A 576,716-nucleotide genomic window follows, 5' to 3' on the forward strand; every position below is an offset into this window, starting at 1 on the left:
ACATTGGCTCTAAAACTGTGCACTGTAATTTTACAATGTTCAGGCGTTGTGCCCCCATTTTGTATTTTCATGTTATAGAAACTTGGCACCCCTTCTTTACATTGAGAATATGGTACTGTTAAGTCTCTTTTACCAGTGTTTTTAGTGTAGTTTTAATGAAATGTTACTATGCAATCTTTTGACTATTAATTTTTTTAATACTCAGTTTATTTGTGGCAGGCACTGAAATTCTTGTTGTCCTTGGCTTCATCCAATTGCCCAATCGTAGCTGTAGTTTGTGATGAGTTTGCAAAGTTTATTGGTCGGAAGGTCTGGATTATTTGATTTGTTTGGTTAATTTGTATAGTTCAAGTTCATAGTTCAACAAAGTATTCTAGTACAAGTCTATTCTGTAAAATATTAATAGCAGTATTATAATTTTTTTTAAAGAAAAACAACAGGGTAATATGAACCCATTTGTTCCACTTTCACTTTTCTTTATTAATGGCTATCAGGGGGACCAGAGGGCGGTTTCTTTTCACCATAAATACCTTTCCTTTGCTAGGTTGCAAGGTTTTTTTCTTTGTTTTTTTAGCATTATACAGTTTTACCATTACCCTATTTCCTACTTGCTACTTTTTTTACAGTGACTGAATTATTGAGCTTCCTTTTGCTGTCGTACCCCTAAATTGTTAGCTGCCCAGCTTCTTTAAGTTGCCATTTTAACTGACAGCAATTGATTCATTAGTGTCGCCTGCTGTACAAGGTTTGGGCTAACACAGTATTTTTCAAGTGTTATTTTACACCCAGTTATCATTTTAAAGAGATCTAAACGTAGCTCACAAGGCTATTAGTATTCTTGGCAACTTAACATTTCAGTTCTTTTTATTTTTTTAGGTCCTTAGTGAGTATTAGCTTTAGGGTATGATTTTTTAAAAAACTATTTTAAAAGATTGAGAATGATCGGCAATGATATTTTTGCTGCGTACTCAGTAAAATCACTGATGTGATTCCCTGGTAAAGTGTGTCCTTTGATTTCAATTTATTACCCAGGAGAGCCCCATTTGGTAAAGACCTGCTGTAGAAGAACTTTAGCAGTCGCAGCTGCTCTGTTAAATTTCATGGGAACAGCATCTACCGATTTAGAAAAAGCTTTAACAATTACCAAGGCAAATATATTGCCTTGAACAGTCTTAGGTAAGGGGTCAGTGTAATTAATTTTAACTGGACCCAGGATCCCTTTTTTTGTTGATGTCCTTATTTGGCCTTACCTTTTGTAGGCCTTAGGTTAGTTCGAGCACATATCAGGTAGTTTTTAACATTTAACTTTATTTGTGGCCACCAATCAACTTGTTATATGGGGGCCACTCTCTTTTCAACTTCCTGATGCCCCCTGTGGGCAAGTCATGTCATGGGTATATCAGTTCAAATTGTAGCTGTTTAGGAACAACTACATCCTCTGATTTGAGGGTTGAGACGTTGATGAACTTTTTCCCAAGGGGGAAAGGATTACCATTAGTGGGGTATTTTCTGAGCACTTCCTACCTGGAACAAGTTTTTGTATGCTGCTGTCCTGGTTTTGCAGGGCCATCAAATTAAAATATTTCCACTGTGCCTTACCAGTATTAACAGGAGTTGTGCTGAATTGTAATTTCCATTCTGGAGGCTTTATAGCTGCTTCTTTAGCGGCCAGATCAGCTTCATTTATTCAACTTTGCATCCAGGGTTGCTAACGTTTGTTTCTTAACCTCATGAATATTTTTATTTCATAAAGGTTAGAACCCTAGATGCATAAGCAGTTGGCCTTAACTTCGAGTTTTTATGTTGACCCAGGGTGGCTGCTAATGCCACCACAGCAGCAGCTAATTCCAACACAAATGATTGTGAATAATTAGGTTGGATTAACATGAGCATTGAGGCCAGTGCCTGTGTAACACTCCAAGGCCCCCTTCTCTCAGGTAGTCCCCTGGGAAGGCAGATAAGCATTGTATATTGCTAACACTGTTGCAAGCATCGCAAAGCATTTTGGGGAGGGTCAAAGGTGGGTAAGTGGGGAGTGGAAGTTTCCTTTGCAAGGGGGAAAAAAGAAGAAAGCAAAGAATGGGTTACCCAACGTTTCAGCTAGCTCAGTCGGAAGATAAGACGCTGTCCCCAGCTGCCTAAAGACACTGCTCGTAGCCAAGAAAGACGGGGGCTTGAATGTGCCTGAGCAGCTGTGGAAAAAAAATAATCCAACTGTATAGACCTGCAAGACAGCAAGGCCAATAAAAAAGAAAACAATGTCCAGAGCCGCAGAAATTAAAAACACAAACAAAACAACAAGTGGAGGGGCTGAGCCTTGCGTCCCAGGAGCTGGGGTGTTTTGGGAAGGCCAAAGAAACTATGGAAAGCCAATTTGGACTGGCACAGATGGCACCAGGAACAGAAGTCCCCGAACAGAGCACCCCACCTCCCCCCAGGGGCCAGGACTTAAAACCCTCCTGAAAACTGGAGCAATTTAGAGATCAACAGCAGACCTGGATGGCCTGAGCCCAGAACAGCACTCTTGTCCATCCTTCCTCTCTCCTCTTCTTCTGACCTTACACACAGCCCTGGCCAGTCTTGAATAGTGCATGTCTGAGTATAAAAGTGAGTTAGGGCTTGGGATGATAACACTTTCCTTCTTCCTCTGAGTAACATGGGAGCATTCCCAGCACACTCTGCTGTTATTTTGTTGTTTTATTAATAAAACTTTAAAATTTAAATGCTTGATGTGTACCTTCATCTCCTCCCTAAAAGATCCTGTGTCTTTAGCCTGATCATCTGACACCTCAGGAAGATTGGTAACAGAAATCTGTTACACCTTCTTCAGTTTACCAATTGCTGCAGTTCATTGTGTATTCCACTCCCAACTGCTGCTTTTTTTTTAAGCAAAGCATATAATGGAGCTTCCATTTCTGCATATCCTGGTATGAAATCCCAGGAAAAACCCTGACATTCCCCAAAATTGTTTTAAGCAGTTTCAGAAGTGGGCAGTGGCAAAGATAAAATTACTTGTACCTTTTGCTGATCCACAGATCTTTCCTTATGCTGCACGGTTAATCTCGAGACGTTTACCTTCTGCTTTACCAGTTGTGCCTTCAGTGGATTTAATTTTAAATCTCCTTGTATTAATTTCATTAACAAAGCCTTTAGCATCACAAAATGGTGCTCCTCAGTGAATATTACAATGAGTATTGACAAACCATCCAGATATAGTATGAGATTCTGCTGGTATTTAAAATCAGCCAGCAAGCTGCTTCTTCGAGTAGTTTCCTATGGATGCTCCACTGTAGATGCATCTGTGTCTTTGCTTCTCTGATTGGAGATTTTAGATTGCAGTGTCTGTTTGACATGCACATGCGTTCTCTCTGCTTCATGCTCTGCAAATGTTCAGAGCAAATGATCCCCCAAGGCATTGACTATCCATATCAAGCTCTTAGAACTAAGACAGGTCAGAAATGCTTGCGCACACTTTCTTCCGCTAATCAAGAACACTCTCATAAAAATCGTGACAGACAACATAATGGGTACTGTCAGGGTTCCCTCCCCACTCTGAACTTTAGGGTACAGATGTGGGGACTCACGTGAAGACCCCCTAAGCTTATTTCTACCAGCTTAGGTTAAAAATTCCCCAAGGCACAATTTCTCTCTTCTACCTTGGATTAAATAATGCTGCCGCCACCAAGTGATTTAAACATTTAAGGAGGGCCACTTGGAGCCCTACTTTCCCAAAATATCACCCCAAACCCCTACACCCCCTTTTCTGGGAAGGCTTGGGAATAATATCTTCAGCAATTGGTACAGGTGAACACAGACCCAAACCCTTGGATCTTAAAACAATGAAAAATCAATCAGGTTCTTAAAAGAATAATTTTAATTAAAGAAAATTTAAAGAATTTCCTCTGTAAAATCGTGATGGTAAGTACTTTACAGAATAACAAAAGATTCAAGAACACAGAGTATCTCCCCTCTAGGCAAAACCTTAAAGTTACAAAACCAGGCATAAACCTCCCTCTTACACAAAGAAAAACACAAGCCAAAATAAAAGTAAACTAACCCATTTCCTTGCTAAATACTTACTAACTCTATAGGAGTTGGATTGCTTTCTTCCTTGATCTGACTCCAGCAAGCACACACAACAGACAGACAAAGCCTCCTCCCTCCCGCCCCCACACATTTGAAAGTATCTTGTCCCTTATTGGTCCTTTAGGTCAGGTGCCAGCCAGGTTACTTGAGCTTCTTAACCCTTTATAGGTAAGAGGATTTTGTGCCTCTGGTCAAGAGGGACCCCATAGCACTGTATACAGAAAGGTGGTCACCTTTCCCTTTATATTCATGACAGGCACATTCTATATAAATCAACAAGGGGGTGCCAGATCATCCTCCCTGTGCGAAAGCATTAAAACTCTGGAATTTGTGCATTTGCCACAGTGTTCTCATATCAGCTGCTTACCTGCCAGGAGTACAGAATATAACAGCAAATAGTCTCAGTCGCAAGGTCTCCCATAACCACAAATAGGAAATTAACCCAACAGTACTCCACTGCATATTCTCTCACTGGGGAACCCGAACAAATTTGCCACTTAGCTAAACAGAAAATACCCACTTTATTGCTCCAGAGCCAGTCTCAGGAAAACACTCCTTAGGAGACTCTCTTTCTCTCACGGGACAAAGGCCTTCTATACGCCTTTCCTCCATTCTCTCTGCTGACGAAGGTTGGGGTAAAAATAAAGAGAGAAAAAGTGTAAGTGATTGATTACTCCCACCTGGCTGAGACAGATGTGGTACCTATACCTGGCACAGCTAGCGATGTGTCCACCAATCCCTCTCTAGCCCATTCTAAACCTTTCCCAAAATGACAGGCAAACCCTCCATCCCAACCTATGGATTCTCTGGCTCAAGGCTTGGCTCCTTCATGATTCCAATACATAGAGAGCTGCTGTTCTGAGGAGGTGAAAAGTGTTATTACACAGTAGAAATTGGCTACCCACCTCACTTACTTATTGAAGATTCCTGGTCTGGTGTAATTCCAAGCAATTTGCCTCGATATCTTCTTCCTTTCCCTTTGTGCTGGACTATATGCTTGGCCTCAAGAGAGTGGGGCTATCTCTTAATTCTTTCAAGGTACATCTTATGGCCACCACGGCCTTCCGCCAACAGATAGATGGACACTCGGTTTTTGCCCATTGAACAACAGAGATTTCATCAAGGGGATTGAAAAATCTTTTCCCACAAATCAGGAACCCTACTCCAATGTGGGATCTGAATTTCATTCTAAAGAACCTAACTAGACTGTCCTTTGAACCTATGGCCTCTTGTTCTCTTATGCATCTGTCCATGAAGACAGCATTCCTAGTAGTCATCACCTTGGCACGTCAAATAAGGAAAATAGTGGCATTAATGGCACACATGCCCCTTCACAATTTTCTTTAAAGATGAAGTCACCTTGAGGCCACATCCAAAGTTCCTCCCTAAGATGACCCCATGTTTCCACATAAACCAGCTCATTAACCTTTCCACCTGCTACCCAAACTCCCAAACAACAGGGAGACTATGCTTCATATGCTTGGTATTAGAAAAGCCTTGGCTTTTTATTTGAACAGGACAAAGTTCTTCTGGATATCTCCTAAGCTGTTCCTCTCAATTGCGGACAGGTCAAAAGGCACTGCAGTACCAGCTCAGACACTTTCCTGACGGGTCTCAAACTGTATTAACTATTGTTATCATACTTGTAATTTGCTACCTCCATCCTGAATGCATACATATGCACAAGATCAGTTTCTACCTTGGTTGTCTTCCTTAAAGATGTTCCCATCTCAGAAATCTACAGGGCAATGACTTGGGCATCTGCTTATAATTTCGCAGAACACTACGTAATCATTAGCAACTCAGCTTCCGATGCTATCTTCGGCTCCACAGCATTATCATCCAAAGTAGATTTGAATCTGAAACCCTAACCCTGCATCAGGGATACTGCTCAGGAGTCACCTGCAGTGGAGCACATAAGGGCACTACTCCTTAAAGAAGAAGTTACTCACCTTGTGCAGTAATGATGGCTCTTCAAGATGAGTGTCCCTATGAGTGCTTCGCAACTCGCTCTCCTCCCCTCTACTTCAGAGTTCTCAATAATGGTTCTGCAATGAAGGAATTGAGGGTGGTTCACTTGCACAGGGCTAATTAGCCTTAAGGCAGAACATGAGAGGGACAGCACATGGGCAGCTCAAATGAACATTGCTGTCTAAAATATCAGATCAGAGGCAGAGGGGTGCAGATACACTTACAGTGGAGCACCCATAGAGTGGAGCAGCATGGGCTGCTATCTCCTTCATTCTCCCTCTAACGGAAGGCCTACACTACAGCCGGGATTGATGCTATGAGATCGATCCACTGATGGTTGATTTAGCGTGTCTAGTAAAGACCCATCAAATCGACAGCAGATTGGTATCCAGTCGACTCCTATACTTTACCCCCCGATGAGAAAAATAAGGTAAGTTAGTGGGAGATTTTCTCCCATCGACCCCCCCCAGGGTGTAGGCCCCACAGTAACTCGACCTATGGTATGTCAACTCCAGTTATGTTATTCATATAGCTGGAGTTGTGTAGTGTAGATCGACTTACCCCGGCAGTGCAGACATAGTCTAACTCAGCACCACAATCAATCATCTAATTTTTGTGTGCCTTTAACTGTCTGCAAGATTCTTTCACATGCTTTAATTTGTTTTGCAAACATAGTATAGAAAGACATAAAGCCTCTATGCACCATCCCTTCTTATAGGATACTTGTTATGCTCTGAGGCACCCCAGAACAGCAATCACAAAAAAAGAAAGAAAGTGAAGTAACAGACACAGGTAGGTCAGTCAAAACGTGTAATAACCATTAACCAGTTGTCACCAATATTCTGAACAAAACATTACAGTAAGTACACGCACACACACACAGAGGAACTGAAATATTGTGTTCAGGGAGCAGGAGGCAGGAAATGAACAGGAAAAAGGAGCAGGAAGGCAAGACACACGCACCCCGGTCATTACAATTCTTTACATTTTTTTGTTATTTAGAATATCATTCAAATACTTTTTGCACCATTTCTCAAGGTCTCCCATAGTCTGAACCAAATTTCCACTTTTGTGGGAGACTGTGTTATTTAATGTAGCCTTTCATCTTATTCAGCCTATTTCTCTATCTGGAAATTTACAAAATACCCTGGATACATGACTGTCTACAGCCACTCAGCCTTCTTAGCACTCCAATCTAAGTCACTATCCCAAAATGGAGGAATGTTGTAATATGTCTGGACCATGTGTACCCAGTCATGTCAGAATATTGAGTGAAAAGCACAGTTCATATAATTAATGCTTAACTAGCTTAATTTTAAAAACAAAATGTTAGGGCTGTATATAATTGTCTTAGTTAAACATAGAGCTTAAGTAAAGCAAAACAGGATAGCGTAATGATTAATTACGCAATCCTGGGGCACAGGTAGGCTGTTTCTGTCATTATGAGATTTATGGTGGTCCGATCGGGGAGCGTCCTCCATTGCTCCATTCCCATTCTTTATACCTTGTTTCACAACATTACAAAGGCACATCTTATTAAAATCACGTCATCTATAAACCTTCTATTCTAAATATATTTTCATAATAGTATCCCCAAATCCTTTTAATTGATACCAATTAGAGTTTTAACAGGATAAATAAAAATGCACCTTCTTATCTTTCCCTTTGATTTTTAGCCATTGCTATTCCCCTTCTTACTCAATCCAGCTCTCTTTTCATTGCTTTCAGGTAATTGGCAATTTTTTTAAACAATTGTTTTAGTCTTTCTTACTTTCTTTTTGTGGCCTTGAAGTTACTGGCTAGGTTATCTGTTTCTGTTCAGTCAGTACCCATTCTTCCCAGTCTTTTAGTAGGGAGATCTGCACCTGGCTATTAAATTACAGTTTTGTTTGGTTTGCTTTGACATGTTGTTTACACAGACCAAGAATTCAGTGTAGATAAGACACAAGCAAACTTTCTGATTTTTTTACAGCCTTTGAAATCTGTGTTAACAAACACACATACAGAAAGCAGAAGCCTCCTTTTACATTTTCTTAAAATGCTATTAACTACATAATAGATACTTCTCTAACATTATTTAATATTAATCTGTTTAACAGTTCATTATACATTTCCTTACATTCCCCCCAGTGCCCTGCCCTTATCCCACACTCCTTGTCCTGCTTTACTTTCTCTGCAGCCCCCCATCCCTCACCCCAGTCTGGCTCTTGTCCCCTAGGCATTCAAGTCAGGCAGCTTCCTCTTCTTTGCCTGGATGCCAGCACTGAGAACACAGGAAAAACCATTTCCTCACTCTCATTTCCTGTGCCCAATGAAACAATTAAAGGGAAAGTTCTTTTCAGTCCCTGCAGTCCTGGGCTGGAGCATGCTCAGCACTGATGGAATCTTTGGAGAATTTGGCTACCAAACTCTAACAATCTCTACTGAGCATGTGGCAAGTGATATTTTTAGAGGTTTCTAACTTAGCCAGGTTTGGATGTTTTGTAATTAGATGAGCAGAAGTCACACCCTTGACGCAAAGGTAAATGCCACCAAATTTCAAGGCATTGCTCTAAAACCTGGAAGTGCTAAATCTTGCTGAATCTTTATGGAAGGGGGCGGGGGGAGGAAGAAAAGAAAATTCAGCCCGCAGCAGTCAGCTGGCACGGAAAAATTTCAGACCAAACAGTTAGTGTGGCAGTATTATAAACAACTGAAATGAAATATGACATCCTGGGACCAACATGGCTACAACACTGCATACTATAAATAATGACAAGTGTCAGGCAACCTTAACAATGGTCACCAGTGCCACCATCTCCACTTATGGTATCAAAGGGCTTTATGTACAGCCCAGTATTCTGCTGTTTACTCTGGATCTCTGTTTCCTATCAAGTTGAAGTCAAGCTTTTAATCTTAATCTTCAAGACTCTTCATGGGATAGATCAAAGCTCTTTGAGGATCATGGCTGGTCCCCTGGAATGATATCAACCCCTATGCTGAGACTTTGAAGGAGATGAAACCTTCTCATCAGTATGTAATTGTGAAAGTCGGTCTAATTAAATCAAAATGAGTGTGACGCTGGCCATTCCAAACTTACATGTAATATGCACTTGAGCTTATCGTTTCTGTAAAATGAACCAAAGGAAGAAAGAGAAAATATTATTCTTATGGTGCATATATTATAGGAGAAATTGTAAGGCCTTTGCCTACTGTAGCATTGGGCATGTTGTACAAACTTCTATAGAATAGATTCTAGGTCTCTGCTTTCTTCAGCACTCTGGCACTGAACTCTGTGGCTAAATTAAAAAATTGATGTTTTATTCATTTAAAATATGAAGGTGTATTCAACACAGTCTTACTTGATACTTAATTCAAAAGGTGCCATTGGATCTTTAATGATCAAGTGGATCAGGACCTCATGGATTTGCATGAGGAGAAAATGGGCCACTAAGATTGGGAAGTCATTCTATATATGGAAACAAACTGCTGTGGAAGAAAGCAAAGAGATAGGTGTGGGAGAAGGCATACCATTGTTTCATCACTGGTGTTGTACATGAAAAGATGGGAGTTGCCTTACCAATTCTAATGAGACAAGCATGCGTGTGTGTGTGTGTGTGTGTGTGTGTGTGTGTGTGTGTGTGTGTGTGTGTGTGTGTGTGTGTGTGTGTGTGTGTGTGAGACACTATGTATATATATCTTCTTACTGTATTTTCCACTGCATGCATCTGATGAAGTGAGTTTTAGCCTGTCAAGGTTCCTTCCCCACTCTGAACTTTAGGGTACAGATGTGGGGACCTGCATGGACACTTCTAAGCTTAATTACCAGCTTAGATCTGGTATCGCTGCCACCACCCCCAAGAACTACTTTTCTTCCCTGGGTAGTCTTGAGAGACTTCACCAATTTCCTGGTGAATACAGATCCAAACCCCTTGGATCTTAAAACAAGGAGAAATTAACCATCTCCCCTCCTTTCTTCCACCAACTCCTGGTGGATCCAGATCCAACTCCCTTGGATCTAAAAACAAGGAAAAAATCAACCAGGTATTTTAAAAGAAGGCTTTTAATTAAAGAAAAGAAAGGTAAAAGAAAACCCTCTGGGAGAGATTAGCATACCAGCTACTCTCACAGTCAACAGATTCAAAACACAGAAGATGTTCCCCTGGGCAAAAATCTTAATACACACAAGAATACCCAAATTTTGATAATTCCCTTAATGGTACCAAGACAAGTTACAAAGAAAATAAACATAAACTTATTTATCCCTTTCTAAAATTTACTACTCTGATAAGAGGCTGGTTCTTTGATCTTTTTCACTCCGGTTGAAACTGAGACTCTAAACAAAGGAAAACTTCCCTCCTTCCTTTTGAAACATCTTGTTCCGCCATTGGTTCCTCTGGTCAGGTGTCAGCTAGGCTAAGTGAACATCTTAGCCCTTTACAGGTAAAAGATGCATTAACTTTTAACTATCTGTTTATGACATAGCCCATGAAAGCTTATGCCCAAATAAATTTGTTAGTCTCTAAGGTGCCACAAGTACTACTTGTTGTTTTCACTATTTTGATATAGGTTCTTAATTTCTTCCTGTACTTCATTAAGCAACTGCTGTGTGTGGTTCATTCTCTCTATCATCCTCTCCCCACAGAAATTATGGTGAGCATCAATATTGCGTGATTCATAATTGCATAACCAGAGAATCTTATTTGTGTCTGACTAACTGTCTTGTCTGGCACATTCCTGTAACAGGTTAGGTGTGAGGTTATTTTGCTGTGCTGATGGCCACTTCTAACTGTGCCCTATAGCTGGTAAAATTAGGTCCACCTCCAGCTCTTTGTGACTAGACAACTTATGGTGCCTTTGCTGTGTGATGAAGATGCCATGGGGAAGCAAGCAGAGCATATCTTTAAATCCTTTGACTGTACTGAAGACTGTCACAACAATAACTATGAAAGGGTTCTGGCTATCATTGATGCATACTTTCGTAAAAAACATTTCTCTGAGGTACAAAGAGAAGCTTTCATTAGAGAATTCAAGGATGAGGGGAATATATTCAGTGTTTTGTTTTGTTTTTATAAGAAAATTGCATACATTGGCAGAAAGATGTGATTTGGGGGAATGCAAAACCTGAAAATACCAGAGAGAGGCTAGTTATTGGGTTAACAAATTAAAAACTTTCACAGCAGCTACAATTGAGAAAAGAATTAACCCTAGCCACAGCTATTCAAATAGCAAAGGGATCTGAGCTCAGGAGACAGCAAAATCAAGAGTAACTTGCCAAACAAGAAACTAACTCAGAAGATGGTTAAAAAATGCAGCTTGAGTGCTAAAAGTCATTACCATAAGACCCCTGAGGCAAGGAGAGACAACTTCCAAGCAAAGAGGGACAAATTCCAGCCCACATGCACAAGAGATGGGAAAAAGTCATATCCCAAGAGATGATGCAAGTCCAGCCAGAAGCACCTAGTGTAATACACGCATGAAATATGGACATTTTGCAGCTATTTGCCACACCAAAGGAGTCAGGGAGTTGACTTTCATTACAGAAATTCAAGAGCCATTTTTTCTGGGCTCTATCACTCGTGACAACACGGAACCTGCTTGGAGAATGAAACTGAATATACATGGCAAGACTATTGACTTTAAAATTGAGTCAGAAGCTGATGAGTGTGATGTCACAGTCATCTCAGAAGGTACTTACAATCATCTTCAACCCAAAGTTGAAGTCATTTTGACACATTTCTGACTAGACCTGCAGGTATTCTGAAGTGAATTACATGGGCAAGTCCGCCACAGAAACAACTTACAAAGACACAAGCTCTGCAGTCAGGATGCATATGCTTAAAGGATAAAAGACGCAACAACTTTCTCAACTGCAGAGTGGCATCCGTGATGGGCCTAGTGAGAAATGTGGAAGAACTCAGTGGAGGATTTGATGACATTGGGCTTTTGAAAGGAGGTCCAGAACAAATTAAATTGAGACAACGATTAACAATACAGTGTACAAACACTGGAAGAGATTAGCTGCAGATTTATGTGAATTCAGAGAATATCATTACTTGGTTATAGCAGACTATTCTTCTAGGTATAGTGAATTATAGTTTTAGTGGACACTGTCATGTACTTCTGCACCAGATATGGACTAGCTATAGGGCTTGCTTATACATACAGATGTGTTCATCATATGATCTTTTAATGACCTGCAAGTTATGGCTACGGTTAGCTATAAATAAGGTGTTTTACACACACTGTCACCTAGTGGCTGATCAATATGGTGGAAGAAAAGTTAGTAGGCTCAAAACCTTTGGTTGACATGACTGTGTCAATGGTCATTGGGCTGAAGGGGAAGAGAAAATGGAAATTGCCAGCAGAACTTTTTGCAATAGCCAGTCTTGAAAAATAGAGCTGTGATAACTGGAAATTAGGAAAAGCCCCAACCACAAAAGTACAGCCTGAGGATAAACAGGAAAGCTTGTTGCTTCTGTATTCCTAATAAGGGATTGTTTTTCTGTTTAAGAGAATATTACGAGTGAAAAGAGGGTTTGACTAATTGCGGTTTTAAGCTTTATAAGCCTCTGTCTGTCTGTAATTTGGGGGCACTATCCCTTTTACATGCTCGTAAAATAAAGGAGCCTCAGGCTGTTCTGATCAAAACACAACACGTGGTTAATTTTTCCACAACAATATAATACAGATTAGCATTTCATTACATTCCCCTCCGCCCTTTAAATTTTACATTCCTACCATTTACAATATTTACACTGTCACACTATCTTTGAAGTTCAGTAGGTATCAGTCTACTAAGTGTCTCTGGATTGTACTGTTTTTTTATTAAGTGACTTGAGCATGTAACAAATTGGTCTTCTGGCTGTCCATTAGTTCCAATGAGTGGCTGTGATTGGTTTGGCATTCTTGGGTAGTCGTCTTCTTGTTCTACATCTGCTCTCCATTGAATTTGCTGTGTTGATTGTTCTTTCTGAGGAACATACCATAGATGTTGACAGTTTCTGTTGAACTCTCCACTGTTGGTCTTGATCACATATGATCTGGGCACTGAGTTGCTTTTTTTCTTTGTAACAGCTGGAGTAGCCCATCCTTTTTCTCCATCCAGTTTGACATGAACATGGTCACCATGTTCTAGACACAGCAGTTCTCTAATTGCATTATGTCTGTTGTAACTGTAACTTGGAAGAGCAAGGAATATATCTTCCTACTATAGGATATTCTTGGCTTCCTGTACAGCTCTTGCAGCATCTCCAGTTGCTTGTGGGTAAAAGATGGTCTGCTAGTAATATGATCAAATGAAATATTATTTTGGAATGAGAAATTCTGCTGCAGTGAAGTGTTGTCCATCACTAGTTGTTCTGCAACACTGAAATGAGCTTGAAGTATTGCTCAGGACACAAACAAACTTAACACAGGCCCTGTCACTGTGAGCTTAAGAACTTTTTATCTATTCCTTTCCTCTGATATCTCCCTGCTAAGGGTTAGTTTTGTTATGACTCATGAAATGTCAGCTTGCAAGTGCCACTGATTGTGGGGCAGCTTGTGCTGGGCCTGACACCTGCTGGCAGGCGGAATTTTATAATGCCCTGAGACTGTGCCTTGGCCATGATGCTGCTGGACACACATTATCCTTGAATATGGCCCTAACCTATGGGAAGTGACACAATAACCTCACAACAGCCATGGATTTAGTGAGCCAAACCCCTCTTGTGTTCCACAGGGTGGAGAAACTTGCTTTTATATGGAATAATTGAAGGAAATTCCACTCTTATTTCCATGTAGAGGATGATTTGGCACACCCTTTGAATAAGCATCTTTCTTTGTGTTTTAAAAATTAGTTTAGATTACAATTCCATGAAGTATTAATTTAGTCACTTCATGCCTCAAACATAGTATTATTGTTAATTAAAGGTTTCAGAGTAGCAGCTATGTTAGTCTGTATCCGCAAAACGAACAGGAGTACTTGTGGCACTTTAGAGACTAACAAATTTATTTCAGCATAAGCTTTCATGGGCTACAGCCCACTTCTTTGGATGCATAGAATGGAACACACAAACGGAAGATATTTATATATACCGAGAACATGAACAGGTGGAAGTATGGATTCCAACTGGTAGAGTCCAATCAAGGAGACACCTTCTATGGATCATCTCAATTATCACTTCAAAGGTTTTTTTTTTCTCCTGCTGATGATAGCTCATCTCAATAGCTGTAGCCCACGAAAGCTTATGTTGAAACAAATTTGTTAGTCTCGAAGGTGCCACAAGTACTCCTGTTCTTTTTGTTGTTTAAAGTATCTTTTGAATAAAAACTATTAGGATGCCCTTTGTTAGAATGGCTCCCTAGAGCTCCCTTTTAATGAGTTGTTTGTTTTACGAATCCTTCATTGTGGGTGGGTGGGTGGGTGGGGAGAGTGTCTTATTTTAAATCACGCAGTTGTTTCAGTGTGCAAAGTCAGTTTAACAGATGATCTCTTCGTGAAACTGCCTGCTGGCTGTGGAGTCGAGGCAGTGAAAATCAACATTCTCTCATTATTTTTAATTTGCCAAATGTTGGGGACCGATTTTGCAGCCTATGCTCACACTGAAGAGGAGAGGAGTACTGCAGGTGCTCTCACTGAGTAATTTGCTCAATGTGTCTTCAGTGGCCTTTGGATCAGATATTATGTGCATAAGAGTTACAAAATGGAGCCTTTTATGAACTGTACTTGGGCCTTTCAAATTTTAAGAAGTTTTTCTTAAAAAAAAAAAAAAAAAAAAAAAAAAAAGGCCTTACAGGCCTCACTAGAAGCAGAAACATGGGCAAAGGATATTTGGAGGAAACTTTCAAAGGCATGCGGGGGAGTTGAATTTTAATGGAATTTGGATAGCTCACGCCCCCTTCTGCTTTTGAAAATCTTCCCCATTGTCTCTAAGGAGGTCAGCAGTGTGATCTTTGGGGAATATGCAGTAGCTGTCAAGCTAACATAGACTGCTTAATTAATCTTCTTCCAAAAATATCTCTGGGATAACCCATTCCAGTCCCATTAAAGAAACATAACAAATCCAAATAGCCTCCCAAGTGTTCGGTGTTAAAGAAACTTCATGTGAGACGAGTCACTCATTTTCTTTTGGGAACTTGCAAACGTAAATTGTAACAAGAATCTAATCTAACATTCCTTTCCCCATTTACTCACTAGATAAAATAATGGGAAAGCAAGCTGAATAGTCTTTGTTGGATGTAACAGAAACGGCCTACTTAGGGTGACCAGACAGCAAGTATGAAAAATTGGGACTGGGGTGGTGATGGGATAATAGGGTCCTATATGAGACACAGCCCCTAATATCAGGATGTCTGGTCACCCTAAGCCTACTAGTTCCTGAGCTTTCATAGAGAGTCCAACATATGCCAGAAAGCTGTTTGTTTCCTATGAGGTGTGTGGAAACATTCACACTATAGAAATATTGTGCCAAGGGAGTGTACAAGCAGCCTCAAAAGTCATAATTCAGGGGTTCCCAAGCTGCACAAATCCATTTTAATGAAGTATTTCCTGCCGGGACCCCAGAAAGCAAGGAGGATGCCATTTTGAAGCTCAGAAGGTGTTCTCCATACAGGGTGACCTCGTATGCATTGTGTGTGTGATATACCTAGTGTGTGGAGAACTTCCATTTTGCTCCTCACCATGTGACCTTATATGTATGGTGCATATCCAGTCACACCACAGGGAGGATGCCAGTTTGCTCTGCAAAATGAAGTCCTCTACACAGTGTTGCCTGGGGCATGCACAGTCAATACCAGATTTACAATGGCGCCACTGGGGCCAGGCCCATGATCTATCCCTGTTCTCTCCTGTGGGGTCAGAGAAGCTTGACGCTAGGGGGCTGCTGGGTCTCCATGGCAGCCTCTGCCGTCAGCCTGGCTCCTGCCCTACTTCTTTCCCCAGTGTGCTTTGTTCCCTCCCAGCTGGATTAGCTGCTTGCTGGCAGGAGTGGGGGGAGGAGGAGCCAGCCACAGCATGCCACTCTGGGGAGGAGGAGGAGAAGAGGTGAGGGTGAGGCCTTGGGGAAGGGGCTGGAATTGGGGCATGCTCCCTCCAACCCCCTGCGTGAGCACCCCCACAACCCCAGCCCACACCCCCAGCCCCCTGCCCAACCTGACCGCTGTACTCCCTCACACACACCCAACCCCCTCCACCCCTTCACATACCCTGAGCTCCCTCACTCTAGCTCCTGGCCAGACCCCCCCATCCAAACATTTTTTTACACTATTTGGAAACATCATAAAGTGGTCCATCAAGACCCTCCACAATTTTCAAGTGGTCTGTGGAAAAATAAGTTAGACTACAAGAACAATAAAGGTACCTCACTTTATTTTCATTTACTTGCTATTACTTATAGGAGGAGGATGAAGAAAGAAAGAAAATGAAAAACGGGGGCGGAGGGAGATGAGAATTTTTTTTTTCTTGTCTGGATCCCAAGGAGGCACCCCCAAAATGAAGCTGAGCACAGGGCTAGGGGGCCCCTCTAATTCTAAATCCACCACTGGCTGTCACGTCACCTGGGCTGGGGATACTGTCAGGGCCAGTGTAACCACTAGGTGAACTAGGCGACTGCCTAGGTGCCAAGATTTGGGGGTGCCAAAAAGCGGTGCCCCAAAAAATTTTTTTACACTACAGTGGAGTTGCATTTTACATGAGGGTTAGGTTCTAAAGTCACCGCATAAGAGGAAAATCACGTATAGTGAAAATTACCATAAAATACAGTATACATAGTATACACTAGAACAGGGGTCCTCAACCTATGGTATGCATGTCAAATGTGGCATGCAAGGTGATTTTTTTTTTTAATGGCAAGTTGTGGGTCCTGGACTCTGCTGAGCCTGCTGCCAACCTGGGGTTTTGTTCACTCAGCTGGCAGTGGGCTGAGCAGGGCCGGCATCCCCACTCAGCCTGCTGGGGTCCCAGCCAGCTCCGCTCAGCCTCCTGCTGGCCTGGGTGAACAGTCTGGGGTTCTGTTCACCCAGGCCGGCAGGAGGCTGAGCAGAGCCAGCGGCTGGGACTCCAGCTGGCAGCGGGCTGAGATCCCAGCCACTGACCCCACTCAGTCCACTGCCAGTCTGGGGTTCCGGCTGTCAGCCCCTTGCCAGCCAGGGTCTTGGCCACCAGGGCACTCAGTGTCCTGCCGGCTTGGGTGAATGGCAGGAGGTTGAGTGGAGCCACCGACTGGGACCCCGGCTGGCAGCTGAGTGAATGGAACCGCAGGCCGGCAGCAGGCTCAGCGGTGGCCAGGACCCGCAGCCTGCCATTTAAAAAAAGAAAAAAAGCAGCTTGCATGCCACAGGTTAAGGACCCCTGTTCTAGTGTATACTGTGTGTATTGTACTTTATGGTAATTTTCAGTATATGTGATTTTCCTCTTATGCACTGACCTTAGAACCTAACCCCCATGTAAGATGTGATGCCACTGTATTCATTTTTGAAAATTTATAATAAGCGATGCTCCGGGGAAGGGACAGGGGGGCGCACAAGGTGGAAGTTTCGCCTAGGGTGCAAAATATCCTTGCACCGGCCCTGGCCACTGTGTCAGCTGATCCCCACAATCTCTGACCTACCTGGGCAGTACAGCAGACATGGTCCTGCCCACTAGCTCCTCTCCACTCCCTACCCCACCCACCACTTGCCCCCCGCTTAAGTCTTAGCCCTCTTAGTTTTAAAAATGATTGCTTGCCCCTTTCCCCTCCTCAGGGTTTTCTGGCACCTCTGTTGCCAGGTATCCAGTTTTAGACTGGAGACTCCAGTAGAAAATGGGACTTGGATGTCTGGTTAGCAGTGCTGACTGGAAACTAAAAGTCCGGTTATAGGAGTAACCACATTCCCCTCCGCTCCTCCCACTCCCAACACCCACCCCAGAGGGCTGGAAGAGAACCTGTCCTGCTGCTGCGGGAGGAGGGGCAGCTCAGTGCAAAGAGAGACAAAGAGAATGGGCTAGAACCAGGTAGGTACCCACTCTATGTGGGCAGGGTGTGTGTGGGGGATCCTGTTTACCCCTTCCCCAGCCCTGCTGCGCTTGCAGTTTACCCTGACCCTCCCTTGCTTCAGAGACCAACTCTAGCTCCTGCCCCACTGTGTTTTCACCCCCGCCCCTTTTACAATCATTCCCCAGGGGGGCCGACAAATATGTTTGGCGCCGGGCCCACAAAAAGTTAATCCAGCCCTGTGCACAGTAACCATTTTGTAGAGCAAAATGGTGTCCTCTGTGCAGTGTGACTTTACACACACCGTACAGTAGAGGTCACACTGTGTAACACAAAGTAGTGCCTGCACAATAGGGATTGCTGCGATCCCATCTGCTGAGGGTGTGACCCCATTTGAGGTCACAACCTGCAGTTTGGAAACCACTGCCATAATTCCTGGTTTGTAATTCTGTGGCTACTCCTCTTGTCTATGTTGTGGTAAAATACCATAAAATGTCTACATCATGATCCAATGATGGAATTTTTATAAGACCATGCAACTGAAATATTAATGACAAAAAATTAACTCATAGGACTAGTTTAGGATAGGCATCTAAGGGAAAGCCTTCATATTAGCATATTTAGTCTGATCTTTTTGCCTGAGGAATCCTTTTCAAAGGAAGTCATGGAAGTCCCATTACCTGCCACATTTAAAACTATGCTGGACAATATGTTAGTAATAAATGTAATCCTGCACTGACATGGAGAAAGAGAAGATGATCTAACAGGTCTTTTAATTTATACATTTTACAGTTCTCGGAGGTTATTTGTCTGTTAATGAAATAATTAGAGTTGAAAGGCATTCTACCCAATCTCCCATTTGTTACTATTCTATCCAGCAAAAAGAACGAGGAGTACTTGTGACACCGTAGAGACATACAGTTTATGAACAAACTTTTTTATTATTAATATAGGGACAGATTGCCCTTCCCCACCCCCATTTACACTGGTCAGCAGTTAGTAACCAAGCAATGGTAACCCATGTTGTTAGGCCAAATTCTGTTTTCACGTACACTTGTGCAACCCCAGTTAAAGTTAATGGGATCACATGCGTGTAACAGAGAGCAGAATTTGGCCTTTTACAACTGAAAGTTTCATATGGCAAAATATCCAGGTAATTATATTCTGAACAGTCATGTTATGATAAAATGCTTCTAGACCTCACAAAACTGCCAGAAGTTCTTTTAAAATGGTTGCGATCTAAACAGTTAAAACTTGTCCTGCATATACCTCAATTTTAAAAGGAATAGTTTTCTCTCTCAAATGCTTCTCAGCAGAAACCTCTATCCTCATTAATATACATCAAATAACTATCAATTTTTTAGGAGTTTTTTTTAATTGATTTTCTTTTGGTACTCCAATACTTTATCTGTATTGAGATTTGTGCAATAAAGTTGTATACAGATGTTGCACCTAATGCTGCTCCCATTGAATTTAAATAAAAACAACTGTGTTGTTATTTACACAAATTACCATCTCTTTGCAAGGAGCAGGAACAATACAGTATGTTATGCAGCTCTACCATAAAGATGAGAAAAGAGTATTGACTTAAATTTGCAAAACAAAACCAGTTATTATTCAACCAAAGAGCAGTGTCATAGAATTTTCTTAGAGGCAAGTGACTCCTGTAGCATCACATCATCTTTGTAGAAGCAGAAAATATTTTCTCACTGGTGGTAGTTGTGATAAAAATATGACACATATGCTGGCACCAGCCTGATGATGATTACCTGAGGCAAGTCACATTACATGGTTCAGGGTTACAAGTAATTTCTACAGATGTTGGAAATTCCAATATTTCAACATTTTTGGGGGGAGGGGAAGTTGACATATCAAAACTTTTCACAGAATAAAATACTGTGAAAAATTTTGATTTGGAAACATCAAAATATTTCAGCATTTTTGATTGACAAAAATATGTTGACATACCTGAAATCAGAATGTTTTGTTTTGTTGAACTGATCCAACACAATTTATTTCAAGTCAGTTTCAAATTAAACTTCATTTCCTCTTTTAGCGCATTGCCTCATGGGAGTTGTAGTTCAGGAGTCAGGGTACGTCCAGACTAACCCACCGTATTGGCGGGTTAAAATCGATTGCTCGGGGATCGATATATCGCGTCTAATCTAGACGCGATATATCGATCCCCGAGCGCGCTTATATCGATTCCGGAACTCCATCAACCCCAACGGAGTTCCAGAATCGACACGGAGAGCCGCGGACATCGATCCCGCGCCATCTGGATGGGTGAGTAATTCGATCTTAGATATTCAACTTCAGCTACGTTATTCACGTAGCTGAAGTTGCGTATCTAAGATCGATTTCCCCCCCCTAGTCTGGACCAGCCCTCAGAGGCCCTCATTCTCTCATATGGGCTGAACACCCTGGCTAAACTACATCTCCCATGGTGCACCATACAGTTTGTTCGGAGGGAGGAGCACATGGAGAAGTAGTCCAGTCAAGGAACAAAGTTCACAGGAGAGAATGGGGCTCAAAGTACTTGCCATGAAGCAATGATTCAAAACACATTTTGGGTCAGTTTAACAAAACAAAATATTCCACTTTCAGTTTAATACACCCAAAACTAAATATTTAATTATCAATTTCCTATTGGATAACTGGAAAAATCAAAATTTTTCTGCCAGAAAAAGAGCTAGCTATGCAGGGTCTGTGCCACCCAGAGGTTCCCCTGCCAAAGAAATCCCCATTTGTCTGGATTTGTTGGGTTTAAAGTCCTTTTGCACAGCTGGGGTGGTTCCTAGGAGCAATACTGTAGGAGAAAATGTGGCCCAATATCTTAGTTTCTATAAATTTTTCAGTGATGTTTTATTTCTAAATTTGATCATGCTTGACAAAAATATCAGCATGACTGGAGAGAGAGAGATGACTCCAAATCAGAATACTCTAGACCTTTGCAGAGATTAGGATCCAGATAACCAAATATTTTGTCTTAGAACCATCTGAAATGTAAATAAGCACAGCTACTGCTTCATCAGAATAGGTATTTATGTATTCAGGGCAAGATTTTCAAAAGTATTTAGGCATCTAGAGATGCAGATAGGTATCTAGGTGGAATTTCACAAATACCAACAGCAATTAAGTACCTAATTGCTTTTGAACATTCCACTAGGTGCCTATCTGCATCTTTAGATGCCTAAATACTTTTGAAAATCTAGCCCACTATGACTTGGAGTAAATCCTACTAATTTTGGTGTGAATTAGTGGGGTAGAGGATATATGGAAGAGGAGACTAAAAAAGATCATTCACAATTCATTTTTAAAGTAACATAGAAAATGCCCAAGAATTATTAAATTCCCAAATGTTGCAAATTATTTATATATTTTCTGCTTTTAAGAAGAAGTTAATTCAAATTGTCATTGATTTTTTTCATCAGTATGAAGAAAAGAGTTACTTAGGGTGGTGCAAAGGGATATAATGAGAAGAATACATTAAACAATGAAACAATTTACTCTGACTATCAAGAAATATCAGACAAGGATGCATATTAAAATGAATGAGACTCAAGTGTCCATCTGTACCTTCTATGATTTGATGACAGTTTATCATTGTTTGCTCTCTTGTACTGTAAAGTATTATCAAAGCACAAGGAATGTAACTCTAATGGAAATTTCAGTTGAAAAGTTCCTCCTGATCCCTCTGTTTCCTGCCAGTGACTAGGTTATGGAACAATGCAAATGATCTATTAGGACTTGTCTACTAGGTGATACTCAGGAAAGTTAAGTCACATCAACAAAAGGTCTGACTTTAAAGAGCATTAATTAAAGCACATTATACCCCTCTATGGATGCTCTCATACAGCAGTGAAGTGGCCTTAATCTACTCATGCTATTAGGGCAACAGAGTCCATCTGAAAGATGTTAATAGAATCTATTGGAATTTCTACTAAATAATTCATAAATGGCACTGGCTCCCTGAAAATATATTGAAACACTTATTTGTCCTGCTTGCAAGCTCAAATGGAATTACATCACCTAGCTATTCGTAAGTCTTGGACACTGGATAAAATCAGCTGCTTTAAATAGCTACCTCCATATTTCACTTTAGACAGAGAAATGAATTAAGTGCATTTAAATGTTTTCCTCCTCATCTACACTAATTAAATGGCCATTGCACTATCGGGACCACTCTATAATCATTAACTTTTTCTTCATCTATAATAGTTTGATTCAATTTTCAGTTATCGATGTAAAAAGAGAAGTGATGTACAGTGAATAGTCTGTCCAGAATGGAAAATGTTGCAAGCTTTCTGTAGAGAGTAAAGAGTCACCTGTATATATCTGAATTATTAAGAATGCATTTCTTGGGTACATTTGCATGTACATAGATGACATAATTAATCCAGGTTTCTAAAGAGGAAGACTACTGCATATTAAAAATCTCTCTCATGTACACTGTATAATTTAAAGAATATTTTCTCCAAAGCTGCTAGTCATTGATGTAGGATAGTCTATTATTTTAGCTAGAGAAATGGATTTTATCCTTGTAATAATGTCTTAAAGTAGTTATCTATCATGATGACTCTCAGTAATTAACTTTCCTTAAGATCAGATCTCTCACCGACAAATTTCCTACTATATATTTGGTGTGACTGGAACATAAGGGGTGTGGCAGGTTAAATACTGATATTATGGCAATTATTTTGATTATCTCACCCTGGATTACCTTGATTTCACATTCACATATGATTTGAAAAAGTTTACTAGGTTTGACGGTGCAGCTTCAGTGCTTATTAATTGTATAACTGCTGCAGCGATGGGAAATGTTATTTATCAGTTGAATTCTGAAATCACGCGACTGAAAAATATTCTCATTTTTGCCACATTCTGGGTTGGAAATGGATTGTTTAGTATGTGTATATATACACCACTAGCCCAATGGTTATTCTATAGAAAATAAAAGCCTTAGCGTGAAATCATAGCCTATTAAAGTCAATGGCAAAATTCCCATTGATTTCAATGGGGCCAGGATTTCACCCACATTGTGAAGTTCTGTTTCTCTGGAAACAAAGATGCTTACATTCTGTCCCCATTTCTTTTTTTGCATAGTTTGATGCCTCTCCCTTGTTTCTGAATGGTTCGAGAACGGTTGAGGACAAGGGAACACAGAGAAGGAAAAGCACAACAAGAGGGGCCAGAACAACTGGCATGACCTAAGTTTCCCCAGCCCTCTTACAAAGGTGCTACCCTGCTGGTCCTGCTGCTGAGGGGCAATTTACATCACACGCCCAACATGGCCTCCTAATGAATTACCTGATCCTACACCCATTTTAGCAACTAGTAAAGCTTCCATTGATTTCAATGGTGTAGGCTCAAGCCCCAAACTGGCAAAATTATACACGGAGGGCAAAATAACAAATTACTAGATATTATAAAATCACATAAGTTATTCAAAGGTTCAATTTCAAATGAACTATAATTTATTTTGCTCTTTCCATATTGTGACAATTTGAGAAATCTGTCCATACAATTTATCAATTCTAGTTGATGATGTGAAGTTATGAAATTTCTGTATCATGGACTGCCTCTACATCCATGTGTATCCACCATTGCTGGCAAGGGTGTGTCATACCCACTAGACTAGGGACAATGGAGAGTACTTAACTTTAATGACTGTACTTGGACCAGTCAATACACAGGTTGGGTATAGCTGGGAGAAGCCATTTCCTTCAGCTTATTTGTAGGAGGCTGGAGTATGGAGAGTGGAAATTCCCCAAGCAGGACAAAGAGATAGAGGTGACAAAGCAGGAGGGAAGATTCAAGGAGCCACACAAGAAATTTTGGGCAGGAGAGGGGAAGGGGATGAACCGGCTAAGGTGAGAGAAGGCATAGTGGAGAGAAAAGACTCCAGGTTTCAGGACCTATGTCGTGCTCTGCAGATGAAGGATACTGGATGGTCCCAGATAGCTCTGACCACAGCCCAACAAATGTTCTAGAATGGTGATGAAGCTGAGGCAGGGAAATGAATGTGGGGTTTATTATTTTTGTATCAATCTGTGTATTTTTCATGCTTTTAAAGAAAGATAAATAGTGTGCTAGAATACTGTGCACAGTGTCTGTACATTTCATGTGTTACACCTTTCATGTGGCCCTTTGAGGAACTAAACCAGAAGGCTCACACCTTCAGGTGGAGATCTGAGAAAAGGTGTGTTTAAGCTATTGGAGGAGTATCACAAGCCTGGGGGAAATCCAGACTAGTGAGGGGCTGTGTCACCACATGCCCTGCAGCTTTGGGTGCCTCACAATGCTTTGGTGCTGTACACTCAAAGTGGTCCCCTTGGAAACAACTTGCATGTCACATCCTAAGTATCTGCGTATAGTTGGAGCTTGCCGTCAACCAGGGGCGGCTCTAGACATTTTGCCGCCCCAAGCAGGGTGGCATGCCGCGGGAGGCGCTCTGCCGGTCGCCAGGAGGGCGGCAGGCGGCTCTGGCGGACCTCCTGCAGGCGTGCCTGCAGAGGGTCCGCTGGTTCCGTGGCTTTGGTGGACTGCGGGAGGTCCAGCGGGCCCTCCGCAGGCATGCCTGCGGGAGGTCCACTGGAGCCGCCTGTCGCCTCCCCAAGCACGCACTTGGCGTGCTGGGGCCTGGAGCCGCCCCTGCCATCAACACTCTGTCTTCCATCCACCTTGGTTATCACTTGCAGGTTGATCCCAACACACTCCCAGACCCAGATTTTTCCTCAAAACATGTGTTCTCCTGGACAGTCCAGATCTTAGACATCCATTGCTCCCTGTAAGAAGGCAATATATCTAGAGCAGAATAATATATAGAAATGCTATGGCTCTAGAAAATACAGATTTTCCAGTTTAATCTTTACACAAGATAAATATGAAACTAACATCTGAAAAAATGTAGTTTTCCCAAGTTATTTGATAGAATAGTTAGCATGTCTGCAGAAGAAATCTGAGGAAAGCAGGGGATGCAAATGATGACAGAGAGAAAAGGATGGAGTACAGGAAGGGGAAGAGAGGGAACAGGGAAAAAAGTTTTATGTGTGATGTGAAAAAATGGGATTTAAGGAAAACAGAGTATTGCAAAGACCAAACAAATTGCTTTTTTGTATCCTAAGTAAGAGACTGAAGTAACTTGGGAACTGTTGACATAGGTGCCCATGTGTCAAGTATAATTCCCAAATCTGGACCTTAGCGTCCAAAATATGGGTACTAGCATGAATTCCCCTAAGCTTAATTACCAGCTTAGATCTGATAGGCTGCCACCAATCAGGACTTAGAGTAGAGCGCCTGATAGACTCTGGTCTCCCCCAAAAATCTTCCCTGGGGGTCCCAAGACCCAAATTCCTGGAGTCTCACAACAATGGGAAATAAACCATTCCCTTCCCCCTCCCTTTTTCCTCCTAGCTCCTTCCTGCCCTGGGAATACTAGGAGATCACCTGATTCAACTTCTTGAATCACCACACCAAGAGGAGTGTTACCTTCCCCCTCACCCAGAGGCACTACAGATTCAAGCTGTGTGAATCTAACACAAAGAGAAAATGTATCCTTCCCTTCTCCCCACCAATTCCCTTGAACTTTAACTAGGAGAAAAAAATCAACAGGTCTTACAAGCAAAACTTTTAATAAAAAAAGAAAGAAAAAGTAAAAGGTTTATCTCTGCACTTTAGATGGTAAACAGTTACAGGGTCTTTTAACTTATAAACAATAGAAAGAAACTTTCTCCAGCAGAAACACAATTTAAGCTACTTCCAGTAAGTACACCTATATAAATGAAAAAAAAAAACAATTTAAAGACTATGACCGCCTTTTCTTACTTACAATTCTGAATAGATAAGACAGTGTAGCAGGGAGCTTGGCAGAAACCTGGTTGCACCTCTAGTCCCGTCCAGGACCCAGAGAGAACAAAGCCAAACCCCAAACCCACAAACAAAGGCTTCCCTGCCCGAGATTTGAAAGTATTTTGTCTCCTGATTGGTCCTCTGGTCAGGTGTTTGCAGGTCACTGTTTGTTAACCCTTTAACAAAGGGTTAACACACAGGGTTAAAGAGACATTAACCCTTAGCTATCTGTTTATAACACCATGGAGAGGAAAAAGGCAGAAATTCAAAGAATTAGTGCTTGTGGAAAATTAATTCTTCAATATTTATGCACTGGCTCTCTATCTGCTAATTATCATTGAGTAATATCTTTAAAAGAGCTGTAGTAAAAAATGCAAAACCACACATGACATTAAGTTTAATAACCAGTTTGTTGATGATCTTTTATACTATTCAGTAACCATCTGTACCTTTTAAGTTACGTACATATATTTAGGAATTAATTTTTTTCTTTTTAATTTACTGTGTGGATTGCAAGAAAGAAATGTGAAAATCAGGAATCATCAGGAACGTTAAACAGCATAGCACAAATATTCTATAGTAACTAATGATTTTAGGTGCCTCTGTTTCTTGGTTGCTCAGTCTGAGATACTTTTAAGGGGCCTCATGTCCATAACATTTTGAAAATCAGGCTACTTTAATTTCCCATAACTTTTGATTGTTATAGAGCTTGAATGGCAGATTGATAAGGACCTGTACTATGGATTCATAGGTCTGTGTCAAAACAAAAAACATCTTCCTAGAGTAGTACAGAATTACAATAAGGTTACCACTATGTGATAAGACTTATTTATTGTGATTTGATTTATTACCACTTGCTAATATTTTTCATGATAAATTGATTCTTATAGGGCCTGATTCAGGAAAGCAGTCAAGCATGTGCTTAAGTCCATCCCTATTCAGGAGTGATCTTAAGCATGAGTTAAGTACTTTCTGAATACCTAGCTCTTATAACACACTTTTTGTCAGCAGATCTCAAAGAGCTTTATAAAGCTGGTAAGAATCATAATCCCCATTTTACAGATGGGGAAACTGAGACAGAGGGTACTAAAGTGACTTACCCAAGGTCACCAGAAGGCCAATGGTAGAATTGGGAATAGAACCTAGGTCTTCTGAGTCCCAGTCCAAAGCATTATTCACTAAGCACCAGCATGTCTGACATGCTCTTGTGAACTAGGTGGTAAACACCTTGTAAAACACTTTTATTTAACCCCCTTTATTTTACCTGCTATAATTTCTTATTTTTAATTTTAATTTTGATTAATAAAGCATAAATGTATAATATAGTCTGGTCTGTTCTTCAGCTAAGCAAGTGACAGTTCAATGAATACATAAGACATATGGTATGGGAAACTGGTTAATTAAAATGATTTAATCAATGTGTCTCAGGCCCCACTTCTGCTAAGAATTATAGATGTTAATTTTGTGCATGTGAGTTGTCCCCACTGAAGTCAATAGAATTATTCACATGGGTAAGTTTGGCAGAACTGGGCCCTTTAACTGTATCTACTCTATGTTCTCACAAACCATTCACTATCAGGTTATATTGAATCAAAATATATTAATGCATCAAATAAGATATGTGTGTTGATATGTTTCTAAGTAAAGCTGGCTGAAATTTTTGGTCAATAAATCTTCTCATCAGAAAGTGTGGTTTGACATTTTCGCATTACATTTTTCATTTCCAGATGGGAAAATCAGAACAAGATAAAATATTTTGGGTTCTGAAAACCAAATTGAAATGACATTTTAAGTAGAAATTAAATTAAAATGATTGTTTATTTTCCGACCAAAAATATTTTTTCATTTCATTTCTAATTGTTCTGAGGAAACTCATAATTTTCTGACATGAAATTTCTGGTTTCCCAACCAGCTTGATAGCCTTGGAGTCTGCGGTACTTATATCAATATATAACCTCTATTGACAAAACTAACAACTTGAACTACTCTCTTCATTTAAAATATTAATAACCTATACTAGCTTTCTTGTAATTCAGCTACCCTGGTGCATCAGCTTGGAAGGTATGGTTAATGGTTTAACTCTGAAATGTCGTGCTGGCTTCTAGGAAAGATATATTTAATCTCCCTTGTGCATCAGCAGGTACTGCAACTCATTATCTGCAAAATTCCCCATTAAATTGGTTTTCTTTTTGTACATTAGCATTGCTGTCATTTAAAAGTAAGTCTTAATTTAGGAAATACTTACTATAAATATAGAGCTGGTTAGTATGTTAGCAAGATCAGGAAAAAATTATGATGTAACCAAAAGGAGATCCTTTTCCTTAGGTTTTCTTGAAGTTAATAAAACATAGGATTACGGTGTATGGATGAGCTATGGAAAATCCTAACAGTATTCAGTGTCCCAGAGAGAAGTCAGTGATCATTGTAAGGAAGGCCTGTCACTGGAGTCCAGGGAACAAAATCAGATTAGTGTGAAAATAAAAGGTAACACATTGCAAGGATGTTCACCTCTTCTTCAGTCCAGGGTGTGATTTAAATGCGAAGGCAGGAAGAGGAAAGAGGATTTAAAGTGATAACCAAAATGTTGGAATAGCCTTCTAGGTATTTATGATCCACCAGTCAGTTCAGTATGTATCTAAATGCAAACAAAAATTATGAGCCTGGCTTAGAGCCCTTTGAAATCAATGGCAATTCCATTGATTCCAGTCAGACCCCAAATGAGCAGACAAGGAGACATTGGCCAACGTTTTCAAAATTCAAAATTAGGCTCCTAAATCTATTCCTAGAAATAGACATAAGTCGCCTGATTTTTCAAAAGTGCAGAGTACTGAGTAGCTTGAGCAGGACCCTTTGGTCAATATCTGGTCTTGAAAATCTTGGCTCTAATGAATTCAATATGAGTAGATTTATGCACAAAATAAGCTGGCACCAATCATCATTTTTATCGCTGCCTCCTTTTTAATTTTTTTAAATTTATGCTTCTCTTTCTTTAATAAGGGGGAACCAAAACTACTTAGGGTCCCAGAACAAACGAATAAACAATCTTTCCCCCACCATGAAAAAAAACAATGGTATGTCAATGCATTTCTAGGGTTGCACAGTTCAAATCAGAAAGTTGGCTTTACAGCACAGGGAAAGATTGAAGAGAAAATGCATGTAAGTGTGTGACCCAGAAGCACTTGAGTAAGAAGCTTATTACCAAACCAACAGAGTGAATTCTAGTGATGCAAAACTTATATGTGGGAAAGCTATTAGCAAATTACAGCTGCAGACATGACACCACTCAAACCCTGGAAGAAATCTGCTTGCAGGGTTATGAAGAGAAATGAGTTGAGTATTGCTGCCTTGGATAAACACACCCAAAGATATCTCCTATTTAATATGGTAATATATTTTGACTTTGATCCCTTCAGTATAGAAAAAGTGACATTTATACTATTTTTGAACAGCAACATGTAGTCTAACAATTTTTTCCTGAGTACAATATCATTTTTTTTTTGGTAAGTTCTGACACCTAAATAATTTTCCTTTTGGGCTTTCTGTTCAAGCTTCCCTAGCATCTCTTTGATACAGCTGCTAACATCTGGTTACAGAACCTGGACATTGAGCTCTGATGACTGCATACAAGAAAGAGATTGAGGTAAAAACGGAATTATGTGGGATGCTGCAGAATTGTAGCTATCAAGCAGCCCGTTTCCATAAAAATATTTCCTGTGAGGTTTGGGGCAGCCATGCAGTTACTGGAGAGATCTTCCAGAGATTTAGGAAGGAAGAGAGGCCCAGTTGGCTGTTAGGTTAGGTTAAGAAAAGTGAATTGTAACACTTGAAACAGATCATAAAAACTCCTATAGCTCTATCTAGGTACCTATATGGCCTGCCTCCCTGGAGGCCTGTCTTGCCCTCTATGTATGTTTCCCATCTGTTCAGTTGCTTCGGGACATAGTTCAGATGCCCCTTCCCTGTAAGATGGCAGAGGAGAGCAAAAGCGGTAGGAAATCAGGCAGAGGCAGGGGTAGAGATAAAACTGGAATGCCTCAGTGACCACAAATTGTTTCTTTGTGTGTGAATTGCTCCAGAACTCAGACTTTCCTCTGCTGCCCAGTCATCCACTGGCCAGTCAGAGATAGGCGAAGGACATCATGTTTTGGGACCTACCTTTTTCCCCATGGCAGCAGGAGCTCCTGCAAGCACTCCTGAACCTGTGGTATCCATGGACTATGGAGCAGTATTTATGGCTAATGCTTTATATATTTCCCAAGCTGCACTCTCTGCAGCACTTTGAGAAATCTCTCCCCCTTGACGGGAGGGAAAGACAACTCATGAGGCTTTCACCTTCTAGAAGTTACCAGTTAACCCTGTTCCCTTCTCATGGGTTTCACATAGGATGAGGAGCTCAGGCCCACTGGCAGGACAGTATTGGGTTCAGCCTTTTTAGGGGAAAAAAAGCCCCTATTATTGTTGTTTCCCTGCTAGATGCATTTAGCTAGGACTTAAAAAGCTATCATAGCGATACAAATCTTTCTACACTCACTCATAGTGGTCTTCTTGTTTTAAAATAGTCTCCTTCCCAAATCCATCCATTCCTTTTCATGATATTGTAAGCATTCAGTCAAATGCTCTGAACTACAAACCCAGTGATGCCAAATCTTGTGATTTTTATCTCAGATCTCATGATGGTGTTTTACTTAACGCCCTAGATCCTGGAGATAAGTGATAATGCGAGAATCTCTGCTTTCATTGAAAAGAAATAAGTGTTTAGACCTCATGGTTGCAGGGAAAACCTTGAAATTGTGACACAAGTGTACCCTGAAGGCTCAAAAACAAGAAGACAAATTAAAACAGCCCAAACCTTACTTGTTTGGCTAAACATCATGAACAAAGTGCAATCTCATGACATCTTGGGGTCTGATTTTTTTATCCTCTGGGGTTGATAGAAATTGAAACCACATGAAATAGGTTTACGAAATATGAGTTTCCTCTTTCTGAGCTTTTTCTATGAGTGTTGAATAATGTTGTTCATTGTTCAGTTACTGTTGTTGTGTAAGCCAGAGTTCAAGCCAGGGTAAAAAAAATAAATCTGCCAGGTTTGTGATTCTCTGTAGTATATTAGACCATCTGTTAGGCCCCAGTCCTGTAAAGACTCGGGCATGTGCTTAACTCTGACACTTGACTTCCACAGGACTACTCATGTGTAAAGTTAACCAACTGCCTCCGTCTTTGCAAGATTGGGGCCTTAATCTTCCAAATGGCACCCTTCTTTCAAGAGGAAAATATGGCCATATGGGCCCACATGCCTTCTGTGTAAGCCCTCATTTTATTTTGTAAATATCGAAACAAACACCACATGTTCTGTACTGAATGTTAGGACAAAAATCGAATGCACCACAAGTTTAAGGATAATGCCCATAAATCTTGCACCTGTCCTGAACACTAAATTCACTTAATATAAACATAAGATAATTTTCTTTATTATGTGTGTCCTGCATTTGTTATAATAATGTTTGTTTAGCAGGATGGATGTGGAAGCTGCCTACAATCAAGCTAGATGCTTATGTTAGCTTATTTCTATCTAAAAAAATCAGCTACAATTGTACCTTATTTATTAACCAAATTAGTTTCTTGTGAAAATCTCCATTTTTCTTTATCAATAATTGCTGCCTTTAAAGGTTTTAAAAATACAGATGTTTGATTTATAATTGTGATAACTGTTAGTCAAGCAAATACTAAATTATATAGAAAAATAATGTTTTGGACGTAGGCATGCTACAGATTCTGGATTTTTGGTTTAGACTTAAAGAACCTGATTAAACACCAATCCAAATTTTTCAATAAGTAGTTATTAAAAGGTGAAGAGAAAAGGCTGATAAATTGAAGAAGGTAATGCTCCTTTTGAAGGGCTATTAAATGCAATTTATTCCCTCTTTCTCAGTTTCATAGATTTTTAAGGCCAGAAGGGAGCTATTAGCTCATCTAATCATGCTGCTTTTCCTGGTCATGTGTAGCAATAGAAGAAGTAAATATTCCGTCTGCGAATGAATTCTGTATGTCTGCTTGCTCCAAAGAAATTGATGGGCTAAAAGCTGAATACTGGATGCTAACTTTATAGGTTTGCAATAAATTTCATCCCTCTCACCTCTTCCTGGTGGTAAACCAGATCAGGAAAAGTGAGTCCATGCTAAGGTTCTAATAGTTTTAGATGAAATGGTTTAAAACCTTAAAAAAATTAGAAATTAGTTAGAAAATTTCTCCCACTAAGACAGGCCCTAGCACTTTAAAATAGTAATGAATATTTAAGAATTCTTTCTGATCCTCTTTGCTGCCTTGGGCTCTTCCTGTATTCTAGGGTTCTTTGTAGAACATGGAAGTTGTTCCTAGCCAAGGGCCTGATCTTGTGACCATTGAAGTCACTGAAAAGACTTCAGCTGACTTCAGAGGAACTGTGTCTGGCCCCATGAGCACAAAGCTTGTGGGAAACAACATTTCAAACTGAGGAGTTGGCTTAGTTAAATATCTGTCCATTTCTTTATTATTATTATTTTATATTTTTTCCTACATCAGGTATCACCTTTACTCTTGCTGCTTTTTGTCTGTAATTATCACTCTACTATTTTTTGCCTTGCAATTTTTTTCTTAAAATAATTTACATCTGAATTTTCTTGGCTCTTCTATGGACTCTTCTTTTCCATAGTTTCCCGCTAACCTCTTCAGTTTTATCCTGCTCTTTCCTTTTTGCCATTTTATATTCTGTTACAAGAGCTATGCTCTTCACTATAATATAATTTCCCTTTCATTAATTTTTGTCTGAAGCTTCTCTTAACATTCCCTAGAAATGTTTTTACTTAACATTCTGTGACTCCTTCTTCTGCACTACGCTTTTCAAACATGTTCTTGAACTATATTTTCTCCCCAGTGCCTGCTTTTTATATAGGCTGGGAACTTAGGGCATGCTGCAAGAGCATGTTGTGTACATGTAATGCTCCAAGAAGGTGCAGGCTTGTCAGTTAGGGAGTGTGAAGTCACTTGTTTATCCACTGATCCAACACAGGCCATGGTAGTGCCTGTTTCCTCCAATGGCCTGCGGCCTGCTTCAATTTCAATCTGCAGGGAACCACATCTGGTGAGAGGACTATTTTGTCCCCATACCTAGTTGTTCTTTGGCCACTATGCTGAGCCTGCTTTCAAGGATGCCCAACAGCAGTTGTGGGTTGTGGTCCTGATCCTGCAAGGTGCTCTATACAGACCCCTGCACCTGGGAAGCAAATGGGACTCAGGGGGGCATAGAGGTGTGCCTAGCTGGAACAGTTTGCCGAATCAGGGCCTTTATATCTTGCCTACACTGCAATGACCACTAGGATGTGGTCATTGCACATGACTGCTCATTTCACACGGGCCACTGAGTACCCTCTAGATGGCAATGACTTTTGATAGTCCTGATCTGTGCTGGATTTGAGTTATATCCTATTACCAGTCCTTGAATGCTTGGCTGCCTCAAAAATCTGCACTTCACTGCAGGATTATTGTTCCTAGCATAGAAAGTACCTGTGCCATATTCAGGGCACGTAAAGTGCAACTTTTGTGTGTAAAATGGATCTGATAATACTTGCCTTATGGGAGGTTATTTAAATATCTGTAAAGTGCTTTGATATCCTCCTATAAGATGTAATATAGAACCCACTATTAGTACTAATTATTACTGTTCAAGCCTTCTAGATGGTGACTGGCTGAAATCATCACACAAGAGGAAACTAACTCTAAAGAATAAAAGTGAAGAAGAAATAATAATAAAATCAGATCTACCAACTCTTAATAAGATGCAGGCACAAGGGTTCTGAGCTGTCAAAGGCAGAAAGCATAAAAAGAGATCTGGGCAGGGCATAAAAGTCCATGAGATAACTTATGTTTGTGCAATGAAATAGTCAGAATGCTTAGGGCTGTGCACTTTGACTATTAAGTAAATACTTGATAGTCCCAGAACTGTGGCCTAGAACCTGTGCTTAATTTGTACCTCCATGCAGCAGCCTTAACTTGTATTTTTCATGGGAAATAAGGATGGGACGGGGGAGGGGAGTCTCAGCCATGGGGGATCCGGTTGAGTGGATAGCTCATGTTCCAGCACCTTCTTTGATAAAGCCACCATCAACAGAATGACATTTACAGCATCAGGTGCCCTTCTGTGATGCTTCTCATGGCAACCAGGGCTGAGACTCACCTCACTGCCACTTGCCTCCATCATGGAGGAGTGTGGCCTATGCCAGTTGGTTATTAGCTCCCTAACACTATCAGCCATGCAAACTTTCTTTGCTGGGCCACGCCAGACCTGCCTTTGCCCTGTAGATTGACAATAGATGCATCCTTGAGTCCCTTCAAAGTGTCTCTCTGTAGTGTCCAGCCCCTTATCACTGGATGCCCAAGAAATCCCAGATCCTCTGTTCCCAAAGGAACAGTGTATCCCAGTTTACCACTTTTACTTCTTAGACCATTGGTCCTGTATATCACACAACACATGAATTCAATTATGGCAAAACAATAAGAAATTTGTTTAAGAAAGAATAGAGATTTGGACAGAAACAAGTGTGAGTGATGGAAACAAATGGTTTTTTAAAAAAAAATCCTAAACAAGAAGTCAAGCCTACACTTATTAATAGTTACTTTTCCTATCTAATAAAGTAGATTCCTATCCCTAAATTCAGTTTTTGCAGTGCTTGCTAGCCCCACAGAGGTAGGATCCAGTCTTTCATGACATATTCCTGCTCATCAAGGTCTCTCCTCAGTGAATGGACCCAGAGTGTCTTTCTCTATCATGTGATATACATGATGTGAATCAGTCTTTTGTCTTTAATCACAGAGAGGGCAATCCCTTGCTATCATTCCTTTTCACTCCCAAGTGGTTCTGATATTTATAGTTTCTTTGATGGGTTTCCATTGACTTTTCTGGGTTGGTGCAAAGGTGGATGCTGAGCAATGCATTACATAACTGGCTAGCCAGGGAGGGTAACAACTCCCTCCCATCTGAATGCATCATCACCAGACATATGATTTCCTAGTGACTCACTTTCTATCCAAGACCATAAAAGCATGATTTTCAACGTAGTTGCATTATTCCTTAAATACTACCTTTACAGACATCTTGCAATGATTATGAGTATCGATAAGTTACAAGCTTTCAGGAGAGATCTCGCATGCTACCTTTCATGGATAAATACCATGCAAGCGGCATGTTAGGTGTAGTGTTTTTGGGGTCTGAGACAGGAGTTGCTTGTAAAGAACAATGAATCCTTTGCCAGTTGGCACCAATGGGCCTGTGTGTCACACCTTCCCCTCCCACTTCCCCACAAAAAACGCAAGACCAGAAACTACCCCAAGCCAAGAAAAGGAGAAGAGCAAAGGAGTCTATGAAGTCCATTATGGACCTTGCTGTGCCAATCCAATTAAAGTTAGAGGCGTTTGGATACTATATTGGTGGTCATCAGTACAAAATCCTGAAAGTATAGACACAAAGGGCCATATTTCATGTGTGACCAAATGCACCCGTGTTCATACCCTGCACACTATTGTAATAATCTTTGTATAAAATTTACCTTGCGAGATATCACTTGAAGACTAATAACTCACTGGTTAATAATATTGTGGTGAAATGCATGTATCAATATTATATATGAAGTTATGAATTCCCCCTATATGTTGTTATTAGCATATGTTCAAAACCAGACAGCCCTGCATAGCAAGAACATGGAGCCTCCTTCATCATCAGACTCCATGTTGCTTCCCTCATTGCTTGAATAAAGGTTTCTTTGAAGGGTAACCTTCAGCAGAATGCACTTCAAAGGACTATAAAAGAATGTTATCTGCTTCACTGAAGGAGACAAAGGACCCAGCACCTTTAGGCCTCTGGAAGATACCCTGACTGAGGAGAATCACAGTCACCATCTTGCTGGAAGACTAAGACCATGTAGAACAAAGCCTTGAAAGAAAACTTGCTAGATTAAGTTTTCAATTTGTAGATGTGTGTTTTCACTTTTATGTGCCGGGAACTATTTTCTAACTTGCTTTTTTATACTGGAATTCACTTAAAAGCCTATTTTCTTTTGTTAATAAATTTATTTTATTTTTAATCTAAACTAATCCTGTGCTGAGTTTGAACCGAACTGTTTGGTAACCTGAGTTAAAGTAATAAACTTTTAAATATTGAAAGGCCAATGAACGTTACTATTCCTCTGATTGTTCCAGGACAGGACTAGACATTTCAGAACTCATATTTTTGGGAAAATTCAGGGCTGGGGAGAGTGTGAAGTCACCATTCTAGTTGTTAACCAAAGCTGATGGAAGCCAGTGGAAATCTGTGGTATTGCACAGAGGGTCCAGGTTTCAAAGCATTGGACCAGCACTGCCCAATACATACACAGTGTGCATGCTTGTTGCTGACTGGGTGTCCCAGACAGAGAGCCACAGGGGAAAGGCATTATGTAGCACTCAGAGTTACAGGGTAAGAGGTGACACAGCTCTTCATGGGTCTGAACTGCACCCCAGAATGGGACACTATGCTGCGACTGCTAGGAGATGCAGCACAGGAGGTACAGCCCAGGAGAGTGAGGAGATAATGGTGGAAAATGATGGGCTATTCTGAAGGTAGAATGGCCCCCAGCATAATTAGTATGACAGCCAAAGGAGTTATTCTCAGGACAACTTTCCCCCAACTGCCAGGGAGCTGCTCCACAGTCCAGAACAGCTGGAGTTTACTCCATCTCCCACTCTTGGCTTTGCTGCATCCTCCCACCTCCACTCCCAAAAATCAAGGACTCTATGGGGAAGGGGCAGCATAAGTTTTCCTACATTGCCTGTGTCAACCCTGTGCTAGGAATCTCAGTTAAAAAGAAGTTCTCATTCACCTACTGTGTGGAAATATGGCAGCAAGATGCCAAAATGTAATCAGTCAGGCCCCTCATCTCTTACTGTGTCCAGACGGGGTTTGTGCATGTGACAAGACAGTGCTTGTGTATGAGACAATGAACAAACTGATTTCAGTGGAGTTAGACCAAGGCTGGAGAGGAGTAGCCCTGTACGTCCAGTTGCATCCATTGATTTCCATACGGATCTTTTTCATGAACAACCATGTACTTTTTAGCTCTGAACTTAAACAGTTTGTTTTTCAACCTATTATTGAACTATTATTCATGTAAGCTTTGCTTCTAAAGTGGCATGAGTAGAAAGTTCAAGAGAACAACACAACACTTTCAAACATTATCAAGGTAAGGAAATTATACGCTCCCTTTCCTCCCCCCCCCTTTTTATTGTTGGTTTCTTGTATCTTTTATCCTGTTTTAGGAAAAAAATGTTGCTGGATGAAGCAAGTGTGGAGTAACTGGCTTTTTGGCCTTGTTTTGATGTTTAATCACTTGCAAAAGCCTGTCACTGCTTTGTATGCTCCTTTGCTGTGAATATTCACTCTTATTTCTCAACTACAATTTGTTAGAAGCTTCCGTGTTTGCTTAAAAGCTACTTTCCAACTACAGAATAATGTAGGAAAGTTTGTTTGGTGGTTTTAAAAAATAATTAATAACTGATGCAATAGGTTTTAGTCGAGATTAGGACTCCATTCTTAGTTTTCAGCCCTGAATGTATATGAAAATTAGAGTCACAATCCAATTTCTGTTCCTTGTACGTGTTTCCCCAGTGAAGGACCAGTCAGTTATTCCATAACAAGCCTGTGAAAGCTACATGTTTTGCTCTTCTTCATGTAATGGCCTGGACTGAATCTCAGCTGCTATTTTTCACAGCACAGTCAGTATTGTAACCATCAGAGAAACATGCTCAAAAAGCAAAAAGGCTGAAACCACACCACAATTCCCCAGTTTTTCTCCCCTGTCAAGAGACCTAAGGAATATGTACAGGCAAGACTTCAAAACTACAGTTGGCTGATCTTACTAAACATGGACAGGCAAGACTTCAAAACTACAGTTGGCTGATCTTACTAAACATGGAGCATTTTAGAAATACAGACACAGGACATAGTCCTCTAAGAGTGCACGTATGCTGTGGGTATGATGTGAACAACACAGAGGTCAGTATAACACACTCTGTGTGTGTTAGAATAATCTCCCTGATTTTTCAATTTATTAGACTATGAAGTGGAGAATTCCAAACCTTGGGGTGGCACTGTCACAGGGTCGGGATTGTGTAGGCAAGGTGGCAGGCTCTGTTCCTTTCTTGCAAGGAGGAGAAAGAGAAAAAGGGTGCGTTCTTCTCAGCAGCTAAATTATTCAAACTAATGGGTGTTTCCATTCACATAAACACACTTCCCAATGTTCAGTATGGTTAGGACAGAGTTGTACTGAGACAGCCTGGGGAGACTGATGCCTCCCATAGGATATAGGATTTGCCATACTGATTCATACCCAAAATCCAACTGGTCCAGTATAGTGTCTCTGACAGTGGCCAACATCAGACACCTCAAAGGAAAGTGTAAGAATCCTGCCTTTCATGAAGATTTCAGCCTAATCCCAGGGACAGTGGGAGCCAGGATGTGTTTGTGTGTTCTGGAGTAGGATGAATGAGTTTGGGGTACAGGACATGTGTGTACTGAGGAGGGTGTTGCCTTACAGTGAATTTTTAGGGAGTCTGAGCTGTCCCCTCTCTGATATCCTCTTTGCAACGCTCTGTTTGCAAGCATGAAGATGCATTGACAGGAAGCAGATGAAGATTGTTTCCTGCTCTCCTCCTTTTGCAAACCTGCCAGAGAATAACCTGCTGTGTGTCTGTGTGGGATTTCTGGTCTGGGGGTGGAAGAGCAGAGAGAGTGTGTGTGTGTGAGAGAGAGTGTCAGTGTGTGTATGTGTGTGAGAGAGATTTATTTATACGTATCAACAAGCCTGTGTGGAGGCAGCCACAAACACTCTTGCACTCGAGGGGAGAGAGAGAGTGGGAGGAGGCGACATCACTGCCACTTTCCCATCTCTCCTCCCTTCCTTCTTCATTTCTGCCTCCTCTTGCTCCTGGCCGCTGGGGAGAGGTGTGTACGGGGGGTGGCTGGCGGGGGAGGTGGCTGTAGTCTCTCTTTTGCAGTGCTATGGTAATAACTGTCCCTTCCCCCCACTTCCAGCCCAGCCTTCCTCCCCATCTGCTTTCTCCTCCTCTCGTTTGGTCCCAGGCAGGCAGCAGACAGACTGCATCATTTTTTGCACAGGCTGCAGCAGCAGCGCCGAGAGAGGGAGCAGGTGGAGAGTTCAGAGACTGCAGTGAAGCTGCCCTCGAGACATGGCGGATCAGTGCCTGTGAATAAGCAAAAAATCCCCAAGCTGCCTCCCCTCCGAGCTCCGGTTCGCTGGGCTGCTGCTGACAGGCCAAGGAGAAAGGAGAGAAGCGGCCAGAGGACAAATGGTGCTGCAGCCTTTTCTTTAATTTCCTCCCCTTCTTCTCCATGTTGTATCTCTCTTCAGTGCTTTAGTCAGTGTAGCTGCTGCTGCTAGCAGGAGCATCCAGGGACAGTGCCATCGCTCCCTCCCTTCCCCCCCCCACCCCCTCTCCATCTATCTGTCCATCCATCCATAAGGGCTATGGCTGCAGAAGAGGTATTGCAGACAGTGGATCACTATAAGGCTGAGATCGAAAGGCTGACTAAGGAGCTCACCGAAACAACCCACGAAAAGATCCAGGCAGCTGAATATGGACTGGTGGTGCTGGAGGAAAAACTCACCTTGAAACAGCAGTATGACGAGCTGGAGGCTGACTACGATTGCCTTAAACAGGAGCTGGAGCAGCTGAGAGAGGTGAGTTAGCTGATGCTTTGCTCTCCTCTTCCCCCTCTCTCTCCCGAATAAACCCCTTGCACTAAACAAAACGAAATACTGAAAGGGGCCTAAGGAGCTCTTCTCACGGATGCTCTCCATGTTAATCTACCTGAGCCCGTTGATCAGACATGGAAGCAAAAATGGCCTTGTGGAGAATGTGTGAAAAGAACCCTGGAGGCATGAATTTATGAGCTGGGGAGGAGTGATTTATTTGAGGGCTCAAGAGTCAGCAGTGACTGTAGCGTTTAAGAGTGGATTATATGACGTTTTAAACCGAAGGCTGCTTAAGATGCCAGTGATACACAGGCATTGCCCTAACCTGTGTAGTAAGATAGCAACTGGGAACCACTATTTCTAATAGCAGGCATTTGTAGCACTGGGAAATACTTCAGTCATACCTGAATGTTTGGCCCTTATTTAAAGTGAAACCTGGACAAGCGTGTATATAACATTTTGGGTGATGAGTATATTGTATACAGTATATTGGAATATGTGGAAAGAGAGACACCTTTATATACATTTAGGGGGCAGCCTCTCATTCAGGAGGGGCAAAGCAGCCAGAAGATAGTTATGAGATCACACTAATCAGTGAAAATTAAACTTCTAGCTCATCCTTAAAGGATGAAGTATTTGATCTGATACATAGTTTTGGAGTGTCTTTCAGCTGAGTTTGTATAACATGGGAAGTATAATTATGAGTGTTACACATAACCTTTTATCACATAATCTTTTATTTATTCCTCACCTTTGGATGTCATCCTGCTACCTATATTTATCATTAAGAGAAGTAACAAAGATTCATACAATGCGCATACACTCCATCTATGGTAGTGTGTGTTTGCATATCTAGTGTTATCCTATTTAATCGCTAAATTTTAAAATGTTCTCATCTTTGTATATAAAGACAGAGCAAATTAATTTGCACACAAAAATTACATTGATGTCATTAAGTAAACCTTTGGAGAAGAGGAGGAAGCATATAAGAATGATCTCTTCTGAAAATTTAAAGTAATGTATTTCTTCTGTAAAATTATATTGCTATTTATAATCAAATAGAGGGAAGATCTATTCAGTGAGAAACAATGAACTAGATATTTCTCATTGAGAACAGTAATTTGTTGACTAAGCTTATAAACAACAAAATATCTACATAAGCTGTATGCACTTCTATAAATATTTGTTTATACATGCAAAGGTTTTGATTTACCTCCTGATAAATGGGAGAAGTTAAATACTTTGTTCTGGTGACCAGGATAGTTTTCAGAAATAATATTTTTGTAGCAGAGTTATCTGATTTGCTGTGCTGCACACACTCATGTGCTTACTAAGCTCTTATACAAAAGATAGAGCTGATGTTTTCCTCCAAAACTCGCTGGTCCAGTGCAGTGGGCTCAGGATTTGAAACCAGTGCCCTCGACTTCAGGGATTGGGGTGGGTAACTTGCACTGTCATGAGGGCTGAGCTGGTACAAGTGGTCCAGCAGTAAAAGGGAAGTCTAACTAAGATGCAATTATAAAATGTAACTGATAGGAAAAAGGGGATCTAAGTAACAGTATCTGGCTGTGATCTTCTCAAAGCAGTGTACATCAGTGCTGATCAGGAACTGCTGAGGACACGGGGTTGGGCATTACCACAGGGGCAATGGTTAATGCAAGAAATTAGATTAAATAAGAACAAATTAAACTTGAGCAATTATTCAGCCCCTGATGTCTGTGTTGACAAGATTTGCTGACATTAGAAAACCTGTAGATATAAATTCTGTTCTGATTTACCCCCCACTGAAGTCTGTGGGATTGCATGGGGTGCATATCAACACAGAATTGAACCCACAGAACCAAGTCCTTGTCTCTGGATCCACAGGCTGTGCATAGGAAATAACCATTGAGGGAGGAAGGGGAAGAATCCTTTTGCTCCCTGGACATGAAATGGCAGAGAAACCATTCCACAGTTGCTAATTGAGTTCCAGGATCTTGACCCTCTCTGGCCTATGTATCAATTCTGGAGAGGAGGGTGACTCACCTGAACTGTACATGGTGGTGTACAGGGCATTTACACCCTCTCAGCAGGCTCTCAGAATTCTGTTCTTCCTCCCACTCCCTGCAGAAGAGCCACTGATTTTGTTAATATAAGTATAGTCCTGCATGGATACAAAAGTTGTACTCACATCCAATCCGCAATCTACAAACACGGTCCATGGATATCTGCATCCGCAGAAGTAAAGTGGGTATCCATATCTGCAGATATAAAGCTGGTATCCACATCCACAGAAGTAAAGCGGGTATCTACATCTGCAGATATAAAGTGGGTATCCGCATCCGCAGAAGTAAAGCGGGTATCGGCATCAGCAGAAGTAAAGCGGGTATCCACAGCCGCAGATATAAAGTGGGTATCCACAGATTTGCAGGGCTTTACGTATAAGGCCCTCTATATTTGTGAAGGCAGGATTCACCCCAAATCTGTCTGTCATTCTAATCTGCTTTTCTAATCTAATTTTTTAATACACCCATTGATACTGTGGCCTGAGTGAACTTCAGAACTTCTCAAAATAAAGCAAATTATGTCTATCTGTTGGCATTGTGACATTAGAATTCAGTCAGAGGTGGTCTAGTCAAACTGGTCTAAGGAATTTTGGTTGTATAGCGGCATGGCAGGAACCCCACAGGCACTCCCAGCTTTCTGCTGTTGACAAGCCAAGATGCAGACTGTGACAAAGTGGGAATTTTCTGTCACATTTATATGAATCTTCAGTTTCCCTTTGTGTTTGTGTTGTTACCCAGTGGAGAGAAAAGTGTTAAGTCTGTGCTTGGGGGTAATGCAGGACATGAGGTGAGAGTTTTGCTTTGCTGCCTGAGCCACAGTGAATAGGATTGTTAAGGAACTGTCTGGAAGCTACTGAAAGTGTTTCCATATCAATGCAGAATCCCAGGGAGACAATAGAAATCCCCAGTGACTTAAAAATTGACACCTAGGAAACCACAACCAAGACCCCAGCTCAGGAACAAAGAACTGAGATGTGGCCAGCAGAGGATAGAGTGTGGGCTTCTGGTTCTGGAGGAACGTGGCTGCTCTCTCCAGCGATTGACTAAGGTGGTCAGAGAGAGAAAGATAGAGGCTGAAATTGAGTTCTCTACAGCTTGGCTGGTGAATTGCTCTGGCTTGACCAGAATGGACTGTGTTCTGTTTCTCTGTGCTGACCTAAGGATTTCCAGTACTGTGTTCCAGTGGGTGAACAAATCCCACTATGTTTTGAAAATGCTGTTTGGGTGTCCCTGCAAATACTTGCATTAGTACCTGGGGAGTGTACAAATCTTTAGCAGAAGTCTTTCTCAGTTGGACTTCCACCAGCACTGGGCAGATGCTCAGTCTAGGAGGTGGTGAGGCTGTGTGACCTGCCCTGACCTGAAGGAAGTGTAAGACTCCTTGGGGGTCTGCCACACTAAAGGGATTCCTCTAAGAGACCGATTAAAAGCTGGAGTGTGACACAGATCCTGTGGATACGTGACGCATGCAATGGAAACAAGTCGGTAAGATTGAAAGAAGAATGCTGTCAGACTGGCATTCAGTGCATCCTGATCGTGGCCCAGAATGTGAACCCTTATATCACTGGTGATCAGTTACTGACGTGTATAATACAAGGAAAACTTAAAAAGTAGGAAGGTGTCCCATACTACTGTGTTAAACCAATCTGTTCCTATACAGCAGTATAGACAGACAGAGTAGTGTGGTGGGGCTAAAGTCAGTTGCCCCAGTTCAGGCTCCCTCCAAAGCCTATGAAAAATAGCTTGTGTGTGTGTCTTCTGAAACATGCACTGCAGAGGGTATTCTGGGGTGTGGGCTGCACATGTAGGCAACTAAGACCTTTTGCTAGGCAATGGTAGAAGTCAGTGATGGATTTAGAATTAGTGGGGCCCTGTGCGCAGCTTCATTTTGGGGGACCCCCCCTCAGGACCCAGACAAGAAAAAGAACATTCTCTCTTATCGCGCCCTCCTACCCCCGTTTTTCATTCTTTTTTTCATCCTCCGCCTCTTGCTATATTATAAGTAATGGGAAGTAAATGAAAATAAAGTGAGGTACCTTGACTGGGGCAGGGGGTTGGGGTGCAGGAGGAGGTGTGGGGGTCAGGCTCTAGGAGGGAGTTTGGGTGCTGGCTCTGGGCTGGGTCAGGGGGTTGAGGGTAGAGGGGGTGCAGGGTTTGGCTCTGGGAGGGAGTTTGGGTGCTGGGTGCGGGCTCTGGCCTGGGGCAAGAGGATGGGGTGTGAGAGAATGGCAGGGGGGTGGCGCTTACCTCAAGTGGCACAGCTCCCAAAGCAACCGGCACCTCCCCCACCCCGCTGGCAGCTTCTGGGAGTGGTGCAGCCCGGAGGGAGGGAGGCAGAGCGGGCAGGGAGCCACCTTAGCACTGCTGCTGGCACGTCTCTGCTTAGCCCTTGGGGAGCAGGGGGCAGCAGGTCTCCATGCGCTGCCCAGGGGCGCACAGAGACGTGCCAGCAGCCGGCCACTTCTGGGAGCGGCCTGGGGCCACCAGCCATAGCATGCAGGCAGCCTGCCTGCCTGACCCTGCTGCTCCTCTGGCCGGGACACGGGGGTAGGTTATCAGATGAGATTTGTCCTGCATTTTGGGAGCTCCCCTTTGTTGGGGTCCCCATTCCACCGTATAGTTTGTTTTGTGGCAAATCTGCTCCTGGTATAAGTGAAACTCCCAACAGAGATTATTTTGCTTCTACAAGAGTTATCTGTGTCTGAAGTCATTTGCACACTGGGATAGAATTTGAGTTTGTACTGAATTTGTCCTGAAACAAGTATCCATTCAGTTAATGAATTATTTTGTTATTATACCTTTGCATTCTGCTATTAGCAACTCTTTGCACTTTATCACTGATCAGACAGACCTGTCACTTTAACCTTTGCCTCTAGTGGATGTGCCTCACTGGTTGTAAGAAACATACCATTAAGCTTAATCCTACCGTCCTTATACATTCAAAACTCCCATCACTTCAAAGGGACTTTTCTATAAGTACTGCAGCAGGAATCCTCAAATTTGAAAGAATGAAATATTTTTCAGTATTATGGGTCAGTGAGATGGGAAAGTAAATACACAGTAGGGAGTGGCAGTGCACTCAGCTGTAATGCATTACATTAAATATTAATTTATGTACATATGATTTATGCTGTGCCACCATTAAAATACAAATCGCTGTGGTGGCCCTTGAAATTTCTTGTACAGTAGTTAAAATGCCCATATTTTAAACAAAGAGTTTGGTGTTTTGAGGTGTCATGATGTTACGTGATACAAAAGATGTGAGGCTGTAATCAATGACCTAATAGCAAACTTGGCTTCCAGTAAGCGCAGTAGTTATTACATTAAGTCTGCCATCTAGGTTTAAGAGCATTCAGTGGGAAGAAATGAGGAATCAATCAGCTATTATCCTTATGTTTTCCAAGTATTGGACCAATTAGCAGGAAGGTGAAAAGAGAGATGCTGCTTTGCTGAGTTTACAGTTTTCAAGGCTGTAACATGCAATTGTAATAGCTGTAGGTTTTAAGGGAGGATTGACAGAACAGTGTTGTAACAGTATGCCAGATTTCCATGAATTTTATCATTTTAAAAGCTCTTTTTGTTCTGTTGATTTTCCCCCATCTTATAAATAATGTTTCTGTTCATCACTAGTTTACATTTCAAGTATAAAAACTGAATGTTAGGCTTGCAGTGGCAATGTCTTGCTTTTAGGCACCAAGTCATCAAGGTACTTAAGCCCATGTGTATCTGTAATCACAGGAGTAGGGATTCAGTAGGACTATTCAAATCTTGTTAAACTGGGGGCTTAACTGTCTATATTTAATTGTTTTCTGGAAACTATTCTTCTGTTCTTTTATAGAGTTTGTGTTTTTGCATGTTCACGTATTAGCACTTGCAGTGCAAATTCCTGCAATAAGAATGATTTTTGCAATCACTTTTTTACTAAAATCACTTTTTCACTAAAAAGTTAACTGGCAGCAGAGGCCTCGTTAAAACACCAGGTTGCACCTAGCGAGTGGGCCTGGCCCAACACTGAAGAAGAAGCCCAGCTGTGGGAAGAGCTGGGGTGGTGAGCCTGGAGGGAGGAAGCTGTAGGGAGATAGCTAGGGAGAGATCTCTGCAATCCCTCTGTGGTTGCTAGAGAGTGAAAGAAGGTCTAGAGAGAGGCAGAGGTACAGTAGGACCGGGGAGGGCCATGGAAACGGGCCTGAAGGAAGGCCAAGGTAAGAGGAAGTCTCCTACAGGGTACCTAGACTGGACAAGAGGGACAAGAACTATTGAGTTTTGACCTTTCCATTGGCTGCCCCAAGCACCTGCTTGCCACGCTGGCGCCTGGAGGGGCCCTGGATGGCTGAATAAATAGTTTTAAGTCTAAGGGTCTTAATCTGTGTGGAATTAGGCTCTTGGTACTGGAATTGTATTGTATAATTTGGCTGCCATCTTTTCTTTGAGTCTGTTATGAAAAAATAATCTTCTGCCTCAGCAGTTTTGCCCTCCTGAAGGTGTGGCATGCGCAATCTGGATATTTGTTGTACTTAAAGCTGAACAGGGAGCTCTCTTGCAACTGCGATTGGGGCGAGACTATGCTGGGGAAGAGGACGTTCTGGCCAAAAGTAACAATTTGTGTATATTTATCAGAGTAAGATTAGGAAAATTCTTAAAGTCAAATACACAGGTTAAATCAGCACCTGGGTAGCTTTTATTTACCCTGTGCCACTGGCATTTGGAAGAAAATATTTCAAGGTCACATTGGGTATGTCTACACTGCAATTAGATGCCCACAGCTGACCTGTGCCAGCTGAGCCTGGTTTGCAGGGCTCAGGCTAAGAGGCTGTTTAATTGCGGAATAGACCCTTGGGCTCAGGCTGCAGCCTGAGCTCTGGGACTGTCCCACCTCAAGGTCCTAGAGCCTGGGCTCCAGCCTAAGTCCAAACCTCTACACTGCAGTTAAACAGTCCCATAGCCCAAGTCCCATGAGTCTGAGTCAGCTGGCATGGGCCAGCTGTGGGTTTTTAATTACAGTGTAGACATGCCCCTAATCTCTGGCATTGTCTATGGAGGGACCAACACTTCTTGAACAACTTTTCAAGTGAGCACAAACATCCTTGTTCTTCAGCATCCTACTTCCTGGCCTGTTTTTTACCAGGCTCTTCTTTAGCGTATTTTTTTATGCACATTGTGAACCTGACTTTCCACTGGTTTATGAATTCTCTTGTGTCCAAGAGCAGTTCTGCAATGCAAGACTTTCAAGCTCACCCCTGCTACTGAATTTCTCTCAATATCTCATTGTTATAAGGCAAGTTGGTGTAAAGCTTAGCTACTGACAACATTGCACTACACACTTCTTCTCTTGGGTTGGATAGCTGTTACATTTCTAATGGCAGGTTTGTTTGTTTTTTTAAATCCATTAATTTATGCTGAATTGTCTTTTATCTGTGGAATACCCATCTTTTCCTCATTTTCCTTTCTCATCTCTTTTTAACCTCAATAAAACAAAAATTTAAATGGGGGCTAGGAGGAGGAAGATTTTCCTGATTTAGGAAGAATTGATATTGGATGAAATGTAAGTGCCTGCGCTTTCCCTTTGTCCCCTTCCCTTGTACAACATTTGCACCAGTGGTTAAAAAGAGCTAGTGCATGACCTAGGGCTTTAATTTTTTTTCTAATTGGGGACTCTCCTCATCCACTCCTCAGTGTGTATGTGTGTGTGTGGGGGGAAGGATTAAAATATTTTTAGGAGGCAGGCTTTATTTCTGAGCTTCTTTCACCATCAAACTTAACAAAATTTGGAAGTCAAAAGAAACAGCAATACAATTTCCCCCCTAACTGAAAAGTACTGGGACAAATCCATCCCTGATAAAAGTCCATTGACATTAGTAGAGTTCTACCATGGCTGAATTTAGTTCATTTTTTTATGCTTTTTTCTCAATCTCTCTCCTTGCTCATGTCTAGGATAATACTTGGAACATTTTGTTCCTCCTCACCACCATTTCATTCTCAAATTGCTTTTGACTCCTGCCTCTGTAGCATTCTCTGCTCCCTTCACCTCCCCTTTCTTTGTTCTCTGCGCCACATCTAATATGTCGAGTCAGGCCATGTCTACATCTAAAATTTTGCAGCGCTGGTTGTTACAGCTGTATTAGTACAGCTGTATAGGGCCAGCGCTGCAGAGTGGCCACACTTACAGCAACCAGCGCTGCAAGTGGTGTTAGATGTGGCCACACTGCAGCGCTGTTGGGCGGCTTCAAGGGGGGTTCCGGGAACGCGAGAGCAAACCGGGAAAGGAGACCAGCTTCGCCGCGGTTTGCTCTCGCGTTCCCGGAGCCACCCAGCAAACCGCAGGGAAGGAGACCTGCTTGCTCGGGGTTCCGGGAACGAGAGAGCAAACCGGGAAAGGAGACCAGCTTCGCCGCGGTTTGCTCTCGCGTTCCCGGAGCCACCCAGCAAACCGCAGGGAAGGAGACCTGCTTGCTCGGGGTTCTGGGAACGCGAGAGCAAACCGGGAAAGGAGACCAGCTTCGCCGCGGTTTGCTCTCGCGTTCCCGGAGCCACCCAGCAAACCCCAGGGAAGGAGACCTGCTTGCTCGGGGTTCCAGGAACGAGAGAGCAAACCGGGAAAGGAGACCCGCTTCGCCGCGGTTTGCTCTCGCGTTCCCGGAGCCACCCAGCAAACTGCAGGGAAGGAGACCTGCTTGCTCGGGGTTCCGGGAACGAGAGAGCAAACCGGGAAAGGAGACCCGCTTCGCCGCGGTTTGCTCTCGCGTTCCCGGAGCCACCCAGCAAACCACAGGGAAGGAGACCTGCTTGCTCGGGGTTCCGGGAACGAGAGAGCAAACCGGGAAAGGAGACCAGCTTCGCCGCGGTTTGCTCTCGCGTTCCCGGAGCCACCCAGCAAACCGCAGGGAAGGAGACCTGCTTGCTCGGGGTTCTGGGAATGAGAGAGCAAACCGGGAAAGGAGACCCGCTTCGCCGCGGTTTGCTCTCGCGTTCCCGGAGCCACCCAGCAAACCGCAGGGAAGGAGACCTGCTTGCTCGGGGTTCCGGGAACGAGAGAGCAAACCGGGAAAGGAGACCCGCTTCGCCGCGGTTTGCTCTCGCGTTCCCGGAGCCACCCAGCAAACCGCAGGGAAGGAGACCTGCTTGCTCGGGGTTCCGGGAACGAGAGAGCAAACCGGGAAAGGAGACCAGCTTCGCCACGGTTTGCTCTCGCGTTCCCGGAGCCACCCTGCAAACCGCAGGGAAGGAGACCTGTTTGCTCGGGGTTCCGGGAACGAGAGAGCAAACCGGGAAAGGAGACCAGCTTCGCCGCGGTTTGCTCTCGCGTTCCCGGAGCCACCCTGCAAACCGCAGGGAAGGAGACCTGCTTGCTCGGGGTTCCGGGAACGAGAGAGCAAACCGGGAAAGGAGACCAGCTTGATTACCAGAGGCTTCCTCCTTCCACGGAGGTCAAGAAAAGCGCTGGTAAGTGTCTACATTGGATTACCAGCGCTGGATCACCAGCGCTGGATCCTCTACACCCGAGACAAAACGGGAGTACGGCCAGCGCTGCAAACAGGGAGTTGCAGCGCTGGTGATGCCCTGCAGATGTGTACACCTTCAAAGTTGCAGCGCTGTAACTCCCTCACCAGCGCTGCAACTTTCTGATGTAGACAAGCCCTCAGTTTCATTCTTGCCAATCTGGAATAAACTCTGGGCCAGATTCTCACTTACATTAAGGTCCCTTTACACCTGTGCCTTATAAATGAGGAGCTGTCCCTCTGAAACATACTAGACTTGTGTTCTTCCATATTGCACTCCGGTGCCTGGAGTGGGGACGAGTAAGTGTTAGATACATTCTCAATTCTTTCAGTTGGCCTGCCAGAGGCTGAGAGTGAATCTCTGTAGGTTTTTGGCTGCTTCACTCTGTGGCAGTATCACCATCATGATTCTCCTTTGTGGGATAGTCCCTTAGGGGATTTGTAAAATTGGGTTGGATGAGGGGGAGAGCAAAGGGAAAATACATTTAGCTACATTTTCCTATTAAACAGGTAAGTTTTATTACCCTTTTTTACATATGAGGAAATTGAGGCAGAGAGAGGTTAAGTGACATTGAGCTTGTCTACATGAGCAATTAGTTTGTGGGAAGCTGGAATGTGAATGTGCCCTGCACTAGCCTGCTGCAGACTAATTGTATAGATCCTGCTGACCTGTGATAACAGTTTAATATGCTTTGATCTACTCCTGTTTCAAATAAGACTAGATCAAAGCTCATTAACAAACTGTTAATGCACACAGCAGGTTCCACATGGACTGTCTGCAGCAGGCTACATTCACACCCCAGCTTCCCCCAAACTAATTGTTTGTGTGGACAAGCCCTCTGTCACTTAACCTCTTTTGCATTCACACCCCAGTTTGCCTCCAAGTAATTGTTACAGATAAACCTCAGGTGAAGGCTTCGTAGTAATTTGCTGGCTGATCTGGGAATAAAACCCAGTGAACTCTGGCTCCCAATCTCATGCTTAATCTGGGATGCTTAAAATCTCATGCCCAGTTTGAGCCCCTGTGACTTGTTTTATTCATTTATTAAAAATTCAAAGTAGTCACTGAATTATAATTTGTATCATTGATATCTTGCATAAATAAAGATAAGAATTTTTCTTCCACACATTGAAAGTTTCTCAGGGCTTGTCTACATCAGAAAGTTGCAGCGCTGGTGAGGGAGTTACAGCGCTGCAACTTTGAAGGTGTACACATCTGCAGGGCATCACCAGCGCTGCAACTCCCTGTTTGCAGCGCTGGCCGTACTCCCGTTTTGTCTCGGGTGTAGAGGATCCAGCGCTGGTGATCCAGCGCTGGTAATCCAATGTAAACACTTACCAGCGCTTTTCTTGACCTCCGTGGAAGGAGGAAGCCTCTGGTAATCAAGCTGGTCTCCTTTCCCGGTTTGCTCTCTCGTTCCCGGGACCCCGAGCAAGCAGGTAAGGAGAACCGCTTGCTCGGCGGTTCGGGGAACGAGAGAGCAAACCGGGAAAGGAGACTAGCTTTGCCGCGGTTTGCTCTCTCGTTCCCGGAGCCACCCTGCAAACCGCAGGGAAGGAGAACCGCTTGCTCGGCGGTTCGGGGAACGAGAGAGCAAACCGGGAAAGGAGACCAGCTTCGCCGCGGTTTGCTCTCCCGTTCCCCGAGCAAGCGGTTCTCCTTACCTGCTTGCTCGGGGTTCCGGGAACGAGAGAGCAAACCGGGAAAGGAGACCAGCTTTGCCGCGGTTTGCTCTCTCGTTCCCGGAGCCACCCTGCAAACCGTAGGGAAGGAGAACCGCTTGCTCGGCGGTTCGGGGAACGAGAGAGCAAACCGGGAAAGGAGACCAGCTTCGCCGCGGTTTGCTCTCCCGTTCCCCGAGCAAGCAGGTCTCCTTCCCTGCGGTTTGCAGGGGGTTCGGGAACGCGAGAGCAAACCGCGGCGAAGCGGGTCTCCTTTCCCGGTTTGCTCTCTAGTTCCCGGAGCCCCGAGCAAGCAGGTCTCCTTCCCTGCGGTTTGCTGGGTGGCTCCGGAAACGCGAGAGCAAACCGGGAAAGGAGACCAGCTTCGCCGCGGTTTGCTCTCCCGTTCCCCGAGCAAGCAGGTCTCCTTCCCTGCGGTTTGCAGGGGGTTCGGGAACGCGAGAGCAAACCGCGGCGAAGCGGGTCTCCTTTCCCGGTTTGCTCTCTCGTTCACGGAACCCCGAGCAAGCAGGTCTCCCTCCCTGCGGTTTGCTGGGTGGCTCCGGGAACGCGAGAGCAAACCGCGGCGAAGCTGGTCTCCTTTCCCGGTTTGCTCTCTCGTTCCCGGAACCCCGAGCAAGCAGGTCTCCTTCCGTTCCCCGAGCAAGCAGGTCTCCTTCCCTGCGGTTTGCAGGGGGTTCGGGAACGCGAGAGCAAACCGCGGCGAAGCGGGTCTCCTTTCCCGGTTTGCTCTCTCGTTCCCCGAACCCCGAGCAAGCTGGTCTCCTTCCCTGCGGTTTGCAGGGGGGTTCGGGGAATGCGAGAGCAAACCGCGGCGAAGCTGGTCTCCTTTCCCAGTTTGCTCTCCCGTTCCCCGAACCCCCCCTTGAAGCCGCCCAACAGCGCTGCAGTGTGGCCACATCTAACACCACTTGCAGCGCTGGTTGCTGTAAGTGTGGCCACTCTGCAGCGCTGGCCCTATACAGCTGTACTAATACAGCTGTAACTACCAGCGCTGCAAAATTTTAGATGTAGACATGGCCTCAGTGTTTTACAAAGCAGTAAGGAATTATACTGGTCTGAATAAACCTGAAAGGCTTGTGCCCTGAGCAATAACAAGTGTACACAGTTTTGGATTTAAACCTTGATGTTGAGAGAATGTATTGGTCAGGAGATTTGGGTTATCTTTTAATCTTTCTGAAAATGTAGTGAGATAGAGACATACAGAAAAGATTTCATTTTAACACCTCACCTGAAGAATGGCCTCTTTAGCAATGTACCATCCTTTCAGTACTGCACATCAGTAGAGCTGAAGACCTGGGATGAAATCCTAGCCCCATTGAAGTCAATGTCAAAACACCTATTGACTTAAGTGGGGCCAGGATTTTTAACGCACTCTTAGCAGAACGTGAACGCTATACATTGTCACTTTTGGTTCCTTCCCACCAAAAAACAAAACTAAAAACAGAGAAGGGGTAACAAAGATCCCACGCTTGAGCACCTAACTGTTGTGGGTCACAAAGATATGGCTCCATTCTTCCTGACTCTTTGTATAATATAAAGGACAGTTATTTCACATAGGAATAATCTGATGGGTTAGTCCTCAAACAGCACTGACTGCCTTTGGGACTGATGCTGGCAAGTGTTGAGAGCCCGCTAATTTCAGTGACTTCCTGGGGAGGTGAAAGCACTCAGCAACTCTTGGGAGGAGTCCAGCGCTTTGAAGGTTTTCACTCATCAGGTATTAGATAATTTCTTATCTTTCCTAGAATTTAGAGGCTGATGGTTGTCCATTTGGTTAAAAAAAATAATAATTTAAAAAATTTTCCTTTGCTTCACTCACTACAGAGCCAAATATTATTCTCAGTTGCATATTGTAGGTGTAAATCTGGAGTAACACCACTTAGGATGTTGGTGTTACTCCAGATTTACACCTGTGCAACTGAAACTGGCTGGATTTGATGTTAAATGGTGATCTTTGGAATTTCCAGAACATTCAGTAAAGTCCCTGTTAAAGTTTTAGGCCAAAAATTTTCAAATCTTGGGGCCTAAAAGTGAGGTACATAAAATCTGCCTTTACTCACCTACACAGAAGCGGCTGTTTTTGTTTTGTTAGAAGTGCTGAGCAATCCCAGCTCCCATTGACGTCAATGTGGCCATCATTTGCTCACCCACTTTGGAATATAGGTCACTTCTATTTGGATGCCTGCAAGTAGGTTTAAGAGCACAACTTTAAGGCACCTAAATAACACCGTTTTCCATGAAAGGATACAATGGGTATTTGTAGTGTAGTGGCTCTTAACCATTCCCAACTACTGTACCCCTTTTGGGAGTCTGATTTGTCTTGTGTACCCCCCAAGTTACCCCTCACTTCAAAACTACTTGTTTACAAAATCAGACATAAAAATACATAAGTGTCATAGCCACTGTTACTGAAAAATGACTTACTTTCTCATTCTTACCATATCATTCTAAAATAAACCAACTGGAAATATAAATATTGTACTTATATGTCAGTGTATAGTCTGTAGAGCAGTATAAACAAGTCATTGTCTGTGTGAAATTTTAGTTTGTACTGACTTGGCTAGTGCTTTTTATGTAGCCTGTTGTAAAACTAGGCAAATATCTAGATGAGTTGATGTGCCCTCTGGAAGACCTCTGTTTACCCCAGGGGTACACATATCCCTGGTTGAGAACCACTGCTGTAGATCATGACAGGTTCAGAGTACTCTAACTTTTTTCCATTCTTCTGTGCAGTAGAGTGGCTCACGATACCAGGGGGCAGGAAATGAAATGCCATCCATAACAGACCATTGGCACTTAGCATTTGAAAAGTACTTTACAATCATAATCTGGGCTATGACTGGTTAGCTTTACAGTCATTCCTATATTTTGTTGCTCTTTTGGTTTGCATTTATGGTAGATATTAACCTCAGGGGAACTCTCACCCTCCTCCCGTTCCCCCGAATCTCTTAGGAAGTGAAATGAGGAGGAGGGCCTTGCTGGGGGAGTTGGTGCATCATTTATTTGTGTTTAATAGGAAAAGCTAATGTTGCATGACTATTTTTGTGTGAAAGCAGGAAAGAGTCTTGTGGCACCTTATAGACTAACAGACGTTTTGGAGCATGAGCTTTCGTGGGTGAATACCCACTTCGTCGGATGCATGTAGTGGAAATTTCCAGGGGCAGGTATATATAAGCAAGCAAGAAGCAGGCTAGAGATAACGAGGTTAGTTCAATCAGGGAGGATGAGGCCCTCTTTTAGCAGCTGAGGTGTGAAAACCAAGGGAGGAGAAACTGGTTTTGTAGTTGGCAAGCCATTCACAGTCTTTGTTTAATCCTGAGCTGATGGTGTCAAATTTGCAGATGAACTGAAGCTCACCAGTTTCTCTTTTTGTGTGGAGTGCTCACTGAAGGGATCATAGGGATTGCAGTGGGCAAGATGGACCTTGGCAGTAAGAAGTCCCATTGGAATTGAAATGCCAGGAGAATAAGGCTTCCTAGAGCCAGCACAGAGCACAGGGCCTGCATACTGATGACACTTGCTATTTTGCTGCTTCCCTGGGATCTGCTTGTTTTCCTGCTCAATCCATTCAGAAGAAGTTTGAGGGGGAAGGGAGGATAGGAGTGGGACGGGACCCTGTACCCTCCCCCAAATGATTTATGGGAAATTCACAAGGAGCTCCTTTGTGGGGATTTTCTCCCCCTAGCCTTTACTCTGGTATTTCCATAGGAGTATTGTCTTATTCAAAATAAGAAACCTTCAAGTGGTTTATCAGCTTTCCTTAGTGGAAAGTAATCACATTTTTATCTGTAACTACTTGGAAAACGGTCAGAAATTTGATACATAGAACCTTTAAGAGACTGCAATTCAATTCTTTGTGCCCTCTGTAAAGAATGGCATTGCAGCTTTGAAGTAACAGGAAGATTATGAATATCAAAGTGTCTATGGTAGGAGCGGCCCCTGGATGTAAAGGAAAAGCCAGAGGGAGTGAGTCAGCATGACCTTGGTTGCTGCTAGAGCGATGGCTAATGCACCCAGCCTGAACAATGGTTGCCATTGGTAGGGTGCTTTAGCAGGAAGTGCCTGCCGTGATATAAAACACACTGACTAAGCCCTGATGAAAAAGCATGCTGTGTGTCTGACCTGCGAAAGGGACAAAGAAGACTACACTGGTAGTGAGAAACTACCTCAGCATAATACTGAAATCTGTCATTTGTAACACTATCTTTTACTTGTAGTAGCTGCAATGATTTCATATTGCAGGCTGCACTGTTTTAAAGAGTAAGCCAAAGTACAGTATGGATCACCAAATTTCATTCCACCTCCTGGGCTGTCAGCAATGTCGGCTGTACTTATTGTGTGTTCATATTTACTTGTATTAAAGTAGAACCTAGAGGCACTGACACTCTACAGTGTCTAGCACAATATGGCCCAAACAAATGCGAGACAGTCCCTGCCCCAATGAGCTTACAATCTAAATTGACAAGACAGGCAAAAGAAATAGTATTATCCCCATTTTACAGATGGGGAACTCAGGCACAGGGAGGTCAAACAGTTTAGCCAAGATCACACAGGAAGTCTGTGCAGGAGCCAGGAATTGAACCCTCTTGACCAGTGCCTTAATCACAAGACCTGCCCCCTCCCTTCCTCGACTGTAAAAACTTAATGAAGGATCAGGGTGAAAATCGGCTGAAAGAAAATTTCCCTTGCAAAAAAAGATTTTGGTTTCTTGATCCATTGTCTGTCAACATTTGTGTGTTAGAAGTATCAGCGCAGTCATGAAAAACTTTCACTGATTCTCCATCTATGTCTATAGCTACTTTCCTCTTCCAAAAGGCCTTTTGTTGTCATTCACCCATCTCCCTTTGCGATCTCATCTCTCTCTTCCCCCGTTTGTCCCTTCTGCTCTGCCACTTCTGTTCTCCATTCTATCCTCTTTTTTTCCATTAGAGGTTGACCCTTTCCTGCTGCCATTCCAGGCTTTTGTAGCAGTCTACCCATCTCCTTTCTTCTTACATTCTCTTGATCTCTTTCCAAAACAGCTCCAAACCCTCCTCTTCCCTGCTATGAACGGGAACCTCACATTTGCATTTGCTATTAACTAGGGCTGGTTGCAGTTTTTCCGCTGAAAATGGTTTTCAATGGAAAATTGCGGGTAGGGGAGTTGACTAAATGAATTTTTTTTTGCAGAAAATGTGCTTTCTATAGAAAAATTGGACTTTTGGCCAAACAACTTTTGGGTCAAAATCTTTAGGTGTTTTTTTCCCCCCCAACAAAGTCTAAATTATTCCATGGGGGGAAATATATTCCAAACAACTCTCCTATTGTCATGGCTTTGTGCCTCTCCTCGTCTGCTGTCGCTGTCTCATCTCATACTCGCTCCCACAACAAAGTTTCCATTGTTGTAATGCTATGTGTTAAAAAAGTTAGCTTGCAATTGTTTATTGTGTGGAGTTCTGAAACATGGGATGCTCTTTGTAATTGTGGTATTTGAGAAATGTACATTTAATCTGACCCTGCAAGACACAAGCCTTTGCAGTTCCAATACCTCACAAGAGGCATTCGACAGCATCCAGGATCGAGTCCTTGTTGTGGAGCTATTCACAATGGTTAGGGTTATAATGGAACATGAAAGAAAGCCTTTGAGGAGTAGTGGTTAGGGCCTTGGGCTGGGAATCAGGAGCTCTGTCACTGACCTTCTGTTTGACCTTGGGCAAGTCACTTCCTCTTGGGCAGTACAATGACAGGGTGTGATTACTGCTTCTGTAGACATGCCAGAGCTAGCTTTAATGGAGCTAGCTCAGGTTCTGAAGCAGTGATGCTGCAGCAGCACAGACTTGAGCATTGGCTAACTGCTTAAATATCCAGGTTTTCAGGTGGGCACAGACAACCCATGCTGAGGCCTTTGCTGTCGTGTGCTTCACACCCCCTGGGATTGCAACATACCTTAGCCTGAGAGCAATATAGCCATACCGTTTGACCTCCCACCCTTTGTATGTCTTGTCTATTTAAATTGTAAAGTCTTTGGGACACAGGACTGTCCATTTCTATATATTTGTACTAAAGCTAGCATAGGGAGGCCACCACTTTGTTTGGGATCCAAGCCCTATTGCAAAGATTTTGGTCGTCAGGGGTTGGGAATATTGAACACATTAAATTGCTCCTCAGAAGGAACAGTTACATTTTTCATTGCTTCATACCTGTGAGTTTCTGTGAGATGACAATTGATGTATATTAATACTTTTTAAACATAATGCAAAATATTGATTCAAATCTCTTCATTTTTGTATTGCAAGGCTGCATGTAATGGTCAGGAGAGGCATAGGTTCTAAGGACAGAAGAGATCATTGTGATCATCTAATCTAACACACAGTATAACAGTCCATAGAACTTCCTTGAATTAATTCCTGTATGAATTACAGCATATCTTTTAGAAAAATAATGTAATCTTGATTTAAAAATGGCCAGTGATGAGGAATATATCACCACCTCTGGTAAATTGTTCTAATGAATAATTACCTTCACTCTTCAAAATTTGCACCTTATTTATAGTCTGAATTTGTCTAGCTTCAACTTTCAGCCACTAGATCTTGTGATACCTTTTTATCTGCTAGATTCTATTATCAAATAGTTGTTCTCCATGTAAACACTTATTAATTGTGATCAAGTCACCCCTTAACCTTTTCCTAAACTAAAGAGAGCATAGGTGCCAACTCCGTGGGTGCTCCGGGGCTGGAGCACTCATGGGGAAAAATTAGTCGGTGCTCTGCATCAACCAGCATGCAAGCTCTCCCCACCCTCTGCCCAACCTCCTCTTCCTCCCACTCCCCTGAATGCGCCGCATCCCTGCTGCTCCGCCTGCCTCCCAGCATTTCCCTCCTGACCACCGCCAAACAGCTGAGAGACTTGTTTTCTGCCCAGCTCTAATAAGATTAGACTGAGGAAAGGAGTTTGAGCTGGAGTGTGTGGGGACTGTGTGTGTAAAAGGTTGGGGAGGGGTAGAGAAGTGTGGGAGTCTTGGCTGGAAGTGTGTGTGGGGAGGTTATCAGGGCAACAGGCAGCCTCAGTTTCAGTTCACCCAGTTTCCCAGTTCCTACTGCAGCCTCTGGCCTCTCTGGTGAGTCTGTCCCTCAGGTCTACTACTGCTCTGGTCTCACAACTCCTTCCACCTGATTATGAAATTCCACACCTCTCCTTCCTGGGGCTGTGCCATAGCCAAGGTTAAGATTTTGTCCTAGTTATTTTCATAGGTGACTGGTAACTGGTTACTGATAAGTCAGGTCGGTGGCACAGCAGGGTCCCAGGGCTAAGATAGGCTCTCTGTCTGCTCTAGTGCTGCGCAGCTCTTGGAAGTGGATGCCAGGTCCCTGTGGCCCCTAGGGGCATGAGTGAACAGGGAGGCTCCAAGCGCTGCCCCTGCCCAAGTGCTTGTTCACAGCTCCCATTGGCCGGGAACCGTGACCAATGGGAGCTGTGGGGACGGCATCTGCGGGTGCAAGGGCAGTGCGCGGAGCCACCTGGCCACATCTCTGCTTAGGGACTGCAGGGACCTGGCGGACACTTCCTGGAAGCTGCTTTAAGTGCTGCTGGTTGATTTAATTACACCACTCTGGGCTGTGAATTTTTCGCACCCCTGAGCAGTGTAGCTAAGCCAACTTTATTTTCTAGTGCAGACCAGGCCTATCTCACTTTGGTACAGTAAGTCCAGATCCTCAGCTTTCGTGGAGCTACGCCAATTGACAACAGCTGAGGATCTGGTCCTACATGGTTTGGCACTTTGGGCAATGGAACAAAAATCAGCTTGTTAATTCTTCCTCAGCATAGCAGTTCCCAACATGCGATGTAGCTATGCCGCTGTAGCATTTCAAGTGTAGATAAACTCGTGGTCTTTAAGTGTACATTGCAATTAGACACCTGTGGCTGGCCTGTGACAGCTGATTTCGGCTCAGGCTAAGGGGCTGTTTAACTGCACTGTAGACATTTGGGTTCAGGTTGCAGCCTGAACTCTGAGATCTTCCTGCCTCACAAGGTCCTAAAGCCCAGGCTCCAGGTCTACACTGCAATTAAACAGCCCCTTAGCTCGAGTCCCAGCAACCTGACCCAGATGACACAGGCCAGCTATGGGTTTTTAATTGCAGTGTAGACACACCTTAAATGGCCCTCTCTTAATCAGGGATCTGAAAAAATAAATTGCAGTAAGAAGTAACTTGTATTTACATTTCATCCTGGAGGGAGCCCAAAGTGTTTTATAAACTTTATTTATTCGGAGAGCGTGATGTTATCTGATGACAATATAATGAGATAGATCATTGTTGCAACCACTGTTATATATTTGCAGAAAATATTGTAGAAAAGGTGTCGAGTGAGGTGTTTATGAAAAGGTTATGATTTGCTGGTTATGATTATGCTATCTGTATGCATGTATCATTTTTGTATGTGAAGTTATAAGTATTGGCTCTATACTTGGATTTCAAATGTTTGCTCCTGGGGTAATGCCTACAAAGTAATTAGCCAGCACATCTTGGAGGGACTGTTCAAATTGAATGACCCATCGAAAGAACATTTAACTGATAATGAACCATAGGAGACGCCCATCTACACTTAATGAAATTTCCTGCTGTGAGGAGGTGAAATGTGTGGACGTGGGACTTGCCCAGGTGTTTCCAAACTTCATCTTGTTGCTGTAATTTTCCACAGTAAGAACAATGGGATACCCTCCTGTGCCCGGAAGGGGGACCAATATACCGGTGAAAGAATGACACTCAGCCTGAGAATAATAAGCAAGACTTTACTGAGGGAAGAACTTACACTCCAAGCTGTGCAGGGAGTCCCTGAGGCGCACAGAGTGGCTGCAGGGGACTCTGGCTGTTCGGGACAGTTGGCCAGGCAGGACTCTGCCGAGGGGAGTTCTCCGTGATGTTATATCCCCCGCACTTATCTCAGGGTTATAGGGGGTAAACAGCTGGCTACATTCATTACATTCATAAATCGTACACATTATATAAACTGACTTGTTTACAAACGAAAATATACTGAACTATACTAAACCATATCTTGGCAGAGTCTATCAGGCAAAGTTCACTGAACGGCCTGCATCTTCTGCTCACATTCAGTCATGTACTCTGTCTGCCATTTAGCTCCTCACCAATCTTCCGCAACCTTGCCCCCACACGCTACCCCTTGGCAGAATGAGGTGTATTTACTGCCAACACTTGCACCGGTTTGGGGTCTGCCAGTTGGGCCAGTTTGGTGGAGAAGCAGTTTATGCAACATTGCAGAAGGACAAACACAGATACAAATCCCACTAGTCCCAATAATAACAGGAGCCCGATGCGTCTCCCCCAGGTGCCGAGATCCGGAAGCCAGGAGGTCAGCCATCGCCAAGAGGCATCCCATGCAGAAGTTTCAGAGCCCACGTCATGCAGCACTTTCAAGTGGTCCATCGTATTGTGAACATCAGTTTCAATGCGCTTATCCTGATTTGAATAAAAACAACAACTTTCATTAATCAAGGCACAAATGCTGCCTTGGAGTAGCTAACAAATAATCCAACGCCATGCGATTTTGTCATACAACTTGGGGTAAGGAGTGTTTTTGGTGGTGACATAAGAACTGGAGTGCCTGAGGAAACTACCTTTATGTTTTCAGTATGGTGAAACAGGAATTTACTTTTGTGGCTGGTTTGGTGTATCTTATAAAAGACCAACCACTAGTTTGGAGTTGTATTTGCCCTATTTCTCAGCAGTTTGTCCTGAATTTGGTACCCTCAGTTGTGACCCACTAAGGCATGGTTACAGGGAGTTTTTCAAAGCTCATACCAAAGATTCCAGATTGAATTAGTGCCTCCTATGTCCCCTCCCTAACATATTTCCAGTATCTTGTTCAGACTCCTTTTGATTTGTTCATTTGTAGGTTTGATGTAGTTCTGTCTACTTCTTCTGTTAAATGGCTGTGATCATATGCAAACATTTCCCCTGCCTAAGGCCTTTATATTTTCTGCTGATAATGATTTACTGCAGTGTGGCCACCTCTCCTGCCTTCATTACCACAAACAGGACCAGTACTCTACCTCATGCTTTTGGTTGACCTCACCTAGTTTACTCTGGGATAAAACTAAAGTGCTTTGTCTTCACTGTGAGGCAATATCTTTTATTGGACCAACTTCTGCTGGTGAGAGAGACGAGCTTTTGAGTTTACACAGAGCTCTTCTTCAAGTATGGGAAACGTAATGTACTCAATCACAGCTAGATACAAGGTGGAACAGACTGTTTAGCATAAGTATTTAAAACATGTTTCAAGGTGAAGTGGCCTTTTAACACCCCTCCAGTTATAGGAGACACTTCTTTTTGTCTGAAGACAGTGTAGGCTAATATCATCTCCTTTGGGAGTGGATTCTTTTTAAAACTTTGTTCATCAGTTGCTGCCCTGTGGTGTTGATGCCATCTCTGTGGTGTTCCTCAGCTACAGGCAGGTGATGAGTGGTGTTATCACGAGTCACTTGCTCCAGAACTGATCACATCACCACTCAATGTGTTTAACTGCCCATTAGCTGCTCTGCCCAATACATTGACTAACTGATTGTAAGGGCTGCACAGCCAATTCTCCTGCATCTCCATGGCTGAGCACATTATTGCTCAAATATGTGTAGTCACCTCCTGAAATAGAGATCATAGGAAGGGCGTATCAACTGGGGTCCCACAGGGATCAGTTCTGGGGCCAGTTCAGTTCAATATTTTCATCCGTGATTTAGATAATGGCATAGAGAGTACTCTTACAAATATTGCGGACAATACCAAGCTGGGAGGGGTTGAAAGTACTTTGGAAGATAAGATTAAATTCAAAATGACCTGTACAAATTGGAGAAATGGTCTGAAGTAAATAGAATGAAATTCAATAAGGACAAATGCAAAGTACTCCACTTATGAAGGAACAATCAGTTGCACACATACAAATGGGAAATGACTGCTTAGGAAGAAGTACTGCAGAAAGGGATCTGGGGGTCAGAGTGGATCACAAGTTAAATATGAGTCAATTGTTGCAAAAAAAGCAAACATCTTTCTGGGATGTATTAGAAGGAGTGTTGTAAGCAAGACACAAGAAGTAATTCTGCTCTACTCCATGCTGATTAAGCCTCAACTGGAATATTGTGGCCAGTTGTGAGTGCCACATTTCAGGAAAGATGTGGACAAATTGGAGAAAGTCCAGAGAAGAGCAACAAAAATGATTAAAGGTCTAAAAAATATAACCTATGAAGAAAGATTGAAAAAAATGGTTTTGTTTAGTCTGGAGAAGTTTTCAAGTACATAAAGGGTTGTTACAAGGAGGAGGGAGAAAAAAAAGTTCTCCTTAACCTCTGAGGATAGGACAAGATGCAATGGGCTTAAATTGCAGCAAGAGCAGTTTAAGCTGAACATTACAAAAACTTCCTAACTGTCAAGGTGGTTAAGAACTGAAATAAATTGCCTGGGGAGGTTGTGGAATCTGCATCATTGGAGATTTTTAAGAGCAGGTTAGACACCTGTCAGGGATGGTCTAAATAATACTTAGTCCTGCCATGAGTGCAGAGGACTGGACTAGATGACCTCTCGAGGTCCCTTCCAGTCCTATGATTGAATGGGTAGGTTTAATTTTCACAGTGATCTTTTCATAAATTCTACTTGTTGCTGGCCACACGGAACCTCCATATCTTGACATTCCCTGGGCAGCTGCAGGTTACAGTTGGATTTTGCTGCCCCCAAAATGCATCTTCATCCTGTCGAAGAGGCACTTGGCTCTGTGTGTCTGTGTGTGTCTTTGATTTTAAAACTTTTCCAATTCTGCACCAAGATTAAATGGAAACCTTTCAAAGTTTTTCAGTGAAAGAGAGAGAGAAAGAGACCCTCCTACATTGCTCCCCAGATTAGTCTATACGGTGATTGTAGGCCTGGCTTGACATGAGTACAGAGCCTCATTTCTTGGGAGACAGGATTAAGGAGGTAAACAGATCATTAGGGTGAAAACAGAATGTGTGTGTGCTAACTAAGATAGGTAAATGGGTCAGTGAGCTGAGAGACAGAATGTCTGAACTGGCTAAGATAAGGGGAGGGAACACCCAGTGAACCATTTACAAAGAACAAAATAACAATGGACAAGATAAGTTGAGAATGTAAAGATGAGGTAAGGAGTAGGGAAAATATGGACAAAGCGTGAGGAATAGGGATTGGTTCCTACACAGGAACCAAGCCAATCCCAAAATATGTGATGCAATGTTTATAGTAAATGCAATGAGGTGTGTATATGTATATAAAGAGAGAGGAGTTCTTCTCTGTAACTTTGTATCTGTGATGTACCTTGCTCAACTCCATGGAGCATTGAGGTGCGCCAAGTAAAGATACCCAAGTGATGAAGTCTGGAGTTGAACTGAGTTCTTGGGAAGCGGACGGGAAAAAGGTCTCAGACGGAATTCTAACAGCATCAGAGTGCTCATGTGGGACACGCAGGTTCAAGCCCTTGCCCTGCTTAATTCATGCCTTGATTTACTGACTTGTATCTCCCACATCCCAGATAAGTGTCTTAACCAGCAAGCTAGTTTCTCTCAAGGGCTGCTGTTAGAACTGTTCCACTTGTATAAATAATTATTGGACCAAGGATTTGAACACAGGTCTCCCACATCAGCAGTGAATGTCATAACCATTGGGATAGAGAGTCAGCCTCTATCTTTCTCTCTGGCCCAATGAATATTTATTTACTTATACAAAGTGGAACTGCTCCAGCAAGAGAGACATAGGCTTGGTCTGTACTAGTAAATTGTGTCCATAAAACTGCTTCGCTCGGGGTGTGAAAACCCACACCCCTCAGCAACACACTTATATCGACCTAACCCATGGTGTAGACAGCTTCTCCTGTTAACATAGCTAAAGCCTCTTGGGGAGGCGGATTACCTGCACCAATGGGAGAAGCCCCCCAGCCATATAGGTAGCATCGGCGCAGCCAAGCCACTGCAGGCTTTTAAGTGTAAACAAGCCCTGATTCTGCTCTGGATCAGGGACTTGAACAGGGTCTGCCATGTTCTAGGTGAGGGCCTGGCTGCTCTCAGGGGGAGGGGTGTGTGTGTGGTGGGTTCTTGCTGACCAGAAATTCCGTCCTGGATCTGAGAAACCTTCCCTCTGGAAAACTTTTGTAGAAACTTGCACATTCCTGATAAACGTTTGGGGTTAGACAAATCTGCAATTTCCAACAAAAACAGCTTTAAGAATTATTTGTCCAGATGGAAGATGAGTTTTGCAGCATGCTCTGAAGATGAGCAGGCATTTTGGTTGAATCTTATCTCCTCTAGTATTTAGGTGCCCTTGACTAAGAAGAGTGTATTATCTCCATCCCTCCAGCTAAGAAGAATGGTACAGAATTTCTTGGTAACTTGTCAGTGCCATTTCTTAATTAACTGGTGTGATAACAGTTGTGCTGCAGGAGGAAATCCCTCTCCCCAGGGACAGCATTGCCCTCAGTGATTTCAGACCTTGCTGAGCCTGCAGTAATTTGATTTCAGTTTCCAGTGGTAACTGGCCTGGTGCACTTATATAAAGCAGGAAGGCTAAGGCTTCAGTTTTAACTGATCCCTTTATTGGCCTAAGGTAGATCAGCTGAGTTCCATGGAGTTTAATGTCACTTAAATGAGACCTTAATATTGAGGTCCTGTACAATTTACACAGATATCAAAAATTAATTTACACTCTATAAGAACTGGGGCGTACTCCAGTATCCTTGATTAAAATTAACATCATGACCTGGCTTGGTATTTCTAATATTCGTACATTCTTTGTTTACATGGAAAAACACTTATTTTTTAAGCATACAGAGCCTTGTCCTCCACGCCTTGCCCATTCCCATTAACTTCAGTGGCTGTTTTGCCCGAGTGAGGATTGTATCAGTTCCATACTTACTGATGATCTCCTCCATTCTTTAATGCTGCACAAGGGTTGAGTACCCACTTCTTCATTGTAAGATAAATCACAAGTGCAAATGTACCAAAGTGGACTGGAAGATCTGACCTAAATTCATGATACAGAGAAATAAATCTGCTTATTGATATATAGTGTTAATGGGATGAAAGCTGCCAAGAACTTTGCCAGTGCACCATGGCTGCTGAAAGATTTATGCTGGTTAGGGGAGGGCAGAGGAGCCCTGCCAGCAGAGAATGATTTTTAGGCTGTCTGTTTCCATAGATCCCCAGTTTCCTTGCTATTGGAGGTTTCTCTCTTTGTTTAGTATCTGAGGAGATGATTTCTCAAAAACTTTGCTTAGTTAGCCTCCCAGAGCTTTCAGCCCCGTCTCTGTCCCATGGAGGGGCCCTACATGACTAAGGCCAGGTCTACACTACAGAGTTAAGTTAACTTAAGTTGACAATCATAAGCCGCTTTAAATTACATCGGTTGTGCATGTCCACACAACACTGCTTGTGTCAGTGAAGTGCATCCACAGTCATTGCTCTTGCATTGACAAAGAGAGCAGTGCATCATAGGTAGCTATCTCACAGTGCAACTTGCCACCCTCTGTTACACCTCTGCTGCTGGGAGCTCTGGGAACAGATCTCGGTGGATCATGGGGATATGCTTGCCATCCCATGATGCAGTTCTTTCTGTCCCGTCATTCCATGGGCTTCCTACTTTGTTTTGCACTGTTATTTTTCAACAGCCCTTGTAAACTGTGCACCCGCCATCTCTGCCTGACAGCATGAATCCTGAACTGCTAACCAGTCTGGTGATGAGCGTGTGATGGGTTGGGTCACAGAAACTCCCTCAAGACAGTCACTAGATGTGCTGGGATACCACCAGAGAAGGCTTCCCATCTTGCTGAGCTAGATACGCCAGTTGGCTACAGCACAGACCAAGAGGTTGGGCCACACTCCTCTCCAGTTCACAGTAACTAAGATTCACTTAGCCCAGGGGCTTCTCAGTTACCAGGGACTTTCCCAGCTCCCAGTATTCAGTCTTTCTGGGAGCTTAGACCCCAAATGAATCTGTTTTACTCTGTATAAAGCTTATACAGGGTAAACTTATAAATTGTCCGCCCTCTATAACACTGATAGAGAGATATGCACAGCTGTTTGCTCCCCCAGGTATTAATTACTTACTCTGGGTAAATTAATAAGCAAAAGCAATTTTATTAAATATAAAAAACAGGATTTAAGTGGTTCCAAGTAATAACAGACAGAACAAAGTAAGTTACCAAGCAAAAAATAAAACAAAACACACAAGTCTAAGCCTAATACAGTAGGAAACTGAACACAGGTAAAGCTCACTCTCAGAGATGTTCCAATAACCTTCTTTCACAGACTAGACTCCTTCCTAGTCTGGGCCCAATCCTTTTCAGACCAACATTGTGGGTTATGGCCCGGGTCCAGCAATCACTCACCCCCCCATAGTTACAGTCCTTTGTCCCAATTTCTTTCAGGCATCTCTTTAGGGTGGAGAGGCCATCTCTTGAGCCAGCTGAAGACAAAATGAAGTGGCTTCCAGGGCCTTTTATATTCTCTCTCTTGTGGGCGGAAACCCCTTTGTTCTTCTGTGCAAAGTCACAGCAACAGCATGGATTTTGTAACCACCTAGACAAGTCACACATCCATGAATGATTCAGTTTTTTACAGGCTGACGACATTGTTTACATGTTAGTTTGAACGTTCCAAGGAAAGCTCAGATGTGGATTGGCATCTCCCAAAGTTCATTGTCAGTTAAGTGTTTCTTGATCGGGCACTTACTCAGCATAGTCCTTTCTCAAGAAGCTGACCAAATGTGTCACTGATGCTACTTAGAATTAAACACATTGAGATACAAGTACATAGCCAATATTCATAACTTCAAATACAAAAATGATACACACATACAGACAGCATAATCCTAACTAACAAATTGCAATCTTTTCATAGACACCTTACTTGATGTTCTTTATACAAGAATTGGTGCAGTTGTAGGATTTTGGTTGCAACAATGATCTATACAGTCACAGTTCATGTCAGTAATGTCACAGAGTGTTATGAACACTATCTGCTGTCTGCCATGGAAACAAAGAATTCAAGATTGCTGCTGGCATTCATGGAACAGCTGCACAGGGTGGATCCTTGGTACAGGGCTTGGGAAACAAGCACTGAATGGTGAGAGGGCATCGTGATGCATGTATGGGATGATAAGCAGTGCCGCAGAACTTTTGGATTCGCAAATCCACCTTCCTGGAACTGTGTAAGGAGCTTGCCCCAGCACTGCAGCGGTAGGACAACAGAATGAGAGCTGCCCTCACTGTGGAAAGCTAGTGGTGATTGCTGTTTGGAAGCTGGCAACTCCAGACTGCTACCAGTCAGTTGCAAATCATTTGGAGTTGGAATGTCCATCATAGGAGTTGCGGTGATGCAAGTGTTTACGGCCAAATCGCCTCCTGCTGCTGCTACTTAGTTTATGCGCAACGTGTGTGTTACCAGGATTCATCACTGAATTTGGTCTGCTGGTTGGATCACTAGCTTCCCTGGCTTGGGCTGGGTACTGACAGGGAGTGTGACGTAAATGCAGAAGAACTGTGTTTCTTGGTAATGTGCAGGAAATAATTGATGGGATTCCCTAACTGCAGCAGGGTGAGATATCCCAATTTGGGCCCCAGATCATCTTGCGACAGAGTACATCTACCAAAAGGGCTACTTTCTCTATGGTCTGGCAGGCACTGGTGGATCACCGGGGCCTTTTTGCTGACATCAGTGCAGGTGATCAGGGAAGGTACATGATGCACACATCTTTCAGAACACTGGACTCTACAGAAAGCTGCACACTGGGACTTCCTTTGTAGACCAGAAGATTCCAGTAGGAGATGGAGAAATGCCCATAGTGATCCTTGGAGACCCTGCCTACCCCTTGCTTCTGTGGTTCATGAAGCCTTACACAAGAAAGGCTAGACTGCAGCAAGGAATGCTTCAACAACAGGCTCAGCAGGTGCTGAATGACCAGTGAACGTGCCTTTGGCCAATTAAAAGTTCACTGGCCCTGCCTTTTTGGCCAGTTAGACCCCAATGAGCAAAATATTCCGATGTTCATTGCGGCCTGCTGTACTCTTCGTAATATTTGTGAAGTGAAAGGGGAAAAGTTTCCCCAGGGTTGGATCACTGAGGCTGATCAACTGACTGCTGTTTCTGAGCAGCCAGATATCAGGGTAATTAGAGGGGCACAGCAGGTGGTTATTCGAATCAGGGCAGCATTGAAGGAGCATTTTGACAATGATTCCCAGTATTGTGTCTTTATGTGATGTGTTTGGCCAGTCAGTGTTTACTTGCTGCCTTGAATGACCTCTGTAGTGCTTGCTTGCTGAGCAAATATTACTGCCTATAGCCACTGTGTTTGAACGTTAGCACTGGCCAACGTATGTATGACACAAATAAAGACTCTCATTTTATTTCAAAGACTCAAGTTTAATACCAGGACAAAGCACAAATTTTTGGTCAAACGGGACATGGCAAAGAGGAACAGTCTCTCTGCTAGGGCTCTCACAGCTGTGTGTAACTCCAGCTTTCATTGTGAGACCAGTCCCTAGGCATGGAATGCACAGCATACTGTGAGAGACCGGGAAAACACAAGCAATGTGTGTGGGAGGGAGTTAGAGGAGGGCATGAAATGGAGATGAGTAGTGGCTGCAGGGGGAGTCGTGCACGGATGTGCTCAGACTGCAGCATAATGAGGGCTTCAGAATTTGTCTGGCCCTCCAAGACCTTTATCATCGGCTCCTCCCCCTCTCTCCTTTCCAGGCTATCCAGTCTGATTCTTTCATTAATTGTCTCCCTCCAATCTCTTGTTTCGCTAGTGACTGCAGCACTTCATGAAACACATCCTCCTTACTCCTCCTGGTTCACGGCCTTATCTGACTGAGGCACTCTGCCAGTGTGGAGGAGTGGGTCCTCAAGGGCACATCTACATAAACCTAAGAAACAATGAATAGAGATAGTATTATAAGTGCGCTCACAGCTGTGAATCACAAAAGTTACATACACCTCTTCCTCACTGTCCCTTGGCTGGCACATGGCTTGGCACGAGTCCCAGATATTGAGAGTTTTCTGTGGGGAGGCAAGGGGAAGGGGAAATTGGCAAGAAGGGACAAAGGGTCTGGTTGGTTTGCGAAGGGGGTTACTACAAGCATCTAGGGAGCCTATTCTGAATATTGGTACTTTTTTCCAGAGGCTAAGATAATCAAACCCAATATCTCACTCCTGAGGGTAACCCATGATGCAAGGGTGCATCTCCTGCATGTGTGTGGCTTCAGACTGGCTCTGAATGCCGCTTGCTCGTGTACTGCTCTGGTCCCTGCAGAAGTAATTGCTGAGTGGCACAGCAAAGGTTTCTACAGTGGGGGAGAAACAAGGCAGCTCTGCCAAGGAACCTTCTGCCGAAGATTGTAGAATACCTACAGGAAAGTTTCCTAAGGATCACTGTGGAGGGTTTCAGAGACATCCCCGTGTACATTAAGAAACTTTTCCACCGTGGCTCTACGGCACAGATGGACAGGCTCTGTTGTTAATTTCTGTCCCTTATCCCTCCTCTACCATATAACAAAGTAAATGAGAGCTCATTCTCCACACACCATGCAGTATCAAAGCAAAATGAGCACTTACTTACCAGAGGTCCTCACTCTTGCATCATGTGTGCCAGAGCCAGAGTGCTGGGACTGGCTAGACTCCTCCAGAATCAAAAAGAGGTCCTGACTCACCATGACATTGGACACGCCTGCCGTGTGCTCCACAGCATCCTCCAGCTCCACTTCCTTGTCTACCACTGCATGCTTGGGGTTGAGTCTACTGGCTGCTGCCTCCAGTCCCCCCAAAGTATCCATGGGGCTCTTGGCAGTGGAGGTGGGGTCACTGCTGAGGATAGTGTGCAGCTCCTTGTAGAAGAGCATGTCTTCAGTGCTGCACCAGAATGACGGTCAGCCTCCCTTGCTTTCTCATATGCCTGCCTGAGTGACTGATCTTAGCACAGCACTGCTGTGTCTCCCTTTCATGCCCCTTCTCCTGCATGCCACGAGCAATCTGCCAGTAAGTATCAAAGTTCCTACAGCTGGAGCAAAGCTGCGACTGCACAGCGTCCTCTCTCCATAGGCCCAGCAGATCCAACAGCTCCGGTGCACACCACACAGGAGTGTGTCTGGTGTGGAAAGCTGACATAGTCAGCTGGGAAGATGCTGAGTGAACTGTGCATGCTGAGCAAACAGGAAGAAGCATTTCAAAAATTCCTGGGCCTTTAAACATGGTGGAAGGGGCGCATACCTGTGTACTTTCAGGGCAGCGGAGTTCAAAGTACTCACCAGAGCGGTCAGGATGGGCATTGTGGGATGCCTCCTGGAAGCCAGTTAGGGTGACATAACCAAGTGCAGTGTCTACACTGATGCTGCGTCACTTTAACTACATTGCAAAAAGCTCTACGCCTCTCATTGAGGCGGTTTTGTGTCAGTGTAGCAGGGAAGTTACATCGTCAGGAGGAGCATTTCAGTGTTTTGTCAATGAAAGCTGACTTTTGTCGACAAAATTATGTGTTGTAGACAAGGTCTAATATTCAAAAATTAAGAAAGGGCTTGATTTACTCCCAGTGTTGGAACCTGGACCACAGACCCCCACTTTGAATAACTTCAAGAGAGCTGTGCTTATTAATGCCAGTTGAGGTTTGGGCCTCATAACAGTACAAACCAGATAAGTCTTTAGCCTGAAACAGCACCATTTATTCTAGTCTTGTTATTATACTGCCTTCTTGAGAACAAGGGTCACAGGATTATGCACAGAATAAAACAGCTTCTGTTTCATACAACAGCTTATTCCGTAAATCATCTTTTTTTTTTCTAATTTTTTTTGTCTCGCTGTATATAAGGAGGAATGCAGAAATAGCCTTGTTGTTTCTAGCACAGACAAAATATATTTTATACATAGCCAGACATTTAGGCTATTTAGGAACAATCTGATGAGAAGGAACATTTGAAAGGGTGACGATTAATTTATGCTAACCACATTGCCCATCTGAAAATTGCTGTTTAGTGTACTTAAATGTCAATATTGTTATCTGCTTGAAATGTTCAGCATTTTCTCCTCCTAACAATGCAATGTTTTTAGAGTACCAGTAAGGCAGCTCCAGGGAGAGGGCATTTGAAGCTCTCAGCTGCAGCTTGTGTTTTGTTTTTCGCCTAGTGTGATTTATTCCATAAACATTGTCATGAAAAATGACAATGATTTCACATCGTTGGTGCTTGTTCCCCTAGTTTTGGGTTGCTATGTTGTTTTTTTTTACTATTTAAAGTGTCTTTAAACTACAAAAGCAGAGAGAAGAATCTTTAAAATTTAAAAATGTCTCAGCTGTGATTTGTAACATTTTCATTTGTTGGAAAAGAATATCGATATTCAAAATGAAATGTTAACCCATTTTATTTTACATTTTACATTTTAAAATTAAGTAACAACGAGATTAACGTTCAGCTATGATCAGAAACATGATTACCTCAAGGTCTGTTTGCACCTGCACGTAACTGTAATTCTGAGCGCACAGAGCCAGATTTTTAAAAGTATTTAGATGCCTAAAGATGCAGATAGGCAGCTGGTGGGATTTGTAAAAGAACCTGGGTTCTTCTTTAAAATCCACTAAGTGCATTTCTCCATTTTTAGGCACCTCAACACCTTTAAAATCTGCCCCCAAATAATTAGTGCTTGGCCTCAAAATTATGTCCAAATGGATGAAAATAAGAATCCAGTGTCACTTTGAAATGAGCAATATCTATTTGATTGTAATGACAAGATTCAGTTTTAGTCTGACGGGAGTCCATATCACCTGCTGAAGACTGACATCTGAGAAGGAGCAAGGGTTAAAAATCTGTAATGTTTCCATACAGATTTCTCTCGTTGTGAAGGTGCCAGTTTAATGTTCCTGTCTTTTCCCTAACTACATTAAAATAGATATTAACACCTGGTATGGTGTGACAGGGTACACTGCTCACTGAGGTCACCCAGGCAGAGGTAAACTATAGCATCTCTTTTTTTCCTTTGTGGAAGTCCAGGGAGGAAAGGGCAAAGAGGCTAAGAGGCAAGAACATCTAGAGCCCATCAAGTATTTGGGGTCATTTTACAAAATAAAAAGGCATCATATAAAAAATGGAAACTAGGTCAGATCACAAAGGACGAATATAGGCAAATAACACAGGAATGCAGAGGCAAGATTAGAAAGGCAAAGGCACAAAATGAGCTCAAACTAGCTATGGGAATAAAGGGAAACAAGAAGACTTTTTATCAATACATTAGAAGTAAGAGGAAGACCAAGGACAGGGTAGGCCCACTGCTCAGTGAGGAGGGGGAAACAGTAACGGGAGACTTGGAAATGGCAGAGATGCTTAATGATTTCTTTGTTTCGGTCTTCACTGAGAAGTCTGAAGGAATGTCTAGTATAGCGAATGCTTATGGGAAGAGGGTAGGTTTAGAAGATAAAATAAAAAAAGAGCAAGTAAAAAATCACTTAGAAAAGTTAGATGCCTGCAAGTCACCAGGGCCTGATGAAATGCATCCTAGAATACTCAAGGAGTTAATAGAGGAGGTATCTGAGCCTCTAGCTATTATCTTTGGGAAATCATGGGAGATGGGGGAGATTCCAGAAGACTGGAAGGGGGCAAATATAGTGCCCATCTATAAAAAGGGAAATAAAAACAACCCAGGAAACTACAGACCAGTTAGTTTAACTTCTGTGCCAGGGAAGATAATGGAGCAGGCAATTAAAGAAATCATCTGCAAACACTTGGAAGGTGGTAAGGTGATAGGGAATAGCCAGCATGGATTTGTAAAGAACAAATTGTGTCAAACTAATCTGATAACATTCTTTGATAGGATAACGAGCCTTGTGGATAAGGGAGAAGCGATGGATGTGATATACCTAGACTTTAGTAAGGCATTTGATATGGTCTCACATGATATTCTTATAGAAAACTAGAAAAGTACAATTTAGATGGGGCTACTATAAAGTGGGTGCATAACTGGCTGGATAACCGTACTCAGAGAGTAGTTATTAATGGCTCCCAATTCTGCTGGAAAGGTATAACAAGTGGGGTTCCGCAGGGGTCTGTTTTGGGACCGGTTCTGTTCAATATCTTCATCAACGATTTAGATGTTGGCATAGAAAGTACGCTTATTAAGTTTGCGGATGATACCAAACTGGGAGGGATTGCAACTGCTTTGGAAGACAGGGTCAAAATTCAAAATGATCTGGACAAATTGGAGAAATGGTCTGAGGTAAACAGGATGAAGTTCAATAAAGATAAATGCAAAGTGCTCCACTTAGGAAGGAACAATCAGTTTCACACATACAGAATGGGAAGAGACTGTCTAGGAAGGAGTATGGCAGAAAGAGATCTAGGGGTCATAGTAGACCACAAGCTTAATATGAGTCAACAGTGTGATACTGTTGCAAAAAAAGCAAACGTGAATCTGGGATGCATTAACAGGTGTGTTGTAAACAAGACACGAGAAGTCATTCTTCCACTTTACTCTGCGCTGGTTAGGCCTCAACTGGAGTATTGTGTCCTGTTCTGGGCACCGCATTTCAAGAAAGATGTGGAGAAATTGGAGAGGGTCCAGAGAAGAGCAACAAGAATGATTAAAGGTCTTGAGAACATGACCTATGAAGGAAGGCTGAAGGAATTGAGTTTGTTTAGTTTGGAAAAGAGAAGACTGAGAGGGGACATGATAGCAGTTTTCAGGTATCTAAAAGGGTGTCATCAGGAGGAGGGAGAAAACTTGTTCACCTTAGCCTCCAATGATAGAACAAGAAGCAATGGGCTTACACTGCAGCAAGGGAGATTTAGGTTGGACATTAGGAAAAAGTTCCTAACTGTCAGGGTAGTTAAACGCTGGAATAGATTGCCTAGGGAAGTTGTGGAATCTCCATCTCTGGAGATATTTAAGAGTAGATTAGATAAATATCTATTAGGGATGATCTAGACAGTATTTGGTCCTGCCATGAGGGCAGGGGCTGGACTCTATGACCTCTCAAGGTCCCTTCCAGTCCTAGAGTCTATGAGTCTATGAGTCAGCTGCCTTACAAATGCCAGCAAAAGAGGCAGTGGGGTTGAGGAGAAGATGGCTTTGAACTTAGAGAGAGGATGCTATGTACTACTTTATAGCACAGAGCTTGCTGTGTGAATAAAACTGTTTCTGTGAACTCATACTGAGAAGGCAAAGCTTTATTTTTGGTCTCCTGTTTTTACCCCAGATGGAAAAGTTGCATTTGGATGGGCTTTGTGCACAAGAAGGGAAAGTGCTTATAAGCTGGGCTGGCGCCTACCCTGTGACACAAGTCAATATGGGAGCATGCTGGGCCTTCAGGGGGGATGATCCTTTGCATTTTTTTAGGTTCTGTTGTTGGGCAAAAAGCATGGCCAATGCCCATTATTAAGCTTAATCGATTATAAAACCTTACTGAGAAAAATGTAGGACAATATATCACGAGTGTAATCAAACATAAACCAGAGCAGGGTAGGCTAGCGATCAGTTCCCCAGGCCTGAGGCACAGGTAGGCTGTTTACCTCCATGCTGGTTTGGCTGTGTAGATCCTGCAGTGTTTTCCCCCCACATGGTTAGTAACTTGCACTCCCTCACAGGGGAGCTAAGCCTAGTTCTATTCACAGAGACCAGCTCCCCTGTGTTGGAGCAGATGAACCCCATCCAGCCAATTAAAGGGGGCTGGGTTACACCTGGGCCTGTAAAGGGCTGCCAGAGGGCAGGAAATGAGGAGGTGGAAAAGAGAATGATTGGGCCAGGCTGTGCCTGGGGAAAAATGTGGCTGTGGAGCAGAGCTATGTCCTATGTGGAGTCCCTACAGCCAGGGGCTCAGGGGAGCAGAGGTGATTGAAATTGGGCAGCTGCTAAGAACAAGAGTGCTAGAGATCCTGGAAGCATGAGAGAAAGGAGTGAGTTAAAATTGTTTTCTGTTGATTTACCTGCCTGTATTAAGAGAATGAACCTTCTTAAAGGGGCCTGGGCATGGCAGCGAATGTTTGGTAGCAGTGGAGCAACACTGCCCTGTGACACTTTCCTTCTGTGCCTGATACATGTATCTAATCCATACATCATGTGTGCATCATCCTTGCTCTTGCCAGTTGTGCCTAACTGATAACTTATCACCTGTATTGGTGTAGTCCATGCTATACATGTGCTGCATATTCCTGACTGAGACGCATTTCCTTAGTCATACATTCCTGAACTCCTATTGTTATCAAATGGCTTACTTCTTTGGCCTGTGTTTGCAGTGGAGTGGTAGCTGTGTTGGCCTTAGGATACTAGAGAGAGAGAAGGTGGGCGGCTTAAGAATTTTCCTGGGTTTTTTGTTTTTTAAATTTCTTTGCAGCCTTATTCATTTGAATGTCACCTTGACTCACTTGTTCTTTGCCATACTGTTTATGATGTTATCTGATTAAAATATGACCACATAGATCATTGTTGCAACTACTGTTGTATATTTGCAACAAATCTTGTACAAAATGGGAGATGTCTATGGAAAGGCTATGATTTGCTGGTGATGATTATGCTATCTATATACATGTATCACTTTTATCTTTGAAGTTATAAATATTGGCCCTATATCTGGATTTCAAATGTTTGCTCCTGGGGTGACACCCATGAGGCAGTTAGCCAGCACATCTTGGAGGGACTATTCAAATTGAGTGGCCTACCAAAAGGACACTTAACTCACAAGGGAAGATGCCCACCTACAGTGAATGGACTTTCCTGTGAATGTTCCATCTAAAGTATAGGTAATGGCTTCCTGCAATGACTGAGCAAAATTGGGCATGGATACATGACTTGCCCATGTGACTCCAAACTCCCATCTTTTACCTGTAATTTTCCACTAGCAGAGGGCTTTGTTTGAAACAATGGATTTCTCTCCACATGGCAGAAGCTATAATAAAAATAAACAAAAACCCCTGGATCACCTCAATTTTGCCTCTTTCCTGATCAAACATCTGGACGATGGACTTGTACTAATGGGAGCATTCTAAGCAAGGGATTGAGGTCCTTCCAATGATTTGGAAGCAATCAGAGACTTAACTTAAGCTAACAGTTTATTCTATCACTGCTACAAGCCTGATCCAAGAACTTTGCATTTATTGTATGTATTTGATTCCTTTAACCAATTTTAACTCTCACCTTTTTCTTTCTTTCTTTTTATAAACATTTAGATTTTAGCATGATTTTTAGGTAAGATCTGAGTTATATGTTGACCTGAGTGTGTGGCTGGTCCTTTGGGATCAGAAGAACACTTTGTTTGATGAGCCTGGGTTTAAAGAACCACTCATCTTTAAATCCAGTGTTTTTGGTGGTGGTTCAAGGACTGAAATATCTAAGGAAATTGCTTACCTGACTTCTTGTTAGCCAGTGTGGGGAGACAGAAGTTTACTTGTGTTGCTGGTTTGGTATATCTTATGGAAAAATAACCACCAGTTTTGGGGTGTCCACCCTATTTCTCAGCAGTTTGTCCTGAATTTGTTGTTCTCAGTTGTGACTCTCCCATACTTTGTTTCTGTCAGACTGTGTGAGTGCCTGTTATTGTATTAAACTGACTGGGGGATGGATTTCTGGAGCTCATTCTGGTGGGGACTGATTGACCCCATTTTGCTGGGTATGGAGGAAGAATGCTGGATTAGTTGTCTCTGTGTAGCTGGCTGCACAAATTGTTGATAAAAAACTATTGACAAGTAGTGTTCATACTACAGGGTGTACTAATTCTAAACCCTCCCTTATGTCAGAGATTGCATTATCTGGTGTTTTAAGAGGCATAATTGATGGTAATTAAATTGGATAGGGGACGAGAATTGGAGAAGGTGATGAGCCATTAAGCATTTATCTCTTCCACACAAAAAAAACCATGATCCTAGATATTATTGTAATCTGGCTAGGATTCTAAACAAGTTTTAAAACAAATCTAATTCTGAGACTGTGTCAATTATCTCTACCTGTACTGACTATTCCTTGTGCATCTATCAGCTTGACATCTGGGTCCAAATAGACATGTAGACATCTAATTGCCCTTGATTTTTTCCACAGAGATGTTTTGTTTTGTTCTTTTTTAATAAGAGAGGGAAAAACTGTCCATTTGAAGGTTGAGTTGAAAATTTGGCCCCAAATCTACCTGACTGTCTCTTTAAATAGAGCTTCCTGGAACTGTTTACCAGAATCATCAGCTCTGGTGAATCAAAGGCTCCTAAGCTTCTGGTCCTCTGCCTAATAAGTTCTGTTAGCCCTCTGGCTGTCCCCTCCTTACACTGTGAGCCTGAACTGTCCCATTCAGCTGGTAATAAAGAATGAGCACTTACAAATAAATAAACAACCAGAGCAGATCCTTACAACCTGTTCCCTAAAACTCTGTAGACCTGCTGAATCACAAGGGCATTTTGTGAACACTCTATTACAGTAGCATGATCTCACTGAATAGGGGTTTTGTGTGTGTGTGTGTACGGTATGTGAGGTGAACCTGAGGCCAGAGAGTGCTGGGTGACTGATCACAGATGTGTAGTGGGGAGGAGATGGTGAAATGTAGATTGAGACCCCAAAGAGCATTTTAATTGCATTGTTAACTTATTTGCATGTCAATCTCCAGACTACTATTCCAGTACACAGTCTGCTTCCTAGCAATCAGTCTTTATGTCTGAGCTACAAAAACACACTGTACAGGCACTGCAGAAACATGCTGTGCAGACACACTTAGCAGTTCCAAAACTTAGTCTCTTTTGCATTGCTTTGCCAGTTAGGATTGGGGAAAGTTTTCCTGCTTACAGCTTCAGTACTGTCATTTGGTTTGTGGGGTAATAGTGTTGGCCAAATAGGGCCCGTTTCCCCCTGGAGCTTACCTAATTACACCAAAGAGGCACGGAGAACAAGAAGACGGGTACCACACCTTTATTTTCGTTCAGCTGAGCGGGTGTTTCTTCCCGACTAATGCCAGAGAAGAACACACCTTACATGGGGGACATGAGCCCCTTTTATAATCAGTAGTAAACAACTTTAGTATACGTCATGATATTGACCTATAGATAACAGGTCATACAGAATACATGGATTATTATGGGGAGGGGGATATAGGATACATCTGTTGCGGATACATTCATCATTTTGAAGGGAGTGTAAGGTACATACCTTGACCTTTGATATTAAGTATCTTTAAGAATACATGAGAAAACAGCTGCATATACTTTTGTGCCAAGCGGACTAATTAGTGAATAGCTGACACGGTTAAATGTGAGACTAGATACATGTCCTGTCCTTGATTCCTAGGTTTTGTCTGTTATTCAAATCCCTAGGCCCATCTTTGAACTGAAGCCAGGAAAAGAGAAGATGATACAGGCCTGAGAAGCAGAGAAAAATACAGGCCTAAGCCTGTGAAAGTTTGGGCCTTTTCCATCAATAGCACTGTAACTACATTCAAGAGACTGAAAGGATGGAGAAAAGAGGGTGAAAGGGTTCCTTTTATGGATTGATGGGTGATTTTAATGCATTAGAAAACCAAGTTCCCATTAGAATTTTATCATGTAATTAGCCCTTCATGCAGGTTTCACTGCCAGTTATTTCCAATAGGTAGGGCCCTACCAAATTCACGGCCATGAAAAATGTATAACAGACCATGAAATCTGGTCTCCCCCAGTGAAATTTGTTCTTTTGTGTGTGCTTTGACATTATACCACACAGATTTCAAAGAGATCAGAGTTTCTCAAATTGGGAGTCCTGACCCAAAAAGGAGTTGCGGTGGGGTCACAAGGTTATTGGGGAGGGGGATTAGGTACAGCTACCCTTACTTCTGTGCTGCTGCCGGAGGTGGATCTGCCTTGAGAGTTGGGCTCCTAACTGGCAGCCACTGCTCTCCAGCTGCCCATCTCTGGGTGGTTGGACTCGGACCTACATAATGCCGCGTAGATGCTGGAGCCCCTGATTGGGACCCAGGGTTCAACATTTCCTAACCTGGGGTTACAAATGAATGTAAATGCTCAAGCTGCAAGTTAATAAACCTGGGGTTTGTTAATTTGAATTCTATTAGCCCTGGGCTTATGTTGCAGTATAGACATACCCTCTGAATTCCTTTTCAAGATCTGAAGAAGAGCTCTGTGTAGCTCATATGCTTTAACGTCAGAAGCATGGAAGGCAAGTTTGTAGAAATTTTGGTGGTGCCCAGAACCCGCCCCCTCAACTCCGCCCCCTCAAACTCCACCTCCACGTGCCTAAGGCTCTGGGCGGGAGGTCTGGGGTGCAGGTCCTGGGCTGGGGATTAGAGTGCAGGAGGGGTGTTAGGTAATAAAGCAAGTCCTCACTCACCTCTCCAGCACCCGAGTTCGTGCGGAGTTGGTATGGGGCACACAATTCTGTCAGAGACCAGACACCAATGCGTTGATCAACGGGCTCACACTATCCTTAGCTCTCAAAGCTTTAGATTAAGTGTGGCCCCTTTATTAGGGGTGAGCATCAATATTTATACACAGAAGTAAACAAAGTGACTAACAAAAGATAATGGTCATGCATAATCAATCAAGATTTTACAGGAAAAGCAAGTTTAACAAGTAAATGCATAGAGATAAAGGCTAATGGCTACTTGAGAAAGGGGGGTGTCATGAGTAGTTTGCAGGTCAGTGCTTTGTTCGATAAAGGGTTCAGAAAGGATTATGCAGAGACGGCCAGTCTGGGTGTGTTTTGGCTCCCCAAAGTTCACCAAAAGTTTAGACCCAACAGGGGTGCAGGCTTTGGGAAGGAGTTTGGGTGCTGGGTGAAGGCTCCGGGCTCGGGCAGGGGTTGGGTGTGCAGGAAGGGGTGAGGGCTGCAGGCTTTGGGACGGAGTTTGGGTGCAGGCTCTGGGCTGGTGGTGGAGGTGTAGGAAGGGGTGAGGGGTGAAGGCTCTGGGCTGGTGGTGGGGGTGTAGGGAGTGGTGCAAGCTCTGGGAGGGAGTTTGGGTGCAGGCTCCGGGCTGGGGCAGGGGGTGGGTGTGTAGGAGGGGGTGTGGGTGCAGGCTTTGGGACGGAGTTTGGGTGCAGGCTCGGCTGGGGGTGGGGGTGTAGGAAGGGAGAGGTGGTGCACGCTGGGGCAGAGGTTCAGGGTGCAGGGGAATGAGCGTTGGGGCTGAGGATGAGGGGTTTGTGCTGTGGGAGGGGCTCAGGGCTGGGGATGAGGATTAGGGTGCAGGGGATGAGGGCTCTGGCTGGGAATGAGGGGTTTGGGGCACTGGAGAGGCTCAGGGCTAGGGCAGGGTAAGGGCAGCCTGCCTTGCCATTAGCGGATGGTAGGCGCTAGGACCCTGGGGCAGCAGACAGCAGTTCTGCCGGGAGCTGCTCTACTGGGGCAGCAGGAGCAGGCAGGGATGCAGCGGAGCGGGGACACAGGGAGAGGGGTGGAAGACGGAGGCTGGGACCCACTCCAGGCAGGGACGCAGCGGGGCGGGGCGGGGCGGTGGGGGGAGACCCCCAAGGGCCGGGGACGGGACCCATCCAGGCAGGGCCGGGGGAGACACCCAGCTCCAAATATTGCTGGAGCAGGGCACCCGGCCCTGAATATTCCTTGAGCCCGGGCACCTCGAGCCCATATAACCCACCGCCTATGGTCAGAAGGGACCATTACGATCTTCTAGCCTGACCTCCTGCACAATGCAGGCCACAGAATCTCACCGACCCACTCCTGTAACAAACCCTGACCTATGTCTGAGCTACTGAAGTCCTCAACTTGTGGTTTAAAGACTTCAAGGTGCAGAGAATCCTTCAGCAAGTGACCTGTGCCCCACGCTGCAGAAGAAGGCAAAAAACCCCTAGGGCATCTGCCAATCTGCCCTGACGGAAAATTCCTTCCCAATCCAAATATGGCGATCAGCTAAACCCTGAGCATGTGGGCAAGACTCACCAGCCAGCACCCAGGAAAAAATTTTCTGTAGTAACTCAGATCCCACCCCATCTAACATCCCATCACAGGCCATCGGGCATATTTACCACTAATTGCCAAAATTATTCTATCCCATCTCTTTTTTTTTTAGCAACAGAAGCTGGTCCAGTAAAAAGAGTTTATCTCACCCACCTTCTGTCTCTAACGTGTACTAACTACACACTTTCATAATGAACAGACATATGGGTGTAAGTTATGACCCAGCATAAATGTCAGTATTGGTCTAACAAAGAAGATTAAAAATGGGTCTTGGTGATCTTGCTTTGGCAAAATAAAACCTTCTCCAGCCTTCCTATAAAAAGTTGTCCTAGATCCGCTCTGAATAGCGTTAGCACATTTTAAAAAAATTCTCTCTGCTACTTTATTTTTCATCTTCACATACCTTTTGCTTCTCTTGTTTCCTGCTGGAGCTTTAAGATAAAGTGTTGAAATATTGCAAGAAAGGCTGTTCTGTAGACCAGAGAGTTTCAGATAGTTTGGATAAGCATTTGAACTGTTGGTTGCTTATCTGAAATGAACCTTTTGATGCTCCCCCTTTTCTAGAAGAGGGTGGAGCCCTGCTGTTAGGCCTGTGGAATCAAGGTTTGGATCTGAATGTGTTCAACTTTTGGGAAGTGTATGGGTTTGAGATTTTGGTTCTAGGGTGACCAGACAGCAAGTGTGAAAAATCAGGACGGGGGTGAGGGGTAATAGGAGTCTATATAAGAGAAAAACCCAAAAATCAGGACTGTCCCTGTAAAATCGGGATATCTGGTCACCCTATTTGGTTTAGATGCACTAATTTTAAAAAATGCACAAAAACTTATATGGAATTGAGAGGAAACAGTGTAACTAACTTAAATCTGTAGTGCTTTAATGTAACAAAAGCACTAAGATCTTTTGCTTTTAGGTCAATTTAAGAACAATAGTAAGAAAACAACAAACTAAATCCTATCTAATATACATTTGTCTGTCTTTATCACTGACTATTGTAAGTGAAATAAACTGTATTTTTAGTTGCAATGACATATATGCAGATTTAAAAAAAACAAAACCCTGTTGCTGGAATGTTTCTGTGCATTTAATCTTAGGCTCCCCCATCTATTTTTGCTCTTCTTCAATGAAACTCATGTCCGCTGACTTTGGATTTCTTTTCCATTGCCTCAATCTAAGCTAGGGGTTTTGGTTTTCATTCAGTCCAATTTATTCAGGGTCATGTTTGGCAATGGACCTTTACTGATTTACACCAGCCGAGGATAAGGTCCTTTTGTCTCCCCTGTAATTTACTTATTTGCAGAAATTGCATTCCATTTCATGAAATGCTGCAACTTGTTTCAGAGAACATCCACAGATAAGGTATCCTGGTACATTATACATAGGTAATATATTCAATACACTCTTTAAAAACAAAATGGCTGTGCAAATATTACTGAACATGGAAGGTGCCTCGTAACTGGGAGGGGTAGTGACTTCCACTAAGTCTGTGGCTTCTCTGCAGCCAACCATCATGGAGTCTGTAGTAGCTATGTATACTTTTTGAACAGAGCTTCACTGAGGGAAGCCACGTATAGCAACAACTCTTACTCGTTCTACAAAATCTAGGAACAATGCTCTGTATTTCTGAGTGCCATTGGCTGGCATTTTAACCTTTTAAATAGCTATTTACTAGAGCTGGTCAAAAATTATCTGATGGAACAGTTTGCTCAAACTTTTCAGGGGAAATTTATGAAAATGTTTCATTGAGCCTTGATCAGTTTGACTGGTTATGATAAATTATAATATAAAATGATAAACTTGAAACAAAACATTTTGACCTTGTCTAAATTAAATGTTTCAGTAAGATTGAAACAAAATATTTTTTGGATATTTTGTTTTGCAAAACATTCTGAGATTTTGACTTATTGTCCCAGTTCAGGACAAAACCAATTTCTGAAATTTCAGAATATCTTGGGAGACTGAAATTTGTAATTTCTATCAGTTGTACTCTTTATGTGTACACAGACCTTGAAACATAAATCCCTCCTGTAATACTTCCCACTGTGCCCCAACAGTGAACTGAGTAATCTCTGCAGGGCTTTTTGGCTTCTATTGAAGTAAGAAGCTTTGAAGTTGCTCTCAGAGGAGAGACTTGCTTTTTTTTTTTTTTTTTTTTAGATGAAAGATTGAACACAAGGTGGCATCCACCACAAAAAGTTGCTGGCTTGCCAAGTCTCACTTTCCACCCATGATTCTTTGCATATTGCTATAGTCCAGGGGTAGGTAACCTATGGCATGCGTGCCGAAGGCGGCACACGAGCTGATTTTCAATGGCACTCTCACTGCCCAGGTTCTGGACACTGGTCCAGGGGGCTCTGCATTTTAATTTAATTTTAAATGAAGCTTCTTAAACATTTTAAAATCCTTATTTACTTTACATACAACAATAGTTTAGTTATATTAGACTTATAGAAACAGATCTTCTAAAAACATTAAAATGTATTACTGGCACGCAAAACCTTAAATTAGAGGGAATAAATGAAAACTCGGCACACCGCTTCTGAAAGTTTGCCGATCCCTCCTATAGTCTGTGGATCCTAAGAGAGAAAACAATATGAGATACTTCTAAACAAAAGCCTCTGAATAAATGTTACATGGGCATTCTTGGGTTGTCTTCCCAGGTTAACACAATAGTCTGAATAATAAACTTTATTAAAGATGTCTTTTCTGTTAATGATGCTTAGCCTTGCATGGTATATTTATGTCACATTTTTTTAGTAATTCTGGATCACCAAGTTAGTGATTTAATTTTATACCGAGACCCCCTCCTGATCCTCTATTAGACCTGTTGTAGCCAGCAGGCTTTGGATAAAATTGGTTTTGCATCTTCAGATGTTTTGGGCCAAACTTTTAAAATGGTCTCTAGTTCTATGGCAGTGAAAAATTGTCTGAGCAATCAGTAAAACATCTACTTGATTTCCAAGTACAGGCAGGCAGAAGTCTGTGTGTTCATCAGCACAAATGATAGGCTGATTATAGGCAAAAGAAATTATAGGTTGGGTTCAGGCCCCTTTAAAAAATGTTTTATTCCCTTGATAAATCCTTTGTTTTAACACACTTATGCAAAAATTATTCATGTCTGCCCAGAGTAACTAAATGACTGACTCGATCAAAGGCTTGGGATAAATTAATAAAGAAACTCACTTCGTTTCTGGCAATACCTGTAAGGATATTATTAATTGTCATGAGCAGCAGCAGCAATGAAGGAAGGAATTTACTGAATACTGGTGAAATAGAGTGGAGAGACTGTGCTGCTTTGTTTTGGGAAACAATAGCATCTAGAAATTTACTAAATTATTTAAAATTGATTTGTATACAAAGCACATCAGTTATTGCTAAGTTGCATGTAAAACATCTCAGTGCAGTAAGACCTTTTCATATTGCAAAAACTATGAATTGAGCATAGATAATAGAGACTGAGAATCTTCTCATCTGTACAACTGTGTCAGCACTTTTTCTTGGACTTAGTAATATGCAAATAATTTAATCACTAATGCCTGTAGGAACTGAAGTTCTTCATTAATATTGCACCATTTTGGTTTTATGGTATGAGTCCTGGAGAAAGAAGTGGTGGGTGATATATAATCCTGTCCCAGGCTGAGGATGTTTATTGCTATTTAAAATGACTGTGACTTTTCTCTCCCCCTAGCTCCACTTTGTTATCCTGAATTTCTATTGGAAGTATAAGTAAATTCCAGTTATCTCTTAAGAGACAATATAGCATTCTCTATGCTGAATCATCACTATAGCTTTGAACGATTCAGTCTAGCAAGTTGGGAAGGAATATAAGGATACCAGCTGCAAGACAAAAGTAGGGGATATTTCATCTCCTTCTGTTTCTATTTTTTCCAGCTTCATGGAAACAATGAACATACTTTAAGGGACCAGTAACAGATCTTTGTAAAGCCTCTTCAATTGAAACACCATTTCTGTTCTGTGTCCTTCCCAATGAAGAAAATAAATGAAAATGATTTTAGGGTAAAGAGATGTGAATTTTGCCCTTGTTCAGTGTTTGAGTAAATGAAGATTGGCTGGGGAAACCTGCACAATTATTGGGTGGGGATGAATCTCTGGATGGGGTGGAGGAAGTCAAGGGAACCATATATCCATTCTGTGACCACTATTGCAGTCTCTCAGCTGGTAGCTTGATACAACATGCTCCTGATATGGAAGTCTTATTCAGTGGATCTACAGAGTTTGCAGACACAGTGTTACACCCTTGCACTCAGCCCCAGCACCTCTTTAGAGCAGCCTCCACCATCCCAATGTAGTAAAACCATAGCGATTCTACTTCTGAGAAGTATCCAAATGTAAAGCCCACATGCAATTTTGATCTCATTACTGAAATTAAAAAACAAGTACATAGATGGCCAGATGTCTAAAAATGACTTATTTTCATGGTTTGATATTTTTATAATATTTACAGTAAATTAGTCTGTTAGTCCTTTGTACCACTAAGCCTACTTTAGAGTTGTTCTGTGATGGAATTCTCCATCACTAAGCATTAGTTTTGCTGCAGATACTGTGCCAAGAGAGAGTAATTTTAAGCTGCCCTACTGGCATACTGACCATTTTATGCATCCAACTCGTCATTGAGACTGAGAGCCTAGCAGGATTCAGAAAAAGAATGGCCCTTCTTATGGCTATCAAGAACAACCAGAGTTAGGGCTTGTCTATACTTACTGGGGGATCAATGAGTGGCGATCAATGCATTGGCAGTTGATTTAGCGGGTCCTTTTGGAGATTTTTGGTGTTACCATCTGTTCCGTATTTCTCAGTGCGATTTGTAACCTAACTGCGTAAGGATATTTGCGTAGTGCAACATGCCATGGAATTTGGTTTGAATTGTTTGACTCACACCTTGGACATGTGAATGTGCAATTATCTGGTAGGCTAGTTTAATTTGGGAATTATGTTTGTGAAAGGCAGGTCTCAAAGGGAATCATGAGGGCATGGTTGATTCTGTATCACATATTCACAGATCGACCTGCCCAGAGAAGCACCATGGGCTTGTCTTCACACACAAGTTGCATCAGTTTAATGAAAATAGTTTTAAATCAATTTTTGTTAAATTGGTGCAAAACCCAGGGTGGACTCTCTCTTCATTCAATTTAACCCTGCCTTCTATTGCATTGGCAAGAAATTGATTTAAGCTAAACTGCTATAAACCAGGTTTAAATATAATTGAGTCCACTCTGGCTTTTACACCAGTTCAATAATATCAATTAGAAAAACACATTAAAATGGTGCAATCTTGCATGTAGATTGCCACAGGGACCATGCTCATCTAGGATAGACTGTGGCCCAAAGAGCCCCAGGGACACCTCATACTCTTCCTGTTCCCACTCATCTTTAAAAGATGCAAGTGTTTTCTTAATCTAAAGTGGCACAGTCCTCTTCCATAGTAGCACTAGGACTAACTCCCTCACTTTTTCAGTTGAATTGAGGGCCAGATCCTGCAAATCCTGACTTAAATCAGTATCTCATTGATTTCAGTGAGACTCCCACTTGAGTAAGGGTTTGCTCAATGTGCTGTCATTGTTTTTGAGATGTGTTGGGCCAACAGCCCAGGAGAAATAGGTCCATTATTTGCCCGGTGATGGCATGAACAGTGGCAGTACAGTCTTTCTCACACTGCCCTCCCAGGTTCTTTCAAATCTGCAGTGGTAGGCCCACTTCTGTGGGTAATATGGTCATTGGATTTCCATGACTACTTAGTCTTTGGCACCTCTGCTCAGACTGCCAGCAAGGGTGCTACGTAGTGACCTCCCCATACTCTAGGTGGAATTGAGGGAGGGCTGGAAGTCGTAGTGCTATGCTTGTCTTCCCTCATGATTTCCGCAGGGTGGATGGCCTCTTAAAAACCCACCAGAGACCCTTAAGGGTCTATGCTGAATCAGGATTTCCCAAACATGGCAGCGCCCTTTCAGGACAGCTCTGCCTGCTTCATGGACTGATCTTGCTCCCCCATAACTCGTTGCCACTGCTAGACTCCCTACCTGGCCCTAATCCCAGTGGAATCCACCACGTATCTGTGTAATTTGCCTTCCCCGCCGCCCCCGTCACTTATGAAATGCTCTCAAATCTTTGTAACTCGTGAGCCAAATTCACTCCTGAATAGCCCCTTGCTCCCACTACCACTTTCTACCTTACCTTGGGGGTTCTGTTGGGCAGGAGCAACTTAAAATTACATCTGAACCCCAATGGGGGAGACTTCAGAAATATGCTGAACTACCACATCATCCGACCACCCCAGTGATACCTTCTCCCTGACCAGTGCCACTCACTTTTTGGGTAGCATTGTCAGTCAGCAAGCCCTTTGACAGAGCCAGGCTTAGGGCCGTGCTGCCAATTGTCACCTCTCCCCTGTTAAACTTGCACCATAGGGAACGTTCTGCCTTGATTTAAACTGGCCTAAAGCTGAAATTACTTTGGCCCCATGTTTGAAAAAGAAGCCGAACTTAGAACATTTTTTTTGGGACTGGCTGGAAAACAAGAATTCCACTGTGTAAAAATTTGAGGTGTCAGAATCTTTGTTTTTATTTTGCTTCTGAATGAAACTGAGGCCTCTCAAAATTGAGACTTCTGTAGAATTGATAAATGAAATTGTTTTTAATTTATTAATGTAACTTCTGTTCACCATCCACACTATACTTGCCTACACTGTAACTTCTGTTCCATATTGTAACTCAAACCCCATTTTAAAACACTCACTCCATTTTGTAAAAGCTTCCTCCAACCTTCATTTTTGCAAACGCTGCTGTAATCTTATTACTTTAGTTTAGATGTGTGAATGAGGTATGTATGGATGACAGAATCAACCTCCAGCCCCAGCCTGTCCTGGTGAGATAAAGTTCAAATACCAATGGCTGAAGACCTAGACAACAGCCCTAAACAAAGTAAGAAGCATCCACCCTAAAAAGAAAAGGACAACAGAAGGAAGATCAAAGGCAGGTTCAAGGCTGAAAGTCACGCCTGCAATTGATCGGTGATCAATCTAAACCCAGAGGCAGCGTGACACAGAAAGACCTATAGACTTTGAATCCAAACTAAAAGCCTATTAAAAAAAGAAGGGTGAGATGAGAGACTCTGGGTAACATTCTGCTGCCAACATGGAAGGACATCAGTGCTTGCCCAACAGAGATCCAGCTTGTCCTTGTGCCTGGCTTTCCTGGCCAGTTAGCCGCCACAAGCTACGAACCCAAGCTACAAAATCAAGCTATGAACTTAAGCTATCTTCAGGACTGGTAACTATGCAGCAGCTGCAGAACATCTGATGGGGGTGTGTGTGTGTGTGTGTGTGTGTGTGTATAGGTATTAGGTATAATGTGTGTGTGTATAAGAATTAAGATATTAGTTATTAGTCATAAATCAAATTCATAATAAATGTGGCATCTTTGTCTTGTCCCCTTTAATAAGATCCTGCTGGTTTTTACTGGTCTAATATAATTGGTATAACACTTCAACCTGGTTCTTCAACATCCAGGTGACTGCCCTAACCACTGTGCTAGAGAGTCAGTCTCCCTCTCTTATTCTCAGTCTGCTCTGTTGGAGCTGTTCCATTTTGTATGAATAATTAAATATTTATTAGGTCAGAGTGAGACAGAGTCTGAGGCCTGGTCTACACTTTATTTTTCACATACCTGGGTGCCATAGCTATGTCAACTGAAATTTTCATACCTCTCAGGTCCCTAGCTATGCCAACCTAATGGAGACATAGCTAGGTTGATGGAAAAATGCCTCCATTGACCTAGATACTGTCAGCTGTAGAGGTGGCATTCCTACAGTGATGGAAAAACCCACTCTGTCATTGTAGAATCTATTTATGCTATGGGGTTACGCCGGCTTAACTGTGGAGTGGTAGAGATGCTGCTACGCTTCTGTCAAAGTTAGAATCAGGACTCACAATTTATCAGACCACTCTGTTTATTAGCGCAGCGCTCCGCCAATAACATTCAGAATATGTGAGTGGCCATGCAAGGCCCAAACAGTCTTTTTTTATACAGATAAAAGAGCGGGAATTAGACAAAGGGACAAAGAAATCAAAACAGTAAAATTCACCTGGGGCACAGCATGCATATCCTATTTCCTTACTAACTGTTACCGATCTAAGGCTAATGCTTCACCAATTGCCCTTAAATGGTGCAATTGTTCTATGTTAATGTCTGTATTCCTGACACCTGGTTGCAACATTCCAACAACTTTGTTTAAATGTACAGACAACATTTCTTTAATCCTTTCTATTCTTACTATATAATTCATTCTACTTTCACACTTCCTTTTAGCATAGATATAGCTAGACTGCTCTGAATCAGACAAAGCAGACTTTCACATCTGCAAGGCTGGGAATTCTACTTAGACAGAGCGTGTCATTTTCAGCACCATGACTCACTCATTCAGAAAATCCAATTATACTTAACATTTTCAAATATATTGCACACTTAATTCATAGAAGATATTCTGACTTTTTGAACTTTCAAATTGTTGGGTGGGGTATTTCTTTACTACCACATTGCCATATTTTAAAGTCTTTTTTTCACTATTCCCAAAACTCAAGAGATGTTGGACTGGAAAAAAAAGATTTAGTGCGGTTTCCTATTTTGCACCAACTTCTGTTGTGCTATTATTCTGAATTTCAGTGTTACAGCACAAAACCAAACATGGAAATGTATTTGCTGCCCATGCACATTTGGTGAATTGGTCTCTTTTATGTGTTTGAGTAATTTTGGACATCTCGGTTTTCAACTGCCCAATCCAACTTGGTATACCTTGAAGGTGCCGACTTTCAGAAGAGGATGTTCACAATCAGGCCTCTTTAATGGAGGGGACCCCCCTCTGCAAAAAACTTGAGGTACCTAGGATCACTAGTTGCTTTTGGTAATTTTGGCTTTTATATAGGCTTGGAAGGCTTAGATCAGGGATCAGCAACCTTTTGCATGCGGCTCGCCAGGGTAAGCACCCTGATGGGCCAGGCTGGTTTGTTTACCTGCTGTGTCCTCAGATTCGGCTGATCGTGGCTCCCACTGGCTACAGTTTGCTGTCCCAGACCAATAGGGGCTGCGGGAAGCGGCGCAGGCAGAGGGATATGCTGGCCGCTGCTTCTCGCTGCCCCTATTGGCCTGGAGCGGCGAACCGCAGCCAGTGGGAGCCACGATCGGTCGAACCTGCAGACATGGCAGGTAAACAAACAGGCCCGGCCTGCGAGGATGCTTACCCTGGCAGGCCGTATGCCAAAGGTTGCCGATCCTTGGCTTATATTTTTATCGGTAAATGTCAGTAAATTGTCAATTTCACTGTATGCACACAGAAAAAATATTCCCTTTGACAATAATTTCAATTTACAGATAGGCAAAGTAAGAAAAATGCTGCTTGAGAACTTTAGAGTTTTATTTAAATGTTTACTTTGTATATTTTGACATTTGATGTTGACAATTTGTGTTTTAATGGTTATAAAGCTTTAACTTTTTGAATTAATGTCTACAATCGTTAAATAATTATCTGACACCTTGATTCTCTGATTTCCCCCCAATAATTTCCTACAACTGAGAATTTTAAATCAATTAAAATGCAAAAAAGATGCTTTAAAAATCTGTCAATTATATATATATTTTTTTAATCGAATTCTGCCAAGCCAACTTACACGTGCATGGCGTTACATCAGAAGTAGCTCCTTGTGCTTTACTACATGTAAACAAAGGGTAGGGTGACAATTCATCCTTTTTTAAGCCCTTCTGCAGGTGTCCCAACTTTTTCTTAAAAATGGGCAAATTGTCCCATATTTTCTGTCTTCTGCTGCTATCAGTACTGGCAGGCCCTGCTGCTGGCTGGATCCCTGCTTGTCAGCTGCCTGCCTACCAGTGGTGAGTTGAGTGGTCCAGTGGGCGACGATGGGGGTTTGTGTGCATGGCTGGTGGTGGGGCAAAGCTGCAGCGTGCAGGGCCGACTGCTCCCCTTGCTGGTCCCTCAGTGCAGCCCCCACAGTGTGCTGGCTCTTGGCCAGCAGGGCCCCATCCCATTTCTGGATGGCACCAGCTGTGCACTGTGAGCTGTGGTTGCTGGTGAGTGCAGGCAGTGGTGGCTACGTGTCTCCTCTGCTGCCCACCAATCAGCCTTTTACATTCCTCCTCTCTCACTGTCCTCTCCCTGCTTTTCCTCTTCTTAATCCCCACCCCTACTGCTCCTCCATATCCCCCAGGTGGGGCGCGTCCTGCTGCCAGCGCTGTGCAGCAAACCAGCCCCTCGTCCCACTGCTCAGCTCATCAACAGCCTGGCTGGCAGGCTCCTTCCTTCCCCCACTGCCTCTGGCTGGGTCAGCCCCCGGGAAAGCCCAAGACCTTCTGGCCCAGGGCATTGGCCAGGAGGAGCCGAGCCCTGCATGAGCCAAATCCATGCACAGCGCTGGCATGGGGCAGCCTCTCTGCCCCTCAGCTAAGCTCTGGAGTGGTGGGGTGGGGGAGGGAGATGGGCGATTTCCAGCCATTTCATGCCCCGAACCTGCAGGCTCTGCAGCAGCCCCCTGGGTAGGGGCTTAGCACCCTCTTCACTGGGCCTGCCCCCAGGGAGCATGGGGCTGCTCTGTCCCCTACGAACCCTTCTCTGCTGAGGCACCTCTCTGGCCAGGTTTGCTGAAATCCTGCTATCAGGTTCCCTGGGCCTTGGTGCACAATGTATCCTTAGGGCTTAACCCCTTCCTGCCTGTGCCAGGAACAGGACGTCAGTGGTAAGCAGCAGCCAGGAGGTGTTAGCTGCCTTTCCACACTGTGTGGGCAGGAAGGGACAAGCTTCTTCCAGTCACAAGAGAGCAGGGAGGGGGCAAGAGATGAGCTCTGCAAAGACACAGGCCAGGTCATCCCTGCCCCCCTGTGGCTGGAAGCAGCTCTCATACCTTCCCTCCCGCACAGTGCCAAAAGGCTGCTGCTGACCACATTCTGGTGTGAACCCTGGCAGAAATCTGAGGGCAGGGGGATATGTGACCCTCCATGCTTCCCCTTCCCTCTTTCCCCCTCCCCCGCCCACACATGTTGCCTCGGGAAGACGTGGCACCTGGTACCACGAGAGGTGGGGCCATCCTGAGGGCATAGCCAGGCATGGGGCATGCCGAGCTGGGAGGGCCAGGTCAGTCAGTCATGCCCCAGCGTGAGAGAGGTGTACGGGAGTGCCTGAGTGTCACCTCTTCCCCGTGTGAATCCTAAAGCCTTAAAGATAAGAAATTTAAATAAAAAGAATCCAACTATAAAGTATTTCTTTTTGACAAGGGCTCAGTCAACTTGATGTCAGTTTGAATGTATGTACTGCATAGTTCTGACTGCCATTGAAATTGCTTGAATATAAGTAACTTTACCAGGCATCCTGTATTCAGCATAGGGAACTATAGTCACGTGTGCAGTAAAACATGTCAAAATATAAGTGGTGCTGTACAATAGTTAAGATGTACCAAACAAGTTTGCTTTAGAGTTGCCACCTATAGTCTTTCGAAACTGAGTTATTTAATGAATTAAGAGACTCCCAGGATTTATGATCTTGAATATTCGCTGCTAAGCATTGTGTAAAACAGTGAATTTGTGCCATAAGAAACAGATTCCTGTGAAACTTTGAGCAGCCAGTTTTTGAGTAGCTACAAATGTTCCTAAATCTGAGAGAGTGTTTTATATTTTAAAATAAAAATAGTCTATGTAGCATTTCTGATTTCAGTGTGAAAAATGGGGGCACTTTTCCTGAGTTCATAGCCCATGGTTTTAATGGGGTCAGGGACCTGTGCATCAAAGTTGGGCAGCCTGCTCCTTTTTCTCCTTTCCGTTCTTTAATCTTCTTCCTCCTTTCATCTTTCTTGCCTAGCCTTTTACTCCCCTTCCCTTTCTCTATCTGCTATAGATACTCTTCAACACCAGTCTTGTCCTTCATCTCTCTCTCTTTTGTCCCCTGTCTTCATACTCAATACGCTGCCACAATCTACTGCTCTCCTGTGGTGGCTGGGGAGGACACTGGCCTCAAGTCTGAATTAGTAGCTGTCTTCATATGGTGGCATTGCAGCTCAATTGTCTGTAGTTTAGCTGCGTGCATCAATGCCCAGAATTTGTCTATGTGGATTGGAATTCTGTGTAGGTGGCCTGAGGAGGTGTGCTCCCTGGGAGGGACCATGGAGGGTAAAGTGGCAGTAGTATTGTATAACAGGTATGGGGCTGATCTCTGAAGTTCATGCATGCTTATTCATCTTGCTCTCGGCTTCACCAGCTTATGTATCTGGTGTCTGGAGTTTACAAAATCAGGGCAGAACATGGTTTTCTGTACAACAGGCAATGATGTGCCCTAAAAATTAAGACATTGATTTCCTTATTCATTTATGGAAACTGTGATTGTGTTGTTCATTCATGTTAATGCGAGGGGCTATGGGTATAGTGAACAAGAGTCAGCTAAGGTTTTGGGAGAGAATGGGTCAGGAGTTGAACTCTTTTTGGGGGGTGGGTGAGAGAGGGGAGTGATGGAGAGGCAGCATGCAGTGGGGCAGATTTAGTAGCATATGTTTTACAGACTTAGCAAAAAATGCTAAGACCTGCCCTTCCAGCATCCTAGTTAGATTAGTTACTTACAGGTACAGAGCCAGATCATCTGCTGGTATAAATCTGAAGTCAGTGGGAGCTGCTGAATGCTCAGCACTTTTGAAAATCAGACAATTTACTTTGGCACCTAAATAGGATTTAGGAGCTTAATTTTAGGCAGCCATTTTTGAAAATATCATTCATATTTTTACGTGAAAGCAGTAGAAAGAACCTTTAAAGGCAGCACAGCTTACCACTGAAGTATTGTTTTAACCTTTTAGCTCCTGATCGTCTACTGCCCTGCTTTGCCATCATTGCCCTTTTCTTAGGGAATGCCTTGTGCATTCAGATACATGGCAGATGTGTTCGATTTTGAACAGTGAGTAAGCAGCTATTAGTGAAGGGTTAAAATCCATGTGCATTTTATATAAACCTGGTATATGGATTGTGCCAACTCGTTTCCAGAGTATGGTCAAGAGACCAGAGGCCTAGCAAATAGTGATCAGCTAAGAGAAAACGGAGGTAAACGGATAATCTTGTTTTGCTAAAATAACACTAGTCAGCAAATTGCCAGGTGTTGGCGCTAAGAACTAAATAATTGTGTCTTATTCAGAGTTGCAGATTGAACAAAGAATCTCTGTTATTGTGTTAGTCTCTTCTGTAGGGAGATGATGATCTTCCCACAGATCCAACCTTGAGTTTATGAAAAGTTGGCACATGTCAGTATAAGATATGGCATCTTTCCACCTCTCCTTCCCAGGGACCAATGCCTTGCCTTAAGAGACACAGAAGACAATATTCATTGCCATATACTTTCACTATTTCTTTGATTTAACCCCTAGGAATGTACCTGTTAGACAATCAAAGGAGTTGCTCCATTCCTATGGACCCCAAATCAGAATTCAACATATCCATTTTATATTAATAACATTTCATCAAAGTATTAATTAAATGTTAACTTGCTAACTTGAGACCATGGGCAGAGACATTATGTAACCTGTTAACCATTGGCTAATGTGCTATCTTGTCTTGCTGCAAAACCTATCCCGGGGTGTGGAACTGCCTACCCCGTCATTCCCCCCGCCCATGGAAAATCTATATCTTCTATTGTAATCAATTGATTGACAGTATCTGAGTCTGATAGGCACGGTGACACTCCACCAGCTCTGTGTGTAATAAAGTCCTATGCTTGACCTCTACACGGTGTGGATTTATGTCCTTCAATTAGAATTGGATACAACTTATTTTCCCCTGACTGTTAGTGTTCCTAACGATGGTGACTGCTGTTTGAGTACAAAACTCAGAACACCTTTTTGTTGCAAAATAACTTCGTTATAACATTGACTGTTACCGTGCGTGAACTGGAGCACGGCTTACTGTATAACAAAGATACTCTGTTCCAAGATGATGGCATAGAAGGACATTAGTGAAATCAATATTGCATTAGAGATGCAGGATCCATTAACTGTGTCAATATGACAGATTATTTTTCACAACTGCTGACATAAGAGTTGTGTATGTATGTTTCTGCACTTTCATAACAACAGTTCTGCTTACTAGGTAACTTAAACCTGTATCCACAGTTCTCTCTTGGTGTGTGTGTGTGTGTGGGGAACCTGCACTGTATTTCTCCTCCAATTCCTACTGTAGCTTTGCCTCTTCCTCCCCCAGTAACCTTTGAGGCTACAGGCAGCATTAGAGGCTGCTGTGAGGTTTACAGTTAAAAGTACTGCAGTGCTGTGTTGAGGTGATGTCAGTGAGAAATCCTGTTAATCCATCAGGGTTGCAGAACTATCTGAAAAGTAAGGGTAGGCTTCAGAGTGGGGTGTAGAAGGCCCACAGAGACGTGAGGGGGGGGGAGGAGAGTGTCACATTGTGGGGTGCAACCCACACTGGTGAGGGGTTGTGTCATTGATTGCTGTGTAACCCTGAGTATCTTAAATACTCTGCTGCTTTGGTTCACAGCTTGGATGCTGACGGCCAGCAGAAAAGCAAGCACTGAATGTCTATGATAAGCAGCTCTGAACCAACAACTCTGATGCCAGCGGCCTGCTTGTTGCACTGCAGCCACACTCTGGCACATAACAGCTCTGGTTACACCTGCCACGGTGACCCCAACACTCCACAGTACTGAATTTTCCCAAGACTATGTGCTCTGCAATGTCCAGCCTTTTCCTGGACCGTTCAGGGGAATAATAAGGTTTGTTTGCTCCTGTAAAGAGACAAAATGCACAGCTTATCACTTTAACTGGAGTTAGCAATCACTTCAGCTGAAACACAGCACTGGACTGGTTTAAGTTGAAAGTAAACCAAGTTTTAACAAAAGGAGATAGAATATAATGTGAGTAAAAGTATAAAGGATACTGTTAGAAATGTCTCGAAGCAAATAAAAAGTGAAATGCTTTCTGTTGGCTAAGAATTAACAAAAAAAAGCTACAGCCTTTGTTCAAGGCAGTTTCCTTACCAGTTTACCTTCCAGCAAGATGATTGACCACCCCTCTGGTCGGGATCTCCCATGAAGTCCAGCGTGCTCCATTCCTTAAGTGACAGATAACTTGGGCCTCTTCGCCCCTCTCTTTTATAGTCCAGTGAAACTTTGAAATGGATTCTTCTCAAGGTTAGCCCCCGAAAGTAAGGGCTTGGCTACACTCACACTTTACAGCGCTGCAACTGGGGTGTGAAAAAACACCCCCCTGAGCGCTGCAAGATACAGTGCTGTAAAGCGTCAGTGTAATCAGGGCAGCAGCGCTGGGAGCGCGGCTCCCAGCGCTGCACGCTACACCCGTAAGGGATGTGGTTTACATGCAGCGCTGGGAGAGCTCTCTCCCAGCGCTGCCGCTCTGACTACACTCACACTTCAAAGCGCTGCCGCGGCAGTGCTTTGAAATTCCAAATGTAGCCATATCCTCTTACTCAAATACTTTAGGGTCAGAAGCAGGGCCTGCTCTAGCCATTTCACCGCCCCAAGCACGGCGGCATGCTGCGGGACGGCGCTCTGCTGCTCGCCAGTCCCGCGGCTCCGGTGGACCTCCCGCAGGCCACCCTGCAGAGGGTCCGCTGGTCCTGCGGCTCCAGTGGGCCTCCTGCAGGCATGCCTGCAGATGCTCCATTGGAGCCGCGGGACCAGCGGACCCGCCACAGGGAGGCCTGCAGGAGGTCCACCAGAGCCGCCTGCTGACAACCGGCAGAGCACCCCCCGTGACATGCTGCCCCAAGCCTGCGCTTGGTGTGCTGGGACCTGGAGCCGGCCCTGGTCAGAAGGGACCATTGTGATCATCTAGTCTGACCTCCTGCACATTGCAGGCCACAGAACCTCACCCACTCTAGGCACCTAATGTCTGGCTGAGATACTCATGTCCTCAAACCAGGGTTTAAAGACTTCAAATTACAGACAATCCACCATTTACACCAGTTTAAATCTGCAAGTGACCCAGGCCGCAGAGGAAGGCGACCCTTCCACCCCATCTCCTGGGTGTGTGACAATTTGATCTGGGTGAAAATTCCTCCCAGGTGCCAAATATGGTGATCAGTTAGACCCTGTGCATATGGGCAAGACCTGCCAGGCAGATACTACAGAGGATTCTTTCCTAGGTAACTTAGAGTCCTCCCCATCTAGTGTCCTGATTCCAGCAGTTGAGGATTTTTGCTACTGGCAGTCATCAATGGGCCACATACCATCTTAAGCAGACCCATCATACCATCCTCTCCACAACTTATCAAGCTCAGTCTTGAAGCCAGTTAGGATTTTTTTCCAGAACTTCACTCCTCTGATGGTTAGAAACATTCACCTAATTTCAAGCCTAAACTTGATGGCCAGTTTATACCCATTTGTTTTTGTGTCCACATTGGAGCTTAACTTAAACAACTCCTCCTCCACCCCACCCCCATTATTTACCTCTCTGGTGTAGTAATGGAGAGCAATCATATCTCCCCTCACCCTTCTTTTGGTTAGGCTAAACAAGCTGAGTTCTTTGAGTCTCCTCTCATATGAGAGGTTTTCCATTCCTCAGATCATCCTAGTATCCCTTCTCTGCACTTGTTTCAATTTGAATTAATCTTTCTTAAACATGGGAGACCAGAACTGCACACAGTATTCCAGATGAGGTTTCACTAGTGCCTTGTATAATGGTACAAACATTTCCTTATCTCTACTGGAAATACCTCACCTGATGCATTCTAGGACTGCATTAGCCTTTTTTTCCCACGGCCACATCATATTGACAGCTCATAGTCGTCCTGCAATCAATCAATACACTCAAGTCTTTCTCCTCCTCTGTCACTTCCAACTGATTATTTTTGCTATAAATTGAGGATTACTTATTAGTCCCTAAATGCATGACCTTGCATTTTGGATTATTAAATTTCATCCCATTTCTTTTACTTTAGTTTACAAGGTCATCCAGATCTTCTTTTATGATATTCCAGTCCTCCTTCGTATTGGCTATACTTCCCAACTTTGTATCATCTGCAAATTTTATTAGCACACTCTTACTTTTTGTGAGTAGGCCAGTAATAAAAATGTTAAATAAGATTGGTCCCAAGACTGATCCCTGAGGAACTCCACTAGTAACCCCCCTCCAGCCTGGCAGTTCACCTTTCACCAGTGTAGTCAGCCCTTTAATCAGTTCCTTATCCACGTCTCAATTCTCATATTAATCCCCATCTTCTCAAATTAAACTAATTTCCCATATGGAACTGTATCAAACGCCTTACTAAAATCCAGGTAGTTTAGATCTACTGTAGTTCCTTCATCTACAAAATCAGTTCTCTTCTCAGAGATGAGGTTGGTCTGGCACGATCTTCCTTTTGTAAAACCATATTGTATTTTATCCCAATTACTGTTCGCCTCTGTGTCCTTAACTACTTTCTCTTTCAAAATTTGTTCCAAGTTCATTCAAGATGTGGGGAAAGATATGGTGTCTGCTGGTGAAGGAAATGCCAAGCTGGTTTTTTCTCCGCTGGTGTTTGCTAAAATGCAAATGAATTGGCCACTTGATATTGTGACAAAGTTCCTCCTCTACCTTGGTGGGTCCTGCGCTTATTGGCAGATTTGCTCACCTCAGTGATCTTCCCCACAGTCTGGATCAGCTCCTCCTGTGTCTGATCAGAAGTTGGGAAGTTTGGGGGGGAACCTGGGCCCGCCCTCTACTCCGGGTTCCAGCCCAGGGCCCTGTGGATTGAAGCTGTCTATAGTGCCTCTTGTAACAGCTGCATGATGGCTACAACTCCCTGGGCTACTTCCCCATGGCCTCCTCCAAACACCTTCTTTATCCTCACCACAGGACCTTCCTCCTGGTGTCTGATAACGCTTGTACTCCTTAGTCCTCCAGCAGCACACCCTCTCACTCTCAGCTCCTTGTGCCTCTTGCTCCCAGCTCCTCACACACACTTTCTCTCCTCTAGCTCCTACCTCCCTGACTGGAGTGAGCTCCTTTTTAAACCCAGGTGCCCTGATTAGCCTGCCTTGATTGGCTGCAGGTGTTCTAATCAGCCTGTCTGCCTTAATTGGTTCTAGCAGGTTCCTGATTACTCCAGTGCAGCCCTTGCTCTAGTCACTCAGGGAACAGAAAACTACTCAGCCGGTGACCAGTATATTTGCCCTCTACCAGACTTCTGTACCACACTGGCCTGGGTCTATCACAATATGTAATTGCTAATGGACTGACTGTCTGCTGACACCTGGCTGGAGGCATCCGCCTATCCTTTGTATGTGAGAAACTTGTTTACCCAGTCCCCAGACTTGTCTGGTAACACACATTAGTTCCACATTTCCTCTATATTTGTGTAGTCCCATGGGCATTTAACATACATACACTATGCAAGAATATTAATGATCCATGTGTTGGTTGTTACTGTTCCAATGATAACTTTTATGTCACTTCTGATAAAGTTTGACAATGAATTGGGGCACACTTAAGTGGTCTGGCCAGCTGAAACTCGCTACCAGATACCTGTGAGCCTCTTGCATGGGGATGCTATTAAGGTTACAAGGGATGATGGTGTTGTGATGGGTTGGATCACAGAAACCTCCTTGGGCACTGCCACCTGATGTGCTAAGACTACCTGTAAGCCCGGTTTCTCTGGCAGCTTGAAACTTCAGTGCCCTTCCTGGTTTGAGCCAGACACGCTTGCCTGCTACAAACACAGACCCAGGTCTGAACCATGTCCTCCACAAGCTGCAGACTTAATTGAAAACCACTTAAGAAATGTTCCTGTCTCCAACACTCAGGTACCCAGCTCCCAATGGGGTCCAAACCCCAAATAAATCCATTTTACCCTGTATAAATCTTATCCAGGGTAAACTCCTAAATTGTTCGCCTTCTATAACACTGATACAGAGAGATGCACAGCTGTTTGCCCACCCAGGTATGAATACATACTCTGGGTTAATTAATATTTAAAAAGTCATTTTATTAAATGCAGAAAGTAGGATTTAAGTGGTTCCAAGTAATAACAGACAGAAAAAAGTGAATTACCAAGCAAAATAAAATAAAACACGCAAGTCTAATCCTAATACAATAAGAAAATGATTACAGATGAAATCTCACCCTCAGAGATGTAATCTCACCCTCAGAGATGTATCAATAAGCTTCTTTTAGTCTCCTTCTAGTCTGAGTCCAGCAATCGTTCGCACCCCTGTGGTTACTATCCTTTGTTTCAGTTTCTTTCAGGCAGGGGTGGCTCCAGGCCACAGTACGCCAAGCGCGTGCTTGGGGCGGCAAGCCACTGGGGGCGTTCTGCCGGTTGCCGTGAAGTGGCAGGAAGCCTGCCTTCGGCGGCTTGCCTGCGGCAGGTCCGCTGGTCCCATGGCTTCGGGGGAGGTCCGCCAAAGCCGCAGGACCAGCGGACCCGCCGCAGGCAAGCCGCCGAAGGCAGCCTGTCTGCCATGTTTGGGGCAGCAAAATGCGTAGAGCTGCCCCTGCTTTCAGGTAGCCTCTCCACCCCCAAAGGATATCTCTTGAGCCAGCTGAAGACAAAATAGAGGGGTTTCCAGGGGCTTAAACAGACACTCTCTTGTGGGTGGAGACCCCCTCCTCTCTCCAGTGCAGAATCCAGCTGCAAGATGAAGTTTTGGAGTCACATGTCCATGCATGACTCAGAACTTTACAGGCTGAGCTACATTGCCAGGAAAGCTTAGATGTGGATTGGCATCTTTCAAAGTTCATTCTTGACTGGCCCCTTAATGAGAATAGTCTTTTCTCAAGAAGCTGACCAACTGCTTCACTGAGGCTGCTTAAAATCAAACAAGTACATAGCGAATATTCATAACGTTGAATACAAAAATGATACATGCATGTACATAGGATGAATATATCCAGTAGATCATAACCTTTGCAGAGATATGTTACATGGCATATCTAGCATAAAACATATATTCCAGTTATATCATATTTACACTTATAAGCATATTTCTATAAAGCATTATGGGTGCAGTGTCACAGGTAGCGCTAGAGGCTTCTATTATGTGTTTTCCCAGGCAGGTTGTTTGGTGCAATGGATAGAGCATTGGAGTGGAACTCAGGAGTCCTGAGTTATATTCTTTTGACTCGCTGTTTCGCCCTGGGCAAGCTACTTTCAATTTTCTCCATATGTAAAATGGAAATGCTGACACACACCTACCTTTTTATAGTACTTTTGAGATCTATGAGTGAGAAGCGCTGAATATTAATTTTTCATAGCTTATTACGATTTGGGTTTTTTCCCTCTCCCTCATTAACTTTTGTATGTAAATATTTGCATATCTTGTTCTAGGAAGATTTTCTTTGTTACAATAGATATTGTGGTTTCCTGTTTGCTTTGTTGCTACTTTAATAACAATTGTAATAACACTCTCTAGAAAAGGATGCCTTAAAGAAAAATAGCAAAATGGTTTTGAATTCCAAAGACAGTTTTTAAAATGTTACTGTTGTTAGCAGATAAACCCAAGTCCCATAATGCTTCGTATCTGTAATCTTTTGTATTAAGGCTAAATCTATGCTGTTGAATGATGGATCGTGCAAGACCTCTTGCTCTGACCTTTAGAAAATGTGCCCAGGAAACCAAGAAAGGGAATACTTGTTTTTATAGAAGTTTCTAGTTAGGTTCACTGATGCTAATGAGAACTCCCCAGCAGTGATCAGTCCTGTGGGAGAGGTGCTGAGGGACTAGGAAATGCTGTGGCTTGCATCAAAGAATTTCCTCTAAAATGGCCTGCAGGGCAAAGATTTGTAGAGCCATCGTTGGGGCATGCAATGTAATTTTCAGATCCTACAGATTTCGGAGACCTGTGGAAAAAGTAAGTTTCCATACCAGAATGTGCCAAGAATTCCGTGGTGCTGCTCACCTTCTACCCTGCTGCCATTGGCTTCTCTGCTAATGCCTGGACAGTTCTCACAATCTGAAAGGGCAGTTGTCTTTCAATAGGACCAAAAGGCAATAACCAAGGTCAGGGCCCCTTTGTGCTGTGTGTGCTGTACCAGCATATAACAAGGACGGAAACTAAGTAGACAAGATAGACAAAAGGTGGGAGGGGAGAAGGAAATGACTTGCCCAGAGTCACATAGCGGGTCAGTAAGAGAGTTGGGAATTAATTTTTAAACGAGTTGAGCAACTTTCAATATTACTAATCTTAGCAACTTCTCTGTAAACTATGATTATATGCCCAGCTTGTTTGCAGATGTTGTGGTTTAGAAGAATTATCTAATACACTTGGCCCAAGGTCATTTTCATTGTGTTTTAATATGACATGCTTGACTGCAAGTCTTTCCCTTGTCTGAGCATTAAGCTGCCCTACTCCATTGTTTATTTGTGAGCAGTCACCTTTCCTAACTTCCTCTACAGATTCCAAGGGTGGGGAGAGCATGACAGCTGACCAGGACGCAAAGCTGCAGGGGCAGAAAAATTAGGAAAAACCTGATATGGGGGTGGGGGGGAAATATATTTGCCTGCCCCAGGCACTACAATGCCCATTTACAGCTTTGCAGACTCCACAGATTCAAGTCCAAGTTTATGCCTTTCTTGTGGTCTTGCTTTATTGATAAAATAAACAAGATAATCTCCAGTTTGGCTGCATTCTTCCTTTAGGACTGTTTAGTCCATAGCCCAGATGCTCTCTGCTTAGAGACCAGTTTCCACTGCCATTATATTCTGTGAGGCCGTGAGAGAGCAAAACACACTTAACTCTTTCCCTGCAGAATCCATGCTGCTAATGGTGAGGTATTCTAGGCCATGCCGCAACCCAGTTATATCAGTTTTGCCAGCAAGATTCAGTCTCATGGAGACTGTACTTTAAAATATGTGCCAAACATTCCTTTCTTTGATTTGATAAAGGGATGAACTGTGTCGTGGAAAATGACCACCACCGTGTTGAGTTGATCAGACAGCCTGAGGCTCCTTTATTGATTAATCAGAGAATACATGCTTATGCACGGAGAGACGACAAGTCCCCTAGCAAGGGGTAAGTCGCTCTACCTTACAGCAGTGATACCTGTGCTTATAAAGCCTAAAACTGCAAATTATCATATGAGCTTATACATCCGTCATTACCTTATTTGGCTAATATATGACATCTTTTCAAAACAATTGCTATTAATTATTTTTATATATTGCAAAAAGAGTTTAAAAATTGCAAAGCTTGTTCTTTTCTACTTCCTCATAGGAAGTTCTCGCAATTGCCAAGACCTTGACATTTCGGTTACCCTTTACTTGCGGTCATGCAGCTGTTACTTAAGCTTTTTTGAGGAACTTGCGCCCACCCCAGCTCACCTCTGCTCCGTGTCCTCCCCGAGCACGCTGTCCTGCTCTAATTCTCCTCCCAGGCTTGCGGCGCCAAACAGCTGATTGGCACCGCAAGCCTGGGAGGTGGGAGAAGTGAAGTAGCAACTGCGCAGTGGAACCCCTGGGCTGCCGGTGGCACGCTGACCCAGGCATGGGTGGCAAGTTTGTAGAAATTTTGGTGGTGCCCAGAACCTGCCCCCCAAACTCTGTCCCCACTTGCCTAAGGCTCTGGAAAGAGTTTGGGGGGAGAGCTCTGGGGTACAGGCCCTGAGCTGGGGATTAGGGTGCAGGAGGGGTGCAGGCTTTGGGATGGAGTTTGGGGGTGGGAAGGAGTGTGTGGGAAAGGGAAGGAGTTTGGGGATAGGAGGGAGCGCAGGGGGATGAGGGTTGGGGCTGAGGATGAGGGGTTCATGCTGTGGGGGGGCTCAGGGTTGGGGAAGAGCATTAGGGTGCAGGAGGATGAGGGTTGGGGCTGAGGATAAGGGGTTCATGATGTGGGGGGGCTGAGTGCTGGGGAAGAGGATTAGGGTGCAGGGGGATGAGGATTGGGGTTGAGGATGAGGGGTTCATTATGTGGGGGGGCTCAGGGCTGAGGCAGAGGATTAGGGTGTGGGGGGCTGAGGGGTTTGGGTGTTGGAGAGACTCAGGGCGAGGGTGGAAGCACAGGGTAAGGGCAGCCTGCCCTGCCAGTAGGAGCTGGGGGGCACTAGGACCCTGGGACAGCAGACAGCAGTTCTGCCGGGAGCCGCTCTACTCCAGCAGCAGAAGCAGGCAGGGTAGAGACGCTGCACTGCTTTCTGTGAGGCAGGGACGCAGCGGGGCGTGTGGGGGGGAGAGCCGCGGGGGTCGGGCCCGGGGCCCGATCCAGGCAGGGCCGGGGGAGAGACCGAGCTCCAAATATTGCTGGAGCTGGGCCCCCAGCCCTGAATACTCCTGGTGCTTGAGCACCGCAAACATATAGAACCTGCCCCCTATAAACCCTGGGCTGCTGGCTGCCGCGGCGGCGCCCTGACCCAGGGGACACCCTGGGCTGCCGGCTGCGGATGCTGCTGGCAGCTCCGAGTCCCTCTCGATCCCAGCAGCAGCAGCACTCAACCACTTAAAAAAAAAATTGGGGGCGCTTTTTGGCGCCCCCAAATCTTGGCGCCCTGGGCAACCGCCTAGACTGCCTAAATGGTTGCACCGGCCCTGCTCCCACCCACTGTGATCAGCTATTTCCTGGCATGCAAGAGGCTGTGGATGGGGGGGAAGGAGGGAAGAACAAGGACGCTTTCAGGGGAGGGGGCAGAATAGGGTGGGAAGAGGCAGGGTCACGGTGTAGTGGGGCCGGGGTGGAGGCTTGGGAGAAAGGGTGGGATGGGGCAGGATGATGCAGAGCAGGCACGGGGCCTTGAGGGAAGGGGGGGAGTTGGGGCAGGGCCTGAAACAGAGCCAGGGGTCGAGCACCCACCTGCACATTGGAAAGTCAGCACTTGTGTCCCCATAAATATGTAATAAGTTAAAGAAAAGGAAATAAATATATTAATTATAGTGGTTGTAGTTAATATCACAAGGAGTTCTGTGGGTGTTGATTTCATAATTATTGCACTGGCCTGCTCTACCCATCCACCTTCATACATGACAACAGATCCTAGAGTTTAAAATAAGTGTAACTAATAGATGATGGTAAATGCTTATCTGTTTTCATATGTATGAGTAGGAATAAAGGTGTAACATACAATAATTTAATGACTGACCATTAAACTGGGTATCCTAAACATTTGGAAAACAGAGGGCAAAGTCAACAAGATCTTTGCCTGCGTAAGAATTGCAAAATTGGGCACAAGTGCTCCAGTATAACAAATGATTGCTTGCATCAAAACAGGGACAAGCTACTATACTTTAATGGGCTAAAGTTGCTTTATTTGTAAAAGCCTGACTGTTACATTCTGTATCCATTTGGTTTAATCCAACCTAAAAGAGCTTTTTTCCATGGCTGAAATATAAACAGGAGAGCATAATGTCAACAGAAGATGAGGAAATAAATTCCCTATTGTTGCACAATTTTTGTTCCTTCTGAGCTTGAGGTCAAAGTTAAGTGCAAGTGTAAGGAAACTGCATCCCCTCACAGGGAGTGTCCATGGTGATCCATCAGAGGTGGCATTGGTCTCGTGTGGAACAGACTGGAGAGATTCCCCACAAACCCTGACATCCTGCGGATGCCTACCTGTGTAGAAGCCTTATGTCTTCATACCTGCCATGTGCCTGTCTCTATTTGGTCCTGGCCTGAGCCTCACAATCTCCGCTCCTTTCCTACTGTATGTATCCCTGGAGTAGTCAGGAGAACTCTATGGGATTCATGGAAAAATGGGGCATGGGAAACTATGCTATACAGGTTGCCGAGCTCCTACTTTCAGTGTAGGAGTGGGGAGATCTGTTCATGGCGTGGGGAAGGAGGTATGGAATTTGTGAGAGCAGTGCCTCTGCTGGTGATCATGTACTCCCCACAAGTGGATTAGAATATGGCAATATTCATAGATTAAGGAAGTGCTGAGGGTATCTCCAAGGTTAAGCAATTGGGTGATGGTGAATGAGAGAGTTTCTAGCTTTCTCCTATCTTTTTTTTTAAAAAAAAAGGTGGTTTAGTTTTAGAAGAGAATAGATAGTAGAAAGTGACTTAGCAATTTCTCTAATGTTCCTCCAGCAGTGAAAAAAATCCCCCAAATGGTGTTAGAGAAGCAAGGCAGACACAAGGATGCTAGAGATCGTTGTTCACCACTCTGTGAAACCAGGCCTCTGTCAGAATAGATAGTCCTACAAATGCTTCCTTTATTCCACGCAGTACTGAATGTAACTTCTGAAAAAAATGTGCTCAGTTCTTCAGTTTGAGTTTTATTTTTTGCTTGTGGGAGTGGTTAGTTCAGTGTAAAGGTGCAATCTCTCAGTTAAATGCTTTAAGGAAGTCAACTTCAGTTAGTCATCCTTGAGATCTTCTTTTAGGCTTGTTCCCGCACCCACTGAAATGAAGGGATAAACTCCCCTCAGTAGGAACAGCCCGTGATGCTCAAAATCTCCCTTGACTGACACTTTTTGGTGCAATTCAATTTTCTTTCATGCCTGGAAACCATAACAATTGACTTCAGTGGAGTTGTGTGAGATGTACATCAGGGCAGAATTTGTCCCTTAGTACAATTTAATGTCTACTGTTGTATCCAGGTTATTTTGAAATATTTGTCTAGTGCTTAAAATGTGGTGAATACCATATATACAAAATTCATGGTGGGGAAAAATATTTTAGCTTATGGTCCCATACTGATGGTGTGCCAGGTTAGGTGCACATACTAGATAACTTTGTTTAGGTGTAGCCTTCTGTTAATATTTACTGGGTAATTACTGCACTTTCACCATGCAGTTTTTAATATCCCCTGCCTTATTTAGTAGCCCCAAAAGGAAACTCTCCCCTGCTGCTTCAAGTCCAAGAGCCTCACTTGTTTGTGGAGATCTGTCTTTATTCCAGTTACACTTGATTCTTAAAATTACTTTTTGCATGTGCTCTCTCTCTCTCCCTTGCCAAATTCATCACCCTCTTCCCTGATAACTGTCTGTTTTACTAGGGAGTTCAGTGTTGCACCTTTCAAATCAAGAACTATTTCTACTTGAAAGCAAAAAAGAATTAAAGCTGCAATGGCAAGTAATGAAATAGAAGTAATGCCTTCTAAAGAAGATATCTAGTGTGTGGGACCATTGAATTTAAGACAATTTGGTAGAATTCTCAAATGTGTCTTGATGGTGAAGACCTAATCCCATTGAAGTCAATGGGGCTTTTCCACTGACTTCTGTGGAACCAGGATTCTACCCACATTTTCTGTGTCCTTTCATTTGACCAATGAGGAAATACAGAGCACAATTTCTGTGGGGTTCCCCACCTCCCCCAGTCCAGTGATCTTGGTCCTGATCTGGGCAAATTGTATTAAGGGGAAGACTGAGATACATGGTTTTGAAATCTCCATTTGGGAACTGATCTTGCAAGTTTTTGAGGTGTAGCATTCCATCAACTTTAGTGACATCATTAACCCTGTTCACATAGCTACTATTTTGTTAGTGAAATCCCTTAGAAAACCCCAAATCTTCTAACACAAGTAACAACCTATGACAGCAGGAGTTACCCCTCTCTCCGGATTTCACAGAATCCTCTTCTGTGTCTGCCTTTTAAATTTCAAGTTCTTCAGGGAACAGTGTCTTTATTTTGGGGAATTATACAGCTTTGAGGACACAGTTGGCATTTATGTAAATAAATTAGTACATCCAAAAAAACTACAATAAAAGCAAGTTAAAATTGGAAATCAAGCCTTCAGAAGTTAGGAAACTCTGGAATGAAGGTTGCTCATGCTCCTGTCTCCTGCCCACCTCCTGCTCTGTCCCCTTCCCACTCTGTTTTCCTCTATCCTCTGACTCCTACAAATGCTCATTTCTCATCCTCTGCATTCCAGTCAGGTCGTTTTGTTCTTCCCCCTCCACACTGCATGGGTGCCAGTAATTTGGGCATTGAAAACACAGAAGAAACAGGCTCCTTGCTCTTAGTTCCCGTGCTTGGCACCACAGTGGCCCACAGCAGCTAGAATAGTGGTTCTCAAACTTTTGTACAGGTGATCCCTTTCACACAGCAAACCTGTGAGTGCGACCTCCCGCCCCCCCCCTTATAAATTAACAACACGTTTTTATATTTAACACTATTATAAATGCTGGAGGTGAAGCAGGGTTTGGGGTGGAGGCTGACAGCTTGTGACTTCCCATGTAATAACCTCACCACTCATAGACTCATAGACTCTAGGACTGGAAGGGACCTCGAGAGGTCATCGAGTCCAGTCCCCTGCCCTCATGGCAGGACCAAATACTGTCTAGACCATCCCTGATAGACATTTATCTAACCTACTCTTAAATATCTCCAGAGATGGAGATTCCACAACTTCCCTAGGCAATCTATTCCAGTGTTTAACTACCCTGACAGTTAGGAACTTTTTCCTAATGTCCAACCTAAATCTCCCTTGCTGCAGTTTAAACCCATTGCTTCTTGTTCTATCATTGGAGGCTAAAGTGAACAAGTTTTCTCCCTCCTCCTGATGACACCCTTTTAGATACCTGAAAACTGCTATCTTGTCTCCTCTCAGTCTTCTCTTTTCCAAACTAAACAAACCCAATTCCTTCAGCCTTCCTTCATAGGTCATGTTCTCAAAACCTTTAATCATTCTTGTTGCTCTTCTCTGGACCCTCTCCAATTTCTCCACATCTTTCTTGAAATGCGGTGCCCAGAACTGGACACAATACTCCAGTTGAGGCCTAACCAGCGCAGAGTAAAGTGGAAGAATGACTTCTCATGTCTTGTTTACCCCACCTCCTGAGGGGTCCCAACCCCCAGGTTGAGAACTCCATAGCTAGAAGCAGCAAGATGGAGCATGCTCAGTGGCGATGGTGCATGCACAGTCCACTCAGCGCATAGGAGCTGTGAGAGTAGGAGTATGCTCAGTGCTGATGGAATCTTTGGAAAATTTTAGCTGCCAAACTGTAGCAGGCCTCGACTGAGGCTTATAATTTGGCCAAATTTGGGTGTATTTTCAGATGCAAAAGGCACATCCCTGACAGAGCAACCCTCCTGTCAAATTTCAAGTTCCTTGCTCCAAAGCATGGAGGTGCTGGAGCTCCTCCACAAAATACTTCAAAGAATTTTTTTTTTTAATATAAAGTATTTTCCCTAGTCTTGTTCTTTTGACATTGCTGAACCATTTTAGCTGAAGATTTTCTAATGTAATTCAACTTGAGGCAGCCATCATGAAAAATTTCAATCTGAACTGTTAAAATTTGACAAAGTAATAAACAACTAATACATAGATTTTATGTAGAGTGTTAGGCCACCTTAAGTATAGGTGATGCTACCAGCCCCGTGTGTAATAATAGAAGAGAATTGATAGCTTAAAGGGCTGTTTCAGCATATATACGAATGTGTTGTGATATTTCTTTTCTCCATTCAAATGGAAATTTGGGTTAGTTTTTTCTTATGTCTAGGAAATTATTATTGATCAGGAAGATTTTAATGCAGCCATCAAGTAGGTCTTTGAATCATAGACCTCATTAAAGCTGATGGGTGTGCCAGCCACCCTTCTTTTGACTAAATGTCAGGATCTGGGTGGATTTAATTTAAATTAATTTGATTTAAATTGCTAGTCAGGAAGATTCGATTTAATTTCTACATAAAAGTGCATTCCTGGTTGTTATAACTTTAATACATATTATTCACAACTCAGATGTAGGTTTCATTTTTAGAAGGTACACAGTATACATTTTTAAAAAGTGATTTATTTTGAAAACTTTTCAGATTAGTTTTACAGTTATATCAGAAGATGAATGATTGGTTACTTCATTTACCAAAGGCAATTGAAGCAGATAGTTCACCTCCCAATGACTTCATAAATATCTCAAATTTAACAGGCTAATCATTAATATTTGGAGGATTTTCTTGCCATACTGTATTAGGAGAAGAACATCACCAGATAGACGTTTAGTTAAATAAAACAATTGAAAATGACAACATTATGTATTCTGGATTTTTTCCCCTTCAACAGCAAACGTATTTTAACAAAATAAGCATATAAATTTTTGAATTTAAACATTCAAGCTTTTAAAAATCATTTTTGTTAAAATTGGTTAACTAATATTTTCTTAATTTTTGTTTTAAAGAGAAAAAAATTGACTGTCATCCAGGTCAACATGAGAAACTTAAAATATTGGCTTCTGCAGCTAACTCAGTTGTCTTCAGCTTCATTTCCTGTTGGTTCATAATCTGGAAAAGAAAAACAAGCTTTCCTGCTTTTTCAGGTCCCAAATGATTTCTCAATTTGGAATGATTTCTACACTGGCAGAAGAAGATACTGCTGTTAAGTGAGATTATCACTTCAACTGTTTCTGAATCCAAATGCTTAAGTGACTACTTCTAGTGCACCAGTGTGACTTGCTTTAAAACATCAGCAAACATATTTCTTGAATGGTTCTGATAGGGAACATAACCCCCTCGTCTCGTTAGATAAGCTTTGCTATTATTTTATAGTTAGAGGAGCTTTACAATTATTTTTACAGGCCCCCTATATGCAGGCCTCAGGCTTTAACTAAACAACAAATGCTAAATAAGAACACTTCGTTTATCAGCATACTGAGCACTGGGGCATGAAGAAACTGGGATGTGAAGAAACTAGGTATGAAGAAACAGGGTATGAAACATTGACAAAAGAGGAACTGGGAGGAGGACAAGGGGTCCTTTGGGTGCCAGCTCAGCTTTAGGAAAGTATAGTGTGGCAAATATTGCTTACTTAAGGTAACCACAAGGAGGGGTTACAAAATGACCAGCGCAACAACTGCCAAAACACATGAAACCTGTTGAAATAGCTTGCTAATTTGCAATATTTTATGCCAAATACGGTAAAATATTAATCTTAATTTGCAGTGTTAGCAATATAACCCAAATATGGGTGTGTTTGTGTGACATTTTGCAGTTGCAACCTTTATAAGCTTGGTAAAAATTGTATGGGACAGAGCAGCCTGCCTCTTGCGTGGGGTCTATGCTGTCTCTCCCTGCATATATGCTTGTATGAAATAAAGGTGCCTCAGGCTGTCTGATCTAAAATCAACCGTCTGGTCAATTTTCCACAACAGTTCTTATTCCCAAACTGGGTCACTTTTACGGCCTGCCGCCATTATAGGTTTTCCCCTTCTAGTGAGAATGGTATGGTAGATCTCAAATCAATGAAGGCTACGCTCAGAAAGACCTCAAGACTTCTGGAATATGCTGCTCAAACAGTTTCACTTTTGTTTCTACTGCCTGTCCCTCCCTTCTCACATTTATCTCCAGACTTCTTCTCCTTGTCCAGATCTATTCTGCCCCCAACAACCTTCTATTCATTGAACTTTTTGAAACTTTGCACTTTTAGAGAGAGATAAGGGATTGACTCTGTCCCTCTGCAAATTTGTGTACACAATAAGGTTGAGGTCTGTTATTTCTCACCTCTATATATTGTGACAGTTCCTCCTCTACCTTGATGGGTCCTGCACTTATTGGCAGGTTTGCTCACCTCAGAGAATGATCATGTGGGTCAGGAAACAGCCTAGAGAACTTCCTCTGTATCTGATCAGGAGTTGGGAGGTTTGGGGGGAACCCGAGCCTGCCCTCTGCTCCGGGTTCCAGCCCAGGGCCCTGTGGACTGCAGCTGTCTAGAACTGGAACAGCTGCGTGACAGTTACAACTCCCTGGACTACTTCCCCCATGGCCTCCTACCAACACCTTCTTTATCTTCACCACAGGACCTTTCTCCTGGTGTCTGATAATGCTTGTACTCCTCAGTCTTCCAGCAATATGTCTTCTCACTCTCAGCTCCTGGTGCCTCTTGCTCCCAGCTCCTCGCATGCACACTACAAACTGAAGTGAGGTCCTTTTCAACTTAGGTGCACTGATTAGTCAACCTGTCCTAATTGATTCTAGCAGTTTCTTCTTAATTGGCTCCAGGTGTCCTAATTAGCCTGCCTGCCTTAGTTGGTTCCAGCAAGTTCCTGTTTGTTCTGGAACTGCCCCTGTTACCTCACCCACAGAAAGGGGCCTGCTTAATCTGGGACTAATATATCTGCCTTCTAACACTCTCCTGTAGCCATCTGGCCTGACCCTGTCACAATATTTACTTATTTAAAAACATTTTTGCTGTTTACAAGCATGTTACCTCTGGAGACACAAATCCACAGTTCGAGAACTGCAAAACTAAGCATCTCTGATGGTATCTTCTAGACTGAGCACTGAGTCCCATTGGGTAGATAGAAAGATTAACCTAAATAATCTATACAAAAGCCCCTCGAACACCATAAGAGTGGGCCCCTAATCCCTGAACTATTGGGACTCATTTACAAAACTTTTTTCTTAAACATTGCATGAACATATTGTCTCATACTGTAGAATTATATTTTATAATTCCTATTCCCTGATACGTTATAGCTCAAAGATATCTTATCTTATCTAAAACTATCTTTAGATAAGTTTTTTCCTCAAAAAACCTTTTTATAAAAAAAAAATTTGACTTACTGAGAGAGAGCCTAAGAACAGTTTTCAAATGTGTTAAGGGCTCTTGTAAAGAGGACAGTGGTCAACTGTTCTCCATGTCCACTGAAAGTTGGCCTTAAACTGCAGCAAGGGAGATTTAAGTTGGATATTAGGAAAACTTTCTAACTGTAAGGCTAGTTAAGCTCTGGAATAGTCTTCCAGGGGAGGTTGTGGAATCCACACCGCTGGAGGTTTTTAAGAAAAGGTTGGACAAACGCCTGTCAGGGATAGTCTAGGTTCACTTGGTCTTGCTTAAGTGCAGGGGGCTGGACTTGCTGGAACGGACCTCGAGAGGTCATCCCTACATTTCTATGTATTCGAGTACATAATCATATCCTTCAGGTGTGTCTTGACTCATCTAAGCTGTATCTCATGGTCTACACTACTGTTTATGCTCAGGGGCTACTCCTGTATGTACTCTACACACTGCTGAAAGAAACGTGCAGTGTAGATGTACCTGAAGACATCATGAGGAAGTAAGGTCCATCTGCAGGCTCAACACAGACTGTCAGAGAACTACAAGGAAATGTTTCCATAGCTATTGCTAACTCTATGCCTATCTGTGTATGTGCTATCTCTAATAACTGTTAAATCAAATAAGTCACCTTTGGTTAGATTTTATTGAGGTTTGTTAAGATTCTCTTAAGTACAGATTAGTTTAATCATATCACTAAACATATAATTACAATTAAACATTGTATTAATTATTAATGACAAATATTAGTGATTGTTAATTATCAATAATTAATACCCTTCAGTATTTCAGATCCTAATAGTTATTGTAAATAATTGGGTTCATTTAGATTATTGATTAACAAGACATCAGTTGGTCAGACTCAAGCTTATTAACCAAAGATTAGACATCTAGGATTAAGCAGCACTAACAGAAAAGGTGACATTTACCATGAATCCTGGGGGCCCATTCTGTCACTTATCCTATCCTAAATTACAAGAGTTTCACTAGATTTTTATAAGCAAGGTGTTTATCTCATATTATGATTCATAAGTAACTGCATGACTGGCGTTATTAAATTACTAACTGAGGTTAACTTGTTGACTACATGGTTTAAACAGTATCAGAGGGGTAGCCATGTTAGTCTGGATCTGTAAAAGCAGCAGAGAGTTTTGTGGCACCTTATAGACTAACAGAGGTATTGGAGCATATCTCGGGTGGCTGGAGCTTTCGTGGGTGAATACCCACTTCGTCGGATGCATGTAGTGGAAATTTCCAGGGGCAGGTATAAATATGCAAGCAAGAATCAGGCTAGAGATAATGAGGTTAGCTCAGTCAGGCCCTCTTCTAGCAGTTGAGGTATGAGGAAGGAGAAACTGCTTTTGTAGTTGGCAAGCCATTCACAGTCTTTGCTTAATCCTGAGTTTATGGTGTCAAATTTGCAGATGAACTGAAGCTCAGCAGTTTCTCTTTGAAGTCTGGTCCTGAAGTGTGTGCGCTGCAGGATGGCTACCTTTAAATCTGCTATTGTGTGTCCAGGGAGATTGAAGTGTTCTCCTACAGGTTTTTGTATATTGCCATTCCTAATATCTGATTTGTATCCATTTATCCTTTTCCATAGGGACTGTCCAGTTTGGCCGATGTACATAGCAGAGGGGCATTGCTGGCATATGATGGCGTATATTACATTGGTGGATGTGCAGGTGAATGAGCCAGTGATGGTGTGGCTGATCAGGTTAGGTCCTGTGATGGTATCGCTGGTGTAGATATGTGGGCAGAGTTGGCATCGAGGTTTGTTACATGGATTGGTTCCTGAGTTAAAGTTACTATGGTGCAGTGTATAGTTACTGGTGAGAATATGCTTCAGGTTGGTGGGTTGTCGTGGGCAAGGACTGGCCTGCCACCCAAGGTCTGTGAAAGTGTGGGATCATTGTCCAGGATGGGTTGTAGATCCCTGATGATGCGTTGGAGGGGGTTTAGCTGGGTTCTGTATGTGATGACCAGTGGAGTTCTGTTGGTTTCTTTCTTGGGCTTCTCTTGCAGTTGAAGGCTTCTGGGTACACATCTGGTTCTGTTGATCTGTTTCCTTATTTTCTCGTGCGGGTATTGTAGTTTTGAGAAGGCTTGGTGAAGATTTTGTAGGTGTTGGCCTCTGTCTGAGGGGTTGGAGCAGATGTGGTTGTACCTCCGTGCTTGGCTGTAAACTATGGATCGTGTGGTGTGTCCAGGATGGAAGCTGGAGGCATGAAGGTAGACATAGCGGTCCATGGGTTTTCGGTATAGGGTGGTGTTAACGTGACCATGACTTATTTGCACCGTGGTGTCTAGGAAGTGGACCTCCTGTGTAGATTGGTCCAGGCTGAGGTTGATGGTGGGGTGGAAGCTGTTGAAATTGTGGTGTAATTTTTTCCAGAGTCTCCTTCTCATGGGTCCAGATGATGATGTCATCAATGTAGTATAGGGTAGAGAAGGGGTGTGAGTGGATGAGAGCTGAGGAAGCATGGTTCCAGGTCAGCCATAAAAATGTTGGCATATTGTGGGGCCATGCGGGTGCCCATAGCGGTGCCACTAGTCTGGTGGTATATATTGTCATCAAATTTGAAATAGTTGTGTGTGAGGATAAAGTCTCAGAGCTCAGCAGCCAGTTGTGCTGTGGCATCATCAGTGATACTGTTCCTGACGGCTTGTATTCCATATGCATGTGGGATGTTTGTGTAGAGAGCCTCTACATCCATGGTGGCTAGGATGGTGTTTTCTGGAAGGTCACCAATGCATTGTAGTTTCCTCAGGAAATCAGTGGTGTCATGGAGGTAGCTGGGAGTGCTGGTAAACTGGTTTAAACAGTCAGTTATGTTTCATATTTCCATTGGACAACTCTAACCTACCTATCATGAAACTGTAGCACAAACAAAACTGCGATTTTTCATACACCTGCATGGTGAGTTACATTTCCTGTCATCTCCATCCTTTTTTCAGTTTCAGTTAGTTTAGCAGAAAGCTTCTTCAAAAATAGATTGTGAAAATTGTTATGCTTCTTTTGCTTCGAAAAAAACCTAACTGCTAACACACACACATTTCCACTGCTTTCTACCTAATGCTACTTGTAAGGCCTTAGGCGAGTCTTGCTTGACAAATCTTTTAGCATAGCCATGGGAATTCTTAGACGTTAGGCCTTTATATGCCAGCACAGTGGTTCCTTGATGGTTATAACAAGGAAAAAAATGTTGGTTACAAGGGCCTCAAAAGACTAAAGTGAATCTGTTTTTCATCAAAATGCCAGAATCTGGGGTAGATTTGAGTGAACACGGGGAGCCAATCTTCAGCTGTCTTGTTTGGATTAAAAAAGTAGCTTTAAATGAGTTCTGTTAGTCTTTCATTAAAGCCAAGACAAAACGATATGGCTGAGGTTGCCTTTGGATATCTGTGCCACTGCAGTGATCTTTAGTAAATGCACATGGTTGGATGTCCTAAGTGAGTTTGCAGCAGTGAAGAGTACAGGGGTTAGTCCCAAACTGTAGGTTAGCTAGCATTTGGAGCCATAAATAAAATCAACAATGAATTCTGACAGCACCATGGAGGATGAAGGTGATGAAAACCATGCAAGATTAGAAGGACATTGGGATGCTCAAGGCAGCAAAGTCCACAGCACTGAAAGCTGTCAGACTAGATCTAACAAAACTTGGAGACACTATGCCAGAATTACCTTGTCAAAGAGAATCTTTGCAGTGCCTCAGCAGTGCAGTCTCTGTTCTATCACTAAACCTAAAATTAGATTGAAATGTAATTTCTTTGGGGACATCAGATCACATCTGCTCATCACATGGGGGAGGATGTGGGACATTCTCAGGGACATGTTAGAGGATACAGAGAACCGCTGCCGCAGGGTGGAAAAAAATTCATCTGTGCATCCCAGAGGAGTGAGACAGATAAATCCTGGGCCTGACCTATGAGTGGCTTTTCCATTATAGTATAGCACCAACAAACATCTATCAGATGAGGGAGTGCCAGGAGGCTGTTTCCCTGAAAGCAAAGGAGTACATATGGATGCCTGCCCATATCATTGGAGAGTCCTCAGCAAGGCTCTTCCTCTTTTCTTCAGTTTGACCTGCATCTCCTTAGTGCTGCCAGCCAGGTAGGGGATGTTAATGTCTCCAGGCAGTGGATTATCTGGAATATTTCCCTGTTTTCTCAGTCAGCTGAGAAATAACCTGCCCACCACATTTTACTTTACCTTCCACCTTGCTCCTTGATTGCCCAAAGTATGGTATTAGGCTGAGTGAAGAAACTGACTCTGAGTCAGATCCTAGCTACCAGTAAGGCTGTGGTGCAAAGCAACCTTCAAGTTGCCTCGTCTGGTTAGTTGGAGAATCCCTAACTATGGAGGACTCTCCAGTTGAAAGAGTCACTTCCCTTAGTCTCATGAGATATGCTATATGCTGGAGGCGGGAGAGGGCGTGGTTGGAGAATGCTGCACTTCGACCAGTGTCAGCTTGCAGTGAACTCTGGGGGTGTTGTCAGAGTGGCTTCAGAGCTGCTCTAACTTGTGACGGGGGCTGAATCAGTCTTTGACAGACCTAGGGACTGGGTGAGCGCATAGATGGCTTAGTGCTAGCTTCTCCCCATGCCTTCTCGGGCGAACCAAGCAGATGATGATGATCTGGTTGGCTTTCCATCACCAGCCAAGTAGATAGATCTAAGGCAGCCATGGAATACCCTTTGAGTGGCTCAGCAACCATTAATGTACTAAGAGGTACTTTATTCCTTTGAATAGTGAGCAGCGTTGACAGCTGCATGCAGTCCAGAAAGATCTGAGGCTTCAAGAAATACAGAGTAACAGATTAGTTGACCAAGTTATGAAATCCGGGTTCACTCTCTGATCATCTCAGTGTGAACTGTCACATCTCTTAACCTCTCTATGCATTGGTGTTCACATCTGTTCAACAAGGATGATACTTGAATATGTCACCAAGGTGTAGTGAGACTTAAGTAATATTAGTAACATTTTAAAGTTTTTGTGTAAGGTTGTTTGATATCCTCAGCTGCAAGGTGCTATAGTGTGTCCGAATTTCCATGGTCCAGCCAAGGCAAATGTTAGTTCAGGCTGAATGAGGTCACTTGTGGAAGGCATTCTGCATATGACTTTCTCAGAAAAAAATTATTTTAATTTCTCCAGGTTTTTGTTGTTTTACAGGAAGAGCTCTGATAGAGAATGGTGTAAATGATGAAAAAGAATTGAACTTGCGTTATTTTCATGCTGTAGAACTTTTTCAGTTTGTTCTTATATGCACAAATGATACAACACTAACTCAGTGATTGTTCTGATAGCCTTTGGATAGGGAATAATGCCTGAAATATCATTTACATTTCATCTATCTTCACATATAAATAATATGCTCTGGGTTTTTTTTCCTTCCTATTACAAAAGTAAATTCCCATACTCTTAGTCAAAATGGATATTATTGTTCTTGTGAATGTAATTGCATGTGCCATCATAAAGCCACTGGAGTTTTGTTGTGACAATCTCTACTATAGATGTGGGTCTCACAAGGGTAATAACATTTTGTGGATATATTCACAAATAGAACTTAATCACCTGTATGGAAAACATATATACTTCTACCTCGATATAACGCTGTCCTTGGGAGCCAAAAAATCTTACCGTATTATAGGTGAAACCGTGTTGTATTGAACTTGCTTTGATCCACCGGAGTGTGCAGCCCAGCTCCCCCGGAGCACTGCTTTACCGCGTTATATTGGGTGGCATTATATCGAGGTAGCGGTGTATTACTATATTACTGGTGTCTTACTAGTATGTTACTAATGGCTATTAACCAAGATGGTCGGGGACAACCCCATGCTTCATATGTCCCTAAACGACCAATTGCCAGAAGCATCCGGCACTGGCCACTGCCAGAGACAGGATACAGGTCTATGTGGACGTTTGGTCTGACCCAGCATGGCTGTCCTTTATGTAGTATCTTACTAGTATGTTACTCTTTTACTAGTATCTCACTTGGAAAATTTAACTGTGGATGTCAAAAATTTATTTTTTTCTTTCCTAAAAAGAGTTTCAATATGTGTCAATTCCATCAGTTAAAGAAGAACTTGATTCCGTAGAGGCAGAACACAAATTAGTCGTTATGACCCTGAGACTTGGGCTGTGCATACCATCACTTATGCTGGTGAAACTTGCATCACTCAGCGGAGGTGTTCTTCTCGCACCCCTGAGCAACGTACGTTTTGCCGACATTGGTATAGACATGGCCTAACAGAAAATGGTAAACTGTGTGTAGAGGGGTAACTCTATCTTGAAGAGCACATCAAAGGTTTGTTCTGGCATATGTGAGGTGCAAGAGGCATCTTTTACTTAGGAACTAAATGGACAGTGAGTTTGACTCATTCAAGAGGGGTTTTAACCTGTCTTGAAGAGAACTTTGGGTGAGATAAGCTGCTTTGGACAGGTAGTTAACCTGCCTATTAAGTTTAGTCTCTAGAAAGCTTGCTTGTGATTTTGTTTTATATGTAACCATTTGTTTCCAATATTCGTAGTCACTATCCCATGAATCTCTATTCTTTGCTAATAAACTTATTCTTGTTTTCACTATAAATATAGGTAAGTGCTGTGTGTCAGCAGAGCTCTCTTCTAAGATATAACTAATAAGCTGTGGTGTACTGTGCCTTTGGGAATAGCAGGCCTGGTAGTTCTGTGAGTGTTCAGTGGATAAGGGGCTAGTAGCCACAGGGAATGCTTGGAGGATTCAGGGGTTGGTCTGTACCTATCACAAACCTGTACAGAGAGAGGGAGGCCTGCTGAGGTCTAGAAGGCAGTGCTTGCGTTGCCAGAGGTTGATGATCTCAGAGCTGACCCATAACAGACACGGATAAGATTTCCTCACAATAATAAATTCTGAATGAACCTGGTTATTTAAGTCCTTATTAATAATCCAAATCAAATCCTAATCTAACAATGCACCAGTTCTACCCTTGGGTGCACTAACACAAACCCACTGACATAGTTGAATGGGTATAACTGAGGACAGAATTTGGCTCCAAAATTAAAAAAAAATTCTCATTCTAGATTTTTTTTCTTTTGACAAGCTATAGCAGTAATACTATATAGAACACTAACTTTGTATGCTATTTATAGTAGGATAATATATTTGAAAGATAGAAATTTAATACAAGGTGAAACACAGAAGAACGTTTAATACATAATAGGCTTTTCTTAGAGGGCACATTATTTCCAGATGGTGAGGTATACGCATGTGCAGCGATTGCAAATCTCTTGTTGTTTGCTCTAAATTGTGGAAATAATTAAAGATACCAAAGCAATTTGCACATGCCTCCTTGGAAATTTCCAGGGACATTGATTCATTAAGTGGTTCTGCAGAGAAAGTGCTTTAGATTAGGCCACTGCTGAATGCATTAATTCATTAATTAATTTCCAAGAATATGCTTAAATTTGTGTATGTCTTGTATTTTTAATTAAGGAGGGGGAGGGGAAAATCTAGACTGTACTGAACACATTACAGTTGGGTAAGACAGTTCTGCCAACTAACCAAGGGCCTGATCCAGAGTCCATTGAATGTACATTATCGGAGGGAAACAGCTGTTTTTGATGTGATTGCAACTTGTGGGACCAAATTCTTCAAGTGTATTACCCCAGGGCAACCCCAATATCCTTCTATCTATTGTCTTTTCTCCCCTTTCTGTTTTTAATAATTTTTTCTTCATCTTCATCCTCTCCGACTTTTCTGCAGCATTTAATGTCGTCCTTCCTTGGCTCATGGGCTACTAACTTGTCTTGGCTTTCCTCTTACCTCTCTGACTCTTCCTTCAGTGATTTATATAGCTTGCCTTCCTTCTTTTCTTTCCCATTGTCCATTGGGGTCCCACAGGGCACTGTCCTTGGCCCTGTCCACTTTTCACTTTCTTCACTTTTCTCATGTTGAACCCCTTCCACTTCCAATCCATACAAAACATAGCCACTATGATCATTTTCTCAGCTTGTTCCTTTGACCATGTCATTCCCCTCTCTGAACTTCTCTAATGGTTCCTCTTCCTCCAGCACATCAAGTTAAAAATTATTTTCCTTGCCTTCGAGACCTGAGAGAACTCTAGACCTGTTTGTTTAGTATATAAGAATGGCCATACTGCGTCAGACCAATGGTACATCTAGGCTAGTATACTATCTTCCAGTAGTGGTCAATGCCAGATCCTTCAGAGGGAATGAACAGAGCCGGGCAATTTTGAGTGATCCATCCCCTGTTGTCCAGTCCTGTCTTCTGAGCTGGCAGTGGATTAAACTTTCCATGTGGTATTCCACTGAATACTTGCTTGTATTGTGATACCTACAAGAAAGTAAACAGATGATTGTGTCAAGGTTGTGGGGTTCTTGGGGATATTCTGTATCTTATCAAGAAAAGTAGAATTATTACCATATTATATTGCCAAGACATGATAAATTACTATACAATCCTTTGCTAGCATTTTACATCTCTTTCCCCTTGTCATAAACAGATAGTTAAGAGTTAATGTCTCTTTTGCCTGTAAAGGGTTAACAAACAGGGAACCAAACACATGACCAGGGGACCAATCAGGAGACAAGATACTTTCAAATCTCGGTGGAGGGAAGCCTTTGTTTGTGTTTTTTGGGTTTGGCTTTGTTCTCTCTGGGCTCTGAGAGTGACTACACGTATCTACAGGCTCTCTAACCTTCTATTCCAATTTTGTAAGTACAAAAGTAGAAAGGTGGTGTAGTCTTTTTATTTGTTTTCCTTTATTTGCAAATGTGTAGTTTGCTGGAATTATTTTAAATTGTATTTTGCTGGGGGGGGAGGCTTCTTTCTAGTTTCTATAAGCTGACAGATCCTGTAATATTCCATCTTGAATTTACAGTGATTTTCTTTATTCTTTTTTTCTTTTATTACAAGTTTTTTGCTTTTAAGACCTGTCTGATTTTTTCCCCTTGTTGAGGCTCAAGGGAATTGAGTCTGTACTTAACAGGGAAGGAGAAGGGAGGCGGGAGAGAGAGGAGGGAAACCCACCTGATTTCTCTATGTTGTGATTCAAGGAGCTTGAATCACGGTGATCTCCTAGTGTACCCAGGGCGGGAAAGATCTGGGAGGAAGAAAGGAGAAGGGGGAATCCCTTTGTTTAGATTCACAGAGCTTGAATCTGTATATCTCTCCAGGAGCCCAGGGAGGGAACACCTGGAAGGGAAGAGGGGGAAGGGAAATGGTTTATTCCCCTTTGTTGTGAGACTCAAGGAATTTGGGTCTTGGGGGTCCCCAGGGAAGGTTTTGGGGGAGACCAGAGTTTATCAGGCACTCTACTCAAGTCCTGATTGGTGGCAGCACTACAGGATCTAAGCTGGTAATTAAGCTTAGGGGAATTCATGCTAGTACCCATATTTTGGACGCTAAGGTTCAGAATTGGGAATTATATTATGACACCCCTATCCTCCATCTTCAATCTCCTTGTGTTAGAGTTGAAGGTCAGCATCTATGCCTGGTGTTAGCACAGCTAACCACGTTGTGGGCACTCCTTAAAACAACAGTAATCATAGCTAACATTATTTAGGTTATTGGGCTTAAAGTATAAGCATTTAAAACCTGCATTTGTATGGTAGAAGTGAATTTCAAGATGGGCACTGAAAACAGTAGGAAATTTTAATGAAATAAATAGGTAGGCATTGTATCATAAATATAAGCTAGTCAAGAGCTATGCTGATATTGCTTTGAAATAATATAGAAGATATCATCCTGATACTATGCACACGAGGAATGCTAAACAAAATATTTTTATGATTACAGTGTAGTTTCTGTCATTCATTCCTCTATATAGTACTGGGTGTATTCTGCACCAAAAAACAAAACATTCTACACACAAGCTGTTAAAATTCTGCATTTTTTTGTCAAAATAACACAATATAATCACACCAATTTCAATTATTTTGGTAATTTATTTCAAAATACCTATCGGCAAATATGTCTAACAATACAGACAACAAAGATTCAGGAAATGTTTTTTTGACTAATAGATTCCTTACTAGGCATATTAATACAGAATTTGAGTAAAATTAATTTAAACTACAATGCAGAAATATATTTCCTGCACCCATCAGAAGCAGTGTAAAGGCTTGGGGAAGTCAGGGGTAATGGAGGAGCTGAGGAAGAAGGAAGTAATTGCTGGGAAGGAGGCTGAGTGTGAACTTAGAAGGTTGTTGGGTGTGGGTGTGAAGTATGGAACAGGGTTTTATGGGGGAGTGGAGGGATTTTTAGGGAGTTGCAGAGCCTCCCCCATGCATGGCTGACCCCTGGCCTCTCCCATTCAGTCAGGCACATCTCCTCTTGTCCCTGTGTGTCTCTACACCTCCGGTCCCCATGTGTTCCTGCACCTCCACTCAGCCATCCCTCCTTGCCCCGTCACCAAGTGCCTTTGCTCCTCTACTCAGCTGCCCCATACCCAAGTGTCCCTGCACCCACTTCCCCATGTCTCCATGTGGCCATGCATCCCCACTTCCATTCAGCCCATAGCTCAATGTTGTCACCCCTACTAGCTCTTGGGACCCCACCCCCATCTGTTCCCTCCCACTAGCCCTTCTGAATCCCAGCTTGACTCCCCATGTGCAGTCTCATGTGACACAGTCTGTCCACCCCCATATCCCATGCCTCCTCAGCTGGTCCCATGGGCACGATGTTGTGAGAAACACAGTCTCTGGTCCCTCCCTGTCTGTAGTTGGCTGAGCCAGCTGCCCTCTCTTCTGGAGCCACAGAAAACCCTGGTGGTAGAAAGGTGTAACTGCAGCACCTTTCCATCAGAATGTATTTTTGGGTGGGGAGGGGGAAATCTGTGGGGGACATGAATTCTGCACCACTGCACAGGTGCAGAATTCCCCTAAGTGTAATATAGAGTGTGTTGGACTCTTCAAACTCTTTGGCCATATTGTCCCAGTTTTTTAAGATGATTTGTAGTGCTATTTTTTCCCTCTAACAATTTAAAATATTGTGATGAGACTAAAACAGTCCTTGTATGAATCTGAAGAAGCAAGTTGATTCGTAGCTGTTCTGGCTTTTTTTATTAGTGAGAAACTTGAAACAATACTACAGATGACATGTGAGGTTATTATAAAGCATAAATAATTAAAAGGGAGAGAATATGACAACCTGTGCTATCCTAAATCCAAGACACACCTGGCTAAATCCTCCCTGGTAGAGCCAAAAGTGGGTTAGTGAGGATGGCATAGGGATCCTTCCTTTGCATTCTGCCAGGCACGATCCTTCAAAAAGCACAAACAAAAGGCTCATACATTACCAGTCTCTGGGAAGCAGTCACGTAGTGATTACAACTCAGATCATCTGTCTCTTCTCCAAAGTGTGAGTTTAATTTGACTTAGATTTATAATATATTTGTTTATGACAAGCAGAAGATTAATATACCTTACTTTTGCATACCTAGTTTCATATCTATTTGTCAAAATACAGACGCATTTATGCCAACCATATATAACAACATTTTAAGCATAAGTAAACCAAAGAATACAAATAGCAGCAGAGCATAGCGACATGAATTGTTTTGGCCTAATGGTTCCCAGCAACAACAATTAATATATTACATTGCTTAACAGAACATGCATCTTTCTCCTGACAGGTTCTGCACACATGAAGAACAAGGGTTATTGAGCATTTACCTAGTTGTATATTTCCACAATCTAGCTTAGCATAAATTCAGGGCATCCTGGAAGTGTGGTTTGGCTAGCAGTTGGGTTCAGAACTTTCAAATTAACAAGTCAACTTCTTGATGCAATATAAAATTAATAAAACCAAATGAACTCAAAATGGATGCTGAAATCTTATGGGATCATCCAGAAGTTTATTAAGATACTATGATGGTTGGTTTATAAATAGCACTGTAGCTAGAGGAAGCACCACAAAAAAACAGATAAGGTTGTTTGGTGAGTGTGTTATACCAATATAATAAAAACCAGCAGGATCTTAAGAGGGATATGGCAAAGATGCCACATTTATTGTAAATATAATAAAGCAAAAGATAAAAGCAAACAATGTTGTTTTACTACTTATTCCTATCACTACTTATTCCTTATATACACACACACTATATATATATATATATATACATTCACACAACCATTCATTCAGTTCTGTATAGGTGTTATAGTTACCAGCCTAGAAGTTGCTCATGCCAAGTTACTGGCCAGGTATCTTAGTCATGAGGATGGAGCCGAGTCTGTGTCAGATGCACCTGATGCTCCTGGAGGTTGGCAGCAGAACCAGGGACTCAAAATCCTCAATTTCTAGAGTCCATTTTTATAGAAATTAATTCCTATGTTAGTCTATGGGAACCGTTTCATCCTGCTGTTGTTGGCTCAGTTAGCAGATGGCACATTCCTGGTGGCTCCACACTGTCTAAAGTGGTACATTCTTTCCAGGTGTTTGGGGTGGATCCCAGTTTACCCTCTGGGGGTTGTCTGGTGGTCCACTGGACACATTCTTCGTCCGATGGATCCTTTCCAGGCTGGCACCTCCCTAACCATTCATGTACATAAAACATTCATCAACATACATTCCATATCTTAACCATATTTTAATTTACTGTCTCCATCACTTTTGGGGGGGGGGGTGTTAATTCCTATGAGATTCCTGGCCCTCTATCACAGAGGGTGGGAGTCTGTTTGTTTACATTGTATCAATTACAGCTTAAGGCTAGCATAGTGTTTACTTAAAGAACAAAGTCAATTAACTTGTTTGTAAGTTTTATATAGTAATAGAGTATCTTTCACAGGACAGATACAAGCAGTGTTTTCTGCAGACAGGAGCTTACAAGTTTTAACATAAGAACTTCAAAAGATTTTTGTACTTGGAGAACTTGGGGGGATTTTTGTACTTGGTGAACCTGGGGGGGGTCACTGTCACTTGGGGAATCACTGTTAGTACCTTCTTTACTATCCCTACAAGTGCACTGTTCAGAATATGTTGCCACAGGATGCCAACATTTCACTGCATCTTTAAAGAAAGACATGTTTGATGAACAGTTTTGCAAGATATTGGCTAAGCAATGAATATATGGCTGTTTAGGATGGATTCCAGCATTCATTTGTGCCTGGGGTTCTCAAGCATGTTTTGCTTGAACCCCCTTTGAAAATATTTCAGACTCTTGTGATTGTCCCTGCAAAAAAAGTGATGACACCCCCTAATACCATTCCATCATTACTTCTGTGCTGCTGCTGGCGGCTGCCTTTCCTTGCCCTGCCGTTAGAGCTGGGTTCCTGGCCTGTAGCTGCCACTCTCATGTCACCCAGCTTTGGAGCACAGAAGTAAGGGTGACAATACTGTGACCCCTCTAAAATAGGCTTGTGACCCTCTTTTGGGTCGAGACCTCCGAGTTTAAGAAACTGATTTATGCAGTACATAGTGAGTGTATGGAATAGGCATTGAATTGCTATTAGAATTCCTTGGCTCAACAAATGGAGTTGTTTAATCAGAAGGATATTTGATTTTCCTGCCTGACTGATGGCATAGTGTTATGTTAAAGAGTAGATGTGAATTAATTTTTAATTTATTAAATGGAATACTGAGCTTCATTTAGGAGAACAGATCAAGATCTCATTTCAGTTTGTTCTGGGGGATATTCACTATTTATTTATAAATGCCATTTTGAAGATTGACCTTTTTGAAGATATAAATTGGCAATTATTTTAATTTTAATAAATTTTTTAATTTTAATTATTTTTTAAAAATAATTTTAATAATAAAATAATTATTTTAAATTTAATAATTCCTTCCAAAATACTTAGCAGCTAGTGAAGGGTAAATGTAATATCTAAGTACTCAAAAGGAAAGCTTTCTGTACTTCACCCCTTTATTTGAACATTTAAAAGAGAAGATGTATGTGAGAAGATATTGCTTTTAATTAAATATTTAGGGCTTTTTTGGAAACGTCTTTAAAAGAAAAATGACAAATCTTTACAGGTTTAGAATTGCTAAAATTCCCCAAGATTATATTTGGTTGTTAGATCTGTTCTGCTATTTCGTCCTGTAGTTGATGGCAGATATCTGAAGGTTATCTGTATGGGTGGTGATCACTTTTCAGGTTTGTTAGGGTCTATTTGGATAGCCACAAGGAGGGGTGAGAAAAGATGATGGCCCTGATCCAGTAAAGCATTTAGAAAAGGTTCAGAAAAAAGCAACTAAAATGATTAGGGGTTTGTAACGGGTCCCATATGAGGAGAGATTAAAAAGGTTAGGACTCTTCAGCTTGGAAAAGAGACTAAGGGGAGGATATGATACAGGTATATAAAATCATGAGTGATGTTGAGAAAGTGGATAAGGAGAAGTTATTTACTTAGTCCCATAATACAAGAACTAGGGGTCACTAAATGAAATTAATAGGCAGCAGGTTTAAAACAAATAAAAGGAAGTTCGTCTTCACGCAGCGCACAGTCAACTTGTGGAACTCCTTACCTGAGGAGGTTGTGAAGGCTATAACAGCGTTTAAAAGAGAACTGGATAAATTCATGGTGGTTAAGTCCATTAATGGCTGTTAGCCAGGATGAGTAAGGAATGGTGTCCCTAGCCTGTGTTTGTCAGAGGATGGAGATGGATGGCAGGAGAGAGATCACTTGATCATTCGGTAGACAAGATACTGGGCTAGATGGACCTTTGGTCTGACCCGGTATGGCCATTCTTATGTGTGTGCATGTGATTAGTGCCACTGAGCCCGATAAGACTGCTCATATGCTTAAAATTATGCATGTACTTAAGTGCTTTGCTGAACTGTGGCCAATATAATTTCTTTTGTGAAAATCCGCTTACAGAAATTCAAGATGAACCCAGTTGCTATTCTGACTCCTTGATTTCTGGAGCATTGCACTGTGGGTAGCTATCCCATAGTTCCCGCAGTCTCCCCGCGCATTGGAATTCTGGGTTGAGATCCCAATGCATGATGGTGCAAAAACAGTGTCGCGGGTGATTCTGGGTAAATGTCATCACTCAATCCTTCCTCTGTGAAAGCAACGGCAGATAATCATTTTGCGCCCTTTTTCCCTGGATTGCTCTGGCAGATGCCATAGCATAGCAACCGTGGAGCCTGTTTAGTCTTTTGTCACTGTCACCGTATGTGTACTGGATGCTGCTGACAGAGGCGGTACTGCAGTGCTACAGAGCAGCATTCATTTGCCTTTGCAAGGTAGCAGAGATGGTTACCATCCCTATTGCACCGTCTGCCATTATAAATTGGCGATGAGATGACGGTTATCAATCATTTTGTACCGTCTGCTGCTGTCATGGGTGCTACTGGCTGGCCTCGCTGAGGTCGGCCAGGGCGCATGGTCAAAAATGGGAATGACTCCCTGAGTCATTCCCTTCTTTGTTTTGTCTAAAAATAGTCAGTCCTGCCTAGAATATGGGGCAAGTCTACTAAAGAGCCACAGAGCACAGCCACTCCGGGTCAGAACCCCAGAGATCCTGCAGAAATGATGAGCTGCATGCCATTCTAGGGGGTGCCCATGCAACAACCCCACCCATTGCTTCCCTCCTCCCACACCCCTCCTGGGCTACCGTGGCAGAGTCCCCCCATTTGTGTGATGAAGTAATAAAGAATGCAGGAATAAGAAACACTGACTTTTTAGTGAGATAAATTGAGGGGGAGGCAGCCTCCAGCTGCTACGATAGTCCAGGGAGTACAGAATCTTTTCTTTAGACACAAAAGGGGCGGGGGGCTGATGGAGCTCAGGCTCCAGCTGCTATGATGAGGACTGTTACCCAACATTTTGTACCGTCTGCCAGGAATGACAGGCAGTCATTCCCATTTTTACCCAGGCGCCCCCGGCTGATCCCACCGAGGCCAGCCAGGAACACTCATGGGCTGATGACGGTTTTCCACCATTTTGTACTGTCTGCCATCAGGAAAGGAAGGGGAGGGGAGGCTGCTGTTGAGTGCCACAGCACCGCGTCTATCAGTAGCATGCAGTAGACATACGGTGACATTGAAAAATGGCAAGAAATGATTTTTTTTTTCCTTTTCTTTCATGGCGGGGGGAAGGCAGGTAAATTGACGAGATATACCCTGAACCACCCCGCACAATGTTTTTGACCCTTCAGGCATTGGAGCTCAGCCAAGAATGCAAATACTTTTCAGAGACTGCGGGGACTGTGGGATAGCTGGAGTCCTCAGTCCCCCCTCCCTCCCTCCATAAGCTTCCATTTGATTCTTGGGCTTTTCCATTATGCTTGTCACGCAGCACTGTGCTGAGTCCCTGCTGTGGCCTCTGTCTATCATAGCCTGGAGATTTTTTCAAATGCTTTCTCATTTCATCTTCTGTAACGGAGCTCTGATAGAACAGATTTGTCTCCCCATACAGTGATCAGATCCAGTATCTCCCGTACGGTTCATGCTGGAGCTCTTTTTGGATTTGGGACTGCACCCCCACCCGTGCTGATCAGAACTCCACGCTGGGCAAACAGGAAATGAAATTCAAAAGTTCGTGGGACTTTTCCTGTCTACCTGGCCAGTGCATCCAAATTCTGATCGCTTTCCAGAACAGTCACAATGGTGCACTGTGGGAAACCTCCCGGAGGCCACTACCATCGATTTGTGGCCACACTAATCCTAATCCGACATGGCAATGCCGATTTCAGTGCTACTCCTCTCGTCGGGGGGGAGTACAGAAACTGGTTTAAAGAGCCCTTTATATCAATATAAAGGGCCTCGTTGTGTGGACGGGTGCAGGGTTAAATCATTTTAACGCTGCTAAATTCGGTTTAAATGCATAGTGTAGACCAGGCCTATGTTATGTGTCCTCCTGTCAGAAATAAATTAGAGAAAACACCTTAAGCACAGATCCGGTTTAAGACTGAGCTACTGTTTGGAAGGCTAAAGTCACTTGGGCTGGCATCAACCAACAAAATCAGATCCCAAATTAGACTTGTGAAACCGCGAGATATAAATGGGGGTCAGAGTCCTAGCCTGAAAAGGGTCACACTGACTTTTAGACTAGTTGAGTACATATGCACTGTAAAAAAGAGATTTAGCAGGCCAAACACACGGGCACTCAATAAACAGAGCACTTGCCCCACTGAGGGGGTTCCAACCGCTGGTGGAGCTGCTAGTGGAGATTTCAGAAGTGTGTATCTGACAGTTCGTGACTGGAGTCTCCAAGCCGAGTCAGTGGGTTGGATCCTGCTCCTGTTAAAGTCAATGGCAAAACCCTCGTCAACTTCAGTGGGAGTGATATTAGGCACAATGTCTGTCTGATTCCCCTGGAGGAGTTTTGGTTTTTTTGGAGTTGTCTGCCAGATGTGGTGGGGTGTCTCTCCCTCCAGAAGACAGATTTGGACATTATACTTCACCATGAATTTCACAGCATAGAAAATGGCAGCCTCTGCTTCCATCTCTGAAAACAGACATCTTTAGTGAGAAGTTAGCCCAGTACATGCTTTTGCAATCAGACTCCACATATGAAGGAAAAACACTTTTTTTTTTTTTTTTTTTTTTTTTTTGGGGAGACTTTGAAATCAGGTCATTTTTCTTCACCTTTTACTAGCAACTGATTGTTGAAAAATCACTGAGCTACAGACATACTCTTCCTGCGTCGTATCTTTCCTTTAGATCCTGAATGCATGTTCAGTGCTAATCGGGTTGTTTCTTTCTCTAAGATGACTCCTAAAATCTCTGACATATATTTGTCTAGAAGGCAATTGTTGTTCTCTTGGTCTAATTATTAATGCATAGTAACATAACATTATATGCCTGCCTTTATTTAATACATGCCTTCACAGGGGACCTCTCTGGCATATTTGATGCATAATGATTGGCTTGATGTTGTAGCTTCTCAGTCCCCTACAGTGTTCCTTTTGTTTTCCTGATCCATTAATTGAGGAGTCAGGTTGTCTGTGTCTTTTATTTTGTTGTTTTTCATCAGTACATTTAATTTTTTTTTCTATTGTGTCCTTGAATCTTTCATCCTTCTCCACAAAATGCAATTGGTCAAATGTGGTGTTGCCATTACTCTATATGTAGCTGCCTTATATTTTAATCGCTGTCTATAAATGCCTAATATAGGGAATAGAAATTTGATAATGGAGGGCTCATCAATCTAGCAGACAAAGGTATAACAAGAGCCAGTGTCTGAAAGTTGAAGCTAGATCAATTCAAACTAGGAATAAGATGCCAATTTTTAACATTGAGGGTAATTAGCCTCTGGAATGATTTATCAAGGGGGTAGTGTGGTGGATTTTTCTATCAATGGAAAATTTTAAAATAAAAATCAGATGGTTTTTCTAAAATATATACTCTAGTTCACATAAGAATTTATTCAGGGAAGTTCTATGGCATGTGTGATCCAGGGAGTCAGGCTAGATGATGATGATCTTATAATCTAGGAAAGATTTCCACCGTTTCCCTACTGTGTGGATCTGTCTTTGTGACTGAGTACAAGTCCTGAACTCAAATGTCCTACTAGTGTTCCAGGATCATTTAGTGATTATACTATTTAGTGGAAAACAATTATTTCCCCTCCTATTTGTCTCCATAATTGAAAGGGAATCAAATAATTATGTATAAAATTATGCAAATTTATCGTGGCGTATAGTAGTATGAAGTCTACATATGTTCTTTCTGCAGATAAGGGGTACACTTCTTCAAAAGCAGTTAAAATAATCCGTTATTTATTTATGTATTTGAATATTCTTTACTATTTCTCAGCTGCTTTGTATTACTAGCTCTGACTTGGACAAAATCCAGGAGCATAATGTTGCACAGTGTGGTGGGTTTTTGTTTTGTTTTTTGGGCTTTTTTGTAAATAACATCCCTCCACATCTTCCTCCCCACACGCATACAAAGCTGAAACTTTGCAAAGCTGAAGGAAAATTATTACAAGGTCTAATGTTGTAGAAAGGCAGGCGTTTTTGCTGTTTCCAAGAAATATTCACAGGTTGCTGTGACAGACTGGATGGTTACCTGTTTAAAAAAAAATCATCTTTGATGTACTCTGGAATACTTAACATTTAAGATGGTGACTTCAAGAGAATGGCTTGTTGCCTACTACTGTAATGGATGACTGTCTATGATGCATGCAGATGGAATAAATTATATTGTGACAGAGTGCAGGAAGCAAACAGGTGAGAGTGTGCTCTGATCACTCCAATGTTAATTAGTTCCCCTTGAGAAAGCTGATGGGGACTGGAATTAGACAATTGGGCTGGATGGGATAAGGATCCAATTAGCCCATCAGCCCAGGGCTGATTAAAGAATCTGGAAGGAAGTGTGAAGGGGGGGAGAGAAGGAGAGGAAAAAAACACATGAACCAGGGCTACTTGAGCTCAGTAACACAGAGGCCTCAAGGGATGGAGACCTCTGTTCCCCTTAAGTCCTAGGGAGAGGGCCAAAAAAAGTGCTGTTGGTGCTGTAAATAGGTTGTTGCATGGGGATCATTGTAGAAATGGCAGAGGGAATTTAAAATAAAAGGATACGGTGAAGGCACAACCACTGGAGTCCATGTAGTTTTAGGCAGGAGGAGAGCCAGGCCTCATGATGTATATACAGAAAAAAGATACCGCCTCAGGTAAAAGGGCTGAGCTGACATGAAATTCCCATGGTGCAGTTGCACTGACTCTTTGAAATAATAGATGAGCAGAGACAAATGATGGAAAGCAGTCTGTTTATTCAGCAAAGTGGAGTTCCAGTCAACATCTTTATATCAAATATTTTATAACACAGGACTATAAAATGAAAAATTGTAGAGAACATGGTAGTTCAGAAGTCACTGAATAAGCAGTGTGGCTAGGTGTGAACCACACATCACAAAGTATTCAGATAGTACAACAGGCAGGTGTCTGGATAAGAAAGTGAGGAATGGTTCGCATACTGACAGAGCCTGAGTTGTCGAAACATAGCTTGGCAGTTAGAGTTGAGAGAGACAGCATTTGTCCTCTTAAGAGAAGCAGAAGGGGGTAAAAGGTACCTCACCTAGGACACTTATCCCTTGGCATTGGGCAAAAGACTGTCCATCCCCAAAACCATGATGCCCAGACTCTGGCTGCAAACAGTGAAACGCTGAAAGAGCCTGGTGACCACTAAGGAATGGGGACAGCTTATGGCTGGTGCACTGCATGTGTAAATGTAGGATAGACAATGGAATAAGTATAAAGACTCCTGAGTATTATGCTCTGCTTTAACAAAGTCACTCAGTGACTTGGGTAAGTCACTAGACCTATCTGTCCACTTGCAAAGTGTTTTGCTTTCCTCTCTAATTATATGGCTCCTATCCCCATAATATAGCTGAGCACGATATTGTCTGCTATCTATTTAAACACAATCTTGAATTGGCTCATGTAGCTGCTTACAAGCCCAAAGTGTTGGGTCTGTGGTGCAGGATGAAAAAGCTGTGGTGACCCCACAAGAGAGAACTCAGCATCCTTCATGAAAATCACATAGGCTAGGAAATTTCCTATCTGGCCCAAGGACCTGCCCTCAGTAGGTATCCCGATGACCCCAGTCTGTGGAGAAGAGGACCAGCAGGCTAGGTCCACTATTTCCCCTACATTTCCCACAGAAGCTGCTTCCCCCGACCACCCATGCTCCTTGAGGCTTACTTTCAGTATAGGTCTTGGGATTCTTTGCCACAACTCCATGGGAGTTTCATGCCAGTGCAGCCCTTTTACTTAAGCTCTGTTCCCTCTCTGAGGATTGAAGTGAGAGTCTGTGGTGTTGATGCTGCGTGGTTTGAAATGTAGCTTTTGTTTGATCTCTAATGTAACAGCCAAATAATACTCTAGTCTAGGTTACATACCTACGGCCTTATTGGAACCAGTAGTGCTCCACTTCTGTAACTGAGAGCAGGTGCTAGAAATGCATCCAAATCCTTGTATAGTTTCCAATCTATCCTGATGTTCACGTTTTTAGGAAGAGATCGTTCTTGAGTTGCTTACAAAGATCTCTTAAGTTAAAAACCTAACTAGCCGTGAAGGCTATTTCCCTTCAAGTTTTCTGTTCAGCATCTCAGAAGCTCATAACAATCTTCCTAGCTCATCATTTCCTGAAAAGGTGAGCATTCTTTTTATTTTGATGGATAAAGAAATTCAGTTTAAAATGTTTGAGCTTGTACCCTTTATTTCACTTCAGAAATTGAGTAATCAATTCTAAATAGCATTCTGACACATTTAACATTGACTGGACTTACCGTACTTTAAGAAATGTCCTTGTTGACTTATTTACAAATACAGCTTCCGGACTGGACAACATGACTTGGCTTATGAACTGATCAAGCTGTCAAAAAGAAATGTGAACATGCGTCTGTATTTGTTGTGTTAGTGGATGGATTGCAATTTCAGTATCACTGTCTGTGAGCTGTATATGCCGTGTTCTGTTCTCATGAAATGGAAGTTAGATGAGCTGTTAGGAAGAAAATGGGGAATGAAAATACTTTTCATTTGCAAATCCAAGGAGTCCTTTTGGCATTTGGTCTGTATTCTACAGATATTCACTGTATCCATAATATTATAATATCTGAAATATTCCAGAATTAACAGGCTGTTTAGGGTTGGTGTTGGTGTGGGGGATGATGTGGCAAGAAGAAAACTAGTTATGCCTAACTAACTACGCACTCTTCCTTCTGATGGCTGCTGCCCCTCTTTCCTTCTCCTCTTGCAAATTCTTTCTCTCTGCTCCCCTTCAATCTGTGGTTATTCCTTCTTCTGCTACTTTCCCATCTTTCCTCTTTTTTCCTTCTCCTGGTGTCTGTAGTCATGTGGTAGAGTACACAGCTGGGATCAGGTGATCTAGGCCTGGTCTACACCTAAAATGTAGGTTGACCCAGCTACATCATTCAGAGCTGTGAAAAATGTCATGCCCTCTGCAATGTAGTTAGGTTGACCTAATCCCCACTGTAAACACAGCTAAATCCGCCACAGTTGTACCACTCTAGGACTTGTAGCATAGACCAGTGTTTCTCCAACTGGGGTTGCCGCTTCTGCAGGGAAAGCCCCTAGTGGGTCGGGCTGGTTTGTTTACCTGCCCCGTCCACAGGTCCGGCCAATTTGCGGCTTCCACTGGCTGTGGTTCACCGCTGCAGGCCAATGGGGGCTGCGGGAAGTGGTGGCCAGTAAGTCTCTTGGCCTGTGCCGCTTCCAGCAGCTCCCATTGGCCGGACCTGCGGGCAAGGCAGGTAAACAAACCGGCCTGGCCCACCAGGGGCTTTCCCTACATAAGTGGTGATGCCAGTTTGAGAAATACTGGCGTAGACATACCCATAGATTCTGTTCTGAGCTGTGCCACAGACTGCCTGTGTCACCATGGGCAAGATATTGAGTTAAATGTTTTTAAACTTGAATGGCTAGAGTCAGGGAACGTTTTTAAAAGTGGGGGAGACCATGACCTCTCTAGTCCCCCCCCATTCCAGCCCCCCTGCCTCCATCAGTTTCCACTTCTGTAAAATTGATATAAAAACATACTTCACACAGGTGTGGTTAGGCTTAGCTAATAGGGGACAGATAGCTCAGTGGTTTGAGCATTGGCCTGCTAAACCTAGGGTTGTGAGTTCAATCCTTGAGGGGGTCATTTGGGGATTGGTCCCGCTTTGAGCAGGGGGTTGGACTAGATGATCTCCTGAGGTCCCTTCCAACCCCAATAATCTATGATTTGTAATATGCTGTGAGAGCCTCAGATGGGCACTAATTCTGGCCCACTGATGTCCATTGCAAAGCTCCATAGTCACTATTGGGCTTATGAAGGACCAGTCCAGAGTATTGTTGTTTTTCCTCTAATCCATTTTGCTGCTGATTGCCTGCCTTCCCGCCCCTTTCTTCTTCTCTGGCAGCATACTCCAATACTCCAGGAGGCTTTGGAAACCTTGCTGATTTCACACTGTCCTGTAAACCTCAAATTTGGCTTCAACACGGGACTGACTTTTAGTCTATCATTGCCATCTAGGACTGCAGTGGTCATTCTAAAATATTTTCAGATTGTACTAATGTGTGTTTTTGTTCTTATAGGTGCTTTTCTCTTTTTTTTCCTGGTTCAGTGGAATTAATGAGTCAATCATCTAGGCCATCACTCACTGGGAGTGTTTAGCAGCTCAAAATCTAATTAGTTTATCTCAAAACTACTGCTTACAATGGGGCTTTGCCAATTTAACTTCTATGTAAAGAAACACATTAACCTTTGTGGTCTGCGTAATATTCACAGTTGACCTCACCAGTACCTGATGCGAAGAACATAGTTATTTTCTAAATCAGCAGGTTATTTCAGCAATATTAAAAATGGATGCAGTAATCACAGTTCTGTGGTTTAGTATATTTGGAACATAATGCTTTCATTTCAGGGATGTGGCTGCATTTTAGGTGTCTCTGTGTTGGGAATTGTTCTAAAACACCCTTTGGTTATTCATGTACATTTTTCTGAAGCAATCTCTGACTAGCTTGTATAAATGCAGAACTGAAGCATTACCTGACATACACACTGTCCTACTTTTAAAGCTTTTGCTGCTAAGTAGAATTACATTTTAAAACAACAGTTTTAGAAAAGTATAGTACATTATTTATTACCAATTTTTGTAAGATAAGAGAAGAAATGTGAGGTCTACGGGTTGGTTTTTAAGGGTCCAATTTTTTGTGCCATCACTTAACAGCTTATTTGACACACTTATGTGGCTCTTTTTTTGTAATTAATAAACTCATACCTGCCTAACCACTCAACGTAGTGCATATCATATGAATCTGTACAGACAAATTAACTGCATTCTTTTAAATTTTGTCACTATTAAAAAGATCCCTGGAAAATTAAAGCAATAAAGGTGTATGTTGTGGAAAATTAGTGACAAGGTCATATTCAATAAGTTAAGCAACAAAATTATAGAAGGAAAATCCCCACTTACTTTGTCTTCTGGACAATCTTTATTTAAAAAAAGAAATGTTCCCTGGATTCACTGTTCTGTTCTGTATACTCAAGGTCAATGTAGAAAAGGGGTCCATAGAATTTTGATTCTCAGAATAATGTTTCTAAAATTCCCACTCTTCAAATTGAATCTTCCATAGCATTTTTCAAATTTAGAAAAGAGTTGGACCAGTAATGGCTTAGAGCTGGAATGAAGTTAGAGAAGATTAGCTATTGCATTTAAAAAAATACTAATGATGATAAACTGTTTCAGAAACTTCCAAAATTTAAATTATTGGATTGGAAACCTAAGATTCCTAACATAGGCGGGCTCATTTTAGGATTGGGGGATCTGAGATGCAGGAAGAATGCGTACAGGTAAAAATCCCATGAGATTGTTAATGCAAATCTCATCTTTTGAAGAGGGGTGCTAACCATACACTATGGACAGAGATTGCATGCTTGTGGAGCTCAGCAGAGGTTGATCTAGAAAGTTGCGGCAAGCTGGGATGTAACTAGCCATTTGATCTTTGCACCCTTGGTTGGGCCATGGCCCAAACTACAGTGTGCTCATAACAAGCCGATATAGACATATCATTCACAGTAAGGATGACCAAAGCAGCAGGTGCAGTTAGAGAGAACTAGGACAGTGTAAATGAAAGGACCAATAAAGAACATGCAGTGACCTTAGGAAATGTTTCCCAAAGGAAATTAAAAATGCTTGTGGAAGTATATGCCTGCTTGAATCCATGGTAACTAGTCTTGTATTAGAATAGTAAAACTACCTCCTCTAAATCAAATTGTGGTGGTGGCAGATTGGAGTAGGAAACATTTGTGCCAGGGAGCAACTCCGGACCATTAACTGAGAGCTGTCTCTTTAAGCTCCCAGTCTCAATCCAGGGTGCATGCAAATACCGAAGGATTTCTCACCTCTAAATTCAAATTCTCTTGTTGCCTAGAAAATGCTGTTTCAATACCAGTAAAAGCAATTAAATATCAAGGCCCCAAAATATAAGCACCTCAAAATTTGTAGCAGGGGGAAAAAAAAACCACTGGCAAGATTTGGCAGTATACAAATATAATATTTTGGACTAATAAAAAAATCCCCTGACAAACCTGTTTGGAGAAGATAAAGAAATCTTAGTGTGCTTTCCAAAACGCTCCCTTCTAATAGATTGAATGGTGGAATAGGATAATATCTATTGAAATAAAAATGAAGGTTTGCGAGTGATAAAATTAAAAGCTTCGATAGGTATATTTTTAATCATTTGTAATTATGGACAGTGAATGAGAATAGCTTGGGTAACACTAAGGCCAAGGCCTTGTCAGGCATGAGTGTGTTTTTGCTGATCCTTCTTCAATATTATTACTGGCAAGATAAGTAATATGTTGAGTTGGAAGATGTAAATGAGAGGAACACAAACATGTAATTGATGAATAAAAATCCCCCTTTTTCTGGGAAGACCTAGGAACAGGGTGACACTGAACAGCATGATGCAGAAATTGCAAGACAGCATGAAAATGCAGAAGGTGGGTAAATGAAACTTGCATATGCATAGTGTATGGGTTACATAAATCAACAATGGGTAATGTACTAAAAGCTGTTTGGTGAAAAGTTGAGAAAAGAGAATGTGAAATTGTGTAAGAATCCAAGTGAGCGTAGGCCCAAATTGGGGAAACCCTGGACCAGAAACTGAAGCATGGGACTGAAGGACTAAAGCAGGAGATCAGAGGAGGTAATGACCATCAGGGCAGGTAGAAGCACTTCTTGGTGCTCTGGACTTTGGTAACTTGGGCTCATTTACCTACACTGTCTTGTCTGTTGTTTGTCTGGCATAGATGTATGTTCAGGCACCATATGTGACAATAATTCTGTCTGAAATTATATAAATAAAGGCAAAAATTGATTAAGCCTAAATTGGATTAAACCCTAAATTATTACTCAGTTTTCCACCTTGCACTCCCAACAATGCTTTTTCAGCTCTATCAGTATGGACAAATATGACATTTAATGGTCAGTTTACTTAAATAGAAGAGTTTTGTGTACTTTGTATAACCAAGCTGCTAGTCTAAAACCTTTTTTTGACAGGAGTGAACTCAAACATAAATTTAATACATACTGGCAGCCTCAATCTAACACCCAGTAGACAGACAGCCCACAAAAGCTTATGCTCAAATAAATTTGTTAGCCTCTAAGGTGCCACAAGTACTCCAATATCACAGTGGGCTTCCTTGTTGGGAGAGCTGACAGCAAGATTAAGAATTGCATGGGCAAGGAGACTGAACTCTGTTTTTGCCACTTGAGGCAGTAGTTGAGTTTTTCAGAGGTGACTAGTAAGGACTTTGCGTCCTGCCATTTTTGTATGTCCAAATCTGTTGCAGAGCTAGGAATTGAAACCAGATCTCCTGTGTTGTAATCTAGTTCCTGACTGACAAAACCATCCTCCCTCCCTTATGCCTAGAATTTAACCCCCCATTTCAGTTCCCTTCCTGGGACACACTTTTTTTCAATGAAGCCTTAGGATGTTTAGAGGGGGAACAGTTGTGGCACAGTGTTGGGAGCGTGCAGGCACTGAGACGTATGGCTTTACCTTAATGGTTTATTAGTGATACAGAGACAATATTGACTAACAACTCTATTTATACAAGGAAACACACAATATACTCATACAAAGAAAGACACAATATACAGTTAACCCAAAAAGAAAATCTTGTTAACTTCCAAAAACAATTAATTACAAAGCATACTTACTAATACAAAAGCAGCAAAGAATCCTGTGGCACCAAATGGCCACATCATCGAGGTAGGCAACTGCAAATTCTCCCAGTCCAGCTAGTAGACCATCTACCAGCCTCTGGAAGGTGGCGGGTGCATTTCGAAGGCCGAAAGGAAGGACATTGAATTCATACACCCCCGCATGGGTGACGAAAGCTGACCTCTCCTTGGCAGGTTCATCTAGCGGTACTTGCCAGTACCCCTTGGTTAAGTCTATTGTAGAGATGAACTGGGCACGTCCCAACTTCTCCAATAGCTCATCGGTGCGTGGCATTGGATAGTTGTCCGGACGAGTTACAGCATTTAGCTTACGGTAGTCTACGCAAAAGCGTATTTCCCCATCTGGTTTGGGTACCAGAACCACTGGAGATGCCCATGCACTGGTAGATGGGCGGATTATACCCATCTGTAGCATGTTCTGGATCTCCCGTTCTATAGCAGCTTGGGCATGAGGAGACACCCGGTAGGGTGGGGTTCTGATTGGGTGAGCATTACCTGTATCAATGGAGTGGTATGCCCGTTCAGTCCGTCCTGGGGTGGCTGAGAACAATGGGGCGAAGCTAGTGCACAGCTCCTTGATTTGTCGCCGCTGCAGACGTTCCAGGATGGTTGAGAGGTTCACCTCTTCCACGCCACCGTCTTTTTTTCCATCGTAGTAGACACCGTCAGGCCACTCAGCATCATCTCCCTGGACTGTAAACTGACAAACCTGTAAGTCTCTGGAATAGAAAGGCTTGAGAGAATTAACATGGTACACTTTGGGCTTTAGTGAGGAATTGGGAAATGCTATGAGGTAGTTTACAGTTCCCAGGCGCTCTTGGACCGTGAATGGCCCTTCCCATGATGCTTCCATCTTATGGGCCTGTTGCGCCTTCAAGACCATAACCTGGTCTCCTACCTTGAAAGAACGTTCTCTAGCATGTCTGTCATACCAGGCCTTTTGCTCTTCTTGAGCATCCTTTAGGTTCTCTCTAGCAAGGGCTAAAGAGTGTCGGAGGGTGCTTTGTAAGTTGCTTACAAAGTCCAGAATGTTAGTTCCTGGAGAAGGCGTAAACCCCTCCCATTGCCGCTTCACCAACTGTAATGGCCCCTTAACCTCGTGACCATACACAAGTTCAAATGGTGAAAACCCTAAACTGGGATGTGGTACAGCCCTGTAGGCAAACAGCAACTGCTGCAACACTAGGTCCCAATTATTGGAGAATTCGTTGATGAATTTTCGTATCATGGCCCCCAAAGTTCCATTGAACCTTTCCACCAGGCCATTGGTTTGATGGTGGTACGGGGTGGCAACCAAGTGATTCACCCCATGAGTTTCCCACAGTTTTTCCATGGTCCCTGCCAGGAAATTAGACCCTGAATCTGTAAGGATGTCGGAGGGCCAACCTACCCTGGCAAAGATATCTGTTAGGGCCAGGCACACAGTGTTAGCCCTGGTGTTGCCTAGAGCTACTGCTTCTGGCCATCGGGTAGCAAAGTCCACTAAAGTCAGTACGTACTGCTTTCCTCTGGGCGTCTTTTTTGGGAAAGGGCCCAGAATATTCACAGCTACTCGCTGAAATGGGACCTCAATTATGGGGAGTGGCTGGAGAGGGGCCTTGACCTGGTCTTGGCTTACCCACTCTTTGGCATACCTCACAAGACCGGACATACTTGGCAACATCCTTGCCCATCCCCTCCCAGTGGAAGGACTTCCCCAACCGGTCTTGGTTCTGTTCACCCCAGCATGGCCATTGGGATGATCATGGGCTAAGCTTAAGAGCTTCCCCCGGTACTTAGTTGGAACCACCAACTGTTTTTGCGGTTGCCATTCTTCCCGGTGTCCACCAGAAAGAATTTCCTTGTATAAAAGTCCTTGGTCTATAACAAACCGGGATCGATTAGAAGAGCTGAGAGGCGGTGGGGTGCTCCGTGCCGCCGCCCACGCTTTCTGAAGGCTGTCATCCGCTTCCTGCTCAGCCTGGAACTGTTCCCTTGAGGCTGGGGTCACCAGTTCTTCCTCAGACTGTGGACTTGGGCGTGGTCCCTCTGGAAGCGATGTAGGTGATGGGGTTGTTTCCGTTGCTGGTGAACCGCTCTCCGCTGGTGCACCTGAGGGTATTTCAGGCTCTGGCTGAGCCTTTTGGGTATGGCTGTCTTGTGCTTCTGCCAGTTTTGGCTCGCTGGCGCCCACTGGCGTTGAGTTTGAAGATGTGGTTGCACTTGCTGGTGCTGGTTGCTGTTCCAGTATCCATCAACCTCATGAAGAACATCTGAGGAAGTGGGTGTTCACCCACAGAAGCTCATGCTCCAAAACGTCTGTTAGTCTATAAGGTGCCACAGGATTCTTTGCTGCTTTTACAGATCCAGACTAACACGGCTACCCTCTGATACTTTACTAATACAAACCAATGCAAAAACATTACGGCCGGCAGACGCGTAAGCTCCACTGAAACACGAGAGCTGAGAGAGGCTTCGAGGTGATCAGGCTCGGTTACGGGTGCACTCAGGGTGCCAGTGACTCAGGTGCGCTCTCCTCTCTGCCTGCCAAACTGTGGGCAGGACAGATATACTCAAAGTGACCCCCCCCAAGATCTAGTGTCGAAATCGCTGATAGGTATATGGGGCTTCTCGTCTACCAAAAAAGGTTAAATAAACTATAGATAGGGTTTCGCTGAGTTTCCCTGAAGAGCGGGGGATATTCTGTTGCAAGCTGTTTGCAAAATATCTGTAAAGTTGCAACAGAGCGGTCAAACTTCAGCCTCAGCCTTTACTGGAACGGTCAACCCTCAGCCTTTACTGGCAAAGACAAAAACAGGAAACAGCTCGGTGTATGTGCTGGCTTTGCATCTAAGCATGGAGGCCAGGGCAGACATGCAGAAGCAGGCCTGGTGGCAGGCTGCCTCTGGCAGCTTGCCTGCGGGAGATCCGCCAAAGCCGCAGGACCAGTGTACCCTCCACAGGCAAACCGCCGGAGGCAGCCTGCCTGCCGTGCTTGGGGCGGCAAAATCTCTAGAGCTGCCCCTGAGTAGTTACTGTCTGTCAATATGATTACAAAGCTTCAAGTAGAGTGTCACCATTAACTATCTTAATGGTTGTCAATGTCTCATCTTCCATGGTACATTTTAGAAAGAGAAAAGATATAAATTGCCCCCCAGATCTCCAGTGCTGGTTTAAAGGTAGTCAGGATAAATTCACGTATAACACTAGGCATAGAATGTTATTCAGTTACTCCTGTATTGAACCTAATAACTTGTGTTTGACTAAAGCAGTGTCTCCCAAATTTCATTGTATTATGTAACACTTTATATTGTAGTGAAGTAAACTGATGGAACATCAAGCTCATGTACAACCATGTACTGTATATGTACTGAAATTTGGGTACTGTCAGACTAAAGCATTTCTTCTAGAAAGGCATTCTGTCTTGATTTGAAGACACCACTTCCTTCAGTAGTCTGTTGCAGTGGTTAATCACTCTTATTGTTAGAAAAATTGTTGCCTTATTTCTATTTTGAATTTGTCACTTTTAACTTCCAGCCATTGGTTCTTGTTTCTCCACTAGATTAAAGAGCTTTTTAGTACCTGGTATTTTCTGCCACTGAAAATAGTTATACATTGTAATCAAGTCATCCCTTGATTTTCTTTTTGATAAGTGAAACAGATTGAACTCCTGTGTTACCTGGGGTTCTTTCAACCCAAAGCTCTTGGTAACTTTTACTCTGTGTGAGGTAGTGTCAGGAAATAAATCAAGGGAGACACGGCTGTCTGACCTATAGATGGCTGGCACAAACAGGACAACACGAGTGCTTTCACTTAAAGATAAACTTTACTTAGGGCATGGCTACACTTGCAGATGTAGAGTGCTGTGAGGTAAACCTGCCTTCATAGAGCACAGTAGGGAAAGCGCTGCAGTCTGTCCACACTGACAGCTGCAAGCGCACTGGCATGGCCACATTTGTGGCACCTGCAGCAGCATTGGGAGCAGTGCATTATGGGCAGTTATCCCAGCATACAAGTGACTGCAACGTGCTTTTCAAATGGGGTGTGTGTGGGGTGGAATGTGACAGGGAGTCTGTTGTGTATGTGGGGGGCGAGTGAGTGGGTTTTTGGGGTGCTGAGTGTCAGCATGCTGTCTTGTATGTTCAGATTCCCCTCCCCCCACCTCTCTCTCACTCACTCAAAGCAAACAGTAAATGTTTGTTTTTCTCAGAGCTGATAAGCAGCCAGTGAAATGGAGCTTTGAAAGGGCATTTCCGCATTCCTGCAGCTGATTTCACAATGACAAGAATGGCCACTTGACTTAAGGGGTTTATGAGATGTTTCCCGAGGCTGATCACAGTGCAGTAACACAACACCTCGTTCACACTGGCACTGTAGTGCTCCAGGAGGGGCGCAACAAACATTATTCTACTCACCCGAGGTGGAGTACTAGCAGCGCTGTAGCTGCAGAGTCAGAGCGCTCTAAGTGCCTTGCCAGTGTGGACGGAGAGTGAGCTAGGATGCCCGGGGCTGCTTTATTGCGCTGTAACTCGCAGGTATAGCCAAGGCCTCAGTCTCAAGCATTTACACACGTCTGCAACAGGTTAGTAAAACACTCCAGCCCTCGATAATTACTGAAGCTGTGTGTGGCTCTCGAGTGGCACAGCAACAGTCTTCCATTGGCCAAACTTCCGTCTGCCGGTGGGGACCACAGGATGCATCCAGAGTGAGAGTACCTGAATAGTCCCTTCTGAAGAGTCCAGCTACCTCAAACTTTCCCCCTTATTTATACATTAGTTAATACAATGACATGTCATTTGAAGAAAACTTGTTAAGCAAGTGGTTTCAAAGGTCAAGCAAGAAGTTTCTTTCTGATCATCAGTTAACCAGGTGTGTTTTTTCAGAATGTGCATGCCTTAAGGCCCTGACAGACAAGTTCCTGAGGGCACATATAGACAAGCTTCCTGTTTTTCTAAAATACATATAACAGCAATTTCAACATTCTTAGCACGAAGGATGCAGGGTCAAGCTGCCTTTTCTGTGACATCCAAAACCCCTTCTCCTCCTGCCTTGGTTCAGTTAAGGCTACTGCATGGCCAATATATGGCCTGCTGACTTGGCTACTTTTAGCAATAAGCAATAGTGATTCACTGGTTTGCCAGAATCTCCCCATGCACCTGATGCTGAAAATGAAATGAAACAAAGAGATTATAAATTTGTCATGCATACCAAAACAAAAATGACATGCTCAGGATGAAAATTTGTTGCAAATGTGCATTTGAAGGAGTAGTATTAGTGTAATTTTTGTTACTATAATCAAGGAAATAAACATGTTCATTTGTCTTTGCTTGAACATCAAGATATTCTATAATTGCAGAATGATAGTATCTCTGTTAAAATAATCCACATGCTCCACAACTTCAAAACCTAAAGTGTATTCCTGGCAGAGGTAGCAAAGTATTGAATGAGTCTGAATGTGTCATTCTAAGTCATGCTGGTAGGGGAATATGGAACAGCATGTACTGTTGCTGTTCTCTGGATAAAGTGCTTCAGGTGTTTAAAAAAATAACTTACTGTGGGAAAACTGTCAAATTTAAAGTACAGCAGCAGTATAAGAGAAAGTTATTACATCTTGGTAACCACAACATTGTTGTTAAAGCTGGCTAAAAAATGGGAAAACATCTCATGAAAATGTATGTGGTAGAAAAAATGGTTCCTTTTTATCTGTCAGAAAATTTTGAACTTGGAAATTTTTTTTAATAAACTCAAAGTTATTAAGAATAATTCACAGATTTTTAAGGCAAGAAAGGGACCACTACAATCATCTAGTGTGATGGGCCATGCAGTTTCACTCAAGAGTTCCTGTGTTACACCCACAGCTTCTGTTTGAGCTATAGCATATCCTTTATGTTGATTTTTTAAAATGTAATGCTGGCAGTCTCCACGTGGTTTTATGTGCAGGGGTTTTGCATTCCTAGAAGTCTCAGAATATTCATCAGTATATTTGCTCAGGGTCCATATTCTTTTTCTTTGCAAAATATCTATCATCTTTCCACTCAGACCTTCCCAAGAGCTGTCCTCCTTCAGGGCTTCAGTGAATTTAAAATTTTGGCTTTCTCTCTTTTTTTTTTTTTTTTTCCCCCCTCTCAAGTATCTCTATAGCTGCCAAAGGTTAGCATGCATAATTATTCTATGTTTGCTTTACTGTTCCACATTGTTTCCAGGGTCTGCCCTGAAGCAAAAATTTCAGGTGACCTTTTGGCCTGGAATGGTTCCCAGCCGCCTGTAACCCTTGCAGTGGTGGAGGCATTTTACCTTTTTGACCCAGGAAGGTTAACTTTTGGGTTAAGCTTTTAACAAATATCACATTGTGACAGCTGGACTGTCTGAATTGTTTGTTGCCGTTTCAAGGAACTAAAACATCTGTTGTTTCATTTTGTATTTAAAAAATTTTGAACTTCTTTTCCTCCCCCATGCAATCTGTTTGCAGCACCACTTCTTTGGCTTAATATAATGGATTTCCAAGATGTCGAAGTATCTGCTGCAGCTTTTATGGAAATCAATTATATCGTGTGTAATAATAGCTGGGATAATATTTCACAGACCAGAATCAGATATTTTCTCCTAGTGGTTTTGTTTTTGTTTTGCTGTGATTATCCATCTAGCCTTGGTTAGCAAATCTATTAGGTAAGTCTATGAGTTGATATTTTCAAAGCAGTTTAGGGTATTTAGAGATAATTTTAACAGAAAATCTGTTAAACTCCTAGACTGGTCTGAAAATGTCAAGTTATGTCGTCTGTTTCTGTGATATAGAATCACAGAAATGTAGGGCTGGAAGGGACCTTGAGAGGTCATCTATGTTTCCCCACCCCCATCCTGCTCTGAGGCAGGCCCAAGTATACCCAGAGCATCCCTGACAGGTGTTTGTCTAACCTGTTCTTAAAAACCTCTAATGATGGGGATTCCACAACCTCCCTTGGTAAACTGTTTCACTGCTTAACTAGCCTTATAGTTAGAAATTTTTTCTTAATATCTAACCTAAATCTCCCTTGCTGAAAAGTGTGTGTGTGTGTGTGTGAGAGAGAGACAAACCACATATGTCATGGTGATAGCCATGTAATAAACTGCAGAGTCATGTGTTAAATTGTGTTTACCACTCACCTTTGCACTCTGCCCCCTAATCCATACCCACTAAGGCTTCTAACATCCCAAACCACTGAGCTGCTTAAAACAGTTGGCTGTGACATCTTGCTTGGGGTACCCAGAATTGTGAGCTCCTGTACCTCTCTCAGCCTCAGCAACTCAGAGTTTTGCTAAGCTATATGTCGGATCCCTGATACACCGACTTGTCTGCCTTGCCAGCGATCTCTTCTGTTAGTCTAACCCTTGACTTGCAAGTAACAATCAGTGTGTCCCAATTCATGAGTTCTCCAGAGATATCTCTTTGCAGTGTCCAGTTCCTCTCACTGGCCACTCATAAAAGTTATCAAGTTTGCTAACTCCAAAGAGACGGAGTATGCACGATCTGTTTGGCTAGCTGAGGACTCATTCTCCAGTTTAATACAGAGCACTGAGATGGTTTTGTAATAAAGCAAGAATGTTTATTAACAAAGAACAGAGATTTAAGTGATACTAAGTATGAATAGAAGACAAGTATGGTTACAAACATAACAAACCAAAACACTCTTTTTCTCCTGAGTGAAACTTAATTTCAGCAAGTTACAATCTTTGTTTAAGCAGATTTCTCACTTAAATTAAGTCTCCAGCAACTCTTGCCATCCTGACAAAGAGGATCCAGCTTCAATAGACCCAAAGGGTGCTGTCCCCTATTGTTTCCTAAGTGAAAGATAAATCAAATTTTTTTTCCCCTCCCCTTATATTACTCAAAGTCCATTGTCTCTGCCTCAAGCCAGGGAGGCTTCTTGGGATGCAGGTTCTGTCCCCAAGCTTGATAGTTAAATGCTCTTCTCCCCTGCTCATTTAACTTGATGGTTTTGTTTATCTTATATGTAAATGTACTTTCATTAGTCTCTGCCTGTAGCCAAGCCAGCCAGACAGGTAAATGCAAATTCTTATGTCTAGGCAAGTTGGTTTCATGCTGTGCCTCCCAAACATATTTTAGGAACATATTTCTGGCATACATCTGTAACTCATTGTGCACAACTCGTACATAAATCATGTAGCGATTTTTTCAGGACTGGGGTGTCACCAGTTTACTTGTGGTACCTTTACATGGTACCTTTGGGATGTATACTGTGACAACGCCATGCTGGGACAATGACTGTGTCATGCCTGATATGAGTTACAGTGTGGGGTGCCCCCACCAGTTGGCATTCAGGGGCTTCCTGGGTCACACTGCCTTCCCCTTTTTTTATTTAGGGTGGTGTAAAATGGGGGGATATTGGAGTAGGATTGAAAAATCAAGTACAGAGGAGTTTACTTCTTCCAACCTCCCCCTCTTCCTCCCTCCCAAACCCATGCTGATGAAATTTTTATACTAGTGGTTCTCAAACTTTCCAGACTACTGTGCTCCTTTTCAGGAGTCTGATTGGTCTTATGAACTCCAAGTTTCACCTCACTTAAAAACTACTTACTTACAAAATAAGACATAAAAATTAGGGCTGTCAATTATTCGCAGTTAACTCATGCAATTAACTCAAAAAAATTAATCTCGATAAAATTAATCACAAATAATCGCAGTTTTAATGGTACTGTTAATCAATAGAATATCAAGTGAAATTTATTAAATATTTTGGATGTTTTTCTACATTTTCAAATATATTGATTTAAATTACAACACAGAAATACAAAGTATACACTGCTCACTTTGTTATTTATTACAAATATTAGCACTATATAAAAGAAATAGTATTTTTCCGTTCAGCTCATACAAGTACTGTAATGCAATCTCTTTATCATGAAAATGCAACTTATAAATGTAAATTTTTGTTACATAACTAAACTCAAAAATAAATCAATGCAAAACTTTAGAGCCTACAAGTCCACTCATCCCTACTTCTTGTTCAGCCAATCACTAAGGTAAGCAAGTTTGTTTACATTTACAGGAGACAATGCTGCCCACTTCTTATTTACAATGTCATCAGAAAGTGAGAACAGGTGTTTGCATGGCACTTTTGTAGCCGGCATTGCAAGATATTTACATGCCAGATATGCTAAACATTAATGTGCCCCTTTGTGCTTTGGTCACCATTCCAGAGGACATGCTTCCATGCTGATGATGCTCATTAAAAAAATAATGCATTAATTACATTTGTGACCGAACTCTTTGGGGGAGAATTGTATATCTCCAGCTCTGTTTTACCCACATTCTGCAATATATTTCTTGTTATTGTAGTCTCAGCTGACTCAGCACATTGTTCATTTTAAGAACACATTTACTGCAGATTTGACAAAAGGCAAAGAAGGAACTAATATGAGATTTCTAAAGATAGCTACAGCACTCGACCCAAGGTTTAAGAATCTGAAGTGCCTTCCAAAATCTGAGAGGGACGAGGTGTGGCGCATACTTTCAGAAGTCTTAAGAGTAGCACTCAGATGCGGAAACTACAGAACCCAAACCACCAAAAAAGAAAATCAACCTTCTGTTGGTGGCATCTGACTCAGATTATGAAAATGAACATGCATCAATCTGCACTGCTTTGGATTGTTATCGAGCAGAGCCTGTCATCAGCATGGACACATGTTCTCTGGAATAGTGGTTGAAGCATGAAGGGACATATGAATCTTTAGCACATCTGGCATGTAAATATCATGCGACACCAGCTGCAACAGTGCCATGCGAATGCCTGTTCTCACTTTCAAGTTGGACATTGTGAACAAGAGGCATGCAGCATTATCTCCTGCAAATGTAAAAAACTTGTTTGTCTGAGTGGTTGGCTGAACAAGAAATAAAACAAAGTCGACTCAGTCCTATCTTTGAATGCAGTTTTTTTTATATACAACTCTACATTTTTAAGTTCAACTTTCTTGATAAAGAGATTGCACTATAGTACTTGTATTAGATGAACTGAGAAAATTTCTTTTGTGTTTTAGAGTGCAAATATTTGTAATAAAAAAATAAAACAAGCATTGTACACTTTGTATTCTGTGTTGTAACTGAAATCAATATATTTGAAAATGTAGAAAACATCCAAAAATATTTAAATGTTGTGCTATTGATTAATCACGTGATTAATTGCGCGATTAATTTTTCTCTTGACAGTTCTAATAACACAAAAGTGTCACAGCTCACTGTTACTGAGAAATTGCTTACTTTCTCATTTTTACTAGATAATTATAAAGTTGATTGGAAGATAAGTATTATGCTCACATTTGAGTGTGATCGTTGAGCTTGTTTTACACCTGTGAGCCTTGTCTGAAGCCCGACATGGTGCCTGAGGGTGACATATGTAGCTTAGCTTTGTGGGGCTTCAGGCAGTCGCCCTGCTTGCCACCCCCTAATGCTGATCTAGACGAGCTGAGTACTGCTTGAAAGACCTATGCATACCCCCAGGATACATGTACCCCTGGTTGAGAACCACTGCTTTGTACTACACCCTCATGCAGTGGGCATATCTATCTGTGTATGCATAACTGGAACTTTGAAAATCACTTCACTGACTTAGGAGGACATTATTGATTTTAAGAGTACCAAAGTAACCTAGGCACTTCTTGGGAATCTGCCCGATAGGTGCAGAGAGTCCTAAGAAGGTTTCAGTTCAGAATTCCTCCCTTGTGTATAGCTCCTAAAGTGGAGCTACTGCTGCATTTGATGGGCTTGAAGCCTCTCCACATGAAGGTAGTCGTGTCTTGGGTTCATAAAGATACTATTAGGACATTTATTCCTATCTAATTCATCTTTCCTGGAACGCTTGCAAAAGAAGTGTGTTGCCCCCCTTCCCCCCCCCAAAAAAAGGGTTTTTGTCTTTTTTAAAATCTTGCGTTTCAGTTATTTTCATATTCTTGTCAAAAGCTATTGAAGTTGTACTGCAGTTACTGAGTTCAAGGTATTTTGTGTATTTGTTGGAATAAACAGCTAGCAAGAGTTGTCTCAAATGTAAAGACAATAAGGAGGTCTATGCCCACTTGTAATGTTACAAATCATTCAGTTAACTGAGATCTGAGTATAAAACGCAATATTCAGAGACACGGTGTGTGGATTTGTGACACTTTCTGGAGGACTCTGGGTCCATGAAACAATGAATGAACTATACTCAGCCATATATGGCATTTTTTTTGTCTGTGTCAGATGCAATGTTGGTAATAGTTTCTATTTAATGAGTTGTCCAGGTGTGATTCAGTGTAAATTACTAATATGAATGAGAAATGTAACTTACCTCCATGTAACTTAACTGTTTCACAGCTAAATGGAAATTGCTTGTAAAAATGTAAAAGTAGATTGAAACACACACTTTGACTTGTAATATATGCCTCTCGCTCAGCAAAAGAACAGGCACATTACATTCTGGTTTACCCACCAAAGCATAACCCAGCCTAGATGGCATGAGATGAGTTTGTAATGAGCTTTTAACATCGGAGAGACATACTAGAAAAATGCTACCTCCAGAACTGGGCAGACCATGTACACTGAACATTTAGGAGAATTGTGGGGGTTTTCCTCTTTGTAAATTGGCCATGCACACAGACTGCGAGTGTTTTACATTTTATTTATTACTATTCAAAATTATTCAACAAATATTTTGTACAAAGAAACTTCAGCCTGTGAAAGGGCAGGAAACTGTTCACTGTGAGCATTTGCTGGAGGAACTGATACTTGCATTTTGATATTGCAGCTGTGTAAGTGGTCACCTAAATTGCATAGAGTTGAACTAAGCTTTATAAACTGTTACTTCTAAAATTCAGAGACAAGTTAGATACTGCCTTTCTGAGAGGAAGAGATAACATGTAAGCACTGAAGAGTGGCTTTGCCCCAGTGTAGACAGCATAGAACCACTACACGAACAATCTTGTAGGGCACAGCTGCATCGGTACAGCTGTGAAGCTCTGTAAGTTTGCAAGTGTAGATGTGACCTTAATGGCAGATTCCGTTTGCTCACTAAGCATTTTCTTCTTGCTGATTACAGTTTTCCTTCTCTGTTTGGTTGATCCTGATTTCTCCAGGGGCACTGACTTTGCTCCTCATGATGACATGGATAAAATGAGGAATGAATTTCTTTCATTCCTCGGGAACTGCCGTTATAGGAAGAAAGTGTAAAGGGAAAATGCTGATTACATCTGCTAAGTTGTGTGAAAGTCTTTCTGAAAATAAGACTATACTTGGAAGAGCTACAGTTGTCAGGATTTGTTAATTTAAAAAGCGATAGTTGCTTTAATAGCAAATAGTTCCTGCTCTCTGCTTGCAGAGAGTCTGGTCAGAATACAATACATCATCCAAAAATAAATACATAAGGTTGAAATCCTGACACCATTAAAGTCAATAGGAATTTTGCCATTGACTCCAGAACTTCACCCTTAGTACTTAAGTTTTTCTCAGGTGAACTGAATGCTTGTTTGCTTATGAGAGAGAGAGAGAGAGAGAAGGCGGGTGAGGTAATATCTTTTATTAGACCAGCTTCTGTTCATGAGAGAGACAAGCTTCCGAGCTTGCACATTTTGCTTATTCTCTCTTAATTATTTTGCTGTCTGATGATAGATCAACGAGAGACAAAACTGCTGATAAGGCAAGAAGCATATTATCCTGTTAAAACTGTTATCCCTTGCAAATTGTTCACTGGAAGACCATTTATCCCATAAATGGGCTTTTATTGCTAAAGAGTATTTTTATTTTACTGTGTTAGAGGATACGTGTAAGAATTTATTTCAAGAGATATATAATTGACTGAAGCAGGGTGGCAGGATTCTCTTGGTAGGCTTGGAAACCCACAGGGAGCTTCTGGTTCATTCCTGCTGCTTCATAGATGCATAGATTCCAAGGCCAGAAGGTACCATTGTGATCATGTAGCCTGGCCACCTGTAAACACAGGCTATAGAACACAGGTCGGCAACTTTTCCAAAGTGGTGTGCCGAGTCTTCATTTATTCACTCTAATTTAAGGCTTTGCTTGCCAGTAATACATTTAAACATTTTTAGAAGGTCTCTTTCTATAAGTCTATAATATATAACTAAACTATTGTTGTATGTAAAGTAAATAAGGTTTTAAAAATGTTTAAGAAGCTTCATTTAAAATTAAATTAAAATGCAGAGTCACCGGACTAGTGGCTAGGACCTGGGCAGTGTGAGTGCCACTGAAAATCAGCTCACATGCCACCTTCGACACGTGTGCCATAGGTTGCCTACCCCTGCTATAGAAGGTTCACAAATGAATTCCAGGATTATATCTTTTAGAAAAACGACCAGTCTTGATTTAAAAATTGTCAGTGATGGAGAGTCCACTACGATCCTTTGTAAATTGTTCCAATGGTTAATTACTCTGGCTTAAAAAAAAAAAAAGTATGACTTACTTCCGGTTTGATTTTTGTCTAGTTTCATCTTCCAGCCTTTTCTCTACTAGGTTGAAGAGCCCATTATTAAATGTTTGTTCCCTGCATAGGTATTTATAGACTGTAATCAAGTCACCTCTTAACTTTCTCCTTAGTCTAACAAAGATTGAGCTCCTTGGGTCTAGCACTTGTGATAGACCCAGGCCAGTTGGGAACAGCGGAGTAGTCGAAAGGAGATTATACTGGCCACTGGATAAGCAGTTTTCTGTTCCCGGAGTGACCAGAGCAGGGGCTGCTCCAGGCTAATGAGAACACCTAACTCCAATTAACCTGCTAAGAGTCATGTGAGACTGTTAAGCACCTGACTCTAATTAAGGCCCCTCTGATGCTATAAAAGGGCTCACTCCAGTGCGTGCAAGGAACTGGGAGCAAGAGGCATGCAAGAAGCTGAGAGTGAGTAGGCATACTGCTGAAGGACTGAGAAGTACAAGTGTTATCAGATATCAGGAGGAAGGTCTGGTGGTGAGGACAAAGAAGGTGTTGGGAGGAGGTCATGGGGAAGTAGCTCAGAGAGTTGTAGCTGTTGCGTAACTGTACCAGGAGGCACTATAGACAGCTGCAGTCCACAGGGCCCTGGACTGGAACCCAGAGTAGAGGGAGGGCCTGGGTTCCCCCCCAAACTTCCCAACTCCTGATCAAACACAGGAGAAATTGACCTGGACTGTGGCTTCTACCAGAGGGGAAGGTCTCTGGGCTGTTTCTTGACCCGCAGGGTGAATCTGTGAGGCAAGCAAATCTGCCAATAAGTGCAGGATCCACCAAGGTAGAGGAGGAACTTTGTCACACACTATAAGGAATATTTTCTAATCCATTAATCACTCTTATGGCTCTTCTCTGAACTCTCTCTCGAATTTTTCAACATCCTTCTTGAATTGTGGACACCAGAACTGGATGCAGTATTCCAGCAGCAGTCACAATAATGCCATATACATAGGTAAAGTAATTTCTCTACTCCTATAGAACATAGAATATCAGGGTTGGAAGGGACCTCAACAGATCATCTAGTCCAACCCCTTGCTCAGAGCAGGACTAATCCCCAGATCCCTAATGGGCCTCTCAAGTATTGAACTTACTGAGTTTAGCAGGCCAATGCTCAAACTTGAGATTCCCTTATAGGTGCATTGAAGGATTGCATTAGCTCTTTTAGTATATATTAAAACTACTACAATTCTTTTATGTTAACTAAAATCCTTTCTTGTTGTGTATTTATACAATTTAGTACTTTGTACCTATTAAACTGAAAAGTTCTGTGCATTTACGTTGGATCTTAGTTGGTGATAAAATGAAGGAAGATGTGCATTCAGTAATGAAATGAATATAAACTTTTAACTCCCTTGACCTAGTCTCAACGTGCAAGAAGGGATTCCTGGCACTAAAATGGCTGCCTGTTACAACAGAAGTGTTAAAATGAACAAGTGGGGGCAATTGATAAGGGGTGCTTATAATCAAGTTATGTTCTGTGGTTTGATGGAAAATTTGTTGTTGCATGTTTTCTGTGATTTTATGAAATAATGACCCATAGAAAGAAATGTATAACTCATTAGGAATTGCCTGTTACCCCAGCTGTTAGTAATAATAACTAGATTAGAAAGTCCTTTTGCTTATTAGTTATTTAAACTGATATACCATACAAGAAATTCTATAAGTAATGAGGTAAATTGAGATATTAAAAACAGATCACTCAATAGGATCAGTTTTGGGTAGCGTGACCAGACAGCAGGTGTAAAAAATCAGGATGGAGTGGGAGGTAATAGGCACCTATATGTGACAAAGTTCCAAATATCGGGACTGTCCCTATAAAATCAGGACATCTGGCCACCCTAGTTTTGGGGGAGTAGCTTTTCCCCCCAAAAAAGTAATTTTCTTTGTCCTAAACCAAGGGATAAGAAATGAATTTTGAGTAGTTAGTTGGGAGTGAAAAAGCTGCTTTCACTTCACCAGTTACGTAGAGATGGTAATGTATGTTTCTTTCTGTGTTCTGTATAGTACAGTAATAAGTATTATTTAGTGGTCAAATAAGTAACTCAGTTAGTTTAAATAAGACATCATGGCTTATTAAGTTTAAAGACAATTCCCTTTTGGCCACACTGTTGCCCTGGAAGATAATGTTTAGTTAATTATTCCTTTAGTTAAAAGGCATATTGTTTCCTTGCATGCAGTTTATTAAGCAATCCAGACTTCCCTCACTTAGGATATGTCTACACTGGCAGAGTTACAGCACCGTTCACAGAGCGCTGAAGGAAACTGCTGTTGTGTGTTCAGACTGTCAGCTGCCTGCGCAATAGCATCTTCAAATACCGCTGCAAGTGCCGCAAACGTGGAGTGGTGCACTCTAGGCAACTTATCTCACAGAACAGCTCTTCCTCTTCTGCCACTAAGAATTATGGAAAAGTAGAGGGGGTCGCAGGGCATTCTGAGTCCTGTGCCAATACCTCATGATGCATTGCTTTGCATCTCAGCAATCCCCGTGCTTCCGTCCACATTTGGCACCATCTTTCAACAGTTTGTGTACTACGTGCTCTCCCTCTTCTTTCTGCAGGAATGGGTCCTATACTGTTGACTAATACTCTGCTCGCTCTGACTAACACGTCATGAGTGGCAGTGGAGTTACTCCTTAAACCACAAAGGCAAGAGCAGTTCAACATTGATCTCGCCGTGCATAGTAGTTATGACACGAGGTTGCTTGTGGCATTCACGGAGGTGCTGACCACAGTTGAATGCTGCTTTTGGGCTTGGGAAACAAGCACTGAATGGTGGGATCACATAGTTATGCATGTCTGGGATGACGAGCAGTGGCTGCAGAACTTTCGCATGAGGAAAGCCACACTCATGAGATTGTTTGTTTGTTTGAGCTCGTACCAGCCCTGCGGCGCAAGGACATGAGAATGAGACCTGCCCTGCTGTTGGAGAAGTGCATGGCGATTGTACTGTGGAAGCTGGCTAGCGAAAGATCGGTAGCAGTCTGGAGTAACCAGTTAGGAGTGGGAAAGTTGACCACTGGACTCGTGTTGATGGAAGTGTGCAGGGCCATTAATTGCTTCCTGCTCTGAAAGACCGTGACTCTGGGCAACGTGTGTGACGTTGTGGATAGCTTTGCACAAATGGGCTTCCCTGGCTGCAGAGGAGGTGATCAATGGCATGCACATTCCAATTCTGGCACCAGACCATCTAGCCACCGAGTATATTAATTGGAAGGGGAATTTCCCAATGGTTCTCCGGTCGCTTGTGGATCACTGTGGACGTTTCACGGACATTAACGCAGGCTGGCCTGGAAAGATGCATGATGCACGCATCTTTTGGAACATTAGCCTGTTCAGGAAGCTGCAAGCAGGGACTTTCTTACCGAACCAGAAGATCACCAGAGGCGAAATTCCCATTGTGATCCTGGGAGGCCCTGCCTACCCCTTAATGCTGTGGCTTATGAAGCCATACACGGGACACCTTGACAGCAGCAAGGAGTGGTTCAACAACAGGCTGAACAAGTGCAGAATGACTGTGTGTGCTTTTGGCCAATTAAAGGGCCACTGGCGCTGCCTAGATGGGAGGTTGGACCTGGCTGATGATACTGTTCTTATGCTTATAGCCATGTGCTATACACTCCGTAATATTTGTGAAGGGAAGGGTGAAACCTTTAGTTAGGGCTGGACCACTGATGCTCCATGCCTGGAGGCTGAATTTGAACAGCCAGAGTCCAGGGCTGTTAGAGGGGCACAGTACGGAGCCATAAAGATCAGGGATGCCTTGAGGCAGCAATTTGAAGCTGAAAGCCACTAATATTTGTTGCTATACTTGAGAGTGCAGTGCTTGCAATGCTAAGAGGTGATTGTGACTGGTGCAGACAATGCACTATGAAGGTGTAAGAAAATTGCCTGTTGCTTTGCAGGGCTTTGTTTGCTTTCAATTAATGGAATACAGCTTGCTTTCAAACCAAAGCAATTCTTTGATTAAAAAAACAACAGAAGGAGAGAGAGAGACAAATCTTTAACCGTCCCAGACCTTACCTCCTCCTGGAACCCTCCATTCCCCCATCCCCCTCAGTGGTGGTGTGTTTTTTTTTTTGTTCTGTTTTGTTTTATGTGTGGATATCCTATCCAACCTTCTCCTTTGGAGTACAGTGCAGTGGGTACTGTACTTCAGCAGGGCTAAAACTACAGAGGTGGTGAGCGCAGTAGGTACTGGGAGTCCTCAGGGCTGGACTGTGATAGAGGAGGAGTGGAATGCAGAGGGTACAGACTGGAGCCAGGAGGTTGATGAATGTGTTGGCAGTGTCTGGGGGGTGCATGGGAAAGAGTTGAGCAGCTGCAGAGGAGGGTGGGCACGGAGCTGCTTGGTTTGCAGTGCTAGTAGTGCCTGGAGCATGTCCACTTGTGCTCCATAACATTTAAAAGCTGCTCCATGGCCAGGGCCGGCTCGAGGCACCAGCTTATCAAGCAGGTGCTTGGGGCGGCAACTCTGGAGTGGGGCGGCACTTTCAGGGATTCAGCGGCAATTCGGCAGAGGGTCCCTCACTCCCGCTTGGAGCGAAGGACCTCCCGCTGAATTGCTGCAGATCGCGATCGTGCCTTTTTTTGCTGCTTGGGGCAGCAAAACCCCTGGAGCCAGCCCTGTCCATGGCTTCTTTCTGGTGTACCACGTTCTTCTTTCAGTCCCTCTTCTCGCTCTCCCGCCAATTTTTCCATTCTTGTTTTTCAGCCACGGAATGCATCAGAACATCGTGCAGAAAGTCCTCTTTAGTTCTTCGTGTCCACTTTCTAATTCTGCTCAGCTGTTCAGCTGGCAATGATAAAGAGTGCTGCTGAACTCCCAAGGTCACATCTGTGAAGCTAAAATGCAACATTTTACAGAAGCAGGATTGTTTGCAACACAGGGACAACTGATTGATTTAAAACACAGCTACTATTCACATATCTGTCACTAACTGACTGACCCTAGGCAAGCACAGATGAGCCACAAGACCCCCAAAATGGTGAGTAACCACAGGGGCGGGGAAATCAGTGTTCCAGGACTGTACTGTACACTGGACATGTGGCTCTTGAGGAGAACCAGCACTGTAGGGTGGGGCCTTAAAATAGTTACTGTGCCCATAGGCTGTGTTCATTATGTAAGATAGCTTGCTGCTGAAGGTGAGCAGGAAATCAAGGGAGAGTCTTTCCAAGACTACGGCTTCCACCCTGGCCCTTATATGGCTCACCTGTGTGCAGCAATGGTCCTGCCCCCGCCCCCCCAGTGATGGTAGAGTGGCACGGGAAAGTTACCTTTAATGGGGCAAGAAACAAAGCAGCTCTCCCAGAGAACCTGTGGCAGTGGATTGCCAGTATCTGCATGAGAGTTTCCTGGAGATCTGAGGCAGATTCCCATGAAGTGAGGGAGTCAATCAGCAGCCTATTCTGCTGCTCAGACTAGGCATGTAGCGGTACATGCACTATGCGAACACAAGTTTGCTTTCTGCAACCCTCCTGCCCCCAACAACTCACTTCAGTGATTCCCAAAATCAAAGCCACTTACCGGGGGCCTCCTCTCCTGTTGGCACTTCATCAAGCTCCGACAGTTGTGACTGGTTAGCCTCCTCTGCGGTAGAGAAGAGCTCCTGGCTGCATGCATCTCTGACCTCTGAGTCATCCTCTGCCTCTCCACATCCTCATCCAAGATTTCCTTCTCCTGGATTGGTCTACTCTCAACTGGCACGCGAGCCACCAAAGTATCCACAGTGGCCTTCACAGTGGAGGTGGTATCACCACCGAGTATTGCATCCAGCTCTTTGTAGAACTGGCAGCTCATGGGTGCAGCACCAGAGCGGTGGTTTGCCTCCCGCGCCTTGTGGTAGGTGTTCCACAGCTCCTTCACTTTGACCCTGCACTGCAGTGTGTCCCAGTCATGGCCCCTTTTTGTCATGCATCGTGAAATATGTCCATAAGTATTCTAATTCTTATATATGGAGCTCAGTTGGGACTGGACAGCCTCCTTTCCCCAAATGCTGATGAGGTCCAGCAGCTCGGCATTGCTCCAAGCAGGGAATCACCTGGTGCATGGAGCAGGCATGGTCACCTGGAAAGATGTGCTGAAACCACTTCACGCATTACCAAGCAAACAGGAAGGAGACTTCCAAAATTCCCAAGGAATTTAAGGGGTGGGGATGACAGTTGGTCACCTGAGGGCAGGGCAGTAGAATTCAAATCGATTACCAGAGAGGCGAGAAGAGGCATTGTGGGACACCTCCCAGAAGCGCTATAATTGACCAGGGCACCACAGCGCTGTAGCCACAGCACAAAAAGCTGTAACCCTCTATGGGGTGGTTTTTTACAGCGCTGCAACTGCGCAGTTTTTGCGCACTAAGGGTACATCTATACTACCCGCCGTATCGGCGGGTAGTAATCGATTTATCGCATCTTGTCTAGACATGATAAATCAATCTGCGAATTGATGCCTGTACTCCACCTCGGCAGGAGGAGTAAGCAGCATTGATGGGGGAGTTGTGGCAGTCAACTCGCTGCTGTGAGGATGGCCAGGTAAGTCAAACTAAGATACTTAGACTTCAGCTACGCAAATAGCATCTTGCATGTCTTAGATTGGGGGCGAGGGTGGGGGAAAAGTCAGTGTAGACCATCCCTAAGAGGCTTGGCAGTGTGTGCACGTCAGGAGTTACAGCGCAGAAAGCTGCTTTGCTGTCCAGCAACTTGCCAATGTAAACAAGACCTCAGAGGCCTCGCCTCTTCATTATTTACTACTCCCCCAATTTTTGCATCATCTGCAGACCGTATCGGTGAAGTTTTTTTTTTTGTTTTCTGGGGTGCGGGGGAAGGGGAAAATAATTCATTCTTTTTACTTATTCCTCCCCTCATCCCCGCCCCCCAACCCTACTGGCTGGGGTGTAGAAGTGGAAGGAACAATGGTGTCTCCCCACTCCCCATTTCCTTCCCACCCACTTCCTCATGGTGCTAAAAGGGGAGATAGCATCTAGCCAGCCCTGATATGTCCATGTGGGGAGAGGGTCCTTCCTCCCTCACTGCAGCCATGCAGAACAGGAAGGCTAGAAATAATCTTGCCCTTATACAGTGACTTAATGTTTAAGGAATCAAACTTCAACCAAACATTCTCTGCAAGCCACTTACAGGCAAACAAGTGAAAGGAAAGAACAGTTAGCTTGCCTATTTTGTGCATATAATGGAAAGCAGTGCATTGTTAAACTTCATTTAAATTTGAGGTTTCACTTTTATTTACAATGTTTGCAGGAGTCTGTGAAAGGTGTTCTGACTAATAGTTCAAGCAGATATTTCACTAAGAATATCCTAGGTGGCTCTTGTTCAAACAAAGGTTTCATTGGTTTTAATGGGATTTTAGGCTTAGTAAGGGCTGAAGAATTTGGCCTAATAACAATATGAACTTCTATAAGCAAGGAAGTATAAATCTTTTATCTCCAAATAGTAGATTTCAATTAGTCATGTAAACTGGTCTGAAAATAAGTGTAAATTAGATAGGTGTGGCTATAGCTACATTTTCTTTTAATCTTTTTATTAACAATGTGCGATTAACTATTTATAGGAATAAAATTATTCCTAACTAATATAGTCAATAATACTTTTGCTTAAAACTACCAGCATAAGTCTAATTAGTTGTGTTGTAGATAAATGGTTTTCTTTGCTACCGCTTTCTACTTTCATGTAGTTTCTGTACCTAGAGGGAATTCTCAGGAAGGATATTTAGAGCCTCTGGAATGCTGTAATGCCTTTTAGAGGAGGATTCTGATTCAACTCCCACTTTTGTTAGATTGCTGATTAACAATGGAGATTATTTGCATGTTAATTTCCATGTTAGCTCTTTCTTATCCTTGACTATGAATGTGTCCTTAGCGATATATTTAGGGATATTTTTGCTCCTCATTAAAAAATGAAGTTGGAAATTATGCATGTTTGCCCAAGGCCCTCACACCATGCCATATTGATTGAAATCTGCACGGAATGGACTGAGGCTACACAAGTGTGGAGATATTACTGGCTGAGCTGAATGAAATTGGCCCCCTTGGTAAATTTCTGACAGCACTTGTTGACTCGCATTTGATATATGGACTTCAACAGGGATCTTAGACTCTATACGGGTCTGCTGACAAAATGCAGAAAAAGTCCACATAAGTTTATTTCCTTTTAACCAGGTCCACCTTTGGGGGGGGGAATATTAAAATTGTTTACTTTTCATGCTACAGCTCAGCATTTATAGCCTAGAAATTATCCCCATTTTCCATGTACACTGAACTTCTTTGTATCTATGGTATAGATAAGACACCTGTCACATTTGTATCCATAAGAAACCAAGTTAGATACACAATGACAGAAGGTGCAAGTTACACTTGACACCATGCCCCATATTCCTCATAGAAATATTGTTATAATATGATTATAGTGTATCTAAGATGTATTTTATGCAAGATGGGTCATGTGAGGTAAGGTTGATTTACTGAATATAATTTATCCTATTTGTATGAATGCATGTATCATTTTTGTATCTAAAGTTAGGGATGTTGACTATATATCCATACTACAAAGGTGTTTGCATCTGGGGAGCATCCACCAGACAGTATGCTATCAGTTTGACTTTTCCCCATCTAACCAGCCAGTGAACTATTAGGGAGAACAATAGGTCTTTGAAGATGGTAATCTCGCACCTTCCTGGGATGCTGCAAATGACCTTTGATTCATCGCTGCTTTGACACTGCAGGATCATGTGATCAAGTCACCTGGTAGAATACTATGATAGAATGCCAATATTTTTCCACTGAGGGGGGGAGGAACCACACTAGAAAACAAAGGATTCCTGCCATATGGAAATCCTATTTAAGATGAGGGAATGAGATGATAGGGGTTTATTCTTCTCTGAATCCCCGCCCAGGATGACTGCTGGAAACATCTAAGAAACAAAGACAAATGGCGGGGAGAAGAGCTGAGCCCAGGCTGGGAAGGTGTCTGGCTTGTGAAAGAAATACCTGGAGCTTTAAGCTGCAAGCAAGAGCAGCTTGCCTTCAAGAAACTCCGCAATATGCCTAAAATAACATTTAGCATGAGAAATTACAACTTGTAACTAGTTTGCTTAGTATTAAGTTTAGCTTGGTTATTTGTTTCATTTGCTTAGTAATCTGCTTCAGTCTGTTTGCTATTCCTTATAATCACTTAAAATCTATCTTTGTAGTTAATAAACTTGTTTTTGTTTTCTCTAAAACCAGTTTGTGGAATAATGGAGGGGAGGAGGAAATAAACTGTGCATATCTTCCTCCACATTGAGGGAAGGAGCAAATTTCATGAGCGTATGTTCTCTGTGCAGCGCATGACTGTATAATTTTGGGTTTAAACTCCAGAGGCAGGGCTGCCCAGAGCGGGCACAAGTGGGGCAATTTGCCCCGGGCCCTGCAGGGGCCCTGCAAGCCTCTCTGGGTTTTTGGCGGCACTTTGGTGGTGGGCCCTTCACTCGCTCCGGGTCTTTGGCAGCTGGTCCTTCAGTGCAGCCTTAGACTCGGAGTGAGTGAAGGACCCGCTGCTGAAGTGCTGCTGAAGCCTCAGAGCACCGCCCGATGAGTGCAAGCGGCGGGAAAAAAAAAGAAGCCACGATCGGTGACACTTTAGGCTGTTCTACTGCTGCTGCTTCATTCTTCAGCTGCAATTCGGTGGCGGGCCTTACCCTCCAAAAGGGACCCACCACTGAATTGCCACCAAAGACCCAGCCCTGCCTCAAGCCCCCTGAATCCTCTGGGTGGCCCTGTCCAGAGGTGCTGTGCACTTGAGTGCTGGGCAGTTCCCTAGCTGAGCGTTCCCATGCAGAGCTGATCTCTGTGTCTGCATCTTTCTGCAGCTGGGTGTGTCCCTACCTGTGTGTGTGCTGGAGAAGGCTTGAGGGCCTGGCTCCATAGGACAGTATAAAGAAGCCCAGGTTGGTGGAACAAGCACACTCAGTGGTACCCCAATTCCAAGTGACACTCTGGTGGGGACCATGTCACAACACTATTTTGTCATTTACAGGTCTGTCGCATCTTAGGTGCAATTAACGTGCACGGTTTCAGCTTTATGTGATCGGCAAAAACAAAAAAAGAGGAAAAATAACAGTTTAAATACTGTTTCTGTAGCGTGGGTGATTCCGCCCCCCATTATACTCAATGTAATTTTGACTATACACGATTTTCACTTTATGTGCTGACTGCGGAACGTAACCCCAGCGTAAAATGAGACAGACCTATATACCTATTTTCAGACCAGCTTAAATCACTGCTGAATGTAATAAATTAAGTCTACTGGTATATGGAGATAAAAGATTTATACTGTCTTGTTTATAGATTGTCAGGCAATAAAATACCTTATATATGTAATAGTTAGACTTCTGTTTTAGGGCCTATGGCCCTTGCCATGTCACAATTAATAATATATTCCTTCTCACAACACTCTTTAGAGTTAGGGAAATATTATTGTTCCCATTTTGTAGATCGAGACCTGAGTCCCAATTTGGAATTCTGTGGCAGTTAGGGAATTTAAGCTAGGTGTCTGGAGACTCATTCTGCAACCTTAATTACAAGGCCATGTAGCCTCTCAATCATCATACCCACTCAAAGACAAATTCTAAGAGAGCTCAACACTTGATCCTAAGTTATTTAGCAGTGTCTCTTTGTGATTATATCTGTATATTAACAACATGCTTTTCTTGATAGGTCTAATCTTGGGTCATGTTGGTAATGTATGGAAAAATATACATCTTTCCAGGGCTGGCAGCTATAGTTTGAAAAGATAAGCAGCTGGATTGTTGCTAGTATATTACACAATTGTGTTTTGATGGCTACTCTATAGATTTAAAGATCCACCATTCTTTATTTTTTATAACATGACATGATGAGAAAATGAGCTAACACTGCCAAAGTAATTCTGCACGCGTGCATCCGACGAAGTGGGTATTCACCCATGAAAGCTCATGCTCCAATACGTCTGTTAGTCTATAAGGTGCCACAGGACTCTTTGCTGCTTTTAAAGTAATTCTGGTAGGTTTTTGCTTGTTGTTTGTATCATAATAGTGCCTAGAGACTCCAGTCAGGATTGGAACCCCAATGTGATAGGTGCTGTACAGAGAGAATAAGAGACAATCCTTGCAAAGAAACCTTACAGTCTAAATAGGCAAGGCAGACAAAAGGTGCAACATAAAACTAAAGTGATTAAAATGAGGTTGGCAAAGGTCATGTTAGTTCTCAGATTCCCTTCCCCCCATTTTTAACTCATATAATACATTTAGTGGGGTAAGGAAGAAAGGTTGGAGGTATTTAATTAACAGCAAAGACAAAGGAAGGGACAGGGAATATAGAAGAGGAGGGATGTAAGGAGGTAGAGGCAGGATCTCGCCCACAGGATCTAAGAGTTGCTGCAAACCTCACCATTCCAAGTGCAATGTATACTTCTTTGACCTTGCCTTTGATAATACAAACACATAGCACAGTTTGCATGTAATATATATGCTTTAAAATATTCCACACATTTTTCCCACAGAGAGAGGAAGGCAGAAAGAAAGAACTACATGTGATAGACTGGGGGTGGGGGAGGGAGAAGGAAAGTAGATGCTTGTAGGTAGATATTTGAAGTGGACATTCAAGCTCATCCCACAAAATAAGCACTGCCCACATTAAATCACCAAAATGAGATTATGCATATATTCAGAATATGATCATGCATGCCGCTTGGCTCCACTGCACTCCTTGAACTTCTCTCCTTGATAGATAGGTCTTCGGTATGCGCATGGGCTCTGCTAGGTTCTTGGGGTTGGTTCCTTTGTAAGTGGGGGCGGGGAAATGTAATGGTGGTATCTCTCAAATGCCACAAACTTGTGGCACCAAAATGAGATGTCATTCACAGTGAATAGTGCAGCTCTGTGATCCTTCCTCTGCTTTCCTACATGAGCAATGAAATAATTTGTCAACATTAGTTAACTATCATCATTAGGCATCTTTAGTTAGCACCTCTCTGACATGACAAGCACGGTTCACTCCTCTCAGAGCTATTGTTCCAGGTTCTGTGCCAATACAGTTCTGCATCAGTAACCTCATATAGGTGAACAGTGTATTCTTCACAACTACAATAGCCAGCATTAAAAAAAAAAATAGTACAATCAGAGAGATGCCAGTATGGTATTGGGACCGAAAGCACCCTACACACTATTGTAAGAAGTTATGCTCAAAGTATGCCTTGTGAGGTATCATTTTAAAAACTAACCACATATTAATAATCAATATTCTTGTGGAATGTATGTATGAAATGTCTATTAAGAGTTATGAACATAAAATGAAATTATGATTACTATGTGTTAACAAGATAAGTCTGGGGAGGGGGCAAATGGTTTTCTCAAAGATGAAGAACAAGCTGATGCCTTAGCTAGGTGTCAGCAAAGTTAATTGGCAATCAATCACCTGTCAAGTGGCCATTCATTGGCAAGGAAGGATGGCAGGAACAGATCAATCTACATTTTAGCAAACAACAACATGGAACTTCTTTCACCACAAAACTCCGTGTCTCCTTCCTCACAGCTGGAAGGAACTTTATCTAGGGGTAACCCTAAGGAAAATGCATTTCAAAGGGGGATTGGATTGTAAAAATAGGGGCAAAAACACGGCAGATTCTCTCTCTCTCTCTCTCTCGCCTAAGAAGACAAAGGGAACCAGTCCTTTTGAGTTTGTGGTGAGATTCTGACCTGATGATTTGGCCAGCCCTATTGCTGTGAACCTTTGGTAAGGTTTTTACCTAGAATCAAGTCTAGCTTGTTAAGTTTTAGCTACTAGAAAGTGTTTTATCTTTTTCTCTTGTAACCATTTCTGACTTTAATACCTTATAGTTGTGCTCACTTAAAATTTCTTTGTAGTTAAACTTGTTTTATTTTTAATGCAAACTAATCCAGTGTTGTATGTAAACTGAACTCTTTTTGTTAACTTCAGTTAAAGTAGCAAACGGTTGAATATTGACCCTTAACAGGGGCAATGGACTTTGAAGGTCTGAATTATGCAGAAGGCTGGAAAATGCAGAACACATGTTTTTGGGAAGATATTAAGGACTGGGAATGTGTTGTGGTCATCTTTTAAGTAGTAACCAAGACTAGTCAAAGCTAGACTATGACTTGCATATTGCTGACAGGCTGCTAGGGTCAGAGCTGCTGGACCACAGCTGCAGATGTATACACACACTCAGGCTGTGACCTGCATACTTTTTGGCTGTTTGAGTGGCCCTGGTTGGGATTTCACAACAGCAAAGCATTGTGAGTCACCCAGGGTTGTGGGGAAGGTGGTGAGAGAGGCCCTCATTGCTCTGGATTGCATCCCCGAACATCACAGGCATATTGGTGCATGCTAGATGTTTCTGAGCCTTCATGGTGCTTGATGCACTTTGGGAAGGCATCCAGCTATTACAGTGATAATGGCTGTATAAAAACCTCAATAGAATAGAGGTAAGAAGTATGACAGGAGGTTGGGAAGGATGGACAAAGCATGGAGAGCAGGAGTTCTGTGACTGGAGGTGGAGGGATTGAAAAGGAAAGAAGTCAGAGCAAACAGTAAATCATATACCACTAGATGATTAAGTATTCACTAGCTAGGAGCCTCATATTGATGCTTTAATTTGGGAGCTCTCTTGTCCTTTGCACAACCCTCTGCAGAACTTGACCCTTCCTCCTCTCCCCTGTTTCCTGCTTTGTGCTGGAATTGTGGAATTTACTAGCATAAATGCATTCCTACTTAAATTGAGTTAGCTGTTGAAACAGGTAATCTTTTTAACAAGTTCTGTGCTGTTACATTTTGTGTCTGGGGAAACTGGGTTAAATATCAGTCATACAGGTAGGCTCATCATTTGCCCATTTGTGGCAGAAGTCAAGTCATGCTTTACAGTAAACTTTATTGCTCACAGGTCGTAACAGTAAATTTCAGCAGAACTCTTCTTCCAAATTTCAGCCCTGAGAGTGAACTAATAAAAATAAAACAGAAACTCAGGTGGACTTCCCACAGCATCTTCCATTACCTGCTACTGTTTTTAGCTGATCTTTTGCATATGTGGTACTTTTCTATTCTTGAATTAACTCTCAGCTTTTTTAAAAGTAGTGAACATGATTTTCATCTTTCAGTGATGCTTTTTTTTTGTCTCTGAATAGGCATTGTCGTTCTGATTGTTACTTGGTTATGTTGAAATATTCACAACTGTGGAATTGCTTGGATCAATCATATTTTTCTTCCACTCCTTCAGGAGCATATGTCCACCTCATTCCCTACATTCTTGCATGCCGATTATATTCCACACATAAAGGTTCTAAGATCTATGATGAATGACCTTGTTTTCATTTTTATTTCTAACTCATGTATCACATAATGGCCTATACGTGTCCATTAACACGATCTCTTATAATGTACTGATATGAACTTCTGTCATTGCTGAATTCTCATCATTCAGAGTGCTCAGAATCCATTTGGAATAAAAATCACACTATATACTGTTATGAGGTTTCAAAGTCTCTGGGCAAATGTTCAGTGTTTAATGATGACATACTGTACAGTTTTTGTGAACAACTCAAAAGGAAAATATATCCCCCCAAATAAATGAATCACCAACTCCCTCCTTGGGCAAATACGTGAGGTAAAAGATGGGCTCTGCACTGTTAACTAAAGGTTTGATTCCAGGTTCAATTTCATAATCAAAGATTATTAGTAAAAGATGAATCAGAATGATACAAAAAGGCAAATACCTTATCAATAGGGGAAGTGGTTTTGCACCCTGATGCGTTCCAACTATCTTGTAGAAATTCCCCCCTTTATATTTCATACTTCTTTACAAAAAAGAGACTCAGAAAATTTCATTGTCATGACCTATTGGCTTGTGGAGTTCTTTTCATGGCATCTCAACTTATATAACTGTGATAAGCTAAAGACATCTATCAACAAGTCTTTATTTCACAAATTACAGAAAACATCTTTAACAACAAGTGTTCACTTCCTTGGTTTTCTGGACATATTTCTAAAGATTGGGGTCAGAGCAAGACATCACACAATCCACCATTTGACAACACACAGAGATTTAGCCTGAATATGAAGAATTTTAGTTATAAAGCATTATGGGACTTTGTAGATAAACCAAAGGATTGTAGGGGTCTGGTTCATCTGCTAAGAGCATCATGCCTTGGTGATCTCACACTTGACATCTGTCAGACCAGTCGGGGAAGTCTTCCACTGAAAAGGTTCATTTGGCCTTCAGATCTTTAAATCTAACTTGAGCGTCACACCATTTAAACTGTCGTGGCACTACACAAGGAGGCTAGTGGTTTCTGACAGGACTCAAGCCGTATAGGGCTTTATATAGCAATGTTAGTGTCTTGAATTGCATCAGGAAACCCATGCAATTGTCAGAAACCTCGTGCAATATGTTTCCTGTAACTAAAAGCCAGCTGTGGACCAGCAGTATCTTCTGAGTAGCTTTCTAGGGTATTCACAACTAGAATGACTCTTAGTAATCTAATCAATCACCAAACTACGCAAAAGAATAAATGGACACAAATCTGACATCAGGAATTATAACATTCAAAAACCAGTCGGAGAACACTTCAGCCTCTCTGGTCCCTCAGTAACAGATTTAAGGGTGGCAATTTTTCAACACAAGAGCTTAAAAAACAGACTCCAGTGAGAAACTGCTGAACTTGAATTAATATGCAAACTAGATACCATTAATTTGAATAGAGACTGGGAATGACTGAGTCATTACACACATTGAATCTATTTCCCCATGTTAAGTATCCACACATCTTCTTGTCAACTGTCTGAAATGGGCCATCTTGATTATCACTACAAAAGTTTTTTTCTTCTCCTGCTGATAATTGCTCATCTTAATTAATTAGTCTCTTAGAGTTAATATGGCTACTTCTACCTTTCCATGTTCTGTATGTGTGTGTATATATCTCCTTACTATATGTTCCATTCTATGCATCTGAAGAAGTGGGCTGTAGCCCACGAAAGCTTATGCTCAAATAAATTTGTTAGTCTCTAAGGTACCACAAGTACTCGTGTTCTTTTTATATCAAGCCTATTACAAGTTTTGTTAACCCGAACTGATTCAAAAGCAGCAAACTTTTCCTCTTAAAGGGACAGTGCTGGTGAAATAAAAGACCAGCTCACTGGAACCTCTACAGCAAGGTTACATGGTTATATAAGGAAGTACTGTTTTCTACACAAATGCCTTAGGCTCTGATCTTGAAAATATTTAGGCATGTGCATAACTTTAAACATGTGAATAGTCCCATTGAAGCACTTAAGTAGTTCTCTTTGAAAAGTGTAGCCATTCTACATGCAAATTGTTCTAATCGAAGTTTAAAATGCACAAGGAGGAAAACTGCTTGCGCACACTTTGACAAAAGGATACTTTTGATATTCTCTCCTTGATGTGTGGTTTGCATAATTTCAAACTATGCTAAGAGGAATTATGCAAAAAAAAAATTGGGGGGATAGGTATAAACTGACAGCAATTTGTGGAGTAGTTTAATAGCATATCATAAAGTATTTTTACAGACTACGTGTTCAAATTAGAATTCACAGGAAAAAATACTGATTCTTTTTCTCTCTCACTATAGCTATGCCTACAGTAGGAGTGAGGGGTGTGGTTTCCCTGCTTATATACACACAGTCGCTCTGGCTCTCATCAAGCTGCTGCAACTATGAATAGCAACATGGCCACAGAAGGATGGGTAGTGGCAGCAGAGGCATGACTGAGCCATGCCAAGTACCTATCCACTGGTTTCAGATTGGACTCAGCCTGGCTCAGCTGTATCTCTGCTACCACTACCTGTGCTACTGCGGTGACACTGCTCCAGCTAGCATATGTGTACATAAGCAGGGGAATCACTCCCCTTTGAATTGTAAAATATACATAAAAACTCATCAGCTTAGTTGCACCCTCATGCTGGATACCTCTATTATATTTGGACATTTCCTAGTTGTGAAATATTCATTTTTGTGAGAGGTAGGAAGGTAGGCGATGGGGTGAAGTGATGACAAAAAGCTTAAAGCTCTTAGGGTATGTCTACATCTACAATTTTGCAGCGCTGGTTGTTACAGCTGTATTAGTACAGCTGTATAGGGCCAGCGCTGCAGAGTGGCCACACTTACAGCAACCAGCGCTGCAAGTGGTGTTAGATGTGGCCACACTGCAGCGCTGTTGGGCGGCTTCAAGGGGGGTTCGGGGAACGCGAGAGCAAACCGGGGAAGGAGACCAGCTTCCCCGCGGTTTGCTCTCGCGTTCCCCGAACCCCCCTGCAAACCGCAGGGAAGGACACCTGCTTGCTCGGGGGTTCAGGGAACGCGAGAGCAAACCGCAGGGAAGGAGACCTGCTTGCACTGGGGTTCGGGGAACGCGAGAGCAAACCGGGGAAGGAGACCAGCTTCCCCGCGGTTTGCTCTCGCGTTCCCCGAACCCCCCTGCAAACCGCAGGGAAGGAGACCTGCTTGCACGGGGGTTCGGGGAACGCGAGAGCAAACCAGGGAAGGAGACCTGCTTGATTACCAGAGAGGCTTCCTCAGGTATGCTGGGATACCTGCTTATTCCACGGAGGTCAAGAAAAGTGCTGGTAAGTGTCTACACTTGATTACCAGCGCTGGATCACCAGCGCTGGATCCTCTACACCCAAGACAAAACGGGAGTACGGCCAGCGCTGCAAACAGGGAGTTGCAGTGCTGGTGATGCCCTGCAGATGTGTACACCTCCTAAGTTGCAGCGCTGTAACCCCCTCACCAGCGCTGCAACTTTGTGATGTAGACAAGCCCTTACAGTGTGAGAACTAGTTTATAGGATGTGAAGTAGGGCACAGTTTAGATGATGATTGGTAGAAGTTCAGTTCTTAATGATCAGTGTAATTCATAATTTGCTGTTAGTGGTTTTATAAAAAGTGATTCCGGATAAATGATTTACCAGCACAGTAAAAGATCAAGTAAATAGCTGGTTCTATCACTGAGCAGCTAAAATTCCATGGCTTCTGTGGAGACATAAACATGTACTTAGGGTGACCAGACAGCAAATGTGAAAAATTGGGACAGCTGGTGGGAGGTAATAGGAGCCTATATAAGAGAGAGACCCAAAAATCGGGACTGTCTCTATGAAATCAGTACATCTGGTCACCCTACATGTACTAGAGACCCGCTATATTTTTGGCAGCTAATTGTCCTGCATTCCTTTTAGGAACAAACATTTAAAGTTGGATTTTGGAGGGCGGGGATGAGAGGGGAAACAATCCTTTTGTGAATGGTTGCCTCTTCTTCCTGAGACTTGTATACACTAGGAAAACGACAGCTATTGTGCTCCTGTGCCTTGAAACTTGCATTTTAAATATCCTTAGTTCTAGTATAGACATTGTTTCACCACCATTACAGAAAGTGTGTTAGATGTGGTGCAGCAAATAATAATTAAATATGTTTTTGTATGATTTTTCTCATGCCCGAAACCCCCTGGGGGTCTAATACAGTATTTTTTTTTTTTAATTAAAGTTGCTATGGCCAAATGCTAACCAGGATAAAGTTTTCAGGGAAGAAAAATAAAATCCCAAATCCCCTTTCAATGCATCTCACAAACCTAAAAAGACAGCACCCAGACATCAAATATTAGGAAAAGGGCTCATGATGACCCACGTAGAAGGATGGATAGGTTCACTGATGGGAGGGATAGGTCCCTCGATGGCTATTAGCCAAGATACTCGGGGATGCAACCCCATGCTCTAGGTGTCCCTAAACCTCTGACTGCCAGAAGCTGGGACTGGATGACCGCAGATGGATCACTCTCAGTAAATTGCCTTGTTCTGTTCTGTCTCTCTCTCTGAAGCGTCTGGCACTGGACACTGTCAAAAGACAGGATACTGGGCTAAATGGATCATCAGTCTGACCCAGCATGCCCATTCTTATGTTCTCAAGGATACCACTGATGTATTTTGGTATTTATCCATAATAGTCTCCTTAAGTTATATCTGACAGCATGGGAAGGATTCAGATTCCAGTAAAACAGGTATTTAGTAGCAAGGCCATGCCCTCCTGTCTTTTCATGGGCTGGTTGTCTTCTCTTGCTCTGCCAGCTACAGCTGCTGTGATGGTGACATATAAATATGTCTGTACATACATATATAGCTAACATAAGAATGGCCATACTGGATCAGACCAATGGCCCAGCTAGCCCAGTATCTTGTCCTCTGACAGCAGCTGGTGCCAGATACTTCAGAGGGAATGAATAGAACAGAGCAATTATCAAGTGATCCATCCCCTGTCATGCAGTCTTGGCTTCTGGCAGTCAGAGGTTTAGGGACACCCAGAGCATGCGGTTGCATCCCTGACCATCATAGGTTCATTAGTGACTATTAGCTATCTTCTGTGAATTTATCTAATTCTTTTTTGAACCCATTATACTTTTGGCCTTCAGAACATCCCCTGGCAATGAGTTCCACAGGTTGACTGTGCATTATGTGAAGAAGTACTTCCTTATGTATGTTTTTAAACTTGCTGCCTATTAATTTCCCTGCCTGATTCCCTGGTTCTTGTGTTACGTGAAGGGGTAAGTAATACTTCCTTATTCACTTTCGCCACACCATTTGTGATTTTTATAGACCTCTATCATATCCCCCCCCCTTAGTCATCTGTTTTCTAAGCTGAACAATCCCAGTCTTTTTAATGTCTCCTCATATGGAAACTGTTCCATACCCTTCATCATTCTTGTTGCCTTTATCTGCATTTTTTCCAATTCTAATGTGTCTTTTTTGAGATGAGAGAACCAGAACTGAATACATTATTCAAGGTGTGGGTGTATCACTGACTTATATAGTGGCATTAAGATATTTTCTGTTGTATTATCTATCCCTTTCCTAATGGTTCCTAACATTGTGTTTAGCTTTTTGGATAGCTGCTGTACATTAAGCAGATGTTTTCAGAGAACTGTCCACAATGACTCCAAGATTTTTCTTGAATGATAACAGCTAATTTAGAATCCATCATTTTGTATGTATAGGTGTGATTGTGTTTTCCAGGGTTCGTTACTTTGCATTTATCAACACTGAATTTCATCTATCACTGTTTTCCAGTCACCCAAGATCACTTTGTAACTCTTTGCAGTCTGCCTGGGACTTAACTGTCTTGAGTAATGTTGTACCATCTGCACACTTTCCCAACTCACTGTTCTCCCCTTTTTCCAGATCATTTATAAACAAGTTGAATAGCACTGGCCCTAGTACAGATCCTTGTGGGATTCTGCTGTTTACCTCTCTCCACTGTGAAAACTGACCATTTATTCCTACATGCTGTTCCCTATCTTTTAACCAGTTACTGGTCCATGGGAGGACCTTCCCTCTTATCCCAAGACTGGTTACTTTGCTTGAAAGCCTTTAGTGAGGGACCTTGTCAAAGGCTTTCTGAAGGTCCAAGTACGCTATATCCACTGGATCACCCTTGCCCACATGTCTGTTGACCCCATCAAAGAATTCTAATAGAGTGGTGAGGCATGATTTCTCTTTTCAAAAGCCATGTTGACTCTTTGCCAACATATTGTGCTCATCTATGTGCCTGATAATTCTGTTCTTTACTATAGTTTCAACAAATTTGTCTGGTACTGAAGTTAGGCTTATTGGTCTGTAATTGCTAGGATTGTCTCTGGAGCCTTTTAAAAAAAAATTGGCATTACATTAGCTATCCTCCAGTCGTCTGGTACAGAGGCTGATTTAATGGATAGGTTACATACCACAGCTAGTAGTTCTGCAATTTCATATTTGAGTTTCTTCAGAACTCTTGGGTGCATACCATCTGGTCCCTGTGATGTATTACCATTTAATTTATCAGTTTGTTTCAAAATCTCCTCTGCTGACAACTCAACCTGAGACAGTTCCTCAGGTCTGTCCCCTAAAAAGAATGGCTGAAATGTAATCTCCCTTATATCTTTTCTGCAGTGAAGACTGATGCAACGAATTTATTTAGGTTCTCCACAATGGCCTTGTCTTCCTTGAGTGCTCCTTTAACATCCTGATTTTCCAGTGGCCCCACTGATTGTTTGGCAGGTTTCTTTCTTCTGATGTTCTTAAAAAAGAGTTTGCTGTTAGTTTTCGTTTCTTTTGCTAGTTCTCTTCAAATTCTTTCTTTTTTTTTCTTTTCTTTTTTTGGTGGCTTGTCTAATTATACTTTTATGCTTGACTTGCCAGAGTTTGTTCCTTTCTGTTTTCCTCAGTCAGAGTTGACTCTCACTTTTTAAAAAATGTGTTTTTGTCTCTAGCTTTCATCACCACAGTATCTGTGTCCCTTTGAAAGACAGGCACTTTATTGCTTAGGCCTTTAATCATTAATAGTGAGCCACTGAATGCACCTTTTATTTCATAAGCTGTACTTCATCAGCAGTGTTCCTAATTCCCTGTTATATTAACAGGTGTATTTACTGAATCACAATTAACAGTTGCATTAGTTTAAATCGAACCTCTTGTTTAAAATAACCCATCCAGCAAGTTGCTGACTCCTGCTGTTTCAGAACTTGCAGTCTTTTGAAGCGACAGCTGAATTAATATATTATTGAATATATTTAGAATCCTTTAATGCTGATTTCACAATACCCTTGAAGTAAACCATACTTACAAAGTACAGAGGTATGAACAGAGTTTTGCAATGAAATTCTCAAGGGTTCTTTCAACTGTGATGCCAGCAAAATGTTGCATGTGTTCTGAGAAGGCTATAAATAACAACGGTAAGGCAATGGATTTAATTTGGCATGACATTTCTATTAACGAGAAGGTAAAGGAGAGTACCGTTCACAAAAAGAACAACTGTCTAGTATACTTTGGGTTTGGGGGATCAAGCTGAGAATGGAGCTATGAGTACAGCAGAAATTAAATTTTTGGGAGGGTCTTCATTAGAGGAAGAGATGCTTCCACAACCTTTGTCAGCCCTGAAATGGGAAGACTATCGCCATCTTCAAGCAAGAATAATTTTTTGGGTTAAAAAATGTGTGAGAGCTTTAGCTACTATTAAGATAATGGCTCTTTATACTTGGTTATTTCCATTGGTTTTGAGTAGGTTATCCACGGTTTTGACTAACAGTAATTAAAATGAAGTGGCAGATGTTTCTTCGCTATGTGCCTTTTTGTCTGTCCTATCGACTAAATGATGCTGCTGATCTCTACTGGGCCTGCTGTAGTACTGAACTAGAGCTGTCTAAAGCAGCCATCTCTCTCATTAACCACTGGGAAGTGCTATGCAAGAAAGGGGATCACTCAGGCCAACAGCAGGGAAAGATTAACTGGCAAATATCTGTTCCTTTAGAAATTTCTTTTCATCCCTAAATAATAATACTCTCTTCATGAGAGGAACAGGGGATAGAAAAGAAGGGAGTGGAGCAGGGAAGCGGGGAGAAAGAGGCTAAAAGAAAGCAAATAAAAATGGTAATGCTGTCAAACTCTCATTTTTTAAAGAGTTTAAAAGCAGCATCTCTATTTGCTGTACAGTAATATAGATGGTCATTGCCTATGTAGCCTTCTCAACTTTCTTGTGAATTATGATGAGCCTTCACATATTCTCTTTGCGCCTCTGATTGCCTGAAGTTGGGTCACATTATAAGGCACTGTTGAAAATGAAAGACAATGTAGAGAGCCAGGGCCAGCTCTAGGTTTTTTGCTGCCCCAAGCAAAAAAAATTTTGGCTGCCCCTCATCCCAGCCCAGCGCTCCCCCCAATACCCCACTGCTGCCCCAGCCCTGGGCTCTCCCCCTCCCTCCACCAACACGCCCTGCTGCCCCAGCACTGGGCTCTTCTCCCCCCCACCTGCCCCCTCTTTCCGCCGCAGCCCTGGGTCACTGGTAACTCGCTCCCAGGGTGGGTCATTGAGCAGGAATTTCGGATGTGCACAAAACACAGACAGGATTGGTTCCCATATGGTTACAGAGCTTCAGTAACGTGGAACAATTTTCAGCTTGTGTGATTGGAGGATATCTGGATGCATATTATAAGATTGTCCTCTATAAATGAGGAAAAGTTGAGGTGCCTTTATTATTCTTTTGTTCCACTCTTTCTTTCTATGGGGAATTTGCAAATGCAATATCACTGTCTTCCTTTTAAACAAACAAACAAAAAAAAGGCAATGGCTGTTGAAAATAGCAATTCCAGTCCTAATAACCACTGGGAAGCATTGCTTGCTCAATTTTATCCTACTTTTTCTACAGCAAGTTACAGTGGATCAGTATATTTGATTTGAGAGAAATGAAGTAACAGCTGCCCAAACTGAGTTTGAGCAGTCCTGAATTTTGAGGTGTTCAAATCTGGAAGGCAGGTGCTGGGGGTGGGGGTGGGGGGCTGTGGGCTCCACAGGGGGACACTGCAGCAGTGTGTCTGGAGCTGCGCAGAGCCAGACATGCCGGTCTGAGTGGCATGGTGTGGGGGCTAAGGGGTTGGAGAAGGGGTAGGCGGTTCCGGGGGGGCAGTCAAGGGACAGGGAGCAGGGGGGGTTGGATGGGGTGGAGGTTCAGGGGGGCAGTAAGGGGACAGGCAGCGGTTGGATAGGCATGGGAGTCGCAGGGGTTTGTCAGGGGACAGGTAGGGGTTGGGGTCCTGCGGGGGAGGTTGGGGGAGGGTCTCAGGAGGGGGCATTTGGGGACAAGGAGAAGGGAGGCTTAGATAGGGGGTGGGATCCTGGGAGGAAGTTAGAGGCAGGGGTCCTGGGAGGGGGTGATCAGGGGACAGGGAGCGAAGGGGGAGGGTTGGATGGGTTGGAGTTTCTGTGGAGGGCAGTCAGATGGAGTGAATGGTGGCAGAGTGGGGCTTCCCTCCCCCTGGAGTGTCCTGTTTTTTGAATGTTAAAATATGGTCTCCTTTCCACTCACAGCACACTGCCACATGAGGCCCCCCACTTCCTTTCCAGTTCGTAGTGGCCAAGAGAATGCCGGGAAATGTAGTTCTTTCCCTGCTCCAGGGCTGGCTCTATAGGCAGGGAGCTAACCAAGGAACTAGAGCTCCCAGAGCCCCCTGTTGGTTCTCCGCTCCCATGCTGCCCCTGCAAATGGGCTGCCCCAAGCAGGTGCTTGCTTTGCTGGTGCCTAGAGCCACCCCGCTAGAGAGCACTACTAGCCATGTACACTGTTTTTAAAAAAATCTATTTAATATAAATTAGAGAAAAAGAGCACTTGCAGATATTGGATCACCTAGCTCAGTGATGGTCAAATGGCTACTGATGGCGTAAGCCCCATGGGCTTGGACTGTTGTTTTGTTCTGTGTTTTTTGTCCTGCACCTAGCAATATATGGGGTCCTGGTCCATGAACAGGTCTCCTAGGTGCTATGGTAATACAAATAAGCATACTGAGCCCAGGAAGACAGAATTTCTCAGCAAGCAGTGCACCATCTAGATCTCAGAGGAGACTACTTGGAAGAAGATGAAATATTGCACAGTGGTACCTGTGTTTTGTTCTGGGCTACATCTATATTACAGATGACAACAGCTTCAATGTGTTTTATTTCATGCAAATTAAGTGGGGTGCTCTGTGACATTACACCCCATATTCATCATAGAAATATTGTTATGACGTGAATATGGCATAACTAAGATATGTTTTATGCAAGACGGGTCGTGATGAGGTATCGTTGAAAAGGTTATGATCTACTGAATGTGTTTATCTTATTGCATGCATGTATCATTTCTGTGTCTGAGGTTAGGAATATTGACTTTGTAACAATTGCAACTGTGTGTGTGCTTGGGAGAATGCTTACTGTCTGGTGGGCATTGCTCCATCAGCCTGAATGAACCATTTAAGAAGGACAATAGAACTTTGGAGATACTAATCTGACACCATCCTGAGGAGCTTCCTGGGATGTTGCTTTGATACTGCAGGTTCGTCTGATGATGTCACCTGATACAGAGTACCATCTTGGATGCTGCTTGTATTTTTCCTCTGGAAACAAAAGGTTCTTGCCTTATGTAAATTCTATTTAAGGCTAGGGAGTAAGGCAAACAGGACTCATCTCCATTGCCTCCCAGTTCAAGAAGGAAGATTGCTAAAAACACCTGAAGGGAAAGGCAGGGGTTGAGTCCAGGCTGAGATGGGTCCAGTCTGTAAAGAAAAATAACGAACTCTAAACTACAGAAACTCTGCAACTTGCCTAAAACAACATTTAGGGTCAGAAATTACATTTTGTAACCTGTTTCTTGGGTGTATTAAGCTTCGTTTGCATGTTTTGTTTTATTTTCTCAGTAATCTTTGTTCTTTTTGCTATCCCTTATAATCACTTAAAATTTACCTTTTGTAATTAATAAATTTATTTTTTATTTAAAAACCCAGTTTGTGCCATTCATACTGGGTGGGGGGGGGGTGAATTTTCATGAGCTTGCACTGTGCAGGTCTTTCTATATAGTTCAAGACAATATTATTTTGGTTTTATGCCCCAAAGGAGGTATACACCACGTGAGTGCTGGGCAATCTCCAAGCTGATTCCTCTCACACAGAGCTGATTTCAGTGTCTGTGTCCATTTGCAGCTGGGTGTGTCCCTACCTGTGTATGCGTGCTGGAGAAGGCTTTAGGGCCTGGCACAGCTAGGACTGGGTGAGGAAACCCAGGCTGGTGGAACGGGCAGAACCAATGGGACCCCAGCATATCAGGTGGCATCCCAGACAGGAGGCTCAACCTGTGACACCGTCATCTCTTGGAAAGCTGCTGATACAATGTTTAGTTGGTCATAGCGTGGAGGCCCCAGATGTGGTCCATTCCCCATGGCAGGATAGAGTTGCTCTCTATAGTGAGTAGATTTTTAAGGGCTTCCATTATTTTACTCTTGCAGGCATTTGGACAATCATTCTCAATTCACCGCAAAGTGGCGGAAGATGGTGAAACACGTGAAGAGACTCTCCTGCAGGAATCTGCATCAAAGGAAGCTTATTACCTAGGGAAGATCTTGGAGATGCAAAATGAGCTGAAACAGAGCAGGGCAGTGGTCACCAAGGTTCAAGCAGAGAATGAGAGGCTCACTGCTATCGTCCATGACCTGAAAGAGGTAAATTAATCAGGGTGAGGGAGGAGAGTGAGGGATGGGATTAAGAATGGGTTTTCTTTGAGTTTGATAAATGGTATGGCTCTGAGTCACAAAAATAGCATTGTATCTATAAATACGGGAGTATCCTGCGGTAATCAGTCCCAGGGACACCACAACCCAGTTTGTTTGTGTGTAGGGGGGGACGACCAGGTCAGCAATTCATAATTTTAAAAGCACAGCAGGGTTTTCATCTTACTGTTCAGGATCTGCAGAAACATGCACTTCTCATAAATACCTGTTTTTTGCATTCTTTTCTGTTCAGATGATTTTCTCTCTTGCTCTCACTTTCTGTTTTCTCACTTACATTATTTTGAGTTGGCTATTTTGGGGGGAGGAATAGCTCAGTGGTTTGAGCATTGGCCTGCTAAACCCAAGGTTATGAATTCAATCCTTGAGGGGGCTACTTACAGCTCTAGGGCAAAAATCTGTCTGGGGATTGGCCCTGCTTTGAGCAGGGGGTTGGACTAGATGACCTCATGAGGTCCCTTCCAACCCTGATAATCTATAATCTTACACCTAGCCAGAACTTTCACTTCTTTGCTGTTTACTGTACAGGGTTCATGAGTTTGTTCATGTTTTGAAAGTTGGGATTAGGGAGGAAACAAACTGGCTAGCTAAGGTTACAGATTCCAGTGAATACATGTCTTCAGATTTTCCAATTTTACCATTTTCTTAATAGAATAATGACACACTGAATGAAGTGTAATAATTGGAGGTAGCTACATATCTCAGGTGCTTGTAGGCCTTTGGCCTGAGGAAGGCACATATCTCACATCAACCTCATATCCAGAAGTGTCCTGTTGCTTACACAGCTCATTGTTCCTCTCTTTCCAGGCATGTACATCTCATTGAGATTAATATCATAGGTCCTATGTGTCAATAGGGAGTCAAGAACTGAGGTGCTGTTCTACTTTAAGTGGCTCTGGACTTTGTCCCGTGTTCCACTAGTGACACTAAGGCTTTGTCTACACTTGCAAGTGAAATAGAAAACTTTTGTTGTTCAGAGGTGTTAAGTACGCACACACCTAAAAAATGTAAGTCCAAAGTCATCTTTTTTTAGAGGGGCTGTCATTTGTTTGTTTTTTAAAATACTTTGGTTTTTTATTAAGTATAAATTAAAATTAGCCTCCCTATGTTTTTAAAAAATGTTTTTAACCATTCCTCCACAATGCTGGAGATGGTATTTCTGTAAGTGCATCATAACTCTGCAGTATTCTGGTCTGGACTCAGTTGATCCTCTCTGGTGCGGAAAACAGATTGTTGGATTCTCCCAGTGCAGGCCCTGTTATAGGTACCATGCGGCTAAATTGCTTGATAAAAGTGCACCACCAACCCCAATCTGTGTTGGGAACTTTCTTCCAATTGGGTTCTGTTTCTTGTTCTGGTCATTCTGTTCAGAATCAGGATGCTGATCATGTACTGTAGGAGTGTCTGGTCAGCAGTTTTCCAACAGGGCAGAAATATCTGAATCCCTGCAAGGGTATTTTGAACAATCAGGACATACTTGAAAGCCAATGGCTCTTATGAGCTCTATGAATTGAGTAATCCCAGAGTTTAAAAAAGCAAACAAACATGAATTATTGCAAGGATGTGCCATACTACAGTCTGCCAAGCTTTTTGAGCTGGATTTTCCTCATTATAGAAGGGTGTGGGGAGGCTGTCAGGGCTTTCTCTGTGAGGGCTGTGGGACTCTGGAACTGTCCCATCCACCCTCGTGTGTGTGTGTCTGTCTGTCTGTCTGTCATTCATGCACACGCAGAAATAGCCTCAAATTGGTGCAAAAGACACCTGTCTGAGAGGGCTGAAGGTACATTTCCCACAACAATGAAGGGTGGAAAGGAGTTTCTGTAGGTCTCTGGCTGGCTGAGTTCCTGTTGAAATGATTACATTAATGCTGCTGAGACTTCACTGTATTATTAATGATGTGTTGTGAGGTCTAGAACCTCAGCTAGGCATCCTTAAATTATTATTTAAATCCAAATAAATAAATAAATAGAAAATAAATGTTTTCTAAAGTAAGTCTGCCCTTTGTTTCCCCACCCACGGCCTCTAACTTGGGACATTCAGAACTTGTAGTCATAGAGTTTAAGGCCAGAAAGGACCATCAGATCATCTCATCTGACCGTCTGTATATCACAGGCCGGCAACACTATTTAGCGCCCGTGCACTAAACCCAACAACCAAAATTGATTAGAGCCTCTTAAAATCTTTCAGTAATCTGAACCAGACACCATATTTTGTTTTCATTAACTAGGTTTATAGTCATGAAGAACATTTTTCAGTAATCAGTGACAAAGTTCAGATATATTATGTGAATATATAGTTGTTGCTGCTCTGTGTATCTCTCTAGAAATCAATATGCTTAATAGCTTATTTAATCTTTTATGTAGCTGCATATGAACTGGTGAAAGGTGAAAATAAAGCCCAAAGTGTCACAAGTAACAGGATCTTTTTACAATATAATCTTTATCTTCTGTCACTTTTGCTGTTAATTTTGCAATATTTAACATATTTCTGGTTTTTATGGGGGAGATTTTCAAAGGCACAAATGGCAGTTAGGTGCCATTTGTGCCATTGAAAATCTCCCCCTACAATATCATAAGGGGGCTCAGTGCTTTATAGTCCAGCACGAAGATGAGGCCTCTGACCTGAGGAGCTTACAGCCATACTTTAAGCTAATTCCATATAAACAATATGTGATTGGACTCAAAAGCTGGAGCAGGAAGCTATTGCAAGGGGACCAGCTGTGGAAGGACTTTAAATGTATGGGAACTGTAATTCTGATCCAAGCACAGCTGGCAGCATGAGGAAAAGCATGACATAAAGAGTGGGAAACAGTATCGAGGGGGGCAGTTATGAGATCAAGTTGGGCATAACCAGGGTCTTGAGTTTGGACGTAGGTGGAAAAGAGAGCAGAGATATAGGTAGAGATGGAGCTGTGCAAAGCTTAAATGGTTAGGCTGAGGAATTTGAACAGGATGCAGATAAATCCCTTTTTTAGTCTGCAGACAGTTTTAAGGCTGCCATTCATTCCTCTCTCTCTTCAACCTATAGAAGATGAACTTCAGATTAAACCTGGCAGACAAAGGATTGAAACCATATTCTGTGTCACTAGAAACTTCTGCGGTATCTGTTAGGACTGCAGAAAGGTACAGCCACCACAGACCAGGGCTGCTTGCAATCCAGTTGATAAAATAAATGAATGTCAAGGCTTCAGTGATGGGAATGTTAAGGAGCTTAACCATCAGTGTACACCTGGTTTCCAGAGGGCACGGGGAAATAAGTGACAGTGAAAGGGTGGATGGGGAGAAGGGAACAGAGGCCTGTGGGGAGTGTGTGCCCATCTTACACTAAGATTGGGCTGAGAGAGAAGCTTTAGGATCAAGTCCTGACCTTGCTGAAGTCAATAGCAAAACTCCCATTCACTTCATTGGCCTCAGGATTTCACTCTTAATACCAAAAGGATATGGTGGATGAACCTTTGGACTATTTCTATTTCAAACCCATGCCAGACTTCACTGCTTTAGCAATTGAAATAGTTGTGCTGTGGATTCTTTCCAAGTATGAATAGCTACTACCAGGACCTTAATCACTAGCTATTATAATTCCTTTTTGTTCTGGGCCATTTAATGTTGGAGAAATTTAACTGCGTGAAATGGCCTTTTTGCTTCCAAAACTTGGGCAAGTTTTGTATCCAAATTGATTTTCATTCCAGAGACATTGGAACGTTTGCTTTTTTATACTAAAAAAGGAGCCCTTTACAAATAAATATGGGCTATTTTCATTCGGAAATGGTCCTTTTAATCAGTTAAAAAAGCCACAATTATTCATGGCTCCTTCCCCTTCACCCCCCCGCTCCTCCCCCAAAAAACCCGGAATATATTTGAAAAATTAAAATAAGATGTGAAATCTTCAAATATTGAGGTTTTAATTTTTTTAATTTTTTTTTGCAGTTAAAACACAAATCAATGCAAAATTCTTATCATGTTACCCTGGTTCCTGATCTTGTTGCCCCTCAGCTAGCTAGCGGCCATATTTTGAATCTGCTCAATCTACTGAAGAATAACTGAGCATTCTTGCCATGAAATGTTAAATGGAAGGCTGCAGAGTAATTGTAATATCTCCTTACAAACACCTGTGTAGCTTGTAAGAAATGATCCACTTCTAGAGAGGTAGGAAGGAAAGAAATGAGAAATGGTTAGTGTGGCTTTCAGAACTGTCACCCATTTCACAATGTACTGTTGAAAACTTTTATTTGAAAAGAAGCATAGAAGCTGGATGTCAGAGTGGCCCATGCAGATTGCTCTGAGAGTCTAGAACTGCCAAAGAAAAGAATTGTTATTGAGGCACAGGTGGCAGCTGACCTTAAATTCACCTTTTCACTATGCCAAGAGAGTACTCTTGTCACAATGAGTGATACAAAAACAGAAGTAGTAGCAGTGAGTAGCTCAGGCATGAGACAAGTTGTAGGATAAGTCATGTAAAATTGGCATCAATGGTTTCCTGTCTGGTTGTTCATCTAGTTAGGAAGTTTTTCATTTATATATTCCTAACTGTGAGAACAGTAGGACAATGGAACAGATGCCTTGGGTGGTCATGGAAGCACCTTCACTGGAGGTTTTCAGAAGGAGGCTGGATAGCCATTTGTCTTGGATGGTTTAGACACAAATCCTGCATCTTGGCAGGGGGTTAGACTAGATGACTCTTGCGGTCCCTTCTAATCCTATGGTTCTATGAGGATACCATTGTTGCGTGTTGAAATTTAGTAACAATTCCAGATGGTCAAATAACAGGATCAAATGGAAAGAATAGATATGTTACCATCCTTGGTGTAAGGTAAAGAGCTGGCTTCTGGGTGTCGTCTTCTGTGTAACTGGTGAGATGCCAATAGATTGTACTCTCCATCTAACTTCCAAAACCTCTGTCTCTTTACAGTGCATAAGACAAACACATTTTTTGGAAGGAAAATACTTTCCTACGATTAATTTCACTGTGTGATATGTTGTAACATTTTCATTTTACCTTATAGAATTTCTTTTATGGTATCTTTAGGTGACAAACAGCATTTCCAACTGAGTTAAAAACATCTTTTAATGCATCCCCATTTCATCATTTCAGAAAACATCTCCAATAACAATTGTTCCCTGTCAATCACCCAGTTGTGTTTGTATTCCAGTAGACACTTTGAGGGAGGGGGTCTCTTTTTTTGCACATCTGTTTTCCCACACATTTGGAGGCACCTGCCATAATGAAGTACAGTCCAATACTCAGTCATGAAATTCCTAAATATAGGTCATTCACAGGTTATAAACCAGAACTCTAGCCTTACTATTCAAACACATCTTGTTAATACTGTATGGATTTCGGGAGAATCGTTAATATGTGAATTAATTTAATACATAAAAAGGAGAAGAGGACTAAAAGGATTAATATTTACTAAAAGGTAGTAACACTATGTTTTTTGTTGGCTAACACAGGCATGTGTGATGAAACAATTCATAAGGACTGCGATGGAGAGTATGCACCTGCACACATCGGGGAATACTGAGTTTCATTTAGGGGTAAAAGATTTGCCTTGTCATGAAGGGAACGTGTGAGCTGTCAGTCCTGCAACAATCTGGACAGGTGGGCCTTGTTAGGTTAAGCAGGCATTTGAAAAGGCACTATTTGTGCTCTTGAGTACAAGGAAGAATGCACTCTATCAGTGCTGAAAGGATCCTGCAATCTTCCGGGGCTCAGGGATGAACAGCATAGAGCATATACCTGACCCGGGAAATTTCCACTACATGCGCCTGACAAAGTGGGTATTCACCCATGAAAGCTCATGCTCCAAAATGTCTGTTAGTCTATAAGGTGCCGCAGGATTCTTTGCTGCTAGCATAGAGGGTGAGTGACTTGGTGCTTAAGCTACTTTGGACTCATGGGACAGTTGGCATCGTGTCCCAGGGAGAGCCAGAGTGTGTGTGTGAGAGAGGATCTGAAATAGAACCCTTAGTCCTGTACTGTGCGTTGCTGTGTGAACCCTGAAATCAGATGGACCCCATCAACCTGAATCAGAGGGAGAGATTAATCTGGAGTCAAATGAATTATACTAGGGATGATTTACTATTTAAACAAATTAAGCACCAGCCTAGGGTGGCTGATGGTTTAATGACTGTTAACTAGATGAATGATCTGAGAGCCTGAGATTTTTCTACTTTCTAGTTTATCTATAGCAAAATGGAAACTGTCTCACTGCTTCTATAGGCACATCACATAAAAGCACCTTTAAACTGGATGGGATTTTTGAGGTTGTGTAGCGTTTGCTATAAATAGCTCACTGCTGCAGTGGTAGGGTTTTATTATTTAGTTACTAGACATGATGGGAATACCCAGCCCCACATGATGACCCATAATCAGCAGATCTGGAACCATTTCCCTCTACCACTGAAGTCAGAGTAGTACACCTGTAAAGCCCTAGGCACTTTTGGGGGCTATATAAAAGTAACAGTAATAACAAGGCCTCAGCCATGTGTTCACTGGCCATTCTGTTAGGTCTGTGTGGAGGAGTTGTTCCTGTTTGGTGATACCATTTGGCAAATCTACTCCTCAGCAGCCACAGCCCTGCCATTGAAGATCTGCCTTTAGAAAAGTATCTTTTTAAAAAGTGCCCTGTGCAAAATCCATTAAGAATCTGGTAGCTGGTGTCTTCTTTGGAAGTCCACCAGCTGGTTCTGGTGTGTCTGTGAGGTGCTGTAAACTTTGATCCTGGGCACATGTATGGAATCCAGTCACCTGATTGTCTTTTCCTTTGCATCCTAGTTGTGACATTCCGGGATGCAATCCAGACCAATGAGGGGCTGTGTCACAACCTATCCTGCAGCCTTGGGTGCCTCACAATGCTTCACTGTTGTGGCTCCCAACCTGGGCTCCTCGCAAACAGCCAGACACCATGCAGGCAGGGCCGGTGCAACCATTTAGGTGAACTAGGCGGTTGCCTAGGGCACCAAGATTTGAGGGTGCCAAAAAGCGGCGCACCCAAAAATTTTTTTAAATGGTTGTAGCCGCTGCTGCTGGAGGGGTAGTCTGAGCTGCCCGCGGCAGCAGTTGCCTGCAGCCCGGGGTGCCCCCGGGGTCAGCGCGCCGCCACCGCCACAACAGCCCGGCAGCCCACGGCGCCCCCCGGGTCAGCGTGCCGCCACGGCAGCCCGGCAGCCCAGGGCGACCCTGGGATCAGTGCACCGCCGCGGCAGCCCGGCACCCCGGGGTGCCCCCAGAGTCAGTGCGCCGCGGCGGCAGCCCAGAGGTTCGGGCTGACGGCGGCTGTGCTGACCCAGGGGAATCCCTGAGCTGTAGGCAGAGGCTCAGAATCCCTCTCCCTCCCAGAGCAGGGGCTCCAGCCTCTGCAATTTTTCTCGTTGCCCGACTGGGCAGAGCTGCGCAGCTCTGGTTAGGGCACATGGCAGGGGCCCTGCGACAGCGGCGCAACACCAGGACTTCAGCTTCTGGAGGAAAGCGGCGGGTGCCCCCTGGCTCAGCCTCCACGTCAGCCCCAGCAAGGGGCACAGAGAAGAAAAGAGCCTCAGCAGTGGTCTGGTGGAGCGGAGGAAGAAAGAGGACCCCAACGCTCATGCATTGGGCAAGGTAAGCAAGTGCCTCCCCACAGGTCAGCCTCAGGTGCCTGTGCTCCTGCCCCCTTGGTCCTTGGCTGGTCCCTGCTCCTGCTCCCCTTGTGCCTGGACGGCTGGAGAGAACAGCAGCCTGCAGAGCTGAGCTGCCGCAGTGCCCCCAGGCACCCCCCTGACCCCATCCCCCTCACAGCCCTGACCCCCAGCTCTGAGCCTAGTCCTTCTGAGCTGGAAACCCCCTCGATCTCATCCCCCCACAGCCCTTACCTCCAGCTTTGAGCTGGACATCCCCCTGACCCTATCTCCCCACATCCCTGAGCCCAGCCCCTGTGAGCTGGGCACCCCTGAACCCAGAGCCCAGCTCCCCACCCAGCCGTGGGCAACAACAGCACCACCCCCAGGCTACGACAGCCCATTGGTATCAACTATCACAATCACCCAGCAACTGCCCGTTATGTAATTGCAAATGTATACAGACCATTACAGCTTTTAATATTTTTAAATAATGTATGTGGTGTATTTTCAAATTATTACAAGTTAATTTTTGAATGTATTTTACTAGTTATTTTTTACATTTCCTAATACATGTTACTATAGTATTGCAAATGTTTTATGGAAGGGGCCCCCGATTTTGCTTTGCCCAAGGCCCCCTGAGTCCTCTGGGCGGCCCTGTCTGAGTTTTAAGCCCTGCTGCTGTGTTTTGCCTGCAACAGGCAGGCCTAAGCCTGTGAGTGACCCCCATAGCAGCTGCCTGAAGAAGTGCTTGGGGGAATCATGCAGAAGGAGCGTGATATTTGTTTGAGTTCTCTCCTCATGGAGGCTGTGCTCCACTTGGTGCAGGGCAGCAGTCTCAGCAGGACTCTAGGCCCAGCACCTTGCCTCAGTTTGTAGATTTGTAGTGCACCCATCACCGGGCTCAGTCTGGCACCGCTACCCCTCACCAGTGCCCAAGACGCAGTCACAAAAGTTGGATGGACTGGTTAGGTTAGTTGTCATGCTGTTGCTTGGCCAGTGTAGAGACCACTGAATGCAAAATATTCCTCTGTGATGTTCTGTCCTGAGCAAAATTGGCATGTTATGAGGTAGTGCCTGTGAGGGACAGGTGTCTGTTTATGTATCCAGCCATCATGTCTTAGGTCTTCTTAGGGGGGAGCTTTTCCATCCTGCTTTCATTGGTGACATCTGTGATGCTCTGGTAGACATCTATGAAGACAATACTCTGACAGGATCATCTGGCAATACATCACGAGTTGATGCAAAGGCTCTTACAAAAGCCATTTCTAGTTTCAAGTTTCTTGTTTCTCTTGTTTTGTGGCATGACATATTGTTTGAGATCAACATAACTAGCAAACAACTTCACGCAAAATAATTTGATATATGTGATGCCATTAATCAACTTGGAGAAACCAAGAAGTTTCTCGTGGGCCGCAGAAGTGACGCAGCCTTTGAGAAAACATTGACAGATGCAGGTGAACTTGCTGAGGAGTTGGATGTACCAGCACTTTTTGAACCAGATCCAATCCGTATTAGAAAGAAGAGGAAGCAGTTCACATATAAAGCAGATGACGAACCTATTTATGATCTGAAAGAAAAATTCAAAGTGAACTTTTACTTTGCAGTCATTGACACAGCAATACATTCGGTTGAAGAAAGATTCACATTGATTCAGCAAATTAGTTCAGTATTTGGCTTCATATATGATGTTTACAGTTTGCAAAATAAAACACCAAAGCAAATTATGGAACATTGCTTGAATCTGGAGAAAGCTTTGCAACATGGTGAATCCAAAGATATTGATGCCTTTGACTTGTGCAGTGAATTGCAAGCTATTGCAAGACGAGTCCAAAGGAGTTCATCACTGCAAGATGTATTGAACTTCATATGGGAAAATAAGCTGACAGATAGTGTCCCTAACACAGTTATTGCTCTTCGCATCGTCTTTACTCTCCCAGTTTCTGTGGCCAGTGGTGAGCGAAGCTTCTCGAAGCTCAAGTTGATAAAAACATATATGCGAACATCAATGTTGCAACAAAGACTTGTTGGGCTATCTACCTTGTCAATAGAACATGACATTGCTCACAGCATTGACTTGGAGGAACTTGTTTCTAAATTTGCTAAACTTAAAGCACAGAAACATAAATTCTAAATTATAACATGTTACTCTGTGACCGTGTATTGTGTATAACGTATGTGATTTTTGGGGGGAGGGGAGGGCGCAAGATGGAAGTTTCGCCTAGGGCGCAAAATATCCTTGCACTGGCCCTGCAGGCAAGTCACACCTTGTGTGTAGCCACAGTCCTGATTCAGCAATTCTGACCCCGATACTCTGTCACTAAACACCGTCCCACTCTGGCTTACAGCAGCCTTGGTTACTACGTGCAGGGTGATACCAACATATTCCCAGTCCTGAATTTCCCCTCCAGAAAATGTTTGTTCTGCATTTCCAACCCTCTCCTGGGCAGTTCAGACATTTTAGGTCTGTTGTCCCTGTGAGGGAACAATATACAACAATGTGCTCCTTTTAAATGGAGTTATGGTTTAACCACAACATGGATTAATTTTGACTAAAGGTTAAAACACATTTATGTAACAAAAGAAGATAGGATTTTAAGTGAGTACAAGCTTAGGCAATAGTGTCACAAATGGTTACAAGAGAAGTAGAGATAAAATACTTCCTGATACTAAAACTTTACAGACTTGGTTTGGTTCAAGATAAAATTCTTACATGCTCCCAACAGCATTACTGACCAATCCTCAGGTCAGGATCCCTCACAAAGTCCGAGCTGGATTCTTTTGTCGTCTTTGGTTCAAGAGAGATGGAAAGGGAGAGAGAACTTGGGGTGTTTTTGCCCCTCACTCTTATAGTTCAGTTACCCTTTAAAATGCATCTTCCTGAGAGTGACCCCTAGCTAAAGTACTTTCCAGCTGAAAGCAAGGAGACATGGAGTCTGGTGGGGAGCAGGCTTTTTGCTGCTGTTTGCTAAGATGCAGATCTGTTTATTCCTGCCCCCTTTCCTTGCCAAAGAATGGCCACTTGATAGGTTATGGCCCATCAGCTTTGACACCTGGCTGTGGCATCAAATTGTCCTTTGTCTTTGAGAAACAGGTTTACCTGCTTCCCAGACTTGTCTAGTAAACACACTTCTGTCATGATTTCAGCTTATGTTAATAACTGTACATATAACGTTTGACCAGAATATTATTGACCAACAAGTTATTAGTTTTTCAAAGATTATTACAGTAGTGTGCAGGGTGTGAATATAAGGGTGCATTCCATCACACTTGTGTAGTCACTTACATCAATGCAAAGTGAGCACAAAGTAGATGTAAGTCCTTCTGATTTGGTAGTATTATAGCTCGCTTAGCACTCATTTTACACTTGTGTAATGACTATATGAGATGCATGGCAATGGAAAATTAGTCCCCAAATAACTAAAAGGATCAGATTCTGATCCATGTCTGACTTCTTAAAAGTGTTTGATGGAGGGATACTTCAGTGATGAGCACATTAAAAATGCACAGGGTGGAGGGACAGGAGAAGCTGGGTAACAGTACTCATGAGTGCTGCAGCCAGTAGGGTCCTATTGATTTCAGTAGGAAATTTTTTTTTTCCTGAGGGTTTTCTCATAAGAACAGCCATACTGGGTCAGTCCAAAGGTCCATCTAACCCAGTATCTGTCATCTGACAGTAGCCAATGCCAGGTGCCCCAGAGGGAATGAACAGAACAGGTAATCACCAAGTGATCCATCCCCTGTCACCCATTCCCAGCTTCTGGCAAACAAAGGCTAAGGACACCATCCCTTCCCATCCTGGCTGATAGCCATTGATGGACCTATCCTCCATGAACGTATCTAGTATTTCCTCATTTACACCTAAGGCAATCTTGCTTTTTCCCTCTTGTCCTTTCAGATCTACATGAACCAGGAAGGGATCTGTCTGAAAAGAAACCTCCCTTGTCTCCCAAGAGGCCACCATGTTTCTTACAAGTAATAAATGTAGCTCTCAGTTGGTTTGGAAAATAGTTGTTATCCTATAAGTGGTCTAGTGGGGAAAAAAGCAGCAATTAAGCAAACTGAAGAGTAATACTTGATTTGGCTGCACAAAGCATTAGAGAGAGACAAAATTGTAGCGTGTTTGTGGAATAGTGTTCGCTAGCTCTGACCCAGATTTCATGAAAATATTTTCCTGTGCCTCAATTTGCATGTAACAATTTTATATTTATTGGGTCACATCCTCTGTCCTTTGTATCCAGTTTTCCTGTCTTTGGTGCATCTTCCAGAAAGCACCGGATGGGAAACTTTAGCATTCTTTGTACCACTGACCCAGAGAACTAAGTGATCTTCTCTGGGTCAGTGGTTTGGTAACCCTGCTAGGTCTTTTCTCATATTATAAAAGGGTACTGATATGCTACAATATGACATTATCTGTCCATCATAGGAACAGCTGTGAGTTCGGGGGAGAACTTTCCTGAGTGTGGTTATGGCATTTGGTTTGAACTTATGCTGAATACACCTATTAAGCTGTAGATCAGTTGAAATGCAAGGCAGCCCTTCATCCCCACCCACTTATTGTGTATCATTGTGTAGTTCCCCCGCAGTTCTAAATGTTCATGCTTCTCCCAATGACTGACTCAGCCCTTGTATCTGAAACCAAATGAGGGCTATATTGCATTAATGTTAACGTTTGTTGAAACACAGTTCATAATATTATTACTGTTCATAATCTGATCATACGGTCAAAGAAGACAACCCTTCCCTAGGACCTCTTCAGTATGTGTAACATGAGAGGAAGGTGACAAGAGACCCACTGATTAAATGTGATTTTAACATTGTTTTTTTCAGAGCAATTTTCACCCCATCCAATGATTTGTTGTCCTCAAACAGGCACCTACATTTGAACAAAAACATTTGTTGATTGGTTTTGTTTCCTGTTGATGAATCTGGTACTGGGATTTAGGACACACATTTCTGATCTGACACATAAGTGACACTGTTTTCCTTGGGCAACATTCAGGCATTTAGCTCTGCCACAAATAAAAAGACTTGAACAATGGACAGAGGGGCGGTCAAGCAAGGGTTAGGCAGAATGATGGATCATTGCCAAGAGGACACTGCATAATTTACAGCATGTATGTTATGTTACTCTCGCATATTCCCTGTTTTTCTTAGCAGAAAGGGTCTTAAGATTGTAAGCGCCAAATAAAACAGGTGCACTTTAAACAGTGCTTTTTACTTTCTATGAAGTAATAAATCAAAGCAAGAGCCTGGAGCAGGATAAATCAGTGGAGGTACCTACAGAAACTAATGGGAAATTATTAGCCCTGTAGTATTATTCTGTTTGTATCATGGTAGCATCTAGAGCCCCTGCTGACATCAGGGCTTCTTGGTGCTGGATACTGTACAAACATGTAATGAGAGACAGTTCCTGCCCTGAAGAGCTTACAGTCTTGATAGACAAGGCAAAGGGTGGGAAGGGAAGTAGAGATACATAGAGGTGAAATGCCTTGGCCAGATTACTGCCAGAGTCAGGAATAGAACCATAGTCTAGTGAGTGCCTGTTCAGTGCTTTATTCATTGGACCATGCTGCCGCTAAACCCTAAGTTGTCTTATGTGGTCCCTATGATGATGATTATTGGGAAATTTTTTCTAATATGTAAGAATTGACTGACGGGTCTTTGTTTATAGATGAGGGAGCCCTGTGGGAAACATCTGTGCTATTCAGATCTATATAGTTATTGTTAGTTAAAAATAGCTTAGGCCAGCCTAAGATTTTTCAAAATGTCAATTTTTGACATTGTTCGTATTCGCTATTAAATACTGAATGGCCAGTTTTAAGAATCTTTGCAAAGGGATCTGGATTCTTCAGGAACAGTGGGCCATGTTCTGTGCTGACTCTCACTCAATGACTTCAGGGGCTTGCATGGGTGTAAATCAGAAAAGAAATTTACCTTGTGTGTCCAACAGTTCGAGGCTTCAGTCTGCTTCAGTTTGTTATGGGTAGGGCCAGCTCTAGGCACCAGCTCAGCAAGCAGGTGCTTGGGGTGGCCAAAGGGAAGGGGCTGCACATCGGGCTCTTCGGCGGCAATTCCTTCGGTCCCTCTCAGAGGAAAGGACCGGCTGCCGAATTGCCACCAAAGAAGAAAGCGGCGTGGTGGAGCTGCCGCTGACCACGATCGTGGGGGGTTTTTTTGGTTTTTTTTTGTTGTTGTTTTTTGGCCGCCCTAAGCCACAGGAAAAAAAAACAACAACCCTGGAGCCAGCCCTTGTTATGGGTTCAAATTTTTAATGATAGATGTCAATTAACAGGCTCAAGTGGCATTTATGTAAACAGATTATTAATCAAAGATTAATACAGCACAGTGAAGAATACAGAAAGGAAGATTTGATATGTTACCAACCGATCTGAAGACTGGATTCACTCATAAGGGAAGAGTTTGGGGAAGTAAGTTATGTACTGTTTAGGACAAAGACATTTCTTTCCTGCAATTGAGCTTAGTGTAGGTTCTGTCCCAGATATCTCTCAATCCAAAGTTACCCATAGTGTTGTTTGAGGGAATCGTTATGTAGCAAGCCTTATCAAAAGAAGCACCTTGCACTTGGAGCCAGGAAAGCATGTCAGCAACACCAATCTGTACGGTTTTCAGCAACAAGTAAAGTGTTTGCTGCTACTTTAAAAGTCTCTATCTTTTTTTTTTATTTTTTAAATGTTATAATAGCAGGTTGGCAACAGTTACTACAAATAAGCTAAAGACAGCTGCAGCTGAGCCATGATTACAGAAACCATCTATGACAAAAGTGATTCTTATTGACATAAACATCAATCAATGGTTCTTTATTTCATTAATCACAGAACACATCTGGTAACAAACATTCTCTGTCACCAGTGGTCCCTCTCTGTACATCTGGGGGCACACCTACACTGCAACAGAAAATCCCTGGCACTGGTCACAGAGCCCAGGTCAATTGACTCAGGCTTGCAGGGCTCAGGCTGTGAGTCTAAACGTTGCCGTGTGAACTGTGGGCTTGGGCTGGAGCCTAAGCTCTAGGACCCTCCCTCACTGGGGGCTCTCAGAGCCTTGGCTCCAGCCCAAGTCTGAACGTCTACACTACAACTTTTAGTCCTGTAGCGTGAGACCCACGTGCCCTAGTCAGCTGACCCAGGACAGCCACAGCTGTGCTACAGAGCTTTTATTGCAGTGTAGACACAATTACTACAGGTCTGTGGGATCAGAGCAAGGGAGTACACATGTTCCATTATTGATTTAAATACATTCCATCATTTGGTCACCCTCTAAGATTCAATCTACGTTTTCAGTTTGTTCTCTACTTTGTGCACTATACCGATCACTTTGGTTTATACATAAAAAAAAAGATTTTGGTTGATATATTAAACAATCATAGGGATTGTTGTTGTTCTAGTGTTTGATTCTCCAAAAAGAATAAAGAACTTAACCTAAGAATCAGAAATGTCTGCTGAAAGTCCTCAACAGTTGAGTGGAGACACAGACAGCATGGAAGTCTCAGAGACATATGTCATTGATAAGAATTTCTTAAGAATAGTAAAAAGGATATGGAAAGCAGTCATCCGTGTTGCTAGGTTTCCTGAGCACCTGCCAGAACAAGAGAGTTAAAACAGCTTGACAAGCTGAAGTTCTTGTCACTTATTCAGTATCAGAAGACCTCTTCCATGCGTCTTATGTTTTCTGCCTTGAGGGTATGTGTGAGAATGAGAGAGAGAGAGAGAGAATAATAGCAGATCTCATAAAGTTGAAGTATTCCCACTAGTCAACATGCAAACAGTGTAGTCACGTGCCACAATGGAAAGAATAACATGGATCTGTCTCCTAGGAACTGTAGATTATATTGTGGCTATGACTTGCTTAACATTTCTCATGTTCACCAGGAAAGGGCATATCTGTGCCCACCTTCTCAATCTACTGGTGCTGTCAGCTGCTCTTGGTTCAGTCTCTCTAGGGGTCCTAACTTTCTCCTAAGTGGCCCCCTTCAATTCATCTACAGCAGTGGTTCTCGAACTTATTAAATTGTGCCCCCTCCCATCTTTGTGTCTGGAGTAGTTTACCCCACCCCACCATGCAAGTACATATACCGATATATATGTGGCTGTGCTTCACTTCAATCAGTTTCAGCTTCTTTGTTTTTTCACTTGAGTTGGGTTTTTTCCCCTTGTTGCATGAATGAACCAACAATCCATTGTAATAAGAACAAAAGGAAAACTGCGATTGTGGGCCATGCTTACAATTAAATGTGCACACCATGTTGTAGCAAATGGATTGACATACAGATGGCAAGGACTTTGGTATAATGCTCTGTATCTCATGCCCCCCAGAATACATTCCGTGCCCCTCCCCAGTTTGAGCACCTCTGTTCTACTGTTAGACCAGTGTATAACCTCTTAACTTGAGTCTGTCGGCCCTTTAACTCCAGGATTTGCAGTCTCCTTTTGTCTCCCTGTCAGTTTCTCACAGGCAATCTGGTGTGGGGCTGTTACCCCTTGGTTGTCCTAGGCCTTTCTGTCTCCCCTTCCCTCTCTGTTCTCCCCCCTTTCGAACTGGCTTGTTTTCCTTATTTGTCACAGCTGTGGGTGCATGGCTCCACAACTGGCAGTTCTGGTAGTTATATGGGGTGTGGTCAGCCTATTGCTTATACGTAGGGAAGACTCTCCTCTTTCTTCTGTCCATGCTCAGTATGGGGTGTATAAACCCTCTTACAGGCTCCCTAACCAATTCAGGATCATGTTCATATTGCCTTCTTTGTTGTAAAGCACACTGTGGTCAGTCTGAGCCAAATAAGTGCAGGATTTTCTGTATGGCATTGTAGGAAATGTAATACGATTTCCTGCAGAAGACATATTGTTGGGGAAAAAACACTACTTCACTTTTGCATTTGTAATAGCTAACAGCACAGAACTGATTGTAAAGTAAGGCCTCAAAGGTTTAGAGATTCATTATGAGTTCACTTAGCAAAACCAAAAGTTTTATGATCTCTTTGAGGCAGAGACTATCTTTTTCATTATGTGCCTATCACAACAGAACCCTGACTGCTGCAACCACAATACAAATAATAAATGGCAAGGAAAATATCAGTAACTCAGGTTAGCGTATTTGCTGTTTTCTTATTTATTAAACAAATGCCACATCTCGTCTTATCCTTATTCATGGGGGTCGCACTCTGATCGCAAGCTGGATGTTAAGATCTAAGGAATGTCTTCTCGTGCTGAGGAGCGGCAGGTTCAGGGTGTTAAAAAGTTGGGTTTAGTTAATGTCGGATAAGTCAGACTCAACCAGTTTGCTGATCCAAGATCAATAAGCACACTACAGAGAGGTTATACATTACTAACTCTGGGGACCTGTCTTGCAATGTCAGTCCTGAAATCATGGGCTTACTTCTCATTTTATACTACCCTTGTTTATAACAAATGGAGGTGCCCCAAACTCCACTATATATACATGAACCTTTAATCTTTTCTCAGAGCCATGAGTAGGAATTTTAGCACCTGGAATGAGCAAGCCTATTTGTACCTCCTACCAGAGGCAATGCATGGAGGGGGGCATGCAGGGTCATGTGTCCCCCCTCGAATTTTTTGGTTGCAAACCTCCTGCAACCCAGACAGTTTGACTGGGCCTCTGAGGTGAACTGGGTTTCAGGTGGTGCTCCCTCTCTGAGCCCCACCATGCAGGTGCAACCATGCGCCACCTCATAGACTTATAGACTTCAGGGTCAGAAGGGACCAATATGATCATCTAGTCTGACCACCTGCACAAAGCAGGCCATAGAACCCAATCCATCCACTTCTATAACAAACCCCTAACCTATGTCTGAGTTATTGAAGTCTTCTAATTGTGGTTTGAAGACCTCAAGCTGCAGAGAATCCACCAGGAAGTGACCCATGCCCCACGCTGCAGAGGAAGGCGAAAAACCTCCAGGGCCTCTTCCAGTCTGCCCTGGAGGAAAATTCCTTCCTGACCCCAAATATGGCGAACAGCTAAACCCTGAGCATGTGGGCAAGACTCACCAGCCAGCACTCAGGAAAGAATTCCCTGCAGTAACTTCAAATCCCATCCCATCTAACATCCCATCACAGACCACTGGGCTTACTTACCTGCTGGTAATCAAAGATCAATTGCCAAAATTAAGCTATCCCATCATATCATCCCTTCCATAAACTTATCAAGTTTAGTCTGAAAGCCAGATATGTCTTTTGCCCCCTCTACTCCCCTCGGAAGGCTGTTCCAGAACTTCACTCCTCTAATGGTTAGAAACCTTCGTCTAATTTCAAGTCTAAACTTCCTAGTGTCCAGTTTATACCTGTTTGTTCTTGTGTCTACATTGGTACTAAGCTTAAATAATTCCTCTCCCTCCCTAATATTAATCCCTCTGATATATTTATAAAGAGCAAGCATATCCCCCCTCAACCTTCTTTTGGTTAGGCTAAACAAGCCAAGCTCTTTGAGTCTCCTTTCATAAGACAGGTTTTCCATTCCTCGGATCATCCTAGTAGCCTGTCTCTGAACTTGTTCCAGTTTGAATTCATCCTTCTTAAACATGGGAGACCAGAACTGCACACAGTATTCCAGATGAGGTCTCACCAGTGCCTTATATAACGGTACTAACACCTCCTTATCTTTGCTGGAAATACCTCGCCTGATGCATCCTAAAACCGCATTAGCTTTTTTAACGGCCATATCACATTGGCGGCTCATAGTCATCCTGTGATCAACCAATACGCCAAGGTCCTTCTCCTCCTCTGTTGCTTCCAACTAACTGATATGTCTCCAATTTATAACTAAAATTTTTATTATTAATCCCTAAATGCATGACCTTGCACTTTTCACTATTAAATTTCATCCTATTACTATTACTCCAGTTTACATCATCATCCAGATCTTCCTGTATTATATCCCGGTCCTTCTCTGTGTTAGCAATAGCTCCCAGCTTTGTGTCATCCGCAAACTTTATTAGCACATTCCCGCTTTTTGTGCCAAGGTCAATAATAAAAAGGTTAAATAAGATTGGTCCCAAAACCGATACTTGAGGAACTCCACTAGTAACCTCCTTCCAGCCTGACAGTTCACCTTTCAGTACGACCCGTTGGAGTCTCCCCTTTAACCAGTTCCTTATCCACCTTTCAATTTTCATATTGATCCCCATCTTTTCCAATTTAACTAATAATTCCCCATGTGGAACCGTGTCAAATGCCTTACTGAAATCGAGGTAAATTAGATCTACTGCATTTCCTTTGTCTAAATAATCTGTCACCTTCTCAAAGAAGGAGATCAGGTTGGTTTGGCACGATCTATCTTTAGTAAAACCATGTTGTAATTTGTCCCAATTACCATTGACCTCAATGTCCTTAACTACTTTCTCCTTCAAAATTTTTTCGAAGACCTTACATACTACAGATGTCAAACTAACAGGCCTATAGTTACTCAGTTTTTCCCTTTCTTAAAGATAGGAACTATGTTAGCAATTCTCCAGTCGTACGGTACAACCCCTGAGTTTACCGATTCATTAAAAAAACCCACCTGGCTGGGTTTCGCTGCTCCCCCCGCCCACAAATGTTCCTCCATGCCCCCTGCCCCTCCAGAGGTGTGCTGCACAATTTGGAAACCTCTGTGGGGTGATCACATCACGCAGAGAACCTTCAAATTGTGTCCCTGTCACTATCAATACTCAGATGTTCCCTCTGCCCTCTACTGTGTGTTTGCTGTCATTTCTCTGCCCCATTTTTTTTTTGCCCCCATGGCTTTGTGCCTTAGGCCGCTGCCCTGCTCACTCCACCCTGGTTACAGCCCTGTCTTTGCTAATCTGGTTCCATAAATATGTTGCAAAACACTGAGACCAAGCAGACCCCAGCACAGATATCTGTACCTGTTAGTCTGCACATCTTTCACAAGCTTCACCAGGGCATATCTTTTATCTCTGACAGACTTGGCAAATAAAGAACAGAGCTATACCTACAGAGAACAGAGATTGCAGTAGTTTAGCTTCTTAGTAGATCTTCACAATAGCTCTACTTACAGTTATTAGTTTTACAACTTAAAATGGATACAAGGCATTTTAAAATATATGCTAGATTTTATTTGGTTACTTTTAGCTACTTATGTAGCTTCTTATGTAGTTGCACAACATACCTTATTTAGCTTCTTATGTAGTTGCACAACATACCTTATCCCATCACCTTTTTAATTACGGTCATAAAACCATTTACATACTTTAGTTAATGTCTCTGTTTGTGAGAACTGGTTTCACAGTTCTTAGTACTCTTCCATGTCCTTAGTACAGTTCCACTCCTCGTATGGAAACTACCACTGCGACATCAGTACAATAGGTTTCAAAGTGGTAGCCATGTTAGTCTGTATCAACAAAAACAACAAGGAGTCCTTGTGGTATCTGAGAGACTAAGAAATTTATTTGGGCATAAGCTTTCATGGCTAAAACCCCCATCTGATGAAGTGGGTTTTAGCCCACGAAAGCTTATGCCCAAATAAGCTTGTTAGTCTCTAAGGTGCCACAAGGACTCCTCATTGTTTCTATCAGTACTGTAGTTTTTCAGGCAATATTTTTCCACTTCACCTTTGGTCTAGCCATAGAGCATTATGGGACTCTGGCTGAGTTTTGCCAACAATGGTAACGTGACCCCAGCAGGAAAAACATTCAGATGAAACCAGACTGAGCCTAGACTGAAGTGCGAAACTCACCTTTTGGTAAAGTCTTCTGCTAGTAATAATTTACATACAAAACCAAAGCAGCAAGCAGAATCAAAACTCATGACCAAGGCTACATTTTAGTAGTGGAGAGGGACACAAAGGGGGCCCCAGTCAAAGATGGACACTCCCACATGACTTTTCCTCACCCCACACCCAGCCTGGAGCCCCGATGCTCTCCCCACTGGGCAGCACCCCCCACTGGGCAGAATGGCCAGAACAGGAGAGGCTCTGTTCTTGCTGGCTGCTGGTCCCTTGCACCCACCCTTCCCCATGGCATTTGGGGAGGATCATATGACTCTCAGGGTCTCTCCCACCCAATGCCCTTGACAGCCTGTGACCTGTCCATGATTTTTACTATATACCCTCACTAAAACTTGGGCTGGGGTTGCTCTGGAGGGGGTTGGGCCAGGGGCACTGCAGGTACTGGAAGGGGTGGCCTGGGGCCCTGCTTGTGCTGTAGGGGAGGGTGGTGGCCTGTGGGTTGTGGTTGGTGGCAGTGCGTGGCCTGGGACCTGGGACACCACTGGCAGTTATGGGAGGGGGAGGGTTGGTAGGGCTGGCGGGTTTCCTACCTGACTCCTACTGGCATGTCCCTGCAATTCCTTTGGAGAGGGAAGGCCAGGGGCGCTCCGTGGAGTCCACGTGGTGCTCCCACCACAAGCACCAGCTCTGCAGCTCCCATTGGCTAGGAACCACAGCCAATGGGAACTGCAGGGGTGGTGTCTGTGGTCACGGGCAGTTCGCAGAGCCCCCTGGCCCTTTTGCCTAGGAGCTGCAGGGGCATGCCAGTGGGAGCTGGCTAGGGAGCCTGCCAGCCCTGCCAACCCTCCCCCACCACCAGTGCCAGTGGTGTCCAGGTGACCTCTGCAGAAGTCATGGAGGTCACAGAAGGTTACGGAATCTGTGACCTCTGTGACAGACACGAAGCCTTACTCAGGATGCTTCTAACCATCCCCAGTACACATCTAGTGTCCCTGATGCAAATGCACTCAGGGGAGTCTAACTCTTCCTCCCTCTCAAACTGCCATGTTTGCATTCTGTTGTTAGCAAGCTATCTTGCTCAGAGCTAGTGCAAATGTTTCTCCTCAAGTTGGGAATCACTTGTCCAGCTTGAAGGGTAGACATATCCTTAAGCACATTCTTGTCTACCTTGCTGTATAGAGGCCTAAAAGCTTAAGGCATACCCTCAATTTAATTTCTCCTGTGTTTTTGTTTTTGTTTGGTGTTTTTTTGTACTCCATGTCATGCTGCTATTCTCAGGCAGAACTCCTGATTGAATTCAGTGAGACCTTCATCTCTGAAAACAAAAGGCTGCTCATGCAATTCCCTCATCTCACTGAAAACCCAAAACTCATTACCAGTTTGGCACTTCAATGAAATTGCTAATAAGTTCTTGGCTTTCATCATGAAGTCTAATTGTGCCTTCTGTGTCATCCCCTTTTCTCAAGGGGAAAAATGCCAGAGGAAGATGGCACAAAGGTGAATAGTGAGAAACTCAAGGATTCCATTCCAGTGTATTTTTTACTTTATTGCTGTGTATGAGGCAAGCTATGTATTTTTAGTTGTTCTCAATAACCAGTGCCTGTCTATATCCAGGAAGAGGGCACCAAGTCAATCAGAGGTCAGACAGTGTTATCATCCTTTCATTGTGATGGTCAAATCCACTTTTAAGCTTCAGGATTGAGGGAAATGCACTTTTGCTGGCAAATGCTTTGGATGTGTACGTGCAGATGATCATACGAAATTACAACTTGGCAGCTTCTGTAACTAGTTCTTTCATAACACAATGTGTGTTGAACTGGGTATTCATACAGTTTTTCGTTACTGTGGTGTTTTCTTTATACACAGCCCCGTTTCTTTGTACAGCAGCGCCTCACCCAAATAAGTCCTTGAAAACATCACAGTAGATACCTTTTTAAATGTCAAGGGAATGTACTCAGAAGGCCTATGTTTATGCTCACTTGGGAATTGCGTTTAAAAGAATTACCATGGAATGACAATGCCAACATTAGAGAGAGAGAGAGGTTTAACTGCGGCCCACTTCCCAGTAGTGTTGCGGACTTGGTGGTGAGAATGGGATATCAGAATTCTAATGCTAGCTATATTCCTGTGAGTTATGGCTTTGTGTGACACTTCCATCTCCTGCACAGTAACTCACAGACTGTTAGCAGGTCACATTCTCATGAGAGAGATGGTAACAAGATGAGGAACTATCCTGTATATTGAGCAAAATATGTATAGCAAAAGAAATGTATTTAAATTAGCTCTTCTTTGGTTAAAATTTCAAGGGCTAAGTTCTGATCAGCGCAGGAAAAGTGGTATCACTTCTCCCAAAATTGGCACAAATATGTGCTTCAAATGTAGTAAGGAAAACAGGAAGAAAAGCATTAGAATAAATAAAAATATACATTAGGATTGCTTGGCCCACCACTGGTTTTGAAGTACCCAGTGCAATTGCCTGCACTGAACTGAGGAAAAAAATTGAAGAGGAGATCAGTCTTTTGGCTAACCTCGTGTGAGCACCAAGGCCCTCTCAATTCATCCTGATTTGACTCAACTGACAGAAAAAGCCTAGTTAAAAGGACAGGCTTTGCAATGTGGCCAGAAGTTACAATCAGAATGAAGAATGAGATGTGCAGGTCCTCTTGCAAGCAGGGCTTTGGAGCGGAGCCCGGAGCAGCTCCAGAGCAGTGGAGCTGCAGGCTTTTGCCTGGAGCTGGAGCAGAGCTGGAGCACAGCTCCAAAGCCCTGCTTGCAAGGGCTTAGGATACGGCTCCAGAACTGAGGTTCCAGTTCAAGAACACACCTTACCATGTGCCTTAATTTAAGCACGTGGATAATCTCACTAAAGCACATAAGATGTTAGCACATGGGTAGTCTCCTTAACTATACAGTTAGGGTATGTCTACACTTTTGAGCTGCATAGGTGATTCCTAGGTCAAGGAGAGACACTCGCGCCATCTCTCGTGGTAGCACACTAAAAATAAAATAAAACCCAGCAGCGTGAGCAGCAGGTGGGGCTAGCCACCCCAAATACACACTTAGTGTCTTAAGGGAGTCTAGCCCCTCCTGCCACTCAAGCTACCATGGCTACATTCTATTTTTAGTGGGCTAACTTGCTCAGATCTAGCATGAGTATCTCTCCTCGAACTGGGAATCCCTTGTCCAGCATGAAGGGTAGACATATCCTTAGTCATGTTCTTGTCCACCTTTCTGAATGGAGGCCTATAAGCTTAAGGGACAACCTCAATTTGATTTCTCCTGTGTTTATTTTTGGTAATTATTATGATAAATATTTTCCTGTGCGGCCATTCCAGTCAAACAGGTACACCTCTACCCCGGTATTACGCGACCCGATAAAACACGAATTCGGATATAACGCGGTAAAGCAGCGCTCCGGCGGATCAAAGCAAGTTCGATATAACACGATTTCACCTGTAACACAGTAAGATTTTTTTGGCTCCCGAGGACAGCGTTATATCGAGGTAGAGGTATATGGAATAAATATTCTGACTGTTCAAAAAGGTTGATATAGGTTTCCCCGATTAGCTTGAAACTGCCTTTCGTCCACACTGTATTGTAGATCTGAGAAACAACTGCAGATTAGGTTTGTTTGTTTGTTTGTTTATTTTGGGAAAACTATAGGCAGAGTCTAGCTGTCTCTGTCACGCTCATGTGCTCAAGCGGTTGCACAGCCCAGGAGAGGAGTCCCTTCCAAGCAGCGGTCTGTCTCTTCTGTCCGGAGCTGTGCACGCTGCTTGAATACATTAACATGACCAGGGACAGCTGCTGGTGAGCTTGGTGCCCGCCCCAGTGGGCGGGGCTGGAGGCAAGGCTGCTGGTGGTACAGCTGTGCTGGAGGAGTACAGCGCAGGGCACTGGCTCCTGGGAGCGTCTGCCCCACATGCTGCTCCTTTCGCTATTATGGTTCCCGATACAGCCCTGCATCTCCACAGATACGGATTTATTTCCATGGATATACATTTGTATCTGCACAGGGCTCTAACTATAGAGCAGAGGTGTTCATATTGTGCCTTGTCCCCCCCCACACACACACACCCCTTCCCGATCCCAAGTATAAAACATGTATTCCTCATAATGCACATTGTCTGTCCAAATCACTAGCTGCATTTGTGTCCATTCTTTGGGCGTGTTTGGTATACTGGTTCTTCACAACTTATTTTTCATTTTTATGCCTAATAAACATTTTAGGAAATTCATAGGAAGGAAACTGTGATATGTAAGTGTAATTTGCTTTCAAACTTAAAATTAAGTACCTAAGAGGTGGCATACAGCATGGTCCATCTTGCCCAGTATCCCGTCTCCAACAGTGACCCATGTCAGAGCTTCAGGGGGAGTGTACAGAACAGGGCAATTATGGAGTAATTCACACCTGTATTGCCTAATCTATAGATTGTGTAATAATTATATTGATTATTGAAGATTTCCCAATTAACACTCTGACATTTGGTAGGTTCTTGTCCCAAAATCAGGCCTAAGTGTTATTAAAATTAAAGTTTAGTCAGGAACCCCAATGTGCATAGTTGCAACACTCACGTTTAGCAAAGACCATCTATATTTGTAATAGTTTTATTAAGCCACTTAGCAACGTTACAAACACTCTGATCCAGCAAGGTAGATAGAGATAATGCAGAATGTACATCTGGGCATCCATTTACTCACACCATCCCTTACAAAAGCACCCGAAGTGCTAGTCCTCCTCCTCATCCTGATGAACCCCGTCACCATCAGCATCATGGTTGTCATCCTGGCATCTCCCAAAAATGACACGCCCCAAGGGACGCAGGCTGGGATACAATTTTCATAGTGTGTTATGCTGACTCCACTTTGCCTAATTCATATTCAGAAGGGGTATCATCCCCTTCTCCTTATCTGTATTTCTTCACCCTACTGATGTTGGGATGCTATTCTCCCAAAGGTTCTAGGCCTTTTACCTCAAGCTTCTTGGCATATGTCAATTAGTTACCATGGCACTCTTGTGGTCAGGCATCAGCAGATGTTCCTGATTTGAAATATCCCATGCTGGTATAAACTAGCATCTTGTGGTTACCTATCAGCAGGTTAGTCATTACAGCATTCTGTCTTGTGATATCTTGTGATCTCTAGGGTTATTCCTGGCTTAGCTGCTTATGCTAAGGCTTTTGGGTCATAAGCCTTGTTTAGCTAAGTTACTGTTTGTAGGCTCATTACACTGCTGCCTAAACTTATAGCTGTGCCTTACCTAGGAAATACCTACACCTATAGGCTACTCCTGTCCTAATTCTTGATACTAGACCGATGATTTGTAACTTTTTAGAATTTTCCATTCTTCCCTCCATTCCCTTTTAAAAATACACCACTACTTTGATATAACACCACCCAATATAACACAAATTTGGATATAATGCGGTAAAGTAGTGCTCCGGAGGGAGAAGGGGGGCTGCGCGCTCTGGTGGATCAAAGCAAGTTCAATATAACACGGTTTCACCTATAACGCGGTAAGATTTTTTGGCTCCCAAGGACACGTTATATCGAGGTAGAGGTGTAATGAGTTATTCTTCCTCCTAAAGCAGCTATATAATTTCTTTCTCCTCAATTTGTTATGAGAGATGGAGTTAGTCATCACAGTTGTAATTCTAGTTAAAAAATAAATCATTCTATACATTTTAAATGACTCTGAATTTTAAATTACTGTACGAGTTTAAAAATACCATTAAATTATTTCTCTTTGAAGTTATTTTTATTAACTACTTCTCCAAGTGAAAAACAAAAATGACAGTGACTGTTTTGAAGCTTTAAATGTAAAAGGTTTCGGACCAATGGGGAGAAGAAAAGCACCATTGAGAAACCCATTTGGATTTGAAAACATGACATAATGAAACAACAACGGTGGTACTCCTGTTTATGAAATCCTCCTCTATTTAGAACATTATCAATAGCAATACATTTGTCTTGTTACCCTGTCAGATCTAATTGAGGGCAGCCACATCACCTGCCTCCTGCTGAATTCAGCTTGTAAATTGCATGAGTGCACCAAGGGCTAGTCTACTGGAATTCAGTGAATACCTAGCTTCACATTGCAGCAATTAGAAGACAAAAATAAACCAACTAGCAACTTTGCTTAAGAGGCATTTTTTCCTGTAATTTAATTAATCTGTTTTATGTACCACACACAAATACTCTTTTTTTTCTTCCCAAAGAAGAGACAGTAAGACAGATGCATATGCTACAGATTGAAGCCCTTCTGAGTTTCCCTCTCATAGCATCTGTACATGAAACAGAAATGTCAAAGATACCAATCCTTTACATATTCGTAGTAGCCAGCGATCCAGCCCTTGTAACTGGTGTGTCTGAAGGAGAATGTGTCTTAACCATCTTCTTAACATTTTAAAGGCAGGATGGTTAGTAAAGCAACATTCTTTAAATAAAACTACAAAGTACTTGTTTTCACGGGGAGTGAATTATTTATGGATTCTGTTGGTACTGATTTAGAATGATCTCAGGGGTGTTCTTTCCATCAGGGAATCGAAAGTGAAGATAGGATTTTCATTGTTCAAGAATTATTAAAGCCGTGTATATCAAATCATACAGGACCGACCTCTTCCCAGGGAACAACAAGCAAGCCTCAGGGTTAGTGAAAAACAGAGAAGGCTCAGTCTTTATTTTTTTGCTAGATCACTTTCATTTAAGATGCAGTAAAAACACAATGGTTCCTTCAACACTGAATAGCCTGAACATCCAAAATGATTTGGCTTCTATTGAGTCCCAAGTAGAAATGATCAGGCAAGCAAGAAAAAAATGAACAGATTTGCCCAGTCTTTAGGCTTAAAATCTTCCTTCACAATGTATTAGTGTTGTGTGTTTTGGTCTTTTTAATCTCCAGGGTGAACATCAATCCCTTTTGCAAATATTTGCAGAAAAGAAGATGGGAATATTTTCTTTTCTTCCTGTTCTTGCGAGAGGAGTTATTGCAACAGCAAATCCTCCTGTACTGTGCAGCCTGTCCCTCAGTTATGAAAATTATTTCTATTACAATTTTAATGTCTGTTTTGTCACATGACCTCTGGGAGACAACCATGATACTTTGAACATGATGTGGTGGTGATACTCATGAGAGGATAATCACAGCAGAATTTTGCTGCAGGAGTGAACTCCACACATCCTCAGCCACTGAGGCATTGTATTTAGATAGATAGATGCACTTTGTGTGAGAGTGCACATGCGTGTGGATAGATAATGTGTGTATAAAGGGCTTATCCAAAGCCCAGTGGAATCAGTAGGAATCTTTCCACTGACTGCAGTGAATTTTGCATCAGGCCCTTTATATAATTATGTATATAATACATAGGTTTTCATGATGTGACGGCAAAGGCAACTGGTGGTGTGGGGGCAAACATCCTAAAATCGACCACTAAGAAGTACATCCCACATGATCATCACAAGACTTTTGCCCCCTGGTGGACAAAAGAATCCGAGTCTCTCCTGAGGGAATATGAAAAGAGCAGCAACCCAGATAAAGCCACTGTGCTGCTTGAGTCCTTGAATTTGGTGCTCCTGGAAAGGTGGAAAGAAACCACTGAAAGCCTTGATTTCACCCATTCAAGCCATAAGGCATGGGGTCTTTTGCGGCAACTTGGAGGATCCCAGCCAGTAACACAATGCTCAGCAAAGGTGACGGCAAATGCTGTTGCCTCTCATCTTCTTTCTAACCACAAGATGCCAACAGACAAGATAACATGCCAGGAGGTCCAGCGGGAACTCTGCAGAAACCTTCAACAATGCCTGGAGGATTCCCCACTCTCCCCCATATTCTGTCGAGGAGATCAATGTTGCGCTGTTGGAAACCAAAAGCCGGAAAGCTGCAGGGGTTGTTGGCATTCCTCCAGAGTTTCTCAAGAATCTGGGGAGACGGGGATGGGAATGGCTGGCGACACTTTTTACTTCCGTGCATAGAACCGGAGAAGTGCCAGTAAGCTGGCGAAAGGCAACAATTGTTGCCCTACTGAAGCCTGGGAAACTCCCAATGGACGCAGCCAGCTACTGCCCGATGTCTCTCTTCTCAACCACCAGCAAGCTCATGGAACAGGCGCTACTCCACCATCTGTCTCATATTATTGAAGTCATCCTCCCAGTGGAGCAGGCAGGGTTTTTCCTGAAGAGGAACTGCTGTGACCAAGTAACTTCACTTACCAGCCACATTGAGGCAGGATTCCAATGTAAGTTGAAGACAGAGATCACCCATGTTGATCTATCCTCAGCATGCGACACTGACTGGAGACAGGGCCTTCTCCTCAAGGTCTCCCATGTCATTCACTGCCAGCAAACAATCTGCCTCTTGGCAGCAGTGACTGGGGACCTCCGCTTTAAGGTACACCTTAATGGCTAGAGCAGTACACCAAGAACTCTTAACTTGGGCAACCCTCAGGGCTCTGTCCTGGCTACAATACTTTTTAATCCATACACCGCAGAGATACCAGTGACGGAGTCAAGGAGATTCATGTATGCAGATGATATTGACCTAGCTGTTCAGCACACAAGCCTCCATACTATCAGCTGCACCCTTACCTGAGATCTTAGCAAAATGGCTGATTATTTCCAAGGCTGGAAACCTAAGCCTAATCCAAAAAAACCATGGTAACTGCTTTCCACCATTACAATAAAATGGCTAATACCAAACTTGATGCATAGTTCTGTGGTAAGAGTGTCAGCCACAAAGCTAATCCTAAGTATCTTGGTATTATGCTGGACCGGAGTTTGACTTTTCTACAACACCTCAAGAACACCTGCAATAAGGTCCAGTTTCATGTCATGCTCATTAGAAAATTGTCCAGAACATCCTGGGACTCCAGTCCACAAACCTTACAAACCACAACAGTTGCCTTGGTATATTCTGCAGCTGAATATTGTGCACCAGTGTGGTCTCATAGCAGTCACACTAAACTCCTTGACACTTAACTCAATTATGCTATGTGCATAGTGTTGGGGACACTCAAATCTATGCCAGTTGACTGGCTGCCATCATACATCCAGCCTCCAGAGATTAGAAGAGCTGCTCAGACATCTCGCTTTCTTAATCATGTCAATGCAAGTACAAGGATCCCGCATGACCTGCAGAACCCGCCAAAGATAAGATCCCGCAACCCTCTATGGAACCGTGTCAAGATCCTTAAACTCAACTTGGATACTGTGGCTCAATGGAGAGACACATGGAGCACTTCAGCTGCTCAAAACAAACACTTCATAATTGATTCTGTTGAGAAGCCACTGGGATGTGATTTATATTGGAAAGACTGGTGCAGATTGAATCACATCAGGACATCTCATGGGAGATGTGGACAAACCTACTTGTAGAAACTTTCCAATGTAACAGGGGCAGTTTAAAAATAATAAAACTGGGCTCCATTGCTGAACAACGGTTGCCCGCAATGAAAGAAGTAAGGAGGCATTAGCAAAGAAGATCACAATGGCCACAGGCTAGCATGGCTTTTCATTCCATGTATTTAATCACTTCTGTTTAGTGATAACTTGTTACGCCATACTCTGTAAGTCGGCCCTTTTACTTATGCTGCTGGCTTTGTAGAGGTAGAACTGAACTCCTTTCTAGTCTTTTATGACTCAAAAGATACAGTTTTTTAAAGCTAGCATTGCAGTAGACAGAAGAACAAAGTGTATCTTCAGGCCCAACAGTGATGCCATTCCAGAATATGGTAATACGGGGAGTGAAAGTTATGAAGTACAATTAATGCATGTCACTTCCTTTACCTCAGGGGTGGGGAACCTTTTTTCTATCGGGGCCATTGACCCACAGAAAAAATCAGTCGTGGGCCACACACAGCCCCATGGGAGGTAGAGGGGCATGGAAGCTCAGGGCTTCCCCCCCACAGTGGAGCAGAAAGGCTTCGGGATTCCCCTAAGTTCAGGTGGGGGGCCAGAAATGTGGGATTCAGGGTGTGGAAGGGGGCTCCGGGCTGGGGCAGGGGGTTGGGGTGTGGGAGGGGGTGATGGCTCTGGCCGGGGACGAGGCTCTGGGGTGCAGGAGGGGGCTCCAGATTGGGGCCAAGGGATTTGGAGTGTGGGAGGAGGCTGGGGCAGGGGGGTTGGGATGCAAGAGGGAGTTAGGGTGCAGGAGGGGGTTCCTACCTGAGGCAGAGGGTTCATGGTGTGGGCTCCGGCCGGGCAGCACTTACCTCAGGCAGCTCCCAGTTGGCAGAGCAGTGGGCTAAGGTAGGTTCCCAGCCTTCCATGGCTCCACGCTGCTCCCAGAAGCAGCCAGCATGTCCCCTAGGCAGAGGTGCGGCCAGGCATCTCTGAGGGATGTGCTCTGCTCATACCCACAGGTGCTGCTCCTAAAACTCCCATTGACCGCAGTTCCCAGCCAATGGGAGCTGCATAGATGGCGCTCGGGGTGGGGGCAGTGCATGGAGCTTCCCTGACTGCACCGGTGCCTAAGGTGGCCACAGGAACACGCTGGACGCTTCTGGGAGCTGCGTGGAGCCAACCGGACTTTTAACAGCCTGGCAACCCTAGCTTCCCCCCGCAGTGGGGAAAGCTGGCACTTGCAGCTCCAGCCCCATGGGAGGTGGGGGGAGGAGGCGCTGAGGCTTGGGGCTTCCAGCTTGCGGAGCAGAAACTTGCCGTGGTCCCGATGAAATTAGGCAACAGGACAGACCTGACCTGCAGGCCAGGTTTCCTACCCCTGCTTTATCCGAAGCACATAACTTAGGGCCCGTCAAGTGCCATCACATGAAAGAATGTGCCATTTCCACCTATTAGGCCATGTCTACATCTAAAATTTTGCAGCGCTGGTTGTTACAGCTGTATTAGTACAGCTGTATAGGGGCAACCAGCTGCAAGTGGTGTTAGATGTGGCCACACTGCAGCGCTGTTGGGCGGCTTCAAGGGGGGGGAACGCGAGAGCAAACCGGGGAAGGAGACCAGCTTCGCCGTGGTTTGCTCTCGCGTTCCCCGAACCACCCTGCAAACCGCAGGGAAGGAGACCTGCTTGATCGGGGGTTCGGGGAACGAGAGAGCAAACCGGGAAAGGAGACCAGCTTCGCCGCGGTTTGCTCTCGCGTTCCCCGAACCAAACTGCAAACCGCAGGGAAGGAGACCTGCTTGTTCGGGGAACGCGAGAGCAAACCGCGGCGAAGCTGGTCTCCTTTCCTGATTTGCTCTCGCGTTCCCCGAACCACCCTGCAAACCGCAGGGAAGGAGACCTGCTTGCTCGGGGTTCGGGGAACGCGAGAGCAAGTCGGGGAAGGAGACCAGCTTGATTACCAGAGGCTTCCTCAGGTATGCTGGGATACCTGCTTATTCCACGGAGGTCAAGAAAAGCGCTGGTAAGTGTCTATACTTGATTACCAGCGCTGGATCACCAGCGCTGGATCCTCTACACCCGAGACAAAATGGGAGTACGGCCAGCGCTGCAAACAGGGAGTTGCAGCGCTGGTGGTGCCCTGCAGATGTGTACACCTCCTAAGTTGCAGCGCTGTAACTCCCTCACCAGCGCTGCAACTTTCTGATGTAGACAAGCCCTTAGTCTCTGCATTCAGTCTCCTTGCATTCATTCCTTCATTAGGAACTTTTATTACTTCACTGAGATTAGCTCTAAACTTTTAATAATGATTTATTGTAGCCTACTCTATAATTACAGAGATGGAATGTGTGTTTTCAAGTTAACTGTCCTCTGGGTGGATTCTAGTTTTTTGTTTTTCATAACCCTGTGTTTCTATGGTGCAGTTCATGCAGAGTCGATAACCTATTATCACTCAGAACAGGGATGGAAAAAAAAATAATTTTGTGTGATGGATATTTTAAAAATGAAATTGACAATTTGTCCTGTCAATTTATTTTAGAAACAAAACTTCAGTCTTCCCTAGAATCCAGAATGATTTTTTTAAGTTAAGGTTTTACTGGAATTTTCACTAACAGTAAAGCTAATTTTTAAAGAAAAAGTAACAAGTGATATAACAAGCATTGAAGCATTACCCTGGTCTTTCAGAACAGTGCAGTTATGACGGTAAAGCTGAATTCTCCAAGAAGCAGCTTTCAACTCTATTGCAGCTCCTGTTGATCGATACTAAGCATGTTATACCTCTTCTTTCAGTTACCTGGTTAAACAGTAGGTAAACAGTGCAAGCATCTTTTCCTAGCTAAACAACAGCAATTCAGCTAGTGCAGGAAGCCTTCATTTTCATACACTTTTAAGTAAAAAGATCAGTTTTAAAATAATCAACCTAGTTTATTTAAAGAGCTACTGATGCATTGAGCAAAATTTGAAAAATCCCACTTTGAAACAATTCTGCCTCTAGCTTAATTCATCCTTGGAAAATCATTTTTCAAGCCCTATGTGTATTTCATGCTGTTCCACTATAGTTCTCAAAATGCTTTGCAGTGTAAGTATTACTAAATATTGCTAGAGTAAATCTCAGAGCCCCCTGTCAGGATCAGGGTTTCACTATGCTGGGTGTTTTAAATACGATGAGCATGGCTTGTGCTTGTCCACGCTGCCCAGCCATTTGTTGTCAACCTAGTGTTAGCTAACTTGCCTCTTCACTATTATGTTGAAAAAAGTTTTCCCAGTGGAGACAAGCTCATTAAAAGAACTGGGCAGCTTAAGCATCCTCTTGTCTGGATGATGACTCACAGATAAGCTGGCTCCAGTAGACATTGGCTATCATTGAAGCTGTCTGAGGAGTTCTCTTTGTATCTCTAGCTGGCAGAAAGGAAGGTTAGCACCGAGGCCTGTCTGAACTAGTCTGTGCTCAGGATTAAGATTAACAGACTTCTTGCAGTTAAGTCATGTGACTTTAGGCAGAGGTGTTTTCCAAGAGAGAGTAGGTGGGGTAAGCAGGACAGCGATAGAAAGTTGATAGAGCCCTGGTCTACGCAACAAACTTATGTCAGTACAACTACATCACTCAGGGGTGTGGAAAATCCAGTGCTATAAGTGTAGACCAGCTCCTAGTAATTAAGGGTCAGAGAGGGAGCAGCTCTTTTGGCTAAAATACAATTCCTTTTATGGAGACAAAGTAATGTCTTTTATAGATGAAGTAATATCTTTTACTGGACCAGCTTCCGTTCCTGAGACAAGCTTTTGAGCTTGCACAGAGCTCTTCTTCATGTCTGGAAAATGTAGTTAGAGAGTCACAGCTAAATACAGGGAGGAACAGATTGTTAAGCATAAGTAGTTAACACATATTTTAAGGGACCATTCATGGTGAAGTGGCCCATTAACACACATCCAGTCATAGAGAGGAAAGGAAGGTATGTGGGGGGGGAAGGCAACTGGGGGTGGGGAAGGCTGTTAGTGGAGTATACACAAAGCGCCAGCCTCCTCCAGGACACAACCAACTTCGTCCACAAACTGGACCACAACATTAACAACCTCTCTCAGAACACATCTGTGCTACCATGAATGTCACTTCCCTATACACCAACATCCTTTACAATGACAGCATATCTGCCTGCCTCAAATATTTACAAGCCGATGGACAACCTTCAGATATCCACTCCAGACATCACCAGACTCACCCATTTCATCCTCACCTATAACAATTTTACATTCAGCAACAAACACTTTGCAGCCATGGGTACTGAGATGGCTCCTCAATATGCCAACCTCTTCATGGGCCACCTTGAAGAATTTCTGGACAACTGCACCATGAAACCAATGTTATAAATGAGATATGTTGATGATATTTTCATCCTCTGCACAGATAACTTAAAAATACCTCATAGTTTTCCACCACTACTTCAGCAATCATCACTCATCCATTAAACTCTCTGGAACACTGCCACGCTAGCATCAACTTCCTGGACACACAATGGAATCCTACAAACAACCATATACAAGAAAGCCACAGATCACCACACCTACCTTCATAGGTCCAGTAACCACACCGTGAAATCTGTTAGCTACTGCCAGGCACTCGGATACCACAGACTATGCTCCTCAACCCACCTTAACACGCTCAAAACCACCATCACCATACAAGGACACTCCACTAGAAATGTAGATCACATCATGGAACAGGCCCCCAAAATACCCCAAGAAAACCTTCTTCAATACAGAAATAAAATCTCCTCTGACCACACACTCCTAGTTATCATCTATCACCTCCCTGGAGCCCATACTGGGTATCATCAAACTACAACCCATACTCAGTGGGGATCTGATCCTGAAAGAAATGTTTCCTGAATCCCCTTTTCTGGCCTTCAAACATCACTCTCCAAGCTCATCATCAGAAGCAAGCTCCGCACAGACCAGAACATACCAACTCAAAGCAGCACCAGACCCTGCCAGAACAACAGATGCAAAACCTGCAGACATATCTCCACTGCTATAGTGATCAACCCACCTTTCAAGATCCATCAGTCCTGCACATGCCTATCACAATATGTGGTGTACCTAATCCAGTGCACTAAATGTCACAATAACAACTATGTGGGTGAAACAAGATAGTCACTATGTTCTTGAATGAACTCTCACAGGAAAATGATCAAAGACAAAAACACCACATCACCTGTGGCCGAACACTTTTCACAAAGCGATCACTCCGTATCTAACCTCTCAGTCCTCATCCTCAGATGAAACCTGCACAACGCTTTCAAAAGATGAGCCTGGGATCTTAAATTCATAACTTTGCTAGACACTAAAAATCATGGACTGAATATAATCACTGGATTTATGGTTTATTACAAAAATCTATAACCCATAGACAACTCCCCTCTTCCTTTTCACTCTGTGACTAGAGAGGTGGTAACAGACCACTTCACCTTGAATGATCCCTTGAAAGATGTATTAACTACATATGCTAAACAATCTGTTCCACTGATTAAGTTTCCCAGACCTGAAGGAGAGCTCTGAATAAGCTCTAAAGCTTCTCTCTCTCTCTCACTGCCAGAAGTTGGTCAAATAAAAGCTATTAACTCATCCATCTTGTCTCTCTAATAACCTGGGATCCACATGGCTACAACAACACTGCAAACTTGCCTTTATAAATAATGGGGCCATATTTGGGGTTTCTGTGAGTGGAGTTGCCATTGTGCAGTTTCACTGCTGCTGTTTGCTATCATTCCGGTAAAGGTAAACAGGGCTGCTGTATGTGTTGTGAATAAAAACACACAAGGAGGAAAATAGCCTCAACCTGGGTCACCCATTGCTCTTCCAATGGGATAATAACCCACTGCAAAGCCCCCAAATCTACTATCTCTGGGCAAAGGGGCAACTGCAAATTCATTTTTTCCCTAACATCACCAGTCACTCAAACATCCTTTGAACCTAGATGGGGGGTCTGGATCACTTTCCAAAAGGACTAAAGCCTCTTCCAGCCTACTCATTCGCTCTTCACCACCTGCTTTTCATGTGTAGCCTTATATCCTTTTGAGATTGACTCCTATGTTTCAATCATCCATAATATCTAAACAGGGTTAAAGTAGGCCCATGCTTATGCTCCATCTTCTATTGAAATAGTGAGTAATACTCCACAATGCCATTATGGAAGTGTCATGACTGTTCACATTTGTGTGTTTGTCCTAATTCAAAGACTATAAATGTTACAGTTATTGTGGAAAACAGACTATATTTGCATTGGCATAAAGCTTTGAAATGTACAGAGAATGTTCTGTCATCTTATCCTGGAGAAGAATCACCCTGGTGGATTTGGGAATTTTTTATAATAAGACAGATAACTGACTGCCAGAAACACCCATCCTCTCAGACCAGACTTCAGAAGCTCTTTTCCACTCTTTTGTTTTCATCTTATTCTCTAGGATTGGCAAAGTGATAGGCAAATCTTCATGAGTTTTGCACAATATCTAACCTAAGTTAATATATTTTTACTTCATCTGGTTAGCTCCCAGCTCTGCTTTTACTCCCTCTGACTTTACCCACCAGTTCTTATCTTAGAACAGGTCTTCTTCTTCTTACTGCTCTCTTCCTGTGGCCATGAGCACGGCCGTCCTTAGGATTTATGGGGCTTTCTGCAGTATTATTAAACTGGTGCTCCTATGCCCGACGGCAGCCCGGGCTCGCATGTGTATTTTAGAAAAGGGCGGTCTTTTGAAGGATTTATTTAAAAAACTATGTCTGAAGATCCAAACATTTAATGCTAAAGATAAATACTCAGATTGTGCATCTAAAAATCTATGCAAGGATTTTTTAGAGCTGTGACTTTTAATCTTCAGCAACACACTAATGAAATATTTTTAAAGCAAATTTTAAACTAAGGTCCTGTAGACTAATATATTCTGAGTAAATATTACAGTCATGCACAACTGTTTTTGTCAGTAAATTCAGAAACCGGCAGTATATACCTGGGGGTTGGCAAATGCCAGTTAAATGGCTTCATTACTGCTTGAATGACTCTTTAACAGTTTCAGTGGTGTGCTAATAGGTCTCGCAGGCTGGAAAGCTTTTTCACTTTTAAATACTAGATCCCCTCCAGAGTAAGGGTATGGCTACACTTGAAATTTCAGAGCGCTGCCACGGCAGCGCTTTGAAGTGTGAGTGTGGTCGCAGCGCCAGCGCTGGGAGAGAGCTCTCCCAGCGCTGCACATACTCCACATCCTCTGCGGGTGTAGCTCCCAGCGCTGCGGCAGTGATTACACTGAGGCTTTGCAGTGCGCGGGGGTGTTTTTTTACACCCCTGACTGCAAAAGTTGCAGTGCTGTAAAGTGCCAGTGTAGCCAAGGCCTAAGACTCACCAGCCTGCAGCAGCTATCTGTGGTGGGAAACTGCAGGAAGGGTCAGAACAGGGATAGGAAGAGGCAGGATCGTGGACACTAAGGGCTTGTCTACATCAGAAAGTTGCAGCGCTGGTGAGGGAGTTACAGCGCTGCAACTTTGAAGGTGTACACATCTGCAGGGCATCACCAGCGCTGCAACTCCCTGTTTGCAGCGCTGGCCATACTCCCGTTTTGTCTCGGGTGTAGAGAATCCAGCGCTGGTGATCCAGCGCTGGTAATCCAATGTAGACACTTACCAGCGCTTTTCTTGACCTCCGTGGAAGGAGGAAGCCTCTGGTTATCAAGCTGGTCTCCTTTCCCGGTTTGCTCTCTCGTTCCCGGAACCCCGAGCAAGCAGGTCTCCTTCTCTGCGGTTTGCTGGGTGGCTCCGGGAACGCGAGAGCAAACCGCGGCGAAGCTGGTCTCCTTCCCCGGTTTGCTCTCTCGTTCCCGGAACCCCGAGCAAGCAGGTCTTCTTCCCTGCGGTTTGCTGGGTGGCTCCGGGAACGCGAGAGCAAACCGCGGTGAAGCTGGTCTCCTTTCCCGGTTTGCTCTCTCGTTCCCGGAACCCCGAGCAAGCAGGTCTCCTTCCCTGCGGTTTGCTGGGTGGCTCCGGGAACGCGAGAGCAAACCGCGGCGAAGCTGGTCTCCTTCCCCGGTTTGCTCTCTCGTTCCCGGAACCCCGAGCAAGCAGGTCTCCTTCCCTGCGGTTTGCTGGGTGGCTCCGGGAACGCGAGAGCAAACCGCGGCAAAGCTGGTCTCCTTCCCCGCGGTTTGCTCTCTCGTTCCCGGAACCCCGAGCAAGCAGATCTCCTTCTCTGCGGTTTGCTGGGTGGCTCCGGGAACGCGAGAGCAAACCGCGGCGAAGCTGGTCTCCTTCCCCGGTTTGCTCTCTCGTTCCCGGAACCCCGAGCAAGCAGGTCTCCTTCCCTGCGGTTTGCTGGGTGGCTCCGGGAACGCGAGAGCAAACCGCGGCGAAGCTGGTCGCCTTTCCCGGTTTGCTCTCGCGTTCCCGGAACCCCCCTTGAAGCCGCCCAACAGCGCTGCAGTGTGGCCACATCTAACACCACTTGCAGCGCTGGTTGCTGTAAGTGTGGCCACTCTGCAGCGCTGGCCCTATACAGCTGTACTAATACAGCTGTAACAACCAGCGCTGCAAAATTTTAGATGTAGACATGGCCTAAGACCCAGGGGTACCTCAATTTTTTGGGTGCCCAACGCAGCTGCATATGCTTAAGGACAGCCCTGGCTGTGAGTTTTGCTTGTTTTTGTTGGCAGGGATGTGATGTATTGCGGTCTGGATTTACTCTTGGAAGTATCAGGAAACAGTATTTGGTGCTGTTTTCTAAATACCCCATGATCTTCCATTTTTGGGGAAAAAACCCAAAACATACCAGCATTTTACCATGCTAGCCACATAACGTTCTCTTTCACAAGATGAATCACTTTCTCAATTCGTACTAGTAATGCCGCAATTCCTATTGCTTCTTAAGTAGTGTTGCTGTATGTTCTTTTCTCCATATGCTCACAGAGGTAATGTAACCAGTATGTGTTCCACAGCAAACATTAATCATATTCATATGTGAAATAGCAGACTATGGAGATATATTCTATCTGTGCTCAGAACTTTTTGCTTACAAAATTATATTTTTACATTTTAAAATATATATAATTTTACAGCTTTTTTTGTACAGTATGATGTTGTGTAGCTAATATCTGTTTGCCTCTTACATACCATAGCACTTTTCACCTTCCAGGCACTGAACAAGTATTAATCCTCTCAACTTTACAGTAATAGGAGTGTATTTCTATTCCTTTTACTGATGGGGAAACTAAGGCACACTGGCCTTTGCTGCTTGGGGCTAGATTTTTAAAGGTATTTAGGAACCTATCTGCAGCTTTAGGTGCCTACATATTTTTTTTTTAAACTGGCCTTTAGTGATTTGACTGAGGACAGAGTGGGAGTCAGTGATGCAGCTAGGACTAAAACTCAGGAGTTCCTAGCTGCCTGTCTAATGTTCAGACCGCTAGACTATGTTCATTCTTCCCTCTGCCTCCACTTCAAGTAAAACACATTATTTAGGAATACAATATGATGCGTACACGTTTTCCCCAAGGAAGTAAAGTAAACTTCAATTAATAAGGTAGGTAACCTTCATTTATTCTTCGTGTCCTCTGCATATTCCCACTCTGGGTATGCATCAAGAATCAATTAATGCAACTTATTATTCATTTGCCATATTGGTGGAATGTTTTCTAATTGTATTAGTACTAGCTTATCATTGCTATTTCTTCTCTTTCTTTCCCCGGGAGAGGATGGACTCCATGAGTTAGTAGCTTTTTTCACACCTCTAACTACTATAGTCCCAATGTAAGGAAAATACAGAACACATTAGTATTTTCTGGTGGCATAGTTAATTAAAGTGAAGTACAGTTCCTTTTATAAACTTTACAGTCAGCAAAGGTTTGTTAATAAACTGTGTCCCTAATTTAATGACGGGGTATTGTAATATAATTTATACTTTAAACAAATGTTTCATTTTAAAAATATTCTCTCCCCATCAGCTATGTTTCCCATTTCCCAGTCACTTTCAAAGCTGTCTTCTGTTGCTAAATCCAAGATTCTAATTGAGATTCTAAGCAGGAAAAAATTGCGTCATTGTTTTTTGTTTATCTGTGAAAGCCCATATTAATGGAGACTGTTCCATATAAAGCAGTGCCCTTTCACCTGTGAGAACAAAGGGTAGGTCCTGTATGAAATGAGAGCTGTAGCATATCAGTGTTTTCAAAGGGCCCAACAGCTCCATCCAGAAACCATTAGAGCATCCTTTAATGAGTGTGGTACATCTCTGATGCAGTAAGAAGGAGCTCAGTCTCCAAATCTTTTCCCAGGGACGGGAGGGAGTGGTTCTTTGAGCATCACTCAGTCTGGAGGAGCCTGTTGTTTCGAATTCCCTGCATGAGAGTGACCATGCTTTTGGCCATAGAAGGCTGCACACTGCTCACTCCCTGCAAACTCTCTTATACCTATTCATTCTACCTCCAAGATGGCCAGAAATTTGGGATCTGATACAAAGCCCAGTGAAGCCAATGGTTTTTCGTTTGTTTCCTTTATTGAATTTAGTGGGTTTGGATCAGCCTGTTAGGGTTTTTCTAAATTAGAAAGAGGCTGAGATTGAATCAGCATTTGCTAACAGGTATTCCCTAACCTTGGCCTAATCACAATCTTTTCCCTAGTATTAGATACAAGTTAACATACTTTACCTCAGCTAGTTATATTGAGGTAAAAGGTGTTAACCTGCATGAACAATAGGGAAAAGGTCAGGTTAAGCTAAGACATGTTAACTGCCCCCTAGCTAACCTTGACCACTTTTCCTAGTTAATACAAACTTTTAGGTCATGCCCACGCTAGGGGGAAAAGGTGCATTTTGATACACTAGCTAACGCATAGTACCTAACATGCTAAAATGTTAGATTTTAAACTCTTTGGGGCAGGGGCATTTTTTTGTTCTTTGTCTGTGCAGTACCTAGCACAGTGGGCTCCTGGTCCATGACTGGGGCTCCTAGGCAGTATGTTAATACCAATAAACAACACTAATAACAACTGCTGTGGACAAGACTAGTTATGATTTTAACATGTGCTAGCTGGTAGAAATACACTTGAGATTCTCTCTGAGGGTTTTTCTCGACCTAGTAATGTGACACAATTACAAGTTGCCTTGTGTTAAAATATGTGTTAAAATATTTTTTCCCAGGGAACAGACAGCCTAAATGCCTTGATAGCGTTCCTCCCAGCCCCACTTCCTTGGTAGGCCAACTGCATGGAATGACTGTCATATTTACTATTTACATTCACTTTCTTGTTTCTCTGAAGTGTTTTTGCGTCAATTCCAAATCTTTTCCTAGGCACATGATCTTGGTGAGATTATGGAGCTTGGAAGTTTTAATCAAAAAGAGAACTTGGTTGCCAGCGGATCCTAAAGTTCACAGAACATTAGGAGAAATGCCACTACAGAGACCAGAGCACTCATGGTTTGGGGGTTTTGGGTTGTCCCTGCCCACCCCATACCTTTTTTTTAAAAAATGATGCATAAAGAGCTAACATGTTTTGTTTTGTTTTTTTAACATTAGAAATTCAGCTATCATCTGGCATTGAAAACTGACTGAGGAATGAGTGAAATTGCATGATGAGTCAAGATAGTGAGTGTGGAGCAATCGAGAAGGAAAGATACACAGCCCCTTTACCAGACTACTTCATCTGTCCTTACTTTATAATATATAACCAGTTACTGTTTAGCAGTATTAAACCATAGAGCACAAACTAGAATACAAGTTGAAACGAGAGCATTTAGGTAATTGTTCCCTTGTATTTTGTTAGTTGTGTGAGGGTTTGATTTAGATTATTGAGGAGCTGTCAGAAAACTGAGACACAGTCAGCTTTATTAGTCACGCAAGAGAGCACAACACAGAAAGGAAAGGGTTAATACTTTACCAAACCAACCTGGAAAACAGTCTCGCTCAGCATTCAATCTGTTCCAAAAATAAGGACTCACTTTTGCTTATTATTACCCTTGTTTACAAGAACATGGAAGATTCACAAATTCCACAGTATTCCCATGGATTTATGCACCAGTTCTTATCAGTTGCTTATCTTGTTTTGAGCATAATTTTCCAGAAGTCAGCAAAATTTAAGAGATATGCTGCCCTAACCTAGCTTGGTACAGAGAACATGTTAGCTGAGCATCAACAAAATTGTTTGTCTTGGCCTGGGCCTTTCTGATATGTCTCTGTAGCTGTCACTGAAATACAACACCTCACGTCTCCTCTTGGTTAAACAGCATCCTGGGAAGAGCTTAACATGAATACAATTCATAGTTATATAAAAGTGTAACCATTCTGCCACGCCAAATTGATAGCAGCAAGGGCCGGGTTCAATACATAGGGGTCTCTTCCAAACAACATAATGCAGAACCAGCTCCAGCCCCTACCCAGTGACCTGGGAAAATCTTACACACATCCCTGGGCACCTCGAAGAGGCAATACTTCCCCTCTCGCAAGCACACAGTCTCGGTGTAGCAGAAAATATTTAATAACATGAGATAAACAACATAGCATTAAAATAGGAAAACACCTCAACTAGAGTTCATAGACCAAACCATGAACAAAGACCCACCCCAGGAAATTTGGCCGTGTCCTCTTCCCTGGGTTCTTGAGTTCAGCAACCCCAAAATCACCCCAAGACTCCAAACTCCAATACCCCAAGTGTCCCTAGAGTCCAGCAACCCAAAGATCACCCACAGTCCCAAAAGTCCCGCAACCCAAAAGTGTCTGTCCTGGATCAGTGCAGTCCCAGAGTTCAAGAGTCTATCCGCAGGGGTTCCCCACCCCCCGTCAGCCTGGGTAGAAAGGGGCACCTTACGTGCTCCGGCGCCGACTGCCCTGCCTCTCCGTGGGATTCTGCTTCTGCCTTCCCCACGAACTGCTCAGCTCCGCTCCACTCTGCTCTGCCAGCTGCTCTGCTCCACCAGCTGTCCCGTGATCCGCTCCAGCCGTCCCCGCAAACTGCTTGGCTCTGCTCGCTCCGTGGGCCGCTCCAACTGTCCCACAAACTGCTCTGCTCTGCTCCACCAGCCGTCCTGTGATCTGCTCCAGCTGTCCCCGCAAACTGCTTGGCTCTGCTCGCTCCGTGGGCCGTTCCAACTGTCCCACAAACTTCTGTGCTCTGCTCCACCAGCCGTCCTGTGATCTGCTCCAGCCATCCCCGCAAACTGCTCGGCTCTGCTCACTCCATGGGCACTCTCAACTGTCCCAAAAACTGCTCTGCTCTGCCAGCTGCTGTACTCTGCAATATAGCTTCAGGTTCCCCCATTAGTTAGCACAGCTCTTCAGTGATTTCAGTTCTTAGTGATTTCAGCTCAGGAACCTGTAACTTAGATTCTTAAGGGAATCAAAAATCAGCTCTGGTATTCAATAGTGGAGAGAGGAGAAGGTGCATTTGATGCTTCTGGCTCACACAAAGAGCCCACTCCCTTGTCTAGCGAGTGCCGCTCAATTGATGGTGAGACTCCCTGTCACAAAGCAGTTTCACAGTTCCTCATCCACACAATCAGGGTGACAACACTCCACCCCTCCCGCCCCAACAACAAAGAAACTGGGGATCCGACAGCTGCCAAAGCAACCATCCCAGGCTGCCTTGGGCTATGCCAGGTGGGATGGGTGTGCCTATGCAAACATGATCAGCCCCTGAAATTCTTTTCCACGCTCGCCATAATTCACCATCAGATGTCAGAGTAGAGCTCATCCTGATTCTGCTTACATCAGCATTAATACATACATGTATATGAGCACTATGTATTGTATAGGATGCTGGCTAACACAGAGATTACAGCCATCTAACTTCAGTGCAGTTCAAAGTTATACAATTCAGCATGAATATAAAGTATTCTCAACATAATATTTATTTACTACTAGCCACTTTCTTATGTTTGTTACACAACACCTTATGCAATCATACTTATAGTTACAGCAATAAAGCAATTGACATTTTTGTTAATATATATGCTGATTTCATAATACATCTGTTTAAAAGAATCAGCTTCACAGACCCCAGTACAGTTCCGTTCCCTTCTGGCCTTTGAATCTATGAATATGAGGAACACTGTGATTATCTTGTCTGACCTCCTGTATAACACGGGCCACTGGACTTCCCCAAAACAATTCCTAGACCATCTCTGTTAGAAAAACATCCACTCATGATTTAAAAAGTTGTCAGTAAATTTAACTTTGGTAAGTTGTTCCAATGGCTAATTGCTCTCAGTGTTAAAAATTGATGCTTTATTTCCAGTCTGAATTTGTCTAGCTTCAACTTCCAGCCATTGGATTGTGTTAACCATTTTTTTGCTATGTTGAAGAGCCCATTATTAAATATTTCTTCCTCATGTTTATACTTATGGACTCTAATCAAGTCACCTCTGAACTTTCTTGTAGAGGAGCGGACTCACCCCTGCGGCGCCTCCTGCTGGTCTCTCCGGGAATTAGCTCAATTTCCAGCTCTGGAGCGCCCTCTGCAGGCTGGTGATCCGCCTGTCCTCTGGCCCCATGTCCCTCCCTGGACCAACTGCCCTTTTACCTGGGATGCTACCTCCTGGCAGTAACCCCTTTCTCTCAGGTCTCCCCTCCCTAGGAAACCCCCACCCACTATTCCACCTTGCCTCAGTATCAGGCTGCTGCCAATCATCAACAGACTGCAGTATCAGCCTACTCGTCACTGGCAAGGTTGGGTTTGGACCTGCTGCATTGGCCTACCCCTAGGCTGCCCTCTGCAACCCCTAGTTCCGGTTGGCCTCATGCTAGGCCACAGCCTGGGGCTTTCCAGGCTGGAGCTCCCCAGCTCCTCTGCCTTTCCCCAGCCCTGCTCCACTCAGGTACCCTGTCTCTAGCTCCCTACCACCAGGCCCTTCTCCCTCTACAGGCAGACGGAAACTGTCTGGGTTTCTGGCTCACAACCTCTTATAGGGACCAGCTGGGCCTGATTGCGGCTTGGCCACAGCTGAGCCTACTTTCCCCAATCAGCCCAGGCTTCTTGCCCCAGCCAGAAGCCCTCTCCCAGGGCTGGTTTAAGCCCTTTAGGACAGGAGAAGGGTAACCACCCTGATACACTTCTTTGTTAGACTCAAAAAGCTCAATCTATTTAGTTTATCACTATAAGGTGCGATTTCTAATCCTGTAATCGTTTTCGTGGCTCTTCTCCACCCTCTCCAATTTATCAATATCCTTCTTGAATTGTGGACACCAGAACTGGACATACTATTCCAGCATCGGTTGCACCAGTGCCATATATAGAGATCAAAATACCTCTGTACTACTACTCAAGATTTCCATGTTTACGCATCCCAGGATCGCATTAGCTCTTTTGGCCACAGTATCACATTGAGTTTCAGTGAATCTACATTTTCCCATGGAAAAAGAGTTTCATCAAACAATTCCCAACTGGCTGTATTTGTATACTTTAAAATATTGATTCTTTAGTGAGTGTACTATCCTGGTGTAAAAGAATGAACTGTTTTTGAATCCTTACTTCTGGGCATTCTCAGTTTTAAAAAAAACAACAACAAAGATTTCAGAGATTTTTCTCAAGATAATTATTGCAATCAGCCCAGCTTCCTAAGAAGCCCTACAGTAATAACCTCATATAGAAGCTCGGTGGTAAGTAAAAACAAACACCGTCCTAAGGCAACACATTTTAAATTCAAGCTTTCAAAGGCTTAATACAAGCAAGAGTAATGAAAAAAAGTGGATTTAAATATGATCTTAACCCTATTCCCTGTCCTCTACCCCTCCATTTCTAATGTTTTTGAGTTTCAGGCAAACCCTCAGGGCAAAGGGATATTGTTTATTACTTGCCACTACATTCCTTGCTTATTTGACTTCTAAAACAATAATTTAATTGTAGGGTTCAGCTACCATGTATCTCATGTCTGAGTAGCTCTCAGGCTGATTATATCATTAGTAATTGGCCCTAGTATTCTGTTTCCATAGAATGTATTATGTTTGGGATGTTTTCTGGTATCATGCAGAGTATCTTGATATTTCTCACTTGATCAGTCCTTTAAAGCTGAGATGAGAAAATTGTCACTGCAAAAGCCACGTTGGATGACTGTAAGATGTGAAGTAAGAGTACTGGAGGTGTTATCCGTATTTTAAAATAAATAAAAGAAAGGTAAGAGCAAAAAAGTCAAGACCACATTTAAAATCAATTTTATAATGAACTGGCAGAGAAAAAAAAAACACAACAATGTCAGTTATCAAGGAATTCACATAACCTCCAATGGCGGTTTGCTTTACTAAGGGCTTGTCTACACTGGCACTTTACAGTGCTGCAACTTTCTCGCTCAAGAGTGTGAAAAAACACCCCCCAAGCGCTGCAAGTGTCAATGCTGTAATGTGTCAGTGTAGACAGTGCACCAGTGCTGGGAATTACCCCTCATCATGGAGGTGGGTTTTTTAGAGCTCCCAGTGCTGTGTCACGACTACACAAGCCATATTAAAGTGCTGCCAGCGCTTTAATGTTGCCAGTGAAGACGTACCCTACGTCTTGCACATAGCAATTAATATTAATGAATTGCCACGTGCGCCAAAAACAGTAAAGAAGTGGTACTTAGCATTCAGCCCTGAAAGATGTCGTTTACTCTCACAGAAGAATCTCATCTTTGTTCATAACTCATTGCTGAAATCACCGAAACATAGTGACAAAAGCAAAAATGCCAAATGTTCTAAGAAGAAAGGAATTAGTCACTGAAACTTTGCCATCTTCTTAACACGAACAGATGTGCCTGATGTCGTAGAAAAGCAAGCATGCGTGCTCTGCATGCAAGGTCAGAACTTTTAAGATGCACTGGCAACTGTCAATTTACTGAACGTGTTTTTTCTAATAAAACTGTTCTAAAAGACCTACAGGTATACACAGAGTATGTGGTTTTTGAAGTGGAGCTCTGCATAGCTGCCTCATTATAGTTTGAAGGGTGACTTGGTAGCTGCTCAATTTTGCAGCGCTCGTAACCCCTGAAACTAAAATCCAGTTTCTCTCAAGCCTGTAGTAATTTATGCAAACTGCTTTCTAAAGCACATTCAAATTGATTTCTTCTTCTATTTCGTTCAATATACTGGTTCCATCTCAGTTTACCCTTAGGAGCAACTCTTTGTATTAGCTTGATGTTAGTTCTGTTTTTCTGGGAAGCAAGATCCTCTGTGCGTGAGGAAGAGGTGATATAAGCAAGTTGCACAACTCTAAAGTAAATAAGTATGCACTGAACACATGCACCTAACTGGTTGTTCGTGCTGTGCAGAGGTCAGCGCGCACATTTTTTTGCATTTTGCTTCACATGGGTTCACAATCCTTGAATTTCAGTTTGGAATACACTCAGGAACTTGACATAAAACTTGTCCTAAACCACTGAGTTTGGCGATGGAACCATGAGAAATAGAGGGCTTATCTACACAATGCATTAGTCCACACCAGAGGGGTGTAAATCCTAATGCGCACTAGTGGCTGGCGCACTAACTGGCCCATGTGGACCCTGCTGGCATGCACTAAAAATTCCCATGTGCATATTAATGTAAATCCCATTTTGAACAGTACTACCTTAATGTGCACTAGTGAACTTTGAGTACCTGCTAGCAGGATCCACATGGGCCAGTTAGTAAGCCATCCACTAAGGCTCACTAGAATTTACACCCTTCTGTTGCAGACTAATGCACCATATAGACAAGCCCAGAGTTGTGAGGCTTTCTATGTTATTAGCAGGACTGTCAAGTGATAAAAAAAATTAATTGCGATTAGTCGCACTGTTAATAATAGAATACCATTTATTTAAATAGTTTTGAATGTTTTCTACATTTTCAAATATACTGATTTCAATTACAAAACAGAATACAAAGTGTACAGTGCTCACATATTTTTGATTACAAGTATTTGCACTGTAAAAAAACAAGAAATAGGATTTTTCAATTCACCTAATACAAGTACTGTAGTGCAATCTCTTTATCATGAAAGTTGAACTTACAAATGTAGAATTATGTATAAAAAAATCTGCATTCAAAAATCCTACAAGTCCACTCAGTCCTACTTCTTGTTCAGCTAATGGCTCAGACAAACAAGTTTGTTTATATTTGTAGGAGATACTGCTGCTTGCTTCTTATTTACATCACCTGAAAGTGAGAACAGACATTCTCATGGCTCTGTTGTAGCTGGTGTCGCAAGAAATTTACATGCCAGATGCGCTAAAGATTCATATGTCCCTTCATGCTTCAACCACGATTCCAGGAGATAAGCGTCCATGCTGATGATGGGTTCTGCTCAATAACAATCCAAAGTAGTGCAGACCAGTGCATGTTCATTTTCATCCTCTTTTGAGTAAGATGCCACCAGCAGAAGGTTGATTTTCTTTTTTGGTGGTTTGGGTTCTGTAGATTCTGCATCTGAGTATTGTTCTTTTACAACTTCTGAAAGCATGTTTTACACCCCAAACCTCTCAGATTTTGGAAAGCACTTCAGATTCTTAAACCTTGAGTCGTGCTGTAGCTGTCTTTAGAAATCTCACATTGATACCTTCTTTGCGCTTTGTCAAATCTGCAGTGAAAGTGTTCTTAAAATGAACAACGTGTGCTGGGTCATCATCCGAGATTGCTATAACATGAAAAATAGGGAAGAATGTGGATAAAAAAGAGCAGGGGACATACTATTCTCCCCCCAGATGTTCAGTCACAAATTTAATTAATGTTATTTTTTAACGAGCGTCATCAGCATGGAAGCATGTCCTCTGGAATGGTGGCTGAAGCATGAAGAGGCATATGAATGTTTAGCATATCTGGCAAATAAATACATTGCAATGCCAGCTACAAAAGTGCCATGCAAATTCTTATTGCTTTCTGGTGACATTGTAAATAAGAAATGGGTAGCATTATCTTCTGTAAATGTAAACAAACTTGTTTGTCTTAGCGATTGGCTGAATGAGAAGTAGGACTGAGTGGACTTGTAGGCTCTGAAGTTTTACAGTGTTTTGTTTCTGAGTGCAGACATTTAACAAAAAAAAATCTACATTTGTAAGTTGCACTTTCACAACAAAGAGATTGCACTACAGTACTTGTATGGGTGAATTGAAAACTACTATTTCTTTTGTTTGATTTTTTTTACAGTGCAAATATTTATAATAAAAAATAATATGCACTTTGATTTCAATTACAACACAGAATACAATATATATGAAAATGTATAAAACATCCAAAATAGTAAATAAATTTCAATTGGTATTCTATTGTTTAACAGTGCAATTAAAACTGCCATTAATCATGATTAATCTTTTTAATCACGATTAATTTTTTGGAGTTAATTGCATGAGTTAACTGTGATTAATTGACAGCCCTAATTATGAGCACTATCACACAAGTGCCTAATCCTAACTGGGACTGCTAGAAGCTAATGTAATGCAATTAATAAATAATAAATTGAAGACAGCTTACTCTTTCCTCCAAAGACCATCCTAGATTTAGTGGGGCAGTAGCCCTTCCTGATACCTTCCTCTCCTCGAAGATGCTAAACATGAGAGCAATTATGAGCAAAGTCTGGCTTCTTCCATTTTTACATGTTTAGAGTATGATAATTCTTGCCAAGAAACTGTGAAGAAAAGTAAAATATTAGCTGTGATGGTGCCCAAAATTATAAAAATTTCCAAGCAAGACTCTTTGTGAAATAATTGTGACCACTTCTATAAATCTCTAAACAAGATATTAGGCTCTGTTAGGAAAAATAGATATATGGCTTGATTCTCCTTTTATTTACTCTGATGCATATCAAGAGTAGCTTCACTGAAGTCAAAACCAGTGTTAGTTGAAGGAGAATCAATCCAGTAATTAGTAAAAGGTGAATACTATGTCCTCTTCTGGTCCACTGATTTTTTTTCCAAGTATACTTCTGAATACTGTGAAACCTGCTAGTAATACCCACAAAAAGATTTCTTTATAACAAGTGACTGAGATTTTGTATGCTATTGGGACTGGTGACTGTAGTTACAACATCAAGTGACCATTTGAGCAAGTTTCGTTCTACCACCTTCTTGTGTTAATCATGCTACAATGTTATGACCTCCTACAAGCTTTTAGTGCTGTTAACGTTTAAGATGGAATGTGCATCCTGTGAATTTTTCTAGTGAAACAGATGGAAGAGGAGGGTTCTTCGCTTGCAAATGATGGCAAGTAAAGTTGTAACTTGCATGTGGCATTTACATGATCACAGATTCACTCAGTGTGTAACGTGCATACCCTTCAACTAAAGACAGAGGTTGGATGCTAAGCTCCTCTCCTGCATAAAATGGTGAGTTTCAGCTGAGGATATCACAGACTGTCATGCTCATCTCTCAACAGTACAGCATGATTGCTGCTTTAAAGAATTTAGGATTGAGCTAGTAATAAGATGTAATTAAAACATTTCTGAATCCTGGGAAAGGGAATCAGCTGCCAAGCGGAATGGAGAGCTTATGATAAGATTGACCCTACTGCATCTGAAACATAGGGAAATGGAACAGCAATCCAGCCTTCTTACTTATTGATTGTGATAAAGAATTCTTATTCCCTTCCATCTTCGAGGAAAAACACTAGCATATAACAGTGTCATGCAAAAACAAACCATTAATGGTTCCATATTTTTTTTCATTTTAATTTTCTGTGGCATATATAAAAATGATCAGTCTCACTCTTACTCTATTTAGGTTCTTGTACCATGCACACAGTACGGTGAAGTCCTTGCTCTATTGAAGTCAATGGGAGTTATGTCATTGGCTTCAGTGAGGCCAAGATTTTACCCTTAGAGGTGGAGGAAAATTGTGTTGTTATTGCTCAAACACAAAATAAAAATCAGAAACAAAAATACTCTTTGTGTTCAGACTGAAGTTTGTTTGTTGTTCTAGTGAATTTGCGGCCAATATATAGCTCTGTCAGTTAGTATTACTTTTGTTTTGTGTGCAATCAATCTCCCTTTAGGCCCACTGGGAAATTTAGCATGTAACCTGATGGATGGCTGGTTTTGTTTTTAAAAAAGCAACTGGCAGATGTCACTTCCAAATTACCACTTAAATGGGTTTTGAGAGTTGATCACTTTCAGTCTCTGCAACTGATGAGCAGGAACGGGCTCACGTGAGCCCTTTCTAACGAATCCAAACCTGAGACATTATAGAATGTAGGAATCCCTGTTTTGATTTCATTTAATTGTGGCAGAAATTGGGTATGTTTGTGGAAGAGTTGGAAAAAATTGTTGTGCAACCCACCCCAAAGTGCTAAAGCCAGCTCTGGAGAAGCCTTTTTTTCTCTGTGTTACTTTGGTCGTGGTAGTTTGTTTTTATTATTTTATACTGGCCTGTTGTGCTGAGTACTGTACAAAGGTAAATCAAAAGTTAGCTCCTGCCTCAGAGTTGACCGTCTAAGGTCTTGATCCTGCAAACACGTATGTGTATGCTTGAGTTCAATGGGATTAATGACATCCTTAAAGTCAAGCACATGTATAAGTGTTCATGGGACTGGGAGAATACATGAAGGTGGGTATGAAAGCCAATGTGGAGGGAGGGGATAAGAATGACATTAATGTGAATGCGAGCTCTGTCTAGTCTGCAAACTTTAAAAAAATATATAGTAAGATAGTTGAACAAGAGATACTGATTGTGGACGAAGAGGGGAATCTCTGTAAGGAAATGGTGGGGTTTTATGGGCAAAAGAGGGACAGTTGAAAATAGGATCAAGGTAGTTCCTTCCTGTTTAGTGCTGAGCTTGGTAAGCAGGAAGGCCTAGAGACTACATTAGGAGAGAAATAATAATCAAGGAAAGACTGAGAAGGTGGGCATGATGACTATAGGAGGGACTCCACCGAGTGGCACCTGGCTGTTTTTCAGGAGAGTTGTTTCTAGCATTGTTTCAAACACATTGTGGAGGGAGCCTCTGTGATGGGTCCCCGGGTGCAACCAGGACTGTGGGACCCCTGAGCCCTCCAAACCCACCAACCCGGGGTATCCCTTTCACACTGTGATGCTGATGTGAAGCTACATACCTCTGGAAGATACTGCACTTACGCAGACATCCGCAGGCAGGGACACCTCCAACAGAGTTACGTGAACAATCTCCTAGCTGCTCATGAACCATCAATAGGGGGGCTCCAGCCAATTCCCCCTGCTCCCCAGCCTTGCACCCCAACGCTATACCATCTTGCCCTGGTCAGAAGCCTGGCCAGTGTATGTTCATTACCCCCTTCACCTTTCCCTCAATGTGCAGTGGGCACACACTAGCCTTTGTAAACTAAGCTAAGATTTCCCAAGCACTTCAACTGTTGTAGGTAAAATGTAAAGATAGATTTTAAGTGATTATAAGTAGCATGTGTAGAGATCCAAGTTGGTTACTTTAGAAATAAAAAAAATCACAGTCTAAGTTCTACAAACTAAACAGGATTTGAATCAATCAGTGTCTCACCCTGACAGATGGTGCAAGCAGGTTACAGCTCCTCAATACACAGGCTGGGACCACCTTCCAGCCTGGGACCACCCTTCCCCAGATCAAAGTTTTTGGTCCTCCAGACATTCTTCTGGGTGTTAGGTTGAGGGGAGGGGGTTTAGAGATGCATTTGATGATGTCACTTCTCCTCTTTTATAGTTTCTTCCAGTATGCTGGAAAGATCTTTACTGGGATGTGGGGATCAGGCAGTCCCCATTGGTCAAGCAATCTCCATTGCATACGTGGTCTCTCTGAGAAGTCTCAGGGATGGCTGTTGGGAAAGTGGATTCCCTTTAATGAGCCATCAGCACATGTCTGATAGGGTCCTTTGTTGCAATTGAAAGGTTGGCTGTGGGCATCTCCCAACCTCATAACATGTTTCAGTAACACATATAGCAGTGCTTCATAACCTCACGTGCAAAGATAGCACATACCATTCAACAAGATATTGGTGTTCAACAGATCAAGACTTTTAAAATGACACCTCACAAGGCATACTTTGTACAAAACATATCACAATGATATGACGGTGAATAGGGGGGTTCCAGGGTGCTACGCTGAAATACTGCATGTGAGTGAAAAATACAGTACATGATCTTCCACCGTCCTGCTCTGTTTGCAGACTGCAGAGAGCAGCCAATTTACTAGTCACCTTGTCCTCTAGTCACTGAAGGGTGCAGTGACTTTGATTGTTCTTCCTCACCTCATCATGCCACTGTGGTAATGCTAAGTCCTCAAGCGCACCGATAGCCGGTGGTACCTGGAGGCAAGGGTCAGTGACATCCTGATCTTTTGGCTTGGTCAGAGCTGTGGGGAGCCCGGCTGCACCACCAAGGATTACCCTGCCTGCTGCTACTGCTGAAACCCCTCCCTAAAGGGGAGTTCAACTGCTACAGGCCTGGATCTTGCATCAGGATCCTCTAATGTAGACTGCTGTGCCCACTTAATCTACAGGGCTCTTCAAGGACACATGGATAGCACTAGCGCAGGGGTGGGCAAACTATGGCCCAGGGGCCACATCCGGCCCTTCTGACATTTTAATCTGGCCCTCGAGCTCCCACTGTGGAGCGGGATCCAGGGCTTTTCCCACTCCAGGCAGGGAGCAGAGTCGGGGGCTTGCCCCGCTCTGTGCATGCTGTGGCTCCCAGATGCAGCAGCATGTCCCTCCTCCAGCTCCTATGCGTAGGGGCAGCCAGGGGGCTCTGCACAATGCCCCCATCCCAAGCACCACCCTGGCAGCTCCCATTGGCTGGGGACCATGGCCAATAGGAGCTGCAGGGGTGGCACCTGCAGATAGGGCAGCATGCAGAGCCACCTGGTCACACCTCCGCATAGGAGCCAGAGGAGGGACATGCTGCTGCTTTGGGAGCTGCTTGAAGTAAGCACTACCTGGAGCCTGCACCCCTGATCCCCTCCCATGTCCCAACCCCCTGTCCCAGTCCTGATTCCCCGTCCTGCCCTCCAAAATCCTTTGCCCCAGCCCAGAGCATACTCCTGCATCCCCAACCCTTCACATCCATTCCCATCCCAGAGCCCGTACCTCCAACCAGAGCCTGCACCCCAACCCCCAGCCCCCTCCCCACCCTGAACTCCTCATTTCTGGCCCCACCCCAGATCCCTCTCCCCCAACCAGAGCCCAACCCCAGTTTTGTGATCATTCACTGCCTGCCATACAATTTCCATACCCAAATGTGGCCCTTGGGCCAAAAAGTTTACCCAGCCCTGCACTAGCAGATCCTGATGCAGGATCAGGACTAAGACTTTAGTTCACTTTTAATTAGCTTTCACATGCAATTGTGGGAAACAATGGGCACTATGCACTCATCCTCCCTTCTGGTCGACTTCCTCGTACTCTGCATAGGTCCTCAATCCCATGTGGTGCCCTCCAGGTCGGAAGGAATAATGGTGTTGTGGCACCTCGCATGCATGGAATGAGTTTATATGGTGAATTAATGTTGCTTGGATGGACCACCTATCACATTATTCCATTCCTGGTTTGGTGCATCCTTAGTGTCTGAGTGGATTTTTTTCTTTGAAATCTGCCAACTCTTGAGGGTATCATCCTGTATAGATTAGTTGATCCCTGGCTGTATTCCCTCTGTGGCCACCAAAATCCACAGATTTCTAATGGTAATGTTGTCCTAGAGAGAGACTTCTATAGGGCGGGAAGGGAAAGAGCATGGCTTTTCATCTCCCCCTTTATGTGTTGGTTTGCTTCCTTGTAAACCATGCCAGGAGGGTGGAATATGTTCTATATAGGGCTGGCTTTAGGAAGTGCGGGGCCTAATTCGAACAGTTTCGACAGGGCCCCGGCAGGAATGACTTAAAAAAAACCCACATGTAAAAAAACACTTGGGGCTTGTACTCACCAGGCGGTGCTCTGAGTCTTTGGCGGCACTTCGGTGGCGGGTCCTTCACTCGCTTCAGGTCTCCAGGGGCACTGAAGGACTCACCGCTAAAGACCCAGAGCGAGCAAAAGACCTGCCGCCAAAGTACCGCTGAAGACCCGGAGCACCACCAGGTGAGTAAAAATTAAAAAGGCACCTCTAGCCAGGGAAGGGATTCTCACTGGGTACAGGGCCCTCTTTGGTGCAGGGCCCAATTCGGGGGAATTGGTGGAATAGGCCTAAAGCCGGCCCTGGTCCTATAGGATGCAGATATAGATTTCCTCTTCCATTTTGATTGTTTATTTATTAAAACTCAAACACAAATCAATTTTTTAAAAAGAAAAGATGTAATTGGACCATATAGCTCCTAACAGTCTACCCCAAAGGCAGTAGAATAAGAACATTTTGGCATTTTTTGGGGAGGGTTTTTTTTAGTCTCAAGAATTTTTCATTCATTTATTTTTGTTCTCCTAGGGCCAAATAGAAACAAATTTAGGATGGAGAAAGAAACAGAAATTACTCATAATATGTTAAATTCTAACCCAAGGTAAAATATAACTAAAAAGATTTATTAAGTATTGGTGTCTACAAAACCCACACCTTTTATTTTCATCTGTGTAGATTAAAGTGAATTTGGCACCCAAGTTTACAATGACAGGTGTTCCCAGACTCAAGAAAGCAGATATTAGTTTAACCATAAATCGTCCAACTGACATAATCGGCTTCAAAACATCCCATTTATTGTTAGTACATTACAAAAGTCATATTCAAATGGGCTTTTATATTGCATACATACAATATTCGGTTATTAAAACCAAAGTACCTAATTTTCATTGTTTTTGCTCCTGAATTACTAAATTAATAGTAGAAATTCACATACAATGCAAGTGGTTGTGGCTGCACTTCCCACCAGATAAGACTTAAACTTTGGTCCAGTGTAGACTAGCTTTGGTGCACATATCTGATTGTTTTCTGATTAACAGAGCTGAAAAGCCCTTCACTGTGGAAGAAAATAGGCTTTTTATTGTGCCAGAGGCTGCCGGCATGACTTCTGCTTAACTTGGAATCCCTCCCTTGAGTTTTATGTGAAGTAATGTGGAAAAAATGCTCATGACTCCATGTCCATATATAAGCCTAAATGAGACTCCTAACTATATACTGGTAAAGGATCAATTAAACATCTGGGGAATCGGCCTAGCTCTGTTCCAGAGAATAAAGAGACGTGTTAACTAAACACATAAGAAGACACAGTTCCCTGGACTGAAGAGTTCACAGTTCATGGCCATGGGCCTTAGGCATATGCCCAAACACTTGGGCACATACTTTACTTTACATATCTGAGTAGTGCCATTGAAGATGTGCCTGATGATTGCAGATATTAATACTTTAGTTCCATCTTAATTGGTGCATTCAATTTTACATTGATTAGGATTTATTCTATTCAATCATATATAGGTTCTTATATTGCCCTTATTACCGTAGCATCTGAATAACTTCCAGTAGCGCATTAAGCAATATGCTAACACCTACAGTAATTAATGCCCACTAGTTACGGTCTGATCCCATGCTGACAAGAAGTCTATTGTCTTCTTTAGTTTCATAGGTGTCTCTTTCTTGCTTTTTTGGCACAGATGCATTAAAATCATTGCACCAAATTCTTCTTGTGATTGAGACAGAAAATAACCTCTAGGCATTAAAACATGACTCATGTACCTTTAGCGCCACCTCTTGGGTTAACAGTGTTTTACAGATACAGTAATACAAAGAAGGGAATCTTCTCTGGAGGTGATAAAAATCTTTTGGTTAAACCCTTGCAAACATTTCTGGATAAGCAGCCATCCCTTGGAACTTTAATAGTACATGATTAAAAGCGAAGTTGAATTATGAATTATTTTGCTGATCATAGAATCATTTGGTTTAGAATTGTCTCCTAGTGGCTCATCTGGAAAATTGCCCTGCTGATGCACCCATTTTACATCATATAAAAGTATTTTGGTGCATTTCAAAAATCCTGAGAGAGGCTTGATGTGATGATTAAAATGTGACACTTGCATCATGCTTCCACCCTGGCTTTATGTATCAGGAGACTGTTGTATATGTCATAATGATGTATTGTTCAGTCAAAATATTTAAAAAAAAACTGACAAAAATAATAAACACAATTGTTGCCAGACATATTTCCTATGTCTCTAATCAGAACATTTGGTGGAAGCAAATATAGTACTTGTGACAGGGACCAAATACAAACTTAGCATGTTATTTTGAAAAGATGAAAGAATATTTCACCAATGCAAACCACACAGAAATAGCATAACTATGAAAATACTGTAACATTACGCGCTACCCTGAAAGACCTTTTCTGGCATTTGCTCATACTAGGTGCTAATTTGAAAAAAAACTCTATAGATTGCTTTTAGATTAGCCTTGATAAAATATTGGGCTGTACTAGTAAAGCACAGCATTTTATGTGTGGTATTGAAAATGAAACAGTGCTTTACAGCTGGATCTTTGCCAGCATAATGCAGGCTTTTGCAAGTGCCAAGGGAGAGGTTGGAGTATAGAGTGCAATGTTATGCCATTTTCAGTGACAAGATTTGTGTTTTACCTTAGTGAAATATTGTATCATCTTTTCAAAATAACATGCTGAGTTGGTGTTGGTCCCTATGACAGTACTATTACTGTCTTGCTTCCTTCCAATGCTTTGGATAGACACTTAAGGTAACACTGCAGACAGAACGGTTAGCAGACAGAATTTTTGGCTGGTTCTTTTGTTGTTGCTGTTATTTTTTGTTTTAACCAGAGCAAATAGTGTATTGTTCTGTAGTAACGCTTTCTATATGGATAAAAGAAGGGAGAGAGGAGGAATATTATAAGTGGTTCGGTTTATACTTCCAGGAATGTGTAGGAGAAGCCGTGGTATGTGGTGAAGGAATGAGCATTCTGTTGTTTGTTTTAATATGATGAATTTAAGAAAGATGGCCATTCAAGTTTCCTGTACAGTTGCTATATGTTGTATTAGGGGGAAAATTGGTTCCATTCCTTGGTCTTACACATTCAGTTAATCTCAGAACCGTTTCCAAAATAAAGTAGTTTGTAGTGCGTCAGTGAAATAACACATCAGTGATTTGGTAAAAAGCCTTTTTATTCAGGTCCGTTGATCTCTGGCTATTTTGTCCCCTTCCTGCTTTTTCTAAGAGCTATTCCTTTTGATCAATGTAGCCGATTGCTGAGCCAGTTTTCGGGGGGGGAGGGGATAATATTTACTGTATCTCAGAGTATGTGATGGATTTTGTAAAAATTAAGTATAGGATAAAATAATTGATTAGTTTTGTATAATTTTTGTCAGAACCTTAATTTTATGTTATCAGCTATTGAACCTTCCTACCCTTTGCTTCATCCAACAGTTACAAATTACTAGTTAAGATTTTTGACCTTCAACATATTTTTGGTTGTGTGTTTTTGACAATTTAATTTTATGTATAAATTTGTTGTTGCTCATGAAAGACTGGCATAATAGGCCTGATGTGAGTCTTTCCATTGATCCAAAGCCCAGTGAAGTCAGACTTAATGTGAACAGACATAAGGTTTCCTGTGTAATTCTGCTAATGCACCCTAATCCTGTCCTATCACAAGCCTTTCCTAAACTGCAATTGGCTACAGGCCTTAGCCTGCTGTGGACCACTTCAGCAGTCCTGAGAGATTCCTTTAATGGATGGGACTGTTATGCAGAAGGAGAATTCTTTAAAACACACTTGTTGCCTGGGTTGATTTTTCAGCCACCTGCTCTTCATCCAGGGGCTGATCATCTTCCTGCCATTGGTAAGGTTGTGAGATAGCACAGTTATGCTTGGCATAAGCTCTCTTTTAGAGCTGGGTGTTGTCCCCATACTGCTATCCCTTCAGTCCATTTTGACTCGCATTTCTCATGAAAGTAGGCTTGCATGTATACCCAGACCCTACAGGAGCCAAAATTAAAGACATAATGTCAGAAATGGAAAACACAGGCAATTGTTCAGTGGTATTGGAATTATTAATAATATTAGACATTAATAATACTAATGTGGGAAATCACCAGACACTAATTTAACCATTAATTCTTTTATTTAATGTATACATCAAATGGTATTTTATACAATTTTTCTAAACATGCCTGACAGCCTAAAAATAAGCAGTCACTAGAGCCAATACAGTAACAAAGTGTTCATAAACATGTGATCAGTATACTTACAGCTGGGTGAGACCTGGGGAAAACTCTCATTCTGGTGTGCTGCAGCATGATCAGGTAGAGTATGACAAAGAATCTTCCATTTCATCATTTTTTATAGCCTTTAACAAACAAATGATGTCACTGCCAGATACTGACTTCAGTTAAAACCAATTTGAGACAATTCACCCCTATTTTCAGTCTTAATCCAGATAAAATTGAAGGTATGTCTACACTGGCACTTGGTCGGCAAAACTTTTGTTGTTCAGGGGTGTTAAAAATGACAAAAGTTTTAATGGTGAAAAGCGCCGGTGTGAACAGCATTTTGTCAGCAGGAGTACTCTCCTGCCCACAAAGCTGCCGCTTCTCATGTGGGGGTGGAAGTTTTTGTTGGCAGGAGAACTCCTGCAGCTACACTGCATGTTTTTTTTGTGCATCAATATATTTTATAGTGGTTTATAGTTTTATCTTCTAGGATTTTACGCTTGTTTAACTCAGATGCAAAACTAAATATCTGTGTCTTGCAAATCAACTCAGAATTGAGAACACTTATGTACTAGGAATTAATCTGTACATACAGACAGAGCCAGATTACACTTTTGTAGGGCCCTGAGCCAGAGCAAATGGGGGGACCCCCCATCCCTCCCACCTGCAGTCCCCCCCACTCTCCCGCCCGGTGCTCCTGCTGGGGAAGTGGGATCAGGGCATGGGGGCTTGCCCTGCCTTCTTGGTGCTCCTGCCAGGGAGTGGAGATTGGGGTGCAGGGGCTTGCAGGAGCACCACGTGGATGGAGTAGGGCAAGCCCCACCACTCTGACCCCACTCCCCAGCAGGAGCACCAGGCAATCGGGTGGAGGAATAAATGGGTAGGAATAAATGGTAAATTTTCAGAATGGACGGGGTAACTAGTGGTGTTCCACAAGGGTCAGTCCTAGGACCAGTCCTATTCAACTTATTCATAAATGATCTGGAGAAAGGGGTCAACAGTGAGGTGGCAAAGTTTGCAGATGATACTAAACTGCTCTAGATAGTTAAGACCAAAGCAGACTGTGAAGAACTTCAAAAAGGTCTCACAAAACTAAGTGATTGGGCAACAAAATGACAAATGAAATTTAATGTGGATAAATGTAAAGTAATGCACATTGGAAAAAATAACCCCAACTATACATACAATATGATGGGGGCTAATTTAGCTACAATTAATCAGGAAAGAAATCTTGGAGTCATCTTGGATAGTTCTCCAAAGACATCCACGCAGTGTGCAGAGGCGGTCAAAAAAAGCAAACAGGCTGTTAGGAATCATTAAAAAGGGATAGCGAATAAGATGGAGAATATCTTATTGCCCTTATATAAATCCATGGTACGCCCACATCTTGAATACTGTGTACAGATGTGGTCTCCTCATCTCAAAAAAGATATTCTAGCACTAGAAAAGGTTCAGAAAAGGGCAACTAAAATGATTAGGGGTTGGAACGGGTCCCATATAAGGAGCGATTAAAGAGGCTAGGACTTTTCAGCTTGGAAAAGAGGAGACTAAAGTGGGATATGATAGAGGTATATAAAATCATGAGTGGTGTGGAGAAAGTGAACAAGGAAAAGTTTTATTTACTTGTTCCCATAACATAAGAACTAGGGGCCACCAAATGAAATTAATGGGCAGCAGATTTAAAACAAGTAAAAGGAAGTTCCTCTTCACACAGCTCACAGTCAACTTGTGGAACTCCTTGCCTGAGGAGGTTGTGAAGGCTAGGACTATAACAGGGTTTGAAAGAGAACTAGATAAATTCATGTGGTGAAGTCCATTAATGGCTATTAGCCAGGATGGGTAAGGAATGGTGTCCCTAGCCTCTGTTTGTCAGAGGATGGATATGGATGTCAGGAGAGAGATCACTTGATCATTACCTGTTAGGTTCACTCCCTCTGGGGCACCTGGCATTGGTCACTGCCAGTAGACAGGATATTGGGCTGGATGGACCATTGGTCTGACCCAGTATGGCCATTCTTATTTTCTTATGACCATGCTCCCTGGCAGGAGCCCTGGGCAGGTGGAGCAGGCTGGAGCGTGGGGGTACCCCAATTGGCTGGGGCCCCTGGGAATGGGCCCCATTAGCCCAGTGGCTAATCTGCCACTGCATACAGAGCCAGATATACACAGGTCACTGAATGCAATTTCTATAGTGTCTGTTTCTTACAGAGATGTTCAACTTTTCAGAAAGATATGATGTCTGTGTGATTGCTCTCCCTTTGCAGAAATCATAGATTATATTATTTGCTATCTCTGCTCCTCCTGGCATCACAGCAGAGACAGAGTCTATGCCATCATTATGAATGGAGCCTTTCTTCTTACTGTAGAATATTCCGTCGTACCCCCCTCAGGTACCACTGCTACTGCAGTACTCATCATTCCTGCAGGGGGTGGGAGATGCAACTGATGGTCCTTACTGCCATGAATCCAGGACTGAAGGGCGGCTCACCTACAGAGCAGTGCTGCCTTGAAAGACCATATCTGTCGCTGATTCCACTTTCACCTACTTCATTATAAACAGGGTTGGCAGAATTGGATTTTCATTTTTTTATCATTTCAACGGATAATATTGATGTTTATTTTTACACTTTATTTTTATCAATTTAAATTTTTACAGTTGCAGGAAGTTATGGGTGTCAGACAATAATTAGTTAATGAGAGTAAACTTTGAGATTCAAAAAGTTAAAGCTTTATAACTGCTAAAATACAAATGGTCAACATCATATGTCAAAATTTACCCTTAAATCAAACTCTAATAAGTTGTCAAGCAGCATATTTGTTACTTTGCCTATCCGTAAAGTTTGATTATTGTTGATGGAAATGGTTCTCATTGGTTTGGGTATGGTGACATCAACTTTTGTTGACATTTACCAATTAAAATCAACGCATTCCAAGCCTAATTATAAATCAGGAGTAACTCCATAGAAGACAGTGGGGTTATACAAGTGTACCATTAGAATCAGGCCTCTGATATCTGATGATTTAGAGAGATTAAAGGTCACTTCAGCATCTGAATCTCCCACAAAGAATAACCTTAGGAAACCCAAGCTCTGGATGCAAAAAATTAGTTAAACCTAGAATTAGATGCAGTCAAATAACTTTTTGGTGGCAGTTCTTGAAACATATATAAAAATGTTGTCTAGAAAACTGGTAGGGTTATTGTCTAAATGACTTATACATATACCACTTTATACATACAGCAGAACCTGAAACAAGAGACCACCCTAATGGGTAAACTCTGGGCTTAAGAAGCTGCCTCATGTTATCCTAAAATACTCTGGCTTTATTAGAAGACCACATCTGTTAGACAACTGAGTTTTCCATCCTTTGAGTATTCACTTGCAACTGGTTTCACTGAATAGTACAGCACACAAATACCTGTACTTGATTTCAAAACATGAAGTTGGTTCTTATATTACTTCTTGGTTAATAGTTATCTTTGCAAGACAGACATCATTATTCATTTTTCTGCTGTATGAGTCTAGTGTGTTGTCCTTTAGTGAAAAACAGTAGGCAATTGTGTTTTGATCTAAGCCTTTCAACCAGGCTTCTAGCAAATAAAAGCAATAAGATGATAAAGCACTGGAGGGTTTTTTAATTTAAATAGAAAATTAATCTTGGAACTATTTTGTTCAAGTTTCCATATCATATATGCTCATTTGTATGCATCCAGTTGTATAACAAAGTACAGAAACTGTGGTATGACAACATATTAATTGTGGTGCTGCCGTTTCAACATGTAGTATTACATCATTTTGATTACTTGTTTGTTGCCATTGTTATACACTGGGGCCATGTTTACCATTCATGCTGCTGTAAATGAAATAGTAATATGTTGGGGTTTTTTTCCTCTCTTTCAGAATAACGAAATGGCAGAGCTGCAGAGAATACGAATGAAAGATGAAATTCGAGAATACAAGTTCCGAGAGGCAAGACTTCTTCAGGATTACACAGAGCTTGAAGAAGAAAATATCACTTTGCAAAAACTGGTGTCCACACTGAAACAGAACCAAGTAAGCACAGAAGAGATTTTAGATGCTAGACTAAGAACAAATACAACACTGATTGACTTTAAACTGCATAATTTGACCTATTTTAAATTAATCTGGTATGAGATATTTCATATCTTGCTGGCTATTGTTAAACATAGTATTGGAAAACTAACACACTGGAAATCTTAATAAAGTGCTGAATGCATCCGGAGGGTTCCATGACAAATTAAAACCCCACTGCAACCAGCTGTAAACAATATCCAGGATTGCTCTCCACTTAATATGTGTGCACAACTCACAATGATGTGAAGGGAAACTCAGGCCCACTTATACATATATGACATTTAGAAATGTTACTCTGAAAAACATAAATTTTTTCTGTGGAAAATGTTGTTGCTGGCAAAGTAATCAAGAAAACTGTTGTCTTGGACAAAAGGGATTTGTTCCTCTGTCAAAAGTGCTGTCTTGTCACAATAAATTGGTAAATATGCAATTCAGGTGATTAAACTGGCAATATTTTTCTTCTTTTAAACACATTCCATGCCAGCGCCAGATAACAATTTATAAGGCAATGCCTTCATTTCAAACAGATTGTAATTGCTTCCTGCGTCCATAACATGCAATTGCTTTTTAAGGCCTAACATGCTCAACGGGATAAATAGGGCTTTTATCAAGTATCCAAGATTGCCACAGTTTCTACAGGGAGTTTGTTAACAAAGCTATCTTGTTCCTGTCAGGATTTGCAGTAATATTTCATCTAACTTTTACTATTTTACCCATCCTGACATGGTGAGTGAAGCACTTAGAACAAGGTAGCACAACAGGGGACATGGAGATAATAGAAACAGATCCATACTTTCCTTTCCTTATATTGAGACACCATGACTTATAAATTTCTAAAACTAAATTTCCAGTCGACTTGTCTTTATCAGAGAGGTATTATCCAGGCCACTGTATCCCCACTTTGAGGTACAAGTATGATTCTCACTAGCTTAATGGAAATGATCTGCACAGATCTTGGGAAAGCTAGACCCATGAATGGACTGTCATAGTTTCCACCAGAAGAGACTTTTTTCACAAGTGTTTGTATCTGTTAGAACACTTCACTCTTAATGAAACTGAATACCAGGGCCCCATAAAGAGGAAAAAATATTTGGCATATTTGGATTGATTTAAAAAAATCACAGTATTTTTTTATCAAATACTTTTTGTATGTTCTTGTAACTCAGAAAATAGTTTTGATCTACAAGATGGAATTTCATAAGAGCTTAGTGTTGTATGTTCTTTAATTTATAAAATCATGTATTATATAGTCCTTGATATTTTATGATCAGATCTTTTTAGGCATTTGGAAGAAGAATCCATGAAAAATGGCAATGTAAAAATCAGTTACTGTTCAGACAGTGCAAATCTCTCTGATTTTCATGAGAATTTCACCGCTTATGTTATGTGTATAATCAAGAAAATATAGATACTGGATTTTATTAATAGGGCCTGTGTTTTCAGGATTAATTTCCCTACAAAACAACAGCAACACAGATTTGTGACCCCCAAATCCAAATCACAAAATCTGGGATAAACCCCAAACCTTCAGATTTTCAAAAACTTCCCAGTATAATCAGTCACTAAATTCCCTGAGCTGTTTGCTCAGTGACATAATATCTATCTGAAGGTTCAAATTCTAAAGACTGCCTTTTCAGCCAGCTCCCAAATAAGTCTTCAACTGTCTACTGAATATCCAAGCCCAAAAGGAATTTGCTATTCACAGGGACCCATTCCTTATATTATATTTAAATTCTGCTTTTCAAATATTTCTGTAGACACCAAATGAAACAAAATTCCAGACCATCCAGTTGAACACTGCTACTATTATATTTTTCAGATTGTCAAAAGTCAACCTCTGTTTTAAAATTGCTGCCACTTGAGGACATCTGGCAGTTTTATATAGGTTGGCTTATTAGTCTGTACTTTCATTTTTTAAATAAAACCGTATTGAATAATTTTCATAAAACAAACCTATATGTCCCTACAGTATAAAAAACTGGGCACGCAGTGATTACATCAGATAAAAAGTTAGATGTCATAGTGATAGATGCCTTAGAACTAGCTATGAGTGATAAGTCAAACAATATAATTAACCTCTATCTATACGCAATGCCATAATAGACAAATGTTACTTATGATAACTAATAATAAAGCTGCACTTCCTAGTGTAGCTTCAGGTCAGTGACTGTTCTTGCATGAAATACAGCAGTGGTTCTCACCCAGGGATCCAGGGCCCCCTAGGGGGCCTCGAGCAGGTTTCAGGGGGGCCTCCAAGCAGGGCCAGCATTAGACTCGCTGGGGCCCAGGGCAGAAAGCTGAAGCCCCACTGCATGGGGCTGAAGCCCAGGTCCCCGAGCCCCGCCGCCCAGAGCTGAAGCTGAAACCTGAACAACGTACCTTTGTGAGGGCCCCTGCGGCATGGGGCCCCAGGCAATTGCCCTGCTTGCTACCCACTAATGCTGGCCCTGGCTTTTATATGCAGAAAACCAATTATTGTGGCATAGGTGTGCCAAGGAGTTTTTATAGCGTGTGTGTGTGTGTGTGTGTAGGGGGTGGGACTCAGAAAGAAAAAGATTGAGAACTTCTGAAATACAGTATGTGTCCTAATAAATCACCCACAGATTCTGATTGTCACCCCTTGAAAATGTGTGCAGTACAATATAAAACCGAGAACTAATAAAATGGGGTACATGCAGTACACCTTTCCTCATGAATTTTCTGAGAACGACGCTCTTTGCAGCTACTGGCAATGCCTGGTCTAAGTAATATTTGGCTATTTAGTGCCTAGTTCAATCAGGCTAATATATGGCAGGTTTTTAAGACCCAAGTTTTAGTGTTATGAATGTTCTTTGTCTTGTCTAATTCAGGTTGAATATGAAGGTTTAAAGCATGAGATTAAACGATTTGAGGAGGAGACAGTATTGCTTAATAGCCAGCTAGAAGATGCCATCCGATTGAAGGAGATTGCCGAACATCAACTGGAGGAAGCCCTGGAGACTTTAAAAAATGAAAGGGAGCAAAAGAACAATCTGAGGAAGGAACTCTCCCAGTATATCAACCTCAATGATAGTATGTACAGTAATCACATTAATATATCGGTAGATGGATTAAAGTTTGCAGAGGATGGGAGCGAACCTAATAATGATGACAAAATGAACGGGCACATCCATGGGCCTCTTGTGAAACTGAATGGAGATTACCGGACTCCCACAGTTAGGAAAGGAGAATCTCTGCACCCAGTCTCTGATCTCTTCAGTGAGCTCAACATATCGGAAATGCAGAAATTGAAGCAGCAACTTGTGCAGGTAAGAGCTCAGCTTAAAATCATAAAGACTTCCACATAATTATACCAGACTGTAGCGCTAATGACTGATTTACTTGTCCATGATCCTATTCCCCACCATCCATTTTCCTGTTCTTAGCTTTCTGCCTAGGTATTTTCTAATTTCCAGATCTCTCAAAAAAAGTTCAGTTGAGAGAATGGGGTATGTGCATGGCCTGAAATGATCAGAAACAAAGGGAAGAGAAGAGAAAGGGACCCAGCAGTGCTTGAAGTCTGTATGGGGTTGGGGCAGGAGAGGAGAGTTCACAAGGGTTTGCAGATCTAGCAAACATAATAATTTAAAAATCAAGCCAGTAAACTGAAGAGCATCTTTAAGCATTATCTTATGAAAGCTGCTCCTCCCTGATGATAATAGACTTCAAGAACTGATGGGGGATAGGCATGGTTCCAGACTACTGGAGAAGAGTGTCACGGTTCATAGCATGGGTCACAGCTAAGAATGCCAAACTCAGAACACTCTGTCAGAAAACAGGGCAGACACACCCAAACTGGTGGTATATTCTACAGTTAGATTTTACCAAGTCAGTAACAAAAGTGTACCCATGGATCACTATATTGGTTTTACCAAGGAGTCACATACAGCCCACTTAGCATTCCAGCCCAGAGAAGCTGGACTTTATGATGTAAGGTTATTAAAACCAAAGCCACCAAACATTAGGTTTTTCCAGTCCCAAAAAAACAGTCACTCACCCCAGGTTCACTGGATACTTCAAGATCTCACCAAAAACAGCACTGGAAGCCAATCCTTAGAAAACGAAACTAAAGATATATTAATTCAGGAAAAGAAATAAGAGTTATTAAAAGTTCTAAGCGTATAAGAAATGTTACAGTTGGCTCAGAATCTGAGAGACCAGTTGTTAGCAGAGGTATAATGCCTGCTGATTCTCCATAAGTCTCGTGTCCTTCCATAAGTTCCTCAGGGTTTTACCAAAGCAGACTTGAGGAGATCCGTCTTGCATCTGGAATAGCCTCCATCAGCGTCCAGAAAGTTCAGAGCTGTTGGATCAGTCTCATGAATCTATATTTATAGCTCTCTGATATAAAGAACAAGTTCACAGGTGTCTTCCTAGGAAGACAGTCTGGGCATCTAGTGTGAGGAAGAATAGATACTTGAGTCTGTGACAAGTCCTAATAGCCTTGCTTTGAAGATTGAATGCTTCAGCCCTAAGGTTTCAGTCTTGTAAACACAATGTGATATCCACCAAGTCTATATGAAAGGATGGGAGTTGCCTTACCAAGTGTGAGGTCAGTCTAACGAGACAATTCATTTAACAGCAGGATACCAAGGGAGGAAAGATAACTTTTGAAGTGGTAATGAGAGTGGTTCTTTTCAGAGAGTTGACAAGAAGGTGTGAGTTCAACTCCAATCCTTTCATGTATTTATACCTGCTCCTGTGTTTTCCATCTCATGCATCTGATGAAGTGGGTTCTAGCCCATGAAAGCTTATGCCCAAATAAATGTGTTAGTCTCTAAGGTGCCACAAGGACTCCTCATTTAGGGGGAGGGATAGCTCAGTGGTTTGAGCATTGGCCTGCTAAACCCAGAGTTGTGAGTTCAGTCCTTGAGAGGGACCATTTAGGGATGTGGGGCAAAAATCTGTCTGGGGATTGGTCTTGCTTTAAGCAGGGGATTGGACTAGATGACCTCCTGAGGTCCCTTACAACCCTGATAGACTATGATTGTTTCTGCTGATACAGACTAACAGCTACCACTCTGAAACCTGTCAAAATGCAATTTAGTACAGGGTGACCAGATAGCAAGTGAGAAAAATTGGGACGGGGGTAGGGAGTAAGAGGAGCCTATATAAGAAAAAAAAACCAAAATCAGGACTGTCCCTATACAATTAGGACATCTGGTCACCCTAATTTAGTATCTATTCTTGATTCTTATAAACACAAGTGAACCTCTTATGAACTCTGAAACCTCTTATGTTTGGAAGCCCAATTAACATTCCTTTGTTACTTACACACTGTGAATTAGCTTGATTACCTTGCAGTGCCTCTTGACAAGCCTTTAAGATCACACTCAGGTGAACTGGTCTGTTAATTTTATCCTGAGCTGGCTTACCACTATCAAAGAGCAAATATAACCTATCTTTAAAAAGGGGAACAAAGATGACCCCCAGGGGTTTGTAGATCAGTCAGCCTAACTTTGATACCTGGGAAGATGCTGGAACAAATTATTAAACCATCAGTTTGTAAGCCTCTGGAGGACAATAGGGTTATATGGAATAGCCAGCATGGATTTGTCAAGAACAAATCATGACAAACCAACCTAATTTCCTTCTTTGACAGGGTTACTGGCCTTGTGGATGAGGGGAAGCAGTAGATATGATATAACTTGATTTTAACAAGGCTATTGACATAGTCCCATATAACATTCTCATAAGTAAACTAGGGAAATGTGGTCTAGATGAACAGTGTGTGCATAACTTGTTGAAAGACCGTACTCACAGAGTAATTATCAATGATTCATTGATAGACTGGGAGAGTATATCTAGTGGTGTCCTGCAAGGGTCAGTCCTTGGTCCACTATTATTTAATAGTCTCCTTAATGACTTGGATAATGGAGTGGAGAGAGTACTTATAAAATTTGAGGATGACATCAAGCTGGAAAGGATTAGATTCAAAGGATTAGAATTAATCCTTTATTAAATTCAAAGGATTAGAATTAAAACAAATTGGAAGTTGGTTGGAAATTAACAAGATGAAATTCAATAAAGAGAAATGAAAAGTACCTCACTTAGGATGGAAAAATCAAATGCACAGCTATAAAATGAGGAATAACTGGCTATGTGGTAAAACTGTTAAAAAAGATCCGGGGGTTATAGTGGATCAAAAACTGAATACGAGTCAACAGTGTGGTGCAGCTGCAAAAAAAGTCTGTCATTCTGGGGTGTATCAACAGGAATGTAGTATGTAAGACGTGAGGTAATTGGCCCATTCTACTCAGCCCTGGGGCGTAGCTGAAGTACTGTGTCCAGTTCTGGGCACCACACTTTAGGAAAGATGTGGATAAATTGGAGAGAGTCCAGTGGAAAGCAACAAAAATGATAAAAGTTTTAGAAAACTTGACCTGTGATGAAAGGTTAAGAAAAATGGGCATGTTTAGTCTTGAGAAAAGACAACTGGGGAGGGACCATGATAACAGTCTTCAAATATGTTAAGAGCTTTTATAAAGAGGACAGTGATCAATTGTTCTCCATGTCATTTAAAGTAGAACAAGAGGTAATAGGCTTAATCTGCAGCAAAGAATTTAGGTTAGTGTGATAGAGCAGAGGGAGTAAGGGAACTGCAGTCACAGGCTGGAGCAGGCTTGTTATATGAGCTAACAAGAGACACCTGGTGCAGGGGGGGAAAGAACCTCAAGCAGCTGGTTCTTTATAATAGAGCTGACAGTTGTTTGAGAAGGCTGACTCTGGGAAGTTTACAGGGGAGTCAGCTCGGAGCAGGACTGCTGAAAGCTGAACCCCAGGGCAGGTCACCCTGTAAGAACTCCAACAAGGAACCCTTTTGGTTCTGCAGGCTCTGAGGTAAGAGCCATGCCCCAGGACAGATTTTTGGGACTCTTGAGTTTTACTTTTGAGTTATTTGTCTGAATAAAGCCAGGCCCCAATAAGGGTGGTGATTGGATGAGCAAGTGTGGAGTTTCTGTAAAAGGACCTGGAAAAGGAAGAATAAAGGGCAAGGCAGGGCAGAGGCACAAGGCCACCAGAGGGCACATGGGGGCAGCCAACTCGTTTATAGTTAGATATTAGTAAAAACTTTCTAACTATAAGAGTGGTTAAATACTGGAATAGGCTTCCAAGGGAGGTTGTGGAATCCCAGTTGTTGGAGGTTTTTAAGAACAGGTGGGACAAACACCTGTCAGATGATGGTCTAGGTTTATTTGGTCCTGCCTCAGCACAAGGGTGGGACTTGATGACCTCTCAAGGTTCCTTCCAGCCCTACATTTCTATGATTCTGTGACTCTCAGGGCTGGTCTACGCTACGGGGGAAAATCGATCTTAGATACGCAACTTCAGCTACATGAATAACATAGCTGAAGTTGAAGTATCTAAGATCGAATTACTCACTATCCTCACGGCGTGGGATCGATGTCTGCAGCTCCCCCTGTCAATTCTGCAACTCCATTTGGTTTGGTGGAGTTACGGAATCGATATAAGCGCGTTCGGGGATCGATATATCGCATCTAGATGAGACGCGATATATCGATCCCCGAGCAATCGATTGCTACCCGCCGATACGGCGGGTAGTGAAGACGTACCCTCACTTTTTCCAGACCACTTTCTGTACTAGGATCCAGTTCCTTTTGCTGAATAAATTCGGGCCATATTCTGATACCATTACACTGGTTCAGTAGCACCTTACTCCCTTTTACTTCAGTGAGACTGTGGACTAAGGTGCTATTCAATGTGAGTAAGAGTATCTGAATTAGTCCTTAGGGTATGTAGACTCAGTTCTGCTTCTGTTACAATTAATTGGAGTTTTTGCCATTAACTTAAGTTGGAAAAAGATTTGGCATTTAATCAAGAAAGAACAAAATGGGAGAAGAGTTCCTTTTGTTGAATACAAAACAGAAGTAGTAGTGGTTGCCAACATTTGTATCCTCATCCAAGAAAGAAATAATACAGGGCCACGCAGCCTAAAGGTCCAACCATGCAAGCTGTTAAGCAATTCCTGTGGGGTGCACAGCATGTCAGCTCAGTGCAAACTGAGGCCTGGGCTACACTGGGGGTGGGGGGTGCGAACTAAGATACGCAACTTCAGTATCTTAGTTTGACTTATCTGACCGTCCTCACGACGTCAAGTCAACTGCTGCAGCTCCCACGTTTATTCCGCTTACTCCTCCTGCTGAGGTGAAGTACAGGTGTCGATTCACGGATTGACGAGACGCAATAAATCGATCCCTGATACATCGAACACTACCTGCCGATCCGGCGGGTAGTATAGACGTACCCTGAGTGTTCTTGGGCCTAATCCCGGAAGGTACCATCACGATGTCCCTCTGCTAAAGGGAGACTCATGAAAAAGTGAGAGATGCACAAAAGTAAAATTGAGAATATAATGGACCTCGCTTTATTATGCTCAATGAGGAAAAAAGTTCCCCTACATGTTAAGTGACATTTTGCTGGAGTACTAACTGTTTTACCTGTTTCGTTACCAAATCTTGGTTATGCCATAAGAAAGCAGTGATGATATGGTGCCTGGAGCTTTGTACAATTAGTTTTGTGAGGAAAAGCATATACAAATGTGTTAACAGTATTCATTTGGTAACTATTCTCAGTTACATTGTCAGTCTACCGACAATGACCAGCCTAATATTGTTCTTCACGTTTTATTAAGTGTATTCCAAATAGTATATATACATGGGAAGGTTTCGTAGTTGAGTGGATATGCCTGACCATAGCAACTTGATACTGTGTGTAATACAGACAGCAACTGCCCTTACTAGGCATCCTAAGCATGTTAAGCATTTTTTTGAAAAAAATAGACACAGCAAGAAAACGGACATGATTTCTATAGATCAGCGTGCTGGGGCTAGAAGGGAGCACCACCCAGCCCCGCTTGGCTCCCAGCTGTGCTCCGGCCCTGCCCTCCAGCCTCAGCCCCCAACCACGGCCCGGCCAAGGCTTTGCTCCTGGCTCCAGCCTTGGCCCCCTTATCCTTGTCTGAATTCCAGGAGCTGCGGCCTGGCTCAGGGGCGGGGGTAGGAGGAGGGGGAACAGACAGGGATAAGGGGGGATGTGACCCTGAAAATTTTGGGGACAACAGCTACAGATACTTAAAGGTTTGTCCTAGAATGCTGGTGTGTGCTTGTCGTTTTAAGTAAACTGTCCTTTCTATTTAGAGCCACACAAGCTCACCTATGGTCTCACAAATTAAATGTGAGGAATTCCTCCAGGAAGTTTCTTGATGTTGGAGATGGGGATTCAATTATATGTTCACGCTGGTAATGCTTCAGCAAAATAGGATTTGCTATCTTCAGCAGTGTCTTTGTGGTGGTATATTCATGGAGGCATGTATCAAAGGCACTTCCCACTTCCACCAAAGGGTGTGCACTTTAGCTATTTGAAATTTTCATACACAACAGCCATTTATTTGCCCTATTAGCAAACTATAGGCCTATTGTAGCACACACATCAAAATATTGGTTAAGGCAGGTACAATTCCTCCTGCAGCTCTGGGGCTGCACTCCTTCCTACCTCTTGACAGGCCAGCTCCTGGCTAGTGCCGAGGAGACCATACTGTCACTGCTTGTATTCCAATAGTGCAAACAAGACACACCTTCTAAACGAGGTGAGTAATCACTCACTCACTCACTCATTCCCGTCACCCCAATCGGGGTATGGGCCGCCAACCACAGATCTCCAGAGTCCTCTATCCTGGGCCATTCGCTCTAGCTGGTTCCAGGTATAGCCTATTTTTTTGCTATCAGCCTGAAGGTTCCTCACATTCCATGTGCCTATGGTAATCCTCCTGGTTGCAAGAAGGGTAATCGGCTTAGTGGCTTCCTCACGGTTTTTACCACCCAGCGTCATGCATCTTCGAGTTGAAGACTGTTCTTTTTCCAGGGTAAAAGTCTCTGTTGTCTCTATTGTTGGCGTTTCTGTAGCAGGTTGATTTTTTACGAGGTGGAGTTGCTAGCCCCCACGCCCAACCCTCCTCCTTTATCCTGACTTGGGACAGGCAGATGGCCCCAAAGGACCTCTCTGGTGGAGTTGAGGTGAGTAATATGACCCACCAATTCCCAGCGAAGGTCCATGCCTCAATTAAAATTCTAATGGTTATTAATGGCAAAAATGTCTTCTCTGATTTGGGAAAGAGGAATTATCCATATCCTTTTCAGAGCCCCGTGATTCCTTCCACCACTTTATTCTCCTTATTCTTGAGGCCCCACCTCACAGCCGCCTTTCTTCTGAGTGGAGAGGATTAGACAAATCTTCAGATCTGCTGACCCTTCTTCATCATCCCATGTGGTGGCTGTTGAACAATGTTCAGTGTTTTCCCTCTCTGACCTTCTCCTTCAGCTTCCTTAGCACTTTCAGTGCTTTTCTGTCCAGAGAACCAAGAAAATTAGACTAGACATCAGGTTCCATAATGGAAGTTTCCTGTTCAGAAGTTCTTCACATTTCCCACCATCAGTTCATTGCTAACTTCTCTTGTTAACAAACTAAATAATAATGATAAATTTGGTTCCCATAGTTCAAAGCAAACTGCTAACATACTTTGGGGGAAAATACCCCCAAACTGAAATCCTTGCAGAGAAATATGCAGCATGAAACATGCACAGCTCATTTGGGTTGGTTTTTTAGTTTTAGATAATGATAAAGTTAGTTAGTGAAACTACTAATTTAGCTGTCCAGAAAACCCAGATAACACTGAAATATAACACCCTGTTTCTAGAAGATTGCTGTGGGTGGAAATAAAAATACAGCAGATTAAAGAAAGTGAAATACTTAGGAACAGCAGAAAGTCATTATTATTTAGGGGTTTACTCTTGCTTTTTTTTTTTTTTTTTTTTTTAAGGTAGAAGCATATATTAGTCACTGAAACACACAGTAACATCCTAGTGTCCCCTAGTATTGTACTGCTTATTATAATACATTTATATTGATTCCATAGATTTCTTTAAATGTCTCACCTAGTATACCAGTTAGCATATGGGTTCCAGATACACTACTTCTAACATTGTTATTTGTATCTGCAAACAGATAATCATTTCCATGCAGACTCTCACTTTATTTTGCCAGTCTGAAATTTTGCAAGAGAAGCAATCTTTCCAAACCTGGTTTGTGTTTGTTAAAGATATCATAAACATTCCCATTAATTTTCTTCTCCATAGTAGATGTCTGCACTGAACAATAATGTACTAAGAGTCAATTCTTTCTAACTAGTTTAAGCAGTCATAGTCACTGGAATACAGTGGCTCTGTAGGGCCAACTTCCTGTAACAAATGGTAAAACTTTATTTGACAATGAGCCTGTATAGAGGTTAGCTGGGGCTCATCCCTCTCCAGGATGGCGGGGAACCACCCCACCTCCCTTAATCCTTGCACGGCCCCTTGGGGAATCAGTCGGGCAGCAGGAGTCCTGGGTCAAGCCGTCCAGCAGGGGGCTGAGCACACACAGGTAACAATTAAAAGATAACTAGCCCAGGCTCTGGGTCAGGGCGGGGCAGTAGAGTCCAAGGCTCAGGCTTTCAGACAGGGGCTGAGCAAACACAGGTAAATAGCACACTCAGGCTTCAGGCTCCGAGCGGCCTGGGAGAGTGGGAGTGGGTGGCAGGTCCTCCCACTCCTCTGCGTCCCAGCCTGGGGCCCTAGCAGCGACCAAAGGCCCACTGCTGTCAGTGGGGATCCTGGGCGCAACACACTGACATGGGTTCCGGCTGTGCTGCAGCCAGATGAGGGTCGGCTGCCCCTGGGCTACTTCCCAGCTCCCCCTCTGGAGGTACCTGGGTCAAGGTGGTGTCCTCAGGGGGGTCAATCACCATTGGATCCTTGGGGTAGCTGGTGAGGGGTAGGCTCAGTGACTCTCCCACATGCTGGTCCGCGTCGAGTGTCAGGTCAGTTTCCAGGTCCACCGCTGGTTGCTGAAGTCTCCCTGGCGGGAGCTTGGCCAGAGGTAGGGTGACCAGACAGTAAATGTGAAAAATCAGGACAGGGGTGGGGGGTGATAGGAGCCTATATAAGAAAGAGACCCACAAATCAGAACTGTCCCTATAAAATCAGGACATCTGGTCACCCTAGCCAGAGGGGTCCAGTCTCTTGAGCGGCTGCCTCTTGAGTGAGCTCTGGGATTAAACTCTTATACTTCCTGTCTGGCCTCTGACCCTCTGAGGGGCAGGCTTGGAGTGCTCTGGCTCCACCAGGGAACCACACCGCCTCCCTACAGAGCCCCATGCAGCCATCTTTATTTCTGTATCAATAGAATCCACTATTAGCTGCCAAATTAAAGGACTTCTCCTAATGTTCATGCTGTAGCACTACTTACCTTTAAGGGCTAGCTCTTCTTGTGACAATATCCGTTTATCTTTTCAGTATATGGTTATTATCACAGGAAGAGCTGGCACTTCAAGATGATTGATATTCAGCCTCATCTGTGCCAGGGTGTAGCCCACCTTGCCAGATGAATGGAATGAATAGGTCATGTGGTGAGGAGCATGCAACTAAGAATCAGGCCTGCTAGGAGACATGATGGCAGCCTCAGTTCAATCAGGAGAGAGATTCCAGGGACAGCAGACCTGGGAAGTCAGTATAGCCTGATCTATAGATTATGAATAAAAACTCCCAGTTATCACTTTCAGGGTAGACAGGTTCTTGTCCCAAGATCAGGTCCAGTATTACTAAAATTATTATACAGTTGGGAACCCCAATGTGCACAGGTGTAACACTCATGCTATAGTAACTCTTCTATATTTACAAATACATAATCTATTAATACATTTAGCAAAGTCACACACGCTCTAACTCAGTAAGGAAGATAGAGATAATACAAAAGTACATCTGAACATCCATACTTACACCATCCCTTGCAGAACAGCCTGAAATGTTAGCTATTATCTTCCTCATCACTGTTACCTTCCTCATCTTCACCAATGGCCATCATTCTGGCCCCTCCCAAGGGCTACATCTCTCTCTCTCCCACTTTTATAATATGTTCTGCTGACATTACCATGTCTAATGGATATTCAGTAGGGGTTTCTCCCCTCTTCCTTATTTATATTTCCTCCCTTTACCATATCCTTTTTCTATAGGTTAATATATTTATGATTTCACCCCATTATCATATACGTCAATTCGTTGCCATGGCAGTCTTGCAGTTGGATGTTCCGTCCAAAACATTCCAGAAGCTGGTGTTAGTTCATGTTGCTATGGTTGGCTGATGTCATTATGGACAAAATTCCCCCCTTACATTCTACTTCCAGTTCCCCAAAACTTATGGGTTACCTAAGTTTATCTATGCCAAAGTTTGTAGGCCGCAAGTCTCATGCTAACTGCTGAAACCAATGTCTTACAGGATACAAGCCTGTAGGCTCCTTGCATTACTGCTGAATATAATAAAGCAGAATACAATGCAAAGCAGAAAATATCATAGAGGTAAGCTAGCCCACTGAGCTACACCAGTACTCCATTAAAGAGTGGAGAGTCAGTGAAAACTAGGCTGAGGAGAGAGAGACTTGCAGGAAGCAGAAGCCTGCTAGGCATGGGTGGCAGGTATAATAGTCCACTGCTGAGGCTTCCAGACCCCCGATTGTGGGGTTTGGCAGGCAAAGGTTTTGCTTTATTATGCTCAGGGGCGGCTCTAGACATTTCGCCGTCCCAAGCAGGGCGGCATGCCGTGGGGGGCGCTCTGCCGGTCGCCGGGAGGGCGGCAGGTGGCTCCAGTGGACCTCCTGCAAGCGTGCCTGCAGAGGTTCTGCTGGTCCTGCGGTCCGCTGGTCCACCGGAGCCGCCTGCCGCCCTCCCGGTGACAGGCAGAGCACCCCCTGTGGCATGCCACCCCAAGCACGCGCTTGGCATGCTGGGGCCTGGAGCTGCCCCTGATTATGCTCCATGCAGGTTCCGGGGTGGCTGAGGAGGTGGTATCTGCTATTCAGCTTCCTGGGTTCATCAGTAATCTTCCTGGACTCCAGAAAGATTACTGATGAACCCAGGAAGCTGAGTAACACACACCACCTCCACCCGCCGCCCACGCTGCTAGGAAGAAAGTCTCAGCAGGCATTGGACTAGGAGGGTGTGAGCCAGCTAAGAAGGCTGGTTGGAAGATCTGTGTTATTGTGAACTGTTGTTTTTTTAATAAACCAGATGGTCATAAAAGGGAGCGAAAACACTTGCAATGTGAAGTCTGATTAACGGAGGAAACTGAGGCAGTGGCAGAGCCCAAGACTGAACTGAAGAAGTCCCTGCTACAGCCATGGAATTAGACTAACCTCTTCAGTAGCTTTAGATTCCAGTGGGGACCAAACTCTGGCCATGGCTACACTCACACTTTACAGCGCTGCAACTTTCGCGCTCAGGGGTGTGAAAAAAAAACCCCTGAGCGCTGCAAGATACAGCGCTGTAAAGCGTCAGTGTAATCAGGGCAGCAATGCTGGGAGCGCGGCTCCCAGCGCTGCACGCTACACCCATAAAGGATGTGGTTTACATGCAGTGCTGGGAGCGCTGCCGCTCCGACTACACTCACACTTCAAAGCGCTGCCGCGGCAGCGCTCTGAAATTCCAAATGTAGCCATACCCTCAGACAGAAATGCAGTTCTGTATGTCTGAGGAAGTGGATGTGCTGTTTGTGCTGTAACACAGATATGAGGAAAACGGTAATACAATTTGGTCCCAATTTTTCTGCTTAAGTACTCAGTGGGTTAGAGAAAGAGCCATCATCTCTCTTCCATCTGCACACAAAAGAATTGAGAGTTTTAAAGAGGCTTTAAAATGGCTTCTATTTTTACACCTACAATTTTGTGTCTGCTGCTGGCTACAGGTGCAAAAATAGAGGCTAGGTTTTAAAAGCAGACATATAAACCATCCATCATGCACTTAGCCCTTTAAATTGGGAAATGCAGAATTCCTAGCTATGGGATGGTAGAGTCTGAACTTCACTTTAGAACACTGAATGAACATTAATGGTATTAATATTCTTTTTATAAAGTCTTCAAAAGCCTTTTTTTTCCCCCATATAAATTTTGCAGAGACTAATTTGACTTTCCCAGATATTGGTTGGGGAGATACCTATTGGGGAAAATGCTTTTTAAAAGGCTTTTAGAAACAGGAAGCTCTGATTTCTCTGAATTAGTAATTCTGTTTCCCATAAAACGAAGATGGAATTGACATTTTTCTCCAAATATATAAACAGAGAGCTGGGAAGACGCAACAGTGGCTACCAAAGAGCACACAGTCATTCACAATTAAATCTAACCTGCTCACAACCCACACTCTAATCCTGCACATATTGAAATTACTGTCAAAAACACCCTTGAAACCATGGGGAGCAGGGATAGACCCACAGTCTTTTATCTTCCATTGCATCACCAGTTCTGATCTGGACAAAGACACACGGGAAACTTTAAATATTCTGGGTTTTTTTATGTATGACAATCTGCATCTGAAGAGACCAAACTACTAACAATTAACCTGGTTCCCTTGCTTTGAGACGTTCTGTATTAAACCATTGGGGTATGGCCATTCTCCATCGCACCATCTCCTTTTTAACCTCCAGATTTCTCTGTGGAAAGCTAGGACAGAATTAATATAACTCAGAGCCAATGGCAGCTCAGCTCCTTCTTTCCTTCTCCCAGGCAGGAGATGATGTGGCACCAAAACTTTATAGCACACGTACAGATTACTGCCTTTTGATTGACAGCATCTGTGTCCACCTCCAGGTTTGTAACAGAGCCAGTTTTAGTCCCCAGGGTGTGCTGCAAGGATCATATTTTCTCCCATGTCTTTGAGGAGATGAGTGCCAAGTGGGGGTACATAGTGGTAGAGTGCACTGGGGATTATGTGTGTGCTGTAATTTCTATTTCTATTTATGTTGTTGCTGCATTACTTCATTTGAGCTGGGGGAATTTATGCATCTGTTTAATGTATTCTTTAAAGATTGTCAGGGATACCCAAGAGCACTGATAGGGTGCTTTTCATAATTGTTGGTAAAAATCCAAATAAATAAATAAATAAATAATGATGGTGAAAGAATGGCAGAGTTTTTCACAGAAACTGCTACATTAATTTGTACGCTTAGGGGAGAAATGTATATGTATCATTATGATGCATTATATCATGAAGTAGGCTGAATAATGTGTGGTGGTTGTTTAAAATTCAGAGAACATATTTTGAGATAAATCTGATATTTAATGAGAAACCAGTCACTGTCAATTTAGATACATAAGCAGAATTGCTAGGAAAGTGGGTAGCCCTTGATGAAATAAGCACTAATAATAAGAAATAATGACCACTTGTCATTAGACTACTGCAAATGGGAGTGGGAGTTGAGATTTTCAGACACTCTAGGAGATTTATATGTGTACCTACAATTCAATTTTAAAATTAATGGCTGGTTGTCATAAACAGATAGCTAAGGGTTAATGTCTCTTTCACCTGGAAAGAAGTAACCTGAAACACCTGACCAGAGGACCAATCAGGAAACAAGACTTTTTCATATCTGGGTGGAGGGAAGTTTGTGTCTGAGTCCTTTGTTCTTTGGTCTTCTGCCTGTCTCTCTCTCGGCTATGAGAGGATTTCTGTTTCCTGCTTTCTAATCTTCTGTTTCCAAGTTGTGAGTACAGAGATCATAAAACAATAAGGGTTATTGTTTTTTTCTTTTGTATTTACATGGTATAGTTGCTGGAATGTTTTGAATTGTATTCTTTTTTAATAAGGCTGTTTATTCATATTTCTTTTAAGCAATTGACCCTGTATTTGTCACCTTAATACAGAGAGACCATTTTTAATGTATTTTTTCTTTCTTTTTATATAAAGCTTTCTTTTAAGACCTGTTGGAGTTTTTCTTTAGTGGGGAACTCCAGAGAATTGAGTCTGTGCTCACCAGGGAATTGGTGGGAGGAAAAAGTCAGGGGGAAATCTGTGTGTGTTAGATTTACTAGCCTGACCCATACCCTCTGGGTGAAGAGGGAAGTACTTCTGTTTCCAGGACTGAAAATAGAGAGGGTGGAATCCCTCTGTTTAGATTCACGGAGCTTGCTTCTGTGTATCTCTCCAGGAACACCTGGAGGGGGGAAGGGAAAAGGTTTATTTCCCTTTGTTGTGAGACTCAAGGGATTTGGGTCTTGGGGTCCCCAGGGAAGGTTTTTGGGGGGACCAGAGTGCCCCAAAACACTCTAATTTTTTGGGTGGTGGCACCTTTACCAGGTCCAAGCTAGTAACTAAGCTTGGAGATTTTCATGCTAACCCCCATATTTTGGACGCTAAGGTCCAAATCTGGGACTAGGTTATGACACTGGTGTGTCTAAATTTCCTCAAGTGTTTTGAAATCTCAACTAGGTTACATAGTTGGGGGGTGGAAATGCTATTGGCAATGTTTGGTGACCAGCACATGAAGATTGAGAACTGGCCTATACAGGGGCTGCAGAGCACCATTTAAAGTGTGTGTGTGGGGGGGGACCCTCCTGACCCTTCTCTTCCCCTCTCTGGCACCCCACCATCAACCTGACCCTCTTGGCCTGTGACCCCGTCCACCTACCCCCTCCAAATTTGAGCAAATCACGCTGCAACCTGGTGCAGAGGTTTGTCCCACTCATGTTTGTCCCAAAAGCCTCTCCGTCATGACAGAGAGGAGTCCAGGACAAATTTGAGCAAGTGGTATTGTGACCTGGCACATGTGGTTGCAGCACCACTGAGGTTTGGCCTGGCCAAAAAGTCGGGCTACGGCATATGTTTCGTGGCCTATGGATCTAGCTCTCTTAGTTTAATTCCCTTCTCAAATGTTAATATTCTTTATTATATCATTCCAGGTGGAGAGAGAAAAAGCTATTCTCCTTGCCAACCTTCAGGAGTCCCAAACGCAGCTAGAACACACAAAGGGAGCCCTGACTGAGCAACACGAGCGGGTCCACAGGCTCACAGAGCACGTCAACGCCATGAGGGGATTGCAGAGCAACAAGGAGCTGAAAGCAGAGCTAGACTGTGAGAAGGGCCGAGACTCCAGCGAGGAAACGCATGATTATGAAGTAGACATCAATGGCCTGGAGATCCTAGAATGTAAATACAAAGTGGCCGTGACAGAAGTGATTGACCTTAAAGCTGAGATAAAGGCCTTAAAGGAGAAATACAATAAATGTGTGGAAACATACACCGAAGAAAAGGCGAAGTATGAAAGCAGGATCCAGAGGTATGATGAGCAGGTGACGAACCTGGAAAGATCAACGAAGGAAAGTTACGAGAAAATGGTTCACATAGAAAAAGAGTTGCAAAGGATGACGAGCATAGCGAATGAAAACCATAATACCCTCAACACAGCCCAGGATGAGCTGGTGACATTTAGTGAGGAGCTGGCTCAGCTCTATCACCATGTATGTTTGTGTAATAATGAAACTCCCAACAGGGTCATGTTGGACTATTATAGGCAAAGTAGAGTCACTCGTAGTGGGAGCCTGAAGGGACCTGATGATCCTAGGGGGCTCCTGTCTCCACGGCTTACCAGAAGAGGAACGGCATCCCCGGTAGAAGCCAGGACCCCAACTGAGCAAGTTTCGAAAGAGAGCACAGAGGCTGGCAAAGAACAAAGTCCAACTAAGACACCTACGATTTCTCCTGTCATCACGGCCCCTCCTTCCTCTCCAGTCTCTGACACCAGTGACATACGCAAAGAGCCAATGAATATCTACAACCTAAATGCAATAATACGGGACCAAATCAAGCACCTGCAGAAGGCTGTAGATCGGTCACTGCAGCTGTCACGCCAGCGTGCAGCAGCACGTGAACTGGTGCCCATGATTGATAAGGACAAGGAGGCCTTAATGGAAGAGATACTGAAACTGAAGTCCCTGCTGAGTACAAAACGGGAGCAGATAGCAACCCTGAGGGCAGTGTTGAAAGCCAACAAACAGGTAAGTGAGTAGCAATGCTGTCAGTTTGTGGTGATCAGTATTTTCATAGCTGATTTATGTGCCTTTCAGCAGATATTGTGGTAGACATTGAAAACTCAGCTGACCATCTTTCCAGTCAGTCACAATGAAGCTGAGGGTTTTCTTGTTTAACTCCCTGCAATCTTTCTGCATAGTCTTTTTACAGCACCCAACCTTGACCTAAAGGAGTCAGAGTGAGTGACTTGCTGCAGAGTTTGAGACCTCAATGTCATTACATGGATCAGCCCGGGGTGAAAGTAAGTTAAAGGACTTACTGGTATGCCAGAGTCCTCAACAGGGGTGTGGCCTCAATTGGAAGAGGCATAGCCTAAACCAGAAGAGGAGGGTGCCTTTAAATCATCCCCAGAGCCATAGGTGCCAACTTTTCCTGGCGCCAGTGGTGCTCGACCCCCTCCCTTGGACCCTGGCCCTGCCCCAACTCCAGCCCTGCCCCCATTCCAATCCCTTCTCAAAGTCCCCACCCCAACTTCCCCGATCCCTGCGCCTATTGGACCCTTTCCCCATAACCCCGCCCTGGCCCCGCCTCTTCCCCGATTGTGCCACATTCCCCCTGTTCCTCCCTCCCTCCCAGCGCTTTCTGCCACAAAACAGCAGTTTTGCAGTGGCAAGCACTGAGAGCGAGCGGGAGAAGCGAAGGAGTGCTCAGGGGAGGAGCCAGAGGTGGAGGTGAGCCGGGGGGGAGGGGAGCTGCATCCACCAATTTTTTCCTGTGGGGCTCCAGCCCCAGAGCACCCACAGAGTCAGTGCCTATGCCCGGAGCTACCAGTGCTCCGGCAGCTGGGCTTAGGTGGCACTTTAAAAGGCCTGGGGCTCCAGCGGTGGGCAGTCCCAGGCCCTTTACATCCCCACAGGAGCCCTGCTGCCGCTACCCCGGGGTAGTGGCAGCAAGGTTCAGGTGGTGCTTTAAAAGGCCTGGGTCTCCCTGCAGCAGCAGGAGCCCCAGGCCCTTTAAATCACCACGTGAGCCCAGCTGCCAGAGCACTAGGGTAGCAGCAGCAGGGCTACTGTGGGGATTTAAAGGGCCAGGGGCTCCGGCTGCTGCAGGGAGACCTGGCCCCTTACAGGACCACCTGAGCCCTGCTACCACTATCCCAGAGCTTTGGCAGTGGGGCTCAGGAGGTGATTTAAAGGGCTCTGGGCTCTGGCTGTTGCAGGGAGCCATGGGTCCTTTAAATCGCCAGCCTGGGTAAGCCAGGCCAGTCTGGCATGGCATACCGATCTGTACCAGGTTACTTTCACCTCTGGTTCAGCCTACAGGAGAAGGAGAAGGGCAGTAAGAAAGGCACAGCTAGAGCCGAGCCCTAACATGGCTCCCTAGTGGGTCTCCTGATTTGAGAAGAAATCAGGTTTTGAAGGCCACAACCAAACCTGGGTCTTCCAAATGGTAACATGATATGCCGTTGCCTTGAGGCAGTACGCAACTCCAGGGTGCTTGGGAATTAAAAAAACATTCATTGCAGTTACACAGCCAAAGATCTCAAAACACTTTACAAATGTGTGTATCATTACCCCATTTTACAGGTGGGGATACTGAGGCATAGAAAGGCTAAGTGATTCCACCAAAGACATGAAGTGGGTCAGGATTAGAATCCAGGCCTCCTGACTCCCATTCCCCAGCTGTAACCATTGGACTACAATATCTTTGTGCTATCCTAACAACGGTGGGTGCTCTCTGCTAAACAAATTCAGTGATTGATCCCTTTATAGTCAACAGTAGTTAAATGGCAGCAATAACCCACGCACTCTAGGTAGGGGAAAACATTTATTTCTGCAAAGCAAAATGATCAGCAAAATTGTAGACCCTTCTGATTATTGAACAATGTCTGATCATTTGATACAAATGAGTGGATCACACAACTCTCCTGGGTATGCAAATCTCTTATCCAATTTGGATACTAGTTTGTCACTGCAGTCACCTGGCCAGATATAATGGGTCTGGTTTTCCTTTCTATATTGGTTTTTCATCAGTAAAACTCTATTGACTTAAATGCAGTTACTCTTGATTTTGAGTGGGCTGGAATTTTTCCAATATTTGTTTTTCAGAAATGCCATTTTATTGCCATTGAAATTTTTTGTCTGTCATTTCTAAAATAAGAAATACTGGATTTTTTTAAGAAATATGTATCACTTTGGGAAAAAGCTGATCAAAAACACCACTTTAATTGTTATTTTGAAAATGATAAAAAGGAGATTAAAAAAGTTTCAAAAATGAAATAAAGATTTTAAAATTTGTCTCAAATTTTCTTTTCAGTTTGTGACCAGGTCTATTCTTGATATTGTATAGTAAGACAAGAATAAGGTGCATTGTATGTTAAATGTAAAATGTCAATCATCACCATGTTCATTTATTTGTGTTATACCCCTATCGCCAACGCTTTGCCTTTGTAACTTTAGGCACCAGTCTTACAAACTATTATGCACGTTGTTCTCTGCAAAAATCTAGGGCACCCTGCCTATACCCTGCCAAGGGCTCAAGGCATAAACTAGTTAATTTTGGTACCCCCACCCTTTCCTTATAGAGGGCTCGGGTTGTAAAGCACATACCTTTACCCATGGAGCTCAGGGTAAACCTGGTCAATTTAAGTACCCCCCCCCTTTCCCATGGGGCTCTGGGCTATACAGGTCTGCGTAACGTTTTCCCAGTGAAAGAGCCTCACACAGCTATGCTCTAAACATCTATTTATTAGCAACACACACAAAATACATCTGCCAAGCAAAGCTATTATGCTCACCACTCCAAAAATATATACAAATTTCATCTAATGGCCAGTCAGGATCCACTCATCTGGGGATGCTGGTGCTGCCTCTGCACATCACAGTCATGCAAGGGGGTCAGAGTTCTAGCAGTTTGATGTTGAACTGCAGGCTGGAGATGGTTCCTAAAGAGCATTGTTTTTCATTTATATTATATAGGTAAAACTAGCTCCATCCTTCAAATTTACTAAACCTATTACATTATTCAACACCCCTAGGTAACAACATTTAACCAGTCATGCACTGGCACCTATGTTTTCTTCTCCCTGCTCTTTACATTTTATCTTTCATGCCCAAATTGTACCTTATTTATGACCTCCTTTGTTTGTGCAGATTGTCAGTATAAATTCGCTGGTCAGAGCTTATCTTATCTATTTCCCTATTTGTTAGGGGTTTTCTGTATCCTCCCTAAACTACCCAGTGCCTGGGTGTCTCTACTTTACAACCCTTGGTATTAGAACTCTTGTTAGGGGCATTCCTGAGGTGGGAGTGTCTTAGCAGCAGCGGAGCATTTTTTTAATTTTAGTGGTGAAATCCCTGAGTTTCACCCAAGGCTAATCAAGGCTAGTTTAGTATGGGGATGAGCTAAGTCCCAGGCTTACACAAGGCTGGTCAAGGCGAGGTTAGCGTGGGGGTGAACCAAGTCCGAGGCCTACAATGTACTTAACTTTAAGCAGGTGTAGTTCCACTGACATCCATAGAACTACTTATCCTCAAGCATGTGTTCAAGTGTTTGCAGGATCACGGCCATAGATTGTAAACTCTTGAGAGCTTTTCCATCATCTGTGTTAGTTCAGAGAACAGGACAATGAGTCCCAATCCTGATTAGGTCACTGCTGTAATATAAATGATGATAGGCTGAAAATGTAAAATCACCCAGAGGTCAGGAAATACAACACTAAAGATTCCAACAGCAAAGTTAACTTGGCTGTATTGTACATCCAGTGAATTTTATGCCATATCGGTTTTTTTACATGTATATTAAGATACACACTTAACTAAAGAAAGAGAACTCATGGATCTTATGTATGTGAAATGAAGGTGTTGCAACTCTGCCCTGAAAAGTTATTGTGTGAAAAAGCACAGTGGGATTCTGTGTCTGTTTCTCAATGACTCCAGTCAATTGTGCTCAATTTGCAAGTAAAAAGATGTCTCTTAATTGCTAACTTTGCAAACTCATCCTAATATTTGAAAGCCAATCAGCTTTATTTCCATGTCATGCTTCACCAACAATAATCTAACTCAGGGGTTGGCAACCTATGGCACAGGTGCCAAAGACAGCACACAAGCCAATTTTTAATGGCACACTGGAGCCTGCCAGGACTCCAGCATGCCATTAAAAATCCTGCCCAGCCCGGCCTGCTCTCCTCTGCCCTCTGCTCCTCTCCCTCCGCTGTGTGCACAGGGTAGGCAAATGGCCCCACTCTCCCAATGTGGCAGGCCGCAGGGTCCGCGCTCCTGGGCCGGAGCGCCGGGCCGAGCACAGCAAGCTGCCGCCTACCTCGCCTTCCCCCCTCCCCTGGAGTCATGCGCGTAGCGCTCTGAGGTTCGGGGCTGTGCACTCCCACAGTGCAGTGTTTGGCTCTGCCGGGAGGCAGAAACGCTCCCCCCTCCCCTGGAGCCTTGCCACCCTACATGCTCCCGCGGGGCAGTGATTGGCTCCGCAGGGAGGGAAAGACGCTCCTTGCTCAACCGGAGCTCTACTGCCGTGCGTGCAGTGCTGTGAGGGGCGGGGCTGTGTGCTCCCATGAGGCAGCGTATCTGGCTCTGCTTGGAGCCTCATGGTAAGGGGTTCAGGGCTGGGAGGGGTTGGATAAGGGGTGGGGGCAGTCAGGGGACAGGGAGAAGGGTGAGTTGGATGTGGAAGTGCTTAGGGGCAGGAGGTCTCTGGAGGGGGCAGTCAGGGAGCAGGGGGGGGTTGAATGGGACATGGGAGTCCCGGGGTCTGTCAGGGGGCAGGGGGTGAATAGGGGTCAGGGCAGTCAGTGGACCGGGAGCAAGAAGGGTCCTGGGGGGGGCAGTTAGGGTGGAGAGTCTCTGGAGGGGGTGGTCAGGGGACAAGTAGCTGGGGGGGCTTGTATGAGTCAGGAGTTCTGGGGGTCCTGTCAGGAGGCAGGGGTGTGGAGAGAGGTTGGGACAGGCAGGGAGCAGGAGTGAGGATTGGATGGGTCGAGAGTTCTAGGGGTCCTGTCAGGGGGCGGGGAGTGGTTGGATGGGGCATGGGAGTCCTGGAGATCTGGCTCGGGGCGGGGGTGTGGATAAGGGTCGGGGCAGTCAGGGGACAGGTAGGGGGTAGGGTCCAGTCAGGGGACAAGGAACAGGGAGGCTTAGATAGGAGGTGGGGTCCTGGGGGAAAGTTGGGGCAGAGGGTCCCAGGAGGGGGTAGTCAGGGGACAAGGAGCAGGGGGTTGGGAGTTCTTAGGGGAGCAGTCACCCAGCCCTCTGCCCTGAGCCCCGACCCCCCTTCACTCACACCACCCTCTGCGCTGAGCCCTGCACCCCTGCCCACCACCCAGGCTCCTGCCCTGAGCCCTGTACCTCCCTCATACACACCCAGCCCTCTGCTTGACTCCTTCATCCCCCGCCCCACAACCCTAGCCCTGACTCTGGTACCCCCACACATACCCAGCCCCCCACTGCCCTGACTCTTGTATTCCCCCACATCCCCAGCCCTCAGCCCTGACTCCAGCCCTCTGCCCTGACTCTTGTACCCCTCCACATCCAGCCCCCACACATCCCATGCACCTGCCACATCCCCACCCCTACCCGGAGCATCAAACGGGAGCTCCTGCACACACACAACCCACATTCCCACCAGCACCCCTTGCATCAAATGGGAGCTGCGCAGGTAAGTGCCCCACCCCCGAAGCTCCTGCCCCAACTCTGAGCCCCCTCCCTCATTCTAGCTCCTGGCCAGACCCTTCACCCCCAGCCCTGTGCTCAGTGCACTCCCATCCTCAGCTCACGGCAGAGAGAGTAAGAGAATGGCCAGAACCAGGGAGAAGGTAGGTACCCACTGTATGTGGGGAGGGCCGGGACCCCTGACTGGCAGCGGGCTGAGTGAATCTGGCAGCCGGATCCCGGCCAGCAGGAGCCGGCAGATGGAACCCCTGAGCGGCAGTGGGCTGAGCCACTCAGTCCACTACCGGTCTGGGGTTCCGGCCGCCGGCCCTGCATAGCCCACTGTCGGTCTGGGGTTCTGGCTGCCAGACCCTTGCCAGCTGGGGTCCCAGCCGCAGGCCTCGCTCAGCCCACTGCCGGCCTAGGTAAACAGAACCCCAGACCAGCAGCAGGCTGAGTGAGCCGGCGGCGTAAGATCAACATTTAAATTTCATTTTAAATGAAGCTTCTTAAACATTTTGAACACCTTGTTTATTTTACAATACAACACTAGTTTAGTTATATAATATATAGACTTATAGAGAGAGACCTTGTAAAAAACATTAAAATGTATGACCGGCATGCAAAACCTTAAATTAGAGTGAATAAATGAAGACTCGGCACACCGCTTCTGAAAGGTTGCCGACCCCTGATCTAACTATTAATATAGGTCCTTATGAGGCCCTTATCAGTATAGTATCTGAGCACGAGTAACCCTATCCTAATACAGGTATATTGTTGATGTAGATGTGGTGTAACTAAGATACACCCTTGCTCTAGGCCAGGGGTCAGCAACCTTTCAGAAGTGGTGTGCCAAGTCTTCATTTATTCACTCTAATTTAAGGTTTCGCGTGCCAGTAACACATTTTAACATTTTTAGCAGGTCTCTTTCTATAAGTGTATAATATATAACTAAACTATTGTTATATGTAAAGTAAATAAGGTTTTTAAAATGTTTAAGAAGCTTCGTTTAAAAATAAATTAAATTAAAATTCAGAGCCCCTCGGACTGGTGGCCAGGACCCGGGCAGCGTGAGTGCCACTGAAAATCAGCTCACATGCCACCTTCAGCACACGTGCCACACGTTGCCTACTCCTGGGCCATTTGATCTAGGTAAAAGGGCAGAGTGCAGGGGCTGTGAAAGCCTCAGACCCAGCCAGGGGAGGATTCTCCAGCACAGAACCCCAGAAGAGAGTCCTGAGGCTGCGCTCAGAGGACTTGGAGGTGTGTGGTTGGGGAGCTGCTGGGACTGCAGTGCTCAGAGCTGACAAGATTCCAGGCAGCCCTGCAGACAATATAGCAGCCTAGGAAGGCTATGGTAACTTAGGGCCTGTCTTAAGTAAAACAGTTAGCTCAAGTTAATATGTTCTCTCTACTGCACTGGAGCTAGTGTAGCTGAGAACAACCACACTGCAAGGCAACAGACAGCAGAGTTACATGGAGTCATTTGATTAGCAGCTTGGAGTGATTAGATTAGCTGATGATGAGTTATAACTTGAGCTGTTGCATCTTCACTGCATTATTAGCTCAAGCTTCAACCCACCCCACTAATGGGCCAGCTATCTCCTAGCTCAAGCTTAAAGTACCACTTAAGCTAGAGATTTGTGTGTGGATGGGAGTCAAGTTAGGGCTGACACTCAAGACACACCCTCAGACAGTCTCCTAGGACTGTCTAGGTTATGCCAGGGGTCACAGGGCTGCCTGGGATTGGAAGGAGACAATGGCACAAAGCCACCATAGGCCCACCTCCTTCTGGATTGCAAATACTGTGCTGTGCTTTTAGAAAGGTCAGCACATATTCTCACCCTTTGGGCTTGTCTACATCAGAAAGTTGCAGCGCTGGTGAGGGAGTTACAGCGCTGCAACTTTGAAGGTGTACACATCTGCAGGGCACCACCAGCGCTGCAACTCCCTGTTTGCAGCGCTGGCCGTACTCCCATTTTGTCTCGGGTGTAGAGGATCCAGCGCTGGTGATCCAGCGCTGGTAATCCAATGTAGACACTTACCAGCGCTTTTCTTGACCTCCGTGGAAGGAGAAAGCCTCTGGTAATCAAGCTGGTCTCCTTTCCCGGTTTGCTCTCTCGTTCCCGGAACCCCGAGCAAGCAGGTCTCCTTCCCTGCTGTTTGCAGGGGGGTTCGGGGAACGCGAGAGCAAACCGCGGCGAAGCTGGTCTCCTTTCCCGGTTTGCTCTCTTGTTCCCGGAACCCCGAGCAAGCAGGTCTTCTTCCCTGCGGTTTGCAGGGTGGCTCCGGGAACGCGAGAGCAAACCGCGGCGAAGCTGGTCTCCTTTCCCGGTTTGCTCTCTCCTTCCCGGAACCCCGAGCAAGCAGGTCTCCTTCCCTGCGGTTTGCAGGGTGGCTCCAGGAACGCGAGAGCAAACCACGGCGAAGTTGGTCTCCTTTCCCGGTTTGCTCTCTCGTTCCCGGAACCCCGAGCAAGCAGGTCTCCTTCCCTGCGGTTTGCAGGGTGGTACGGGGAACGCGAGAGCAAACCGCGGCGAAGCTGGTCTCCTTTCCCGGTTTGCTCTCTCGTTCCCGGAACCCCGAGCAAGCAGGTCTCCTTCCCTGCGGTTTGCAGGGTGGCTCCGGGAATGCGAGAGCAAACCGCGGCGAAGCTGGTCTCCTTTCCCGGTTTGCTCTATCCTTCCCGGAACCCCGAGCAAGCAGGTCTCCTTCCCTGCGGTTTGCAGGGTGGCTCCGGGAACGCGAGAGCAAACCGCGGCGAAGCTGGTCTCCTTTCCCGGTTTGCTCTCTCCTTCCCGGAACCCCGAGCAAGCAGGTCTCCTTCCCTGCGGTTTGCAGGGTGGCTCCGGGAACGCGAGAGCAAACCGCGGCGAAGCTGGTCTCCTTTCCCGGTTTGCTCTCTCGCTCCCGGAACCCCGAGCAAGCAGGTCTCCTTCCCTGCGGTTTGCAGGGTGGCTCCGGGAACGCGAGAGCAAACCGCGGCGAAGCTGGTCTCCTTTCCCGGTTTGCTCTCTCGTTCCCGGAACCCCGAGCAAGCAGGTCTCCTTCCCTGCGGTTTGCAGGGTGGTTCGGGGAACGCGAGAGCAAACCGCGGCGAAGCTGGTCTCCTTTCCCGGTTTGCTCTCGCGTTCCCGGAACCCCCCTTGAAGCCGCCCAACAGCGCTGCAGTGTGGCCACATCTAACACCACTTGCAGCGCTGGTTGCTGTAAGTGTGGCCACTCTGCAGCGCTGGCCCTATACAGCTGTACTAATACAGCTGTAACAACCAGCGCTGCAAAATTTTAGATGTAGACATGGCCTTTGTGTCCAAGAAAGCAGTCGAGACCCATCCCATCCCTGGCCTCTTTGATTCTTGCTACATTGGCCTTGGTATTCTAAATAATGTCTAAAATCCTTTTTAGAAATGGCATCACTGTTTTAAAAAATGCCTATTGGTTTTTTTTTTATTATTATTATTATTATTATTATTGTGATTAATTTTTCTTTGATTTTTTGTAAAGAAACACAATGAAACAAAAGGAGTAAATGACTTACAGCTTGTTGATGTTTCGAAATACAGCATGCTTCATGGGAACTTCAATACAAGTATGCAATTTTACAAGTAAACAGTCACAGCAATGAATAATTTTGCTTTTTTGATAACATCTTCTGGTCAGGAACAGTGGGCATAATACTAAAAAAGAGGCATTAAATTAATGTCAAAAAGTTAGTGTTTTTAGGAAAACATACCTATTTAAGAAGAGCATATTACTCTCTTCTTACCATCATTCAACTCAAGGAAAGGCTCCTCAGAAACAAAATGCAGGATTATGGTTTGGATATTGCTTAGGTAATGACATTACACAGTAAACCTAGGAAACATGGGTGCTATCTAGTGGCCACCAAGTAGCACTGTAACTTCATTCTGAAAAAGAAAACTGCATCATGTTGCTAAAAGAAACAGTACAATGAAGTGTTTCACTAACATTTTCTGCTAAGTTGGCATTATAACCAGTAGTTCCTGGAAAAAAAATGTACAGTACTGCCTCTTAAGTTGAATTATGCTTATCTGACTGAAGGAAAACAATCAAGGAATTTACAGTCCTCTTTGCTCATATTACAGTAGCCCTCAAAAGCGCCAAACAGGATTAGAGTCCCATTATGCTAAAAAAATATACTAACTTAGAGGAGGACAGTGTCTACCTCAAAGACCTGCAACCTAAAATATCCAGACAAAAAACAGAAAAAGGGTGGTGAAAATGGGATCAAGCAGTTTGATCAAGGTTATGATGATGAACATACCTTTTGTTAGTTCACGTTCTTCTTTTTTTTTATGTATACATTTATTCAGCGCTTCACTTGCTGTATCAACACTAGTTTGGGAGCAAAACATAGAATCTTAAAAATCTAAAGCAATAGTAAAGTAATTATACTAACCATATGGCTCACATCAATAATGGTTCTGATTTTTGGTTTCAAATAACATGTAGAAAATAAAATAAACCTGCCTACAATGGGGAAATTCAACAGCCTGAGAATTTCCTTTAAATTAATTAAAAATAAATACATACATTAAATAAAATCCCCTACTTCAGGCAAATATGGTGAACAGTAGGACTCTCTAGTCCCCTCTAGTTTATTCAGTATCCATTTTACATATGTGCTGGCTGCAGCCATGATGCTTCTATCTTTGACAACTGGGGTGCCTCCTCAAGTCCTGAGACATTGCAGGAATTATTTGAGGGCCTAAAATATCCCCCAAAGCCTGAGCCAAAGCCTGGAGTTAGGCAGGTATAGTAAAATGGAGATTTTGTACTTTGAATGCAAATGTAGATCATGATACTAAGTACTCCTCAAAGTGCTATGTATTTTCCATAACTAAAATAGCAGGCCCACTGTTTTTCTTTTTTATGTGTAAAAAATGAAGTACTTACCATTTTAGCATTTTTCATTTTTTTCAGTAACAAGTATCACTCATTTGTTTTGCTTCACACACTGTTACCACAAAGCAAGTGGCAAGACATTTCTAAATGTGTAAAGTTGTCTTGAAACTTGAAATATCTAAACTGAAAAAGAGCAAACAAAGCAAGGTTTGCATGTGGGCTATAGTTTTAAGGCCACAACTTTTGAGAGATTGAATTTGGAACAGAAAAAGGGTCCTTCTATAATATTGATAGACTGGTGAAGAGTTGAGACAGGCAATGCAAACATATGCATGTACAGATGCTCTGCCCTATTCCTTTGGAAGCCATTTAGGTATATCTGCAGGTTTGATAGAGGAATTTGTTTTCTGTTATCTTGCCTAGTTGTATTTTTCTTGATTTTGTTTGCTTTGCCTTTGGCGCGCTTGTACTCGCTTATGTTTGAAGATGACTTTGAGAAGAGTTGCCTGAGACTACATAATTTTACATGTAAAAGCTTGTGTGGAGCAGAGGAAGCTCACTGGGGACCTCACTGGAGGATTTTCAGTTTTTAATTTTGTTATATACCTACTCTTTTAGACTACAATGTATTGAGAAGAGAAAGACCTGAAGGTTTTGGTGCATTGACTCTCATTTTTGGATGGGAATTCAGGAGTAGTTATAATAATTTACATTTATAAATTTCTTTTTACCCTGTACGGTCCTAAAACTGTTTACAAATTTAAACTGAAAGACAAACTAAATGTTGGAATCGCTTCAACCAGCAAAGAAACACAGTTGTTCTGGGGTGGAATGTTGCAGCACTGTAGGCAGCAATATCAAAACAGGATATGACATACAGAAGGCCATATCCATATATCTGTTGTACAATTTTTAGCACTGTCGCACCAAAGAAAAAGATCCTTGAGAAATCACGTCAGCTGTAGCAGAGGAGTACAGACTGTATTTTAAGTCTGACAGTGTGTATCCTAGATGGAGAGTGGCAGTGGGAGACAGTTCAGGAATGGGCGGTAACTGTTCTCTAAAATATTCTTGTACCAGCTCAGAGGAAATTAACACAGCCATGATTTACCAGATAGATGTTTCCTTGAAATCCACATTATCAACTAGTAAGGTTCTAGAGGAATGTTTATATTGTCCCTCTCAAAATGGCAATCATCTCCCATTGTTCTCAATGAGATTAAGGCCCCAGATTCCCTATGGGACGATGATTAGTCCCCCGTGCTGTGTGGAAATAGAGATACTCAGTATCATTGTGAACAATGAGGGAAAGAGAGAGAGAGAGACCTTCCTCAAAATGGCCACCAACGGGTGAGTGTCATAGTTCCTGTCCTATTGAGAACTGTGGAAGATAGCAGACATTTTGAAAAAGGGCTTTTCTTTGTAGAGTTCTCAGTAGTACAATGCTGTATTGAGACTTTCAGTTATCAAGAATAGGAAAAATTACCATTAATCCAAAAATAAATTATTAAAATGCAGTCAATGCACACATTTTCTCTGAGTGCTAACTCTTTGGGAAGTTATGGTGAATGGGAAATGTGTTATTCCGTTATTGAGATCATTGGGGGTGGGGAAAGGCAAAGTCTAGCACCAGATACTAAATTACTTTACGTCAGTTTGATTCCTAAACAAATCAGCAGCTGTACTTGTAAACTCTTATAAGATACATTCTATACTCAAACAAGAAGTGTGCTAAATTTGGGGAGGATATGCAGTATTGTTCACACAAAGCAAAGAAGTCTGGATTCCTGCTTTTAAGTACAAAACAGAACTCAGCCTTAACTATGGAGTCACTAAAAACACCTCCGTAAGGCACCCATGGCATCTTTAAACGACAGTGACTATTGGGCTAAGTAATCTGCAGATGAGAACTCTTGACACGTGTCCTATCTCTCTCATACCACTGAACCACTACCGCCAAACAAGTAGATACAACAGTCAGTCATTAATAATGTAATTACAACTTGATTTCTTCAAATATGGCTGTGGCCGAGCTCTGACCTTGTCCCCGTGGGTCCTGCACTTCTAGGCGATTTATGCTAGCCTCAGTGGCGCACTGTGACCCTCCACGTAGCCCTTCTCTCTCTAGGGCCACGGTTACAGTTTACTGAGCCCTTTTCATCATAGGTCAGCAAGGAGGTTGGTGAGAGAACTCCCACAGTCTCTGTTGTCCCTGGGGGCTTATTTCAGAACAGTTTAGCCTCCTGTCCTGACAGGGGCCTGACTTCCCCTCCCAGGAGATGTTCCTGTAGCGGTGGGTTGGGGGGAACCCAGGCCCACCCTCTACTCTGGGTTCCGGCCCAAGGACTCTAATGGTAGCAGCTGTTGGCAGTCAACCTTTCACTGCCAGAGTTGCTACATTTTCCCTGGGCCATTTCCCCACAGCTCTCCTGCTTCTCCCTTCTTCACCCTTACCTTAGGGCTCCCTTACTGATGGTTTGAGGGTGTCTTCATTAACCAGCCTTTCAGCCACACTTCCTCTCCTCTGGCTCCCTGGCTGTCTTCTGCCTGACTGGAATGAGCCCTTTTTATAGTATCAGTGGGGCCTTAATTAGAGTCAGGTGGTGACATTAGCTTAATGGCCTTACTTCACTCTTTGCAGGTTAGAGTCAGATGTTCTCATTAGCCTGGAGCCACCCCTGCTCTGGTCAGTCAGGGAACAGAAAACTGTTAATCCAATGGCCAGTATATCTGCCTTCTGCTGTACCCAACTGGCCTGGGTCTATCACAATGGCCTATACACAAATGTCAGTTAATTTTAACTATCTGGAAAACTTGAAGTGACTGCATTATTCCTTTCTTAAAATCATTTGAGACAAAGAAAAAACTGATGGAGATACTACATTTCCTAAAGGATCAAATTTTAATTAGTCTTTACTCTCAAATTAATTAATGAATTCACTTGTAAATTCTTAGAAAATTCATGTTATACTCAGTAAATGCTGTAAGTTTGGGGAGGATACACTGTACTTCATGTACAAAACAAAGATTGAATTCTGGTTTACGTGCAAAATAGAACTCACCTATAACTATGGAGTTGCAACTGAAGCCTCCATAGTGAACTTCCTTTCCCCTCCATCCCAACAACATGACAAACACCACCGGCCAACAGATTTCATGGTGTATTTGGGGTGGTTACTGGATCTACGAAAGTAACTGTGGTGATCCATGGATTTCTTACATATAGTTGTCTGTAGAGTTCCATTGTTGAAGGTGATTGTGGTGTCCAGGAGGTTGATGCTGGTGTGGGAATGTTCTAGAGAGAGTTTGGTGGTTGTTGAAATTGTGGTGGAAATCTGTGAGGGAGTTTAGGTCGTCTGTCCAGAGGATGAAAGTATCATCAATGTATCTCAGGTATATCACTGGTTTCATGGTGCATTAACTTGTGAATGAAGGTGGAAGCCAGAAATGAAATCATAACCTGGCCTCTTAGCTGTTAGCAAATTCCCTTTTCAGAAACATATATCACTCTCTTTTTCAGACAGCTGAAGTGGCACTGGCCAATCTGAAGAATAAATATGAGAATGAAAAATCAATGGTGACCGAAACCATGACCAAACTGCGAAATGAATTAAAGGCTTTGAAAGAAGATGCAGCAACCTTCTCATCCTTGAGAGCAATGTTTGCAACCAGGTAAGGGAAACTGCCTCATAGCTTTCTCTCCTGCTCAATAGCTGAAAGGCAAGCCTATGATGTGAGGGAGAGAACATTATCACCTAATAGCTGAAAGGCAAGCCTATGATGTGAAGGAGAGAACATTATCACCTACATGCATTTCCTCTCATGCTCTTGATGCGCTAGTATGTGGATACAAAAGCTACTTTCCTCAAGGTTGGTGATGCAATATCTTTTACTGTTGGTGGAAGGGACAAGCTTTTGAGCTTTCTGCAATACCAAAGCTTTGGCCATGGCTACACTAGAGAGTTGCAGCACTGGTGAGGGGGTTACTGCGCTGCAACTTAGGATGTGGCCACACTTGCAAAGCACGGCCAGCGCTGCAACTCCCTGGTTGCAGCGCTGGCTGTACACCCGGTCGAGCCTCGGGTGTAGGGATTCCAGCGCTGGTCAGCAAGTGTGGATGCCCACCAGCGCTTTTATTGACCTCCGGGGTATAAGGAGGTATCCCAGAATTCCTGTCCACAACAAACCGGAAGAAAGGGAGAGCTTGGAGTTCAGCCAAACTGCTTATTTAAAAAACAAACACAGCTCCTGTTTGCTGAGCAAGCGGAGGCAGGCAGGGGAATTACTTTGGAATGTTCACAGCTGTTTGCTTGAAGAGAGCAACAGCACGCTCACACGGCAGAGGGGGAGGGGGAAGTTCATGTTGAGCAGTTGCTTATCTGGTCTGACGGGTATTTAGCAGTACATAATTTGCATTTAGTGAATGAGAGAGGAGTGGGGGAAGGGAGTTAGAACTTTTAAAATGATTGAAGGTAGGCACTGTGTAGCTTCCAGTCCTTAGAACTTGCAAGGCAGGGAGCTGAGAACAGTGTCAACTCCAAAAATCCATTCTGTCTGTCTCCTCCACGCTCCCAGTCACATTCCACCCCACCCCCCTCTTTTGAAAAGCACGTTGCAGCCACTTGAATGCTGGGATAGCTGCCCACAATGCACCACTCCCAACAGCGCTGCAAGTGCTGCAAATGTGGCCACACTGCAGCGCTGGTAGCTGTCAGTGTGGCCACACTGCAGCGCTGGCCCTACACAGCTGTACAAACACAGCTGTAACTACCAGCGCTGCCAAACTGTAAGTGTAGACATGGCCTTTGTTGAATCAAGGAGAACGAAGTTTGTAATGCAGACTCTGCAAAAGTTTCAAGCTTCCAAATGGCACCAAGCTGCATGCCTCTGAAAACAATGCTTTTAAGTGGCAATGCCAGTACAGCCTTGGGTAAAGTGTTAAAAATAACTATATTAGAGCCCTTTATATTTGGATTTATACTCTGTTTTTTGAAGTGGAAAATAAACATTAGATTTATGTGCTTTTTGTTCACACTCCGAAAAGATAACACAGTGATTCTGCCATGTAAAAACCTTCACATTGGAAAAAAAATCTATAATTCCCTATCAGTATGGCTCTGCTATAACCCAGCACTGATAATTATCAGGTGACTGCAATTTCTCATTGCACTGTAAATTATTATTTTCTGCAGCTGTTGGTATTTCATTTATCTTCTCATTCATAGGATTAAAAATGTTACACACCTTCTGCAGTGAATTTTTCAGATCTTCCCATCAGGATCATAATTAATCACATCTTATGTTTTTTGTTTTTTTTTTTAACTAAAGGGAACTTTCAGTTTTAGCTGGTTTCTTAAAGGTGACTTGCAAATAATTATTTTCAAAAGATCCAATGCCTGCAGCAATATGTGCTGAATTCCCTCAAATAACCAAAGAAAGAGAGAGATTCAGCACTTTATGGGATTAAATCACCCTATTTTCCCCTTCTAATCTGACACCACATTTACTGCAGGCTCCTGCTTCATGTAGTGCCCTATCATGCACTAATTCAGGGCTTCACAAACTGGAGGTCAGGACCCCTCAGGGGGTCACGGGGTTATTACATGAGGGGTCATGAACTGTCACTGTCAGCCTCCACTCCAAACCCCACTTTGCCTCCAGCATTTATAATGGTGTTAAATAAGTATACAAAATATGGCTGTCGATTACCCGCAGTTAACTAATGCAATTAACTAAAAAAAAAATCGTAATTTAAAAAATTAATCTCAGTCTCAATTGCACTAAGTAATAGAATACCAATTGAAATTTATTAATATTTTGTATGTTTTTCTACATTTTCATATATATTGTATTTTGTGTTGTAACTGAAACCAAAGTGTGTATTATTTTTTATTACAAATATTTGCACTGTAAAAATGATAAACAAAATAGTATTTTTCAATTCACCTCATACAAGTACTGTAGTGCAATCGCTTTGTTGTGAAAGTGCAATTTACAGATGTAGATTTTTTTTGTTACATAGGTGCACTCAAAACAAAACAATGTAAAACTTTAGAGCCTACAAGTCTACTCAGTCCTATTTCTTGTTCAGCCAATCACTAAAACAAACAAGTTTGTTTACATTTACAGGAGATAATGCTGCCCTCTTCTTATTTACAGTGTCACCAGAAAGTGAGAGCAGGCATTTGCATGGCACTTTTGTAACCAGCATTGCAAAGTATTTATGTGCCAGATATACTAAATATTTGTATACCCCTTCATGCTTTTGCCACCATTCCAGAGGACATGTTTCCATGCTGATGAGGCTCATTTAAAAAAAAAATGCATTAATTAAATTTCTGACTGAACTCCTTGGGGGAGAATTGTATGCCCCCTGCTGTTTTACCTGCATTTCACATATATTTCATGTTCATACCAGTCTTGGATGATGACCCAGCATATGTTGTTCATTTTAGGAACACTTTCACAGCAGATTTAACAAAACACAAATAAGGTATCAATGTGAGATTTCTACAGATAGTTACAGCACTCAACCCAAGGTTTAAGAATCTGAAATGTCTTCCAAAATCTGAGAGGGATGAGGTGAGGAGCATGCTTTCAGAAGTCTTAAAAAAGCAACATTCCAATGCGGAAACTACAGAACCCGAAAAAGAAAACTAACCTTCTGCTGGTGGCATCTGACTCAAAAGAGGATGAAAATTAACATGGGTTGGTCCATACTGTTTTGGATTGTTATCGAGCAAAACCCATCATCAGCATGGACACATGTCCCCTGGCACGGTGGTTGAAGCATAAAGGGACATATGAATCTTGAGTGCATCTGGCATGTAAATACCTTGCGATGCCAGCTACAATAGTGCCATGAGAACTCCTTTCAGGTGACCTTGTAAACAAGAAGTGGGCAGCATTATCTCCTGCAAATGTAAACAAACTTGATTGTCTGAGCAATTGGCTGAACAAGAAGTAGGACTGAGTGGACTTGCAGATTAAAATTTTACATTGTTTTAATTTTAATGCAGTTTTTTTGTACATAATTCTACATTTGTAAATTTATCTTTCACAATAAAGAAATTGCACTACTGTACTTGTATTTTTCAATTCACCTAATACTATTTCTTTTGTTTTCTTACAGTGCAAATACTTGTAAGAAAAAAATATAAAGTGAGCACTATACACTTTATATTCTGTGTTGTAATTGAAATCAGTATATTTGAAAATGTAGAAAACATCCAAAATATTTAAATAAACGGTATTCTATTATTGTTTAACAGTGCAATTCATCACGATTAATTTTTTAATCACTTGACAGCCCTAATAAAAAATGATTTTCATATATTGGGGGGGTGTCACAGTCAGAGGCTTGCTATGTGCAAGGAGTCACCAGTACAAAAGTTTGAGAACCATTGCACTAATCTAACCATATTAGATGCACAGTTTCATACTTGAACTTTTCTATAGTAATTAGGAGCCAGATCAACAGCTGGTTTGAGTGAATGTAACTTCAATGACTTCACTCCAGAAATGCATGGTTTTGTAAAGGTTTTAAAAATCTGTTTATTCATCTTTTAAAAAGCACACTTTGTGAGGTGTATATATAGATGTAGGCCATTCCAGTCTGCAACAAGGACCTGAGGAGGGTGTGGCGTCAGTGGCATAAAGCAGACTGCTTATCATGTAGAGCATGAGCCAATAATCTGCTATGTGGCTGCACTTTGGAAAGCTTGAGAAAGGAAATGTCAAGGTAATGTTAGGTTGTTGGTGTACTGAATGCACTTCTTTATCCCACTTGGGACACTGTGTTCCTCCACCATTCACAGATGATTTGCTATACATTTCAAAGAGAGATGAATACAGAGATATCCCATGTGTACAATTAATTTAAATGCTAGGATGTTCTTTTGATCCCTGAATTATCAGAATACAGCATAGACAGGGACTGTTGATTACATTGTCGACCACTACGCATACAGGAACTCCTCACTTAAGGTTGTAGTTATGTTCCTGAAAAATGTGACTTTAAGTGAAACGATGTTAAGCAAATCCAATTCCCCCATAAGAATTAATGTAAATCAGGGGGTTACCCATATATATGTAAATATACAAAAAGCACAAACATTATCTCCCCACATGTCTTTAAGTGTTGAATCTGTGGGTATGTCTACATCTACAATTTTGCAGCGCTGGTTGTTACAGCTGTATTAGTACAGCTGTATAGGGCCAGCACTGCAGAGTGGCCACACTTACAGCAACCAGCGCTGCAAGTGGTGTTAGATGTGGCCACACTGCAGCGCTGTTGGGCGGCTTCAAGGGGGGTTCGGGGAACGCGAGAGCAAATCGGGGAAGGAGACCAGCTTCGCCGCGGTTTGCTCTCGTGTTCCCCGAACCCCCCTGCAAACTGCAGGGAAGGAGACCTGCTTGCTCGGGGATTCGGGGAACGCGAGAGCAAACCGCAGGGAAGGAGACCTGCTTGCTCGGGGATTCGGGGAACGCGAGAGCAAACCACAGGGAAGGAGACCTGCTTGCTCGGGGGTTTGGGGAACACGAGAGCAAACCGGGGAAGGAGACCTGCTTGATTACCAGAGGCTTCCTCAGGTATGCTGGGATACCTGCTTATTCCACGGAGGTCAAGAAAAGCGCTGGTAAGTGTCTACACTTGATTACCAGCGCTGGATCACCAGCGCTGGATCCTCTACACCCGAGACAAAACGGGAGTACGGCCAGCGCTGCAAACAGGGAGTTGCAGCGCTGGTGATGCCCTGCAGATGTGTACACCTCCTAAGTTGCAGCGCTGTAACCCCCTCACCAGCGCTGCAACTTTGCCCTCGTCCAGACTAACCCGCGGCATCGGCGGGTTAAAATCGATTGCTCGGGGATCGTCTAGTCTGGACGCGATGTATCGATCCCCGAGCGCGCTTACATCGATTCCGGAACTCCATCAACCCGAACGGAGTTCCGGAATCGACACGGAGACCCGCGGACATCGATGCAGCGCCGTCCAGACGGGTGAGTACCTCGATTTTAGAAATTCGACTTCAGCTACGTTATTCCCGTAGCTGAAGTTGCGTATCTAAAATCGATTTTAATATCTAGTCTGGACGTGGCCTTTGTGATGTAGACAAGCCCTGAGTCATTTATTTTGCAGGATGTTTAACCATTTCTGGCCATGTTGACTTAACATAGCCATTAATGTTCTTCAGAGAGCACTTACTCTGGTATTCAGCCATGAAGGCTGGGAGGTGTTGTACCTCAGTTTCCCATTTTGCACAGCAGTTTAAGCTTGTAATGGTTTTTCTGCTGTGGAAAGTTTTAGGAATGTGCATGGCATTAGCTGTGAAACTTTAATGTTATTAGGCTTTTTAATCCAGAGTGTATTCTTACTCAACCAAACAGCATAATTATAAGGGTCTCTATTATGTACCCTTTTAACATGTTCAAGGACTTTTCCAAAAGACTGTGCACAATGTACATTTTTACAGTTTTTGTTATCAGCAAAAAGTTAGTCACAATTATTCACAATAATATTAACATCAGGTTTATCACCTGTGTATGTCTACAATCATCTTTGTCATGCCTCGCCTGTTCTTTAGACAAATCCTGTGTTAGTCAGCTTGTTCCGTGTTCCTTTTGAACCTTTGTAGATTCTTCTTTATTTTAGGGTTTTCCTTAACATAGGATTTCACTTTAACCACTTCCTTGGTGTTTTGGTATTTTAGAGTTAACCTGTACTTCCATTACATAATAATCTTTTTCCCTTTCTCCCTGTTCTGGAGGGTCAAAATCTGAGCTCTTTTGCTTAACAGAATCCATCGGTTGGCTGCGTGTGTCCTCTTTGCTAATGGCTATGAGCAAGTCTGTCTCCCCCCAGTCAAGTCACGTAATTTACATCAACACAGACACTAGCCTGTTTACCAGTTTTCAGATCCTCAGCCTTTACCAGTTCCAAGGCTGGACTCTGTCTTAAAGAGATACCATCTATTTTCACTAGCATGTTAGATTTAAGGTTCTTTTGTCTTTCCCCTAACAACCTCTGCTTCCACATAGAATCAGAGGTCAAGACCACTAAGGCCATGGCTACACTGGCGCTTTACAGCGCTGCAACTTTTGTGCTCAGGGGTGTGAAAAAAACACACCCCTGAGAGCTGCAAGGTACAGCGCTGTAAAGCCTCGATGTAAACAGTGCCACAGCGCTGGGAGCACGACTCCCAGTGCTGCGAGCTACACTTGTAGAGGATGTGGAGTACGTGCAGCACTAGGAGAGCTCTCTCCCAGCACTGGCGCTGCGACCACACTCGCACTTCAAAGCGCTGCCGCGGCAGCGCTTTGAAGTTTCAAGTGTAGCCATACCCTAAGAGACTACAAGACATATCCAAAATATCTAGAGATGAGAGTTTACTTAGGGTGACCAGATATCCCGATTTTATAGGGACAGTTCCAATTTTGGGGACTTTTTCTTATATAGGCTCCTATTATCCCCTACCCCCATCCCGATTTTTCACATTTGCTACCTGGTCACCCTAAGTTTACCTGCCATCTTCTGTATTCTCGACAGATTAACTGCACAGCTGTTCTCTTGCTCTGCAGATTCAGCTATCCAGTTTTCCCTCTGAACCTGAGATATAAACTGTTTACTCAAAGAATTAACATGAAGACATTCCTGTCCCAACAACATTGTCTCTCCAACAAGCTGATTAAACTCTCTAACAATTTTTACTTTATCTGAAATCTTCTCAAAGCTATCCACACTGGATTTTTTCAAAAGCAAGGCCAGTGGATCTATGCACATTTGAAAGACTTTGACCATTAGGCACCAACACACTTTCCTCAGAAGACAGATTGTTTACTATCAACAATGGCCCATTAAGAATCAAGGGAAACAATCCCTTTTCACAGACTTCAAAGACTTTACCAAGAAATTCCTTTTCTTCTACAATATCATGTACTGCAACAGATTCTTTTTGAGCTTTATTTATGTCCAGAACCAACTTTGGCACAACAGACAACACACCAAACTCCTACTGAGTTTCACTTACATCCAGAATCACCTCTGGCCCATCAGGAGGATTTTTACACAGCTCCCTTTCAGGTACACTGCTAGACTTCATAGTCAAAAGATTAGAAGCATTCTCTTCCTTGTTACAAGTTTCCACACTGTCAGTGGGTAACATAGTCAAATCACCTTCATGTTTTCCTTGTGCCCTGGCTGGCTATGATATCAACCTGATCAGACATAGTTGCCATATCTTTACCCAGCAACACACTAGCAACAAGCGAAATAGAAGCACCAGAATCGTTTAGTCTCTGGGAGCTATTTGTGACATTAACTGGGTGCAACCTAGTTACAATGTCATTATCCCTAGCAGACACAAATTTAGGACCACTTCCTTCCTGGGCTTTAGCTGTATCCAGAATCAACTTTGGGTCAATTGATAAATCTTCAACCATCAGAGGCTGACAGGCTTCTTCTGTCTGCTTTACAGACAGAGAGAGACACTGTTTCTCAGCAGGCATGCTGCTATTTAAAACAGACAAACAATTGGAGATATCTTTTTCTTTGTTCCAGCACCAATGGCTGATTTCAGACACATACCTGGAAAGTGAGGCAGCTTCCTTAACAGGCAAGTTTGCTACCCCAACACATAAACTGCTATTCTCCGTATTATACTGAGCTACTTTAAGCAAATAATTTTCATATTGGTAAGCACACTTTCACAAATTTTACTAGCCAACAATCCATCACTCACCATGGGTACGTCTACACTACGGGATTATTCCGATTTTACATAAACCGATTTTATAAAACAGATTGTATAAAGTCGAGTGCATGCGGCCACACTAAGCACATTAATTCAGCGGTGTGCGTCCATGGTCCGAGGCTAGTGTCGATTTCCAGAGCGTTGCACTGTGGGTAGCTATTCCGTAGCTATCTCATAGTTCCCACAGTCTCCCCCGCCCCTTAGAATTCTGGGTTGAGAACCCAGTGGCTGATGGGGCAAAAATCATTGTCGCGGGTGGTTCTGGGTAAATGTCGTCAGTCATTCCTTCCTCCGGGAAAGCAAACGGCAGACAATCATTTTGCGCCCTTTTTCCCTGGATTGCCCTGGCAGATGCCATAGCACAGCAACCATGGAGCCCGTTCATCTTTTCTTTTTTTACAGTCACCGTATGCGTACTGGATGCCATGGACAGAGGCGATACTCCAGCGCTACACAGCAGCATTCAGTTGCTTTTGCATGATAGCAGAGACGGTTACCAGTCGTTCTGTACCGTTTTCTGCCAGTGTAATTTGGCAATGAGATGACGGTTATCTGTCCTTCTGTACTGTCTGCTGCTATCATGGGTGCCCCTGGCTGAGATCAGCCGGGGGCGCAAAGGCAAAACTGGGAATGACTCCCTGAGTCAATCCCTCCTTTATGGTTTCTAAAAATAGAGTCAGTCCTGCCTAGAATATGGGGCAAGTGTACTAGAGAAGCAGTGTATCAGAGAGCACAGCTGCTCCATGTCAGATCCTGCAGAAATGATGAGCTACATGCCATTCACGGGGGGTGCCCCTGCAACAACCCCACCTGTTGCTTCCCTCCTCCTCCAACCTTCCTGGGCTACCATGGCAGTGTACCCCCCATTTGTGTCATGAAGTTATAAAGAATGCAGGAATAACAAACAGTGACTTGTTAGTGAGATAAAATGGGGGGAGGCAGCCTCCCGGTGCTATGACAATCCAGGCAGGACATTAAGCGGTGCGGGGGAGAGGAGCCCAGCATCCCGCTGCTGTGATAGTCCAGGCAGTACAGAATCTTTTCTTTACACAGGAAAGGGATGGGGATGATGGTGCTCAGCCCCCAGTTGCTATGATGAGGACGGGTACCAGCCGTTCTGTCCCATCTATTGGGAACGGCCAGGAATCATTCCTATTTTTACCCAGGCACCACCGGCCGACCTCACCTGAGGCAAGCCAGGAGCACTCACGGGCTGATGGTGACAACAGATATCAGTCATATTGCACCGCCTGCCACCAGGAAGGGGAGAGGAGTGGATACTGCTCTTCACTGCTGCAGCATCACGTCTACCAGCAGCATTCAGTAGACATAGGGTGACACTGAAAGAAGTCAAGAAACGATTTCTTTCCCTTTTCTTTCACGTGGGTGGGGGGAGTAAATTCACGAGCTATTCCCTGAACCACAATGTGTTTGAACCTACAGGCACTGGGAACTCAGCCAAGAATGCAAATACTTTTCGGAGACTGGTGGGGACTGTGGGATAGCTGGAGTCCTCAGTACCCCCTCCCTCCCTCCATGAGCGTCCATTTGAATCTCTGGCTTCCCGTTACGCTTGTCACGCAATACTGTGTAGCATATAGATTTTTTTTTCAAACGCTTTGGCATTTCGTCTTCTGTAACAGAGCTCTGATAGAACAGATTTGTTTCCCCACACAGCGATCAGATCCATTATCTCCCGTACGGTCCATGCTGGAGCTCTTTTTGGATTTGGGACTGCATTGCCACCCATGCTGATCAGAGCTCCACGCTGGGCAAACAGGAAATGAAAATCAAAATTTCGTGGGGCTTTTCCTGTTTACCTGGCCACTGCATCCGAGTTCAGATTTGCTGTCCAGAGTGGTCACAGTGATGCACTGTGGGATACTGCCCGGAGGCCAATACCATCAATTTGTGGCCACACTAACCCTAATCCAATATGGTAATACCGATTTTAGTGCTACTCCTCTCATGGGGGAGGAGTACAGAAACCGATTTAAAGAGCCCTTTAAATCGATATAAAGGGCCTCGTAGTATGGACAGGTACAGTGTTAAATCGGTTTAAACGCGTAGTGTAGACCAAGCCCAAGACTGTACCCTTTCCTTCCTCAATTAGGACTTTAACCTGATCACCAACTTTAATTTGCTCTAAAGAAACTTTTCCCTGAGTCTCATCTAATGCCAGATTCACTTCTGGGATATTAGACGGACATGCAGAAACTTTATTCACAGACAAACTGCTTTTTTACACAGACAAACAGCTATTTTCCACCTTCCTGAGGTTAGAAACACCCTCTTTCTGATCATAACAAAATTGGTTAAACACAGACAACTATCTAAAGTCAAATAACATACCAACATTGTTATAAACTGGACTTTCAGAATGATACAAGTTTTGCTGTTCTTCCATTGCTTTTTGGATTTGGAGCTTAAGTCTGACAACCCTCTCCTCAGCAGCCAGCCATTCCATGTGACTTGCATGGGCTTCTTTCTTTGAGCAGCTTCTTTCTCCAGCTGGGCCAAAGCTTGCTTCTTTTGCATTTGAATTTCTGCCAGTCTTTGTTCAAACTGCTGTTGGTTTCTCACTGCAAGCATTTTCACTGGGTCTGCTTCCTGATCCCTTGTCATTAGCAGATTTTTCAGGTTTTGCTCCAGGGCCATTTTCTTAAAAGACAACCCCCTCTGTGAGCACGATTCTTCAAGGCTTTTTCTGTTATGATCTTTATAGGATCGTGGGTCATTCACTGTAACTGATTTTTAACCCTTAAACGCTCCAATATCAAAATTAATTTTGACAAGTGTGTGGTTCTGATCCAAAACCCTAATTAAACTGTGGTAATGCGTAGCCTAGCATGACTATACCACTGTGACTGAGGTCCCAGTGGGGGCCTGCTGAGGTCACTCAATTAGGGTGAACAGCAAAGAATGGGGCAGACAAACTCCAAAGCTGGTGGATAATTCAATACTTTAGATTTACCAAACCAGCATAAAACAGCTTCTTCATTACCTTACTGGTTATTCAGAAGTCAATAACACAGTTCCCTTAAAGTACCCAGCCTCAGGCCTCCATCCAGGTACCCAAGTCAAATATGATGAAGATTTCTGAAAATCATATTTCATCACATAAAGAAAAGATTCTACCAATCCCAAAAGATTGGACACATTACCTCTCAGGTTATTGAATATTCCAGATCTTACCCAAATACACGCATAGTTAGCTATACGAATTAACATAAGGCAGTTTGCTTGTTCCTCTACCATTCACAGATGATTCGCTATACATTTCAAAGAGAGATGTATACAGAGATATCCCATGTTTGCAATTAATTTAAATGCCAGGATGTTCTTTTGATCTCTGAATTATCAGAATACAGCATAGACAGGAACTGTTGATTACATTGTCCACCACTATACATATATATGTAAAAACAACGAGAAGTCCTTGTGGCACCCTAGAGATGAACACATTTATTTGGGCATAAGCTTTCGTGGGCTAGAAGTGGGTTCTAGCCCATGAAAGCTTATGCCCAAATAAATATGTTAGTCTCTAAGGTGCTACAAGGACTCTTCATTGTTTTTGCTGATACAGACTAACACAGCTACCACTCTGAAACATATATATGTAAATACACAAAATCACAACCATTATCTCCCCATATGTCTTTAAGGGTTGAATCTGAGTCATTTATATCTGAGTCATGGCCCTTTCTGGCCATGTGTCATACCATGGAAGGGCACTGTTGGGGCCACTGTAATCAAGGGATCACTTATCAAGATCAAATGCCTTTCATTGGCCTATAGAGTTTTCCTGTATGAGTCTAACTGTATAGAGTAAAAACAATAAAATATGAATGACACTATTGCATGCTGGTTTATTTGGAATTAGGCTCCACATGTCTGTTAAAGTTAATCAGAACCATGAGTAACATCACATAGTGATGTGCATCAGTGTTTAAAAATGTCGCTGCATGAATTATAGAAGGCAGTGTTGGTTAAAGGTAGTGGCACTGAAGTATTCAAAAGGGGTTGTGTAGTATTTTGTGGGCACAGACAGTCATAAAAAGTCAGTGTGTTTTTTAAATTTCACTGCAGATCATATGTATCAGTGCATTTTTTGGTTCTGCTCTGCTGATAATGTCCCCTCTCTTCTCCCACCCCAAAAATCTAAGGAATTTTATATTTAAGTCTCTCTTTCCAAATGCTCAAAAGATACAGCAAGTCATTGTCCCCTGTTTTGAAGCACTGTATGTCTAAATAAAAAGTGCTACTCCAAACAACGTATTGTAGGCATCCATTCAAGAAAAAAAAAATCTGTCTGAAAAAATGGGAGAATGTGAGATTTTTCTAATTGTGACTCTGTTGTAGCATAGCCTTGAGCATGAAATTCAATTGTGTAATCTGCTGTTCAAGAAAAGTAGAGTGGTCCCTATGGCAACCCTGCATCACATATCTGTTTCTGAGTCCATACTGCAGGAAGGGCATTTCTTGAAAGAAGAGTTATATTGTAAATATGGATATTAAAATGATTTCTTCTGTCTTATAGTATTTGCAAGGAGAGCATTTTTTCCTCTATGAAGTACACTTTTCTGTTTTGTAGGGAAACGTTTGTTTGTTCTGGTGCTCCGCTGACAAAATCAGATATACCATCTTTGTGGTGATACAGCACTTTAAAAGCATGCCTTCAAGGGGGAAACAGCAGTCCTGTTCCTCACGTGGATCCTAAAGGGGCAGATCCCCCATCTGCTCCCCATCTCCTGCCAGGAGCACATGTTCCCCACAACTCTAGATCTCCTCCCACCCACCGCAGGGGAAGATTTGATAAAAATCCATTTCTTGTTCAAAGAAGGATCCATTTCCCATGCTCTCCTAAGACAGTTGTTATTTTCACCTTTGCATGGATTTTTGCAAAATTTAGGGAGTCAGTTAAGGCCAGATGAGCCACGTTAACTGAGTGAGGAAATATTATGTGGTGGTGGGGAACAGGCTTAATCTCTTAACTAGTTATCTCCAGACATTCTAATGTTTGGGTTTTTTCCAAAGTGAAGAAGTTTAAGTGTAATCATGTTTTGGGGCACTAGCTGGACTCCATTAATAGATTATTTCAGCCATAATACTTTTATAATGGCATTTTTTGTTTGCGAATATAATAGGTATTCATGCTGAAGCTTATTCAACAGAGGAAGTGATCTTCTGGAGCCATGAACAAAGACGAAACCCTGCTAGCAGAGTAGAATTTGAATTCCTATTTATTGCCTGGACGAGCAGCAGCTGATCTAATCCACTGCCAACTGCTGCTGCTCACCTGAGCCCCCGATCTGATCCCTAACCCACCCACTCAATCTGCTGCTCCTTCCTATATCCCTAGACCTGATACAAGACGCCTGTCCTCTCTACTCCTTCTGAGTGAGTGGCAGAGGGTTTGAGCATCACTCCTGTGAAACAGTGACAGAGTAACACACATGGAGAGAGCATAGTAATAGACTGACGCCTTTTAAAAAACAATCTTGCCACAGCAGACAATATAGTGGGAAGGGGATGAGAAAAAGCGGTCTAGTGCTGATGGAAGGGAGAAGAGGTCTTGGCTCTCACCTCACCTTCTTGCTGGCCATCACGGGGTGAGTCTGTGTTGGGAATGGGTGTTGGTGATGGTAACTGACTGGTGGTATGGGTCAATATCAGCTTACTTCCAGGGGTAACTAAGGAGAAAATTGTGACTCTGAGGATAGAGCACAAGTCCCACTGAAAGTCAGTAGAATTTGTGCTTCTAAATCACTGAGGTATATTTAAAACTCCCATTCTGAGCCACAATGCCTGTTGGAGCCCCGCTTACCCACCACCCCACATCATTTTAGCACTTAACTTCTTTCCACACAATATCTTGTGAGGCTTAATTAATGTATGTAAAGTGTTTGGAGATTTTGGGTGAAAGGCCCTATAGATATGCATATTATTATTTCTTTAATCAGAAATGTTTACCTTTTTATCCCATGACTGCATGTTGTATGGAATATTTAACAGAGGGAAAGTACCATGGCTACAACAGGTAGTTACCGCCTGTAAACAGGAATAGCTTCCACCACTGTGGACTTCAAGGAGACTTGTAGCACTTCGGTGATTCAGCAGCCTCAAAAGCTAACCATAGCCTTTGACTTGACTGTTTTGTAGCTATGCTTAACCTTTTAGAACACTGGTTCTCAACAAACCGTAGAAACAATGGGCCGTACATTTCTGAGAGATTATAGCATACTTTGGATAGTGGTGTAGATCAAGTGACTTTAATTGCCCTGCAATGAATTGTCAAGAATGTCTTATTGCTCTTATGAAAATAAGTTTAAGATGTATAGAAAATTAAGGATAACAGTCAGAAAACTGCTTTTATTAGGTCATCAGTGACATACATGTGAGGTTACAAACAACCAGTAAAAAAACTTCCTAGTATGGCCAAACTTCTAAAGCCAATTTACGATGATTTCCTGCACAGCAGTGAGAAGTGCGTTTGTCTAAATTGGTTTTAATAACGCACATCTTCATTAAGCCTTATGTTTAAATAATAACTGCACAGTTACACTGTTTTACAAGGCAGTTGTGCAGTTGCAGAACATGTATTCTCTGAGGTCTAAGGCCAACTAATTTTATCCCAACAAGGAAACTGCATCATTGGCATATGAAAGCAAAGCAATCAGTTCTATTGCTAGTGTGATCCTGCAAGTGTTTGTGGTGTTGAATCTAGTAGTTACATTTTTTTTGTAAATTTCCCATTGGGGATGTAGTTAGAAGTCAAAGTTTCTTTATCTCTTCTTGGGTAAACTGAAGAGGCGAACTGGAGAAGGGAGATACAAGATCTGTCGGATCCCAGTGAATAAGAATTTAAATCTGAAATCGTGGGTATTACAGCCATTTGTATTTCAAATTGATCTAATTTCCAGGATGCTAACATCATTCTAGTGGCCCTGTCAAATAGATTTATTAAAACACCCATAAACATAAAACTGTTTCTATCAGCGAGAGGTGTCAGAGACGACTGTAAGCCAGCCAACATTGCGGCAGTATCTGTTTTCCCCATAGTTTGAACAATCAAATGCAGTCCTGCTTGTTAAAGCTCTGTAGAAAGCATATATTACTGAAGCTATGGCTGGTTTACAGTGATTTTGTTTGCAATTAAAATTGCTGAAATCACTTGAAAGAAGAGCACAATGTCTAGATAGATTGAGTAAAAATTTTCCAAACACTGTGATCCTGCTTTCTAACTGAAGGATAAAAGTTATAGACTAAATGGTTTCATCATTCAGTTAGCGAGAATTCAGAGGTTTATTGTGAGTCAGACATTTCGAAAGAGAAAATAAAATGGTGGACTGAGTGTTTATTTCCTTTTGATAGTGCTATTAGGGCTAAATTCGTCCCTGTTACACAGTTGTAAATCTATAGTAACTCCATATACTTCAGCAGAGTTACTGTGGAGTGACACTTAAATAGGGTTTTGCCATTAGTACAGAAATGGTAGGATTTTATTTAAATACATCTTTTTTATTTTATGGTGAATTCAAACAGTTTTTGTAATGAAATTTCTAACATAGTGGGTGCATATTTTAGTATTTTTAAAAAAGCATGTAGGAAACATTTGATGCTGCTGAGAACGAGTGATACTATCCCATTCTAGTTATCCATAGAGCAGTTTGACTGTCAGGACAATTGGACTACATCTAGTAAGAGTTCTGACTGGAAAAGAGACCCTTCATTTAATAGAATAAAAGCTGTTTCACTCCCGCAACTGACTAATGCCAGGACATAATGTCTTGGCCCACTGTCAGCTTTAGAAATCCCTGTTTAAAGCCATATCAAGTCAGACTCATTTTTCATTTTCAAAGCATTTTATAAACGTTAACTATATCACCTGGGGGATATAGTCGTACCTCAAAACCTCCCAGAGACCAAATATGAGATGAAACATGGGTCGAAATCCCAAAATGAGTGAGCCAATAACTGTGGTTTAGAAACTGAAACTACTGAATGATTGATTTCTTTGACATTACTGTACAAAGTGAGTTTCATGATTCAACCATTCTGATGTAAATAATGTACATTTAGAATAGTTGGAGAATGTCAGGTTGTTGTAAGACTAAAACGTAGATGTAAAATAAGTGAGGGATAGATAAGAGGTATGATCAGATGTGAATTATTGTTTAGCTCCAACATGGAAGTGTTGGGAGAAGTAGGTGGATCAGGAGAATGGTAATGGGAAACGAAGCTTTTGTTTACAGTTCACCATTTCAAATTCTGCTAAGGGGGTGAGCTAGAGTATCTGAAAGTTATCACCTGACAGCTTTTGTGTAAAATGAGCAAGTGTCCACATCACAAAACCCTACTCACTACAATTTGCCTCAGTCGCTCCCTTATTGGAAGTCTGGTCAAGGACTGAATGGGCCTAAACACCAAACAGCCTCCTGATCCCTAAAAATGGCATATAGCTTTTGAACAATTAACACTGGCTAATAATTGAAAGCATCTCATCACACAATCTATGCACTACTGGGTACTGAATGAAGATATTCCTGCTCTTGTTTTATGTAATACTTTGCTGTAGGTAGAATTTATTATTTATGACCCCCTTCGTGTTATGTAAATTATCCGTTTAATTTGCCCACATCACAATGGTGCTCAAAATTAGGGATGGTCCTAAATCAAAACCCTAGAGCTAAACTCATGAGCTGGATCTGAAATCTGAAAAGTTTTCATGGGTCGCACCAGTGCTCTGGATCCAAATTTTCTTGTTGAGCTTGAGAGTCTGAAATCCAGATCTGAATCCAAATTTTCTCGGAGTAGTGGGGGGCAAGGTTGAGATTAGGCCTTCCCTAGAGATGAGTTTGAGCTGTGAACTGGATACAAATCTTGGTTTATGGTTTAGATTTGGGGTGTTGGTTCAGGCCCATCTCTGCTTTGCTCTGTTTGGTTCTTAGAATACTTCACTAGGCTTCTGTTCCATTTGTTTCTCCAGGTGTGATGAGTATGTCACACAGTTGGACGAGATGCAAAGGCAGTTGGCAGCTGCAGAGGATGAGAAGAAGACCTTAAACTCTCTATTGCGGATGGCTATCCAGCAAAAACTTGCCCTCACCCAGCGACTGGAGGATTTAGAGTTCGATCATGAGCAGTCCCGACGCAGCAAAGGCAAGCTTGGAAAGAGCAAGGACAGCCGCTCTAAAGTAAGTGAGGAAGCATCAGCCACCGTGCCAACCGTAGACACTTTCCTCCTGCATAGTCAGGGCCCACAGCAGCCAAACTTACTGGTCAGCAGTGGCACTCAGAGGAAAAGGTATGCATGCAGTGATCTTTATAGTACAGTGCAGTGGCCAGACTTTAGTTAAAGTCATTCACTGAATTGTAAACAGATTATTATTAATTATTATTATTATTTATTATTTTGGTTGGGGAAAAGGGAGAGGGGAGGATAAAAATAGTGGCTGATCGAAACTCAAAGCCTGGCTAAGTGTGTTTCTGATTCCATCTACCCATAATGTTATCTCCTCCTTTTTCTTATAGTTTTAGACTATATTCTGTCAGTGTTTCAGTGCACTTTGTATGTCCTTTTAAAATGAGTTAAGGTTTTGCGCACAGCAAAATAATCTCCAGAAAAAAAAAAGCTATGCTCTGTGAGCATGTCAATGCTTTTCTTTTCAAAACAAACCAACACAATCCTTCTGATATGCTATAGTGCTTGCCTCTGTCTCCTCGTGAGTGGGAGAAGGATATGTGTTCGCTCGGATGAACTTTTCTGCATATTCAAAGGGAATGACTGTGGTTTATAACCTAAAGCAGATGTTCTGGTTGTTCAAGCAGTGAATTCTCATGTTGTCTTCTGACTGTCATGCCAAAGCTGTGTAGTTGTGAAGATGTCAATGGTTCTGATAATGAAAAGGACTCCATTAGAGAAGTGTCCTGGATGTTCATTCCCTTTCCCTCTACTTTCTGGTCACAATGCAAAGGATAAGAAAATGTTCAGGAAGCCCACTAAATGCTGAATATAATGATCAGGGGGTGGGAAGGAGGGTGGAGAATAAATATATAAATCTCATCTCCTCCTCAACTATGAAAAAAAATTTCCAACGCAGGCAACATGCCATGTTGTGGAAACGATAGGAGGTGGCAACACTAGCTGGTTTTACCTGTTAAACAAATTAGCATGCTGTTGTCATTCATGAGGCATTTAAAGATAATTAAAGTAAAACTCTTTTGTTTCCATATGTATTTTTCTTGGATCTCCTGCAAGACTATTCTCACCTTCCCCTTGTGATCAGAGCCATCCCAGGACTTCAGGGACCTACCTACAGAATATATTAAGAGCCCCCCTTGATCCCACCTCCACAGAATCATTTCTTCTGAGGAGCCCCCCTTCCATGAGTGAACTCATCCATGAGTACCGTCTCAGCAAGGAAAAAAGGTTAACCGTGGCCATACCAGGTAAACATTTTTTCCTTGGGTGCATGTGGTGCAAAGTGATTAGCAGAATAGGGAACCCCAAAACTGCACACACGATGTAATTTGGGCACCTTCTGTCAACTGTAAAATCAAAATGTCCTCTCCTATGTAATCTGTTGCAGCTGCTGGCAGAACATCAGCCCCCACATGTACAAAAACTGGTTCTAGATGGTGTGGGACAAGTTAATCCATTGTGTGAGTGGACACAACTCACACTGGCATCCACAGGAGTTGCACCCAGTTACACCAGGGCTGAATTTGGTCCAGTGCCTCTTTTGTTAGCCAGTGATGAAAATACAAACTGAAAGTGAGAGAGGAATTAGGAGTTCAAAAACAGTCACTAACACATATAATGGCTGGAAATAGGAAAGGCCCACAGTAGTATCTGTGTCCTGCTTGTGCTTAGCTACTTGATGGAGTTTTTTAAAGGTAATATTAAGCTCACAAAAGATTTATCTTATGTACATTGATTCATGGGGTCCATCTTGCCAGGAAGCTTTCCTGGTTCCTAAGGTCATGTCATCGCACTCTTCGTGGTGGCAAACTAATAATTGGTCTGTGACTGAGCACTGTTTTTAACCTATTAACATGCATACTTCTGATTGTCAATAGATATGTTTAACTGTTTGCTTTGAAGCTTGCCAAGCAGAAGAAGCCCAAACAGAAAATGTAAGAGGTAAAAAGACCAGACTGGTGGCATCCTCTGAAATAAATAAAATACCTGCTATAAGAAAACAGCATAATATATCAGAATACGCTATGTCTCCCTTAGTGAAAGTAATACCACAGCAGACTTAAAGAAGTGTGATTCAAATGACACTGGCTCATATACCAGATGCAGGACTGTAGGAAGCCTGAACAAAGCAGGCAACCATAAGAGTCTACTGTCAAAAAATTGAATGGCTGACTGATGAAGGCAGCAGCTAAGAAATGACAACCTTGCACAGCAAATCATATCCGTCTATCATCAGGAATTCCTTTCAAATATTCCCATTGCATTGCTCTAGCAGCCCCATACAGGGTTACTTAGAATAAACAATCAGTCCTTACCTGATAGAATTGATTATTTCAGTAGGAGCATATGGGAGCAGTTGTGTCAATATTTTTCATAATTTGGAGGAAAGGGTAGTGTGCCAAGAAAGAGGAGATCATGTGTGTCTATAACTACCCTCTAGACAAGAATCTGTTAATTAAACACTGATGGTATCTGTTGTTTCTTCTCCCTCTTAGAATGGGGTCATGATCACTATTTCTGGGAGCCACTTACACACCCCTAAAGAAACGGATCTTGCATTATTCGCATACCCAGAACTCCCAACTTGAAATCAGTGGAGGGTATGGCTGCACTCAAACATTGCAAAAGTAGATTTTTGTAAAGGAGTTTCTTTTGTTAATATAGAATTTACAAGATTCATAGATTTTTAAGGCCAGAAGGGGCCATTACAACAATCTCATCTGGCCTTCTGCATAGTAGAGGCCAAATAACTTGTTGATACTTGAAAAGTAAAAGTGTTCCATTGATAATAAATGCCTTTAGTCAAACAGTGCACTGGAGGTGCACTAACATATCCTCAAAGACTATTAGGTTCTTAAGACAGTGTTATATATTCATGTATTCCTTTTCCTTCTCAAGGTAAAATACCCCTAAAATGGTTTCATGGGTGTGGTTTATTGGCCTTTTATGCTTTCACACGGCCTACATTTCAAGTAAACCTATTATAGTGGTTTGTTCAAATGAATGTTCTACTGAGCACTTAATCCTGATGAAGGAAGATAGTTTTTTGCCTTTCTCATTTTACTTTACATTTCCTCATGTTACTTTACAATTGAGTATGTTGATCAAAGTTTTATATCTGCTTCAGGTTTAAAGATTACCTTGGGCCTATTTTAGAATAGGTATTGTGAATGACAGTGGGAAATTGACTAACATTGTTCTTATTGCAGCAGCCTGAGTTGTATTTTCTTGTTCCCCAAAGCAGAAAGCATAAAACACCTTAATCCACAGTCCATTTTTACGGGAATTTTGTAAGCTCTTTGTGTCAGGAACTGGGTATTTCTCCATGCATTGTACTGAGTCGGGTACATTTGGTGCTCAGCAAATAGCAATACCTCTTCATCGTGTGGATTGTCAGATAACAACAGCATCCAAACCCAAATCACACAACAGGATGAAATACAAAGCTTGTAGCAGCCATTTTCATTTAAATGAGAAATCACAAGTAGAATTAGCAATAGAATTCAAGAATGATGACACAGAATTAATTAAAACATCCACAACCATCCCAAAGAAGTTTGCAACCTTTCTTCAGCAAACTTTTCCTGTGTTCTTCTTACCCAACTCCTATGACACAGTCCCAAGAAGATTCCGTAACCCATTGCTCCCACTTCGACTCCTTTAGTGTTTCATTTCTTCTTTGAATCTCCACTTCAAAGAAACGAGCCTTCTGGTCCAGTAGGACTGTCTGGTGGTCACTTTGGTGCCCATCAAGTTCACTATATTTTTTTAATCAAGTGTCCCTATTGATAGTTTGTTCTCTTCATCTACAATTTAACCCCCCCTATATTTAATCTTATAAATAAACATCCTTCTACTTATTTTAGTGCTTACAGGTAGTAAACACCAAGGTAAGGTTGAACTGTGCCTCCCACTCTAACCACTCCATAACCTCCCCACTTCCTCAAACATATGGCCCTTGGGCAGAAATTGTCCATACTTGGTCTGAGTTCTGAGATGGATTTTTCACTGAAGTTTGAGAAAAATTGGTCCAGGTTATGGAAGAGTGGGAAAAAAATGGCTAAAGGTAGGAACTTCAAACTTGTATTGTTTCAATGTCCTCAGTGAGGAAAGAAAAATGCTATTGGTTCAGTAATTTTTTTTAAGTTATGCATGTTTTAAAATCTGCATTTCCTTCATAAGACAATTTCACCATATGACATTTAGACGTGTCTAGTCATTCTTTAATCTCCAGTGTATTGGAATTAAAGATGTATTTGATGAGGAACACTAAGGACTAAAATAAGTGAACTTGGTGTGGAAAGATATCAGTTATGCCTCCCTATCTGTGATCAGCTCCCTGTGCTCCCATTTTTACATTCATCTGTGGTGTTAATTTGTTCCTTGATGCTGTCCTTCTTTTAGCTCTCCTGCTTGGCACATCCGCTGGCTATCTTTAGTCATGCCACATTCCTGGACACTGCTCCCTACTTTTAGGGAAGTACTGGCACTACTAGCCTTTTGGCAGAGGAGAAGTTGGGTTGGTATCTGCAGTGAGGGGCTCCAGTACAGAATGGCTGAGCTAAAGAATTCTCAGGAAAGAATTCATGATTCTTTCTTGATCCCAGTTGACTCCAATGTGCAACTAAATCAGCACATATAGACCCTTCTGATTCCAGATTATTGCAGTATGATCCACCTGAGCTCCTTTATTGAGCTAATGGTTTCTAATCACAATTGCTGAAGAACACCGATCAGTTCACTTACAAAGCATATTGTTTGACTTCCTCAGGATAATATGTGTTTAGCTGTACTGTAGTCTTGCTGCACACTACACTGAGATCTCAGTTTATGGATCACATCTAGGATTGAGATTTGTTCCCTATCCCCCTCTGCCTTTGTCAATAAGCTTTTTTATGCTGATAAAAATTACTTCTCCACTAGGCTGAGCCAACCAGGATGTGCACCATGCAGCTGCAGCTGCAGCCCTCTTTGTTGTGTGGTTGTTTTTCTATTTACATGAGAAAATGAGAGCAAAAAGGAAGCAAAAGGCCCCATAACATCATTTTTTCCTTCTAAAGGAGTCTCAGTAATGAATTTGATGCTGTATTTGACAGCCTACAGCATGCAACATTGTATCACCAATGACCTTTTATTTTCAGTTGTATCTGAACTCCTTCCTCTCTAATTTTCATGCACAGGCCCTGTAGATGTGATTAGATGGTCTTTAATATTCCACAACTCCAAATCTGACAGAGGTCATGTTTCTGTTGTCCTTTCTTGACTTTGTCAATGAAGGGAAGGGGAAAAGGTCCAAGGTTGGTTCTCAGCTCTCTTTCTTTGTCACATCTGTTATTTTGACATAAAAGTTCTTTGTTATTTGTAGCAATCTGAGCTTAAAATGATACATTTCACTCCATTGATATTCTTGGAGTTGGAGAAAAAAGCTTTAGATAATGGTTTCATAGGACGCTTTTAAGCACGCTGTAGAAAAATGAATGCCTGCAGTTTATTCTCCATAAAATATTTGACCCACCATAAAGTAGTGGGTACTAAACTGTTCTGTATTACTCTCTTTGATGTTCAATCTTACTGCTATTAAGAGGTCAACCACAATATTTTTTGGGACATACAGACCTCTGCCCTTCTTTTGCATGCTACTGAATCAAACTATTGCAGGTTTCACATTTTGTGCATTGTTATATTTATATTTACCAGCAGTAGACTTTAAATATGTAAAAATACCGTACAGGATACGTGTTGAAGTGTTTCAGATTTGTCAAGAGGAGAAATCACCCATTTTTTTCTGATAGAAAAGTACTATTTAATGGATAATTATGTTTGTGCTATAGAACTCTATATAATCGGTTTGAAAAACAAACACAAAAGAAATCCTGTAGAAGTGACATTGCTCTCTGAAATTCAGAGACTAGCTGAGGCCAGATCCCCAGCTTATGTAAATCAGTGTCGTTCCATTGGAGCTATGCTCATTTACACAAGCTGAGGATTTGGATCATAGGTTTTAGATTTCATTACTATTAATAACTAATTAATTTATTAATTACTATACAGCCTTTGCATAAAGAATAACGTAGTGACCTGGGAAGGGTTTTTGTTTAAATAAAAACCTGTTTAAAGGGTTTTAAATCACAAAGAGGTTCAATCCTCTAAGGTAATGAGTGTCTCAAAGGGGCTCAGCATGTTCGAATCTCATTAGCATCAGGGGAGATAGATGGCACTGAGCATCTGTCAGGAGGTGCTTAGTACCTTGCTAGATCGCTCACAAGTGATGAAAAATTCACATGGCTTTTATTTTTTCATTTCCAGTTGTATGTTGTTGTTTTTAGTTTTTTAAAGAATTGTTTCCTGTACCAGTACTGCATAACTACTGAATATTTAATTTAATAACTTTCCTCAGAAGTATTTTATACAATTTTTATTCTGTTTTTTATTTGATTTCTATTTCACTTACCTCTTTGTTAGTAAGTGTGTGTGCATGTTTAATTATAATGAAAATGTTATGTGTGTGTATTTAACATATGGGGCCAGATCCTTGTTTTCTGTTCCAGCCTCTTTGCATGGCTCAGGCTGCTGGAAAGTGGCAGCCAGTGGATTCCCTTGGTATATGGGAACCCCCCACAGCACATAAATCTGTCTCTGCACTACCTATTCCCTTCCCTTGTAAACCAGGATCACCTGATGGTGAGGGGAGGTTACGAGGGTGTCTATAAGGGGTGGGGCCATAGTTCATCCCTTTGGCCAACCCTCAACCAGTAGAGTAATCCTTCTGGGACAATTATTACTCCTGAGGGAATTCTGCACCAAAAAATAAAAAAGTAAAAATTCTGCACAGCACAGTGCTCAGTTTGTTATTTTTTATTACAAATATTTGCACTGTAAAAATGATAAAAGAAATAGCATTTTTCAGTTAAGTTCAAACAAGTAGTGTAGTGAAATCTCTTTATCATGAAAGCGCAACTTACAAATGTAGAATTATTTTTTCCATAACTGCGCTCAAAAACAAAATAATGTAAAACTTAAGAAGCTACAAGTCCATTCAGTCCTACTTTTTGTTCAGCCATAGCTAAGACAAACCAGTTTGTTTACATTTATGGGAAATAATGCTGCCCGCTTCTTATTTACTATGCCATCTCAAAGTGAGAACAGGCGTTCACATGGCACTCTCATGGCTGTCATTGCAAGGTATTTACATGCTAGATATGCCAAATATTCATATGCCCCTTCATGCTTCGACCACCATTCCAGAATACAAGCTTCCAAGCTGATGACAGGTTCTGCTTGATAATGATCCAAAGCAGTGCAGAGTGATGCACATTCATTTTCATTAGCTGAGTCAGATGATATCTTTTTTTTTTTGGTGGTTTGGGTTCTGTAGTTTCCAAATCAGAGTGTTGCTCTTTCAGTAATTCTGACTGCATGTTCCAGACCTTGTCCCACTCAGATTTTGGAAGGCACTTCATATTCTTAAATCTTGGGTCGAGTGCTGTAGCTATCTTTAGAAATCTCATATTGGTACCTTCTCTGCTTTTTGTCAAATCTGCAGTGAAAATGTTCTTAAATCGAACAATATATGTGGGATGGTCATCTGAAACTGCCATAACAAGAAATATATGGCAGAACGTGGGTAAAACCACAGAGCAGGAGACATATAATTCTCCCCCAAGAAGTTCAAGTCACATATTTAATTAACGCATTATTTTTTTCACGAGCATCATCAGCATGGAAGCATGTCCTCTGGAATGGTGGCCAAAGCATGAAGGGGCATATGAATGTTTAGCATATCTGGCATGTAAATATCTCAGAATGCCAGCTACGAGAGTGTTTTGGTTTTGAGTGCAGTTATGTAACAAACAAAAAAATCTACATTTGTAGGTTGCACTTTAAGGAAAAAGATATTGCATTATGGTATTTGTATGAGGTGAATTGAAAAATATTATTTCTTTTGTTTCTTTTTTACTCTGCAAATATTTGTAATAAAAATAATATGTGAGCACTGTACTCTTTGTATTCTGTGTTGTAATTTAAATCAAGATATTTGAAAATGTAGAAAAAGATCCAAAATATTTATAATAAATGTAAATTGGTATTCTATTATTGTTTAACAGTGTGATTAAAACTGCGGTTAATCGGGATTAATTTGTTTTGAGTTAATCGCTTAAGTTAACAGCCCTAATAGTCAGTGTAACTTACATCCTTGAAAGAGAAGAAAAAGTTGTTTGTTTGTTTTTTTAACTGTTTGGTTTCTATCTTCTTTTTTCTGAGGCTATTACTCTTCAAGCTTTGAAGTTATACAGGTTAAAACTTCTAATTTTAGTGGCTAATAAACACTTCAGCTTTGCTTTGCATTTAAGAACAAAATCTACAAAACTGTTCCTAACTTTATAAACTCCAGTACCATAAGTATCCCTTAAATTCCTAAACCTTGACTTGTTCTAACATCTCCTTCTTTTGGGACAGCAGGACTGTTAGAAACCTATATAATTAGGAAAGCATAATTTTTAAAAAGGAAGTGATCCAAGGCCATTGATAAAAGTTCTTAGCTTGGGTACTAATTTTGCAGTTAGCCTGCTTTTCAAAAGTATATCAGCAGCCTATTCAACCAAGCCCTAATAATGCCTCACTTGTTTCTAGAACGAGGTTGATTGTAGACTTGGACAGTTTTTAAAAAATCCTTTCTTCTCCTTGTCTTAAATTAAATATTTAGGTCAATGGAATACATTCAGAAAAAAGAAGTCATATGGACAGAAAATGACAATTCTTTCTATGCTAGTTACCTGTTGACTAAGCGTTTGATTCTGTAACTGGGTTCTGGACTCAGAATTTTATTGTGTGTAAGATACAATTTTATGTATACATCGTGATAAATAATTAACTTTTTTGTTTAACATATCCACAACTATATAGATAAAAATTCAACAGTACAACATAATCCTGCTTTTCAAAGGAATCTGTCAAAATTAATTCATTCAGAATTTTAACATACCTTCAAAACACTGGGCTAGATTCACCAGTAGGCTCTGTTTGCTTTCTACGGTGATGAAAAGCAATCATAAACTTGGCTTAACCAGCCAGATCAGATCATTTTTGGCTGGTCTATGTAACTGGAGCAACACAAAGCAGCTGGAGCATGCTGATGAATCTGGTCCAACATTTTAAAAATATTGTCCTAACTCTGGAAATCCTCCAAATTCACAAAACTGAGGTCAACTACAAATTACTCTCTTGGGTGTGTCATGAGCAAGAGGGTCTTAGTCTGAGTTTCTCTGTGATTCCCTGAATATGCATAAAATATATTTGTACGTGCAGTGAATGCGTTGATGTTTATGGTCTGAATTCATATGCACAAGTTGCCTTATCTATTTTTACACACAGACAGGCTATTGACATTTACAGGATTCCTGCAACATTAGTTTAATGTATCTTACACTGTTTATAGAAATTATTTTAATCAATTTTTTCAGGGTTATGAACTGTAACTAAATCAGGTGCTACATACAAAAATGATAATTTAGACATCTTTAATTTAATGTTATTACCTGTGTCCATTTTTTGTTCTGTGCTTCTCTGTTTTCTGTTATTTTTGTAATGAACCATTTGTGTGTGTATAATTTTGTCTTCATTGTTTAATGTGTGGGGTTAGAGAATACATCTAGAAATAGCTATATATCCTTGCTATTAGGGTCTACATGTTCTACATCTGATATGCTCACTTAACTAAGCTTAATGAGTATGATGCACGTACATCACTCCTACTGTGGTACATTGTCCTTGTGAAAGTTACTACAAAACTAAAGAGAAGTATCATTGCCAAGGACTTTAGCTGGCTGTAACTGATCAAGAAATCAGCTGGCTAAATGTACTTTTACCTCTTGGTGCCACTGTGAATAGGACCACTTTGCTTTATGCTTTTTCTCTGTTATGTTTAGCTTCCTAATTACCACAGAGAAGACCGATGGTATACATTTCATGCTGGTCAATATCATTTAACTATTATGATGACATTAATTTACTGCTGTGCCACTGGTTATATTAGCTTCTCTTTGTATTTTCTCATTACCTTTTTAAAGTGCGTTTAAACCTCCCCTCCTTATTAAGATATGTTGCCAGCTACAAAACAGAATTAAATAAAGAAATAAAGGATTGCAGTGAAGTCCATGTCTTAAGGCTGAACATTATCAAGAGGTTATTGACCTTTTTCCATGTGTATAAAAATTGTTACCTGGTTATTAGATTGAATTTGTCTCATTTAAATAACAAATTTTAGCAACTTCTGTTGGAAGTTCTTGATTAGAATCCATTCGACTTTAAGCTGTTTCCAACCAAGTATAGAGGCAAGTAACACATCACACCTTTTAAAAAATGTATTACCAGTACTCTTGTTACTTTCCTTAAAAATATTGTGTTCCTGAATCTACCACCTTCAATTATCTGAAACAATTATTGACACTTCTTCAAAATTCCTTTAACAAATACTGTCTGTCTTTATGTTCTATGAAAAGGTTTAATGCGGTTTCATGAGTTACTGATTTTGATCACCAATAATACCTGAATATTAATTATTGTGCTAGTCATCTGAAAACGTAAGTGCAGAAGGGAGTCTCCGCTTGTTTAAGTTAGTGAAGCAAGGATTTTTTTTTATCTCTGTTGCAGAGCTATTTCTTGGGAGGCCGTCATCTAATCTCATCAGTAACTTCTGTCATCAAAATTAACATATTCATTATTGTAGATGTATTGCTGTTTTGGGCTGTGACGGTTGCCAACTGTGCCTTTAGAGCCTGTTCCAAAGCCTACAAAATCCCATTCACCTTGACTTCAGCAGGCTTGGATCAGACCTTACTTATACCCTGACATGGTACAAACTGTATCATGGCCTTGGCCATGTTTGCAGGCCAGAATGACCTTTGAAATGTATCCACAAGTCTTAAAATGAAAATTGGTAACCTAGACAACAGTATCACAAGTGATATGTTTATAAGCCTTTTCCTTTTTGCTTTTGAAGCCTCTAAATGATATATCACATTTTAATATGTGTGTACACAGTAGATGCTTGGATCTGTAGAAATGCTATGTCTGTGAACTGTATAACACCCTTAACATAATATCTTTTTAAGCTTCTGTCCATTCCCATTTCTGCTAATTTACTAACACCTATTTAGCATTTCATTAGATTTAGTGAGGAATGATTTAAAACATATCCCACAAATTATATTCATTATAAAAATGCAAAAGCATGACCTACAATAAAAAAGTGTCAAACGGTCAAGAAATTTCTTAATATTGTTTTTTGTATCTGGAAAAAAATGCATGTTACAATAAGCCATTGTAACATACAAATGCATGATTACTGATTGTCATTCACATGACCAATGGAGTCCATGGAAAGACCAGGGGGAGACTTTAATTGGGGCTGGCAGGTAATCCAGGTGTCAGAAGAAAGTACTGAATAAAACTAACTAAAAAATTATGAAAAATCAGCTATCTGGTCTCCTGCTATGGGACAGCATATTAAAAGGTGGGGAGGGAAGACAGAGAGAGGTGTAGTGAATTGAGAAGTGGAACAGACTGGCGGGGGGGCGGGGAACCAGCATGACTTTTTCAAAAAGATTATTTTGAATGATGCTTTCAGATAGGTGAAAATGTTTCTACAGTGTTGGGCAATGGGTACAAGATTTTGATAAAATACAGATATAAAAAAGTATATAAGAACATATGACTGGTAGGGATCAACTCGGTTATTGAGTCCAATCCCCTGCTATCACAAGCAACCCAAGGCAGGAAATATAATTAAAGAATTTAAATTTTCCATTGTCAAAAGAAAAAGAGCAAGATAAGACAGCATCAGCATCTCCTGCACTAGCATATCTCTTTGCCTTCCTTTGATATTATGATCATTCTCAGGGTTAGATTTTTCAGTTGATGTAAAATCACCTGGCCCTTAAGCTTGTGTAGCTGGGATAGGTTTGGCTCCCAACTTCTGGTTTACTTAATCTTTGTTTCCCCCTGAGCCTTTCTTTACTAAATGCTGGCTTAGCAAAGAGAGGCCTGCACCTTCTCACCTTCATTCCTAAATCTTGGGTGAAAATTGGGTCCTTCTGTGCCACTTCTGCTGCCTCCCCTCAGACTTTTCCTATTGCTTTAATTTCTGTTCCCTGCATAAAGAACTCTAATGCAACCTGTCCCTCTCTTTGAACATTACCTGTACATTAAGTTTCAAAACCTGTCCCAGCCTACACTGAGAGAGGGAGCAGTGACTGCTCAGTGAGTCATCTGCTAAAGGAATCTAGCAGGATTCAAAGCAGTGGGGCATATTTCTTTTCTGCTCAAAGCAGGAGCACTAAGAATATAAGAACAGCCTTACTGGGTCAGACCAAAGGTCCATCTAGCCCAGTATCCTGTCTTCCGAGGGAATGAACAGAACAGGTAATCATCAAGTGAAACTAATAGGCAGCAGGTTTAAAACAAGCAAAAGGAAATATTTATTTACACAACACACAGTCAATCTGTGGAACTCATTGCCAGAGGATGTTGTGACGGTCAAGACTATAACAGGGTTCAAAAAAGTACTAGATAAGTTCATGGAGGATAAGTCCATCAATGGCTATTAGTCAGTATGGGCAGAAATAGTATCCCTACCTCTGTTTGCCAGAAGCTGGGAATGTGCAACAGAGGATAGATCATTTGATTCCCTGTTCTGTTCATTCCTTTTGGGGCACCTGGCTTTGGCCACTGTCGGAAGAGTTCTTTCTTGAGTGGTAACATCTAATTTAGACCCCATTATTTCACATGTATAGTTGGGATGATGTTTTTCAATGTGAGTTACTTTGCATTTATCAACATGTAATTTAATCTGCCTTTTTGTTGGCCAGTCTCTCAGTTTTGTGAGATCCTTTTGTAACTCTTCACAGTCTGCCTGGGACTTAACTATCTTGAGTAGTTTTGTATCATCTGCAAATTTTGCCCCCTTTTTCCAGATCATTTATGAATATGTTGGACAGTACTTGTCCCAGTACAGACCCCTGGGGACACCACTATTTATCTCTATTTATTCTGAAAACTGACCATTTATTCCTGCCCTTTGTTTCTGATCTTTTAACCAGTTACTGATCTATGAGAGGACCTTCCCTCTTATCCCATGACAACTTACTTTGCTTAAGAGCCTTTGGTGAGGAAACTTGTCAATGGCTTTCTGAAAATCTAAGTACACTATATCCACTGGATCCCCCTTGTCCATGTGCTTGTTGACCCCCTTAAAGAATTCTAGTAGATTGGTGAGGTATGATTTCCCCTTACAAAAACCATGTTGACCCTTTCCCAACAAATTGTATTCATCTATGTATCTGATCATTCTGTTTTTTACTATAGTTTCAACCAGTCTGCCCAGTACTGAAGCTAGGCTTACCAGCCTGTAATTGCCGGGATCGCCTCTGGAGCCTTTTTAAAAAAAAGATGGCGTCACATTAGCAATCCTCCAGTCATCATTAAATGATAGGTTACATACCGCAGTTAGTAGTTCTGCAATTTCACATTTTAGTTCCTTTAGAACTCTTGGGGGAATACCATCTGATCCTGGTGACTTATTACTGTTTAATTTATCAATTATCACTGTTGCATCTGGATAATGGTTGCTGCTTATAGGATAATGCTTGCTAGCCAGATGGCTGCATCTCTTAACCTATAAAACATGCCACCACTGGAACATGTTTTCTGGTGCTCTTGAGTGGGTTGAATCATCCTTGCCTCTTTCTTACATAATGGGAGTAAAGAGGAAATGGCCCCACCGCTTGTGCATGAATTCAGCAGAGGTCAGGATTTAGCAAAATCTACATCATTTCCTACAGTTTTCTTTGCATCGCAGGGCTAAAATATCTGGAATTCTGTGTTTGCTAAAACCTCCATTGCGCTGGGAAATTACCTGGCTAAATGCTAAGAAGAAGAAAAAAACTGTAGTTGTAATGTTGCTTAGATGAAAGAGATTAGTAATAGTGTAGCAAGGGAAGCCTGAGATATTCCAGGAAGCAATTTAAACAGACTGATCCATAAAGCCATATATCTTTATGGTCAAACCAAAGTATAGCACTAAATTATTATTGTTAACAGTGCTTTATCACATTGTTCTGTAGTAGTCAATAATACAGATGGCATCTTTCTAAATGCTTTTCTTTATCTCAGTAATGACATATTCTAGCCAGTCCAATAAACCAATCACCGGTTCTTGCTGGTAAGAAGCCTTTAGTTTATCTAATGCTTTCCTTCCATGCTTGTTATGAGACTGCATCTTTTGTACATACTTCAGGAGTAAACACTTATTGAAACAGGCATTGGGGAGTGATGAGATTTACACCTGTGGAAGTTTCCCTGCATTGCTGATCTTAACCCAGTCAGTACTGTGTGTGTTTCTAAACCTTTGCTAAACTGGACGCAGTACTCCAGATGAGGCCTCACCAATGCCAAATCGAGGGAAATGATCACGTCTCTTGTCAGCTGGCAATACTCCTACCAAAATGCCGTTAGCCTTCTTGGCAACAAGGGCACACTGTTGACTTATATCCAGCTTCTCATCCACTGTAACCCTTAGATCCTTTTCTGCAGAACTGCTACCTAGCCACTCAGTCCCTAGTCTGTAGCAGTGCATGGGATTCTTCTATCCTAAGTGCAGGACTCTGCACTTGTCCTTGTTGAACCTCATCAGATTTCTTTTGCCTAGTTCTCTAATTTGTCTAGGTCCCTCTGTATCCTATTCCTACCCTCCATTGTATCTACCACTCCTCCCAGTTTAGTGTCATCTGCAGACTTGCTGAGGGTGCAGTCCGTGCCATCCTCCAGATCATTAATGAAGATATTGAACAAAAGCGGCCCCAGGACCGACCCTTGGGGCACTCTGCTTGAAACCGGCTGCCAACTAGACATGGAGCCATTGATCACTACCTGTTGAGCCCAATGATCTAGCCAGCTAGATACTCAAGTAAAAAATGTTGAAGGGTGATATTCTGCAGATAACATATTTAACATAAGCGTAATCTCCAGCATTGACACAATGTTAATGAAGGATCATTGCAAGATTTGCCACACAATATCACAGTAAGTCAACCTTACTGCACTAAATCAAATAGTTGGTGCCATCTAGTGCTTATCAGCCTTGTACCCAGAAGAAATACTATACACACTGGCGTGCTCCTACTGTACCACAGTCACTGCTTCCACTAAATTACTGATCAGCAAGCCCTGGCCCATGCATCTGTTTAACATGTTTGTAATAAGTTCTGGCACCCATCAACTATTCTGCTCTCCTCTGTGACCATACTGGCTCGTTTTCTTAGGACATTGTTTGGGGACCGTTACCAGCAGATCGATGGAACTGATTATTCCCCTCTATTTGGCACTTGTGAGGCCACATCTGGAGTACTGTGTAGAGTTTTGGGCCCCCCACTACAGAAAGGATGTGGACAAATTGGAGAGAGTCAAGCAGAGGACAATTAAAATGATTAGGGGGCTGGGGCACATGACATGATGAGAAGCTGAGGGAATTGGGCTTATTTACTCTGCAGAAGAGAAGAATGAGAGGGGATTTGATAGCAGCCTTCAACTACCTAAATAGGGGTTCCAGAGAGTATGTTGCTAGTCTGTTCTCAGCGGTGGCAGATGACAGAACAAGGAGCAAATGGTCTCAAGTTGCAGTGGGGGAGGTTTATATTGGATATTAGGAAAAACTATTTCACTAGGAGGATGGTGAAGCAGTGGAGGCAAAAGACATATCTGGCTTCAAGACTAAGCTTGATAAGTTTATGGAGGAGATGGTATGATGGGATAGGCTAATTTTGGCAATTAATCTTTGACTGTTAGAGGTAAATATGCCCAGTGACCTGTGATGGGACACTAGAGAGGATGGGATCTGAGTTACTACAGAGAATTCTTTCCTGGGTGTCTGGCTGGTGAGTTTTGCCTACATGCTCAGGGTTTAGCTGATCACCAAATTTGGGATCGGGAAGGAATTTTCCTCCAGGGCAGATTGGCAGAGGCCCTGAGGTTTTTTTGCCTTCCTCTGCCGCATGGGCACGGGTCACTTGCTGGAGGACTCTTGCACCTTGAAGTCTTTAAATCACAAATTGAAGACTTCAATAGCTCAGACATAGGTCAGGGGGTTGTTACAGGAGTGGGTGGGTGAGATTCTGTGGCCTACATTGTACAGGAGGTCAGACTAAGGTCAGAAGGGACCATCATGATCTTCTAAAGTGTGATTGTATGACCACTGGAATGGCTTACCTAAGGAGGTGGTGGAATCTCTGTCCTTAGAGGTTTTTAAGGCCCAGCTTGACAAAGCTCTGTCTGGGACGATTTAGTTGGGGTTGGTCCTGCTTTGAGCAGGGGTTGGACTAGATAACCTCCTGACGTCTCTTCCAACCCTAATATTCTATGAGTGAGTAGTATCAGAGGGGTAGCCGTGTTAGTCTGGATCTGTAAAAAGTGACAAAGAGTCCTGTGGCACCTTATAGACTAACAGACATATTGGAGCATAAGCTTTCGCGGGTGAATACCCACTTCATCAGATGCAAGTGGTATTCCCCCTCAAAAGCTTATGCTCCAATATGTCTGTTAGTCTATAAGGTGCCACAGGACTGTCACTTTTTATGAGTGAGTAGGCTCTTCTCATCTTTAAAGTGTTACTTTTCTCATGCTGCCTTCTCTCTGAAGTAGCCAACAGCAATCATCCCAATTGAAATCACCACATCAAATTCCAGTTTGTTTTAATAAAAGCAGTGTTTCTTTGGCATAAGTTAGGAAATTAAGAGAAAAATCACAAATTTAACTGATGGTAGGAAATAAACTCAAATTGTTACACACTGAGACAAAAGGAGCACTAAGCTGTCCCAAACCTCGTGTTACAAAGTATGGAAATACTACCTATAACATAGATGAAAAAATATATTTCTCATCTTAAAGGCTGTTAAGATTTCTCCCACCTTTTCAACTTACAGTTTCAGAATGTCTTGGGAGTTTGTCTCATATCAGCAAGGTGAGTGTTCTCCCTTCCAAGCTGCCGTTTTTCTTGACATATCACACTGGCCTTTGACTTTGGAAATAACGTATTTACCCAAATCAGAAACTTAGAGCAGAGGGAACAAATTGTTTCAGTACATTTTGCAGCGTAAAACACTGCATTTCTGCCTATTGCACAGCTAGTGTTCAGAAGAAGGAGGGGGAGGTTGTTTTTAAGAGAAGGTTTTCTTGCTCACTACTCTTGATTCATTCTGTTAGCCAGGAGTTACATTAAATCAATGTTGTCGTTGTTTTTGAAATCCCAGGAAAGAGAATAATTCATTCTCGGGTAAATGGAGACTGCTCCTGTTTTCAGGTGAACTATCAATAGCACGTCTCAGCAGAACACATTATCAAGTTCCCGCAAGATTTATGCAGCAAGTGCAATTGACATTGGGTGGCATGACAGTAGTGGGGTGGGTACTATGAAAATCTGAGCTTAGGAAGTGAGACTTTTCTGCAAGTTCTGCAAAATGAAGGGATTCTTCCATCTCCAGGGTGAGTTTTACATAAAACACCAAAACATCAACTTCACATTTTGCAATAAGAATTTCATTTTCTTCTTTTCAGGGATTGATCCTGCAAATCTTTATTCACACATCTGGATTTCTTAATGTGAATCGTCCCTTTAAAATGTTGTTTATATTTAGTGTTTGGCTCTTAATTTTTACCCATGAGATTTTTATAGAAACATTTCATGAATTTTGAGTAATCAGAAGACACCAGTCACTTATTTGCAGCACCACTCATGTTTTCTTGATACTTTTCTTGGTCTTGGATCCCTTGCTATTCTTGTTCCTTGGTAATACCAAGTCACTCTTTATATAGACAGCTTGTTTCGTATATCCAATGACAGAATGTACAAAGGGAGTTCCATTATGCTGATTCTATAGTCGCATGTAAAATTTTCACTGAGGACATTGCTGACAGCAGCAAAACTGCATGCCCATTTCTCAGACATTAAAAACACAGCCACACATGATAATGTTGATTGGATTCACCTATTTTATGGTCCAAAGGGCTGAACATACCTGTGACACTACGTGTGGTGCTTAACCAGAAGAAGACAGAGCAGGAAAAGATTTAGAAGAGTGTCAGGGATCCACAGGGTCTGGTCTATGCCCCAGCCTGCTACTAGTCCCTTGGGAGTGACCCCTTTAGCATGCCAGGCCCCCAAAGATCCACACAGTTCACAGGGGCAGGCCGGCAGCCGCTGAGACTCCAAAACTGGACCTTTGAGTGCTAATGATCCTTGTTTCCTCTGGGGCTCCCACTCCCCGCAGCAAATCCTGCAGAGCTGAGCTCCTGTGGGAGGCTTGTTCTTTATTCCGTCAGGACGCAGTGCTCCCAGTTAGTGTTTTCAGCAATGCCAAGCACTCTTTTCAAAGCAAGATAAACTATTGGTTACCTAGCATTCAGAATGTGAAAGTCCTGAGGTTAGCGTAGAGCAGGTGTTCCCAAAGTTGGTTCCTGGCTTGTTCAGGATAAGCCCCTGGTGGGCTGTGAGATGCTTTGTTTACCTGAGCATCTGCAGGTCCAGGCCGCTCACAGCTCCCAGTGGCTGCAGTTTGCCATTCCCAGCCAATACAAGCTGCGGGAAGCAGTGGCCCGGCCCACACCACTTACTGCAGCTCCCAGTGGCTGGGAACGACAAACTGCGGCCACTGGGAGCTGCGAGCGGCCATACCTGCGTATGCTCAGGGAAACAAAGTGTCTCGCAGCCCACCAGGGGCTTACCCTGAACAGGTTGCAAACCAAGTTTGGGAACCACTGGTGTAGAGAAGCAAAGGTTAAGACATTGTTCAGTCTAGCCAATGTGAGGGCTCTACCTAGCCGAGCTGCTGTAGAATCCACTTTGGCCCTGTCTCTGTCCCTTTGTCTTTGGTTCCGGGGGGTGGGGTGCATGCTGGATCTCTGTGAGCACAGCTTTTATCACAGCCACCTAGCAACTTTCCCCTTTGTTCTACTGCTTGGGGCCTTTGCTGTGCTTCCTTGCAGAGAGGTGTGTGGAGTGGGGAAGTCTCCTTCCTCTTGGCTTTTGGTCAATAGGTGTGTGGGTCACTGGCCACTGGGGTTTCCATTGTCTCTCTGGACAATGTGTAGACTTTTATTCAGTTTGTTAATGACTCTGGTTTCCAGCCAGGCTGCTGAGTCACCACTTTATCCCTTCCCTTCAACCTCAGTGCATAGCTATGCAAAGTCCCAAGGGAAACTGAGGCATGCACAGGCATCATAAAAAATATTACCAAAATTCCCACATTTTTCACAAAGAGTTTCTTGGTTTAACAGTATCTATAGGGCCAGTGTCAGTCCTGATGTAAATGGGTGCAACTTAATTGAATTAACAGAATTTAAAGCTGTTCCACTAGGACTAAATTTGGCCCATGGTTAGCACTGGGCATTAGATTTAAAAGGAGAAAGTAGCTCTGGCCAGTCCAACAGTGAAGGAGAGTTGCTAGAATGATGAGAAGCTGTAGGGCTGATGAGACCGAATGGTGATGGGAGTTGTGCCCTTAGAGTTTCAAAGAATGCTATTCTGAACCATGCTGAATCTTTTATATATTGCCTGTCACTAGTGCAGGGCTTTATACTGATGTCAATGGGAGTACTCCCATTGACTTCAGTATGAATTGGATTGGGGGATTCTCATACAAAATAGTCATTCTGTCCCTGTAGTGGTTGAAATCAACACTGTATTTGGCTTTCCTGGCAACAGAGACTTTAGGAATAAACCAGTCTGACTCTTGCATTAATCAGGTCATTGATGCTGTTTTTAGGAGACTTATCATAGAGTAAAAATCTTGACTGCACCAGCAATAAGCAGTGCCTGCATTTTATGGCTTAACTAATCTTTCATCAGTCCTGGGAGCTAGAGAGACTACACACTGATAGCCATTCAGGCATCACACAATGTAAAAATGTTTTTCACCAGCAGAACAGCCATCTTGCTGCATAAGATACCTCCCTACCAAGCTATACATTGATTTTCCAAGAGAAAGCTCTGGGTCTAAGACCAGCACTTCAAACAGACTATTCTGCAAACTGCAACAAAAGAGCAGCTCTGACAACTCAAGTCATATGACACATTTTGATGTGTTGAATAATAATTCCTTACACTCTTTCCTCCTCTTCCTGCCAAAGGTCATGCTCAGGGTCCAAAAATCTATGATGTTTACTGTGGTGAGAAGGGAGGCACCAAATGTGATTTGTCCACACCCACTTAACCACTAGAGGGCAGCACAGATCACCTTAGGAGACAGATCACTATATGGTGACTGATAAATGGATTTGTTTGAGAAGGGGCAACTGTGGTACTAAAAAGACCCCCAGTATTTTCAGGCAAGTACCCTGCCCTCTGTGAAAAAAGAACAGTACCAACAGTGTCAGTTACATGTGGGGAGTCTTTGTGTATATATAGTACCAACAACAATTTCCAACTGATTGAGACAGCAGAATTGAATTCCAAGGGAACAATCTTCCTCTACACCAGAGCAGAGACTGTGACATTATTTGTACCTCCTTCAAAAGGAGTTTTGTGCTTTGAGTGGCAGCCAGTGAGAAAAAGAAGAAAAGATTCATGATTCCTAAAAAAGATTCTGATTAACTATGATGTCTTGTCATTTTTGTTTTTAAAATTCACATTAGAATAACTTCCCGTTTCCTAAGCAGTTGCTTTAGAGAAAGAAACTTAGAGAATCAAAAGCTGGGATCTGGAGAATCAAGATGCAGTCTTCATGGCAGACAAGAGATGCACAGACCTCACTGAAATCAAAGGCAAAACTCCATTTATTTCAATGGAGTCAGGATTTCATTCACAGATTTTAAGGCCAGAAAAGACCAGGACGATCATCCGTCTGACTATATGTGTATAACAGAGGCCGCAGAATGTTTGGACTAGCTCCATTATGAAGAGTCAGACTGTTAGTTTCTTATGTTGTTGTGCAGTGGTGGGGTTTGCTCAGACTCGGAAGTTGGTAAAAGGCTAGCAGTTCAGGGTTTGTTTTGTTGTTGTTTGATTTGGTTTTTAAATCAAGAAAACAGAGAACATTGTTAGTGGTTTTAAAATCTGTTTCCTCATTCCACTATAAACACAGTCACAAGAATTACAGTGGCTCTGCATTTATTTCACACACACAATCTCACTGCCACTACTTGCAGGTTGTAATGTCTGATTTAAATCTTTTTGAAATAACTATTTTTTGATGGCAGCTGGGACTGCCACAGGATTATATATATATTTTTTACTCTGCAAGTCCACAGAGGATTTTTTTTACATATGATAGGCATAAGATATCATGAGAATTTTAAAGTAGCTATTATTGATGTTTTATATTACTAGTAAGGAAACCAGTTGCATTCATACCCTATGATAAAATAATGGTTAATATGGCCTGATTCAGACCCCATTGAAGTCAGTGAAAAGACTACCGTCAGGCCCATACTGCAAATTAAATATGGTTGATCTAAAACTCCCATCTAATAATATCTTGCCAGTGGGGAAAAAAATAAGCTCAACTGTTTCCATGAGTATTTGTGAAAGAAAACTGTTAACTTAGCTAATAAGAACTGAACATACATTCCTCACTAAATCCCTCCATCAGCTGCATAGTCTGTTCACTATTGTTACTAACCCCTTGCTTTGTCATCTCTTTGTATATATGTCTAATTTATCAGTTTCTTGTAGATTATCAGCAGCCTGCTACCTCCATACCACTATGCGGCTCACAACTAGCCAGGGGGCCGGACTGCCAGACTGTCAGGTAACTGTAGCTAACTCTTTTCTCTTTGCATATAGCTGCATGCCACTACTCTTGCATTTGCATCTACTCTTCCTTTCCTATATAAATAGCCTTTCCTGTTTTTAAAGTTCTGAACTGTGTGTGTGGGGAGGGAGGCTTGCTTGCTTTTTAAGCAAAGTATTGATTTGAGTTACTCTAATACTTTCTGTAGTTACAGCATAGGAGATTTTTTCCCCCTATGTGTATTAGGGAAGCTGTTGCTTGTACATATATCAAAAATAAGGAAAATAATTTAGGGCTCAGTCTTGCACTCCTTAGCCCAGACAATTTCCCAGGGACATCAAAATTAATATATTTTGGATGAAATTCTTGAGACTTTTGCCTGAGTAAGGACAGCAGAATTAGCAGTGTCAGGTGACTCTACATTAAAAAAACAAACTAGTCTTTAATTTTTTCTTAGTCAGTGGGAGGCAGTGTTGTCATGTGATTAAAACAGGGAACAGTGAATCAGGAGGCCTGGACTCCAATTTTAGTTCTGCCACTGACTCTGTGTATGACCCTGAGTGAGTCACTTCACCTCTTGGTGAGTCTCAATTTTCCCATCTGGAAAATGGAGATAATGAAACTTAAATACCCCCTGGGATAGGGGTTGTTATAAAATTGGATGGGTGGGGTTCTGTGGCCTGCCTTGTGCAGGAGGTCAGACTAGATGATCAGATTGGTCCCTTCTGACCTATTAGTCTATGAGTCTATGAGTCTATGAAATATTTAGGATAAAAAATGCTATATAAGTTCTAAGTATTATTATAAAAAAAAAACTAATCATAACATTTGGTTTGAAAGAGGAAACATCTCCACACAAGAGTTTTTAAATCACGTTTCAACTATGTTGTACTGACCTGCCACTGAAAAAATGTAACAAAAAGGTCATCTTAAAGTAGTTGGTACTTGAAAAGTTTTTTTGCCATATAAATTGTAATCTACATAAAATAAATAGGGTACACTTGTTTTAGGGATAGGTGAAGGTTCCAATATATGCTTTGCGCAAGATATTTACCCATGTTTTGACCTGCTCATTTGGAGAATGCAAAGTTATTTTTTATATCTTCCCCTAACGTATAATAAAACCTCTTATGTATTTATTTATTTATTTACCCACCCTCCAAAGATGAACTTCATTACAGTACATATAGAAGTTCCCTTTAATCAGGTTAGAGAACAGGTGAGATATGAGTAATAGACTAGAAACCAGGAAATTCTAATCCCTGCAATGTCACTTTGACTCTTTCTATGGCCTTAGGGAAGTCCCGTAAACCTTTTGTGTCTCTGCTTTCCTGTCTGCATCTCAGAAAACAAAAGATCAACCAAATTTGCCCCTGCTAATTGAGTGAGTAGAACTTTGCAAGGCTCTCCAGTTCCTATCAGGGAAATGACATGCTCCAAATGAGCTAATACCACTTAGCACAGAACTGCACATCAGTTCTTCTGCAAGCATGAAATGCAGCGATGCCAGCTGTGAAATGTATCTGTCATATCGCCAGTGTGTTTATATGCCTGGTGAACAAATAGCAAAGCATCTCGTAGAACAGACAGTCTTCCCAGTTGTGTTTTATATTTAGCCTAAACTAAATTGAATCTAATCTAGTTAGTCAGACCTTGCAGGTCTGATTCTGCCAGAACGGAGGAACCACACCACATTTGCTACTATTGTAAATTCACTTGGCTATATTATCTGTACTGCAAACAAAAGTGTGGAGAGAGGCAAGTCCAATGGAAAGTCCCAGGGTCCTCTGAATTGTCCCATTTTGCTCCTTGCATTTTCCAGTGCAGAAACCAGGGGAGTTAGTCCTTTTAAACTATAAATGATTACAATCTTGAAGAATCCAGAGAGAGGCCCAAAGCATCCATGCAGAGTCTGTCCCTCATTCCCCTCCTGCCACCTTTCTTCCGTACTCTGCCTCAGGACCTCTGCTCTCATGTAGTTCTCACTGGCTGCCCTGATCTCTTCCTTGAGGGAAGATCAGCTTGCAGAGGAGGGATACTTCATAAGCTAGTGACAACAGGGTCAGCATTAATTTACGTGAGTAAACTCCTATGAATGTAGAGTGAGTAGATGTCACTTCATGTGGCTGTTTACTTGCCCCTGCTCCTCGTGGGTGCTATGACAGTGAAGGGGTTTCCATAGGCTTTGGGGAAGTAGACAGCCTGTGGCAGAGCCACTGTGCCCTTCTCTCCTCTGCACATGCAGGGATTTGATTTAGAGCCCCTCCACATGTTATGGCAGAGGGGAAAATAAGGACATTTGTAAAGTGCTGAGGTATCCAGACTGCGTAAACATGGATTAGGTCTCTCCCCAATTAGAAAGATCAGTCATTTATTTTGTTCATTTGTTTACATATTTGCTTTCCTCTGGATACTTCAGCTAGAACCAGATTTGGAAACTTTGTGTGAGAAGCTTTTCTTGCAGTGTCCACCTGACTCAGAACAAGGGTACAGGGGAAATTAGAGTTTTGTAGTTAATAATTTTCAGAAATCCAGACTAGTCATCCCACAGGAAACAAGTAGACCTATTTCCAGCCTATCTGTTGGTTTTGAAAAGATTATCGGTTTCATCACCAGTTTGATGCTCTTCTTGATAAGAATATACATGCGCTGTTGGGTGTAATGCCAATCATAAATATTCATAAATATGTCTGGCATGCCTAGGCCACATAGCTGCATATCCTGGACTGTGTCTTGCACAGTGAGAAAACACAGCAACAGTTCCATTATCAGCACAACAGCATGATGGCATGAATTTTTCACTGCTTTGAGTACCATAACTGGGATCTGGAATAAAAAATGAAGGCATTTGAGGGAAGAACAAATTGCCTTTTCAGTTGTAACAGAGAGATGTGTGCATGCTTTTACAAATCCCTGCTACCATGCCCACAGGAATGTGACCTCCCTAGGCCTCTAACCTGGAACTACAGAGTGTCTTGTTATGACTGAAATTCACATGAATGTTTTCTGCATCCCACGATATGTCAAGTCTAGTCATGTTCAAAATAATTTACGTTCCTCACCATAACACAAATATGAAGTGTGGCATGAGCTCTTTACTCAAATGGGGCTGCACAAGCTCTTTTACTTAAATGGCACCTGTGTAGGGTTTTACTTTATCCTGTACATACTCTGAAATTCACACTGTAATTACTCATCCCCACAGATGTTTTCATTCCAGTGTAATTCTAATTTACAAAAAGCTTTTGTAAATAGCTTCTGGTGAACTTCCTATGATAAATTTAAGAGAAGATTCAAACTGAATTGAACCTGAAACTTTAAGGTTTAGAAACATTTGGTCAATTTATTTTGTTGTTTTATGTTTACAGTTTTGCTTGCCTCTGCATATTTCAGCTATAACTATAAGAGATTATTTTCTTGCTGTGTTTCCAACTAAACCAAAGACAGGGTACCTTGGATAGCTTGAAAATTTGCATGACAATCCATCTGAATTTCTAGGCCCAAAAAGATCTGGATAAGCAGTCACATTTTTAGATGTTGTTTACCAAATTGTTGGATTTCTTCTTCAAGTGCTTGTCCCTGTGTGTAATCCACTGTGGATATGCATGCATTCCATGCAGTGGTGCCAGAACTGGGGGGAGTGAGGGAGGGCTCCAGGGCCATCTCACTTTTTGAAATGCCCTTGCTCTCCTCATGCCGCCAGTCAAGGAGATACAGGGTGGAGTGGGCTGACTGCCTTTCCTGTTCCTTCCTAGCCATACCCATGAGGCGCAGAAACTTCAGGTTAGAAAACACCTCATGGAGAAGGTCATGAGGCCACAGCTGGACCAGGTCGGGGACCCCCCTGTACACCCACCTGCATCTATATGGAATGCACCTCCCACCACGAGGTCTGACTGCTACAGGGGAGTATGTATCCACAGACCCCCATCAGGGTCTCATCAGGAAGGCAGAGATCACTCACACAAACATAAAAGTAGGTCCCTTTCTAAGTTGGTTATAAAATCATCTAACACAACTGTGCATAAGTCAAGCAAACCTACTCTGTCCACTTCTAAGGATTTAGGATGTACTAAGTCCCAGGGCAGGACTCTAAAGCCCATAAAGCCAGGGCTTCTTTGATACTGAACCTGCCCTGGCAGCATCCGTTCCACCAGTACCATCCAAGTCAAAATATCGGGATCCATCTGTTTAGGTGCGATCGAAGATACCTCCTCTGGTGGTGGTAGCAATACAAAGGCCAGGTCTGCCCTCAGAAGTTAAGTTGTACCCAACTATGTCATTTAGGGAAGTGAAAACTCCACACTCCTGAGCAACACAGTTAAGCTGGCCTAACCCCCAGTGCAGACAGCACTAGGTCAAGAGAAGAATTCTTCTGTTGACCTCACTATCGCCACTTGGAGAGGTGGATTACCTCCGTTAATGGGAGAACTCCTTCCATCACCGTAGTGAGTGTCTACACTTCAGTGCTGCAGATGTACTATTGTAGTGTTTCAAATGTAGACAAGCCCAAAGTCTGCCTCTTCTGATTCCTTTGGTATGAGTGCATCAGTCTCCTTGCACTCCAAGAAGGTCAGAAACCTATATCACACTGGATAATATCTTTGCTCTTCCACCATCATCAGGACTTTCCCTAATGAGGAAGATTGTGACTCCACCGGGGTTGTTACCTTGGACAGAATTCTATCCCCTCTTCCAGCTATGCTTTTTCTCTACCAGAACCATCAGTGGATATGGATTCTTTCTTCATAGAATCAAAGAACTGTAGAATATCAGGGTTGGACGGGACCTCAGGAGGTCATCTAGTCCAACCCCCTGCTCAAAGCAGGACCAACCCCCAACTAAATCATCCCAGCCACGGCTTTGTCAAACCGGACCTTGAAAACCTCTGAGGATGGAGATTCCACCACCTCCCTAGGTAACCCATTCCAGTTTTTCACCACCCTCCTAGTGAAAAAGTTTTTCCTAATATCCCACCTAAACCTCCTCCACTGCAACCTGAGACCATTACTCCTTGTTCTGTCATCTGGTACCACTGAGAACAGTCTAGATCCATCCTCTTTGGAACCCCCTTTCAGGTAGTTGAAAGCAGCTATCAAATCCCCCCTCATTCTTCTCTTCTGCAGACTAAACAATCCCAGTTCCCTCAGCCTCTCCTCATAAGTCATGTGCTCCAGCCTCCTAATCATTTTTGTTGCCCTCAACTGGACTCTTTCCAATTTTTCCACATCCTTCTTGTAGCGTGGGGCCCAAAACTGGACACAGTACTCCAGATGAGGCCTCACGAATGTCAAATAGAGGGGAATGGTCACGTCCTTCAATCTGCTGACAATGCCCCTACTTATACAGCCCAAAATGCCGTTAGCCTTCTTGGCAACAAGGGCACACTGTTGACTCATATCCAGCTTCTCATCCGCTGTAACCCTTAGATCCTTTTCTGCAGGAAAGAGGTAAAATGGAGATGTTTCAAGGGCCTTTTATAGCTTCTTCCATATGGAAGGAAACCCATTGCCCCAAACAAAGCCCTCAGCACAGTTTGTGGAAAATTATAGCCACACAAGATGCAATTCTGTACCATGTGACTTTAGTCACATGCCCTTGCATGCTCTGATGAGTCAGGGCAGCCGTTACCCGTATTCTAGCTAGAACATCCACATGAAAGTCCATCAGGTATGGATAATCTTCTTCCATGGCCCACTGTGTTTGTTGATGGGCCATAATTTGAATACTTCATTCACATTGTGCTGGCTAGACTGGATGTAAACTGTCTTGTGGGTGTTACCACAGGAGCAAACACATTTGAAATACAGCTACATAGTCAATATTCATAACTTCAGATACAAAAATGATGCATGCATTCAAATAGGATAATCACATTTAGCAAATCATAACTTTTCCATTGACACATTACATGGCACACTTTGTGTAAGATTTGTTGCAATTATATAACAGTGGTAGCAACAATGATCTACATGTTCATATTTTAATCATATAATGTCACACATGGATATTCACCCTACATGCAGATGTTTTCTCAGATTCATGGTGGGCCCCAACCACTTCCAATATAATGTTCTCCCATTTGGCCTTGCTACAGCCCCCAGAATTTTTTGCAAGGTCTTCCTGGTTATAGCAGCTTATTGAAAATGGAATGACTTCCCAGTCTTCTCCTATCTTGATGATTGCCTTCTCATTGCTGAGACATATCAGGAGGCCCACAAGTTGACCTCATTCATTCTTATTTTCTTCCCTACGAGTCAGAGTCAACAGACTTCATAAGGGCCACCCGAGATTCAGCACAGCGAGAGCTTATCTGCCAAAGGACAGGTTTCACACCATGAGCAACCTGATAGATCAGGCTGTATGCAACTCTTGAGCTTCAGTCTTGTAAGGAACATGGCTTCATGCACTTACGTTACTCCATTCATCAGACTCTGCCTACATTGCCTTCAGGCATGGCTTCTCACTGTGTATTCACAAACCAAACACAACATGAACACCACAGTAACAATTTCTGCTAGAGTAACAGCTTCTCTAACATGGTGGAAGGATCTTCATCACTTGTGTGTGGGTGTCCTCTTCCTACCATCCTACCAGACAAGATGATCATTAAAGACTCTCTCTCTTAGACTGGGAAGCCCATATGGAGAACCATATGGCTCAGGGCACTTGGATGTCCTGAAAGGCCAGGATGCACATCAACCTTCTGGAACTCTGGAGAGTTTGAGATGCTTTCAAAGTCTTTTTGCAATTTATATGGTCCCATCATGTCCCCACAATGTCAGACAATGTGACAGGGATGGGATGAGATCAATCCCTCTGCGTAGAATCAGTCACCCTATGAAACTGGTATCAAGAATCCAATCACAATGTCATTTCACCATCAGTCAGGAGTGGGAATTCAGTAGTAAATAACATTTCTGCTCAGTGGGGGACTCCCATCTGGGATCTGTTTGTCTCCCAAATGAACAAGAAATGTAACACACATTGTTCCAAAGGTGCTGTAAGATTACATTCTCAGGGTGATGCTCTCTTTCTTTCCTGGTCGGGTCATCTGAGCTATCCCTTTCCTCCTTTACTGTTCCTACCTTGAGTCTTGCAGAAAATCTGTCAAGACAGAGCATGAGTCATCCTCATTGTCCCCTATTACTCCAGACAGTTTTGGTTCCTGAACCTTCTGTGGCTGTCATCCTGCCCTCTAATCAGCATCCAGTTGTTTCCTTTTCTCTTCTCCCAGGAGAGGGGCAGGATCAAGCATCCCAATCCTGAGATGCTTCATCTCTTAGCGTATTTTTGGATGGGCATCAACACTAGAACTTTCCTGTTCAGAAGCCATATAAACCATTCTTAAAATGGCAGAAAAAGCTCCACTAGGAAATTGTATTCATCCAAGTGGAGGCGTTTCTCCATCTGGGTGCATCAGATGTGCATATCTCCCAAGGCAGCAGATGTTCCCTTCATTTTGGACTGTCTTCTTTCTGTCAAAATGGCTGGCTTTTCTCTCCACTCTATACAAGTCTGTCTGGCAGTAATCAGTGTGCGCCATCCACCAGCAGATGGCTATTCAATTTTCACTCTGATTCTTAAAGGGCCTAATTAGGACCTTTCCATCAGTAAGGAAGCCTTCCCCTTATTGCGACTTGAACCTTGTGCTGTCCGTTCCCACTAAGCATACCTTCAAGCTGTTAGGTACATGTTGCATGTCTCATCTATCTATGAAAGTTACATTCCTTGTGGCCATCATCTCAGCCAGGAGTGTAGGTGAGTTGAGAATCCTAATGGCAGATCCACCATATACTTTATTCTATAAAGACAAGGTCTGCTTACGGCTACATCTGAAATTCCTTCCTACTGTTGGTTTGGAGTTTCACATAAATAAATCTATCAACTTACCTGAGGTTTTTTTTGAAGCTGCATGCATCTGTGGAGGAGAGGAGGCTTCATTCCCTCGACCTATGACATGCTTTCACCTTCTACCTACAAAGGACAAAATTGATTAGAAAATCTCCCAGACTGTTCATTGCTATACCAGAAAGAGTCCAAGGTCACACTATCTCCTTGCAGAGCATCTCAGGTTGTATCTTATTTTGCTGGCAGTTGTCTCACCTTCCTCCTCCGTAATGGGTGAGGACTCATTCTACAAGAGCAAGCGACATCTCTAGCATCATTTTAAGAAGTGCCTCTAGTTGAGGCAACTATGTGAACTTCCATCCATACATTCACGAGACATTATGGTCTCCACAGGACTCCACCGCTGACACATCCTTTGAGACAATGGTCCTTCAAACAGCTCTGATGCCTGCATCCATGCACCTCCCTCTTTCTTGACTACTGCTTGTCAGTCACCCACTGTGGAATACACATAGAGACCAGCCCTCAAAGAAGAAGAGGAGGTTACCTACCTTATAGTAGCTGGAAGTTCATCAAGATGTATTGTCCCCTTCTATATTCCACTACTCGTCCTCCTTCCTCTCTAGTTCGGACCATACTTGGATTCACAGTAGAAAAAGAACTGAAGAGACAGTTGGCCTGCCCTGCCATTTATCTCTTCAGCGGGAGGCATGAAGAGAGCAAAGATTCATGTGTGGGCCAGCTAGGGCGACCAGATAGCAAGTGTGAAAAATTGGGACACTTTCTTTCTCACAGGAGTGGGGGGAGGGGGTAATAGTTGCATATATAAGACAAAGCCCCTAATATCAGAACAGTCCTGATAATATCAGGAGGTCTGGCCATACTAGGGCCAGCAGACACTGCTTTCAAAATTCTCTTACTCCAGGCACATGCAGCACATACGTAGCCATGGTGAAACACAGATAGAGACCACACATTCAAAGAACCTCCAGTTACTATGAAGTAAATAACCTCCTCTTCTCCCATCATCACTTGTAATCACTTTTCTGAATTACTGTAGAGAGTATATTACCATATAATTACCCTGAGATTGTATGTATGATATTTACTTTGGGTCATATTCAGGCTTCCATATAATTTACTGGGAACCCTATGTATATATATGAAGCCAAAAATATAGCCCCAGCTCATCTGTCATAAATTTACAAGTGATTAAAGTAAAAGGAAGTGAGCTGATTATTTTTTCATGAAATAAAGTATTTCTAAAACCTGACGTTATCTGTACAAAGCCATAGTTTCCATGAAATAACATTAGGCATCTATAGTTTGTAAATATACCCCACTGCTGATTCATTTTAGGCAGGCTTAATGTTAATTAGATAATATTGTATAATATATTATCTATTTAGGAAATAGAAAATACTAGTTAAGAACAACATTAAAAGGCTTTGCATAGTACTTTCCAACTGTCATTAGAAACATATGATTAGCTTTTACAATCATAGTTGAAATCCACTTAAAAATATGCAGTAATTCTAGCTCAAACAAATGGCAATCATTCATTAACGATATATTAACCATTAAACAGAATTTAATAAAAACATGCATTAAAACTATGTTGTAAAAGCAGCACACATCACAGGTGTAGGGATACACATGTCCAGTTGTAGTAATTTGCAAGTTTCTTCCAAAATATGTGTCAAAAGCTCCACATTTCCCCTACCTTTGTATTTTTTTGTTTTATTGTTAGTAATTTACTATCTTCTGATACTGCCTACACTACTCAACATAGCTGACACTTGAACTCAAGAATACATTGCCACATTGATTTCATTCATATGTACCATCATTAGAAACACATGGGTTGCAATGTATCCTTTAATGATTGTATCCTATAGATCAGAGGAGGACAAACTACGGCCCGTGGAACATATCCAGCCTGCGGGACTGTCCTGCCTGGCCCCTGAGCTTCTGCCCTGAGAGGCTAGCCCCGACCCCTCCCCTGCTGTCCCTCCTCCCTTGCAGCCTCAGCTTGCTCACTCTACCGCTGGCACAATGCTCTGGGCAGTGGGACTGTGAGCTCCTAGGGCAGTGCAGCTGCAGAGACCAGCCTGACCCGGTCTCTGCGCTGTGTGGTGGTGGTGGCGTGGCCTGGCTCCAGCCAGGCAGCACAGCTGTAGCGCTGCCAGTCACCGGTGTTCCAGGCAGCACAGTAAGGGGGCAGGGAGTACAGGGAGGTGGGTAGAGGGCAGGAGAGTTTGGGGGGTGGTCAGGGGGTGGAAGTGTGGATAGGGGTCGGGGCATTCAGGAAGGGAACAGGGTTGAATGGGGGCAGAGGTCCCGGGGGGGCAGTCAGGTCCCGGGGGGGGCAGTCAGTTTATTTTCTTCTAATGCCGCTAATTATAGAATCATAGAAGATTATGATTGGAAGAGACCTCGGGAGGTCATCTAGTCCAACCGCCTGCTCAAAGCAGGACCAACGCCAATTAAAATCATCCCAGCCAGGGTTTTGTCAAGCTGGGCCTTAAAAACCTCTAAGGATGGACATTCCATCACTTCCATAGATAACCTATTTCAGTACTTCACCATACTCCTAATGAAAAAGTTTTTCCTAATATCCCACCTAGACCTCCCCCACTGCAACTTGAGACCATTGCTTTTTGTTCTGTAATCTGCCACCACTGAGAACAGCCTAGCTCCATCCTCTTTGGAACCCCCCTTCAGGTAATTGAAGGTTGTTTTTCAAATCCCCCCTCACTCTTCTCTTCTGCAGACTAAATAACCCCAGTTCCCTCAGCTTCTCTTCATAAGTCATGTGCCCCAACCACCTAATCATTTTTGTTGCCCTCCACTGGACTCTCTCCAATTTGTCCACATCCATTCGGTAGTGGGGGGCCCAAAACTGGAGCAATACTTCAGATATGGCCTTACTAGTGCCGAATAGAGGGGAATAATCACTTCCCTCTATCTGCTGGCAATGCTCCTACTAATGCAGCCAAATAAGCCATTAGCTATCTTGGCAACAAGGGCACACTGTTGGCTTATGTCCAGCTTCTCGTCCACTGTAATCCCCAGGTCCTTTTCTGCAGAACTACCGCTTAGCCAGTCAGTCCCCAGCCTGTAGCAGTGCATGGGATTCTTCCATTCTAAGTGCAGGACTCTGCACTTGTCCTTGCAGAACCTAATCAGATTTCTTTTGGCCCAATCCTCCAATTTGTCTAGGTCACTCTGGACTCTATCCCTACCCTTCAGCCTATCTACATCTCCCCACAGCTTAGTGTCATGCGTGAACTTGCTGAGGGTGCAATTCATCCCATCATCCAGATCATTAATGAAGATGTTGGACAAATCCAGGAGTCTGTCCTGGGACAGTCCGCTTGATACCGGCTGCCAATTAGACATGGTGCCATTGATCACTACCTATTGAGCCCAATGATCTAGCCAGCTTTCTATCCACCTGATAGTCCATTCATCCAATCCATACTTTTTTAACTTGCTGGCAAGAATACTGTGGGAGACTGTATCAAAAGCTTTTCTAAAGTCAAGGAATAGCACATCCACTGCTTTCCCCTCATCCACAGAGCCAGTTATCTCATCATAATTTATTATTAATATCATTAAGAGGTTGGTGAGACAGAAATGTCTACTTTTTTATGCAAAAAATGTTTTTATATACTAAGATGATATCCAACTTTGCAGTGCCATGGACAGAAAATGAGCCCATGCTTAATGTCCTAAGTACTGGGATATTTTTGTATTACAGTAACTGAAATCACGTCCTCCTCCTAATATTTGTTTTTAAAGGTAGGAAGATAGCTTTGAAAGGAAACACATCTGGATAGATCTCTTTTTAAACAAGAAAAATATGCATGAGTCTTTCTGTTCCACTCTACCATTATCAACCAATCACAGGAATCCTAGAAAAAATGGGACCTCTCTAGGATTATGGGGCCACCTGGTAATAAATCCTTATCACCTGCTACTTTAAGGGTGAATTTCACTCCTTCACTGAGGGGGAAAACAAGATCTGTGCCTGAGTTAAGTTCCACTTAAGCCCTATTTTGAAGACTTAAGAGGTGCAGAGGCCTTGTGCTGCTCTCAGTATATGGATGAATTTCACCCTAAATGTCATCCTTTTCTGTGTTCCCCCCTGCTTCCCCACACTCCCTTTATTGAGGATGACCAGAATAGGCAAAGAGCTAATTCAAATCCCTCCCCTAATGCCACCTCTGTTTACATGTTGTTGTATCACACTAACCACAATATAAAGGAAAGTACCATCATAGTAAATTACATTGAATTTTTTCAATGTAAAACAAATCCAACAAGGAAAATATTTGGGCCAAAATATACAAGCCCAGGTTCCTAGAGTTAAGTTTCGACCTCCATATGTTATGAGGCTCAATAATACAAGGTGCTGAGAATTCTGACATTGACCTAGCTAGTGGGTCTACTCATGTGCTTAAGCATTTGGCTGGATCAGTGCTCAGTCCACTGCAGGATAGAGCCCCCAAAGAGAAGTGGATTGATTTCAAAAGTGCTGAACCCTGCTTCCCCTGGTGAGTCCCTCCTAGAGAACCTCATTCTTCAAGGTGCTGGACACCCTTAACAGTGATTGAAGCCAGTGGGGGTTGAAGGTACCCAGCACCTTGCAGGTTTCATTCTGTAATCAGGCATCTTCTATGTAAAGGCCTAAACGTGGAATTAAGAGCCTAATTTAAGGCATGGTAGATAGGGATTTTCAGAGGAGTCTAAAGGGAAATTAGGTGCCCAATTGAATTCCAATGGGAGTGAGGCACCAAACTCTCTTAGGCTTCCCAAATTTGAAAACTGTGGCCTGCCATAATAAAACACAGTGGTGGTGATGTACCTCATTCTTTTTTGTCTTTGAACAAATGGAACTACCAGTACTCCTTTTTTTTTTTTTGTTTCCCTAATTAAATCCTTTATGTAAATATGTACACCTTTTCAACATGCTATAAATACCTTTGGCATTTCCAATTGATCCATTCCCAACAGCAAACTAATTGCAGTCCCTCAGTCAATATCTGCAATGCACCAAAATTCTGTCCTGGAAGGATAATATATACATGAGACAGTGCAGTTTCAAGGGCAGTTGTGCTTCACTGTGCTTGCCAAACAGACTATATTACAGGGGTCAGCAACCTTTCAGAAGTGGTGTGCCAAGTCTTCATTTATTCACTCTAATTTAAGGTTTCATGTGCCAGTAATACATTTTTTTAACATTTTAAGAAGGTCTCTTTCTATAAGTCTATAACATATAACTAAACTATTGTTATATGTAAAGTAAATAAGGTTTTTTTAAATGTTTAAGAACCTTCATTTAAAATTAAATTAAAATGCAAACCTCCGGTCAGGTGGCCAGGACCCGGGCAGTGTGAGTGCTACTGAAAATCAGCTTGCGTGCCGCCTTCGGCACATATGCCATCAGGGCTGGCTCTAGGTTTTTTACTGCCCCAAGCAAAAAAAAATTTGGCTGCCCCCCACCCCAGCCCTGGGCTCTCCCCCCCACTCGCACCCCCTGTCCCAGCCCTGGGCTCTCTTCCCCACCCCCACACCTGCACCCTCCTTCCGCCCCAGGACTGGGTCACTGGTAACTTGCTCCCAGGGCGGGTCATTCAGCAGGAATTTTGGATGTGCACAGAACACAGACAGGATTGGTTCCCATATGGTTACAGAACTGCAGTAAAGTGGAACAGTTTTCAGCTTGTGAGATTGGAGGATATCTGGATGCATATTATAAGACTGTCCTCCATAAATGAGGAAAAGTTGAGGTGCATTTATTATTCTTTTGTTCCACTCTTTGTTTCTATGGGGAATTTGCCAATGCAATATCACTGTCTTTCTTTTAAACAAATAAAACTTAAAAAAAAAAAAAAAAAAAGGCATTGGCTGTTGAAAATAGCAATTCCAGTCCTAAAAACCACTGGGAAGCATTTCTTGTGCAATTTTATCTACTTTTTCTACAGCAAATTACAGTGGATCAGTATATTTGATTTAGGAGAAATGAAGTGAAAGCTGCCCAAATTGAGCTTGAACACTCTTGAATTTTGAGGTGTTCAAATCTAGAAGGCAGGTGCTAGATTCCCTTTCTGAATATTAGCTAAATCTGGAAAAGTCAATTTCCACTTCCATGGCTCAGAAGTCGAAATCTTCCTGCGTGCCTGGTACTGTATCTAAAGCTGCCCAGGTCCAGTAGAGCCTCCCCTCCCTGACTTTTCATTTTTGATTCTAGTGGGATCAACATACCTCCCTTGCTAGGCTTCAGATAGAGAGGGGCACTGTCCATTTAGTCCACCCAATTCCTTCTTTGGGGGCTGCAAGGTGAGGTCACACCAGTATCCCTAAGCCAGTCTGGGGATGTCTTCTGAAGGGGATATCTGGGACAAAGCCTTCTTCTACTCCTTGAGCACACTTGTTCCCCATTCACAGTGCCATCCCGCTCTAACAGTGAGCTCTCCATTCACAGCAAGCTGCAGCATGAGGTTTCACCTACCATACTCCCTCCCCCTCCCTTTTCTCTTGATAGCAGCCCAGGGAATGCTGGGAAATGTAGTTCTTTTCCTGCTCCAGGGCTGGCTCTATAGGCAGGGAGCTAACCAGGGAACTACAGCTCCCAGGGCCCCCTGTTGGTTCTCAGCTTCTGGGCTGGATCCCTGTCAGCTGCCACTCCTGAAAATGGGCTGCCTCAAGCACCTACTTGCTTTGCTGGTGCGTAGAGCTGCCCCTGCATGCCATAGGTTGCTTATCCCTGCTATAATAGATACTGAGTTTAAAAAAAAGAAAAGACATTTCTCAGACAGCCTGAAAAATGGCAGGTGTTTATGGGCTGATTTTATTAACATACTGTAGCTGAAGCTTGATGTGCCTGATGCTTTACTTGAAAAATGAAGGACTGTAACTCAAGCAGGGCTCAGATGTAAAAGCTTTCTGGCAGTGCAATTCACCCCTGCAAAGACAGGCTGGCCAAATGAGATGCTGTAAGGGGTGAAGTTCACCCTGGGTGAATATCGTTTCTAGACTAGTGTTTAAAACAATAAGCAATGAAACCTGTCTTAAGCGACAAACCAAAGTTGGTTATAAACCAAACAAAACATTACTGGAAATCTTGGGGCTGTTTTAAAGTGGTTGCTAGCATTAAAGCAGCAGTTCTTAAACTGTGGGTTGGGACCCCAAAGTGGGTCACACCCCCATTTTAAAGGAGTCACCAGGGCTGCCTTAGACTTGCTGGGACCCAGGGACTGAAGCTGAAGCCCAAACCCCACTGTCCGGGGCCAAAGCAGAAGCCCAGGGCTGGAGCCAGAGCCCAAGGGCTTCAGCCGTCGGTGGCGGGGCTGAATCCCTTGGGCTTTGGGACCCGCACCGAGGTGGTGGGGCTTGGGCAGACTCAGGGTTCAGTCCCCCCTCCTGGCATCGTGTAGTAATTTTTGTTGTCAGAAGGGGGTTGTGGTGCAATGAAGTTTGAGAAACCCTGCATTAGAGGGTACTTGTCAGTGGTGCTGCCCCTAAAGGCAGGTTTCAGTGGATTTGAACAAATGCACTAGTTGGTACATTGTATTCAAAGCAGATGAAACCTTGCTTCTGAACTGGCACCCTCAGTTTAGTATGGATCATCATATGAACATATAAAATCCGTAGTGTGCAAATCAAATGACATTTGTTAATTGCTGTTTAAATTTGATCCCACCATTTTGCCCATGCATTCATTTACCCTCACAACATTCTTCATCTAAGTATGTAAACAAAAGTTGTGTGTCACAGTTCAGGGCAACATCACCTGTCTTCCCCTCTGTGGTCCACCAGGGGCCAGGACCGGCGCTAGTGTTTTTAGCGCCCTAGGCGCACGGCCATTTCGCTGCCCTGCGCGCTGGTCCCGCAGCTCCGGTGCAGCTGCCGCAGCCGTGCCTGCGGGAGTCCACCGGAGCTGCGGGAGCAGCGGACCGTCCGCAGGAATGCCTCCGGCAGCTCCATTGGAGCCGCGGGACCAGGGGGCCCTCTGCAGGAGCCGCCTGCCGCCCCCCTCCCCAGCAAAATGCCGCCCCCTAATAATCCTGGAACCCTAGGCGATTGCCTAGGCCGCCTAAATGGAAGCACCTGCCCTGCCAGGGGCACCCACTCTCAGGCTTCCACTTCTCCAGACATTACCTCTGTTTGGTAGAGACAGAATGCCTAAGCAGGTTTGCTTTGCTTTTCTCCTCAGAGACTATAAACAGCGTAATTACCCAGTTATAAGCAGGGATCCTAGTTTTCCATGATAAAAAAAAAATTAAAAATTAAAATCTGTGGTTTTCCACGATTAAAATGAAATGCTGAATTTTAGTTTTTCTAGCCAGATAGGATGACCAGATGTCCTGTTTTTTATAGGGACAGTCCCAATTTTGGGGTCTTTTTCTTATATAGGCTTCTATTACCCCCAACCCGTCCTGATTTTTTACACTTGCTGTCTGGTCACCCTATAGCCACACTACGTATAGGAATCAGCTGAACACAATGTTTTATTGATAGATTGACAAATTTTAAGCAAGTTTGAAGCCTACCAGTGCCATCAATCATTATAATAAAATGTAATTAATAGAATTCCAATTTGTAATCTACAGCCTTGCTGCATACAAGTACAGAACCATTAATATGAAATTTGTCCTTGCCAAACTCAGTGACAGGATCTTTAGGGGTGATTTTTAAAGTTTTCAGTATCTTTTCCTAACTTTAATTACTCACATGTAGAGGCTGAAGTGAAATTTGAGATGCATTAAAACACAAACCCTATCCATCACTGAGTAACCAGTATATGCCAGAAGCAGTTTATTGGAGTGTGTTTAGCTATGTACATTTCAAGTGCATTCAAAAATCAACCACAAGAGGGGGAGATTGCACACACTGAATAAGTGACACTGGTATTTTTAGTAAAATATAGTTAATAGTTAATATATGTTTTTATTTTTTCACAAAATGTAAAAATTAAGAGTCTCTGTAAAAACACAAATTCCGTGTTTTTCTGCCACAAACAGATTTTTTTGATCTCTGGTTATAAAGTACCACACAGCTTTTTTTAAGCAAGCACATTTTTTCTTAAGGTAAAAGCTTTACAGGAAAAACATATTAAAACAATAAATGAAAGTAGCATGTGTGTAAAAAGTTTACCAAAGATCACCCCAACTCAGAAAGGGCTCTGGTAGGAGTCAGTTGTTCAAACCACAACAGGCAGTTTTCTGTGGTTACAAGTCCATAACTTCATTGGCTCAGAACAAGCACTCCTTCATACAGTTTGGGTCTTCAGTGTGCAGAAACTGTGGATAGACAATCAGCCAGAGAATGGGTCCCCTCCTCAGGGCAAAGCTTCAGAAGGCTGGGTCTTTGCATAATTGGAGGTGGTAATTTGCATTCACCTCCCCCCAGGTATTTCCTAGGAACACCACTTCACTTTGTGGTTAGATGGACCATTAGTCTGACCCAGTATGGCCATCTTATGTTTGCCTATCATATTGTTTAATATAGTCATAATACTTCCCAAGGTTTATACTGGCCATGTATCCCCATTAGAGAAGTCACATACAACCCCACAATCATATATAAACTTTGCAATTTTAATACAATGGGCACCAAAGATACATAAACTTAATTCAATAAGATTAAATTTAATTCAATAAGCTTATCCAGGATATTACTAGAAACTGCTATATCTGTGCCAGTCTGGTGCTAATTAGACAGCAGGACATCTTTAGCATCTGATTTATATGTGCAAGGGCCATTTTGTATGTGCACATTAGGGATGTTACATATGCAGATCACTGCCTGAATTAAATGGAGGGTGCAAATTTGCAAGCTGGGTTTCATCCCCTTTGAAAATCTGTGCCCACACCTGTTTTGTTTATGTTTGTGTAAAGATTTGGCCATGTGTTTTAAGCACTTTTTCTCTTCTTTTAATTTTCAGTCCTAATGTAGCCCTTCCAGAAGAGCAGCCACATTCCAGCTCTCAGTGTGCCCCTCTCAACTGTCTCTCCAAGCCTCCTCCTTATTCCTAATCTTCAGATGCAACATAAGAGAAAAAACAAACAAACAAACAAACAAACAAACGGGAGTGGAGCTCACACAACAAAGGTATAAGTTGCTCCCAAGGATTCAGTAGACAATCCTGCCTTGTTGCTGCATTGATAACTCTGGATTCATACCCAATGACTTTTTATGGTTCCTCTAATTATATTCAAACTTTGCTATCACACCTGAAGTTTAGTGAAATTTAACAAAGTGAGAAAATGTTCCTCCCAGCTGCTTGGCTTTACCTCTGAAATATTGAGAGACTTAAGCCAATATTTTAAAAAAATGTTACAAAATCCTATTTTCACATCCTCTATGTTCAGCCATACAAACCAGTTCAGATTTTCTTTTCTGTCATTAAGAGTGTGATATTTATTTTTATTTTATTTGCACCATAATTTTGTGTTTATAAAATGTGGTCCTGGTTTTTGGATTTTGTTTTGTTTTGTTTCTCTTTTTGGTGAGAGTTGTATTTAATTCATTTTATTTTTAAAAGACAACCAGAAATAGCTTAAGTTAAGAATGATTGAGTTGATATTTTAAAAAATATGATGATTGTTATCTTGGCCACAGAGTATGGCCTAATTTTTTTATTACACAAAAACATTGAAAATGGGGTGAATTGGAATGTTAACAGTGACTTTATATTTTGCTGCTGCACTGATATTGTTTATGCACTTGTTTTCTAATTTCTGTTACACTAGCTGCTGGTTTTGTTCTCGGTCTTCACTGGAAGCTAATTATTAAACCTAAGAAGGAGATTAGAGAATAATGCTTTGATTTTCATTCAGTTATTTGCTTACATTTTAAGTATATTTATGCATTTCAGAAAAATAGATGAATTGGTGCTTTTTCTGGGGGGTTTGGGGAGGGTTCTGTTTGGTATCTGAGAAAGAAAAGCTAAAACAACCTGAAGTAAAATGTTGTGTGTTAATTAAAATCTTCTGGTTTTGTTCCTGCTCCCAAATTGAGGGTACTTGTTTGAGGCCTTACCAGTGAAAGGATAAAGAGTAAGAATGGTGAGGTTATATACATTTAGCATGAGATTTTCTATGGTGAAATACCTCATGCATGTAGGGTTAATGGTTTGGATTGAAATTGGCAGGATTTTACTGTAGTGCATTTTTTCCCTTGCCAAATATTAACAAATACAGAACCTTAGTTCATTGTCAGTTTATGACAAATACTCAGGTGACCTATGATGCACAGTGTTTCTAGTTAAAGAATCTCTCCTCTAAAGGCTGGATAAAGCTGTGTTGCAGAGTAGTGGATTTTCACAGCAAAATGAAGGATAGCTGAATTTATTTTGCACAGAATCTGACAGCAAGGCGAGTAGCTAAATAAGCTGTGGTGTCTTAGCACCTTTGGGCTTCTTATCTGATCATCAAGATGGAAAAATACAAGTACTGCCCAATCCAGTTGCTAATTAGCATACTCCTTGCTCTTGGTCAGTGGCCTTAATTTATTTAAAGAAGACAGGCGTTGATATTTCCATGTTTCTGTCTGTTCCTTCTCTGTGGGGTTAATATGATCCACAAGATGGAAATAGAAATGCAGCTTACGATTTGCAGCAATTAAAAAAGAAAAATTGTTGCAGATATAGTTGGAATAATTCAATATAACTGAATTTGAGGAAACGAACACAGTCCTCCAATATTAACAGTGCTTACCAAATGTAATAACATACAGTATATAAGTGGAGGAAAAAATCAGCGGCCAATCAGTGTGCCTAACAATCATTACCATAGTACCAGTAATGAAGGTGCTGTAAATAGAAGTATCCTAATGTAATCAACAATGTACACTATATAACCTTGTCAGAGCCATTGAGCTAATATAACAAAACATGTAGAATTGGAGGTGGAGAAAAATAGAAACAAATTCATGTAAAAGTCTGATCATACCAACCTAACAACTCTTTGCACTGTTTCTATATACGTTTCCAAGATGTTCACTTCTTGTACTGCATTCACATAACTTTTTAGTGCCATACATAACCTACTCTTCTAACAGAAAAGTCCGATAAAACTTGTTTAGTATTATCATGCTGTTTGGCACTAAGATTAGCTGCTATGTAGATTTTTATTAAAGAACTGTTTTGTCTGGGCAAATGTTGCCTTTAAAAAGCACCTCGGAATACCTGATGATGTTAGATCAGTGTATTATTATTCCTCAGTGGTAGCGTCTGTGTCCAACAAAGATAGCTACTGCATATCAGTTAAGTGAGAAAAAAATTAGCATTGCCACATTGTATACAGTTGCTGTAAACTGTATTTAGAATATTATCTCCTGTTTTCATATCCAAACCAGACATCTATTGAAACTACAAAGAACATTTCTTCCCCCTAATTTAAAAACAAATTCTAAAAAATCCTATACGGTTTAGTTTCTTTTTATATAGATATGAATCTGTGGAGAAAATACTTGTTTTGAAATATTAATTCAATAATATATTCATTTTTAATTGTGATTTGCAAAGTAAAATTAGCAACTCTGAAAGACTGTAATGGTATGCGTATTTGGATCAAGAGTTATAGAAGAGTGTTCCATGGATTAGAAATTTTGGTCATGTTTTACAGAAATAAGTAGTTTTTTTTAAAGTTTTGATTCTCCTGTGATGCTTTAATTCCTAATCAATTTATAATTTTTTAAATATAATAAAGCAAGAATACATGCTTGAAATTGAAGAGATCTAGGAAAGAACCAACTTAAATGTAAAAATGACTGTGGTTATTGCATTGTAAGAAATAAAGCTTTGTAGGCCCCAGAGCAGTCTTGCCTCTTTTGTCAGTTCACTGGGGGAAAAACATATCTTAAACTTCAGAAAACATAAAGCCTTCTTGGTTAGATGGTAATTAGTGATGTAAAGTTTTACCAAATATCTGGTAGGAATTGCTTCTGAACACAAAAAATCCAACTTGTTTTTAATGTTGGCAAAATGATGTATATAGCCATTTTTAAAAATCATTCCTAACATATTGCCATCTATCCTGATTTTAAAATGAAGGGGAAAAAATGAATACATATATTCTTAGAGGCTAGGTATACTTAGAAATGCTGATGTATATCCCCAACAGCAAAGAACCGTCTTTCAAAAGCTTGTCCAGACTTTCATATTAGAAATGCAGCTATTGTTCATAAAGAGGGCCTTGGAGTCTCTGGTTGTCAGGTAGCCTATGAATGCATGACCGTTTTGTCCTTTTTTCTGACCTTGGGAGAGTTGTTTCCTGATAGAAACAAATGATCCATGTCTGAACAGCCAGTTACTGGAAATTTGTGGAAGGAAAACAAAATAAACAGTGTAAATCAAATTCAAATATAAGGGTAGAAGAAACTGAATTAATAGAAAATTGTAAAACAGGAGTGGGGAAGAATATATGTTCTACCAGCGTCAGAAGGTAACCTTGAGACTTTTATAGAAAGAGAAAATATAGATCATTTCCCATCTCAAATCATGTAAGGGTCTTTGCCTTCTAGACAGAGGCAGCAGGGAGATCCTTTTTAATTGATCTCTGACAGGTTGGCATCTCCATGCTTATTCAACCCAAGTAGAATTCATGTAATTATAGCTATACAGTATGATTAAGATAAGGTGGAGAGTTTTAATGCCAAGATTATGCTTCAGTTTTTTTCCTGTTTAAAAATTTGAAGTGGTTTTAACCATTTGCCATACATATCTGTAAGCAAAAAGAGGAGGATGTTTTAAAAGATGATAAAGACATCACCAATGAAGGCTGCTAACCTGAAATCATATTAATATCAGTGTTTACATAAAGCAGCTAGTTACATGGGGAGCAATCCTGCTTACACTGGATGCAATGCAAGCAGAACTGGGCCCATATTATGCTAGCTACTTTAGAACTTCACCTGGCATCACTGGAGGAATTTTGCCATCAACTTCAGTAGAAATGGACTGAGTGCGTAAGGAGGTTATAGATTACACAAGCTCTTCAGAGGTCTGTTCTCTTTCTCAAGTGATAGATGTACATCTGTTGGAGTTGCAGTAAATGTGTTTCTTTCTGTCCTGAAGAAATCTTTATTTGAAAATGGCAGGCATTGATGTTTTACATTTGAAGCATGATCACTGCTTTATTTACCTCTTTAAAAATGATAGCCATCAATTTACTTCAGTTTTTCTCCTGCTATACATGCAGTATGTCTTAAGGAGACATACAGTATTCAGAACTTTTTTCACCATTGATGGTGTTGGTTTTTTTTAATTTTTAAATATTCTGTGAAAAAGAAATACACAAAAAACAACTAATTGCCTTTAGCCTTAAGGCACAAATGCACCTACATATGCAATATAAAGTTCATGCATGAGATTCTTTAAATCATGTAGCCGTTTCCATAAGTATGATGATGAAGCTAGAGAATTCTTTTTTCCTGTATGATTCCCTTACTCCCTGTGTCAGAAATGCAAGACGGATGTTACACAGAGTCTGTACCTTACATGATAAGCATGGTTTAAATCCTCCTTGCATTTTAATCTTTTTCCTGTGGAGTTCTTGAAAATTCCCCTCTATTAAATCTAAAGTCAACAAAGTGACAAACTGACATGAGATAAAGGAAAATTCCCATATTCTATAAATGTAGTTCATTTGTTGTCAGACTCTGGGTGATGGGGCCTTGGGTTTCAATTACTGTCTTTATATGGAGGTGTTTGTTCTGCTCATCATTATTATGCTGTAATAGAAACAATGGAGATTATTGTATGGTTTTTCTCAGCATTAGTAAACATGGTTAAACAAATGGTTTTTTTTTATTAAAACTTGTGTTTGATTTAAAAGGTGTGCTGGAGATTAATGAACAAAAGAGGCTAACCCAAATGAACTGGTTTGCTAGCTGGTTCATTTAATCAGCAGTGAAGAAGAAATAAGAAAACTCTAACTTTTAAAATGGTTACTATTATTGTTATTATTATTATTTATTTGTTTATTATTCACAGGTATGGCTTCGTGCACCATGCCAGTGGGTAAATTAAGTGTATCTCATTAATTATTGCCCTACTAATTTCAAGCCCTATGGTTTGACTGTTAAAGGGTTAATTAACTTGATCCTTTGGGGAAAAAAATGTAAAAAACAAAAAAATCTGATGTTTTGTGACTTTTATAATCTACTGAACATTTCCATTTGCATGATGATCTGTATCTAACAAACCATACCAATTGCCGTGTTAATTTCCAAATAGTTTTAACATTGGTGATATTTGTGACAAACACAAATTTGTATACTGTATGTTTACTGCTGTTATGACTTGGCTACTCCTATGTTGAATTGAAATTATGTTGTAATGCCTTCCTGGGCTTAAATGATGGAGTGTTTCTGGATGGTGAAGAATACAAAAGTATATGTGCTCATTGACTAAAATATTGAACATGAGAAACTCTTCTTGTTGCTACCTTTTGTTTAAAAGCAAAACATGATGAATAATTCTTGGTTCCAAAAATGCATCATTTGTATTTCAAGTTAACATAATCCCCATGTTAACCCTTTCCTGCCATGTTTCTTATACCTATAGATAATCCTAGGTGAATGCCTTGTGAGGGATTCATAAAGTATGTGCTTGTACATGTGTAGTATGACCATGCAGTCAAATGGTTGAGAAAAACAATCCAGTGCTGAAGAAATCAATTAAAAGAAGCCAATATACATATAATTATGTTCCCATTAAAATTACAGTGTAATGTATTACTGTCCCAGTAAATAAACTGGCCATTTTTTGTTCATTTAATTCTATGCTCTCTCTCTCTCTCTCCCCCTACCTTACTGTCTCTGTAAGTAGTTTGCTGTATGCTTTTTTTCCTTTTTGGGCGGGGGGAGGGGGGCGTGTTACTTTCAAAAGTATCAGAATTAATAGAAACAGTTCCAGGTTTACAATGGTGCTGGGTCCACACTAAGAAGGGGCCCACACCAGCACCCAGATGGTGGCCCTGCTCCTCCCTGAGGCCCCACCCATGCTTGGCCTCTTCTCCCCAAGGCCCTGCCCTTGCTCCTTATGGCAGTAAAAACATAGGAAATCATAGCCCTCCCACTTTTAAAAATGATGGGGCCCATCTTCCAGTGCCCCTGTTGCCAGGTGTCCAGTTTTTCAACCAGAAACTCCAGTCGAAAAGTGGACCTGGCAATACACTAAAGGTCCAGTTAGAGGTGTAAGCACAATCAGCTTCCCCGCCAGAAGGGTGGGAAGAGCAGCTACTGCTGCCTGGAGGACTGCAGCTCAGCTGGAGAGAGAGAGAACTGGCTCCCAAGGACCTGGCTCCGGCAGAGAGAGGTAGGTACTGGCTCTGTGCTGCACCCAGGAGGATCCTGTCCACACACCCACCCCGCTCTGCTCTTTCCCCCGGACCCTGCCTTGCTCGAAGACTGACTCCCCATCCCCCCCAGTGTACTTTTGTCTCCAGCCCCTGCCTTGCTCTGGGGACTGACACCCCACTTCTGCCTCACTGTGCCCTTGTCCCCAGCCCCTGCCTCACTCGGGGGACTGACACCCCTGCCATGCTTGTCCCTGGCTCCTGCCTCATTCTGGGAACCAACCTGGGCAGCCCCCTGCTAGCCTAGCCCTGGGCTCCCCCAAGCTCTGCTAGTACATAAGAATGGCCGTACTGGGTCAGACCAAAGGTCCATCTAGCCCAGTATCTGTCTACCGACAGTGGCCAATGCCAGGTGCCCAAGAGGGATTGAACCTAACAGGCAATGATCAAGTGATCTCTCTCCTGCCATCCATCTCCATCCTCTGACGAACAGAGGCTAGGGACACCATTCTTTACCCATCCTGGCTAATAGCCATTTATGGACTTAACCACCATGAATTTATCCAGTTCTCTTTTAAACACTGTTATAGTCCTAGCCTTCACAACCTCCTCAGGTAAGGAGTTCCACAAGTTGACTGTGCGCTGCGTGAAGAACTTCCTTTTATTTGTTTTAAACCTGCTGCCTGTTAATGTCATTTGGTGACCCCTAGTTCTTGTATTATGGGAATAAGTAAATAACTTTTCCTTATCCACTTTCTCCACATCACTCATGATTTTATATACCTCTGTCATATCCCCACTTAGTCTCCTCTTTTCCAAGCTGAAGAGTCCTAGCCTCTTTAATCTTTCCTCATATGAGACCTTCTCCAAACCCCTAATCATTTTAGTTGCCCTTTTCTGAACCTTTTCTAGTGCTAGAATATCTTTTTTGAGGTGAGGAGACCACATCTGTACACAGTATTCAAGATGCGGGCGTACCATGGATTTATATAAAGGCAATAATATACTCTCAGTCTTATTCTCTATCCCCTTTTTAATGATTCCTAACATCCTGTTTGCTTTTTTGACCGCCTCTGCACACTGCGTGGACATCTTCAGAGAACTATCCACGATGACTCCAAGCTCTTTTTCCTGACTCGTTGTAGCTAAATTAGCCCCCATCAGATTGTATGTATAGTTGGGGTTATTTTTTCCAATGTGCATTACTTTACATTTATTCACATTAAATTTCATTTGCCATTTTGTTGCCCAATCACTTAGTTTTATGAGATCTTTTTGAAGTTCTTCACAATCTGCTTTGGTCTTAACTATCTTGAGTAGTTTAGTATCATCTGCAAACTTTGCCACCTCACTGTTTACCCCTTTCTCCAGATCATTTATGGATAAATTGAATAGGATTGGTCCTAGGACTGACCCTTGGGGAACACCACTAGTTACCCCTCTCTATTATCAGAATTTACCATTAATTCCTACCCTTTGCTCCCTGTCTTTTAACTAGTTCTCAATCCATGAAAGGACCTTCCTTTTTATCCCATGATAGCTTAATTTACATAGAGCCTTTGGTGAGGGACCTTCTCCAAGGCTTTCTGGAAATCTAAGTACACTATGTCCACTGGATTCCCCTTGTCCACATGTTTGTTGACCCCTTCAAAGAACTCTAATAGATTAGTAAGACACAATTTCCCTTTACAGAAACCATGTTGACTATTGCTCAACAGTTTATGTTTTTCTATGTGTCTGACAATTTTATTCTTAACTATCATTTTGACTAATTTGCCTGGTACCGACGTTAGACTTACCGGTCTGTAATTGCCGGGATCACCTCTAGAGCCCTTTTTAAATATTGGCGTTACATTAGCTAACTTCCAGTCATTGGGTACCGAAGCTGATTTAAAGGACAGGTTACAAACCTTAGTTAATAGTTCCGCAACTTCACATTTGAGTTCTTTCAGAACTCTTGGGTGAATGCTATTGGGTCCCGGTGACTTGTTAATGTTGAGTTTATCAATTAATTCCAAAACCTCCTCTAGTGATACTTCAATCTGTGACAGTTCCTCAGATTTGTCACCTACAAAAGCCAGCTCAGATTTGGGAATCTCCCTAATATCCTCAGCTGTGAAGACTGAAGCAAAGAATCCATTTAGTTTCTCCGCAATGACTTTATCCTCTTTAAGCGCTCCTTTTATTTCTTGATCGTCAAGGGGCCCCACTGGTTGTTTAACAGGCTTCCTGCTTCTGACGTACTTAAAAAACATTTTGTTATTATCTTTGGAGTTTTTGGCTAGCCGTTCTTCAAACTTCTCTTTGGCTTTTCTTACTACACTCTTGCATGTAAGCTGGCAGTGTTTATGCTCCTTTCTATTTGCCTCACTAGGATTTGACTTCCACTTTTTAAAGGAAGTCTTTTTATCTCTCTCTGCTTCTTTTACATGGTTGTTAAGCCACAGTGGCTCTTTTTTAGTTCTTTTTCGGTGTTTCTTAATTTGGGGTATACATTGAAGTTGGGCCTCTATTATGGTGTCTTTAAAAAGTGTCCATGCAGCTTGCAGGGATTTCACTTTAGTCAGTGTACCTTTTAACTTTTGTTTAACTAACCCCCTCATTTTTGTATGGTTCCCCCTTTTGAAATTAAATGCCACAGTGTTGTGCTGTTGAGATGTTCTTCCCACCACAGGAATGTTAAATGTTATTATATTATGGTCACTATTTGCAAGCGGTCCTGCTATAGTTACCTCTTGGACCAGCTCCTGCGCTGCACTCAGGATTAAATCTAGAGTTGCCTCTCCCCCTTGTGGGTTCCCGTACCAGCTGCTCAATGAAGCAGTCATTTAAAGTATCGAGAAATTTTGTATCTGCATTTCGTCCTGAAGTAACCCTCACTCCTGACCAGCAGCCCCCTGCCAACCCAACCCTGAGCTCCCCCCATCAGAAATTAAGGAATAGTGATATATGAAGGCAAAAAATAAACTCCACCCTCTTCAGCACAGTGAAAAGAGCATTAGACATGACTTTTCTATTGTTGTTACTGGCAGTTGCGCATTTTATTCTCTGTACAAATATTGAAATCTCAAGGATTTTAATTCTAATTCTGCTCTGGTATATATACAATATATTGCTTTATTTTATAATTTTATTATTATGTAGAGTTTGTTACCATGTCCAGAAGTCTTTGATTTTTGGATGCTAAAGAAATTAACCATTACTCTTATTTATCAGATTAAGACATTATTTAGTAATAAATGTAATTAAGATCTGGCTTTAGAAGGTGCAATGCACTTAGCAGTCAAAAACTGTATGGGGTTATGAAGGACCAAACTACGCTTATTTATGGGGGAAATGTTTCATGCATGTTTATGCCTGCATTTCCTGGAAGTGGATAGTTGGTCCACGTGATTAAGTTTTCTTGTTTGTCAGAAAGGAAGCATATGGCCATATAAAGGCAAAGCATGCAGTGACTTCATTCACTTTGTTTAAACCCCTGGGAGAGATGGGAGGGAGATGGAGTGGATGGAGCGATGGGGAAGGGGGAGGAGGGAGAGCAGCGAATGACAGGGCCTGGCTGGGAGAGGGAATAGGCAGGGCAGGGGGAGGTTCTGGTGCTCCTGCTTAGTGTCCCATGGGGGCCCACAAATATATTTGGCTCTGGGCCTACAAAACTTTAGTCCGGCCCTGAATAGAAATGGTTTGCTGTTTCCTTTTGAGGAAAGACACCGGAGTAAGGACTAAATCCATTTATAGTGTTTCCAGAAATTCGTATAATCTCTGAATTACACCAATATCTGCAGAGGGTCTTCATCCTGTGGAGCTCTGTCTTCTTCATCCTGTGGAGCTAAAATGCAAATCTCTGGCCGCAAGCAAAGGAAGAGCTGAAGTCAGCAAAAAATGGGGTTAGGAATGCTGTGCAGCAAATCATACCTGTACATCAAAGCAAGAAGCATCTTGCAAAGCAAGAAACATTTTCTCCTTGCGGAAATCTGAGTAGGATCCGGCAGCAAGGGGGGTCAAAATCCTTCCCAAACAGCCAATCACTCTATATTCTGCTGATAAAGTGATCCCCATCGCAATGCTCATGAGCCTCATTGGTAGCTGGACAAGAAACTGTACAAGGGATTGATTTGCCTACCAGGCTTGGCCTACATGACAGCTGAAGTAACCCTTTTCTCCCTGGCACTTTGAGGACAGGTGGAAGTAAGGCTGTATTTGTTTTGACCAGAGTTGCAGGGTCCTTTTCTATAGTAAAAGGATCTGTGTCTGTGGAGATAAATGCAGCCAGCAGCCTGAGAACCGTTGCTTGTCTGATATCCTTCCCACTTACCTGTCCTCTTTCTTTGCCCTGCTGGGTAAAGATAGAGAGGTCACCACTCACCAACCCTTCTGTATTCATTACAAGCAGTGCTGCTGCTGCCTTCAGTTAAGGTTGCCTAAGAGTAATTTTGCATTATAATAACTACCAAATTTATACTAGTTGGGCTGAAATGTTCCATGATGGCTGTCAGCCTCAGGATGATGAATTTTTATTTTATTTTGTTTTATTTTTAAGTTTCAGCTAAGGTGGCGTACCTGTTCACAAGGTTAGAGAAAAATACCTTTTTTGCCCTTTTTTTTTTTTTCATCTTTACAGTTTCATTAAGAAGCCCTAGTGCTTCCATGATGTGGAACAGGGACTTGAAGTCTGGCAGGCTGGTTCACACCTCGTGTGAGGATTGGAACTTTTTGCTTTCCCCATAAAAATCTGCCCAAACTTTTCTAATATTATAAGCTTCTGGAGAGAGAGAAAAGGAAATAAAACCCACTGTTTGTATATGCTTAGCAGATTCTTTTTCCACTGAAGATTCCTTACAGCTTCTATGTGCTCACCAGCTGAGTGTCTTCCCAGCGCTGCACAAGGACAGCAGGATTTTTCCTGCAATCACTCATCCTCACTTCCATTGTGACACCAGCAACCAAAACTGAGCAGAGACAATTCTTCTTGGGCCCTCAATAACCCTACTGCTGGTGGAGGAAACAACCAGTTTTGTTGGAATACAGAGGAGTGTGAAGCAGGCAGAGGTTAGTAGGCCTATAGAGCAGACAGAAGGAAACCGGTGCAGGGAAACAGAAACGGGCTGAGAATGATCAGAGTAGTGGAAGAGAAAGGTTGCCTTCATGGTAAGGTATCTGAATGTCACGCTGAAGAACTGGATTCTATCTCTGCCTCTGTCACAGAGTTCCTGGGTGAATTCTGGGCAAATCACGTAAGCCCAGATCTTTGCGAGGGGGAGGGACACTAATTGTGTGTTCCTTATTTTCTGGACACCTGATCTGAGATACATGCAGCCAGATTTACAGAAGTGCTGAGCACTCCCAGCTGCAATGGACGTCAAAGGGAACAATGCTTTGAACATGTAAACTATGATAAATATCCTAAGTATTTTGAAAAATCAGGTCCCATGCCTCTCAAGTTGAGCACTCAAAATAGCAGATAGTTTTGACAATGCTGACCTTAACTTCTCTGAGGGTATCTTCATTCAACATCTTTCATGTGTGTCCCACACCACCATCGCCACCTCTTTGTCATCTCAAAGTTACTAGCCATTCCTTTTCTCAAGTAGAAGGCTGGCACTGAAAGATCTGTTTACCTAAACTGTCCATCACAGGCAGCAGCAGGAAAGCTTCCCTGAATGCGTGTTGAGAGACATTGGCAAGATCGCGTAAAGAGACAGCTTGAAGCAACAACAAACTAATTCTATCTACACCCACATTCAGTCTTTAGTTCCTCTGCTGAAGCATGGCAATGCATTTTGTGATGTAAACATGCACTAAATACTGTCACACGTAGTCTGTGCCAATAATGTCAAGGTAATAACCCTTTTCTCTCCCTGCTTACACCCTTAAGAAACAATCCAGAATTTTAACCAGGGTTATATAATCAATAGGTAATATATGTGAGGAAAGAAGTGCATATACCCACTGATCAACCATTCTATAAGGATAGCATTATGGAAACATACTGTTACAGGGAATATTAATAGACCAGTTTTGGCTTATTTGCAACTTAAGCATTATATCAAATCCCATGTAGAAAGCTAACGTTTCAGGAGACCATTAATAAGGATAGAAACACTAAATACAGGAAAAATCCTCTCAAAGAACCTGAGCTCCACATAACATAATAGTTATTTCTGGATCTGGAAGATAAAACTACCTTGATGGAAAAATGGGGAAAGGATCTAAAACCAAACATCACTTTGAAAAATAGCTGGAGGAAGTCAAAACCACATTTGCTTTGGTAACTATTAAAAATAAAGTATGTCTGTCAGTGGGAAGTGGGGTGTGTGCTCTGAGAGGAGATAAAACCCTCAATTTGCCCCAGGATCAGTGAGATGCAACTTCTCCCCTCCTGAACTGAGCCCAACTGCTATTAAGTGGTGTTGAGGATTGAGGTCACGGTCACTGTAAGCTATTCACTGGTTCAAGAAGCTGAAGTCCACCAGCATGTGTCTGTTTCACACACCATCCTCAATTGCTAGATATTGCATTTGCTTTCTGATGTAACTGATACGTATGTAAAATCTCTTTCTCCTCACATGGCGCTCTGCGGCCCACCCTGCAGATACTCTGTGCGGAGGATTTCTGCTGCCATCAGAGGTTTTTCATTTGGAATATGCAACAGACAGCATGAGATCAGAGATGTCTGGTCTGATCAGTAAATCTAGTCCAGTGGTCCTCAAACTGTGGGTTGGGACCCCCAAAGTGGGTTGTGACCAGGGCTGGCGCTTCCATTAGGCGACCCTAGGTGGTCGCCTAGGGCACCAGGATTGGGGGGGGGGGCGACATTTTGTGTGCTCCCCACGGGGCGCGCGGAAGCTTCCGGTTCCGCTCCCGTTGCATCGCCGAAGAAGGACCTTCTGCCAATGTGCCGCGGGAAACAGCGGCAGGCAATTGAGCAGCTCAATGACTGCCGCTGTCACCTGCGGGATTTCGGTGGAGAGTCCTTCTTCGGCGGCACGACAGGAGCAGAACCGGAAGCCTCTGCGCGCCCCGTGGGGAGCGCACAAAATGCTGCCCCCTGAATTCTGCCTAGGGCACCAGAAACCCTGGCACCGCTCCTGGTTGTGACCCTGTTTTAATGGGGTCACCAGGGCTAGCTTAGACTTGCTGGGGCTCGGAGCCAAAGTCCAAGCCCAAGGGCTTCAGCCCTGGGCAGCAGGGCTCAGGTTACAGGCCCCCTGCCTGCAGGGCAGGACTTAAGCAGGCTCAGACATCAGTCCCCGCTTCTGGGGTCCTGTAGTAATTTTTGTTGTCTGAAAGGGCTCACAGTGCAATGAAGTTTGAGAAATCCTGATCTAGTCTCCCTTTTGCTATATCTACTTTTACTCTGTATATTTCCCCTTGGCAGGTCAGATTGTTGGTTCCACAGCTTTCTGTTCAAAGGTCAGAATCTATGACCAATGTGACACCCAAATCTCTTAGCAGGATTTGGCTTGGCCAGCTACATATTTGACTATGGATTTTGTATATGGAGGATTCCATTTTGGTTTTACTATATATTGTTTGGGATTGTCAGTCCCCAAAAATAAATAGTTATGAAGGGGTTTTTTTGTTTGTTTGTTTTTTTTTAAATAAGAGACACCTGCCGGGCCTGATATTACGTTGTAGGAAACTCACTGGCCAGCCAGCCAAACGAATGCCCTGACGTAATGATTTGTGATGTAGTCTACAAATCTGCAATCTCCAAGGGGTGAAGAAAAAGGTTCTTTGTGCTGTAAGAATCTGTAAAACTTGATATTAAAGAATTACCAATATTATCCTCTTTGGTATTGCTGCATCATAGGGACTTAAATATTCAAAAGTGGCCAGCGATTTGGGGTATCTCAGTTTCTGGGCCGCAAGCATTTCCATGATCCACGTTGAGATTTCTTAGACACACTGCAACCTTTAGAATGGTCATTTTTATTTTAGTTCCTGAAGTGTTGGCTGTGGTTTTGTTTTTTTAACTGGGACAAGCTTTGATTTGTTTTGTTCTAACTCTGAGATACCTTAATGGAGGTGGATTTTCAGAAAATGCTCAGCACCTATCTGGCTCTTAAAAATCATGCCCCTGTAAAGTGCTGAGCTAGGATCCAAACAAATCACCAGTTGCTTTGGAAAATTTAGGGTAGAGCGATGACTGGCTTATCCAAAGTGAGGTGTTCGATGGGCCCTCAGGATCCCTTATTAAAATTGCACCTATAGCTAGACAGGATGTGAGGGTGACTTATTCCTTATATTTATTCCTCCATCCCTTATTCCGATGGAGGCATTCCCTCTCTGGATACTGCTGAGTCATCCCTAGCAGAGTTTACAGTCTAGATTTTTATATGACTATCACTGTGTTATCTGAGCATGTGACAGTCTCACACACACCTCTTTTCAAATTACTCAAGCGGAACTCTATCAGCACTATGCTCTGCATATTTTCCATAAACAAACATATACATTTCCAGCAAAGGGTACTAAAGTATGTTTGGTTGACCAGCAGTGTGGCCTTGCCTCACCATTGGACATGAACGTATAGTTGTTTAAATGGGAACATAAACATGCTCATAAGTGGTATATCACAAGTCAACAGGAAAAAAAAATTGATGGGAGCCCTTCGCCTTAAGTTTCATTCTTGGATATCATCCTGATACCTGGAAGTTACCTGCTAACAAGGCAGCATGGGGCCAACATGCAGCTTTGGTCACTAAAAAAATAATCCTGCAAAAATGGAAAAGTCAATCCCCACCAAATACTGATGCCTAGTTCAGTTATATGGCTGTTCCAGATGGGCTCTCCACAGAAAGGGAATGCCTGAAACATTCAAAGCAATCTGGGCTGACTTTTGAGAGATCTATAATGAATGTAGACCCTGAAGATGGATATGTCACTTCCCCTTCCCTTTGTCCTAACTGTCTTCATTTACTTTGGATATTATGATGAATCTGGTAGTTTAGTTATTGTATCTGGACAAATTAATAAAAATGATAAATATATAAAAATAGCCGGTGGGGTGACCTGCTGGCATGTGACAAGCTAAGGCCCATTTCTAATACAGACACAGAGGCCATGTCTACATCTAAAATTTTGCAGTGCTGGTTGTTACAGCTGTATTAGTACAGCTGTATAGGGCCAGCGCTGCAGAGTGGCCACACTTACAGCAACCAGCGCTGCAAGTGGTGTTAGATGTGGCCACACTGCAGCGCTGTTGGGCGGCTTCAAGGGGGGTTCCGGGAACGCGAGAGCAAACCGGGAAAGGAGACCCGCTTCGCCGCGGTTTGCTCTCGCGTTCCCGGAGCCACCCAGCAAACCGCAGGGAAGGAGACCTGCTTGCTCGGGGTTCCGGGAACGAGAGAGCAAACCGGGAAAGGAGACCAGCTTCGCCGCGGTTTGCTCTCGCGTTCCCGGAGCCACCCAGCAAACCGCAGGGAAGGAGACCTGCTTGCTCGGGGCTCCGGGAACGAGAGAGCAAACCGGGAAAGGAGACCCGCTTCGCCGCGGTTTGCTCTCGCGTTCCCGGAGCCACCCAGCAAACCGCAGGGAAGGAGACCTGCTTGCTCGGGGCTCCGGGAACGAGAGAGCAAACCGGGAAAGGAGACCCGCTTCGCCGTGGTTTGCTCTCGCGTTCCCGGAGCCACCCAGCAAACCGCAGGGAAGGAGACCTGCTTGCTCGGGGCTCCGGGAACGAGAGAGCAAACCGGGAAAGGAGACCCGCTTCGCCGCGGTTTGCTCTCGCGTTCCCGGAGCCACCCAGCAAACCGCAGGGAAGGAGACCTGCTTGCTCGGGGTTCCGGGAACGAGAGAGCAAATCGGGAAAGGAGACCAGCTTCGCCGCGGTTTGCTCTCGCGTTCCCGGAGCCACCCAGCAAACCGCAGGGAAGGAGACCTGCTTGCTCGGGGTTCCGGGAACGAGAGAGCAAACCGGGAAAGGAGACCCGCTTCGCCGCGGTTTGCTCTCGCGTTCCCGGAGCCACCCAGCAAACCGCAGGGAAGGAGACCTGCTTGCTCGGGGTTCCGGGAACGAGAGAGCAAATCGGGAAAGGAGACCAGCTTCGCCGCGGTTTGCTCTCGCGTTCCCGGAGCCACCCAGCAAACCGCAGGGAAGGAGACCAGCTTGATTACCAGAGGCTTCCTCCTTCCACGGAGGTCAAGAAAAGCGCTGGTAAGTGTTTACATTGGATTACCAGCGCTGGATCACCAGCGCTGGATCCTCTACACCCGAGACAAAACGGGAGTACGGCCAGCACTGCAAACAGGGAGTTGCAGCGCTGGTGATGCCCTGCAGATGTGTACACCTTCAAAGTTGCAGCGCTGTAACTCCCTCACCAGCGCTGCAACTTTCTGATGTAGACAAGCCCAGAGAGATCTTTGAGGAAGTGGCATCAGAAATAAGTCGTGATGGTGGAGGGGCAGTTTGTGGGGAAAGCAGAGTCTGCCTGGTGAGGAGGATCTGTTTGGGGATGGAAAGGTGGGGAGGGGATTGGAATCCTGGGGTATGAGAGAGCTCCTCCACTTGCCTGTCCCTGCTGCCTAAAGGGTTTGCTGGCACAGATTGGTCATTATTTCTTCTCACTTGCCCTGGACATCTTTGAGCTCCCTCAGACAGGGATCTATCTGTTCTCACTAGGTGGTTGGTTTACCCGGGCTCTCAATACCCATATCAGACAGGTTTCACTTGATCTAAGAGTTTCCCAATCCAATGAGTGCTATTGTGGGTACACTGTACCCGGCACAGGCATGTTCATGCATGCTTATTCTGGCTTCTCTAGGGAAGCCAGCGCATCAGCAGAGAAAGGAACAGGCAAGTCCAGGAAGCAGAACATAAATCAGGAGGAACGGAAGCCGATGCTATCTCAGGCGCCTGCTTCTCCCTTCTGCGGGTGGGAACTTTGCGGAGTTGGAGCCAGGAGGAAGGAGACAAGTGTCTTTTTGTGTCTTTGTGCCAGTGGAGTCTGAAAGTTAGCTGCCACCGAATCAAGAGCTGTTGTGTTTACTAGCTGGAGGATCAAAGGGTTTACCTGGGCAGGGTGTATGCCGCGGCACTGCAGCTGCAACAACACTGGGCTAGAGGTGCAGGAAAGGAGACAGGGACGGAGAGTTCAAGGCAGGTACTGAGAGACTGGCGGCTGCCCGAGTGCATCAAAAAGTTGGGGGTGGGGAGGATCCGACGAGGGGTGTGGAAGACGCGGGAGGGGACAAGAGGAGCAGCTAGAGGAGAGCCAGAGGCCGCCGCCGAGAAGTTGCTTGCGGAGGGGGAGGAGCTGCGGAATTTCCATTGCGGCGCAGCTCGGCTGCCTGCCGGGGGACGGCGCTGGGCGAAGGCAGGACTCACCTGGCAGGTGCGGGAGGGAGGCGGAGTTACAAAGCCAGGGCGGTGCTGCGCTGGTGCAGAGAGCGCCTGGAGCCAAGCGCTAGAGGTAGCTGCAGTGCAGGGAGCGGGCGCGCTTTGCCGGGGAGGGTCCCTGCGCCGCTGGCTTCTTGCCAGCCCGGTCTCCGCAGCGCTCCAGGACCGCGAGCTGCTCTCCTCGGCTGCCTGCCCCGAGCCCAGCGCCAGGGCAGCAGCCCCTCTGCTCTAGCCGGAGCGCGGGCAGGCGCGATGCGAGCCCTGCTGTGCCCGGGGCGCTGAGCAGCCAGGGCAGCGCGAGCTGCCGCTTCCTCGCGCCGGCAGGATGAGCGGGGGGGAGAGCGCTAACTTCAGGCGGATGGCGATCCGGAGGAAATCCAACCCGACCCTGCACAGCTCGGCCCTGGTCTTTGCTGGTCCCACTGGAGGAGGCAGGCTCTGCCCACCGCCAGGAGAGGGGGCTCGGAAGGAAGCAGCAGGTAACAACCCCCGCGCGCCTCCCCTTTTCTCCCCCAGCGCTGAGCCTGGCCCGCCCGCTCGACTCTCTCATTTTGTCCGGCTTCTCCTTCCGCACTGACTGGCTGAGGTCTGCAATGTCTCTTTGATTGCAAGCAGGGTGCCTTTTTATTCTGGTTGTACAGCGCCTAGCACAACGGGGTTCAAGACTAGGGCTCCGAAGGGCTAGACTCATACTAATAACTAATAAAAAAGGAAAAACACAAGCAAAAGCCTCTTTCACCAAATGACAAGACTTCAGAATGGCTCTGACATTACAGGGGCTAATGAATCCCTCCTGATGAAGCTGGAATTTTGGCCCTCGGGTCAATAATAACCTAATACAATAATATCTTTAAATGTTTCTATCTTGTCATGACTAACATTGTAGGGTGTTAATAACTTTTCACTGGTTTTGGTGGTGGTTTGCTCTGTTTAGGCAATGAAAGTAAATTAGATATTTTTTCTCTGGAGTTTAACATGGGGATGTTTGGATTTTAAAATTATCTTTGGGGTAAAAAAAAATCTTAGGTGTGTTTGGTTGATTGTTTTGTTTTGTTTTTCCAAAAGTGCTTGTTTCTGCAAGAACTAATTTTTGAGGTTCAAAATTGAGTTGTCTGAACCTTTTAATTCTCAGTGTGAGAGACTTGGCAGGTCCTGGTTAGTGAGTCTGTACAGAAGTGTCTGGTTTGGAACTGAGAAAAGACTATGGACAAAATTACACCATCGTACTCTGTAGATATGCTCCATGTATGCATTCAGTGTTGTCTCTGACTTTTTTTAATGACACATTTTTATTGGATTATCTGTTGGCTCTGCAGAGCCAACATGGCTATAACAAAATGATCTGGGGATTCTGTTTAATCTCATGACTCCTGAATAGGCTTGCTTATTAAATTTCCATCAGTCACACCTGTGCAGTTAAGGGATGGGGAGGAGGATGCTACACAGGTGTCACTTAATGGTTCTACATGCTTTATTATTACTGATGGTGATTTGGGAGGGCGGGGAGAAGGGAGCTAGCTTGGCTCTGAGAGCCCAGTCTGAATGTGCTGGGCTTGCATCTTGGAAAAATCCTTTCTTTTCTTTTTCTTTAAACTTGTATATTGAGCACATCTAACATGGAAACTGTAGAAGCAGTAAACATGGGACTCCATCCTTGGTGATACTTCCACTATGTTTTATGCCTCAGAGCGCTACTCCTTATAAGAAAGGAAGAAACTCACCTGCCGTCGATAAGCAACACACTCTGTATGTTAATTTGCTGTTTGACGCAGATTCAGGCTTGAAATGCCAGTTGCCACCCCCTCAACTTAAAGTACAGTGTTAAAGGGAAACTGTCAACTCAGATTTGCCTGCACATGTGAACCTCATATGAACAAACTTTTAATAAAACTCATGATCAGTTACAGTGGCTGCACTGGAATTTTAAGAAGTTGTTTATGAGCAGGTTGATATGATATGCTAGTGCTCTTGCTACTGCTATCAGAGAAGGATTTTTTTTAAAGCCTTTAAACCTCCCCTTTTTGTATACTTGAAGGATTTTTCATAGGGTTTCTGTAGTGGGAGGGGGATTTTCATATTTTATTTATATAATATGTAGTGTATAGGACAGGGGCAGCCAACCTGGGCCTGAGAAGGAGACAGAATTTACCAATGTACATTGCCAAAGAGCCACAGTAATACATCAGCAGCCCCCTCATCAGCTCCCCTGCCCTGCTCGCAGCAGCTCCCACCCACTGGCAGCCCCACTGATCAGTGCCTCCCCCTCCCTCCCGGCACCTCCTGATCAGCTGTTTTGTGGCTTGCTGGGGGGTGGTGGAGGAGCAAGAGCATCGCAGGCTCAGGAGAGGGGGTGGGAAGGGGTTATGTGGGGGCAGTGCTTGTGGCAGAGCCAGGGATTGAGCAGTGAGCACCCCCTGGCACATTGGAACGTTGGTGCCTGTAGCTCCAGCCCCAGAGTCGGTGCCTATACAAGGAACTCTGCATATTAACTTCTGAAGAGTCGCATGTTTCTCCGGAGTCACAGGTTGGCCATCCCTGGTATAGGACTTGGGTAGTAATTCTTCTGTTCCTCCAAATGAGCAGCTAACTCTCAGTCCCAGTGGCTAGAGTTTCCTTTGCACTTTCACTAACCCTCTGCAGTTACCCTCTTTCTGACTACACTCTTGGATTAGTTTCCTATCCTCCCCACTGGTTGTTCCTTACACAACATACATAGTATGAAGGAAACACATGAACACAGTAATCCCATTGACTGACTATATACGTGCAAGGCCTTGCTACACATTCGCACACCACCGCTCTGGTGGCTTCTGAAACCTAAAGGACCATGAGAACCACTAGGGGGCTCACAAACTATTTAAGAAATATGGCTTGATTCCTATACGCTGCAATATCATACATAAAAACTTGTCATGTTTGATGATTATGGGGATGCTTATGCTTAAAGGTGCTGTATGTTACATCTATAGTGTCCAAAGTGTGGTAGACACTTTAAGGCTAATAGTAAGGTCCCTACTGAAAGGAGCTACTCTCCAAATAGACATGGAGAAGTCAAGAGGTGAGGGATGGGAATCAAGAAAAATGTGACTAAGTGGTGGTGGTTGACGTTCCTCTTGTAGTTCTGTGGGTCTTTCATTTTCACTTATTACAACATTTCAGCGGGGAGAGGTGGGTTAAGAGGCCTTATGTTAGAAGCAAGTTTTTACTGGGAAAAATTTGAAGCAGAAGAGGACAGAGATCAAGTGAATGAGGTGAGAAAGGGAATTGCAGGTGTAGCGAACCATACGACTGCTACTCTAACATACTATCACAATCTGCACCTTATGAGTGATGCTGTTAAGCTGAATTTATTATAACTTTTCCATAGTGACACAGTTGCAGTCATAGGACATTGTTCATTGCTGCACTGAGTAAATGGAGAAACTGAATAGTGAGCAAGGGCTAACTTTTTTACTTGAGCAAGAACAATATCAAAAGTCTAAGAGAATAATAATATATCAAATATATAGGACTTCCTATTCAGATTACTTCCTAAATGCAGTCCACACAACGTCCTTGTATTAAGTACATCTTCATCTACAAGTAGAGAAATGGAGACACATAGGGCCTAACATCCTTTGTTGCGTTAGGGATGTCAATGTAACCTATCTTGCAGTTAGACACCTAGGCCACTACACCACTGTAAGCCCCTAGATGAAGTCTGTGCTCCCTGTGTCTGGATCACAAGACCCCACCAACTAAATGAGCAGCCAGTTTGGTTTCTTTTCACTATCACTTGGGTAATTTTCTTCTTTATTTTTGCCCAGGGAAAAGTGTGACTCAGGCTAGCTCCTGTTCTGCAAACATAGACTTTAGCTTTCAGGCACAACATAATGCATTGTAAAGCTGGGTGTTGGCATGATAGGAAGGGTGCCAGATCTTGTGCAGTCTACATTTCATAAAATGCTAGCTGAACGTTGAGGAAGCCTCCCTACCTAACTGCATCCTGTCAGGTATTGTGTGCATTGAATCATAAAATATTGAAATTTGTCTCGTGCCAGGCATTTGAAAAATGTGTCAGCTATTTAGGTTACTGTAAGGGGATGGGAGAATTCTCACAACGTTCATAGCATCAGAAGTACTGTGTCTGGGTGTCAGACAAATAGAAAAACTACCTATGTGCCATGGGCTTGTATGGAAGACTATGAAGAGATCAGAGCACATTTTAGACTTTTTTTTGTATACAGCTGGTATTTAAAAGCTCTTCATAAACTAGTAAGTTTTGTGTGTTGTTAGTGAGCAGAGTCAGGAACTGGAGTAACCACTGTGCACTCAATGGTTCTTGCACCGGCCAGGGCATCAGAATCTGTTCATGTAGGGAACATTGTAGGTTATATCTAGTCTTTGGGAGACATATCATAGACTCTAATGTATATAGACAGGTGGTAAGTATTCCAGTTCATTGTTGTGAATGAAAAATAGCACCTCCTAATAGTCATGCTCTTCCCCCCCCCCCCCCACTTAAGGATTGTAGTGCACATCAGCCTTTGGTGTAAGGTGAAATCCAGATGTGGGCTTTTAATACAAGACCTTCCAGCTTCTAGACAAACTGAGCCACAGTAACTCATAGTGATGCGTTCAATGCCAGTCTGATTATATTAAAACTAAACTGAAACCTGGTTTAAGTGACTACTTAAGGAACCAGTACAAATTATTTAGAAGTTGACATTTAATTCAAAGCTGAACAAAATTGTACTGGAAACTTAGGAGAGATTTTAAAGGGGCGGCTGCAAATTGTAGGGCGTATGGTCTGCAGCAGTGGTTCTCAACCTTTTTGGGCTCAGAATCCATTTGTAAATGTTGATGGCCTGTCAGGACCCAGTAAAAAGACCCTGGAGGTGGGGAGTCGTGTCCTGCTTCCAGTATGGTGGCAGGCCCTAGTGGGTGTTTGCAGAGCCCACTCTGCACTAACCCTGCAGTGGGGGTTCCTGTGGTTCCAGTCCCACATAGCTGTCTGGTCTTGACTCTCTGCTTTGGGTGTTGCACCTGGTAGATGAGATTTGCTGCAGCATCACTCACTCTCACTCACGTTTGGCCCAGCTAGCCCCCTGGAGCCAAGCCCAGCCAACTCTACCAGACTGGATCTGTGGGACCTTTTGACATGTTTTGGGAACCTAATTTTGGGTCATGGCCTATGTGTTGAGAAACCTTGGCCTGTAGAAATCTGGTTAATCCTAGTTTATGAAGATCGCAGCTAAGGGTTGTCTTCACTGCAAAGTTAACTTGAGCTTGAACTCTAGTGTTGCCTCTAACTTGAGTCCCGATCACACAAGTAAACCCTTAACTTAAGTGTGGTGGTGCTTTGATTTGAGTTGGCTGGCCTATCAGAAGATATAGGCTATTGCTCAAGTTCACAGAACCATCAGTTTCTAATCCAGTCGCTCTGCGCAGTCTGAGTGCGATATTGCAGTGTGGCTACTCTCAATCAAGGTAGGTAGGCTAACTTGAGAGGATTCATTTGAGGGTGGATAATGTGAGACACTGCTCAAAGCACATAGACCAGTGATTGTTTACTGTCATCAATGGCTTTTTTCAATTTTTAGAGGAAAGAGTTCATATTTATGTATGACAGGAATGTGTGGGGTTTTGTTTGTTTAAAAAGTCTAGTGGGGAGGAGGGCTGATTCTAAGTAGCATGTGCTTATCTTGGTTCTCTTCCTCTGAGTAAAAAATTACTGGATCACCTCTGCCCCGCTCACCTCCTCATAGTAAAGGATTTTATGCCAGGCTCTTACATGTTAGCAGTGTTAGATTCTGCAGTATTGTGTGTTATCCCTGTCTTGCTTTCAGAGAATGGAGGTGACCTGTGTTCCATATAGTATTGCTGCATCAAGGTATTTGCAAAGTCTAGCAGAAAAGATTGTGATTTCCCTCTATTGCTGCTGTACCTCAGCTTGTCAAATGGATATGATCCATTATTGAAATAATACTTTATGGGCTCTTTTAAAATTTGCTGCCTATTGCAGGGGATGAAATAAAGGAGACTTCAGTAACGTGCTGTGCAGTGCTTTAAGGGATGTCTGTGTTAAAACAGTGAATCTAATAGAGGCTGAGGGCTCTGAACAAAATAAACAGTGCCCTGATTCTCTTTCTTGCCTCTGGAAATGAATAATTACCTTTGGGCATCTGCTCTCCTTGCTCCTGGGTGTGAGTCACCCACCGTATTAAGGTTGATTGGATTGTAGTGATTGAATATCTGATTGCTATATGATGTGTTCAGGGAAAACCAAAATGAGCATTAGTTAATGCAGATAGCAATTACAGTACTAGACACAGTGGAGGCCATTGTGACCTAAAGCTTGTCATATATTGGACTTCCCTGCTGTGGGATTTTTCTTTTTTGGTACTGTATTTCGTGAATAATCAAACAAATTCTGACCAGTGTAATATCTGAAAACAAGCTGGGGAGAACAGGGTGAAGTTCTCTTCAAAATATTTTTTCTCTCCACAAAATTTGAGGAACGTACTAGCAATTATTTTATGGGAAACCATGCTGGAAATTTGTGTTGGCTATACAATTTCCCATTCTGCAGTTATTTTGCAGATTATTACCACCATGGACTAAATTCTGCTTGCAGATATATGTGCACATACCTCCCATTGAAGCAACTCAGAGTTGTGTGAAAGTAACAAAAATGCAGATGTTGGTATCCTAAGTCTTAATGGTCCTGTCAGCACTACAGGCATCCAACTTTACTTAAAACATTGATGCTATTGGAATCACACCCTGACTGAACTTGATACATAGTCTGTCATTGGTATATTTGGTACAGATGGCTTTTCTCAAACGTTAAGTGTGCATATTTGTTTCCTGTTTGGTTTTTTGTTTTTCAGCATTTAGGACTAAAATGACCAAAAGCTAACAGCACAACACTCTTTAGTTGATTAGATTTTTTTTGTTTTTTAAAAGGCCAGAAGTGTCCATTATGATCCTCTAATCTGACCTACTGTTTAACACAAACTGTAGAATTTCCCCCATCAAACCCATAACACTAACTTCTAGGAGAAAAAGGATTTAGCCCTTAATGAAGTCATTGTCAATAAATCAATGACTGGCTAGTAAGAGAGGGAGGTTTGCATCTAAATAAACATGTCAAAATAATAAAAATATGCCCATTTAGTCACCTCCTTTTAGAATGTTTGGTAGAAGGTGGGAAATGAAGAGGCAATGGTAGTAGTAGTTCCTGAACTAGCTGCATGCCTACAATGTTGAAACTGGCTCATGCATGTAAAACACTATTCCTCTTAACTAATCCAATGTGCAGGAAACATGAGAAGTTTGGATGTTACCAAAAATAAGTGTATGGTTTGGAAAAAATAAAAGGAACCTGTTCAGGAAGCATATTGCTTTTCTGCTGCTACCACTACAGCACAAGTTCCCCAGGTCATTTGTTGTGGTGGATTAAGGACAAGGGGTGAAAGCCCTGGCCTACTGAATTAAATCCTAGGGTTTAACTTCCAAGCCTCTTACATGAAACTGCACCAAATTCCCAGGTATAGCCTTTCCTCAATATGTACTTGGGCACCTCCTGTTGACATCAATGGAAATTACACACATATTGGCAAGAATAGTATAAAATAACTGTCTGTGACATGAATAGAGGTTGGATTTCCCCTTAGTCTCTGTTTGTTCCCCTATAATTGAATCCTTTGTGCATTGCCAGGGGGTTATTGGGTTTTGTTTTGTTGTAGCCCTCACAGATCCCCTTTTGTGAATGATCTTCAGGCTGTTCTAATCCTTGGATCCTACTTGCTCACAAGCCAAATGGGTCTGAGCAGTGTCCAGAAACTATCTCTAATTCTGACCTCTAGGCATGCTCCCAGGTATAGACTTTGTCTGGCCTCCCCTCCGTGGAGGGTGGGACCCTGCAGTCCAGCTGCCCAAAGCCTCAAGACCAGTGCTGAACCCCTCCTCCAGAAGTTTATGCACAGTTCCCCATCCCTACTCCCCAAGCTCCAACCTTGTGTGCACTTCAGTGCACAATTTTAACTCCTTGGGGACCACGTGACCATTAAAGTGAGGAAGATAGCTTTTGTAAAGGCTTAAACACACACTTTATGCTTTGGGTATATCTAGGCTTTGATCTAGAGGTGTGTTGAAGGAGATACAGCTGCGCTAGCTCTGATTGAGCTAGTGTGCTAAAAGTAATGTGTAGCGTCTGTGGTATGGCCCTGCCTGCCAGCCACTAGCTCGTTCAGACCTAGCACCAGTGTCTCTCCTCAAGCTGGAATTTACATCTCTAGCTCAAAGTCTAGACATAGCCACAGAAAGCAGAAGATACACAGATTTAGGCAAAGGAACAGAAACCTGAATTTAAACCCCTCTCTCCACTATCCTGAACCCTCTAGTCTTTTGGGGTTTGGTCAGTGTTTGTAAGGGGGGGGACAGGTCCCTCTGACCCTCACTCCTCTTGCTCAGTCTTTTGGTTCTGGTGATGGTTTGCCCTCTTCTTGCTGGGTAGAGTCTGATACCTCTTCCTTCTTTCCTCCTCCGCTAGGGATTTCCCATTCTCCAACCCCTAGGTAGGACTGCAGAGAGAGTTAATAGTTCCACTAGGGATGGGCTATTCACTTTTGTTGGCCCTATTTCAGATACTCTGACCTGGTCTGCCTTCTGCTATAAAATGAGTGTTTTAATGCCATCCAAAGGTTAGTCAGAAATAGTTCATAAAACCAAATGGAATTAATACATTTTATATATGCAGATTCTCCCAAGTGTCTGTTTGTTAAAACAGAAACACTACTTGGAAGCAAGTTTTAGCCTAAAAACAGAGTCTGGCTTTATGTTGCATGATAAGAGTACATTATTCCATCACAGAATCATCATAATCTTCTTTTTGTTTGTGCTTAAAATGCCACAGTTGTCTGTGCAGTATGTGACACTTCAGCAGGACTCAAGTAAATAACTATGAAGTTGTTGCTGGCAGATAACTGCCTGAGGCCAAGCAACAGCGGGGGCGGTCCGTCGCCTGGTGTGCCGCGCCAATAAACACACCAGGGTGGAGAAGCAAACCAAGTTTATTTGAGATCTCAAAGCGGTGCAGGGAGATTGACTCAGATCAAGCACACCTAAAACAAGCAGTCTGTTCCTTTATACCCATGAGAACTTTTCTCACTGACTAGCAATCCCTCGTTTCCCCTCCCTCCTCCTCCTTCCTCCCCCTGTAGCAATTACGTAAGCGCAGGTGCATTAAGTAATCTTGGCCGCGGCAGCTCGTTAGTAAGTTTTTCCTTCTGCAAGTTATCTTGTCCTTCTGCTAAAGGTGCACAGGCCTCATTATTTCTGCTTTAGACCAGTTAGAACTGTTGCAACTGATAACGGCTGTTACACCTGGCCTTTTAGGTCGATTAAAGTTCAAACATGGAGGGACTCTTGTCTGCTGAGGCCTAAAACCAGGAAGGCTCCATACTCTTGTGGCCTTCCACCCTCCTGAGTTATGTAGGGTTATGCTTAGTGACACCAACATGAAGCCAAAAATAGTTAATCAAAGATGGGTTTCATGTGAGTAGGAAATGGATAGTTGTGGCTAATGATATTGGTGTAACTGGCATTTGTGGGCCAGTAGGCCGCTGTTGTAGATTTAAACAAAAGTTCTCTTGAGGTGTCTTCCCCCGCACTTCCCCAGTGACATTTTTCAGTTGGGTCCATCTATGCCACTTTTATTTTCAAATGGATGCACTTTACATTTCTTTTACTGTTTCATAGTACAGCTCACCACAGAGGTATTTCAGTTCCATCAAGAAGTGCAGAGTCCTTTTCAGCTCTAACCAGTCTGCCACAGGGCCAGTGGTATTGCAGCCTTCAAAAATCAAGAGTGGGACACCAAAATACTGTGAGACTGAATTAAAAAGTTAAGTGTGGGATTCTTTTTATTTGCCTTGTGCCATCTGAGCTTCTAGCCCTCATGGCTGCAGAGAAGATCTGGATAATGTGAATCCTAGAAGTGATCACTTTTAAAATAAGTAACAGATTTTCATGTAATAACCATGATTCCATGAGCTGGTGCTTTAAGAGAAACACCGAAGAGCATGAGACTTGCAATAAAACCATGAGCTGACACCAGTGGGTGAGATCATTCCAAGTTTGAATTTTAGTTATGATGCCTATTAATTTAAATATGCAACTATGTAAACTTTATTAAAAATTCATTTTGACTTTCTCACTTAATTGCAGCTTTACCTACTTGTATCACACTAATCAGTGTGCTCATAAGGTGAAAATAAGGCTCCATTTAGCATATAACTAGCAGCCATTAATACAAGAATTATTTTATTAAAACAAAGTTTAAAGTCTTACCAGTGGTTTGAATCAACTGTTAGCCTTGTAATTATTCTTGCTCCCACCTACTCCAGATTTGTAAGGGATAATACAATAACCATTGTTCCCTAGAATTTGAGTCCATTCAGAGTATTGCCTAGGTACTCAGGCTCCAGTCCTGCACACACATGCATACTTAATTTTGAAGTTAATGGAACTGCACACAAGAGTAAAGTTAAACACACATGTAGATGTTTGCAGGATCAGGACTGGGGTATGGAAAAAGTGTATAAGAAAAGAGTGCCAATGTGACAGCCTGAGTACTCTGGTGCTCTGTACAAATAAACACCGGTAGTGTCCACTGATATTTGCCACTATTAGGGGCTGCATTGTTACTATTTCTGCAAGAATAGTTCTAATTCCAAATTCCCTAGAAGATGACCCCTGTCTCATAGTAAACACGGGTGGTATCTTTAGACTAAAACTGCAGGAACACACCAAAAAAAAAAAAATTAAATCTGCCTCTCAGCATATTTTGTTGGCTCTTTGGCACAAATAAGAGCTGAAGGGCCCAATTTTTCCTTTAATTTGCATCTGTGTAACTAAAGATAGTCACTTGTGTTTGACTGGATTGGAAAGTGGCCCTAAACTTCAGTGGCAATGCAATGAAAGTACTTCCCTGCGCTTTTCTCAAGGCTGAGGGCTTGTCTACATCAGAAGGTTGCAGCGCTGGTAAGGGAGTTACAGCGCTGCAACTTAGGAGGTGTACACATCTGCAGGGCACCACCAGCGCTGCAACTCCCTGTTTGCAGCGCTGGCCGTACTCCCGTTTTGTCTCGGGTGTAGAGGATCCAGCGCTGGTGATCCAGCGCTGGTAATCAAGTATAGACACTTACCAGCGCTTTTCTTGACCTCCGTGGAATAAGCAGGTATCCCAGCATACCTGAGGAAGCCTCTGGTAATCAAGCTGGTCTCCTTCCCCGACTTGCTCTTGTGTTCCCCGAACCCCGAGCAAGCAGGTCTCCTTCCCTGAGGTTTGCTGGGTGGTTCCGGGAACGCGAGAGCAAACCGCGGCGAAGCTGGTCTCCTTTCCCGGTTTGCTCTCGCGTTCCCCGAACCCCCGAGCAAGCAGGTCTCCTTCCCTGCGGTTTGCAGGGTGGTTCGGGGAACGCGAGAGCAAACCGCGGCGAAGCTGGTCTCCTTTCCCGGTTTGCTCTCGCGTTCCCCGAACCCCCCTTGAAGCCGCCCAACAGCGCTGCAGTGTGGCCACATCTAACACCACTTGCAGCGCTGGTTGCTGTAAGTGTGGCCACTCTGCAGCGCTGGCCCTATACAGCTGTACTAATACAGCTGTAACAACCAGCGCTGCAAAATTTTAGATGTAGACATGGCCTGAGATTGTAACATGATGTATGGGAAATGTTGAAAGGTAGCCTATTATTCATGGAGCTGAGAACAATTGTGTGTGTATCTGAGAGAGAAGGAAAGAATCTGGAAATAACTTCAAAACCAAATGAGCTCTTTTGAAGGTTCTCTAGTTAGCTGCCCATTTCTGAGGATTTTTATATTTTTTCTCCCCTAAAATTAACTATTGTAACTTGACTTGCTCAGATTTCTGCTTCCCTTCCCCATAATGGTTATGGAGATCTACTTTCTTCCTGGTTTAACAACTGGGGCAAATCTATCAGCGGGTTATTTTGACAGTGATAACTAAATTGCTGCTTTTCTTAATTATCCTCTATTAATTGTGTAACTAATTAGTCCATTGTGGATTTTCCTTGTCTCTTGTATGACTTGTAGCCAGAAATCCTAGCATAAATCTGGCAATTATTTCAAGTCTGAGCCTCAGCGAAAAGCTGAGCTGCTACATTTGGCGGCTACACATAGCAAATGAACCCTATTGTCATGAATATTTTACCTCTTCAGTATTTCCTGTTTGCCATTAAACAATCTCTCACTGAAGCTGGATTCTGATTAGTTTCAACGTTTTTTTTTTTTTTTTAATAAGTCTGGTACTCAAAATAGAAAAGGTTTAAAAGACACAGCAAGGTTTTCAGGTCTTGAATATCACTGACTTTAAAACTTATTTTCCAAAAGAAGTAAATCTAGAAAACATCAAGTGAAAGAAGCTGTACAGGGAAACCTCCTTAGACAACATCCTTTTCTAAAACAGTGTCTCACATGTTCCAAAGGCAATTCTACTTTCCCTTTATTAAGCCAACTCTGTTAAACAGTCTTTTGCCGATCCCTCTCCTCATTGCTCTAATACATGTCTCACCAGATCAGGTTTTTAACAATACAGATAAAACACTTGGTCTTCAGCATACATATAGAGCAACATGCAGTACGTGACAGTGGGGAAAAGGAGCATTGATCCTCTTTTTAAAGATTAATTTTTTTTAAATGCCTCATACATACTTTCAGAATTTCTTTGGCAAAATAATCCAGGAGCATGTTCAGTTATGTATGAATATCGAAATAGACCTATTTCTATTTGAGGTACTTATGTGGCCCCCATTGTTGTAATATCTGAGCACCTTGGAATTTTTAGTGTATTCTCACAGCGCATCTGTGAAGTAGAAGTGCTATTATCCGCATTTTATAGATGAGGAACTGAGACACAGAGAGGTCACAAGATTACCCAAGGTCATACAGGAAGTCTTTGGTAAGCAGGACTTAAACCCAGGGTTTCCCAGTCCTAACCCAACTGTTGAAACATCCTTCCAATAAAGCAGAATCAAAAGTGTCTTCTTAAAACTGATACTGGGAGTATCCCAAGTCACTAGCTTCAGTAGTTTGACACCTGCCATTGCAAGGGCCAGAATATTCATATATTTTTCCCCCTCTAGTTGACCTTCATTTCTTTCAAATGCAATTCAGAATGGATACCGTGAGAAGGGCTAATCCATTTGACACAGTGCATTTGATAAAATGGGCAAATTATCTTTGAAACATGCTATATTCTAGGATCCTCAAATCCTTCTCAAGGCACAATAGGGTGCGTGAATAGGTACAGTGAAAGCACAATTTGAAAACCCACTGTAAAGAGACAGACATAACAAGTGCCACTGTAAATTCAAATTATGTGGGTTAATTATGCTGACTGAATTTTCTCCTCAGGTCTATCATGCATGCTATAAGCTTTTCTATCCCACTTCTTGACTATTGTCGTTTGTCAGTCTGGACACGTTTAGGTGATGCACTACAGAGCAGCAGAAGTCAGAGGTGCTCAACTGCAACAGCCTTTCACAAAGAATTGGCTGCAGAGGAAAATTCAGTTTTCAACTGTTGTCCTTCAGTATATGAAATGTAATTGTTTTTGTTGGACCAGCACCAGCAGAACACTTCCCCCTCTGTCCCATCTCTTTCCTTAGCTACTCACTAAGGAAAGAGAGAAGAAAACTGGACAGAAATAATGGCTGCTCTACTTTTTTTTGTGTGTCTTAGTATTATATAGAACATAAAGCTTGAGTGGGGATAGGCTACCCAATGCATACGCTCATATTTTTGGTAATCCACTATGCTATATACAATTTGTCCAACTCTGCTCGCTAGTTTAAAAACGCATTTGTGACAGAAGAAAACTAAGGCCTCTTTTCATTTGTATAAAATGCTCAAGAAATTCTTCCCCTTCCATTCCAAACCCCCCCCCCCACCACCTTTCCATATACACCACTTGTCTGGCTTCTTTAGGTAGGGGTAGGAATGAAGGGAACCACAATGTGACTGTATGTACATTTCCTTTTAAAGACTCGGCTGTTATACATTTAAAAATTATTTAGCTAAAGACAGGAACAGGTTCAGAGATGGGCTACTAGGATGATCCGAGGAATGGAAACCTGCCTTATGAAAGGAGACTCAAAGAGCTTGGCTTGTTTAGTCTAACCGAAAGAAGGTTGAGGGGGGATATGATTGCTCTTTATAAATATATCAGAGGGATTAATATCAGGGAGGGAGAGGAATTATTTAAGCTTAGTACCAATGTGGACATAAGAACAAATGGATATAAACTGGACACGAGGAAGTTTAGACTTGAAATTAGATGAAGGTTTCTAACCATTAGAGGAGTGAAGTTCTGGAACAGCCTTCCAAGGGGAGTAGTGGGGGCAAAAGACACATCTGGCTTTAAGACTAAGCTTGATAAGTTTATGGAGGGGATGTTATGATGGGATAGCCTAATTTTGGCAATTAATTTAGCAATTGATATTTGATTATCAGCAGGTAAGTATGCTCAGTGGTCTGTAATGGGATGTTAGATGGGTTGGGATCTGAGTTACTATAGAGAATTCTTTCCTGAGTGCTGGCTAGTGAGTCTTGCCCACATGCTCAGGGTTTAACTGATCGCCATATTTGGGGTCGGGAAGGAATTTTCCTCCAGGGCAGATTGGCAGAGGCCCTGGAGGTTTTTCGCCTTCCTCTGCAGCGTGGGGCATGGATCACTTGCTGGAGGATTCTCTGCAGCTTGAGGTCTTCAAACCACAATTGGAGGACTTCAATAACTCAGACATAGGTTAGGGGTTTGTTACAGGAGTGGATGGGTGAGAGTCTGTGGCCTGCATTGTGCAGGAGGTCAGACTAGATGACCATAATGGTCCCTTCTGACCTTGGAGTCTGAGACTTAGTGTCTGTTTTTAGTTAAATCTAGTGGATTATTAATTTATATATTCAAAGCCCAATTTCGCCACCTTCATGCTGAAGTCTTACTCTGCCTTGTTTAAATCAGTTGTGCAACTTGTGAAGTAAGGTACTACGCGATATGCGTAAGGGTGGCAAAACTGGGCCTTGAACAAACAAATCCGTTAAATGTGGAAAATGAATTTGAATAGTTATGGGACCAGCTCTAGTATCAGTACTAGTGTGTGTTGGGGAAGTGCGGGGAGGAGGGGAGTGTTGGTGCTGTAGTTTGAACAGACTTCTTTTGGGAAGTGCGGGAGGGCAGGGTGTGTTGAGCCAAAGAAGTTTGAGCTGTGCTATTGTTTGCAGTGGCTTGTGCATGCCTGCCTCTAGAGCTAGGATCAGATTTCTGATGTGTTCTTTCCAGATAAGGTGAACAGGTGGTGGTTAGAAAAGCAGAAGCAGGTTAATGATTTGAAGTGAGCAGAGGACTGCATTCCAGTTGCTTGGTGCCAGAAGAGCTGCTCAACTGGAGGGAGTTTTTCCTAGATACCTCACACAGAATGGTCTCTCTCTGAGGGGAGGCTGGTGACATCTGAAAGCTGGTAAGTACAGCAGACTCATAAATGTATGTTTTGGAGCTGGTTCATGGCAGATAGTAACAAACTGGCAGTGGTGTGTAGGGTACATGTAGCTACATGCTGCATGAGAACCAGACTCTGTCCACACTGTGGTGTCAATGAAAGGCTCCGGCAGGGGGGAAAGACTCTGGTAGCAGGGAGCTGCGGAAGCCTTTCTGCTCTGCCTTCACTTTGCCAGGGCCTTTCCTTGTTGCCAGAGTCTTCCCCTATGGTGGGGAAAGACACCGGGCAGCTCCCTGCAGCAGGGAAAGGCTTTGGCACTGGGACACTACACAGCTAAAAATCACAGTATAGATCGGGAACACACAGTTTAGGTGTGTGTTAGGTAGATTCAGGTGCATCTTTACTTGCCTAAGCAGTGCCTCACCATCTCTCTTTGCATGCCGCCTAGCACAGGTATAATGTATGTACTCTACATGCTGCTGGAAGTAGTGTGCAGTGTAGACTAACTCTAAAAGAATACTGGCTAGGTTGTGCTTATTCTGAGGAACCTCTGTTGCTTTCTATGATATTGAGCACTACATGCATGTGATTTTAGTACATGTTAACAAACCATATGTGTGTATCTGACTGGGTGTAGTCCCAAAAAATATACTAACTTTTATATTTCTTGGCTGCACTTTTATATGGGATTTACTGAGGACCAGCATTAAACATTAATTCATAGGCCAAGGCATTGGCTTTCCACCAGGAGTCAGGGGCCCCCTGGGGGGGCCACAAGCAGGTTTCAGAGGGTCCACCAAGCAGGGCTGGCATCAGACTTCCTAGGGCTCAGGGCAAAAATCCAAAGACCCACTGCATAAGGCTGAAGCCCAGGGCCGTGAACCTCGCCCCCAGGGGTAAAACCAAAGCCTGAACAATTTAGATTTGCAGGATCCGGACAGTTGCCCAGTTAGCTACCCCCAATGCTGGTCCCAGCTTTTATATGCAGAGAAACAGTTGTTGTGGCACATGTAGGCCGTAAGGCTTTTATATCATGTTGAGGGGAGGCCTCAGAAAGAAAAAGATTGAGAACCCCTGGGCTAAGGTATTTCAGGAGTAATACACTTAACTGAATGAACACAATTCTTTTGCTTTGCAAGCTGATAACAAGAGTGTTCTTTATCATGTAAAGTAAGGCCTGAAGCCAGGTTCCGAAAAGAACAGGGGGATTTTGTTTGCAAATAAGTAGTAAAGCTGCTGTGCAACAGTTACCTTAGCAGGAATATACCCATACAGGTTAAAACAAAAGATTTGTGATTTGGATTCTTTTATGTGAGTAAGAAAAACCTTGTGTTTTAATTAAAATGTATTGCTGCAATGAATGAGATTTGACCACATATATTAGTGTTTCTTCAAACTATTATGTATGTTCAATTCTTTGTACATGTCATAAAAGGAGGTTGGGTGCTTTTTCTTCCCACCCTAGAGATTATAGGAGGCTTGCTGAAACTACAATAAAAAAATCTCTGTATTGGACAGAAATGAGTCAGTCTCTCTCCAGCAGTTAGTATATGTTGTACACAGGCTTTCTTCACATGACTGTAACAAGAGATGCACACAGATCCTATCTACTGAATGTTCCTGAAAAGTAAAGAATCCCTCACCCCTCTTAACAAAAAGTATGACTAGAGAGTAGATGAATTAGCTATAAATTTGCTGGGTAAACATTTCTATATTAAGATATCAGTTTCTCACCACAAAGACTGCTTAAATGAGGTGCTGTGCTATGATTGTGGCAGCAGATGGGAATGACTGTATTGGCTCTCAGTAGAGGCAATTCAGTTAAACAGCTTTAGTGATAATCTAAAAATTTCTTCATGTGTAAAACAACAATGGGTCAAACTAATTGCTCCACAAGCTGAACCCAACTCAATGTGTTTAGCATTTCAATATGGTTAATACCTTCAGCTGTATAATATGTAATTTATAGACCTTAATCATGGGCTATTGTTCTTCATGTCAACAAATAAAGGTCAAGCACAATGTCTCTTTACCATTACTAACTGGTTTTAAACGTAGATCATTCATGGGTTTTCAAATAAATATAAAATATGTTGTTTGCAGTGTTATACCTCTATTGGTCCCAGGGTATGAGAGACAAAGTTGGTGAGGTAATATCTTTTAATGGACCTAAATAAAGTGATGCTTTGTTTTATTTTATTGGACCAACTTCTGTTCATGAGAGACAAGCTTTTCAAATCTGAAGGAGGAGCGCAGCTTGGGTGAAAGTGATTGTGAAACCATAGATGATGTGATTCTAAGGAAAGGGAGGAGTCAGAGTATCAGAATAAGGACAATAGACTTTAGAAAAGCAGACTTTAACAAACTCTGAGAACTATTAGGTAAGGTTCCATGGAAGAAAATCTGAGGGGAAAAAGAAATTAGAGACAGTGCTGCAACTGGGGTGTGAAAAAACACCCCCCTGAGCGCTGCAAGATACAGCGCTGTAAAGCGTCAGTGTAATCAGGGCATGCTACACCCGTAAGGAATGTGGTTTACATGCAGCGCTGGGAGAGCTCTCTCCCAGTGCTGCCGCTCTGACTACACTCACACTTGCGCTTTGAAATTCCAAATGTAGCCATACAGTCTTTAAGGCACAAGAGGAAACTATCCTGATGAAAAGGAAAGAGAGGCAGATTAGTGAGAGGACAGTATAGCTGCATCAGGTGTTCTTTAATTACCTGAAAATCAAAAAGGAATCCTACAAAAAATGGAAATGGGAAAAAATTTCTAAAGAGTACAACAGACTAGCACAAGCATGCATGGAGAGAATCTAAGGCCTTGGCTACACTGGAGCTTTGCAGCGCTGCAACTTTCTCGCTCAGGGGTGTGAAAAAAACACACCCCTGAGCGATGCAAGATACAGTCCTGTAAAGCGCCAGTGTAAACAGTGCTGGGAGGACAGCTCCCAGCGCTGCAAGCTAAACCCCATCAGGATGTGGAGTACATGCAGCGCTGGGAGAGCTCTCTCCCAGCGCTGGCGCTGCAACCACACTCGCACTTTTGCTTTGAAGTTTCAAGTGTAGCCATACCCTAAATAACTAAGAGCTGGTCTACTCTAGCAGTGCTATAGTAGCGCAGCTGCACTGCTGTAACACATCTGATGAAGACGCTCTATGCCAATGGGTGAGAGCTCTCCCTTTTGAGCTATGCAGAGCTCTTCTTCAGGGCTAGGAAAGATGCTGAGGGCTGGTCTACAGTACAGATTGTGTTAATATAACTTATAGTGTGTGAATAAGCCACCTCCCTGACACCAACCTAAGCACTGCTGTGGACAGCGCTATGTAGTTGGGAAAGCTTCTCCTGCCGACATAGTACCCTCTCTTGGGAAGGTGGTTTTATTTTGCCACCGGGAGAGCTCTCTCCTGTCGGCAGAGAGCCTCTTCACCCCACACGCTACAGTGGTGCTGCGCTGTAGTGCTTCTAGTGTGGACTAGCCCTAAGAGTGTCACAGCTAAATACAAGGTGGTACAGATTGTTTAATGTAAGTGGTTAACACACAATTGCCATGTTGTGTTCATTCCCTCAAACATCTGGCAGCAACCACTGTTGGAAGACAGGAAACTGGGCTAGATGGACCATTGGCCTGACCCAGTATGGCCATTCATGGTGAAGTGGCCCATTAACACCTGTTCTGGCAGGGTCTGGTGCTGCTTTGAGTTGGTGGGTCCTGATCTGTGCAGAGCTTGCTTCTGATGAGGAGTTTGGGAGTTGTTTGAAGGCCAGAAGAGGTGGTTTGGGGAAGATTTCTTTCAGGATGGGGGAGCCCTATTGAGTATACGTTGTAGTTTAATGATACCTCATATGGGTTTTTGTGTGGGATGATAGGTGATACCTTAGGGGTGTTCAGTCTGAAGGTTTTTCAGTATTGCCAACCCCAAACGTTCAAAAATCATGAGTCAGGCTCACAAAAAGTCATGAGATTATGTAAAAATAATAGATTTGGTGGTCTTTTTATTTGCTTTCTGCTTTTTGAGCCTTCAGGGTACACTCAGGTCACATTTTGAAGCTTTCTCCACAGCCAAGAAGGTTAGAAACTTACCTTTTTTTTAAGAATGAAGGCTAAAATCATCAGATATCCACTTGACTCCAGGAGCTGGGGCTTTATGAAGAAGAATAATTATCATGAGACTCATGACAAAAGCATGAGAGGTTGCAACACTGTTCTGCCCACCTCCATCCCCCCAGCATATTGGGGCATGTTCTCTTGGGGGATTTGGGTGGCACATTCCATGATGAGATCTAATTCTCTGGTGAAGTGTCCTTATTTGGTGAGATCGGTTTTAAGTGTGTTAAGGTGTGTATCCTGGACTCGCTCTCCTGAGCATATTCCGTGGATCTGAGCAACTGGTTGCACATCACATACCAACAAATCTTTTAAGGTAAATCTGGTCATCCATGGTTTTGTTGTATATAATTGTCTGTAGGTTTCCATTGTTGAAGCTGATCGTGGTGTCCAGGAAGTTGATGCTCATACAGGAGTGTTCTAGAGAGAGTTATTTATTACAACAATCTGTAATCCACTAATTTCCCTCTCTCCCTCCGACCCCCTGTTTTGTCCTATCCTGCAGAAGTGTTAACTGATCGTTTCACCTTGAATGGTCTGCTTATGCTAAACAATCTGTTCCGCCTTGTATTTAGCTGGGACATGCTTATTACCTTTTCCAGACCTGAGGAAGAGCTCTGGGTAGCTCAAAAGTTGGTACGATAAAATAAAATCACACTTTATTTAGGATTATCTACTTCTTGATGTGCTCAAGTAGTAACATTGTCTTTCCCTCAGCATTGACAGTACCACTATGCCTGTGGCAGTGTGAACTGGATTCTGTTCTACTCACTCATCAATTAATTTGTTAGTAAGCTACTGACCTCAGAACTTTTATTGGTGTTCGTATACGAGGCAGAAAAATGTCTCCTTCAGATCCCAATTTGAATTTTCATAGCTCAGTGTCAATTTTATCTTGTAAATCTAAACTAAGCAACTTTTGATGTGGAAGCTAATGAGAATATATAGCTCATATTGTTTTTACAGGCAATTTTCTGACTACAACCATACTCTAATACTCGCTAACTAATAGACATTTGAAGGAAAATTTTCAAAATAAAAACTCTTCTAATATAACTTAATAGAATGGTATATGATGTTTGACCTGTATTTTAGCTTTGTTCCTAATTTTTCAGAAAAGTCAGGAAGAGTTTCTTGAGTCTTTAAGGTTGGTTGATTTTTTTTCTTCAATGAAAAATAGAGTAATCAGAACACACTTAGAAAACAGCCCTTTCCTGTAGTGAACAAATGACATGAATAATGATGTTATTTACCATACCTTATAACTTTGGGCTCCTGCATATGACTTTTCAGTAGTGAATTCCTTGATCTTGAGTAGCTGCCTAGTATAGTATGAACAATATAGAAATATTTATATACGAAATAGGTACGTATGGAAGGTTTTCCCATACAATGTATCAACAGAAAGATAAGTTGCCCTAGATTGGCAATGAGCTCTTAAATTTGCTTTATTTCCTCAATCCATGAGTTGATGACTTTTTATAACTGTTTGTCAGATGTCACCCTTCTCTTGTGATGGATTTAGTGAAGAGGAAAACTGGCTTCATACTAATTTTAAAGTCATTTGTTTTTCTGTCCTCATATAGCCATGTCTGTCTTAGGTTTACCTGTGTGAACATGGCACTCTGTGATATATAGGTATCATGATGACTGGCTGAGAAAATGCATAATTCTTGTCTAGGTGTAATTCCAAATAAATGGATTGTGTAGACCTACTAGGCAATTCCAGGCTGACTCAGTTAATAAACTCTCTAGGAGCTCAAAAGTTGCAGGGGATGTTTCCTACTCTTCCTCCCTTCCAGCATAGCCACTCAGCTTTTTAAAGCTAGAGTGCTGAAGATCATCACCTAGGCTTTTTTTTAAATACTTTCCTAGCATTAACCATATTCCTAGAAAACAAGTAAGTGTGCCAAGTGAATCGGAGAAAGTCTAATGAAGTTGGAGAAACTATGCTGATGAACCCTCCTCCTCGCAAATAAAACGCCCACACAACTTTTTTCACCTTGTAGCACTACAATAGTGAGAGTTATGATTTCTAGACACTGACCTGTGCTATGCCATTTTCATCAGGTGGATGGAGGGGAGGAATGTCAGTGAAGGCCATACTGAATATTTCCACTAAGGCTAACTACTGTGTTTCTAGCTTGTCATAAAAGTTCATTTATTTTATATTTGTCACTGATTTTTTTTCTGTGTTCTTTGAGTTTCTGATGTGCAAAAGGCATTTTAGAATGTATTGATTTAGCCATTATTAGGGGAATAAAATTTGTTGGATAAAGTTGTTTTTAAATAATTGAGAGGACTATTAGCTTTATGTATCACCATGAAAAAGGGACAGCATTATGATACATGTGATCATATGAAACAATACTTGTAACTATGGATGTGTATATACTTGTTACCTGATCCAAATTTACCTGACCAATAGGGTTGCTCCATGTTTTATACGTTCTTTGGAATTTCCTTTATTTCATCTTCTATTCCCATCTCCTTTTTCAGTGTAGTTTTAATGTATCAAAACAAAAATTGAACAAAAAATCACCAGCCACATCTGAGGCTGAAGTTCATATGTTCAAGAACATTTAAAAATAAGTTAACATTATTCTGGAGCCATTCATAATATGTAGTTGCACTAAACCTCAGTGTTGATAAATGGTAAATCATTTACAAATCTGTGCCAGACACTGGTGGTTGAAAAGAAGTGATACAATTATGTACACAGGCCATGTGATATAGAAGATAATCTAGTTTTGTACATATCTAAGTATTCCTGTCTTTTCTTTTGTTCCAACTGAACGAAATATGATTGGGGCAGAAAATTGGAGTCTAGTTATAACTGACCTTTCTTTCTTACCCTCAATAAAATTTTCTTATGGATAGGAGGTTGATTTAGGTTTTATAACTAAGTTTACAGTTGTCATAAAATAGCTACAGTCATCAGTTATGGTACAAGTTGCTGTCCGAATTTCAAAGCCCTGTCTAGCATTGGCCCCATCATCCAAGAGTGTCCATCTCTCCCAATGGCTCTGGCTGACTGGAATGATGAAGGTAGGGCAACACTCAAGACTGTGCATGGCAGACCTTTGACCAAGACTGTGGAACTTTCTGGTAGCAGAAATAAGAGGTTGACCTCTAACTTCACTGCATTCAGAACTAAATGCAAAACTACTCTCTTCAACCTAGCTTTTCCACAGTAGTCTTCTACACATCCCTGTCCCCACACACACCAAAATGGGGAAAAACTCCCATATTGTAAGCCAACAAGACGGGAGATGATGATGTCTTGTTTCTTACTCTTGGAGGTGATATTCACATCATATAGTGATGGTTACCTATACAAAAATATAAAGAGAACTTGAAATTCCTTGTTTTTAAGCTTAAGTTATTAATATATTTGTAGAAACAGGCATTCTTTGACCTAGTCTTCAATATCTAAAACAGAGGTTACTGAACTCTATGGACCACTGGTTGCTGGCAGAGAACAAACTGATTGTGGTGTCGGTTCCTCCTCTTCATTTCTTGCTGCTACGTTGCATTCAAAGGAGTTACATACATGTAGCACTTACTTTATTTTCTCCATGCTGTAGTTGTAACAGGGATATTTATTTGCTCCTGAGTAGAGGGAGAAGTGGTCCAGGGGACAATCTCTCTATTAAAACATGGTCCACACTATGGGAAATGTTTGAGAACCTTTGGTTCTGAGTTGAGGGGGAATGTTCCTCAGGGAATAGTAATGGTAGTTTCCATGTCATTTTGAGAATAATGCAGTGGGCAGGAAATGTTTAGGTCTTTAACTGGGTAAAGAGAAGAGTAAGGTTCTCTCAGGTCACTATTAACTACTGGGTGATATAGCAGTTTGCAGTGTAGGCATAGCCTAAGTGGGTTGGATGGAAAAGGAAAGTTTTAGTTTAAGTACATGACAAACTAGTGAAGATGAACTTGCCAACCTTGTGAAACAATTGGATAAAACCTCTTCAAAATATGGTATGGAAATCCAGTGCAGAGAAAACCAAGCTGAAGACAGACAAACGTGATGAGATCAGCTCACATATCACTGTCAGTGGACAAGAGCTGGAGACAGTGAAACAGTTCAAGTATTTGGGGACAATCTTTACTGATGAAGAATCAAAGGCAGAAATTCTAACAAGAACTACACAAACAACAGCAACAGTGGCAAAGCTGAAGCTAGTTTGGAGGAACAAGAACATCTCCCTGGAATCCAAACTGAAACTGCAGCACGCACAGGTCATCTCCATTTTTTTGTATACGTGCAAGACATGGATCCTTACAGCAGAACTTAAATGGAAAATACAGGTAGTAGAGAGACCCAGAATTTTACAGAAGTATCTCCTACTTCAACCACGTCACTAATGAATAGGTCCACAACACTGACCCACTGCACTGGGTGAGAAATAAAGACCTCCTGACAACCGTGAAGAAGCACCAAGCTGAAGTGGTACAGCCATGTAACAAGATTATCTGGCCTATCCAAGTTCATCCTTCAAGGGACAGTGCAGGGGAAGAGAAGTAGTAGTAGACAGAAGAAGAGATGGATTGGTAAAATAAATATGTACTGGAATGGACTTTGTGGAGACTCAAGTACTGATACACAATTGTCAGGGGTGGAGACATTAGGTTGATTGCTTATCAGTGATGGTGCCCGAATGACCAATGTGTTTATGAAAGTAATGATGACCTGACAAACTAATCAAAACATGGATTATAGAGCACTTTGAAATTTGAGTCTATATTTAGCTACTTTAATGAAGCATCTCATTATCATTTACAGTTTCTCTGTTAATTACCTATAGCTTTGAATTTAGTTAATATTAAGGCTATGTCTAAGCTGCAATTTCGTTGTTAAAACTTTTGTCATTTGGGGGATATATTTTTTTCCACAAAAGTTTTAAGGACGAAAAGCACCGGTGTGGATAACGCTTTGTCGGCAGGAGTGCTACTGCCCCTTGTTGGGTATGGTTTTATTTTGTCAGGAGAGCTCTTTCCTGCTGACAGAGTGGCTACACTGTGTGCTTTACAAGAGCAAGGCTTTTTAGTGGCACGGCTGTGCCACTCTAAGGTGTGCAGTGAAGACAAAGCCTAAAGCTCCAGTAAGGAATATTTAAATGATTTCTTTCTCCAAGTTTGTTCTTTTGCCCAATTTCCTACTCAAATCACTTAGTGGATGGTTAATTCTTCCCATATCAAACTAAGTAAAAGTATTGGCTACGGTTGTGTGGACTGGCTATCAATAAACTCTCAGTAGTATGGTTCTCATCCCGAAGAGGACTTAGCACATTACAAACAGTTCCATGTGATTTATAATATTTTTAATGATTTGAAGAAGGTTCTGGGTTGACAGCTTTTGTAGACTTAAATTCTTTAATCATCGATGGCCAGAGATGGTTAGTGCTTCCTACACTGATGATTTTAATTAAGACTGGAGATAGTGCAATAGATGGCTTTTCAGATGGACAGATGCTATATGGACTAATAGCAATGCAGTTAGTACAGCGAAGGGCCGACTTCGGTTTCACTTATACTAGGAATGTTTCACATACACAGCTATATGGAAAAGTATCAAATATATGTAAACATGAGTTCATAGGTATGGAATAAGTTTGTAACATGTAAATATGCAAAACAAGTAGTCTCCTATTTTAATAGTATACCCTTTCCATGTGCTGCTGTGAAAGCTTGCCTCTGAATATGAAAACAAATTACAAAACCAAAGGGCAGATATTTAATCTTCTTTTAGACAAATGCTGAAACCTTTCTGGAACAGTCAAGAGCTGTTTTTCAGATTTTTTTTTCTGTGACAGCAAAATTGCTTTATTGTACTGTACATATAATGAAATTAGGACAAACACAACCAAAACAGAAGGAACCCCACAAACCAGAGTGAATCTGAAAAGGAAGGCCTCATGAAATTCAAGGTTTTTGTTTTGTTTTGTGTGTTGTTTTTTTTTTTTAATTTCTCCCTCATGTATACTGGAAAAGGAGGTGTCATGAGTGATGCTATATGAGATAATCTGACAGAAGTTGCTTGGCATAGCGGCTGGGTTTTTCAAAGGAGCCTAAAGGAGGTAGGTGCCCAAATCCAGGGCCGGCTCTACAGTTTTTGCCGCCCCAAGCAGCACACCGAATTGCCGCTGGGGCGGGGGCAGTCCGTGCGCCCTTAGGGTGGCAGGCATGTTTCCGTGGTGGCGACAATTCGGTGGCAGCTTGTATGTTTAGCTGAAGTCGCTGCGGACAGCTAAATATAGAAGGTACTGCCGAATTGCCTACACTGCAGAAACGCGCGTGCTGCCCTAAGTGCACACGGACTGCCCCCCGCCGTCCGCGGCGGCAATTCGGCATGCTGCTGGGGGCAAAACAACAGGGACTGCTGCCCCTTGCAGATTGCCGCCCCAAGCACCTGCTTGGAATGCTGGTGCCTGGAGCTGGCTCTACCCAAATCTCATTGAATTCCAGGATGAGACAATTTTTTTTTGAGGGGGGGAAACCAAGTGGCTGGATGCTGTGGGAGATTTAGAGGAGGAAGGGCTATAACTGCTTTAAGGAGTCCAAATATTTCTGGGTCCATAAATCCTTTGCTGTCTGTTCCTTAGCCACGGTGGTGGTTGTGTGGTGCAATCTCACAGGTGCTTAAGGAGAGGGGAAATCTTTCATGGTTTGGAGGGCACTAGTGAGGTGGGAGAAGAAAATATCTTTGGAGAAGACAACTTCTGCACATGGCTTCTTTGAAAGTGAACTCCCATCCTGGCTGCAGACAGCCCTCCTAAGTGTCTGTCATGTAGAGAATCTGAGCTTCTTGCTTCTTTAAAACAATCTTTAGAGCATGTTACCTTTTTTTATAAAACATAAAAGGAACAAAATAGAGACAGATTCCTGTGACATTCCCCTGGTGTTATCTGGCCCGGTGATCTGTTGGGTCACTCCAATCCTTGACTCTGGGTGCCAGCCTTACCCTGCTCCGCTGTGAGAAGCCCAACTCCTGGGCTGTTCATGCATAGCCTCTAGCATGTAAGCATTCTCCAGGCTTATTCACGTTCATCGTGTACCTGGCCATTGGCCATTAGGGACCCCAACAATAGCTGTTTGAAGTGTCTGGGGGAATCGCACAGAAAAGACAAGTATAGGATCTGTAAAAACTTTTGCCATTCAACTTAAAAGGAGCAGGATATCCACATGGAGGCAGGAGTGGCTCTAAGTATTTTGCTGCCCCAAGCACGGCAGGCAGGCTGCCTTCGGCGGCTTGCCTGCGGGAGGTCCGCTGAAGCTGTGGGACCAGTGGACCCTCCGCAGGCATGCCGCTGAAGGCAACCTGCCTACTGTCCTCACGGCGACCGGCAGTGAGCCCCCCTGTGGCTTGCCGCCCCAGGCAAGCGCTTGGCATGCTGGTGCCTGGAGCCGCCCCAGCATGGAGACTGTGCTTTGTCCTGCCTTGGAGCTCTCCTCATCACACTCCACACCTAGTACTTCGGCATCGGCCCACAGTGCACTGCCAGCACTGCTGGCACCATTCCTTTGCACTGGTGCCCAAGGAGCAGCTGAAGCCCAAGGGCCCATCGGTACTGCAGGACAAGGGGGCTTTGGGCAAAGGACGTGTGTTAGGCCACATGCCTGCCCTGGAGCTACATGGGAGTACAGCTGTGGTCAGACCCCCTTGCGCAGCCAGGGATCCACCTTCAATTCCCAGGAGTGGCAGGGGATTCCGGCTCCTCTTAGGGCCACCTGTGCCTGAGGCCTCCCCGACGGCCAAGGAAGCTGGCCAGCACCCCAGACACCAAGCCAGGCGATGGACCGGATTAAGGCCCAGATCTCTAAAGGGCAAGCCAATTATGGAACCTCCCTCTAAAGCAATGTAGCATCCTCAGACCATAGGTATCGTCCTCCGTCACCATGGCAAAGGACCCCAGTGCCACAGCCTTGGTCTCCAGTCAGAAGATCCAGGTCCCTAACATCAAGGTCATCACCTATGAGGCACGGGACGTGTGAGTCATGACACTGATCCCTGTACTCATGGTACTGCTGGGCCTCAAGCCAGAAATAGTCACAGCGCAGATCCCCATCACCTAGACATAGGTGCGGAATCATTCCCGATTGCGGCACCGGTCTCTAACTCCCCAGTACCACTCTTTGGGCAGGCACCATTCCTTACCCTTTCCTTATGGGTTGGCGACAAAGGTCGGCCAACAGACTCGGGCATCTACAGCTCTGCCCCGGTCACTGGAAGGGCATTGGTCTGAGTCGGAGGGAGAGTTCGGCCCCTCACCTAGGAGAGGTGGGCCACTGGCGATTCACAAGACAGGCATGGCACTGATGGCGTGGAAACAGGGACAGTGGCCCACCTAGTGGCAATACTGGAGCCCATGGGATGCACCTATCATACTGGTCCCGTACTCCAACCATTTCTCTCAGGCCACATTGGACAAACTGCCTCCAGCCCAACCAGCCCTGGCATTGGAGCATGGTGCTGAGTTCAACACGGGAGCGGTGCAATGCACCACAATGCCCAAAACTGTCCCCTGACAAGCAAGGGGAAGCCACATCTCTCACTCTGCCACCCCTCCCCCAATGGTACAGTCCTCTTTGTCGTCTCCAGACAACAAGCACCCCCTGACCTGATGATTTCAAAGAGCACCAGGCCATGCTCAAGGAGGTGGCTGCTAACCTGAACTTGGACTCTTCCACTGTCTCCTCCATCTCCAATGACCTTTTCAATGTCATACTCTCCTCCACCCCAGCCTGGGTCATGTTCTCTGTCCACAAAGGGATCTTGAAAATTGCCAAGTCTGTGTAGCAGACCGCCTCTTCCGTTCCAACTACTTCAATGAAAGCAAAAAAGAAATATGTCCCGGCAAAGCGATTTGAATATCTGTACACCTACTCTCCAGCAAGGTTCCTGGTAGTGTCTGCTGTCAACAAAAGGGACGGGCAGGGCCAGGTCAGTGGCACACCCAAAAATAAAAATACCAAGAGATTGGACTTATTTGACAAGAAAATGTATTCAACGGCCAGCCTGCAATTTTGGGTGTCTAACCATCAGGCCCTGTTACGCAGATACAACTTTGCCTTGTGGGACTCCATCAGCAAGCTTATGGAGGACCACAGAACCAAGGCCAGGCATTTGCCACCTTAATGGATAAGGGCAAAGGAGTGGTGAGAGGCGCTCTCCAGATGTCCCAGGACACTACAAACTTGTTGGCCAGGGTGGTCACCTCTGCGGTGGTCATGAGGCGCAGCTCCTGGTTACTGTCCTCCAGACTGTCTGAGGAGATGCAGACTACCCTTCAGGATCTCCCGTTTGAGAGAGCAGGGCTCTTCTCAGAGCTGACCGATGCATGGCTCCACAGCCTTGAAGACTCCCATGCCATCCTCCAGTCTTTGGGCCTGCACACCCTTCAAGAGGCTAAAAAGCCATTCCAGCCGCTGCCTCCTCTGCCGCTGTCAAGGTTGTGGAGTGTCCCCCAGTCCTGCTTCTAAAGAAAGAAGACAGACATGGAGTTTAAGCGACAGCACCCTTTGTCTTCCTGCTCCTCTGCCCAGCCTGGGCCCTTCAGAGAGCAGGACAGCCAGAAACAGGCATTTTGAGGATGTGCCTGAGGATGGCGGCACAGCCACTGCCCAGAATCCACCTTCCTGCTTTTTCCTCAACCCTCTATGCTCCTTTGGGTCAGCCTGGCTGTGGCTGATATCGGACTGTTAGGTGCTTGACACAATTTATTTGGGCTATATCCTGCAATCTGTGGCTGACCTTCCCTCCCAGCCCCCTTCCCTATCTCTCTTCAGGGGCCCTTCTCATGAGCAACTACTAGTGCACGAGGTCAAGAACCTCCTGTGCCTGGGGGTGGTGGAGGGAGGTTTGCCCAGATATGAGAGGGAAAAGGTTCTATTCCTGTTATTTCCTAATCCCAAAAGCAAAAGGAGGTCTCTCTAGCCTCAATTATCCCCTCCCTGGATCCAGGGGACTGGTTTGCCGCTCTCGACTTAAAGGATGCATTTTTCCATTTTCCTGGGGCACAGGTGTTTTCTTCCTTTTTTTTAAAAAAAATAAATTATTATTGAGCCACCACCATTTTCAATTCATGGCACCGCCCTTCAGCCTCCCGTTGGCAAAGAGTGTTTACAAAGTATATAGTGCCAATGGCCGCTTACCTGAGGCGCAAAGGCATGCAGATTTACCCATACCTTGCAACTGGTTAATAAAAGATCGATCCTGGGATCAGGTACGGCGTCATCTTGACCTGGTTTTCTCCACCTGTCATGACCTGGGGCTGTTTAATAAATGAGACAAAGTCAACCTTAGTCCTGATGCAGTGCACAGAGATCATTGGAGCGGTACTTGACTCTACCCAGGCCAGGGCTCCCCCGCCCCGAGGCCTGGTTCCTGGCCATGGCAGACCTGATCTCGTGTATACAAGATAACTCTCTCACCACTGCTCATAGGTGCCTGTGGTTGTTGGGCCACCTGGCAGCCTGAACTTACATAGTTCAGCATGGGTGACTCCACCTTAGGGCGCTGCAGGCATGGCTGGCGTTGGTCTACATCCCCAACAGACACAAAATGGACTGTGTAGTCAAGGTCCTGGACCACATCCTGTCGTCACTTGCATGGTGGCAAAATCCTGCATTGGTGTTGGAGGGAGTTCCATTTGCATTACCCTCATCTTCGATGCTTCAGACCTGGGATGGGGAGCCCACCTGGGCAATCTCAGCATGCAAGGTTGTTGGTCCCACCTTGATTGTTCACTACACATGAGTGTCAGGGAGCTCACAATGGTCCGCTTGACCTGCCATGCCTTCCTGCCTCACCTAAAAAGCAAAGTGGTCCAGGCCCTGATGGACAGTGCAGCGGCTATGTTCTATATCAACAAGCAAGGCTGGGCCACGTCGTCTGCCCTTTGCCAAGAAGGCCTCAGGCTATGGGACTTCTGTGTACAACATGACATCCATCTCTTAGCCGCACACCTCCCCAGGAACACCTTGGCAGATCACCTCAGCGGGATCATCTTGTCTCACCATGCATGGTGTCTCCTTCTGGAGGTGGTCAGCATCATCTGCCACAGGTGGGGAACTCCCCAGGTGGAGCTGTTTGCATCCAGGCAGAACAGGAAGTGCCACGTTCCCTGCTCCTTTCAGGGGTCTGACAAAGGCTCTGTCATACACTTTTCTGCTCCCATGGTCAGGGGCTCTAATTACAACTTTCCCTCAGTTCTGTTGATCCACAGAGTCCTCATGAATATCAGGCAGGACAGGGCAAAGGTGATCTTCGTAGTGCCGGCTTGGTTGTGCCAGCACTGGTTTGGCATGCTGCTGGATCTCTCTGTGGCTGCTCCATTACAGCTACCACTCTGGCTGGATTTGCTGTCACAAAACCCACAGTGCCCTCCTGCACCAGAACCTGGCAGCATTGCACCTGGTGTCTTGGCTGCTGCATGGCTAAATGTGGAGGAGCAAGAGTGCTCAGCCAGAGTCCAGCAAGTCTTGCTGGGCAGCAGAAAGCCCACCCCTAAAGCAATCTACGTGGCCAAGTGCAGGCAGTTTATGTACTGGTCCTCAAAGGCATTCGTCCCAAGCTGGCTTCACTGCAGTTAATCCTGGACTACCTTCTGCATCTCAAACTCCAAGACCTCTGTCTGTTGTCCATTAAGGTCCATCTGGCTGCTATTTCGGCTTTCCATCTGCCATTCGAGGACAGATCAGTTTTCGCCCATGACGTGACTGCCAGGTTCCTCAAAGGCCTCAAGCATCTTTATCCACACGTCAGGGACCCGGTTCCTCTGTGGGACCTAAATCTCATGTTATCCTGGCTCATGGCTCCCCTTTGAGCCTCTGGTGCTATGTTCTCTTCTCCTCCTTTCTTGGAAGGTCACAATAACTTCAGCCTGTAGGGTCTCTGAGATTAGGGCACTTACCTTGGAACCACCCTATATGGTCTTTTACAAGGACAAGGTCCAACTGCATCTACTCCCAGCCTTCCTGCTGAAGGTGGTCTCCCAGTTTCATATGGGCCAGGACATTTATCTGCCCATCATTCTTCCAAAGCTGCATAAGTTGCAGGAGGAGCATTGGCTGCATTCCCTAGATGTCAAAAAAAGTGCTAGCCCTTCTACATTGAATGGACCAAGCCATTCCATAAATTTATACAGCTGTTTGTTGCAGTGGCCGACAGAAAAAAAGGCTGTCCAGTGTCCGCTCCAAGACTTTCTTCTTGGATCATCACCTGCACTTGCTACTGCTATGACTAGGCTAAGGTGCCACCTCTGGTGATTGTCACCACCCACTCAACCAGGGTGCAAGCCTCTTCGGCATCTTTCGTATCCCAGGTGCCTATTCAGGACATCTATAGGGCAGCTACCTGGTCGTGTGTCCACACGTTCACGTCCCATTACGTGCTTACCCAGCAGGCGTGGGTCAATGCTGGCTTTGGTAGAGCCACTAGACTGTGACCTCTGAGCCCATCTCCAAGGGTACTGCTTGTGAGTCACCTAGAATGGAATGTGTTGCTCATGTCCATCCATTACCTGCCCTTCCGCCCCTCTGTCAGAGTTGTTAATAAAAAAGAACTGAGAGGGAGTAGGGTTAGTGGTGCCTGATATACCGATGCATGTGTGTGGCACTCAAGGGGGCACCACAGCCGACCCTACAGATATTACTAAGGCAAAAGTCTCCAACTGTGCATGTGGGCATGCACACATCTGGAATGGACATGATCAACTCATCTCAAATAACAGTTATGAAAGGTAGGTAACCATTGTTTTTTTTCCATTGTAGTTGAGGTCTAAGCTGTTCAACATTCTTCAAATGAAGTTTCACCGAAAGTGGACCTTCTTTTTTTTAATTTAATAAGAAAATTGTTCACAAAATAGGTTTTGGCATTGTCAACAATTTCATCATTTGTGGAAAAACTCTGCATTTTTAAAGTTACTGAAAATATCAGATGTCTTTTGAATAAAAATAAATTTGCAAAACTTCAACAATCCAATAAATAGGTCCACTTCTTCAAACAATGGGAATTGAAAACAAGTTTGACATTTGGAAACTTATTTATGAAAATAGGTTATTTTCAACCAGCTCTGCATAACAGCCTATGGAAAATGGGAACTGATTTTAGACACCTTTAAAAATATTTCTTGTAAAAATACTCTATTATTTTAAATGTTCCTTTCTGCATTGTGATTTGACTTTCTTTTTTGAGGCAGCACTTCAGCATCCGGAAGTTGTTTTGTTTTGGACACAAAATACATTCAAAAGCAATGTGATGCTTGTGACCTATTTACTATAATTTATTGTGTTTACCTCATGACCTAATTCTGAACAATTGCTATATGAAAATACATCCAAACTTCCTGCTAACCAGGTGTGACGTTACCCAGGGTACAGTCCGGAGTGATGGACAGCAGTAGCTCCTCAATTCCCAGCCTGGTGTGTCTTTTTACCTTGCTTTGCTGTGAGAGCAACCACTCCTGGTCTGCTCACACACAGTCTCCAGCATGTAAATCACTCCCAGCTATACTGCTTGAGTGCTGTAGACCAGCCACTCATAAATTGCATTACAGGACAACACTAGCAAATTCCCGGTCCCGGAAATGTGCATCTTATACTACCCAGCACCTTTTGGGCCAATACAAGCTCATATGAAGTCCGTCATTTATTAATGGAAAATGGTATGCACAAATCTTGTTAGGCCGAACGGAGTTTCCTCAAATACATTGGTTTAGATAAATCCACAAAACAAATGTATTAATTACAGAAAGCTTTATAAGTGACTACAGCTAACGAGGCATATAAGTCAGAATTGGTTAAAAAGAAATAAAAGCTAAAATGCTATAACACCTAAGTGAATACAAAGCACAGGTCTCTCTCCCCACATATTCTATCAGTCTTACTGGCTGAGCCTCTTTCGGTGAGGATCTCTCCCCCAGTCCAGTGCTACTTCCTTTGTTCTTCAGATGTTGATGCAGCTGTGGGTAGAGATCAAGGAAGAGATGATTTGGGGTGTCTGTCCTCTCCTCTTACCATCCTTTCTTTTGTGCAAGAATAATTTCCAGCTGATGTTCAGGCAGCGTGATCAGGAACCTTAAGTTGCTTCTTTGAAAAAATGTAGATCTTTTGCCCACGCCCTCTCTCCTGCTGAAGAGTAGCTGATTAATCAGGTGATGGTCCCTTTGATCTCATTGACACTTGGCTGAGGCATTGGCTAGCCTTTTATCTGTGGGGAACTTGTTTGTGACTGCCCTCCAGAACATGTTGGAACATGTTTTGGTAACATTATGGACTCTTATTGTGACGTTGCCTTGGTGTTACCTGGACCAGTGATCTGCTAGGTCATTCCAATCCTTGACTCTGGGAGTCAGCCTTACCCTGCTCTGCTGTGAGAGCCCCCACTCCTGGGCTGTTCATGCCTAGCCTTTGGCATGTAAGCTGCTCCTTCGATTGTGCAACCGAATGACATTAACCAATATCTCTGGTCCCAGACACAACCCTGGGAACCTCCATCTTGCAGTGTCTGGTTATGCCAGCTGGATGCTGCAAGCTTATATGACTTAATCAATTTAACAAAGAAATTGATATGCACCAGGCATTTTATCCTCAGAGGAGTCTCTGACACGCTTCAAACCAAACACACTGCTTCAGGTAGAATGAACACTTTTTTATTAACTACAAAAGAGAGATTTTAAGTGATTATAAGTCAAAGCACAAGTCAGATTTGGTCAAATGAAATAAAAGCAAAACGCATTCTAAGCTGATCTTAACACTTTCAGTGCCCTTACAAACTTGGATGCTTCTTACCACAGACTGGCAATAGAGGTGGAAGAGAGAGGAAGAGCATGGCAAATGTCTCTTCCTTTTATCATGTCTTTTCTTCTCTCTCTTGGCTTTGTGACTATACCCCCCCCCCCAGGGTCAGGTGAGAATACCTCATTGCAGACCCAAACTGACCAAGGGAAGGGGGGGCAACTCGCTCAAGAGTCCAATACATCCTTTGTTGCTGCCTAGGCCAGTCAGTGTCCTTTGTTCCTGTGAGGTGGGGCTGGGTTTTTCCCACACGTGCCCTGATGAGTGAGTGTGAACTGCCCCTCTGCTCCTGGAGAGTTTTTTGCCTGGGCTTGTTTTAAGCCATGAGGGCACAATTTCAGCCGTATAACTATATACATGAAATTACAACCTATAACAACAATGCTCAGTGCATCATGAGCCTTGCGAAGACACCCGACATGACAAACTTTGCATTGGATACCACACAATCATTTTATAAGGATGAACATGGGGGTGCAGGGTGTTCCTCTGAGATACAGTGTGTCACTTATATCCTTACATAAATGTTGCTACACATTTTACCAGGACAGTAATGATCAGCAAATTATGTTTTCAGATGGTACTTTGTACAGTATGCTTTGTACAAAATTTAACATAGTTTTTGTAAAAGAAGTGAACATAGGGATACAAACTGTCGCACTAGGGCTTTGTTGTTTTTGTGCTATAGGATAGCATACAGCCAAAACAAAAAAAGTTACAGGACGTTTTCAGAAAAAACATATTTCATTTAATTGAATTAATAGGTTTTCGATCTATTTTGTGCAAGCCACTGAAAAATAGTATGTTGTCTTAGCGCAAAGGTAATGGTTCTTCATGTATATTTAGAAAGTGTTTATATTGTGTAATATGCCCAGAAGTGTGAGTCTATGTACAGTGCTGAGGTGGCTGCAAGGAGGTGCTGCTGTTTTATATAAGCCTTGCTGAAAGTTTTTTCCATTTGGGGACATGATCCCCTTATATAATCTGTAGATTGATTGTGCAAGTTGTTGCAAGCCCAGATGTGTTGTTTCTATGTAAAGTTTATAATCCTCCTCCTCCTCCCCGCTATGCCCTCCAAACAATTTAGGAAGATTAGAGCATGTTTACAGTTGTGTGAAACTGAAATTGCTTGTTTGGTTTGAATTTGTATTGCTTCACCTAATTTGTGCCCTTCTCTCATCCAGAAAATTTTCTACTTTTTTGTAAAACTATAACAAACTGGTTATAGGCCTTGAAGCTTTGAAGAAAAAATAGGGAAACTTGTGTAAATTTTGAGCAAAGAGATTTGCTTTGAATCTTGCCCTTTGCTTTGTAAAGAAAAGCAGCTGTTGTGTACCTTGGTGAAACTTTTCTTAGAATTAGCAATACTTTCAGTTGTTTGGAAAACATACCAACAAGCAAGAAAATGAGGTTTTTGTTTTGCTTCACGTTACTGATATTTTATGAACCTGTATGTGTTGCTGCTTTAGAAATGGTCACTTGTTTTTAAAGTAACCATCAGCCTTTAGGGATAGTTTGTTGTTGATAATCACTGCTTCCCACAGAAATATTAAGCAACATGTAAGTACTCGGTAACCAAATGACTGCATAATAATGAAGTACAGTCAAATGATGTAGCTGCTAAAGAAAGAAATTTGACAAAAGTATATGCTTTCCATTCACCCAAATGTATGCTGAAATAAGTCCAATTAAATACAATACTAGATAAAAGTACAGATCAATTCAACAGACCTACTGTGCAACAAGAAGAGTATAACAGAAGTTTTCTTAGAAAACTGATTTGGTATATGGATATATTTTACAGTATAATTTGTCTTTGTTGAATGTATACCTGTCAAAAGCAAATTATTACCAGACTACTAGTACTGACATGTTAATACGAAGATAATAATTCTTAGATATTTCCATTGCCAAATTTGACCTGTGAAATAAGGATCACAATTAGAGTGCATATGTCAGATGTTTTACATGTGATGCATCCTTTTAACATGTAAATTGGCCACTTGGGAGGGCAGCTGTGTAAGTAACCTGACTGATTTTTAACCATTAGGATTTGAAGAGAAATTCTGAAAGGTTAGTAGACACCCTTTATTTGTGTCTGACAATCTTATGGACATGATACACTTAAAGTAGGAAGGATTGTTATCTTTCCCTACACAAAGACCAAAATACGTACTTTAGATTAAGGAGAAAACACAACAAACATCTGTTAGTGTTTCTCTCTTTCGCATGCTTTTTTGAATCGCCTTGCAACCCTGCCCTCTAGCAGAGAGGACAGGCACTTACATTTAAAGATGCAGTACAGTGAAAAGAGAATCAAAGCTATAGATACTATTGTAAGTGAAGAGGCTTCCACCCTCATTTTTGTCTTTACTCAAATGTGTATATTGAAAGGGTTTTATTAGTGTGGTGACTTCTTATGAAAAGTGCAATGATTTTCCAGTGGCAAGACAGTTTCAGTCTTGGTCTTGGAAGCCACAAAGGAAATGAGACTGCTAGCCCTGTCAGTATATAGTAGTATGTATGTCCTGCTTTGGGTGTCTCAGTATTCATGGTGTGAACAGGAAGTCAGCTTAGCTAAGCTTTTAAAAAAAAGCCATATTTAAAGTTAAACAGCGTAAATGAATCCATCTGTTTCTTAGCAAATGTTCTGACTGTCTTCACTGGTAAGTTAATTTATTGTTTTGATTAGATGAAGGTGCTTCAGAATTATAAGAGAACTACTGATTTTTCTGAAGGAATATTTGTCATACTATGGTTCTGCAGATGTTTAATGTAGAAAGTTATAATTTTTTAGACAATATAAAATAAATGCTATGTGTATTAACCGAAGACTAATACTGAGAGTACTTCACTATAAAGTGATTATGGGAGTGACTGCTTTCAGAGTGCTGTGGCCAGTATTTTCAATTTGAATAGCAAATCCATATTTAGGCACATAATTAAGTGGTCTGATTTTCAGAGTAGCTGCGTGCTCTGAGCCCTTCCAAAAATCTCAGTTCCTCTGAAAATCAGGCTATTTAATTATGTGCCTAAATACAGATTTGGGTGTCTAAAGTTAGACACCTACATCTGGCAGTTCAGGCATAGGCCATGTCTACATCTAAAATTTTGCAGCGCTGGTTGTTACAGCTGTATTAGTATAGCTGTATAGGGCCAGCGCTGCAGAGTGGCCACACTTACAGCAACCAGCGCTGCAAGTGGTGTTAGATGTGGCCACACTGCAGCGCTGTTGGGCGGCTTCAAGGGGGGTTCCGGGACCGAGAGAGCAAACCGGGAAAGGAAACCAGCTTCGCCGCGGTTTGCTCTCTCGGTCCCGGAGCCAGCCAGCAAACCGCGGGGAAGGAGACCTGCTTGCTCGGGGTTCCGGGACCGAGAGAGCAAACCGGGAACGCCGCGGTTTGCTCTCTCGGTCCCGGAGCCAGCCAGCAAACCGCGGGGAAGGAGACCTGCTTGCTCGGGGTTCCGGGACCGAGAGAGCAAACCGGGAACGCCGCGGTTTGCTCTCTCGGTCCCGGAGCCAGCCAGCAAACCGCGGGGAAGGAGACCTGCTTGCTCGGGGTTCCGGGACCGAGAGAGCAAACCGGGAACGCCGCGGTTTGCTCTCTCGGTCCCGGAGCCAGCCAGCAAACCGCGGGGAAGGAGACCTGCTTGCTCGGGGTTCCGGGACCGAGAGAGCAAACCGGGAACGCCGCGGTTTGCTCTCTCGGTCCCGGAGCCAGCCAGCAAACCGCGGGGAAGGAGACCTGCTTGCTCGGGGTTCCGGGACCGAGAGAGCAAACCGCGGCGTTCCCGGTTTGCTCTCTCGGTCCCGGAACCCCGAGCAAGCAGGTCTCCTTCCCCGCGGTTTGCTGTCTGGCTCCGGGACCGAGAGAGCAAACCGCGGCGTTCCCGGTTTGCTCTCTCGGTCCCGGAACCCCGAGCAAGCAGGTCTCCTTCCCCGCGGTTTGCTGGCTGGCTCCGGGACCGAGAGAGCAAACCGGGAAAGGAAACCAGCTTGATTACCAGAGGCTTCCTCCTTCCACGGAGGTCAAGAAAAGCGCTGGTGAGTGTCTACATTGCATTACCAGCGCTGGATCACCAGCGCTGGATCCTCTACACCCGAGACAAAACGGGAGTACGGCCAGCGCTGCAAACAGGGAGTTGCAGCGCTGGTGATGCCCTGCAGATGTGGACACTCTCAAAGTTGCAGCGCTGTAACTCCCTCACCAGCGCTGCAACTTTCTGATGTAGACAAGCCCATAGTCTTCATTTGTTAGATGGCTGGCAGTAATCAGATCTTCTAGTCTTATTGTTGCAGATGTATGTGGCCTGAGGCCTGTGCTCTAGATTTCTTCTTCCATCATGTTTGGAGCTTACTTCTGTATTAAGAAGGGCAAAATCCACTTCCAGGGCAGTAACATCTGAAGGCTGAGTTTTATGATCCAGTGAAATTGGGAGATAGAGAGGGCGATACTAGAGCAGACATTCAATACCTGTAAGAAAAACCAATGCTTGTGATTTTTTGTTTTTTAAAGTGAAAACAAAACACTACTGCAATGATTGGAATGCCTTTTATTATTGACTCATGACAGCAGCTGCTGTCCAGTTACATAGCTCAGCCACCAAGTCACTGGCACACTTGTAGGAGTAAATCGGTTTTCCAAAAGCACTGGCAATAATCCAAAATAATTGAAAGCCTTCCATTGCCAGGGAATCTTTCATAATACAAGTGCAGCATCCATGTAACTGGAATACAGATCCTGCTTGAAATCCATATCTACATGAGATTTTTAACTTTTTTAATAAAATGCATTTAAAAAATTGTGCTGTGTTTATAGGACATGACTACTATCCTCCTTTTTTTTTTTTTTTTTTTTTTGAGTGGGGAGGAACCCTTAAAATGTTCCTTTTTGAGTCATCTATTACATTGAAATCAGGCTTTATACCTGAAGAGAATCTGAGGGAGGAGAGATCCTGATCCCAGTTTGTACTAGAAAACGAGTATATGCATAGTGGTTCTTTTAAGGTGCTTCTAAATATTGTTTAAAGCAAGGGCTGTGTAATGCTGCTGTGGCCTTTGTGGATGTCATTCCATGCATGCACTTTTCTTGAATTGTGGCATTGTTTAAGAATGTGAGAGAACAGTTTGCAATTTTTTTTTTTAAAGGCTGCTGCTCTGTTTCAGTTCAGAGCAAGATTTGGTGAAATGAAAGGACCATGAATGTATTCCTGCAGGAACACCCAAAGCGTATTTGCTATAGCAGGTTAAATATATTCTCTCCAAAGCAGGTACGTTTTTGTATTACCATGAACCAGAAAAACTTGTTCAAAAGGCAATTATGCCTGCTTAGCACCTTTCCTACGTTTACTAACATAATTGAGCTTATCCTCTGATTGTTTTATTGACTCTTAATCATAAGGATACTGTTAGCTCCCTAGCTTTGAGTAAGCTGGTCATATAACTATATTTCCAGAGCAGTTTACTCCTGGGGGAATTCTGTGCCAAAAAAAAATTAAAAATTCAGCACATTTTAAAATTCTGCAAATTTTATTTGTGAAAATAAGTCACTCCAGTTTCAATTATTTTGGTAATTGATTTCAAAATATCTGCCAGCAAGTATGTCTGTAACAATGCAGACAACAAAAAAGATTCCCCCAAGAGTAGAGAGTTAAAGAAATCCAGGGCCGCCCAGAGGGTTCAGGGGGCCTGGGGCAAAGTGGGGGAGCTGCAGCGCTTGTATTCACCCGGGGGCGGTCTGGGTCTTCGGTGGCATTTCGGCTACAGGGGGCCCTTCGCTTGCTCTGTGCCTTTGGCAGTACTGAAGGGCCCTCCGCCACAGAAATGCCACCGAAGATCCGGATCGTCGCTGAGCCAGGGCTTGTGGAGCCCCTGCGGGGCATGGGGCAAATTGCCCTACTTGTCCCCCCCCCCCACTCTTCTGGGCAGCTCTGAAGAAATCTCTGCAAACCCTTGTTTCTCTGTTGTGCTTTTGTTGGGTACCTCAGTCTGAGTGTGTCACATGTGCCAGCTGGGCACATCTTGGGAGAAAACTCTGACCGTCTGGTCTAGAGGGAGAAACAGCCTGGTGCTGGTCAGACCAGACTTTTTTTGTATGGCGTTTCCGGTGGTGATTTCAGTGTTGAGTTGTGCAGGGCTGACACTGCCCAGGGCCTTCATTCCCGCTGGGCCTTACACTGCTCACTGTGAGGCTGCAGCCCACCCATCGCCTCATTTCTTCAGGAGGTACCAGGAACTACAGTTTCCTGGAATCCTCTGGCTCCCCTCTCTCCCTGCACCTGGCAGTGTCCTCTTTTTGCGAGGAAGTTGGGGACTGCTGAGTCTAGCAGCCCATTTCTGCAGGAGGAAAATGAAATTCTTCACGGAACACAAATTCTGCATTGTGCAGTAGTGTAGAATTACTCCAGGAGTAGCAATTGCACTTTAAAAGAAAAAGATTCAACATCTGCTGGATCCTGGGCCTTTTCATCTGAACCATTACTGACTGTCTCAGCATTTGCAAGCCTAAATTTGTGTTTATTGCTCCAATTTTTTCTCTTAGAAAAGGCTTGCTTTATTGAAACTAAAATCTTACAAGGCAGCACTATGGACCACTGTCACTAAAAATCTTTATATTTTGTTGGAAATGACTTCTGCCATGGCTATACTGTTTCAGGAGTTGTGAAGTAGGGCACTGATAGGTCACCAAACTTCCGTTTTCAGTGAGTCTCTGGAGTACCATGGAGATTGAGAGTCTAACCCTGCCAATGCTTGCTGCCGTCAATAGGTTTACCCTTGGGAGTCCTCATGTTGAACTCGGCAGTGCTGCTTGTCCGAGCACTTTCAAGATTCAGCCCAACAAGAAATAAAAGTATTCTGGGAAATGTAAGAGAGAGGAACTACAAAAAAAAATCTTTGGGGTTACGCAACTGTCTAATCACTCATTCCCACCCACTCAGTAAAACAGAATTTCCTTCCAGTACAGGCACCATTCCATTGATTTCTATGCCACCAGAGTAGGAGACATGAAAGAGAGGAGATGGGTAGTAATTTGGACTTCTGTTAATAAATGTGTGGTGTTTATTAATAGTAGAGAGGGGTCCAATTCTAATCTTGCATCCAAACAGAACTGAACTTTGAGAGAGACTGAATCCAAACCAGAATTGAATTTTGTAGCTCACACCCATGTCATCTTGTAAAACTCTCTTGCTTTTCTCTGGGAAAAATTCTTCCAGTATTTAATTTGAAATAAGGCTCAGACTACGAAGGTTTAGTGTGAAAATACCAGTTTTTCATGGCTAAAGAATGAGCCACATAGGAGCTCTGTGCTTGTATAATGTCTGGCAGATAAAAAGCCTTGTTAAATTTAGACACTTTCCCTGTGCCCATACAAGTCAGCAGAAGCATTAAAATCTTCTCCTTAGAAATGACTAAACGGGGGTGAAGAAAGGGAAATGACCTTTAAACAAGACACTTGTGCTACACTATGGCCCTGTCTACACTGGCAAGTTTCTATGTAGTGAAGCAGCTTTCTGCACTGTAACTCCTGAGGTGTACATACTGCCAAACTACATAGTGCCCAGAAACTGTGCAGTTGCAGCGCTGTAAAAACACCACTCCAATGAGAGGCATACGGCTTTCTGCTCTGGGGTGCCAGTGTAGACACCATGGTGATTACAGCACTGTGATTGGCCTTCAGGAGGTGTCCCACAATGCCTGTTCTCATCCTGGTTCATCTGTTTCAATTCTACAGCCCTGCCCTCAAGTGACCATCCCCATCCCATAAATTCCTTTTGAAATTTGAAAGTCCCCTTCCTGTTTGCTTGGTGACACGTGCAGTGGTCTCAGCGCATCTTTCAAGGTGGCCATGCCTGCTCCAAGCACCAGCTGATCCCCCGTGTGGAACAATGCTGAGCTGCTGGACCTCATCAGCATTTGGGGAGAGGAAGTTGCCCAGTCTTAGCTGCGCTGTAGCCGTAGGAATTATGATACCTATGGACAGTTTTCATGATGCATGCCAAAAAGGGCCCATGACCAGGACACACTGCAGTGCAGGGTCAAAGTGAAGGAGCTGTGGAACATCTGCCACAAGACACAGGAGGTAAACTGCTGCCCCAGTGCTACGCCCATAAGCTGCCGGTTCACAAAGAACTGGACGTGATATTCGGTAGCAACCCCACGTCCACTGTGAAGACCACAGTCGATACTTCGGTGGCTCGCGTGCCAATCGAGAGTGGACTGAGCCAGGAGGAGGAAATCTTGCATGAGGATGGGGAGGGGAAGGGGGACCCAGAGGCAGAGGATGACTTGGAGGCCTGAGATGCATGCAGCCAGGAGCTCTTTTCTACCCTGGAGGAGGCTCGTCAGTCACAGCTGTTGGAGATTGGCGAAGTGAGAACAGGAGAGGAGGCCCCTCTTAAGTGGATCTAATTTTTGGGAATTGCTGAAGCGAGTTGTTGGGAGCAGGAGGGTTGCAGAAAGCAGTCTTGTCTCCTGCCTCTCAGACTAGGCATGTGGTGGAACAGGCTGTTGATTGACTCCCTCACTTCATGGGAATCTCCCTCCGATCTCCAGGAAACTCTTGTGGAGATGGTGGGCAATCCACTGCTGCAGGTTCTTTGTCAGAGCTGCTTTGTTTCTTGCCCCATTAATGATAACTTTCCTGTGCCACTGTGCTGTCACTGGGGAGGCAATCCTGCATACCAGTGAGACACACAGGGGCCAGGGTGGAAGCCACAGGCTTGGAGAAGACCCTCCCTTGATTCCCTGCTCATCCTCTGCAGCAAGGTATCTTCCATAATGATCACATCCTGTGGAAAGTGTGGGGACAGGAATGATTATCAAGCCCACCCTACAGTGCTGGCTCTCCCCAAGAGCCACGTGCCTAATGTACAGCATGGTCCGGGAATAGTGATTTACCCTTCCCTTGCAGCTACTCATCATTTTGGGGGTCTTGTGGCTCATGTGTGCTTGCCTGAGGTCAGCCAGTTAGTGACAGATGTGTGACTACTGGCTGCGTTTTTAAGGCACTGAATCAGTGTTATCTGTGTTGCAAACAATACTGCTTCTATAAAATGTTGCATTTAAACTTCACTGAGATGGCCCTGGGATCCCAACCTCCCTTTTTGTTGTTAGTGGCTGAATGGCCACATAGAATTAGAAAACAGCCAAGAAGAACTAAGGAGGACTTTCTGTGTGATGTCATGATGCACTCCACGGCCAAAAACCAGGAATTACAGGAGCGGTGGGACAGCAAGAAGAGGGACTGAAAGGAGAACGTGGCATGGCAGAATGAAACCACAGCGCAGCTCTTAAAGGTTATGGAGTGCCAAGCAGATGTGCTCCAGGCGATATTAGCTCTTCCAACTGAGCAGCTCCACACCTGCCCTCCCCTGCAGCTACAGTCACACAACTCTTTTCCATACACCCCCCCAGGCACCACCAACACAATCTTATCAGCCTCCTGGCTCTAGTTTATACACACAGGATTCTACTCCTCTCCCCTCACAGTCCAGCACTGAGGACTCCAGCTACTCACTGCAATCAACACCCGTCCCTCTGCAGTTTGGCCCTGCTGAAGTACAGTACCCGCCGCATTGTACTCCAAAGGAGAAGGTTGGATATGATCCCTGGACATAAACAAATCTGTAGCTATTCCAAAACCCCATCTCCTCTTGGAACCTTATCTTCCCCCATCTCACTCCCTACTGATGTTTTTTTTCCTTTTTGTTTGACTCTCTCCTCTGTTGGTTGTCTGCTTTCAAATCAAAATTACTTTATTAAAAAAATCTTCATTCTATTAATTGAAAGCAAAAAGAGCACTGCAAAGCAACATACAATTATGTTAAACCCCCTTATTGCATCATGTGCACAGAAGTGAAAGTAAGCTAGCACGGGCCAATACGGAGGACAGGTAAGAAAAGGAGACTGACTGAGGGAGGGGGAGAGAAGCCTGCTCCCTGCATAAGAAAAGTTTAAACTCAGCTGTTCCCTGATGGTTCAGCCCCCAGGGCTAGGTTTCTGGCATCCTTGTTAATTTCACTCACAGTAGCTGGGAGGGGAGGGTGTGTTTGATCATGGCAGGGGCAGTCCTTTTCTGCCCCCGGGATGAAGGGATCACTCCAATACTAATATACACAACAAATACAAGCATTTGGCTGCACAACTTAAATCCAGAGCTAATAAAAGCAGGTGGAAGGGGAAAACCTCACTGTCACATTGGTTTCTCATCTCCTCCTCCTCCTCCTCCAGCCAGACTGCAGACAAGGCTCTGCATTCCTTCCCACCCCCCAGCAGGTGTTTTCCTCCAGGCTCTAGCTTGCAGTAGGGAGACTGGCTGAGATGCCTGCTGCTGCTGCCTGCAAAAGAACAGTGTAAACTGAGCTGTTCCCTGTGCAGTTCAGTGCCCAGAGTTAGGAGCCGTTTCTGGCATCCTTGTTAATTTCACTCCCAGTTGTTGTTGGGTGTGTGTGACCATGGCAGGGGCAGTTCTTTTCTGCCCCCGGGATGAGGGGATCTCCTAAACACAATCAAAATCTTGAACCATTTCCAAGTTCAAATCTATCCCATTCCCTTCCCAGCAGAGGATCATGATTGTGATGTCCAAACTGCTTGCAGATCCTCTTTTGAAATGTTACTGTTTAAAAAAACAACACAAACATGGAGAACATGGTGGAAAGATATGTCATGATGATTAGGGTTTATTTTGGGCAAAGCAATTGTGCTAAAGCAACTAAAGATTCACAGGGAAAGCAAACAGCCCCCATAGAAAAAACCACAAAGGGATTAGAGGTGAAAACTGAATATTCAGGGAAATTATTGTGCCTCCTTTGAAAGAAATAGTAGTAGTTTTCATTCCAATCCACTCTCTTTATATATTGATTTAAACACTTGAAATGTCCATAGGACATCGGGTGCAATCTCAGATCTTTTTTTGTTTTTGTTCTGCCTGCAGAGTGCAGAGGCTGAAATTGACAAAACTTTCTCTAAATATCTTGAATAGCCTTCATGAAATATACCAGTTGTCCTTCATTCATTCCTGACTTCCCCTTCTCTCCCCCCCGCCCCGCAGCTCCCTCCCTGGCTGGCTGGCTGTGGTTTTTGCCTTGGTTGGTTACTCCTTGGCAAACCCAGCCCCGTGGCACCTGCTGGCTTTCTGCAGGCAGCAGCTCACAGGGTCCGGTTGCTGCTGTTGGGTGACAGGCTGCAGCTGCATTGTTTGACACATTCATACACATACACATACATACAGTATGTATTACTATCCCGTGGGGAGGGCGCTGGTGCCCTTTTGAAGGGTGGGGAGACATTATTTCTGCTGCTCCAGAGGTGAAAGTAAGCCGGTCCGGTCTGATCCGGTGTACCGGCAAGAGCTAGTATGCCGTGCTGGAGCGCATCGACTTCACGGCAGGGACTGAAAGGGCTCTAGGCTGCCGGTGGCTGTGGGCAGCCCAGAGCCCTTTAAATACCGGCTCCGGCGGCCGGGCTGGGGCTGAGATTTAAAGGGCTCAGAACTCCCTGCAGCTGCGGGCAGCCCAGAGCTCTTTAAATCCTGGCCACGGCTCTGGTGGCTGGGCTGGGGCCAGGATTTAAAGGGTTCCGGGCTTCCCTCAGTGGCAGGAACTCTGGGCCCTTTAAATCCCTGCCCCAGCTCCGCAAAGCTTGGGGTTCTCCCTGGCAGCCGGAGCACCGGACCCTTTAATTTGCCCCTGAGCCCCGGGGGGCTCCCAGCCACTTCTGCAGCTGGGAGCCCCTGGTTGATTTAAAGGCTTTGGGTCTCCCAGCCACAGCTGGTTCCCCAGGGCCTTTTTAATCTTGAGAGGCCATGCCACTTCCAGGAGAGGCCACGCCCTCCTCAGGACTCCGGCAGTACCGGTAAATCCTGTAAATTACTTTCACCCCTGCATGTGCACCAATCGCCTCCTGGCATTACAAGCACTGCAGTGCCAAGCATAGCAACACATATTAGAGGCTTTTGGCTTCAAATTGCTACGTCAAGGCACCACTGATCCTTATGGCCCTGTGCTGTGTCCATCTAGTAGCCCTGGTCTCTGGCTGTTCAAACTTAGCCTCCAGGCACTGAGCCTCTGCGCTCCAACGCTGAGTCAAGCTTTCGCCCTTCCTTTCACAAATATTATGGAGCACGCGGTTGTAAGCATAGGAATATTGTCATCTGCCAGGTCCAGGTTCCCACAGAGGCAGGACCAGCAGGCCTGAAATGGCCAAAAGCACATTCAAAAGCCATTCTGCACTTGCTCAGCCTGTTGTTGAACCGCTCCTTGCTGCTGTCAAGGTGCCCTGTGTATGGCTTCATAAGCTATGGCATTAAGGGGTAGGCAGGATCTCCCAGGATCACAGTGGGCATTTCAACTTCGCCTATGGTGATCTTCTGGTCCAGGAAGAAAGTCCCTGCTTGCTGCTTCCTTAACAGGCCAGAGTTACAAAAGATGTGTATGTCATGCACCTTTCCGGATCAGCCTGCGTTAATGTCTGTGAAATGCCCATGGTGATCCACAAGTGACTGGAGAACCATTGAGAAATGCCCCTTCCGATTAATGTACTCTGTGGCTAGGTGGTCTGGTGCCAGAATTGGAATATGCATGCCATCTATCGCCCCTCCACAGTTAGGGAAGCTCATTTGTGCAAAGCCATCCACGTCATTCATGTTGCCCAGAGTCTGTCTGTCTGGAGAAGAATGCTCCCTGCACACTTCCGTGAACACAAATCCAATGGTTGACTTCCCCACTCTGAACTGGTTGGCCACCAATCGGTAGCTGTCTGAAGTAGCCAGCTTCCATGGTGCAATCGCCACAAGACAGCAAGTTAAAGAAGTATGGGCTGGATGAATGAACTGTAAGGTGGATAGAGAGCTAGCTAGATCATGGGGCTCAACGGGTAGTGATCAATGGCTCCATGTCTAGTTGGCAGCCAGTATCAAGTGGAATCCCCCAAGGGTTGGTCCTGGGCCGGTTTTGTTCAATATCTTCATTAATGATCTGGAAGACGGTGTGGATTGCACCCTCAGCAAGTTTGCAGATGATTCTAAACTGGGAGGAGTGGTAGATATGCTGGAGGGTAGGGATAGGTTAAAGAGGGACCTAGACAAATTAGAAGATTGGGTCAAAAGAACTCTGAGGTTCAACAAGGACAAGTGCAGAGTCCTGCACTTAGGATGGCATAATCCCATGCACTGATAGAGACTAGAGACCAAGTGGCTAGGCAGCAATTCTGCAGAAAAGGACCTAGGGGTTACAGTGGATGAGAAGCTGGATATGAGTCAACAATGTGCCCTTGTTGCCAAGAAGGCTAATAGCATTTTGGGCTGTATAAGTAGGAGCACTGCCAGCAGATCGAGGGATGTGATCATTCTCTATTTGGAATTGGTGAGGCCTCATCTGGAATATGGTGTTCAATTTTGGGCCCCACGCTACAAGAAGGATGTGGAAAAGTTGGAAAGAGACCAGCAGAGGGCAACAAAAATGATTAGGGGGCTGGAGCACATGACTTTTGAGGAGATGCTGAGGGAACTGGGATTGTTTAGTCTGCAGAAGAGAAGAATGAGGTGGGATTTGATAGCTGCTTTCAGCTACCTGAAAGGGGATTCCAAAGAGGATGGATCTAGACTGTTCTCAGTGATAGCAGATGACAGAAAAAGGAGCAGTGGTCAGAAGTTGCAGTGGAGGAGGTTTAGAGTGGATATTAGGAAAAACTTTTTCATTAGGAAGGTGGTGAAGCACTAGAATGCGTTACCTAGGGAGGTGGTGGAATCTCCTTCCTTAGGGGTTTTTAAGGTCAGGCCTGACAAAGTCCTGGCTGGGATTATTTAGTTGGGAATTTGGTCCTGCTTTCAGCAGAGGTTGGACTAGATGACCTCCTAATGTCCCTTCCAACCCTGATATTCTATGATTCTCCAACGACAGCACAGCTCTCATTTTCTTGTCCTTGTGTCACAGGGCTGAGGCGAGCTCATCACAGTCCCATGAATGTAGCTTGTCTCATGTGAAAGTTCTGCAGCCACTGCATGTCATCCCAGACATGCATGATGATGTAATCCCACCATTCAGTGCTTGTTTCCTGAGCCCCAAAACAGCGTTCCACTCTAGTCAGCACCTCTGTGAATGCCACAAGCGATTTCATTTCGTAGCTACCACCAGTAGTGAGATCAATGTCGCGCTCCTCTTGCCTTTGTAGTTTAAGGAATAACTCCACTGCCACTCGTGATGTTTTAATCAGAGCGAACGGCATACTGGTCAACAGTTCGGGATCCATTCCTGCAGTCCAAAGAGGCAGGGCGAGCAGTACACAAACTGTTGAAAGATGGCATTAAATGCAGATGAAAGCACAGGGATTTCTGCGATATGAAGCAATGCATCACAGGGCATTGGGACAGGACCCAGGATGCTCCATGACCACCTCCACTTTCCACCAACTGTTAGCAGCAGAAGAGGAAGAGATCAAAGTTTTAGGCCATGGCTACACTGGTGCTTTACAGCGCTGCAACTTTCGCGCTCAGGGGTGTGAAAAAACACAAGCGCAAGATACAGCGCTGTAAAGCCTCAGTGTAATGAGTGCCGCAGCGCTGGGAGCGCGGCTCCCAGCGCTGCAAGCTACACCCGTAAGGGACGTGGTTTACGTGCAGCGCTGGGAGAGAGCTCTGACTACACTCACACTTCAAAGCGCTGCCGTGGCAGCGCTTTGAAATGTCAAGTGTAGCCATACCCTTAGACTCAGGACTCACAGTTTGTCAGACCACTCTGTTTTGTTAGCACAGCGCTTTGCTAATAACATCCAGATAATGTGAGCACCATGGAAGACACAAACTATCTTATTTATACAGGTAAAAGGGCGAGCACTTAAGATAACAAAGGAAGCAGAATCTGATAAGTTTACCTGGGCTAGGCATGCATATCTTATTTTCTTACTAACTATTACCGATCCTCTGTTAATGTTTCGCCATTAGCACCCTTGTTTATGCCTAATGTTTCTTTTCCTGGCACCTATATTTCAACATTTCTTATTTCTGTTTAAAGGTACGTACAACCATTTCTTTAATCCATTCTTATTTTTACAATATAATTCATTCTACTTTCACAATCCCTCCTTTTGGTCAAGCTCATGCCATGACCATAATTTTACTGGTTTCACAAATCAATCGTTCTTTATTTCTTCATCAGTGATATTTAAAATCATCATATTAGCACTCTGGTTTGGGGCAGCTATCTGTGTGGCATGTCTTACACCATTTTGGATGCAACAGGAGATTAACTGAAGACATACAAAAATCACTAAGATTCCAAACAGGATAGTTAGGGCTCCCTGAAACAAGCAGTTTCCTATGCCAGAGAAATTGAGCAGGTTACTTAGCCACTTCCCTAAAGAACTCGGATCTCCATGGGGAAGACATGTGATTTGTTCTAAGTGGCTAGCGCGATCTATTACCTCATTGGTATCGTCAGATATAAACAGACAACATTGTTTTCCAATGAGAGCACAGGTCCCTCCTTTGGCCACCAGCACTGTGTCCAATGCGTGACGGTTCTAGAGGGCCACCTGTCAGATCGCCCCTGTTTCTTTGGCCAGGGCTCTTAAACTTTCTCTGGTTTTATTTGCCATATTAATTTTTACATAAGGTGTAACTGTTTCTTTTGTTCTTACAGAGTTTTCATCTACTCTTATCAAAGTGACAGTCTGATTACACAGAGCCATTTTAAGGCTCAGTGTTTTTAACATTGCTTTTTTTGTTTTGTGCACCTCACCTCTGCTGTTGCTTGAGAGGGTCACTGTTACTTTCTTATTCTTTCATTACAGCTTTTATCTGCTATTGTTACAAAAAAAAAACCCAACCAAACAAAAAGACTTCAGAATCTCTCCCTATTCTCCTGATTTTGACTGCCCTATTGCAGCCATGACTTGGTCTTTATTTAAAAACATTTTAATTTTTGTAAAGAATCAAGTTACCCCTTAAGGGTTAAATGCTAAATCCCAAAGCCAAACAGCACTAATTACCTGTGTCTTGCAAAAAGGTCTGTCAGTTTTGCAACTTTGAATTAAAGAGTCAAATGAGTTTTTTAGTGGCATTAAAACCAAAACCAATTTATCTCACACCTAGAAAACAGGAGTTTTACAAACCAGATGTGTTGGTTTAGATTCTTAGAACTTTACATATTTTCACAGACAAATAGATACATACACATTTTCTTTTCCTTAACATTCCTTTACACCGCTTTGTTTTTACATAGCGCTATATATATTTGGATTATTTACAGGCATTCTTCTGGAAAAGGGCCCATTTTCCCTTCAGAATGGCTGCAAAGAAACCAAGAATTCTCTCTCTTTAACATGGTCCTTTTTTAACATGTTCACAAAGTCTAACTGCTTAATTCTCTCCAGCCTCTGTAGAGTTAACTTTTCACTCGCTTTTCTTAAATCACTTGTTTATGTCTCAAAATGACACCTTTATCACCTCAGATTTCACCATTTTAAGTATTGTTCCAGGGGTTCATGCCTGCACTTACTGCTTTTCTTACTCCTGACACTATTCCCTTAGGGCTTTCAACCTGTTTTTCAGTTTCTTTATCTGTTGCTTGCCTGCTTGTCTGGGCCCGATCCTGCTTTTTCCAATAAACCGTTTGTGAGTGATATTGTGGTCATTTCACAATTTTGAAAGAAATGTTCAAGGAAAGGGACCAGGAAGGGTGGGGGCTAGTTGAGGAGCCCACTCTCCTTGCTGAATTGGTAGTGGAACACTAAAGAATCAGTTTTTGAGGCAGACAACAAAGGGGAACAGAACAAGGGGCTTTTTGTCCTTTTTACAATGAGATGGGAGTCTGAAGGGGGTTGGATCGATCCGGGGTTTGGAGAACAGGGTAAAGGGGAGTGCTTGGTCTGGTGGTGGGAGAGGAGGCTTTTAATAAAGCTTTTAACTTATTATTTGAATAATTGAGAGGCAAGTTTTGATTTTGTCCACCTACGATTTGCTTCTTCCTACCACTGCATGAAACAATTAACCTCTCCTTTAGCGAATTTAGTTTTAGGTTGGCCGAGTTTGTCTTTTAAGATGTCCACTCAGCCTTTGTTCCAAGATTTTAACAGTGGCCACTGAGTTTTGGGATCCCCCTGAGTTAGCCTAGACCATTCTTCCAGAAATTTACTGGAGTCTGGCCACTTTTGACAGGAGTCCGGACCCATCCTAAATACATAAAATGAGCCGGCATTCATTTAGGGAAAGGTCCTGACTTAGACATCTGGTTACCAATACAGGAGGACTTCACACACCAATCACACAAGAAGGAAATTCGGGTTCGTCGGAGCGATGCCCAGTGCAACACACAAAAGGAGCCCACAGCCTACTGCCTCAATCACCCTTGCTTTCACACCAGGGGTTTTACCCAAAGTGCGGTGCGGCTGTGATTGTGCAGATTCCACTCACTCAGACCACGGGGACAGGAACCCCTTGGTCGGCTTATCCCCGGACGGAGACGGCACCTAGACTCGAACACTCCACAAGAAGACGGATAGACACAGAGACAGGACAGTCCTCAGTCCGGACAAAACACAGAAATAATTACCTGACCAGATTCCTGACGTCAGATCCTGGGATCCCTACCAGAACAGAGTGGGAACCAACAGGTTTGATGGCGTAGACCTCACTGTGGCTGTGCGCCTTTCCGCTCTAGTGGAGGACCGCTCGGGCCAAATGCCCAGGTGCTGGCTGCCACGGTCATCCTACAAAACCGGTCAGGAATCACACAGCCCCAGTGAAGACGGTTGCCATCTCGGTGGAACCTCCAAATTGTCAAAGTTAGACTCAGGACTCACAGTTGTCAGACCACTCTGTTTTATTAGCACAGCGCTCTGCTAATAATATCCAGATAATGTGAGCACCATGCAAGACACAAACTATCTTATTTATACAGATAAAAGGGCGAGCACATAACAAGATAACAAAGGAAGCAGAATCTGATAAGTTTACCTGGGCTAGGCATGCATATCTTAATTCCTTACTAACTATTACCGATCCTCTGTTAATGTTTTGCCATTAGCACCCTTGTTTATGCCTAATGTTTCTTTTCCTGGCACCTGTATTTCAACATTTCTTATTTCTGCTTAAAGGTACATATATTTCTTTAATCCATTCTTATTTTTACAATTTAATTCATTCTACTTTCACACATGCTATTGTGCAGGCAGGTGACAGTGTGAACACACAACAGCGGTTTATCTTCAGTGCTCTCTGAGTGGTGCTGTAACTTTGCCAGCGTAGATGTGTCCTAAGAAATTATTTTTACCACAAAGTGCAAGATGAGTCAATTCTGAACAAGAAATATCCATGTGTGTGGTGGTGAGGGGGTTGTTTTGTTTACTGTCTACTCTCCCCCGGAAAAAAATTGCTTAGGAAGAATATACAATTTTTTTGTTCTGCTTATTCCACTTTCTGCAAACTACAAAGGACAGAGTCAGGCCAAATTTTGTTTCACTTATGTAAGTACAGAGTAAAAGAGAAGAAATTTTAAACACGTCCTCTGCAGTCAGCTAATCATTGACTCTACAGAAAATGTTGGCTTATGTCACTTATAACGCTTCCCCTCTCCCTCAGCTTCCACTTACATGTCAAATATTAAATGGTTTGGTGCAGTCTGGCTACACAGGCATGTTGAAAGGCTCACACCATTTCTATGCCACATTGATTTACAAATCTTTAAAAGTCAATAGGTAGTTCCTAGTGAAAAGGGCAGCTATTATTTGGGGATTATTTTGAGGATAGGTGGAAAGAGAAAAATCAGAAATATTCAATTTTTGAATTATTCATTTGTGACCCAGAAGACACTAATAATCTGGGGTCAAATTGTAAATCACACAGGTATTAACCTCAGTTTGCCGCATAATGGGTTATTAAAGGGAAAGGGGAATAAAAGGAGAAAGCAGAGTTCACTGCTAAACAGACTGTGAAGGGCCCTGCATCTATAAGGACCCAGTGGTGCATTCACCGCAGTACCATTCAGGGACCACCTCTCTGCAATTATGTGCCTGGTAGGGAAGTGAGTGAAAATGAGCTATCTCATGTGCAACTCCCTCTTTCACAAGGAAATGAAAAGGGTAGAATGGGGAAACTCAGATCACTCCACAGGAACCAAGGGAAGAGAAGAATCTGCTGAGCAAAGACCTTTAAAGGATGCTCTAAGTTTCCTCTCCCCATACTGAAACTTCTTGTAAACCCCGTGGAACCGAAATGTGGACAAGGGCAGAGAGGTAGGTGTTGGGGAGCAGAATGTGAATTGATGTGTGTATAGGAGATCCAAGGAATTTGAGTGGGTATGTGGGGAGGGCAGTCAGTACGTGAGGGCATATCTGAGGGAGAAAGCCTGGGAGGAAAGAAGAGTAGAAAAGAGAGGGCTGAAACTGAGGGTATGGCTACACTTGGAGATGTGCAGCGCTGGGAGTTACAGCTGTGTTCGTACAGCTGTGTAGGGAAAGCGCTGGAGTGTGGCCACACTGACAGCTACCAGCGCTGCAGTGTGGCCACATTTGCAGCATTTGCAGCACTGTTGGGAGTGGTGCATTGTGGGCAGCTATCCCAGCGTTCAAGTGGCTGCAACGTGCTTTTCAAAAGAGGGGGGTGGAGTGGAGTGTGACAGGGAGTGTGGGGGAGACAGAGAGTGGATTTTTGGAGCTGACACTGTTCTCAGCTCCCTGCCTTGCAAGTTTTAAGGACTGGAAGATACACAGTGCCTACCTTCAATCATTTTAAAAGTTTTGACCTTCCCCCACCTGTCTCTTATTCACTAAATGCAAATTATGCACTCCTAAATAGTCTTTAGACCAAATAAGCAGCTGCTCAACACTACCCCTCCCCTCTCTCAAGCAAACAGCTGTGAACATTCCAAAGCAATTCCCCTGCCTCTGCTCGCTTGCTTGCTGGAGCAAACAGCAGCTGTGTTTTGTTTTTTAGCTAAGTAGCTACGGGGAGATCGGAGTTCAGCCATTCTTCTGGTTTGTTGTGGACAGGAATTCTGGGATACCTCCTAATACCCTGGAGGCCAATAACAGCGCTTTTGGTGGCTACACTTGATGACCAGCGCTGCATCACCAGTGCTGGAATCGCTACACCCCAAGCAAACCAGGTGTACAGCCAGCGCTGCAACCAGGGAGTTGCAGCGCTGGCCGTGCTTTGCAAGTGTGGACACAGAGTGAGTTGCAGTGCTGTAACCCCATCACCAGCGCTGCAACTCTCCAGTGTAGCCATGCCCTCAGGCGATGGGGAGAAGTGGAAGGAGGAAGAAGTGGGATGAGCAGAGAGACTGAAAATATGCTTCGGGGAGGAGTGAGATGATGAAACATAGAGGAAACCATTGTCATTTCAGGGAAATATTTTTATGGAAAACAGTAGGAGGAAATGTTATACAGAAAATGGAGAGAGGAAAGGAGATGGCTTTTTTTTGTTTGTTTTTTTTAACCAGTCATAACACAAGTTTTAAAACATATGGTTCAGTTGAGAGGGGAGGGCACAGTTTGTGCCCTGAAATTCACTTGGGATAGCAAAATGTCTGTCCTGCTTCCACTGAGTCAATTTGTAGAGAACTTCCAGGCCTTGACTGGCTCCCATATAGAGATTGAATTTAAGTTTCTAGATACCCTCCGCATAATAAACTGAGTAGTAAAAACCCCAGTAATCTCATGAGTTTTTCCCCTCTAGCTTTCATTTAACAGCACAAAGCCTGCCAGTCTCCAAATTTGGGTACAATTTTATTTTTTTAAACTAGACCCTAATATGATATGTTTTTGCAGCCTATTCCTATTATTCCTATACAGCACAACCTTCTATATGGGGATGAAATCAGAGTTCTTTTGAATTAAGAAGATATTGTCAAGGAGTTAGGGCTAAAAATTCGCCAGTTTTAAATTGAATCTACTTGCATGAAAAATAACACCCTTTTTTATGTGGACCCCGTGACTTAATACAGTTTTTGTATTGTTTATTTAGCATGTATATCCTGAATTATTTCTGAAGGATTTTTTTTTGTTTACATATGACCCAGCTCCAGCCAAGTGCTCAGTGCTGGACTGGGTCAGGATGAAAGCCACTCTTTTTCACTCCCTTGATACTGGGGTTTGGTGGGGCCGATACTAGCTCCTAGCGTAACTCAGAGCACTCTTCTAACGGCTTTGTGTGCTGGCACCTCAGGACTACTCTGCTGGATCGCTTCTTCTTTCCAACTATGCCCCTCGACATACTCCCTACCCACCCAGGAGCGTTCCTACATTTCTCCCCACCCACTTTCCATCACTCCATGCCACAAAGATTCCTTTTTGTCAGGGTAATCTCCAGCTGCTATGTTAGGGAGCACTCCATCCTGTATTAGCCCCTGATCCATTCCCCCTGCTCCCGCCCCCTCCCCTGTCTGCTCCCCCATTGCCCTTCTCTTCTCACAGCAGAGAAGCATCTGATCATTGGTGCCTTCCCTTCCTTCCCTAAAGCAAATAGGGCTGCCAGCTTTATAATCGCACACAACTGAACATCTTTGCCCCACTTCTTCCCTGGGGCCATGCCCTACTCACTCCTGCTCCCTCCCCTCTGGCTCTCCCCCACCCTCACTCACTTTCACCAGGCTGGGGCAGGGGTTTGGGATGCAGGAGGGGATGAGGGCTCTGGCTGGGGGTGAAGGCTCTGGGGTGGGGCTGGGGGATGAGGGGTTCAGAGTGCAGGAGGGGGTTCCAGGATGGGGTAGGGGATTGGGGTACAGGAGAGAGTGTGGGGTGCAAGCTCTGGAAGGGAGTTTTGGTGCAGGAGGGGGCTCAGGGCTGGGCCAAGGGTGTGAGAGAGGGTTCAGGAGTGCAGGCTCTGACCAGCACTTACTTCAGGCAGCTCCTGGAAGCAGCCAGCCTGTCTGGCTCCTAGACACAGGGGCCAGGGGACTCTGTGCCACAAGCGCTGCTTCCACAGCTGCCATGGTCCCCAGCTACTGCGAGCTGGGAGCCTCCCAGACACACACACATACACACCCAGGTGCCAGACGTACCAGCTGCTTCCGGGAGCCATGTGGAACCAGAGCAGGCAGGGAGCCTGCCTTAACCCCACTGCACCACCGACCAGACTTCTAGCGGCCTGGTCAGCAGCCGCCAGGGTCCTTTTTTTGACCAGGTGTTCCAGTAAAAAAAACTAGACACCTGTCATCCCTAACTGCAGAGAGTTGGGGGACAGCAGGGGGCCAGAGCATCCAGACAGCCATGCTGCCATCATATACAGGATTTGATTGCCAGGAGGTATAATCAGTCCCTACCACCTTGCAAGATGGGTGACATTCCAGAAGGGCTGTTGCAATGTATTGGGTGGATGGGAAACATGCAGTTATGACTGACTGCCAGGCCTGATGTGCAACACTTGGCGGGCCAAATGGTAAGCGTGAAGCCAAAGACTTTGGGCAAGTTCCTGCTTTTTTGTTTAAATCTGTTCCTGAAATGAAGTAGAAACACCAGAGAGGGATTTTTGTTTAAAACTGAGCCTCTTGACACTCGAACCTGGACCTGCGCAGAATGCATTCTCTGTATCTCTCTGTTGGAGGCTGCATGTGGCCTCAAAATGGCTGCCGCTGATGTGGTGAGGTTGATGGGCTGCAGGAGACTGCTTTGTATGTAAAGAAGCAATAAACTTGAGATAGGTTAAAGAGATTTTGATCTCTGTTACACCTGTCTTTATAAAGAAAAATACTTGTCAGCAAAGTATGTCTTTGGGTGTACACTGGACTGGAGGTTTCCAGTCACCCCAAGCAGCCATCAGAGAAGAGAATTTAGTCATTAGCTTTCTTCCTTTTTCTTTGGGGTCTCATTGCACATTAAAAAAAAAAAAAAAGTGCTACGTTGTATCTTATCTCTCTCTTACTGTCAAATTAAAAAGTCTATTGAAGGGATGTGCTATTAAGTTTTTTAAACTGTACTAATTTCTTTAGTGTATTCCAAATGTCTTAATTTTGGCCTAAGCTTGAAAATGCACAGCAAGCATTTACACTTACAAGAGAGACCTTCAAACTTGATTGATTTTTTTTTTTTTTTTTGGTTTCTATCAGCATTGACACATCCCTCTACTTCATAGCATGTGCATCTGTGCACATGTTGATGTCTTTGATATCTTCAGTAAGTACATATGTGTATAGTAAGAAATGCCTTGTCAACACTTTTAAAACCAAAATCAAATAAACAAAAACTCCAAACCCTATACTTAACTTTGCACTGTGTGGATGTCAAAAGCTTTGCTAACCACCTCGTAATGTAGTCTGACCATGCAACAATGCAGAAAATAGTAATTACAAACCTCATTTATTTCTATTTGAGCTCTTCTGAATAGCTTCTTTCATGGCTGCCCCTAGCCTTATGTTGTCCCCAAATCATAATTCTTGGGGCTAAGAGTTCAGGTAGATGAAAAAGCAAACCACTAGCAGCTTATTAATTTCAAGAAAGGTTACCTTGGTATCTTTTTTCAGAAGAAAGCGTACACAGCCTGTCGGTTTTCGTGTCTGACGACCAATGAATAGTATCAGCCAGCCTGATCTTTACAATAGAGTTAGGATGAAGTTCTTATGTTTTGATCATATCTACTATATTTCTTAATGGCTGAGAGAGGTGCTGTAAAATAATTTTAATAACCATTAACAGCAAGATCTGGGACCTTGTATGGGCAGAGTCAAATGGGGATTTAAGTATTTTCTTCCACATTGATAAAACTTGCTATGAAATCCTAATGTCTATATAACAACATTTGATGCTAGTGGTCTTGAATTCCTAATGTGGCAAGTCGTGTCATTCAGTAAGATATTGAGTTAAAAAAAAAAATGTCCTGCCCCTTGCTTGCTTGCAAGCACACACGCGTGCTAGTGGAGGAGATAGAATGGAAACTATTAACCTATAGACTGTTCAGTTGCTTTTAATTAAGAGTATAACCAATTGGAATCCTGCTAAGAGTTCATAGACTGGACTAAGTATTTCGTAAACACATTGTAAGGGTTTAAAATAAAGGACAATGTAGCCGTTAGTTTCAAGGGTGTGACTAGAGGAAAGTTGCCCACTGTATGTGTGGATCTGATGTTCTTTTTTGGTTTCATTACCCTTCTCTTCACCCATAAGATGTTCAAGGCAATCTATTTGAAATTCATTATTGCAGGAATCAGGTGTCAGTCATTTGGTCTTTGATTTTAACGCTTTTAGGTGACTCCTTCCTTCTACACTTTCTGGATGCATGTGTCAAGTACTCAGAAATAGTTACTTTTTTGTCTCTCATATCTTTTTTTTAAAAGCAGCCATATGACTCATAGGCAGAATTTCTGCAATAAATTCCTAGAAGGCAACTTACATTTTTTTTGTGTGTGTGAAATCTAATAAACAACTACATTTATAGGAAATAGTCATGTGCTCTTGCAATTTAGTCTCAAATATAGATTTGACTTACTGTAGTCCTAAAATGGTACCAGAGCCAAGTCTCAAATATAGATTTGACTTACTGTAATCCTAAAATGATACACCTATTGCCAACTCTTCTTTCTTATTATCACAGTGGGCTGTCCTGTTCTCATTTATGTCTGTGAGGATCCTGGCTGTTTACTTCAAGAGGTGTTCTATTAGGCCTTACAAGAGTTGCAGTATGTCTGCACTTAAAATGCTACAGTAGGACAGCTGTATCACTGCAGCACTTGAGTAAAGACATTACCTACGCCACCAGGAGGGATTCTCCTGTCAGTGTAGGGAATCCACCTCCCTGAGAGGCAGTAGGTAAATTGACAGAAGAATTGTTCAATCAGCTTAGCACTGTCTGCACCAGGGTTTAGATTGGTATACCAATGCCTATCAGAGGGGTGGATATTTCACACCCCTGAGTGATGTAGGGAAGACAACTTAATTTTCTTGTGTAGACCAGGCATAGGCTTGTACTAGACTCCTTTGTTAAAATTTCCCACAGTTGCCATCACCAGTGCAGCTCCAATGGTGATATCAATGGAGAGAACTCTAGTTGATAGGTGCTGGTAGATGCTAGTTTGTGAGGGGTTAGATGACACTAGTTTAAACATCAGCTGCCAGTGTATATTAGAACTCTCTAATATGATTATCACCAGCAAACTGTTGCTAACAACTTGCAACTTTTGAACTATTTATAGGGATATATGTAAGCGGGGGAATGGTCCCGCTATTGTGGGGAACTTTCCTGGCTTCTGCACTACTGCGGTGAAGTGGGCTGGCAAAAGGATCTGAGTCCTCGCTCCCACTTCCTTTACCCAGAGGCCTCCCTGCCGTTGAGGACTCCCCTTCCACTCTCCTGTCTGGCAGAGTCCTCGTAACCCCAACAAGGCTGGGCCCAGGATTCCTGAGGGGCTCAACCCCCAACCCTACTGTGGTCACCTAGGATCGGGGCTAGGGTGTCCCCACTCCGCGGTACTCTTTGCACTGCGAACCTCCCTGACCCACTGATCACATCATACAATTTAAAGCAAATACAAGTTATTTAATTAACAATTTAATTTTAAAAAAAGAATAAGGAAAAATGGAAGAGGTTAAAGGAAAACACATCACCCTTCTCTGTGGCAGAGAACATTACAAACAGTCTCTCTGGAATGTCAGGGCAGTTCACAGTCTGTTCCTTGTAGGTCCCAGGCCTCGTTCTCAGGCCCTGGCTGTGCTGCAGGGATGCTGCGGGTTGGACACGTGCTCTGGCGGTGGCCACACACACGCAGACTCTGGGTGGCAGGGACCCTTCTCCCCAGTGTCACCCCCGCTCTGTCAGGGTTATGATCCCCCTCCAAGTCTGGCCTGCAGAGCCTCTTGGCTGAGGCGTATCCTTGTGTTGGGCCCACTGCCCAGGGTCCCCCTCGCTCTCCCCGGCTGCTCACCGCACCCAGCTCCGGAGTGCTCCAGCCCCAGCTCCACGCTGCCTCAGCACGGTGGCTGCTGCTGCTCTGCCTTCAGCTCCCTGGGCTGCTTCTCTGGCCTCTCTGGCTCCAGTTGCTACAGCTCTGCTCCCAGGGCAGGTCTGCTCTGCAGGCTGCTTCTGTGACACTCTCTCAGCTCTCACCTGCTTCCTGGGCTGCTTGTCTGGCCCCTCTGGCTCTGGTTGCTGCAGCTCCCCTCCCAGGGCAGGTCTCTCTCTCTGGGCTGTGCTCTGGCTTTTTGGACTGCAGCTCTGCTCCTAGCAGATTAGCTTGGGCCCCTGCTCTCTCCTTAGCTCGGCCCCAGTCTGTCTGACCCAGGCAATTCCAGCTCACATGGAGGATGGGACCCACCCTGGCCTTCTGTCTCTTGGATTAGCCTGCCCGGCCTGTCAATCAGGCTAACCTGGAGCATTGGCCTCTCGCCATTGTTCCTGGGGACTGTCAGTCTCAGGGTCCTGATTTGCCATCGATCCCTCCCCTTTTAGTGCTGGGAGCTAGCAATCAAACACCCCCACTCAATGTTAGTAAGGAGATAACAGTCCCCTTACATATGTCTGGGGTTTGGGTGTAACTGCAGTAATGTAAAGATTTTTTTTTTCCACTAAACTTTTTTTCTCTTAGCAGCAAAGACATTGAGTCATATCCTGCTTGCTTTACTTGCTTAAATATCTCCAGTGACTTCTGTTTGATTTCAGTTGGAATTCTTCCTTGAACAAGAAGAATACAACTGAGAGCCTTTTATGTGTTGTTGCCTGATGCAAAAGCTTTTCAAAGTAAGCACAATAAATAACTGTAAATAGTCTGTGACTCATGTTTTCAGTTTGTGGTAGGACTTTAAAGATGCTGCAGGAGTGAAATTGGATGCATGAGCTGATGTTTGGAGAGTCCGTGGTATATGTATTGTTGGAGCCTTCAGATTATGTTTGTGGAACACTCTCTGCTTTTTTTTGTTAATCTCTGCGAAAAGCAACTATTGCACTGGCCTACTGGACCTTTGAAATACTCCTCTTCGAGTTCAAGTATTTTTGCGCATTATGGAAACATCAAGCTTTTTATGTTCAGGGCAGATAATATATAAATCCCTTAGAAACAATATTGGTCTTCCTACCATGCTAATTGCCTGCTTAGAGAGTAACAGTTGATGTACTACTGTGTTTGCAATAAATGAGTCTGTTTTTGATAGGGTAATTTAAAAAGTGCCATCTTTATGGTAGTTTCCAACTTTGCTCAATAGGAATGGGTAGTTTGGGGATGAAGTGATACGAACTGAAAGGTATCCATTGATACCAAATTACATCTGTTTTATTATAGTTTTTATTTTTATATTTTAAACTCTGAGATCTAAACTTGGCAAACTTTGGGATGACTTTCAACCAGATGCCTTGTCTTTAATGAAGAGGGAATTCAACCCCTGTCCTTTCTTTACAAGCTCACTTCTGAAAATCCCCTGTTTATTTTTTCCAGTGTAGTTTTAGAATACCAGACCCTTTAAATTTGGCAGAGACAAGTAGCTGCAAACTTAAAGTGGTAACTTGGCAACTGGCAGCTGCCGTCTGTATCTTCCCTCTTCCACCTGCTGCTGGTGAGCTATCCTATTACGTTTTCCTCTTCTCTTATTATTTAGGCGATGACATGCATGCTCTCTTCCTCAGTCAAGAGGAAACAAACTTCTTCAATCTTTTTTTTTTTCTTCCATCCACAGTACGATATAAATTTTGTAACTTGGTTGATTTTTTTTTTGAGGGAGGGGCAGCATATTACTATATTCTGATATGGCTAGTGTTCTAAATACCACCTAGAACATATGTATGTTCGTCTCTTCCTTTATACCTATATGGTTCGCATCACTGCAGCATCTGAGTAACTCACAAGGACAGGTTCCTTAATAATTGTAACACCTCTATGTGACAGGGAATCATTATCCCCATTTTACAAATTTGGAAATGGGACACACAAAACTAAGTGGAAGTCTGTGTTACAGCCAGGAGTTGAACACAGGCCTCCTGATTAGCAGTCTAATGGCTTAACTGCAAGACAACCATCATTATCTTTCATGCAATTAACCTAGGTTAAATCTTCATCCTAGGAAATAAGTCCTTCAATAGCTCATTTAATAGTTTGGTATTTCCGTTCGATTGTGCAATATCTTTGCTCTCTTGGGAAGCATTTTTTCTACTCCTTTTTTATACAAGGAAACGAGATTTCAGTCCTTAAAATTCTTGCCCTCCTCCTAATTTAGAAGCATCTGCTAGTCCAGATTTTGAGAACCGTTTATTCTGTTACATTAAACAGAAGAACACGACTTTCTTTTCTTTGAAAGGATTGTTGAATTCTGCACTCCACTAAATTTTTTAACTCCTCTTTAGTGACATCCATTAATGGAGTAGCAATTTTAGAGACATTGGGTATAAGCCTCCTGAAATACCAAGCTAATTCTATAAAAAAGCCTTTTCTTTGTGGTAGGGACTTGATCGTCTATGATTTCTTTTCTTTTGTTTAGGTTTCATCTTTTCCTTGCCCCAAAAGAATCGAATATGCTCTACCCAGAATAACATGTATATGGGTTAATAATTAGACCTGAAGTTAGGGATTTTTGGCATAGGTGCCCCACTTTTCCTAAATCTTGATCGAGATCACCGTGTCAAGGCATGCAGCACGGTATCTTATGAGTTCTTGCAGCAGATAACTTTTGGAAATTTCCAAACTGGTGTCACAAATGTGGTCTTAAAGTGCAGTGGTGGATCTCAGAGGATTTGCCAGGAACCTTTGCTTAGGTCTAGGGTTGAGGTGTGTTTCGCCCATGAAACTGGTCCAGCATTTCATCTACTCTTGATGCTGGCAAATTTAGAGAGAGCATTAGCCACAGCAATCTAACTTCCTTCTTTTTTAGAGTTACCAGTATAGTGAGATGTGGGGAAGCGGTAGACGTGTGGTATGCCTTCTTTTTTAGCAAGACTTTTGATGCAGTCTTACATGACATTCTCATAAGGGAACTGTGGTCTAGATGACAATATGATAAGATGGGTGCACAGCTGGTTAACATACTGTACTCAGAGTAGTTATCAGTGGTTTGCTATTGAACTGGGAGGCCATATCTATTGGAGTCCCACAGAGTGAGTACTAGATTGAATACTACTCAATTTTTTCATTAATAACTTGGATAATGGAGTGAAGAGTGCGCTTATAAAATTTGCAGATGACACCAAGCTGAGAGGACAGCATTAGAATTTAAAACAATGTTAATACATTGGAGAATTGGTCTGAACTTAAAAAGATGAAGTTTAATAAAGATAAGTGTGAAGTCCTTCATGTAGGAAGGAAAAATCAATGCATAGCTACAAAATGGGGAATAACTGGCTAGGTGGTAGTACTGCTGAAAAGAATCTGGGGTTATAGTGGATCACAAGTAGAATGAGTCAACAATGTGATGGATATGTGAAAAAGGCTGGTATTCTGGGGTGTATTAATGGGAATGTCATATGTAAGACATGAGAGATGATTGTGCTGCTCCACTCAGCATTGATGAGGCTTAGAGTATTGTATCCAATTCTGGGTGCCATGCTTTAGAAAAGATGTAGATAAATTGGAGAGAGTCCAGAGGAGAGCAACAAAAATGATAAAAGGTTTGGAAAATGTGACCTATGAGGAAAGGGTTTTAAAAAAAAACCACCTGAGCATATTTAGTTTTCAGAAAGGAAGACTACAGGGAGACGTAAGAACAGTCTTCATATGCTATAAAGAAGACAGTGCCTAAATGTTCTCTGTGTCTGCTGAAGGTTGAATAAGAAGTAATTGGCTTAATCTGCACCTAGGGAGATTTAGGTTAGGTATTTGGAACAAACTATCTAACTATAAGAGTAGTTAAGCACTGGAACAGACTTCCAAGGGAGGATGTGGAATTCCTGTGTCTGGAGGTTTTTAAGAACAGGTGGGACAAATACCTGTCAGGAATGGTCTAGATTTACAGAAGGGGCTGGACTTGATGACTTCTTGGTGTCCCTTCCAGCTCTACACTTCTGTGATTAGTTTTTGTTGTTTTTTAACAAAAAACAAACAAACAAAGCCTATGCAGAATCTAATTCACTGTATGATAATGAATCACTAATTACGGTGGAACAGCAGGGGAATATGGAGTGTCAAAGTTATCTTGAATGTTTTATGTTTCTCTACTAGAAGTTCCAAACTTTCAGCTGTATACAAAGGCCTCTGCTTCTGTGAGTTCATGACCATTGTAATTTATTGTAGCAGGCCACAAAGAATTCCTGAATTCTCCTGCACATTTTTAAAACTATTAAACTTTGATACTCTGCCTTCTTTTAAGTCACGTTTAGAGGAAAATTTTGTAATATTCACTCTCTTGATCTACCTGCTTTCTTCCCTCTTATTCTCCTCAACAAATAAGAAAAAAATGCTCTTCTGCCAGTGCCAAAAAATCAGGAACTAAGGAAGTTAACACACATTTACAAATAGTCTGGTCTTGACCCTCTGACAAGAACAATTCTTCCTCTTTTTTTTTTGCACTTTTCCCCTCAATTCTCCCAGAGATGGTCAGACTATTTGTCTAACTTAGATTGTTAAATCATTAGGGCAGGGATGGCATCTTCTGATTGTACTTGTATTTGTAAAAGACTTATTAGTATAGAGTAGGGATCGGCAACCTTTGGCATATGGTCCATCAGGGAAATCTGCTGGCAGGCCGGGACAGTTTGTTTACCTGCAGCATCCACAGGTTCAGCTGATTGGCACTCCCACTGGCCGCAGTTCGCCGTTCCAGGTCAATAGGGGCTGCGGGAAGCAGCGTGGGCCAAGAGATGTGCTGACCGCCACTTCAAAGCCAATGGGGGCTGCGGGAACGGTGAACTTCAATCCACGGGAGCTCCAATCGCCAAAACCTTTGGCTGCTGCAGGTAAACAAATGGTCCCGTCCCGGCAATGGATTTCCCTGACAGGCTGCGTGCCAAAGGTTGCTGACCCCTGGTATAGAGCAATGCTACAGGAAAGATTTCTATTACAATAGATTCCAAACTGAGATCAAGCTCCGAGTGAGACTGTGTCCATCCCAAATTGCTTAAAAGTAAAATAGGCCAGACGGATGGAGTAGGAGTATCTCCATTTTACAGATGGAGAATTGAGGCAGAGAGCGACTTTGGGCAAGTAAAGTCATGTAGGAAGTGTGTTTGAAGAGGTGGGAACTGAACTCAAAGCCCAAGTCCCAGTTCTGTCCCTTAACTCTAGGAATGGTGTTCTCTCACAAGTTACTTGACTTGGAAAACAAAGATATTTCTCTGATTCTATTTCAAGCCCGCAGTTCCCAGTCTCCACTTTGGTGTCTGTGCCTCCCAAGCTGGTGACTATAGACATAATTCTTTTCTTTCTTGGATAAAGGGTTGTTTCTTTTTTTCTGTATAATTAAGTATTCAGGTGCCAAAATGAAATGCAATATGGTAAAATATTGAAATGCACGTACTGAGGCCAACATTTACAAAAGCAGGTATGTTTCAATGGAAGATGCATGTTCTCACTTCTGAAAATTGGGCCACTGATGTGCCTAAATAGGGATTTAGTTGCCTAACTTTGGCAACAGAGTATTACTGCACAGACCATTTTTATTTCTTACAGCTGTGAAAAAGGTTTTGATTTAAAAAAAAAAAAATCCTCGCAATCAGTCATGCTTATTATTGCAAAAAAAGTCCCTCCGCCACCCACTTCAACAATTAAATCTCACTGACAAGTGGTCGACAGATTTAGGAGGCAGCAACACATAAAACAGGTGTTTGAATTCCATAGAGAATAAATTTAAAAAAAAATTGGAAACGGGCAAAGCTTTTTCTTATTTCTGTGCCATTTGTAGTTTGGTATTTTTTTTTGATGCAGCATTCAAAAACTTAGCAGTAAACATAGTGGTGAGGAAATCGGAGACCTTTTAGATTGGAATAGATTTTTAGTATTTATTCTCCACATGCAACTTACTTCAAATGAAAGAGTAAGATGGAGTTGTAAACCATAAAATATGTAAAAAGCTGCCAAAAAGGAGAGGAAAATAATGTTTGTACAATAAAATCATGAGTCAGAGTCATGAGTGTATGTAGCTTGTGAGCATGGCAACAGGGTCAACTGTTCCAGGATTTGCTGTAATGGAAAAAACAGATGACCAAATGGTAGAATTATAATGTCTCTTGCATTGTCCATCCATGCCACTCCTCAAGGGACAGGATCAGAGTCTAGGCCTCTCTCTCTACCTCCATTGCCATAGTAAGGATTGACTAGAAGGATCAGCCTTTCAGGAGCAAGCTGATACCTTTTTGAAATTTGTATCCATTGTAACTTAGAAAACAAAGTCCAAGTAAAATTTAATGAGTAACATTTTCAAAAGCGCCTGTTATTTAGGTAGGCTCCTCTGAAATTTTTGACGTGTGTGTTTTTAGCTAAATAGAAATTTAAATAGGGAACAGGACCTTTGGCCTGGATTGACATTGAACTTTGTTAGTGAAGGGTTATTGTGCTTTTCTGGCTCCGTAAGCTATTTTCTTGCTTACGTGGCTGTCAAGACTTTATTGAAAAGTTCTTGGTGTTATATTATTGCTGATTGACTTACTCATTTTTAATGCACTTCCTTGACATTCTTCTTACTGTACAGTAGTGACTACTGGTGCATGTTCTCTGGTCTTCCAGAATTTCCCCTTCGGCAACCATCTCCCCACAACTAGCCGATGATAAATCAAATGTACTTCTTAGTTTAAAAAAAATAATTTAAGTGCTTCAGTTTTTCTGAGCCACCTGTGGTACACTTGTTCTGTTAGGGCACCTACACCACTGCTAGAATGCCACCAGGGCGTGACTGCATGTGGCTGGTAATACACATGGAAGGAGCTTTCTTTAAAATCTCAACTTAAAACCAAAGCAAGCTTCCTAGAGCTAGGTTCTTGTCATTGCTTCAGCTTCAACATGTGGGTTCATCTTCTTGATGCTTTGGTCCAGCGTTATCAAAGCTCCACTTTCTTTCTGAATGCTTGCTGTTGTTTTCCTTCCTCTTCACTTGGCTTTTTCACTTCTAGTTGCCCTATTACAAAGTAGACAATAGGAGTTAAATTTCTGAGCCACTTGTGGTGGATTGGAGGCATTTATATTTGAAATCTTGTGTGTAATCCACTAATACTGTGTTCTTACAAGTTCACGTTTCTTTTACCTATGGTGGCTCAAGTTGGCATGTAACTAAAATAAATTATATAAAAAATGCTGTTTCCTAAAATGCACTGAATTCTGGCTCCTAGCATGTACAGTGTATGTAGCAGAAACAATTTGACAGTCTTTTGGAGAAAAAGCACTTCTGTACTATTTGCATTTTTGTCTTCACAGTAGAAGTCAAACCTCAGAATTTTACAGGATGATTTGCAAAGTGGTTTATAAGATAAACCTAAATGTGTGTTTTTTTCCTTCCTTCAAGAGAAAAACTTGAGCCTGAGAACCTCTGTCAGTTCCCATTTTTTAATTTCCTTCAACCTTATACTATAGACATTGGTAAATTCTGGGAAAGTATGGCTGTTTTACATTGTGGAGTTTTTAGTTCTATCAAATATTGCCTTTATTGAAGAGGGAGAAAAGGCAATTGTATTCATCATCTCTAGATATGTAGAGATCCTGGAAGATTTCTCCTCTTCTGCCCCCCTGCCCCCACCAAAAACCCCAAACAAAAAACAGCCAAGCAAGCACTTAATCTGTCACCTCTTCTTCTAGCCAGTGTGTGTGAGAGGCTGCTGAAGGAGATAGCAAGGCATTCTGAGTTGTGGTGTCATTGTCCAGGTGATATGCAGCAGTGTTTCATTTTCCTCAGGTTACGTTCATGGTGCCTGACCAAGCCTGGGGTGTCGATGAGAACAAATGGTTGAAGTTTCCTCTAGAAAAGATTGAGATGATGTGGACTGGAGGAGAGATGCTGATTATATAGCAGAGGTGGTTCCAGCCATCAGCATTGAGGAGGTTTCTTCACATTTCACACATTAGGGATGTTTCAAGATCCTGACTGTTCCTGGAAACTCAAGTGGTATCAGTAGCCAGAAATTGTGGCTTACTATTTACACTCATGTGCAAATCAAGATGGAGTCTTAGATTTATAAAGGCCTGAATAGCTTGGGACTTGGATACCTGTGGGGCCAGCTCTGTCCCCATGCTCCACTGTGGCATCTGAGAGCACTTTAGTTGAGTCAACAAAATGATTGTGGGCAGGTGGTGTGATGTTTGCAGTGCAACGAAAGCTCGATGGCCCTGTGCCAGCAAGGGAAGCAACTTTCAATCAGTCTGGTATTTAGGGTATAGTGTTGGGCCTGTCTCTTATCAGACTCTAATTGGAAGGGATGTGGTTTTTTTTAGGATGGTATTGATTTTGTTTTGAGCAGGCCTGTTACATTTTTCTTAATTAAGTCATATAAAATTTCAAAAGGAAATTGTTTATATATGTACCTTATTATTTGTATTGCAGTAGCACCTTGGAGTCCCAGTCATGAATCAGAGCCCCATTATGCAAGGTACCCATCAGTTTGTATTAGGTATATTTTATATAATAAAATAAATGAGTACTCTCTCTCTAGTATGTTCTGGAGAAATACTGGCAAATGGAAACTCTTACGATGTATTCTAACACTGGTGTGAGTTGAGTTCACCTGCCCTTTACTGGATGGCGTATTGTTTCTATTCTGGTTTACCTGGTGGACCAAACTCATTTGTTAAAAAATTTTATTTTGTTAAAGCACCTGACTGGCGGTGCTCCAAGTGCTAAAATGTGATCCATACTTTTTAGTCTTGTCTTTCAATGCTAGAGAACTCTAGGCACATGTTGTTGTAATGTTCATATCCGCTTATATGCAAAGCTAAGATCTCAATTCTTGACCTATGTATTGGACCTGTAAAGCTATGTAAATAATTGCATTTAAAAATAAAACTTATGTAAATGTTGAATAACCTAAACTAAATGACTATCTTGCTCCACAATATATATTTTGAACTCTGCTACGTTTGAGGTTAAATTTTTGCTTATGTTTTGATGAACATTTTGCGTGATGGTGGAGGTCCCTGTTGGTGTCATGAAAGACACTGTATTAAATTCAGCCTGGAAAATGGAGGCCAGAACATTCAAATTTGGGTGCCTTAACTTACTCAACTAAATGTGTCTTACATTTTAAAGATGCTCAACCCTCTTCGTAGGGCTGGAAGGATGATATGGTAAAAAAGTAACCAAAATCTTATACAGTTCAATAATGGAAGTGACACAATAAGGGGAGCAGATAGGAGGAAATTTGAAAGTGGGAAGGGAGTACATTTTTTATGAACACTGCATAAAAAATAGGAGAGAGAGAAGCAGGGTATACTTGCTCCATCTTTCCCTAACTGGTCCCTGGTGCAGTCAAGTTATGACCATGAGAATCAGATGAAAATAAAGAGGAAATTAAATAAAAGAAGTTGAGCTGGAAGGACAGCAGAAAGTGCTCTTGAACAGTTACAGCCCAGCAGCTCATTTAAACCACAGGTGGTGTAGCTGGCAAGTTCTATTGAACACCCAACACATGCTGCCTCCGAGCCTCATTTACAAACCAACTGGGAAAAGGGGCAAGACTGTGGTAGCCAGCTTTAATATGAGGCTAAGATTGTTAGTCATCACTATGAAAATGTAACTCAAATGAAGCTTCATTGACAATCTTTAAGTATCAAACCTTGAAATACTTCTGCAGTGGGTAGCCAACCCTTTCAGTCCCTCCCCTGCTCCACTTAAATCAGTTTTGTGTTGCTTTTTTTATTTTGTTTTTTAAGACAGTGGAAAGGACTTTTTCCAGTTGATTTAAGCAGGTCTTGTAAAAGGAGATTCCAGATGAAAGAACTTCAACAGAGAAGTGGAAAACACATCTGGGTGAAAAACAAAATTATTTCATGCTTGCAAATAAAAAGTAGCAATGAAACCAAATGGAAAGAGGACTCTTCAGAAGTAAGTTGAAGAGGAGTTGGAAGGAGAAGACATAAGAGCTGTGGGAATATATAACTGACATCACCACAGAGAACCTGAAATAGAAAAACAAAAACATTTCTGGTAATCAGTGTGTGAAACACTTACCAAGGACTTGCTTGTCTATATAAATGTTCAAGCTACCGTGGCAGACTCGTGTGTAGAAAAAGTGGCTTGATCAAAGTCAGTTGTGGATTGGTGAAAGGGATGGTCTTTGGTTAAGGTACTGGACTGGGACCCTGGATCCTAAAAATCTTACAATCTAAGTAAGCAAAAGAGATAAAAGAAGTATTGTCTATTTTAAAGATGAGAAGACTGAGGCAGAGATTAAATAGTTTGCCTGAGGTCACACAGAATCCTGAAACACAGGCAAATTATTTAATCTCTGCCTCAGTCTTCTCATCTTTAAAATAGACAATACTTCTTTTATCTCTTTTGCTTACTTAGATTGTAAGATTTTTAGGACAAGGGACTGCTAGTATATAAGTGTATAGCACCTAGTACAATTTGGCCTCCATCTTGGCTAGGGCCTACAGTTGCTACCAAAATAAACAACTGCATTGAAGAATAGATCTCGAACTTAGATCTCAAATTCTGTTCTACCTAGGTTATATCATCAGCAAAGAATCCAGTGGCACCTTATAGACTAACAGATGTTTTGGAGCATAAGCTTTCGTGTGTGAATACTTCGTCAGATGCATGTAGTGGAAATTTCCAGGGGCAGGTGTGCATATATATATGCAGGCAAGCTAGAGATAATGAGGTTAGTTCAATCAGGGAGGATGAGGCCCTGTTCTAGCAGTTGAGATGTGAAAACCAAGGGAGAAGAAACTGGTTTTGTAGTTGGAAAGCCATTCACAGTCTTTGTTTAATCCTGAGCTGATGGTGTCAAATTTGCAGATGAACTGAAGCTCAGCAGTTTCTCTTTGAAGTCTGGTACTGAAGTTTTTTTGCTGCAGGATGGCCACCTTAAGGTCTGCTATAGTGTGGCCAGGGAGCTTGAAGTGTTCTCCTACAGGTTTTTGTATATTGCCATTCCTAATATCTGATTTGTGTCCGTTTATCCTTTTCCGTAGCCACTGTCCAGTTTGGCCGATGTACATAGCAGAGGGGCATTGCTGGCCTATGATGGCGAGGACTGGCCTGCCACCCAAGTCCTGTGAAAGTGTGGGGTTGTTGTCCAGGATGGGTTGTAGATCCTTGATGATGCGTTGGAGAGGTTTTAGCTGGGGACTGTATGTGATGGCCAGTGGAGTCCTGTTGGTTTCTTTCTTGGGTTTGTCTTGCAGTAGGAGGCTTCTGGGTACACGTCTGGCTCTGTTGATCTGTTTCCTTATTTCCTCATGCGGGTATTGTAGTTTTGAGAATGCTTGGTGGAGATTTTGTAGGTGTTGGTCTCTGTCTGAGGGGTTAGAGCAGATGCGGTTGTACCTCAGTGCCTGGCTGTAGACAATAGATCGTGTGATGTGCTAGGGATGGAAGCTGGAGGCATGAAGGTAGGCATAGCGGTCGGTAGGTTTTCGGAATAGGGTGATGTTAATGTGACCATCACTGATTTGCACCGTGGTGTCTAGGAAGTGGACTTCCCGTGTAGATTGGTCCAGGCTGAGATTGATGGTGGGGTGGAAGCTGTTGAAATCTTGGTGGAATTTTTCCAGAGTCTCCTTCCCATGGAACCAGATGATGATGTCATCAGTGTAGCGTAGGCAGAGAAGGGGCGTGAGTGGACGAGAGCCGAGGAAGCGTTGTTCCAGGTCGGCCATAAAAATATTTGCATATTGTGGGGCCATGCGGGTGCCCATAGCGGTGCCACTGATCTGGAGATATATATTGTCATTAAATTTGAAATAGTTGTGTGTGAGGATAAAGGCACAGAGCTTAGCAGCCAGTTGTGTGTGGCATCATCAGGGATACTGTTCCTGATGTGGGATGTTTGTGTAGAGAGCCTCTACATCCATGGTGGCTAGGATGGTGTTTTCTGGAAGGTCACCAATGCATTGTAGTTTCTTCAGGAAATCAGTGGTGTCACGGAGATAGCTGGGAGTGCTGGTGGCATAGGGTCTGAGTAGAGAGTCCACATATCCAGACAGTCCTTCAATGAGAGTGCCAATGCCTGAGATGATGGGGTATCCAGGATTTCCGGGTTTGTGGATCTTGGGTAGTAGATAGAGCCCCGACCAGGTTTATTCCAAGGGTAGGTTGATTTGTTCCGGTGTTAGTGTCAGGAGTGTCCTGAGTAGATGTTGCAGTTTCTTAGTGTATTCCTCAGTGGGATCTGAGGGAAGTGGCCTGTAGAATTTGGTGCTGGAGAGTTGTCTGGCGGCCTCCTTTTGGTAGTCAGACCTGTTCATGATGACAACAGCATCTCCTTTATCAGCCTCTTTGATGATTAATGTCTGGGTGGTTTCTGAGGCTGTGGATGGCATTGCGTTCTGCACGACTTAGGTTATGAGACAAGCGATGTTGTTTTTCCACAATTTCTGCCTGTGCACGTCTGCGGAAGCATTCAATGTAGAGGTCTAGACTGTCATTTCGACCCTCAGGAGGAGTCCATGTGGAGTTCTTCTTGTGCTGTTGGTGGGAGGGTACCTGTGTATCAGTGCGCTGTTCAGTGTTGTCCTGAAAGTATTCTTTGAGTTGGAGACGGCAAATGTAGGCTTCCAGATCGCCGCAGAACTGTATCATGTTGGTGGGGGTGGCAGGGCAGAAAAAGAGTCCCTGAGATAGGACAGACTTTTCTTCTGGGCTGAGTGTGTAGTTGGATAGATTGACGATATTACTGGGTGGGTTGGGGGTACCATAGTTGTGGCCCCATGAGGCAGGTAGGAGTTTAGACAGCTTACAGTCCTTTTTCCTTTGTAGAGAGGTGAAGTGAGTAATGTAGATCTTCTGTCTTATTTTAGTGAAGTCCGTTTGTATGGAAGTTTGGTTATTAATGAGTCTCCAGGTTGGAGAACTCTTTTTTGATGTTTTCCGGTTTGCTATATAGGATGCTGATCAGGTGGTTCCTCAGTTTCTTTGACAGAGTATGGCATAATCTCTCACTGTGGTCTGTGTAGTGTGTAGATAGCAGTGGATTTTTATCTTTAGTCCATTTGGTATGATGTCCATCTGTTTGCATTTGGAAGGTTTTATCATGTCAGTCGTTGTAATATGTGAGCATCTTAAGACCCAATTAATGTAAATTGGTGCAATGAAAATGGATTAGGGAGGGGGAGTCAAAAATGGATATTGTCTAACAGTACAACCTTAGTTATTTGAATGTCATGGGTCACCTAAAGTAAGCTTGAATATAAAGTGTACTGTTTGTATAGTAGATGTTGAAGCGTTATTTTGTTTCAAATAATTGTGATATAGCACTGATATTGCTCTGTATGCATTTAGATGGAATAACTCCTCCTTGTTTTTGATGTGAGCAATAACTCTAGCAATGGCAGTGATGAAACCAAATTTAACTCAGACAAAAAAGTGTAACAAAAGTGGGGTTTTTTTTAGTGATGTTTTATTTATTGTACCAGACACGCTATTGCTCCTTTCATAACACAAAATTACTAGGGTGGGATAAAGAAGAATTTACTGTCCATGCTTTAAAAGGCAAAGGGAAGTTATAGGACTAAAAGGTTGCTTTAAAAAGGCATTGTGTACTGTTCGTTTAAATATGTGGCATGATGCCTGGAGGAAAGGGACTGAAGGAGTGTTCTGGATCAAGATTCTACCGTGAAGGGATGAAAGAAAGCAGTTTTGGGGATAATAGTGTTTTTTGCTTATTCTTACAAATTCCTTGTTGAGTGTTAGAAGTGACTCATTCTTTTTTTCTGTACCATTGTCACATGAGATGCTAGCTAGTAGGCGTTGCAGAAAAAAACAGGAATGCTAATAAATGTCATGTAATAGGCATTCTGAGCAAGCAGATTTCTTGGCGAAGGCACAGAAAAATAATTAAACTGTGAATCCATCATTGACTGACTGAGTTCTTTAGATATAGTACATATGCTTGTTTCGGTATGATGTGTACATACAGTAACATGGTCCAGCTATGCTTTCAGGGACAACTTTTGTTGACCATGGAGTGAGTTCTTGGATTTCAGGAAAGCCTCATGTTTGTTAGACCAGTATAGCCCAACAGGAATCAGCTTAGTGTTCCCAGATTCTCTCAGCTGTCTTGGTTCCTGGTACATCCTGTTTCTGTCCCTTGAGATGGAGGTAACTATTGGGCATCACCAGATGGAACCACGGCAGATGGTCTTCCTAGTTCTGTTTATCTGAATGTATAAGCAGTAAGTTCTTGGAGAACTACTTATCAGCTAGTATGCATTTCTTAAAGACACAGGGTTTCATAAAATCTGTACACTACTTTTAATCTCTTGGTCTATCGTGGTATTGCCAACCCAACAAAATAATGTTCGGTCCTAAAAATATAATCTTGAAATTGTTTGTTTAAAAATCTTGACACTTTAAAAACAGAGCCACAATGTGTTTTTTTTGTTTTTTTGTTTTTTGTTTTTACTTTTTGATTTTCTGAGGTTTTAGCGGGGTCAAGTTTTTCTCCACAACTGAAAAAAACGCATTTTAAATGGAAGCTGAAATTTTCACATCATCACATGGCTCCTGGTATAATATGATCGGTGGAATTGAAGTCAGAGAGTCATTGTTCCCTGGAATGACTCTTATTGATAGGAGACCAGTGGAATAGATAATACAGGGAATTAGGCAGGAAGCAGCTCAGACATGTGGACAGAATAATCCAGGGGGGTTAATAAACTTTTACTTATTCAACTTTAAGCTCCATTCAGCTTCACACTTTGTGAATGAAAAAACAGAAACTGAGGCTTTGAGAAGAATGGCAAACATTGTGAGAGTTGGCAACATTCTGTTTGTTCAACTAGTTCCTTACCTATGGCTGTTGCCTGTGTAGGTATACTCATGAAAGGAAATGTTAGTGTCAATGTTTTACAGTCCAGCTTCAAGGAAAGAGGAGGACTGTGTATGAAAAAAGTAGTATGTTACACTGAGTGTTCACTGCAGTATGTTAAGTACAATATACAGCTTGCACACGTGGAAATCTGTTGAAATGGACTTCTCTTTCCTTATGTAACATGCCTGAACAAATTCTATAAGTTATAGATTTTTTAGAGACGTTCTGTAGAAAGGATAGTCATTTAGAAAAATTTCCTTAGAAACATGTTGGTTTCATCTCCGCATAATTCTATAGGATTATTCTATAAGGGTTTGCTACTTTGATGTGTGGGAAGTCTGTGACCTTGAGGGAATGTTGGGTTTGAAAGCATGGCTTGCTGCTCGAACATTTTAGGCCAACAGATCACTAAATCTTTTGAAAACACTGTTGCAACAATAGTATAGTTTTAGTAGAATACTTGGCATTCAAAAGAGGAAAAAAATTGGGAAGTCACTTCAGTGACTGATTGTATCTGTATTAGCTTTTTGCAGGAATGAAATACATAATAAAGGATTCAAATATTTAATACTATTGATTTAGTACAAATTACATAAAAATAAGATGCAAGTATGAAACAGTTAAAATATAAGGCTGTCCTATTTACTAGTCTCAGCTTGTTGCTGAAGGGTAATAATTTAGCTTGAGTAGACACTGCACCTCTTCCCTGGATATAAATTGAATATTTTAAATATAATTTAGAGGACAAACTTTAATCTGAGCCTGCAAATGGAAGTAACCAGAGAATAAGCTAATATCCTAACTCAAGTCATTCAAAGAGCCCAAATTACTTTATAAACTGAAATACAACTTCTTGTGTATTATATAGTCATTCTTCACGAACACTGCATACCAGGTTTTTAAGAAAGGGAAGTATAATCTGCATAGCTGTAATTGGACAGAACTTTTAAGTCACAGAATGTAGTTACCAAGATAAATTTGCCCAGGACACTGAGTTGAACTGGTATGAGATCTGTGAGCATTAAGTGGTATTTGTTTTTTTTAACAAATCCTTTAAAAGTGTGATTTTAAATAAAAAATATAATTCTGCTCCAGTTCCCAACCCCTGGCTGCTCTTTACTGTGTTTTGAAATTTGTATTGCATATTTCCTGAGTCACGTCAGTGTTAGTAACTATTATGAAATTCAGAACTTCCTATTTTTTTAAAATGTGTTTTATAAACCATTTTCTGTGTCCAGTTTATGGGCTATATCCAAAATGTGCAGAGGCATTAACAGGTAAATCTTTGCGATTAAGGAGAAGTCCAGTTCACATCATTGGTTGGTTGGTTGATGAAAGGCATGGGAGGCTGTAAGTAAGCTATTTTTAATCTAATGCATTTTAAGTATAGTATAGTTCCTTGGTATATATTTAGCTAGCTAAATATAACAATCTATTGCCATAGTATCTGAGCATCCCCCAAGAATTTGAGATGAGAAATATTTCCTCCTTTCCAGCCTTTAGGAAAGGCTTGATTTAATTTATACATCTGATTTGTGTGAGTGAGGGAATTAAAAAATAATTTGAGGGAAATGTAAGTCAAATAGATATGTCCTGTATTTGTTGCTAGACGTGATAAGACCTATATGGTCATTTTGCATTTCAGTTTCACATTCTAGGTCCCTCTCCTGGGAGACTTCTGTCTCCTACGCACACATGTAGCTGTTGAGGAGGGAGAGTTCATCTCTCAGGTAAATAAAGCTGCTCTCCCCTCCCTTGTTGAGGGTTTTGAACATCAGGTCAGACACACTGAATTGGACTCTGTGCTCACTGGAGAGTCAGTGGAGTAAGCAGAATGTTGGTGTGTTGTGCAGTATGTCTCTTCATAGCAATGGCAAAATGTTGTAGTTATGCTTTGTGCTCAAGTCTTGTATTAAACTGTTTTCTGCCACCAACATTTGAATTTTCTCTTTCTGCTTCTTCTGTTGCCAGTCAATCTATGTGGATCACGGGATGGGAAATGGAACTTTGGTGTTACCGCCTATATCTGTATTAGGGGATGGTTGTAGTGCCTCATTAAGTGGTCTTTTGTTTGGTTCCTTAATAGTGAAGCCTCGTCCACACTTAAAAGCTTTTCTATTATAACTATAATGGCAAACCCTCCTACTGCAGATACAGCTAATACTGGTAAAAAAAAAAATGCTTTTGCTAATATATCTTATAACTGTTCCCCAAACAAAACAAGCTGTATCTGCACAAGCCCCTTTTATGCCAGCATAATTACATTTGCATTGGGGCTTTTGCTGACATAGCTAAACTTAAAAATAAAAATAAAATATCACATCCTTAATGGAATAGCTAGGGTTAGGCTGGCAATACTTTGTGTATCCCTACCTGGCTTGAGAATATGTGACACAGCTCTTTGTCAGGTGATGGTGGAACTTACACTATAGTAAGTAAAGTATTTGACAACGTAGCAAATTATACAGCTGCATTCATACGGATGGGTAAAAATGCTTTCAGTATTCATTTGACTGGGATAGTGCTTCAATACTGATGTCAATAGACTGTTGATAATGCTGAAAATGTCTGTCTGAAAAATTGTTTCTTACTAGCAAAACAATATTTCTTCAATTTATAATGCACTTCATTTTGTTCTGTGCAATCATTGGAAATGCAAGTAATGGTACTCTTTCTTTATGAATATTTTTTTCATGGTTGCCCGCCTCCCCCCACCATCTATACACATGAAAACTACTACAGGTTACTTAATAGGTTAATGGACAAATAATGAAAAATGTAAATTCCTATTTACCACTTCTGCAAATGTCACCATGCCAATATCTGATTCTTACGGGTTTGATAGAAAGAAAGGTATTGCTGGCCCTCTGGTTCACACTCTATTGTTGCTGAAATACATATTCATAATATTGTAAAACTCCATGTAAACATGTTTTGATGTATTCAAATCAGCAGAGAGGGAAAGATTCTTTTAAACACAAAAGTAAATAAATTATTTTTAATGACCTTGTATCTTCGATCCTATAGTTTCATAAAACTATTTATAATATCATGGCAGCATCCAGAGACCCCACTCAGGATCAAGAACCCATTGTGTATGCATAACACTAGTGCACATAGAGACAGGCACTACTAAAATGTCTTTTTGCAATCAGGTTTCAGAGTAGCAGCTGTGTTAGTCTGTATCTGTAAAAAGAACAGGAGTACTTGTGGCACTTTACAGACTAACAAATGTATTTGAGCATAAGCTTTCGTGGGCTACAGCCCACTTCATCGGATGCATAGAATGAAACATATAAGAGGAGAGTGTGTGTGTGTGTGTGTGTGTGTGTATATATATATATATATATATATATATATACACACACATACACAGAGAAGATGCCATACCAGCTCTAAGAGGCTAATTAATTAAGATGACCTGTTATCAGCAGGAAAAAAACTTTTGTAGTGATAATCAAGAGGGTCAATTACAGACAGATAACAAGAGGTGTAAGGGTAGTGATCTTAAGGAAATAGATTGAAGTAGTGTAATCTAGTTTTGCAATCAGGGAACTATGTGTGCTTCCTTTTTCTATATTGAGATTGCACAGGGGAATGTGGAATCACTGTAGTAACTAAAACTTTGAAATGAGGGGAAAAGTTTTTGATTGTGCACTCTTTAAGTGATAACAAGGAGTGTGTGTTACTAGAGAGGCAAACAGTATTATACATGGGGTCTCTGAAAGCTAACACTGTGGTGCTGGCAGACAAGGTGCCATTTTATGCCAGGGCCCCAGGCCTAAATGAGCACTGACTAATGAATAGCTGGTCTGGCCAGTCTGGTTTATCTGTGGGTTAGTATAGTTAAAATAGATATAAGAATGTGTCCCGTGTTTAGACTTTATGGAATTGCTTGTAGGATGCTGCATGTATTAATCCTACCTTATAATATCTGTAACCCATAATATAAAGTTATATTCAGTGTTTGCATTGTAAACTTCTGTAACTGTGTAATTTACCAAACAGAAGAAGCATTAATTAAAGTGAAGTGCTCGTCCAGCACACAAGATAGGGTGACCAGACAGCAAGTGTGAAAAATCAAGATGAGGTGGAGGGTAATAGGAGCCTACATAAGAAAGACCCTAAAATTGGGACATCTGGTCACCCTAACCCAAGATGACCCATTGAAGGCAAATGAGGCATTATGTAGCATCAAAGGAGAGGAAACCTTGTTGATTGTATTTCTCTCTCCCTCCCTCCAGAAGGGGAGGCCTGGGGATGAACTCATCCCATCAGCTTGGCTTCTGGGGTGAAGGGGATAAAAATCCCTGAAAAGGAAACTGCATCTCTTTATGGTGTCTGGACTCTGAAGGGCAAAGATTCATAAACACAAGCAAGAGATCCCCTTGCTGCTTGGTATGACTCAGCCCTAAAGGATGCATGCAGCTGCTTATTATAGAAGCTTATATTAGCTTTTTTAAGTCTACAACTGTAACTCATTGATGTATGTATATTTTTCATGTTCTAACCTTGTAAAACTCTCATTTCTTCTGTTCCTTAATACATATTTAGTTAGTTTATTACAGGATTGGCTACAGGTATGATCATTGGTTTGAGATCTGAGTACAGCTGACATGTAGGAAGTGACTGGTGTTTGGGACTGGTTGTAACCTGAATATTGTTATGATTTTGGGGGTGAAGTGACCATCTGTCACATAGTCCAGCCTACCTAAGTGGCAAGATAAACTGGAGTGCCCAAGGGGACTGTCTGTGATGCCATGATAAGACTATTGGAGAGGTTTAGGAGTTCACACTTGTTACTGGTTTGTTCTATGAAAAGATTTCACCATACAACTGGTTTGGTGTCTCTGCCCTGCTTTTTGACAGTCTGCCCTGAGGTTGGCACTCATGGTCTTGAGCCACTCCAGACAGCATGACCAACACAAGTTGTGGCAATTGAGTGACACACACACACACACGCGCGCGCGTTCACACACACGCGCGCGCGTTCACACACACGCGCGCGCGTTCACACACACGCGCGCGCGTTCACACACACGCGCGCGCGTTCACACACACGCGCGCGCGTTCACACACACGCGCGCGCGTTCACACACACGCGCGCGCGTTCACACACACGCGCGCGCGTTCACACACAGTATTTTGAGCATTCGTTCATTGGCACAGCTTCTGCTGCTGTTAGCAAAATTTGAGATGTTGCTGTTCTTTTCCCCTTTGCCCTCCCCCTCTCTCTTGCGTGCTTGGGATTAGAGTCGACAGCTGTGGTCACAGATAGGACAGACTCTGTAGTTGCATGATTAAATATCAGGACCTGATTTCCTGGATAACAGTACTGCTAACTAAGCTAGCACCCACTGAAGGAGCTTCAGGCTAGAGAGCAGCAAGATGACATACAAAATAGACGTGCCAATTTGTCAGAAAATTGCTATGCAAGACTTTCATACTCTGCAGCAGCACAAAAAGATTGCATGCATGAACATCTAACAAAGGCAGTTGTAAGGCCTAGCAAGAATTGCCAGTAGTGCTTTCTGCATCACTTTCCTCCTGTGGCAGTTGGAATTTAAGGTGCATCAAACTGTTCTCTTGATACAGTGTTTGCCATCTGTTTAGCTGATGTTATATGGTCTTTTTGACTAATGCATTAGCCACCTGTACCGGGGTAAAGAGAGGATGCTGAGTAATGTTACATATTACTCTAATATACTCCCCTTAGCCTGAGGTGCAGGCTATCTCTCTGTTGAAACACAGGCCAGAACTGTCTCTTCAGGACTTAAAAGATATTACACAGAGTTAGGCCATTGTATGACAGTCTTTCAGGTTCAATGAACAGGATTTAATATATATAAACATACACAACTAGCACTGGAAATACTTATAAATTAATTTTGTTATGGGGTGGTAACTATATTGATGTTTTTTCCACATAGGATTCACCATTCTGTTGTAGTTAAATAATTCTTATTGTGGGATGTACTTCAGTACGGTGATTTCTCAAGCTCTTTTTCTGGGGAGCCAGTTGAAAATTGTTGATGCCAACAACTCAGCGGAGCTGGGGATGAGGGGTTTGGGGTGTGGGAGGAGGTCAGGGCTGGGGTTGGGGGTTGCAGTCAGGACTCTGGGATGGGGCTGGGAATGAGAGGTTTGGGGTACAGAAAGGGATTCCAGGTTTGGGGGGAGCTCAGGGCTGGGGCAGGGGATTGGGGCACAGGGTTGGGGTGCAGACTTACCTCTGGTGGCTCCCAGTCAGCGATGCAGCTGAGGTCAGAGGCTGGCTTCCCACCTGTCCTGGCACCGTGGACTGCGCTGCACTCCAGTGCAGAGTCAGTGCTCAGGGTGGGGGCAGCACGCAGAGCCCCGTGGTACCCCTGCCTAGAAGCCAGACCTGCTGCTGGCCACTTCAGAGGTGTAGCGTGGTATCAGAGCTGGTAAGCTCTAGCTTGGCTTAGCTGGGCAGCACCACCAACGGGACTTTTAACGTCCTGGTCAGCAGAGCTGACCAGAGCGACCCAGTGCCTGACATGCCACAACCCAGTACTGGGTTGTGACCCAAACTTTGAAAAATGCTACCTTAGTACATACACCTATACATTCCCTCTGTTCTTCTTAAGGTGATGACTACACAGTCTCTCTACAGCAGGGTCACCAACTAGTAGATCACGATCGACTGGTCGACCCTAAAGCCTCTGATAGTCGTGATCTTTGGCCACTAACAGTCCAGTGGCGCAACAGGGTTAAGGCAGGCTCCCTGCTTGCCCTGGCCCCTTGCCGCTCCCGGACATGGAAGTGGCTGGCATATCCTTGTGGCGGCGTGGCCCCGGGGGACAGGGAGGGCAGGGGATCTCCGCACTGCTCCTGTCTGCAGGCACTGCCTCTGCAGCTCCCATTGGCTGGGAACGGGGAATTGAGGTCAAAGGGAGCTGTGGGGGTATGCCTGCAGAGAGGGGCAGCATACGGAGTGACATGCTCCCATCCCCAAAGAGCTGCAGGGACATGCCAGGTGCTTCCAGGAGCAGCGTGGTGCTGGGGCAGGCAGGGAGCCTGCATTAGCCCCACTGTGCTGCTGACCAGGAGCCACCCAAAGTAAGCACCACCCCGCGCCCCAGCTCTGAGCCCCTTCCTGCTCCAGCACTGGGCCCACAACCCCTCCTGCACCCCAGCCTCGAACTCCCTCCAGGAGCTTACACCTCTCATTTCCTCCTACACCCTACTTCCTGCCCCACACTCAGTCTGGAGTCCCCTCCCACATACAAAAACCCCTCGGCCCCAGCCCAGAGCCTGCTCCTGAACCCCAACCCCCTGCCCCAGCCCAGTGAAAGCGAGTGAGGGTGGGGGAGAGCAGGTGACGGAAGGAGGATGGAGTGAGCAGGCTGGGGTAAATCCTGGGTTGCATTTAAATTCAAAAAGTGATCTTGTGTGTAAAAAGATTGGAGACCACGGCATGGCATAAAAGTGTGTGTGATTTGAGCTCCTTAAGAGTCAGAGAAGAATGGCAGCCCCACAGTTCCCATCCATACTTTTCACCCTCCTCAGCAAAAGACTCCAAAAATCCTCAAGGACAGCAGCAATTCCTGTGCGTTAATCAGTTCTTACCAATCTCCTCAGCTTTCAGTGAGTTAAGGGATCTTTAGCCATTATCCGAGGTGGCACAGGCACTGGGAGTTGGAGTGGAAGGATGGTCTAGTGATTAGGGCACTAGGCTAAGACTTGGGAGATCTGAGTGCAGTTACCTGCTCTGTCATAGATTTCTGTGGGAACTTGGGCAAGTCATTTAGCCTCTTGGTGCCTCAGTTCCTCATCTGTAAAATGGTGATGATAGTACCCTACCTCATAGGGGTGTTGTGAGGATAAATATATTTAAGATTGAGGTGTTCAGATAATACAGACCTATATTAGTCTGCCATATCTTCTTCTTCACCTTTGCTTTGCCCCATTAGTTGGGGACAGTGGTCCTTGTTCTTCATCTCCAAACATTCCTGTTGAGTGAGTCTTCCAAGCTGACGCTGACTTTTTTTGTGTCCTCCTTCAGTGTCTCAAATCACCTTTTTCTGGGTCTTCCCATAGTCTTTTTCCTGGGACTACTAGATCTTGTGCTCTGCCCAACATATCCCACATTTCATCGTCTCACGTTCCCCAGTGATCTCAGTCAGTGTTCCCTCAGCTTTTCCGTGACGGAGGCTGTGAGGGGTTTGGGCCCTTTGGGGTGTCACCTGATGTGCTGGGGTTTAACTGAGTCTCCCCCTACTCAATCAACCTATTCTGCCAGCCTGGGTCCCCTTTACCTGGTCTTGCTGGGTTAGACTCACAAGCCTCTTCCATAACACACAGGCAGGGCCACATCTCGCTGCAGAGACACACTGAAGTCAGCTCTGTGTGAGAGGGATCCCGCAGCACTCACATGCTGTCTCCCTTTAAGGAGTACAAACACAAAGGTTTTATGAAATTCGCCCCCTCCCTCAGTGTGGAGGGATATATGCACAACTTCTTGCCCCCTCCCCTCCAGTTATAACACAGTTTATGTAATTTCTATTACAAACAAGCAATAAGTTTATTAACAACAAAAGCTGAGTTTAAGTGAATATAAGAGATAACAGACAGACCAAAGCAGATTATTGAGCAAATAAAACAAAGTATGCAAGCTAAGCTCAATATACTAAAGAAACAGGTTACAAAATGTAATTTCTTACCCTAAATGTTGTTTTTCAGTAGTTTGCAAAGTTTCTGTGGTTCAGAGTTCCAGTTATATTTCTTTTCAGATTGGACCTCCTGTCTCAGTCGGAACTTCCCCCCGCCTTCCCTTCAGGTGGCTTTAGTAGTCTTTCTTCTTGGGCAAACAAGCCATGGAGAGGAGTCATCCCATTTGCCTTCCTCCCCATCCTTAAATAGGATTTACATAAGGCAGGAATCCTTTGTTTCCCAAACTTGACACCTTCCCCCACCCCTTTGCTTCCAGTGGAAGGTTACAAGAAGTCCCAGAAAACGTTTAGTATCAGGTGACAAGACCACCTGACTCCATAGTATCACAGCATTCATGAGTCAGTGTCAGTGTGGAGTGTCTGCAGAGAGGCCAAGCTTTTTCACAGTCCATTTTCCTTGCTGATGGGCCATCCACCCTGTCTGGCTTTTTTCCATTGTTGTACCTGAAAGGTTGGCAGTGGGTGTCACCTAAAATAACACAGTCAATATTTCTAACTTCAGATACAGAAATGATACAGGCATACAAATTGGATAATTATGTTCAATAAATTATAACCTTTCCAATGATATCTTACAAGACCCATTTTGCCTAAAGTATATCTGGTATGTTATGTTCATATCATAAGCATATTTTCGTAAAGAATATGGAGTGAAACATCACAGGGGCTACTTGCATCACAGCTTGTACCATGTCATTGCGTTACCTATAAATTCTCTTCTTACCCAGTTCCACCTGAGTGTTCTCATTTCGCGTGTCATGATTTTAGAATGGGAATAGATAAGAATTTGCAGAGAGAATTGCGTGGGGTCTACATAGACATGAGGGGAAATATCAGGTCTAGTTTTGGGCTTCTGAACCCAAATGTCACTTGTAACGCATTTCAGATATCAGTTAACATTGCATGCCAGTGTGGCCTAATGGACAGGGTACTGCCTGGGTTCTAGTCCCAGCTCTGCCACTGATTTGCTGTGACACCATGGGTAAGCCACTTAGCCTGCCTGTGCCTCTTTCTACTCCTACCCTTTGTCTATTTCATCTATTTAGACTGTAATCTCTTTGGGGCAGGGACTCTTATTACATGTTTGTACAGTGGCTACAACAATGGGGCTCCAATCTCTAGGTGCCACCCTAAAACAAATTATTAGCAATAGTTAAGTTTATTTTAATTTATAACTGTAGTTAGTTTTTTTTGTTCTTTTATATCAGCTTAGTTCTTTTATATCAACTTTATATAGCTCAGTGGTGCAGTGAGGATGAAAGGAATTGAGGATCCACGAATGAAGGGCAGCACTGAGTGGTCTCATGGTGTGCAGCATCATCTGCAGGGAAATCGTAAGACTTATCACAGCGAGTTCCAATAGAGGGCTTCTCATTCTCCGTTAGGAATTGCTAATGGGCCTGCAGGATCAGGGCTAGCTAGCAGAATATAAGAGCGATATTGTTGGGAAAGAGGGGGGAAAGGGTTTTTTCTTTTTTCCATATAGTAAGTCTGTTGAATTGGAAACTCCTCATGCTTAGGATGGATCCAGATACTAGGTGGCTTGCCATCAGTTTACAAAAATCCTCTTCCATTCTCCAAAGCACTGTAAAGTATGAATGACAGAGATTTGGAGGGCGAGGCTGTGAAAGGCTGAACTTGTAAACAGATCCCACCCACAAAATATTGGTAAACTGATAGGCATGTTCTGTCACTAAATAGGGCTCTTATTATTTTGAATGAGGATGGCATGCAATTAAAGCCTCAATGTATGCCTTCCAGGCTCTTTCTTCTCTGCAGGCAAGACTGCTATCAATTGTTCTTGAAAAACCACTTCCCTGCTCTTCCTGTCCTCAATATAATGTCACTGAGGATTTTGCTAAGACTGCTCCATTGAGCTGCTATATGTGTCAATATAGGCCTCTTTTTAGATGGATATGGTCAGGTGAGATGAGTAGCTTCAGTTACTGCACAGTCCAAAAAGCGTTTTCCAGACAATCCTCTCTGCTTCATATTCAGACTGTCTGCAGAGAACAGGTAGCTTCTGGCTGCTGAATCAGCTTTAGTCTCGCTGGATGGAAAGACAGAGAACCCAGCAGAGGCTCTAACGACAAAAGCAAGGAACTGCAATATTCTTGTTGAATAAATCCCTAAATTAGGAGATTAGAACACTTGTAGGTTAGGCAAAGCATAGTAGTTCCAGAAAATGCAGCAAGTGTTCCAACAGAGTAGGTATGAAACCTTTTCCAGTAGAAATAAACCAACCTTTGGGAAATTGTTCTGGCAATTATTTTTGTTCCATACAAGCATAGACTTAGGTTACCTAACACTCCTACATTCTTGTATTTTATGAATAAGACTTAATTTTTAACAGCTGGTTTGTTTGCTTGTAAGATAATGTAAATCTCAATCTATCCACTATGGTTTGGAAATTAATTCATTAAGGAAAAAAAATGACTGAATGACTGCACTTAACCTTTTTGGAAATTACTAAGGTGAAGAAAAAAATCTAGAAGATAATTACATGTGTCCATAACTGTTGAGTTACTTTTAATAGACTTCAAGTTGAGCTTTGTGTGATCTTATTCTTCAGCATTAAACCTGCCCAAAATATTAGACATAGGCACCATCAAGGTTAAATCCTGATGAAAGCTTTTGTTGTGGTGCAGTGCCTTGTTTAAATGGCAAAACACCTGCCTAGGCATGCCCAGTGAGTGCTAGGGGCTTATATGTTCCTTCATTAAGGATTTGCAAGGCTGAAGCACAAAGAGTGATTGTTACCCAATAAATGGTAGTCACACGCTCAACCAATAGCCTTAGGAGAGTTGGTTACCATGGAATCCACCATCTGTTCACTCCCCGCTGGAATGTGATTATCCTTACTGTGTTGGGGACTGGCAAAAGCAGGGGAGCGTGTGCTGTCCGCAATTATCTGCAATGGAGTGTGTTAATGGAAGCTTTGAATTAGCAAGCTGGAAGAGCACATAAAGGGATTTTACCAAAACTATTAATGATTTCTTGTCCAGAGGAGCAAATGCAGCTTTTATAAGGTTAGTACTAAATGCAATATATATACATTTTTGTAATATTAATTCAATATATGGTTTCGTGATCTAGAGATGAATAACTGTTAGTCATTCGGTCTAGCAATTTTTATCAGTAAAGACTGGGAATATTAATGTTCTAAAGATTCTTTTGTCTCATTTTAAGTAGTTGATTTTTGGATCTCTGAAGTAGGAAATGAGAATGACTAGCCGAATTGGGGCAATTCATATCTCATTTCTATGTGAAATACTGTTCCTTGCTCCCATTACACATTGAACTAATTGGCTGGCTGATTTACACACCTTTTTATGTTAATTGTTTTTTCTTTGAGTAGCTTGTGGTGAGCTTCACATTTGTTTTGTTTTTGGAACGGGGGATTGGGATGCGGGGGGGTGGCATTCAATGGAGTTACCAGTACAATAGATACATGGTTGGTTTAGATAGTTCGTGTAAGTGACTTGGACAGAACATGAAATGGTAGTCGAACGCCAGATCAATCCCCCCTTCACTGCCGCCCCGAACTCACTGACAGATCAAACGTTTAGAATCTTTATTTTGTAACAATATGCAGTTCAATTGTGCAGTGACTTTGTGCGAGTTCTCAGGGTACTGGTGCTGCGCCTATGGAAACAACGTGACAGTGCTTTCATGTCAGGGTTTCAGTAAAACCAAGTATAAAATTAGGGAGATGCACTTTCTTTTGTAAGACTCCTTTCTTCTATATCCATGGAGTCCTTTTTAAACAACGTGTTTGTTGTGCTGTAGGAGGTAGTAGATATAACAAATGCTTGATTTAACATTTTTTGTGTACCAATTTAAAATTACTGTTGCCTTTATACAAGGGACTTCTAAAATATGTCTTAAAGCACTATTGTACCAAAAATCATCGTTAAGGTAGTGTCCCTTTTGCAAGGATTTCTGGCCATGTTATGGGATTTTCTTTTGAAATAAAGCGCTTATGCTGCATGCATCTTACCAAGACTGCCATTTTTATTTTGTATGGGGGAGGGCAGCACTAAAGCCTTTTAATTATGCCATGTCAGTCCTCCTCATTCCACTGATCTGCTGTCTGTCTGTGCACTTAAAATGTCAGTAGGTCAGAGTCTGTGAGGAAAGTTTGACAATGACATGGTTAATAAGTCAACAGCATGCAAAATAACAGTTGAAAATGGTAAATTTTTAATCTGGCAGTGTTGTGATATATATATTTTTTAAGTCTTAAAGTACTGAACATTTAATTCTTACCCCTGGAGCAGTTATGGTGGCAGCACTACAGTATATGGGTTTGTTATGTAGAATGCACAGTAGCATGACTGCATATGTGTTCTGGAGGGAGGTAGGTAGGCTTAAAGTGCTTTTAAATGTACATAGGAACAATGCCATGCTTATACATGGTGGAAGTGGGAGAGTAGTTTTAGTAGAGGCTGTACCACCTTTTGTAATAATTAAATGGTTTTGCTTTTGGACAGAGTCTTTCCTCCTTCACAGTGTTCTGACATTGAACAGTGTCATTTATTTAGAGCTTGTTTTATTGGACTTAAAGTTGTGGTGCACTTGTTCGTGTGTACTACTTGTGTTTGTACTATTATATTTGGGTACTATTTAAAAGACGGTTCAAGGAGCAGACTGGCTCGTGGCTGGAGATTAGACTTTCACCATTAGAACATTATGGATTTAGCTGGGTCAAAAGTTTTATGTAAAGGTTATTTTGTGGCCTATGTGAAATGAGTTGTTGGTCCCAGTTCATTTCCTAATTGGCTGGTGTCAGTCACAGAATTCACTATCACAGTTGACATGGTTAGTATCTCATTGGCATGTGTAGGCAAAGAGGCCAACAGTGGAATGGACTTAAAAGTGGCTTCTTGTGTGATTTTTTTTTTCTTTGTTTTTTTGGCTATATGATTGGCATGGAATTTGTACTGCCACTGCCTATGTTCTGTTTCCAGAGTAAATAGAGGACTTCACAACTGATGTTCTCAGATGTATCTCTCAATTTTAAACGACAGTGATGAGCATGGTATAAATGTCTAAATAGGCTTTCAGCAAAATATATAAATTCCGATTTAAAAAAAAATATAAGAGGCTGCAAAATGTGAATTTTTTTAACTTTGGTCACTGGGTCAGTCTTGATCTGCAGACAGAGGGATTTAAGGCCAGTCAGTATTTAATCCATTAAAGCATCTGGCCATTCATAACAGTGGTGTGTGTGTGTGTGTGTGTGTTTGTTTTTAAATCTTCTGGATGCTACGAATCCATGTTAAAATACATGGACACTGATTCTTATGGAATCAGCTTAATGTATTGTGGACAACAAATGTAAATATCCCTGACCTTCCTACTTGATTCAGTGACAAATGAGGGCTACTGCAATGCCTTTGTCCAATACACTGTCATGAGGGAGACCTATCCTGGAACGCTGGCTGTCTTGGTCAGCAGAGTCAATAGGTTGCACTGAGCCCCTCTGAGGAGCACCGTAAAGGAGGACTCTGTCATTCCTTGGAATTCCTCCCCAAAAGCTATCCCAGAGCAGCACTGCTACCTTTTATAGGAGATCTACATGAGGGAAAGATCACCTTCAGTGCATCTTGCCACAACCTCCTTTCCCATCCCCATCCAAAAACAAAAAAAAACCTACTCCAAGATGCATTTAATTAATGAACAAAAAAAAGACAATGGCCAGAAATGTATGTATAGTGTAGGTACTTAATTGAGACATTTCTTAAGTCTCATTTGCAATATCTCTGTATATTAAACTATAAAGGAAGCCTGACATTGAATAATGGGTTTGATTCAATGTAAAGGAGTCTAAAGGGCTTGTCAGCAAACTGACCCAATTGTTTCCCACAAACAGCCAAGTCTTTTTCTGCATTTTCTTTGACACATTATTCTGGAATGCTGTCTGACATGACTTGGATTTATGCATTGCATCCAGGCTGTTTGCTTGCAGCATTTGTAAACAAGTTTAGTTTTGATACATTTTTCTACTGCTTACTGATATGTTTGGAATTAAAAAAACAAAACAAAACCCAGCTTGTGGTTTGCCTTCTTGGGGATGCTCCTTAGCTTCAAGATTAAAGCTGGCAATCCTCTCTCAACGTTCACTGTTTTGGAAAGTCATAGCATCTGTTTACAAGCCACTCTCTTTGCAACTTGTGTGAGATAATGGAGGTCTAGGGATGTTGGATGTGGGAGGAAAATTCTGCTGACATGGTTGTTGCTACTGCTGGTCTATTTGTAAGTCATCTGTATGAAATTACTTGTGCCTCCCATGCCTTTTTTATTTAAAAATATTGCTGATGTCTGCATTTTCTCCCCTCTCAAATTAGAAATCGCTATATAAGGATTTAGGAAATTTGTGAAATAGCTTAATTTGGTTGAAAGCAAATCAGTGCTCTTCGTGTCATGAGATTTGCCTAACTATAGCTAAATATAAGAATCTCAGAGTGGCAGTTAAGGATTAAAATACACTTATAAATTTATAATAGAATTTTTAGTATGTTACAAAGGATTTCTATTCAGTAGGGAAGAATATAATACTTTTTTACCCTCTGTTACCAACACCTAACTGAAGATTTGGAGGGCCTCAAAATGGCTTTATAAAGAGGAATAAATTCTCACAATTTACCTGTGAGGTAAGTAGCCTTATTCTCATTTTGCATATAGGGAAGTAAGTACAGAGGGTAAGTGGGTTGGTAGATGAGGCAGGAATAGAATATTAAAATGAAATTATAAAAATAATGTTGCTTTTTATCATCCAGTTGCTCTGCTAGATATAATTAACCAGTAGTTAAATGCAAGATGATGCTACTTAGAATGCCATCATGGAACAAAATGTATGTTTGTTGTTGTATGTAAGAAATGACTGAGCAAACTGGCTACTTGAGTATTTAAATCAAACAGTCCTAAAACCTAACCTTGCAAACATTTATGCAGGATGGTAATGTGAGTAATCCCTTTTGAGTTCCGAAAGGCAATTCATGTGAGTAAAGTTACTCACATGCTTAGGATTAGACTGCTAGTTAGTAAGATGTGTTTAGATTGATTGAGAAACGCGGTCATAAGTCGCATGCACATCAAATACTGTTGTTGTCATAGGTGTTTTTGTGCTGGATCAACAATTGCATACATAATGAAAAATAGCTGCCTGGCTTTTGGTTGGAGCTGGTCAAATTACATTCTCTCAACTGAAAATTCAATTTAATTTTTTCTTTAAGGATAGAGACTGATCTCATTAGTGCTCTGTTTATTTCAGACAAATTGTTTTTCAGACTGTGGGTCATTTGTGAATGGCTTATGAATATTTCATTTTGACTCTTCCCTATTCATGGCATGTATTTGGCTCATGGTACTTCTACTCCTTGATTGGCCAGCTAAAACTTAGCTGAAGAATGCCAAGTACATTATCCATTTGTGAAACTTCAGGGATTCATGCCATTATCTTAATACTTGTAAGTAATAATATGACTCCACAAGTTGCAGCAAATCAAATCAAGCTGTTTATTCACAAATCTGTGGTTCATTTAGACCAGCTTTACTTTTTACACAACTGTCAGGGGAGCTTAACTTTATTACCCAAGGCAAAAACATGCAAGACAGAAATTTTAATGTCAGATATGATGACTGATGCCATCGTATTATAAGCTGCCTTGTAATGACTAGAATTGTGGAAATAATTGAGCTGCAGTAATTGCTGTACTGGCTATTTTTGCTTCATGCTAGGAGCCTATTCCTGCAAAGGGATCCTACAATGTCGTACCACAGGGATCATTCTTTAAATGAAAATAACGTTTCCACACTTGTTTCTATTAATAGCCTTTGCTGTAATTTTTAACCTGTTCTCAGCTGTATATTTGGAGATGTCTATATACAGTAATTGATGGGCTTTGGACCATGCTTTTTACTGATATCTGTTGTGTTTAAGAAAACTGCACTACACTCTGTTAATGATTTCATGTAGCAAGTGGACAATCTGTGTTTAAACCACATTCTGGATCGCCAAATTCATTTTGGTCATAACTCTTACTAGTATAAATGTTTAAACTTGGATGCTGATTAGGCATCCAAATCCATATTTAATTGTCTCAATGAAAGCCCTGATCTTTTTTATTTTTAAAGCGGTGCTGAGTACCCACAATGCTCTTTGACTTCAGTGGAAGTTGTGGGTGCACCATGTCATAACTTTAGTCCCAGATTTGGACCTTAGCGTCCAAAATATGGGGGTTAGCATGAAAACCTCCAAGCTTAGTTACCAGCTTGGACCTGGTACTTGCTGCCACCACCCAAAAAATTAGAGTGTTTTGGGGCACTCTGGTCCCCCTGAAAAACCTTCCCTGGGGACCCCAAGACCCAAATCCCTTGAGTCTCACAACAAAGGGAGATAATCCTTTTTCCCTTCCCCCCCTCCAGGTGCTCCTGGAGAGATACACAGACACAAGCTCTGTGAATCCAAACAGAGTGACTCCCCCTCTCCGTTTCCAGTCCTGGAAACAAAAGCACTTTCCTCTTCACCCAGAGGGAATGCAAAATCAGGCTAGCAAATCCAACACACACAGATCTCCCCCTGATTTCTTCCTCCCACCAATTCCCTGGTGAGTACAGACTCAATTTCCCTGAAATTTCCCAGAAAAGAAAACTCCAACAGGTCTCAAAAAGAAAGCTTTATATAAAAAGAAAGAAAATACATACAAATGGTCTCTCTGTATTAAGGTGACAAAATACAGGGTCAATTGCTTAGAAGAAATATTGAATAAACAGCCTTATTCAAAAAGAATACAAATCAAAGCACTCCAGCACTTATATTCATGCAAATACCAAACAAAAGAAACCATATAACTTACTATCTGATCTCTTTGTCCTTACACTTAGAAACAGAAGACTAGAAAGCAGAAACTACTTCTCCAAAGCTCAGAGAAAGCAGGCAGACAGACAAAAGACTCAGACACAAACTTCCCTCCACCCAGAGTTGAAAAAAATTCGGTTTCCTGATTGGTCCTCTGGTCAGGTACTTCAGGTGAAAAAGACATTAACCCTTAGCTATCTGTTTATGACACACCACAACTCTGATGATCTGGCTCTTTGGGGTCGTAAGTATGGATTTGAACGCTGAGTTTGAAAGTGCTGATTGTTGTACTTCTATACAGAACTTTTCATCCACAGCTGTTGTTCAAATATCACTTGCAAGACACCTCCATTTGAAGTAGGTATGCAATCTTTTCTCTGTTACAGAAGGGAAAATAAAGCACAGTTTGATTTTTGCCCAAGGTCGTAAGTCTAACAGTCAGCACTAAACCTCAAACACCTGAATCCCAGTCCTGTGCTTGAAGCACTGTATCCTCGTCTGTATATTGAGGTTTTTCATTTTGGTTGACTGTCTTGGCTTTTAGCAACATGAAGTCTGTGTACTATCAGCTGGAGAACTGTGGGCCATCTTTACTGTTACCAGGCTCTCCATATATTTGTGGGCAGCAGTGTTCTCTAAAGAGTTTCTATAACTCATCTGAAGAAAAAGACTAGTCATCCTCCTACAGACTGTTAATGATCACTTTGTAGTAACCTTCTCTTCCAGGGCAGTAATTCCAGATTTGGGGTTTCCCATGCTAATGTCCTGCCCCCTTTGCACTCTAATTCTAAATGCGCTTAAATTGTGTGATATTCAAAATACCAATCAGGCTTCTGTCCTGGGGGATCTCTTTTTCAGTGATACTAAACTGCATAAGCAGCCTACGCTTAATTCTATATGAAAATGCAAGCCTCCTGGTCCTTAACCTGCATTGCAACAGTTGTGTACAAAATCTTTTCATAACAGAATAGTAGGCTAGCAGTAAGTTTCCAAGTAGCTCAGACTGTGAGGGTCTCAAGTGGAATACCTTATACTGTCTCTCCTTTTTTATTATTACCATTAATAAAAAATAATTGTGCCTAGTGGCCTAAGCTAGGATGGGACCCCATTTGTTAGGTACCTATACAAACACATAGTGACTGTCCCTTGCCCTGAAGAATTTACAGAGTAGACAAGAAGGGAAAGGTTTGAGGGGAAGGTGGGCACAGACAGATGAAGTGACTTACCCAAGGTACTTCAGCATGTTAGTGGCAGAAGGAGATTTAGAACCCAAATCTCTTAATTTCTGTCCTGTGTCCTGCACACGCTCTCTTTTATTGTATCTATTACTGTAGAACTTCAGAGTTATGAACACCTCTGGAATGGAGGTTGTTTGTAACTCTGAACATTATGGTTGTTCCTTCAAAAATTTACAGCTGAACATTGACATAACACAGCTTTGAAACTTTACCATGCAAAAGAAAAATGCTGCTTTTAACCATCTTAATTGAAATGAAACATGCACAGAAACTTTACTTCCCTTGTCAAATCTTTTTTTAAGCTTCCCTTTATTTTTCAGTAGTTTATATTTACATTTCAGTTAGTAACTTTGGTGTTTGTAACTCTGAAGCTCTATTGTATTCCTTCTTTTAATAAAGAAACTTCTGATGCTCCTAAAGATGAATAACTCAACAAATTGATATGTATTTATAAGTAAGAATGCTTGGTGATAGCTTCTTGCCTGGTATTTGATCAGATTAGAGTATTGGGATTGTCTTGGTTAGGCCTCATACTGGTGAGCTTTCTGAGAGGCGGGTCTTGACAGGATAGTTTGTGTTCAGTACTGTGAATAATGCTGAAGTATAGAGGGTTGCTGTGCTATCAAAGGGTTTCAGCTAGATGATCTGATACCCTTACTTTCTCAAAAGTCCTGTTTTATTACTTCAGACTAAAGTAATCGCTCCTTGGCAAGTGCATGATTTAGGTTATGTGGGTTTTCTGCACCAGTTCTCTTCAATAGCCACTGTATGTGCCATTGCTTGGGGCCATTTTCTGGTGTTATGATTGAACACTTACTATAATCCATGTGACCCATTTTTGCCCTTTGGTCCTGTTGTGACAATTTTCTGCTCTGTCTATAAATGACTAAATTTTAATCTGCTGCAGAGAAGCTTGTCTCTATAGCTATGAATTGGTGGTGTATTATAAAATGTGTCTGGATAGAGAGCTGAGGTTCTCCTGAGAACAGATGTTTGGTAATAGCGTGGTGGTCACATTTAATTCTTTTATCTAAAAATTTATTGCTACATAAATCCCAACACAGGAAAACTGTGGTGTTCTGTTCAGGATAAAACAGTCACTTTCCTTAGTAGATGCAGGGATCATTGTCTGTCAGTGCTTACTAACAAAAGAAGTTTGTATTACTGCAGTGCTCTTTCTGCCAGCATCCTGATTTTGCTAAATGCTGTTTTTCACCTGATTCAGAATACTGTAGCTGGCTTCCAGCATGCTGCAGTGATTCTTGCTTGAGTTGTGATTTTTGCATTAAGCTTTTTGTATAAGATGGTACTAATACCTCAAACATATCTTCAGTGCAGGGGTGGGCAAACGTTTTTTAGCCTGAGGGCCACATCTGGGTGGGGACATTGCAGGCAGGGCCATGAATGTAGGACTGGGGCAGGGGGTTGAAGTGTGTGAGGGAGTGTGGTAGTGGGTGCAGGATGTATGCGGGGGCTCAGGGAAGGGGGTTGGGGTGCACAGTGCAGGAGAGGGCTCAGAGCAGTGGTGCAGGGAGGGGTGTGAGGTGCAGCAGGGGGATCAGGGCAGGGATTAGGGTGCTGCAGGATGCTCAGGGCAGGGGTTTGGGGTGCAGGAGGGGTGTGGGATGCAGGCTCCAGCCCAGCACCACTTACCTGAAGTGGCTCCAGAGTGGAAGCAGTGCGCCCTGGGGCCAGGGCATGCTCCCTGCTTGCCCTGTCCATGGCCCCGTACTGCTCCGGGAAGCAGCCGGAACTACATCCTTGTGGTTCCTGGGAGAGTGGGGGCCAGAGGGCTTCACACGCTGCACTTGCCTATGGGTACCTCCGCCGAAGCTCTGATTGGCCACAGTTCTCCGTTCCCAGCCAGTGAGAGCTTCAGAGGAGGTACCCACAGGTAAGAGCAGCACATGGAGCCCTCTGTTCCCCCCCTGCCATCCAGGGGCTGCAGGGACGTGCTACCAGCCACTTCTGGGAGCGGCGCGGGGGCCCCGGTGCCACAGGGGTGGCAGTCCCACAGGCTGGGTCCAAAGCCCTGATGGGCTGGATCCAGCCCATGGGCCATAGTTTACCCATACCTTCCTGAAAGCCTGCTGAGTATTTGACATTTCCACAAGTTGCAAGGATGCTTTTTCTCAGTACTTTATAGGTCTAAAACTTTAGCTAGTAGGCCACTTAAATCTTTATTTCCCCTTTGTTTTCTTTTAATTGTAAAATGCTGTCTGATACTTGGTGAATTATATTCTGTGCAAACTGGAAGATGTTGCTGCAATCTGCTAATGCTGACTAATGCACTTGCATCTTGAGTATGGCTGTTAGAGTAGAGCTGTCTATAACCAGTTATGTATCGGACAGAGGTAAAGACAAAGAGGAGAGAGGCAAGCAATTTGTGAAAATATACTTGATCTAGCTAGGTTTTTCAATAAGATACAGTAGTATGTTAGTCTGCTGATCATGTTTTGGTTTATTCAGATTCTTCCCATATATTTCGATGCAAATATTGCAAAACCAGTTTATTTAAAAATATCTAGACAGACGTGGCCCAGCTCGGTTTCAGAAGAGAGTAAAACTTATATCTTTGATTATGGTAAGAAAGCAAAACATGAAATTTAAATAATCATGTAGCTTATAGGAAACATATTTTGTTCTTCAAATTCCACAGAGCTCCTCAAGTAGATGGCAGCAGAGGAAATGTGAGAAAAGATCATTGATTGCTCTTTTGTTAAAATAAATGATGAAAAGCCACTATTGAATGGCTGATGTAGGCTTAGATGTAGACAGTAGTAATTTAAAAGAAATTTCAGAAATTGCGTCAGCAGTAATTACATTATAAACTATGTGTTTAACCGGCAGTGTAACTTGATTCTTTCCTGTATAAAACAAAAAGCAGAGTTGTCCTGGAAATGTGGTCTTGTACCTTCATCACAAGAACTACAAATATAAATGCTGTAACAGTATTTAGTTGTTAGTTTCACAAAAGTGTTTCCTTCTTTCTTTAGATGGATTTTACCCTTGACTGTGTCTTATTAACTTCCTCTCAATCTTTTTTAACTCGATATGTAAATTCAGCTGGGGTAGATGGGATGCCAGTTGTAGCAATTGTGTATGTTAGGATGGCGGATGCTAGGATCCTGTGCAGAAATGCTGTTGTTTTTGCCCACTGACCCTGATACCAGATTATGTGGGTCCTAATAGAGCCAAGCCAGAAGAACAAAATAATTTGTACATCTGAGACAGAAGGCAATAAGGGCATGGACAGAGAATAAGTATCTTTAGATATAAGCCCCCTTAAGAACAGTTTAGCTCAGGAAAAACTTAAGATGAGGATTTTTTTATCGGGGAGAATAGGGGTGGGGGGCACAGAGAGCATCATGCAGAGAGCTAAGGAAATTGATAGGAAGAGAACATCCCTACCACAACGAGTTTACAGTTTGATTTCAGACAAAATATTAAAGGTGGGCATAAAATTAGAGGTGTGATGTTTACGTAGATAGGAATATGTGTATACTAGCTGTATGCAAGACTATTTTGTTTTTGAGCTGTTCATACCTTATGTGGTGGTGGTGTTTTTGTTTAAGTTGTATGTAAGCAAACTCCGCACAACAGCTGTATTTGGCTCAGACTTCGTGTGTACACCGTGTACTCCTGGGTGAATTCTGTGGTACTGTGCAAGCGCAGACGTGATGTCCTCCACAAGTTTTTCTCTTTCCCTAAAAAGTAATTGATTCATGTGCCCCTCTTGGGCTGCAGTCCCAAACAGGTGCATTTGGTTTGAGTGCCAGGGGAGGCATGGATCACCACCTTGAGAGGCAGGGTTGGGCCTGGCATATATGTAAGACTATCCCTTTGGTTTGCTATTGCAGCACACCTGGCGTGGAGGGGCAGGGCCCTGGAGTGTTTTGGGGGCAAGTCCGGCAATTGCACTATGTCAGGGGCTGGTGCATCCTTACTGCAGAGTCACTGTCCCAGGGTGGTTGGGGATTGCAGGGTGATCACCTATCTCTGCGCAGCCAGTGGCCTGTGCTCCCCATTGCAGTGCTGGAGCCTCATTTCTATTACCCTTCTAATCTATTGTCTGCAACAATTTAAATTCTAGACCAGTGACTGAGTAGAGGTGTGCCCAGTACTACTTAGTCATGCCGTTCACTAAAGCCCCAGTCTGGCAAAGCATTAGTTTCAATGGGGATACTCAGATGCTGAACTTTTATGCACATATTTAAGTGCTGGGCCAGATCATGGCGTAACTTCACTCCTAAGAATGTATTCCCTTTAGGGCACGTCTACACAGCAAAGAAAAACCCGCAGCTGGCTTGTGCCAGCCAGCTTGGGCTCGTGGTGCTCAGACTGTGGGGCTATTTCATTGCTATGTAGACTTCTTTGGGACTAGAGCCCAGGTTCTAGGGCCCTGCAGGGTAGGAGGGTTCTAGAGCTCCACCTCTAGTCCAAGCCTGAAAGTCTGTACAGCAATGAAACAGTCCCACAGCCTGAGGGCCCCCTCTCCCTCCAAGCCTGAGTCAGCTGGCATGGGCCAGCTGCGGGTTTTTCATTGCTGTGTAGACATACCCTTAAAATCATCTGTGCTTGAGATACATGGAAATATTAGTGTTGCCATCTGCTCTGTGGAGCCATGTAGATGTGCTAATAAGCGATGGTCACATAAACACCACCCTATACCGGAAACCTACTGACCACTATACTTACCTACATACCTACATGCCTCCAGCTTTCATCCAGACCACACCACACAATCCATTGTCTACAGCCAAGCTCTAAGGCCACGTCCAGACTAGGTATTAAAATCGATTTTAGATACGCAACTTCAGCTACGGGAATAACGTAGCTGAAGTCGAATTTCTAAAATCGAGGTACTCACCAGTCTGGACGGCGCTGCATCGATGTCCGCGGCTCTCCGTGTCGATTCCGGAACTCCGTTCGGATTGATGGAGTTCCGGAATCGATGTAAGCGCGCTCGGGGATCGATACATCGCGTCCAGACTAGACGCGATATATCGATCCCCGAGCTATCGATTTTAACCCGCCGATGCCACGGGTTAGTCTGGACGAGGGCTAAAATACAACCACATTTTCTCCACCCCCTCAGACAGAGACAAACACCTACAAGATCTCTATCAAGAGTTCTTACAACTACAGTACCCACCTGTGGAAGTGAAGAAACAGATTGACAGAGCCAGAAAGGTACTGAGAAGTCACCTACTACAGGACAGGCCCAACAAAGAAAGTAACAGAACACCACTAGCTGTCACCTTCAGCCCCCAACTAAAACGGCTCCAGAGCATCATCAAGGGTCTACAACCTATCCTGAAGGACAAGCCCTCACTCTCTCAGATCTTGGGAGACAGTCCAGTCCTCGCTTACAGACAGCCCCCGAACCTGAAGCAAATACCAGAAACCACACAATAAAAACACTAACCCAGGAACCTATCCTTGCAACAAAGCTCTTGCCAACTCTGTCCACATATCTATTCAGAGGACACTATCATAGGATCTAATCACATCAGCAACACTAACAGAGGCTCGTTCACCTGCACATCTACCAATGTGATATATGCCATCATGTGCCAGCCATGCCCCTCTGCCATGTACATTGGCCAAACCAGACAGTATCTATGCAAAACAATAAACAGACACACATCAGACGTCAGGAATTATAATATTCAAAAACCAGCTGGAGAACACTTCAGCCTCCCTAGTAACTCAATTACAGACCTAGAAGTCACAATTATTCAACAAAAAACTTCAAAAACAGAGTACAATGAGAAACTGCAGAACTGGAATTAATTTGCAAACTGGACACCATTAAATTAGGCTTGAATAAAGACTGGGAGTGGATGAGTCATTACACAAACTAAAAACTTTCTTTCCACATGTTAATTTTTCCCCTACTGTTACTCACACCTTCTTGTCAACTGTTTGAAATGGGCCATCCTGATTATTACTACAAAAGTTTTTTTTTCTCCTGCTGATAATAGCCCATCTTAATCAATTAATCTCCTTAGAGTTGGTATGGCAACACCCATTTTTTCATGTTCTGTGTGTGTGTGCTATACAATATCTCTTCCTACTGTATTTTCCACTGCATGCATCTGATGAAGTGGGCTTTAGCCTATGAAAGCTTATGCTCAAATAAATGTGTTTAGTCTCTAAGGTGCCACAAGTACTCCTCATTCTTCATGCCTAGTGCTGATTCATGAGATTTAGAACAGTATGAGAGGTTTAAAAGAAGTGTGTGTTCTTTGCCTTTTGGAAAGCTTTTTTCTCATACTTGATTCTTTTCTACAACAAAATTCTCTACAGAAAAATGTAGACAGGGGTCAGCAACTTTTCAGAAGTGATGTGCCAAGTCTTCATTTATTCACTCTAATTTAAGGTTTCGTGTGCCAGTAATACATTTTAATGTTTTTAGAAGATCTCTTTCTATAAGTCTATAATACATAACTAAACTATTGTTGTACGTAAAGTAAATAAGGTTTTTAAAATGTTTAAGAAGCTTCATTTAAAATTAAATTAAAATGCTGAGCCCCCCAGACTGGTGGCCAGGACCCTGTCAGTGTGAGTGCCACTGAAAATCAGCTTGCGTGCCGCCTTCAGCATCTGTGCCATAGGTTGCCTACCCCTTATGTAGACAAATCCTCTAGCCTTAGGGCATTCATTAAATGTCTCACCTGTTCTGTAGGTAGACTTTCCCCACTCACCTTCTCAGGGGCCCTTTTTAAAAACTTAAAAAAAAAAAAAAAAAGAGAAAACATTGCACACTCAAATGAAGCAAATCTAATGAGCAGATTAATTGTGGTATTATACAAATACATGGATGCACATTGGGTAAATGTCACTATTTTCAATGTCCCAATACTTAGGGCTTGTCTATATTAGACAAGTTGTACAGTCTTAACTAAATTAATTTGAAGTCTGTGTAGTTAAATAGGTGATACCCCCTAATGTAGATGCACTTAAACCCACTCAATCCTTGTTTAGCATATACTAGTAAATTATTAAATTAAACTAAACTGATTTCAGTGAGGATTAAACAGATGTAAGTAAATCTACATTAAGTGAGAAGTACCACCACCACTACTATCAAAAACAAAGTTTTTAAAAATCTTCCTATAACTTGGTTTATATTTAATCAATACACACTAGTGCAGGAGTGGGCAAACTTTTTGGCCTGAGGGCCACATCCAGTTTCATAAATTGTATGGAGGGCTGGTTAGGGGAGGGGATCATGGCCTGGCCCCATTTTCTATCAGCCCCCCCTCCTGGGACCCCTGCCCCATCAAACCCCCCCTTTCCTGATAGCCCCTTTGGGGGATCCCTGCCCCATCCACACACACCCCCTCTGTCCCCTGACTGCCCCTGGACCCCTGAAACCCCATCCAACCACCCCTTCTACCTGTCCCCTGACTGCTTCCAGAACCTCTGCCCCTGAGTGCCCCCCACCACTCCATCCTGCTCCCCCTCCTTCCTGACTGGCGCCCCCTCCTGGAACCCTGCCCCCATTCAACCCCTTGTTTCTCCCTGACCACCCCGCCCCCTCACCACCACCCTGAACTCCCCTGTCCTCCGTCCAACCCCCTCCTTCCATGCACTGCCTGGAGCACCAGTGGCTGGCGGCGCTACAGCCGCGCTGCCCGGCTGGAGCCGGGCCACACCACTACCATCACGCAGCACAGAGACCGGGTCAGGCCAGGCTCTGCAGTTGTGCTGCCCCAGGAGCTCACAGCTCCGCTGCCCAGAACATTGCATCAGCGGTGGAGTGAGCAAGCTGGGCTGCAGGGAGGGGGGACAGCAGGGGAGGGACCGGGGGCTAGCCTCCCACGCCAGGAGCTTGAGGGCCGGGCAGGCTGGCCTGCGGGCCATAGTTTGCCCACCTCTGCACTAATGCTACTAAAATAGAATGGACAAGCATTGTAATTAATAGCTACCTTTTTGGGAAATCAGAAATAAAAACACATGGTGGCTCTAGCCCAGTATCCTGTCTTCCAACAGGGGCCAATGCCAGGTGCCCCAGAGGGAATGAACAGAACAGGTTATCAAGTGATCCATTCCCTCTTGCCTATTCCTTGTTTCTAGCAAAGAGAGGTGATGAACACCATCCCTGCCCATCCTGGCTAATAGCGATTAATGGACCTATCCTCCCATGAATTTATCTGGTTCTTTTTTGAACCCTATTATAGTCTTGGCCTCTACAACATCCTCTGGCAAAGAGTTGCACAGGTTGACTGTGGGTTGTGTGAAGAAATACTCTCTTTTGTTTGTTTTTAAGCCTGCTGCCTATTAATTTCATTCGGTGATCCCTAGAATCTTGCGTTATGAGAAAGGAGTAAATAGCACTTAATTTACTTTCTCCACTCCAGTGATGATTTTATAGACCGCTATCATATCCCCCCTTAGTTGTCTCTTTTCCAAGCTGAAAACTCCGTCTTATTAATCTCTCCTCATATGAAAGATGTTCCATAGCCCTACTTATTTTCGTTGCCCTTTTCTGTACCTTTTCCAATTGCAATATATCTTTTTTTTTAGATAGGATGACGAAATCTGCATGCAGTATTCAAGATGTGGGCATAGCATGTATTTATATGGAGGCAATGTGATATTTTCTGTCTTCTATATCAAAACAGTTCTCACAATTCTCTGAAATTAGAGTTAGGTTAATGAGGAAGCCTAATAAATGTTGAGCTATTGACTTTTTTAGCAAGGAGAAACCACTAATGGTAAAGTCTGCAAGTTAGATTACATTTTAAACCATGCTGATAAAGGCGAAGTCTCTTTGTTGGAGAGAATTAGCCAATGAACCACAAGTTCCCACTTTTTGTAGACGATGTGAAAATAGCGGAAAACACTTAATGTAGTCGTCATAAAGCATGCATAGTAAAAGTTGCAGGAGTGCTCACTCTGTTTTTTGTGTAACTAGATAAGGAGTCAGTAGTTGATACGCAAGAATATGTAGCACAATTCCTGGCTTTTGTAAAATCAGTAAAACTTGCTTTTTTATTTGTACCATGGTAGCACCCAGGAGCTCCTGTAATGGACCAGGACTCCATTGTGCTAGGCGCTGTATAAATGCAGAACAAAAAGACAGCTCTTTGAGGCAGGGACTTTCAATCTAGGTACACTGTTGTTGTACACTGCAAATGGCTTTCTCTCTGCAGCACTTAACAAGCTCCCTTTGAAAGAAGTTTGAAAGATATACAAAGTAGCTCCACTCAAAAAAGACAGTATCAGTTCAGTAACTCTGATGTAATGATCGCAGATCCAATTTGTATTGTGATTTATTTTTTCTTTTGTGATTTCTATGCACTGAACTGCAGCTAAAAAAGCTAACTTCTGTTTTTTGTTTTTTCCTTCTGAAAAGGCTCCATGTACTTGAATCCAGTTTTTTTTCTTCCCTTCCACCCCAAAATATACATGGGGTTTAGGATTTAGAGTTGTAGTTTGGACTCATTTCTAATAAGTAGCATGGTTTTATTATATGTGCTAAGTTCTTAGAAATCTGCTTGAGTAGCTGTATATGTTCCCATTTGGATAGGAATGTAGGAGTTGTCTTGTTGTCAGTGTTAATATAGTTGAAAATTTGTTTCAGTAGTGGCCAGTGGTCCCTATAGTCCATTATTCAGTGGTTGCCAGTACCAGAGGCTTCTGTAAAAAGTTGAAAAAAATCCCTGTAAAGCACAGATGTGGAGCAGTCTGCCCTTGGGGAAATGTCTAACAGGTTGGTGGTTGGTGAAAGGTAACTGAAAGAAGAGGTGATAGATCATTATCTTTTATTGTTGTTTTTGCATTACAGATCATACCCAGGACTCTGATATCAGGGCCCTATGGTAAAAAAAATAAAGTAAAAGACTGTCCATGCCCCAGTGAGCTTACAATGTAAATAGACAATAAAGATGAAGGCTAGGAGAGGAAACAGAGGTTACACAGCAGGTCATTGGCAGAGTTGGGAGGAAAAGCTAGGTCTCCCAACTCTCACTCCAGTACCCTATCCACTGGGCCACAGTACCTTTTCACGTGTGAATGCCTACCACCAATCTAAATATATTTTTGCTGTTGCCCTATTTTAAAATTGCTCACAGCTTTTATTAATATTACATTTTCATGGGAGTCTATGGTCAGAATGAAGGGTTTTTTTGTTTTTGTTGGTAATTATTGCAGTAAAGTACATTTGGCAGTTACTGAAATCCATTTGTGTGCTTATGTATGCACATGCATAAGATAGCATGGTTAGATTTCTTAGATATACTTCATGGAGCCTTGAATACTCTGCTGTATACTCTAGTAAATGCCAATTGCTATATTACACTGCTAGCTTAAAATAGTCTTCCTATATTGGGACCATATTCATGTAAAACATGAGTACTTGTACCCATATAATGGTAAAGAAGTGAATTACAATATTGATGAATGGAGACGTCATTAAGTTACATACTGAATCTCATCGCTTTCTTGCTTTGATGAACCATGAAAGACATCGGGTTTTCAGTGTTATGGGCCTTCCAGGGAGAATGTTGTCATCTTGCTACTGATTGCAGAGTACCTCAAAATTCAACAAAACAATAGGGGCCCATCAGATAAGTTTTTTAACAGGGGCTCAATCCTTAGTCATGGTGGGATGTGGGAGGATGCAAAACAATGCCCCCTGTCTACCTCTCCTCCATCAGATCCTGGGAAGAGCTGGTAGCCAGTTCGGGCCCACGCTGTGAATTAGAGCAACAGTAGGCTTGTACCAGCTGCAGAAGGGCCATTTATATCGGTGAAGATTGCAGAAGCACAGCGTGCTCTGGCCACGCCATGTTCTGCTCCTAGAATGCTCCATGGCATGCCCCCTGTGCAGTAGGACGACTAAGAGGAGGTGACATGGAGCCAGTCTTGCCTGCCTCCACCAGTTGGGGGTTACTCTATGCAAGGGGAAGCTCTGGATGTCTCTTTTGGGGTCAGTTTTAATCCTCATTAGACCAGTGGAGCAGTGGAAAGGGGACTTAAGAGAGAGAGGTCTATCCCTGGAAACCAGCACACTCAGTGCAGAGCACTGGTGTGTTCAGCACTCAGAACAGCTCACTCCATCAGAGAGACAAGCTGCTGCATTTGCCATCAGCTTGGAGCTACAGTTTGGGTTGAGACCTCTCAAGATTTGGTCTATGAAACAAAATCATTGTCTTGCAGTGGCTTGATACTATGGTGCAGTATCTTATGCAAAACTGTTCACAGTGACAGGTCTCAGAGAGCTAGCTGTCTTAGTCTGTATCAGCAAAAACAACCAGGAGTCCTCGTGGCACTGTAGAGACTAACACTTTTATTTAGGCATAAGCTTTCATGGGCTAAAACCCGCTTCATCAGATGCATGGAGTGGAAAATATAGTAGGAATATCTCTCTCACTCACACACACACTCTCACTCACACAGATAGGATTTGCCTTACCAAGTGTGTGTGGGGGGGTCAGTTCTAACGAGGCAATTCAATTAAAGTGGACTGTTATCAACACGAGGAAAGAACACTTTTGTAGTGGTAATCAGGGTAGCCCATTTCAAACTGTTGACAAAAAAGTCTGAGTAACAATTGGGGGAAATAAGCATGGGAAATTAGTTTTTAGTTATTGTAGTGACCCATCCACTCCTGGTCTTTATTCAGGCCTAATTTGATGGTGTCCAGTTTGCAAATTAATTCCAGTTCTGCAGTTTCTCATTGGAGTCTGTTTCTGAAGGTGTTTTTTGTTGAATAATTGCCACTTTTAAGTCTATTGAGTGTCCAGGGAGGTTGAAGTGTTCTCCGACTGGTTTTTGAATATTATAATTCGTGATGTCTGATTTGTGTCCATTTATTCTTTTGCTTAGAGACTGTCCAGTTTGGCCAATGTACATGGCAGAGGGGTGTTGTTGGCACATGATGGCATATATCACATTGGTAGATGTGCAGGGGAACGAGCCCCGGATTGTGTGGCTGATGTGATTAGGTCCGATGATGGTGTCCCTTTAACAGATACGTGGACAGAGTTGGCAATAAATTTGTTAGTCTGTAAGGTGCCACAAGTACTCCTCGTTTTTGTTCACAGCGAGTGGATATTATAATGTCTGCGTTACAAAGGAGTCTGCAATAATGATTCATGCTGTAGATGCACAAAGCCTTAGTTCAAGTGTGTCACTGTCAGTTGAACTAATTTGTAGTCGATGAGATTGCCCTGGTTGTGCATCAATACAAACTTCAAGTAGCTATTTTATACTTTGTTGTGAAACTTCCATGTAGACTTTGTAATAAACCTCAAAATCATGTGACATATTAACTGCCAGCTTCATCAAAGAGCACCAGTCTGACAGATGGTTAATTTGGCTTCCTTTGCAATGATCTTAATTCAGATTAATTTTGAATGTGTCCATAACATTTATTTCCATGTTACTCCCCTTGTCCCCGCCCTCCCACCCCACATGCACACGTTGTAACATAGCATTAATGTTCACTACCCCTGTCTTCACTGGCAGCACTTTACGTGCCTCGTGTGCAGGGCCATCCCTAGCTATTATGGGTCTCTACGCAGACCCTCTCCCCCCATGGGGGGGCAGACCTCTGAGGGAGGGAGCGGGGTGTAGCTACCAGCACTGGGAGCACTGTTTACCTGGCACTTTACAGCACGGCAACTTGCTGCACTCTGGAGTGTTTTTTCACCCCCCTGAGCGAGAAAGTTGCAGCGCTGTTAATTGCCAGTGTAGACAAGCCCTAGTGTAAAGAGGTTTAGGTGGCACACTGTGTGATTGCAGCACTACTGTTTTTGTGATACAATGGCTCTGTCTCTCGCAATGGATTTTGGAAGCTGGCTATTGAAAGCTTCAGTAGATGCAGAGTGTGGCACCTCATCTCATGACTAGGGAATCATCGTGAGCACAGAACATCAGTTCCACAAATAAGTTGAATGCAATTGCATGGGATGTACACCATTGTGGAATTTGACCCACAATGTTTTGTATCTCAGGCATTAGAAAGCTGAAAACAGAATGTGGTTTAGTGGTAGAAGACTTGCATTTTCTTGTTCAGTTCATTTTAGGAGGCAGAATATATCAACCAGGTGGGCAAGTTTTGCACACCATGCCACATTGGCGATCAAGTCTGTGTATACAGATTCCTTCAAAGTTAAGAACGTTTTACATTTGTGTCTCAGCTTATACAAACATGAGGAAACTTTTCTGTGGGAAAACCAGCATATTTCTGTCTTCAAAAGTAAATTTGGGTATTCTGCTCCCATTTCCTCACACAACAGCGAGAAAAGGCAACGTTTTAAGGACCGTGATTTTTATTAAGTTCACTATCTTTACTGCTCCATTTAATAGTAAAGAGAGTTCTCCTGGCAGTGTTTTGGCCGCAAGAGCTTCACAATGTAGGAAACAGTGGGTCACCAACACAGCTGGGTTTTGTTCTTTGACTTGCTTACAATCCCTTTCAGTCATAAAGGACGCCCTGTTTGTGCGAATACTAGGACAATTTTTCCAGTGCAGTTCTCCCTCTTCAGGGAAGGTTCTTGTCACCTTTAATATAGCATCTCAAGTTGTGTGACCTGACAGTTCTTTGCAAAATAAAAAAAATAGATATCTTATACCAGTGGTCCTCAACCTTTTTCGTCTGGTGGGCGACAGACGACAAGCCACAGAGGACCGTCAATGTACCTGATGTTATCCAAGAGTTGAGCATGACCACTGAGATCTGTTGATTTATCAAGTTTCAATGTAAACCTTCTGCTTGATTTGATTTTTTTTCTTGGAGCAATCTGAATGTCAGCTAACACATCATCAATATGGTGACTTTTCATATTATCTGAAAGGGGAACTTTTGTGAATTCATTGACTGCATTTGCATCTGACATTACTTTCACATTTTCTTGTATGCTGGTAAAATTAACATCTCTGTGATTTGTATGCAGCTTTTTAGCCTTCACCACAATATTGGCATGAGTTTGCGTCCAGCACTTAATCAGAAACCATTACGGTCCTTGGTCATTTGTTTATGGTCCTTCAAACACTTGAAAAAATGTTGTGCTTGTTGGCCAGGGCCAGATGTTTGCTTGTAAGGTGTTGGTTTAACTTATCTGGCCCCATGGCATGGCTTGAGAGTTTCTTCCCACATACGAGACATTGTGGAAGAGGGCAAGATGGTTCATCTGTGAATAAAAAGCCAATTAGCAAATAAGTAGCAAGTAGCATTGGCTCACCACTTTGACTTTGCTGTGTTCACACTCCATTTCATCACTGAAAGTAGATGTGGAGGTGCCATGCCAGAATCTTTCTTCAAACGTGTATCCATTTTTGAGTCTTCAATTCAAAATTCACCACTTGGTTGATAAGAAAACACAGCTACTGTGTGATACCATGTAAGTGGCAAGGTTATTTGAGTGTAGTGTGATGCAATGTCTGTCTCGCGCACGTATACCCAAAGATCAACAACACCAAATGCAGTTTGGGTCTGACACTAATTAAAATAAATGAGATTAGTTTTCCCCATAAGTGACAATTCCAAAATTCTGTTCGTGCTTGACATCACAATAGCATGTCGTGGCACATAAGTTGGGAAACACTGCACTGGAGTACTGCAGGTCTGCCAAGGACCTACTGGCCCTGGAGACAGGCACTCGTGTGAGGATTCAGCCATTAGAGAGACAGCAGAAGAAGTGGACTAAAGCAGTTCTGAGGGGTGCAGTGGCACCCAGGTTATATGAGGTGACTACACGAGTGGTAGGTGATCAGAGATCATCAGAATGGAGTAACAGAGAACCATTTGAGAAGCCAACTCCACAGGGAGGGAGGAGCGTTTGCTAGACTTAGAGACAGGTGATAGGAAGAGAGAGAAGTCTTTCCCCATGTTAGTTTGATCTCAGCAGGCAACCATCTCAAAGACTCAGTGACCAGCTGAGTCTGTGGTAAAGACAAGTTTCCATCTCTGCTACGTGCTAGTAGCCTGGGGCCAAAGGGACCTGGGGTAAGGTCCTCGGTGTCAATGATTTGTTTTTAATGTTTGTATTAAAATTATCCTAAAATAGGAAAAGTGAATTATAATCAGTGGAACTGGAGTCAGAGGGCCCATATTTCCTGAATGGACTGTTACTGACATGTCACCAGTAGAACAGGAAACATGGAGAGTTAGGCTAAAACTCCCCATCACATAAACAGATCAGGCCATGGCATTTAATAAAGTTTTTATTTAAACTGCAGTTAGCGTCACACTTTGTGAGTGAAACAAAATAGACCGCAGAGGCACAACGGGCATGGAATGTACATCTCACCTGTGTGCTGCTTAAAAAAACATTATCACATGCATGTGTTTTCATAGTCATACAGATAAGTGCTATAGTATAATGTATGTAATTGAAATGTGAAACTCAAATATGAAGCTGGAGAACCATGGTCTAGTGCAGGGGTTGGCAACCTTTCAGTAGTGGTGTGCCGAGTCTTCATTTATTCACTCTAATTTAACATTTCGTGTGCCAGTAATACATTTTAACGTTTTTAGAAGGTCTCTTTCTATAATATATAACTAAAATATTGTTGTATGTAAAGTAAATAAGATTTTTAAAATGTTTAAGAAGCTTCATTTAAAATTAAATTAGAATTCAGAGCCCCCCGAAAGGGCAGAACACAACACTGAGTCACAGGGTGCTGGTGAAGCTTAATTATGGCTTGAAGACTGCTTTGAGATGGAAGGCAAAACAGAAGTGCCAAGTATTTATCAAGATGTTTTTTGCATTAATTTTTCCAGGTCCTAGAGTGCTGAAGCAAGGGGCATTTTATTTAGCAAGTGGCTTCAATTTGTAGGCAGTGGTAAACTAATTCCTGTGGAATTCAACTATGTACTATGCATGTCCTTGAACCAACAATATGCCATTTTATTGGATGTATATTTTCTATTTTGAACAATTTAATGTGGGCAAAATTATCCATGTTAGAAACACTCTCTTAGTTAACCAGTAATGAAAAGATTTCTTTGAACCAGAGTTACTGAGATTTCATTTCATGGCACTCTGTTTTCTGTGTAGGTAGAGGCAGCAAAGAGTTCTATGGCACCTTATAGACTAACAAACATATTGGAGCATAAGCTTTCACTTAACATTGTAGTTATGTTCCTGAAAAATGTGACTTTAAGCGAAATAATGTTAAGTGAATCCAATTTTCCCATAAGAATTAATGTAAATGAGGGGGTGAGGTTCCAGGGAAAGTTTCACTAGACAAAAGACTAATCACACACACACACACACACACACACACACACACACACACACACACACACACACACACACACAGTATAAGTTTTAAACAAACAGTTTAATACTGGTACACAGTGATGATGATTGTGAAGCTTGGTTGAGGTGGAGGAGTCAGAGGGTAGGATATTTTCCAGGGAATGCCTTACTGCTAAATGACCTAGCAATTGACTGAGCCCTCAAGGGTAAACTCTCTCAACACTCTACAAGGCAGCAGGAAGGGAGGGAGGGCAGACAGAGACACACCCCGTGTGTGAGGAAAAAAATGTGCATTTCCCCTTTAAGTAGCTGACCCCAGGCTTAAGTACACTGCCTTGTTAATTAAATCAGCTTGCTGAGACCTGAGACCCACAGCTACTGTCTAGAAGCTCCCTCCGTCCATCGTGTGTCCCCCCTGCTCTATGGAAGATGGAATAAGTAGGATGCAGGGATGGGGGAGACACCCTGACAGCCCTCCTCCCCCTGTACAGCAAGCAGGAGTCTTTGGGAGCAGCTCCAAGGCAGAGGGTAGGAGCAGCACATGGCAGTGGGGGGAGGGACAGCTGCTGCACAAGGAACTTACGGGGAGTGAGGAGCTGGTGTTGGGGGCTGCTGGTCCACCTTGGTTCCAACCATCCACCAGCTAGCTGCAATGAGCGGCTCTTCCTGCAAGCAGTGGACAAAACAAGCATGTTCCCAAATTGATCACCAACTTAACATCAAAACAACGTTAACTGGGACGACTTTAAGTGAGGAGTTCCTGTATAACTACTGTAGTGCAATCTCTTTATCATGAAAGTTGAACTTACAAATTGTGTACCAAAAAATGTATTAAAAAAGAAAACAAAGTCCACTCAGTCCTTCTCCTTGTCCAGCCAATTGCCCAGACAAACAAGTTTGTTTACATTTGCAGGAGATAATGCTTCCCTCTTCTTGTTTACAATGTCACCTGAAAGTAAGAACAGACATTTTTATGGCTCTATTGTAGCCGGCTTTGCAAGATATCTACCTGCCAGATGTGCTAAAGATTCATATGTCCTTCCATGTTTCAACCACCATGCCAGGGGACATGCATCCATGCTGATGACGAGTTCTGCTTGATAACAGTCCAAAGCAGTACGAACCGACATATGTTTATTTTCATTATCTGAATCGGATGCCACCAGCAGAAGGTTGATTTTCTTTTTTGGTGGTTTGGGTTCTATAGTTTCCGCTTCAGAGTGTTGCTCTTTTAAGACTTCTGAAAGCCATGCTCCACACCTTGTTCGTCTCAGATTTTGGAAGGCACTTCAGAGTCTTAAACCTTGGGTCGAGTACTGTAGCTATCTTTAGAAATCACACACTGGTACCTTCTTTGCATTTTGCGAAATCTGCAGTGAATGTGGTCTTAAAATGAACATGTGCTGGGCCATCATCTGAGACTGCTATAACATGTAATATATGGCAGAGTGCGGGGGACATAAAACAGAACAGGGGACACGCAATTCCTCCCCCAATGAGTTCAGCCACAAATTTAATTACGACTTTTTTTATGAGTGTCGTTGGCATGGAAGCATGTCCTCTGGAATAGTGGCTGAAGCGTGAAGGGGTATACGAATGTTTAGCATATCTGCCATGTAAATACCTTGCAATGCCAGCTGCAGAAGTGCCATGCAAGTGCCTGTTTTTACTTACTGGTGACATTACAAATAAGAAGAGGGCAGCATTATCTCCTGTAAATGTAAAGAAACTTGTTTGTCTTAGTGATTGGCTGAAAAAGAAGTAGGACTGAGTGGACTTGTAGGCTCTAAAGTTTTACATTGTTTCGTTTTTGACTGTGGTTATGTATCAAAAAAAATCTACATTTGTAAGTTGCATTTTCACAACAGAGATTGTATGAGGTGTATTGAAAAATACTGTTGCTTTTGTATCTTTTTTACAGTGCAGATATTTGGAATAAATAATGTACTTTGATTTCTATTACAACACAAAATATAATATATATGAAGATGTAGAAAAACATCCAAAATATTTAATAAATTTCAATTGGTATTCTATTTAATAGTGCGATTAAAACTGCGACGTAATCGTGATTAATTTTTCAAACCATGATAAATTTGTTTTAGTTAATCGCATGAGTTAACTGCAATTAATTGACAGCCCTAGCTCTGAGATTACTCAGCTGCCCCCCACACACACACATTCCCCAGGCTACAGTGTCTTTGATGGTCATGTTCTGTACCAGAGGTCTCAAACTCAAATGACCATGAGGGCTAGTTCATTGGCCTGAGGGCCGCATCACTGACACATTCCCCTCTCTCTGCCCCCAGCTCTGCCCCCACTCCACCCTTTCCATGAGGCCCCACCTCTTCCCACCCCTTTCCTGAAGTCCCCACCCCAATTCTGCTCTATCCCTGCCCCCAGAGGATGTATGAGGGGTGTGGTGGGAGTGCAGGCAGGGGGCTCATGGTGCAGAACGGGTGTGGGATGCAGCAGGGGGCTCAGGGCAGGGAGTGGGGGTGCAGCAGGGGGTTGAAGTTCAGACAGGGGGCTCAGGGCAGGAGATTGGGGTGCGAAGGGGTGTGGGATGCAGCAGGGGCTCAGGGCACAGGGTTGGGCTGTGGGGTGCAGGCAGGGGGCTCGGCACAGGGTTCGGGTGCAGAATGGGTGGGGGATGCAGCAGGGGGCTCGGAGCATGGGGTTGGGGTGAAGGGTGCAGGAGGGGGCTCAGGGCAGGGGGTTGGGGTGGCAGCGGTGTGGGCCAGGGCCAGGGCAGGCTGCTGCCCCTGGAAGTAGCTGGAACCATGTTCCTGTGGCCCCTGGGGGAGGGGGACACAGGGCTCTGCACGATGCTTGCCGCGCCTCCAGGTGCCTCCCCCAAAGCTCCCATTGGCCGTGGTTCCCCGTTCCCGGCCAATGGGAGCTGCAGGAGGAGGTGCCTAGAAGCCAGGGCAACACACGGACGGAGCCCTCTGCTTCTTACCCCCCACCTCCCCTCGATGGGATACGATGCCAGCAGTTTCAGAGAGAGGCACGAGGCTTGAGAGGGCAATCCCACGGGTGTAGTTTCCCCATCTCTCGCCTGGAGGTAGGCCAAGGGGGCGGGCGCGGGCCGTGTGTTTGAGACCCCTGTTATGTACCTTATTTAATAGGCAGACTGCTAATCTATTCTCCTTTTTGACTGTTATCTGAGTAGATCTCTATATTCTGCAACCTTTTCTCATACTGAGTAGTAGCGTACTACATAGATGTATGGCTTATGTGCAGGAGTTCAGACTATATTGATGATAGTATCTTTGTCTTTAAAATCAGTCACTGTGTATCATACTTTTATGGCACCGTTACCATATTATCTGAGCACCTTGCCATTTATAATGTATTTATTCTCAAAACACCCCTTTGAGATAGGGAAGGACTGTTACCCTATTTTCCAGATGGGGAGCTGAGTTGCAGCTGAGTCCAACACCCAAGATCCAGCCTGAGCTGCAACTTCAAAGTGCTGTTTATACAGCTATTTTTAGACTGCTAGCACAAGCCCCAGTAACTTGAGTCTGTTGACCCAGGCTGGGAGGCTGATTCCCATATGCCAGTACTCTAAGTCATTAGCTCATGGTCACATGGGAGGTCTCCAGTGGAACAGATACTGACCCTGGGAGGAGGACACTCTCTTCCTCCTCCCCCTCTCCCCCACCTGCCTGCAGGGAAAGGGATTGAGAGCCATCAGAGCCAGGACACTGTGTGTCGGGATGGGCTTGGGCCATGTGGACTGTTCAGGGGTGATCAGGAAGCTCTCCTTTCCTCTGTCTCCACCACACCCACACATGGTGGGGAGGTAAAGTGGGACAGAACCACCTTTGAAAAGATTTTTTTTTTTCCTTGTTGCATGAGAGTCTCTGAAAACGAGGCTGAATTTGTTACTATGGGAAGGGCGGAAGGAGGACAGTCAGGCCAAGCAAGGAGTTTGAAGAAGCTGGACACAGGAGGTCATGGGGAGGGGTGTTATGTACGAGAAATGGAAAAGAGAAATTGTATTATACTTACAGCAAATTGCTTTTGTGTTGTGTTTTTCTTACATCTCTTTTTGTCTGCTAGAGGATAGTCTCTTTGGGGATGGGGGACTGTATTCTATTGTGTGGTCGCAGGGTCTAGCACAATGGGCTCCTGACCCTGGCTAGGGCCTTCAGTCACTATTGAAATCCAGATGAATAATATGAAGAAATGAACACAGGTTTCCCAGGCCAAAACCTAACCAATGACCCACCCTTCATCTCTGAATGTGGTGCTAAATTTGCAATACATATTAGGTAGTGTTTGAATTACTGCTGGAAATTAAATTGAAAGGTATTTGTCTGTCAGTTTGAGAGGACTTGGGCTTCTCATTCAGATCCTCAAGGATGGGGAATCACAGCTTCTCCTCTTTACAGTTCTTCTCATTTTTAAATGTACCAAGTGTTCACTCCAAGCGTTCATCAATATATTGATATTCTCTTTAAGATATTTGTAATGGATTGAAAAAACCTACTAAACCAGCTGGAGTGGGCAGAACTCCGTTTGATAGCATGTCTTTCTATCCTGCTGTCACTCCCCACCCCCCACTCCCGCCCGAAAATACAATTGTTGGGGAGGGGTTAATTTCAAAACAAAGAAACAGTAGAATTTAAAATTATTTTTGAAGGAAACATGGACTCCTACTGTTTGCTGAAATTCAGTTTTCCTGCTTGCTCACCTCGGTGAGAGAGTGAATGAGATCATCCCTAAACATGTTGGAGTAGAGGAAAACTAGGATTTGCAAGGTTGTGTTCCGATTTCAGATATATACAAATTGGACTTGCATTTGAGCATTCAAAGTCAAAATATGTGTCAAAGTTTTTAAAATAACAGAAGCAAAATTGTTATAAATTATATTGTGTGTTTTGGCAAAACTCTGCCGATAGGACTCAACATCTGTACCAGAAAGGAAATAATTAGTGGCCCAGTTCCAGAGAACCAACTATTCAATACAAAGACAGTAAACCAATTATTAATAAATGTAATAATACTTGTTTTGCATATATATAGCACTAAGCAGGGCTGTGAGGAATACTAGTTTTTAGGTACTTGCTTCCTTAAAATTGGTGAAAATGTTACTTGTTGGGGATTAGTTACCCTTGGGGTTTTTGAATGTTCAGAATACTGTTTGTGTTTTTGTTCTTGTTTTTTTGAAGTAGGTTACATATCCTTTTGGGATCCAATATTGCATCCATTATAGAGGCAAAACACCATTGGGATTGGCTTTTAAGTGCTTTCCCTACTAAAATTGCCTATGTGTGGTAATAGGAAATGTTGTTTTTTTTGTAGTGGACTGTGCCTTTAAATATGTACTTTCATTATCAAGTAATCCTATCTATTAAAGCTGGGAGGTGGTAGACAGAGTGAATGATCTGATACGAACTCATACAAATTTGGATTCAGATTTAGGAAGCGCAGTTCAACCCCACCACCTGCTTCGTAACACATCCAGACGTGAGGAGAAGATGGAGAGTAAAACATATTTCAGAGTGGGGAAAGTGAAATTCCCAGCAGGATGTACAAGTGAGGCTAACTAGTCAGTAACAGAGGCACTTACCTCTTGTAATGCTTCTTCGGGGCTTAGATCCTGGTGAAATTCTTCAGCATGAACTGGGTATTAGATGAATTACGGTGATAGTGGTTTTTTTTAAACCTCTAACACTGTATTTGCCATGGTACAAAACACAGGCCCAGTGCACTGCATGACCCCAAATGGCTCTGTCTTAAAAGTGTAGCAGGATTTCTACGATAGATGAGTAAGAGATTTTATGCAGATGGCTTTGACTGGTGAGCTCTTGGAAGAAAGGAATTTTAACAAGGAATTTGAATGGAAGTGGTGTTACCTTGCACCTTTAGGGTGAAAAAGTTTCCAGTTACAGCAAGAAAGCATTAAAGAAAATATAGAAGAAAGCAGGAAGTCAGGAGTGGGATAAAGATACAAAGGGAGTGGTGAAATAAGGCATTTGGACAGGGAATAATAATTAAAAAAAAAAAAAAGAAAGCGAAGTTGAACATGATGCAAGTCTAAGATGGTATAATTTCTGTGCTCAGGTACTGAAAGAGGATGTAACTTACATCAGAGGTGCTGGAACAATTAGTATAGTGGGGGTGTTGAGAGCCTTTGAGCCAAACTGTAAACCCCATATATGATGGAAAGCACTTCAAGCCAGGGGGTGCAGCAGTACCCCAGAACCCCTAATTCTAGCACTTATGATCTACGCTATCCTGTCAGTTACTTTTCCTGCTATATGTATCTCTTCTGTTCACTTGGTGTGCAAGTTACACCAGCTTATCCTCACTTGCACCATCTTACATATCACCTTCCAGTCTTCCTGTAGACAGAGGCAGAGTTGTGGCATATGCAAAAAGTCAGAGGAAAGCAAAGCAAATATATCATCTGAACAGTTATTGAGGAAGATTACTTCAGTGCTGTGCAGAGGCGTAGCGAGCGCCCTCCGTAACTTCCGACCGGAGGGGGCCCCACAAGAAAGGGGGCCCCTAAAAGTGGCAAAAGAAAATGTAAGGTATAACTAAGTAAGTGACATTTATTGACGCTATTGCACAATCCATGTCGGTTTTACTGACAAAACCGTGAAGTCATTATGATACATCATAATGCTATTGGCTACATCAGTTGTCTGTCGATCAGTTTCGAATTTTAGTTGGACCTATTCAAAGAATGTGTATTTGCGTTCATAATGGCGGTCGGCGGATAAATGTTATTAATTTAGTTTAGTTTTTTATCGTTTCGAACTCAGAAGCGTGCTTTGTGATGTCTAAGAGAATGTATAAGAGCGGAGCTAGTAAACAAAAGGCAGCAAAAGATGCCGAGAAGGAACTTGAGAAAATTCCAAAGTTGTCAACGTATTTTGCGCTGCAATCCAATGTACAGGTACAGGCACATGAAACTGACAGCGCTAGCAGCGACAAATCGTATCCAGAAGTATCCAGAAGTGCTTCAAGTGAGGTCGAAGGTGAAGCCAGTTGTTCTACCAAACAAACTGTGACAGATATTCCAGCTGCTGCCGGGAAAGAAGTATCTGAATCTGAACCACTGACTGATGATCCAGGAGATTGGCCGTCTATAATATCGGACAGGCAAGTGTGTGACGTTGCACGTGGCCCACCGCAGCAGAATGAAAGTTACAAATTTCCATTTAACGAGGAAAGACGGAGGTTCACAAGTACTCATTTCTATCGAACCATGGCAAATGGCGAGAAAATAAGACGTTCATGGTTAATGTACTCAGTTCAGAAAGATGCCATTTTTTGTTTTTGTTGTAATTTGGCACTGGCGACATACCGCTACGTCGTGGAACATCTGCTTGGAAAGCACAGTCAAAAAGACTTCAGCAGCATGAAACAGGCATGGTCATCAAGACTGTATGGTGAAATGGTTTGACCTTCGGTCAGGCATAGTAAACCGTACATCTATTGACCAACTTGAATTGCAGGCTTTTCTGAAAGAAGGAGATTTCTGGAGAAATGTTGTCAAACGCATGGTTGATGTCGTCATTATTTTCTTGTCCGAAAGAAACTTGGCATTTCGAGGAAGTAATGAAAAGCTCGGCGATCCTTCGAATGGCAACTTTTTGGGACTGTTTGAATTGCTTGCAAAGTATGATACTGTCCTCAGCGAACTTTTACGGAGGATTAAGAAGGCAGAGACGTATGTTCAGTACGTCAGTCCACAGATCCAAAACAAGCTGATTCAACTTGTTGCCAGTAACATTCAAGAGGCCAACATAGCGCAGCTTAAAAAAACAAAACATTATTCAGTTATTTTTGACTGTATTCCCGACATGTCACATGAAGAACGGATGTCTGTGGTGTTACGCTTTGTTGAATGCAACGGTGAAGATAGTGTCAATATTCGTGAAGCGTTTGTTGGTTTTCTTAATGTTCATGATACAACTGGCGAGGGCTTATTGGAAGCATTTCTTGAAAAGGCAAACAACTTAGGAATAGACATTGCTGATATGAGAGGCCAAGCTTATGATAACGGTGCAAATATGAGAGGAAAAAATAAAGGAGTTCAAGCCCGCGTGCTAGAAATAAATGACCGTGCCTTGTATGTACCATATGGAGCTCACACTTGGAATCTTGTGATCTCAGATGCGGCAAAGTAATCGAAATATGCCGTTGACTCTTTCGGTCTGATTAACAGAATATACGTTATCTTTTCTTCTTCAGCTTCACGTTGGGATATACTTCAAGAACATATGCCAATATCTGTTAAAGGGTTATCGGACACTCGTTGGGAGTCGAGAATTGATGCTGTGAAGCCATTGCGTTATCACTTTGAAGAATTGTGCAATGCTTTGTCATCTTTGCGAGAATATGTGCTCGAAAAGAAAGATGGCAATACAGCAACAGAAGCCGGTGCACTTTTAGACCGTTACTACGTGGCCTTTTGTTCTGACTGTGTACACATGGTACGATATACTATTTCACGTCAATAAAACCAGCAAATTAATTCAGTCACCAGATGTGTCAATTGATGTATTGCAGGCAGAAGTCGGTGCTACAATGAAGTTTTTGGAAGACTATCGAAATACAGGATATAACTCTGTGGTCACAAATGCACGTGAAATAGCAGAGCATATGGGTATTGAGCAGGTGTTTCCAGAAACCAGGGTGCGACGTAAGAAGAGAATGTTTGATTACGAATGTGCTGATGATTTGAGTCGTCTTTCTGCCGAAGAAAAATTCAAATCGCAGTTCTTTCTTGTTCTCACTGATCAGGCCATATCTTCTGTTTCGTTGCGATTTGACCAACTCGTGGAGTGGTATAAGTTGTTTGGATTTCTGTACAACGCTAACAGCCTGAAGCAGTGTCACAGAGAAAATGAACTGAAGAATCACAGCAAAAATTTTGAAAGAAAAATGGGAGACATTGATGCCAATGAACTCATAATGGAATTGAATCGTTTTATTTATGTCATCGAGAAAGAGAGAGGACTTGTCACGGCAAACAATTTTTTAACATACATATACAAGAACAGCCTTCAGGAGATATATCCGAATCTTTGTATTTGCATCAGAATTCTTCTGACCACACCAGTTACTGTCACTGGTGCTGAAAGGAGCTTCAGCAGACTGAAACTGATCAAGAATATCCTGCGCTCAACCATGACAGATGACAGGCTTTCTGCGCTTGCAGTTATCTCAATCGAAAACAAGATTGCCAAATCTCTGGATATGACGCATTGATTAACCAATTTGCGGAGAACAAGACTCGAAAGAAGCGCTTTGTGTAAATACAGAATACATGTACACTGTAGGCCTATGTATACATAATATGAATCCTGTATATTGTATAAAATAAATACCGCATTCCAGTTTCTGCATTGTAAGGGGCCCCAGACATATGTTCGGAGGGAGCCACGTTCATTGTTGCTACGGCCCTGGTGCTGTGAATGAACATGTGCGTATGTTCTGGTTCACATTATCCAAATTTACCAAGAACAGTCAGCCAGGTTTAACCCAGTCTGTTCCTCTTGCCCCAGAATGAAATTCATCCAGGGCTTTTAAGCTTTTTTTTTCCCTCTTTTCTTTCCTCCTCCTCCTCCCCTGTCCCCCCGCCCCCAAGCTTGGGCAGCATTTGTCCCTGTCACACCATCTCTTTGGGTGAGGAGGAAACCAGATACGTTGCATTTATGTATTTTATTTTGCTGACCACTTTGTTAGTCATGGATACTGTTTGATACGGTCTGAGCAAAATTACACCTGCAGCAGGGTAATTGTCTTACAAGGTCAACAGGGCATGAAGGAAAAGGGGTGGGGTTCTTAGCAAACTAGACTTGGGGATCTTCAACAGTTTGTTTGTTAATAGTAATATTACTCTTTCCAGTTCATCTAATGTCTGAACTTTTCTAAGATGATTTGCATTTACACAATACAAAATTGACTCTGATTTATCTCTTTCCTTACATTTACCTGCAAGCAAAGAGTCAGAAGAGAGAGGTGGTTAAGACAGAGGAGAGTGAAGAGGAAAGTGCAGTCAGTAGGCCTCAAGTGCTACCAGTGTACTGGCTTCATCCTCTGACCCTGTGCCTTCCTTCAGTATTTGTGGCAAGGACTGTTCCTCAAAAATTGAACTTTTTAGCTACTTGCAATGCTGCAGCATGTCAGGTTTTTTTGAGATGCCATCAAAATATGTACTAAGGCATTGCCAAGCACAGGGTGCAAAAGCCTTACTATTTTAAAACTGGATTCATTCCAATGACCTCATTCTATTTCCATTCTACACCAAAAAAGCCAGCATTTTATGAATACATTGTAGAATCTTTTTCGGTTGTACCTCTGTTCTGGAGTTCTAATCTTCACCTTTACTTTAGTTCAAAGAAGCAGTTTAAACACGCTCTGTTTGCACAATGAAAAGGATTTTGGAAACAAAAGTCACTTAATAACAATGGGACTGTAAGTATCAACCAGAGGAAAGGGCTACTGATTTTATCATTTAACCTTGTTTTTTTATACAGTGGTGAAATCAACAGTTGTAGAAACTTCCAAAATAGCTGAGGCATTAGATGAAAACCACTTACTGTGTTTTCCCCATGCTTTGCTCCTGTGGTTTGAAGGTTACATAAGTTGATTCCCTTGTTTTTCTATTTAACAGGAATAAAACCTCTTCCAACTGACTCTCTCTCCTCTCTTGTTAGTTTTGCTTGCTTGCTCCAGCCCTCTCTCTCTCCCTTACACAAAACAGGCATGCTGTCAAAGAGGTGGGGCTATTACATGCTATGTCTGTGAACTGTAAACTTTCAGTATATACTGAGCATCTGATTAGAACTCCTTCTCAATGATCTACAAAATTTGTAAATGGGGTATATGTGAACCTGTCATATGATCATTAACACTGTGAACTCGATTACTGGTGCATACAGCAGCATTAGAGTGAATTTGGTATCAGCATACATGAAAACCATGTCTTTTGATCTAGGTAAGGCTGACTTGTTTGGATTTTTGAATTGTTTTTGATTGTTAGTCTTTGAATTTGAGTTGTTACCTGCAGAATATTTAATAGTGTTTTAGTCCAAAGACAAATGGAGAGCAAAGTTTTATCTCTGGTGCCTTAGAAGTATAAATATATTATAAAATCAGCTGCTTGATTGTGTAATACATTTGGAACATGTTTGTTCTAACTGACTAATCAGTTTGTAGATTTTTTTTTTTCTTGGAGTGTTTGCTAAGTTCATCATGCAAAAATACTGTTTGTGCACATCTTGCTACTTTCACCTCAACTCTCAAACAATTGAATTTTCAGATATTTAAGTGCTTTCTATTTCTGGTTTGCTGTTGAGCTGACAGCAACAATTCCGTTTACAGCTGAAAGGTCCCTAGTCTGTTGCTATAAATCAGTATTGTCTGAAATATTTATTTTCTCAGTGGTTCATGAATTAAGTTCACCTGGCTAATTTGGGGGAGACAAGTTTGCGTTGCCAATTAATTCTGTATATGTGGTCTTGCAGTGGCCACTTTCACGTACTCCATGCTTATTTTTCTAACTTACTTTGCAGTAAGGAATAGTGTCTAAAAAAATATAGTTGCATTGTAATTTCAGCCTTGACAAGTGCTTACTGTGCAGGACACACAATGTAAACATTCTCTGATCCTAAGAGCAAACTATAATATTTTTTGAAAATGGGATCTAATCCAAAATTAGAGATGAAATAGATTTGTGAGCAGATACATTGAAAAGCCCATCACCCCTGGCTGTTATGAAAACCACAGAACCAGTTGAGGGATAGGAGAAGAGAGAACTTCTGTGTACTTGAGTTTTGGGTTTGGGGTCTGGGGTTTTGATAACAGTCTGCTGAGGAAGTTTGGGGTAAACTGTGCAGCTAACTCTGCTGGACTCCATTCTCTACTGGTCTATCCACCCCAAGCACAGTCCTCCCAACTTCAGTTTTTGCTGGTGCCAAACTTCTCACAGGTATGAAGTGTGACATGTCACCCATATCAGACAACTCCTGTTGGCTCCTCATTCATTTCATATACCAATACACAGGCCCAGAAGTTTTTAAAACCATTCTGATTTTGTGTCTTAGTTCAAAGATCTGGTCTCTTATTCCTAACTCCCTCAATTTGTGTACTATCTTCTCTGCACTTTTGCACAATCTCGCCATGACGGATGCAAGAATTTTTCTCTTGACATTTTTTCCCCTTCTCTGCTTTTGTATTTTTATTTCAACTTTGTAACCCCAGCCTGTTTTGGGGACGCAATGTGTGTGAAAGGATATGCTTTATAAAAAATATGCTTCATAAAGTTGTATTGTAAAACACAAATTACTGCAGAAAGAAAGTTGGCAGGATGAGCACAGCTGTGCACTGGAAGTAAATGATAGTATTGCGTGTGGTCCTTGTACATAGTAGGCATACGTTTTTTGACTTTTGAGGTGAAAAAATTTCTAGGATGGTTATTGTGGTCAAATTCTGTTCACATGGTATTAAGAGCAAAATTCTTTAAAGTTAGTTGCCATCTGAGTGATGTGCAATAGAACAGGGGGTCTCAAAGTGTGGTCCGTGGATAGTTCCCACTAAGGTGTGCACCTGGGTGGCTGCACATGAGAGAATGAAGGGCCACCCACCTAATGAGTGGAGCTGTGCAGGCGTAGCTCCACTAATTAAGTGCCTGGACCCTGGAGAAGACGCACATGTACGGTGAGGTAGTGGCCTTGGGGGGAATAAGGGGTAGGTGGGAGGGGGCAATGGGGTGAGAAGAGGGACTGGGGGAAATTTGGGACGTGCAGGGCTGCGGTGGCCAGAGAAAGAGGTGACTTTCCCCAATTCCAGGGCTGCGGTTGCTGGGGAGAGATGACCTTCCTTCCCAGCCTCAGCTCTGTGGCAGGAGAGAGAGCCTTGCCCCCGCCTTCCCAGCCCCAGCTCGGGGGCTGCTTCAGCGGGGGAAAGAGGGCACATCCATCACATTAGAAAGGTAAGACTACTGATATTAAAATATGAGTTGTGTGCTTTTATTTGTAGAACAAAAAAAGTTTAAGATTTTATGTAGTGCTTTTATCCAAAGCACTTTACAATAGTTAGCTAATGGTACAAACAACAATTGGAAAGATCGTTAAGTGGGTCACCGAGACCCTCAGCAATTTTCAAGTGGTCTGTGTCGGGGGGGGGGAGGGAGAATGGGGGGGTTGAGAATCACTGTGATAGAACAATTGGTGATGGGCAGCGGTTGCCTTTTAGTTTACAGAAACTGATCAATATTAAATAAGTAAACTAGCTGTACTAGCTTGACATTGCTGAGGAGCATGGATATCTGCATTGTAGCAGTGCTGCCCCAGCTGCTGTTTATAATTAATCTCTTTCTGTGTGTCAGGAGTTTACTTGGCTACTTCAATTCACATTGGGCTAAAATATGAACGTATATGCTAATAGTCTGGTTGCAAACTGGCAAGATGAAGTTTGAGAATCTTGATCTTGAAAGGCTAAATATTAAATGGACTCCTATATTTCACAAGGAAATTTAACACGACCTTGCCTGTGTGTTACTAGGAGGCCTCGGTTAATAACTGACAGGTTTTTTGGGCTTGTGCTGCATTGCAGCTAGGTTGCTTGAGTTGTTGACGTAAAGCAGAAGACATGAAGGTAGGAAATGGACTTCATGCACAAGGGGAGGTCTTATGGTAAAACACTATTAAGAGAGATACTAGCATGTTGTGAGATTCATGTCTGAGTGAACAGGAGAACCTAAAAGTAGGCTGTTCTTAGCTTCTTTCCGGAGCTAAGAACTGTGGGGGGAGGGAGGGGGTGATCAGGCAATTTCACTCAAGTTGTAACTCCTCCAGAAAAGTACTACTACCTGCAGAGGCTTGCATATACTAGTTCAAACTGTGTTCTCCAGCAACCAACAGACAAAGAAAGGACTTTTGGATAGATAGCTTGAGTTTAAACGTACTCAGTCTTCTTTCTGGTCCAGCAAACAGACAGGGCCTTCTGTTCAAGGGGGCCCCCAATCCTTTCAGGGAGGAGTTGGAAGGACTTAATCTAGTGAGGCTGCAGAAGACTGATGGGTGACCTCTCGTAAGCTTTTAGCATGCATATATTTACTATTTTTAATGTTTTCTCTCTAATGCTTTTACCTTAGGAATAAATGTGATTGCTTATAAAGAGCTGTATGGTAACTTGTGACTGCTGGCAATTACAGCTGCTCATAACCTTCAAAGAGAAAGCCAAGTGCAGGTGCTGGCCTGTTGAGACAGTGTGGCTTTCTGGGGCTATAACAATGTAGGCAGGCAGAACTGTGCAGCTTGGAAAAACCCTGGTCGGGAGGGAGAGATGTGGGTCTCTGCCCAAGAGAGGTGGTGGCTGAGAAGCTGGGAACCTAGAATGAGTGCCTTCGAGGGACCGCAGTTACCATGAAATGATGTTGGAGCTTTCAGAAGAACACCAAATATTGTGAGTTGGCAAAAATCTGTTGATTTTAAGTTGCCTTTTTTACCTGGACAAAGGTTTAGAAGTGTAAATTTGATAAAACTGAAGGAGGATATTTACAGAAAGAAGGGTTTGGGAGATTGAGGGCCTTTCCCAGACAGGCCACAGTGGATGCTGCGTGGGCTCTGGCAAACCCTACAAAAAGACACTTGCCTTCGTGAAACACTGGTAACTTTACAAGGAGGCTTATTTCAGAATTTTTTTTTTTTCAGTAGCATGGGATTTTGTGGGAAGTTCCTATTCTTTATTTTAGGAATATTATAAATGCCAGGACAGGAAAATGATTAATTTTAAATCATTGTATGATGCTTCAGCTGTTTTCAGTGTGCAGTGCTTCCATTAAGCAATTATCCAAGTCTTTGCATCAAAAATAACTTCAAAGGATTCCCAATTTGGGAATTAATCAAGTGATGTGTGCTAATACTAGTCGATGGATTGAAATAAATACATTTTTGGGGGGTGAGGGCAGGAAGAGGGACAAAGGGTTTGAACAATGTAAAAACATTAAACTGTTGGGCTTGGTCTTTCTGGATCTCTGTTATTTCTGTCAGCCTGATCATTTAGTAACATGTAAGCAGAGTAAATTAGCATTTAATTACCCAGAGTAGTTGAAAGAATTGATGCAAATCCTTTTAACGTTCAGTCTGAAGTGAGTATTTGAACAGCAAAAGAATGTTCTCTGGCAGATGAGATTGTTTTAATTTTTCTTTTGAATCCAAGACAATACTTATGTGAATATGACTTACTTCCTTAATGATGGCCATTATGCTCTGATGCAGGGGTAGGCAACCTATGGCGGCACATGTGCCGAAGGCGGCATGCAAGCTGATTTTTTCAGTGGCACTTACACTGCCCAGGTCCTGGCCACTAGTCCAGGGGGCTTTGCATTTTAATTTAATTTTAAATTAAGCTTCTTAAACATTTTTAAAACCTTATTTACTTACATACAACAATAGTTTAGGTATATATTATAGATTTATAGAAAGAGACCTTCTAAAAACATTAAAATGTATTACTGGCAAGCAAAACCTTAAATTTGAATGAACAAATGAAGACTCGGCACACCACTTCTGAAAGTTGCCGACCCCTGCTCTGATGATATATGGAGGTCTAAGCCTTCATAGGCAATGTCCACATGAAAACTGGCACCACTGTGGCAAGTTTAGTAGAGGAGAATGAAAGGAGACTGCAGAAGGGGTTCCAACTGAATGATTTCACAGGAAGCCCTAAATTTGCTTAAATCAGCCATTTAAGGCTATTCTTGTGGTATTTCCAACCAGGTCAAAAGCAGGAAGTACTGGCATTCTTGTGAGGTTTGCAGCTTGAGTTCTTTATATTTCTGAGTTGGTGCTGCAGACATTCCCAGGGAGCTGCTGTTCTGTGTTTTGTAGATGTTGGCTGTTAATTACTTGGCAGCAAGCTGGGACTACTTAAGTAGCCTAAAAATGGTCTGTGTCCCCCCAAAATTAGAAAAAGCATGCTAAACAGAGCAGCTGTAATGCTGCAGAGAGGCAATGCTGGTATTACCTATGTCAGGGGCAGCAAGCACAGGACTCACAGTCTACTTCAGTCTGCTCTAACAAACGGGATGATTTTCTAAGGTATACTTCCCTTTTTTACATGATTTGTTGTCTTTCAGCAGTAAATGTTAGTGTCTGGCCTTCGTTACGGAGTTAACCTCAGTGCACGGCATTCTAGAATTAAGGCACTGCTTTTAAAACTTCTTTTCATATTTGAATTCATAGATCTTAGAGTCGTGATTTTCTTTTCATGCTTGAGTTAGTGGGGCTATAAGTGGTTATGCCATACACATGTTATCCATTTCTGCAGTTTGAAAGAATTGAGAAATAAAAGAGATGGTTTACACTATTAACAGTTTGGGTCCAGTGTTTGAAATTTGCTTTGATTTTTTTCTTTTAAGGCTCTCTTTTGCCTTTTCTATATTTCAGGCAGATTTTATACTGAGTCTTTACCTCAGTTTATTTTATGTGGTATAATCTTGAAGATTTGTACATTTGCATTTAAATTAATCAAAGGAATAGTCAGTTTTAAAACTTCTTTAATTAGTTTGTTTTTCTCTTCTTGGGGATGAAGTTATTTTCTTGCAGCATCCTGTTTCTAAAAATATTATCTAGTAGCAGAGAGCCTTCGTTCAGTGAAAGATATCTGCGCTAATCTTTTAAAATGTATGTAGCTATTTTTAAAATAAGCAAGTTGCTTAAGAGGTGTTTTAACAGCACAGATCAACAGCCAGTAAGAGTGACGGACCAGAAGGTTACAAAAGACATTATACAGATGCATTAAAAATGTGTTCTAAGCATTTTCATATGATGAGCAATAAAGGAATGAAGGAATTTGAGTTTATATTTAGCTTTTATTATTTTTTAGGAAACCTGTTGCCCAATATCATTATTCTATATTAGTTTAAAAAAGGGAATGCAAATACACTAACATATTCACTGTATTTTAGAACCTCAACTGCCACTGTAACTACAGCTGTTTTGTATTTATGTAACATTAAGAACTCTATCTTTTCTCTATTATTATTTTATTTTATTTTATTTTATTAACTAGAGCTTCTCCATTAGTATTTGGATGGCCATGCTAAAGAATGTTAGATTATACTCTGTTACAGAGCATAATTCCATGATAGGTGTCTTGTGTATTGCTGGTATCTAGGGTTGCCAACTTTCTAATTGTAGAAAACTGAATACGCTTGCCCTGCCCCCACCCCACCCCTTCCCTGAGGCCCCACCCCCCACTCACTCCACTCCCAGTCTCTCAGTCGCTTGCTCTCCCCCGCTCTTGCTCACTCGCTCATTTTCAGCAGGTTGGGGCAGGAGGCTGGGATTCAGAGGGGGCTGTCGGCTGGGGCCAAGGGGTTCAGAGTGTGGGAGGGGACTCTGGGCTGGGGCGGGGGGTTGGGGTGTGGGAGGGGATAAGGGCTCCGGCTGCAGATGTGAGCTCTGGGGTGGGACTGGGGATGACTGGTTTGGGATGTAGGAGGGGGTTCCAAGCTGAGGTAGGGGGTTGGAGCATGGGAACAGGTGCGGGGTGCAGGCTCCAGGAGGGAGTTTGAGTGCTGGAATGGGTTCGGAGACTGGGCAGGGGGTTGTGGTGTGGGGGTTCAGAGTGTGGGCTCCGGGTTGTGCTGACCTCAGGTGGCCCTGCCATTTCCTGGGGATGGCAGAAGCCCACATGGCTCCCTGGAAGCGATGGCCTGTCCCTCCGGCTCCTAGGCAGAGCAGCCAGGGGGGCCCCACGCGCCCGCTGGTGCTACCCCTGCAGCCCCATTGGCCGCAGTTTCCAGCCAATGGGAGCTGTGAAGTTGACGCTCAGCGTGGCGCCTGTGTTATGCTTATAAGAAACACAGAGAATCTATTGAAAGGGGATAAGGCAATACGCTGCGTTTATTGAGAGTACAGTTTAAGCATTGAAATCAACATATGCACATGCACATGCACACACAGAGTTCTGCAGCTGGATCTTATAGTTACCGGTCCTTAGTGTTGCACGGTCAATTCCAGTGGCCAGCTGAAACTGCACACGAGGGAGGGGAGCTAGGCCTCTGTCAAATGTATTCAAAGCTCTGATGTTGATGCAAAACAAACCCAAAGTCCCATGGCAATACACCCTTCTTTTATAGCAATAAATTCCCATATCTTGCTGTGTCATACCCACGAGTTAGTCAAGGTTGTTCTTAATTAGCATTATTTTGAGTTGTTACCGGAAAGATCCGCAGCTGTTTCTTATCCGTCCCTTTGGATCAACTCCTTATCTTGTCCTTGGGGTTTATGCCTTTGCTTTAGGGTCATCAATCTGCCCTCCGGGTGATTGATAATAAAATTGGTACCTCTTGATTCCTCTACTCCCTTCTTGACCATCCAGCCTACTTGTCCTTTTTCAGTTAATTACAATACATTCTTCACTCTCACACCAAACAGTAAATAAGGCAATTACAGCCATAAAACTTCTATCCTTCTAAGAACCAGTGTTAACATAATCAGCAAAAAATAAACTCAGAACAATTTCTTCTTACTAATTCAAGGCTACAGTTTCTTCTTACGAATTCAAAGCTAGCAAAATGGAGTACAATTTTACTTGAGACAATTTCTTCCCATTGGGCTTTTGGCCTACACCTGTAGGTGGGGCCATGTGCGGAGCCCCTGGCTATCCCTCCACCTAGGAGCTGGAGAGAAATGCTACTGCTTCCCAGGAGCTAGGCACGGAGCCTGCCTGCCCCGCTGTTGCCAAATGGACTTTTGGCGGCCCAGTCAGCTGTGCTGACCAGAGCTGCCAGGGTCCCTTTGAAAACCGGACGCTTGGCAACCCTACTGATGCCCTGAAGAAAATGTATCTTTCATTTTGTTCACTTAGGGCCTCATTTTGCAGCCCATATTCATGCAAGTAATCCCACTGAGTGTAATGACTCCGCTTGTGAGAGTAAGGATTTCCTATGTTAAGGACTGCAGAATTGGGCTCTTTAGAAAATGATAACTCAGAACATTTGAGGCCTGACCCAAAGCATATTGAAGTCAGTGGAAAGATTCCCCTCGACTTCACTGGGATCCTGGCTATAAGCCTTAAGCAGAACATTTACAGTGGGAAAAGTGATCTAGAATGCAGACGTTTGCGGAGTTATTCACATTCCAGAGTAATGCCATGAGAACAAAGGGAAAAATCCATTGGGGTATCATTACAGAAATGCTTCCAGTTAGTGCTTTCCAGAAGAGGTGTATATATTACAATTGAAAATACCATTGATGTAGGGAGAGACTTACAAAGGCAACTGAAACTTGACTGGTTTCCTCTTTTTCCCAGTCACATGTGAACTAAGCTGTAAAAGCCAACAGAGAGATAGGGAGGAGAAGGAAGAAATCAGCCCTCAGACACACTATCTGAGAGACGCTCAACCTTTCTGGACTACTGTACTACTTTGGAGAGTCTGATATGTCTTGTGTACCCCACTTAAAAACTACTTTCTTACAAAATCAAACCTATTACTGAAAAATTGCTAACTTTCTCATTTTTACCACAATTTTATAAAATACATTAATTGGAATATAAATATTGCACTCACATTTCAGTATTTAGTATGTAGAGAAAAATTAACCAGGGCTGTAACTGAGTGGAGATTTCAAGGGATTGTTTGAAATCTTGTGGTAATGCTTTTATCTTATTGAAACAATACCATGAGTTTTGTTCAGGTTAAAACTAGTTTAAAAAAAAGGTTCAAAAAAATGTTAAAAGGTAACGTATGTAAACCCTATTCTTTGGATCCCTTCATCTTACTTGGGCTCAGAGTGAGCATATAGGTTTGCCTGCGTGGAGCAGCTTATGGGATCAGGGCCAAGTGATGAAGATCAATACAACACACAAGACTGGATTGATAAATTGACTCTTGGCAATCTCCTGGATTTTATAAATTGCCCAGTGTCAGTGTAATACCTCTAGTGAATTAGTATGGAATTTCCCCTTTGGTCACTTAGTTTGCATGATGCACTGTACATCAAGATTCTAGGTTGGGATCCAAAAACCTATTGCTGTAAATCTTGATCATGTTGTTGATGTTCCACTCTATCCTTAAAGCTTAATCCTACAATTCTCAGGGAGGCGCAACTCTTATTGACCTATCTGAGAATTTGTCTGTGTCAAGACTCATAGATTCATAGAGTCATAGATTCTAGGGTCAGAAGGGACCAATGTGATCATCTAGTCCGACCCCCCTGCACAAAGCAGGCCACAGAACCCTACCCATCCACTTCTATAACAAACCCCTAACCTATGCCTGAGTTATTGAAGTCTTCAAATTGTGGTTTGAAGACCTCAAGCTGCAGAGAATCCACCAGCAAGTGACCCATGCCCCACGCTGCAGGGGAAGGCGAAAAACCTCCAGGGCCTCTGCCAATCTGCCCCGGAGGAAAATTCCTTCCCGACCCCAAATATGGCGATCAGCTAAACCCTGAGCATGTGGGCAAGACTCACCAGCCAGCACGCAGAAAAGAATTCTCTGCAGTAACTCAGATCCCATCCCATCCAACATCCCATCACCAACCACTGGGTATACTTATCTGGCGATAATCAAAGATCAGTTGCCAAAATTAGGCTCTCCTGTCATACCATCCCTTCCATAAACTTATCAAGCTTAATCTTAAAGCCAGATATGTCTTCTGCCCCCACTACTCCCCTTGGAAGGCTGTTCCAGAATTTCACTCCTCTAATGGTTAGAAACTTTCGTCTAATTTCAAGTCTAAACTTCCTCGTGTCCAGTTTATACCCATTCGTTCTTGTATCTACATTTGTACTAAGCTTAAATAATTCCTCTCCCTCTCTAATATTAATCCCTCTGATATATTTATAAAGAGCAAGACTGAAGGATTACACATGTGATTTTGATCAAGAAAACTTGTTGGTTAAATAAGGACATAAGCAATTGATAGATACAGAAAAATACTCGAAAGTCCAACTATTTTAAATTCCTCAGATCAACTTCTTTCTGTTTAGGTGTGTGTTATAAAATGAGCTTACTTGGTTTGGCAGTCATCTTTGTATATTTGGGTGAGTATTGCAGAAGAAATTATCTTCTGCATATATTGTTTTAATAAGTTAAAATCCTCCAGGTTTGTGTGGGGTTCAGGGTAGTTTTTTGAGGGGAAAGGGTGTTTGTGTGGGTGTTTTTGTTTGAAGTCCTAAAATTGATTTGAGCCCTTTTGGGGTGGGGTTCCTCATGATAAAGAGGATTGAAAATTTTTGCCTTTTCCTACATTTATGCAAAAGTCTATAAGAGTAAGGGTATTTTGTATTAAACTATTCTATAGAATTTAAGAGAACTTTCAGTATTATATAATTTTGTAGAATACTTCAAAAAATAAATGATTGACATTTTCTTACCCTTAAAATTTTATTTAAAATGTAATTTCTGTGAACTTCTGTAGCCTTTTTTTATAATGAAGGCTGCAAAATCAAGAAGCTATTGAAAATTCAACTTGACTGACTGTTATCACAGAGTTGCCACAGATACCTACTATTTGAAGTATGGGACAAAATAGAGCGACACCCATATCGGGTAACTGTTGGCAAAAGTTTATAGTTTAATAGCAACCACTGTAAATAAAATCTCCGCATTTCAGCTGTTAGCTTCCAGCATGAGTTCTGCAACAGGTTGTGTGCGCATACATGCATGTTGCCCTATTTCTTATCCTCCTTTCTCCATCAAACTTACGAGCAGAGAGGGTAGTGAAGATGACTGATCATAAAACACCCTGCCTGGTATCAAGAATTGACCATCCTCGAAAAGGAAAGGTTGTTTGTCTCATTCACACCCATAAGCCAAGCAATGCTTTGGTATCTAATTTTAGGTTTATCAGCTTTAAGTATGCTATTAAAATCCTATATTCCTGTTTGTTCCATCTATATGTTGCACAACCTCTATTAAAACTGAATACTTGGTGCAACATCAACAGAAGGGTACTAACTGGTCATGCTTGGGTAACCGGGGGAGTAAAACACCAGAAAAACATTTCTAGATTAAATACCCACTTGTTAAATATTTTGCCTCTCCCAGAAAATATTGGGTAGTAAGTACTCAGCATCCAGCTCAGGCTTTGGCTTGAATATTGTTGGTGTGAAATTGAACCTGAGATAAAACAGAACAATGTGTTTGGAAATACACTATTAACATTATCAATAAAGGCGCTAAACATTGTTAGTAAAGAGAAAACAGGGTAAATGCTTTCTTGCTTCCTCTAAAATGATATGACAAATCTGATGAGGATTGATTTTATTCGCTGCAGCAAATGGTATACACCAAAAGAAGAGGGAATTAATGTAGCCCAGAGAACATTAGCAGGATGTATAACATATACTTAACCATTGAAAATAATGCGGGGGAGGAAGGGGAGGAAGGTTTGTGGGGAAAGTTGGGGGGAGGGGATGTGCTTCTACTGTCTACTGCAGCATACAAAATCTCTTTGCTTGTGTCTAGAGCAGTGGTTCCCAAACTTTAACAATCTGTGAACCCCTTTCAATAAAATGTCAAGTCTTGTGAACCCCCTCCTAAAAATGAATATTTCTAGGTATTTTTTCCTTCATCTGAGTATAAATTATAAAAGCAGTGGTCTTGGAAATATAAAATTTGTGTTTGACATGCTTATTACACACTTATTAATTATTTATCATTACAGTATTTTTATTATGTTATGAAAATGGCAACATTCTTCTCACTTCAGTAGCTTGTATCACTTTGAATAAGCCTGTTTATAAGACAAGGCTCCTATGTTTCATCAAGGAGTATCAGATGAGAAACAGCATGAAGGTATTTAAGAAGCCATCTCAGATTTTCTCCTACGCAAGCATTCAGGGCTTGAGCAGTCCAGGCAAACAACATACATTACAACAAAGCTTAAACTTGTTCTTTATAATAATTTAAAAAACAAAACTAGCTGCCTATTTAATTGTAAAAACAGAAAAAAATATCCACCTCCCTTTCCATTTCTTATAAGGAGTCTTGAAGTTTAAATCTTCTCAGTGTGATAGATATGTTTGCTTTGATCTGCTTACCTGCTGGTCCCTTGCTGCCCAGGGTCCCTAGGGAAGCTCTGTCCGCCATTAGGGAATTTTTCCCTGAGAACCCTCTGTCATATTTCATGAACCCCAGTTTGGGAACCACTGGGCTAGAGAATAACATAGTAAAAATAACCAATTTTCACATATCAGAACTAATATTTACTTGAATTTGCTCTCTGGCATATGTTTTTCCCATGAAGATCTGTTCAATGCCTAAATTCAACCTTTCAAACATAATCCCAGATATTTGCCCAGTGGAAATTCACACAACGCTTTTAGGAAACTAGGTTTTTGCAGAGAAGCCAGAGGAAAACTAGTTTCCTCTTGAATATTCCACCCACTAGTCCTTGCATAGAGGGCCTGGTCTATGCTTAAAAATTAGGTCAACCTAGCTATCTCCCTCAGAGCCTTAAAAAATGTCACACCTTGAGCACTGTAATTAGGTTGATCTCACACCTGGTGTAGATCCAAGTAAGTTGATGGAAGAATTCTTTGGTCAACACAGGTGGATTACCTGTATCAAGAGACCCTCCTTCCACTGTGGAGGAACTGTTTACAACACTGCATTGGTACCCCTGATAGCTGTGCTGCTGTAGTGTAGACCTACCCGGACAGTTGCTTTTCTCTTATTAACGGCATCATTGATCGCCTAAAGCATTTAATCACTGGCTTATCACTGCGAGCACCGCCTTAAAATAACCTCAGAACTCTGTGCAGAACAGAGTAACAGAGTGAGCAGACTCTTTAAAGCATTTACAGTTTGTAACTGACAATTGCTTCAAAATACAAATGTGTAAAGAATTGAGGGCAAGTCAGCAGTTCCCACCCCCGTCACTCCCACCCCAGCTATTGAATGTGTAGATTCCCTGCCTCACACTCTGTAGTTTTAGTTACTTTCAGATTCAATTAAACCTGAAAAAGCCCTGTTTGGTTCTAACAATTACTGTTCATGATCTGGGGCTGGCTCTTTCTAGTTTTGTATCAAAGATGCTTGAAACTTCTGATTTTCCATGGTTTCATTCCAAAACCAGTGGAAATCCTGTGGTTTCCTTGAATTGTGTCCTTTCTTGCATGTACAGTTTAGTGGATGCAGCTGATGGGATTTACATGTCTATCTTATTGTGCTAGTACAGGGGTCGGCAACCTTTCAGAAGTGGTGTGCCGAGTCTTCATTTATTCACTTTAATTTAAGGTTTCGTGTGCCAGTAATACATTTTAATATTTTTAGAAGGTCTCTTTCTATAAGTCTGTAATATATAACTAAACTATTGTTGTATGTAAAGTAAATAAGGTTTTTAAAATGTTTAAGAAGCTTCATTTAAAATTAAGTTAAAATGCAGAGCCCCCCGAACCAGTGGCCAGGACCCCGGCACTGTGAGTGCCACTGAAAATCAGCTTGCGTACTGCCTTGGGCACGCATGCCATAGGTTGCGTACCCCTGTGCTAGTAAAACAGCAACTGTAGTGGGATGTGTAAATTATATAAAGTAAGCCCATGCTTCTTTTGCATTCACAAAACTGCACTTACCAGATGTGAGTCTGAATTGAGGGATCTTCACAAATCAACCTCATAAAGTTAATTGTATTAAATAGAATAAAATGTTCAACCACTTTTTCATCCATATTTCTCTTACATCACTTTACAGAGTTGGGTAAGCAATGTTAAGTAACTCCATCTGGCAGATGAGATGTTACGCTGACATTTTAAAAAATGCCCACTGATTTTTGCGAACTTTTGCTTTTGGAGTGTCCACTGTGATACATACATGACTTTTTTTTTTCTTTTTTTTTAAAGAGAAGCTGAGTAGGTAGCAGGGGTGGAATCAAGGTGTTCTGAGTCCCACTCCCTTTTGGGTCACGTTTTCTCACTTAAAGTATTCAGAATTACCATACACTCACATTATATGCTCTGGCTTGTTCTGGGTTATTGGATTTTCTTACCACAGATCTCACTCTACCAAATGATACCCTTGGGGAAAGAGTTGTACCCTTATGGAGCAAATCCTTCACCCCTTACTGCAGTCCCTGGCAATCATAGAGCTGGTTTTGGTTTCTTACATAAAGTTAGGGGCAGGATGCTGATGCCTCCCATGTGCTTAATAAGCTCAGCTCTGTGGAAGCTCAGTATGTCTGTGTGGATCAGAAATGAATCCACTGGATTCCCTTTCCCATACTTTCTATTTCCAAAAGCAAATCCAGGGTAGCTGGTTAGAAAGCTTTTGCAATATTATCATCTTTTGATAAGCAACCTGCCTTTTTTTATTGCAAATGATAGTCTTCAAAACTGCAGGAGATCTAAGAAATCAAGATAGTGGTGTAATAAGAATATTCAACTCTGACAGCAAGTGCTTTGAAAATAATTTGATAAACGCCATTTTATTCTAAAATTGTTGGCCTTTCAGGATATCTGCAGTTTGTTCTCATTTTATCTGTTGGACTAGCTTTCTCTCAGGTTTCAACCTTACTGAAATTACTCTGCAAAGCAGAAAAGAACATTTAATTAAGGGCTTGGGTAGTCAGATAATTAGATCGTTTTTCTAATTTGTGAAGTGTGGAAAAAATATTAGTTAAGACATCTGTGGAATATATCCTTGAATTAGTTTAGCACCACAACAGTGAGAAACTATATTTGCTGTGGACAGTGTGCATGGGAATGTACATGTGAATTCAGTAATCATTAATGTGACCTTAAAAAAAAAATCTGTACTCTTAAACTGACTTTGAGACTGTAATAGTTCTTCCTCCTGAAAACATTTGACTGACTCTCTTTCATTTGTGACAAGAATAAGTCTATGTATCCCTGTGGCTTAGACCAGAGGGTCTCAAGCTTTTTCCTTCAGAGGCCCCCCCCAGCATCTATAAAAATTCCATGGCCCACCTGTCCCACAATAATTGGTATTTTGCATATAAAAGCCAGGGCTGGCATTAGGGGGTAGCAAGCAGGGCAGTTGCTTGGGGCCTCCGCGAAGCTACATACCTCAGGCTTCAGGCCAGGCAGCAGGACATAGAGCCCTGGGCTTCAGCTCCATGCGATGGGGCTTCAGCTTTCTACCTTGGGCCTTAGTGAATCTAATGCTGGCCCTCCTTGGCGGCCCCTCTGAAACCTGCTTGCAGCCCCGTAGGGCCCCAGACCTCTGGTTAAGAACCACTGGCTTAGACTACACCTTAAAACATTGCATACTGTTGGAGATACCTAGGTGTCTTCAACAGGATTGAAAGTAAAAAAATCTGACCTAAAACCTAATGATCTTGTTTCATCTTCCTATGGCCTGCCCTACAGAACCACAGTTTGAGGATCTGCACCTTGCCAAAATATTTTTTTACTTTTTACAAATGCAAATCAGCCCTTTTTTTGGCACTTCTAACTGTGGCAGATGAAATATGACTAGATTTTCCTAATTAAAATTTTCTGGAAAATTAGATACTGTATCTCACAGCCTAGAACAGATGGAGGATTCCTTCTAACCTCACTGCAGGTGATAGGCAAAAGTGAATAATAAAATACTCATCAAATTTCTGATACCTACCCCTCCTTCCTGGTAGTGAGATATATAGATTGGAAAATCCCACCGGGATATATTTCACACAATCTTTTTCTCTTCCTTTGTCCTCCCGCAATGGTTTAGTTTGGGGATGGTAAAAGTTATTCCTGTATTAACACCGTAAAATAACTAGCTAGCATTATATTGGTAAACAACTGAAATTCTGGGAGTTTCAGTCAAGATTTGTAAATATATGATGCAGAGAACAAATTTACAGGGGTAAACAAATGTTTCGTTTTTCTCCAGCTGAAAACAAATGCAATACAAACATATTGCAGTCCGTTAAAATCTGCAGCCTTTTGCAGTGTGTTTTTATTTCTTGCACACCTAATAGGATTGTAAGTAGCACTTCCAAGTTCTGTTGCCTTCCAGGCTAACTTAAGTTTGTTTTTAAGACACTGATTTGAAGCCAAAGCTGACAGTTCCTGAGATTTATTGTACATCAGATGTCCCTAGGGTGGGGGTTGGCAACCTTTCAGAAGTGCTGTGCCGTATCTTCATTTATTCGCTCTAATTTTAAGGTTTCACGTGCCAGTAATACATTTTAATGTTCTTAGAAGGTCTCTTTCTATAAGTCTATAATGTATAACAAAACTATTGTTGTATGTAAAGTAAATAAGGTTTTTAAAATGTTTAAGAAGCTTCATTTAAAATTAAATTAAAATGCAGAGCCCCTCAGACCGGTGGCCGGGACCCAGGCAGCGTGAGTGCCATTGAAAATCAGCTCGCGTGCCGCCTTCGGCACACGTGCCATAGGTTGCCTACCCCTGCCCTAGGGTATGACTACTAAACATTGTAAAGGATATCTTACAGCAAGGTTTCCTTGCACTACCTCAGTTTAAGTTCTGGGTACCCTTCATGAAAACTAAGCATAACCTATTAACCATGCCAGAATAAACTACACTTCATAGTAGCCAGTTCATGTGCTTTTGAAGAAAATAGCACCAAAAGTTTGAAATATAACTTAAACCTCTACACAACTTTTAAAACTCCAACAAATATTGTGTTGTAAACAGGACAAGTGTTCCTATATTTTGAATAAAAGATTGTTCATTTGACAGGAATCTCAAATGTAGTCTAGCCCATTCATAAAACCAGCCCTTTGGTGGGATTTTTTTGTGTGTGTGGGCGGTGGGGCGTATATGTTTTAAATCTGAAATAATTTATTAATTATCAACTTTGCAGCGGAAACGATTCTGGAAGCCTTTTATGCTAGTCTTGGTCTTTTATTACTTTGCAGCTAGGGTTTAAGAAACCATGATCAAAATTTTCAAACATAAAAGCCTACAATTAAGATTCCTAAAGCTATATTTAGCCCACCTGCCTGCCTTTCAAAAATGCTGTGCACCGAACAGCTCCTACTGACCTCACTAAAGGCTCTTACTTTTGAAAACTTTGACTCAAGGTCTTAAATATCTGATTATCTTATTTTTCTATTATTAAATTAGTGGAATTGTAGAAGTAGCCGGTCAAGAAATGCTTCCTGAGAATTAAATATTAATTGAATGTGAGATTGAGAAGAGTGAATAATACAGCTAGTCCATTTGTAATCTCCAATGTGTTTGTGAAAAATGATCTTAACCTCTGGTGTTGCATCAAGCTGTCTTTAGGCAAAGAAGATAACATACCTTTTCGCTTGTTGGCATAAATCACATCTTGCTGGGAGAAACATAGCTGATTTATTTTCAGATGCTTATGATAGAATGCTTGGAGAAGGAAATAACAAATACATTTAGATGAGATAAAAGGCAATTTTAAGATTCCTTCTTTATGTACGTAAACCATTATCACCAGCATGGTTGATCGTATAGGAAAGTTGTTACCTTTAGTCAGTCAAATGTCCACTATGGTAGTCTTTATTGAAGTATCTATTTGCCAATCCAGGTAGCTCTGTGTGCATCTTGGCAAAATCAATGTAAAGAAAAATGAAATAGTTGTTTGGTCACTCTATTTGCATATCTAAATCTGTTCACAAAATATTGCTAGATATGAAAACATTTGAGAGGTTGTCTGTATGTGGCAACACATTTTTTAAAATTAAACAAATTCTTTAATTTTACCAAGAAAGAGCACACATCTAGAGTGATACTATTTATAGACATTTAAATAGAACAGTAACTGGAAATGTGAAACTCAGTACCCAGGGCTGCCACAAAATCATTCGTAACTTTCTCCGTAAAAGTGAAATGATAGAACAGTGGTCTCCAAACTTTTTTGATTGTGCGCTCCTATCAGTTAAAAAAATTTTGAGCACATACCCTCTGCCGTGCTGCAGGACAAGCTCTACAATTTTTGCTGCCCCAAGCGCCGCCCCCCCCCTAAAGCCACTCAGACTCCCCCCCGAACTGCCAAAGCACGCCAAAAAAAAAAAAGCTGCCTGAATGGCACTGCTCCAGTGGCGCTCCTCCTGCCACGCACCCCGAAGGATCTTCTTGCAGACCCCCCCTGGGGTGCATGCACCCCACTTTGGAGACCACTGATGTAGAACATTATATCCTTGCTATCCTACGCATTATTCATGCTTGCTTCTTTTTTTTTCCCCTTCCCCCCCTACAGACAGCAGCACCTGTCCAAAGAGTCTCCTAACTAAGTCTTGCTCAGCAAATAGCACAACCTGGCTAGTCAAGCAGAACACATGCAATGAAGTGGCTCAGGGAATAAATGGAAACGTGCCAGTTAAACAGTCCCCACGTTCAGCTTCAAGTCCAAAGCCACAAGGTAAGTACAGATGCAAATACTCTGTTTACATAAGTCATTCTGTGGCTAGCTGACCCTGTTTCAAGAGACAGGCAGGCTTCCTGGGGAGTGCAGCCTCCATTCTCCTTTGAGATTATTAAGTGGTCATCTTGCTCGCCTTCATTTACCTTACAAGTAAATGTCCTTTTCATTGTATTTGGTTTCACTTTGCTTAATTTACATTGGAGACACAGGCAAGCCAGCAAAACAATAGGATTAGGGTTTAGACTCTGTATATTACCAGTTTGCATATGACACTTCACACAACACCGTTTAGCTACAGATTGACAAAGGTGAATTGGGGAAATGAGTGGGTCAGGTCTGATGAGTTATGGCTTGGTTTACCCTCTGCCATTTGGCACTGAGGGGCTCCATGAGTCTCATGCTAGTTTTCAGAAGGAGTCCTGCATCCTCGAGCTGGAAGGATATGTTCCTATATTTAAACTATATGGTGAGCAAAACAGCCCAGCTGAGTAGGCGGCATTAAGGGGGCATTTCAGATTCTAGCAGAAATGGGAACCCTAGGTAGTGAGGTGGGTGAGTGTGTGGGAGAAGAACACTTTATATTGAACGTATTATTCTTTACTCTTTATTATGCAAATGTGCACATTGAATGGAGGAAGTATATTTCCCTCACTCCCGCCAATGAATTACATATTCACTTTGATTTACCCTCTAAAGATAGCTAAAGGATAACAAGAAAACATTTTACAAATATGTGAAAAGCAAGAGGAAGACCAAGGACAGGGTGGGTCCATTACTTAACGAGGAGGGAAAGACAGTAACAGAAAATGCAGCAACAGCTGAAGTGTTAAATGCCTTTTTTCTTTCATTTTTCACCAGAAAGGTTAGCAGTGATCAGATGACTAATATAGAGAACATCAGTGTAAACGGGATAGGATCTGAGGCTTAAAATAAGAGAATAAGTTAAGAATTACTTAAACAAGTCGGCAGGGCCTGACGAGATACTGAAGCAACTGGCTGTGGAGATTTCTAAGCCATTATCTTTGAGAACTCATGGATGATGGGAAGAGATTCCAGAGGACTGGAAAAGGGTAAATATAGTACCTATCTATAAAAAAGAGAATAAAGATAACCCAGGGAATCATAGTCCAGTTATAAAGGCGATGGAGCGAATAATGAATCAGTTTGTAAGCACGTAGACGATATTAAAAAGATAAGTAACAGTCAACATGGATTTGTCGAGAACAACTCATGTCAAACCAACCTAATATCCTTCTTTGACAGGGTAACAAGCCTTGTGAAGCAGAGGGTGGGGTGGAGAAGCAGTACATGTGATATAATCTTGCCTTTAATAAGGCTTTTCATACTGTCTCACATGTCATTCTCATAAGCCAACTAGGGAAACGTAGCCTAAAAATGCCTACAGTAACTCATCACTTAAAGTCATCCTGGCTAAGGTTGTTTTGTTGTTACATTGCTGATCAATTAGGGAACATGCTTGTTTAAGTTTGCAATGCTCCCTTCTAACGTCGTTTGGCAGCTGCCTGCTTGGTCCACTTCTTGCAGGAAGAGCAGCCCATTGGAGCTAGCTGGTGGGGGCTTGGAACCAGGGTGGACCGGAAGCCTCCTGTCAGCTCCCCACTCCCCTAAATTCCCTGTGCAGCAGCTGCCTGCATTTCAGCTGTCCCTCCCCCCACTCCATATGCTGCTCCTGCCCTCTGCCTTGCAGCTGCTCCCCGAGACTCCTGCTTGCTGTGCTGGAGGGAGGGAAGGAAGAGGGGGGCTAATGTCAGGGTGTTCTCCTCCCCCTGCTCCTGCAACCCACTTACCCCATCTTCCATAGAGCAGGGGGGAGACACCAGAGCTCAGGATGGAGGGAGCTTGCAGCAGCTGTGATTCATAGATTCATAGACTCTAGGACTGGAAGGGACCTCGAGAGGTCATCGAGTCCAGATCTCAACAAGCTGATCTAATTAACAAGGTAGTGTACTTAAAGGGGAAATGCGCGTATCTCTCTCGCACTGCGATGTCTCCCCTCCGTCCTCCATTCCTGCTGCCTTGTAGAGTGAGAGAGTTAACCCTTGAGGGCTCAGCCAATTGCTAGTTGATCATTTAGCAGTAAGGGAAATATCCCACCCTCTGACTCCTCTACCTCAACCAAGCTTCACAATCATCATCACTGGGTACCAGTCTTAAATTGTTTTTTTTAAAACTGTGTGTTAATATAGTCTTTTGTCTGGTAAAAAAAAAAAAAAAAAAAAAATTTCCCTGGAACCTAACCCCCACGTTAACATTAATTCTTATGGGGAAATTGGATTCACTTAACATTGTTTTGCTTAAAGTCGCATTTTTCAGGAACATAACAACAATGTTAAGTGAGGAGTTACTATACTATAAAATGGTGCACAAGTGATTGACAACTGCTCTCTGAGTACAGTTTCCCAATGATTAACAGTCAAGCTGGAAGGGCATATCTACTGGGGTCCCTCAGGAATCTTTCTTAGGTACGATTCTATTCAATATATCCATAAATTATTTGGATAATTGCATAAAGAGTACACTTGTGAAATTTGTGGACAGTACCAAGCTGGGAGGGGTTGCAAGCACTTTAGAGGACAGGATTAGAGTTTAAAATGATCTTGACAAACTGGAGAAATAGTCTGAAATAATGAAGATGAAACTTAAGGACAAATGTAAAGAACTACAATTAAGCAGGAATAATTAATTGCACAAATACAAAATCAGTAATGACTGCCTTGGAAGGAGTTTTGCAGAAAAGGCTCTGCGTGTTATAATGGATCACAAACTAAATATGAATCAGCTACGTAATACTGTGACAAAAAGGTGGAGATCATTCTGGGATGTATTAGCAGGAATGTTGTAAGCAAGATGCAAGAAGTAATTTTTGCACTCTACCCAGCACTGATAAGACCTCGGTGAGAATATTGTCCAATTCTGGGCACCACACTTCGGGAAACATGTGGACAAATTGGAGAAGGTCCAGAGAAGAGCAACAAGAATGATTAAAGGTCTCGAAAACATGACCTGTGAGAGAAGATTGAAAAAATAGGGTTTGTTTAGTCTGCAGAAGAGAAGATGGGGAACATAAGTCTTCAAGTACATAAAAGGTTGTTATAAAGAGGAGAGTGATCTCAGTGATTAAGGAGAACAGTGAGACAAGCCAAGAAGCAATGGGCTCAAATTGCAGGAAAGGAGATTTAGGTTAGACTTTTGGAAAAACTTCCTAACTGTCAGGATAATTAAGCACTGGAACAAATTAGCTAGGGAGGTTGTAGAATCTGTGTTTATTGGAGGTTTTTAAGCACAGATTAGGCAAACACCTGTTAGGGATGGTAGATAATACCCCAGTGCAAGGGAGTGGACTAGATGACCTCTCAAGGTCCCGTCCAGTCCTACCTTCCTATAATTTCATAGCTACAAGTTTGAGTTAGAATATGTAAAACACAAACCATGTTTTTGTGTGCAGAATACATTCCTCTGGTTTACAAAAATGTCAGCACTAAGAATGCTGGTAGTGGAATGTAAACCTTTTCACCTTGAGGTCACTGGTTAACATTTAACCCAGGTTGATAATGACCAAAAGTCATTGCAATCTAAAAATGTTGTCCTCTAGGAAATAAAAAGATCTCAATTTATTTCTGAATGGACGTGTCCATGGGTGCCAGTTGTGACAGCAACTGTGGTGATTATAATCTGTATCTCAGTCTCCACAGAGAAATGAACAAGTATGGAGACTGAGCCTCTCTTCCTAAGATAATACACATCCAGGTTAGGCTGAGGCACATTCCTGGTGTGGTGGAAACTAGCATTGCTATTGCCTGTACTGTGGATAAATGGGGAGGTCACTCCCTAGTGGTGCCACTCCAGCACCTTTCATAAATATCAAATTCATCTCATATTTAAGGGAGGAAAAAATCAGTGGGTGTTGAGGGCAAGTTTTGGTTCAGGAAACATGAGCAAAACAAAGCTGTGCTTTTGGTACATAAAACCCCTCGTAAAAAGATTCTTGTTTATAGTGAAGGGTGTATATAAACATTGCTCAGCTTAATAGCCTTTCTGTATTGCCTTAATGTCCTGTTGTAACTGATTATTTGAAACCAAGCTAAAAAATGTTTTGGTTTTTTAAGTTATTTTCCCCAAAACCACAGAGAGTTAATGGATGAAGAGCAGTAGGAAATCCATAAAAATAGACTGATTTTTTTTTTTTAAACACCAATTTGTAGTAACTTATAGATTACAAGGCCAACTGTCTATTGGGTAACTGTGAACATGTATAATTCAGGTAGTTTTGCAGCTGATACTGCTCCCTCCTAGTCATGAGTCCAATGTGTTTATCTCAAAAGGACCTCCTCCAGACAGGGCCACTTCCAGCAATGCTGTTGCAAGATGAGAAGTACAGATTTGCAGCTAAAAAGCAATAATGCTATTGCAAATAGTTTTGGGCCTGGTATGTTCGGGTCCTTCTGTGCGTCTCCCTCTTTCTGCTCCTCTGAGTGCATTCAGGGTATCAAAATTATCTTAAAGCATTTTGTATTGGGCCTGCCTGTTCATAAAAAGCAAGCAGGCAGAAATGAGGGATGGAATGAGGTGTACCTGCGTGAACCAAAACAATCCCAGTGCCTTAAACTGTTTGGGTTGCTCCATTGAGACATTTCAGAGTAGGAGCCATGTTAGTCTGTATCCACAAAAAGAACATGCGTACTTGTGGCACCTTAGAGACTAACAAATTTATTTGAGCATAAGCTTTTGTGGGCTACAGCCCGCTTCATCGGATGCATGGAGTGGAAAATACAGTAGGTAGATATAGATATAGAGACACGCACACAAAAAAACATGAAACAATGGGTGTTACCATACATACTCTAACGAGTGATCAGTTAAGGTGAGTTATTACCAGCAGGAGAGAGAGAAACTTTTTGTAGTGGTAATGAAAATGGTCCATTTGCAGCAGTTGACAAGAAGGTGTGAGGAACAGTGGGGGGAGATAAACATGGGGAGACAGTTTTACTTTGTGTAATGACCCATTCACTCCCAGTCTTTATTTAAGCCTAATTTAATGGTGTCCATTTTGCAAATTTAATTCCAATTCAACAGTCTCTCATTAGAGTTTGTTTTTGTTGTAATAATGTGACTTTTAGGTCTGTAATGTAGTGACCAGGGAGATTGAAGTGTTCTCCAACTGTTTTTTTTATGTTATAATTCTTGACATCTGATTTGTGTCCATTAATTCTTTTAGGTAGAGACTGTCCGGTTTGGCCAATGTACATGGCAGAGGGACATTGCTGGCACATGATGGCATATATCACGTTGGTAGACGTGCAGGTGAATGAGCCTCTGATAGTGTGGTTGATGTGATTAGGTCCTATGATGGTGTCCCTGAATAGATATGTGGACAGAGTTGGCAATGGGCTTTGTTGCAAGGATAGGTTCCTAGGTTAGTGTTTTTGCTGTGTGGTCTGTGGTTGCTGGTGAGTATTTGCTTCAGGTTGAGGGGCTTTTCTGTAAGCAAGGACTGGCTAGTCTCCCGAGTTCTGTGCATGAGGGATCATCCTTCAGGATAGGTTGTAGATCCTTGATGATGCGCTGGAGAGGTTTTAATTGAGGGCTGAAGATGACGGCTAATGGCATTCTGTTTCTTTCTTTGTTGGGTCTGTCCTGTAGTAGGTGACTTCTGGGTACTCCTCTGACTCTGTCAATCTGTTTCCTTCACTTCCGCAGGTAGGTATTGTAGTTGTAAGAACGCTTGATAGAAATTTTGTAGGTGTTTGTGTCTGTCTGAGGGGTTGGAGCAAATGTGGTTGTATCTTAGAGCTTGGCTGTAGACAATGGATCATATGGTGTGGTCTGGATGAAAGCTGGAGGCATGTAGGTAAGTGTAGGTCAGTAGGTTTCCAGTCTAGGGTGGTGGTTGTGACCATCACTTATCAGCACTGTAGTGTCCAGGAAGTGGATCTCTTGTGTGGACTGGTCCAGGATGAGGTTGATGGTGGAGTGGAAATTATTGAAATCATGGTAAAAGCAGCAAAGAGTCCTGTGGCACCTTATAGACTAACAGACGTTTTGGAGCATGAGCTTTCATGGGTGAATACCCACTTCGTCAGATGCATGTAGTGGAAATTTCCAGGGGCAGGTGTATATATATGCAGGCAAGCTAGAGATAATGAGGTAGTCCAATCAGGGAAGATGAGGCCCTGTTCTAGCAGTTGAGGTGTGAAAACCAAGGGAGGAGAAACTGGTTCTGTAATTGGCAAGCCATTCACAGTCTTTGTTTAATCCTGAGCTGATGGTGTCAAATTTGCAGATGGACTGAAGCTCAGCAGTTTCTCTTTGAAGTCTGGTCCTGAAGTTTTTTTGCTGCAGGATGGCCACCTTAGGGTCTGCTATAGTGTGGCCAGGGAGGTTGAAGTGTTCTCCTACAGGTTCTTGTATATTGCCATTCCTAATATCTGATTTGTGTCCGTTTATCCTTTTCCGTAGCGACTGTCCAGTTTGGCCGATGTACATAGCAGAGGGGCATTGCTGGCATATGATGGCGTATATTACATTGGTGGACATGCAGGTGAATGAATCCGTGATGGTGTGGCTGATCTGGTTAGGTCCTGTGATGGTGTCGCTGGTGTAGATATGTGGGCAGAGTTGGCATCGAGGTTTGTTGCATGAATTGGTTCCTGAGCTAGAGTTACTATGGTGCGGTGTGCAGTTACTGGTGAGAATATGTTTCAGGTTGGCAGGTTGCCTGTGGGCGAGGACTGGCCTGCCACCCAAGGCCTGTGAAAATGTGGGATCATTGTCCAGGATGGGCTGTAGGTCCCTGATGATGCGCTGGAGGGGTTTTAGCTGAGGACTGTTTGTGATGGCCAGTGGAGTCCTGTTGGTTTCTTTCTTGGGTTTGTCTTGCAGGAGCAGGCTTCTGCGTACACGTCTGGCTCTGTTGATCTGTTTCCTTATTTCCTCATGCGGGTATTGTAGTTTTGAGAATGCTTGGTGGAGATTTTGTAGGTGTTGTGGCCCCATGAGGCAGGTAGGAGTTTAGACAGCTTACAGTCCTTTTTCCTTTGTAGAGAGGTGAAGTGAGTAATGTAGATCCCACTGAGGAATACACTAAGAAACTGCAACATCTACTCAGGACACTCCCTACACTAACACCGGAACAAATCAACATACTCTTAGAGCCCTGACCAGGGTTATTCTATCTACTACCCAAGATCCACAAACCCGGAAATCCTGGACGCCCCATCATCTCGGGCATTGGCACTCTCACTGAAGGACTGTCTGGATATGTGGACTCTCTACTCAGACCCTATGCCACCAGCACTCCCAGCTATCTCCGTGACACCACTGATTTCCTGAGGAAACTACAATGCATTGGTGACCTTCCAGAAAACACCATCCTGGCCACCATGGATGTAGAGGCTCTCTACACGAACATCCCACACACAGATGGAATACAAGCTGTCAGGAACAGTATCCCTGATAATGCTACAGCACAACTGGCTGCTGAGCTCTGTGCCTTTATCCTCACACACAACTATTTCAAATTTAAGGACAATATATATCTCCAGTTCAGTGGCACTGCTATGGGCACCTGCATGGCCCCACAATATGCCAATATTTTTATGGCCGACCTGGAACAACACTTCCTCAGCTCTCGTCTACTCACGCCCCTTCTCTACCTACGCTACATTGATGACATCTTCATCATCTGGACCCATGGGAAGGAGTCTCTGGAAAAATTCCACCACGATTTCAACAGCTTTCACCCCACCATCAACCGCCTGGACCAATCTACACGGGAGGTCCACTTCCTAGATACCACGGTGCAAATAAGTGATGGTCACATTACCACCACCCTATTCCAAAAACCTACCAACTGGTATGTCTACCTTCATGCCTCCAGCTTCCATCCCGGGCACATCACACGATCCATTGTCTTACAGCCAAGCACTGAGGTACAACCGCATCTGCTCTAACCCCTCAGACAGAGACCAACACCTACAAAATCTCCACCAAGCATTCTCAAAACTACAATACCCACATGAGGAAATAAGGAAACAGATCAACAGAGCCAGACGTGTACCCAGAAGCCTGCTCCTGCAAGACAAACCCAAGAAAGAAACCAACAGGACTCCACTGGCCATCATAAACAGTCCTCAGCTAAAACCCCTCCAGCGCATCATCAGGGACCTACAACCCATCCTGGACAATGATCCCACACTTTCACAGGCCTTGGGTGGCAGGCCAGTCCTCGCCCACAGGCAACCTGCCAACCTGAAACATATTCTCACCAGTAACTGCACACCGCACCATAGTAACTCTAGCTCAAGAACCAATCCATGCAACAAACCTCGATGCCAACTCTGCCCACATATCTACACCAGCGACACCATCACAGGACCTAACCAGATCAGCCACACCATCACGGATTCATTCACCTGCACGTCCACCAATGTAATATACGCCATCATATGCCAGCAATGCCCCTCTGCTATGTACATCGGCCAAACTGGACAGTCGCTACGGAAAAGGATAAACGGACACAAATCAGATATTAGGAATGGCAATATACAAGAACCTGTAGGAGAACACTTCAACCTCCCTGGCCACACTATAGCAGACCCTAAGGTGGCCATCCTGCAGCAAAAAAACTTCAGGACCAGACTTCAAAGAGAAACTGCTGAGCTTCAGTCCATCTGCAAATTTGACACCATCAGCTCAGGATTAAACAAAGACTGTGAATGGCTTGCCAATTACAGAACCAGTTTCTCCTCCCTTGGTTTTCACACCTCAACTGCTAGAACAGGGCCTCATCCTCCCTGATTGGACTACCTCATTATCTCTAGCTTGCCTGCATATATATACACCTGCCCCTGGAAATTTCCACTACATGCATCTGATGAAGTGGATATTCACCCACGAAAGCTCATGCTCCAAAACATCTGTTAGCCTATAAGGTGCCACAGGACTCTTTGCTGCTTTTACAGATCCAGACTAACACGTCTACTCCTCTGATACTTGAAATCATGGTGGAATTCCTCAAGGAATCCCATGGCCATCATGTGCCAGCAATGTCCCTCTGCCATGTACATTGTCCAAACTGGACAGTCTCTATGCAAAAGAATAAATGGACACAAATCAGACATCAAGAATTATAACATTCAAAAACCAGTTGGAGAACACTTCAATCTCCCTGGTCACTAGATTACAGACCTAAAAGTCGCAATATTACAACAAAAAAAACTTCAAAAACAAACTCCAATGAGAGACTGTTGAATTGGAATTAATTTGCAAAATGGACACCATCAAATTAGGCTTGAATAAAGACTGGGAGTGGATGGGTCATTACACAAAGTAAAACTATTTCCCGTGTTTATTTCCTCCCCCCTCCACACACACACACTGTTCCTCTCACCTTCTTGTCAACTGCTGGAAATAAACTATTTTCATTACCACTACAAAAAGTTTTTTTCTCTCTTGCTGGTAATAGCTCACCTTAACTGATCACTCTCGTTAGAGTGTGTAGGGTAACACCCATTGCTTCACGTTTCCTCTGTGTGTGTATATATACATCTTCATACTATATTTTCCACTGCATGCATCCGATGAAGTGGGCTGTTGCCTACGAAAGCTTATGCTCAAATAAATTTGTTAGTCTCTAAGTGCCACAAGTACTCCTGTTCTTTTTCTGTTGAGAAAGTGTATTTTTAACAGGATTGTAGCTTTAGTTTACAGGTACCGTACACGTTTTTTTTTTCCTTCAATACTTTTTGGGGGAGACTGCTTTAGTCTTGCCAATCTTAAATATCTCTCTGTGATGAAAGGAAATAAGATCTCAGACCTGAATTGCAATGCCAGTTTCTTTGCTGTTGATAGATTAATCACTAAGTAACATTCATCTAACCTGCCAAAGTTTAGGAGATAGAAATAACAAGAAGTAAAGATAAAGCCAAGTGTGTGTGTTTAATTCATCAGCGCTGTTTTGGAAATAAAGTGTAGAATGTTCACAGTCCTACATATTACCCAAGATTTGGATTTGAAACTAGCCTTGGACTTTGAACCTGTCTTTGTTCAGTGTAAGTACTTGGTGTCTGTCTGAAAAATAACTTAAATCTTTGGAAATAATCACTCGTTATATACCAGTCTTGGTGCAGCCAGAGCAAGTGACTAAATTGCTGAACAGAGTCCAATATAAAATTATTTCCCCTCAATTTTGGTTATATTATTTCCTGGCATTTTAAGCAGAATACAAGTTAGTTTGTCTAAGATATCAAAGGTAAAAGGATAGTTCTTGTTTCCTTAGGACTCCTTTCAGCAACAAATAAGCTCAGCAGTTTGTAGATCACAATTCAGTCTTTAATGTTGCTGGGTTTTGATTTATTAATTGTTTTGAAAAATTAGGAAAAAAGCCCTCAACGGGCTTCTGAAATTGACTGGAAGCCAGTGAAGGGACTTAAGCACGGTTCTGATGTGTTCACGGAAGCCTCCAGCATAAAGGAAGCAGGCAGGCACATTTTGTACCATCTGGAACCTGCACATTGTCTTCAAATTCAGCTTAAAATAGAGTGGATTACAGTAACCCTGCCTGGTGGTGACACATGCATGGATCACTGTGGTCCTCAAGGTCCACAAAGTTCTCTGACAATCCAGAGGTGAAACATGATGCTCCAGGTCACTGAGGCAGAGTGCTGTAGGTAGTTCGGAATTTGCTCCCACTACAGATATGTCTGAGCTCTAGCTTGGGCCCAGCTTCACCATAATCACACACAGTGTTACAAACAGGACCGATTGCCTGTCTGCCTGCCTGCAAGTGTTCCTCCAATTGCATGATGTGTATCACATAATTTCTTATTTCATACCTGATGAAATTTAAATCCTGTTATGTGGTGCAAAGAAAAGTGATTTACTGCATCTCTAGTACGGTGTCTTACAAAGACATGTCTGTACATCTGTAGCTCTGGAGGATGTTCTAACTACAGTTTTTAGTAGTGGTTTTGGATTCCTCGCTGACACTGAGCTCTCACATAGCAGCATCTGTGAGTAATGCTTTCTACCATCTGCAGATGGTGGGGAGACTCTGTCTGACCCTGGTGGCCAAAGTCGTGGTCTCAGTTATACATGCTCTCAGCTGGACTACAATACGGCAGCATGAAGACTTCAGTGCTTAGGAAACTCCAACTAGTGCCAAATGCTTCAGCACATTTCCTCAGCTATGCAGGTTACTCTGAGCTGTGTCAAACCTGTCCTCCATTCTACACACTGGTTTCCTATAGAACTTCAAATAAAGTTTCAGGTCTCTGTCCTTATCTTCAAGATGCTGAATGACTTGGACCCAGGGGATCTAAAAGGTCTCCTAAAGCTCCAGGGTGAATACCATGGCATCCTCTGGCAAAACAGAACGTTCCCCAGTAAAGCCAAAACTCATCTTTGCAGGAGGCAATGCTGTTGGCAGCCCATCCAAGACTGTGGAATGACTCAGTCACCAGTTCGTTCTATGTCTAGGGTATAGCTGGCCTTTCAGAACCCCAAGGGGCTTAATAGATGTTGCAGGGATTCTTAGGCACAGTGACCCTGCTGGCCACATATGGTGCACCACGAATCCTCGCCCATCCCAAGGCTTCTGGGAGATGGTTTCCCTCCCTGCTGGGTGTGGGTCTGCTCTTGGGTTTGATCCCCGTCTTATGCCATTTCATCCTTGTTAGTTTTCTCTCCAAATCAGGATGACTATCCATATCCTGACCTGCCAGTTTTCCAGCCATTGTAACATCTCTAGGATAACTGTCTGTTAACATGATTTCAGGTTGGCATGGCAGAGTTTATAGGCTCATTCTATACCCATTAATTTCTAGGCCTCACTGATTGTTTTAGCTCCCTGATCAGTTCCCCATTTCTTTACATAACTCCTCATTTGAATTAAAACCTCATCATAGATCATGGCCCGTTTTTCCTGAACTCCCAATACCTTTTCCTAAATGTTTCAATGTCAGTTTAAACTTTTGCAGCAAAGCTTGGTTACAATTATCATAATCTTTATAGGCTACCCATAAGGGTAAAAATGTCCAAGACCTTTGTCCAAAGCAATAGTGGACCCAGGTTCCTTATCATATCTTCTTTCCTTCATCTTGTTCAATTCATACCCCATTTCAAAAACGTCTGGGAACATATCTATGTCATCCCCCTTCCTAAAACCAGGAAGTAATTGAGAGTCTAGGCCTCCCATTGGGACAGGTACCTGGGGACTGGCTTTACCTGTGGACTATTCTTCTACTTGGCAGTCTCTGTACCTCAAACTGATGATGTCTTTCCTGGTGTCTCTGGCACAGTCTCTCCATCTTGAGCTGATAGTGCCCCTTCTTGTCCCTTTCCTTCTCATGCTGACTCTGGCTCTTCTTTCTCTTCTCTCTCCACTGATGCTGCTGCTCCCGCTCCCGATCTGCTCTCCTTTGTTCCTGATCTTCAAGCTGCTAAGTTTCCAGATGCACTTTGTCTCTCTCCAGCTGCAGCTTCTCCTGCTCTGGCTACTGGACTCTGCACAACTCCTGTTGCAGTGATGTACTGGTCTGGACCGAACACAGTTGCTGCATCTGTCCGTCTCTGCCCTGTTTCTTTCCAGGGAGTTGGCTCCAAGATTCTCCCATCTGCTTGATCCTTTGCCAGCAGACTGGAGGTTCTCTGCACACCTGGACTATTCTGCTGCTTTTCGTTAGAATAGAGCAAATGTACTAGCTGCGGTTTTGTCTGGTCCTCAGTTCTCAGCTGCCTTTCTCTGCATAGCTCAACCAGCCAGCTTTTCTTCAGCTGTTCAAAAATCCATTTTTCCCTGTCTCTTTCCTGAAAAGACTGATACTTTTTTTCTCTGTACTTTTCCCTTCTAGGTAACTTGCTTTCACACTGTTATGCGATTCCCAAGTTCCCTGCCTTCAGTGTTATTCCCAGCACAAGATAGGATGCCTAAGCAAGCTTCTTTTGCCTTCTGTTCAGAGACTAATAAGTGTGACTGCCCACAGTTGAGTTACCAGACAATTGTTCCTGTGCAAGCCTGTTTTATTCTTAAACTGAAGCACTACAGAGAACACATTAACAACAATAAAAGGACCTATACACGTGCTAATAAGCTTACTAGAGTTCACCCCAGCCCTTGCATGGGCTCTGGCTGGAGCAGTCCTTCAAAACCCCACACAAGGGGTTTCCTTATGATTTTAGGTTCATCACAGCTAAGGCTACGATTTTGTCACAGTTTTTTTAGTAAGTGATGAACAGGTCCCGGGCAATAACCGAAAAGTCGCGGCAAGTGACCTGTCCATGACTTTTACTAAAAAGTGGCAGCGATGCTCCCGTAGATGCTGCTGCTCCTGGGGTAGTGGCGGCCCAGGGCCCTACAGCCACTCCAGGCTGGGAGGCGACCTGTGGTGCCACTGCTGTGCCCAGGGCCAATTGCCTTGGACCAGTTGCTGGGGCCGCCAAAGCAACAGCTGACCCTGGGGTCAGCCACACCAGCCGCTGCAGATGCGGAAGTCATGGAGGTCCAGGGGAGAGTTTAAAAAGGATAGATTTAAGTGGATCATTTACATTCTCCTCATCCCCTCGCTATTTCCAGCAGGATCCACTTTACATGTTTTGTTCCAAAAATCCTTTGAAGTTCCTCTTATCTCCCAGAGAGCACATTAACCCCGTTTTCCTGCAAGTTCCGTGCAGTGTTCAATAGTACATAAACATTTACATTTTTAATACAATGGATCCCAGGGGTATTAAACTTAATTCAGTCAGGTTCCATTTAATCAGTAAGGCTTGTCTAGGATATTGTCAGTCTGTCACACTAAGAACCACCACAAACTTTGCTGCCTTCTGTTCCAAGCACAAGATGGATTTCTTTGACCTTGTTCTTTCTAACATAAACACGTAGCAACACATTTTTTTAATATATAGTAACAAAAAACAAAGCAAAGAAAACCCATAACAAAATAAAACATTTCACTGCACTCTTTTCTCCCCCTTGATAGCAGATGAGAGAAGTGAAACATGACAGATATCAGTCATGTTGCTTACTGCACTGCTGAAAGGTGCTCAGATACTAAGCTGATTAGCATGATATTAGAACCTATGTAGAATAGAATAGACTGCTGTAATTTTCCTCTCTGTGCTGGATCCAGACTATTATTCTGCATGGCTTTTTCCTGCAGAGATTCTGTGGCATCTGTCTGTCCAAATTCGTTTGACAATTTACTTGAAGGTGATGGAGCATGCTCCGTGATGATTACTGATGCAAGTCAGCTAGGGGAACTGTAGTGTAGATGACACTCCTGAGTGCTGGAACTTCTGTATTCTCACTGAATCAAGATGCCACAAATCTTCTGGCTAATATCAGTGAGCCAGGGAGAAATTTAAAGTTTTATTTATAAAAACCAAACCCACAAACTTCCTAGAGTAACAGCAAGGAGAAAAGGCCAGGCAAGTCAAGAGGCCTCCATTGAAAGGGAAAAATTCCTCTCATGCCTTGTGGAGATAATATTCTGTGTTCATTGCAGCTTTTGCACCTACTTTACCTATTCACTGTCTGTTCATACACAATTGATTGTACAGCCGTATACTACGTATTAAATCCTGATTACCTAGTTTTGATCAGTAGTGTATGGAAGTGACTACTTGGGCACTGTGATAGGTTTTCTTTGGGCTGGATACGCAGCCTGCATCCCCAGATGAGCTCATAGTTGCACAGCATAGAAGCTGGGAAATTTTTATTGTTGAAAAGAGCTTTAAATTATCCAGTGGTGTATTACCATCTTTGTCTCTTTATTCTTCAAGATCTCCTGTGTTCACACAGGAGAAATAATCTGTGATTAAACTAAATAGCTACAGAAGGTACATAGAATGAGGAATTAATAGGACTAATTTGTTTTCCACAATCCCTATTAAAAGGTTCACCTTATTGTAAGGTTTTTAAACAACCAGTTTTATTTCCTTGTTATCAGTGACTTTCAAACAGTGATCCTCATGTGGCCATGTCCCATTCTGATTCACCGACTTCCATGCAGTAATGACGTTGCTCAGTTACAGGAAAAATTCATAGGCAGTATTTATTAAGGAGACAAGATGAAAATAAACTCACTTTAATGGGACTAGTGTGGCTGTCTGGTTTCATTCCCCATGTGTTCTGCCACCTACCAATTTTAATATCTTCAGGTTGACCAGATGTTCTAACATATTGTGATTGTCACAGTTAAGATGGTCCCAGTGCTTGTCATTTCTAATGGAACCAGGATTTTGTCTTGATATTATTTCTACTACCTAGAAAGATGTCTGACCACCTCTGGCCATGGTCTGTTTAGGAAGGATTTAGAAACTGTTTTTGCCGCAAAATGGATGTAGGGTCCAGTGGTTGGGGGGAGGGGAGATTTCTGCTCCAAACATGCACCACTTGTATTTGTTCAACATAAACTCCATCAACACCAGCAATTTTTATGAATTCTCACTCCAGTATTAATTGCTTAACAAACTGATTTTCTGCAATTGTACAAAGCACATTACAATTACTTTGTGAAATGCATCACAGGAAATGTTGCTATACATCATTTTAATTCTGGTCTTAAATCCAACCAAATGCCTCTCGTCCTTCCATCTCTTCCCCCAGGGAAATTGGAATGCCGATACTCAGTTGTGTCCTGCTTCTTCCCAGACAGTCTGTCTGTCTGATTTTTTTAGCTGTCTCATTACTTTTTTTTTTTTTAGTTCAGCTAGCTACCTAGCTATTCAGCTCTCTGACAATTATCTGATGCTCACTGGCCTAGATCTGCCAGTCCTTCTGAGAACTTCTGAGAGAAGGGAGAACAGTAAAGCGGAAACAGTGCTTCACAGCAGCAAGCAGGCAGATGGAAGAAACATTTTTAATTTCTCTGGAAAGCATCTCATTGTACAAAATGCTGGTGAGAAAATTGTTTCGCTTGTTCAATGTTTATAAAGCAATCATTTTAAAATATGGCATGTTGAGTTACCCTTCCAGTGCTGATCTCCACTCCACCATTCTTAGACTAGACTATGTCCTGCACCATAGACATATATTAATACATATAAATGTTAAGAGCCAAGAATAGTTACACATCTAAGAAAAGTCTCATTTCTTACTGTGACCCTCATCCTTCTCCATTGTTCTTTCATACTATTGTTGTTTCATTTATCATCCTTTGATGTTCATATGATTGAAGTTATAAACTCTTTGGGAAAGGGTTTTGGCTATTTAATCTATTCAAAGTAATATGTACACTCTTATTTGTACTGAAGCTGTCACTAAAGCTACTCCTTGGTAGTGAAGTTCTCTGTTGGTAGCAGAATTCACTATTTCCTCTCATGCACTAATGCAAGGTAGAGATGGAAAAGCTCTGCTGGATCAAGTCCATCTTTCTGCAAGGGCGTGGTTGTTCCTGACAGTATGGTATATATGCAACTATTACTCCTGTGAGGATATAAATTCTGCGCATGCGCAGTAGCGCAGATTTCCCCCAGATGTCTTTTGGTTCTGCCTCAGAAACTCATTTTTCTGCCGGGAAGCAAAGAGAAGCCATAAGATCAGTCATGCAACCCTCCTAAGCAGTGTGTTTCATATGCCCAGGACAGCTGGCAGAGAGGGAAATCACTGGGGGGCAGAGGTTAGGACTGGGGAAGACCTGGCTGGTGGCTCCTACTCTGTGCTAGGCTCAGCTGCTAGTCCTGGCTGGGCTGGGGAGGACGGGACTTCCTCTTCCTCTGCATGGCATCCAGGGCTGTGTCAGACCCACCCCCAGATTTCTCCCCCTGGCTATAGGAAGCTCTGCAAACTCCCCCCCACCTCCCCAGCTTCCTGCACCCATCACTCTTCAGCTGCAGGGGAGATCACTGTATAGGGAGCTGCTCCTTCATCTGGCCAACTCCCATGCATCCAGACCACCTCATATCCAGACCCTCCCATCGAGCCTCACCCTCCCCCCCCCAAACCCCTGCACTGAGCCCCACTTCCCCTGCACTGGTACCACCCAACAAGCCACCGACACCCAGATCCCCACCCTACTGACCTCGAACCAGCTGCACATGGATCCCCACCCCACCGAGCCCCACTACTCCAGCATCTGGACCCCCACATACCCAGACCTCCCTCGCTGAGTTCCATTACCATTGCACCCAAACCCTGCAACAAGCCGCTGTGCATCCAGATCCTCCACTGACCTGCCCACACTCAGATTGTCCCACATAGAACCCTCTCAGCCGTACCTGGATCCCCTACACTAGGTCTCTTCACACTTGGATCATGCCTTGCTGAGCCTGCCTGCCCACAAGTGGTGCAGCTGTCATAGAAGGGCAGGGCCCTGAGGTGTTTCTAGGGCAGGTCCAGTCCTTGGATTGTGTCAGGGTTGGGGACAGCCTCACCTTTGAGTCCGTGTCCCGGGGGAAGCTGCACAGTTACCTCCCACCTCTGTACAGCCAGTGGCCTGTGCTCCCCAATGCCATGCTGGAGCCTCCATGTTTATTTGGCAAATAAATTTTGCAGAATTTTAAAATATTGGGTGCAGAATGTTTAATTTTTTGGTGCAGAATGCCCTCAGGAATATAACTATTTTCTTCAACACGGTCTTGAAATCTTGGATGATAGGGCTTAAACTGCTTTCCATGAGGAACTGTTTCAGGATCTAGAAGTAGGCTTTTTTGATAAGGGCGGGGGAGGAAGGGACACCTAATCTTCTCTCTTGATTGTGCACCTATGTCTCGTAAACTGCCTTAAATGATTGCCCTCTCCTTGATGTCTCCATCATTTAACTAGCATGCATGCTGTTTTTCTTTCAGTCAAACTATAGTTATTTATGGCCTAACTCTTCAATCTTTCCTAAGAATGGAGTCCCTCTCTCTGTTTAATAACTCTGTGAATAATTACAATGTGAAGGTCTGATATTTAAGTAAAATATATGCAAAATCAGTAGAATCACAAAGAAAGAAGTGTCAGTGCTGCTAGGGAATTGTGTGGCTTTTAACCATGTACAGTACCGTATATCAGTAGCTTCTAGGATGTTTACTCTTCTTAGTCATGGGTGACACATACCCTGTACTAGTGCCATCTGCTATTCCCTCTTGGTGGGAATCTTGGTTTATTGGCTGGATGCTTTCACGAGCTGATGGTCTTTAGTGGAAGTGTGATTCAGGAAGTAACAAAGTGGCCGCTCTTTTGACTTCGAATCAGTAACTTATTTGTTAAAGAAAGTGAAAAAGTGTGTGTGTGTGTGTGTGTGTGTGTGTGCGTAACTTTTTCCTTTTCCACTTCTCATGTTGTTCTTTCTACCCACAATTCATTTTTGGGGGGCTGTTACATGTGATTTCCCCTCCCCCGCCCCTGTCTTTGCCATGCAGAAGCTGGTTTGCTGCTCTGAAATGATCGCAGGAAGCAGTATCAGGCCACAGTGGAAGCTGTGCCACTCAGATGTGGTGGGTGGTGGTTTCTGATAGGGATAAGATTAGTTTGAAAGCAGCCAGTAGCTGTGACTCTGAAGGGCAGTGCTTCTCATGCAGCCTGGCCTACTGCCTCTTGGCTACGGCTCTATAAAACCAGAGTTGATTACTAACAATTCCAGAAACACTTGGCTATTGTAGGGATAAGGGATGAGGGAAAGGGAATGAAAGCATTCTGGACACAGTAAGCAAATATCACTATTTTGGTGGGAGGAAGGAGGCTAAACTTCATTGTAGAGCTGGTAATGCTGAGGTGGAGACTGAAAAGCCCCAGGATTTGAGGAAAATTCTAGAAAGCGAAAGGATCCATGTTGGCTCATTTTAGATTAAGAAACTGTACAACAGTTGCTTTATAATTAGCAAGCTGTCTGTTCTCACTGTTCTCTTCTATGTTCTCACTGTTCTCTTCTATGCCATACCATACTGCTGCTGTTGGTTAGTGACCTGTAGTTCCATTGCTATAAACAAGGGAGGTGGTAGCAGGGCATTTTCCTCTAGGAACCCATGACTTGGGAGCTCACTTACCCGTCTGGGTCTGCCAATGCCTGATTTCTCTCCCCCCCCCCCCACCCCAACTTTCTGGATGTGCTGCAAAGCTTATCCCTTTTGGGGTGTTATGGAAAGGATGTGATCAAAGGGAGGGACATGCTGGATTTTTATTCATATCCAAGTCTTTATTTCTATTCTTGGTATTGTGTATTTCAAAGGGTGAGTATTTATAAAAGTTTGTATAAATCTACATTAGTTTATATATAGGACCATATTGTCAGCCTCTGCAAAAGGGCACAGGTCCAGTGAAGTAAATGGAGCTGCACCTGTTCACGCCGATACAAGAGCTCATAGACTTTAGCCTTAGTGCTCAGGGCAATGTCTCTTGGTACTGGACAACCAAAACCGAAGCTTTCCTGAAGCAAAGCCCTTCTGATATCAGTTGGTGGATGTGTGTGTGAGAGATTGAGCACCAAAGTTTTGTTAGGAGCCTTTTTTAGCCCGTGCTGGGGAAGGGTGACTGGAATAATTCCTGTGCCCTTCATCACAGCTATATCTTGGAATTATACTAGTTCTTATTTTGGGTTAAACTGATGGTTATGAGGATCAAAACTGCTGTCCATTTGACTGCAGTAGACTCTATAAAGCAACTTGATTAGATTTTTAAAGTAGCACTTTGACTGGCTTCTGTCCAATAACTAACTGGATGTCTGACTGCATACAGTAAATGTTGAACTCTAGTATGAATTGGTAAGAGAACAATTACATTTAGATGAACTCAAGGAACTTTTCTTAATGCTCCTGGTATCTGTTTCTGTCGGTTGGTCTATCTGTCTTCGTTTTAGCAATACAAAGTAACAGCTAATGCGTGTGGTCTGGATTTTTTTTTCCGTTTTTTTCTTACAGTGCCTCCAAAGCCAGTGCATCTGCAGAATTCATTTTTATCCATCACACACCAAACCCCTACACGGAAAGCTTTACCTACTGCACAACCAAGAATGGAGGAAGTCACACCTACCTCTGTTTCTTGTGTGTCAAAGGAAAAACCCAGCAAGGTGTCAGATCTCATCAGTCGTTTTGAAGGAGGCGGGTACGTCACTTGCTTTCTTTTAAAAGTAAGGGGTAAAGGACAACATGTCCTAATTCTTTTAACAACACTGTGTGTAGATTAATGAACTATAATGTATGGTGTAAATGAATGGCATGTGTTGTGACAGTGTGGACTCCAGTATTGCTCTCACTGAAGTCAATGGCAGTCTTGCTGCGGATTTAAATGGGAACAGAGTAATGCCTATGACAACTATCTGATATCTCCCCAGGATTAGCTGCAACACAGTGCTTCTTGCTTTACAATATATTGTCTAATTGCAGTATTTCGTTAAAAGGAAAAATGTGTTTAAACAAATCTAACTTGTGGTGGCCTGCCTAATACTTGTAAATGTTGATTTAGAATATTAATAATTAATAATAGAAACTTTTTTTAGGCCTTGGAATACACACTTTTTTTCAAGGTTAGTTTCTCAAGCACAATCTGAAGTGAAGTAAATAGTTTGCATGATTAAAACATCCTGAAAAATGTTCATGGTTTGGAATAAACGTTTAAAATGAAATTGTTCAGGTAACCTTAATTCCTTTTGTGTTTAATAATAAATATCATGTTATTAGTGGAATCATTTGAAATCTTTTCCTTTTGACTTTTCATGCTGGTTTACCCTTTCTTACATCATTCCGCATAAGCAGGAAAACTAAATGGGTCACCTTCACTTATCTGTTTATGGTCCATTTCACTTTCTGGTTGTAGTGAATTAGAACATTGCTGCTGTTCTTCATTTTACAAACATGCAAGCAGATATTTAGAACACTGAAAAATATCCGCTGTGATAACATTTATTGTTCCATTTTTTTCAATCAAAATATGCATGAAGGGACTAAATGCTCAAACACGCTTTTTGAGGCAGTGAGAAGAAACATATTTATAATACACCTCTACTTTGATATAACGCTGTCCTTGGGAGCCAAAAAATCTTACCGCATTAGAGGTGAAACCATGTTATACTGAACTTGCTTTGATCCACCGGAGTGCGCAGCCCTCCCGCCCCCTCCCAGCACTGCTTTCCCACTTTATATCCAAGTTCCTGTTATATTGGGTGGCATTATATTGAGGTAGTGATGTACTATAACAAACTTTTTATATCCATGTCCCAAGAGGTTTCCATAGTTCTCTATACACATGAAAGGTCAATTCCTCTACTCAAGATATGATGTGTGCGAACATAAATTAAAAGAAAAAAACTGGAATAACTACCATCAGAAGAAGGAATACATTTTAAGTGAACATAATCTCTGGTGTTATCTTCATCTTAAAAGGAGACATAGCAAATAAAAACAAACCCCAGGTAGCTCTTTGTTTAAACAATTGGATAAATGGTCCTAAATATTATACGGTGATCTTTCAGAAAGCTGTAAAACCTCAGAGTGGGCCAATTCTAGGAGCAGCGAGAGTTGTGTAGTGGGTATATTTGGCATTGGCCTTCCAGTATCTCAAGGACATCAGCATTCTGAAGGAACATTTTGTACACGAATGTATGATTTATTATGCCTTGCCAGTCTACTAATTTAGGGCCAATGTGCACACGTGCATCAGAGGGCAGAATTTAGCTTCCAGGCAGTGGAATGTATCCTAAGATAGGAGTAGTCCAGTGTTGCAAGAGGAGACTTTTACTGGAAGACCAAGACTATCACAGGGATGATGAGCTTGATCTGTGAAAGGAAAAGGAGCCTCTAACCTACTCGAGATCTCATCTCACTGCTACACTACTGTGACAGCTGTGAATAGGGAAAGGGGAAATATAGTATTGGAGGATTTACAAGAATTCTTTCAGTTTAGTGCCCACCCACAATTTTCTTTTTGTTTTCCATTTTATAATTCTCCTGAAGTATCAGTCTCAGAATTCTTTTAACAGTCTGGTATCCTTAGGAAAGCTACTCTTACTCTTCCATCTGCTTTAATAGTTATCCAGTCTGACAATGACCTAATATGAGGACTGTTTAACAAAAGAGAGGAAATGTCATGATGGAGCTGCTTGATACAGGATGGGTTAACTGACTCTCGTTACGCCACATGATGAATTTTCACCCATCCTTCAAACTGAACTGCTTCATTTTTTGTTAAGGAGGGAAATAAAAGAAATCCAAACGTAGCCATAGGACTTCCACCCCTTCCAGCTTTTTTCCAAGGTTTTATCTTCTTGAGAGAGATCTGAGATGATCTCATGCACCTCCTTGATGCTGGAAAAAAAGACAGGGAACTTTCTAACTCCTTCTAATATCAGGGTCTCCTGACTGGGAGTTGTGCAGGTAGCATGCTTTGATATCTGTCCTCCTCAGGAGGTGGTCAGTTGGTTCCATCTTTTGGGGATGTCTGAAAGGTTTTGAGAAGTCTGTACTATTTTGATACCCAAGGGGACTATAGATATTATGCTAAACCCTATTATTCCCTATTTACAATGTTTGGTTACTTTTACTTATAAACAGTGGAATTGCTTTACATGAAGAGATAATTGATCGAACTATCTAGTGTTTAATTGCACACACTAGCCTGTATCTGATTTCTAGAGCAAGGCTAATCCTCCTTTGAGAAAAAGCCTCCATAATACACCTACCTAGTTCTGTGGTGTTGTTGTGGGTTGTGAAAAGAGAATTTTTTTCATATCCTCAGTTGGCAATGTGCTGCTGCTTTAAAGCAGGAAGACTGATAGCCTCTGCCAATCTTTTGTCTTAGTATACCCAAACTGTGTACTAGTAAATTGTGATTGTGAATTACAGTAATAGGTTTTTGTTAGCTTGCGCAGCACAAAAGCTAATAGAAATGGGGAATATTTAGAATGATTCTTAACTATACGGAGCAAGGTAATATATAATAAGCATAAAAAAACCAAAATGAATCTCTAGGAAGTTGACTATTTTTATAAATGAATGTAGCATAATATGCATTTCACTGAGTTTTTAAAAGGGTATAATTGTCACAAAACAAATTGCAAAGCAATTTTAATTTGTTTACATGCTGCAAAAAAAAAAGCAAACACAGAAAACCAAAATCCAAATGAAATGCATTCTTCAAACCACCAATAAACTTGTAGAGTCCAGAATATGGTTGTAATCATTATTTTAAGGAAGAGTTATTTGGTAGTAAACTTAATGTTTCTAACCCTTCTAAATTAATGGTCTTCACACATTACAAACAGTGCAGTAGGAAAACTGCATTATTTATCACTTTATACAGAATAGTTTTGTCACCACAATTCTAAAATTTTTTTATTTTTGGTAAATATGAATTTTAAGTAAAACATCAACATGCAAGTATTCCTTTTCATCCCAGTGATTTTACAATAGAGCAATATAACTTTATTTTAGCGAGTATCTTTAATGTTAACAGTAGCCCAAAGTTGGAACCATGAAAGAATACCGCAAGAAGATAAAATTTGGGGTACATACCAGGAACAGATGCATATTTGGGACTGACTTGAACTGATGAGGCCGAAGAGAAAGAAAGAGAGCTTTTTTCTTGATAGTGACAAGAATCTGAAAGGGTAGCGCTAAATAGATTGACTGACCTGCGATAAGTATGTGGAGCTAGATTAAGAATATAAAGCTTTTACTATATTCTGATAAAGAAAGGAATAGGGAAAAATTAAAAGAATGTTTCTTGCACACTTAAGTGTAGACATGGACAGAGCATTGGACTGGGATTTTTCCAGCTCTGCTTCTGGCTTGCTGAGTGACCTTGGACAAGTCACTTCACCTATGTGTCTCCGTTTTCCTGTCTGTACAATGGGGATAATGATACTGGCCACCTTTGTAATGTTCTTTTGAATTCTACTAGTGAAGAGTGTCATAAGTTGTTTATTAACAGACAGATAATGGACACCATTTTAATTTCTAGAAAGATGTGTACTGTTGCCCTTGTGACTTGTTGAATTAAGTATGGCATTACATCATGGAAGGCCTATATTAGACATGTTCTGCATAACTGAACATTTCTAATATTAGCAAATAAAAAATACCTTTGAAGAAATTTAAAGTTGTGCAATATAAATGCCATCCTAAAATAAAACACTTTTCTAATGATTCCCTTAACTCTTTTTTTTTCTTTTTCTTTTTTAACCTTTTAGTCCCTCAAGTCCTAGTGATTTGAAGAAAGAATCCTCTGTTGTAAAGGTTGCTAAATCTCAAGGAAGATATGAGTCAGCATCACCTCAGCCAAAACTCATCTCCCAACACCCACTACAAAAGCAGGGAAATAATACAGATCAAACTCAGGTTGTACAGAAACACACGGCCAATGGAGTAGTAGCACAAAGCCAGATGGAATGCAATGACAATAAATTACTGGAACATAGCACCAATACATCCACTCCAGCTTCAGATATTGTAATCAACAGTAACTTAGTAAATGGGGAACAAGAAAGCACTACTACAGAACCACTGCAAGCTACAATGATCTGCACAGGACAAACTCTTGACTGCTGCAGGACTCCAGGCAGGGACACACTGTTCCCATCTGAAAATGAAACTGTAGAAACTAATACTAATGTAGAGGAAAAACAGAATGAGGAACTCAGTAAGGAAGATGAGCATGTAGAAGCAAAGGTAAAATTACATTCTGTATTTTTTCCTTGCATATAACTGTTCCTGTGTTTTTTCCAGGTGTTTCATATTAAAAAAAAGAAGTTTTATAGAACTATTCAAAAAGGAAGATGTTTTTATTTTTCTCCCCGATTTCTTTTTTTAAACTTTGAAAAAATGTGACCAGCTCTGCAAATAAATAAAATCAAATAAAACCAAAAACCTTTCAACAATAGATTAGCCTTTTAATGAGGCACTTTTGAAAATGCTGAATACTTTTAACCTGTGGAAATAGACCCAGGTTGTGTGCTGTGCAGTGACATGATGTCCCAGTGCACCAAAACTGGGATTCCTCAAAGATCTTGAATATGCAAAATTTGGCAACCCTTTTTGGATATTTTTGGAAAAGACTGTAACTGACCTGAACTTGCATGTGTAGTCATGTTGTTTGTGCCATGAGAGAGGGTGGAGGAACAAATGACTGGAGTGGCAAAAAAACACACACTAACACAGCAGCATCAAGATATCTGGAGACAGAACTGGCTTGTGAGAGCTTAGCTCGAGTATAACCCTCTGAATGGATCTAGCAAGACAATGGGAAGCCACTGGGATGTCCCAGCTAGACATAAGGGATGAAGAAATACATTTATCCCTTGTTGAAATCCCATTGAAGTCAGTGGAATTACACTGGGGATGAATCTGAGATTTCCTAGTAGAGACTTCTTTTGTTATTGTTAAGAGGAAATGAGTGGGTGAAAGTGAATTGATCTTGGAAAATATAACTGCAAAAAAAAATCACATCCTGTTTCAAAATTCAGATGACTATGTAGTACATGAGTCACTGTATTGTAACAAAACCATGGCCAGCTAGATTTGTGTGACTGCTGCTTTGCTGCACACCAGAGTCACTTGGAACTTCAGAGGGAAGAGAAGAATAGAACCCAGCTCTTGGTCTTGAAAGCACAGCCCACTAATACTTGAAGTAAAAGACAATCTCTGGTAACGTAGGGCCTGTCAGACAGAATTAGCAATGCTCAATGTGTATGTCTCTCACACTCCCCCACCCACCATGTGTGTCTCTCCCTACCTGTCAGTTTGCTATAGGATAATGTATTTTAGCAGTTTGTGAGTGTAGTAGGCGTTCATGATTTTGTACTGCTTTTTTTTTTTCCCCTGGTGTGTATTTTGTTCCCACAAATTTTGTCTTGCATGTTTTCTTTTGGGTTTTCACTTATGGAAGAAACAGCATATCACTGGGCATTTAATTTTGCATAGGAGGTGATCCTGTGTGTGTGCAGGATAAACAGTGCATAGTAAACTTTAACATGTGCAGAGTTGAATATCTTAGCCAGTGAATGGGAGGTTATACTTGTTGCTGATGAAGAGTGTTAGGATCCCATCTCTGCATAGATCTGATAGGAATCCAAGGTACCTTTGCCCTGCCACACCTTCTATTATATTTCTTTGCTTCCTGTTCTGTGATGCCTGTTTTTTTTTATGTGCATGTCTAGTCCAGTACAATACACTAGACACTCCTTAGGCAATACAGAATGGGAATCCAAATTATGCAACAGGTGTTAGCAGTATGTACAGGAAAAGGCAGAAATGTGAGGCTGCTGGAACATAAAATACAGGAAGGAACTGGGCAAAAGCCTGAGGAAAATGCTAACGAGAGCAATCCCATCTGTGCCTGCTCTTGGCCTCGTGGATAACAAACAGATGTTATCTGGCCTAACTGACCAAAAAGAATAGGTATAATATTAGAACTAGTTATGGCTGGATGCATTATCCTTTGATGCTAGAAGAATAAAGAAGCAGACACAAAAGTCAGAATGGTTAAAATCTAGAACAGTAATACCAGCCCTGGAATATTCAACACCCAGTATATTACATTAGAGATGACAGCTGTTTCTGAACTGTATATTCGTTTGCAATATAAACAAGACCTTCATTCTGTCCTGCATGCAGATTTTTGTTACCATCTTCAAGAAACTGCAGAAGCAAATGATGTTGTGAATGAGTATGGAAGAGAAATGCATGTGAAATTTGATTTTTGCGTAACATCCTAAGTTGATTGCAAAAAAAAATATAACAGGACAGTGTAAATGCAGTCTAACAATTATCAATAGCAGTAGATATTTTTCTTAACATAATACAGTGGTTCCCAAACTCTGTACTGTGGTTCCCTTGGGGAGCCATGAAGAGCTCATGCGTGAGCCACAAGTGTTTGGGAACAAATTTTAATCTATATGGCTGTTTTTGTTCCTAATTAGGACACAATTAAATTGGACTCTCAATTATGCTGCTGTTGGGACTGGGGCAGCCTCTGTGTACTCCACTGCAAGGGTTGCCTCTCAGCTGAGAGCCCCCTGCTGGAGTACATAGTACAGAAGGTATGTCTGTAGTGCCCATGGACTCTACAGCAAAACAACCATCTGTCTCTCCCCTCCCTCTCCCCCCACCACCTCAGCCCAGGGCTAGAGACTTGGACTAGTGGGCCTTAAACTAGCACTCTAAAAATAGCTGTCTAGACAGTTGAGGCTTGGGCTGGAGCTCCAGGCTCTGAAGCCCATCCTCCTCTCTGCACTTCAAAGCCCGAATCGCTGCTCATGGCAGTGAACCTCACAGCCTGAGCCACAATGTTTACACAGCTGTTTTCAGAACAGTAGTGTGAGCCCTGCTGGCTAGGGTTGCCAACCCTCCAGGACTATACTGGAGTCTCCAGGAATTAAGGACTAATTTTCAGTTAAAGATTATATCATGTGATGAAACCTCCAGGAATACAGCCAGCCAAAATTGGCAACTCTGTCACCAGACAAATGTGTCTACTCGGACTGGGGGACTGCTGCGTGAAGTATAAACATATTGAAAGGCTCCCAGCACCAGTGCCAGCAGATAAGGCAAGGAGACTGAGGTAGAGACAGGTGTGTCTTATCTTGATAATGGAATGATTTTTGCCATGTGCTAAGCCTACATGTAGCATATCTTTGACCAAAGAAGGTGATTTTAATAAAGTTAAACAGAAGAGGAAGAAAAGTAAATAACACAATATTACATTAGATCTGGATATTCATGTTGCAGTATTACTGCAGAACATCTGCAGCTACAATGTGTCATTTATTTTCAAATGTTAATAACTGAAAGTATGACGCCAAGAGCATTTAGAAACCAATACCTGGAATTCGTGAACAAAAGCCATGATTTTTCCTTCAGAAACTAGAAGAATTAAAGCATCCTTCCCTCTGCTCCCCCCCCGCCCCCTCCCCCAAATCATGTCTAAAGAGGAAAATCCTCAGAGGCATCTTGTGGCCATGCTGATTACAGAAAGCAAACAAGCGCACACCATTTGCAGGACCCGTCTCCTTCCAGAAATAATAGACATGTAGAATTCTGATTTGGGAAACAAGCAGTCATGACACTGAAAAACCATTTCTTTATCAAATAACACCTTCCATTGGTGCACTGATGACCTTGCAGAAAACATCCAGGATCAGTTGATAGAACAAATTTAAGAAGAGTCAATATTTGCACTGCAGCTTGACCAACCACAGACGTAGCTAACATGGCTCAACTTCTGTGTTATCTGAGATTTATAAAAGCAAGTACAATAGATGAAGGACTTTTTATTTTGCAAAGAAACCCTGACCTGAAGAACCAGTGAGGAAATACTCATGATGGATGAAGGTCTTAACTGGGCTATGTGTGATGGGGCTGTACATGGATGGGGCAGCAGCTATAACTGGAGAAACTATTGGGGTTTCAGCCATGGGTAAAGCAAGTGGCAACAGCAGCAATGTGGAAACTGGATGATTCATCGCCAAGCTTTGGCATCAAAGAGGTTGCACCCTGAAATACATGAAGCCCTCAACATTGTTCTTAAAATAATATAATAAAATCCTGGGCAGTGAACACGTTTTTTAGTATAATGTGCTGAGATGAGTTCTGACTACATTCCGTTCACAGTAAAGTCAGGTGGTTGTCACGTGGGAAAATGTTACAACACATCTTTAAATTGATTGATAAAATGAGAATTTCCCCCTTGGGAAAACGGACCTTGCAGATTACGTTTGTAAGGGGGGCTTCTTGACCGCATTTAACTGATTTACCTGATGGACATATTAGGCAAATTGAATGCAAAGAACCTAACACTTCAAACTAGGAATACAGATATACTAGATATGAAAGAGAGAAAATCAGGGGATTTATAAAAAATGATCTGTCTTTGGAGATGCCACATAGAAAAGAGTTACTGAGATGTTTCCAGATTTAGAGATGTTATCAGACTTTTAATTTTTTTTAAGAGGAAAAGTGATCAAAATTCTATTGAGACCAAATATTAACTCATTTTTTCTGGATTGTATTTCCATTTTGATGAATACTTTCCTGGAGTTGGACATGAATCTCCATATACCAATTGGAGTTGAAATCTGATATTGGTAACAGTTGACTCCATTTCAACCTTAGGTATTTCATCTTAAAAAAAAAAAATCATAGAATTTTCAAATAAACTCACTCTGAAGACCAAGTTTTCAAATCCAATAAACCAGGAATTCTAGATTTCTGTTAGAGAGTACAAAGAAGTCAGTGATAAAGCTATGAAAATATTGGTTCTATTTTCTCCTAGTTATCACTTTAAGGCTGAGTTTTAAGCAGTGATTTCTGTGAAAACTAACCATAGAAATTGATTACACTTGGAAACTAGCAGATATTCAACCAAATATTATACAACTATGCAGTTTATAATGGGCCCACTCTTCTCACTAAAATCTTACTGTGTCTGAACATGCCAAAAATCCATATAATCAAATTATAGTTTTAAAAACCTAGATTAGATCAGTGTGTATAATTAAACTGTAGACATTTAAAGTCACCAAACTGTTCACACTCTTGTGTCCTCCTTGAATCTAGTGTCAAATACAAAAAATAAAATAAAAAATGGGTGTGTCTAATCACCAAGTTTTAAGATGAGGCAATGGAGCTGAGGTACTAAAAGCTAGAGAACCACTGTGTAGACTACCAGCTCTATTCCTTGGCCACCAATTTAATGCTTTGAAACAGTCCTAAAATTCAAGAAAAGGGAAGGAGGGGAGGGAAATATCCTTGCTTTCTGAATTTATGTATCTTAAGAAGATTAGTAGATTTGATCCATTGCTTCAAGGATGGAGGTGAGTTTGAGGCTGGGGAGTAATGTGAAGCCAGAGCTCATAATTGAGAGCTAATTCTGAATGCACTTCCCTGTTCCTTTTCTCAGTTCTATAGCAGGTAGATCTGACTGAGGCATTATGGAATTACAGGTTGTAAAGGGGTCCAGACAAAATTGTGACTAGACTTGGCAAAGAGTTGTTCTGTTATTGCTGCAAAAAAATCCTGTATGGAACTTGTTGAGTTTTAAACACTTTACGGGATGTAAGAAAAAATCAAGAACTGCAAAAAACGCATGACAAAAGGCCTTTAAAGAGAAGATCTTAAGAAAATTGCCAGTCCTGCTACAGCAATACCTTCTGTAATAGGATTTTTTTTTTTATACACCGGAAGGCTGAATAGTACAAGAATGCCACAGCTGTATGAGAGAACATTCTGGGAGAAGTGTTCCATTAGAACTAACTGAAGACACCTCTCCAAAAAGTGGCTGACTACACATTTTGAATGTAATGGAAAATCAGAATATAAATGATTGTGTTCTAGAGTTGAAAATCAGTTGTATATTTTCAGTAAATATAACATTTGTTTGACATGTTCTTTTAGTGGCAGTGCTGCAGGCTGCAATATTGTAGACACACTTAAGTATCCCAGAGTTCATGCATGCTGCAGATGTGATGTGGTGCTTTTGGTCTGTGGGTCTACGAAGAGAGAGGGAGAATTTCTTGTAAGATGAACTTTCTGCTGGAAAAGGACACGCCTTTTGCCACATTTGTGAGAGAGAGAAAACAGCTCTCCTTTATCTCTATGCCCCAGGCTTTGTCTTCCCTGAAGGGGCAGAAGTCAGAGTGTGATCGTTGCTGCATTTCCCTAGGGAAGAATACTCAAAATTTCATCCCTTTAGCATTGTTTGTAGGGGTGACAGCAGTATCTTAACTAGTGCTGTCCTATCTTCAGGGGTAATGAAATCTGTACCCTTTCTTGAAGGTGAATAGATATACAATACACTTATGTGGGTAATATTTGGCAGCTTGAGGGGAAGCTGAAGAGAGAGATGTACTTATAAATAAGATGATGATGCCAGCTCTCATGATTTTATCTCAAGACTCATAATATATGGTGTTGGCTTTAAAGCCCTAGCTGCTGGAACCAAGAGATTGCATGAGACTATCAGTCTTAATTTAAATTAAATTTCTAGCCCACTTGATCGCAGAGAAAAGCTTGAAAATGTAGAGTCCATGTGACTTAAATGCTCAAACAGAAGTCAAATAAAAAGGAACTTCAAATGAATTATATTTTTAAATTTCATTGCTTTTAGGTCAATCATCATTTTTGGGGTCCAACTAATGATTTTTGAACAAGAGTTTGGCAGTAGTGGTGATACATACTTTGTATTTTTTCTCTCCACCCTTCGTATGTCAGTTGTTGTATTAGATTGTAAATTCTCTTGAGGCAAGGACTCAGTCTGGAAAGGAAAGAATCATATTCTATATTCCCATACCCTCTTCATGTTTGCTGGCACAACTGGAAAAGGTTTGTTGGTAAGGGATTGATATTAGTTTACTTCGATCTGCAAATTTCAGTGGAAACTGCCTCAAATAAATTAGGATGTAGTTCATAGAAAAAGTTTGATGTAAATTCACAGGATGTGTAAATCTATTGCAGGATTATGAAAAATGTCTACATACTGCTAATATTTTAAGTATGGAAGTGTGTGTTTTTAATCTCTGCAGACTTTTTTCTCATCATGGCTTAATATCTCAGTTCAGGCAATAACTTAAATGCAAACTATTTGTTTTTTCATTTTGTATCACCGTGAAATGATTCTGAGGGGGAGTAACACTAATAACTTTGTAGTAAGAAATGTGTACCCAGACCACATAGAATGCATAATTTTAGACTTTATCTGTAAATTGATTAGTTATTTGCAATCCTTTCTAATGCATAGGTTTTATCAGTTGAGTTGGGTGAAACAGGAAAGGTTTCACCCAAGCTCATCTAGGTGGTTAAATATTTTGAAAAAAACGTTTGTTGAAAGACCGAACACAAAAGTTATCTATTCCAAATTACTGGTTGGAACAGGTAACTCATAGCAGCATAGGGTTGCCAGGCATCCAGTTTTTGACCGGAACTCCTGGTCAAAAAGGAACCCACCCTGGTGGCTCTGGTTGCCACCACCAACCAGGTCGTTAAAAGTCCAGTTGGTGGTGCAGCAGGGGCACAGGGCTAAGGCAGGCTCCCTGCCTGTCCTAGCTCAGTGTGGCTCTTGGCCGTCCATGCATCTAGGGGCTGCAGGGACCTGGCAGTGCTTCCAAGGAGGCTCCGCTCTGTGTGCTGCTCCCGCCCCGAGGCCCAGCTCTGCAGCTTCATATTGGCTGGGAACAGCAACCAATAGGAGCTGCAGGGGAGGTGCCTGTGGGCGCGAGGGCAGCACATGGAGCCTCCCTTTCATCTAGGGGCTGTAGGGACCTGGTGGCCGCTTCCCAGGAGCCATGGTAAGCACTGCCAGGACCCCTCACCCCAAACCCTCTCCTGTACCCCAACCCCCTGTTTCAGCCCAGAGTCCTCTCTCACACCCAAACTCCTTCCCAGAGCCCACACCCCCTCTCCCCAACACCTTGTTAATCAACATTTTGGAATCTTATAGTTTTCATTTAATATTAATATTTTGTGTATAATAGAGAATACTTCTTTTTCTTATGTTCCTTTGTGATATTTCATGTAATAGATGATTTCTTGGAACTATATCAAGCCATCCATTTTTTTTTTAAGCAGACCTCTTTACTGAGGTCAGTAGATAGTTTTGCTTAACCAGGAAAGCATGCTGTGGCTCAGTACATTATATATCTTTCTATTCTTATTTGTATGTTCCATTTTTGTTTTATAAAATTGTAAGCTTTTTGTATACAACTAAAAGAATTCTAATTCTAAATCATTAGAAATTTGCCACAATACTGATCATAGTCAGAAAATGTTGGTTTTTTTGTTCTGTTTTTTTTTTTTTTTTTACAAAATATGCTTTGTTTAGACTTTTGTGGTTGGGGGACTAGTCAGGACACTATGAGAAGGAGAATCTGGGGAGCAGAGGAGAGAGGACGTGCATGGGGGTGGCAGTGGCAGCGGCAGCAGAAGGCTGAGAATAACTTAATCAGGGTATAGAGTGGGAGACTAGGAGAAGGCGTGGTTGGAGTTTGAGGGCTTGTCTACGTGAGCAAATTTACTAACATGATTCTGGTAAATTATACTGCTATAGTTACAGCAGTATAACTCCCCACATGGACACTCCCATTCTGGAATAAGAGCACCTTTGTCTAGTTTATCTTATACCATTTCCAAAGCAGCATAAAAGCAAATGATATAATTAGGATGGTAAATTTCCCCATGTAGACCAGCTCTGATGGGCACAGAGAAGAAAGGTGCAGCAGGAGACAGAGGAGGCATAGGATTCAGGAGCATATTTAGTGGAGAGGGGGCAATGTGGGAGCAGGAGAAGATGAGGGGAGGGGGAAATTGGGTGTCCATTTACCACAGGGTCCAGAGAAGAGACTGGAGAGGAGAATGTGGGGTGCAAGAGGAAGGCTAAGGTGGTTCAGAGGAACATAAGAGGTAGAAGAAGACTAAACGAGATGGGAAAATGAAAAGGTTCAGGAAGAGACTAATAAGGCTTCAAAGGAAGAGAAGGTAACTGTGGGGAAAATATGGGGACAGGAGACAGAAGTCAGTGGGATAGTGAAGGAAATGGGACGGGGGGAGACCAAGGTGGTGATCCAGTGGAGGACCGAAGAGGATAGAATGGCAGCTTCTTCACCCTAGGGGTTAGGAGATGGCCCAGAGTGGAAATTCATGCACATGTTTGTGTGGTGACAGGTTTTAGAGTAGTAGCCATGTTAGTCTGCATCAGCAAAGATAACAAGGAGTCCTTTTCAACTGTTGAGAATAGGCCACTTCCACCTTAATTGAATTTGCCTCGTTAGCACTGACCTCCCACTTGGTAAGGCAACTCTCATCTTTTCATGTGCTATAATATACATTTTGCTTATTGTATTTTTCACTCCATGCATCCGATGAAGTGGGTTTTAGCCCACGATAGCTTATGCCCAGATAAATTGGTTAGGCTCTAAGGTGCCACAAGGACTCCTTGTTGTTCATGTTTTGTGTATGTTTCAGGTTAAATTTTGGACCTGAAATGCTCTCACCCTTTGGTTGTGGGAAGGTTCCCCTTAAAAGGGCAAAAAGCAGATGGCGAACTTTTTTTAAAATGTATTTGGCTTAAAAATGGTAGGAGTTTTTTTTAATCTCCCACATTTGAGGACCCTAACTCACCATGCTTTTAATGCTGCTTGGCAATATCGCAGTTACATTATTTTAACAAGTCTGTTCTTTTAGCTGCATGCTTTTTCCTTTAACTAGGTTCTGTAATGCATACAAATATGCAAATAATGTGGACTAAAATAGTCCCCTGAAAATATGTAGTGAAATGGTTCTTCATGCACACTTGGGGAAACTGCTGGGATATTTTATTTTTGGGGGGTGCCAAATAATTTTGGCAGAAAAAACAAGAATCTTTGTAGCCTCTGAAGTCCAAATGTAAGACTTTATCTGTAAATTATCACCAGAGGTGAAAGTCCGGCAAGAGCCAGTATGCTGTGCCGGACTGGACTGGCTTCTGCAACACTGATTTAAAGGGCCCAAGGCTCCAGCCACTGTGGCGAGCCCCGGGCCCTTTAAAGCACTGCCGGAGCTCTGGCAGCTGGACTCAGACAGGGATTTAAACGGCCTGGTGCTCTGGCCACTGCAGGGAGCCCCGCGCCCTTTAAAGTGCCGCCAGAGCTCCGGTAGCCGGGCTCCCATGGTGATTTAAAGGGCCCAGAGCTCTACAGCAGCCGGAGCTCTGCAGCAGCCAGAGCCCCGGGCCCTTTAATTCACCTGTGAGCCCTGGGGTTCCCAGCCGCCTCTGCACCTAGTAGCTCTAGGGTGATTTAAAGGCCCTGGGGCTCCCAGCTGGAGCTCCAGGGCCTTTAAATCTTGAAAGGCCCCACCTCTTCTGGTTGAGGCCATGTCCCTGCTCAGGAGTCTGGCATACCGGTAAGTCATTTAAGTTACTTTCACCCCTGATACTAACCTACAGCATCCTGTAGTTTAAGCTTTTCTGGTCTCTGCAGTGCTTCTGAGTGCATGTAGACTGTAGGAGTGCTATTTTATAAGCTCCAGTAATACAGTGGCCATTATATGGGTAAGCAGATTCAATGGAGACTATCTTGTCGAAGCAGCTACTTAAGTCTGAAGGGAGAAGTTTTGGCATGCAGCAATATGATTGGTGGCAGCCCTGAAGCTTAGGACCGAAGTGTGTTTCAGTTACTTGCAGATACTAACATTTACAAGGATGGTAATAGCATTAAAGCTTGGGTGAATACTACAAAAAATGAGCCTCTAACGGACTATCGAATAAAAGCTATGTACTTCAGTGTTCTGCAAACATTTGCAAAGATGTCTGCAGCATGTGTGTGTGTTTTAGTAATGAAAATGTGTTTGCTGGAAGATTTGCACCAGAAATTACTTATTCAAACCCTCCTCTTAATAAAAGATTTACTCTTACAGCCAGGTAGTGGAAACAATACTTTGGATGAAATCGTCACCCCAGGGAAGCCAATAACACAACTCTCATTGATTTCATTGGGCTGGGATTTCACTCCATGTGAATAAGGTGAACAGCCACACAAGTGAATAGTAGAGCTGTTCAAAAATTTTCCTATGGAACGTTTTTCCGTTGGAGAATGCCGTTTCATCAAAATCAAAATGTTATGTGGAAATGTTGATTTCATTTCTTTCCCCCTGAGGTTTAAATGTTCTGTTTCAAGCTTTTTGTAGTGGAGCATTTCAGTTTTTCTGTTTCAGAATGACTCCGTTGCAATTCTTTTCTAGTTTTTAATAAATTTTTAAAAAATTGAAATTGGAACAAAATGTTTCTATCGATCTGGAATATTATTTTTTGGAATTTCAGTAGAGGGGGAATTCAGAATTGTGGAATTTCCCACGAAACAGAAAATCCATTTCCTGCACAGCTCTAGTGAATACTCTTACTGCAGCTAACCTTTCATCTGGAATCCATAGGCTGACTGTCTATATAAAATGTTTGTGCAATAATTTTGATTAACAAAGTTGTGCAAAGAACAGTCACTTTAAACTATATTGGAAACGACAACAAAAAAAGGGCTGAATTCATCTGGCAAAAGATAGGAGTTAATTCATACAGCTCTGAAATGTTAATAATAATTATCATTAACTAGTTGTTCAACTGGGTAGGAATCTGGGAGTGGGGAGTATGGAAGGGTTTGGCAAATACCTAGTAATAGTACAAAGCCATCTGCGCAAACAGGAAAACTGTTACATGTTTGTTCTGCTCTGCTCCTGATTTTTACTTCCTGCTAAATCCTGTGGGAACATTGTCATTTTGAATTCGTTTGTGTTTGCAAAAAAAAAAAAGTTACTAATTAAATGTAGAATTTGAATTGAATTACCCTGAACTATTCAGAAAAAGAATCTTCTGTTTTTTTCAGGAGACAGATGAGCAGAAACGTCACAAAATTGCCGATGAGCTTTTGCATACAGAAAGAGCCTACGTCAGCCGACTTGACCTCTTAGACAAGGTGAATTTTGCTTTAAGAAATGCTTCATTCTTTTACTTACATATACTGCAGTTCACATGAGCTTTATCTGTTTGTAAAAACCACATTAAGGGATTGCGGGTTTTTGCCTTCTTCTAATTCTCTCAACTAAGCAGTCATTTGCAACAACTACTTCATTTTTTTTGTTTTTGTTTTTAAATAATTTTAATGTTTGCAAAACATACTGGTCCCTGATGGACATAGAAACTGAATTCTTGTGTTTATGTAGACCACAGTGTGAGCAATAGAAGTGCAAGCTTCCATACCAGTGAGACAGCCTACAAGGAGGAGAGGCTAATTTCACCTCTCTCTGCTCATTCATTTCTTGGCCTTTGCTGAAACTGCCAACAAGGAAGCCAATGTATAGTGGTATGTGTTTGATGTAATCACCTGCACACTAAGTCACTGAACAGTGTCTCTAGTAGAACTTTGGTATCTACTGATGTTAGCCAGGTTTCAAACAGTGACCTAGAAGAGAAGCATCCCATCTTAAACCTTCTCTGCTCTATTCTTCCATCACATGGTCTGCCTGATTCCTATTAAAGTGAATCGGAGTTATGCTTATTCTGTGATGGAAGAATTGAGCGCTTGCACTTTTAACTGCTTCAAACTATATTAGTCATTAAATGTCAATCTGCAGTTCTCTAAATCTTTCTTTGAGCCTGCCTACTTTCTCATATATACCCATTATACCCAGGGCCGGTGGCAACCACTGGGCAAACTAGGCGACCGCCTAGGGCACCAATATTTCAGACCGCCAAAAAGCGGTGCCCAAAATGTCTGGGATGCTCGCCCGGTGCCGGCTAAACATGTAATCCTCTTCCTGCCGCTGTACTAGGGGGCGTTGTGGTTTTGATTAGCTCCGGCCGGCAGGCTGGGAAATTGTCATTCCTCCTCTGGCTGCCGGGGCACTGCACTGCTCCCTGCTGCTCTGGCTCTTCCCCAGGGCCCCTGCCCCTGCTCCGCCCCGCCCCACTTCCCTGAGCTTTGCAGCAGGGCCTGACCTGTGCTCACCAGTGGGGGGGAAGTAGGGAGACCTGGCCCCAGATGCACCGCTGGTGAATGCTGGGAGGGTGGTTCCCCCTGCCTCCCAAGCGAGCCCCGCCCCCTCGAGGCCTGCCCCCCCCCGAGGCCTGGGGCCCCCCTGCTTCCCACCCAGAGGCCTGTGGCAGCACAACCTACCCCCGCAAGGGGGCTGCATAGGGCCCCAGAATATCTAAGAACAGCCCTGGTACCAGCCGCTCTGCTTCCAGCCAGCCCTATATCCCTGTCTCAAGCCAGCCCCTGCCGCACCCCCATGCCCGAAGCCAGTCCCACACCCCCTGTCTCCAGCCAGCCCCACACCGCATCGCCAACCAGTTCTGCATCCCCTACCCTGGCTGAAGCCAGCCAGCCAGCCCCATACCCCATGTCTCCAGCCAGTCGCTGCCACACTCCCCTGTCTCCAGCCAACCCCTGCCACACCCCCTGCCTGAAGCTAACCAGCCCGACACTCCCCTGTCTCCAGCCAACCCCTGCCACACCCCCGTGCCCAAAGCCAACCAGTCCCACACCCTGTCAGGTTATTCATTTATTTTGATTAAATATGTAGAATAAATAATGAAATTAATAAATTTTCAAGCTGAATGTGTATTAATTCTAATGAACAATGCCACGTAATGCAGTATTCATTTTTGAAAGTTTATAATAAGTGATGCTCTGGGGAGAAGGAGCGCAAGGTGAAAATTTTGCCTGGGGTGCAAAATATCCTTGCACCGGCCCTGACTATACCTAAATATCTCTGATCATGCATTGCTTTGTCAACTAACCTTGTTCTTCATCTTTATTTCATGTTGATATTTTCCTAGTCTAGTGCATGGCTAAATCAGGTCTTAAAAGTCCTAATTGCTACATTAAACAGCTAATAGCTGTCAGACTGCTTAGGCATATCAGTTTTGGTTCTCGTGAATATGAGGGAAATGATTTACATAGGTGTCTTACATGAACACGTGTTGAAAATAGACCTTTCTTGCAAATAAGAGCATTGTTTTAGGGACAAAAGAAATCACAGTAAAGTATTCAAATATGCTTTTAGTCTCTTTTAACTGGCGTTGTAGAAGTATTTTCACTATCCCAATTTTAGATGCATTTCTGCATTCACGTTTTTCCAGAATATCAGGCAAAATTCTGAAGTTTACAGGTAGCACCTAAAACTACCAGCATCATGAAAAAAAAGGAGAATGGTGGCGGCTGACCTTATTTCCCTAAATTTGGTTAACATAATACTTACGTAATGTTTATAAGCCCTTCCATGCCTACATTTCTATGATTCCGTAGGTGGTGGGTTGTTTTTTTTAATTCTACTGCTGTAGTACCAAAAGGCAGATTCAGAATCAGAGCCCTGTTCTGCTAGATGTCTTAAAACGCACATAAAGGCACAGCCCCTGTCTCCAAAGCACTCATATTCTAAAAAGACAAGGGGATCCAATGTACAAGCAAAGTGCTCAGGGTGATAGCTGGAAAACATCATGCTGAGTTCAGTGTTTTATATGAGAGTGTGGGGCAACAAGGGGATGAATTAACAAGAGTATGGAAGTAGGAAGGGAAAAGGGGTGTTGAGAGAGAGAGGCAAGGAAAAGAAGATAGGATGGAGGACTGGAAAGGAGGTCAGAAAGAAAGGCCAGTCAGCAGATAGAAAGAGTGTCTGTAGTCCAAACTGAAAAAAAGCAAAGTATGATGACATCACTTGCACCCAATGCATTCTGGAGGTGCCTTACTCCCCAGGCCTTCACTGCTGCTCTGGCTCCTGGAGGGCACACTGAGGTGGGGAGTTCCACTGATACCTGAAGAAGGGGAGGGGAAGGGGAACGATGATAGTTCAGTAATTTTGGATGCTCCCACAGTTGAGCTACAAAAGTAACCATCTAGAAATGCTTGGGGGTGGGGGAAGGGGTGTTAGTCTACTGTGTACCACTTAAAGATAACAGAAATGCACATTGGCCTGTTAACTTTTAAGTCCTTCTGTGTTGCAGGTATTCTATGGCAAACTATTGGAGGAAGCTTACAGGGGTTCATTTCCAGCTGAGGTGGTCAATAAAATCTTTTCTAATATTTCATCAATCAACGCCTTCCACAGTAAATTCTTGCTTCCGGAGCTTGAGAAAAGAATGCAAGAATGGTAAGAATTGTTTTGAAAGATATTAAGCCTTTTAATAATGGGTCTGAGCTAGTGTTGAAATTGTTACGTCCCTGAGATAGAAGACACTTTGCCATTAAAATGCTCCAAGGAAGTTCTGTTGGGAAAAATTGTCTGCTGCTCTACTGTTCATCAGGGTTTTGTTTAACAGAGGAATTAAGCATGTCCTTAGTTTAAGCACATGGTTGTTTCAGTGAAGTCAATGGGATTACTCACATGTGAAACCTTTAGCTGAATGAGAGCGGTAAGCCCTTTAAGATTACATGCTACCTGGTGAGTCTGTTGCCTGAAATACAGGAACTGGTGCAAATGAATGCTTATGCAATTATTGTGCAATAACCTGATGATTTTATCGTTGCCTTCTACTCTATAATAAAGTAGAATTCCCTTTATTACATGTTTTAACTTTATCATTTAGTAATTAACACCTGGTTCTGGATTATTTTTAGGATGGTGTTGTCATGGCATTTTTTCAAGGGAAAGTCACGTTAAAAGAGCAAGCCAGAGTGGTATAAATTTTAAAATGTTGTGTTAATGGGGATTTTGTACTGTGGATAAGCTTTTTATTTTCCATCTTTAGTGCAAATAACTGGAAGTGTGCCTGTGCTGTGATAACACTAGACATAGCGGTTGTCAGCACAAACTCAATGTATTTAATCCAACCTAATTCTTAAAAATCTCTCTGCCTCAAGAAGAGGTGACAACTCGTTAGCAAAAAGTTTTCACCAGCAGTACACTGGTCCGATCCTATGTCATCTCAGTGAGCTGAGTTCCTACTGTTTAACCTCCCTAAGTTCTCTTGCTTCTCGTCACATCCAGACACCTATTTACAGAGTACTCCAAATGTCAAAAATCAGGGGCATTTTTAGAAGAGTTAAGGAATTCTTGATTCCTGCAACATCCAAGAAAATCCTAAAATACCTGCTTGTCTCAGTCCAGGTAACAGTTGGAGGAAGAATAGGTGGGAACTGGTATAGAAGAGCCCTAAGGATTGTGACAGGGTGCACAGGCCTCATCCCTGGATTGGCAGGTGAAATATTAATCCTTCTACCAAGAAAGGGTCATAACTGCCTGCAGGCAATGCAGACATGCTTGCAGTGTAGGGTGTGCGTGCATGCATGTTTTGTGTGTCATGTGCAAGGCAGGAAATAAGAAGCAGGGCCTGTTGCTCAAGAGGAGATGAGGGACTGTGGAACTCCTGGTGTGGGGGTCTGCACAGCAGATTACAGAAGAGCTGTTGCCTAGGAAAGAACCACAGTGGGAATGACATCACTCACTGCCCAGTGGGAGCTGAACAGAGCCCGAGTACAGTTAGCAGGAAACACTGATAACAAAGGCTACGTGAGAACCCTGATCTGGGATCGAGGGGTTGAACAGACTTGGTTTATTAACAAACCTGATAAAATTCTAGTTTCAAACACCAGTTGTATGGCATGAATTCCTCCAGGGGCACAAGAGGAGGGTAAATTTGAGGCACACAGAGCACCAGGTGTCTAGGCAGGGTAAGCTCCCACAGGGTTCAAAATAAAATGGTGGTTATCATGCACCAACACAGAGAGAACTAAACATTTTCTATAGAGCAAGGAAATATAATTAGATAACCCCTAAGCAGCATAAAATAAAGTAATGCTTAACATTAAACTTGCATTCCTTACTCCATTATAATAAAGTATTTAATAGTGTATATGAGAAATTCATCTTTTTGTATTCATCAAATAAAAAAAATTAATACTAAATGTGAACCCAAATATTAAATTGCTCAATTTTAGGGGAGGGGGAAGTATGATTTACTTGAGTAATGGTTTAAAAGCTATAGTATATATAAACTACATTCTGCCTTAGAGAAAGTACAGTCTGTCTCCTATACTTTGTGCTGTGTGTCATATTAGTAAAATACTGTGACAGGACCCCGGAGTACAACCTGGAACTGTGGGACCACTGTTTCCCCTTAATTCTCCAACCTGGGCTGTCTCTCACAAGGCTATGCCAGTGACAAACAGCAAACCCCTCCAGGTGCTGGGATCACTTAGCCATCAGCATATGGAGCCCCACACCCAGTGAAATTGCATGAATGCTCCCAGAGCCACTCATGAATAAGACTGTGATTTAGTCACCGGTATTTTTAGTAGAAGTCACATACAGGTCAGGAGCGTTAAACAAAATGTCATGGCCAGTGACCTGTCCATGACTTGTACTAAAAATAACCCTAACTAAATCTTAGATGCTGAGGAATGTGGTGGGCGGGGGGCACTCCAGCAGCTGCTGCTGCTGTGGAATAGGTGCTCTGGTGGCCGCTGCCGCTCGTCCGGGCGGGAGGGACGGGGGCAGCCTGAGTCCCCCCTGCTGCACTGCTGCTCCTTCATGTGGTGGGGGGGAGTCCCGAGTCCCACCTGCTGCTGCTCCTCCAGGCAGAGTGGTGGCCTGAGTCCCCCCTGCTGCCGCTGCTGCTCTTCTGGGTGGGGGGGCAGCCAGGGGCCTCACTGCTGCTCCGGGGTAGTGCCCAGAACCCATTGCCTGGGTCTGCCAGAGCAGCAGCTGGTGAAGCTGGACCGGAACCCCCCAGCGGCTCCAGCTGCTGAAGTCACGGAGGTCCCGAAAAGTTATGGAATCCATGACTTCTGTGATCTCCATGAAAGACTCACAGCCTTACCCCTGAATAATACAGAGATGCACCAGCCAATTACCCCAGCCTTGCATGCCAGAAATATACCATCTTACGTGTTCAAGACTCCTTTGACAGAGTGGTGAACTAATTAATGAGCTTGCACTGTCAAAGGGAAAGTGGACCAGCACCAGCCTTAGTAATCTGAGCTGATATTCCCGAGCACTTTAACCAAAAACACACTGTTTTAGGTAAAATATAAAATGGATTTATTCACTACAGAAAGATTTTTTTTTCAGGTGATTACAAGTAGCCAGCATACAGATCAAAATTGGTTACATAAGAAATGAAATAAAATTTAGACTATGTTTCTGTCTTTGAGACTAAGAGAGAATCAGTCTCTCACCCTAATAGATATTACAGGCAGCTCACAAGTTCTGAACACACAGTCTGGATTCCCTTCCTAGCCTGGGACCAATCTCCCCAGTTCAAAGTCTTTGTCTTCCAGACAGTCTTCCAGGTGTTAAGATGGGGGAGGAGAGAGGCCAGATGATGATGTCATTGTCCCTCTTTTCTACTTTCTTCAAGCTGCTAGAAAGATCCTTGCTGTGGTGGTTGGGGGACAGAGGGAGGAGAGTTGGGTCGCCACCATTGCATATGTGCTCTCTAAGGAATCTCTAAGAGAATAGATTCTTCTTAATGGGCCTCAATGCCAGTCTGGTCAGTGATTGTTGCTCCATTGTTGCCACTGAGAAGCTAGCTATGAGCGTTCCCCACTCTCCACATAATTCAGTACCAAACATAGAGCAATACTTCATAACTTCACATACAGTGATAGTACATTCAGTCCAACAGGATAGCAATGTTCAGCAGATCAAGACTTTTTAAATGAAACCTCACAAGGCATAATTGGTACGAAACATATAATCATATCACAGTGGTAAATATATGGGTTCCAGGGTGCTAATTTGAGGTACAGAGTGTCACAAATACTAAATTGCATTTTCTGGAATATGTAAAAGCAGCATACATTAGCAATGTTAAATGCTCAGGTTATTTTTTAAAGTAAAAAGTGCCTCTGTAAATCAACTTCTAATAGTAGTGTTCTTAAAATGCTATTTATGAGTTTAACAACACACCATCCTGTATTATCTGGATGCAATCTTCATCGGTGATTGGTATATCTTGGATACGTTGGAAATTGCTTAACTGCCTTTCATAGGTCATATTATGCACATATTTGAAGGAAGGATGTTGCCTAGGAGAAATGTGTGATATTTCTGAAAGAGAAATCTGATAGATCTTGTTTTCCACCAGTCTCTGGGATCTGCTCTCTTCCATCATGTCCTATGACATTTTTTAAAAAAAAAGACCATACATTTTCCTTAGCATTTCCATAAACGAGAGCCAGGAACTCTGTGAATATCAGCTGGTAACTCCATATACGATTGTGGTATCATCTCTGGCTTTCTATGCACATTGCTGGATAATGTCTTCTCTGACTGTAACTTCCCAGCTGTGTGGGGGTTTTTTTGTTTGTTTTGTTTTGTTTTCAGCAGTTAGGATGATAAAAGACTGGATCTTAAATCTGGGAGTCCAGAACATAGGCAATACTCCTAACTTTGTTGCGTTTTGGTATGGCTAAAGTGATCTAAAGTGGAATTTTCACATCCAGCACCTTGATGTGTTATGCCACTCTTTAAATAAGCTGTCAATGATCAGACCGCAGAACCATCATGTAAAGCAGGGGTTGGCAACCTTTCAGAAGTGGTGTGCCGAGTCTTCATTTATTCACTCTAATTTCAGGTTTTGCGTGCCAGTAATACATTTTAATGTTTTTAGAAGGTTTCTTTCTATAAGTATAGTTTAGTTATATATTACATTGTTATATGTAAAGTAAATAAGGTTTTTTAAATATTTAAGAAGCATTTAAAATTAAAATGCAGAGCCCCCCCGGACCGGTAGTCAGGACCTGGGCAGCGTGAGTGCCACTGAAAATCAGCTTGTGTGCCACCTTTTTGGTACGTTTGCCGCAGGTTGCCTATCCCTGATGTAAAGTTTTGCTTGATCTGAGCTGATCTCATGCGTGAGCACTCCAAGGGTATATCTTCACTGCAGTTAGCCCAGGCTGTAGCTTCTGTGTACATAGACAAATCTGTAACCTTGGCCTGAGGATGTTTTAAATCCAGGCTAGCAGGCACAACTGAGGGTATAGCTTGAGGTCGGGTTTCATTGCTGCCTGGTCTGGCAGCCTGCCTACTTTGCAGCGAGAATGCAGGGTAATCAAGCCCAGGTTCTGTTAGGCCTCCAGTGCTAACCCACAATTCTATCTAGGCTCTGGTTTCTTGTTTACCTCCTTCCTTCCTTCTGCACTGAAGTCACCTACACTGGCTCAGTACTTTAACCCCACATTTTCTCGCTCCATTTATGCTTTGCTTCCAAAGAATTTGAGCAGAGATACAGCCCATGAACGTGTGCTAAGAATCACTTTGGGCTTGCAGACTGAAATCCTTAGTGATAATCTCATTAGACGTTCTTGATGCCAAATGCTGTTTGCTTTTGTGTACAGAACAGTCCGTGTTAATAATGAGGAGCTCTGCCTGAAAGTTACTTAGATAAGGTGTTCTTATGTCACTGACACAGACAGCAGCTCCATGCTAAGTGAGAGAGAGCACTCTGCAAATGAATTATGGAACAGCCCAGCTTAATTCATACTAAGAACCGTGGGATATCCACCAGAAATCCCATCCCAGTGCATTGACTAGTGCTGCACCACTGGGGATACTGTTGCACAAGTAGGACTTTGCATTGGGAATGCACCAGACGAGGCTAGTCTGAGCTAACTCTGCAGTGAAGACGTGTACCCTAAATGGCACCAGACTGGAATTATAAACTCTACAAGACTTTGCTGGGTTGCATTTGGTGGATTAACTAAGATTGTTTTGAACAAATGGCCGTGAGAACCTGTTTATATTTCAGCAGGCATTTAATCATAAGTAAACAGTGTTCCAGCTGGTCATGACGTCTTGAGACTAGAGCTGTTGATTAATCACAGTTATCTCACACGATTAACTCAAAAAAATTAATTGTCATTAATCACACTTATCACAATAGAATACCAGTTGATATTTAATAAATATTTTGGATGTTTTTCTACATTTTCTAATATATTGATTTCTATTACAACACAGAATACAAAGTGCAGAGTGCTCACTTTATGTTTTTATTACAAATGTTTGCACTGTAAAAATGATAAAAGAAATAATATTTTTCAATTCACCTCATATAAACACTGTAGTGCAATCTCTTTATTGTGAAAGTGTAACTTACAAATGTAGTTTTTTTTTGTTACATAACTGCACTCGGAAACAAAACAATGTAAAACACTAGATCCTACAAGTCCACTCAGTCCTACTTCTCCAGCCAATCGCTAAGACAAACAATTTTGTTTACTTTCACAAGAGATAATGCTGCCTGCTTCTTATTTACAACATCACCTGAAAGTGAGAACAGGCAGTCGCATGGCACTTTTGTAGTTAATATTGCTAGGTATTTACGTGTCAGATATGCTAAACATTCATATGCCCCTTCATGCTTCAGCCATCATTCCAGAGGACATGCTTACATGCTGATGATGCGCATTTTATTTTTTTTTTAAAAAAGCATTAATTAAATTTGGGACCAGGGCCGCCTGGGGACGGGGGGGCGGGAAGTGGGGCAATTTGCCCTGGGCCCCACAGGGGATCCCACGAGAACATTGGAGGCTCCCCTCCAACCCCGCCTTCTCCCATTGCCCAGCACCTCAGCGCGCCGTGTCCAGGATCGGCCCTGGACTGAGCTAAAGCGGCGTGGCTCAGAGCTGCGTGGTAAGGGGTTGGGGCTGTGCGCTCCAGGCTGAGCAGCGAGAACTCAGGTCATGTGGAGCCAGGCTGCTGCAGTGCTGTCCAGGGCTGCTCCTGGATGTGGTGTGCTAAGCAACATGGCAGGGAGTCCCAGGAGGGTTGGATAAGGGGCAGGGAGTCCCAGGGTCAGGGAGGGGGCAGAGGTTCGGGGGAGGGCAGTCAGGAGATGGGGAATGGGGAGTTGGATTGTGGGTGTTGCGGAGATCTGTCAGGACTCGGCGTGGGGAGTGGATAGGGGTCGGGGCAGTCAGGGACAGAGAGCAGCAGAGGCTGTGGGGTGGGGGGATCCCGGGATGGTGTTTAGGGGAGTCTTGGGGGGGCGCTCAGGGGACAAGGAGCAGGATGGGTTGGTGATTCTGAGGGGATCCGGCCAGGGCACAGGAAGTGGGTGGGGGTCGAATAGGGTGCAGGGCCAGGCTGTTTGGGGAGGCATAGCCTTCCATACTCTAAAGCTCATTCAGCAGTTTGAGGCTTGCAGACAGCTAGTTAACACAAAGAGCCAAGCTGTTCTCTTTTCCCTTAGGGCTACCATCCCTTTCACTTCTCAAATGCCAAGGTACAGTCTACATTTAATTTCAGTGCCATAGGGAAATTCATGTTGAGGGAGGGTAGCTTCATTAAAATTAGCCACTTTAGAGTAACATTGATAGAGCCAAGAAAGCCATGAGGGAGGGATCACGTGAGAAGAGCAATATCCTACACCCCCTACCTCCTTCCCAACCCTACCAAGGGAGACCCCATGTCCCCTGCATTCCCTGAGGCTCCAGAGGGGTTAATTCTGTGCTTCTCAAATTTTTGTACTGGTGACCCCTTTCACATAGCAAATCTCTAAGTGCGACACCCCCCCCATTAGAAATTAAAACACTTTTTTATATATTTAACACTATATTATAAATGCTGGAGGCAAAGCAGGGTTTGAGGTGGAGGCTGACAGCTCGTGACCCTCAGTAATAACCTTGTGACCCCCTGAGGGGTCCCGATCCCCAGTTTGAGACCCCCTGGGTTAATTAAATTTTAGAACCCTGTGTCCATTCACATGCATGTACTATTTTGAGCATTTCAGTTTTCACAACATAGGCTCATTCCAGATTCTGGAACAAGCTCAAATGCTCAGTTCATGGAGTATGTACATAGTCTATACTAAAGACAAACCCACAGTAACCGTCTCCAGTTTGTGAGGGACCCCATGGAGCCAGTCTCTAGGAAACAGATAAATTCAAGGATGTTAAGTTCGTTAATGGCTATTAGTCAGGATAGGCAAGAAATGGTGTCCCTAGCGTCTGTCAGAGGGTGGGGATGGATGACAGGAGAGAGATCACTTGATCATTACCTGTTAGGTTCACTTCCTCTGGGGCACTTGGCATTGGCCACTATCAGAAGACAAGATACTGGGCTGGATGGACCTTTGGTCTGACCCAGTATGGCCATTCTTATGTTCTAACCTAAATGAACCCAAAGTTATGGAGACAGATTTGAGTCAAGGAAGCCAGCAGAATATCAGAAACCTGGAAAAATCTCTGACTGGATGGGCTCAGGCATTTGGTCACAAGCTGAGATGGTTCAAAAGTTTTGGAATTTTTTTAAGCAGAATTTTTTTTATTGTTTCTTTAAACAATTAAACACAGCAAGCAGCAAATATTTGGCGACACGCTTTTGAAACCCCAAACCATGTTCAGATTTTGGCAGACTAATTTCAGCTTTTCAATTAAAAAAAAATACAACAAATTTTGAAGGAAAGCAGACATTGTCCATGATTTTTTTCTGCTTTTTAAAACCCCCTAGTTTTCAATCCAATAAGAGTTTTGATGGAAAATATTTGTCCAACCCTTTTAATGAGCTTTAGTGCCTTTTAGCCCTAGCTGATGCCGAGAACCAGTGATACCTTGTAAAGGTGACTTGAAAAGAAGTTTTCTCAAAACTGGGTTTGTGCTAAATGTTTTTTTCCCAGGGTTGACTGGGGGGGGGGGGTGGAGGAGGCTAGTGGGGCAATTTGCCCCAGGACCTAGAGGGGCCTCCACAAGAATATAGTATTCTATAGTATTGCAACTTTTTTTTATGGAATGGGCCCCGGAAATTGCTTTGCCCTAGGCCCCCTGAATCCTCCGGGCAGCCCTGTTTGGGACTGAATTCCTTGGGGGAGAATAGTATGTCTCCTGTTCCATTTTACCCACATTCTGCCATATATTTCATGTTATAGCAGTCTCGGATGACCCAGCACATGTTCATTTTAAGAACACTTTCACAGCAGATTTGACAAAATGCAAAGAAAGTACCAATGTGAGATTTCTGAAAATAGCTACTGCATTCGACCCAAGGTTTAAGCATCTGAAGTTCCATCCAAAATCTAAGTGGGACGCGGTGTGGAGCATGGTTTCAGAAGTCTTAAAAAAGCAACACTCAGATGCAGAAACTACAGAACCTGAACTACCAAAAAAGAATATCAACCTTCTGCTGGTGGCATCTGACTCAAATGATGAAAGTGAACATGCGACAGTCCGCTCTGCTTTGGATTGTTGTTGAGCAGAACCTGTCTTCAGCATGGATGCATGTCCTTGAATGGTGGTTGAACCATGAATGGACATATGAATCTTTGGTGCATGTGGCACATAAATATCTTGCGACACCAGCTACAACAGTGCCATGTGAACGCCTGTGCAAACTTTCAGGTGATATTGTAAACAAGAAGCGGGCAACATTATCGCCTGCAAATTGTAGCCAAACTTGTTTGTCTGAGCAATTGGCTGAAGTAGGACTGAGTGGACTTGTTTTGTTTTTGGATGCAGGGTTTTTTCCTCCATAATTCTCCATTTGTAAGTTCAACTTTCATGATAAAGAGATTTCACTACAGCACTTGTATTAGGTGAATTGAAAAATACTATTTCTTTTGCTTTTTACAGTGCAAATATTTATAATAGAAAATGAGCACTGTATACTTTGCATTCTGTTTTAATTGAAATAAATATATCTGAAAATGTAGAAGACATTGAGAAATATTTAAATAAATGATATTCTATTATTAACAGCATGATTAATTGCATGATTAGTTTTTTAATCACTTGACAGCCCTGCTTGAGACATCACAACCAGACCTAAGTACCTCTTGTATGCTGTGCAGCTTGAAGACAGCAAAAGAGGAGTTTGAGAAATGACCAGCCAGGCTTGACTCACTGCAATAAGTTCCCCGTAGAAGGTTGGTCTGATAATGCAGAAATATGAAGTGTCCCAGGGTTTACATAACTATGAAAAGCTTTTATTTCATTAGCCTTGTTGACTTGGAACATCGTGAGGATGTTATCTCTGGTGTCTGGAAGTGCCTCTGAAATTGCTATTCGTTGGAGTTCGAACTCTTCTTATGGGAACTGTTGCCTGTATGCTGTGGGTGCCCTTATCCCACCAAAAATTGTTATGGCTTTGAGTCTATGGGTAAACAGGTAGCATTGTCACTAGAATCAAGCATTTTCAGACAGCGGCATATATTGAGGATAACATTATGGTTTGGGAACAAGTAACAAGGTTCCAGTAATTTTGATGAACCAGCCAAAGCACAAATTGTTTTTTTTTAATCTGAAATGGACTGGTTATCTACAGCCATCAGTTCACCTATGGCACTATATGTTTTCTCATCAGAAGATTCTTCTTTCCAAGGCACCTCTGCGCTGCATGTTCTTCCAGAGTGCTTTGGGCTGTGCCTTATGGATGAACCCTTGTATTTTCCATTTAAACTGATTATTACACACACACATCTTGGATTTTACAAAAAGTAGTTTTTCTTTTTTTTCCAATTTTCACACCTACTTTTATATATGCAAGTGTATAAAAAATAACTTGTTTTATTAGAAAAATACAATACATTGCATGAGATATAGATTTTACAGTATATGTTAGTCTGTGTGTATATGCCAAGCTGCCTATTGAAGTTAGGCTATGTATTAATCTAGAAGTTGCACACAATAAACAGGTGCACACAAGCTCTGAAGTGTGTGTGTGTGCAGCTGAATGTACTGATGAATCTCACACCCATCATGTACATATTTCAAGCTATTAGCAGATAATGATTTGAAGATTTGACACACTGAAATGGGAAGAAAAGGAAAGTCTGTATCGGAATACATTTCAGAACACAAGGGAAGGGTTCACAAGTTTTAAAAAAAAAAAAAACAACAGGAGAAAAGGATGAAATTGAGCATATGTGCTGCTAATGGTGTGGCCCAAGTATTAAATGTAAATATTTATGGGCTAATAGTTCTAAGTCTACAATAGTAAACCTTATTCAAATGAAAAGTTTTATTTGGGGATTAGAGATGTTGTGTTTTCTTAAACTCAGAGGTGGCGTTGTGTTTTGAGTTCTGGTCTAGTTCTGCAGCAATCCACATTGAACTCCATTCATCAAAGCATTAATCTACTGGATACTTTTCCTCCTGTTCTTCCATCCACCAACACCATCCCCGCACCCATATTTACCCAGAAAAATTAATAGTTTTTGCCACCGATTTTTCACCTCTTTTGTGGCTGTAATAAACACCAGCAAATTCCTGCGAAACATTAAATAAAATAAAAACTGAAAATGAAGGGCCCTACTTATGGAGGGGTTCTGAAGTCACAGGAGACTTTTATTCTTGCCAAGACTCAATGTGCTAGACTTTTTTGGGCATATCTGATATGGCCTAGTGCCCAAGCTTATAGAAATTGGAAACCACCTGGTCTGGCATTAGAGACAGCCTTAAAAGTTTAGTTTCTCTGGAGAGAAAGTGAAATCAGACCACCTTTGGTGAGCTAGCAGCTATAGATAAGTAGTCCATTTCATTTGTAGGCTATATCTTGTTTGGCTGGCTCATAAAACTATTGGAACCTTGTTGCGAACTCTGTTTGTGAAAAGGTCAGTGCGAAGTGATTTTTTTTCAATTTTTGAAAAGCTGCTAAAGCTATTTGTTTACTGTGGACATAAAGCAACTCTATAGTCTTTACCACTTTAAGCTTCTAAGTGACTTAATATTTTTTCAAAGTATGGAATCTATCATCATCATAACTTAAAATTGTCTGATTTTTTTCCAATAATTTCTAGCAATAATGGAATCTTCTCAGTTCTGCCTTGACTGGCCTCCTGAGTTTTCACCTCCAGTTGAGAAATGCAGTGTTATATCACTTATTATGGCAGCCCAGAGAAATGCCATTTACTAAATGGAAATAATGAAAGAAGAATTAACATTTTATGTAGTGCTTTATTCCTTACTTGTGGCCTTTATATATGATCAAGATAGGGCACAAAGATTGTTTTCACTTTTGCAGGTCTCCTTTGATGGTCAGACTGGGATCCTTTGTGTAGTAGTATTGAACTGGAGGATTCATTAATTTAGATTTTTAAATAATATTTTCCCCTCATTTTGTCTACTAGTTAATACCTTGTCGGCTTTCACTTATTTGCTGTGAAGTTGAGACTCAATCCTCTTGCTCTACAGGGCTGAAACCCCCAGAATTGGAGATATTCTGCAGAAGTTAGCTCCTTTCCTCAAGATGTATGGAGAGTATGTGAAAAACTTTGATAATGCAATGGAACTGGTGAAAATGTGGACTGAGCGGTCTCCTCTATTCAAATCCATTATTCAGGACATTCAGGTAATGGAAGAGGCTATTTCTTGAAAAGCTACAAAGTACTGTGTATGTGTCATTTTCTGTATTTCTGAAAGACGGTGTTAAATAATTTAATATCCAGTTCCTTAGAAAGACAAGGTAGGTATGGTAATATCTTTTATTGGACCAACTTCTGTTTGTGGAAGAAACAAATTTTCAAGCTACACAGAGCTCTTCCTCAAATCTGGAGAAGGTAACCAGAGCATCTGAGCTAAATACAAGGTGGGACAAGTCTAAGGGGTTCACACACACTGTAGGAGACAACTTCCCACTTCATTTTAAGTAAAGGATGAGTAGGCAGTAGGGTGTGTTGCAAATTGTTTTAATGAGCCATAAAACCAATCTCTGTGTTAAGTCCATGGTTTTTAGTGTCCAACAGAGTTATGAATTTAAGTTCCTAGGCTTGTCTTTTGAAGGAGTTGTGTAGGTTTCCTATGGATATGTCTATACTACCCGCCAGATCGGCAGGCAGCAGTCAATCCAGCGGGGGAGGGGGTGGTCAATTTATTGCGTCTAGTCTAGATGCGATAAATTAACCCCGAGCACTCTCCCGTCGACTCCTGTACTCCACCGGCGTGAGAGGTGCAGGCGGAGTCAACAGGGGAACTGGCAGCAGTCGACTCACAGAGAAGACACCGTGGTGAGTAGATCTAAGTATGTCAACTTCAGCTATGTTATTCAATAGCTGAAGTTGCGTAACTTAGATTGATCCACCTCCCTTCTGTAGACCAGGCCTCAGAGGATGAGCACTGAAATCAGATATGGAGTAATTGCTTTGTGAAAAATATACACCTATGAGTGATAGGTTGGTTTTTGTCTTTTATCATTTTTCTATGTGCGTTTGTTCGAGTTGTAGTGATTGTCTGGTTTCACCCTTGTTGTTGAGGTCTTTGTTGCACTGGATGAGGTATACCACATGTTGCAATGGGTATGTGTAGGACCCATGGATCTTGAAAGGTGTGTTTGTGGGAGGTATAGATCATTGTAGCAGTGGAGTTATGTCTGCAGGTTTTGCATCTGTTGTTTTGGCAGTGTCTGGTGCTGCTTTGAATTGATGTTTCCTGGTCTGTGGGAAGCTTGCTTCTGATGATGTGCTTGGATAGGCTGGGGGATTGTTTGAAGCCCAGAAGAAGGGGGTTGGGAAAGAATTATTTCAGGATGTGGTTCCCATCAAGTATGCATTGTAATTGTTTGATACCCCTTATGGATTCCAGTGTGGGGAGTTAGGTGACAAATAGGGCTATGCGGTCAGTGGGGTTATTCTAATGAAGCAGGTTCTCACGGGGTATTTGGGTGCCCCGTTCCATAACACAATCTATTTTTCTGGTCCCTTAGAAGTAAGTCAAGATTCTGTTTTGTCCATTTTAATTTTGTCCTATTTTTCCTTTCTTTTCCCGACACCCTTTCTCTCCAGTGAAACACATCATCAATCAAAGCATAAATGTTAAAACACATGAGGACCAACAAATTTGCTTTGTCAGTCATAGATACTAAAAAGTAAATAACACTTTTTTTTTACAATTATATATTTGTCCATCTCTAAATTCCTAACCTGTCGTGCATGACCTGCAGTTTTCCAAAACACCTGAGTTAGGAAGTACATTTACATTTCTAAATTATTGAGTAAGTGAAGGTTGAAGGAGCAGTCAGTCATGGGAATGTATCTCTTTGGAAAAGTCTGTAACTTCACCTCTCCAGGGCCTCTTCTTGATTTTTCTGTTAATTAGTATGGATATCATTTCCAACCTACAGACCTACCAACTAGAAGTTTAGGAAAGGAATAAGACATTCTTGCAATGTAATGCAATTTAAGCAGAATGTGTGGTCCTCAGTAAGGGACTTCTTTTGTGTGCTTTAGTCTAATCTACAGCTTACTACTTTTTAAGGAAATGGAAGTAAACAGACATTTTTCTCAAAATAGCTACCCTTGTTTTTACATCATGGATAGCGATGTATTGAAAGAAGGCATTTGTCATACACCTGTGCCATATTAGAGTCCAGAATAAAATGCCCTGCTCTTATGACTTGTCATGGTAAATTATGTTTGTCCCTTATTAAATGAATTAGATGTTTAAGATCAGTTATTACAGATATTATTTGAAAAATTAAGTTCAAATGCAATGTCATTTGTGGTTCTATTTATGAAATTCTTTCTTCTGGATACAAAGAAAATAAATACAATGATACTCTCTGCTTTACAATAATTAACTTTACTTGCTTTTAAAGTCATTGGAAAGGATTTTAATTATTTGATTATGATGAAAAAACTAACTCTCTTTCCTGCAATCAGGATTTCTTATGTTAAAATCCCATGTTTTTGTAGTCCTTTTTTATGAAGATACAGTAGTCTTGGATTTAGGTCAGTCACAACTTTTGTATTGTGTTATGACATATTAAGTTATGGAAAAATATTGTCTGAACTGTTGTATCTAAATATATTTACATTTTCCTAGACACAAAAAGTCTGTGGGAGTTTGACATTGCAACATCATATGCTAGAACCAGTACAACGCATTCCACGCTATGAGATGCTACTAAAGGACTACCTAAGGAAACTGCCTCAAGATTCCCCAGACTGGAAGGATGCTGAAAGTAAATATTTAATGGATTGTGTGATAACTTAATATAGCAATAAGAAAACAGTAATAAAAGGACTCTGTAAATTAAAGCTATCTCAATGAAAAAGAGGTAAAGAAATGCAGTTGCAGTTGCATGGAAAATGTTAGCGTAGAGTTGTAAGATTCTCTGAAAAATGATCAATTGTTTATTTTGATTTCTAAGCTAGAGCAGTGAAACTTACAATTTGTCCTTCCTGGCAAGGAGCACAACAAGTCTACTTTTGTTTCACATGATTTTGCACCCTTTTCTGAAACTACGCCATATGCACGATTCTTAGGAGAAGGCTAGTCTGGCATTTAAGCACACTGTTGTGTGGCTTTTGATATAGAAATGGTCTTTTGCTAGAGGAGGGGGGGAAACAACCTTGAAAATGGGATCCATATTTTGTTTGTTTAAAATACACATTTCAGCAATTTGTTTGTGAAAATAGATTCCATTATCAAGTTTTATCATTTTTCATGTATGAAATATGCAAGAACAGATCATATTTTTCTTCTTCTTCAGAATTATTTCTCAAATAGCTTCTGAAAATAATTCTTGGCCTGGAGCAGTTTCTTAAAAGTATTTGAAATTGGAGCTGTTTTAGATGGATCTGTAGGTCATTCTGCATGTTTCTGCTCCTTGACTGGAGGGGCCGTGAATCTTAGATTCATATTTTGGGTACAAGTACTCAAGTTCATGAATTTTGAAATTCACTCCACAAACACCCTACAATAATTGATTAAAACTGGTAAGGATTCCTGCTAAACTTTTCCAGCATCTAATCTGTTAACTCTAACTTTTATTGTATTTTACATTCAGTTAAGGCAAAAGTTGGGCTAAACACTTGTAGCTTACTTTATTGACAATTCTGGGGCTTGAGGAGGCTCTCATTCATATGAAATTTACAAGTATGCCATGAGACCTAGCAGTCTGTGTACTGTAGTAAATAACAATGTATTTACATTTGTTTTTCATTTTCGGTGCCATCTAGAATCCCTGGAAATTATATCCACAGCAGCCAGTCATTCCAATAGTGCTATACGAAAAATGGTAAGTGATTTTTGTGGGGTTTTCCCTTTCTTAATACTCTATTCTTAGTCTTGTGTTTTAAATAGCATGTACAGCTAGGAAATTCTGTGAATTTTACCAGACACTTGAAATGCAGATTTTTCAAACAGTTGAACTTGCAAACTTTGGTTTCTTTGCGCCAAAATGCTGCTATTTATATTGTCCTTTTTACTGTTGCCTGGAATGCTTAATAAACTATGATATCGTAACTAAAATTCAGGAGTGGGAATTGGGATTTCTGTGTATTATTCCTGGTTGCCAGTAAGAGGTTATGCTGGTCACTTAACTTTTCTGTGCTTGTTTCTGCACTTGTAAAATGGAGCAAATACTTATCTCCCTCACAGGGATGTTGTGGTACATAAACCGTTAAATATTTGTAAAATATTTTGGACATGAAATAGCACTATATAAGTACACCTAAATACTAGTTAGATAAATTAGATTACTAGAAACAGTTTATGCCCAAATATAAGCTGGTTCTGGCAACCTATATGAATGGCTTATCTACACCGCTACCTTGATATAACGCCACTCGATATAATGCAAATTGTGATATAACATGGTAAAGAAGTGCTCCGGGAGGGCGGGGCTGCACACTCCAGTGGATCAAAGCAAGTTCAATATAACACAGTTTCACCTATAACGCGGTAAGATTTTTTGGCTCCCAAGGACAGCATTATATCGAGGTAGAGGTTTATATTCTTTTAAACTAGCATTTTTCCGACTCTTACATAAGCTTCAGGTAAACCATTTTACACTGGCAAAATCACTTATTCACGAGTGTAATTTTATTTTAATTGAAAAGGAGAATCTAAAGAAGTTGCTGGAGGTGTATGAGATGTTGGGAGAAGAGGAAGATATTGTCAACCCCTCAAATGAGCTGATAAAAGAAGGACAGATCCTTAAACTTGCTGCTCGTAATACATCAGCCCAAGAACGATACCTTTTCTTAGTAAGTATCAAAACTTGTGTTTGTGTGAGTGATGTTAGGCTCCTTTCTAATTCCAAGGAGCTGCCTGAAAGCAAGGGTGAAGTCTTCTCTCCATTTAAGTCAATGGGGAAATTTTGCCATTAACTTCACCTGGAGCCAAGATTTTACCCACAATGTTTTCTGGAAAATGACAAACGTTTAGAAAAGAATGTGTTTCAAACAGAATTAAACCAAGGTCCAGTAACATATCTGAGCAAATGCAGTATTAGTCTTTCATAGTTGCTACAGCTGTCATGGAGGCTATTCATTTATATTGATGGAGTCTACTACTGTATTTGGGGTGCTTACTTTTTTGGAATAAAAATATTTAAGATTCTATTCTAATTAGATATTATTAGAATACATTAGAATAGTATTTTATAGCAGTAGATTATTTAGCTAATCAAGTAGTCTGAACATGCATGTGGGTTACAGATATAGTAATTATTAGATGTCCTTCAAAATCCTTGAGTGTGATGTGACCAAATGAGTCCCATGGCTTTGTCAGAACCTAGTACCCCTGGAAAGTTCATACCCTCTTTTCAAATGCTCTCGTTGCTTTACCTCATCACACTTCCCTTGGTTCACATACTCAGTTCTGTCTTTATTTTAGCACTGCTGGACTCCATCAGTGATTCTTCATTAATTCCCTTGTGGAATGTTTGATATAACTCACTGCTTCCAATATATTAAAATGACAAATTCGAGTCATGATTTGTCCCATTTTCTATATGAGCTACTGGCTGCTTCATGTTCTCTGGATAGTAAAGTACATATTTTCTGAGGGACAGACTTCTGCTCACCCAAGTTTCTAGCAGTGGAATAAATTATTAGTAAAAGTCTCTGAACGGGGCTAGACATGATATTAAAATGAGGGACATAAAAAGTTCAGATGTGCCATATCTGTGATATACACTTCAGCTGATGTGAATGTGGCTTAGACCATCAAAAGAATCATATAGAATCCTTCACCAGCCATTGTATGTAATCCATAATGATTCTTTTTTTGAGAGTGGTTTTCAAGTGTGCTCCAGAGATAAGCAAGCCCTAGTCAACAGGACTTCTGAAGCTGTAAGAAATATTAAAAAGGCCTTAAATAATCTTAATGGGGTAGACTGTGCTTCTATGAGATCATATAAAAACATGAGTTTCTGGTTTTAATCATAAGAAAAAAATGTTAACCATTATAGATCTGAGTAGTATACTGCTCAATAGTATTCGTCACCATGCATTTTTGAAAGGGTTCCATGCCCATTTTAGGGCTTATGTCCCACCTTCCCACCCTGTTTCCGTTGGCGCCGAAGTTTGGCGCCATCGGCTATTTTGAAAAAGTGTGTGTGTGTGTATGTGTTTGAATAAGGAAAGTGTTGTGTATGTTTGTTTGTGCTTGGGTACATGGAGAGAAAAACGTTGAAAGAAGTGTGTGAGAAAGTTTAAAGATGAAAAAAGAAAGTTTGAGTAAGATTTAGAGAAAAAGGGAAAGAGGTTATTTGGATGTGATTGAGTAAGGAAAGAGGCTGGTAAAGGCAGGTTATGAAAATAGAAAGATTTTTGTTTTTAAAGGGTTAGTTAGTTTGAAAGAAGAGAGATTTTTAGTGAGTTTGAGTAAGGAGAGATGATGGTGAAGGCCTAGTTTGGTAGGCTATTAAAGAATAGAAAAATTTGAGATAAATGTAAATGGTGTATTAAATATCAGGATGGGTTAAGAAAAAAGTTAAATATTGAAAACTAGGTTTAAAAAGGGAAGTTACTAAGGCAGAGCCTGTTTGGTAAGCACAGGGTAAAAAAGTGAATAAAAATGCTTGAAATTATTCAGTGTCAGGGGTTAAAAGAAAGAACAGGGCAAGAAAAGGGAAAAGAGAGCCCCCTTTGCAAAGGGCAAAGTTAGACAGCAAATAGTGGAATCAGAAAGAGAGAGAGGGAGAAAATGAAGTTGGCACCAAAGTTTGGCACCATTGGCCATTTTGAAAAAAAATTGTGTGTGTATGTGTTTAATAGGGGATATGTTGTATGTGTTTGTGCTTGGTTACATTGAGAGAAAAAGGTTGAAAGAAGAGAAAGAGAGTTTAAAGACGAAAAAAATTGTGTAAGGTTTAGAGAAAAAAGGAAAGAGAGGTTATTGGATGTGATTGAGTAAGGAGAGAGGCTGGTAAAGGCAGGTTGTTCTCAACCTTTTTCTCTCCATGTACCCAAGCACAAACATACACAACACTTCCGCTAGTCAAACACATACACACTTTTTTTCAAAATGGCCGACGGCGCCACACTTTAGCGCCAATGGAAACAGAGTGGGAAGGCGGGACATAAGCCCTAAAAGGGGCGTGGAAACCTGTCAAAAATGCATGATGATGAATCCTATTGAGTGGCATACGTTTACAAATACATGTTAAAGTTACATTAAGTTTTGCAAAGGGATAATGACTTGAAAAGACAAACCTAAAACACATCCCTTTTGTATGTGTTGTAATAAAAAAAGAGCAGGCAGAAGCACCCTAGGCTTAAAACCCGAGGTTTTTAGTAACACAGTTTATAAACCTCTTATTTTGTAAACCACTGAATTAGAAAGAAGAAGATTGCTTCTTTTCCCGCTTTTTAACAAAGAGAGGTGAAAGGCTTGGAAAGGAATAAACACTTGAAAAGACAAGCCTACCTGAAGACCCATACCTTCATTTAGCCCCTTAGGCATAGGCATAGGTATTTCAATAACATGCAAGTCCGCAGAAACAACCCAGGCTTAAAAACACAGAAAGCCTGTTTATAAAAGTTTTCCCCTAGGTTTTAGGCTAGCACTGGTCATTTTTTTAGTAAGGACAGCAGGCTTTTACAGCAAAGCAGCTGTCAGCAAAAACAGCCTCTGTGAGTCAGTGGATCACAGAGAAGGAGTTTGCTGCTTTACCTGCTTTTTAAAAAACACATGTTAAAGTTACCAGCCTCTGCTTTGTAAGTAATTTTATTTATAAGGTAAAATAAAAAAGAAATTATCTTGGGGTTAAAGCCACAACCAGCTAGTTTATAAAAGCAGCAAAGAATCCTGTGGCACCTTATAGACTAACAGATGTTTTGGAGCATGAGCTTTCATGGGTGAATACCCACTTCGTCAGATGCACGTCTGTAGTTTATAAAAGTAATTTGTTAACCAAGAGAGAGAAAAGTTTTGTAAAAGCCTTGATAAACACTTGAAAAGACATGCCTAAATGAAGACACACAAAAGAGCAGACAGAAACACCTTAGGTTTAAACCCCAGGTTTTTAGTAACAGACAGTTTGTATTCCTCTTATTTTGTAAACCAGTGGATTAGAGAGAAGTTTTTCTTTACCTGCTTTTTAACAAAGAGGGTGAAAGGCTTGTAAAGGAATAAACACTTGAAAAGACAAAACAGCAAAGAGTCCTCTGGCACCTTATAGACTAACAGACGTATTGGAGCATAAACTTTCGCGGGTGAATACCCACTTCGTCGGATGCTGCTTTTACAGATCCAGAATAACACGGCTACCCCTCTGATACTTGAAAAGACAAGTCTATCTAAAGACACAGTCCTTTGGTATAGGTGTTTTAATAGATAAAGAGCGTGCAGAAAGAACTCCGGGTTCTAAAAGTAATGTATAGTGACAAAAAAGTTTTAGACTAACATGGGTTATTTTTTAGTAAGCACAATTTGAAACAGCAGGCTTTTTTAGCAAAGCCATTGTTAGCAAAAACAGCGTCTGTGAGAGATAGAAAGGCTGCTTCTTCCTCAAACTTTTAACACATGCAAGTAAAAGTTACATTAAGTTTTGCAAAGGGATAATTACTTGAAAAGACTAACCTATATGAAGACACATCCCTTTATTTACAAGTGTGTTGTAATAAAATAGATCAGGCAGAAACACCCCAGGTTTAAAACCCCAGGTCCTTAATAACAGCCGGTTTATATTCCACTTATTCTGTAAATCAGTGGATTAGAGAGAAGTTGTTTGTTTCTCCCCCACTTTTTCTGGAGCATTGCACTGTAGGTAGCTATCCCATAGTTCCCGCAGTCTCCCTCGCCCATTGGAATTCTGGGTTGAGACCCCAATGCATGATGGTGCAAAAACAGTGTCGCAGGTGATTCTGGGTAAATGTCGTCACTCATTCCTTCCTCCATGAAAGCAACGGCAGAAAATCATTTCGCGCCCTTTTTCCCTGGATTGCCCTGGGAGACACCATAGCACGGCAACCATGGAGCCCGTTCAGCTTTTTTTTACTGTCACCATATGTCTACTGGGTGTTGCGAACAGAAATGGTACTGCAGCGCAAGACAGCAGCCTTCATTTGCCTTTGCAAGACAGCAGAGATGTTTATCAGTTGTTCTGTACCGTCTGCCATGCCACTGTAAATTGGCAATGAGATGACGGTTATCAGTCATTCTGTACCGTCTGCTGCTGTCATGGGTGCCCCTAGTTGGGGTCAGCCGGGGGCGCAAAGACAAAAACGGGAATGACTCCCTGAGTCAATCCCTCCTTTATGGTATCTAAAAATAGAATCAGTCCTGCCTAGAATATGGTGCAAGTGTACTACAGAACTAGTGTACCAGATAACCAGAGAGCACAGCCACTCTGTCTCAGATCCTGCAGAAATGATGAGCTACATGCCTTTCTAGGGGGTGCCCTGCAACAACCCCACCCGTTGCTTCCCTCCTCTCCCAACCCTCCTGGGCTACCGTTGCAGTGTCCCCCGATTTGTGTGATAAAGTAATAAAGAATGCAGGAATAAGAAACACTGCCTTTTTAGTGAGATAAAATGAGGGGGAGGAAGCCTCCAACTGCTATGATAGTCCAGAGAGGACATTAAATGGTGTGCGGGAGAGGAGCCCAGCATCCCGCTGCTATCATAGTCCAGGCAGTACAGAATCTTTTCTGTACACATGAAAGGGAGCAGGCTGATGGAGGTCAGCCCCCAGCTGCTATAATGAAGACGGTTATCAGCCATTCTGAACCATCTACTGGGAATGACCGGGAGTCATTCCTATTTTTACCCAGTTGCCACCGGCCGACCTCACCTGAGGCCAGCCAGGAGCACTCACGGGACGATGACAGGGACGACTATCAGTCCTTTTGTGCGGTACCATCTGCCACTGGGGAAGGGAAGGGAGAGGATGCTGCTGTTCACTGCCGCTGCACCATGTCTACCAGCAGCATGCAGTAGACATACGGTGACATTGAAAAAAATCAAGAAACGATTTTTTTCCCTTTTCTTTCACAGAGGGGGAGGGGGGTAAATTAACGAGCTATACTCTGAATCACCTCGGACAATGTGTTTGACCCTAAAGGCATTGGGAGCTCAGCCAAGAATGCAAATACTTTTTGGAGACTGCTGGGGACTGTGGGATAGCTGGAGTCCTCAATACCCCCTTCCTCCCTCCATGAGCGTCCATTTGATTCTTTGGCTTTCCATTACGCTTGTCACGCAGCACTGTGCTGTGGACTCTGTATCATAGCCTGGAGATTTTTTTTAAATGCTTTCTCATTTCGTCTTCTGTAATGGAGCTCTGATAGAACAGATTTGTCTCCCCATACAGCGGTCAGATCCAGTATCTCCCGCACGGTCCATGCTGGAGCTCTTTTTGGATTTGGGACTGCATCGCCACCTGTGCTGATCAGAGCTCCACGGTGGGCAAACAGGAAATGAAATTCAAAAGTTCGTGGGGCTTTTCCTGTCTACCTGGCCACTGCATCCGAGTTCAGATTGCTGTCCAGAGCGGTCACAATGGTGCACTGTGGGATACCACCCGGAGGCCAATACCGTCGATTTGAGGCCACACTAACCCTAATCTGATATGGTAATACCGATTTCAGCGCTACTCTCGTCGGGGAGGAGTACAGAAACCGGTTTAAAGAGCCCTTTATAGCGATATAAAGGGCCTCGTTGTGTGGATGGGTGCAGCGTTAAATCGGTTTAACTCTGCTAAAATCAGTTTAAATGCGTAGTGTAGACCAGGCCTAAGAGGTGCCTTGTTTTGTTACAGCTCACGCAATACTGCTTTTTCATAATAAACTTTTTTAAAAACACACAATGCTTCAAATATATGGGGAGGAAAATAAACTTCTCTTTAATCCATAGGATTACAAAATAAGGGGGATATAAACTAGCTGTTACTAAGGTTCTGTGGTTTTCACTCTGGCGTGTTTTCTGCATGCTCTCTTTTTTTAATTGAAACACGCATGTAAAAATGTTAAATAAAGGGCTCTGTCTTCATATAGGCTTGTATTTTAAAGTGTTCATTCCTTTACAAAACTTAATATAACTTTCACTTGTGTTTGTTAAAAAGCAGGCGAAGAAGCAGCTTTATCTCTGATCTACTGGCTTACAGAGGCTGTTTTTGCTGACAGCTACTTTGCTGCAAAAGCCTGCTGTCCTTACTAAAAAAATGACCGGTGCAAGCCTAAACCTAGGGAAAAACTTTTATGAACAGGCTTTCTGTGTTTTTAAGCTTGGGTTGTTTCTGCGGACTTGCATGTTATTGAAACACCTATGCCTAAGGGGCTAAATGAAGGTATGGGTCTTAAGGTAGGCTTATCTTTTCAAGTCTTTATTCCTTTCTGAGCCTTTCACCTCTCTTTGTTAAAAAGTGGGGAAAAAAACAAACTTCTTTTCTCTAATCCAGTGGTTAAGAAAATAAGGGGTATATAAACTGTCTGTTACTAAAAATCTGGGATTTTAAACCTGGGGTGTTTCTGCCTGCTCTTTTTTATTGAAACACCCCTGTAAATAAAGGACTGTGTCTTCATTTAGGCATGTCTTTTCAAGTGTTTATTCCCTTAAAAGCCTGTCACCCCTCTTTGTTAAAAAAGGTGGAGAAGAAGCAATCTTCTTCTCTCTAATCCACTGGTTTACAAAATAAGGGGAATATAAACTGTCTGTCACTAAAAACCTGGGGTTTTAAACCTAGGGTGCTTCTGCATAATTTTTTATTAGAGCACATACAAAAAGGGATGTGTTGTGTTGGGTTTGTCTTTTCAAGTCCTTATAAAGCAAATCTTTATTCCTTTGCAAAACTTAATGTAACTTTAACTTATGTTTGTTAAAACGTTTGGGAAAGAAGCCCCCTTCTTATCTCTGATCCACTGACTCTGAGGCTGCTTTGCTAACAGGCACTTTGCTGCAGCTTCACATTGTTTTTGATAATGAAAAAATAACCCCTGTTAGTTTAAAACCTAGGAGAAAACTTTTAAAAAAAATTGTTACTAAAAGCTTATGGTTTTAACGTTTATAAAAATCCCTCTGCCTGTTCTTTTTCATTGAAACACTTATACCAAGGAGGTTAAATAAAGAAATGTGTCTTCATTTAGGCATGTCTTTTCAAGTGTTTATTCCCTTAAAAGCCTTAATATAACTTTCACCTCTATTTGTTAAAAAGTGGGGGAAGAAGCAATCTTCTTTCAAATTCAATGGTTTACAAAATAAGGGGTTTATAAACTGTCTGTTATTAAAAACCTGGGGTTTTAAACCTGGGGTGTTTCTGCCTGCTCCTTTTTTTATTACAACACATACAAAAGGGATGTGTCTTAGGTTTGTCATTATACCTTTGCAAAACTTAATATAACTTTAACATGTGTTTGTTAAAAAGCAGGTAAAGAAGCAAACTCCTTCTCTATGATCCACTGACTCTCAGAGGCTGCTTTGCTAACAGGAGCTTTGCTGCAAAAGTCTGTTTCACATTGTGCTTACTAAAAAATAACCCGTCAGTCTAAAACCTAGGGGAAAACTTTTAAAATTTGCTTGTTACTAAAAGCTTTGGTTTTAACTTTTCTAAAAATTTCTCTGTAAAAGGGCTACATGGTGAAAAAAATATTGGAGGTCTGTTTCTTTAGATAAGAATAAAACAGTTAAAAGGGAGGGAGGAGGGGAGAGGGGAAAGAAGGGATTTGGCTCTTGTTTAAAATCTTGGGACTCTAGGATTGGTTCAGGAAAACGAATTCTATGACGCTGCTGTAAAACAACCTCTAATTGGGTTGATCCAAAGGTGGTGGTGATAAGTCTGAGAGGGTCTGAACCAAGGACAGAAAGACTTAATTCTCTCTCTCTGACTCAACCATGTGCTGTCTATCTTTGTCCTTTGCAAAGGGGCTCTCTTTTCCCGTTTCTTGCCCTGTTCTTCCATTTAACCTCTTTTTCTTAACCTACCCTGATACGGAATACTTCTCTATTCACTTTTTTATCATGTGCTTACTAAACAAACTCTGCCTGCTTCTCTCTCTCTCTTTCTGATTCCACCATGTGCTCTCTATCTTTGCTCTTTGCAAAGAGGGCTCTTTTCTTTTTTCTTGTCCTATTCTTTCTTTTAACCTCTCTTTCTTTTCTTAACTTTACACTGGTATTGAATAGTTGAAATTCTTTTTTATTCATTTTTTTACCCTGTGCTTACCAAACAGGCTCTGCCTTAGTAAATTCCCTTTTTAAACATAGTTTTCAATATTATTTAACTCTTTTCTTAAACTAACCCTTTAAAAACAAATATTTCCTTTTTTCTTTAAGTTCTATCTTTCTGTTCTTGAATAACCTGCCTTTACCAGCCTCTTTCCTTACTCAATTACATCCAATAACCTTTCTTTCCTTTTTCTCTAAACCTTATGCAAAATTTCTTTTTCATCTTTAAACTCTCTCTCTTCTTTCAAGCCTTTTCTCTCCATGTAACCAAGCACAAGCACACACACAACACATCCCTTATTAAAACACACGCACAATTTTTTTCAAAATGGCTGACAGCGCCAAAGTTGGTGCCAATCTCATTTTTTTCTCTCTCTCTCTATCTTTGCTCTTTGCGAAGAGGGCTCTTTTCTTTTTTCTTGTCCTGTTCTTTCTTTTAACCTCTCTTTCTTTTCTTAACTTTACACTGGTATTGAATAGTTGAAATTCTTTTTTATTCACTTTTTTTTACCATGTGCTTACCAAACAGGCTCTGCCTTAGTAAATTCCCTTTTTAAACCTAGTTTTTAATGTTTTTAAAAGCTTTTTTCTTAACCCATCCTGATAGTTAATACACCTTTTACATTTATCTCAAAATTTTCTATTCTTTAATAGCCTACCAAACTAAGTCTTTACAATCATCTCTCCTTACTCAAACTCACTAAAAATCTCTCTTCTTTCAAACTAACTAACCCTTTAAAAACAAAAATCTTTCTATTCTTTCATAACCTGCCTTTACCAGCCTCTCTCCTTACTCAGTCACATCCAAATAACCTTTCTTTCCTTTTTTCTCTAAACCTTATGCAATTTTTTTCAGCTTTAAACTGACTCTTCTTTCAACCTTTTTCTCTCAACGTAACCAAGCACAAACATACACAACACTTCCCCTAGTCAAACACACACACTCTCTCTCTCTCACACACACACACACACACACACACACACACACACACACACACACACACACACACACACACACACACACACACACACTATTTCAAAATGGCTGACGGCACCACACTTCGGTGCCAATGAAGAAAGGGGTGGGAAGGCGGGACATAAGCCCTAAAATGGGCCTGGAAACCTGTCAAAAATGCATGGTGATGAATACTATTGAGCGGTATACTACTGATCTGATTTAAATCTTCAAAAGCACAAATGCATAGCAGTGGATGCCTCCCTGAGCTGAAATTCTAGGCTGTTAAAAATGATTATTTAAAAGCTACAAATAATAAATGATACTAATGATACCTAGCTTTTGTATAGTGCTTTTCTTCAGTAGAAATCATAGCACTTTACAAAAAAGATCAATGTCATCAGTATGTCCACTTTGGCCTCTTAATTTTTCCCTTCTTTTTGTGGGTTTACGTAGTCTCACCATAACTTTGATTTAAAAAAAAGATGCTGTGAAGAAAAGACAGAAATCTACCATTTGACATCATAGATGGGAAATTCCTTCAATTTGCTGCTCTTCTAGAATAAAGATTTTAAGAAAAATCTATTTACCCAGTTGTTCAGCGTATTGAAATCAGCATGGAAAATTCTCAACAAAAGGCTTAGTGTTGCTAAACATCACATAATTATAAACATTATGAAAATTACTGCACATATGCAGTAGCTGGTTTTTAAATGTATCAATAGTTGGCTTTTAATTTTATTTCTAATTCCTATCCATATTATCAGTTCTTTCCATTTTGATTTTGTCTGAAATTAACAAGCCTAACCAGGCTCTCCTTCACATTGTTTTTGTAAGGTGATAGTGCAATTCATCTCTTAATATACTGTACTTGACTTTCTTTGTTATTGATGTGTCCTTTTTCTTTTCTTTTTTTAATAGTTCAACAACATGTTGCTGTATTGTGTACCCAAATTCAGTTTGGTGGGATCAAAGTACTCAGTACGAACAAGAGTTGGTATTGATGGTATGAAGATTATAGAAACACACAATGAAGAATATCCATGCACCTTCCAGGTGTCTGGAAAAGAGCGAACACTGGAGTTGCAGGCCAGGTAGGAGACATTGGTTTACTTTTGAAGCATTAAAAATATATCAAAATAGAGGAGAATTGTGGGACTGGTTGATTTGGAGAACTGGTAAGGTGATATGGAGCCTTCTGTTTGTAAATCATTAGTTTAAAAATGGGCCCAGCTTGATGGACTTTGAAATTGTCCTCACTGCTGTTTAGCCTTTTTGAATGAATTGGTGCCCTAGTTCTGTTTTAGTGGATAAGTTTCCTCTTTTCAGAAATGACTGCCACATTTAGCCCTTATTGACAGCCTCTGCAGAAAGACCAAGGATTAAACAGGCATGCAGAACTGACCTTTCATCCTGAACAGTGATGATTGCAGTTCATGATAGAAGCATACTGTCAAGCACTGTAGCAAAGTTCTTGTGGTCTTTTTTGTGCATGTTGTATATGTTCTGTGAATAAACAAAGGCTTCATTGTAATCTGCCTACTTAGCTTTATGGAAAAATCCTCTATAATTTAATAGGAATTATAATGATGTTCTCTCTAAAAATGTAACAGATCTATATAAATTATCTTTAAAAGCTTTAAAATGTAATTGAAAATTATAATCTTGATACAGATTTTTAACTATTCAATATAATTCAATGGCAGGGATACAATTGTCAATTATATAGGATGATTCAAAACCCATAGAAAAGTTATTTGTATTAAATTGTATTAGGACTCTTCCATAAAGGTAAATTTGTCTTTAATGTTTTAATTCAATAATAGATTATTTTTATTACATATCATACTGGTTGGAAATTGTTGTGTGGTGGCAGAAGTAACACCATACAACATATCCACTGTATTCCACCTGGAGACAGATGCATTTCACATGTGAAAAGCATTTTGTGATTGTGAACAAAATGCAGGTATCAACTATTTTTATTTTGTTCAACTTCCAGAGTTATTAGTACTTTCATTAGCACTAAAGTTATTTAGTTTAAGGGGAAAGTTTGTCTAGCTTTTGAGAACATTTTAGGATGTATTTCATAAAGATCATTCAAAATTGTCAAGTAATATGTACAAAAATGCCGTCCTAAAAGTAGATTAGTGAGACTAAAATAATCTTAGTTGATGCATACTTTATTCTTAATGTATACTATGCATAAATCTCATCCTATAAATTTGTCAAAGCTCTGATGAAATGTTTAGTTTGCCCCAGGAATTCCCTTTTCCAGATAATTTTATATATTTATTTTCAGATTACTGCTTGAGTGCATTTTAGTGTTTCAGTCACTTTTTTAAAATTGATATTAGATCACTTCCCACATGGAGTGATTGCTTGTTTGATATGGGGATTACATACTACTTTTAAAAGTTAGTTGAATTGTTGGATTAGGGAGAATTATTTTGTTTAGTTAGAAGATTCATTTTTCCAATATTTACAAATGGTAAAGAATGAGGAACAGGACTCTGTCCTTCTATTTTAGGATTCTAGTTTTATTGCTAGTTGCAGTAATATTACAAAATATATAAGTCTCACTGGAGACATACCCATCTATGGTGGGAATGTGATCTCACCTCCACATCCCATCCAGCAGTAGGAAAAAATCAAAATGGAGGTAGGGGTGTGTATGTGCGAGGGGTGGGGGGGGGAGAGAGAGAATTCTTTGTATGCACCTCACTTCACCAAAGTGAGTGGAGGAAGTATTAAATGAGTAGCAGAAAAAAAATACTGTGGTGCTATTGTAACATTGACAGACCCCAGTGGTTGGCGAGCAGGATTGAATTTGGGACCTCTGGAATTTAGAGCATGAGCCTCTACCACATAAGCTAAAATCCAACTGACTGTTAGCCAAGGCTGTAGAGCAGACTCATTTTATCTCTCCCTTTAAGTGGTCTCGGTGCCACTAGATGGGACAGAACACCACACCAAGAAGGTGTGTGGGTTACACTATTTCAAGTCTTTTTCATGATTCAAAATTCATGGGAAATTGGGTTTGTATTTACTCCATCACTAGATTACAGTAGTGCTTTTCCTTGGGATACAAGGCATATTTTCATAGGATTTGAATTTAGAAGCCTTACTGAGATGCTTTGAAAACAATTAATGTACAAGACACTGGGTGGAAAATGCTTAGCTCTGTCATCCTCTATAGATCTTCTACCCCAGTGAATAAAAGGAAACACATGGATGCTTGGTTTATAGTGTTAAAACTTTTCTTTGTTTCTGTTAGATAGTATCACCCTATTATGTCAACCCTTTTTATTTCTGCTCTCATTTACTTTAACTTTAATTTGAGGAAGAATGCTACAGGGAAAAGTTGTTATACTGATACAGTTTCTCCCATTTTGGTTCATTTACAGCTATCTTAAATTCACACTGAAATTTGTGTGCTGTTTCTTTTATACACTGTGCTTTAAGAAAGCTTAATGCTGAAATTGCCATTCTTATATGTCTTTAAAGAGTGCATTTAAGATGATCTTTCGAGTAGAACTTAATTCTAGTCTATTAAATTTACCAAGCTTCAAACCACGATTCTGATTCATTTTTAACTAGACACTTTCAGGAGCTCTACTGTTTTTATAAATGTTGGAATCATTTCAAAGTCTCTGCTTCTTTTGTAAGTTACAGCTTCATTCACGAACTACCATGAGCTAATGTTTCCTCAGCTAGTTTTATACTAATATGTCAATGTTTGTTTTAGTTCTGAACAAGATAAGGAAGAATGGATAAAGGTAAACACATCTATATTTTGACTTACTTTAAAAAAAACAAAACTTTATTTTTGGGCTGTGCCTGTGATATTTAAGTTGAAATATTAACTTCTGATGTAATCAAATGCTGATCATAATTAATTCACATTTCTGGTAGTTTTGTTGTTGGTCATGAAATAGTTTAAATTCAAAGAGTCTATTAAATATTGTATGTTTGTGACCTTTATCCATTGTATTTCTAATAGGCTCTTCAGAATACCATAGAAGCTTTTCAGCAGAGGAATGAAACCTTCAGAAATGCCATTGCAAAAGAATATGAGGACATGCCCATTGAAGTTTCTGTAAGTCGGGTTACTGTAGCTTTGTACAACTAGTGCCCTTTTTGTCCTTTTCCAGTTACAAATGCCATATTGCTGGAGGGTGTCAGAAGCTGCATATTCAGGCTTAAGATTCTTATAGAAATGGAATTACAAAGTAATCATTTTGCTGGTCAACCATTTCCCTTTATGAGCCAGACCATGCCTTATAAACAATCCTGTTCTTTCTAAAATGAATGATGGAGTGTCCTTTCAGCAATGTGTTACAATCTTTGACTGGAATCTTTGTTAGCTATCTCTCGCATAAATTTCAAAACACAGCTTGAGCTGTGCTTTGCCATTTCCTTTCCAGAGGAAGAGAATAATTATTTTCTCTACTAAAAATACTGCACAATTGTCCTTCTTTTCCCTCTTCAGAAGGCTGAGCTTGGGAAGAGAGCACCAAGATGGATCCGAGACAATGAAGTAACAATGTGCATGAAATGCAAGGAGCCCTTCAATGCACTGACAAGGAGACGGCATCATTGTCGAGCATGTGGACATGTAAGTGGAAATCCACATCTGCTAGCTGGGTGACCAGACTCTAGAACAGATCTAAACAGTTGTTTAGAGTCCCCATCTGGTGGCTGGTTGTTCATGTTACTGCAGCAGAGACTTCAGCTGTGACTTTTGTGGTTCGTAAGAAGCAGCTCTATTAGGTGAACCCAGAAAAGGAGCAAAAGCTGGTCAAAATATATTTTCAGTTGTTCTCAGCAGAGCTAGGTATCTAAATGTGTAAGATAGGCAAAATGCCAGAAATATCAGTCTATCAACTCTGACCTATTCACTCACCTTTGGATGCACTATAAATAGAGCAAAACTACCGTGCTTCTTCCCTTCTCTCCCAGTAAGTTATTTCTTTCTTCACTAAGTGATGGTGCAACCTCTGATTTTAATCTTAGTCTCAGAGGTCATCCTGGGTGATTTTGCTTGATGTACATTTTCATGCCTTTACTGCATTCATAGCTTTGCTTTTGTGCTTTGCACTATGCTTCAGGCATTGTCAATAGCTCTTTCTGGTTAGCACTAACTCTTTTAATAGTTTTTGGATTGCTTCTTTCAGCTTAGAGGTGCCCAGTTAAATTTATGATAATTCCTTTTCCTTCTGCATGGTTGGTGATGCAGGAAATTCTTAACTGACTTCGTTTTGTATTATCTCTATTACATGTCCTTCCATTTCATTTTAAAATGTTGTTTTATGGGGATATAAATATATTTTTAAAGGCTTATTTGGGTTAATGCCAGAAGTCTTTTCTAGAAATGATAGTTAATATTGCTCACTTAATTTTCATTAGGGGTTTTGGTTGAAAACCTTGTGATCTAAATTGGGTTGGGCTCAACGAAAAACATTTGTCTTGGTGGTGTAACAGAGTGCAGAGTACATAGTACTGCTTATGTACTATTCCAGTTAGCTACTACAACAACCATTTTAAAAAGTTATTTTGACTCTCTTCCTTTTTACTCTTTCATTTTTCACTCTGGGCTTCTTTTTCTCCTCAGAGGAGTATTTTCTGCTGAAAAATATTTACAATAAAAGACCTTCCTCCTACACCTTTTAGGAGTCTAGCTTTCTTGTTTTAGTCTATTTAAAAGAAAAAAGTTCACTGTCAGGATACAACATGGAACTGTTTCAGTTGTTCCTCCCTTGGGGGTGGGTGGGTGTGTGTGTGTCTGTCTGTCGTTGTTTTGTAACTAACTATGAAGCTGTATGCTTAGATTTTATAACAAAGTTAAGACATTGGTTTCTGACAAAAGCAACAATTTATTTTACAAAAAAAAAAACAACACAGTATCATTTTATATGTATTGGAGTGTATGGAGCAGTGGTTCTCAATCCACGGTCAAATCAGCACGCAGCTGCGACCCATGCATGTGACATCTTCAGGGCAATACAGGTAGTGTATATATTCTGTGGATGTGGCCCACACAACAGAGAGAGCGGCATATGCAGCCCACAATGGTAAATAGGTTGAGAACCACTGGTATAGAGAGTGAAATAGTAAGCAAACCTCTTGTGTATTTCTCGCAGACAAAGGACCATAAGGCTAAACTGAGTGGGAGAGGTTTGTTCAGGAGAATTTATCTTACACTGAAGTGGTCCTTAATATTGACGTTAAGATATAAATTTGAAAGCTCTATTTGACCTCAGTGAGATTTGAACATGTGCTTAAAGTTAAGCTTATTGTGTAAGCATCTATCCCGAATGTGGGTGATTTCCTGAATCAGGATCTAAATTGTAGAACATTTAAAAGAAACCTAGTACTCATTTTATTCAGTCCAGCAATTTGAAAGATAAAAAGCACTCACTTATTCAAGAAATAGTGAAATATAGTTAAAAATTAAGTTTTTCTTTTAAATTACAATTGGTATGATAGCACTGCTAGTATCAGAAAACAGCACTTACACATCACTTGATCTGCATTTTAGTAGTTTTTAAAGTGATCATTTGATTTTTCTGACAATTTGCTTGCTTAATTTTGCTTTATTTCTTTTTCCTAAGGTGGTTTGCTGGAAATGTTCTGATTATAAAGCTCAACTTGAATATGATGGCAATAAATTGAACAAAGTTTGTAAGGACTGCTATCAGATTATAAGGGGTTGCACAGATAGTGAAGAAAAGAAAAAAAGAGGCATCTTGGAGGTATGATGTTTAAAAATTGAAATACTTGAATCTGTAAAATTCCTGCGTGGGCATGTATTGCTACATACAATAAGAATCTCTTGGCTCATCACTGGCTGAAAAGTCCTGTGAGCCAGTAAAATTCTTTTTTTTTTTTTTTTACCACTTTAGAAATAAACAATACTGAAGTTTGGAGCAAGGTCACCCAACCAGATTGCATATGCCAATTGGGTAAATCATTGTAGCTGGCTGCAATGGAAGTCTGTGAAAGTTACTCTTTATCTCTGAGCCAGATTGAATATGCATCCTCAAAGCTGAATAATTTTTTTTTTACTGGACTTCACCATGTATCTCTTCAGTATGCTAGTTCAAAAAAACCCCAAAATATGCTATATCTTTGAAATTTGTGGCCAGAATGGAGAGAATTTCAGATATTTCTGATGACATTCCAAATGCCCAAAACAAGATTTTGTTTTGATCAATATATGTAGCATCACTCTGATTTACTCAGTAAACCTCTCAATGTTAAAAAAAAAAATTCTATTGGGGAGATTTCTATTGGGGTGAACGTCAAGAGAAATTGAACTAAGATTGATTGACTGAAAAATTGGTTGTGGGGGAAAGTTATATAACACATGCACTGTAACATACAAGTAGAGGTGGTAACTGTGAGAAGTGGCCCAGCATAACTGCAGTCTGTTCACTAATCCAATATTAAAACACTGCAAATCAAGTAGCTTCAAAATGTTTCCTTCCTTCGTCTTCCTAAAATGTGAACATTTTGTGAAATTCTGTGTTTGAGGTGCAGGGTAAGGTCAATATCTCATCAACAATCAGGTCTAGAAATGTGTGTGTGTTTGAAGGCAGGGAATTAAGAGGATAAGCACCAATTTATATACATTATTGTCCAAGTCAGTTTTTATTAAATTCTTGCCATTTCTGAGAAATGCATTTATCCCAAATTCATGCCAATAAAATCTTAACACTACACAATCATAGAATATCAGGGTTGGAAGGGACCTCAGGAGGTCATTTAGTCCAACCCCTCGCTCAAAGCAGGACCAATTCCCAACTAAATCATCATGCATGTTCTCTCTACAGATTCCCAAGATGACTGAGTCCAAGTAATAGGTCACTCTATCAATATTCTTCCATTAATGTATTTAGTTATTTCTCTTGAGTTTACCCAGGATTAATGGTTGAATTCCAGTATGATCCTTGAAAATGCATTTCTGTTGGATGCCTTCATAAAATTTTGAATGCCAAAAGAGGAGTGTAATTGTGATGGGTTGCTGGTAACATTTGGGCGCCTTCATGGTGGACATGCTAGAAATCAGAGAGATTGTTTCAGATATTAGTGTCTGGCAACTATCCATTGGTGGAGGTAGATGAAAAGTTAAATGTGATTCTGCCACCTGCACTTTTTAAAAAATTCTGGAGGGAACAAGGCAGATTGGGCATATTTAAGGCGAGGGAGGTTGAATATATATCTAGATACATTTTTATTTTTCATAATCCAATCCTGAGGCCCTTATTCAGTTTTTAATCAAGCAAACTCCCATGATCTTCAGCAGAAGTTTGCCAAGATTTGGTTCTTCACTAGCATTTTAGAACATCTCTGAGAAACTTCTACAAATTGTTATAAATAGTGTCGTATTTAATTGTCCTGTTTTATGCATTCTTGTCAACATCATGAAAATTTGAGTTTTTCTTAAGAAAAACTCATTTTCCTTCTGACACTTTGTTTTGTCTCCCCACAGATTGAATCAGCTGAAGTCTCTGGAAACAGTGTCATATGTAGCTTTCTTCAATATATGGAAAAATCAAAGCCTTGGCAGAAAGCTTGGTGTGTTATTCCTAAACATGAAGCTCTCGTGCTGTACATGTATGGTGCTCCACAGGTATGTAGCGAGGAAATAGTGTGAAAACAAATAGGAAATCCCTCCTGCCCTCCTCACTCCTTTGCCCCATTGGGGCATCTGGGAGGAAGGACATGTAATGTGAGAATAAGGGGAAATCTGTGTAGGCAGTGGTGTTGTAACAGTGTCGGTCCCAGGATATATGGGAAGAGAGAGAAGGTGGGTGAGGTATCTTTTGTTGGACCAGGTTCTGTCGGTGGGAGAGACACACTGTTGAGTTTACACAGAGCTCTTCTTCAGGTCTGGGAATAGTCAAGGAGTTGTTTTCAGCCTGTATTGTGAACCAAAGCAGGTTTTTATCAGGGTTTATTTTTTTCCTAGGATGTTAAAGCTTTGGCTACAATTCCACTACTGGGCTATGCAGTAGATGACACTCCAAGAAGTGCTGACCTCCCACATAGCTTTAAACTGACCCAGTCCAAATCTGTACACAGCTTTGCAGCAGACAGCGAGGAACTGAAAGAGAAATGGCTGAAAGTCATCCATTTAGCTGTCAGAGGTGAGACACCAGAATGTCAAAATGAATTGCAGATGAGTTTAGAGGAACAGCCTGAATCTTCTAAAAAATCTGAATGCTGAAGCTCAAGACCATGTTGTGTTTTAAAATAATCCAGTCAGATTCTTGGTTGATTTTTCTTTGTTCAAGCAAAAGAAGCAAATTCTCCAACTACTACATGCATCTCTTAGCACTTTATGTTGAAAAGATACTGATCTATTTAGAGATCATTTTCTTATATTTATGTTCTGTCAATAAAGTTTAATGTACAGATCCATTCCACAGAATTTTATTTTAAAACATAAATGCCATTAAAAGAACAAAACCTATTAACTTTAGTGTACTTCTTGTTTGTGTCAAAGTAAATTGCATTGTATGATTCGCTTGCTGTTGGGTAAAAGTTTGCTACTTTATTAAAGAATGTGGATATTTGATGCATCCTTTACGTTAGGACTTTATCAGTATAAAAGATATACCTCCACGTTGCCAAAATAGATCTGTAGTGAAATATACAGGGACAGTTGGGTTTATTGTATCTAGTTTATAGAATTACTTATACAATGCTGTACATATGTTATATTCACTTTTTTAATGCAAATTGCTTTTATAATAATATTGGCTTTTGTCAGTTTATCAGGAAAAGAATCTAATTGTTTCAGTTTAGAAATTCATTGCTAAAATACAAATAAAGTACAATATATGTACAGTGTTAGAAAAAATTGTACTTGATTTTGCTTCATGACAATACATAGGTTATTAGTCTGTAATTTATTTAAAATAAAGTATGTTTTCTCTTGCAAATTAAGAGGGCTCTAAATTGAAAAAAATCACTCTTTAGTGATTTGTTTAACTAGCTTATACCTACTGATCTTGATATTTTTGTATATTAAGAATATTTTTTAAATAGCAGTAATTTAAGTGGCATGTGATGGATTTGTGAGTTCCAGCTGTGTTTTTAAAAAAGAGTAGTCTTTTTGGTTTGGTTTGGTTCTATGCCTGTTATCTTTTCAAGGTGCCGGTGCTACCTTTCTAAAATACAGTATGTGCTTTAGTAATTAACATCCTGATCTTAAATGATCTTTTGGGATCATATATTTTTTGCCTTTATGGTCATTGGATGGAACACTTGGACGTGTTTAAAGTGTTTTAACTTTCACAAATACACATACTGCATCAGCTAGTGATCACTAAAAACTATCTGCAAGGATTATACATCATGTTAGAGCCTTCTTGTATGAACTCAGATATAAAGTCTGATCCTGCAATTCTTGACTTGCATGAGTAGTCCTTACTCTTATTGAGTTCAGTAGGACTGCTCTTGGGAGTAAAGACTTATCTGTGGGCGTCAGCCAGTATTGGGCCTGTGATGAATCTTCATTTCTAGTAGTCTTTTATGAAGAGGCAAATGACTCTGCTATAAGAGGATTCCACTGTAACATTTTAGATGGACTATAGGTCTTTATGGTACATATGCAATGACTGTCTCTCTAATAGAGCAAGTTAATCAATTTCTGACTTAAAAAAACCTAAATGAAGTCTTTTATTTTCTAAAATGCAGCAATTAGTTAAGATGGTTCCAAGTCACAAAGTTCAGATTTAGGTACAGTCTCCTCAAAAACTCTGGGGGATGGATCTAGAGTTTTGATTGGGCCTATCTTTACAATTAGATAAAAATTAGTAACTTGAGTCAAGATTTACTTTACCTTAAAATTTCTTTTTGTCACTCTGACAGACCTTACCCTTTTTTTTAAAATCGTCATTGAGGGTGAAAGATTACTCTTCAGTCAACTGTTGTACTTAGGTATAGTCATTCACCTAATGTCATTTACTTCTGAGCATCCCAAATCTTTCTGTATTGCCCAATACTTAGGGAAACCAGGGTGAGTAAAAGGCAGTCACAGCAGATTCTGTGCTAACTCTTATGCCACCTCACTGAAGTTAGTGGGCCAGATTTTCATCTCGGTTGTACTAGTGTAAATCTGGTGTAACCCTCCGACTTGAGCAGAGTTAGTCCAGTTTTTTACCCATGCGAGATCAGAATCTGGCCTCATATGGTTGCCCAGGATGTATGTCATTGCACAGTTTGTCCCTTAGTCTTCACTAGGTTTAGGCTGCTCTGCGTGTAATCCAGTTCACTACCTTATTTTTATAGGGTATATAATGTACAACTTATTTTTTAAAAAAATCTTCTTGAAGTTTAAAGAAATTCAAACCACTTCTACAATTCATACTATTTCCCTTAAAGTTGGGCCTACTCATACGCGTAGATTCATGCCGGTGCACAGGGGCAAACTAAAGCATGGATCTGCTCATCTCGCACAGAAAGTGCAGGGTGACTTTGCCTTCTTTCCCCAAATGGGTACTTTCTCCTGGGAACATCCAGGCTTAGGGCATGGAAACATACAGGCTGAGCTCTGGCCAGAAAGAACTACCTGAGGGTCAGTATTGTATCTTTCCATGGCCATTCTCCTCGGTGGATATCTGCCTTCAAAAGGAGTTCCCAAGGCAACTGCTGGTTCTGGGAGCCTTGAGTGCCAATACCTTGGAAATCATGTAGTCCTGGTCTACACTGGGGGGGTGTTGATCTAATTTATGCAACTTCAGCTACATGAATAACGTAGCTGAAGTCAATGTACTTAGACCGACTTACCATGGTGTCTTCACCGTGGAGAGTCAACTGCTGCCACTCCCACGTCGACTCTGCTTGCGCCTCTCGTGGCGCTGGAGTACAGGAGTTGATGGGAGAGGGCTCGGGAGTCTATTTATCGCATCTAGACTAGATGTGATCGATCGATCCCCACTGGATCGATCGTTGCCCACCAATCCGGCAGGTAGTGTAGACATACCCATAGATTCTGCCTGATCTATGAGATTTCAGGGCCTGTTCCGTGAATGGACAACTCCCTCACCCACCCTATAGAAAGGAATCATGTAAGGAAAACCTCAGATTTATTCTCTTTTGCCACCTCCCACAGGAAGTGATGATTTGGATCGAAAGTAGTAATACATAGCACTAATAAAGTGCTTCATATTTTCAAAGCTTTTCCCAAACATTAACTCGGTCTTCCTTGTAAGGCATGTAAGTAGGCAGTATTTTCCCCATTTTCCTAGATAGGGAAAACTGAGATGCAAAGAGATTAGGGTCTGACTCTCTTTTGAGAGATGCTAAGTACCTGCAACCGCTTCAGCTGGAGTTGTGGACATTAGTCAGCACCTCTGAAAGACTAAGCCCTAAATGACTTCTTCCAAAATCAGACTATGAATTAGGGATTAAGCCAGAATCAGAATGTAGGTGTTCCAGTAGCTGGTCCCTTTCTCTTTCCTGGTCTGTTATCTCATTTTGAGCCATTAAAGTTTGTGTAAATCTGTAATTAGGTTTTTGACCCAATAATTTATTTCACTTTATACAGTAATAAAACAGTCTGCTCAAAGCTATTCTCTTCTCAATCAGCACGTAATGGGAGACTCTGAAAAGCAGAATTATTTGATTATATGTATATTCTACAAGTAGAGACACGTGCCAACCATTCTGGAAAAAAAAGTACAGACAGTGAAGGAGAGAGGTTGCTTTTCTGGACCCAGTGACAACTCCTCCAAATATTTTACCCAGTACCTCACAGGCTAATCCACATAACCACATGTAAAAACTTCTGTTTAATTTTAAGGTTTATGTTCTGACTGTAAAGACACAAACTAAAAGTGTTAACTGCTATGCTTTAATTCCCATGACATTAGAACATCTGAATTATGGAGAAAAAAATTCTTTCCAACCCGACTGTTTAGATTGTGTACCAATTTCAGCCCTGAGTGATTTTTTTTAAACAAAGTTCCTGAAAGAAAACATTGACAAATGTTAATTTTAGTAGCATGAAGAGATGCTACATATGTTTAAGTGACAAATGGGCATTCATTTATAATGTATGTGAATGCCTTAGCTACATTATTTAAGCTCTGTGACCCCTATGTTCAAGAAGTGCTCATTTTAAAATGTTTTATGTGATGGAGGATATTTTTGTGCAATTTAGAGCTTATCAGATATTTGACTACTTACTGGTTTTGTTAGATTTAAATTTTTTCTGTTTTTTACCAGAACTATGGCTAATCAAAAAGCATTAGTTGCATTTATTTGACATATAATGGTAAGATTTACAACATTATTTTTTCAACATATTTTTCCTGATGTCTACAAGCACAGAATCCCAATTGGTAACCCTTTGCGTTATTTTTAATATGTCTTAAACATTTCTGCACTGCTGTTCCTATCTGTTTTATTATGGCTTCATGTAATTACACTTGAATGATTAAAAGCTGTTAAAGCCTGGAGCATCTTGCAGCTTCAACTCTATTGACTTTGACAGGAGTATTTTTTGTATTTAAGTACTCCTGTTCAACAGGAAAAAATTTTTTTTAAAAAAAGAAAGCACTGAAAAAGAGAAACATTCTCTTCCCATTGGAGTGGAATGTGGAAAATATTTAAAGTACGTGTGTGCATCATATAATTGCAGCTTTTTACAAAGAAGATCTCTTTACTAACCTTTAATAAGCCTCATAATACCCTTGTGTGGTTAGAGGTGTATTATTCCTTCCATTTTAATATATGGGATAAATTGAGGCAGGGAGACTAAATACAAAACACATACCCCAAGCCTGTATAGGTTTTAGAAGAAGTTACAGACAGGGATTCAAATAGGTTCTAAGTAGAGTGGTCAAAACTTTGAAACTTGAAAAGATGGGGAAAACTTCAAATACTTTTAATAAATCTTTTCCCATTTTTACTACGTCTGTAGTTGGTCAAACTTTTAATTTCAAAAGGAAAACATGGAATTTCAAAAACAAATGCCATTTTTCCCATTTTTTTAACGAGTTCTTGTTCTAAGAACCTGTTTTTCTTGCAGGAAGTTTTAAAAAACAATACTATGGAAATAATTCTAAATAATAAATTGAGACCCATCCATGAAAGTATATAGGGAAGGATCCTGAGCTGGTGTAAACTGGCATATCTTCAATGGAGCCTAAACAGCTATGATGTTTTGCACTAGCGCTACATCTGGCCTATATTCTCTGAAGGCATGCTCATGAAAACCAGGATCACTCCATCTTTAGGTGTGCTGCTGCTACTGCCATTCACCTGGACTCGTAGGACCAGATCCAACTCAGAACTGAGCTGGATCAAGTTTTAATCCTCTATCACACTGTTGCAATCTCCAAAACAACTTAACAATGGCAGAGGTGAGAATAAGCAGGTGGAAGTCCCTGAGAACAAATAATTTGCTTTCAGGCAGATAAATTCAAATAATAAGGAATGGGGGTGGGTAATACCAGCAATTGTATGAGCAGAATCTTTTAATGCTTAAAAAAAAAAATGGCAAAGTCTGTATGGGTTTAACTCTGTAGTGTACTGTTTGTGATGAGCTTCAAATAAACTATAAAAAGGAGAACTTGTTTTAACCTAGCTGTTATCGTCTTCATGGCCATATTGGTAAGAGGTTGTTAACTTACCAACATGGTTCTGACCCATTGGACTGTAGTGAAATATATTCTTTGGATGGAAATTTACATATGCCAATCAGATTGTTTTAGTCCTCTCTCCTTTTTATAAAACAATAGGGAGACTTATTTAACATATATTTTTAAGACAATTATCTGATTCAGACAGCATTTTACAATCAGAAGTACACTGTGGATTAAAAATATAAGTAGTCTTTTGACAAAATTGTATATACCTTAAGGGGATAAAAATCAATACATAAGTCGATCTACTTTACTTGCCTGTTTACTGGTTCCAACTGATTTATAAGCTGAAATTCAGTCTAAATATTCAGCTAAATATTCAATGTGCTTTTTGTACTGCCTCTTCATTAAATTATTCTCACATTTATTCATGGCATTGTCATCCCCATCCCTCCAAATAAATGTAGATTTTATTTCTCGACTAAATGGTAAAGCAGATTGTTTCCATGAATAAAACATATTGTTTCTGTCAATGTGCGATACTAACCTACTTCAATTTATAGTTTATCCTTGTGGATTCATAAACTATTTATGGTGGTAATGTTCAAGAAAGGGGAGGGAACTGTGTCAAAGCCTCTTTTACACAGAGGTGCCATAATGTTTAGACGAAGGAGGGCAAGTTTGTTATATATGGGGAATCATTTGCAGTAGAAGATTATTTTACATACAGTGAGATATCTCCTGCTGCCACTTAAGCTAATGGGAGTTAGACTGTTTGCTTCAGTGGGAATTGGATCAGCCCTTCTGTGTAATATCAGATATACATGCAGTGTATTAGAATCTCTCTTAATTATGAAAACACTGTTTGCAGTTTAATTTGGAAGAAACTGATTTTTTTCTTTAAAAAAACCTAAAGTTTCGAAGAGGTGTAAATTTTGTTCTGATTTTACACTGAATTGCAAAATTTCAAAAAAGAAGCAAAATATAAGTTGTGCAAATATAAGTGGTAATTTTCCTGGTCAAGAAATATGAATGTAAAATATTTACAGATATTGTATATATTTTGTGTAACATATGTATATTTGGTCATAAAGATGGGAGCTGGCATATTGTAAAATTAAGCACTTTAATTCCTGTTGAATACTTAGTTTGTATGCCGTAAAATAAATCATTAAGTACTGTTGACTATCTGTCCATGATTTATTGCTGTCCTGATAAATGATTTAAAATACAGTGCCAAGCATATAGATGACTGTGGAGAATAAGGGTTTGTCTATATAAGATTGTAATGACTTAACTTAATGTGTGATCTTAAACCAATGCCAAACATCATGTGGATGCTTATTTTACTTTAAACCAGGCTTATTTCAATTTGGGATGCTGTCTGTACAAACATAAATTTTGGTTGATGATATGAAGCTATTTTGAATATTACTTCAATAGGGGTAAAGAGGGAGGTGGCAGAATTTGCAGATGATATCTATCTTGAGCTATTTTGTAAGTCCCAAGCAGACTGAGAAGAGCTACAAAAGGATCCCTCAAAATTGGGTGACTGGGCAACAAAATGGCAGATGAAATTCAATGTTGAGAAAGTGCAAAGTAATGCATATTGGAAAACATATTCAGTGATGGGGACTAAATTGGCAGTTACTACTCAAGAAAGATCTTGGAGTTATTGTGGCTAGGTCTCTGAAAACACCCACTCAATGTGCAGCGGCAGTCAAAAAAGCCCACATCTTGAATACTGAGTGTAGATGCAGTTGCCCCATCTCAAAAAAAGATATATCGGAATTGGAAAAGGTTCAGAAAATGACGACAAAAATTATTAGGGGTATGCAAATGCTGCCATATGAGGAGAGATTAATAAGACTGGGACTTTTCAGCTTGGAAAAGAGACAACTAAGAGGGGATCTATAGAAGTCTATAAAATCATGACACGTGTGAAGAAAGTAAACAAGGAAGTTTTATTTACCCTTTCTCAAAACACAAGAATTAGGGGGTCACCAAATGAAATTAATAGGCAGCAGATTTAAAATAAAAAGAAGTATTTTTTTTCACACAACACACAGTCAACCTGTGGAACTCCTTGCCATAGCATGTTGTGAAGACCAGACTATAACAGGGTTCAAAAAATAACTAGATAAATTCATGGAGGATAGGTCCATCAATGGCTATTAGCCAGGATGGGCAGGAATGGTGTCCTTAGCCTCTGTTTGCCAGAAGCTGGGAATGGGCGACAGGGGATGAACTACTCAATGATTACCTTTTCTGTTCATTCCTTCTGGGGCACCTGGTATTGGCCACTGTTGGAAGACAGGATACTGGGCTAGAAGGACCTTTGGTCTGACTCAGTATGGCCGTTCTTATGTCATTACTACAAAAACTGTGATATCCTGAATGCCATTCCAAAGTGTGGTGGCAGAATAAAAGCGGGTCTTTTACATTTCAATGCTTGAACATATTAAGTCATTTCTCTAGACAATATCATATACCTAAGCATGGGTTTGTCAGGTCACAGGTTGCCTTGGCAATGAAGTCACCTAGTAGAAAGGTTCAGGTTCTTTAATGGAATTGAAATATTTGGTGTATTTTTACTGAAAAAAAAATAGAATTCTGCAGACAAACGAGTTTGTGATGAAAGGTTACTAAAACAAAAAATCACCTCACATTAGATTTCTCCCAACCCTAAAAGGTTGGTCACTTACTGCAGGTCAATGGATTCTCTGGATCTTACACCAAAGACAGCTGACAGCCAGTTTCTCTAGTAAACTAATTAAAGGTTTATTGGATTAGAAAAAGAAATGAATTATTGAGAGGTGAAAGCAGGTAAAATGCAAACTTTGACTCACAGGTTAATGTAAGTTCAGCAGAGAAGTAGGTTTGCCAGCTTTCTAATCGCACAAAACTGAACATCCTTGCTCCAACCCCTGCCCTGCCGCTTCCCTGAGGCCCTGCCCTACCCCTTCTCTGAGGCTCTACCCCCTGGTTCACTCCATTCTCCCCCCTTCCATGGCTTGTTCTCCTCCACTCTCACTTTCACCAGGCTGGGACGGGGGAATGTGGTGCTGTCATAAACAGATAGTTAAGGGTTAATGTCTCTTTTACTTGTAAAGGGTTAACAAACAGTGAACCGGACACCTGACCAGAGGACCAATCAGGAAATAAGATACTTTCAAATCTCGGTGGAGGGAAGCCTGTGTTTGGTTTTTTGGGGTTTTGCTTTGTTCTCTCTGGGTCCTGGAAGGGACTAGACGTTCAACCAGGTTTCTTGCCAATCTCCCTGCTACAGTCTCTTATATATTCAGAATAGTGAGTATTTAGTAGAAAAGCCAGTTATAGTCTTTTGATTGTTTTCTGTATTTGCAAATGTGTAGTTTTCTGGAAGTATTTTAAATTGTATTTTTGCTGGAGGAGGCTTTTTCCTCCAGTTTCTATAAGCTGACAGACTCTCTAACTTTTACCATCTAAATTAGAGAGATAACTTTTACCTTTTTCTTTTTTTATTAAAAGTTTTTTGTTTTTAAGACCTGTTTGATTTTTTCCCCCTTGTTGAGGCTCAAGGGAATTGAGTCTGTTCTTAACAGGGAAGGGGAAGGAAGGGGAGAAGGGGGAACCCCTTTTGTTTTAGATTCACGGAGCTTGAATCTGTATTGCCTCTGGGTGAGGGTGGAAGGGGGGGGCATTCCTCCCTGTTTTAAGATTCAAGGAGTTTGAATCACGGTAATCTTCCAAGGTAACCCAGGGAGGGAAAGTCTGGGAGAGGCAACAGTGAGGGAAGGGGTTTACTTTCCTTGTGTTAAGATTCAGTGGGTCTGGGTCTTGGGGATCGCCAGGGAAGGTTTTGGGGGGACCAGAGTTTATCAGGCACTCCAAGTCCTGATTGGTGGCAACTTATCAGATCTAAGCTGGCAATTAAGCTTAGGGGAATTCATGCTGCTACCCCAACTTTTGGACTCTAAGGTTCAGATTGGGGAAAGATACTATGACAGGTGCAGGAGGGGGTGAGGGCTCTGGTTGGGAGTGTGGGCTTGGAGGCGGGGGCTTGGGCTGTAGGGTGCAGGAGAAGGCTCTCTCGGCTGGAGCTGAGGGGTTCGTAGTGCAGGAGGGAGCTCAGGGCTGGGCAGTGGGTTGGAATGTGGGAGGGGTGCAGGCTTTGGAAGGGAGTTTGGGTGTGGGAGGGGGCTCAGCACTGGGGTAGGGGATTAGGAGGAGAGAGGGGTGCAGGCTTTGGGAGGGAGTCAAGGTGTGGGAGGGGGCTCAGGTGTCAGGCAGGGGGTTGGAATGTGGGAGGGGGTGTGGGCTGTGGCTGGTCAGTGCTTACCTCAGGTGGTTCTCGGAAGCAGCTGGCACATCTGGCTCCTAGGCGCATTAGCCAGGGGCCTCTGCATGTTGCCCATACCCACAGGCAACGCCAGTGGGAGCTGCGCCTAAGAGCTGGGCTTATCGACGACTACTGGGAGCCATGTGGAGCCAGCCTTAGCCCCACTGTGCCACCTACTGGACTTTTAGAGACGAGCCACCAGAGTCCTTTTTCAACTGGGTGTTCCGGTCAAAAACTGGATGCCTGGCAACCTTACAAAAATGTTGTAATCTGCTAGTGTTCCATAAATCTCTCGGGATTACCTAGAATCGCTCTAGGTATCTGTTCAATCATTCAGTATTCCACTCAGTTGACATCCAGAGATACAGATTGCTCCCTAAATCCATTCTTATAAGTGTCTTCCCTGGGAGACAATCTGGCAAGTGGCTCCAGCATGGGCTTTTCCTCAGACTAAACACAAACTGGGTCTGTGGATTTCCCAATGTCGAACACAATGACCCATGCTTTGAAGTTAGCATGCTTCTTCATTTACAGTTCAAAGGCTCCGATCCTGATTGGACAATCCAATTACAGAAACATACACAATACATTTAGTTACAACAATCCAAACAATCTTTCCTCAGTTTTCATGAAGTTTAAACATCAAGTAAATATACCTTTGATTTAGGATTAGCTAATTACAGGGTATACATAATGGAACTACATGTAATGAGATAGCAGACAACAGAATGCAGGTAGGCGAAAACAATACATCTCCTTTTGATCTGTTCTAACAAGTGGATAGGCTTGAACACACTGTGACTTGTTAGCATTTCTTTGATTCTTGCATGCAGGTGACTTGCCCTATTGCTCTAGCCTGAGCCAGCAATCAGGGGTTTATATATTTATTAAAGATCTGCAAAAAGGGCATGAGGGTGAGTAGAGAAGGTAGCAAAATTTGCAGCAGACCCAAAGTCATTAGATTAATCAAAACTAGAGGACTGAGGTATTTCAGAGATCTAAATGAGCAGCATGATGGCAAGTTAAGTTCAGCATTGACAAAGGCGAAGTAATGCACACTGGAGGGAAAAATGTAAGGTACCCCTATACCTTGCAAGATTCTGAAGAAGGGAATTGAGTGTCTGTAGATAGGTCAATTCAGACTTCTGCTCAATGTACAGCTGTAGTCAAAAACGAACAAGATGTTAGGATGCATAAGGAATGGGATGGAGAATAATAATATGGAAAATATCTTACCATTATATGACTTTTAGTGCTGCAGCCTCCAGAATGCTGTGTGTAGAACTGGTCACACTGTTTCAGAAAGAGGATTGCATATTTAAAGGAGTTCAGAAAAGGGTGACAAGAATGCTCAAGGTCATGGAAAAATCCATATGGAAGAGAGATTGAAAAGACTGTTTTCTTTTAAGGGGACATGATAAAAGTATATATAAAATAATGAATGGTCCAGAGAAGATAAATTGGGAACTTATATTCTCTCTGACTCCTAACATGAGAACAAAGGAACATTTAATGAAATTAAAAGGTAGCAAATTCAAAACCGATGAAAGGAAATACTTTTTCACGCAACGCGCAGTTAGACACTGGAACACATTGTTAACAGGAAGTTATTAAGGACCAGAACTTGGCAACATTAAAACAAAGATTGGACATTTATATGGAAAAGAAGAATATCCAGTTATGATAATTAATTATGATAAAATGTTGGAAGGGATGTTAAACCTCGGACTCCTGGGAGCAGCAGAGCATCCCAGCCCCTCATAGGGCCATCTGTGCCCAGCAACCAAAGATCAAGTAGGCCAGCCAGCACTGCTGATGTATAGCCAGGCAATGGACCCAGCTAAGGCCCTGGCATCTAGGGGCAAGCAAGTTTTGGGATCATCCTCTAAAGCAGTGGCCATTCCCGATCCCTGGACCACAGACATCGATCCCCATCACCACTGCCTAGGACCTCAGCACAGCAGCCTTGGTTAGAAGACTCCAGTCTCTGACACCAAGGTTGCTACCTACAAGGCACGGGACACCTGAGTCACAATGCCGATCCCTGTACCCACTGCACTGTCGGATCTCCCACCAGAGATCACCGCAGTGCAGATTACTGTCACTAAGCGGTCTCCCAGGCATGGATCCCTCCCAGTGCGAGATCATTCCCAATCGCAGCACCGGTTTCTGGCTCCCCAGTCCCTCTCTTTGGGCAGGTACTGATCATAGCCCTCTCCTTACTTGTTGCTGACGAGGGTCAGTTGGCAGACTCAGGCATCTACAGCCCTGCCCTAGTCACTGGAAGGGCAATGGTCTGAGTCAGAAGGGGAGTTCAGCCCCTCGCCTGTAAAAAAAACAAACTAATCACCATCGGCGTGGATCCTGCAGTGACAGTATGGAGGTAGGGACAGTGGCCTGCTCAGTAGCAGTATTGGAATCCGTGGGGGAGCCTGTTATGCCGGTCCCATACTTCCACCGTTCCTCCCAAGCCACATCAGACAAACTGCCCCTGACACAGCTGGCACCCCAGAGTTGGAGCACGGTGCTGAATCTGACATGTTGGTGCAGCAAAGAATCCTGTGGCACCTTATAGACTAACAGACGTTTTGGAGCATGAGCTTTCGTGGGTGAATACCCACTTCCTCAGATGCATGTAGTGGAAATATCCAGGGGCAGGTATATATATGTGTGCTAGCAAGCAAGCTAGAGATAACGAGGTCAGTTCAATCAGGGAGGATGAGGCCCTGTTCTAGCAGTTGAGGTGTGAAAACCAAGAGAGGAGAAACTGGTTCTGTAGTTGGCAAGCCATTCACAGTCTTTGTTCAATCCTGAGCTGATGGTGTCAAATTTGCAGATGAACTGAAGCTCAGCAGTTTCTCTTTGAAGTCTGGTCCTGAAGCTTTTTTGCTGCAGGATGGCCACCTTAAGGTCTGCTATAGTGTGGCCAGGTAGGTTGAAGTGCTCTCCTACAGGTTTTTGTATATTGCCATTCCTAATGTCTGATTTGTGTCCATTTATCCTTTTCCGTAGAGACTGTCCAGTTTGGCCGATGTACATAGCAGAGGGGCATTGCTGGCATATGATGGCGTATATTACATTGGTGGATGTGCAGGTGAATGAACCAGTGATGGTGTGGCTGATCTGGTTAGGTCCTGTGATGGTGTCGCTGGTGTAGATATGTGGGCAGAGTTGGCATCGAGGTTTGTTGCATGGATTGGTTCCTGAGCTAGAGTTACTATGGTGCGGTGTGCAGTTACTGGTGAGAATATGTTTCAGGTTGGCAGGTTGTCTGTGGGCAAGGACTGGCCTGCCACCCAAGGCCTGTGAAAGTGTGGGATCATTGTCCAGGATGGGTTGTAGATCCTTGATGATGCGTTGGAGGGGTTTTAGCTGGGGGCTGTATGTGATGGCCAGTGGAGTCCTGTTGGTTTCTTTCTTGGGTTTGTCTTGCAGTAGGAGGCTTCTGGGTACACGTCTGGCTCTGTTGATCTGTTTCCTTATTTCCTCGTGCGGGTATTGTAGTTTTGAGAATGCTTGGTGGAGATTTTGTAGGTGTTGGTCTCTGTCTGAGGGGTTAGAGCAGATGCGGTTGTACCGCAGTGCTTGGCTGTAGACAATGGATTGTGTGATGTGCCCGGGATGGAAGCTGGAAGCATGAAGGTAGGCATAGCGGTCGGTAGGTTTTCGATATAGGGTGGTGTTAATGTGACCATCACTTATTTGCACCGTGGTGTCAAGAAAGTGGATCTCCTGTGTAGATTGGTCCAGGCTGAGGCTGATGGTGGGGTGGAAGCTGTTGAAATCGTGGTGGAATTTTTCCAGAGTCTCCTTCCCATGGGTCCCGATGATGAAGATGTCATCAATGTAGCGTAGGTAGAGAAGGGGCGTGAGTGGACGAGAGCTGAGGAAGCATTGTTCCAGGTCGGCCATAAAGATATTGGCATATTGTGGG

General features: G+C 42.5%; 2 protein-coding genes across 10 annotated transcripts; both read left to right on the top strand.

Moving 5' to 3' along the window:
• The first annotated feature begins 38,841 nt into the window (after positions 1 to 38,841).
• Positions 38,842 to 336,710, top strand: BICD1 (BICD cargo adaptor 1). 5 transcript variants are annotated; one of them, XM_030543575.1, is made up of 11 exons: positions 38,842 to 39,604; positions 178,042 to 178,254; positions 240,860 to 241,012; positions 243,904 to 244,341; positions 258,849 to 259,943; positions 273,964 to 274,115; positions 291,186 to 291,503; positions 292,458 to 292,648; positions 303,433 to 303,441; positions 313,120 to 313,195; positions 330,981 to 336,710. In XM_030543575.1, the coding sequence occupies exons 1-11, from the start codon at positions 39,392 to 39,394 to the stop codon at positions 331,069 to 331,071; spliced, it is 2,949 nt and encodes a 982-aa protein (XP_030399435.1). In that variant the 5' UTR covers positions 38,842 to 39,391; the 3' UTR covers positions 331,072 to 336,710. The 5 variants fall into 5 exon arrangements, with proteins under 5 accessions (XP_030399435.1, XP_030399410.1, XP_030399415.1 ...); XM_030543550.1 differs by lacking the exons at positions 292,458 to 292,648; positions 303,433 to 303,441 and having other exon boundaries at positions 291,186 to 291,393; positions 313,110 to 313,195; XM_030543555.1 differs by lacking the exons at positions 292,458 to 292,648; positions 303,433 to 303,441 and having other exon boundaries at positions 291,186 to 291,393; positions 330,981 to 331,060.
• A 12,364-nt stretch (positions 336,711 to 349,074) lies between these two features.
• On the top strand, positions 349,075 to 563,348 carry FGD4 (FYVE, RhoGEF and PH domain containing 4). Of its 5 annotated transcripts, XM_030543623.1 has the most exons (18): positions 470,254 to 470,258; positions 483,976 to 483,978; positions 488,034 to 488,195; positions 508,053 to 508,236; positions 512,318 to 512,795; positions 524,468 to 524,557; positions 527,587 to 527,732; positions 539,711 to 539,867; positions 542,336 to 542,474; positions 543,475 to 543,533; positions 544,357 to 544,503; positions 554,783 to 554,955; positions 557,610 to 557,640; positions 557,865 to 557,960; positions 558,354 to 558,479; positions 560,476 to 560,616; positions 562,356 to 562,496; positions 562,836 to 563,348. In XM_030543623.1, exons 4-18 carry the CDS (start codon positions 508,145 to 508,147, stop codon positions 563,091 to 563,093), a joined length of 2,274 nt encoding a protein of 757 aa, XP_030399483.1. In that variant the 5' UTR covers positions 470,254 to 470,258; positions 483,976 to 483,978; positions 488,034 to 488,195; positions 508,053 to 508,144; the 3' UTR covers positions 563,094 to 563,348. The 5 variants fall into 5 exon arrangements, with proteins under 5 accessions (XP_030399444.1, XP_030399463.1, XP_030399453.1 ...); XM_030543584.1 differs by lacking the exons at positions 470,254 to 470,258; positions 483,976 to 483,978 and adding an exon at positions 349,075 to 349,158; XM_030543603.1 differs by lacking the exons at positions 470,254 to 470,258; positions 483,976 to 483,978 and adding an exon at positions 425,147 to 425,223.
• Positions 563,349 to 576,716: the final 13,368 nt, after the last annotated feature.

This window comes from Gopherus evgoodei, chromosome 1 (assembly GCF_007399415.2).
Source record: "Gopherus evgoodei ecotype Sinaloan lineage chromosome 1, rGopEvg1_v1.p, whole genome shotgun sequence".
In the NCBI taxonomy this organism is placed as follows: Eukaryota; Metazoa; Chordata; order Testudines; family Testudinidae; genus Gopherus; species Gopherus evgoodei.

Excerpts from the sequence above, each read along its gene's own strand:
- BICD1 (XM_030543575.1), top strand. The coding sequence starts at position 39,392 with ATGGCTGCAGAAGAGGTATTGCAGACAGTGGATCACTATAAGGCTGAG. Across the intron at positions 39,605-178,041 it reads AGCTGGAGCAGCTGAGAGAG|GCATTTGGACAATCATTCTC; the intron begins GTGAGTTAGCTG and ends TTACTCTTGCAG. Across the intron at positions 291,504-292,457 it reads AGTGGCACTCAGAGGAAAAG|ACTATTCTCACCTTCCCCTT; the intron begins GTATGCATGCAG and ends ATCTCCTGCAAG.
- FGD4 (XM_030543593.1), top strand. The coding sequence starts at position 469,769 with ATGATCATTAACACTGTGAACTCGATTACTGGTGCATACAGCAGCATT. Across the intron at positions 527,733-539,710 it reads GAGAAAAGAATGCAAGAATG|GGCTGAAACCCCCAGAATTG; the intron begins GTAAGAATTGTT and ends CTTGCTCTACAG. Across the intron at positions 542,475-543,474 it reads AGACTGGAAGGATGCTGAAA|AATCCCTGGAAATTATATCC; the intron begins GTAAATATTTAA and ends GGTGCCATCTAG.